Below are 537,756 nucleotides of genomic sequence, written 5' to 3'. Positions count from 1 at the left end.
GGGCTCTGCCAGGAGACATAGGCAGTGTGGAGAAGGACCAGCACCAAAAATAGACCTAGGCTTCTGGGAGCTACTGCCAAAAGGCAGCTGTTTGCAGTGATTATGTCACGTTTAAGGATCTCCTCTGTGATGTCATGGGGCAGTTCTGAGAGCTCTTCAGTGGTCAGTGTCATGCCTGCATCCTGCCTCCTCTTCCTTCTCCCTTCCTTTCCCTAGCCCATTTTATGGTCTATCTGTCCCCCAGATTCCCTACTCCAACTTTCTGCCCCCTGCTGACACCATTACTCTGCTGCCAGCAGCTGTAGCAATTTTTTTGTCCCTACAACATACACTTCCCCATAGGTGTGCGGGCGAGGGGGGGGAATGTGAAAAAAAAGTTTCAGAACGGCCAAATCATCTGCTACTTTTACAAAGAGAAAGGACAACTGAGATGAGCAAAGGGAGTAACTGCTTAATAGTCACCACAGTCTGTGCTTGAATAACAAGGACCGTGATCCTGCTTTCTCATTCACTCTTGTGCTGTGAGTGTCCTTCTCATGTTCTGGGAACTGAGGAGCAGCAAGCCTTGGACTAGAAGCTTCCCATTAAATAACAGGTCAATAACAGGCTCCCTTGAGCTCAACAGTCATCAGATTCCAAGCCAGCACTGGCCAGATGTGAGAGACCACACCCGAGCAGAGGCCCCTGGGTGACTATACACAAATAACATTGATTGATTGTAATGCCACAAAAATGAAACCTTTCTGTTGTGTCACAAGAGCAAGAGAAGTTCCTCTGCATGTGAAATTAGATCTTTGGCAGATTTTCTTTCTGAACAGCTGCAATTTGCACCCATGCTGTCTTTTCCACACACACACAGATGGAAGAGAAAATCAGCCTTTCCGCAGCAGTATTTTCCACATCTCAGGACCTGCATGGGTGCTTCTCGTCTCTGATTTGAGGCAGGTTCTTAACTTATGTGATGAGAGGAAATGTGGACCACTCCCTCCAAAGGAAAAGAAGCCTAAGCAAGGCTCCCATATCAATCAAGAAATTCAGCACACATTTCCCTGACAAGTGGTTCCAAGAAAAAGGCCTCCAGGAGCCTTGTTTTGATGGCCTTTGATCTCCCTAGCATGGAGAGATCTCCCTAGCATCCCTGTTGTTAGTTTCTCGCAGCTGTGATTTGCTGAATTGTTTTCTTTACATCTGGTAACACTGTCCAATTTTGAAACCTTTATTTCACTTGTCACCTGGGAGGACAATCCCTCAGGGGGAATAGTAAATGAAGATGGACAGATGCGTGGTGGGAAGTTAACATTTGTAGCAAATATTTAACTTCACGCCTGGAAAACTAGACTGGTTTTTAGGCAGCTTTGTTTATTCTCCTGCAGAAGGGTTGTTGCCTGCCAGACTTCTCAAAGGAGGTGTTCAGCAGGCCCACACATGTTTGTGTTAGGCAGTGTTTATCTAAACCTTTGACAAAACAGAAAATATCATTTGTCATTTTACTGTATAGTATGTGCAGACATTGAATACAGAGTGAAAGAAATATTACCCTGTCATAATATGTCCCTGTCATAATTAATGTCGAAACTGTTTGTCTGGTTCTATTGAAAGAATCAACATTGTAACTTCAGTTATTTTTAAAAGATATCTCTGAATATATCTGGCCTCGGGAGTCATGAAACGACACATTTAGGCCTTTAGAGTTGACTTAGGTTATTTGGAAACTCAAAAAAACAGGCAGGGGCTCTGCACACATCATCAGTACCTCTCCTCTAGAAATTGTAAACAGCAGTGAGCTTTATGAAGGCATCTGTGTGTAAATAAGCTTAAAAGTATTTATAAACAATTTTTAAAGCTATTTACTGCTGAAAATATCACGGGTGAGACACCCACAATCAGTAGATCGGTCTTCTTACCAAATTACAAGCCTGCCTGAAAAGCAGGCAAAATTCCAAGTAAGTTCTGCCATTGAAAGCACATCTATCTTTAGTATCATCAAGTATAAAATGCAGCTCTTTGGCATGAACTTATATGCCTGTTCTTTTTCTGCACAGAAAAAAAAAGGTGTTAACATTTTGACCACAACCTTCTTAAAACATGTATTTTATGCTCTAGAGCCAGAGCAATTCTAGGATACTGCACAGATTCCTAATGAGGCTGGTATTCATGCCATATCATGTGGCTAGAAAATGTATGAATATGTATGTATTTTAACCTTCATACTTTTAGTAATAATTTACTGATTACTCTTTTCATAAATATTTTGTATCACAGAATTACAGACTGTCTGATGTTGGAAGGGACCTCTGGAGGTCATCTGGTTCAAGCCCCCTGCTCAAGCAAAGCCACCTAGTCGACTGTGTCCAGGCAGCTTTTGAATATCTCCAAGGATGGAGATGCCACAACCTTGCTGGACATGCTGTGTAAGTGTTCAGTCACCCTCACAGTAAAAAAAAAATTGTTTCCTGATGTTCAGATGGAGCCTCCTGCATTTCAATTTGTGCCCACTGCCTCTGGTCCTATCACTGAGCTCTCTTGGAAATAGCCCATCTCTGTCCTCTTTGCACCCTCCCTTCAGGCATTTATATGAACTAGTAAGATCCACCCTCCACACCTTCTCTTCTCTGGGCTAAATAGTCCAAACTCTTAGCCTTTCCTCACAGGAGAAAGGCTCCAGTTCCTTCATCTTTGTGGCCCTTTGTTGGACTCTCTCTGGTAAGTCCAGGTCTCCCTTGTAGGGAGCCCAGAACTGCACCCAGGACTCCAGTTGTGGCCTCACACCTGGCCTTCTGAGTAGCAGGGAATAATCCCCACTCTTAGCCTGCTGACAGTACTTTATCTAACACAGACCAGGATACTCCTCACCTTCTTCATGGCAAGTACTTGTTGCTGGCTCAGCTTCAACTTGGTGTCCAGCCCAGGACCCCCAGTCCCTTTTCTGCCAAGCTGCTTTCCAGCTGGGTGGCCCCCAGCATAGACTGGTGCAGGGGGTTGTTCCTCCCTAGCTGCAGGACTGTTGCATTTCTCCTAATTGGAGTTCTTGAGGTTCTCCAGCCAGTCAAGGTCCCTCTGGATGACCCTCTGGTCTATCAGCCAGTTTGGTGTCATTGGAAGACTTGCTGAGAGTACACTCTGCCCCATCATCCAGGTCAATGAAGACACTGAACAGGAGTAGATCAGTATTGACCTGTGGGGCACAGCACTAGTCACCGACCTCCAACTAGACTTCTTGCTACTGACCACCATCCTTCTGGGCCTGGATCACTGTGGACACCCCATATAATATTTGAATATTCACACTAAGCTCATCATCATGGTATCTGAGTACCTTCCACAGGCCTAGTATCCTTTGCTCTTTCCATTTTTTTGCATATCTGCATGTATAGTTCATTAAAAAATGCAAGGTCAGTTTTGTCATGGAGTTAGCTACCAGTATTTCATGTTTATCCATCACTTGGAAATAGCTTTGTTGCTCTTTAGAAAACTGCTGAGCTCAGCATACTTAAAATGCTGTGGGGAAACTGAAGTGTCTTAGAACATTGGGAAAGGACTTTCTGTTGTCAAGAAGATACGTGATTTATGTTCATTTGCCGAGTGCAGTGATTTCATTCACTTGGGTAACATTGAGTGAAACCTTATATGTCTCCACCCTTATGAAGTAATCTTCTATCATTCAAAAAAAAAGTTTCTAAATTTGCTGAGAGCTCTCTCAACATGCCTTTATTAACAAGCCAACGCTGAAAGGAAAAAGACTTCATTGCACTCAAGAAGTTCGTAAGACAGTTTTCCCTCTGCACCTTTTTTAGCAGGAAAAAGCACCAAATCTTCTTCAGAATGCAAAGTAAATGAAAAGTCAGCAACTTTCAAATGTGTTGGAAGTTTGAAGTGGTGTATTTACATGTGTACTGGAAAAGCTACTATGTTTTAACTGTCTTTTTGCTTAGATTTTCATGAAAATTTGTTACTGAAGAGGAGAGAGAGGGTATAGCATAGACCAAACTTTGCAATTAAATTAGGTTTATGCTGAATTATTAATGGCTTGTATTTAACAAGGCTCTGCTTTTGTCTGAAGACAATATGCAAATACTAACAAAAGTAATTAAGATTTACAGTCAAGAAAGGAAGATGTGTGACCAGTTTTAAAGGTGGCTGGAGTAATAGAAATACTGTATGCAAACAAAAGAATTACCAAAGAAACCTGCGATATTACCTCGGTACTTGAGTCTGGAAAGAAAGCAAGAATATATTATTTGCAAAGTGGTGTATCACTGTATTAAAAACTGCATCGTAGGTTTTTCTCTTTTTTTTTTTCCTTCCTTCCCTATTCCCTAGAGAAAGCACAGTACCGAAGGTATCCATCGCCATCTACTGGCATCACGTTGGACTGTCTGAGTCGGAATCGAGCACATAAGAGCCTTCCCCAGGTGCTGTATCAGGGCTCTTGGCAGCCTCTTCCAAAGGACTTGAGGTCGATAGACCTCGGTCACCGCTTTGGTGGCTCAGGGCTCGTTCCTGAGGAGGTGTCTCAGAGAGGGTACAAATGTGTGAGGAGAGTTTCCAGTGGGACAGCTTCTGCTGTACCTGTGCAGTGCGGAGGCAGCATAGGCATGTTTGTGCTCTGACCTCTGCACTGACATTTTCCTTCCCAGATTTTGGGAGCACTTGAAGAGGAACCCTGCTTATTCCACGGTGGAAGAAGTTCCTTGTATTTGGAGAATGCCATGAAGTAAATCTTAGGGCACAACCAATCCCAATGCTTATTGATCTGCTTTCTTCAAGACCAGTATTATTTTCTGTCTCAGTGTCATGATTTTTTTTCTTCTGGATTCTTGTACGGTAATTATTTTAATATATCAAATGAGGGCTGATTTTACCCAACAGAGGTAAAATAATAAATAATGCATAAGACTGAGTAAAGCATTCTCTCTGTGGTCTCTTGCTCAAAGAAACCAATGAACCCCAGTGAGGAGCTGGTTAGCCACTGTGGCCTGTCAGCAAGGATGAGCAAAAGGAAAGGCCCTGCAGAGAAACCAACAGAAAATTAAAATTCATTTATTTCCTGGAGTGTGCTTCTCATTGCCTAATTAGGTGCATACCTTTTAGCTGAAGTTCACAAGAAGAACCATGATTAGATTTCCCACTGCAAGAATATTATAGGGTTTGTCAATGAGAGGCAAATTGGGAAAATATTGTTTAGAAACCTCAATGGATTACAAGAGCAAGCTGTGCAGGAAGGGTGGGCAGGAGACTCCCTGGAAGGGGTTGCAGACAATTAGCCCTCTCATGGTGGCTATCAGCAAAGTCAAAGGAAAATACTCTGATCTTGAAATGACAGGGCACTCATTACAAGTCATTAGGCTTGATACTGAGATTCAGCCCCCTTAGCTGTAGGTGGATCTTGATGAACTATTTGGTGTAAAAAAAATTCAGGACAAATTTATTTCATTATTTCCCTATTAAATTATTTGCTTACCTCTTAATATTATCACAACATTACCAAGCTGACTGGGATTTTTTCTTTTCAAGAATGACTACAACAACAAAGAAATTCAAGCAAATAGTAAGAGGCACCTTGGCCATATAAACAACAAAAAAGGAGTGGATGCCTTATAAATCACAGATGTGGTAGCAATTAAAGCTAATCTTGGTCCCACCCCAAACTATTTGGCTAATTATTTGGCTCAGCATAAGTATGATATTACTGCATGATAATATTGCAGCACACACAGGTAAAACCAAAGAAGTTCATGAGAATGGGTGTGGAAAGAAGAATTGTTGTGTGTAAGATGAAACTGAAGGGCAAAGAGCTCAGCTCTCAAGGAGGCCCAGTAAAAGAAATAATAAATCAAGCAGTAAGAGTTTTAATGCATTTACTAAACCAGACAGCAATACCATATGATTAAAAGAATAAAAAATGAAGTAGCAGTATTGAAGGAAAAAAGTGATGCACAGAAGTGTATTTGGATGATTTCAATTGGCTACAAGAACTCAACATTTTGTGAAAGAACTAGAGACATGAAAGTAGATAAAAATTGGAGACATGGTTACCAAATCTGGATTGTGCTAAATTAACTTGGTATTTTCCTTTGCTAAAATACACCATGTTTTTACAGAATGGAATTGCTATAAAGCAAATCCATATGGATTTCAGCAAAGTGACTGACATGGTGTTATATGGAAATCATTGTGATGATGCAGGAAAATCAGAAGGGAAAAAACCAGCTAAATGGCTGTACAGCAATGGCTGTACTTACAGGAGACTGCTCAGGCAATAGGGGATGATTTGTGTAACTGTGGATTAGGGATTGACAGCATTTATCATTTCTGTTAATTATAATGTCCAAATAAAATAAATAATTAATCAAATACACTGGTGACAGAAAGAAGATATCTGGCATGCACAGTAGGACTGAACTGCCACAAAAAAAGTCTCAATTAGCAGAAGCCCAAGGCAATAAAGACAAGGGGCTTCAGAGACTAGGAAGAATTTCTTCAGTAATTGCAGGTTCATCAGCTGCAGAGAAAAGCCTGCCTGGAGATATTTATGCAACTGTCTAAGCTGAGACCTTATGGGGAATACTCAGAATAAGCCTGTCACAGTGAAGGAAGATAACACATACTCAGAGAAGTTCAGGCAAGAGAACCTTAAAATGACCAAAGAAATAGCAATAGTTTCAGTATAGGCCAGAAAGTGTCTTGTTTAGCTCAACCAGATGAAACCAGATGTGGTTTCAAAGAGCAAAAAGTGTAAACATTGGGGAGGAAGAACTATGCAAGTCAAAGAACACTGCCCCAGGAATATATATTCTAGCTTCCTCCTCATTCAAGTTGCAAATCTACACAGTCTGAACATTTCCAATGCAAACAGTACATTAATAAGCAATACATTGGTGCTATGCTATAACCAAAAACTGACCTCATACTCCCTATTTACTCCTATTATCAGTGGGAATTAAAAGCTTGCAGCATCAGGATCCCTCAGGTCCCTTTGTAATTCAGGTAAATTGCAAACTTACAAGATTCAGTGTTGGGTTTTGTTAAGGCGTGTAATAATTATGAGTGTGCCAGTACATATACCACATTGCAAGTGTCCACTGACATACATTTTATCTATATTTTTTATATACATATATATATAGTATTTATTTGACTTCAATCAAAATGCTAATCTGAGGTATTAGAATATGGTAAGTAACACAACAATGGAACTATTATAACTTGTTGCCAGGTAGAATACCAAATTTATAATACTTTTAAACACACTATATTTCTCTACCAAAATTAAAATGAAGAAATAATATCTGAACATGTAGCTACCATCATGGAATTTCTTTATTGAAGGTTTGACAATAACAAGCACAGCACAACAGGTTACCTTCTGTAGGAATACTTCTCTGTAAATATCCCTGATCCCTTGCAGTATTGTATTTTGTACACATGCAATTTAACTGATTTTGTCATTTTCAGCTTGAAACAATCTTTGGAGTGTATGAGTGAGCTGTGACCTTCTAAGTGCCTTTGTTGCTTGGTGGAAAGGCTGAGTCATTCATTGCAAGGGATTTGCAGAGGATGCAAAATCAAAATATATGGGATAGATTCCGCACAGGTGTGGCTGCAGTCAGCAGTGCTCTAGAGCTAAATACGAACCATGATTATGCTTCCTCCAGGAGAAAGGAGCTGTCTTGGTCTGAGGCATCTGGCCCCCATCACAACCAAGCCTGCACGTTAGGGCATGGTAGGACACTGGAGTCTGGTTCAATGAGACACATTTTACACTTCCTTTATTAACAGGTCTGAACCTGTTCCACTGCTGCACAATTCTCTAAGTACAGAAAGCCCGACATGAAAGCTAAGCTATATTCAGACCTCAAAAGATGTACCAAAATGACAAAAGTCAACACTTGGTGGAAAGTTCAGACTAGAAAGAAAATTCACAGGCCTCTTATTTTTAACCAAGAATGTAGGAGTTTGTCTCAATTTCCCAGCTCAAACAATGTGTCAGGCTGGCGAGAGTGAAATATTTTCAATGGGCTCAGTTCCTAGTATTGTTCACAAGCCAAATGTGAGGTTAGATAGTAATGCGTCAGCCCACTCGTGGTCATGGCACAGGCATCTCTTACGAGTGACACGCTTGTGTGTTAGAACAAAGAAACACGTGAAGGCAAGGGACTTACAGACTTCTTCCTTTCTCATAACCATTTTGGCAAGAAAATTTTGAGAAGAACGTTAAGGATTCTCCAAAGAATATTGTTATTATTATTTTTTAAAAATGCTTTTAGTGGTCTTCACAATTGATTTTTTTCCTAAGAATTAAGCATCTAATCAGTGGTAGCTAAATAGTTCTCTGAAAATACTGGATTTATGACCAAATCAAATGTAGCACAGAGGGGTGCTAATTTGGGAAGAGTGGGATTATTGTCTGTTGTTCATATTGCCATATTTCTGCAGCTCAAAGTGATGAACCAATTGCATTGTTTAAACTTTGCTTTCATTAGATGCATAACAAGTTGTGTGTGTGCACGCACATGTGTGTGTATCTTTGTGTCTATACATGTACATACATACACACATACACCAATTAATTGCATCATATTCGCAGATCGTGTTGGACCTGAAAAACTGTTAGAATGCTGTATTTCAGCTTCAGGAGGTTACAAGGAAACAGGAATGAAGCATGAAGGGGAACTACCCTCTTTATGTCACTTGAGGTTCTCTAACTGTCCCTATACTTAAATATTAAGAGCTTTTAGGGACAATGAAACCAGTTGTTTTCAGCAAGAGCATGGCTGTGGACATGATATTGCAAAGGATGCAATATTCATCTCCACTCAGCTTTGCTCACAGCAATGAAAATTCACAGGGGTTGAATAAGGGGAAAAAAAAGTTATACTTTCTGTTATATTTTCTACTTTATTTAATTAGTAAATATAACTTGAGAAGTGATCATCAGTTAAATAAAACCTTTTAACATCAAGTTACTAATTCATGAATAACAAAACAAATGCTACTTGTAGCTCTCAGTTTTGAAAGTTTGTAACATTAATGTCTGTCAATGAAGACTGGAAAAATGAGCTTTAGGGTGAGTGTAGGATGTCAAGTTCACTCCAGAATACGTTCATGTAGGTGATGATCATAGTGGATTTACTCTGAATTCTCATTACTGGGGTGCCAGCCTGATAAGGGCATAAATTAATGTTGTGTGGCAAAGTTCTTGGACTGAAGGCTGCTGTCATACTACTGATTGGATTTGTTGAAGTGGGCTTACATAATCAGCCAGATGTATGACATTTTATTTTGCAATTGTGCAAAGGGAATCCCAAATACACTAAAGCTCCAAAAACAAAGCCCTAGTCTGACCTATATGTAAATTCAGAATAATATAACTAGGAATGTATCTACAATAATATTGCCACATTCGTAATCTGAATTTCTCTTGGGGATTAGGATTTTGGTGTGGTAGCTTTATAATCAGTGTGGTTCAGCTACTTTTGCTAATTAAGTGAGTGTAACATGGTTATATTACACACAAAGCTCTTGGAAACAGAGGAATACTTTTGCTTTGTGTTCTAACCTTATACAGTCTTAACATGATACTTGACATTCAAGCTAAAATTACACATTGACACCCACTTTTCCATAGTATATTCTAGCTAAACAGACCACATCCTGACACAAAATCTTGTTTAAGAGTTTTTGCTATAAATTTGATGTAACTCCACTAAGGTCAGATGTGAAATTCCAGTTTTGCTGAGCTCAGAATCTGCTCACTGTAGCACACATACCCATTGGTTATATTTTGCCTTGCCACCTGTATCTGAGGGCTAAACTTGCTTTTGAACCCTAAGAGTTGTTTCTTCAAGCAGGTTTACTGTTTCCTTAGCAGCAGCACATGTGGCTTCTAAACCACACGTGATGCTATCACCGTGTCTGAGGCTGCCCTGCAGTGTCACCCAGCCACAATTTTTGCCCGTGGCTCCTGGTAGCTGCATGTTGCAGATAATTCACACTGCCTCTGTGAGCTGGCACACAGTGAATCCCACTGAATTAAGTGTGGGCCTTCTTGGTTACCTCCTATGTGTCTTCTGAGAAATATCTAGAGGCCCAGGAATCACAAGCTGAAATCTACTAGAGCTGAGCAACCCAACAGCCTAGTCTTTGCCTTCTTTGTACCAGTACTGGCAAAGAACTTCAGTACACTCCCCAGCACTACTGTGCTGACCCTGTGTGTCAGGCAAAATGTGCAAATAAATGAAAACTCTTTATGTTCTCTTCCATGTTATATATACACATTACTTTCCCATCTACATTATCACATCAAGCCACCACTTAAATTTGGCTTCACTGTGCTGAGGACAGGGACCTGTTTTTAATACCTAACTCCCTTGGTTATGTCAAGTCACCCTGCAGCATTATACCATAGCAGAGAGAAAGATGAAAGAAAGGTTTGATAAATTGTGTGGTTATATGATTTTCCAAACATTGTGGTCAAGCAGGCCCACCACTTATTAAAGAAGTTTTGCAAACTCTTTTGCAAATGTAGTCTGGTAGCTTTAGAGAGGTATATGTGTGAATTTTTGAAGGCTAACTCAGCCTGATTTATATTTCTTTTGCCTTTTGATCCTTAAATCAATAACTGTATTAATGTTCCTTGCAAAGTCTTGTGAATTTTACTCCTCATATATCCTGATATATCAGTAACCTGAATGTTTGATAAAGGATCTCCCCAGTTTCTTTTTCCTATATGGAGTTAGTATTCATTGCTTTATGACTCCTCCCTAGACTGTGGATATGAAAATCCCAAAATGTCAGGTGGCTGCATAGGCTGCAAAGGAAAATCTGGTGTCAAATGACAACAGTTCAGACTGAAAGGAGAAAAGGTCATCGTGCTGAAAATCACCTGGAATCTGCAAGAAGGTTAATAATTCCAGCTAGATCAGTGAAGCTTATTATCATGGTACCTCACGATCCACGTCTTACCAGCAACTCTGCAGTAGTAGCTGCGTCCTCCCACTTGGAAATACTGGCTGCCTAGTCCAGAAAGTAAAGTTCCTAGAGGGGACTTCTCAGAGGAAATGGTGATCAAGGAAAGGACAAGTGATACATATGGATAATTGCTGCTCTATAAATCTAGATTATAACCACAGCTTGTGCACAGATCTCCCATGTTATGCTGGGCAATTTTTAGATTTAAAGATAGATCTTTAGATATAAAGAAAAATGCTATAATATACTAAGCACTGGCTGAAAACCCAGATTCCCTGTATTCCAGTGTGCTTTCAAAACTCCTTGGTATTTTGACTGTACTCTCCTGTTGTGATTAGGGTAAATCACAGAATAATTTAGGTTGGAAAAGACCTTTGAGATCATCAAGTCCAGCCTTTGACTGATCACCACCTTGTCAACTAGACCATGGCACTAAGTGCCAAATTCAGTCATTTCTTGAACACCTCCAGAGATGGTGACTCCACTACCTCCCTGGGAAGCCCATTGCAATGCCTGACAACCCTTTCAGTGACGAAATTCCTCCTGATGTCCAGCCTGAACCTCCCCTGGTACAGTTTGAGTCTGTGTCCTCTTGTCCACACAAGTGTTGTCTGGGAGAAGAAACAGATTCCCACCTTCCTACAACCTCCTTTCAGGTAGCTGTAGAGTGTGATAAAGCCAGCTCTTGGTCTTGTTGAACCTTAAAGCACTGGCCTTGGACCATTGATTGAGCCTATCCAGATCCCTCTGTAGAACCTTCCTACTTGCAGCAGATCAACACTCCCACCCAACTTGGTGTCATCTGTGAATTTACTGAGGGTAGACTTGATCCCCTTATCCAGATCATTGATAAAGCTTATGGACAGGACTGGGTCCAATACTGAGCCCTGGGAAACACTGCCAGTGACTGGGCACTGGCTGGATGCAGCACCATTCACCACTCTCTGGATCTGGCCGTCCAGGAAGTTCTTAGTGAAGAGCTCACCTGTCCAAGCCATGGGCTGCCAGCTTTTCCAGGAGAATGCCACTGGAGACAGTATCAAAAGCTTTGCTGAAGTCCAGGCAGACAACATTCACAGCCTTTCCCTCACCCACTAGGTGGGCTACCTGGTCATAAAAGGACTACCTGGTCATAAGGCAGGATCTGCCTTTCCTAAACCTATTCCAGCTTGGTAGTCCTGTACATGCTGTGTGATTGCACACCAGATGATCTGTTACATAATCTCACTGGGCAAGTACTTTTCCTTAAGAGTGGCATTTGTCTGTAATAGCAGACACATTTTACCAGGCATAACACAGTTTATGCACCAATGTCCCAACCTGTTTTTTGTTCTCCTACAGATGCATGTTAGTGCTACAGGAATGCTGTTTGTTTCTCAGATCTCTTAAAACCTCAGATTCCTCAAAATTTGTCCTAGGTTATGGCCAATGTTTACATTGGCTTTTTCTCTGAGTTATAGTCATGGACTGTACCAAAGAGAGACCATAATCTGCAAGGATCCAGGATTATTCTAGAGGAAAGAAGCAATAGTGACAGAGGGACTTTCCATGGATTGGAAGAGACCTATGTGTAACCTGATCTGCAAACAGCAGTGAAAGGATCCATGTCTGATTACCATGTTCTTACCCAATTAATAAGGGCTGGTCAGACTTACTGATTTCTCTTCTTCAGTCTCTTTTTTCAGTCTTCCAGTGGAGCATACTGTTCCCAGAGGTCCCTAAAGTCAAGACTATCTTTTAGGGCTTCCTCTGGCCAGCAAACTTTCTATGCATTTGCTTGCTTGCATTTTGCAATGTAGAAAAACTGTGACAACAATAGGTACTTTTGTATTTTAAGTATGTGGTCTGTTCTCAGAACAAAGAGCCCACAGGTCTTTCATGCAGTCATACACAGTATGTAGCCCACCATCACTGCTGTCCACCCCATGAACTACTGGAGAACCCATTCTTTGTGTCAGTGGAAGAAGGATAGTCAGATTTGAGGCTGGAACAACTTTTCTACTTATTATAGCCTGTTGTTAATGAAGTCAGAAAAAAAGGGTTTGTTTGTTTGTTTGTTTGTTTGTTCCAGATGGATTCCCCTTTCTTTAAAATAAGAGGGCTGGGAACATCTTCATGGCCTAGCCACTGTGGCAAAAAAGCTGTCTGTTGTTATGGTGGTAGAGGAAATATGCTGGCTGCAAAGAGGAAGCAGAGGGATAAGGATTGCTCAATTGTTTGAATTGCTTAAGGAGTAAAGTAGGCAAAAGTGGATAAAAGTAACATTCAGTAGCAAAAAGCAGCTTGCTTGTCCTCAGAGCTAGGAAAGAGTTTTCCCAAATACATGGCTGTTATGCAGATGCCTGGCATGTTTGGGGCTGGTATATCCAGAACACTTCATGACCCAATGGTCATGAAGATCATGACCATGATCTGACCATGATGGGATTAAAAAATTATACAAAAAATATCCCCCAAAGAGTAGGCCAGATAACCTATGTCCTTGTCTTTTTGATGATTGTGGAGATGGGACTTGCCAAAGAAAAATTCTTGCCAAAAAAAAAAAGTTCTTCTTGTGTTTCTAGTTTTTCACTTCTGGACCAGGCTGGTAATCATACATCCTGAAGCACAGCTGTATTGGAGATGTATGCACAGACTCATTGAAACACAGCAGTTATGAGTTTTGTAGTTGGCACTGGCAAATACATCCCTCTCTGTATAGGAAATGTCTATTGCTTCAAAGACATGCCTTGGTGGAAGATCCAGCTGCTTTTATCTCCCAGCTTTTTGTGAATTTCAACCCATTGCAGCAGTAAAGGCTCTGGAGGAACAGAGAAGGTTGATTGCCCTTAGTGGAAGACTGAGAAACAGGTTGTGGGCTGTGCAAGGTGCAGATCAATTGATGGTGTGAGAAAGTGCTAGGATGATCTTGTTGAGTTACTGTGGACGCTTGTGGACAGGCAATAAATATTGCTGCAGTAGTTCACAGGTCTGTTGAAAAATTACATTTATTTTTTTAATATCTGTGAAAGGTAGGATCCATCCAGCCCAGCATACTACCTTCCATAGTGAGCACAGATTGATGAAAAAGGAAAAGCAAGAACAGGGCAAGCCTTTATGACACCTTCATACAAGTATTCCTTACGGTTCTGTCTCAGAAGGCTTCCTGGGTCTGTTGTGTTGCATCTGTCTAGTAGTTCTCAACAGACCCCTCTGCCAAGTGTCTGCCTTGAAATTTATCTGATCTGCATCATCTATAACATCACTTGAAAATGAAGAAGTTCCACACATCTTTCAGCTGCTGCATGTGAACCATGTCCTTTTGTTTGATGACAATCTAGCTCTTACCAGCTTCACTGGAGAACCTCTAGGTCTTGAATCAGAAGAGACAGTGAACAGCAGATTCAAACTTTCCATTCCATTCAAGATTTCATAGACCTATATCTTACCCCATTTACACCATCCCTCTTATAAGCTGGAGATGATCCATTCCAGTCATTTGTAGTGATAGAAGTCCCAGAAAGTCCCATTAACATATCAAATGTTTCCTCAGAGTAAGATCAAAAAAAAATACACATAAAGTATAGGGATGCCTTTGAAATATCTAAAGGCAAAGACTGAAGAATTAATCGTTTCATAAAGTTCATCCTTTCTGAATGAGGAAGTAGATGAGTGGAGAAGGAAGCAGACAAACACTCTGACTTTGTAATGAAATGGTACAGCAGGATGCACTCTCTCAATGCTCCCAGTTAAAATTTCCCCAAAACATGCTCAAAGTGTCTGCCAGCAATCCATAGCTCACTTTGCAAGCTGGTCTGCCAGAGAGCCCATGGCTTCCCTGACACCTAGTTTCTCTTCTCCTAACCAAGTTATGTTCAAATACTCTCCCTGTGGTTTTCAGTTATATTGCTGGACTCTTCACCCACCTTCAAGACAACAATATCGACTACAAGAAAGAACATTTTATGGTATGGTATGGTGTTACTCTCCACTGTTTAGAGTTACTTTCAATGGTACAATGGAATTATCACTCCCAAAATCTCTCAAAATTGGTACAAAGTTCCAGAGAAAGGAAAAACAGCAAAAATTTGCTGATAGGGAAACCAGACAATGAAGAATTACTGTAATTTTTCTCTCATTCACAGGGTTCTCTCTTAAAAGTGAGAAAAACTCTTGTGTGTTATCTCTGCCCACAGCAAGTGAGGAAGAGAATTAAACAAAGGAAATGCCCAGTAACTGAATTCACAGAAGCCTCTAGGAAATGAAGAAGGACTGAAAAGGGTTTGACAGGCATGAAAAGAAAAAAGAGGAAGACCCTCTCTTTGACCGGCAGAGATGCCTCCCTCTGACTAAGAAGATTGCAGAGAGTGGCTTTTTTAACTCAAGAGCTCACGCAAAGGAACAACACTGGTTTGGAAGAGAGAATGGGCATGAACCATGAGATGATAAAGCATCGATAGGTGAAAAACTGCTGGAAAATATGGTCTATTAAAGTTGCTGTCCAGTTTGTGTATTTGTCTTTCTCTCTTTAGTACTTTACACTACATGGGGGCCTGAAATTTCATAAGCCTCAGTCCTTCCCAAAGTTGAAACTTCCTCCTGTAGAGGGGCGGTTTGGCACAAGAACTCTTCACCACTACCCTTTCTTTTGCAGTAGAGCAAAATCAACTACTGACTGAGGAGCTGAGTGCCTTTAATCCAAATGAGAGACATCACTAGGGCATTTCAGTTCACTGAGTCCCCAGGGACTTGCCAAAGAAAAGGCTCAATCAATAAATGCTCTGATTGATCCCTGTAGTCCAGAGATGGATGCTATGCCACCCCAACCAAAACGGGCCCTTAACTTCTAAGAAGGAGAGAAGTAACACCAAGCTCTTCTGCAAATAGAACCAAAGCCCTGAAATATCTCCTCTTTTTTTTTGCATTCCCCAAGCTTGCATAACAGTTCTGCATGTGAAATTTTAGAGAAATGAAATAATTTATGGTTCCATCTTGCTGATCTTTCTGCAAAGTAGATTTTTTTTTTTTTTAAAATCCTGAACCCAAAACATGTCCCTGAATGGAAAGGTCAGTCCCTCATGGCTGTGAATTGGATGTATAGAGGAAGCATAATATTTGAACAGTAATTTTGCTTTTTAAATACATTAGATCAAGATGTACTAGTAGCCCTGGTGATGAATACTTTTAGATATTTATGAAGTACAGAAGAAAAAGAAGACACTCCTTGCAAAATGAAAACTTCCCCAAGTAACTCTGCAAACTCTGACACAGTGCAGGGGTTGTCGTGTTTCTCAAACTGAAATCACACCACATGCTCATAAAGGCCATGAGAAACTAAAACCGTGCATTAGAAATCCAAAAGCACTGTGCTGTCCCACTCACCAGGCCATGAGAAGCCACAAAGAACAAGGGGTGCTGCTTTCTTCACAGTTTTTTGGAAATATTTCCCAAAGTTTTTCCAAAAACTCTTGAGACCATTTGAGCCTTTCCGCAATGCATGTGCTCAGTGTACTTTTAAGAATTTCCTGAAGGCTGCTAAGCACATCCTCATCCTTTATCACCTGACCTTTGCAGAGTTCTTTTCCTTGCTCTCTCAGCTGCTGTCCAGCCCAGAGCAGTTATAAAGCAATGCAAGCACAGCTAGTCAGAGCCCAGCTTTCAGGCAGTGACCAACCCTCTTCAGTCCCTCAGAGGCATATCCTTGTCCTCTGAAGCAGTGCCATCCTGTAGTTGCTTTGGTCTCACCATCCTGCTGATGTCTTTGTCTGCCATTGCGGTAGAAGACAGTGGAAGGGGAAAAGAGAACATTTTTAGAACTGAGAATTGCAAGATCCTTAAAGCTCGGAAACAAATTTGGAATCCGCACATCCACCACAAATGCTCTGTTAGTTGACCAATCAGCATCGAAGTGTTCATCCCCAGATCAGTATTTGTAAGAAGGACCCCTTCAGCATGGCAATAGCATATGCTTTGGACCACTGAGATGTGTTCCACTCTTCCTTTGCTGCTACTGCAGCTCTAGAGGGAAGTCTGAAGAGTAATGTAGCTGCTGCTGATTGTCACATTATAGCATAACACATAATGACATCTAGCTCTCTGCTAGACAGCACTTCTTTCTAGAGCTCAGAAATGGCACCTTATGGGGTAAACTTAGTTAAGGTCCCTCCTTAAGCAACTGTTAAGTTTTATTGCCCTTTCCTTCTGCCACAGCAGCAGCAGACAGGCTGAGGAAAGCTGTAGCTGCCATTGCTTGAAAAACGAAACAATAGTTGCCTGTTTTGCAAACCTGACTGCATCAGTAGCAGTGGGTAAGGAGGTCCGCATGGACACCTGAGTGTGTGTTACCACAAATGTGTGGATACAGAGGGGAGGGAGGGTGGTGAGAGAGGGCTGATGCTACTGGCCATCATGAAGTGGCTACAGGGCTGCCCGTGTGTTTACATCAGAGAGGCCCCCCACACAAGGGATTCAGCCCTGTGACTCCCAGGGCTCAGCAGAAGTGTGACAGGCATGGGAGACATGGTCACAGCGCCAAAAGCTAAGTTGGAGGAAATCCCCCAAGTGAAAACAAAGACTCTGTAAGTCATTTCCTCCAAGCTGAACAGAAAGACATCTGTGTTGATCCAGCTATTACACACTAGTCACAACAAAACAATTTGTTTGCAAGCAGTATAGACTGCTTGCTTTTCTCTAGACTGACAGAAATGTGAGAGATGTATTTCCACTGAACTTTACATTTCTCTCAGTGAGGTTTTGCAGAGTGAAAGTTTCTATAGGTCAGGCTGGGCTAAAAGAAGGAGGTAAAGAAGAGAACCTGCACAACATCTCACTACAGACTCTGATGTCTGAAGTTCAACCCAGGCACCTGATGGGTACAAAAAGCTACTTCAGTTATTCTGGATGTAGATGAGTGTCTGAGGTTTGGGGTGGCTAGATGCTTCTCTTACGTATGGATAACTGTGAAGGAAGGCATTGTAACCCCGGGGGCCGCCGGGGCAAGAGCAGATCTGTGAAGGTCATTAAAGAAGAGCAGCTTTGGGGTGAACAGCCCACTCGGGATGGGGGAGTGCTGTGCCCACCGCCTCCCTACAGCCCATTCCGCAGCCCCGCGAGCGCTCCCTCTCACCGCGCTTTGGAACGAGAAATGTCCGACCGGCGCACCGCTTACACACAATTTAAAGCCAGCTGGTGCCAAGCACCTAGACTTTTAGGGAGAGTTTGCAACCCAGTTGTGTAATTTGCCTTTTTCTTGTACTTCACCGACACGATTCCGGGCAGCTTCCGCCGGCTGCGCTGGATGTGGGACACCTTCTCAGTTGAGCTCCTCGCCCCTGCCCCGAGGCGGAGGGCGGCGGGACCGGCGGTGCCGCCGGGCGGGGAGCGGGTCCCGCGCAGGGGCCGCCCCCGCCGCTCCCTCCGCCGCTGCCCCGGGGGAGCCTCGGCGGGACGGCGAGGAGGGCGAGGAGGAGGTGCCTTCCCGAGCCGGAGCGGGGCAGTGCGGTGCCTCTCTCCCTCCCTCCTTCCGCCTCCCCCCACGCCGCCGGCGCCAGGGCTCCTTCCGCGGCGGCGGCCGGGACAGCCAGGTAAGGAAGGCAGAGCCGGGGCTGCCGGGCACCGGGCGCTCCTCGCCGGGCACCGCGGGCGGTTCCTTCCTCCGCGCTCCCAGCCGGGGCTGCCCGAGCGCGGGTAGCCGGGTCCGCGCCCCGCAGGGACCTGTCTCGGGGGGTGTCGCATCACAGAGCCCACCCTGCAGCGGCCGCTGTTTGCGACTTCAGAAGTGTGGGCGCCACAAGAGCGGAGAGACCGCTTGCTCGACGTGGAGGTGACACGCGGACCTGTAAGCGAGAGCAATGACAAAAGCTGCCTTTTAAACCTTTGCTTAAAATTGCTGTAATTTGTGTGATATAAGGGGTTGTTATCTAGGCTGTCAAACGCATGTGAAAGCCAACACTGTTGAGTATTTCCTTCTTCATGTGACTTTCTTCTCTCCTTACACCCATGTAACCACTGTGCTCTACTAAGACTGTTCCGCCTCGTCTCAAAGCAAAAGTTGCCTTGTGGTTGAGTTCAGTCATCCTAATAATGGCCCCTGCTTTCTGTCCCACAGCGGGGTTATCCTTTCTTGGCGGTGAATGCTCTTACAGTCCTTCGTGCTGGGATACAGCATACCTGCTGCTTGTGCAGTAAGTGACTGGACTTGCATGGTGCTTTTCCACAGGCTTCCTTTCTGCACCCTTGGAACTGGTAATTATTTGAGCTGTTAACTGAGCTTTTAGTGTAGGCATGGCCACAAGCTCCCTGCTTGGAAAGACAGATGCATACCTTACTGTGACAAATGTTAATCTGAAATACTTAGGGTTGTTTTATGAGTCAAATAAATGAGACTGTAGCTTGTGCAGATGGAAAAACTGACTGTAGCAGAAATGCAGATTAAAAGGTGTCTTGTGAGTACTTGCTTCTGGAGCATTTGTTTTTATTTTAGAGTAAATGTTGCTCGTACCTTGTCTTACTCTCCCACCTTTGATAGAGGGTGAAGTTTCATTTAATTTCTCAGAACCCTCCAGTGACTGGAAGATGGGTTATTACTTACTGCTGTTACAGAAATGTTTAGAGTATTTTGGGCCATCCAAAGCAGCACTCGTACAAACAGGCTCCCAGTTAACTTCAGGAGTGCCCAGAGTGACTTTGCACACGCTTCTCTTACCTTTTGGCACACCAGCTGTACTGCTTGGATCATGCTACCTGTGCAGAAGAGGCCCTTTAGGTGTCCTGGTCTTGTTTCCTGGGTGCTGCTTTTGTAGGTGGGGAGGTCGCTCCTGCACAGCGTGTTACTCAGAGCCATTTGGTGGTTACAGTTTTTAAGGGGACTGCAGCAGGAAAGAGCCCAATTGCTATCAGACTCACCTCTAATAGTCTTCATGTTTCTCTAGGTTTAATTTCATATTTTTATTTATTGAGAAATTACGTCTTATCATGAAATAATCACATTTATCTCTGCATTTAGTCTTTGATGAAAGGGTGCCTTACATGTTTCTCTAAATTTCTAAATGAATATTAGGATTGCTTTGAACCAAATGATTTCTATGTGAGCTTGTCTGCTGAAACCACTGAAAACAGAGCAGTATGGTTGTATGAGGCACCTTTTTTGTTTTAATAAGGTAATGTCAAAGGTGTGAAAATCAAAAACATACTTCCAGTTAGATCTCTGTCTTGAAGGAACTCTAGTTCTCAGCTGCAAGACCTGATTTTATTAGCCCTTCAAAATTTATAGGAGTAACACCATTTTTTTTTGAATGTTAATACAGAATTTTAAAGTCTTTGAAATATTTTTAAACTGTTGATTGCGAGGCAGGTAGAATTATGTCCTAAATTAAGTCACATTTTAATTCTTAGCTGTAGGCATTCTGGGTTTCACATTGCAATGTATCCAGTAACCTGGCTGACTGCCTACAATGGATAAAAAGAGAGAAAAATAATAGAGCTGATAAAACAATATCAGCTCCATATTTTTTCATTTTGCCCTGAAACAACATTGTATTCAGATATGCCATGATAGTATGATATCCTGTAATTAATTTTAAAATAACTGGAAATTGATTACTTCCACAAAATTGCTTGGAAGCATCAAGAAGAATTTGCCTCCACCAAATATAGGTGCAACCTCTTGTAGATTTAATTCCGTCTGTGTTGTGTTAGCTTATAAACTGCATGCAGAAGATAAGGTGCAATGGTGTAAGTTTCATACAAATATTTATACCTCAAATATGCAAAACATGTTCTGTTTCTTAAACAATAGAAGTCTGTGCTGCCTGCTGTCAATGCAAAGATCGTGAAAAATAATCTTTAGCTTTTGTTAACCATTGATGACTAAGGTGTTTTTCTAGTTTGGTTTGGATTTTTTTCATTAAACTATTACCTATTCACTGCTGAACTTGGAACTGTGCTTTTAAAAAAGGCAGGTTTGTGTATGCCAAAAAAGCAGTTGTAGCAGTCTACAATGGCTCTCCTGCAGAAAGAGGATAAGGAAATACCACAATAAAAACTGAAAGATATGGAAAGCAGTACTTGGACAGAGTGGAGTACAGGTTGGCATGGTGAAGAAAGTCTGAGGTGGTGGATTTTTTATATTTTAAAGAACATACGAAGAACATGTATCATATATTTTTGGATTTGTGCTAGATGTATTTTTATTATTATATAGATGCATCTATTTCCACACAATTACCAATACCTTGGCTTAAAATTGTCAGCAATGATCAGTCAGTTTTTGTTCCATGGAAATTAGAATGATGATGTTCATTAAATGATCTGTGGATACCCATACTTTCCTCCATTATGCAAAATGCAAGGGAAAGACTCTCACTGTGTTAGCTGCATCCTGACTGATCCTCCCACTGCAGAGGTATCAGCTCAATTTACCCTCATTATCCGGGCTAGGGCCTCATGCTAGCACTAGGCAATAGAGGTATACTGATACAGTGGGGACACAACTCTCCAGAAACCAATGAAATTGCGCCTGTGTTTTAACAAATGGTCAACTGGGGCTCAAGAAACTTATTTTTGTTAACAGAGGATGTTACTTCTAAAGGCAAATCATGAGTTTACTCTGATAGCTGTCAGGCAGAGGAGCATTCTGATCTCCTGCTTCTGGTCTGTTTTTCTAAGTGTATTTTCTAAAGGAAAAAACATTAGGAAAGAAAGGGGTGTGCAGTTTGAGGGAAAATAATGTTTATGTGGACACGTATTCCTTTTGTCTGGTGAGGCAGAAGAGGAACTGGGAAGCAGAGGCTTGTGACTGACCACTGCCCCGTGGCCATTACAGTGCCGGCAGTTTTCAGTCATCCCCTGCTCCAACTGAGGCACACGGGCTGTGATTCACAGTAGGGAAAATACCATGTGAGATAAAACCTTGAAAAACAGATAATTTCTTACACGTGGGGAGATGAGTCTCATTGTAGGAGGTGCTTTGCAGGGAGGGGAGAAGGTTTTTGCAATTTCCTGGGCATGGAGGTGGGATGGAGTAAGGAGAGATCTGTTCCTTGCAAGCATTGTGAAGTGGCCATTGTGTTCAGATGGGATCGTGAAATCTTGGGAAGAAGACTCCTGAAAGTAGGTCTGTCCATCATGGGCAGGTTCTACCTTTCTTAGGAAGAACGACATCAGTTAGGAGCAGTCTTTGGTTTTGACAGTACTCAAACATTTAGGAGAAAAAAGATATTCCTTAAAAGATACCTCTTGGTTGGATGACTGTTCTGTATTCTGGGCGGTTCAGTAAAGCTCATGCCTAGTGTGGTGTGGTCCAGCCTTGGTATGGTGGGCAGGAGACATGGTTTTCTGGGGCCTGTTGCAGAGAGAGGAGTTCCTCTGAGAGAGTCTGAGCCTGACCAACAGCTGATGTACAAGAGCTGTTCCCCTTCTGCTGAGTGAGGCCAGCCATGTAAATCAGCTCCTGGTGACTGGAAGAAGTGTTTGGCCGTGTTTGCAGTCACAACTCCTCTTCTTAGGCAATGCACCAGCTGCCCACGGGGCTACCCTATTTCAGCTCTTAAGGTAAAAATCCTGTGCAACATTAAATGCGGGAAAAAGGAGAAAAAAACCTTTAGTGTGCTGAGTTATGTGGGACCTGGGCAAAGGCTTTTTTGGCGCTCCTGTTTTTACTCATTCATGCAGATGTGTGAATGGGTACCACTTTACCACACATAGCGTATAACTTCATGTGTGCTCGAGTAGGTCACAGCTGAGTTTCCTGTCAGGAGAGGTTTTGTTTAGCCCTGTGCCTATTACAAGCTGTGATCTGACTAACTTGTAAGATCTAGGCCTTGTAAGATCTAGTTTCCACTTGAATGTGAGGCAGAAAAAGATGACTTTGTGTGGTAAAGGAAGCAGCATCTGGCCTGGAGACTGGGACCCTGCCCTTCCAGTGAGCACACTGTATGTTAGACTGGGACAAATTCCTGACCATTTATTAAACGAAAAAAGGATCTTGTTGGGGTTTGTTTGTTTTGGTTTTGGGTTTTTGTTTGTTTGGGTTTTGGTTTTGGTTCTGTTTTTGTTTATTTGTTTGTTTTTCTACACAGGATAGCCACATAACTTGCCATCAGACCCAGGTGATATCTGACCTTTTGTTTTAGCTGAATGTTGTACATCTGTCCTAGGCAGCCCTGTGCACAAATCTTTTCAGGATAGCTGTGCTAGTCTAGGGGATAGATGAGATAATCATGATACATAAATTCTTAATGTATTCGAGGTTGCTTCTTGTCCTGTGAGTTACAGGATGTCCTATATCACAGGTTCAAGCTCCATATCCTGACAGAAAGAATAACTGTGTGTGTTTTCCCTGCCTCCCCTCCCCAGTTATGAACATCTCTTCCCAGCTGAAGTTGCAAACCGGATCAATTCCCAGTGGCATGATGGGACGAGCAGAAGAGGGGGGCCTCACCCACTTTGGATTGTGTGACCCTGTGGGGGTCTGTTTTATCACTGGGAATTTTGGGAGAATGACAGGTGAAAGGGTGTGAGAGCAGTGAGATGAGGGCCGTCGTTCTGTGTCAGGGGCAGCCAGATGTCTCCTCTGTCACCACGGTGGCTTTCTCTTCCTACCAAGGCACTCTCACCAAGCGTGAAGGGGCTTACAGTTATCTGATGAAAAAAAAACAAACAGTCATGGGCAAGAAGCAAAATTCTCTCAATTTTGTTTAGTACTTTTCTGCATCTTTTAACCTGAAACTAATCTGAAAGTCAGTGTGATGCCGGCACTCCCCATGAAAATCTGAGACCTAGCCATAAAGGACTGTCTTATCTTACCTTTGCAGTGCCTTAACTTTACTCCTTGTAATTTTGACTTCAACGGGAGTAGATTGTGGCAACCCAATTCTGGTGATGCCTCTTCTATAATATCCTTATGTCTCACTATAAATAACCAGAGTGGAGTTATATACCATCAAGAATTAGTGACCGCATTGCGTGTCTCACAGACTTTAAGCTGAATGTTGTTCCTTGAGACAATAAATGTCTTGTGACACCTGACAAGTGCCCTCATTCCCTGTTTAACTCACAACAGTTGAGACAGCTCAACATCTGAGAACTGACATCAAGGAGAGCAGAGGTAACAAGCTGCTTTCCTAGAGATGCTCACTACCTTGCACTAGCAAGAGGAAAGGGAAAACATGAGGCCACAGCACTGCTTCAGTTGTTTTTATTTACAGATTCAGTAAGAAACTTTTCCCCTGAATTAATACTTATATTTTGACATGAGTGAAGTAAAGTCCTTTGATATTGCCTGTTGCTTAGGCTGCACTGTATGTGAAAAAATTCTTTAAGGTTTTTTTTTAAAGGACTGGCTTTTCAGTCCTGTATGTGGAGACTTTATTAGTAAGTGGCTGAAGTGCAAGTAAAAGCAAGGAATTCTTTCACTACTTCCAATGGGCAAGCAGGTGTTCAGCCATTCCCAGAAAAGCTGGGTCCCATCACACATAACAGTTTCTTGGGAGGACAAGTGTCGTAGCTCCAAATATCCCCCCTTTTCTCCTTCTTCCTCACACTTTATATACTGAGCATGATGCTATAGGGTACAGAATATCCCTTTGGTCAGTTGGGGTCAGCTGACCTGGCTGTGTCTTCTCCCAGCTTCCCATACACCCCCGGCCTCCTCACCAGCGTGGCAGTACAAAAAGCAGAAAAGGCCTTGGCTCTGTGCTAGCACTGCTCAGCAATAATAAAGCCATCTCTATATTATCAACACTATGATCAGCACAGTTTCAAAACATAGCCCCATATTAGCCACTGTGAAGAAACTTAACTCTACCCCAGGCAAAATCAATCCAACATAACAGGGTAAGAGACTCTGGAATCACAAGAATGCTGACCTTGCCAACGCCACTGCTTTGCCAGATGTGGGAACGGTAGTACAGCATCTCAGCTGAAATGTGAACGGTCGTTCATTTTGTGTTCAATCTCTTGTGCTTGTTTTGCAGCAGAAGGGACACATCCTGGTGAAAACGATACAGGGGAAACTTGACAAATGGGAACTTTCAGTATTTCATGTGCCCACTTGCTGCCTTGGGTCCTGACCTGTACCCTTAGATATATCAGCCTTGTCTGTTGGGGCTAGTCAGTAGGTGTGAAAAAGAACACCTTATCAAGTGACCTTATAATACCTAAAAATGAAGACTTTGAGGGTAAATATATCCGTTAGTCAACGTGAGATGTGGCCAGTACTTCATCATCTGAGTCAACTTCACAGCTTTTTCTTCAATAGAAATTCCCCAGTTTATTATTGGAGTATTTCTTACTGTGCAGCTTCCACGTAGTCTACAAAGTGGAGAACAAGTAGTTCTTTAGTAATTGGAGAACAAGTAGTTGATTAGGGGAAAAAAAAGTTCTTGAAATGTTTGGAAAAAGAAGTAACTGAGGAAGTATTAGTCATTCCCTGTGTATCAAGCCAGTCATAGTTTGTATGTATTACAGTCTTTTAGTTAGAACATGTCAAAAGAGTGTCTTGAATGCTAAAATCAGTTAAGCTTATTTTTTGTGTAATAGATCCCACGCTCACCTGAGATTGTATAACATTTTGAAAAACAAACTCAAATTGTGAAGAAAGTGAGTTAAATGGACTCCTTTACTATAGTTAAAAAGAAGAATAGCCTCCGGCACTGTTGATCTCTTTCCTTTTTTACATTTTTCTTCCTCAAAGGTTTGATTTGTTTTGCTCAGATTTACAGTTTTGTGTACAATAGCAATTGTCCTTCTGCTTGATGGTGAGCTTTAGGATTCCTAAACAAAGTTAGTTCAACCTCTGATTTAATAGAGCTTTTATTTTTCTAGCCCTCTAAACCTCTGACTTCCTGGAGAAGTAGGAAAAACTTTAGCACAAGCATCGCCCATTTCCTTTGCCAATTTCATCTTTGCCTGTTTCTTTAGTAAGTGGGTGTTACTGTTTCTCTTCCCTTCTTATCGGCAGGGAAGAGGCTGAGGCAGCAGCTCAGCTTTATTAGAAGTCCACCCAGTGCCACACGCCAGTGGGGTACCGGTGGAGTAGCCTTGGTCTGTATAGAAGTGAAGTATATAGACTCTGCTCTTCTGGAGCTTCTGCTCCTCCAAACCAATGCCATACCAGTTTGGAGGTAGTTCATAGAAACACAGAATCATAGAATCAGCTGGCTTGGAAAGGACCTCTGAGATCATCAAGTCCAATCCTTGATCCAACACTGCTGTGGTTACTAGACCATGGCACTAAGTGCCACATCCAGTCTCATCTTAAAAACCTCCAGGGACAGTAAATCCGCCAGTTCCCTGGGCAGCCTATTCCAATGCCTGATTACCCTCTCTGTAAAGAATTTCTTCCTAATATCCAACCTAAACCTTCCCTGGCAGAGCTTAAGACCATGCCCTTTTATCTTACTGATACCTGCCTGGGAGAAGAGACCAACCCCCACCTGGTTACAACCTCCTCTCATGTAGTTGTAGAGAGTGATGAGGTCTCCTCTGAGCCTCCTCTTCTCCAGGCTAAACAACCCCAGCTCCCTCAGCCTCTCCTCACAGGACTTGTGCTCCAGTCCCTTCATCAGCATCGTTGCTCTTCTCTGGACCTGCTCCAGCACCTCAATATCCTTCCTGAACTGAGGGGCCCAGAACTGGACACAGCACTCCAGGTGTGGCCTCACCAGTGCTGAGTACAGGGGAAGAATCCCTTCCCTGGTCCTGCTGGCCACTCTGTTCCTGATCCAGACCAGGATGCCATTGGCCTTCTTGGCTACCTGGGCACACTCTGGCTCATGTTCAGCTTCCTGTCAATCCAAACTCCCAGCTCTGCCTGGCTACTCTCCAGCCACTGTGTTCTTCCATTTCCCTCTCTAACACTACTTTGAAAAAAACTTGCTGGAATAAAAAGGACTGTTTCCTTTCGAAGATACATAAATATATAAGGGGGACAATATATATGGTATACGATATGCCTCTTCCCAGTTCAGACCCTGGCCTTCCCTTCCTGTTCTTACATTATCTTCTACCTCTTCTCTGTCACCTGAGTGTCAGTTATATTTGTGCAAGTAAACCAAACCAATATTCTTCACCAGACATTTATGCTGCACAAGTGAAGAAGCAAATCTCTTTATGCTCTGCCTCATCTGGGCAGCTCAGTCAAATTCCTTGCAGCATCCTGAAGTCTTGGTGATGGCACCACAGAGGGCAAGACCTCTGTGTATGTCATCAGAAAATTAAGTCTACTCTGCTTTGTACACAGTATTTAGAATGAAATAAACCTAAGCCACAAAGTTTGTACCTTTTAAGGGTTAATGTCAAATATTGATGTTTCAAAGTCTTTTTTGTGCCTTGATTTCATGTGTCCCAAACTAATTTTCAGCTTTATTGTTTTGCATCAAAGAACATTACAAGTGATATAAAATGAAGGCAAAATAGTCAATGCAAGTTTATAGATATTACAGAGCTTTTATGTGGAAGAACTAAGAAAAGCTATGAGTACTCAGCTCTAGAGGAATGAATAAAAATACAAGAAGCTGATGAAGATAGTGAAAAATGATCAGTCCATCCTTTGTATGGTATCCCATTATTTGGTTGCTAACTCAAAGTTATTGCTAAATAATTTAAAGAAAAAAATGCCCATGTCAACATATTTTTTGTATCATGGATGGTAATAATGTAATTTTTGTTTCATAAAGCAGAGGTTCCTTTCCTAAATAATTTATTTAGGAAGAAGGTGCACTATAAAGCTGTGAAAGGATAATGTAGTAATTTGAGTGTATTGCTTACAGGAAATCCAAGGAAAGAGCAATAGCTGAGTTTATAAATGATTTGGAGACACATACATGTCATTCTCCTAAATCATCACTGTAAGGGGAAAGAAATCCTTTTGGTACTCTTACCACTTTTCCTGAGCCGTTCTGTGCGCTTCGGCTCTACTTTTTTGTAGTGGTTGATGAGTTGATCCTCCAGTCTGGTGTGATGAACCACCTTGATGCCAACTGACCCTATCTAGGAGGGACCATAATTTTTCAGCATTGTTTTTCTCTGCTTACCCCAACTACCTAAGTTATAATGCTAAAAGGAAACAAAGGCTTGTATTTTGTAAAATGTAGTGAGCCTCTTCCCAAGGAATTTTGGAAAACTGGTTCTAGTTGCAGTAAAATACTCCAGTGTGCTTACATGAGTGTGTTTCAGCTGAATAAAGGATATTCTGCAATATCTCAGAATCTCCAGTCAGAGTTGTCACTGAGTTACCCCTTAGCCTGTTCACTTGTTAATCTGTAATTAGTGCAGGCAAATATGAATCTAATTTTTGTAGGGTTTGCTTAGATATAAAATTAGCCATTTATTGTTTGGCTGATTTTCAAAAAGAGACTGAGGTTTTGCAAACCTTTGAGTGTAATTTTGAAATTTATTAGAAAATAGTACCCCCAAAATTACATTTTTCTCAGTTAAAAAAAATCCGAACTTGCATATGATAGAAGTTTGTTGGGTTTCTGAGAGTATGCTGTTAAAAAAAAAAAAAAAAAGAGGAGAAAAAAGTAAATATAAGTATTTTTTTTACTTCTCCTTTTTCTGGCATATGATACTTTCCAAATATCATGACAGAATTTTTCCCCTCAATTTGAATTTTAAAATTATGACAGATTTTGCTAAGTTATATTTCATTTGTTTTTCTGTGAAATTTGCCTTTCCAACAGGCATTAGTAACAGTTGTATTTTATTTTTTTGGAGTTTGAATTTGCAACCTTAGATGTAGGGCAAAAACACAATACAAGAGTGTATTTTGCAACCCTTGCTCGCACTGAGTAGTAATTATTCAAATAAGCCTGTGCTGGATACTTACGTGCATAAATATTCACATGTAACTCAGTTTGTAGTTTCGTGATAAAGCAACAGAAGCTCCATCAGAAAAACCAGGGTAAGGAGTTCTCCTTTTCTTCTTCCTTCTGTCTGCACTGTTTCTGCTCTCTACCCAAAGCAGCTCGTATTGCCTGTTCACTTACCCCACTGCAGCCATTTGTGGAGACACATGACCTTGATCAGCAAACTTATCTGAATTATCTAAAATGAAGGAGGAAAAAATATTCTGAAAGACTTACATATTTGAGTTAGAATTACAAGGCTTCACCTGTGTATTTAAAATCAACATTTTGGTACTTTTAAAAATTGAATTAGTGAATAATGTTAAATATCCAGATCTGGAATTGCTACTGGTTTGAATTGATGTGTCCAAAATCTGAAAAGAGCTGTTGTGCAGGATGCATGAAACCCAAGTCAGAAGGCTGAAGATGTTGATTTGTTAGAATGAGCATCCTGAATGCCCATCAGCTTAGCATTAAGACTTTGCACTAAAGGACCCAAATTCCTAGGGAACTGTTACCATTACTAACGAGCTGTTGGAACTCACAAAATAGTTCCACCTCGATTTTATTTTTGTTTCGAGCCACATACAAATGTTTCCTGTTGGTGTTTGTTTTATGGCTGTTGTGATGTGTGCTTTTCAAAGTGCCTTTTTTCTTGTGAACCCCTCCATGACTATGTGTGATGCAAAGCTTTGTGCCATAAGAGTGACAATAACTTTACTACATTTGGGTCAGAGAATCCCTGGTCAGATTGGGATGCACTTTCTCTTTTCTATTTACTAGAACTTCCACTGGGACTTTCATACATTTATTGAACTATTTGAATGTTACAGGTGCTTACTGTCACACCGGCTTACGGTGACTAATTGTTTCAATAAACAAACACAATCCAGGAGGTGGGAGTGGGAACCAGAAGATACAAGGGTAGTGTTGAAACACCTGAGCTTACCACATCACTTAGTGCCTCAGTTTTCCCTAGTGAAAACTGGGAAAAGTGACATGCGTAAGGAGCTCTGTCTACAAGTGAAAATGTGCTTTGTGCATCTTGACCTGTCAGATTTATCTGAACAGTTGTTTTCATTTGTTTTAAGAGAGGTGTGTGGTGACTTCATGGCTCTATAGGTGAATATTTGTATAATGTAACTCTTTCTGATTTCAGTCATAATTCTGAGTCTTCAGCATCTCTGCAAATTAGATCATATTTGTTATTATGTAGCTAAGGTTGGCAGGGAACAGGGCAAGTTCTTGGCAGAAGTCATGCTGTTAAAAGTTTATATGGGTGTCAGCATGAAATTTCCACAGCTGTTTATAACAAGATAACAATGTGTCACGCAAACAGCTTCGTGTTCTGAGGGAACAATGGAGTGTTTGGGGAGGAAATGTGCAGAAAATATCTAAGACTGTACTGAAGAAAAGCAGTGACATATGGGTTTGATAAAGGGTAAGGGTGACTGTCAAAGGGGCTTCTTAATGAAGTGTTGGAATTTCAGAAGAGAATTTCCAGATTAATAGGTGGGGGTGCAGTTGTCCTGAGCTTTATTTGTTGAGACAGAAATGTGTCTGGAGTCACTGACTTGGAAAAAACTTCAAACAAAACAGGTTTCTGTGACCAAATGCAGATTCAAATGCTGATCTCGTGACCTGGGAAACTGGTTCTAATCTGCTGAGATCTCCATAGCAGGGCTAATTTCAGTGTAGCAACCAGGTGTAGACATTGACCAATTACATTATTGATATCTTTTAACCCCGATTTTGTCAAAAGGATTTTTTTTCTCTTGTGTAATGTTAACACGACCAGAGAGGGATGATGGGAAATGAAATATTTTAGCATTATCCGTATTGAGAAATCTTAGTTAATTTTGAATCCCTCTTGTCCTCTCTGGTGCAGAAGTCTAGGGATCTCTGAGATCACAGTTTCTAAGATGAATAATAATTACTTTTTTCTTAAGTGCCAGCAGAGAATTTTTACTATTGAGAACAGAATAATTGTTTTGGGTGGGAGAGCCTATGATGGGAACCCTTAAAGTTTTGTGTGCATTAAGCTAGTGTGAAAGTTAATACTGACTTTTAATTTTTTGAACAATGTTTGTGTTTTCAGTTTATGGTAGTATTCTTCTTTCCACAATTACCTTTAAGATTACCAATTTATTTTTAGAAGGGTAATAAATCAGAATTGGAGAGCTTTAGTAGTTACAGAATGTATTCAAGATGATTACTAATTAAAAAAGATCTTGCCTTCTTCCCAGCAATATGACATGACCAACAAAATGTATGTGTGTATACATATCAGAAGAAGAGAAATAACAAAAAGAGATTATTGATAACAATCACAATTTCCAGTCCAATTATAGTCTTTTACTTATGCATCCTAACCTGGTCTTATTTTATAGTTCCATGTAAACTGCAGAGTAATTTTTTTAGCATATGCAGAGATATTCATTGAAAAGAAAAGGGTATTTTAAAGCAGTGAACAACCACATCCAGCTGTTGAAATAGCAGGAGTGTGGAATATGAGAGGGTTAACCAGGTGGTGCCATGGGTAGGGCTGGCAGAAAGCGAACGAAGGGAAAGGGGAAAAAGGATTTCTAGTAACAGCTTCTCCACAGGCTCTCCCACACCTTTCATTCCTGCCTCTGTGCCACCTCATTTGATGAGTCCATGCAGGCAGCTGTCTTTGCTGTGTGATGAAATGTCTGGTTGGATCCCTTCCCTAGCCTGCTTCCCATGCCAGTGGGAGGAACGCTTGCACCCGCACAAGGCAGGGTGGCACGATAGGGCGGCGGTGAGCAGGTGAGGGAGGAGGTCGGCTTTGTCCAAGCTGGCATCATTGCAAAGAACAGAGAGATTGCCTGACAATGTCTCTGGCAGGACCCTGGAGCCAGATTTGCAAACAAAGTAACTGTGGGTGAGGGGTTTTTTGTGTACTCCTACATCTGTGCTGCAGGTATCAGTCATGGTGTAGAACTTCAAAGCATCTTAACGTTACTGAGTGACCATATCCTTAATATTTTTTGAAAAATAAACCTTTGTTCTTTGTTTTTAAATTGACGGCTTCTAAACTACCATTTGTGTCTCAAAATTTTCTTTAATAATTGGGGTGAGTTTTAAAAATTACTGTACTGATGCATCTCAGGCACAAAGGCTTATAGTAGATGTGGTTACGTCAGGCTGATGACCGGTCACTAGTGGAGTCCTCCGGGGCTCCATCTGAGGCCCAGTGCTCTTCAACATCTTCATAAATGACTTGGATGCAAAACTGGAAAGTATACTAAGGAAGTTTACTGATGATAACTAAATTGGGAGGAGCTGTTGAAGGCAGAGAGGCCCTGCAGTGAGACCTCAACAAATTAGAGGACTGGGCAATCGCCGACTGTATGAAGTTTTAATAAAGACAAGTGCCAGGTAGTCCATCTGGGACAGGGCAACCCTGAATGTACATACAGACTGGGGAATGAGAGGCTGGAGAGCAGCACTATGGAAAGGGACCTGGGGGTCCTGGTTGATGGCAAGTTTAACATGAGTCAGCAGTGCCCTGGCAGCCAGGAAGGCCAACCGTGTCCTGGGGCGTATCAGGCAAAGCATCACCAGCCAGTCAAGGGAGGTGATTGTTCTGGTCTGCTCTGCACTGGGGCAGCCTCACCTTGAATATTGTGTGCAGTTTGGGGCACCACAATGTAAGAAAGATATTAAGTTCTTAGAGGGCATCCAAAGGAGGGAAATGAAGATGGTGAAGGGCCTTGAGGGAAAGCCTTATGAGGAGAGGCTGAGGTCACTTGGTCTGTTCAGCCTGAAGGAGACTGGGGAGAGACCTCACTGCAGTCACAACTTCCTTGTGAGGGGAAGACGAGGGGCAGGCATTGATCTCTTCTCTGTGGTGACCAGTGACAGAACCTGAGGGAGTGGCCTGAAGTTATGTCAGGAGAGGTTTAGGTTGGGTGTTAGAAAGAGATTCTTCACCCTGAGGGTGATGGATACTAGAACAGGCTCCCCAGGAAAGTGGTCACAGCATCAAGCTTGTCTGAGTTCAGAAAGTTCTCAGAGTACTCTCAGGCACATGGTATGATCTTGGGCCTGTCCTGTGCAGGGCCAGAAGTTTGACTTTGATGATCCTTGTGGGTCTCTTCTAACTCAGGATATTCTATGATCTTCAATTTTATACATAGAACTCTTTTGCAAATGGCATGTATACATACACAGACCTTAGCAATTATAACTTGTATGCAGGTTAGGACTTTGTGGTAAAGACCACAGAGGTACACTCCTGTTTGCCTGGAGCACATTTCAGACTTCTCACCCATATTTTCTGTGACATAGGCTGCAGTGTACCTTATTTCGTCCCAGTCACGTACAGCTTCTGGCTTTGTGGGAATGCACCAGTTCAGACCTCAGCTGAGCAAAGCCTGAATTTTCTTGTCTAATAATTAACTTTTGTAAACTTCCAGATGCTGACAGTGAGCTCCAGCTTTCTGTATATTCAGGCAGTTTCATTTACAAGTAGAAGCTCTTTTTACTACAGAAATCTCCAACTCTCTGATCCTCCAGAGATGTCGTAATGATTTATTCCTCTTGTCTTCACAGGAATTGATGTTCAATGGCTAGAAAGAGAGCTGACAAGGGGCTGAAATGAATACAACTACTATCCTACAAGAGATTTTGATTAAAAGATCACAGCAGAAGAAGAGGACTTCTCCCTTAAACTACAAAGAGAGGCTTTTCGTACTTACGAAGTCTATGCTAACATATTATGAAGGTCGAGCAGAGGTAGGAGACACAGGTTTATACTACAGAGTGCCTTTGTTCCTTTTTGCTTTTGCATAATGTTTGCTTTTTTTCCTACTGTATGTCATACTGTCATGAGCAGATGGGGGAAATGGTCATTGGCGGCAAAGAAAGTGAGCTGCCATTTCTCTTATTTACAATGCAGGTTGACAGGGGTGTAGATAACTTATCTGGTAGTCAATATGAACTGGTTCTCAGAGCAGTAGTACATAGCCTGAATGGCAGAAATAGCAGAAAACAGCATTTATAGCTGGTCACCAAGGCTGATTTCTTTTTCCAGAGAGATGAAAAATCACTGCTTTTACAAAGTGGGAAAGAGATGGAAAAACTTAAAATCATGGTTGCTTGTGGCTGTGTTTACTGTGAAGGCAGTTACTTTAACATCTGGGAATTAACTGGATTAGAACAGGAGGAGCATTTGATAGGAGCAGTGCATTGCAGACCAAGTTCCACAGAGATGAGATCCATTAGAGTGCATCATGCAACCTAGTGATTGAAATGAAGCTGGAAATAGTTTATCTTTAACCACACAAACAATTCATCCCTGTTACCACTTTCTGTGTAAATTTAGTTACACAAGAAGTAACTGGTGTAAACTATGTAAATTCTCAGACCAGCATTTTTTCAAATGAGCTCCAGACTCAGTTTCATCAAGGTCACCTGCCCCCAGTGTGCCCTGTCATATCCTTAGTGCTGGAGGTGTGATTTTCCACTTAACTGAGGTTACTTTCCATATTTGTCACAGATGCTGAAGGGGATTAAAATGGCTACAAAAGCTAGTATAACATACTGTACACGTTGGGAAGACATTTAACAATAAAACTTAATGGAAACAACCCTGCATCCTCTTGTGTCGGGTGTTTTAAGAGGGTACAGGAGAGAGCTAAGTCTTACTAAGCATGTTTCTCTGCCAGACCTTGTGGTTGCACCAGAACTGAACTCCCCATGCTACAGGATGACAGCAGTTTGTGTAGCTGCCATTCTCTGACACAGTCAGGGACTGAGAACAAGACCACAGACTGGCTGAGGTTGGAAGGGGGCCCTGGGGGCCCTCTGGTCCAAGCCTTCTGCTCAAGCAAAGCCACATAGAGCTGATTGCCTGGGACCAGCTGGCTGTTGAATATCTGTGTCCAGATGGCTGTTGAATATCTCCATGGACAGAGTCTTCACAACCTTGCTGGGCAACCTGTGCCAGTTCTCGGTCACCCTCACAGTAAAAAACCCATTGTTTTCCTGATGTTCAGGTGGAGCCTCTTGTCTTTACGCTCACTGGCTCTGGTTCCAACACTGGGCACTGCTGGAAATAGCCTGTCTCTGTCCTCTTTGCACCCTTCCTTCAGGCATTTATATGTCCCTCTGGATGGCAGCATGACCAGGTGTATCAGTCACTCCTTTTTTGGTGTCATCAGCAAACTTTTTGAGTGTACAACTCTGCTCCATCATCCAGGTCATTAAGGAAGATATTGAACAAGACTGGACTCCTGGGGTACAGTGCTAGTTACTGACCTCCGACTAGACTTACTGCCAGTGATCACTGCCCTCTGTGTCCAGCTGTTCCACCTTGGAGTATGAATTAGTGTGTTTTTACTGACTGTAGAGTTAAAATATGTATGCTTTCCCTCTCCCAGAGAATGAAGAGGTGGGGGCCTAAGAAACCCTCTGAAACATGTCTTGCATGATTATCTTGTGTCAGCTCACATTCAGAACAAATAGAAATCTAACAAACAGGTTTTGCGGGTCTAGTTGACACCCTTTAAGAAGTTACCACTTCCAGCTTTCCCCTTACAGTTTTTTTTCTTCCAGCTTTCCTGATCCCCTCCAGGTTAATGTCCTCTGGCTAAAATACCTTTCCAAGAGACTGACTTGTGGATCTGTCTGAGAGGGGGTTTGAACTATGAGTTTTGTTTGCAGTGAGATGGAGCAGGGCTGCCCATAGTGCCCTCAACTGAGGAGGCAGTAACTTCTTAACATGTTCCAGTTTACGTTACAGACAGTTGGGCTGAAATATTATGCCTACACCAGGCCATGAGTTTGCTGCTGAAACAGGCAGGTCCATCTCATCGATGTCCTAGCCTTGTTAGCTTCCCCCATTGACTTGAATTGGACCTGGCACTTCTTGGAACTCATACTGCTGTGAAAAAAATTGCTAATTGTGGAATGGCCTGGGTTGGAAGAGACCTTGAAGAACATCTTGTTCCAACCCCTCTGCCATGGGCAGGGACACCTTCCACTAGATGAGGTTGCTCAGAACTCCATCCAACCTGGCCTTGAACACTTCTAGGGATAGGGCATCCACAAACTTCTCTTGGCAACATATTCCAGTGCCTCACCACCCTCACAGTAAAGCATTTTTTTCCTGGTATCTGATCTAAACCCCACTCTCTTTCAGGTTGAATCCATTCCTCTCTGCCCTGTCACTTTTAAATATCTCTCTCTGTCTTTCTTAAAAGTTCCCTTTAGGTCAGCAGAAAGATATCTGATCTGGTTTTATTTTTTCTGGATTAGTGTTCTGCTGGGTTAGCAAGCTGCATAAGCTGGGTGCAGGATCTAACAAGTGCCAGAGGCTGTGCCAGGTGGTGGAGGAGAACAGGATGCTCCAATTGTTGATATCAGCAGGTTGTTAGACTGGCTCAGTCATGACACATAACTTTCCAGCCTAAAACCATTTTTGTTTTCACTGTTCTTCTGATTTTAGATTCTTTTAAACATTAATCAGCATTTTATTTTATCAACAGTATTGTCTGAAAATAATGAGCTCTGATCCTAGAAGGGCATATCAAATATTTTTATCTGTTTGAAAAAAAAAATTAGTGTGTGACTAAGATCTCTGTGACACAGTGGTAGTTATTCCTTTATGTCACTGGGCAACTTAAATGGAAAAAATGTTTGGGGTTTTTTTTTAAGTTCCTTATAATGGCATTAAATTTGTATTTAAAGTAAGACAGATGCATATTTTGGCTGAGGTAATTTATATATAAAGAGGAAAATAGTTATTAGAGATCAAAATAATTCTTCCCCCTCTGAATAGTTGGGGGTTTATTGCTGAAATAAATGTGAATACTCTTTGAATTTAAAGACATGACAAATGAAAGGATGGATACAGACTGATCTCATTTCGGGCTTGGCAATATTCAAAGTCCAGATTGGTAAGATAAGCATGGAAATCCCAAGCCAAGAGGATCCCACACCCTCATTTTAATCCCATAACTGCAGTAGTAGCAGTCTGCCAAGGGTGGCTGAGTTCTGCACCTCCAGGCAAGTGTATGATTCCCAGAGTGGTTGTTAGCCAAGCTGAAGTATTTTCTTCCATTTTAACTTCTATGGGAGTTCAGTAAAGAGTTCAAGAAAAACCCAGGGTTTGTGGGGACGTGAATAATCATACCACTTCTTTTTAAAACCAATACTAAACTAAATCTCATTAACCAGATTAGTCAATACTCAAAGTGTGGGCTGGTCAGGATTGTAAATAAGGTGACAGATTTAGATATTTGGTATGTCTGATGACAGAAATGGAACATTTATGGCAACAGAAAGCAGTCAACCATAACAAATACCATTCTTGTGAACGCTACTGAGAGATCTAATTGTTCTTTGCAGCTGGTAGTCAGGCATCACTTGCTCTTTGACCAGAAACTGCACATTATAGAAGCGTTCTTCTCTGGTTTTTTTCGGTCCTATGTCCTGACAAAGTGCCATATTACCTGCTTGGAGCAATAAATGATTATCTCTGAAACATGACAACAAGCAGTAGCATGAAATCTTGTTTTAACTTGCTCATAACCAGTTTAAATTTTTCTGTAAGTGCTTTCAAGCAGATCAGGCTCCCTGTCATGGTACAAAGTGCCTACAGTGAAGCTGGAATTGCACTGCTGCAATGAGAAGGAGAATTATAGTTTCTACATTTAGCAATATTGCTCTGCTGTAGGTCATGGAGGAGGTGTGTGAACTATCAATGGAGCATAAATACAGAGTTGGTGAAGAGGCTGAATTTTGAGACTGATTTCAAAGTACAGAATCCTGAGGAAGGAGAGTCCTGGTTTAGGTCACCTGTGCAAAGCTCTACAATTATGATAGATGCAATGGGAAACCTACTTTGTGTAGGAAGTCAGTAGGACCTTGGCTTTTATGGTTTAATTTCTTCTGGGCATTATGCTGTTGGATAAAAAAACCCTGAAGAAATATCACTTTTAGGTTTGTTAAAAAGATGGATGTTAAGAAGCTTGAAAATAAAGATACATAGGACCAGACTTGCTGTAAGCATCATGGAGATAAGGTTTTACTGTCAGAAAAGAGGAATATTCTGTTTAAGCTGGGATGTCCTCTGGTTTTGGCACCTTTTTTTTTTTTTTTTTTTTGTCACGAATTCTGAGAATTAGTAAGTGTAACTGTTGGGGAAATGCCGTCATTGCACTGTTGTGCAATACTGGGCTAACAATAGTTACAAGCATATAAAAGGCCAAATTAATGTTGTTTCATGAAGCCCTTAATGGTTCATCTGCTGTCATTGTTGGAAACCATATTTTCTGTATTTTTTCCCTTAATGTTGCAAAAGCTGCTATGAAATCTGAATGATGTACTATAAAGCTGAATACGCTGCAGTCAGAAAGACTTAAGATAGGTACAGTGTTCTCAAATATTGTAGACTTACCAAACCTGCTTCAAACACATTTATGTAGACAGTAGTAACTATGGTGATTTGAAAGTGGGAGCTGGTGGGCATTTTTTCTCAAACTGGCCCTTACTCTTGAGAACTGCTGCACTATTCTTACTGGTGTCAGCTGGAGTAATTGATTGCAGTGCAACCTCTCTGGATAATCTGGTTGTATAGCAAGGGCATATAGCCTACAGAGGAAACACTAACTTGAAATATTTAATCAGGAAATCTCTTCTCAATTTTGTGTGGTTTGAAAGCTCAGTATAAAACTTCAGGTGGGCTTCTGTTCATTTTCCTGAAGTATTTTCTTCCAAGAAATCAAAAAATACTAATCAGTAGGAAATTATTAAGCAAAATGAAGCAATTTTGAAGTCAATCTACTTGTTTGAAAATCAAGTATTTCATGAAGTAATAATAATAATAAAATCTCATTTGAAATGCTTTTTGTACTTTTGAGCAGCAAAAATTTAACTAAGTTTTAATATGACTTTTTTTTAAAATTGCTAATTTCATCTTGAATGGATTGCAGGTTTGAAATCCAAGGAGGCATTTGTGGAAATAACAGCACGTGTGCATGGCCCTAGGTTCGTATGGCCATTTTCTGTTAAAAGTCACCTCATATCTTGCATATTCCATTTAAATCTCTTGAGTTTATTTTCAAAGGATTGGTGCATATACACTTTCATCTGTGTCTATTTGGAAAATCAAACCTTAGTGTTTATCAAGGAGTCCACTCTGAAGTTTGAAATGCATCAGTAAATTTGAAATATATCAGCTGAACAGTGGCAATTGAAAGGAAGAATCACTTTCCCAGTATGCCTGGTGGCTGGTGCCCCACGCTGCAAGTGCCCTACACACTCCTTTGCAGAGTGGCTTTGCTGCTGCAAGGAACAGCATCATTTATTCCTCTTGAGTTAAGCAACAGAACAGACCACACAAAAATAGCATCGAAGCTACTGTGCCCATCAGAATGGTCCACCAAGTACTCCTGGTTTATCCTCTTCCTCCTTGTGTGGCAGTAAGTTTGACTGTTGTGAATTCTTTCTCAATGAATGTTGAGAAGGTTGGGAGAAGATGTTGGGACGGTCTGACAGCCCTGACTGGAGCAGGCTTACTGCTTCATTAAAGAGCCATCATAGCAAGTAATGTGCACTTCATACAAGTTTTAGTTAGCTTATGCTGACAGAGCATCTTGCTTGAACTTAAAAGCGCCACCAGACTACAGGTTTTTGCTCTAGTTGGCATTTTAGGCAAGGGAAGTTCTTTGAGATGAAGGAAAGATAATGAATGTAGGTGTTAAAGTACTTCTCATCAGTGGAGCAGTTAAAAGGAGCTGGTTTGCGCAATTGAGATGACCTTCTAGTTTGTTGGTTGGAAAACTTTCGTACTGATGATTCTCGTGAGTGTGGTGCTTCCTCAAAACTGCCGTAGATCTGGTTAAAATTTAAAAAATTCTTATCAATGTGTGGACTGTTAGTATCCTTCATGCCTACTGAAGCTGTGGAATGTTCCCTTTCACCACAGTATTTCTCTGTGTCTCTCATCTTGCTTAGCAGTGATACCCTTTAGTTTGAAAGTGTGCTGATGTGTGTGGTTTGGTTACTGTCCTCCCGCACATGGCGTGGCGTGCTTACCGTTAACCTTTCCAGACCACAGCAACTTGTGCCGACCGTGAGCCTGAAGCTGAGTATGAGTTTATTAACACTGAATTTCTTTCAGCTTTAGTATTTTTATTGTTTGCTCGTGTTTGCTGTATGTACTACAGTTCACAGCAGTAAATGGTTTATACTGGGTTTTTCACTTTCAGACGTTATAGGCTAAATCCTGGTCCCTGTGGTTACCCTGCATGTGTTTGGAGGGATGGAGATCAGTGGTGTTAGAGGGAGGACAAGATGAGGGGGACTTAGTGCTGCAATACCTTCTAGCTCTGGAATGGTTGCACGGAGGATATTGGGGTAGGCACAGCACGTACCTATTTATTAGTATGCATAAACCATTTGCTTGTACAGAGAATGGAAATAATAGCCCTTGAGGGAAAAACTTAAGGGTCTTATTTAGAAGGATGCTTCTGTGCAGTCAGATAGAAGGTGGCTTTCTGATGAGCTGATCCTGGGAGGTGCAGAATGCTCTTGTCTTCACTGGAATTAGTGGTATTTGCTATCAGGATCAAATTTGTGTGAAAACTTTCTTGCGTAAACAACAGAACTGTTACAACTAACAAAAACCAACCAGGTTGTAAATGAAAAAGGCAGAGTAAAAACTTGAACATTCTTGGGGGTTGCTCATTTTGATAGTCTCTTCCTAAGGAAGAAAGGTTCTTCTCTAAGAGTTGTGTTTGGTTCTTGTAATTTGAATATAGAGGAGACAGAACCTATTGAAATTACTGTGGTGATATTTTAAGGAAGGAAAAATAAAAACTCTGGGGCCCACTGTAAAGCTGCAGGTTTCAGGGTAAAATTGTGTAATTTCATTGCCACACTACTCTTGCGCAAATACTTCCTACGGAGCGTAACAACATTATAGAGTTCCAAAAACCTACACTACTTACTTTTTTTTTAAAACAGAATATTGATACCTTCTACTTTTGTTTATTCCTATAGTGCTTATCCTTTATTATTTTTCATCTACTTACCCTGATTTAGGTGATTTCATTAGTCATTGCATAGGTGATTTAATTATTTTATATAAACGAGGGTATATTAAAATGCTTCTGATCACTTACTCTTGTTTTTTAATGTGAGATAAATCACTTCTGAAATGAGTACATTGACACAGCTTTTTTTGTTCCAAGTCACAGGTCATAATGATAGAGCTTTTTTAAATAGAGAAAGATAGAGCTTGTAAGTTTGCACAATAAATTTTTTCTGTCTAGCCCTGGAAAAGGATTGTGAGTTGGCTGCTGTGTTCCACTCTAGGAAATAGAAGTGGATATACACTTCCACATGAATCATATTGAAGTCCTTAGCTGTACTTACTTGGGATGGACCTTTACAACTGTCTCTAAGTTGCGTAGTGGCTTTGGATAGGTTCAACTCTTACTGTTTAACAATTTTCAGTGGAACTAAACAGTTTTTTCCCCAACGTTGTCAGAAAAATAGAATGAATCATCATTTTAAGGTGCAGTCAGGACAGATGGATTGCTCAAAACACACACTTGTAATGTAGATGTATATGTATAAAACATTAAAGATATAATGATTAACTTGTAACAGTGATTTTCAGCATAAATGATATTGTTGAGCAAGCATAACAATGCATTTACAAATTATCCCATGTAGAATGATACCCATCATATCCATCTGCATAGGCAATATTATGTTTGTAAACCTTATGAAAAACTAAAGAGTAAAATTACATGATGGAGTAGAGGGCTTTTCAAACTTCTTCACAAGATCTGTATTTAAAATGGTAACTCAGAACACAAGTAACCACCTTTTCTAATTTTATAATACCTATATAATGGCTACAACCATTGCTTTTGCAAATTAGCACCATTAAGAAAACAGTTTTAATTTAAATTTGTTTTGCAGTTGGTTACATAGAAATTAAGTCAGAGAATTAGCAAATGACTTGGTAATCTGTAGATGACTGACCAGTCTATGCTCTTCAGGTTATAATTTGTCAAACAAAGTTACAGACATTTTTATTTATAGAACAATACCTGTATTGTTATTCCCATAGCAATAATTTCATTGTTATTGCTGTATAGAGATTTCTTTACTCCACCAAAGTAATGGAATTGTGAAAGATCCGTCTCTAATGAGAAAAAGTGATGTAGAAAGCTGTCTTACTTAAAGTAAGTACACAGAGACAAAAATAATTTAAGCCATGCTATCTTTATATAGATTTAATTATTTTGTGATAGCTGCTAGTCCCCCACAACAGCAGCAAACACTTACAGCAAAAACCCCAATCCTTCTGTGGAGCTGAATGTGCCAACAAGTGAGCAGAGAAATGGTGCAAAGCATTGATGAGATGTTGCCGTGACCAGCAAAAGTTTTCCTGCAGGTTAGTTGCTTCCACCTCTTTTGTTTGATAGCCTGGGGAAGAGGAGGGCTGGATCTAGGTCTGTAGCAGCCACTGCTCAGAGCACATATAGTAAGGAATCAGTTCTCTTTTAGGTAGATCCAACAGTAGGAATTAATTGCCCAAAGTACAGCTGCACGTAAAGCTGGTCAGCATTTTGAGCCATGAAGGTGATTGAAAGAGAAGACACTGTTCTGCAGCAGAAGCCCCAGAACCCTCATGGGAGGAGCAAAAATGAGTCAGGAGGAAAGCAGTCAACAGAATGGGAGAAGAAAAATTTCAGAGAAAGTCTGGATAGAAAGTTTACCAGAAAACAGTAGATGCTGGTATTGGGAATCACAAAGCTCCATCTTTCCTGGTTTGTTTGTTCCTGTGTCACTCCCTCTCCCCCCAGATTCATGAAAATAATTTGTTAAAATAATTTTTTTGCTCATAGACAGAACTACTGTATTGATGATGATCCAGAAGACCTTAAATATTGGCTGAAAACCCAAGAGAAGAGATAACAGTAGTCACAGTTGGGGAAATTTTAAGCAGGGTCAAGTGAAAACTGTTCAAGTCAGAGAAGTAACTTAAAGCTTTTCATATGGGGGCAGCTTAACAGATGCATGGGAATACTCACTTGTAAAGAGCAATTCATAAAGAAATTTAAGTTGTAAAGAACTTGGCTGTGTTATAATAATGACTCCCTGGTCTCTATAACATCCAACAAAACAAAGGTCAGTTATAAAATGAGGATCAGCAGTAATTTTTTTTAAGAGAATCTAAAGAATTTAAAGGAATTTAAAAATTCTTTTAAAAAGAATTTTGATGGAGAAAATCAGACATAGGTGAAGTTGAAAAACAGGTTGTAGTTGTTGAGACACAGGCAAGACATGGATATTTACCTTATGACTAGACAGGAGTGGATCAGTCTTTAAGGGGTTAAGAAGGAAGTGCTGGAAGATAAATGTGAGAAGGCTAGAGAAGGCCTAGTTTTAAAAGAGTGCACAAGAGAAGCTGAGAAACTGTAATCTATGAAGATAATTTAAAGAAAAGTACGAGAAAAACAGGCTTGTTGAAGTTACCTGGAAGATACAAGAATTGCACAGCAGCGAACAAAGAAACAAAACAAAATAACCTCAGACATCTGTGCTCTTCTGCCATGGGGTAACAAGTCTTGTGGGTAGCAGAGAGGCAGCAGATATCCTGTGTTTTCATCCCAGTAAGGGATTTTTGACAGTGATGTATGACACATTTTCACCTGTGCTTCACATTAGAAATTATCTATAAAAACCTCTTGTAAATCTGATTGCAGAGCACATGGGAAACTGGTACAATGTTGAGTAAGCATTGGTGGCTTGTTTTCAGATTGAAAGCTTGTCTTGAACGATGTCCTGTTCTGCACTGCAGTATTTTCAGTAATGATTTTGTTGGAATAGAAGCTTGTTGAGTTCTCAGGTGACATAAAACTTGAAGAAGCATTTTGAAAAACAAGTCTAGAAATCCAAGTGGTATGTTGGGATTAGGTGTGGTGGGTTTGGATGTTTGCTTTTTTTATTTTAGAGAATGTGAGTCAATGTGGACAAGTGCAAAAGGGACCAGTGTTCTTTAATGTCTTAATTAATGACATAAACAGAGGGATTGAGTGCACCATCAGCAAATTTGCAGATGACACCAAGCTGAGTGGTGCTGTTGGCACACCTGATGCCATCCAAAGGGACCTGGACAAGCTTGACAAGCAGGCACATGGGAATTTAATGCAGTTTAGTAAGACCAAGTACAACCCCCAGTACCAATAGAGGGTGGGGGATGAACAGATTGAGAGCCCTGCCGAGAAGGACTTGGGAGTGCTGGTGGATGACAGGCTGGACATGATCTGGCAACGTGCACTTGCAGCCCAGAAAGCCAATTGTGTTCTGGGCTGCATCAAGAGCAGATCAAGAAGGTGACTCTGCCCCTCTACTCTACTCTGGTGAGACCCCACCTGGAGTGCTGCATCCACCTCTGGAATCCCCAACACAGGAAACACCTATTGGAGTGATTCCAGAGGAGGGCCACCAAATTGATAAGAGGGATGGAGCACCTGTCCTTTGTGGAAAGGCTGAGAGAACTGGGACTACTGAGCTCGGAAAAGAGAAGGCATTGGGCTGACCTATTTGCAGCTTTCCAGTATCTGAAGGGAACTTACAGGAAAGATGGGGGCAAGACTTATAGGAGCTTGTAACAGAAAGGACAAGAGGGAATGTGTTCAAATTGAAAGAGAATAGATTCAGATTAGATATTAGGAAAAATTCTTTACTGTGAGGGTTGTGAGGCATTGGAACAAGTTGCCTAGGGAAGTTGTTGATGTTCCACTCCTGGAGGTGTTCAAGGCCAGGTTGGATGGGACCCTGAGCTACCTGGTCTAGTGTAAGGTGTCCCTGCCTATAGCAGGAAGATTGGAACTAGATGATCTTCAAGGTCCCTTCCAACCTAAACCATTCTGTGATCCTTATAGTCAGATGATAATGCATCAGCTGCAGTACTGCATCTGGTTTAGGGCAGTAAGTTTCGAGGAAGATGTGGACCTACCTGTGAGATTCAAGAATAGGAACAGTGGGAAGGATGAGGTTCCCAAAGGCCAGAGATGAAGGGTTGGTTGAAGGGTTGCTTGGTGGAGCAGCAATTGTTGGAAGCACAGAGATGGAGTCGTGATAGACAAGAATCTCCAAAGACAAATAAAAACCTCTGGGCTCTGTAGTTGTGGAGTCCATCATCTGAACCTTGACAAAGTAGATAAAACAGCTGGTGCCTTGACTAGGTGACCTCTTGGGTCTTCTCTTGGGTTCTGGTCACTCACCTGTTGATGCCTATGGACTTGGGTATCCTTTCTTTTTGGCTTGGGTTGTCCAAGGCTGGTGTTCAGACAGCATGAAGGCTGTGTTAAAGGGGTGGCTGAATGCAAGGTGTCACCCAGCACACAGAGCAGTGGCCCTGAGAGGGGGAAAAACAGGGCAGAAATGCTACAACTAGGCTGGGCAGACTCAGACCTCTGTGAGGACTTCAGGGAAAACCAAGACGAGAAGATTTGTTTGAAAGAACCTAAAGAGATATGCTGGTTACTTTGGCAGCTGAAAAGTTGTAGGTTATTTAAGGCCTGATGTGGATGGAGACTTTGCTGATTTATTGTGTCCATTACTCTTATGTGGCTGCAGCAGTGTATCAAACTACAGTTGTGTATGTTTGACTGACTGCCTCTTGGTTGCAGGAGAAGAGTAAATGACAGAAAATGCATTATAGTCATGGTTGGGAAGTTGCATCAGTACTATGATGGATAATTTATTTTTGTGCTTTTCATTCTCTCCAGCGCTGGTGGCTGACATCTGCTGAGCAGCCAGACAACGGTGATGGATTCTCAGTTTCTTAATTTGCAAGACAGGTGTTTTTGTGTTTGGTGGTTTTTGTTTGGTTGTTTTTTTGTCTTGTTTTTGGTTTTTGTTGGTTGGTTTGTTTTTTTGTTTTTTGTTTGATTGTTTTTTTCCCCTTTAAATTCTTCTCAGGAGTCAGATATTGGATCAGGTCAAACTAGATCAGAATAGTAGTCACCTCTCACTTATTATATCGATTCTGACCATTTTGGAAAGGTCAATAGAAATACTTGATACTTGCTTTTCTTAAAATAATGTTAAAAAATTAATTGAAAAGGAGACGGAGTGTTCTTCAACACCTCTGACATGCTGGAAAATATGGGAATGGAAAATGTGGCCATTTAACACCTAGATACAGTAATTATATTTGCATAATCAGTAATTGCTTGCCTCAAGAGAACTGCAGCAGTATACAGTCAGTGCTTCTTGTTGCTAAATAGCAATACTATTAAAAAAACCCGACAAACCTAACAAAAAACCCCCAAAGCCCAACTCCTCCCCCCCCCCAAAAAAAAAAAAACCAAACCCAAACAACAAAACAAACCCAACCAAAAACCAAAAATGAAAATACTATTACATTTGGCTCTGGAGCTGTCTGCAGGCAGTGTTGGCTTAGCCAGGCTTTTCGAGGTTTTGTGAAGTTGTAGAGCAGCTCCATAAAAGGAGATGTCAGTAAAACTGTGACCTGCTATAGCTCTGAGAGCACAAGTTCCATGGGTCACGTGCTGGTGACCTCAGGATTTCCGACATGGGAGTAAGCATGGGAGAAAGAAATAATATGAACAACAAAGAAAGAGAGAAAGAGACAGCATAGGGGAGACAAAATCTAGGTATCTCTTGACATCTGGGCTGTCAAGCTTCTGCATATTTTCATTGAGGACTTTTTTTCCAAATGTGATGTTCTTTGTGTATTGTTTAACACTCCCACACATACACACTTTTCTGAGGGTAAGCAGCACAGTATCTTCATCAGCAAAGAGGAAGAAATGTTTTTATCTGATAGTTTGGGGGTATGGGCTTCTTAAGCTGTAAAGCTACTTTAATCAGCAGAGGAGTAATACTAAGTGTACAGAGGATCAGCTGTGTCATTGTACACTTATTTAACACTTAGATATTTCTTGTCTTCTGCTATTCTAAGATTATTTTTTTTAAGGAATTGTGTAATCATATATTTGTTCCGTATCTGTAAACATAGGTCTAGTGTTATGACTTCGTATTATTTCTGTTTTATATGTTAAAAAAAAAAAAAAAATAGCTTATTCTATTTGAATTGTGTGGAACTAAGACTTATTGCCTGGACTGGTCATTCCCATTGCCAAGGAGCAGGGCTTCTAAAACTGTAAATCGATTTTCTGAAGTATAGGCAAATATGAAATATATATGGCATTTTGCATCTTGAGCAGCTTTGTATAATAGTTTCTATATAGTGACTTCCTTTTTGTTTTTCTCAGGAAGAAGGTACATTAAAAAAACCCACAACAAACCCTCAAACTTTAGTGTAACTTTGAAGCACATATTTTACCTATTTGTTATCCTTATTGGGATATAATATTTTTATACCTTTATTACTGTTCTAACCATATTTGCTTCTATAGGCCTCCCTCTGAAGGTGTATCTCTATCTTCAGAAAAGGGGTGGACTGGGTTTGATAGATTCCTTGGTTTCACTGACCCATGATTCTTTCAATACTTCTATCCCATTCAGACAGTATGCATGAATGTTCCGGTGAAATACTGCTACTTCTACAGTGAATCTAACCTTTTTCTACTATGTTAGCAATCTTCCACCTTCCAAAGAAAACCCCTTTAAAAATGTCCTTCTGCCTTCTACGGTTTGGCATTGCGTGATTAACCATTGTACTAATTCTGCCTCTGTAGCAGAGGTCACTTGTTGGAAAGAGAGGTTGTGGGTGGATTACTCAGGGCTGGTTCATGCCTGCACCTCTGCTTCCCAACTGGTCCAGGGCTTGAGCTCTGCCTTGATTCTGCATTTCTTGTCTGCTGCTTGCCTGGGTCTAGAGCAAGGCATTTGGCTTGTAGAATAAATGCAACACAGTGATGGTATGCAAGGTGTCCTATTATAAAGGGAAAACACAAGTAGGGAGGAGAGAGGAATTGCAGTGGTCTCTAGCACTTTTGAGTCATCCTTTCCTGCTTCTGTGCCTCATAGTTTATTAGTGAGTAATGCTGAGCTGAAACAGAGCTTCACAGTTGGAAATGTGAAGGCTTGTGACCATTAATAACTGTTGCTTCTGATGTAATCTGAAACATGTCTGGAGCAGTAGATTTGTATTTAATTTCACATATGTAAGCTTTTTTTTAAATCTATAAAATATGCAAAAAAAGGAATAATCTTCTCTGATGTTAAGCTTAATTTGCTGCATTGTGTTGTGAGTCAACTTTGAGGTGCCTTAATTCAACATCCTGTGGTGAAGCAAACTGAGCCACCTTAAATCATAAAAGTGTAGAAAGGGGTGATTTAGGAAATACAATTACAAGAATGATGTGTTTTAAATCATAGGGTTTCCTTTGTTTTTCCCCACAAATGTTAGATGATTTTCTAGTTGGATTCTCCTCCTTCATCCTCCTGGCAGTTGTATCCTCTGTTTGAGTGAGCACTTACTGAATGGCAGATTTGGCATGAAAATCTCTGAGCCCTGGAGGAGGGAGATTCAGACAAAGTAATAAAGTGTGTTCCTCTAAGGAATTTCTGTGATTCTGGATAAAGAGAATCTCAATGTGTATTGTCTTTCTGTCCTGCAACCTCAGTTAACCAGCAGGTGGGATCTAAGCAGTCTGAGTCCCCCACTGGACACAGAAAGCAGGGTAGATAAGTTACAGGAGTGGTAAACATTTCTTCTTTGTATGTTGTTGTGAAAGAAGGAGATCTGGAGACATGTCTTCATCACTATTATGTGGAGCACTGAATTTTGGGCTTCGTGAAAAAGCTCATCTTGTTCGGATCCTCCTCTTTAGTCTTGTCTGATCTGGCAGTCCTGAAACTGCCAAGCCTGCCACACAGTAACCCTTGTCCCTGAGGGAGTAGTAGTGCTTGCTCTACCAAGTGTTGTAGACTTCAGCAACTCAGATTTTGGCTTTTGCAGGGATGTGTGTTTTACTTTAGGGAGTCAATGTTCAAGTAAGGGGATACCACAGAATCATATAATATCCTGAGTTGGAAGGGACCCACATAAAATAAACAGAAGACTTAAAATGAAAAAAATCCAGTGTTGTGTACTTGGTGAAAACCAATTTTCAGCATTACATGGTATATCTTGGTATATCATGGTATATCATTACCACAGCTCATGGTAATGTTTATGATTTGACTTTTTTTTTTTTATGGTTCAGTAAACCCCCATCATAAAAAGAAAACCCAGTGCCTCTGTGTATGTTGGTTTTCCTGGTGTTAAATAACAGCTACAGCTTTATCTGAACTTAGCTCCTGTCATTCTTCCTGATGCTGACCATGACATGCATGAATTATTCATGCACGCTTTCTCTGCAGCAACCTACATAAGAAACAGAGTGCTAAATGCATTTTAAATGCTGATCAAGCTTCCATGGGTAGTAACTATCATGTTTATAGGATGATGGAATTATGACAGCTATATTTGTAGTTGCTCTTTGTTTCTGTTTACAAGATGGCATTTTCAGTTGCTTATGATTGTACCAGACTTCTGCTATTGGTCTGAAATTTCCAACCTTGGGAGAGAAGAGGGCAGCTGAATAAAGTTTGGCATGTCTCAAATAATTCAGTAATTACTAATTATTTCCACATTGTGTCAAGAGTGTCAGTCTTTCATAAGCCGTACTCTGGACTGGATGTTTTTGGATGTACTGCGCAAACTTTTGATGTGCATTAATTTAGGACCAGCCATGAGCTGCTAATGTTTTTGTTTTGTTCAGATTCCAGAAGAAACTTCCTCTCCTAGTAAAGATCTGGTTCTCCTGAAAGTGAGAGGTGGCACTATACAGTCTCCTTAGAGACTTCAGTGCAGACTAAAGCCCAGTACACAGCACCTCTCGTTATGAGCTGTTTCTTCCAAGGGGCCACCTCTCAGAGTGTTGAATTACCGTGTGTTTCTATGCATTGGGCAGCACCTGCTGAACAGCATTGCCTTCTTTAAAATGTTCATAATTATGAGTTTAGGTGACCTAAACCTTCTCAGATGTCTTTGCTTTCGATCTTGCTTCTCTGGGCTTCTGCTAACCTTGGTCGAAGAAGTTCTTTCAATACAGACCCCAGCTTGGCCCAGGTATGGGTTACATGTCTGTCTTCTGCTTCCTGCCTCATCAAGGACTTGTATTGCCTGTGTAGCATCCCAGTTTCTCTGGTAACTTCGTGAAACACAGCAGTAGCCACCAAATGGTGGTAGTACTTCAGCAGCAGTGACCAGATGAGATGATGCATTGGCACCTATTTCCTTCACTGGTTTTAATCATAATTTAAAACCAGTCAGAGGGAAGCCCTTCCTTCTTCTGTACTCGAGTTATTTTTTGTAAAGAAGAGTAGATGAAACCTATGATTACAACTGATTGGAAACTTTCTATATGAAGAAGTGGTATTTTTCACTAAGCAATTTTACTGTACTCAGTGCACTTTCCCAAGTGTAGATATTTATATCCTCTATAGGCATATTTCTCAAATGACTTCTGCAGTTAAAATAATACAAATTTTATAAATGGAAAAGAAAAAAGTCTCTGCTGAAAAAGAAATTAGGTAAATTGGTTATGTTTTACTAATATTTTTTGCTTCTCTCTTATAGAAAAAGTACAGAAAAGGATCCGTGGATATTTCAAGGATTAAATGTGTAGAAGTTGTAAAAAGTGATGGTATTATTCCCTGTCAAAATAAATATCCATTTCAGGTATGTTTCTTTTATATAAAATATATAAATTACAGTACTCTTTTCAACAGCGCCAAGTCATTTGGATGTAACTTCCCTTAAAATTGCTGTCACTTCAAAATACTGAGCCTATTCTCTGGCTCCTTGGTGCTGATGGGAGGTAGTTCAGGATCAGTGGTTAAAACCCATCCCCAGCAAGCTCTGATCCCCCTGCAGTCCCCTCCCTTGGGAGTTGTGCCTCATACACTTGGTCTTTTTCTTTTCCCCACCCTCTCTGCTTGAGTTTTGACTGGGAAGTGCCTTGTCCTGGTCATCCTCCAGAACAAGTAGGCCGGCAGCCCATTTTCCCTGTCTTCAGTCTTCCATGTGAAATGAACTTTAATTACCATTAAATTATAGAGGAATAAGAAAATCAAGATAAAACTTGTTGCTTTTATTTTCATTGTGAATTGAATGGAAATAAACATGGAAAACAAATTGCTTAGAGGGAGGAAAGAAAACTGGGGTGGGTTGGATGCTGTGCCTCCTTACTGTAGAGGGAATGGTTGGAGTGAGGATGCATTCCACTGCTGGAGAGGGAACTCTGATCCCTTTCTTGCAGAGCAATACAAGCAGTGAAATAAAAAAAAGGGAAGAATCACCCCAGAGCAGTGCAGAATTGCAGGGAGTTATGAAATGGCTGGAACAAAGGATGTCTGATTATTAAATAGCTATAATGATTGAATTGAGCTGTTTTTAGAAAACACATGGTGAAGAACAAACAAAGCAAAGCATAAAGCATTTTATGAAATGCTGTCAAGATAGATACCATTGTAAAATCCTTTCCTTATTCTCTTGGAAGCATCATATATGAATAATAAATCTTAATAACCTTTCCCAGTTTCTGTGTTTTGTGCCTCAATACACTAATCTTGCCAATTGCAACAGTCATTAGTCTTGTTCTATCTCCTCTGTTTCCTGAGGCAGAAATGAGTTAATACTACAAGGTAAATGTATTTTGATTATTTCTTTGCTCCCTCCAGGTTGTATATGATGCTAATACACTTTATATTTTTGCACCGAGTGCACAAAGCCGTGATCAGTGGGTGAGGAACCTGAAAGAAGGTAATGGGAATTGCTTATACTGAACATCTGACATAGGCAGATGCTTTTGGTTTAGCTGTCTGGATGTGTTGGAGTTAACTTGGTGCTGTGTTTTGGATTTGTGGCCAAAACAGGGTTGAAAACATGTCCATGTTGTAGTTGCTGCTGAGCAGTGCTTGCACAGCCTTTTTGCTCCTCTGTCCCCACAGTGAGTAGGCTGCGGGTGGGCAAGAGGCTGAGAGGTGACACAGCCAGGACAGCAGATCTGGGCTGACCAAGGGGATATTCCTGGCCATGTAAAGTTGTGCTCAGCAGCAAAAGCTGGGGTGGAGGAAGACAGGGGTTGGTTTATTTTGCTTCCATATTGGCCACTGCTCAGAGACTGGCTGGGCGTTGGTCTGCTTGTGGGAGATGGTGAGTGATTGCCTTTTGGGTTTTTTCTTTCTTTTGGTTATTAAACTGTCTTTATCTAAAGCCACAAGTTTTCATCTATTGCTCTTTTTATTCTCTCCCCACTCTGCTGGGTTGGGGGAGTGGGCAAGTGACTGCATGTCGTCCTTGGTTTAAGGAAAATTCCATAGTAGGAAAAGAAATTGAGCCATTGCTTATCTCCCAGACTGCAAAAGAGACCCAGACTGGTCTAGTTTGATTTTGTGAAGTCCAGCTGCAATCAGAATTTGACTATCTGCTTTTACACAATGAGTAAATCACCCAAAAGTTTGTCCAAGCTAGTTAATGGCATCACTCAAAAGTTTAGTTTGGATGAAGCTAGACAAGACTGTGTGCCTTAAGCTGATGTAAAATGACGTGATCTGATAATTTCTATCATAGGGAGTGGGCAAAACCACGACAATCCTCTGTGATTGTTGTATCACCTCCATATAAACTTGCAAGAAAGTACTTAAGCAAAAGTAAGGGCAAAGATATTGTAATATGTATTAAAAATACAAATTATTTCAAACTTTTTTTTTTTGTATCTTTCAATGTATGCTCTTTTCTTCTTGTAGAAATAAAGAACAACAGCAATATAATGGTAAAATATCATCCTAAATTCTGGACAGAGGGAATTTATCAGTGCTGCCGACAGACAGAAAAATTAGCTCCTGGCTGCGAAAAATACAATCTTTTTGAAAACAGTAAGTAAATATGTCTTCATATGAAGTTATTCTGGTATATTGTTCTGCTTTTTTATATGATACTGCCATCACACCTGAATGACCTGGATATTAGGCAAATTTATAGAGCAGATTCAATCATTGATACTGTGCATAAAGTAAGTCAAAATGTTTGTTTTGTTTCCAAGTATTTTGTAAAAAAACAAACCAGGAAAATGTTCTTTAAAGAAAAAAAAAAAAAGGTTTAGAGGAAGTTCAAAGGAATCATTGACATTGCTGGATCTCACTTGATCTATTTCTCCCATTTAAAACTTATTTGACCTCAGTGTTTACCTCAGACTGAGGAATAAAAGCTGATGGTGGAAAAGATCCAGCCAGAAATCTTGTCGGGTCTTCAGTTATTTATTAAAACCTCTACTTACCCATGTGAAAGAATAATACCTGCATTGCATTTAGTGTTACTACACAAGGCTAAAAATGATACAAGAAGGTTTAATGTTTTTACAGACACAGGACTGAATTTTCTCAGAGGTTTACAAACGTCCCAGTATTAACTGAGATGAGCTGTGGCTTCTGTAGGCATGTGCATCTTCCAGCATCCAAATTGCAGGTTCTGGTTATTCAACAGTGTATGCTCCTGCATGCACTGCTGTAGCACTGCAATATTACCCTACAAAGGATATAGTAATTATTTCATCCTTGAGCCATTGCTTATCTCCAAGTTAAATCAGCGGTACCCAGTGATTTCTTATGTCAGTGCCTTAAATGGTAGTGGTGGGGACCTGTGGATTTACTTGCATTAAAAGACTAAAGAATAAACAGTTGCTTATGGCTGTTCTTATTCAGCAAAATGTAAAGCATGATATACAGCTCAACCTTGTATCTGGTGAAAAAAGCAGTGCAGGAGAAAATACTTTTGCATCAGAGCGATGTCATAAAAAAATGCATACAATTGTTATGTCTTATTTAGCAGAGCAGGGCTCAGGGGGCTTATTAATTTTTTGGAAGAGCAGTTCAGGGCTCTCTGTGGCATGCTTTGGTGTGGCACAGACGTTGATGAATCTGTGGCGAATGTAACCTGCTGACTGATTTAGGATGTTTTTGCAAGAATATTTAATAATTTTTCCTGTTGCTTAATTGGAGTTGTCTTTGCTTTTCTAAGCCCTCGTGGAGGCTTGTTGAGGGTTTAAAACCTTATCTGAAATTTAAACCTTTTCTTTAATTTTTAAATTTATAGCTAAATGGATAGACATAAATCCTCTTCTGTGCTTTGTTTCTAGATGTAATGAGATTGTCCTCTCCAATGCCAGAAAAAAGTGTGGTAGGTAGAATCTTTAAAGTATTGAATAGATAATTGCTGCTTTTTGAAACAGCGCTTAAATTTCTTGAGATTCTTTCCATATCCTGGAGTAAAGGTCTATTTCTGTACACACCAATGAGCATCGTGCTCTGTCACAGGGTGAAAAAAATCCCATTGAAATTTAGCTGTATCTATTAGCTAGTATCTGTACTGCTGGTGGAAGATGTGGCCAAAAAGCAAATACCAGCCAGCTTTGCCCTTTACTGGCATCTGTGGAGCTGCAGCACGAACCAACCCCATGGGTACCACCCACCCACGTGATTTGCTGCCATGCACCCCAGCTGCCTCCTTGGGCCACCACAGCTCTCTCCTGGGACAACTCAGGAATATCCCAGCTTTTGCCTCCAGGATGCACTGGTGTGATGGTAAAGGTGGGTGGGGTGGAAAAATGGAGCAGAGTGGGATGATAATAATATTGTGTTGTTTTCAGCGAAGGCCTCCACCACCTGTTCCTCCAGTTGAAGAAAATGGCAATGAAGAGGAGGAGATAGTGGTAGCAATGTATGACTTTGAGCCTACAGAACATCATGATTTAAGATTAGAGAAAGGTGAAGAATATACAGTGATTGAAAAGAACGACATTCATTGGTGGAGAGCGAGAGACAAATATGGGTAAACACGAGTTCCTTAATTTTTTTTATAAAGTTCATAAGGCTGTTTCCATATTTTAGTAATTTATATTGACTACGTGTCAACAAATAACTGCACTTTGGACCCCAGCCCTGAAATCTCATCCATATATTCCCACACAGAAACCAATTTTAAAAAGTGCAGTACTCGATAGGTTTTGGGGCCTGCGTGCAAAGACAGTTGCAGAAGCTGGAAGCTTTTCCAATTATGTTTTCTATCTGACTTTATGGTTTCCCAGTTGAGGCACCAGCCATCCTGTAAGACCTTGCTAGACTGGTACAGTACTCCTGCTTCCCTGAGGATCGTCTCATTAGGGAGCAATACGGTTAACACTCTGCTCAGCAGGCTCTGACTTCCAGACTTGAATAATCATCATCATTTTGCTTAATAGCTGTATCATTAGAGACAATCTTTGAATGAGTTGAGAGAGAGTTGCAATTGTAATGACTACAACTTTACATTCCCTGAATTAAAATTTTTCCCTGTGGTTTTAAAGATGAAAGTTTTCATGCTTCAGTATGTATCAGATTCCTGTTGCCATGTGTTACAGGTAACTGTGAGTTATCAGCCTGTGGCAGGCTCCAAAACATCCTTCCCGTGACTGACTTGGGCTTCTGAGTGCAGAAGTGACAGAGCAGCAGGGAGTTATTCTCCCTCACACTTTCTACTGGTTTTGTTGGATACTTCTGCTGCTCATGTCACTTCTCTAGGGGTGCTGAAAGTTAATGTGGAAATGCTGCTGTGGAAAATTAGTTCCTGAATAATCAGTAGTAGAGTGGGCGGGTCATTAATATATAAATTATATTGAGTGGCCTCTGGTAATTAGAAGAATGAAACACTGTCTTCTAGGCATGCAATTTTACATTTTTTTCACTCAGATTATGTACTATATTTTTTTTTTTAGAAAACAAGGATATATTCCAAGCAACTATGTAACAGAGAAGAAGTCCAACAACCTTGATCAATATGAGTAAGTGAATATTTGTATTAAAATTTGGAATGTCATAAAATCAAACCCATGCTGCAAGAATGGCCATGTATTTTTAACATTGTTTACAGATGATAGAACTTAGAGGTTAGACTTAAACAATTGAAATAGGCATATATTTTTTTGAGATTCTCCTCATTGATTATGTTGTGATTTTTAATGTAGGATCAAGTCAATGAGATGGCCTTCAGGCATGTAGTACTTAGGCTCTTACTGTTAAAGCAAAGCAAGCCCTCCTAGTTCTCTGATAGACAAAGGAAAAGTTTAAAGGAAATTCACTCACTGTTAGTTTGCTGAATGTTGTTTTAATATAAAATTGACATCTCTATCCAAAGTCTGTGACAGTAAGATAGTAGAGCAGAAAACAATGGAAATCATTCAAAGTAAACACAGCAGATTTTGGAAGGCAGCTCAGATTTTCAAGAAAATATATAATTTGGTGCATTTTAAGTCTCAGTGTGTTCATGTAATTAACAGCTATAGATGCCTAGCTTTTTAAAAAAATGCTTTTTCTCATTGATGTTTAATCATGAAACACTTACTTAAGAACATCACGATAAAATTTAACACTAAAGCATCCCAGCCTGTTATTCTTGATATTCAGATATCAGTACAGCATACACTGTTGTGCCTGAGAACTTAGGACATATTTAATAACTCTTAGATAAAATTGAGCTGTAAGAAAATAATAATTAAAACCAGTTTAGAAAACTACATTAGTAGCTCCAAAACTCTCCTCTCAGCTACATATGGCTCCTACTGCTGTGTTTTGACAGAAGGTGAAATTTTGTCTGGGATTTTGCCCTCAGCTTCACTAGAGGGAATTCTCTGTTGCTCTCTCATCTTAGAGGCTCTTGATAAGACCTCTGCTCTGCTCTGGGCTGGGCTTCAGGGCTAGCAGAAGGGGAAGGAAGGAACTGGGCTGCCTTATCTGGTCCAACCACTTTGTGCTTTTACCAACTTGGGGCTGTAATTCTGAGTCACCGCGCGATCCAGGGAGCTTTACTCCAGGTCATCTACCAACTGCAAGAAACCACTATCTCCGGAACAGGCAGAATCTGATTAAAGGCTGCTGTGCCACTTCCCTGCTCGGTTGCCACAGTGACAGCACAGCTCAAAACGGTTGCACCACACCATTTGCGAGCTGCCTGTTTTTCCTTTTTTTAATGTTCTCTGCCACTGGCTGACATGTTGGTGCTTCTGTGGCTGCTTTAACCCACCCATCCAGCACAGAGCTCAGGGATGTGTAACTGTGACACTTAATTCTTAATTTCAGCCTCCTCTTCGCTAGGTGTGTTCTCCCTGGAAGCCCACGGCTATGGAGTTGTTGAATGACATAGCAGTCCAGCAGCCAGCTCCACAGGTGGCTTGGCCGGTGTGCAGGCAGCTGCTTCCTCAGGGCTGCCAGCCTGCCCTCAGACTGCTGTCACAGCAACTACTGCCATCAGCCTGTGAATGTTCAAGAAACGTTTTTTATGAAAACATGTATCTATTACCTGAGTTTTATTGGCTTCTGTGGGATCTCTCTGGATTTGTTTCAGGGCGTTTTTATGGGATAACTGCACAGTGTAATAGATGCTGATTTTCGCACATTATCAAAGGTTGAATTCTTGATTTTCGTTAATCATAAAATTACTGAATCTGCAACGTTGTAATAGTTTGCTAAAAGCTTTTTATGTAAATCATGCACCTTGGAGAAGTTTTGTTTACTGATGTTGTGTTGCAGGTGGTACAGCCGAAACCTGAACAGAAGCAAGGCAGAACAGCTCCTCAGAAATGAGGTGAGCACAGCAGCCTTGCAGTATCAGCTGTGTATTTTACTTCAAATAGCTTATTTTGTTAAAACAGAGGCTCATTTTGGCAAGTGCGTATCCTAGAACAAGTTAAAGAGTCATGTAGCTTAAAAGCAGTTTTATAGAACCGTTGATGTGCATGTGTTTCAGGATAAAGAAGGTGGTTTTGTGGTGAGAGACTCCAGTCAGCCTGGCCTGTATACAGTTTCCCTTTATACAAAATTTGGAGGGTGAGTTTCTGTTCTGCTCTGCACACCTTGTCTTGCCCGAAGATTTGTATCTGTATCCAAATCCATTGGCTGGGGGAAAGCCCAGGAAAGAACTCCATAAAGAAACAAGGGCTGATGTGAAAGAAAAGATGAGTGATTAAAATGAAATTCTCAACTCCGTGGTTGGGCCACATTTGGTTTAAACCAGTGGAGACCTAAACCTCTATCCAGAGAAGGAAGTTTTTCTCTTCCACCCCGTTTGGTCTTTTCCCTCCTTCCAACCTGTGTTTGTGCCAGGTGTGTGAGCTGGACTGGGGAGCTTGTTGGACTAAAAATTAACCTGTTCTGGGTTAATCTTCAACTTGGTTTGAGTCACTGAGATGAAGGCGAGTCACCAGTGTTTGACATTCAAGCTGTTCTCAAAGTGTGTGACACTGGGCACCTGCATGGGCCCTTTCAGTTTCCTTCTCCTAGTCAGTGTGCTCCTCTTAAAAAAATCACAACAAATGACAATGTGTTATTACTAATTTCTGTTATTGTTATTACTTTTCCAGGGAAGGTTCATCAGCAGTAAGACACTATCATATTAAAGAAACAGTAACTTCACCAAAGCAGTACTACCTGGCAGAAAAACATCTCTTTAACTCCATTCCAGACATAATTGAGTATCATCAACATAATGCAGCAGGTAGATGAACTGGATTTTTCTGTCTCTTAGGGTTGATTTGAAAAGGAGAGTGAGGCATTTTAGGGTTTTAATGAAATTTTTTAGGATTTTATAAGTCCTTCTTTTCCAGGGAAGTCATGAAATGCTGCATTGTCACATTGTTTCAATGCAGACAATAATTTGGAAGATTTTATGTAACGCTATATATATGTAAATGTATGGATATGTTACTGTCCCCAGAGTAACAGAAGAATACTGTATCAAGTCAGGAGTTATTCACTTAGCCCCATATAGTGCCTCTATCGGCTCCCTGTAACCCACAGCAGATGGACTGGGATTATACTTCTCCAGAATACTCTCCAGGCACTAGATTTTTACCTGCTGGCCACTGCCACCTAAAATGATCAAACCTTCCTGTATAGCAAACAGATGGGGAGAACAGTAACGTGTTGTTCGTGAAATCCCTATTTCACTTCAGATCTATAGCCGATGGCTGCCCACTGTATAATGGAAGAGTTTAGGAATCAAGTTCAAGGCACATCTACTGATACAGTATTTTTTTTTCCAAGTCCAGTCCATGCATAAATTTTCCTCACGAACTATAGTTTACAGATCTTTGCATCAAACTCTGATGACCCAGCATTTCCTGATGATATTCTGGAAAATGCCTTTCTGAAAAATATGTCACAAAAACACAAGCCCACTTTTCATTTATTATAAATGATTTTTCTTCATATTTTTAATTGCTTCATTCCTTTTGTCATGTCAAGTTATGAAAATATATTTAGGAGAATATTCCAGCTAATTCAACGTGAGGCATATAAAATCCCTGTGTGAAACTGGGATTTATATGTCTGAAAGAGAAATGATCAAGTAACACTGTGCATTTTAGATAATCTTTCTGACTTGCTTTATGAAAAGTCTTCTCAGCCTTTTTTAGTGCCAACATAACTGTAAAGCACAAATATGTATGCATATATCCATATCCACCTCTCACCAGTAAAGAAGATGTAACAAGTTAGATGTAGTGAGGGCTCTTGTGTAACTCACAGCCACTTAGAATCAAGACAATGCAATAACAGAAAATATGGTCAAAGTTGTATATAACAATAAACTCCCTGTTAATCACTGTTGGAGTCTGCAGTGAACAAGTGGCTGAGTTGGTGCCTGGCACTATTTCAGAAGTAAACTGTGTCTTATCATCGAACCTCAGGTCTCGTTACCAGGCTGCGTTACCCAGTGACCCCAAAGAAGATGACAGCACCAACAACAGCAGGATTCAGCTACGGTGATTGCGTGTTCTGTTCATCTACATACATATTTTCTAATGATTTTATGTTAAGATTTTCTATGATTTTACGTTAAGATGCTAAAATATCTTCTAAACATTTTGAAAAGGTCTGATTCTGTATGTGATTGGCTATACTAACTTACACTGGTCCAGTTGTATCCTTGAGACCCTTACATGGAGTATCAGTATCCAAAGGCACCACAGGTGGTCATAGGTGTGTGGTGCCATGAGCAGCAGTGAGGAGAGGCAGAATGTGTCACTGGTGCTCCAGGGGAATTTGGTATTTTCCTCCATGCTTTTGTGGATAGCTTGAGCTCTGTCTGATTAAAGAGCTGTGCCTTTGGTTCCTTCATTAGCCTCCAGACTTCTGACTCCATCTTTGTCATTTGATCTTTGTGGAGGGGTTACTTTTTTAAAAGGTACATCTGCAATAAGCTTTTTTTAAATGTGCCACATCAGATGTGAGCAGCTTCTACACATTGGCACAATTTTCTATGGTGGCATCTTGTTGAAATCGACTGAAAATATCAGTATATAATTGCTGGCCTCAGGAACATTTGAATTTTGACTTCTGTGTTGATCAGAAGTTGCTTAAAGTGTCTACCTAAACGTTTGTTTTGTGAGATATAGGAGTGTTTGGTTTTCAGGTTAATTCTAACACGTGTTCTCCCTAAAATCCTTAATTTGCTACTAATCCAGTTTCCCTTTCCTCTTCCTTATCACCTACCAGTTCCTTAGCTGTTCCTTGTTTTTCTTTTTTATAGAAAAATGGGAAATTAATCCCTCGGAATTGACGTTCATGAGAGAACTGGGGAGTGGTCTGTTTGGAGTAGTGCGCCTTGGGAAATGGAGGGCGCAGTATAAAGTGGCCATCAAGGCCATACGGGAAGGGGCAATGTACGAAGAGGACTTCATTGAAGAAGCTAAAGTAATGATGTGAGTTATGCGCTTGGCACTTTTATTTACAGTTCTAGGCCTCTGGTGCCAGATACTGATTGTAAATAAAACACTTGGGGTAGGTGGTATTTTCTCAGTTTTGTGGGGTGGAGAGCTAGCACTGTGTGGAGGAAGTAATAATGACATGATCTCAATCTTTTCAGGAAGTTAACACATCCTAAATTAGTTCAGCTGTATGGCGTGTGCACACAACAGAGACCCATTTACATCGTGACTGAGTTCATGGAGCATGGCTGCCTTCTCAATTACCTGAGACAAAAACGAGGAGTTCTGAGTAAAGACATCCTGCTCACTATGTGCCAAGATGTATGTGAGGGAATGGAGTACCTGGAGAGAAACAGCTTTATCCACAGAGACCTGGTAACATTCCATTAGGCAATATACTCCTCTTTGAAATTTTTATTTTTGAACGTAACTATTCCTTTTTGAAACAGCCTGTTTGTAAACAACTGCTTTTGTTCCTCCAGAAAATTCTAAGTGACTGAAGTTGGCTCTTTAGGGTCTAAGCAAGTCTCTAAAACTGCTCTGTACAGAAAAAAACAAGACATTTTTCTCTCCCAAGAAAATGGAATAAAATCTGTCTGAAATTTTTATAAAAACTTAGTAGCTATTTGTGCTAATATAATAGCCTCTGTTCTGTATTTTCACCACTCATGAATCCCTTGAGGTAACGATTTTTTTCTGGTGATTTTTTACAAAACGGTCTAGTTGTCAAAATAGTACTATCAAGAGGAGATGCTCATGTACTTTTATAATGAAAATACACCACTGAACTTGGTAAATGGGTGAATTTGCAATGAGGACAAAGATTGTTGTAATTTGTCTGCAGAAGACTGTAAGTTTTCATCCAACTCTAACCATTCCCTTTGCAGGCTGCCAGGAACTGCTTAGTGAGTGACTCAGGAGTGGTCAAAGTGTCAGATTTTGGAATGACAAGGTATGTCTGAGTGTGCCAACTTATTTGTGGGGACTTGGAAAAATTCATCTAACCCTTGTACTTAGCCCAAAGGCAACATAGGCTGGGCAAAATTATTTGCAAAAATTATTTTGTTGACCTCCCTAGGGAACAGCCTTTGGTGTGTTTTTTTATTTTTCCCAGTGTCTTTAAAGCTTGTTTGTTAGGTGGTCATGTGCTGATTTCCTTACTCATTTTTAAAAAAGCATGTTAGAGCTTTTCTCTGACAGCAGAGATAATGGTTAATCTGTATTTTGGTAAATAAGTGTTAGTAAGAGGCTGTTCAGTGAGTTTCAGATCCTCTTGGGGTAGATGGTTCAGAGTTGCATCGTGCTAGCTGAAGGGCTGGGAGCTGTTGAGATCTGGAGGGGAGGCTGATTTCCTGCTCTTGTTAGCACCAGTGTGGATGATGTGTGTGTGAGGCAGTGGTGGGGAGCAGCTCTTCCAAGGAAGGTGTTAAAGCACCATGGTTTGACCATGATCTTGGCTTTTGCCACCTCTCTGTGCTGCTGAGCTTGCAAGTCCCCTGACATCTGGACTCACACTGGCTGGCAAAAAACAGAACAATAAATTTCTGCTTTTGCCTCATTTTCTCTCATAATACAGTTGTGTAAATTGCAGGCATCTTAGACCTGTGTTGTGTAGCTAATAAATCACAGGAAAGGATTCTGAGGTAATGTGAAAAATGAACTGTGTCTTGACTGAAGCCTCAGTACTTCCCCAGGGAAGCTATTTGTATCGTGTGATACTAACAGTCATGGCCATTAGGTGGCAATATGAGCTTCTAATATTCCAATCCAAAACTAAATTATAATTTCACAGAGTCACAGAATATTCTGAGTTGGACAGGATTCAGACAGGGATTATCAACTCTGAAGTAAATGGCCTGTAGGGGCATTGAACCTGTCACCTTGGTGTTATTAGCACCATGCTCCAAGCAGTTGAGCTCATCTCAGGGTTTTTTGCAGATTTGGAGGCTGACCGAAGGATATCTTGTCTATGTTTGTTTTTCTTTTTAGGTATGTCCTTGATGACCAATACACAAGTTCCTCAGGGGCTAAATTTCCTGTGAAATGGTGCCCCCCAGAAGTTTTTAATTACAGCCGATTCAGCAGCAAGTCCGATGTCTGGTCGTTCGGTAAGAAACGTTTCATCATGGAGAGAATGCACTAGTTTTACATTTTATCAATAACCATTAAACTCTGGTTGTTGGGAAGGAATCAGACAACTGAGAAGAAGCTGAGAGAAACCATTTGCCATGGTTTTATGATCAGATAAATTTTCACAGATGCCTTTAGTACTGTTATTTATTAAAAACCATGCTGCTAGAATAAGGCATTTTCAGTGATGATAAATGCGAACAGTTTCTAGAATACAGATCTCAAACTTTTTATCTACCAGAAATCCTAAGTCCAGGGCTAAAAATAAACACATGTGTTTAAGATGTTGTTTTCTTATTTTCTTTAATTTTTTTTCCAGGTGTTTTAATGTGGGAAGTATTTACAGAAGGAAAAATGCCCTTTGAAAAAAGCTCCAACTATGAAGTGGTAACGATGGTTAGCCAAGGACATCGTTTGTATCGGCCCAAACTAGCCTGTAAGCCAGTGTATGAAATGATGATGATGTGCTGGCAAGAGGTATGTGCTTCTAATTTTTTTGTCTTTGAATTGAACTAAAGGTCAATCTAGCAACAGTAGTTAATCTTCTCTAAAGCAGCATTCTGAGTGTATCCAGCTCTCTGAGCTATTCATTTGTTTATTCAAAAGACAAAGATCTCCTTGTGGTTTGCAGATGAAGTAGAACTGTGATAAGAAAAAAACACTGAAGACATTTTTATGAAATAAATGAACTGTCAGATTAAGTATGCAAAGGCATTCAGTAACAAAATTAAATAATTGCTAAATCTATGCCGATCGCAACTATATCTGCATACAAATACTGCTACCAAAAAAAAAATAAAGTCAGAAAGGCCAAGAGGTGAAGAATCTGATTTTGTATTGCCTCAGTTTATTAGTCATTACAGAACCACGTTAGAATGACTGAAAATATTTTTTTAGGAGTACTTCATTACTTGATTATGAATTCTATAGGAAATAAATATTAACTTGCAGTTGAATGTAAATACAAATTCCAAGGTTTATAAGGAAAGATAAAAATATACTCTACTATTAATTTTCCTAACCCAGAAAGATACCGAATGTACAATTTTCACAGAAATCAAAGGGGCAGCTAACTCAAATTTAATACTTCAGAAACTAGTTTCTAAATTAGCTTTTATAGTATTAAAACAGAAAGCCTCTAAGAAGATAGGTGCATTTAATGAGCTATTCCTACTTTTGAGAGAGTAATCGAGGAAAGCAAGAGTGTAAAGAACTACATAATTCAACAAAGGCAAGTGCAGGGGCCTGCAGCTGAGGAAGAATGCACCAGTACAGCCTGGGGGCTGAACTGCTGGAGAGCAGATCTGCGGGGAAGAACCTGGCTGTCCTGTTGGACAACAAGCTGTCCATGAGCCAGCAGTGGCCCTGGTGGCCAGCAAGGCCAGTGGGATCCTGGGGTACATTCTGAAGGGTATTGCCAGCAGGTTGAGGGAGATGATCCTACCCCTCTACTCAGCCCTGGTGAGGCCACATCTGGAGTGCTGTGTGTCTTGCTATGGACTTCTCAGGACAAGAGAGACATGGAGCTCCTGGAGCAGGTCCAGTGGAGAGTGACAAAGATGATTAAGAGACTGATGCATCTCTCTTAAAAGGAAAGGTTGAGGGAGCTGGGACTGTTCAGTCTTGAGAAGAGACAGCAGAGGGGACCTCATCAATGTCTATAAGTATCTGAAAGGAGGATACCAAGAGGATGGAGTCAGGCTCTGGTCAGTGGTCCCAAGCAAAGGGACAAGAGGCAATGAACAGAAACTGATGCACAGGAACTTCCACCTGAATATGAGGAAGAACAACTTTACTCTGTGGGTGACCATGCACTGGAACAGATTGCCCAGAGAGGTTGTGGAGTCTCCCTCACTGGAGATATTCAAGAGCCATCTGGACACAATCCTATGCAATGTGCCCTAGGATGGCCCTGCTTGAGCAGGAGGTTGGATCACATGACCCCACTGTGGTCCCTTCCAACCTTACCTATTCTGTGATTTATTTCCAGTTAGTCCTTGCCACAGGGTCTGCTGTGGAAAAACTGTGGACCCTGTGGACCCTTTTCAAATAATCAAGATGACATATTCTCTGACACTTGTCTTGGAGAAGAAGATGCTGGAATAGAGAGCAATTACTTACCAAACCAACTGGTGGAGATCTAAAACTTAAAACCAGTTGGTTTATGCAGAAAAAAAATACACTGAAAGCAACAGTGCCCTGGAGAGTCGTGGAATGAAAGACGTGTCTGTGGTTCAAAAAAGCTATTCCAAGGAGCAAGGAAACTACAGAGCATTACATTTTGTTTGTAGGTGGTAACCTCCTTGAAATGGAATAATAAATTACCAGGAAAACAATGATATTTTATTGCTAATGCTTTTATTATCATTGTTAATGCACTTTGAATGTATTTATAGGACTTATATAAACATCAACAAATTGGCTAAAAATTTGTTCATCTCAGAAAGGGTTATTAACATTAAAATCTAAGCAGTCATGTGGGAGAGAAAGGATCTTTGCAAATCACCAACAGAGCATAAGTAATGGCAAGATTCTGTCAATCTTTCTTATGAAATATGACTAACTGTAGGTACCTCAGTCTTCTTTAATAAATTTATTAATGGTTTGTAGACTGAAATTAATACCGAGGCTTTAAAAATCATCAGGTGATACAAATCTAAATGTAACTAAATGGAGGAAAAGTGCAAGCTATCCAGGCACTCAGGAGATGTGAAATTAACTGTGTCAGGAAGGTCAGCTTCTAGGATTGTGGCAATACACCGAGATAATCTCTTTGCTGACTGCAGGAGCAGCTAGACAGACAACACCAGACAGCTGGATGATGAAAGAAGAAGAATAAAATACTAAAGCAAAAATATTTTGATCCGAACTATCAAGCCAGGCCAGATGTCTCTTTCTCAGCACATGTACCACACATGTGCACGTGACTGCTTTCGGTCACAAAAAACAATCATGCCCCAATCGGCTTCCCAGCTTGACCTTGTCTTTCTTTTCACACACACTAATCTTAGCTTTGGCTGGCTCATGACCACAATATTTTTGCTTTAATGTTTTATTCTTCTTTTTTTATCATCCAGCTGTCCGGTGTTGTCTGTTTAGCTGCTCCTGCAGTCAGTGAAGAGATTACCTCAGTGTATTGCCACAATCCTAGAATCATAGAACCATTTAGCTTGAAAAAGACATTTAAGTCCAACCGTTGACCCAGCACTGCCAAGTCCACCATTAAACCATGTCCATAAGTGCTACATCTACATGTCTTTTAAATACTTCCAGGGACAATGATTCAATATTTAAATAAACAAAACAAACAGGATGATAAAGCACATTGAGGAACTGTTTGGAAAATAGAGTAAATGAAAGATACCTTTGTGTAAGTCTGTGACACAGTCTCATTTTGGATGGCAAAAAATAAAATTGATGTAAATGAGTCATCACAGAATGACACTCAAAATTCTTAGGAGCATAAAAAGCTTGCATAAAGAAAGATTGGAGCTGATCATTGGGGAAAGGCAGGGATGGGGATGAAAAATAAAAAGGAGTGGAACTATGCAAAATAATAAATTATGTGAAGAGTAGTCCAGCAAGACCTATTTATGCTTTTTCAAAGCATAAAGAAAAGGTGTTGATCACTGAGATTAAGTGACAGATCCAAAATCTAGACAAGGAAATATTTTTGCGTTTCATATATAATGAAATGGTAAATTCATTGCTACAGAATGATATCATGACCAATATTTTATCAAATCAACAAAACTTTATTGATTTCTGATCACAGCTGTGCATGCTTTTTATTTTTAGAAACCAGAGGGACGCCCAACTTTTGAAGAGTTGCTTCATGCAATCATTGAGATTGCAGAGGGTGAAGATGCTTTCTGAAAAAAGACTACAGCAGCATAGGCACAGAAAAGAAGCCACTTTCCAGAGATGGGGCTACATCATTTCTTTTGAAGAACTTGATCCTGCAAGCTGCTGGGTGTCACTAAACAATGTGGGGAACCTGTAACATCTAATCCACTCAATCACCAAGGAGAGTTTCAGATGATGTTGGGAAATGAGCACAGTGTCTTCAGCAATATCTGCAATCTCTGTATTTTCTCTGAAAAGTCACCTTTGCTTAGCTGGCAAGTTGAGCTCTTTATGGAGGGAGATGATGTGACTAAAGGTCAGGAGCCTTATTTGCATTTAGTGGGTTGATTTCATGTACATACAGTCCACGTTTCTGAGTTTCTCTTTACACGGGCAGTAGTATTAGTAGTGATTTGCATGCTTAAAAATGGAAGATATCTATAAATTACTATTTACTGACGTTGAAAAGTTTCCAGAAATTCTCCAGAAACATTATTTTTTTCAGTTGATGGATGTTTTATGGCACATCAAGAAGACAAAACATGCCTCTTTCATTTGCACATAGTAGGTTGTTGCCAGCACAGTCTTCAGTTTAGTGTAACACTCTAAAAGCCTTGCTTCAGAACTGAGCCGTGATGTTCCAAAGTCATTCTAAGCTGTTTGGTCAACCAGAGACCTCCCATGGTTAGTCTTGATGTTACTGATGAAAACTAAGTCCAAGACTCAGCACAACTGGCTGTCAGTGTACCATAGTACCAAGTTTTGGATTAATTATAAAATAATTTATATACTGTATGTAATGTAAATATATAAATTCAATGCATTTATTTATATAAAGTGGCAGGGGGTTGTCTTGAAATTTTACCTTGAATACACAACTCTATATGTGGGATTGTAAATGAAATAAAGTAAATTCTCAGGTGTGTTTAAGGAGGACTCTTCTTTCTGTCTGTCATCTGTACATAGAATGATCTAACCTTTCTGTTCCTAACAAAAAATGTCATACTACACGTGTGTAAATAAACTGAATGTTAACTATTGTTTGGAACCAATTAATTTTGTAGCAAATAATTTACTGTCAGTGCATCATAAATCAAACTCATTGTTCCCATGATTATAGTGTTACGATAGTCCATGTATGTATATATTTCTGTGTGTACACATACTCTATACAAATACATAAATGGTAGAATGGATATATATTTAAATTAATTTGGCCATGGCGATATGTTAAGTGCAGAAATGCCTCTCTTTAGAAGTGACCTACCAAGTCCCCTCTGCTAGAAGCCAGTGTCTGCACAGCCTTGCTGAAGCCTGTTTCAGTTAATCTAACTTTGTGCAAGTGGATACGAGGAATATTTACACTCCAGTTTTGCTGTAACTATCTTCTGAGTAGCTCTATTACATTTTCTTTTGCTTCTTTTACTGTTGTGCCATGTATAATAGAAAATATATTTCACAAAAGCTTTTTAATTTCTTTTTCAAGTAGTCAGAGAGGAGTACGGTGAACTTTATTTCTGATCAAATTATTACAGGTAACTACAGTTAGCCTAATGCATTCTATCATTCTTGCATCTGAGTCTTTCTGTAATCAGTTTTGGAGATGCTTAAATCCCTGCTCTGCTTTGCCTAAACCTTTATGTTCAAAAGGAGGAAGCCTCCTCTCTCAAGGAAGAAGTGCTTTCTTTTTCTCATGCTATTCCATTGAAAAGTTACAGAGCGTCACAAAAGGTTTAAATGCCTGTCTCTTTTTTCTTCATGATGGAGTCTCAGAAGATTATTCCAACTATGCAATCCAATCTGTCAAATTTTTCAGTCCAAACCATTCCTCGATCAATATCAACAGCATGTATTGTTAGGAGGGAAAATCTAGGGGTGTTCTACATGTAGTAGAAAAAGCAATGTGGAACATTTAATGTAAGCCAAGCTCATCTTTCCTTCCTTAACTACTCCTTTGAACTTCACTTTCTCCATGGAGATCTTGCAAAGTATGGTGTTGCCAACACTTTCAACAATACATCATTTAGAATTTTACAGTAGTAACTAATGTTCTCTTGAAACACAAATGAACCATAGGAAAAGCAGAAGATTAATAGTTTCCAATGATCCTTAAGCCTGTTTCTTTACATTAATTAAATATTTATAATTAATTTGTATGATAAAACACGCCCTAACTGAGTGGACTTTTGGCAGCAGTTTTCTCAGTGGGGTGGGTGCTCTGAATCCCAACATTTTCACTTGCCTCTTCGCAGTACCTGAGGATAATTTCTGCCTACCTGCTTTTGGATTTGATACTTCCTTAGGATGTCAGGAACTCTGAGGGACCCAGTTTATCAATGAATGCATTTTTTTAGTTGAATGTAGCCTTAGGTGTCTAATTTTAGAAAGGATCAGAAAACCTTTGGAGGCAGCTGTCTTGCTGACTCTCCTGGTATCTTCAAAGGCAGATTGAAATGTTGTGTCATCCTTTCTTCTGGATGAGCTCACTTAAGCAACTTCAGTCCTTCCTCCCCTTCTTATTGTTACTGACTTTTTTTCAAATGCTGATGTCAAAAATCCATCTGAACAGAACCAAATGCTGTGATCTACTGTGGGTTTTATCCTTTTTTAAAAAGAAATACTTGGACCTATGATAAGAGTTTAATAACTTTTTTTTTCCTATAATATGTTTACTACTGGAAAGCAGACACTTTTTACTCCTTCTATTCTGAGGCTTTTTTTTTTTTTTTAATATAAGGTAAGTAGGTGTGGTCAAGCATTACCTGTGGTTTCATATCAGAGTGAAGAGCTCAGCTGGGCTGTTTCACTGGCACAGCTCATGAAGAGAGGTTTGCATTTTTGTTTGAATATAAATGGATAACCATACATCATACTTTCTACCTGTAAGTAAACTTGGCTGCATATTTTGATCTTGCAGTTTTGTTTTGTGCAACAGCAGTGTACTTAGCAATTGAAATATTTAAATATTGCCATAAAAATACAAACCTGTTTTCTGCACTGCTAAGGTGATCTCTGTTCAGACTGCTTGTCTTGACTTTCAAAATTAATGCACAGATATTAATCCATTGTACGATGGATTCAACAAAGCAACTACTTTTACATATTGATAGACATTTCTACATACAGTTCTTAGACATGCATAAAAAGGTTGGTAGAACTAAAGCTTTCTTTCCTCCAGTGCAGACTTAACTCACAGGAAAAACAAAGCCTCAGCTTGCACATGTGAGAAGCTGAAAGCTTGTATTTTAAATTGTTTTTAGAAGCAAACTGTACAGTGGCTTTCTATCAGATTATTGATTTTTCTAGTACTGTTGAAAATTGGCAGACCTGATCAGGAGGCACACCATATGTTACAGCAAAGATCTGGGTTTGATGGGTGCAGCTGAGTTTGTAGTGTTAACTACAGTTAACCTGCTGCTTCATTGCAAGAGCAAGAGTTTCTTGCAAAACATGCTAGAAGAGTGCAAGCCTTCAGTACAACTGTGCAAAATTTGTGCTGCTTCTCTGGTCCCAGCAGTTCAGTTCAGTTCAGTTCAGAGTGGCCTTGTCTGGCCCATGTCCCTAGTGTAACCTGAGCTTTAACTTTTAGTCTGCAGACTTTATCACATCATATTTTGTGATCTTTATTGGATTACACACTCTTCACTTGGAAAAACTGCTCACCAAATGAAGCACGTGTCCGAGGACAGGGTATGAGGCCAAATATTCCATATTGTATATGCTTGGGAAATTTTTAAAATGTCACGTACAGTCATTTTTTTGTTAATCACTTTAGCACAGCAAAAGGAGGGCATCAGACACAAAAAGCACCCATGAACAGAGCAAGTCTGAAATTCACTGAAGGTAAAAAGGATTCCTGAGCTTACACTATAAATGTATTCGAATTGCTGGGTTCATAAAGTAAGACAATTAAATGTCCATAATGTCTGTCTGAACCATTTGTTTTCTGGTAACAGCTAAATCTTTAAAATCTTACTAGAAGTTTATTCTAGTGTTACATTGAAAGTCTGAAGTGCTGCTTCTAACTATTTCTGGTAAGTGTTTTATAAGAAGAAGAAATTATCTGATGAGGAGTAGTATATTTAATTAGATTAGATGTTTCAATTAGAGGAAACAAACAAACTTTCAAATGCCATATTCCTGTTTGCAAATAACTAAATACTTCATAAACGTGGATTAAAATTCATGTCACTGGCTGAAGTAAAACAAATCCAAGAGTTTTTTCACCCACAGTGTTCACTGTTTATGAAACACAGTTTTAAACGTCTGAGAGAAAGTTTGATGTACACTGGAAAATCATGCAGCAAATAAACTGCATTGCCCATATCTTTTAAGCCTGACTTCATTGAAGAAAATTGTCCCTGTCAGCTGGCTTGGGTATTTTTAATTTCTGCATTTTGCATAGCTGTCAGTGGGAACTTTTATAAATAAATTGATGGTGTCTTCTGATTACTGTAGGCTCACCAGTTTCCCACATGATAGGTTCTTCACAGGATGCAACAGTCTGAGGGAAACTGTGCCATGACTTTCAAGACTACCTAAACTGTCTTTCAAGACAGCCTAAACAATTATGAGGTAGATCTTGTCCAACTAAGAACTGGAATTGGTCTTATCATTCTGACATCTGACATTTTTGCTTCTTTTATTTGTGCAAGATTTGCTAAGCTGCATACTTTCATAGAGAAAATAATTGCATTTTTATCATGTAGAAAGGTGGTTTTGAGTGCTAGGATGCATACCCTCAGCACACTTGGCTTTTCAGTTGGTAACAGGCATTGGCAAAAAGTTTCACAAGACATCAGAAGGGACACTCTATTTATTCCACACTGGATTAGGTCACTGGGATCAACAACACAAAAATGCCAGAAGGCAAAAACAAATAAAGTGAAAGGGACTGGTGGGACCACACAAAGAAATATCATGTGAAATACAGAGCAGTAAAATTCTGAGACTTTGGGAAGCCTATCTCAAATAACTTTCTGAGGCCTCTGCAAACTATGATCTCTGTGGCAGAGAAAAATAGGACACACTGGAGTGGGATATAAAGTTTATTTTTTGTTAGTGCAACTGAATATGAGAGGAACCTTGTCTCTCCAGCCTTGACTCTCGTGCTTCTTAAGAGACTGTACATTGCAAACAAGAGCTTGAGCCTGTCCTGCTGGTGTTGTTGCCCTCCCACTCGGCCATGGCAATGCATGATGGTGAGACAGTTCAGGGAGCTGAGCCAGCAGAAAGGGAGTACCTGCTGTTTCAGCATCCTGTCTTGCTGACGTTGAAATGAGATGAACAACAGTGCAGAGAGAAAGAGCATGGGACCATAAATGCTACAACTTGGCTCAAGCTGCTGTGGGAACACAAACTGTGGAAAGTAGGTCTTGGTCTGAGTAGCAGAGGTCCAGAGTTGATGTGAATCATTTATTTACCTTGTTCAAATCTTATTAATGCCTTCTGACCTATTTAATATCATATCCTCCCTGCTGCACATGCAAGATATATTGGATTGGTTTCTCTTCAAATGTTTGATGTCTGTGATGATGTATCCAGTGTATTTTTCTCAGGATTATCAGCCACTTGACATGTAAGAGTAAAGCATATATCTGTCGGCACTTTAAACCTGGGCTAATGCATTTATTAATAATGCATATATATTATTGTCTGCAACAGGAAATGAGTATTATTTCAAAGAATTGAATGAAGTGTGTCTCCTGTAATAAACCTTGCAATAAAGAAAAGCTTGTCATGCGGGTGTTATTTGTGTATTTGGCTTGCGTGATCTAAAAACTATGTCAGTGCTGAGGCAGACAGTTCTCCACTTCCTCTCCCTGATGAGATTTTCATCCCCCTCGTTGCACTGGATGGAGCTTTTGCAGGGTGGTGTGATCAGTCACATTGGTACTAATCTGGCTGACAAGGTCTCTTTTTTATCTTATTTTTGCTGATTTAGTAAGATGATTTAACTCATACACGTGGCCTCATAATTGCTAAGACATTGTAAGGAAGACAGTGGATGTTAGGAAAGCTCTGCTGTCTTTGGTGTCTGCAAATTCAGCCTTAATATTTGCTAGATATCTCACAGGAAGACAGGGCTAATAGTGGGGCTAAGCACATATGGTAGTTCCTAATTCTGTAAGTTCTGTGAACAAACAAACAGGAACACTGAAAATATGGAAAATGTTCACAGATCACAGCATCCATCCTGTTTTCTGCTGCTGCTGCACAGTGCAAGAAAGGTATGTGAAATGCTTAAGCTTTTCAGTAATTATGATGATCAGAATATCTATACATAAAGGTCTTCTTAAAATCCCTCTATTTTCAGCAGGAATGCAAATATGCAGAAGTTTAAAGACAGTGCGCTCTACATATCCCTAACGAAGGAAGGCATGTATATCCTTGGATATTTTTATGTGAATATTTATAGATACGCATTCACATAAATGCTTCATGTTTGTCAAAAGCAGAGCAATGAGAACAAAAGTGAACCTGGATCCTGACACTGGCCTGGTGACCCACTACTCAGCCTCACAACCAGACACCTACTTGGAAATGCAGGGTAAGTCATGTTTTGGTAGGTGAAAAGAGAGAATTGAGCTGCTTTGACATACACTGGCTCAGTACCAGAGCAAGCTGGGGAGTGACTAACTCCTGAGTATGTAAGGTACTTTGTTGCATAAAAATTACAGAGTAAAGGTAACTGAAGATTCATACTGATGTAAACACAGGGTCACAATGAGGTTTCCCAAGCTTGCTGTCATGAAGAAGGTGGTTCTTTCTCCTCCTTTTGGTTTTGGGTCACAGAGATGAAAAGGGTGGGACTGCCCTGATGGGCAGATGCAAGCTCACCCTGCTCAGCTGGTATGTGAAATGTTCATGTCAGTTTTACTGGATCTAAGTTGAATGAATCTGAGTTTTCAAATAATAACTAAGTGCAAAGCTAGAACCTCCTCTGATGCAAAAGAAAATTACTATGTTTCTGCTAACTTGTTATGAAAGTCTGCAGTGTTCTCTGTGTTAATTCTCCAGACAAATGACTGAAATTCCAGACATTGTAACTTTAATGCTGCTCTGCTTTAAACCAGCTGAGGAGTTGTCCCAGCATTCATACTGTGTAGAAGTCACCCCCATTAGGTAGATAGCTTATTTATTATTCACTGTACTTTCCATTACAATTTTTGCTTCTGCACCAACAAGAGGAAGCAACAACCATGACAAGTTCCTCTTATTTACTGAGACAGTAAAATAGCAGGGGAATTAAGCGAACAATACTAGAAAGAAAAGAGTAGTTATGAAAGATACTTTTATTTTTCACCAGCTCAAGAGGCAATTGTAGTTTAAGAACAAGCCATTACCTCCTCTACCTGCTGAGGCCTTGGAAGACTACAGCAAGAAACCCAGAGTTATTGCTCTCTATGATTTTTTTGCTAGAGGGCCTTCAGATTTACATCTAAAGAAGTCAGAAGAATACATTATCCTTGAACAGTATGATCCCCACCGGTGGAAGGCAAGAGACCAACATGGGTAAGAGAGTGGGCATCTATTTCAATCTCCCTACACAGAAAGAAAAAAGCCTAAAACAATCTCTGCAAAAGCAGGCAGATAAAATGAGATGTGAGACAATTTAGGGACAGGTTTGAAAGTGTTCATCTACATACGAGGCACAAAGGCTGACTGGGGAGACTTTCAGCAGTGTTTGGTATCCAGAAATGGGCAGGGAATCTAGAATCTGCTGGGAATTCAGAGTTAAGCCCTAGACTCAGTAATTTCACAAGCAGCATAAGGGTGTTTAAGGACCATGTGAATCACTGGGCTCTGTGCCATGTGCAGATCCAGCTTTCCATACTTCAGGTGTTTTACAATGGACTGTATGTGTGTAAACACTTTATAAAACTATAGAGATTATGAAGATGTGCCTGAAACAAAACCTCTGGCCCAAAATATCTGGGTATGTTAGAGAGCTAGATAACTTCAATTAGGATCCTTTTCACACTTATGTTTGTTTCATATTATTCCCCTTTCTCCTTTGCTTTTTCTTCAGTGCATCTCACGCTCTGGTGTTGGGAGTAGTTATATGTTATACAGTAACCATCTCCTTTCCATTCAAATTTCTCCTTTAAATACTTTAAATGCTTTTTTCTCAACTCACATCTGTAGCGAAAGTATACAGATTGTGTTTTGTATATACAAGCAAGTACACACTTTATATTTCTTCATATAGCAGCATTGTATAGGCCAGAAATGAAAAGGGTAGTTTCTGATTCAGAGGAAATATTTTTTTTTCTAAATTTCTTTTTGATTTGACTTAGTAGCATGCTGACCTCAGCACTCAATAAATACCTATCTCAGCTGGGTTTTTCATCTGAGTAGCCATCCACAGTTGTGGGGCAAAAAGGATGTGCCTGGGATGAAAGTACTCAAATTTGTATTCAGTTCCCATGCTGGGATTCAGTATCTAACAAGATAGCCACTAGTATAAGGAACTCTTGTAATTCCCCTATATATTGTTTCAGGAATGAAGGTCTAATTCCCAGCAACTGTGTTCCTGACAACAAGAAAAGTAATTTAGAAATGTACAAGTAAGTACCTTTGAAAATTATAATTGTGCTTTCATGTCTAAAAATTGATTGCAGTAATATATTTTAATGCTTAATCCTTCAATCTGTATTAGACACAAACATCTGTTCATCAAAACTCTCTTTTTTTTGTTGTAAAACATTATTCTTAGAGTGTTTAGATTTGGAACTATTTGCTCAGAGATAGTAAAGTTACTAACACTGAGTGCTTCAACAATGTTCATTTTCATTAATTTTAGTGTCAGAACCCAGATGTTTCCTATTTCTGTAGAATGCATAATGTTTCTGTATTCTGATCTTTGTCTGTTATGACCATGGAGTTAGATCCAATTACTCCAACCTTATTTACTGGAAAGAAAAGTAAAATTCTGAAAAATTGTAGAGAAGAAAGGTTTGACACATCATCCAGGACTGTAAATTTCATCACAGTTTGGCATAACTGTTCCCTGGGGTTTCTTTTGTTTGAGCTAATATTTAATCACAGTGAATCAGGGAAAACTACTCTAAAAAAAAAATAGTCTAAGAAAGTAATTCCAAATTAAGAGATGTTTATATACAATGATAGTTCTAGACAGGTTTTTTGACTTGAAATAATGTAACTATTAATCTGTGAAACAAAGCAAACATTCATTTTTACTGGCTGAATAAAGGATAGGTTATCTCCTTGTTGCAGGTGGTACTGCAAAAACATAAACAGAAGACAGGCAGAACTCCTCTTGCGCCAGAAGGTAACTCAGCTTATACACAGAGCTAACAGTACCTAGGAAGATCTATCAGTAGAGAATCAAGAGCATTACCACAGTCAAATCTTTTTGGTATGTTGTAAAAGTACTTTAAAATAAGAAAGCTTTCTGGGGTTAGTATAGAGTGTAGACTATTTAGACTTCACAGAGCTTTAAATTGTACCCCCAGCAAATTCTGTGTAGATTTTCTCAGCTAGATAAATCAAATTACATGTGTTTTACTGTGCTTGTCTTTTGCATTAGACATTGAAGACTGAAATCCATGTAGTAAGCAAATTAGTTAAGCTTAGCAGCTTAACAAAACCACTGCACCTTCCTTATATTCAGAGCAAATCATCCATATTGCATTCTCCCTCCTGTCAGTTACCAAGGTGCCTAACTCAGTTAAACTCATTAGATCTTTGCTCTAGGACTAACGCAGGCCTGGTTCAAGAAAGACTGGGGGAAAACATGTCAGACAGAACTGTTTTGCAGTACTTTTTTTTCTAGTGATTTGTGTAATTTGATTTTTTAATAAATCAAAACATTTGCACTACTTCACACTGAAGAGTATAATTCACCTAAATTATTTAACTCCAAGAAATTGCATGGCACTTAGTATTTCCCCTTGGTTAATTTTTCTCTGCTATGTACCTGGCTATCCATTCCTGTTCTCCACTGCTTCATCTCCCTCTCAAATAGTCATAGGTATTCCACAGAATTTGGTAATCAGCTGCAAGTCCTATCTCAAGGAAGGATTATTCAAGCTTAAAAATGGAAAAATAACTCTACTTGGATTTCTTTGCAGTCCAAAGAAGCTGCATTTGTTGTCAGAGATTCAAGTCGACAGAGTCGTCTTACACTGTCCATGTATTCACAGGCTAAAGGGTGAGTTGCTCTGAATGATTAGGGTTTGAATCAAGGGGTGATGGAAAAACTTCCCCCAGACTCCTCAGAATAATTGGGTAGGTTGGGCATGCAGTGCACAAGAGCAGAGAACTGCTGGGTTGCTGTTCATGCAGAGTTAATTACCCTGTGCACAGAAAAGATGACGGTGGGCAGTGGATCTGGGAGTCAGGGCACAAATGTCCTGTCATGACAAGATTACCTGCACTCACTGAAATCCTCAAATAATCTGCTGTGGAAGCTGTGCATTTCACCCATGTAACATGAAGTGCCATGGCTACCAAACCACACTGTGAGAGTCTTTGGCCACTGCACCAAACCATTTCCCTTCTCTGCAGGCTCTGTGCATTGTAAGTTCATCCAAGACTGTACTGTCCTCTAACTTCTCCCTCCCAAAATCACCTCACTCCCTTACTGTGCAGTCTTACTTGTTTGCCAGACAACAGCCACAGGACTCACTTTTCCCCGTATCAGTAGCAACAACTTACAGCACTGACTTATCCCATCTCAACCTGTTGTATACCCCTTTCATCAGCCCTCCTACATCCTCCTGCGTCAACTGTGTCTGCTTTCCTTCTCTGTCTCTTATAGGAAGACAGAGATGAGAGGAGCAAAGCAAAGGCATTGCTGCTACCACCACCCTCTTCCTCCCTCCATCCCTTTCTTGGAAAGGTGGGGTAAACCCTCCCCACCACCTGTGTGCTGGGAAAAGGCTCACAATTTCTGTAGACTCAATAATGTTTCTGTATTCTGATCTTTGCTTGCTGTGAACACGTGACCACAATTTAGGGTATTAACCTTCAGCAACCACCTCCAGCCTGAAATGCAAATTTAACTTCTTTGTTTTGAGTGTCACAGGAAGAAGGGATAGATGGACAGCAAAATATACAGAAAGCAAACAAGATGGATAATGTGAAGAAATACAGAAAAGCAAATGTATCCAATAAAACCTCCAGTAAAGAGCCTTTGGAGAAGCAGAACAGAAAATTTAATCTCATGCTACACTTTAATATATTTTTAAGTTTTGGGAGAAAAAGGGTAATTAGGAACATTTGAATTTAAAAGGTTATATTCAAATAAGTGCTAAATTAAGAACTTGAAAGTAACAGTGAGAAGAATTAATGAACTCAGAATCATTGGTGAGGGATGTATTCACTTGTAGTGCTGGCTCATGAATGCAAAGAAAATGAATGACAGACACGAAGATATTTCTTGTGATGGGAAACAAATCTGAGAAATCATACTGGAAGATGATTTCTCCCACTTAGGTGTCATACAAAAAACAAACAAGACTATAACTCTTGGCTTTATGAAAGTATAGGTTTTTTGTAGTCAGCCCTATTGAATATTCTTTCTCCATTTCTTCCACTGTAGTGTTTTATCTGAAGAAGCTGTAAGGAAAAGTAACTTCAAGAAATAAGAAATGTACATCAGATTCCAAATATTTTTGTTTGAGAAGAGGTATGATATAGCATATTTTAAAATTAAGCAATTGTCCAACAGAATATTGTTATTTTGTTCCCTACAGGTCTTATCACACGCCTTCGATATCCGGTTGGATCAGATGGATATTCTTCACCAGCAACAGCAGGACTGAATTATGGTAAATTTTTTATCTTCTTTTGGAGGATATTTAGCTACCTACCTAGGCAAGAATTTAGGTTGTATTCACCCATAATTAAGCTGTATCTGTGAAATGTCTTGGTAATAAGAAACACATAAACAGACACATATTCACCAGAAACAGACACTCATTTCCTATAAGGTGTCAGTACTAAATTAGACATCTGACTCAGTTGCTTCTGTTCAGTGACTGCTGTGCTTCTCTTACAACTACCAGTGCATTTCAGAGCTATCTGGACTTTTCTAAGTGAACCTAAGACTCAAATAGACATTTAACAGATTTTGAAAGGCTACTTAGTTTATTTAAATGCTTAGGAAAATTGAAAAATGAAATTCATATCATTTATGGAGAAGATTTCCTTTTTTCAGTTCTGCAAGCTTTAGAAATAAGAATGAAATCCTAGATGGCATTATAGCAATCAAGCTATAAATGCCACTTTTGTGTATATAGATCAGGAATTTCATACAATCTGTCTGATGACAGGAACTTCCAAAAATTGAGTATCTTTCATGTTTCAAGAATCTCAAGCCTTAATATTTCTGAATGGTAGAACTATTGTGGTTATTAAAATAAAAGCAGCCAGTAACTATTTCTGTAGCTATACTATCAATCTGGAACAGTTCTGGAGCTAAAAAGGTCACCTATCATAATGCCAAAAAAAGTTCTTATGTGCAACCAAAGCTAAACACTCGCCTTATCTTCATGTCTCAGGCAGTCCTACATTGAGCAATTTAAACATTAATCAGATTCTAAAAGCTGTAAAATAATTTTAATTTAAATTTAAACATATGTGAGCAAGTGGAATTCCTCAGATATTTAAAACCCATGCTGTAGCTGATGACCAAGTGTGATGCTTTGCTGTGTGCACGAACTGCAAATAGCAAGGCATGTCTCCTGGAGCACAGTTAGGAGGCCAACTGGAAAACTGGACTAACTCTTGTAACATATTGGGTTGCTTTTGTAGAGGAGTGGGAATTAAACCCATCTGAACTGATAATCATCGAAGAACTTGGGTGTGGCCAGTTTGGAGTTGTTTATCTTGGTAAATGGAGAGCAACAATCAAGGTTGTCATCAAAACTATCAATGAAGGTGCAGTGTCTGAAGATGATTTTATGGAGGAGGCCAAACTGATGATGTAAGTACAAAAGTTATTATATCTGGCAGTTGACCAAGAAATAACTATAACCTAGGTCCATTTAAACAAATAGACGAAGCAGTTTGGTGGGAATAGTGGATGTGCAGGAGAGAAAGACTGGTATAAAGGTCTGAACAAAACTGATGAGGATGCTTCCTGCACCTATCACCAGGCTCTTTCTTTAGAGTGTTCACTGCTTTGTGCTATGGAACAAAATTGGGAGTAAATGTTCTGATAAATAAATGTACTCCTACAACTATTTTTTCATCCATAATTCAATGTCTCTAGGACTACTAGCAGAGCTTTTATCTAACTAAAGCTTTTGAGAAACTATATTACCATATCTGCAAATTTTGCAAATTAGGGAAAAGTATACAGATAAGGTCTTGGCAAAGAGAAGATGAGAAGAACCCTTGTAGGGTCATGTCCCCTGACTGAAAGCCAGGCATTACTAGACCTTTCCATTTTGCATCATCTAAATCAAGCTTTGCATTCACTGCATTTATACAGCTGATGAAGAATTATGAATTCACAGAGTGAACATTTTGGAGGAAGTTGTAGGCAGAAATGTGTTAGGTAGTGGGAGAAGTCTGAAGCCAGTTGAATTGGATACTGTTTATCGACTACTGAAAGTATTTTTCAAAACTATCATGAGAATCAAAGGACTTACCCTCCAAGGACAAATTTTAGCCTGTCTAAAATGCAGTTTTAAACAGGAAACTCTCCCGCCCTGTCATGGTTTTGCTGGTTCTTAGAAACTAAGCAGGAATTTTTCCCTTCCCCCTGCCCACTGCATGGAGGAATGTTAAGTGGGCACTTAAGTAACACACTATAAACTGCCTCCTACTTAATGGCCCTCATAATCTCATCTCCCGGGAAAGGGGGCTGAGGAGTTCTTTCCCACTTTTTTTTCCTCTTGTCTCCTGGGAAATGGGGTGGGGGGGAGGGAGGAGTTCTGGGCTGGCTGCTGAAGCTGGAACAAGGTCAGAGTGTAAGCTCGGTGGGGTTTTGTTCTCAATCTTGCTGCCAGCTGTGGATTCTGCTTGAATTTTCATCAGAGAGGAACTGTTTCAGGAGGTTTTTTCCCCTTCCCTGTTCCCATTTGTTTCTTTCTTTGTGCACATCAAAGGGAGAAGGAAAACTATACTGCATGATTCAGACCAGGAGAACAGAGTGAGTTTTTCCCATTGGGGAGAACTTTTTTTCGGTTGTTTCTCTCCCTCCTCTCTCTCTCCCCTTTCCCAGTGTGTGTGTGGAGGAGGGAAACCCATTTTCAGTTTCTCCAACACACCCCAGAGGGTGTTACCCCCACATGGCAATGACCAGTGATCCCATAGCGCCCCCTGCTGACCAGCATAACAAACTGCAGGCTCTGCATCTCCAGTGATCCAACAGCACCCCCTGTTGACTGTGGTTAGAATTGCACCAAAGGGTGCAAAATGAACTGTTTACTTTCTTTTTCTTTGCTTGTTTATTGGTTTGTTTTGAAGGGGATTATTTGTGGGTATAGGAGTATTTTCGGTTGTTTTACTTGTTTCCTTTCATTGTTTCTGCCAATACACATATATCTTTTTAATAAAGGGCTGTTATTTTTCCTTTTTCCACATTTTTTTGCCTTCAGTTGAAGTCTCGTAATTTCAGATTTACAATTGCTTAAAGGGAGGAGTTTGAGTCTTCCTCATAAATCATCCTCAGCAAAACACCTGTGTTTCATTTAAACTGAGACACACCTAAAGTTGGTCTGGTTTTATAGGATGTGCACACATCACAAGCTTCTCTACATTGTGACTGAATTAATGGAAAATGGCTGCCTGCTCCATTACCTCCGGCAAAGGGCGGGGGGAAACTTGGCAGAGATGCACTGCTGAGCATGTGCAAAGGGATGTGTGCAAAGGGATGGAATATCTGGAAACAAGTAACGTTATTCACCGTGATTTAGTAGGTACATTAGGTTTTCTGAGGTTCTTGACAAATATTTGCAGTAAAGAATGTGCCACTGAATTTTATGGGACACTATGTGTCCTGTAAGACTTCAACCCTGCAGGATCTAATAAGACAAAATAAAACTTTTCAGGTGTTCTTTTGTCCATGGACAGCTCAAATAAAAAGAAATTTTTACCACTGGAAAAAAAAAAACAAACAATTGAGAGGTCAGAGAAAACTGGGATATTGGCATGGAGCAGGCTGGTGTTAGGACATCCCAATACAAGAGTGATCCAAAATCACAGCAATACAAAAGATCAGCAACAATGAGGATTTTTTAAAATTAAATCTTTTTCTATCTATATTTTTTCAGCTCCCTACCGCCATACTTTGTTATTGGGATATGAATGGCTTTTCTGCTCTACCTCTCATAGGCAGGGAATCATAGGAGAGTAGCTTGTTCCTGTACTTCTTGATACTTTATCCATGCTCACACCTGGATGCAGAGAGGAAATTTTCCTGCTCTCCTATCTAGCTACCTGAAGAAATGTAAAATCTTGAAAATTTCCAAGGAGTCCTTGATTTCTGTAATTAAAAAGTCACAAAACACTTCTAAAATTCACACTGAGTGTCCTAGTGCTGGTGTTTCAGGAAAATACCTAGCTGGATGACTAGACTCTACAGCCTAAAATTCTTTCACCATTCAAGTATATGTGAATATATTGCAACTCATACTACATGCATTTAAGCTCATATGTGCTATGTATGTGTTACTACACGATAGTGAAATATGTTCACTGACTCAGAGCCAGAAATTCACTCATATTTTTTGACCGATACACTAATCTCCTTTTAGATATAAACAGCATGAGCTCAAGCCAATATATTCAGCTGCTGTATTTTTCTTAAAACTCTTGAACACAGATTTCAGACATGTTTCTCTAATTTTCCCCTGGCTGCAAGAAACTGTTTAGCCAGTGCAGAGCACATTGTTAAAGTATCTGACTTTGGCATGGCGATGTACGAGGCCGCTGACATAGGTTTCATGAGCACCTATTCTCAGACAGGTGCAGCATCATCTTGAGTTAACGTCATTGCTTGCTTCACTGGTGTGGAAAATCCCACTGTGGTTAATTTTTGAATGCTGATAAAAATTGTAATGTTGTTTAACTATTGTACCATGAACTGGACGTCGTGTCCTCTTCTTGCTCTTGGTGAATGCAAGATGGGTAAACAAAGCACCAGATGGGTAAACAAACCTCAGAGGTGTTTATGGACAGAAAAATGCCAAGGGTACACAGGGCTTGAAGCCAGAAGCTTGAAGAAAGAAGTTCCCCCGACTTTTCTGAGCAGGGTGGAGGACAGAAAGTTCCTAGGGACAGAACTAGGAGCTGGTGATGAGCTCTTGAGGCAGCTGTGGCTGACTATGTGAGACAAGATGCAGGGAGGGCAGGTTGCAGGGAGGGTGGTCAGGAAGTGTGATGCATGCTGCTCTAGCAGGGAAGTGGTTTTTCTGGTTAGTGATAGCACCAGCCAAAGTGGGGAAAGAAAGCACACTGTATTCTGACAAGCACCGTCCAGAGAAACGTAGCTCTGCCCTCACAGTCTGCCCTCAGAAAACATGATGTGTTTTATAGCTGAGCTGATCAAATGACTGACTGCTACACAAAGGGGTTATCTCCTTCCTTCTTTCCTCTTGCAAGCCCAACAAAGCTCTCCACTTTTGTGTTTTACTGTCTGTTTTTTCTGAAGGATTAGTAGAATGAATGAGCTCACTTAGAAGGCAGATGAACTTGAAAGGCAGTGAGTGGCTCAGAGCAGGAGGTGGTGGTGACACCTACCTTGTGGCTACAAATCATGAGATCAGCACAGCCATGCTGCTTGCCTTTCCCTTTAGTTTTGCCTCCTGTTTCTAACCTCAGGCTTACAACCCCCTAGCAGTTCATAACTAAATACTTGTTTTTCACAGGGCTGTCCTGTACCATGGTTGCACTGTTCTCCAAAAGGGTAAGGTCAGTATTAGGGGTCAGTATTATGAGTCAGGAAACACACTAAGGGACACTAAGGGACCAAGGGGCTGTCAGGGTCCGGTCTAAGAATAATGGACCTGAATGGCTCACTGTTGCCAAAAAGTGGAGATCAGTGGTGTGGCTCTAGCACAGGTTCTCACTCTCCTGGGGAAATTGTGAGGTGATGTGAACACAGCCTAATTATTCAGAGCTCACACAATTGCCACTACAGGTTTTGTACTGTTGTTTCATATCTTAAAAACTTGTGGGTTTGGCATTTTTTTGTTTTGTCCTAAACCTTATATTTTGGTTCACTTCTAGGTGTATTGATGTGAGAAGTTTTCACAGAAGGCAAAATGCCTTTTTGAAAAGAAGTCAAATTCTGAATTTGCCTATGGAATTTCTCATGGTAACTGACTTTATCGATCACATTTGGCATCACATACTGTATACAGAGTCATGTACAGCTGCTGGCATGAGGTTTGTTGCCCTTTTTTCCCTGTGATATTACTTTATTATTAATTTTCAGTGTGGATATAAAAGCAATCTCTAATAAATGGAGGCATTAAATCCTGATTTCACGCCTGTGAAATCCTCGGTATCTCTGACTATGTTTTTTACAAATCACACTTAAGTTTACAAGCCTCTCTTCTTTTGACTGTTGCAGCTAATAAATATAGAGCACACTATCAGTTCAATAGGTCTAGACCACTCCTGGGTTTGAATATGCCACTATTGCCTTGCTTCTCTACTACATCCAGTGTGATAACTTTTTCACTCCTTTGTATCATGTGTAGCTTTCTCTAGCTCTGTTCTGACCTTAAGACATCCACATACAAAGTGGATATGTCCACTAGATGTAGATTTTGAACTCTCTTTTTGAGGTGTACATCAGTATCCCTGTACATCACTACAGCTGCACCCCATCCACCCTCTCCAAGCTGATCTGGTACTTGATGTTCTTTCTCTGCTTCTCCTGCTCCTATTTCTTCCTATATTGGCATCAAAACACTGATTTCATCAGCTTCTCCATATGATTAATCTCTTAAGGTTCCTCCTTCTCTAGTCTCTACAGGAAATGAAGTTGCTCCTTTATCGCTCACCTTTTAACTCTATATTAAACTTCTAAACCCTAAGTAAAAAAAAGGTTAAGAGACAAATCTAAATTGTGTCCAACTTGCTTGTTTATCACAAACATCCATCAGGATGCCAGCCAGCAGACAGAGGATGGGGAAGAAGTTGTCCCCTCTGTCTACCACCAGCAGGAGTTTGCTCTATACTAAAGCTGCACATTAACTAATAGAGCCAGGAAGATCCTTTTCAACAACTCAGGAAACATTCCTGAGTATCATGGTTTCCTGAGAAGTAGGGCTTTCCATAGACCCACTGCAGGGGAAAATCCTATAGGAATTCTGATCCAGAATTGAAACGAGTATAAAGAAATTTCAGGAGTTTTTGGAAAAGTGCCTGTGCTCATGTTGCTGGTGTCATGAATAACAGACTATTTTTCTCTCTCAAATGACAAACTTGATCTTTTCTTCTGTATTAATAAAATAAAATGTAATTTTTAAATGATATCTCACATTTACTTATAACTGTCTTCTTAAGTCTGGTACTATAATTAACCAATCTGCTAATATAAGTTTATCCTCTGCTTTTCAGAAATCTGAAGGACATCCTATTTTTGCAGAGTTAACAGTGACTCTCACAGATCTAACAGAGATGAGATAATCACAGATTTTATACCAATATATTTACTGAAAGGTTAGCATTAAGCATGCCAGTAATGCAGCTGGTACAGAAAACCTTTCACAGTGATCTCTACTTAAATCACAGTACCAGCATCCTACATATTGAAGCAGCTGTTAGGGCTTGGCCTAATTTTTACTCATTTGAGAAAGATACTCCAGGAGACTTGCTTTTGGACTCTCAAGGCTTTTGTTTTCATGATGAGGGAGAACAGTCTCCTGTCTGAAAAGTAGTAACCAAGCCTACTGACCTCATAGGCCTTTCTATTAATTCTTTTGTTCAGAGCTACACTAATTCTTGTAAAAATGTTATTAAATTCTTTGGTACTTACTGTGACTCATGCACTGGGGAATACCAAGTGAGAGCAGTAAAAATTATGGAAGAACCTCTGATAAAGCTCTAGCTAGGTCACGTTTAAAGGCAAATCCTTGTGCACTGCAAAGCATGCAGCACTGAAGAGACAGAGCAGTGTTTCAGAAGGGACATCGAGCTAACTGACCAACTGCTGGAGCAGTGCCCATGTGTGCCTGTTCCCCCTGCTGTGGATACAGGCAGGCAAAGGGAGCAAAAGGAGCAGTCCTCACATACCAGCTCCCAAGTCACATCTGAGTAGCTGGAAGGACTGAGCATTTTAAACCTGCACTGCAAGTCAATTTGTCTTCTCTACCAATTCTCTATGAAAGAAGTAAGGATTATTTTATTCCAACCTCTCCCACAATTTTTAAGTATTGTCTCCTACTCCTCTGCTGCTGTCTACTCAAATGTCACTCTTGCCTTAGTTCTCCCCTTGCAAGTGCCCAGAATACTTAATGGGCAAGTCAGAACTGGAACCTGACAAAAAAACTCAGATGGATCCTGTGATACCTTACAGATACCTTACCTACTTCTTAAGTTTATTATTCACTTTTAATTTTAAATCTTAATTGTGGTCAATAAAAGCATGTTATAGAGCAGGAAAAGCAGATGAAATTCATCAGAATTTAAAATCAAATAGACCGTTATAAATAAATATGCTCTTTAATATATGTGATTGTGTTGTGAACTATTTATAAATATATTACAATATTTAGTTTTATAGCACTTAGTAGGCAAAATATGTAAAACATGCCAGAATGATTGAGTTCTGCACAATTAAATTTTTCATTTCCAAATTTCTAAATAAACAATGAAATCAAATATAGCAAATAACCACAGTTTTGAATTTCCAAAAGATGACAGCATCTCTGAAACAAATTCACTCCTGGCATTAATCAGTCATCTTTACTGCAACAGTATTTTGATAGCTATCATTCCTTGGGAAAGGAAGTTGTTAGTCCTATTGTTTAAACATTTGTGGGTACCTTCAAACACACTTCTAAGGCATTTCTGCTTCAAGTAAAGCATGATATCCCTATCATTTAATAGAATTTGCTAGAAGAATTGCCACCAACTGATGTCACTGTTTACTTCCATAATCAACTTACCTATGAGCATTCAATCCCTTATCAGAACTATGACTAGGTCTATACAGTTGTTGCAGTTTAACCCCAGCTGACAACTAAGTACCACAGAGCTGCTTGATTGCTGCCCACCTGCCCTGGTGGGGAAGGCAGTCAGTAAAACCTGTGGGTTGAGATGAGAACAGATCAATAATTGAAGCAAAGTAAAATATAACAATAGCCACAATAACAACAGCAATTAAATGATACAGAGGAATGAAACCCAAGAGAAACAAGAGATACACAGTACAAGTGATGCTCACCACCTGCTGACTAATGGCCATCCCATCCCTGAGCAGTGATCAGCAGCCCGCAGCCAACTCCCCCCAGTTGAGGGGGAGATTATGATCTGGGGAACTGATCATGATGTTCCATCATACGAAATATCCCCTTGGCAAAATCAGGTCAGGTGCCCTGGCAGTGCTTCCTCTCAGCTGAAATCAAGACACCACCACAGTACACACATCAAGCTCACCGTAGTTTATGCTCAAGCAACAGAAGTACAAGGTTTTTCAACATATGATGGGCTACAAACGCAAACTTCAAACTCTCTCAGCAATATAAAGTACATGGGGTCTTTGAATAATATATGAGGCATCTTTTTTAATAGCTCTTGTAAAACTAGTTTTGCCATATGCAAATTGATCTGTAATACACTGCAGTATTGTGCAGTAAAAAGCAGCTCCACTATGTTTATGTAATCGAAGCACCTTGATCCTGCCTGTTTCACTGAGCTGCCCCATGGTTAATATGCACCCATCCTTGAAACATGTTGGTCTAATACACGGAGCCAAAAATGCTTGCCTACCAGGCTTCCACTTCTTAATAAAATCTTTCTGTAGGTAGCTCTGGGAAAACTATTAGCAGGCTGTTATTAATATTCAGATAAATTTAATAGCTGCTATCATCAGGCTGGCAGTAAACAAATGAAAACGCACTAGAAGTTACTTCAGAGTCAGTGAAACTGGCGCCTAATTGTCAGCAAGAAAGGTCTACAGGACAAAGGTCAGGTATCTACAGTGTAATTTCTTCCTGGAACAGCTACACCCATAAATAAAGACTGAGCAGGCCACCTTAGTCCACATGGCATCTGTGAGCTTAGTTCAAATTCTAACCGTATTCAAACAGGCAAAAATGGGTGAACAGTGAGAGCAACCCTTGTCACTGACCACAGAGAGATGTCTGCTAGCTGTTTTTTTACAACAACATTTTGTGTGATAAAAATGAGACCTGGAAGAGTAGTAAAAGTTAGAAGGAGACACTATAACACCTCCATAAAGGAACAGTAAAAGTTAGAAGGAGACACTATAACTCCTCCATAAAGGAAAAGTCTGTTCAAAGGCTGTGAGTGCTGAGCATTTAAAAAATTTAGCTGATGCTTCCTGATCAAACACCAGAAAACCTGAGCAAGTTTGTATTATGGATGGAAAGAAAAAAGGCAGAATTCTGAGATTCTGGGAGCCAGCACTTAGGCTGGCACTTTTCTATAAAAAATCCACACTGTTGACAAACTGAAATGTATTTTCAGAAAGTGAAATTACTTTCCTTGTTTAGGTACTCGTGAGGAGCAATGCAGATCAATAATTTGTGTGTACAGGCCTGGTGACACTTCTCTCCAGTGCTATTTGGTTTTCAGACCAACTCCCCAGTCTCCTGCCACCCTAAAGTTTCACAAACCGGGAGGCCCTGCAGACACTAAAGCACATCACCACCAGCACTTCTCCCCCATGCACCACCAGCCTGGATCCTGCTCAGCCTCCCAGTCTTGTTCTGAACCTCAGCATAATTTTAAAACTTGTCAGAAATGAGTCAGCTATGGTAAACCTGCTTTGCTGGAGGGATGTTTTTCTAACACACTTGCCAGTGGTATTTTGCAGGTATTTAGATAGTGAGAGAAGGACGTTTTCTAGAAGTATATAATTTCCCATATAGCTCCAGGATGCAACTCTGATGAGTTGATGTTGAAGTTTTGAATCTGTACTCTTTGGGATGAAAATCTTTTGGAGCATGGCTCTTTCAAGTGTGGCTGGAAAGGCAGGTAGAGGAAGATGGGAGAACAGATTTCTATAGAAACTAATAACTGGTGTATCTCCTTCTAAACTTAGACAGATTATTTAACCTATTCAAATCTTTTTGACCTACCTACATTTAATCAGTGCAGCTTTGTAATGAACTTAATTGCCCATTAATTTGTCCTGGGGTATGGTAATAATGAGTAGCTGCCAAGATTTGTTTTGTATCAGCATTTAAAAGCCACAATTTTGACAGCAATGTATTGTCTCTGAGGTTTCTTTGTTCTAGTTCTTAATCATTCGCCCTACTTACCAAAACACTTCTAATTACTTCTGGAAAACCTGACAACCTGCTGAAATACTCTCCACTGTGACTGGCTGTGAGAAAGAGATGCCTAATACATCAGCTTCAGGTTTTCTTCTCTAGTTTAAAAATATGAATTACACTTTTTTTAATCCCTTGTTTAAAAAATACAGATAATTTAGTATATAATCCATGAATAATTTATTACAAGAGAAGTATTAGCATAATTTCACTAAAAAAATCAAAGTTATTCCAAACTAATAACTAAATATAAACACTTAAAAAATAGCATCTCTTACAGCAAACGTTTTTTATACAAAAACTTAATCAGTAATTTACTTCTTAACATGACAGACTTCCTGTACACCACGAAACTAAGGATTAACTTGGTTTTCTGACATCGTAGGAAAATAACATTCTTTTACTAGTAGTTGTTATTTAAGTATAAAAGCAGATAGACAGGTCCAGTAGAAAGTAACAGAATTTTTGCTTGGTACAAGTTAATTGACTGTCAACAGTTGGTATAAAGAACATCCAGATCTTTCTCAAAGGAATTATTACTACCTCTCTTTAAAAAATGCCAATACATTCATTCAAGAACTGAACTGGTTGCTTTTTCTTACTAATAACCCATTTGGTCATTCCACAGTGATGACTGAATAAGCAAATAAAGGAGCCACAAGCTATGCAAAAGGATTATTTTTCTCTTTTTAGTGTAAATATTTTCTTCAGTTATTCTTTAAATGGAGTAATTCACAGTGAAAAGCAATGTAAGCTTTTGTTAACAGACAAACTGTAATATAAACTCCATCTTCTGTCTTTTTATTATTTGCCTTACCTGTTTTTAACTATAAATATTTTCAAGCTTGAATCTGGCCAATAAAGACAAAGTATCCTCAACATTAGGTAAGAAGTAATGAAACCCTGTTCATAGATTTTCTTCCTTCTTTGACACATGCATTTTAATAGCAAAGAATTACTCTAAGTCTCATCACTTAAGAATCTGAAAAATATTCCAAAGCATCATTAAAAATAATTAACAAGTGAGATGTGTCATGAATATCTTTCAAAAAAGGAAGTACTGAAAGTTTGCACAACACAAACATGTGGAATATCATCAGCAACCCTTTTGTTCTTACATCTAAATGATGAGATTTCTTTGGTGGAATAATTTGTTATCCATCCAAATTGTTCTCTTCTACTACACTTTTTGAACACTGGAGAACATACAGCCTGCTTCATGAGGGAGTTTTGCTTGGCATATATATATGATTAAAATAAGTTTTTAACTGCTGAAGTGCTAGTAACCCCTGGAAAATGTTCTGGACTGACATGTAAGAATCCAAAGATTGGGAATATTATCTTTATGGTGAGCTCATAATGACCCATACATCCGATTGATGAAGCTACTTTCTTGCTCACAAAGTGGAAAACAATGGGGATTGTAATGAGTAAATCAGGCTGTGCAAGCTGTTTTTGTGAGATAAAGATCAGTGACCAGAACTGAAGAGCATTCTGTGGTACAGATACCAGTCTTCTAGCCTCTGGTAGATTATCACACTGCTAAACATTTAATAGAGGTGAAAACTCATTTTTAGAAATGATGAAAAGGCCAAACTAAAAAAAAAAAGATGTTTTGATGTTTTTCACCCCTTGTTTACAGCCCATCCTAGTATTTTTAGAAATAGTGCATGGTGTGTAAAATGGATTCTAACAGAATATAAAATAACAGGACTGTTCTATTATTGATATAGAATGATACTGTTCCAGAAAATGAGAAAAAAATGAAAAGCTTAAAGGGGTTTTGATGGGCAATATTAGGAAAATGTACGGAAATTAGTGGAGCCCATTCTTAAGCCTCAAAGTAATATAAAACAGAGTACAAATTCTTAATTGCACATTCTGTTTCTCTTCTGCCTTTGAATACTTTATTTTTTTAATCTGATGTAATTTTTAAGGCAACAGCAAGTGTTTTCAAGCCTCTAATGAATTTTCTTTTTCTTAAACTTCATCTTAAATAAAAAGGTATAGGCACATTCAGGGATTTGCAATCCACTCAGGATTCCTTGGGTAGAAAAGCTGACACTTTGCTGTTAAATAATGGATTTCGAAGGAGATAGATTACCAAAAACTGTATTTGACAAATTTTTTTCATGATATCTATTCAAGTTTCATTGGTAGGGGATCAAAATGGAAAAAATCTTGTATAAAATTTTATATTAAAGGCTAAAAGGGTTAAACACTGTTTTATTCATATTTCTTCATATATGTCTGCAATGAATATCCTTCATGTAGAATATCTACATGACTGCTTGGCAATAAATTACAAAAATATAAAGAAATCCTGAAATATTAAGGCCATCACTAAGATGATAGCAAGGTACTTGTCACTTCAGCAAGTATTATCTTTTATCACTACAAGAAAATTGCATTTTGTAAATGTGGCTTACCAAGACTATTAATTTTTTGCTAAAATTCTCCAATAGGAGTTGCTGCATAAAAAAAGGACAATGTTTTTCATTGCCTAACACACAATCACCATCATGTTTTTGTCATATTAATTACTGAACATTTTCATTTCATTTATTACAACCAACAGCTGACACATAGAGGAGTGGCCCACACTCAACAGGCCTCACAGACCATTTTCCAGAGGACTGCAGAAAAGAAGAGCATTCTAGTAAACACGGGTGGGCTTCGTCAGCAACTCATGATTCTTTGATGATGAGCACTGCTTGGAGAGTTTCACTGACTGAACAAAATGTTGTCCTCCTCATAGGCCAAAGCTGGATCTTCCATGCTCCCTAGTAAAGTGTGACTGGTTTCATATTTACGGCGTGTTGGTGATGGTTCTTTGGCAACAGTGGACATCAGCTGATTCCAGGTGATGTTAGTATTTTTGAAGGCATGCAATAGGAAAATGCCAATGAGGATACTGCAGAATCCACTCAGGGTTCCAATGATATCACCCAGTTGCATACTATTCCACTCCTTGAACAAGATGATGGAGCATGTCACAACTGTTGTAGTGAAACACACGTAATAAATAGGTGTCACTAGAGATGTGTTGAACACGTCCAGTGCTTTGTTGAGATAGTTGATCTGAGTGCTGACTGAGAGCACCAAGGTGCCCACCAAAATGTAAACCAGCGGATGTCGATAAACTGGCTTCTGCTCCAGCATTTGTTTAATGGCAATGCCCAGGCCTTTCACAGATGAGACAGAGAAGGCACCAATGAGCGAGCAAATTAAAATGTAGATCAATATGTTTGTCTGACCTCTCTTTGGAGCCACGATAAAAATTAGGACAAGGGCAACAACTGTTATGAGAACAGCAAATGTGACAAATGCTGTAAGAAAGGGAAGAAGAGTAATGCACATGAGATAACAGATAACATACCAGAACTACGTCACAGTACATAAAGTTATTCAGAGTCCTGAACACTTCTCTATGAACTGTAATACACGTTCACTGCAATTGCATACAGACCTGGATCTTGCAGCTTTGTTTCCATTTCATCTAGTGAGGTGACCTCTTCCTCCTCTGGGGCATGAATAACCATGACTGTTGATCCCAAAACGCTCAGTACACATCCCAGCTTTCCATGAATATTCAGCTTCTCATTTAAAAAATAGGATGACAATATAGCACTGTTTGGCAAAAAATAAACAAGAGGTTCAGCTCCACCAGCCACACAAGACATTCAAAATCTGTCTGTGTAGCATGACAGCAACTCAAAACCTCATTTGAATTTGAATATATGGTCAATGAGTTTGAAACAATCATATTGTAAGGAGTTTTGCAATAAGGTTGGTCATGACCAAGAAGGTCAGGTCAGGTTTTAGGGAGGTTAGCAACCCTGATCACTTTCCTCCAGGTTGCAAAGAGTACAAGTTGCTCAAGAAACTTCTCATTCCTGATTGCTTGGGCCAGAGGTATGCACTCTCTCACACCTGTAGATTAACCCCATGAGCTCATTTCTTTCATTCAAAAATGGCTTAAAGCACTTCATTTGCCATTAGAACCAATTCGCATGAGTTTTGGAAACTGTTCCTCATCCCTCCCTGGACTCTCCCACTGAGGCACAGTTTCTGTCTGGCTTGCCAGGACTCCCCCCAAAGCACAGAGAAGGCATGTCTCCCCTCTGAAGAGGGCTGACCCCAGGATCTCTAAGGTATTCAATATTTAACCTAAGGACAATAACATGGCCTAAATGAGACCACCTCACAGGGCACAATTAGCCTGTTAAGCATAACCTTGGGCACAGACACAGGGTTAATGGTGTGTGGACACGCTCCCAAATAGCTTTTCAACTCACTGATCAAAATACAGACATTTATTTCACACAAAGGTAACAAGTTCACTGACATGAAGTTCTCATGACCTCTCTGTTTCATGAAAATTGGAAAGACTGCTATCCTCATCAAAGGAGGGGGTAATAAAACTCAAGCTGTTTTGCAAAGCAGCAGCCAGGCAGCCACTTAATCTGCATCTACCTACATGCTGATTCCGGCACAACTGAATTATATTAGTTTTGCTATGATGGAATGGCTGCAGTTTTAGCAGTTAGATTGCTGCAAGGATCTTGTTGTTTTGTTTTGGTTTTTTTAATATGTGGCCCAGGTTGTTTTAAACACAGCATTTCATACAGTACGCTCAGATCTTAAAAGACAATAATTTCATTTTGCTAATAAATTATTTCCTTGAAAGTTTTTTGTAAGCATAGGCCATGTCTTTTTTGCTGCTATAGTAGCCACATTAATGTATGTGCTTAAGTACTTCGAAATTATTTGTTTCTTCATATGTAAGAAATAAAAAATTTCTGAAGGACATTCATGTTTCAAAAGAACAAAAATTTTTAATTTTGCATACTGAAAAAAGCCAAAATTTTATTTGCCTTCTTTCCATAAGGACTTGGAAAAGAACAAAACAAAACCAAAATATTTATTACATGTGCCTTAATATGAAATTATCCTCCTATAAAAATAAATGTTTTTGAAAACATTTTAGTGGGGGAATACAATATTTTCTTTAACATTTTGATACAACTGAAGAAGAGGGTAACAGTTCAGTTCTCTAGGAAGAGATAAATTACAACCTTCTATCACTGTGCATCAGCAGTATACCTCGTATATGCTGATAAGAAATACTTTATAATATAGGTAAAAGGCCATTCAGCGGTCTTTGGAACAAGACTTCTAACTCTGTCTACCCAGAAAACTCAGTTCCAAATAAGCAAAGGATCTTTCCACAAAGGAACAAAAAGCATTCTTTGTCCATATATTGCTTTTCTCTACTTTCAGCTAAAGACAGTATTTTTCCCCCATACAGTGAATGGTTCACTTGCCAAGATTTGCTCCCAGTTGGTACTAACCTTATGAGAACACTCAGTGCACCCAGTGGGGTAACTAAGGTTGCAGGTGCAAAGGCATAGGCAGCAAAGTTTGCAGCTTCTCCTAGTCCCACTGTAGAAGAAAGAACATTTGGATCAGCTTAGGAGGGGAGTGGGATATAAAAGGCATACTACTGTAAATATTTTGTATGACAGCTATGATAGCAAATATAAAACAAAATATAATTCTACACTATATGTGCAAATTTTCATTTCAAAATTAGCTACACAACCTCTTCTGGAAATAATAAAGGCTGAAGAAAGTTAAATACTTTTCTCTTAAGTACCTTAGAAGCTGGACAGGTGCAATCCCATTGCTTTTGACAGGAAAATAAAGAAAAGGTGGTTATTCTGCAAAAAGCTCCAAAGACCAAATGCAGTATTTGAGTGAACGGCTGAAATCAGAACAGCCTGTCTTGAACATGATTCCAAGGGCATTTCTTTTAAGTGAAGGGAATGAAAAATCAGGGAATAAATCTCTTTAAAACCATCTCCTTTATGTAGCATTTACATACAGGCTGAGAGGAAACAGGTGACTTACTTGATAGCAGTCCAGCCCACCAAAGCCATTCCTTCAAATAAGAATATCCACCTTGTCCTGAAAGCAGAAAAAAACAACCTCATCTTAGAAGAGAGATCACCTTATTATAATACAGAAAAGTACAACTTCACATTTGCACCTACAAAGTACTGAAAGAGCATATTATCTAGAACAGTATATTGCAATAAACACAACAAACAAACAAAAACCTGCTAATGCTGTGTATTTAAACCCACGTAAAGGGAATTATGAGATTAGTCCAATTGTTCTTTTTCCAGCTCTTCATCTGTTGACTTTGATGAAGGAATAGTTGTCCTTACTGTAGAAACTCATCTAATAAATATCCTTTCTACAGGTAATTGCACCTAAATTAAAAAAAAAAACCAAACCAAACCAAAAACACAACCCCCCACCACTAAACCTAGTTACTATCTTAAGATTTTTCATCTCAAATGAGGGGGAAAAAAAGATGGGAAAAAAAAAAAAGACATTTTGAAGGGTAAGATGAATGGAGTATTTTATTTGGTAACTAACTATTGTCAGTGAGGAAATATCATCAGCTCACTGGATTGAATGCACACTGCAACTCCCATAGCCCTACGAATTCTGAAATACCAGTCAGAAATAATACTGTATCTCCATCCCTCACCAAGACAGGATTTCTGATCGCTATTCAAATGCAACAGTTTTAAACATGTATTCTGTGATTCAAACCTTGATTTTGTGTTTTGGTGTTTGTGTCCCCAGCAGGAGCAACACAGGCACCACCACTTACCAGCTCGGGTGACTCCTCTGTCTGCCAGTTTCAAAAGTCCTTTCTTCTTCAGTATGAAACTAGAACCAATAAAGATACTGGAACCTATTGCCAAAACCAAGCCAATGTAGAGGTGATATCTGCTTCCAGCAGGCATGGAAGCGCTCCAGTCTGTTTCATTGACAGTCCCTTCCATAGAGGTGAGGAAAGGAGAGTGCGATTCAGACATGTTGATGATCTGGCACCATGCTTGGCACGAGTCACGGCAAGCAACAGACAGCACAGCACCTGGGAGGAGAAAAAAGATGACAAATGATTCATGATCCAGGCACAACACCGGAAGAGCCCAGATCTCACTCTGCTCACTCTTTCCATGTCTTGCCAGAGCACTTGTGCTTTCTAACTGTGCAGATAACACACAAAATAGACCTAACATACACAATGCTGCCCTGAGTCATTACCCAAACCTGTAGTGCACAGCTGCATACATGATTTGACACTTACATTTTGCACTTCATTGGCTCAGTCAATCAATTAGGGCAATACCAAGGAATGCAACAATATGATCTTCAATGTAAAATTCTACTTAAAATCTTAAAAGCTAACCTGAAACCTCAAGATTTTGTGTTGTGCAGAGACCACATTCCCAAAACACAAACATATAGTCAAATCCATTATTTTGGACTTTGCCTGTTAAAGTAAGCCTCCAGTTATTCCAGGCTTCTGCTTTTACTTTTGTGGCTGAGGTTGAAAACAACAAACAAACATACTAAACAAACAAGAAAAAAAGAAGAAAAATCTATACAGGGAGCAAACTCTAGGTGTATAAGCATTTTATTAAAACTGTTCCATGAGTACTGTGTGAGCCAGATCTTTTTTAATCCATCCAAGTTTTCAGGTGAAGGCCTCATTGCATGTCACAGCAATTTTCATCTAACCTCAACGTGCCCTGTCTGGAGGGAGATCACAGCCCCACAAGGGACAGTCCCCCAGCTATCCCTGCAACAGAGCTGCAGAGCCAGATGGTCCCGAGTTGAGACTGAAACTTCACACTCTCAGCCAGCCAAGCATTATCAGCATCGCTGTGATGACAGTCTGTGGGAATGATGTCATTGTTATCAGCTTAGATGTGTTTTTAAAGGAAGAAGAGGTATCGCATTTCCAAGAACAAAAGGAGTCATTATTTTGCCTGGGATAGCAGGGGACAGGCAGCAAAGCTGCAACAGGGCTGATGACAGTCTAGGCTGATGTCTCCCAGTTTCTCACAGTAGAGTGCATCACACAGCCAGTGAGAATTAGAGAACGCAGACTGGAATAGCTCTTAAGGACAACTTACTTGGTGAAAAAAGGGTTATTGTGAGGACATATTAAAATATGAAACAGTTGATGCAGAAGTACAAAAGCTCAGTCCACTGTGATTCATATAAAGCATGGGATGCAACAAATAATTTTGCTTTCCATGTTTTCCCTGTAATTAAAATGACAGATGAAAGATTCATCCTGCTGAGTGGCACCACCAGTAATACCTCCCCCTCCCCCCCGCAGTGGAAAAAAACCACTTGAGGACTTGGTTGTCTGTTCATATCTAAGCTCTGGAAGTATTACTGTTATGTCAAAAGTACTTCACTGAACAATTAACAATAAGCAGCCTTGGATAATTCATTTAATACTGTTTAGTAAGGAATATTTAAAATATTAAAGGTCTTAAAAATAGCATATCTTCATTTGCAGTTGGAAATCCTGATATTGACACTGGGAGATACCACCCTTTAAAAGTAAGGAAGTAGAATGAGTATCTGCTCTCAGTCCTCCCATGCCATACTGTGCAACAAACATACTACAGGAAGTTATCTTTTGATTTGCAAGCTTTGCAATCACATTTCCTTGTTTGCCAAGAGACTTTCTATATAACAGAGTTGTTTTGTATTGCTAAGTCAGACTTCATAAAAATGGTCCCACAAGATGGGTATGTTCATATCCTGCAGCTGAAGATTAAAATCTTAAAAGAGCTTAGATTAACGTGCAATTACTTTTGCATACTATGTAAGATAAATACTATTCTGCCATCTTATCATTATTAGAAATTGTAATTGGATAACGTAAAAGAAATGGAATTTGCATCTGCACCTGGAAGTAGTTTAAAATTCTAAAGTATTACCATAGTCTTAGGAGAAGAAAAATTTGCATATATTTAGGTTTTGACATAATTAATAAAGAATAAATTACAAAAGAAAACTGCAGATGAGTTCTTTAAGCATAAATATATTTTCTCTCAGCTAACATATATTGGGGCAAGACAGAAATGTCCCTGCTTATGGCAGGGGGATTGGACTAGATGACCTTTAAAGGTCCATTCCAATCTAAACTATTTTCTGGGGAAAAAAAAGCAGAGTGGTTGCCAGTGAATGAAATCCCTTATCTCCCAATATTTATAATGATGCTAAACCAAACTGGTGTGAGAAGCAGAACATTCACAGAATCACAGAATAAAGGTTGGAAAAGGCCTCTGAGATCATGGAGTACAACCTATGACCCAACACCACCTTGTCAACTAGACCATGGTACCAAGTGCCACATCCAGTCTTTCGTTAAACACCTCCAGGGACGGTGACAGCTGTACCTCCCTGGGCAGCCCATTCCAATGCCCAATTACTCTTTCTGTGAAGGACTTCTTCCTAATGTTCAACCTAAACCTGAGAAGAGTAATTTTGAATGGTTATAATCTTTGCTTATTCTGCTAAGCAGCTTTTCCTAGTTTTAAAAAACAAGTAATTTGTTCCACTTGCATGTAAAGTGCTATATCACTGTGCTGATCAAAGAACGACCTGAGAGATGGGAAAAGGAGGCTGATCCAGGAATTTATTTTATTACTTATTAATTTATTACTTTATTGCCGACTGCAGTCTGAGGATCACTTGGAAAGGCTGAAGGTGAAAACTGCTGAGGCTGTCTGCCTTGTTCAACACACAGTCTCTGTAGTTAAGGTAGTTTAACCTCCCATTCCCAAATGTGAACCAGTCAGCAGAACTCCTCCTTGCAGAAATAAACTCTCCCAGCTCTGACTCAAGGCTGATAGCAACAGGAAACCAACCAGACTTCAGGCAGCTGCCGTTGGAACTTCTAAACTGTTTTTACGATTCAGCTAAATCTGATTTTTTTCCCCCAAACACCTGAATAGTCTCTATCTAGACTGGCAGAATAGCCAGACTGGTGCTACACACTTCTTGTGGCAAGTCTAACTTGCTGTCGTTCTACAGTCCTGCAAGTCTAGGACTGATGTACCCTGCAGTTTGTTAACCACAACAAACTTGGCTTTTAACTCAACATTGAAGATATTGGTCTTAAATCATCTAGAAAACTAATTGCTTTGATTAGACACATAATTTGACCATTTCTATTGAGCTCACGAGTCAGCCCATCCCTGGCAGAAACATGAAATGCCTTTTCTCAGTCACTCAGAAAACACGAAGTCCACCTTTGCCAAGGCCTGTCTCCTGGGGGCCAAAAGTGGGTGTACCGAGAAGCAGCAAGGAATTCTTTCCTGGCACACCTCAACTGCCAAAAATGTATCCCCCCCAAAAAAAAAAAAAAAAAAAAGAGCTGAAAAGAGGCTTAGACACGGGGCAGCCACGGGATAAACTCAGGAGCCTCCGCGTCGCCAGCAGCGCCTCGCTCTCCGGAAAACACCTGCTTGACGTGAAGGCGGAGGGAAGTGTTACGTGTGCAGGAGTCACGATCCCGCACCCGCGGTGCGGCCGCCGGGGCAGCGGGGGGCTGCAGGAGCGGCGCCCGGCACCGCGCACACACCGCGCCCTCACCTCCGCCCACCGCCGCGTCCTCCCCGCGCAGACCCCGCGCAATCCTGGCTGCCCAGCGCCACCCCCCGCAGACAGCCCAGCCCGCCCCGCCCCGCCTGCCCCGCACAGCGCCGCGGCTGCCCCGGCTGCCCCTCCGCGCCCGCACTGGCACTGACACCGGCACCGGCACTGACCTGCGCGGCAGGACGGGCGGGCGGGCAGCGCCTCTCGGTGCCCCACGGCTGCGGGGCACCCCCTCCGCCGGCTCCGCCGCGGCGGCTCCGCCCGCCCGGGAGCGGCCCGGCACACCCGGGCGCGCCCCTCGCCCGGCCCGCCGCCCCGCCGTGGGCGCTGCGGGCGGGGGCGGCATTCCCGCCGCCCCTCCGCACCTGTCTTGGGGGGCGACGGTCACTCTAGAGGTGACCAGGGCTGTATAAATCGTTATAAGTGGGCTTTATAAATCGTTATCAAGTCCCAGTTCTCACCTGGGGAGTCCCGCGGCCCCACCTGAACACTGAATTCGTGGGAGAGAGCTCTGTCCTGGGGTACCTTGGCAGCGTTTGTGTCTAGTGGGAGATTTATAGATTTGATTTTCATCCCCTTCGCACCTGGAAGGAGGGGTGATCAGTCTCGATGTGCAACCATCAGTCTCGATGTGCAACCACGTATGAGTGTGACAGGCTGCCAGCGCTCGCTTCGGCCAGTGGGTCTGCGGGCAGTCATCAGAGGGATCCCCTGGCCAAACTATGCCAGTGTCACACAACTAGGGCAGTGCCTGATGATGCATACGCTAAGATGACTCCTTGTGGCTGAACAGGCTCCAGGGTGTCATAAGAAACAATTATCTTTATTACCCAATCAATAGTTTCAAGGTAGAAGTGTAACCTGATTAAGTGAAATACATTTACAAAATATATGGCTTAATAAAACATTATATGCTGCCCAGCAACGTCCCTGGACAGTCTGAGGACCTTTAGCATGGACAAGGACTTCCTGAACTGCAGGAAAACAGTCGAAAATGTAACACATCTCTACAGAGCACCACAGGGACATGCGGACTTGAGACTGACAGAGTTGTAACCATGCTTTGCAGTGCAGCACCAAAACTAGTCATTGTTGGGTTTGAACTGTTTTACCACTGTGCAGACTGCTGAAATATGATGGCAGTGTCAGCAAAACTTTTCCTTGCCTTAGGCGTCCCTGACTTTGCAGTCCTGGGGTTAAACACAGGAGATGAGTTTCAAAGTCTTAGTCTTATTTTTTATTTCTGTATTTATTTTTTAGCATAACAGTGCTCTGTATGTTATGAGAAAAGGAACACTGCATTTCTAGCTAATAATCCAAGTCAATGGACAGATGTAAAGAACTTGCAGTCTATAATATAGTTACAGAATGGAGTGGATATACTTCCTGTGTGTATACTTCACATACTCATACTCAACTTGTTTTGAAGAACTTTGGGACAATGTCAGGAAGAAAGAAACTACATAAAAGTAATTTATTGACATTGATATGTTTTTCTTTATTTTTGATGACGTGTAAGGGTCAAATGACACAGAAAATAAAGTACGGATACACAATCTTAGCATCTGACATAAAGAAAAAAAGATGCCAGTTTACTATTCAAAATTACACCTGTGGTTGATTTAGAGCAATGACTGGATCATGAGCTAATGCAAATCAGCACAGCTCCACTTAATTCCATGTATCTATGCCAGATATGGCTAACGGCAGATCAGCCTTTTTGTGTATGTGTGAGGTAACAATATGCATGTACTAACACTCAAGGCAATTTTGTGGCAGTTCCCATTTCTTCAGAAGAGAAATAAGGGTGTTATGAAACCCTACTATACCTTTCTGTGTTATTGTACCATTTTTTTCCATTAAATGTGTGGAAAATGCAAGAGAAAATTTATATTAAAATTCTGCTATGTAATTACATAATTTCATTAATTATGTAATGAATGAAAGATTTCCTGAGACTTTCCTTAAAGTCAGCAAGCACTGACTTTAATTTTTGTGTTTTTTTAATAAAAATGGAAGCACTGAATATCTAGCCAGCTTCAATCTTTTACATTTATAAATTAAATAGTCATTGTAAACCTCGCTTTTTTCCTTAATAAATCCCATCTTACCTCTGTGTTAGCCATGAATGACTTAATTACTGTAATTTGTGCGACTTCTTGGCATTATTATAAATTCTTTAATTTTGTTGATGATTTTTTCCTCATATTGAGTTCCTTATGCAGTATTTAATTATATTATCATAAAAACAGAAGATCACGACAATAGGTTTCATCACAATTAGAAAACCTGTTCACTGTGCAGCTAACCCACATTGAAGCAAGATCTAGCTCTTTTTTTATTATTATTTAGGAAAATTGCCTGTGGCATTTTTAAGTCCTGTCGTCATTGCTCAGCTTCCCTGTTCTGCATTACCCTGCCTGCAGTTGCTGCTACGCGACAGAGTTCAAACATGAGCTCTGCTCAATACAGCAGCTACAGACAGGTTTATTACCTGTCTTGGCACTTAGCCACACGAAAATTACTGAGCTAGATTTTTGAGTGAAGCTCTGACCATGGCAACTCCATTTGCCCCAAATGCTGGTGATTTAGTGCAGACCTGCAGGAGCAACATGTGAAGGAATTAACATCAGTTGAGACAAAAAAATATGCCTAGATTGAAGTTCAAAATTATTAGATTGCTGTACTTGTGGAGAGATTAATTCTATATATGTTGCCTTAAAAGTGCCCAGATAGTACCAGCTTAACTCCTACTATACTATGTACTGTACTGTACTATACTACAATGAATGAAAGACAAGCAAGGGTAGATTTATTAAACCTACTTTATCTAGAATGCATTTTCTACCATTCTTATCAGTGGCAATATCATGTACTGATGATTTTCTTATATGAATAATTAATCTCAGTTGAATCACCTTTGTATGTTTAAACATTTTAGTGTCATTATTCTGTGCAACCAACCCAGATTTCCTAAATTATTTTAACTTGAAATAAAAATCTGCTTCACAGAAACCCTGACTGTTCAGAGCTTCTGGCACTCCTGCAGGGTCACTACAATTATTCTTTATCCCAAGGATATAACTGAATGAAGATCTGTTTTCCAGAGAGTTTTCTGTTAAGCCAGTCCCTCTGTTCCTTGCAGGTTTCAGGCTGGGAGGCAAAGAGGTATTTCAGGGAAGAGACACCCACTGAACCTGGAGGCACAAGGATAGCCTTATTGCAGGTTCATCTGAGGGCACAGAAAAACTGCTGGGCATGGCCAGATTCAGCGTGGACATTTCAGAAGTGCTAGTCCCTGCTCAGAGTAGTCATGCAAAAACTAGGGTCTGTGCCTGGAAGATGCTAGTGAAAGGCTTTGACACAGTCTTGGAGCTGTGTGATGCTGTGCTGTGTGCCTGAGATGTGCTGTGCGCCTCTGCTGTGCTGTGCTGTGCTTGCAGTCTGTCCAGTGCTTTGTGATTCCTGTCTCATCTGCACATGGGAATCTAACACACCAACACAAATCTTAAATTGCTTGTACTTCACTCTCCCTCATGCACCATTTAGCCCTAAAGTAAAAACACAGTACCACCTACTGGCGGAGACACTGTCGGCACTGATGGTTTTCCAGTCACCAAGCCTCATTGGAGCCGATTGTGCTTCATGGCACTGAATTCAACATAAGGGTGTATTAAATAAGCCACAAACCCTGAAGCCTTCTCAGCTACAGCACTTCCAACATGACGTTAATTGCTTACATTGCATCAGCACTAGAAAAGACAGAACAGCATTTGCAGAAAAGAAGCCTGCCAAAACTGTGATTCCAATCCAGGCACTCATCTGTTTACATAGCTACAAACAGTAGGGTGAAAGGCAATGTTGTGCCATTAAAACCTGCTTATTTATAAATAATACATATGTATAATGTATCTAGTGTTTTGGTTATGGGTATCTGAAACCAGATGTGGCCTTAACAGGATTGAGAAGAATTACAGATGATGACAATGCAAGATACAAAAATAGATTAAAGTTGGCCTACTAAAACAATAATCCACTAGTACAGTCATTCTCCCATCAGTCAAGGTTACTTCATTGGAATACAGAATGACCAGAAAAATATCCATGAAAAAATTGATGCTAAACTAATGTAATCATCAGTGAAGTCAATGACAACTATGTAATGGGTTTTTAAAGGAGGGCAGAATTGACACCACTGTGTTGAGCTCACGCAGAATTTGTCCTGCAAACTTCTTTGCAAGTAGGTGAGGTCCCAGCCACTGTCAGACAAGGAACTGGCCTGGCCCAGTAGGACTCATCTTCCTCTGTTTGAGAATTTTGAAAAACTCCATGGTAAGACAAATAAGAAAAAAAAAAATAGAGTTGTTTTACAGGAGTGTTATTTTATTAGAAAAATGACTGTTCCATACCAGAGTAAAAAGGTGTACATCTCCTTTGTGACACTCAACAGGGCACATGTCCCAGACACTCAGTGACACCATATATTTACAAAATCACTGCTCAGCATTGAACATTGAGACCTTTCAGATTGCAGGCCAGGCAAAAGCCCATGAGAATTACAGAGGTAAAACTGATCATAAGTCAATACTGGTTGGATGCAGTGAACTTCTGAGATTCCTTTAATATCTGTGATTTCAGGATAGGAGCTATACTTCAGTCCTTCAAAGACAACAGTGAAATATATGTCAGAAACTAGAAGATTGTTCACTTCTTTATCTATTTATTATGTTGGATATCTTACTCTAAATTGGTGTATATGGCTTCAATGTGTATAAGATTATGCATTTCCTTGTTGCCCATTACTCATGTATTTAAAACAGTTTTTATTCTTTAAATTTCAAATGCATATTCTCTTTTCTAGAAAATGGACTGACTCTCTTAAAACTTCATCATCATGGCATTTTTCACTAGATATACATTCACAATTCATGGAATTTTTTAAGCATCAAAATATGTTGTGTTAGATTATTTAAGAACTTTAAGTAGTTTAAAATTGAGTTTCACTTTCTTCAGCCATATGACATAAACATTAAAATAAACAGGAAATTTCCATTTGCAGTATTTATCTTATCCAGTAAAGACCTGTCACTGTAGTAAAAAAGCATTTGCAATATTAAGAAAACAGGCGAGCAGACAATACTGAATATATAGTCATTTACAATTATTTTTTTTCAGTTCCAAGACAGAGCACACTCCAGTATTTATTACTTCTTGTGCGTGTAGATAGGGCTAGTAAGCTTCTGCTCAGGCAAGGGATAATAGTGACTGCCATTGTCACTTTCATCTCTCCCTAAATCTCAAAATCCATCACTAGGTCAAGGAAATCCTCTTCTACTATCCATGTCCTTCCTTGGGAATAATTCAGAGGTATTGCACATAGGACTGGCTCTTTGAGATATCGATTGTTAAAGGATTTATTTATGAAATGTTAATTATATTTAGCTTTTTGTGGTGGCTCTCTTCATGTAGTAAGGAAACGTGGCTGATTTAAAGGACTGAAATCTCTGTTAGAAGCAGCAGAATACATTCCCAAGGTAAGCACACTGTTGAAATTGCTTATTGCAGAACTGCTAAGGAGTCCTGGAGTGTTAAAAAAGAGAGATCTTGCTGTAGCACACAGCAGATTTTAATGTTAATGAAGATTTTTTTTACTGGTTTTTGTAAAGAAAAAGATTAGATCTTTACACAATGCCAAATATCCTTAGTCAAAGCATTTGCTCTCTGAAAATAATGACTAAAGAAGTGAATGGGGTGGACCAGTAAGAAAGGGAGAAATAGGTAGAATAAAAGAGCAGAAGAGATGGAAGCTGATCTTCCATTCACCACAATCCTGTAAAAGGATAACACTGCCTTTATTTTCTTGCAGCCCTAAAGATGTTGATGTGTAGTATTTAATATAATTAGTTTTCAGGTCACGATGCTTGAAAACTTGGCTGTTTTTCATAGTAGTTACATTTAAAAATCCAAGATAGTAAAGAAAACTATTTGTGATGATACAGTAAGAACAGTATGGTAGAAATGTAAAATATCTCTAAAGAAAACATCTACCTATATTACCTTTTGAACTCATTACCTGAATATGATAATGTGAAAATGAGCATTGCACTATTAAAATAAAAGCAGTGAAAAAATTTGTGACAGTGTATCAGTTTAAGAAAAAAATGTGTAACTACAGATTAGGAAACATGGTAGTGATACAATTTAGTAAAAAAAATCTAAAATCTTGTTTAAAAAACATGTGTAATAAAAAAAAAAAAAAAGCATTAAGGTGAGTTCTGGACTCACTGAGTTTAACATGACATTTTTTTACTGTTCCCAGTATGGGGAATTTGTCACATAAATACTGTAATGAGGTAACCACAGTCCCCAAGGTGTCCCAAACCAGGACCAATTACTGTGCTGTCCAACTTGCACATGCTGTGCTAGCACTTCTGTGTCTTAGGCTTGGGAATTTAAAATCTCTCCACAATTTGCTTTGAGACTAGTAGAATTTGAAGATATTCTTTGCTACACGTCCTGACTAATTGAGAAGGGAAGCAACCTGATGCAGCACTCACCTAAGCCTGACATTCAGATTTAGTATTTTAAGACTACAGGGTAGTCAATACTTCAGTTTCTATACCACTTAATACATCCGGTGCCTCAGTAATAGAAAATGTCCTGTCCATCCCTAAATAGCAGCCTCTCATTCCCAGGAAGTCCTACACATAGCTGCTATGGCTCCTTTCACAGAACTCAGAAAGTATCCCACAGTGCTTACAATAGGCACTACCAGAGCCAGAGGAGTCTGTTTATTTGCAAAAATGCACAGAAAGTCCCGTTTACCTGAAGAACAGGGGAATGTAGAGAATACAGGTTTTCTCCCAACCTCCATCTCTGGATGGGTGTGATTTTTAGACGTGTTCTATTTTAACACAGTTTTCATCACCTTGTATTTCTAGTACAACTGCAGATCAGTATGTCTGGAGAGCACAAAGTCAAAGATTCTTTTGTTGTTTTTATTAAATCTAAAGAAGACTCAAAGGCCAAATAGAGACATGAAAAATTAGTGCCTATATTGAAATGGGGTTACTGGGAGTCCTAACATGAACTAACTGGGTTAGAACCCACTCTGTCAGAGAAATTATTTCCCTTGAGATGAATGCATTTTTATTTGGCTGGTGCTGAGTTGGACACAGCTTTATTTTGCACCATTATTTTTGTGGCTCTGTGGAGGATATAAGTTTAATCAGGATGGAATTTTGTGTGACAGCATTAGCAGAGCTTTCAGAGCATTTGTAAGCAGGCATAAAGCTGCTTAATTCAACCTGGTGTAATTTCAATCTTCACACTTTAAAGCACAGTTTTTCTTTGGAGAAAGTCAATGGAAACCCTGTTAAAGCTTTTAGGCATATGGTGAATCTAAACTAATATTTATCATGTCTTAGAAATTTAAAATCTTTTAATGCCTATTTATTTTAGACCTGATCCTCATTCTTAAGCCTTTAAAGACTGACCCTCAGTGTTGGACTACATTTAGGACTATTCATGGAAGAACATGTCTTAATGTTCAATTTTTATCTTTCTGTTTTGTAGAATGTTGTAGATTGCTGTATTATTTTTTGCACTATGTGTCATTCATGTCTGACAAGTGCTGGAAACATGGGTTTCCTCTCCTATTTCCTGTATAGTAGTATTTTTATTTTCATTGACTAATAAGAGAAGTCAGGTAAGTCTGTCAGTAATATGGCAGCTGTATAATGCTGCTGCTGTTTTGCAGTTTGCTTGACTACAGAATGGAAGTACTTTGCTTAGGAATTATTCATTCTGCATCATTTGATTTCACTTATCAGTGGTACAGCCACTCATTTGCCAGTTTGTGTCTTACAGACATCTCTATACTCTGATTTCACATGCACAGGATATTCTTACTGCAGTGGATAGCATCTGTTTTAGAATCCTCTCTAAATGGCCCAGTCAAGAGCAGGTCACACTTGTTGACACAATTCATGCCCAGAGAGTTGGCAGTCTTATTGATGCCTAGTGCATTGTAGGAATAAGTGAAGAAAAAGGAGAGCAGCAGTTAATTACCTCATTGCTAGAAAATTGTGAGGCAAAATGCACTATATTTTTTATAAAATATTTTCAGTATGTTTTTTATTGAGATGAACAAACCAGGCACCAACAACCACTAACATTTTTATTTAGGTCTTTACATACTACCTGCTATGTGCATTAGGAAATGACTACATCAGTCTTAACTTCCTATTTATAGAACCTACTCGTTTCTCTCAACAGAGTATAACTCTTGCGTATCAGACATACCAAGATTTCTCTGGACCTACAATCAGTGGATATTAGTCTGGTTTTCAGTATGCCACCTGTGCATGAATCTGTTTATGCATTTTGATACATTAAGTTTTGAACCTTTGGTTCAAAACAAAATGAAACAGTGGTTTCAAATACAATTGTCTAAATATTTTCAAAGTATGTGTCAAGGCTCAGGAGAAAGACCTAAATTAATGCTTCCTCTAAGACAAATATGTGTTGAACATTCTCTTTAGCAGCAGTTGCCTGGTCATTCAGCACACTAAAAGACCCATGGTGCTCTTTCTTGTCTGATGGGAAAGTTGTGGGAGACAGGAAACTGAAAATATTCTTGTTGGTCTTTGAGGAAGCAAGGTTGTAAAGTATTCATCTTTAGGGAAGAGAAAAAAAGCTTCTTCTTCTAGTTGTGAAATTACTTGATTCTTTTTTTTATCCAGTCTTCCTTAATAACTCAAGACAAACTTGACCATGAAGGTAGGAGTGATTGAGACCCATCAGTCCCATACAATTATTCCAAGCGTGGTAGTGCACGACACCAGTAAGGACCCTGGAGTGATGCACAGAGAGGAAAACAGGTATGTCAAATATACTGTTTTATGTTAGTTTGTTTTCTTTTTAGTTTGATAATATGCATAGGATTATCTAAGCACAGATGCTTGCCATCATCTAATTTTCTTCACTACTAGTAATAAACTAAGTCTTTAAGATTACGATATATTGCTTATTGTAAACATTTAGGAGATCTTTTTGTATTTCAGCAGATATCACATAACTTGTTATTTTGTTGTTCCTCAGGCAACGATATCTACCTGGTGTATTTGCATGCTACAATATTAACAATAATAGTAATAAAGATGCGTAAGTAACTTTTCCTTTTCATAAAATGAGAGTACTGCAATATTGTCTGTTTAAGCAGAAATGAAGAAGAAAAAATATATATCTAATAATTTCTTTAGAAACAGTTATGTCTTTCAGGTAATCCCAAAAGAGACCGCACGTATATTTTATATTTATGCACATCAGTTATGATGAGCATTCTCAGTAGCAAAGTTACTGGTATTGTATCTATTAATTTAAAATAAAAATAGTTCTAGGTGAATACAATAAGCAAAATAGTTTTTTGAAAGTCAAACACCTAAGTATAATGTTATCCTTACTGAATGCAGGTGATTCTAATAAATAAATAAATGTGGACGCAAGGGTTATGCACATCTTATGATCTATCATATTTTTATTTTTCCTAGGGAGGAGAAGAAAAGGAAAAAAGAAAAGAAGAGGTAAGACAAAGAGAAATTATGCTACTATTGATAATATATTCAATTTTTTTCTAAATATGTTTTAACTTGGTCTTTAACAATGGAAAATGTAAATCTATTTTTTAGCAAGCCAGAAAAAAAAAAGGATGGGGAAACAGAAAAGAACAAAGAAAAAAAGGAGAAAAATAAAAATAAAGATAAGTCCAAGAAGAAAGAAAATAAAGAAGAGTAAGTATTTTTCATTTAGATTCTGTTATACTGTCTAACAAAATTGTTTTTGATGTAAGATCTAATCCATTCATGAACATCCTGTAAAGATGTTTATACATCTAGAGAATGAGTGGACAGACTGCTGTTGGTCTCTCTAGAGTAGAGTTGTTTTGACTTAACTTTGTATGTGGACAACAGAAATATGCATGCATGGAGGTGATCTGAAAAAATTAACCAAGACGTATCTCCTTTGGATTCTGATTATCTAATATCTCTTGGATGACATCCTGCAGCAAAAGATGTGCCATCACAAAGCAAACTCTTCCACACACAAAGGAACCTACAAGCAAGTGAACTCTTCTGTGATCTAAAAGTTTTTGCTTTACCTTCTCTTTGATAAATTCATCATTTTCTGACTAAGGAACAGAAACTTAAAACAGTGCAGTAAGAACTTGTGTTGTATGATTTCCCGTTCTTTGGTTTCTCTATGTAAATGTTTTATCTTTCTCAGAGCTAGACTTTTCCCAGTGAGCAAGGAATGATAGGGATGATTTATCTTACTTATTTAAACATTAGTAGTCACACGATATTTTTTTAAGATGATAAAATCAATTATCAGTCAAGACAGTTATTTGGGTAGCAAAAAAATTAATTTTAAAATTACATGTGCCACTATAAATGGGACTGCCAGGATAATTTTGCTCAGAAAAATATAGATTGTAAAGTTTGTGTCCCAAATCACAACAGCTTTGTATTTTCCATGCACTCAAGCAAGGAAGCTTAACTTTATTGAAGACCATTTATTTTACAATAACAATTTCTGGAATGCTTCCTTCCTGAAAAACTGTTTTGTGTATTTCAAGTCTCTCATTAATTCTCCTTTTTTTCCCTCCCTGCTTATCCCTTAGGAAGAAGAAAGATATTTTCACCATTGATCCAGCAGGAAATATATATTACAACTGGTTGTTCTGCATCACAATGCCTGTCATGTACAACTGGACCATGATTATTGCTAGGTGATGTGCTCCTTCAATGCCTATATACAACATCTGGCAAATCATAATATCCCTAAATAAATGAAAAATATTTTATTCATCACTGATTTCATGCAAGTATTTACCTTTTATTTCATGGTCATTTCCTTTTGTCTTCTCCTATTCAGAGCCTGTTTTGATGAGCTTCAGCACGACTACTTAGCAGCATGGTTTATTATTGATTATGTTTCTGATGCCATTTATGTTGCTGACATGTTTGTACGGACAAGGACAGGTAAGTATACTCAGTGATTAATTATTCCTTTTCATTTATTTGTGTCAGGTTTTTAAAAATATTCAAAACTACTTGATTATCTGAATTCTCCTGATGAAGTGCAAGAGTGAACAAAGACATTGAGCTAGATCTCTGAAAGACTGTAGCCTGTGACCTGTAAAAGTAAGAGAAACTCTGATGTATTACTCAAACTCTATGTATTACTCAAAGAATACATAAAACCTGAGGTATGCTAGATACAAGCTATTTTGCCTCCAGTTGACTCATAAAGACAAAATAAACATGGAATGCAGCCAAGTGAGGATTGGGGATTCTGAAAAACTAGCACCTAAATCTGTTTTTTGAGTTAAGGGGGTATTCAAATACTTGCTTGATTTTCAGGATGATTGAGCAAGCAAGACATTCCCATTAACTTTACCTGCAACTGTTTTAAAATCTTATCCTATATCCAGAGCTATTGAGTAGATACACTCAGTATGGAACTAAAATTCCTGTGTCTAAATTTTTTCCCTTGTTAACCACCTTTTCTACAGCCTGTGGAGGTTTTTTTGGGAGTGAGGTTGGTTTTTTTTTTCCAGATGTTCACCATAGTGGAAAAATGGAGGGAAAGAATCAAGCTTAAAATGTTTATCTTTCAAAGCTGTGCAATTCAGCTCAAACTGAATCATACATCACTAAGCTGAGTATTTGTAAATAAGTATTTGCATATTAAAAAGTAAGAGAAGTTACATTCCATCTGGAATTTGCATCCAAAATATTTCTTCAAAGTACATTTGGACTGACAATAAACCCAGCACATTTGAAGTTGTAGCCTTTTTTATTATTTACAATTTTATTTTAGGTTACCTGGAGCAAGGTCTTCTGGTGAAAGAAGAACAAAAGCTTCGAGAGAAATACAAGAAATCTTTTCAATTCAAATTAGATTTTCTGTCAATCATACCAACTGATCTCTTATACTTTAAGTTAGGATTGAATTACCCGGAATTAAGAATAAACAGACTACTCAGAGTAGCTCGGATGTTTGAATTCTTCCAGCGAACAGAAACAAGGACAAACTACCCAAACATCTTCAGGATCTCTAACCTTGTCATGTACATCGTGATTATTATTCACTGGAATGCCTGTGTGTACTACTCGATCTCAAAAGCCATTGGATTTGGGGCTGACACATGGGTCTACCCCAACACCTCTGATCCTGAATTTGCCCGTCTGACTAGAAAGTATGTCTACAGTCTCTACTGGTCAACACTGACCTTGACTACTATCGGTGAAACCCCCCCTCCTGTAAGAGATTCTGAGTATTTTTTCGTGGTTGTTGACTTCTTGGTTGGAGTATTGATTTTTGCTACCATTGTTGGTAACGTGGGTTCTATGATCTCCAACATGAATGCTGCCAGGGCAGAGTTTCAAGCAAGGATTGATGCTATCAAGCAGTATATGCACTTTCGGAATGTGAGTAAAGACATGGAAAAAAGAGTTATAAAGTGGTTTGACTACCTGTGGACAAACAAAAAGGCTGTGGATGAAAGGGAAGTCTTGAAGTATCTGCCAGATAAACTAAGAGCAGAGATTGCAATCAATGTTCACCTGGAAACTCTAAAAAAAGTTCGGATTTTTGCGGACTGCGAAGCTGGTCTGCTGGTTGAACTGGTTTTGAAACTCCAGCCACAAGTATACAGTCCTGGAGACTATATTTGCAGAAAAGGAGATATTGGACGAGAGATGTACATTATCAAAGAAGGCAAGCTGGCAGTAGTTGCTGATGATGGAATTACTCAATTTGTGGTCCTAAGTGATGGCAGCTACTTTGGAGAAATCAGCATTCTTAATATCAAAGGTAGCAAAGCTGGAAATCGAAGAACAGCCAATATTAAAAGTATTGGCTACTCAGACTTGTTTTGTCTGTCTAAAGATGATCTTATGGAGGCTTTAACAGAGTATCCAGATGCAAAGGCTATGCTGGAAGAAAAAGGCAAGCAAATCCTAATGAAAGATGGGTTGCTGGACATTGAAATTGCAAACTTAGGAAGTGATCCTAAAGATCTTGAAGAGAAGGTTGCCTACATGGAACGATCGATGGACAGGTTACAAACAAAGTTTGCCAGGTTGTTGGCTGAGTATGACGGTGCACAACAGAAACTGAAAAAAAGACTTACACGAATAGAGAAAGTATTGAAGCCAGTTATAGAGGAAGAGTTTGAAGCCTTAGAAGAAGCAGATCCATCCACAGATAAACCTGGATTGTGAAAAGCAGCTTATAACACTGGAGGCTGTCAGTAAGACTTAGGGTCAAATCCTGAATGGGGCTGAATACCTTAATTTCTAATATTTGTAGGACCTGACTATAAATTGCAAAAAGTTATTTGTTGAGGCAATGTCACTAATTTCCTACAAGAAGCACATATTTGGCAGCTTTCAGGCAGAAAAAGAGGAATCAAAAATCAGAACGGAAGAAAACGTTTTGCTCTTGCACAAGTAGGTGGTATTATCTGTTAACATATTTTGTACTCTATGTAACACTGCTCTATGGCAAATGCATTCAGTCTCTATACAGTCATATACTGGCAAATATTGGAAGTTTTGCTGACTATTTTAAAATAATTTCTTCATGTCTGCCTATGGAAAGAAGGAAAGTTTTGGTAACAATTATATTATTTGAAATTATTAACCTTTATATTAAACTTGTATCTAAATGAACGCATTTTATTATCTATTGATTAACATAACAATTAAGTATGGGATATTATATTAGGAATTAAGTATACCTACAATGCAGATGAGAGTACTGAAGGCTGTAAGATTTAGAAAATACTATTACTTTATTTGGTCCACCTTGGCTGATTTCTTGAATTGTAAGTGGGCAGTTTGGAGTGGTCCTTTTTTCAGGCTAATACATGCAAGGGATGAAATAGAATAGAGATGGGGAAATACAACTTTTTTCAAGAACGAGTATGACAGATATGAGTGGTGCAAAATCTAGCTGTTCTTTTCACAATAATAACAAATACTTAACTTTGAGGACAAATACTTAACATCCATGTGGCTGCTGGACATGGACTATCAAGTTTTTATGATCTGTGATGAAAAATGTGTATGTTCCTAATGTGACACTTGTGGATACTGGCGGAGTGCAAGGGGCAGACATGACTGGAAGAGGCCAAATTCTCCCTGCAATATCTTTTGTAGCTGCTGTTGGGGAAAGAATACAACTAAAGAGGTTATTTTTTCCATTGCTAGGGTATATCTTTCTTCATAACTATTTCTAAGTAGAAAAATCTACTGTTTTATATATTCAATCCATTTTCAACTTCTTTAAGAAACATTATCGTCTTGGATTTCCCCCTAATTTATGTCTCTTTTCATTGGCAAAAATGGTTTTCTTAGTTATGGTCTCAGCTGGGTATTTTCAGTAGAATTTGATCATAGGCATTTAACATTGGATAAGTTTAATGAAAGGGAGTGAAGAAAGGGACTGCAATGAGAGAACTGATAATTCCGTATTTAGGGCAATTTGATTACCCTGGGAACTTGGACTGCCGCACTTAAAATATACATAGGCACATCTTAATGTCAATAATGTATCTACACATTCATTCTCTCCTTAATGAGATGGAGATATTATAAATTGGATATTTTATAAAGTACATTCCTTTCTGGTTGTTTTCCTTTTTGTAATGTTGATGCTTTCCAGGATGCCAGAGATTTATAAATAATTCTTGATTTCACTGCAAGGATTAAATGTTATGAAGTACTTAATGCATAGGATATATATGGAACAACAAGGATAAATATGAAATGGCTTTCATCCACTGTTGATCCTGTGCTTTGTATGACAAATGGCTTAATGAGCTCATGAGGGGAAAGAGTGTGCCATCCTATCAGTAAAGACTCTATCCCTGCACTCAGGAATAAGCATTATTTTGTCATTTAACTATATTGTGAGTGTTGGACTTCGCAATTAGCATTATATCAACACAGTCCTGAATATAATGTGCAATGTGTATGCTAGAAGCATCCTACATGGCCACACCATGTTTCACTAGGCACTTAGGAAGCATTCTTCTCCTTTGTTGAAGTGTTTAATACTTTGCATTAGAAATGTGTAATATGATATTAGTTTCAACTAATAAAGGCAGAGATTTACTGTTAACAATTTTTTTTTTATTGATCATTCAGTCTAAGACGTGAGTTGTATTCACTAGCTGCCTCTTTCTTAATAAAAATTCTTTGATTTAAAACACTTCAAAATAAAACAGAAAACCAGAATTGACCTCCAGTAGTTTGCTTACTATTTTCAGACTCTTTATGACTGGAAATGTTGTATTACTTAACTTTTATGAGAATGTATTTGCTGAAAAAAATTCAGGATTTTGTCTTGGCATATCACATAGTATAAGTGCTATAAGGAAATGTCAATAAAATTAGAACTATTTCAGCTTGCCATTATTTGTCAGGAGGCACACAGGTTACTCAGTATGTATTCCTGTGCAGTAAAACTTTCTGGATATACTTAAGTATAAGTTTCTAAACAGGTTTTATGGTTGGTTTTTGACTCTCATACTCGGAAGAAAGCTATGAAGCAAACACGTGCAAGAGCAGCATGCTACAGAAGGGGCTGCCAAAAATTTACTCTGGAGAAAAAGATGCTTTGGGGGGACTTCATTGCTCTCTACAACTACCTGAAAGAAGGTGGTAGTGAGGTGGGGGTCGGTGTTTTCTCCCAAGTAAAAGGAAGAGAGGAAATGGCCTCAAGCTGTGCCAGGGGAGATTTGGTTTGGATATTAGGAAAAATGTCTTCACTGAAAGGGATGTCAAGCACTGGACCATTCTGCCCAGGGAAGTGGTGAGGTCACCATCCCTGGAGGTATTTAAAAGCCGTATAGATGGGGCACTTAAGGACGCGGCTCAGTGCATTTGGGAGTGCAGGGTTAAGGGTGGGACTCGGTGTTCCCAGACCCCTCCTACCCCAAATCCCTCTGTACCTCAGTGCCGGCAGGGCCGGGCCAGGCTGGCGGTGCCGGCGCCGCCCCGCCCGCCGCGCGGGGGCCGCTGGGAGCTGTAGTCGCGCTGCCGCGGGAGCCCCGCCGTCCGCGCCGCCTCCAGCGCCGCGCTGGGCGGAGGGGCCGGGCCGGGCGGGGAGGAGAGGGGGACTCAGCTGCCCTTGGGGCGGCGGTGTCGGGACCTGTCTCTCTTCACCGCCCTCAGCTCACTGGAGGGGCAGGAATGGAGGCTGCTTGGCGTCAGGGCGGCCGGGGCCGCGGCCGCGGCCGCGCCAGGCCCGGGGACGGGCTCGCCGCCCGCGCTGGGGCTGCTGCCCGACCCCCGGCCCCGAGGGCCGGCGGCGGTGCCCGCGCTGCGGCAGCGGCGACCATCGACGAGGGGGCCAGCGGTGAGTGTAGCGTCCCGTCCCCCCTGCCCGGGCTGCGGGGTCCCGGGGCGGGGGAGCGGTGGCCCGGAGCCCCTGCAGGTGGCCAGGTCGGGGCTGTGCCCGGAGTCGCCGGGAAGGGAGGCTGGCGGGCCCCGGCTCCACTGCGCGCTGCTCGCCGGTGCTCGCCATGTGCCGTGCCCTGCCCTGCCCTGCCTGCGGGGTCCTGCCCGCGGGAGGTGCGGAGGCCGCGCTGTGGCGGGGGGCTCGGGGCTGTGCCCTCCGCAGGGAGCGCAGTCGGTGCCCCTGGAGCAGAGGAGTGAAGTGGGAAGTAAAGGATGAAGCAGCTATTTCTTAGCACGGCTGGAAATACCCGGGGGAGTTGCCCCGTAGGGATACGCATCTTTAGGTGCTCTGGTTAGGGAGCCGCCTTGCCCCGGTCTGGGAAAGGTGCGAGCTTTTGGGGCACGGGGCAGCTGTGAGTGCAAATTAATCCTCGTGAAATGCAGCACAGAGGTGCCAGAAGTCGGAGCTCTTTTAAGTGACAGCATAGTTTCTTAAGCCTTAAAACTAAACTTGACAACACCCTAGTGAATATATTGGGTGCAATAGTCTAATACGGAAGACTTGGAGGTACTTAAGACCTGTGATCTGCTGAAGATCTTAAAGGCACTTCGGTTTATTATGAACTCTGTTGAGTTACATAATTTTGTTCCTCTGTGTGAGAACCCTCCTCTATTTCACATGCAGTAACTTCAAAAAAAACTTGTATTAAAATACCCTGTTGCTTTTAATGCTGCCAGGTGTGAAATGGCATGAACATACTATTGCAATAAAAATTTGTCGAATTTGAGGGACATCAGTGAAAGTCATAATTTAAGACATACCGAGTGCTGGGAGAGTTACCTGTAGGATATCTGGAAATCATAACAATTGTCAAGAATTGTGCAGTTTGTGTTTTTCTTCCTCATGCTCTGAAAGTTGTATTTTTGTGGGATGGGGGGGGTGTTTCTAAGTATCCTTTTCATAAAATAGCATTATAGATGCATATATTCTGGTATATTTGGTTGGATTTGTCAGCACTAATTGATAGATAATAGTTCCTGCTATGAATTTTATGTATCATGCACAGTAAAGAAGTAAATACAATTTATCTGTTCTTGTGTGGTATTGAAAATATACTCCCCTTAAAAAAATAAAATCAGTAAGCTCTTTTACAAAAAAGGACAGTTGAAAATATTTAGAACTGAATGTAGTGTTATGATTAACTATCATGGTATTAATCATCGCTAATGTTTTCTCTTAACAGAATTATCTTCACTGAAGAAATTTGATGAAATTAAGAAGGCTAATCAGGCTGCAGCAAAAAAGCTAGTTGAAGATCAGTTAAGCTCCTCGTCTGAAGATGATGATGAAGATGCTGAAGTGAAACAAGGAAAGATTTTGGACAAAACGTTTACCATTTACACCAGTCAAACTGGTAATTTTTTTTTCATTCATTGGCTTTTATTTTGGTATGAAAGCATAAACAGTGCTGTGTCATTGTCTCTGTTTTAGGATTTTTCCATAATTGGAAGGAAAGCACTCTATACTGATGTCTTGTATTAAAAAATATTTGTTCCCAGCCATGCATGCTGGCAGTATTTCTTGTTTTTCCATGCAGAAGCAATGGTATAGTTTTAAACTGTATTAAATGTGGTTTTATAATAATATGATTGGCCTTTATTCAGAGAAAAAAACCCTTTTGCAGCAGTCTCACCATGTACCAAATAGCAGATCAAACATTACTGATTGCTTTAAAAATCTTTATACATTAAAGATGGAGATGCAAGTGAACTGGAACGTACAAGACAGTACATGAATGAAGCTTTTCAGTCAGGGGCTATGACATGTCTCATCTGCATTGCTTCCGTTAAAAGGAACCAAGCTGTAAGTATTCTACAGTAATCTTTTAGAATGAAACAAAAATAACTGTCTGAATAACATGTTTTTAATTATAATACTGAGGTAATTCATGGGATTGATAGCTTTAAAATGGTAAGAGTACTAAACACAGCACTTGGCATCTTTGGATTTTGGAACACTTGGAGACATAAGTACTTATACATGTAGCTTGTAATAAGAATATGTATTTTTTTACATATGTTTGTTATCATAGTGTAGAATAGTTATTTTTACATTTTAGAGAATAGCAGATGTAAAAAATAAGTGCTCTAAAGCCAGTGCTTACAATGGTGTATCCAGTAAGCTATAGTGTAGCAAACACCAAAGCAAGAAATACTAGGAAGTTAAGAGATGTCATTGTTAGATTTATAGCAGGGGAGCTAAGATAAACTTTGCTTGCCCCAAATCCTCATCGGGTGAAAGAGAAGTGTGCACATCAGAGAAGTTCAGCCTGTTTCATATAGGTCCATTTTATGTAGCAGAGACTTCAGGACAAGTATTTTTTCACTTTTATTGTTATGTTTGAACTTCCCTTTGACATTGACAGGCTAAAACCTTTTTCTGGTATAGTTACTTGAATCAAAAATGTTTGCAACTGTATGTTTAACATCAAAAAGAAAATAAGTGCAGAAAGTGTTTTAATTTCTTATGATGAATATACATGGACTACAAATACCTGATGAAACTGTAGTCAGTAACTTTTTTAAGAAATGCAGTATGTTTTGTGTGAATTCTTAGCATATTTAATCCGTATTTTGTTAGTTACTGTACTTCTAGAAACTTATGTCATTGACTTTGTCCTCTGTAAGTTAATGGGGAAATTCTCTATGTTTTCACAGTATAATTTGATAACACTGTCCTAAGTTATTTTAAAAAAATTACAAGTTAAATTTTTTACTGCGCTTTCTTATCAAATTGCTGTAACTAGGTTAGAGCTCAAGTCACCTTTGTGGTGCCAGGTGGTGTAATAAGGACCAGTGGCATAAACTGAGGCTTGGAAGGTGCAGATGGAGTACTGGGAAGGTAGTAGGACAATTGGAGTAGGTTGCCCAGGATGGTTGTGAAGTCTGTATCCCTCAGGATGTTTAAACTTTGCGAGGCACAGTTGTGACTGAACAGAGCTAAGTTGGCAGTAGTCCTTCCCTGGGAGTCAGTTTGTGCTACATGACCTCCAAGAGTCTGTTTAAATCAACATTTTTCTGATTATCTGAGTGTTTTGATCTCCATAGGCCTTGGCAAAAACTTCCCACGGGAGTCGGGGAAGAAAAGATTATAGGTATGAATCTGTAACAATAAAACTTCATATTCATCTAGCAATAGGTATAATTTATTTCTGAAAACCCATTTTTAAAGGGAAACGTGAAAGCTTGTATTTCTTCAGATACTATGGATGTTCATCAACGGAAACAGAAAGAAACCTGCTTTAAAGTGATTGACACTTATGTCTCCTCTTTAGGTGTGGAGCTGCTGTGGGTGCTTTTGTATATTTCACCTGGTGTGTATCCAAAAGTGGGCCAAGGACAGCCTTTTCCTTGTGTCTTCTCCTTTGACAGATGATGATTTTGGGAAGAAAGATTATCCCTGGCCATGGTGAGCTTCTTGTGGTGCATTTACAAAGATATGTCTGTTGTGAAAACTGTGAACTGGTGTTACTTTAGAAAGGAACGGTACTTGTAAATGATGCACACACCAAAATAAAAGCATTTTTAGAAGACTGACTTTTCTATTGATTTTTAAAATTATTTTTAACTTTTCACTATCGTGATTCAGGAATATTTCACGGTGATATTAAAAACTAGCTGCATCAAATTTGTTTTAACTTTTGAGAAGGTAACTTATCTATCTTGTGTCTCAGCTTCTAATATTTATTTCTGAATGGCTTTACATATTTGTGCCTTTTAAAGTTGGTAAAATGAAATAAAGAAGTTTTAAAGAAGTTTTAAAATAGCAAGATGTAGGGATTTATTATTTACTCTTTTAGTCTCTGTATAATTTCAGCATTAAAGCCAGTCTAGCAGTTCTACTTGAGATTGTATAAAAAAGAAGGTAATATCATGGCTGCGTGAATAAATTTCCCAAGTGAGTTTGCTTAGGAAATAAAAGTACCAAGTTTTTGGTTGGCAGCATCTCTGGTTGATAATGCCTGTTCTGCTATAACCTAGTTTTGTGTTTCAGCATAATGTTTATAATGAAAAAAATTCAAAGTGAATGAACTATGCAGGCCCTATTGAGAAATGCTTTATGATCTGTAATATATTGTATCACAGCAAAATGACATTTTATTTGATAAAAATGAGTGCATAGGTCTTTCAAGGTCCCTGTTCTTCTCTGAGGAAGAGCTCCTTGTCTTTTGTCATTTCCCAGTGTAGCCAGAAGTGTGAACTGCTTGCTTTCTTCTTCCTAGTGTTGTCTCCCTCATCCATGGCTTGCACATGTAGAGCCTGTGGCACTTTAAAGTTCTAGACCTCTAATGTCTATCTGCCTTTAGCAATAATATGTTTTTTAATTTCCTTCAACATCAAGGGTAACAAATAAAGGTGTGCATCTTCAACCTAAGTTTTTTCAGATAGAATTCTAATTATGCATAGTTTTAATAGCATCACTAAACTTTGTTTTACATGGCTTACATAGATTGCCGTTAGTAAATCCCTGGTTTTTAATCTCTTTTTTTAATTAGCTCTGTTTAATTAGGTTAAAGTCTTTGTTGCATACATTGATGTGGTATTGCCTATCATACAAATTCTTCTGATTCCTCCTGTACTGAATTTTTGTCTGTATATGTTCTTAGAGAAAAGAGATTGCAGTGACAGGACAATTCCTTAGACATTTCTTAGACAATCTTCTAGACACTGTAAAATCTGACATATAGAAAGACCTCCAGTGTATATTATAAATTTAATTATATTATTATTGGTTACAGTAGTTGTAAAAATGTTATTGGTAGCATTGTAACAATCTTGGGAAGCCGAAATGATAAGAATTGCTTTTTCTTTTTTAAATTTTTTTTAAAAAATTACATTTCTTTTCACTCCTTTTTCCCTTATTGTAGTCCAAAATGTAGGTTTGAATACAAACGCTCTGAAACTCCCAGTAGGTATTACTGTTACTGTGGAAAAGTGGAGAATCCATCAGTGGACCCATGGCTGGTACCTCACTCCTGTGGTCAGATATGTGAGAGGGAATTCAAACCTTCTTGTGGTCATAAATGTTTGCTGCTTTGTCATCCAGGTAAATCCTTTGCCTCTCTTGGTTTTGTGATCTGTATTTATGTCGGTGTTACACAGTTTTACTTAAAATCTGTGAAGTATATCTAAAATCCCCAAGAATATAAAGAGATGTAGTCAAGGCTGCATTTGCTGAATGGCCAATAGCATGCTATTTATTCTTTCTCCTGTGATTAGGACCCTGTCCACCTTGCCCAAAGATGGTCACAACAACCTGTCACTGTAAGAAGGCTAAACCAGTGCCCCGGAGGTGCAGTGCCAAGGAGTGGTCTTGTCGCCTGCCGTGTGGACGAACATTGCTGTGCGGACAGCACACTTGTGAGAATCCCTGTCATGCAGGTACATCTGCTCTCTTAAACTTCAAAGGAGTAGTTGTTTCAGTAGTAAAGGCACATCATCCTTTTGCAATTCCTGTTCCCAATGTCACTTTGTAATTACAAATGCAGGAGATTGTCAGCCTTGTCCACGAGTCAGTAAACAACGGTGTATCTGTGGCAGACAGACAGCAGAAAGACTTTGTGCAAGTCCTCAGTGGCAGTGTGATCAGGTATGTTGAAGCCATTCTTTTTAACAGATTTCTCATCTTTATAAAATTTGATTACTTGGTGTAATTAAGGATTGGAAAAACTCAATTTGTTAAGAAAATAATTTTATTGTTTAAGTTTTGAAATTGCAATCGAACATATAGGCAGCAGTGTTTGAAAACAGATTTAGTTGGTTGCCCAGTTAATTTCCTATAGTAGCTAAAATGTCACTGTTCTGGAATTGTTCTAGGTTTAGGATAGTAGTGAATTTGACTTTGTATATTCTGCTTTCTTGTACTTGAGGCTGAAATTTCAGCTGTTACCTTAAAAAATAAGCATGAAACCACAGTTTAGTAGACAAGAGTTTCATGCTTATTTACTTCTAGTGACTGTAACAGAATGAAAGCTTTGTGATTCCTACCTTGAAGTATATTTGCAGCTCATGCTTAAGACCAAGGCTATGGATTGACAGACTATAAAAAAATAAAAATAATTAAAAAAACCAAGTGGCAGGTGGGAGGCTGCACTGGGAGGTACTTGGTCATTCTGATCCCAGTAAGAAAGGCACTTGGGCTCTGTGAAGTATCAATTAAAATATGGATTATTTCAGCTAACACTAAGGGAATATAATATAAAATACAGTGTGTCCCTTTAGATGTTTGGAACCCCGAGCTGTGCATCATCAAATGGGCTGTGAGTCTGCAGCATGCAGTGCAGACTCCATCTGTAAATGCAGTTCCACATTTTGGTCATTGAGACTATTGTAAGGTTTTGTTACAAGAAAACATCTTTGATCATAATTTCTACTGTCAAACAGGATGTTTTCATGAGCACTTCTTGCTACTCTTCTAGATAAAGGCAGCATAATCACTGGTACCAAGTGGGAGCTGCCTCCAATCTCCTCTGCTACAGTATGTTTATCCTCTGGCCAAGGTGTATGTGCAGCATAATGCAGGCCTGAAGGTTAAGCTGTGTGTGCAGCACAGCACAGACCTGGAATGCTCAGGTTGTCTGAACCACTAACTCCTCAGTATACAGGGGTCTTCCAGACTAGGATCACTGCAGGGATGATCAGTTTTTCTATGGTGAACTCTGATCAAATGTAAGATTTGTTAGCAAAATTTAGAGAGAGAGAGAGAAATTCCATCCAGACATGTCTCACTCCTACTTTTTCCCCTTAGGTTGCTTTGTATGTAGTTCCATAACACTGCATTCACTTGTTTTTTTGAGTTTCTCAGGTGTGTAGGAAACGTTTGTCATGTGGTAATCACACATGTGAACAAGTTTGTCATGCTGGTCCCTGTGGAGACTGTCCTCGTTCTGGGAAAAGATCCTGTCCATGTGGAAAAACAAGTAAGCTGCATTTTATTTTTTTTTTAAATGATAAATTAAAAAAAAGTCATCTAGTCTTTGACAGTCAGTAGTTTAGGTTAATTCTGCAGGTCCATAAAAAGTTCTTACAGTCAACTGTGACACTATATTAACTTTTTGTTCGTGGCTTTGAAAGCTTTACTTAGTACTAGGGGTTTAATTTGCGATGTGAATAACTGAGTAACGCTGGAGAAGCTTTTTAAAAGATGAGGGAGAATTGGCATTTGAACTTGTTACACTTTGCATTTTTTTCCTAAATATTTGGCTTTTTTTTTAAATGTTTATTTGTACTTCTGTCTTTTTATACAGAGTTTACGTTGCCTTGTACAGAAGATGTGCCCACCTGTGGTGATAGTTGTGATAAAGTTCTGGAATGTGGCATTCATAAATGTTCACAGCGCTGTCATCGTGGTCCCTGTGAAATATGCAGACAGGTTAGTCTTGCTGTAGCAGGTTTACATTTTATTAGGGTTTTTAAACTATATGCCTGGAACAGGGCGAGTCTCCTAGGGAAAATGAAGTTGTATCTATCACAAAATCTATGCGTTTATGTTCATTAAAAGCAGCACGTTGTTTTTCTATTCACCTGTCACCCCAATACATTTCTGAATAAATAGTTGAGCATTATGTATCTGAATTGAGGCATAGATGAGTGTTTTATTGTTTGGCCCTGGTTTTGTTTTGTTCTCATTTTTTTGAATAATTATGTCCTAAAAGACAATTTTTCCCCAAATTTTCTAGCTTCCATGTGGCTTTGTCATATTATGATATTCCTTCATTAGTGAAATGAAAGGTGCTGTAGCATAACATTATTTTCTTACAAACAAGAAAATAAAGTTTTGATCTGGTCCAAACATCCACGGAGCATCTGTGGGCTGATCTATAAACACACTGCTCTGTGTGGTCCCAGTTGTCTCTTCCTGAGCCAGCTTTGGCTACAAAGTCTGTGGCGAAAGTAGTTAGCACAGGACAGTTGGGATGAAGGTCAGACAGACCTGCTCACTTACATCTTACTGGTATACATGATGGATTAATCTAGTTTACTGTGTGGGAAGGGTTCTTTCTCAGATGAATTTGTTTTGTGTTTACACTTGACTTCTTGCACTACACACTTGCTTGGTTCCTTTGAAGTGACTTCCCTCCGAGTGAAGAGGCTACAGTAAGGTGTCTGCAATGCCAACTCAAGGTCCCCAAGTAGTTACTTCACAGATAGGTAATCTGCTCAGAGCACATGATATACTTCCTGTTGTGATAGAGCAGCGTAGTGTTACTTTCCCTTGTACTTTTCTTTACAGATAGTAGTAGAACGTGTTGTTTTCTTTTTTTTCTTGTATTAAAAATACTCTTGCTTTTTTTTCCTGTCTTGCTGCCTAGGAGGTTGAAAAGCAGTGTCGCTGTGGAAAGCACACTAAACGCATGCCATGTCACAAGCCATATCTGTGTGAAACGAAGTGTACTAAAATTCGAGATTGCCAGAAGCACCAGTGTCGGAGAAAGGTGAGTGCCCACAGATGATCTTTCTCAAAAGTATTGTTTAGACAACATTTTTCAAAATTTAGATATAATATTTTATACTATATAAAAATCACATCAATTTATTGCTCCACCTCACGTTACTGTATAGAAAGAGGTGTTTTCATCAATGCCATTCAGATTAGTTTTCAGTGAACTAGAATTCTCTGAACAGCATGTCATCAAAAAAAACTAAGTGGCCTTAAAAACTGGGAGGGGGTTTTGACAACTCTCCAGGTCCAGAAGGCAGTTTTGCTTTCAGGTTCTCTAGTAGTTACTGATGCTTTATGCATTCTGGAGTAGTTAAACCCATTTATTTCCTAACTTTGTAGGCAGAGCTGGAGATCAGTCATGACTTTGTAAGGAACATACTCTTATTTTTCATAGCCCAGCATTTCATCACACCTTCTAATATGCACCACTGCAAACAGCAATAGTCTGACAATGGGGAATTGGAGTTTTGTTTCCCTTCTCGTTTGAAATCAAAGGAATGATTGATACTCAGAACTATCTTTTCAGTTTATTCATTCAAGAAGGCCTGAAAGTTGTCTGCTGTTTGTGAATTAATGTATCATGAAAGTTGGACTTCTTACCACAAACAGGCATGAAAAAATACAGTTTTATTCTTATGTGTTCTTTAATATTATTGTTAAAGTGAATTTACTCTATGTGAAAAGACAACAAAACAAGTGAATGCAACCTTGACATCTCTATGATAAAAAAAATCCATGTTTCTCTTCCTAATTGTCATCCTTCTGTATACAGTTTGGAAGGTGGATACCTTTCAAGTTATTAATAAAAATGGGGTTCCCTCCTGTCCTGGCATCCACCAAGGGTAGTTTGATTAATATGTTCTGGTACTGTGATTCTTATGTTCTGATTCTTCCTTCTTCCTTCTTACTAATTTACATAAGGATAGATAGTAGAAAATTGATCCTAAAGGTAGCTTAGCTTTACTAAAAAGGTAAAAGGTGTAAAAGAAGTATTAGCAACATCTTTGTGCTAGGGACAATATAGCATAAAAGTGGAAAAAATTGCAGAGTAGTGGGGCAAATTGTTGGATATTTATGTGTAATCTTCTGAAATTATTTTGGATTAAAATATTACAAGAATTTGAACTTTTAAATGTCTTTTTGAAGCCCTCTGTCTTTTTAGTATGTTGAAATGATGCTTTCAAATATGTGTTTTCTTGCTATTTTATAACGTGAACATTTTGAAACCACTGTACAGGTAGCCTCTTTTCTGGAGGAAACTCGCATCGACATTTTCTTAATAAGTATTGCAAAAATGAGATGGTAGAACTGCAAAAATATATACCAGAAATTTCTACTTTTTCAGTTATATAGACTTTTTTTTTTAATAGTGCTGTTCTGGAAACTGTCCACCTTGTGATCAAGTCTGTGGGCGGAACTCTAGGCTGCAGAAATCACAAGTGTCCTTCAGGTTGCCACAGAGGTAAGAACGGGTGAAGAAACCCTGCAGTGATGGAATATTGGGTTTTTTTGCCAAATTTTTTGCTTGTGTGGCTCTGTGTGGTCCTTAATGAATTCTCTCCCTTGTTGCATGTGGGTTTTTTGTGAGGGCAGTGTGTTTGAAAGTGCCGGTTAGAACTTAAAGACTTACATGGTGGCAACCTGAGGTTTTACCTGGTGTTTTTGTTAACACTGTTCCTCTTTCAAGCTGTATAATTTGAAAGACATGGCTTGCCTTTTTTTCCCCAATAATTCTGTTCAAAATTATTCTTTTCACTGAATATGCATAGCAAATACATACAGTAATTACTGTTGCTGTTTGAGTCTGGACGGTTTTAAAAAATCCTAGAATACAACATGTGGTACAAGTGGGCTTAAAATAAAAAAAAAAAAAAGATGGAGTTGGAAAGTATATTGGTATCTTGCTGTTGAAAGAAATTAAGTACTTGTTACTTACTGTATGCAGAATAGCAAAAAAGGGTACTTCTGCATGCCATGACCTTGGTAAAAAAGATGCTGGAAATGGCCAGAATTACCTTGCAGCTTTTATCCTGGCCAATTTGCTTGGTAGGGGATTAAATTGGAATGACTGAAAAATTATCTGCCCTCTCAGCAATTTTCCCCACAGAAGCTGCTGCCCTGCTGAAACAGCAGCTGAGTAGCCTATGTAATTTCCCTTACTATTCTGAACTATAAATTGCAACAACTCAAGAAATAATTCACAGCTTGTTCAACCAGTTTTCCTTCTGCGGCAGTGACTCTTAAGAGGAGAGGACAGATAAACATGGTAGTTGTCCCAGTTAATTTGCTATTAAATCTGTCACCACAAACTAGTGGTTTGTTTTCTAGTCTGTGAACTGTACCCCTTTTCTTCTTACCTTTCCTTTCTTCTCCCCTCTGCCCCTGTACCTCTCCAAAATCCTGGAAATACATAATTTTTTGTGTACTTTGAGAACAAAACTGGTAACATTGTTTTTCTACGTTAGTTTGGTTGATAACTAAATCATAGCATAAAATTCTGATTGAAAAACTAAGGGGTCAGTGCTGCATTATAGGATAAACTTTTACATTCAGTGATGGTTTATATTTGATGCTGCTTGCATTTTACAGCCTGTAAAGTGACGAAGTGATGAAGATTTCTAATAACTAACATGAAAGCAATAAGGCAATATCTGTAAGAAAATAAAAGTGATCTTTGAGGCTGTAAATGTCAAATATATACAGTTTGAACTTTTATTTATCAAAAGGGAATAATTGTCTATTTGCTAACTTAGTTTGCATATAATGAAGCTAATAACTATGATATCAGATTGTGAACGCCTAAAAAACTACACAGACACAGTTTAGCGTTGCTGCCGGGCCAAACTGAATCCCGCAGAGAACTCCTTTTATTTACTGATAACGTTTCATTTTATCACATCTGGTGGAGGGATATGCAAACTACAGGAAGAGGGGAACGCATGGAACTATTTGCCACACAGCTACACATTTTCCAAACTACATATTCTTCAAACTCTACAAACCCTTCACTAGCTAACTACAGTGTACTGTTACTATTAATTAACTAATCAATACATAGTCCTAGAGTGGAACTACTGTAAACGGCCCTTTTGCTTTGGAATTGCTTCTGGTTTCAGGCATATGTAGGACGGTAGCAGCTCCTTTTCTCACTCACTCAAGCCCCAAGGTCGTTTGCTGAATTCCTTGGTTATCTCTGGAGCCTCCCGTGGAACACCTGCTTCTGCTCCAACATCAGATGATAAACTTATTTTCTAAACAAAAATAAACTTCTCTGTGCTAGACAAAATACAGTCTAGTAGAGATTGTAATATCTTGGTGAATGTTTGAAAATATTCCTAATCAAGGCAATTATTTTTATTTGAAAATATTTATATTCATGTTTCTCCTTATACACCAATATTTTACCAGCTACTGAAAGTTATGATTAATTATTTTATCTTTAGAATGTAATACCGGGTCAGGTTAATTTTGCAATGAGCTGCCAGATCTCAGGGACCACTAATTTTAAAGGAAATAGATGCCTCCTAGAAAATAACTTCCCAGAGGTTGATAATAAGCAGTTGGCCTTTTGCAGAGGTCCCTGAAAAAAGGTAACAATCTATTATGTTTGTGGTTTGATTTCTTTTTTTTAAATTCTTTTCTTCTTATGTATTTTATGCTTGCTAAAATTTAGAATTTGTTGTCAGGGAATAAAAATATTAGCCCTTTGGGCAGCATAGCTTTAGACCTTCAGTTTATTTTGTAAAAATAGCTGGACAAACTGGAGAAGCGAGCCCATGGGAATCTAATGCTGTTTAACAAGGCCAAGTGCAAGGCACTGCACCTGGGTTGCTGCAAACCCTGATATCAGCACAAGCTTGGGGGATGAATAGATCGAGAGCAGCCCTGCTGAGAAGGACTTTCAGGTGCGAGTGGATGAGAGGCTGGACATGAGCCAGCAATGTGCACTTGCAGCCAGAAAGCCAATTGTATCCTGGGCTGCATCCAAAGCAGTGTGGGCAGCAGGTCGAGGGAGGGGATTCTGCCCCTCTACTCTGCTTTTGTGAGACACCAGTGGAGTATTGCATCCAGCTCTGGAGCCCCCAGCACAGGAAGGACATGGGCCTGCTGAGTCAAGTCTAGAGGAGGGCCACCAAGATGATCAGAGGGATGGAGCACCTCTTCTATGAGAAAAGGCTGAGAGAATTGGGATTGTTCAGCCTGGAGAAGAGAAGGCTGTGGGGTGACCTAATTGCAGCCTTCAGTACCTGAAGGGAGCCTACAAGAAAGATGGAGAGGGACTTTCTGCAAGGGCATGAAGTGGCAGGACAAGGGGGAATGGCTTCAAATTGAAAGAGAATGGGTTCAGATTAGATAGTAGGAAACAAATCTTTACTGTGAGGGTGGTGAGGCATTGGAACAGGTTACCCAGAGAACCTGGAGATGTCTGATCCCTCTAAGTGTTCAAGACCAGGTTGGATGGGGCTCTGAGCTACCTGGTCTAGTGTAAGGTGTCTCTGCCCTGTTCCGTTCAGAACTGGATGGAACTAGAACCCAAACCATTCTGTGATTCTATGATTTTATGTGTGCTGATAATATATTGTAATTTAATTTACTTTGCAATATAAAGACTGTAGTACTTCCATCTTCAGCAGCCTGTTGTCATTGAGACATCTGCTTCTTGAAATGCTGCTTCTCAGATCCTGCTAACAAGTCAGAATTGCTTGAAACATGTGGCTGTCAATACTTCTTTCAAAGCATTGCTTCCTTTAATATTTCAGAATGCAATGTGGTTAATAAGCCAAGACCCACGTCTGAATTTGCCTTTTTTAGAAGATTCATATCCTTACTATTAATTACTCAATAATAAAACTCGGCAATTGGCACTTGGAAAAATGGTGTTGGAGAGCTATAAATTAAAACATGGGTCTTTCACAAATATGTTTTTAAAAATATATCAGATTAGTAACATGAGTAACTTTATAGAGATGGAGGTTTTTTTCAAAGCAGCATTCATTATACATATGCTGAAAATTTAATATTGTCCAAAATCTGCAAAACTTTTACCAGTTTTTCAGTGTGTCTTACCTTTCTGAATTTAGATGAAAGATGGTATGTCTTCATGTGTATGTAAGACTGAAATACCAATAGACAAAAAAGTGTTGTGTGAGCCATATGACTGGACTTCTTTTCAAAATGTCAGAGGGTCTCATCTTGTTAATGTATTTGTTTTTAGGTAGTTGTAATCCATGTCCAGAGACTGTAGATGTGAAATGCAATTGTGGAAAAACTGTCATTAAAGTGCCCTGTGGCAGGGAGCGTACCATCAAACCTCCCAAATGCAAGCAGCTGTGCAGGTCAGTATAGAAAGTATGTTTCTTGTTCTTAAGTGGAGTTTAAATTGTGCTTTAAGAAAGTAGTAAAACACGCCTTCAACAGGAAAAATTGTTACTTACCTGATTACAGGTATTACTTCTTAGTCTTCTGTATCCTTGACTATGCAGATGGAGATTAGCAATAATCCTTCCTATCAGACACCTCTCTGACACTGAGGTTTCATGAGCAGCTTGCTGCTTCAAGGGGAGGTTCTGTTTCCCCAGGCTATTCTAATTCTGTAGTCCCACTCATTTCTTCCAAGTCATCTCTGGTATGTTTTGAAGTACCTCTATGAGGCCATCTGTCTAGAAAAATTGACTAGCAAAAGGAAAAAGAATATTTTCTTCTAGGATCTAGCAAGATTACTTAGCACAGAGTAGAATTAGGATTGAAACAACTGTTTGAATATATAAAGCCAGCTTTTATTTTAGTTTTATTTAGAACTCCTGCTTTAATTTTATCATAATATTACCCACTGCTGAAGTTGAGAAGAAAAAAAAAAAACCTCAAACCAACTTGTTCATTTCAGTTCTTTGTATTTTGAGCATAATCACCCAGTGACTGTAACTTCTTATTTCTTACTGTCATATTGATTCATCTTGGATCTTATTTCAGTCGACCACCTACCTGCCACCACTCTACCCAGGAGAAACACTACTGTCACTTTGGGCGGTGCCCTCCGTGTCGTCAACCCTGCCAGAAAACATTAACCTGTGGTCATTTGTGCCCTGTTTCCTGCCATGACGAAGCTCTTGTGAGGCAAACTGGCTCAGTAAGTAAATAGTGAAAAATAGTGTATTACTGTTCTGAAGAATGAGCAACAGTTCAACCTTAATCTTAAGCTGGAGGTTTCTGAAGTTCAGGGTAAATAAAAATGAATCAGCATACCACTCAACACAAAACTAAGTGGTGCTCCTTTGTTGCAATGTAAGAGATTTTGTAATATGTAATTGAATTTGCGGTTTTCAACAATAATAGTTGCTCAGGAAATCTCATAAGATTTTTGTTAGTTGTATTACAAATGTGTAATTCCAGATGTATGCAATTACTTTTAACATAAGAGCAAAAAATAAATTTTAACTCTGATATTTACTAAATCATCAAAATTAGCAAAAGTTAGAAGTGAGAAATTGTTTGGCATTTTTTAGCATGACACATACGTGTACTGCATGATTGTAATTGAACTAGCTTACTAATTGAAATATTTTTTTATTTTTACCTCTATTGAATAGTTAGAATTGGTTTACTCTTTCGTTTGGCTTTGTGCTTAATTTTTAGCAGTAAGGACCACAGGTCTTCATTTTCTTATCCCTAACCAGGCTAAGGATGAAATGGTACATTTTTTATGTGTAGGGGGTGTTGAGATTTCCATTAGTAAAAAAGTTAGTTACTAGGAAGTGAATTTGTTAGAACTGGGAACTCTTTAGATGATGTGTTTATTTATGGTCAAGCAGATAGTTCCATTTGTGTTTTGTATTCACCTAGTGTCTTTTGCTCTCAGCATCAGTCTGCAGGTCCTTGGGAACAGCCATCTGAGCCAGCTTTCATTCAAACTGCATTACCGTGTCCTCCCTGTGAGGTTCCTATACCAGTGTACGTATTGAAAAAGGAAAAGAAAGTTTTTACATGGAAAAGATTCTTTTCTTTTTATACTGTTTTAGGGGGGAAGATAAACATATTTTCCTCTCCAGATGCAAAGAACCTGTGTGAACACCATTCTCATAAAGCTGGGAGCACTGTTGGTTCTTTAAGACATTTTTCTAATGTGTGCTCACTGTGTGAAAGGACTGATAGTAAGGATTAGGTTTTTAATGTGTGCTGTGTGCAATGCTACTTTAAAAGAAAATACAAAGTTTGATAGTCATCAGTGACATGACTTTTTCTGTGTAGTTTTTATCTTAGTTTATGGGATCATAATATTCTGCATAGTAAGTTGTTATTTTGTTTCTCAGTTGTTCAGTTAGGGTATGCTATTGAATGATAAGTGCATGCTTTTCATCCCATCTGCTTGTTTCCTTTCTAGTTTTGACTTGTCCAGAAAGTTCTGTTCCTTGAATTGAACTGAATCAGCTCTTTCTATGATGATGCTGAGGATATAGGGGAAGACATAATGATGACTCTTTTTCACCATTCTTTTTCAATTTGATGGAGCCTCTGTTTACATTACGGAGAATTCAGTATTTATCTGAAAAATGAAATGTTGGGGATTTTGGTTTGGTTTTGTGTTGTGCTCTCTTTTAAACCCTGCATACTTCACAGGCATTACTGCCTTTTTGGTTTTTAAACATCCCTCTTTAATGAGGAAATATTATGTCCTCATTTTGTGAAGTGAGAACTAGATGGAGGAAGATGATAAAAAGATCCATTTAACTCGTCAATGTAGATATGTTTAGAACTTAATATAGGATTGTACTATAATAGGTTTTACTTCTGTTCAAAACTGTGACCATACAGTGCTTCTGATACTTGAGTTCTAAGTTCAAAGCCAGACCCCCAAACAGTCTGGCTTCAGTGTTTCGGTGGAATTCTGTAGCAACTGTTTCATGTAGGTATTCAGTAGAAGTCATAGTGTAACATCATGCATTTTGTAAGACATGTCTCCTAGTTCCTCTGAATTTCAACATCAAAATAGTCTCCTTTGGTCTGAAGAGTTTTCCCCAGAGGAGGTAAGTCTGCTAAGCGAGAAGGAAACTGTAATGGAAAAGCTGTACTTAATTTTCTAACTGGAGGAAACATTGTTACATTTCACAACCCTTTGAGCAAATTAAGATTCTCTTAGCATTAGATCATACTAGTTCTGGAATATCCTAACTCTCTTGATTGATCTTTGCAATTTTAATTTTTTTTTCTTTTTTTTTTTTTAAATTTAAATGAAAGTGATACAAAAGAAGTTTCCTGAATTAAGAAAATAGTAATAAACAAAACCGTGGTTATAAAGTAATGTGTTGCTTCAAAGCAAATTATCTGACAACTTCTTAGATCGTTAGCAGGGCTTTTGAAATCATTGCTGCAATAGTGACATTTGAACAAATATACTGATGGGGAATGGTTTAAATAATATTGTTCTGTATGAACAGATGTTAGTAGAGATTCCATTCTTCACTGCTGAAGCTTTGCAGTACTTTCTGGGTTTTTCTCTAGCAATTTGGTTTCTTTGAACAGGAGCAGATAGACATTTGTTATGGAATGTATTTGGTATTTATTTCTGTAACTGGTTAAAAAGTGAGTTTCTGGAAAACTATTTGCTCTGTTAATTTTGAAGTACCATTGAGGCTGAAAGTTACCTTGGGTTGGGGTCATCTAGTTCATCCTCCTGCTAAAAGCAGATCAACACTGAATTCAGAGCCATTTGCTCTAGCTTTGTCCAGCTGGACCTTAGAAAACCCCAAGCACATTGATTCTGCAGTCTTTCAGGACAATCTTTTCCAGTGCTTGATTATACTTTTACTGATTTTGGTTTTACTGTTTCCTCCACTGTGCATCCAGTCAGAACCTTACTTGTTTAAGAGTATCATTGTCTCTTGCCTCCCTGCTATGAACCTCTGTAAGGAGACTGCCTTCATCTTCTTGGTAACTTCCCCTTAACGCTAAAAGATTACTGTTTTATCCCCAGCCGGTAGCCTGCAGTGTTGCTGGGATTTAGTCAGTCACAGATGCAGGATTTTGTCTGTCTCTGCATTTCATGAATTTCCTCTCAACCTATTCCTCCAGTCTGTCTAGATCCTTTCAAATGGCACCTCTGCCCTCAGATGTGTTGACTGTACTGTCCTTTTATGTTACCTGCAAAATTGGTGCATTTTGTCTCTTCCAAGTTACTGGGGAAAAAATTAATTAAACAATATAGGACCCAGGTTGAAGAATTCTCTCTGCAACTGCTGTCGAAGTAGGATACAAAAACTAGCTACTACCATTTGACCCCAGTGATCCTGCTAGTTTTTTATGTGTCTGGTAATTCATCTGACACCATTACAGCTCAACTTGAATGCAAGTTTGCCATGGGGAATTCCTCACTCAGAGATTTAGTAGTTAAATGGCAGAAGGCAATCAGGCTGGCTGAGCAGTCTCCCCTTGCAGTGGAACAGAAGTGTGCTGCAATGGAATGCAGAGATCCTAGAAGCCCAATTAGCTGGGTATAGGAAGATAATTGTGGATATAAGGTAGCTGAGCTGTACTGAGTGAAGAACAGGCTTCTGTGCTGCATCTGCTGTTTCTTATACTAGGTGAAAGACTCATTGCTCTTGCTAGTATCCTGCTGTCCTAAAGACTATCTGTAGCTATTGTTAGTTATTTTGTGTCAGAGAAATTATCAGGGATTTTTTTAAAAATACTCTTCTAGAAATTTTTAGGAACTGATTTACAGGTATTTTAGCTTGAATATTCGTGATTATTTCATTACTCTCCCTTATAAGATATCAATACAGAAATCAGGGAGATGATATGAAATTAAAGTTAAAAAGAAAAAGATAGCTTTCGAAATAACTTGAGCAAAGGACTGATTTTGGTGTTTGAATGAGTCACTATTTAATACCTTCACAATTCAGACAGTGCAGGTTTTCTTACCTAGGAACAGCAGAGCAGAGAAACAGAGAAAACTGTAAACCTAAGAGTAGACTAGATAGCTCTTTGCAATAACTGATCACTGAAGTGATCTGTTAGTAGAGACAAAGGAGAAGATACTTGGAAGAAAAGCAGGTTATTTTCTAAAATAAGTTACTGATTTCATATACAGCTACAATTAATTTGCACATGAAACAGAATTTGAGATTGCCGTCATAAAACACAGCAATCAAAACAACTGTTGGAAAGGAGGAGGCATTGAGCTGCATAGACAGATGATTTTCTATTAGTTTGCACTTTTTAAAAATAGACTTGCATTAATTTTTGTGTGAAAAGCACTGTCACTGTTTTGAATCCCCTAAAGAAATACATGTTTTCTAAATCTGTGATTTTTCTCTTCAACAGGGAGTGTCTTGGACAGCATGAGGTGAGTCATGGAAACTGCCTTATAAAGTGAAATACGGCAGATAAAATTTTTCAGCCTGAAAAAAAGCATAAAAGAGAAATAATAGATTTTTTTATATGTATTTTTAAACCAATTAAATATCTTATCACAAGGGCTTACATATCAAAAGGTATTTCAGTTCCTTTTTGAAGAATATGTAACTAATTGAATTCATAGAATTTGTGAACAGAAATTTAGACTCATGATTTATGTAGCTATTTGTGTATTCTTGCAGTTGTTAACAATGTGTTGGAATGGTTTTGGGTGGCCTTTTTTATTAGATACTTCTGGGTTTTTTTCCCCTCATTTTATGGTTATTAATCTCTCCCTATCACACACTTTCCTTAGTGCTCCTTTAAACTGCTGTGTATATTCTAAAAGGATAAGGGACATAATATCATACTGGAAAATTTTCATGTGACTGGATCTAGGCAGACATTGATGAAATCAGACAGTATAGTAGAAACTTTAGTGTTATTTATTAGCTTGTCTTTTGATGAAAACTTTGCCTCTCTAGTTTTAGGTGAAGTCATTGTCTGTTTTGGCTTACATGAGAAGAAAATCTAATTGATGCTTAAATAATGATCATCATTATTCACAGTAATTTCTAAAAGTTATGAAATTTAAGGTCAACTCATTTTTCTTGATTTTAAAAGATGATTGCTAAACTAATTTAAAAAAAAAACTATTATGACTTTGTCTATTAGTATGTCTGGCATAAATTCACTATCAAAGTCCAACTAACAATATTATAAAAAAACCTAGAATCATTTTAAACCAGAAACAAATTCTAGAAAACAGTAAACACAAAAATATTTGAAGACACCTCCCTCTTCTTTTTTTTTTCTTTGACCTTCTTTAATAATCTCTTGGTATGCATTCAAATGATGGATCGGTTATGTTGTGGCAACATCTTCAAATGTTGTTACCAAAGTTCCTGTCTCCACACTCTGTTTGTGCAGCATATTTATTAACCCATCCAGGCTGTGAATGCAGCTTTGTAGCGCTCCTTTGCAGCTTGTCGGTTCCTAAAGAAAAATTTGCAATGGGAATGAATGAAAAGAACAACAGTGCCTATTTGTTTGTTGTTGAAACAGAGTGGGTGTTGGTTTTTTCTGCAGTGAAACTTATGGGTTAATTATCCAATATTTTATTGAGTGACATGGTTTTTGATAGGACATATGAAATCTCACCCGAACTTTCATGAATTTTTCTATAAACAGAATATAAGCTGTGGTGAATTGACCCAATATATAACTTGCTCTAGATTATGTTGCTGGTTTTGATACTGTTCAGTTGTACATGGTTGTGAAGTTTATGTCCCTCCACATAACAGAGGGTTAAACAGCATCCCTACTCTTATTAGAGAAAATGCTACCAATTACCACATACTTATTACTACTTATTTCATAATAATAATAATAATAATAATAAAAATTTATGTTGCATACTAGTCTTAGCAGAAACAGTCAATGGCTTTGGATCATGTTTTCTTTATGGATTAGAAAATAAATAAAAATCACAGTGAGCCTCAACTTTATTTAGATATTGATGCTACAAGACACTCTATTCTCTCAACCAGCAGATGGCAGTGCTGGCTTCCTGCTGAAGTGCAGCAGTTTCTGGAGTGGAATGAAATGTCCTAATCTTTGAGATTTTGATGGAAGTCAAGGAAGAGAATGACTTCTTAATGTGTGTGTGAAGGGGATGTTTGTAGTGTATTTTATGCACGTTGTATGTTTTTATGTTGTTCTGAGATCTCTGGAAAGAAAAAAATTAACATGTAATGTCTGTTCAGTGTTTTACAGCCACTTCGGCTCTTAACAAGTAATCTTAATTTACTTCAGTTAACATGAGCTTCCCTTCTATAATAGTTTCCAGCTCCTGATGGGATTTTCACTGGGAAACGTCAACTTTTCACAAGTGACAGAAGTAGCAATTTTCTCAAGCAAAATTTTGCTATGAGTAGGTGCTCAGTGCTGTGCTAAGTTACTAGGTATGTTGGTGTTGCTATACCTCCTATAATGGAGGAGATGGAAAGAAACTAGCAATGAAGCAGGTTACAGAGTTACCTTGTATTTTATTAGGATGCCTGCAGACAATGAGTAGAATAAAGATTAAAAGCAAACACCTTAGGACTTATATAATAAACAAATCTTCTTAGATTCCAAAGTATTTTTAAGGGATTGATTTAGTTTGAGCTCTTACATGTCCTGGCATTTAGAACAGGCAATTTATCACTTGAAACAATAGACTTAAAACTACTTTTCAGAAATATGATTCTGCATGATGTTTAAGCTAAAATAAGATTTCTTTTTGCTGAGGTCCACAGCATTTTTAAAAATAATTTTATTCTGCAAGTTTTGGTTGTTTTTACATATATTTTAAAATAAATAAATAACTCCTTAATTTTATATAGGTACGTTTTTAAAACAAGCAATTGATTTTGTTTCAGGTTGTATGTCAGAAAAATGACCTATCATCAACAGCTGACAACACTCCAAAAGGAAATCTTGACATTTTACCTTTTCTTAAAACTGTTACAAACATTGGCATTTCATAGCAGTGGTACACATATGCTCTTTCAAAGGCTTTTAAAATCAAATTATTCTAAATCCTTTTGTGGGAAACATTAATTAAAGCTGATACAAGGTAAATGCAGACAAAGAAGGAAATCTTAACTGGATATGATATTAATTTATCTGCTGTATATAATTCTCTTGTAGTGGCTTCATTAAATGTTCTATAGGAAGGAAGATACTCTGCTTTTGTTTCCTTGATGAGTGTTTTGAATATTGCAATTGATGTATCTGTTAATTGCTTTTATGCATTTGGGAGATTTCCTGGAAAGCTTCTGAACGTTGTCATGTCCTTTTTTCCTTTCCTTCCCTTCCCATTTTTTTCCTGCGGAAGACTTGTAGTATGAAAATTATGCCTTCTTATTTTCTTTTTTTTTCCTATTCAGCTTTCATTAAATACTTCTGGTTCTCATCTGCATTCTTTATTCTTCAGCTCATCAACCTCCTGGAGTTTGCGTCTTTTTTGATATTTGTCTTTGTAGCAAGAGCAGCAACCTCCATTCAGCCATTTCAGGAATGCATTCCAAATGTAGAAAGTACAGCTTTGCTCTACTTTGTCCTTTGGATTTTTTAGTAAGATCCACAACAAAATGACTTATTAAGAAATGGAAAAAAAAAAAAAAAGTCAGTTTAAATTAATTGAAATTCTTCAATTTTTTTGCTACACTGTCAATTGATTCCAGAAGACTGGTGTATCTTTTATTGGTCTCAAACTGAAGCTATGCTGGATGCAGCCAGAGGGCTGGGATATGCTCCCTGCAGTCAGCCATCTGAAAGCTGCCATTGTTGTCTGGCTGGCTTGCATGCTTCACTGTCCCTGGCTTTGTTCAACAGTGCCTCTCATCCGTGTACTTGAGGAATGCTACTGGAAGGGATACTCCTCTTCTGCCTAAGCGCTTCACTTTAACTGGAGTTCATGGTTGTGTCCTTATCTGATGGAAGGCTCAACTTCTGGTAGAAAGAAGTCTCATGAGCATTATGGAACAGTGCAACCATAGAGCTTATCTGCTGCTATTACTCTGATCTCCTATCTGATGCCTGAGGTGCAGCAGAGCCAGTAGTCATAAAAAAATGTGTGCCAATGGGGGAGCAAGGAAAGGTAGGGAAGTGGGCAATGGCAGGTTGTAATGTTTAGTACATCTGTTCTTTCATTCTTTTACCTTTCAGCTTCCTTGGACTACTTAATGTTGCTAGTGAAAGGTAGTTGTGGCTCTGAGGAGGAATATGGAGGAGAATGAGAAAGGGAAAGTGAAAAGCTGTGGTAATTGATGTGTGCTTACTGGGTATAGTACTATTTTCTACTTCAGACGATCATTTTATTACGCTTATTGCTGTCCTTTCCTCCTTTGGTCACCATAAACATAAGCCATCGGAGACAGTTGTGGGATGACTATGGAGTGCCAGTATGCACTAGGTATTCAGACTACTTACTGTGGTTGTATTAGTGCTTTAGCCAGCACTGGGTTCAGCCCTGACATAGGGATGTGAGAGTGATTGGATGTGATAGCGTCAAGGTTTTCTCCTCTAAATTTCATGCTTGATGTTCAACCTGCTGTACAGACTCTTGTTCAGTCTTGGAGGGTCAGGATGAGGAGTTCAGAAGTCTCGCAAATGAATTGGAGTTTGCAGTACCTTGATGTGGAGTAATATTTTTTAGTTGAAACCCAGAAGACATTTATCTAGGCAAGTGGATTCAAATCCTACTTTGTGTATTTTTGCTTTAGGATTGAGGTAAACCTACGTGGACAGTGCTGAAGGGAGGCTGTCTCTCACTCTGCCCCATGGGGCCGTCCTCTCTTATTTCAGTGCCTGTTTGTATGGTCAATCCACTAGCAAAAGACAAGAAATTTTTTCTATTAATTCCTTTTCTTCCATTTTGCTTATTTGAATTGTTTTGCTGTAAAAACAGATGTGTGGTAGGACGTGTTCCAAGTAAGCGGTAGGAGTGTGCAATGGGTATTGTAGAGTCGGAGGAGAGAAAAGGAAGGGGTACCCTGCAAAACTGTTCAGTCAGCTTAAGCTGCAACACAAAATCACACCCCTGGTCTAGTCAAAGTGAGTTATGTCACATTAACCTCTTGTGTAATAACATCACAAATAGTTTTTCTCTTCAAAGTGATCATGAAATTAAGAAAAAAAAATGAATTTTTTTGACAGCATCACAGAAACTAATGTTTTTTTCCATGTGAATATTACATAATGGTTGAAAAAATGGGAGCAGCAAGTTTCCTCTAATCTTTTGACATGGAGGAACTCGTACTATTCAAATTTAGAAAAGTGACCTAGCTAACCTGCTTAGGAGTTTACAGTCCATTTTGGTATTAATAAAGGTGAAAGTCTTCTAAGTAGATGCTCTGAATAGTACTAGAGAGTTAGTTAACTGGACTGTTAACCTCAAGTTAGAAAGTACGAATGTATCACAACACATTAAAATCTTAGTCCTGTCATGGTGCCATTTCTTCTTTTTACTACTCCTGGTAGTTACATTTGATGTAGTCATTCTTTGGTTTATAGAATTTCTGGCTTGCAGGTTGTTTTCTGTTTGTCAGACTGTAAAATATTTTGGGTGTATGATGACCATAATACAATTACCCCTGGGAAAGCAAATTGTAACTGTCTTCTGCAATAATGATAAAACAGTTTAGGAACCTTTAATGGAAGGTATGAGTTTAATTCATAAAGACAGGATAAAGCACACTAAAAGATTTGAGAATGTAATAGTCTGTTTAAAAAAAACCCAAACTGTGCTGCAAAAGTTAGCTTGTTTAATTAAGTGTGCTTTTTTATCTGGTGTAATCAGTGTAAAACAAATGTGTGTGTGGTTATATTATCTGGAGAGGAACTTAAATAATACTTCAAAAAAGACATCAAATAGAATTGGACTGGTGTTTTTTCTTTTAACAAAGATGCTTGAGAAGCAGAATTTCTCAGTAATGATCCTGTACCTCTGTGTGTATGTGTAGGTATCGTATCACACACAGTATCTGTGCAATGTGTGTATATATACACTGCATATCTGTATTCATTTATTTTTAACTTTTAGGTTAGTCCCTTACCCTGCCACTCTGCAAATCCCTACTCATGTAAAAGACACTGTGGGAGGCTTCTTGATTGCCAGAATCACACCTGTATGAAAGAATGTCATCATGTTACTAAATTGAACAGTAGTGCAGATGCAAAGAAGGTAGGTTAATTTCCTTTTTTTGTTTTTTTTTTTTTTTAATGTGTTTTATATGTTGTCTTCAGTTTTAAGTGGAAAATAAAGATTTTGCAGCTGGAAGACACAAGATCCCATTGGCATCCAAATCCCACTGGGAGACTTGCTTGTGTGGTGTTTCCATTGACGCTAATCTGTAGTTCCTTAGACTACAAAACGGAGACTATTTTATGTTTTGCAAGCTCTATATATTTTATGTTTTATGTTGACATACATTATTTTGATTAGATCGAAACCTTATATGACACTCTTGACAGGTCTCTTCTAAAGTTGTCTTTTGTAACTGTCAAGATCAAGTGAACTACTGATAATCCCTATATACAAATGCACTTGCAGCCTGTTGGGGCAAGTACTTACTGAGGAGACTGTAAGTAGGTTGAGGAGGCTAGCAGATCTTTAGGACAGAGCACTGGGAACGTTGCAGAGTTGCTGAAGACTTTTTAAAGCACTGCAGTGATATAGTCATGTTTATTCAGCGTCTACAAGAAACTGCCATGTATGCAATTAAGAAGCTGTGGGTGTTAGTTCTTGAAGATAATCTGAAACAACAAAAAATTGAAAATTGTTCAGGTTTTGGGTAGTCAAAACCACATAGTATGTGGCTTGAGAGAGTGATGATTTGAAGGAAAACAGCTTTTTAAGTTTTTTTAAGCATTGCTTTAGAAAAAGTTTCCACATGCGTTCTCTGGGCATTTAGAAAACTGAGGAGCATTCAGTTGGGTATAAAGATATTACATTTTACTTAAATAGGATATCCCCGTGGATTCCAATCCTGGAAGTGGTGGTGTTTTCATCTAATAACTGTATATACTATAGCTACCATATTACTCTATTAATGATTGTGGAACTTTTATCTGAGGAGTACAGGTTGTTGGTGCAACTGGTGGAACAGTAATCTGTAGCAATTGAGCAACATCAGTAAATACTGAGAGTGACAGTTAAGCATCTCCAGTTATGATGGTAAGAGGCTGTCTGCCCACTGCTTCGCTTAAGCCAATTAAAACGTGAATGAGTCAGGACTATTTCTAGCTCTGTCTTGAATGAGGCAATACATTCTCAGAAAATGGAAGCCTGTGTACCTGCAAAGCATGGGTAAACCTCATTTCTCAATTTTCTTCAATTTTTTATGAACTCTAGTTGTTTTTGACCTTTAGAGCTTTTGTTCTGTTGTTTTGGTAGACTAAATTGCAGGTGTAGTCAGGGCTGATTAAATTTCTTGCTTATTTGTCTGAGTGGAGATTTTTCTGTCTGGAATTTAGGTTTGTTCTGCATGTTGTGTTAGCAACTGTTGCAGAATGTTAAATGTTGTATTACAGTTTTCTATATGTTTTTAATTGCTGTTGTTTTTCTTATATATGACACTTATATATGACTGGAATTTCTACTCTGCTTTTCAAAAATGTATTTTACACCCCAACTCTTTCTTCTGTATAAGAGCTTGTTAATGACATCTCACAAACAAATGTTTTTCACTTTCTTTAGTACTTTGTTTTCATTTTGCTAGGCGGGTCCAGAATGTTCACAGTGTGAAGAGGAGTGTACCAAGCCCCGACCATCTGGCTGTCCTCACCGATGTGTTTTGCCCTGTCATCCAGGGGATTGCCCATCATGTCTTCAGATGCTTAAAATAAAGTGTCACTGTAAACTATCAGTACTGTATGTTGAATGCTTGTAAGTGTCAGAACACAACCCAACTTTTCATTTGAATGCTACTAACTGGAAACGATTTGAAATGTCTGGGGATAGGAGCTACGGCAAGTTAAAAAATTTCTCTTGAAGATTGTAATTAGTAATATAATGGTTTTTCTATTTAAATGTTGCCAGTTTTATTGGTATTAAAGAGCCCCTGGTGGTCTAGTGGTAAGGGCACGGCGCTATCACCGCCGAGACCCGGGTTCGATTCCCAGTCAGGGACACTCCCGGGCAGATGGAGCTCGTTAGCAATCCATCTACGTCCTAAGGACCTCGCTGCCACCGTCCAAGCTCGCTTGGCCCCGGCAGATGAACCTTAGGATTAAAGGGTGGGCTCAGTTCCGTGCACACTGTGTCTCACCTAAAAAATCCAATGCGCAGGCTGGAAGGTGTAAAGACCTTCCCCGGATCTTCGCTCGCGAAGACTGGCCATTATTTATTATTATTATTGGTATTAACTAAAATTACTGTAAATGCATGGAGTCTCATGAACAGAAATTATTTTGATAATGTTTTTATAATACAGATAATATTTTGAATTATGCAAATATTATAGTAATTAATGTTTGTTCTATGCTTCTTTTAGAGTATGTGAAGAAGAATTTTATAACAAGAATTAGAATTAGTGATGTTAGTGTAAAAGGTCTTTGCAATTAATTGCAAATAGTATGTCCTTTAGATACAGGAATTGTCCTGCAATTTCTAGCTTTTCTAATGGGAAAACTCCTTAATAATTTGTACACTTTTAAAATCATTTGTGTGTGTGTGCATAGAGGATAAGCTAGGCTTTATAAAATATAAGATGGAACTTGTGGATTTAAGCACTGTCTTTTGTGTATTGCTCTGAAAATATTCATCATATGCAAGTATGTTCTCCTTTGCTCATTTTATTTTGAGTACCTCAAGTCCTCTAAATTTATGTGGGTTTGTCTGTAAAATAGGTTTATATTAGTCGCACAGGATGTGGACAAATGAGTTTACTTTTCTTTGCAGTGAGATATACTTAAAATGTACCCCTAATTGTATTGACTGTTGTTGGGTTTAAATTGGAAATTATCACAAATACATCTTTCCTTTTACAGAAAGCTAACATGTGCTGATTTAAAAGAAAAGGAGCATCTTATTTCCTGCAAAAATCAGTGCCCCAAAGAGGTAACCCATATTAACAAAGAAATACTTGATTTGATCGATATGTCGGATCTTGTGGATATAGACCAAGCAAACTAGAGAAGCTTAGTCTAAATGAGTATGCTAAATGATAGATGCAAAGGTGGTTAGTGAACTGTACTTGGAAGATGTTTGGAGGCTGTTCAATTAGGAAAAATATTGAGAATTGAACTTGCTATTGTTCTCATCTAAGTGCAGGTCTAGCAATCCCTGTCTGTGCAACAATTTGGGGGCAAAGGGTTTTTATACTTAATAAGGGAGATGAGCTAATAATGCTCTGGTGTGTTAGTGAAATAGATGTTAAGTAGTGTGAAATGGAAGACAAGGCAGTTAATCTCTCTACTGTATCTGGGTGTATTTAAAGGGCTGTGAAGAAGAGAAGAATAATATCCTCATGGTATGATGTTTAGACTATGCACCAATGAAAATCGGCATCTGTAAGGAAGATTCCTGTTGAATACTGCTGTTGAGTAGTAAAGCTTGTGGAGCAGGGCAGGAAGTGGTTGGAGAAGCTTCTGAATTTTCATCAGTAACAGCTTAGACATGTTTCAGGATTTGTCTTAAAGCAATGTTAAACACAATTGGACATGAGGGGTGGATCAAATGATTTTGTGCTTGTTGTCCCTTCCAGTGCTGTTGTTATGTGCTACTCATGTGCTTTCAGAAATCTGTGCATGATTTTATGTTTGTTTTTCAGTTGTAATTAGCTGTGGTGGGAGTGACAGCCCTTTCCTCATTCCATGTCCCACTGTAGGGTTATAAAATGTATAAAGGGGAAAAACAGGAATAGTCAGGAATATTTTGGAAAGGGCTTCCACTGCTAAACCCTCCAGAATTTCTGATAAATTCTTCTCTGCAATAAAAATGCTTGTACTGAAGAAAATATTTTATCCCTTAATCACTGTTTTGTTGATGTGATTTGGCCTTTTACTGTGTAGCTGAGTCTCTTTGTCTCATAATTCAATGGCACTTATAAAGGCTTTGATTTGACCCATTCTCCTTCCCTGATTCCACTCAGTCCCCATATGCTGGATTACTTAGGATGTTCTCTAGTCTGAGATCTCTGCCTTCTTACCAATATAATAAATGTAGGTTCAAAACTTTTCTATTGTTTCATTATCTTCCAGTGTCAGAAACTTGACATTTGAATCTTTGCCTTTATTAGAAGTCTTTTTTTGCTTTTGAGTAAATGTATAAATTCACAGGATTCCTGCTGCTTTCCCAGCAATGTCTGTTTCTCTACTTTTCAGACAAGGTTGTGTTAACCCCAGCAGGAAGGCTGTGCTCTTGTGCTCTGTGCCTACTTGTATCTTCTGCTTTTTGCCCTTGTAGATGCCTATCTTTTTCCTGTAAATGAATGTGCCTGTCACAGTTTTCTCATCTGGATGTCTGAAAGCCCTCTTCCTGGTGAGGGAACACTGAGATATTATTTTATTGTCCATTTACCTCTTAATTTTGTCCTTTCACATCCCTTTCTGTTACTCTGGTTTTATTTGCTCCAAGATTTCTCCTCTTTATTTTCAAGAGTGCTTATAATCTCTTATCATAAACTATGTGTTCTGTACTTCAGCTTCTCTACAAAGATTTTTTTCTCCCATATCTTATCTTTGATTAATGTAACTTGTGATATTTCTAGACATATTCCCCAGACTCATTCTGGGATTTAAAATCCACCTAATAGCAGTCCAGGATTCTAGCTTCCAGTTCAGAATTGCCCTGTTCCACAGATGATGTCCTTTTAACTTATATCAACTAAAGTGAATTGATGGGAAAGAAAGCTTAGGGAAACAGTCTGTGTTATTTTTATAAAGCTTTAACTTAACTGCGAGGTCCTTATTTCAGTAATTGTCTTGGAAAATAAGGTTTTCTGCACCTTCTGCTATGCAGAGAATCATTTTAGTGTAATTGATGATGTAAAAATGCATACTTTTCCCTTCCTGTGATTCTAGCTCTAACTCTTACTGTCTTTGATAAAACACAGAAGTTATTAGTACCTTCCTGCTTCAGTAGTTCATATCTTTGTGTTACAGTTCATCCTGCTTTCTTCAGATCCTACTTTAGTAACTTGATGTGTACAGTATGAGGATTTTACCATTTTTTTTCCTAAAATATCTGTTTCCATTTCTCTGAATATTAAACAGTGATAGGGATGTTTTGTCTGTTTCTGTTTTATAAGTGTACAATATTTGTCTGCAACTTAGAGAAAATCAACTAATTGTATCATAATATAAATTATACCGGTAGTTCTCTTTTAAAGGAATAATTGATAAACACAATTTAAAGGAGCAACCTTAACAGACATCACCCTGCCACTGCCACCACCCTCCCAAGCAAATCTAGGTCAACCCCATTTTACTCTTTGTAAGTTTTTGTCTCATAAGACAAGAACTTACAAATACCTTGACCAATTTAGAGTGTTTGAAGTTTACGAATCTAATATGTCTGCCCAAAACTAAAATGGAAGTGTTTTATGTACAGTTTTGGCAACCTCAAGTAAATTTCAAATTCAAAAAATAGTGTTTCCTGAGAATTTTCTTACTTGATGTCAGAAACTGACCCTGGGTCATTAGTAGAGCTCAGTGAAGTTGATGTTTGCTAAAAATCAGTGTGCACTGTCACTCAAAGCTTACCATAGTGCAACTTGGTTAATGGAAACTGCAATAGACAGTGTGCTACCATATTTGATTTACAGGTACCACGATACATTTGGGGATAAAGAAAAGTAATTATATTGCCTGGTGCCTTGAAAAAAATGCTACAAGAACGTTAAAATCTTGAAAGTTTTTATACTTTTGTTTTGGCTATGGCAGTATAAAACTATAAAAGTGACTTCTAGCATTATATGATACAGCCCCCATTTTCTTTTTACTTTAGGGAGAAGCAGTGTCTTTGATATTACCACAGCTGTTAGATGAGATCCTTTAATTAAAAAGTTAATTCTCTTATTTGGTAACAATAACAAAATATCCTCTTGAAGGAAATTTAATTTGTTTTTAATCAGGGTGATTAAATTCTTATGATCATGCTTGCAGATGTTTTGAGACAATTCTTACATAGAAATTTTAAGTGTCAGTTTTCATTGTTTATGTATTCCTGTCAGTATTTGCGAATCCGTGTTCAACACTTTATTCGATTTAGTTAGTATTTCTTAACAAAATAACTATACCTTCTACTTTTACTGTGCACTTTACTACTGTCTTGATATGAAGTATGGGACCCCACTGTGATAAATTTATTTTAGCATCATAGTGCAGTAGAGACGATGTTATTTCTTCCCCTGTACTCGGCACTGTTGAGGCTGCACCTTGAATCCTGTGTTCAGTTTTGGGCCCCTTGCCACAAGAAAGACATGGAGGTGCTGGAGCCTGTCCAGAGAAGGGCAATGAAGCTGCTGAAGGGGCTGGAACACAAGTTATATGAGGAACGGCTGAGGGAGCTGCAGAAAAGGAGGCTCAGGGGGGACCTCATCACCCTACAATTACCTGAAAGGAGGTTGTAGCAGGTGGGAGTCCAGTTTCTTCTCACAAGTAATAAGTGACAGGACAAGAGGGAAACAGCCTCAAGTTGTGCCAGGGGAGTTTTGGATTGGATACTTGGAAAAATATCTTCACTGAATGAGTGATCAGGCACTGGAGTAGGCTGCCCAGGGAAACGGTGGAGTCACCAATCCCTGGAAGTGGAAAAAAAAATGTGTGGATGTGGCATCTGGGGACATAGTTTAGTGGTGAACTTGGTAGTGTCAGGTAAAGGGTTGGACTCATTGATCTTAAAGGCCTTTACCACCTTTAATGATTCTATGATTTTCTAAATTTTAGGAGTAGGCATATCTTTTAGGGTTTTTTAATAAATTAATGAAGCGTTCTGGAAATAAAATTTAATGCTGTAAACCCACCGTGCAAATATATGTGGGCTGCAAACATTTTTTTGGAAGTCAAAAAATTCTCTTTTGTACTTAGTTTTTGGGATTGCTACTCAAAAGTGCTGTTTTCTGTACTAACAGGTTATTTTCTTTATTATCAGATGTGTACTAACAGGTTGTATTTTTTACCTTCTGTCAGAGATCAGTTAAGCCTCCATAGATATTGATGGGTTTTACCATCATCAGATATAATGTTGATTTAAATGCATTGACTATGGGGAAAATACTTGTAGGATATTTTGGGAGTTTCTTTTCAGTGAATTAAATCTCTTCTTTTAAAGGCCTTGCCATAGCAAGCATAAAGCCTGTTCATTTTTGCCTTCAGTCCACAAGCTATTGACAAGGTATCTTGTATAGTAGAAGGGGATCTAAGGGGGCACACACTTTCAGTTTTAGCACCAATTAGTTCAGTATGGAATTTAAAAACAAGCAAAAAAAAATCCATCCCATTACATTTTTTTTTCAGCAGAAGCAGCGGAATGATTGCTTTTGTTTTCTGAGATCATGGGTAAATGTTATTTTGCCATGCATTTTACTCTGCTTCTCTTGACATTTCTTTAATGTTGGTTTTGCATTGGAGGGAGTAAAAAAAAAGTTTTCCTACCAGCTTCATTCTTGTCCTGCATCCGTGTAGATGTGAACTGTGTAGCTCTATGAAGGGAACTAGATGTGTACATTTGTATTTCAGTATTGGAATTTTGCTCTAATGGTGTAGTTGTACCTGGAGGTTGAGGTGAGGGCTACTGTCTTGAATTTGCAGCTCTGACATGTCAGTTATAAGACTGTTTGTTTGGGCTTTGCCACTATTAATGAAAATGTGCCTAATGAGAACAGAAGAGTAATCTGGAAGTAATAGTTCTAGCCATGGCTTGCTCTGGCCAGCTTGAGATGACTTGCAGATGAGACTAGACTGAGTTATTCTGTATGATTCTCTTAGACAGAGAGCCAGAAGGGCCCTCCTACTGCACAGAGGTCATGCAGTAGTAAATTGGTTTTGCAGAGATTGTGGTCACTAGTGAGAAGGCTCCATGTTCTGGCTGGTAGTCTGACTTTGGTGGCATACAAAGTTAAAGACAAGTTTCTTCCCTCATCTTTCCAAAATAAGGCAAAATAATTTTTTTATTTCAGGCAAAAATATTTGCCGATGATCAGCTGTACCTGAAAGAAAACTAAATTCCTTCTTTGATAAGGTGACTGGTTTATGTGTTTTTCCCTCCAGATAAAGCGACTAGATTAGATCTATGTGAGACTTCAGCAGAGCAAGTGAGTCAATGCTGCTCAGTGAATATGTAGTTCAGATACAGGAGAGGTTTAATACAAGGATGAAGGTGGGCTAAAGAAAACAACTGTCTGTATTTGATTTTTTTTTTTTAAAAACACCCCCAAAAACCCCAAAACAACAACAAAACTAAAGCAAAAGTTGAAGCAAGAGATATTAACAATAAGGAAGGCTTCCCAAGGACTGAACTGACACTTGACCTTTCATTGTTTTCAGTAGTGACCTTGGCACCAAATAAGCATTGGAATTTTCTGATGAAAATCTGCACAGGGTTGTCAGTATGTGAGAATTGAGGAAGTGCATCTGCAGAACACATGTATTTGGGTCATGATGCAGGAAAAAAACGAGTTAGACCATGCATGTGAAGCTAATAGTAAGTTTCCAAGAAACAGCAGAAATTCTTATTGTCACAGCATGATTTGCTGGAGACAAATGCAAATGAGACGTCAAGATATATTGGGGAAGATACTCTAGTAAAAATGAGGTGCAGTTAGGGCATTGTACAAAGACCTTCCTGCTGAGATGTCATTTGGAATATTACATGCACTTCTGGCTATGTATTCAAGAAACATTGATTTAAGCTGGTTGAAATTCAATGAAAGGAATACTATGGAAATAAAGAGCCTTTTATGAAAGGGCAGTAGAGAAATATTTCAATATGAGAATAAGAACTAAGGGGCTTAGACTGGCTAGAACAAATCTAAAAAATTCAAAAAAACTTGTGCATCTCTTGGTGAGATGTGCATCTCTCCTTAGCAAAACAGTAGAATGGGGTTAGAAGGGGAACTGTTTTCATGGTAAGACTTCATCCAGTCCTGGAAGGATCATAGGAGTTGCTTGCTTGTAGGAAGACTGGACTTCAGGACTGAGCGTGGTGACTTGGATGTTCCTCCTAAGCCTGTATGAAATGTGCTGAAACAGTCACTAAAAAACCTGAGCCTAAACTACAAAGTATGTGTCAGTGTAATGATAGTTTGTAGTGGTCATGGACATGAAAACATGGATATCTTCCATAATTTTTAGTTGGAAAGTTTCATGTTCTGTTTAGGTATGTGTTTCATGATGCTAGCTCAGATGTTGAGCCAGTTGCTGTGGACTTCTGAGATTCAGATTTACTAATCAAGGTGTATACACCTGAGTTTCATAACCATGTATGAACTACTCAACTGTCTCAAAAATATATGTTTTACAGCATTTTCCAAGTTGTGTTAATCTCTTGATGACAACAAGGAGGTGAAATTTCACTTCTAATAAAGAACACTGTCTAATGCTATTTTAGTTCCTGGATTTAAAGCTATCTCTGTAAATCAGTTGTTTAGATGTCTCCTGTGAGCTTCCATCTTCAATTATAAACAGTACTGGGTTATGTAATTGAAAATGAAAAATTGTTATTATGAAGATTTCTTATGGACATGTGTATGAGCAAGGGATATTTTCAGTTAAGTCTTTAACAGTGAAAAAAGTTTGCTTACTTTCTTGATGTATTTTTATCTAATATAGTGCTGGGAGCACTGCTACATTCTTATCAGTCAGCATATATAAGTTATTAACTCAATTCTTAATGCAGTTATGGAATGATAATATTTTTTTTATAAGTGTTAAAAATCATATTGGCAGTAAAAAAAGGCTTTATCTCTCAGATGGCAGAAATGGGATAATCTACCAAATGCAGAAATTTAGGATTTTGTGAATTTTTGGACATTATAAGAATACTGATGACCTGTATTTTAATTATGCATAGTTCAGATGATTCTTGCATGCAGAATTTCTTTTGCAGTGTTTTTGCTTCTGATTCTTTCCTTTTTCTTTTATTACTCTGTCTAATCTACAGATAGCTACAGTACACTTAATTTCAGTTTTCAGGGGTTTTTTACCTTGTCTATTTGTATTCCCCCCACATACAGATAGCTAGGGTAATTGTAAGCATTGCTGTGGAGGTGACTGCTCTTGAAACATTTGAAAGGAGAAACGGTTTTTTAATCAAGCTGTGCCAATAAAAGAGACATTGTTCTATAGGAACTGAAGTACAGTAAATAACAAGCAAATTTTTATTGATGTGGGAGTTTAATTTGCGTGTTTTGTTCTTTATAGTTGCCCTGTGGTCACCGATGTAAAGAGATTTGTCACTCAGGTAGCTGTCCTCTGAACTGTAACCAGAAGGTTAAACTCCGATGTCTCTGTAAGAGACTGAAAAAGGTAAATTTCTAAGTTGCAATTTGAGAAGGACGTGTATATTTTTTACATGTTCCTGGTCTTGTATGGATGACTTTTGGGGATGGTGCAGATTAGAATAGGCCCAGTTACTCTAGTAGAGCTGTAACAGTTCACATCAGCTGACAGTCTAGGCTGCTATATCAGAATATTCACTAGAGAATATACAATCTTGTTAATTCTAGCATATGATAACTGCCTGACTTAAAATAGCTTTAGCTTTGAGTACATTTATATTTTTGTAGCTTTATGAGAAGACCAGTCAGATGACCTGGAGTGATTTGAGGAAAACAAATTATATTTCTCTGGTGATACTGGGAAAGTTTATATAAGTTGGAACTAGCACAGATGTTGTGAAATGGAAACTGATTTAATCAGTTTAAGGTTCCCTGTAAACCTAAAGCAAGTAGGGCCATCAGCACCCTTAGTTTCTAACAAAGATAAGAACAAAGTAATGAAACAAGTTTACTGTAGTTATATATAATTATGAGGGGAACAACAGAAATTGATGAGAAATCTTGACAAATAATTATAACTTGATGGAAAAAAAAACATAATCTGGCTTAATGAAAAGGCATTTAAATTATTTTTCTGGACCCAGTTAACTTCCAAGTGTTCCAAACAGGGTCCAGTTCCCTGAATTCTCAGGCTTCTCCAAGACATGTCTTGTGCATCCTGAAGTCTTGCAGATGGGGTGTTTAGCAGGGGAAAGGATGACATTTACAGAAAAAGTGCTTAAAATGGATCAGTCTCTGCTTACAGTTAACCCTCTTTTTTTTTTTTTAATTTCTTCAATATTAGGAGAAGGGGAGAAAGTGTGAATGAGAATTACTTAATTTTTTCCCTGCTGACCAGATCTTCCCCTGTAATCTGAACCAGTTAAGAGAATGTATATGAAATGACTAAGGCTCTGAATGGGAACTCATTCTGCCAGAGGTCCAGAAGGTTATCTTATTTTGTCTCAGGCAAACAAGTGAGACATAAAGAAATGAACGTTATAGCTAAAATTTTATATAGGAAAATGATTATAAAAGACAAATTATTCTTTACAGGAAATACAGTGCAGCAAGATACAAGAAGGCCAGGTTTCACTGGAATGTGATGCATTATGCAAGGAAATAAAGCGGAAAGCATCTGAGGTAATGTATCTGTTGTAGCTATAATTTCTTCTCAGTGCTTCAAGAAAAGTAGAAAAAATGAACACAATTATTTTTTAAGGCAATCGCAACAAAAACTACATCGTAAGTGGATATGGTATTGAATAGCAGCTATTTTTTCAGACTTGCATTTGTGAACAGTGTTAATTAGCTCAATGAAATACTATTTTAAATTATATTCTGCTTTTTAGTTTTTTTTCTTTTAGTTTGTTGGAACTGATTCTTTCCTCTTTCACTGAGAACAAGTGATGTTTAGTGGTAGTAAAATAGTCTTTAGTGATGATTAATGTTGTAAGATTAGGGTCAGGCTGCTTCAGAGGACATTGTTAGATCTCTAGTGAAAGTTTTGCAGCCACTGGATGCTCAGCTTGTCCAGCATAGAGTGTAATCCTGCCACACTGTATTAGGTACACTGTACCAGAAGAATGGAGAGTTTTCACCAATTGCAGAATACTTTTTAGTCTGCTGTAAATGTGACTTCTCCCTAGTTCTGCTGTTTTATGACATGAAGAAATTGCTGCATGCTGTCACACAGAGGGACAAAATATCAACCTTGTTCTTATAATAAGCCTTTTATAAAAATGTAAACAAAAAGAATTGGTGCATGACTTGCTTGGTTTTTATCAGGTAAGTATTAGATTTGGTAAATGTACAAGCCAAAAACTCAGTGGGTAAAGCTGAATTTTGTCTACTTCTGCTCGGATTTTCAGGGTTGATTGACAAGTTCTAACAAGTACCACATAGACTAAATCCTGCAACTTTGCAAGCAGGTCAAATGCTAAAACTCTTGAGAGATGCTCTTAGAAAATTCCAATCATAACAAACAGTTCCAGTAAGAGTGTGAAGATAAGTTCACAGGATACAGAGTCGTTCATTAAAGCAAGGTGAACTCACAACAGACTGCAAGAGCTGGAACACAGCAGCGTGTCTCAGTGTGGTGTAGTGTCAGCTGCAGTTTTACTTCAGCCGATACTACTGCCAGTTTCTCACCCTGAGGTTACAATCCACAGGGAGGAATGGTCTAATGCAATGAGAACATGGCTAAAAGTTTCTACTATAAGCAATACTGAATGGCATAACCTAGCTATGTGTACTTTGCTTACAGAAGAATATAGTTTTACTTTTTAAGAGGGTGGTTTATGCGAAGTAATAAAGTTCTATTTATGTTCTTACTAGGCACGTTCTTGTAACCTGTGTTGACTTACCATGCAAATGACATACTAGAATGGTCTCCTACTATATGCACTTGACAAAAGTAGTTTATTGTGTCTTACTTTCTAACATGTCCAGACTGGAAAAAATCTTATAAAAACTCCAGACATTTAGAGAGATAAATGTGCACAATTGCAAAACAAACATGAATCTGTGAAAACAAAGTGCATTAATTCTTAATAAAAATTTTCATGTCTGGGACTTAGTGAGTATGCACTTCAGAGGAATTGTATCTTTTTCTGTACATTTTATTAAAGAGATAGTTCTAGAAATGTTTTTCTATACTGTGATTATAATGGTTAAGGTTTCCTCTACCTATGTATGTTATTCCTATGTATCTTTTACAAATATGACCACACCAGTGTAAAAAGAAGCATTTCTGTTGCCTTATTTCCACATTTGTGGGTCACTTTTTCTTCTGTAGCTGAAACTTTGCCATTAGATGGCAGTGAAATACCAGGAGGCTAGTTGTATAGTTTTTTTGCACACCAGACTTTAAGATTTCAGATGTGCATGGCTGAAAAGGTTTTATACACACTTTTCTAAAGAGACTCTGCCACTATTCCTAGATTAATGAAATTCTCAGTAATGCTTTTATTTAATACAGGGTTCAGTAATTTAAAAATTTGTCTGAAAACCTGCAAATAGGACTATTCTATTGACCCTGCCCTCAGTGCACACTGAGCTACAGTGTGCTAAAGCATGGGCTAGTGTGCTTTCTCCTGAGTCGTCAAAAATTCTTGAATTGCAAATTATTTGTAACAAATTCCACCTATGCAAACCGTATTTAGTAAATTATTGTCATTGTTAGTATGCAGATCATCCAGTTATTATGACCAAGACTGTTTCTCATTTCAAGTTGTGAATGGATTTTTACATCTAACTTTTCGGAGATAGTGATTCAGTAGTCAAAAAGAGGCCCAAAAATGTATACAAGAAGACAGACACATAAACTTCCCCCTTATACTCTTTCTGTTAACTACTATTACTTAGTGATTTCTGACTATGGGAATTTAGGAGGGTGAGATGCTGTCCTTTTGTCTCTTGGTCTTTGTTGGATTTATCTCCTATTAGCATGCCTGGTGGTTTTTCAGTTGACATAAACTTTTGGCATCTATAAACGTCCTGTACACTGAAATTCTAGATTTAGCCAAATACTCTGTGGGAGTAGAATACTTCCCTCTGTTGTGAGCCAACCTCCTGGTAATTTCATTTTATGCCTTTGCTTTATGAAAAATAATTACTGACATTTTATCCCTATTTGGCATCTTTACACTTTTCAGGATTTGGTGCCCTGTTTATGAATCCTAGTTATGCATCTCTTTATATGGAAGTCACTCCACCCTGTTATCTTTTGTATATGTTCAGGCTTCACATTCTTTTGTTGTTGCTGGACCAAAACTGAATGCAGGAGCTAAGATTCAAGAGCATGGCGTGTTTAGATCCTGATGTTTTTCCTGTACCATTTTTTCTTAATACTTTCTAGCATTTAATTTGCTTTCTTGAACATGCAAAATATTTCAATAGAATTATCAATTCTAACTCCCATGTCTTCTTTTTATATGACTTTTTGATGGTGGAGTGTTTGTAATTACATTTGGTTTGTATTACACTAAGGGCTTTAAAGCAGTTTTGTTATGCATTATCCAGTACTTTTTGTATTATTTACAAATATAGAGGTTTCATTTTGCTCTAGTAGTCAGGGAATATTTAGAGTATTTGGAATAAAATACATGTGTAAATTATATACATACATAGGAATTATCTGTATGTGTGAGGTGTACTGAATTGAGGATAAAGTTGCTGAAAACTTAGAATTACTGTCTTTAGGAATTCTCCCAGTTGATAGTAAACAGACTCTTATTTAAAGGTTTTATACTTGTTGTTTCACCTTACCAAGTCAGAAGTTCAGTTTACAACCTTTTGCACCCATTATATGTTCTGTGTTTTCCAAATGTAAGATGATACAGCTTTTTCGAAGAATATTTTGTCATCTCAGTAAGTCAAGAGCTCACATGATGGACGTATTGCATCCTTTTGCTGAGAACCATTCTATAGGAGTTATTATGACTCCATAAGAAAATAGATTTAGTTGCTGTTTACAACAGTTGCTTATCACTTTGTATGTCTGGACAGGTAAAAGAAGCAGAAGCCAAAGCTGCTATTGAAGAAGAGAAGCGAAGACAACAGGTATCAACCTTTTTTTCTTCCTCACCCACATCCTCCTCACCTTGTTCTTGTTAGTAAAAAATTTAATTTATATGCAACTAAAGATGTATTGTTTGTAATGTCATATGCACAGTCATTCCTGTCAGCTGTTACTGTACTCTGTATGCTGTAAATTATTTACAAATATTAAAAGGCCAGGTTTTCCCAAACAATTGTCATAATTTTATGCAAAATGTTTATTTTTAAAATACTTAGTATCCTTTATTTTAATCAAACATTTTGTACTTCATAAACACCCACGGAATGCTGAATAGCCTCTGCAGAGATTTAAGTATTGGGTGAAGCTCCCCTTCTACCTCCCATCATCAAAGAGCAAGGACAGCTAAATGAGTCTTTGACTTTCAAGATCTCTGAGGGGGGGGAAATCGGTATTTATTGTAATTGCTGTTGGTGGTGAGGATATGTGGTCAGCATTGTAATCCACAAAGCTTCTGTGCCAGCTTCCAGGAAATGCTGATACTAATCCTATTTCAGGCGAACACTGTAAGCTCGATCGGTGCTGATGGCTAGGTCAGGTTTGTCATTTGGGGTCTGCAATTGGCCTTCCAGCCAGTTCAGGCATGTGCGCCTGTGCCTGAGTGAGCGTTTGACACCAAATCTTATTCCAAGTCCAGTGTGTGCTTTCTGACTCCTTTTACTCAATTGTGAGAATATTTATGTATTTAGGTTATACCTTGTGTTTTCACCTGCGTGTCACTCTCTTTTTATCACAGAGCACTGGCTTGCTCCCTGCTTGAAAAGGGGCAAGGGAGGCTTACTCACAGGTCTGATCTTTTCATGCCACTTTCCCAGTCTCATTAGGATAGACAGTTTCTCTCTGGACCCTGACAGCTTCTGTTATGCATACTTTGATAATTCTCTAGGCAGTTAATGAAAGCATTATGTCTACTAAGCAATGCTCTAGCAAGGCCTGCTTTTGCTTTTAAAAGGGAGTGTACCTATTCATGGAGTTATGGAGTAATTGTCCAGGGGACCGGGCACTGTTTTGTGATCATCGTGCAATGTTTATTGCAACATTCATACCTCAGCTGTCTACAGTGTTGATCACATGTTCCCTCGTATAACTCATAGGCAGTTCATCTAATTCTTCTTCTCCAAGCTGACCCTGGAAATGTTAGTTATGGCACATAGGTCAGGAAGCACAGCTTGCACATAGATGTCTGAGACATGTTAGGTAGAGGAGATCTGTAACTGATGGTTCTGCAAGCTAAGTATTGAGGTGTGCTAATGGACATTTTCACATGTAAAAAGTATGCATACAGTTCTAGAGCTAGAAATTCAAAGTTGCTGGTGTTTATCTTGCACCAAGCATGTTTTCATGCGTTCCAGAAGGCATCCCACCCATTTACTAATGATTTCTGCTGCGAAATCACTTACTATAGTCTCTCTAGTAAAGTCTCAGTAATGAGGCTCCACTGAAACTGTAGCAGATTCACTCCAGCAACATGTTGTGCAACATCAGTTTGGCTGGATTCTGCAGCAGGGATTGTTTTCTCTCTGCAGTCACACCACCATTGCATTCTACTTGTACATTCACAGGAGTCTCACAGTGCCAACCCAACAGTACCCTTGCGCAATATATGGCAACTACTCCTGTTATGTGTTTTGTGATGGATGCAGCATAGAAAACTTCAACTATACATAATCAAGACTATTAAAAGGTTAGTTAAGAGTGGCTAGTTACTACAGCACATTAGGAAACGTTGGGACAACAACAGTAAAAGAAAAAAGGGACAAAACCAATTAAAAAAAAAAGGACAGCAGTAACTAATAAATAGGATCTAGAACTGCCCACAAGTACTAACCTCAACTGCTGAAACCTTTTTATCTAACGTTGGTTCCTTTCCAATTCGATCTCATAATCTGCCATCTGGTGATGCAAATTGGAGGATGTTACTATTGTACGGTGTTGGGTCATATTAAGAGCGAATTTTTGAGTATATTCCCTTCTTACAAAAGTTTGCACCTTGTACCAGCTTCCTGATCCCATTAGCACATTTTTATAGAGACTGTTCATCTGTTAGTCATAGTTTCTTAAAACCTATTTTGAGTAATACTTTATTAAATCTTTTATATACAAGCTAGTTAGTGCTCTGGTAAGTGTACATTTATATTTTGGTATTTGCTATATTTGGTAGCAACTTTTGCTAATACCATTTACAGATGGAATCATTTGTCTCTTAGTGGAAGAGGGATGGCTTGGTTAGGCTTCTCGTCATGGCCCTAGCAGCCAAACTTTCCCTCTGCTTCTAATTCAGAGGCACCCTGTGAGGCCAGGATTTTTGCAATTGATAGAGGTGGAAAAAAGATCAGTGCTTTGAGTATTCAGCAGTTCAGACTAAGCTATCTCTATGTCCCTCTCTAGTGTAAAAGATTTGTTTTCCAGCTAACTGTTTCAGTATTGAAGGTCAGAGTCTCAAAACTGAAGTCTAGGTTATGAAAGATTTTGTTTCCTTTTGTTTTGTGGAAAGAAAAATTTTTAACAGATCCTTAGAAGATACAAAAGTCACTCATGCCTGTCCCCGTAAATAAAAATATATCCTTGCTTTCGGTATACGCTTTGTGACTGCATAGTCATTGTTATTTGTATTCAGGTAGCTGCATTGTCCCATGGGAATGCTACTCCTTTCAATGCAGGAGGAATATGGAGAATAACACATGAAAGAGCAAAATCCAGTGCCTGAGCAACACTAAACTAGACATTATCTGGCATCATATTGGTTTGGGTATACAGTTTAAATAAATGCATTTCATTTGACTTTTAATATGTCTGTATACAAAGAAGTTAGGTTCTTACTCCAAATAAAAATCCTAAGCTTGTTTAGCTTGAAAAGTCAAGGTAGTTTGAAGACTGGGCACAACCGTTACTTTATTTTTCAGAGATCATTGAGGTGACGCTTTGGGAATGAAGACAGTTACATAAAATCTGTAGGTAGCTTTTCAAGGATAGTGATGGCTTGTCTCTTGTATTCTGTGCCTAGGAATCCTTTTTCATTCTGTATTTTGGTTTTTATGATGTATTTATTTTTAGCCAGGGTTTTATAAAGTTCACTCGGAAAGCAACGCAGTGCCTGTTATATAATTGTTCAAGCCCTGTATTTTAATTCAGATTGCTGCAATTCACAAAGCTCTCTGCTTTTAAAACTTACAGGTCACAAGTATATAATAACTATAGAAGCCCCAAATTTTATTTAGTGTCTGTGTAACATGAAATACTGTCATGTTATCTATAAAACTTTGAGAACTCTGCCCTTGCCTCCTGATTTTGGATTTCAAAAAACTGTTTCATTAAAATACTTGGCCTTTCTAAAGGAGGATTAGCTAGTTGAAAGTAATCTTGTTTCAGATAGGCTGTGTGACTTTGTCTGAACTTTTCTGCTGTATCATCAGAGAAGAACCAACAATTTCTGCCTTTATTAGGTACAAAGGAATAGACATCAAAATGAGTCTCCTCCTGCTAACAGTGGTATCTGGCACAGGAAGGGAAGTAAGAGCTGCTTCATGAAACTGACAAATGTTTGCTGTCAGTGAAGGAAGACCAGATATCAGACAATCATCTTGAGTTCCAAGAGAAAATTTTATTTACTGGACTACTACTCTGCCCATTTCCCAAAACAATCTTGTTCTTGTTTCTTTAATACACCTACCGTACTGTCTTAGTCCCTCTTCCTGGCAGCACTGCAGTAGTAGTCTTTGTCGATTTATTTCCTCTCATGGCCAAGCTTTGTGTCTGTTCACTGTCCATGTTTCCTCTACTTCAGCCAGACCCAGCTTGCTGTGCTCTGGTGCTCCCACGGCTTATCCCTTTTACTTCATCTAGCCTCTCTGCTCCCTAACACCTTGTCCCATGCTTTCTCTAGTAGCTGACAATTTGACTCAAAAATCCAGGTAATTGTTGGACCTTTTCTGTTTTAGTCTGTCTCAGATCTCCTTTAGAGCGTCTTTTCTGATTTTCCTAGCAATTAGATGGATTCTCATTGGAGTCTCATGCGAGTCCTCACTCTTTATTCTAGGCTGCCTAGTTTCAGTTTTACTGCAGCTTTGTACCCTGAAATCAGTTTTGTCTGTATTCTCTTGGTGCTCTTTTAAAAGAATGTGGAGGGCAATAAGGAACAGGGATCAGAGGATCCTATTGTTTATTCCAGACAAGACCCTGAAACTACCATTCTGGGTTGGAAGCCTAGCATTCTTCTTATTTTTGCAATTGCTTTGCTTCATTTTTGAGCCTAAGGGCATGTGCTTCCTATTGAAGGGCACTGTATACCACCTACAGTCATATGAGTGACTAAATGTTAAGTTTTAACACTTAGAAAATTGAATATTTTGGGGCGTGTCTAAGATTATAGCTATTATCTAAAATTTAGCTAAGCATGCAAATATAAAGAATTGAGGGAAATATGATAGATTTTTAGTTTTTTATGTTTTTATTTATCTTTGTCAGAGAATGCATCCTTATTACAGGAGGAGGTTTTTGAAGATTTCAGCTTGTGCTCTTATGTGTGTTATTGTAATAGCTTAAATACAAGTGTGTTTTTTAATAGGAAAAAATAATGTATTTTTAGCATATTTCATGGAAATAACAATCTCATTTTTAGCCTAATATATTCAGCCTGAGTTGAAAATGGAATATAAGACTTCATTTGGCTGCATTTTGGCAATGTGTTTTATAGGAAACTAAACAGTGGTTTAATGCTTGAAAGGGAAGTGCTTTGTAACTGGGATGTAGTCCTACTGTCTCATCTGTAAGAGATGTGTAAATTTCATTGGCTGACAGTTACTTTTATTAAATGGTTTTTTGGAATGTTATTTAAAATCTGCACATTTCCTTGTTTTTAATTCTGACACAAATGTCAACTACTTGTGGTTCTCTTCATTTAGGCTGAACTGGAAGCTTTCGAAAACAGATTAAAAGGGCGAAGAAAGAATAAGAGAAGAAAAGATGAAGTAGAAGTTGAACAATCATTGTGGCAAAAATACAAGAACATCATTATGTTGCCAGTGTTTGGAGTTGCTGTTGTGATGGTTGCATGGCTCATGGTCTACAATGACTGAAAACAACTCAATATTGAATATACCTCAGTTGGACTTTAGGTAGCTATTATTCCTAGAAAGTTAGACTGTGCATAACAGAACTTAATATGCATAGGTTATGTGTGTATGCTATTTGCCAAGAAGAGTGCAGAGGAGGGAAGAAATATCACCTTTTGTGTTACTACATACACAGCACAAAACTGAACTCAGACACTGAAAGTAATAGTAGATTTTAGTCTACACTGAAGTGCTGATAGTTTGTCTGACTGAGATCTGTTAACATCTCTTCTATTAGTAGTGTTACTTTTCCTTGTCTCCATTTCATAATATTAAGAATAGTTCAGTATAAAATGTTTTATTGAATATATGTCTCCTGTAAAATCAGTTTAGTGGTTTCTTGAAGATTAGTGTTCTTATGCTAGCCTTTATGTTGTATCACAAAATAATTTCTGTGGTTCTTGTCAGTTTTAATTATGACAACTAACAGGGAACTTTGGATCACTTAGTCTTGAATATTCTAGGGCCTTGTTCAGAGAAAACAGTACAGTGGCCCCCTTAACAGACTGCAGTCTGTGAGGTTTGCTTTGTCATTGTTTCCCCACCCCCACTTTTCTTTCCTCAAGATCAAACTAACTGAAAAGTTCGTTTAGTGGACAGATACATTAGCTGAACATGAATGTAGAGTCGTTTCAGGGTACAGGGGTGCCTTCTTATCACTACCCCCAAATGCCAGCAGCAGAAAAACAATAAAAACTGAACTTAAGAGTATCACTTGACTATTTGTACAGATAAATGTCACGGTTGGCAATTTGCACAGGTGTGCAAAAATGTAATTCAGTAGTATCATAATACAATTAGATGTCATTCTGAAACCATCTGGATGGTGCTTGCTAGTTACATATAAACTATCTAACTACACTTTTAAATGTTTAAATATTTTCTTACTGACAGTTTGGAATACCTTGCTTAAGATTATAAGTGTTGGTTGGTAGAACTGAAAGGTTTCTATGTAGCTTCAGGATTATCAGAGAAGCTACGTGGTCTCAGCTGAGGGACTGCAAGTTAAATTCAGGAGCAGGTGGAAATCAGAAAACTGAATTTTTAAACCTCTACTCGAAATTTTATGCTGATATTTGAGCATTACAGGTACAACTTCAAAGTGATTACAAGCTCCTGAAAAAAATGAGGTACAAAGCCAAAGGGCATTAGTTGCCTTGTAATTCAGGCATATAATTTCATCACAAATCCTGCAAAAGCAGTGGGACCATTTGTGTGAATTACTAGAGAAGATTGCAGTTTGCTTGAAAGCTCTTTTGGTTGATTTTGACCCACTTGTAAAGGGACCCAGTATTAATTTGAGCAGATAACCCGATTGTAATTCTGATTCAACAGCAGGAAAATAAAATAGAGAAGCTGCAAAAAGTCAGTAGCTTTTGATTGCATAGATCAACAAAACAGGGAGAAAATCATTTTCTTCTCAATTTTTCACTGGAGTTTGGGGAATGAGGAGAGAGGTGAGGAAAACTTGACAATATTTAGCATGCATTGATGCTAATTTATAGTGCGTTATGGGGGTTTTAATTGACTTTTTAGAGATGCATATTAGTTATGTGTCAGACTGTTAGTATTTAAAGTTGTAGAATTAGTTGACATTATGCCAGGCAAAGTTGCATCTCCATTGAATTTTCTTGTTTTCTAGTATAAGAAATAAGCCATTTTTCTTATTATTAATTTAATATTTTTCTATAATATTAATGCCTGGAAAATAATTCCAGATATAAGTGTGTTTTCCTTAAATGCTATTGTGTGACTGCTTATGCCAGTAACTCTTTTCTCACTGAGAGGGAAAGAAGAGAGATTTTTGTTCAGCTGAAGTAAAATGTGATGAGTTGTCCAAAAGTACAGAAAGATACCTTTCTGGCTGAAATATGCAGATCATCGTGAATGAGACCATTGTGGAAATAGGTTTTTATCTTACTATAGTTATGACTATAACTAATTTTTCTCTTTACTGCTACCTTTTGCTTTAAAATGAGTACAATGGAAAGTTTATCCTTGCCTCTACAACAAAGAGAAGAAATCTCTATCTAGAGAGCTATAAAAATGAACTACACTTGTTATATGTTTGAAATAGTTCTTAGTATTCTTTTCTGCATATTTTGTAGTATTTGTGTGAAATGCTGAAGAGGAAAAGGCTTCTCATTCATCGTCTTTATTATAATAAGAAAGGACAGCAATCTTTAAAAATTCATTCTATTCATACAGATGTGTGTGAGTGGGCATATTCCCTTTCTTAAAGGATTAGTAACTCTCCTGAACCTTGCATATGCAAGACATGCCTATTTTTTAAATTTTATTCAAAATAATTCTGTATATCTTGTCCAACCATCTGAGTCATTTGCATTCTGTTAGTCTGCCTGCTGAACCAGATATTTATTTCTTGGCATAAAAAAAGTGTGGGGGTTCAAGCAATCTGCAGTTTAATAAATCACTAGTTTTCTACTTGGTTCTTGAAATTATTTTTACAGTTAATTTTTTGCCTTTCTTTGGTTGGAGGTGCATGTTGTCAACAACCTTTGAAGTAAAAAGTGCAGATAAAATCACCTGTTATTCAGTATTAATGAAAGATGGTAATTCTAAAAAAGAAATGAACTGAAGTTAGGGGGTTTTAAAGCAATGTATATGTAGTGTACTGTTACATAATGTAATGAGGAAATATTTTGGATGTTAACAATTTACCAAAAAAACCCACCTATTGATAAGTATATTTTAAAACAAATTATATAATCTGACCTGCTGTTGAAGGGAAATTACATTGATGGAAGCCTGATGGTGATTATTTAACATGGAGACTATTTAACCATGTGCAAAATGAAAAGACTTGGGGCTTTTCCTGATTCCAGATGCATTCCGGTGAGCATTTATCCTGCTGAACCAAGGTGCTTACAATTTGTTGGTATATATGGGATTGGAAACTCCTTGGGCAATTTGTTCCCTGTAACAATATCAAATCCATTGTGTGTGTTAATTTAATGTAAAAACCAAGTCAGACAATAAACGTATCAAAAACAACTTGAAAAATTGTTTGTTCTCAAGGACTGATGTAGTGAAGCAGCAAACCTCCAGGGTAATGACGACTGACACACTACAGTGGAAGTTTTAGACATGCTTTTTGTTCCCTTCTCTGGCTGGGATAGTTCTTACTGCTTGAATTAATACAGGAATTATGTAATCATGTTCCTTCATGTTACTGGTCTGACAAAATGGGTTGGGGAAGTTGATTAAGATGAAACAAATGGGAATGGACTGAGTTTTTTCGTGATGAGGTGATTTTTTTTGCCTCATATGGAGAAATATAGCTGGTTATTAGACACTTGTGCTGATCATCACTACTAGAGAAGGAAATATTACTATGCAGATAGCCCCAAAATTTGTTCATAAAAGTGTCTGTGCTTGATTGTGGCTTTAAAACACTGAACTCTGAGTTTATCATTTCAGTAGTTCAGGCTCCAAAACATATGTGCTCTGTGCCAGCTTTTCTGGGTGATGAGCTTGTGTGTTGTGGGGTTAGAGCACAGAGATGCTGGGTCTGAAAGATGTTCCTGTGCCAGGCAGTGGAAGCTTGATGTCTGTGGCAGTTGCCCTCTGGTGTATGCTTTAGGGTGGAGCATTCTTGTGTGGGCAGTTCATGTGTGACCCTGTCCTTGGTGTCATTTATTTGGATATCCCTCTTCTGCTTTGGTTTCATCCTATTACCAATTGTTATCTACGGGCATTAAAGTTGCTCCCTTTTCTTGCTTCATGAATGTAAATTTGTATTCGTGTCTGCCCTTATTTAAGTAAATCAGTCAGTTGCTCTAAAGAATTAGGAAATGAAGAAGAACCGGTAGTGATTTGTATTTACTAGGAAAGGAAGGTAAAAATCAGAGAAAATCAAATGAAGTCAAACCAATAATAAGATAATGAGATATGCTTCTTTCCACTAATGATTAGATGTTAATGAACTCCTTGAACACTGCATGAAAATGTTTATATGCCATGGTACTGGAAAACAAGTTTCTGGTATTGATAGTGTATGAATATGAGCTCTGTGATGCATCAGAAGTCATAAGGTGGGTGAAACGACAGCTGTAAGTTTGTAGCAGTAAGTCATACTCTGAGGGAACTGTGGCTCAATTCAACCAAGTATTACTTAGGCTAAATAATTGTTGCTCATGCAGTGATTTAAGTGATAAAATTGCCAACAAAACCAGAACTCAGCTTAGGCTTTCTCTGCGTCCTGTACACTGCGGCTGAACTTGTTGTGAAACTGCAGTTTGGGTGGCTGTCCTGCTAGAGGAAATTAGTATGAGATTAGGAGTCAAGATTGGCGTGGGGTTTGGAATTCACAGTTCTCCAGCTGAAGAGAAGCCATCCTTCAGCCAAGGCCAAGCTGGCTTTGCCAAGTCGTGCTATTGTGCTGCACCTCTTAGATTTAAGTTTTCATTTTTTATTAGAATTTTTGACTACATACTATTAGGGCTACCTAATCTCTGTAAAATACTATAATGAATAACAAATAACGGTTTAAGTCCTCTTTTTATCAGCATTATAGCACAAAATATTTGTTGGTTTACATTAAGCAATTTGAAGATTTTGCATAAGTGCTCTTATTCTCTCTCTTCACATGCTTTTCCTATTTTTAGTGCAATTGTTTTAAAACTAAAACTAAACCCACTGTTTTCCTCCAGAGGGAACTTTGGTTGGTTGGGTAAAAAAATGCAGGACTGAATTACCATGAGCAGAAGTCTCATAAGTACACTGGCACTCCAGAAGCACAGAGCACCCTGTCTCTGTACCATAAAGTTTGCGCTCAAAGTAACAGGACCTAAATCATAAGGTTTGGAAATACAGACATCTGGAAAAGAAGCTGGGGAAAAAAAGGCTAAGAAGTGTTCACCTTATTTATATGTTCTATATAAACATTTAGAATATTATATGTATAAATTTAGAAACATAAAGTGTATGAGGGGTATCACTCTCACTGATAGCCTAGAGTGGTGACACAGATAGCAGCCGTATTCATGGAGAAGTGGTTGTTCACTTTTTATGTTTTCTAGCTCACATTTTGAAGCACCATTTCAGAAGCACTCAATCATGCACAATAAAATACCGGAAGCCTTTCTGCTTTACAAATGTCAGAATCCAGCTGCGGTGCCAGTGACATTTTTGTGACCCTTGCAAGGGTACTGAACTGTTTCTGTTCTGGTAGCACCCACTTCCTCTAATTTTGTCCTGTTTTTTGTTTTGCCTTTTGTCCTGTTACTATCATTCTTGGATAGAGCGTGTGAGCTCTGTTATGTGCACAGACCGAGGCTTCAGTCAGACTTGGGACCTTTGGATGCAAATACAGGGAAGAGAGGATAAATATATCAAATGCAAGTCTTAAAAGCCGATGTCTCATGGGGGTGGGGCATTTGCTCTGTAATTTGCAGCTTCAGGTGGTACTTATCTCTTGGCCTGAGAGCTTTGCTTCGACAGATTTGCACCAACCAACACCCCCTCCAGCCCCCGATCGCTGGGGCGGTCGCAGCCTGGCCCGGCGCGGGGACAGGTGTAGTGTCCCCTGTCGCCACTGTCCCCCCGCGCAGCGCTTCTTCGCACAGGAGGGACGGGGCACAGAGGGCTTGTCACCAGGGCCCTGGGACCGGAGCCTCCCTGCGGGGAAGGAGCTGGAAAAAAACGTCGTCGGCTCCGGCAGATCCTTCGCCCACCGGAGCCCTTTCCCCTCCGCTTCTGCTGTGCCGGCACCTCGTTCAGATTTCTTTGGAGCTGAGGATGAGCTGGGAAAAGCGAGCCTCTGTGCTAGGGAGGAAAGCGTTGCAGTCCCTGTGCGAGCGAAACTCTCCGTCCCTGGGGTAAAATGAAAACATGACCGTAACGTAAAATGAAGCGCAGCCAGAAGGCAAGCAGGTTCTGTAGCGCCCAGGGAGATCCACCCGGGAACCGCTGATGAATGAACGGACCCACGCTTGCCATTCCCCGCTCTGAACTCTGCTCTTCGACACGGCGGGCCGGGAGCACCGGTGGGTCCATGGGCTGTGCTGGCTTCGGATCGCTCCGGTCGCAAGTGCTCATCCAGGCGGCCCGGCGGAGCCTCGGCGAGCCAAGGTAAGGGCTGCGAGGGACGGGATCCGGGGGTTCTTGCCCCGCACGTCGTGCCTAGCCCAGGCTTCTCTTGTCACCTGAAGCCCTACGTGGCGTGACGAGACGTCCCTGATCGGTGGCGGAGAAGGGGGGAACAAAAACTGTGCCCACCTCATCCGCCCTCTCTGGGGGACGGCTTTAGGGCGAAATTAGCAAGTGGGCTGTCTCTCAGCGCGTCCCGAAGGGGTAGAGCCTTGTGTGCAAAAGGGGTGGGGATGTGGCTCTTTCTCGCGGAGGTTTATTATTATTGGGTGAAGGAGGGGGGAGGGAGAGTCTACCGAGAAGACAAAATGGGGGGACCCCCCCCGCCCCGCAAGTGTGTCTGTGCGGGAGGCGGGAGGAGGCGGCTTGTCGGAGACCGAGGTAGAGAAGGGTGAGGGGGGCAACCAAAGTGGAGAGGGATCAGCACCAGCCAGAGCATGCTCTCCACGCAACAGTTCCCTGCCCTGCCTGCGGAGGAGGAGCGCTACCGGCAGGTCCTCTCCGCCAGCCGGGTAAGGCGAGCCCGAGGGCGCTCCCCTTCGTGCGTGGGGCCGCCGGAGGACTACGGGGCTGGGGAATTGTGAGGGTGGCTCTGCCGCTCGGCGACCGCCGGGCTGCGGGCGGGGACAGCGCGTTCATTTGACACCCCGTGCCGCCGTGGTCCTGCGGGGAATCCCCGAGCGCGGCGCACACCCTGCGCTGCCACGATGAGGGGGAGCGGCAGGTTCCGCGGGCAAGAGGAGAAGGGGCGACCCGAGCCCAGCAATCTGTCGTAGCGAGAGCGGACTCGTGTCTCGCAGGCAGGGACGATGCCGTGCCCCGGGGGGCGGCCGGTGACAGCGACCGCCCGCGCCCAAACGTGCCGCGGTGGGGCCGTCCCGGAGCGCTCCAGTGCCGAAACTTGCGCGGCCGTGCAGGGCCGCGTTCGGAGGCGCGGGATGCAGGTGAGCCGCTCGTTGTTAGCGTCTCATGGAGAGCTGAGAGGCACCCTCTCCCCAGTTCTCTCACCAAGTCAGCGGGGATGACCAAGGGGGCTGATGTGCCTGTTAGTTGCTCTGCCGCTGGAAGGACCGCGGAGAAGGTGGTCGAACCCGAGGGCAACAGACCGGCCGGGATTTGCAGGAGCAAAATTTGGATTTAGCCTCTGACAGGACGGTCATGGCAGCTCCGTCGGCAATCGCACTCCCGGAGAGCCGATAGACCGCGACCCTGGAGCGATAGTTGCCCCCCGGCAGCAGCGGGAGGTGACTTTACCTTTGCGTCGGCGCAGCCTGGGGTCGGGTGGAGGAATACCTTCCCCTCCTCTCACCCACTCCCACGGCTGTCTGTCAGGATGGTACCGCTGGCCGTAACCACCCACGGCGGGGAGGTCATTCCATGAAGCAGTTAATCCTTGCAGGGAGAATGGGTTGTTTAGCCTGGAGGAGAGAGGGCTCAGAGGAGACCTCATCACTCTCTACAACTACCTGAAAGGAGGTTATAGCCACGTGGGGCTTGGTCTCTTCTCCCAGGCAACTATCAGTAAGACAAGAAGGCATGGTCTTAAGCTCTGCCAGGGAAGGTTTGGGTTGGATATTCGGAAGAAATTCTTTATAGAAAGGGTAATCAGGCATTGGAATGGGCTGCCCAGGGAGGTGGTGGATTCTCAGTCCCTGGAGGTATTTAAGAAGAGACTGGATGTAGTACTTAGTGCCAGTACTGCAGGGGTAGTGGATCAAGGGTTGGACTTGATGATTTCAGAGGTCCTTTCCAGCCCGGCTGATTCTATGATTCTACCAGCACACTTGTGTAGCTGGAAGTGTCCGAAGGGGATAGCGCGGGCGTTGGCAGTGTCCCAGCACACCCCTGGAGGAGGGATAAGGGGGTGAAAGAGCTTTCTTTGGCTGCCCTTATAAGAGATGCGGCTGACGTGTTAGTGCCAACCTGCAGGGCCAGTCCCCCCAGCCTGCCCGTCCCTCCGCTACCCGGGGGGCAGGTTTTCCCCTGGGTACCCGGTGCGGGTGGCACTGCCAGAGAAGCAGGCACGGCGGGGACAGCAGGTGGAGAGCGGGGCCAGGGGCAGCGCTCCCCGTGGCAGTGCCGGTGTGAAGCCCCGCGGCGAGCGAGCGGGAGCGTCCGCCGGCAGGGCTGGCATCCCTTTCTGCCGCCTGCTAGGACCGGTGAGGGGGAGCACAGGAGTGCTCAACATGATGCGTGGCGCTTGCGGAGAGGGCGTTGGAGCTTCCCGTGCTGTCAGAGCGATCGTGCGCGACCGAAATGGCACTGCAGCTGGTTTCACAAGTTTGTAAATACGGTAGTATACTTTGGTAGTATCGTTGCTCCACTTGATTTAAAATGCAGAATCTTTGGATGCATTTCATGGCAGGCGATTAATTAATTAACCTTTATTTTAAATTATTAGAAGTCCGGCTGACATGGTGAAACTCTTAAGTGAAATCAAATATCTAGAGCTTTTAATGCATTCACGAGGTCTCTTGGGAAGTTTTAGCTTTCAGCAGTAAGAATATGGTAGTGGATTTTTCCATATGACCACTTACATCCTCCCCGTGATCCTAAAAGATGGACTACTCAGCAGGACTAAATTTTTAGTTTGTTTTTATAGCGGATGCCCTAGTTGGAGATCTCTGTTATAAGCTTCTCAGGTATTTTGAAACAGACAGTGATGAATTAGTGTGTCACTGAGATAATCCAAGCAGTTATAATCCAAGCAACTGTAGTAATACAGGGAATTAGAGAACCATTCTACCTCTGTAAAAGCTGGTTGCATCTCCAGAGCATCTTGGACATCAAGGTTCTTTAGGAAGCTGAGGGCTCCTCCAGGTAAACAGAGAAATACTACATAGTGTTCAAACCTTCTTTAGATAGTGAATGCCCGTGACTTTTTCCCCCTCCTCTGTTTATGGAGTACCCCAACAGGGAGATGGGTTCTCCCAGATTCTGCCTGTGGGGAAGCTGTGCCCTTTCACCCTGCATATACACCTCATTTAGCATGCATTTTCAAGGAAGCCACCAGCACTCATTTTGCTGAGAAGCCTCTCAGGCTGCCAGAAGCCAGGCAGCCCAGCTCGCTTGCCCAGATTAGGGGAGTCTGCTTGTGCACTTAGTGTCTCATGGGACCATCAGGACAATATGCTGTTCTTACTAAGTCTTTTGGAACTGGAACTATAAAATACTGAAGAAAACTTTCACTTCTTCTCCAGAAGTCTTTGCTGGCACTTGACAGTCTGTAGGTAATTTGAGTGTCCAGTGAATTCCAAAGAATTTTTTGAAATGTGTCATGATTGGAGGTGTTCTATGAAATGTGTAATGCACACAGGGCAATTTAATATATCTGTATTATTGGTTGACTATTAGTTATGTATTAGATGATGTCTGCAGATGCAAATGAAAACCAGGACTGTTAGTAGTGCCAATAATTATTTAAAAACACAGGCTTACTTGAATGCAGGAGTTACTTTTGTGTTGCCTTTTTTTTTTTTTCTTCTGCTAAGCTGATACACATATTTATGTCTTAGCACTCAGCTCCCTTGAGGAACATTACTATTACTGTCCTGTCATTATACTAAGTCCATGTATTGCCAGACACATAATTTCTTGTCATTACTTGCATGGCCAAACAAGGAGTGAGTGCAGAGGCTGAGGTGGATAAGCACCTAGACAGAAATCTCATTTGTTTGGAGGAGAACAGTCCTTCCTAGAGAAGGTGGAACAGGCAAGGGAATGTTGGAATAGTTATACTGGGCAAAGAAACTGAGTGGCTCCTGCTCTTACCACTACTCAACTACTCCAACCAACAAATACTGAACTCTGAACAAACTTTTTGTGCACAAGCAGGAAGACAGTACTTCAATTGGTGTGTCTCAGTGGCTGTTTGAGCTCTGTGAGTCTTTGCCATGCTGAAGCCCAGCAAACTGAGGTCATTCCAGTCCATCAGGCACAATATAAGCAATATAGACACTTCTTTAAGAGGTGGGAACTGTGGCTTTGTCCCCAGCTGGCCAAGGAGGCCCTGGATACTGCCCTGCATTTACATGCAGTGGCACTCCTGATCTGGTCTGGTCAGGTTTTAAATGATGATGGTATGGCTACATTGTGTGGGAAGAGTTTGAATCCTGTCAGCGTGTCAGGTGTCCTCAGCAAGTGCTTACAAGGCCAGATGAATGTCTTGTTTCTGAATGCCAGCCAGGGTTTGGCAGGGGCGGATGTTGGGCCACTTGCAGCAGGGCAGTTTTAGACTTGCACATGCAGCCTAGGCCCATCCAGAGTTGGCTGCCAGACCCCTCCTGATTTTTAAATGACTTCAGGATGAAGCAGCAAAGTAAGCAGCAGGGCTTGAGAGAGACAGTCTGATTACAGTTTGAAATACTTGTGTTTGTATTACAGTTACAGTTTCTTTCCCTATAGAAAAGAAATGGACCATATAAATGGCAGGCTGGGTACATATGTTTCTCCAGCTGCAGGAGAGAAGGGTGGATGAGAACCCCTTGAGAAGTGATGGATTGTCACAAAAGGACAAGGAAAGCTTAAATCCTCCTTGTAATGATCATGCACAGAACTACCTCTGAAGACAGTATCCAATCTGCTCCAGCTTGACTACTCTCATTGGCTATGGATTTTTAGTACTAGCGGCCCTCCACAGTCAATTGTCATGTGAGAGGGTGCAGACTCATCTAGAACTGTACTGAGTCTCAGTCTGAGTGGCAGGACATAAAAGCCACCCTCCACTTGCTGGGATCTGTAACTGGGGGCGTTAGTAGATGTGCGAGTCCTCTCTTCCTGAGAGGCTGCATGAGGAAAAACGTGGGGAAGAAAGGAAAGGAGGAGCGCCTGGACCTCGCCTGGGCCTCTCGCCTCCCTGGCTCTGCTGGCAGCCCCCGTGTCCAGGCACGGCCGCTCTCCCCGGCCGTGCGGGGCGGGCGGGGTGCGGGTCAGGCCGGGCGGCGCTGGGGCTTCCCCTGCCTGCACACCCGCCTTGCCCGGCTCTGCTGAAGGGCTGGGGGGGCTGCTTAGGGGGGGCCTCTCCCAGCCCGCAGCCCCGCGGCAGAAGAATACGATGCCGATCGCATCCCTTCCCTCAGTCCCCCGCCCTCTATAAATAACTCCGGCGGGGCTGACCTGTCAGATTCCCCCGGCAGAGCGGATCCCCTGACCCTGGCCGCCTGCACTGGAAAGTCTGAATGCAAAACATGCCGTAGTAAAAATAGAGCGGCCGGGGAGCCCCGCCGGCAGGTCCCAGCGGCTCCCGGTGCCTCCCTGGTCCTCACCACCCCCCTGGCTCTCCCGGCTCCCGCCAGCGCTGCGAGCTCCCCCCTGCTCCCGGATCCATGTGCGCTTCTGTGCCCCAGTGGTGGGAGCGCTTTTCTCGCTGTCGGATGGAAGTTTCGTTTCTGCTGTGGAACAGATAGTTCCCTTCCAGGTAGCGTTTTTAATTTCGGCTTGTCTTTCTAATCAGCAAACATGAAAGAAATGGGGATAATGGTTTAATATCCTAAATGTAAAAATAATAATGAGACGACTGTCAAGCAAGAGCTTGTAATTTCAAAAAGAGATGAGAATGCCACTATCTCTGAAGTCTGAATTAGGTTCCATTCTTGCCTACCTTGTGCAGACAACTATTCCCCTGGAGGGATAGTCTCCTTGGCTGTCTGCAATTAATTTGTGCATTATGCTGTTATTTCTGGTTGTTTTACCTGTGAAATCTGAATATCTGGAGGTTAAAGACAGAAAGCGCTGTCTGACTGCTGCTATGCCTTCTCCTTCAGGTGCATTCATGTCACAGTTCTTGGCCCTTGGTGCCTGCTGGAGCACAACTTACTCTGTGGGTGGTGGTGGGATGGCCTCAGCACTGCACATCTACTCTTTCACCCCTCACCCATCCTGGGGATGGGGGAGAAAATAAGAAGAATGAGAGTGAGAAGATCACAGGTCAAGATAAAGGCAGGGGATTGCTTCCTAATTACCATCATGGACAAAAACGACTCTAATTGAGTTAATTAGTTTATTACAGATTAATATTTAATTACTGATTCAGGTATTGTGAAACAACAACAAAAGAAGCAGCAAGCAGTAAAACACTTTATCTCTCCTCCCACCTTCCCAGGCTCAGCTTCACTCCAGACTCCTCCCCCCTTGTTTACACCACAGGTGGCACTCAGTCCCTTCAGTGAGGACACCAGCAGTGCAGGGAAGGACTGGGGTTCTTCTGGTTCTTCTCTGCTGCTCCTTTCTTCTCACACATCCTCTGCTTTGGTGTGGATCCTCAATGGGCTGCAGTCCTTTTGAGAATATTTACTCTGCTATGGCGCACCCTATCCCTCTTCCCCTATTCCCAAATAATGAAGGGATGAACTGAATATTGTGTGCAATTTTGGACACCACAATATAAGAAAGAAATTCAGCTACTAGTGAGTGTCCAAAGGAGAGTGACGAAGATGTTGAAGGGCCTTGAGGGGAAGCCATATGAGGAGTGACTGAGGTCACTTGGTCTATTCAACTTAGAGGAGACTGAGGGGAGACCTCATTTTGGTCTTCAACACCCTTGTAAGGGGAAGAGGAGGGACAGACATCTGTCTGTTCTCTGTGGTGACCAGTGGGGGAATGGCCTGAAGTTGTGTCAGGGGAGGCTTAGGTTGGATATTAGAAAAAGGTTCTTCACCCAGAAGGCAGTTGGGTTCTGGCACAGACTCCCCAGGGAAGTGGGGACAGCACCAGTCCTGACAGAGTTCAGGAAGGCACATGGTGTGACTCCTGGGGATGATCCTATGCAGGGTCAGGATTTGGACTTGATGATCCTTGTGGGTCCCTTCCAACTTGGCAGATTCTCTGACTCTTCAGTTCTTTTTCATCACTTCTGTCATTAGAGTGAAAACCCTGCAACATTTGCTTCTTTGGGTGCCACAACAGTTTACAACACTCTCTTTTTATTAGTGTTGTTGCCAGCAAAATGTAGGTTTTTTTAGTGCCTTACCCTGCAGAAAGTGAAAAGAGGCTGAAAATCAGATACTGACAGATGTCCTTTGGAATGGTGGAGTTTATGCTGTGATGGTTTAAGGTCTGACCCTGGGGGACAGCTCCTGTAAATCTGGGGGGAAAAAAAGACTGTAAAGTTGTGTCGTTGCAGGTACTCTGGTAAACTATTGCTCTTCCTGAATTCCAAGGCACATTTTTTCTTGCAAAAGATACATTTTCTATATTGAACATTTAATTCACCTTCACCTTCCTTAAAGGAAGGAAACAAAGGCAGAGTTTTGTTTTTTGAGACCCCACCAGATTGCATCTGCTCCAATTCATGTGTTGTAGTTCATAGATATCCCAGTGTGATCCCAGTGGATGGTGCTTGTGCTTTGGGAGCACCTGATCTCAGACTTATCAAAGTCTGTCTTTCCCTTCTTCTCTTCCTAAAACCTGTAACACTTGGTTCTTTCCTATACAGATCCTGGTGTTTTAAATATTAATGTGTTAGAATCTTCCATGACTGATCTGTTTGATGCCAGAGAGATCTGATTTAACAATGACTTAGCAGTAGTAGTAATTGCCCAGAGCAATTCCTATTACTGTTTGTCACCTCAAAATAGCCTATACTGTCACTCCGGTATTACTGTGAGGTACTTGAGAATGTCATAGACTTGGGAAGCATTTCCTAAGGAAAGAGGCTTTCATTTTTTCCCCCTTACTGCCTCTGAATGAAGCAGTAAGAAATCACTTATGTGCTCCTTGCATTGTTCATCTCATTAGATTTCAGAAAATAGTTAGGTCATTCTCTTGGGAATAAAACCACTGGTAGCACTGAGGACTTTTTCTTCCCATATCCCTCAGACCTGCAGCTCTGCATTAATGTAATAATACAGCATATAACTGTAAAACACAGTTGTCTGCTCCAGACTTCCGTGGGCAAGTGGTACAACGTGGAGATTTCTTCTATCGCTCCTGATTCTCATGTCAAATCTTTTGCTGGGTGGATTATTTTACCTGTGTTAAAGTTGTCCTGAAACTGGTGGGACGTTGAGATTACAGAAGTAGCACATGATACAGTTGTCAGGCTTTCCGCAGCTTCCTGCATTTTTGCTTTGCCAGGAAGAGGCATAGACAGCTGAGGCCACCTTGCCTTAACAGCTAGGCTAGGACGTAGTATTGAGAGACAGTTTATTGTTTGAAAAATGTTGGTTATCTGCATCTGCAAATATGGTCCAAATAGATAATGTATCTGAAAGAATGTCAGGAACTGCAGAGTAAGTAGCTTTTTTCTATTTTTTTTTTAAAATAATTTTCTCTCCCCTTGCTTTTTCAATTGTAGCAACTATGTAACAAAAGAATTAAACAGTAAGTGCCTTCTTTGAGCTTTGGTTTGTCCCTAATCAACCATTCTAAGGGAGTAAGTATAAATAATTTGTAGTACATGTAGACAAGGATGGAAAGGAAGTCTGAAATGAGGACTGAATGTGTTTAAAAGTTGTTAACAATTCTTTTTCCCTATAAAGTCAGAGATGTGAAATAGTGTTGATGGTGGTCTGGAAGGGCTAAGAACCCAGATGGTTTCCATTCGCTTTTTTCTCATCATCGATAGGAGTATTCTGTGACTCTTGGAGATTTCCAACAAATATGTAAACGGGAGGAAACCTGGCATCTGTTCTAGGGATGACAAATTGAATATTCCTAGCCATAAATACAGTACAATTTTTCTTCTTTGACAAAATAATTCACCAGATTGTTATTGTTTCAGTGGCTTAGAAGTTTTTATCCCATAAATCCTTATGTGATCCATAAAACTTTATTACTATATCAAAGTCATTGTCCAGTTTGTACACCATTGTAAGTGCCTTGTTAACCTACTTAATCTTGAGTTTTCTATATCAGCTCATTTTTTCTTATTTTCAACAATAATTAATAGGTTTAATCTCTAGTCACCACTCCAGTTATTTCTGTCAAGATATCCTGGTAGTTTCAAAAAATATCCTTCTTTTTCTGTATTTTCTTCTACTGAAGCAAAATGTACAAAGATGACATGTTTCTGAACAAAGTGATATCCTATTGAAAAATGAATGAGTCACCTCTAAATTTCATACGTGGTAGGTTACTGACCTTTGAGACATTGTGTGAGTCCATTTTCATCTTTGGGAGGAGGTCAAATAAAAATCCAGCTATGCTGAACAGATAAAACTTTGCTTTGACACTCCATCGTGTTCTTTCCTTTGATTAATATTGCTGCTGGTCTTATCCTTAGTCCAAGGGTTAGTATCCTTTTATTCGCAACTCAGAAAAAAGTCGGTAAAGTCAACATCATGCATTTAAATAAAAATTTTTAATTTTTCTTAGCAGATGTTTATAGTGTAAGAATAATTACGCATTTTAGTGAAAAACAAATAAGAAATGTTTGAAACATATGGAGACAAATGCTTCTAAGAAGATTCCTGCCATTTTTTAGCTTATATTCTAGTTTAGCATCCAATTCACGCAATTGAAAACTTTTGATTTTAAATAGGTTGCACAGTTGTATAATCAGCAATACACATGGCACATCCATTATGTAGTGGTCACCTTCAAGTTCGGAAGACTAAATCTACTGATCAGGCATTAATGGGAAAAAAAGGGTATGTCCAATTATGAGGTCTAATTGCCTTGTGTGGGAGGGGGATTCTGGTGGGATTTCTATACAGGGACTGGGTGATTGATACACTGAATGGGAGCCACAGGACAGGCAGGATTTCTTTTTGTTCCTTCTAGTTTTCCAGGCTTGAGAGCTGCTTTTAAGAGGAGGTTTTCCTCTGACTGTATGCCTCCACCCCCTCAGAATGTTCGTGTTTTTTTCAAAATCTTTTTATTTTCACAAATTAGACCACCAGGATTTTTTTTTTTAAGGTTTTTTATGGCTTTCAATTTTGCTTTCCGGTGCTAATGGCTCTTCTCCAGACATCTGCTCATTGAATTCCCAGCAAAACAGGAACCTGAAGTGAGTACTGTGTTACTCCCTGCCTGCTGGGTTGTAGTTCTCAGCAATGTGTAGCCAGAGGCTTGCCACTGCTGTTCAACGTGCTTAGCAAACTTCAATGCAATGAACATCTGTGTAGTCAGGAAAGCATTAGAGTAGTGTCTGGGTGTGTTCAGGAAAACAGCATGGCACTGTGGAAACTTTTATGAGTAGTTTTTGCAAGCCTTAGCAACTTAAAGAAAACTAATAACCCCTAAAGCCTAAATTCTGCATTAATTACAGATTACTTTCCCCAGAATACTTTCCCACTGCCTGCTAAAGTGGGCTGAATGCATGTTCATGTTCTGGCATTGAGAAATATAAGATAATGTTAACCACAGTCTAGTTCTTAAAATGAATGCCTTCCATACACACTTCAGTTTTTGAAAAATCTTTGATATTTTCCATATGTTTACTGAATCTTGCTCATCTTAAGAGGCATGGCAACATCACACATCTTTGCCACGAGCTTTGAGTAATGAAGGAGAGACGGTTTACAATTGTAGTAAGTTTATCATCAGCTGTACTATTTCCTAATCTGAACACTCTTGAAAATTCAACAAAGTTCCACTGTGAATGTGGAAGCATCCCTGCAGTAGTTACAAATTTACATCAGTGAAATTATAAATAATTGTAAATGCATACAATATATGTAAACCATCCACTTATGCCAAAGTGGAATCATTATTCAGCAACACTTCTTTTTAAAAAGGAAGGTATTAAAACATACTGGTGTTGAAGAGTGATACTGCTGTTCTCTAAATATCCTTTTTCTATTAAAATTTTGAAAAGTGATCATTACTGACCATATATGTTGGCTAATGGTGTGTCTAATTCTCATTTATAATGAGATGGAGACCAATTATTTACATTATTTATTTCTATTTGTTTTGATATCAAACAGATGTTTTCAAAGTGCCTTTGTAATCCACTACATTGCCAGGATAGAACAGTGGAGCCTTTTCCAAAAGAACTAGATGAAATGAGAATAAACTCCTCAGAACATCAGATCTCCTGGCTGTAGTGCCTACGTCTCAGTGATCAGTTTGTTTCCACCTCCCTCAAAGCCTTAAGAAAGGGAAGAATGAATTATGAAAGAGAAGTTGCACCAGAAGCAAGCTTTCTTAAATTGAGCCTACCCTGTAAGATAGTAACTTGGATGCTGGTAACACCACTGAGAAATGTATTCATCTGTCATCCTGGATAAAACCAGGTTTGGAACTCAGTGTGTCAGTGGTTCTGATAGCTGATTGTACCTCAGCTACAAAGTTCAAAGTGAGGGTGGGTTACGTCTGAGGTATCTGCAGTCACACTGGACAGCACTGTAAGTACTCACTAAAGGAGATGTAGCTTGGCAAGTGGCGGTCAAGGGTCTCAAACACACAGAAAACTGGAACACCATAGATGTGTTTGGATTTTGTCTCAACAAACTTACCCCTTACTCTTTCACAAACTGAAGCTGGAGCAGCACAAGAACAAATGTCTCAGAGCTGAGACACACCTGAATGTCACCTTGTCTTTTCTGAGCTTCTCCTGGCTATCTCCACAATTTCTCAGTTCCAGAGTTGTCTCCATGGCTCACCAAACTGCTGAAATTGTCTAGAGTCAAGAACCCCAAATCTGTGCAACAGAAATTAAGAATACAACATCAGTATTCATTAGTCTGAATTGGTGACTTCTGGTGATGCCTGGTTTGCATTTTTACAGCACTGTGTCTCAAAGTGGATTAATAACAGCTTGAAAAGTCACCTGAACAGAAGTGGCCAGTGGGTCTTTATGGTAGTCTGAAAGGCAAAAAAAGTCACCTCAGTTTGCATACTGTATCTTCTTTAAAAATGAAACATCACTGACACAGTTACACTTTTGTTACTTTAAGTGAAAATGTATGTCAGTAAGGTTTCAGTCTTTCAGGTTTCTGCTTCAGCAAAGGAATCTGGCTGGACAAGGCATCTAGCACCAGCCAAATGTTTCTTCTGGAATGATGTGCCCAGCTTTATATGACATCTCCCTTACTGGGATACTGTGTATTTCAGATTGGTTAATTTCACGAAGGGGAAAGGATGTCTGATCATCAAAATTAACTTAGAATGAATTACGTCAGCAATTTGTAATTTGTTTGAGGGTATGGAATTTCCTGGGAAAAATTACAAGAAACTACTGGAGCTATCAGGAAAAGTAGTGCACTTCATTGTGCAGGTAACAATTCATGTGATAACATACTTCTCATATTTCTGCCTTGCTGTATGAAGAGAGTTTTTTGGGTTGTTTTGTTTTTCTGCCTTACTGTGTGTGAAGGTTTTGTTTTGGTTTTGTTCTTTGCTGCAAGAAAAGTTTTTTTGCTCTGAATGGCATTATTTACTTTCAGAATAACTACAACACTTCTGTTTTTAAATTTGTGTACACTGGAATTTGAGTACTATTTGTATTTGTAGACAAAAGCTGCTTAGTATCCAATTTCTTTTGTTATCTTAAAATTCATTCTTTAGGGTCCATTTCAGTTTGGCTCTCTAATTCCTGTACCACTGAAAATGTAAGATTATGCAACTTTTTGTCTGTTTGTGTTTTTTGGAATATGACTTCGTACATTTGAAGGTTTTATCTTACACTTTCTACTTGTTACAGTGACGGTTAAGGTATGATGTTATATTTTTTTGACTATAAAGTAGTCAAATAGAGGTGCATTGCTGACTCATAATATGTGCGTGAACAGGACAGAACTGATTAAAAACGTAGAGCATTTGCAGCCTCTTTCACTCATTCCCAGGCGTTTGCGCATTATGAGACCATCAAAAAAGCTGTAACAATGAGTATGGTTAAATTTATCTATCTATATTTATATATATATATATGCTGTTTTATGCTTAAACATTGACACTTCACATGCTCAGTTTTTACTCTGTAGCCATAAGAAGTGGGAGCCATCTTCCCTCAGTGGGGAAGGGAAAGTTGTAATGGCTGGCATGATCATGTGAATCCAGTATCTAGAGCTTTAAGACCAGTATCACGAGAGCTGACAAAATCACAGGAGCTGACAACTGAGTACTGCTTCAATATTAGAAGAGGAACAAAGATATGGAAAGAACTGAAGATAGTTTTCATAATCTACCATATTTTCCATACATGAACTATTGCTTGGCTGGGCAGCAGGTTTCTCAAAGGCATTACGAGGACTTCTACAAAGCCACCTCTCTACTGCCCCCTGAAGACCTTCTTTCTGCATTTCATGGTTGTACTTTGTCTTCTTTCCATTTCTTTCTGGTATAAACACTATGTAGTACTTTGGTGTGGCTTACTTGAGATATTTTAATGCTTCTGATACAAACAGTTGTCTTCTACATTTCTTTGTGTAGGCCCATCATGTGCAGAGGATGCAGTAGGGAGTTAGCCCTAATGATATTTCTTTATCGGGAGAACATCTGTTAGGTTTTTGTTGACAACAGCAGGAGATATTTTGGTTAAGTGCTTATATCATGATTCAGGCTGTTTTATAGACTAGTAACTTAGATGTGTCTAAAAGGAAAATTGCGTGCTACTACAGGCTTTTTACCCATAAATCTTAATGTAACCTGTCATTTCCCTACTTTAATATGACAGGCATGTTATTGAAATGACAGCCATGAGATCAAATTCTCCTCACATCTTGCAGTTGCACTCCTGTTTCCTTCTACAGGCCCTTTTTTTCCTGAAGATTCCATTATTAATGCCTTTAGTCCATTATTCGTGCCTCTATTCCATTATTTATTAGAACTGAGAGAACAGAGCATGTCTGAAGTTTGTGCAGATACCACTGCCATACTAGAGCACTTTAAACTGGTGCACATGTTTGTGTATTGGTGGCAAGAGGAAAAGAAACATTGGGGAATATATAAAAAGTAGGTATAATTAATGCGTTTATATTTATTAAACTCTCATGGAAGGTGTAGGAACCAACAACACCATCTCTAGTTTTATTTTCGTATTCATCACAGAAATTGATGGAAAAAACAAATGTAGCTGTTCAAGTGATATAAAAATGGCAAAACTGGAAAACTGGAAAAATTAAGCTTATGCTTGCTAAGCCAGTGGTGATGATTTTAAATAGGTGTAGTGTTTTTCTTGAGGTCTTTTCCTGTAGAAGGGAAAAATACAACATGCTGTTTAGTTGCCTATAAATATTTACTTTGCTGTTCTACAGGACTAGCAATTCATGGTGTTTAGAGAAACGTGTCTATCACAATGCAACATTCTTTTCTTGAGCAGTCACTGAAAACAAATTTGGATACAACAGTCTGTTTTAAAATCTGGGATCATAAGTTGTCAATGCAAAGACTGAGATTTATTATTTCTTCTGGGAGTTGACAGATAGAAAACATTCAGTGTTCTCTTTTCATATTGAACATTTGTGTAAAATAAGTAGTATTCACAATGCCAGTAGACCTTAGAAAACCTTTCTCACATAAATACAAGAAGCTCACTGTTTTAATTGGCACACATTTAGCTTTTCTCCTAGGTTAACTCTGAGGCATCTGTACAACAGTGGTGGTGACACTGCTCTCAGTTATACACTTGTGCTTGAGGTTATTAAGATGTCTTGGACCTCCAAAATATTCAACATCACCTCCCCCCCCCTCACAAAAAGAACCTAAAAGTAATGATGGATATAATTTTGTTATTTGTTGATAGGGTTTTTACTCCTAAGACAAACTCTTTGTGGAGTCATGGGTCAGAACTTACCTGGTATTACATTGGGTAGAGTTGTGCACTTTTGCTTAGGATTTGCAATGAGTGCATCTTGGTTGGGAGTCATTCCTTTAAGAAAATAAACTGGATCTTATATTTGTTTGCCTTGAAGGAACTAAGAATCAGCTCCCACGTGCCCTAATCGCTGGGCTCTGTAACAATGGTCCTGCTCCTTGTTGTCTGGTCCCGCAGAAATGAGTTCTTTCTTACAGAATATCACAAGTGTGCTTGTGATATTTCAAGGGATAGTGTGCTCTGCTTCATGAAGAATCTATGTTCATGTGGTTATGATATTCTGCCGAATTGTAGACCTAATTTTTAACTGCTTCAGGCTAAAGGGGGAATTGAACTCAACAGCAATTCCTTAAGAAATAGTTCAACTTCCATTTGTGCCAGTCAATCTGCTAACCTGCTCTTTACAGAAAGGCAAGCATGGCAGAGCCAGAGAACACACAGAGACTGGCATTTACTAGACTAATACTATGTATGTGTAGACCTCAGTCACTTGAGGTTCTTTGGGGAGAGGCTGTCAGGGTAATGGATGCATTTGCACTTGGTTCCTGTCACCACCAACTTTGATGTGATTGATCTTCCTGACAAAGAGGATAAACTATTAGTCATCCTTTGGGAAGGCACTGTCTGGAATTAATAATTCTATCATTTAATTTCACCTTATGACAGGGAAAATTTTTTTTAATGAATTTCAAATAAAAATGTATTGACTTCATAACAGCTTCAATCTTGCTATTAAATATTAACTTGGAATGTTATTTTTGTTTCTGTTTAGTAAGTCTGCCATTTCTCCAGTATATGAGATCATAGTCTTAATGGAGTCAGGTTTAAAAAAAACCACCATAAAATACATGTTTAGGCTTTTGCAAAGGGTTTGAATTTTTGTACTTTGTGCAGATTCAGTTGAATTCAGAAAATAATTTTCTTTATTCTTCTTTGTTACATTCATAGAACACAAAATATGAGCTGCAAACTCTACAGAATACTGTGATAAATTATAATTTTTAAAGTACTTAAAAAAATTAGACAGTATTATTGTGCATAATAAATAGAATAGTCCTTAACACTCCTGTTGTCACTTAAAACAAAGATTACAATAGTTCCTTAATTCTGTAATAAAAGAAACTTAAGAACCTGGAGCTCTTGTATAATTAGTAACGGATTATTTTTAACTGTAAATTAAACTCTATTTAGGTTTATTGCTTAAATTCATTATGTATTTTCCATTTGTTTTAAGTGAAATGCCTATCCAACTTCCAGTTCATCAGAAATGCTTAGAAATTTCAATGAAGTTGTAAGTCTGTGGATATTGGATAAAGTTAAGTAAGTTATATGGATTACGGTAGGCTGTCTGCCAGAAAGAAAGTTTACGTGCAACTTGTCATTAAGAATATATAAGCCCTTTATAGCATATATTTAAATCACGTAGCCGTTCTGTGTAATAGGGAGGGAGGACTGCTATTGAAAACATAGGAGTTACTAACTGACACCATAATGATAATTTTGGTTTTTTGTTTTTCAGGTCTTAGGAACAGATGAGGATAATATGGGGGATGGTTGCTCTCAGAAACTGGCTTCGGCCAAGTTCCTTCGACTTCTGCTCCTAATACTGATTCCTTGCATCTGTGCCCTTATCCTTTTGCTGGTGATTCTGCTTACCTTTGTAGGTGAGTGCTAATGGAGTAAATTGGCACTTATTAGATTAAGGAGACTAGAACTAAGACCACATTCTCAAGTGCTAATATAATTGTGGACATTAGATACGAATCTTAGAACATCTACCTAACAAATTAAGCTACCTAGTGACTGCTTGTTGCAGAAAAATAAATACAATATTTAGATTTATATATTTAAAACATATTTAAAGTACCTGATTTTCTCAAGGTAGACTTTTGAGGAGCATGTAGCATGTAGATAGTTTTCACAAGTCATTTTACAACTACAGAAAGATATTTATGTTAGAACTTAGATCACTGTCACTGGAATTGAATATTTATTCCTTTATGTCATACGCTTGCATGCAAATCTGATTCTTATTTTCAAGTGAAATTTAATTTATAAATAGCCACAAATCTTTCTGAATCTATTCTACGAAATATTACTGTTTAACTAAGGAAAACTATGTTCATTTCTTCTAAATATGGAATATGTATTAATGTAGAACCCCAAGCATATTTTGTGGAAACTGGTTCCAGGTATATTAGATTTCATGATGGCTTAGTCTGTTAAGTAATTCTGTGTCTGTTACACAAATAAATGGTGCCAATTTATTACCACAAATTTTCTTTAAATGTCCTCCTTTTGTTACCTTTAGAGAAAGCTGACATATCATTAAATTTCTTCAACTACAACATGAAAAAGACAGCAATACTAAGTTAAAGCATTGCTTTTTAGAGAAAAAAAAGTCTGCTTTCAGAGCTGAGGGGGTTTAAACTTTTTGCCTTTTTTTTTTTGTTAATGAGAATATTTTCTTGTTTGGCTTCCCTAAGTACTTCAGAAGCACACCTGTAACAAGTGAGATAATGCATGAAATATACAGACATATATCTATTTTCTGATTTTAAATACACCAATTTCAATACACATCAAAGAGTCAAACAGTTAGAAAGAACAGGAAGAAACATATCTCAATAGCACTGTCAAAATCAAGACAACTTAAACCTGTTTTCCCAATTCAGTCTGTAAAGGATTTGCAGCAATTTGTGGGCCTGTTCTTTTCATTTAGTTTAAGTTAGGGAAGTTAAAAAAACTCCAAAGCTAGTAAATGTTATGATTGACAAGTAAGTCTTGGGTTGTATCTCTGAACTAAGAACAGTCTGAAATGGATTAAGATCAAGTCTGGCAATTAGGAAATATGATGCCATTCAATTTGCTTTCCTTATGTTTAGCATTCCATTTGTATCCTTCATATCCTCTGCCCTAGATTTTCATTCTTTGGTGAGAAAGCAGATAAAAAAGCAGGTGTATTTATGTCAGCTTTACTCAAACTCCTCCTGAGGCATGCATCGACATAACACTCATTAAAATGTATGAAATCCTCTGGGAAATGGGACCTGCTCTGATCCTACTTATGTAGCAAAAATCAGGACTATCTCCTCTTAATTCAGTGTAATTACTGTAGGGTAAAGAATAAGGCTTGGTGTTATAACCCAAGTCTAAAACTGGTAAAACTCCCTTTAGGAGCATCCTTTCAATTAACATATTATAATTCAGTATTCTTCTCATCAGCTTTCATTTTCTGTGCATTGATAGCTTAGAAACAAATATGTCTGATGACTAGAATGAAATGAACGAATTCTGTGGACATCTTTAAAGTGTATGTAATATAGTCTGTTTTAGTTATTGAGAATACACTATATCCAGAGTAGTACTTCATATTCATTTCAGATCAATAATAACTGAATTCTGTTACAGTCTAATATTGGTATGAATTCTTGCAGTTTGTGAAAGAAGTTGATAGTCCTGACCAGCTAAGAGAAATTATTTAGTATATGGGAAATTATGCTCTTACATTTTTCTTCCAAAAACGAGGGAGTTAAAAGCTGTGGTTGTAATTCTATTATCTTTCATTGGTGCATAAATTTATATTGTAGTAATGGAAAATATCCTACTTGAGGTGTCCTGGAGCCCTGTTTTCAGAATAGGACTCAAATCAAACTTGCAAAAATTTTTTACCTTTCAAGTATTCAAGATCCAAAGCCCTTGAAAAAGTAATTTTGTAGAACTGTGTACAAAGAAAGGACAAAGCAAATTATCATTAGAGGTACACATTATTTTGACTAAAAATGCAAGAAACTTTTAAGACCATAGAAGAAAATAGCAATCTGAGTTGTTTAGTTGTGATTTCTCTTAAGTACTTACATTCTGGCTCTGCATACTCTGCTGTCTCTCAGCAGAAGTCAACAACCTCTAGGAGAAAACTTTGTAAGGAATGAATGCTGTTTCATTCATGGAAACAGTGGCATTACCAGTTGCCTTGAAGGAAGTCTAGCCTTCATAGTAATTTGTCAAAAGCCTGTGGTATATCAGGGGAGAGAAGGGAGAAGGAATAGTGCTTGCTTTGCACTGCCAAAGACCTAACATTCCATATCTTGACTGTGAAGACCTAACTCAGCAATATAAAATTGAAGGGGGAAGAAAAGGCTAGATTATACAGGATTAAGATTACTGATGTTTTACAATTAGCCTGACTCCTATAGACATAAAGAGCCTTCTAATAAGAATGGTCCATAATTTTTCATGGGGATTATAGCTAGTGTAGTGTAGTATATTATAGTCATCATCATGGCTAGGCTTCGTGAACGAAGATTTGAGAGGGGCTCTACCCACGCTTGCTACAAGTGCGCTGATGGCTAAAAAGGCCAATGTGAGATAGACAAGTCCGGTTGCAGAAGGTACAGCAGAAAGACTCTCCAGGTAATATCAACAAGATGTGATTCTTTCTGCGTTGTCTTTTCTCCTCGAGAGTGATCCTGCGTGTGTTCTCAAAAGCAGCAGCAGCGTTATAGATGGTGTGTCTCCAGGCCTCCCGATTGGAGGCCAGGGTAGACCAATGGTGATGATCAATATGGCCAAGGCTGAGGGATTGTTTCAGGCAGTCCTTGTACCTCCTCTTCAGGGCTCCTCTCTTGCGGCAGCCAGTGGCAAGTTCCCCATAGAGCACGATCTTAGGGAGGCGGTAGTCCTGCATCCTGGAGACGTGCCCTGCCCAGCGCAGCTGTGTTCTCAGCAGCATGGCCTCAATGCTCGTGACTGCTGCCTGTTCAAGGACAGATGTGTTGGTCACATAGTACAGCATAATTTCATCACTTTCCAGAAAAACAAACAATAACTAAATGCATGGTTTGAATAGCTAAAAGTTTCTTGAAAATGGAGAGACGTATGATCCCCCTCAAATTGTGTTAGAATCTGTAGTCATGTCTCACTTTGCTGAAAAAAAACTGAAAAAAAATCCTTAAGTAATGAATAGTATGCAAATATTACAAAGGTGAAAATTAGCATATTTGTTAGAATGAAAAACCTCTGGTATTTTCATTCTTATCCTTGCAGAGAGGAAGTGTTCTAAGCTACTTGAAACATTGTTTTTAAAAAGTCCTTCATAGCTGGTAAGCATTCTACCAAATTAATTTTCTTTTAATTGAACCATAATTGTTTCTCATTGCAGTTATTTATCTGGGAAAACAGAATGCTTTATAGTTACAGTCCTATAAAGGACAATCAATTCTATTTCTTTTATAGTGATAAATGCATTCCATGGTAGATGTCGTATTCCTCCCATTCCTTCACATCAGTGTCCTCAAATCATACTTACATGGTCTTCTTCTACCTCCTGCTGATGCCCATCTGCAACTAATGCTTTGTCTATTGTTTTCTGTAAACATCAGAACAAGTGTTATGACACACATAAAGAGTCATTTCATCTACGTCAGACTTTTCGAGTCCAGATGTAATTTTTTGGCATATGATCACATTGCAGGACCACATCAAATAAGCCTGCCTTTCAGGCAAGCAGCATACCCTTTTGTCCATGCACAGTATTGAGCATTTACACATTTTGCAAAAAAAGTGTTTTAAATATCTCTTAGCCTGTCAACCCTGGTGGGAATGAAGATCCTTCACAGAATAAACACCAGGAAAACCTCATTTTAGTAAAACTGCTAGGCTTAGCTTTGTCAGCTGAGATGATACAATTAGGAAGGCCTTTTGTGTAGAAGAGGTTCATTGTGTGGTCCACCTGTCAAGAAGAGTTGTTATCACTGGGAAACTGAAAATAGAACAAAAAATGCCATCGTTGGAAAGATGGGTTGAAGAAGCAAACAAGTGTTTGGGGATCTCAGTGAAAGAAGTAGATGACCTTATTGGTAGTGATAGACATAGCTATTATTTGTAGTTCCAGAAAATGAATAAAATAAGTCAGAATGAGGAGAGTATAGAATCCAGTGGGTAGTTTCAATATTTTGCTTCACAGTATTTATTTGTCCACTATATTAATCCAAAGGGGTTTTTCAAATTTCTTTCAAGAGTTTACCTGTCTTGAAATGTATTGTCTGCTATTTTGCTGACTAGTATAGAAATAGCTAATAATTTTAACTTTAATTTTAAATCATTATTAATAGCTCTTTGGGACCGATGTTTTAGAAATTTTTTCTATTTTTACGCTGAGTGGAGAAGAGAGTGGAGTGAGTGGAGTCCAAGGAGGAGCTGAGGGAATGTGAAAAAATACCTTCAGCTATTCTTGAGTTACAGGAAAATATTATGCACTTTGTCAAAGGAGTTAAAAAAACTTGTTTTAACTTTTTGAAAACTGCAAAAAATCTAGTGAAGTTTGAAAATTGAAACAAAGTAGGTGTCTAAATTTTAGAAATTCAAGGCTTTATTTGGAAACAAAGCATGTTTTAAGTAAGCACGATTTCTGAGCACAACCACTCACAATTCCTTAGACTTTAGCAAATCATATTAATACTGGTCCTTATTTGTGAAACTGCAACACATTCATTCTTCCTGTCTGGCCTGACCAGAGGACTCAAACAAACAAACTTCCTGAAATAATTTGCAGATGGGAGATTTTTAGTTGCTTCTATAAAATACACAAAGTAAATTCCTCCAAATCCCAATGAATTATTTGAATTATTTGAAACATTTCCTGGTGGAAAACCAGAAATCTTAATGTGTATATATATCTATATGTGTATATCTATATCTATATGTGTATATATATATGAAGTTCCCCTTGGTTCTTCCAGTAGAAGTTAGACATAAAGATTTACTCACGGTCAGGGACCTATAATTACCAGTGGTAGTTAAATTACATAATCCTATATAGAGGAAACAATATCTCATTCCATTTTAAAAGTTAATGAATTAAAAATATATTAAAAATGTATTGGTTCCCTTGAGGCTTCAGAAGTAGATTTCTGAAGATGTTAGTACTATGAAAACAAGAGATGATTCAATTTAAAAAGAGAAAAAAACCAGTATTGTCAGTCTTGTTTACACTATAATAGAACAAATACATGTTAGAGCTACTTGAAGTTGCACTTTATAGTTTTAAACGTGTAAGATTTCTGTAAGTAAATTACTATAAGTAAAGTTAAAACATTTGAAGCTCATGGAACCATTTGTTTCTCTATTTATCCTACAGTAGCCATAACTTTTGTTTTATGTGCTACTGTTATTTTCTTGCTACATTCTTAAATTTAGTTCTCTTTAGTTTAACTTGGAAATAAATATTACTTTTAAATCTGTGCAATTTTATTTATTATTAACCTGCCAAAACAGATTGGTAACACTTGTTCTTTCAGGTGATGGGTGGTAATTTTGGTGCTTTTTTTCTTTCTTCTAGGGGTGTTAGAAAAAACATGCTTTTATTCAAATGGAACTGAGGTCGTCACAGTTAATGGTGACTTTGAAACATATGATGATCTTTTGCCAAACATGGCTGAAAACAGTTCCAAGACTGATCCCACAATGGATCTCAGCACACAACCCTCTTCCTGGACCACCACACTTTTATCCCACATCGAGCAAATGAACAAGAACTCAAACGTGTTTAGAGAGTCTTTCCAGGAAAATTCATTTGGTCTCCCAACTCAAGCCCCAGTGCTCAGTCATCAGCCTACAAATGATGCTGCTTTGTCAGAGAGCTCTGAAGACAACCCCCAGCTGTTTGCCACTGCAGAGGAGGTGACTTTGTGGTCTACAGATGCATCCTTTAACAACATAGAGAGGATGACCACTCCACCAGTATTAAGTCCCACCCGTCCATCTGCGTCACAAAAAATGTATCAGAAAAAAAGTAAGTTTACATTATATTTGGCTCCATAATTCTGAATCAAAAACTACAGAGCATACTGTTGGCATGTTTTCCAATGTGTTCCTGTGAGTTCTAAAGAATGTGTTCCTTTTGACAGTTTGTCATGCACATTCCACATTGCAATCCATTGGTTTCTTATCAGAACATTTGACTCGACCTGCTGAGGAAGATGAGTAAATTCTTTCATGTATGAAAAATTAAAACATATTTTTCAAATGGTGCTAATAATAAATGCTTGCCAAGGCTGAAAATGAGTTATTGAAGGCTGTATTAAGTTTGTAGATTGAATTTTCTATGTTTCTTAGAACTATGAATGTGGCAGATAAAAGTTGGGAAACAGCTCAGTTTTGTTTTGTTCTTTCTTGAGTGAAGTAAAAGTAGGGAAAACCTTTCTTTTTAGAAAGAAAAATAAGACTTTCTTTTTTTATAACCTGTTACACAGAAAGATTTAACTTTTGAAAGTATGAGAGTGATGTGTTATTTTCTTACTCCAAAATCAGCTTTTAAAAACCCACCTTATTGTAAATCACTAATTTTTGATTCTTCTGTCCCCTAGACTGTAGTGACCTCACAGGCCATTTGAATGGCGCAGGCTTTCTGTAGATTCTGTTTCCTATGTAATGTTTCTTATACAGATTTATCTCTTTTTCTCTCCCTGCATCCCAAACAGAACATATATATATAAATACACACTTGAATCCTATTAGTGATTCATTTATTTACCTCTTTTGGCAACTATGCATAGTGAGCTACACCACAGATATTTTCATCATCATATATGAGGTACCTATTTGAGATAGATGTAACAGTGTAAAACCCTTTTCCCTTATTTTGTTGAAATGAACTCTTTTGAGATGGATATAATGTGCATCTGTAATACGCATATGTGTGTGTATGGGACATGATATTTTTCCCTCCTGTGATGCTGACACAAGGTGCTACAGTGCTGAAGTGGTTTAGGACAGCCTTAGGTCTGGATTTCTAACCTTTCAAATATTTGGAGTTTGGTATTATATAGAGAGGTGCTTTTAGCCTATGAATGAGTTTTCAAGTATGTGTTCTATTTTGGTATGTTCAGTACATTCCAACAGCAGTATGACTGCATGTATATTCAGTCAGTGAGACTACTTGGAATTCTATTGTGAGGTAGTTTCTTCTGTGTAAAGAGAGAAGGATAAAAGCTTTTCAAAGACAAAGTTGAAATACCACAGTTTACTTAAAAAACCCACAACCAGCAACAACCAACCAAACAGACAAACATCCCAAACTGAGATACTTGAAGTTAGGTTTTTCTCTGCCTATCAGAAACATCAGTATATATATATATATATATATATATTAGGGATCCAGAAGATCTTAGAGTAACTATGTGTTACTATGGCTGTCCGAGGCATAGAGGACTAGAAAGCAGGGGATTTGGACTAGCACATAGTGCCCTTCACTACTTTTTTTGTTCTGGCTTTTGTAAATTAACTCCTTAATTCATCTTTGGTTTCTTTGATCTCTTTTTTTCCCAGTAAGCTTTGCCTCTCTGAGAGAACCGTAAGGTAACAGAGAACATGGTTTAATGCCTATAGGAAATTCTTATGTATTCTGATGTGGAGGGAGATGAGGTGTAACTGGGAGATGAGGTATAAACTAGCAAAACTGGAATAGTCTGTTGGGGTAAAAATGATTTTTTTTGGACAAGTAAAAACTTAAAGACCACGTGGGAATGGTGGTAGTAGATCAAATTAATTCTCTCTTGCTTAGTGTCTGAATCCATTGTGGTCCACTGTGAACATTAGCACGTGCCTGAAGAAGAACAAACTAGGTCTAGTGTACTGAGATGCTTCAGCATTACAAGTCCCGATAAGCATTCTCCCATGAATCACTTTTGAATAATCACTTTTGAACCCATGAAAAACAGAGGTTTGAGGTTTTTAAGTGCATCTCATAGGGAAATTACCCTCTAAACGAAGTGTGAGGCTGATGTTCTTTTATCAATGCACAATAGCAAATCATCTATCAGTGCAAGTTTCATCTGGCTCAAATGTGGGTAGCCAAATGCATTTCTGTTGATTTAGTAAGCATGAATAACTTGGACTTTATGCTGATTTTATGCAGGATGTCGAAAGACAAATGATATGTCATATAACATAGAGACTGCCAGTGCAAAGACAACCAGACAAAGTTCTATGAATACATTTGGACTGGCATTCCTGTGGCTGTTATGTTTTCGGTCTGACACTAGTGTCCCTAGCACTGGATTTACTTTACTGGTGAACCACAGCTTCAATAAAAGACATTAATAAGAGAAATGATCAACATTGTGACCATATGGTGGTATTCAGTCAAGACTTCAAAATAACACAAGTAAGACATTGCTGAGTTACTAACTGGAGAGGAATGAAATTTGGCACATATGACATCAATTATTTAAAAAGTCCTTGAAGCAGAAGGAAGTTCTTTGGCAGAAATTCTGGTAAAGAGTACGTTAGTGGGTAAATAGGAATGAACGATACAACAAGGAAGAGATGAAGGAGTTTTTCATTTTACAAGGGAAAGCAATGTCTCACAAATTTATTAAGAAGGAGTCAGTGAAAATGCTGGTTAATACAACATAATTGTCTTTTCAAAATGCTGTTAACAGGAGTCTTCACTGACAAGTCTTAAAGACACTCTTCTCACACACTACATGTTCATTAAAAGACAGAAGGAAAATTAAGAATGACTGGTTAGGCTTCACAGTGAAGAAGGCTACTGGTGAAGTCTACAAAGAACAAACCAAAAAATCTCACTACATCAGTGCATAACTTCAGAAAGATAATAGTAGAATCAAAAAAGGCAAACAACAGCCAATTAGACCAGTAGAGACATGGAATGACTTAGATGTGGGGAGGTACTAAATAGGAGGAAGACACTGTTTTCCTTCTGGAAAACAGCTGGCTTAGGAGTAAGTGATTGTGGTAGACATTCATACCATTTTTAGTGTGTCTCACAGTTACAGAAAACAGTTACTCACTGTTTTTCATTATACCAGGAGTTGCCTTTTTTTTTTTTTTTTTTTTTCCTATCAGGCAGTAAGTTATCAAAAGAAAAAGGAAACATCTTTGCCACAGGATGATGAGGAGACCTGAAAGTATGAAAATACTTGGAGAACCTTATGAGGGGTTTGTCTACGGGTGCTTTTAGACACAATAGTCTAGTGGCAACCTCTGACCTGTGAAGGCTCAAGATTTTACATTGCCACAAGTTGTTGCTATACTCCTAGGTGTTTGTTCCTTATATTTACCCAATATTACTAGAATTTTTCTTGGACATATGATGCTGGCCCCTATCAAAAGCCAGCTTCTGAGTTAAGTGTATCCTGTGTTACCTCTCTGTTGGAAAGCAAGTGAAGGAATATGTTTTTCCCGTTGAGGCATTTGATTTTGTGTGACTTCATGTTTAAATGTTTTCTAAAGGCATGGGCCAAGGTCCTAGGTCATGAGAATGGTTCATTGGAGAGTTTTCTGATAGCAAAAACATCAGGAAGGGAGTATTAGGTGAACCAATAGGTTCAGTAGTGTTTATTCTTGCAATTTAGAAGTATATGCAGTATACTGTTCATCTGTCAGTCAATGCTTAGCAGAAAAAAACCCATATTAAATAGTAATTATCATAAAGAATAAAGAACGTTTTTCCAAGATAAGTGTTAGCACAACTTTATTGGCACTTCTTTCTCTTTGAAACGAAAGCAGACTGCAGTTAGGCAGGAAAGTGGGAGACTTCATTCAAACGAAGCAGACACCCTGCTCTGTAATGCTGCCAGTTTGAGGGGACAGGAACGAGGAGAGGGAGTGAGGGTTGACATTCTTCCTAGAAGAACATCCTGCAAATGAACGGAACATGCACTGGGACAAGAGGTGTTAACATCTGATTTGGTTTCCTGCACTCACTGGTGTGCGCATCCCTGTGTATATTTAATATCCCTTTATTCTTCTGTGCCGCTTCTCCCGCCGCCACGAGAGGGCGCCGAGGCGGCGGGTCCCGAGCCCCGCGGGGCGGGAGCGGCACCGGGAGCGGCACCGGGAGCGGCACCGGGAGCAGGGCACAGGGCACTCCGCGGGGAAAACGCGGGAACCAGCCTCGCCCGCTGGGAGAGAGCCGGTCTCCGGCTGCAGAGAAGGACGGGGAGGCACCCCCGAGTTCTTAGGAAAAGAACTAAGTAAGGAGCAAGGCGGATGGAAACAAGGGACAAGGTTTTTTTCCATCTGTGGGTTATTTTGAATGTGCTCGACAGAGTTTGGAAAAGGCGAGCATCCCGAATGAACATGGGTGGGTTCCTGCTCAGCTCCTCCCTGCACTTGCACAAGTGTCAGGAGGGTGAAATCCCTCCCAGAGCCCTAAACGGTGGCTTGGAAGAATGAAATGGAAAAGCGCCTTCGCAAAAACGAGACAATGAATCAGAGGACTTGTTAGGCGTTTATGTTTCCTTGCTTGCATCTGTTGCTCTTTTCCTAAATAACAAATATTCTTATTATGCAGAAGGACCTTGGGTCTTTTCATGTTTCAAGCACACATTTGAAACTGGAGCAATGTAATTTATTTGCAGTCCCCTGCTCAGCCTAGAGATTATCCTAATCTCCTCTATTGTCATTTAGCTATGTTCAGTTAATACATGAAATAAATATCTTTATCTCTACCCAGCATTTCTTATTTTGTGTTTAGTGTTCTGCCACTGGTAGAGTCTGCAAAGAACTAGTCTGGCCCAGCTTTCTGTGTGGTAGGAAAGAGCAATATGAAAACTACTGCAGGGGTAGCTGGATGTGATGATGTCTTAAGTGACACAGAATCAAGAAACTCCATGCCTCTCTCTCTCTGACTTGTACTGCTCATACTAAAGACATTTTTTTCTACTGAAGCTAAGGTATCCAGTAAGTGCATCCAAAGTCAGTCCATAGGTTTGTGTCTTTCTAATCCCCAGTATTTCCAGCAGTGATCTGATAAATCACTTTGTCTTTTAGCTCAGTTTACATATAATTATTCATACAAGTTGGAATAGGCCCAATTATATAGGAGCAATAGCAACAACAGATCCATGGTAGACTTTTAGGGGTATTCTTGTCCTAAAAAAAAAAATAAAAAATTCAAAATGTTGTTAAAATACGATTTTCTCTGCAAGGGAAAATGGTTTTGGCTTTTCATAATGGCATAGAAGAGCATAAACAGACCTAAGTATCCGACCAGGAGAGTTTAGCCACTCAACTGTACTTTTTTCATGCAAATGCAAGCATTAGTAGACTAATATAGTAACTATTAATTTTGTTGGTACTTGAGTTCATACTTGAGAGTGTTTTCTCTTCCAGTAATAGCTTCTGTTTCTTTATCTCACTTATACCTACATTTTCTGTCAAAATTAAAGAAAGTGAAAAAAGCTGCTCTAAAATTCTGGCAATACAGTTCTCATTTAAAAATGCGGTTTTTTCACTAGTCAACATAATCACTAAAACTGTTCTGCTTTTCCTCTCTAGGAGAAATTTAAAATTATGATTGCATTTAATATGGAAAAAATAATGGCTTAGAAGAGAAACACATGGTGAATTTTCACTAAATTCAATAGCCAGAACATGGTTTTCATCAGTTTCCCTGTTTTTCCATTGTTGTTTCTTATGAAGCATGGGCATAGGTTGGCAAGAAAACTGTTTGGTTTCTGACATACAAGATGTATTAGCTGAAATCCAAAAGATATCTGAAAGCCATTGCTCACTGTATAGAGTATAGAACCATTTTTCATTACCATGATAGCATGGATGTATGTACTTTTAAAACCTCAAAAAATTGAAGACTTTCAGCTTTATGCCTTTTATATCTCCATTATAGGGTTTTACACTTTGTTGCTTGTATCTTAAGCAGATGTTTGTTGTCAAATTGAACCATGAACTGATCAAGAGGCTAAACGAGATGTCAAATGCTTTGCCTGGAGTGAAACTTTCAGGAACAGGAAGGATGAAACAAGGCGTGTCATAAGATAATTGTTTGAGAATTACAGCCACTGACTTTTGTTTCAGACCCATCAGCTTGTCTGTAACTATTAAAAAAAGTATTTGTGGGGTCATTTCAACAAAAAGATGATGTTAATGCACGTTTTGTTCTATATTGTGATTGATCATTTAGTTTCCAAAGGGACACACCTTACACCTGTTAGGAACATGTGACTTTATGATTAAAGCTGATCTGTTTTAGGCTTCTGCATGGTCTGCTTTGGATTATAATAGATAGAGTGCAGCCAGGTGTGGGTACAGAGCCATCTTTAATAAAAATGATAAGTTCTAAACTCTTGACCAAATATTGGAAGGTCAAAGCATTGATACAAGAGAAAGTGACTTATAGTCACTGTCATCTTTTGCAATCATGTGAAATTCAAAAACAGCGTAATGAGTACCATGGCTTGAAATTGTTGTGGGGATGGGAATCTGAGAAAGTGGTAAATATCCAAATACAATTAAAAATTAATTTAGCTACTAATCCATACACAAAGTCTGTCTTTCTCACCTTTATTATGACTGATAATTAAAAAAATTATACTCTCTGATGAAATAACATAGCAGAAGTTCATACTAGAAACCAGTTTGCTAGTGTAGAACCTGTTGCCCATAGGGCTGTGGGATCCTTGTCCTTGGGTGTTTCCAAGACTCAGTCAAAGTCATGGATGACAGTGGGCAGGTGGCAATCTCACTGGGAGCAGCAAGTTGGCTAGAACCCTCCAAAGGACTCTTTCTACCAATACTTCTGTGATTCTAAGGTATGAAAAAATTGGGAGTAGAACATGAGCATTTTGCATGGTTGAAAGAATTTTAACATTACAACATTTTTATTGGTATTTGAGGTAATTTAATCCTAATTTTTATGGGAAAACTTGTAGTTTCTCTCTAACAGACACAGGCAATTAAACAATGAGCTATAAGAGAGACCACTGAAAGAAGCTATCAATATTTGTTACTGGATTTATGTGAAAGAAATAAATGGACTTACCATTCTGAGAATAGCAGCTGAGGTACAAGGATTTAAAAATCTCAGTTTGCACATGCAACTTGAAGGCATAATGTTCATAAGATTTAAATGCAACCTGAACTGACACACAGTTGTACGAAACTTAATCGTGTTAAACTCTTAAACACTTTCCTTTTACACATCAAAAAACAAGGTCATTTTTGACCCCAGATTGCTCAGGCTGTTAAAGTTTGTCCGAATTCTTCCTTGTTCACACAACAAATATTGCAACTGGAATCCTAAAGAGTAACTCCATTAATGTAGTTAGCTAGGCTTGTCTGTGAATAGAAGTGTCTGGACTCTAGTGGTAGAAAAAGAATTAGGCCATCATTGAGTATTTTAAAAATGCAGTGCTCAAAAGAAAATTCCAGCGATGTAAACAGGAGATTCAGTAGCAGTTGAATGAAGAAATTGACAAGAAAGTTGTATCTCGTGTTCTGCCACATGTATTTTGTCAAATGTGCTATCAAATTCAGAAGATCTAGGCTGTAGTATTTCTGGCTAATTCAAATGACCTTTTACAGACAATGGCTTTGCTGTAATGAAACAAGTACCCACATACCTCTGAAAAATATAGTTGTGCATATTTTTCATAGTAAAAACAATCAATTTGTTAGACTGATCAGTCCTTAATTAGCCAGGGCTTTGAAGATCAACACTCAGATCTTAAGGTCCCCCTGCAGACGGCAAGCAGAAAACTTCATGTTGCAAAGCAAAGGTTGTGTGTACTTGCAGTGTTGTGCTTCGTAGTGTGGTGCTGTAGTCTCCTCACAGTTTCTAGATAGATTTCACAGGGAGGGGTTTGCTATATTAATTTTGTCTGAAACTGAGGTGGGTATAGTTACCATTGTGAGATACACTTGGAAAAAAGGAGCCTAATTTCTTACTAAATAGATCAGAAGAGTAACGTGGCTATTCTAGAAAGGTTTTTAACCAGAGACAACTGAGATGGTTCAGGCACAGCCTATTTCTATGCTGACCTATTCATAGCCTAAGCTATTTCAAGTGTTTACAAAAGGCTGTGTTTTGTTTTGAATATAACAGTATTTGTACATAATTAAATGTTGCTGATCAAGCTAGCATTCATTTTCACTTATTGAAAGCACATTTGTTAGAAAAACCCACAGAAACAATCAACCAAAAACATCTGGATGCCTGCCTGAGTCCAGTGATATCTCCAATTTTTTAATCCCCCCCCATTTTTTTTACAAAGCCTGTCAAGAGTGCTAAAATCATGCACATGTTTCAAAACAATAGCAAGATCCTGTTCAACTTAATATGCCCTGGAAATTAGCTTTTAATGATAGATCTAATCTTAAAATTAATTTCAATATATGTCTTTTGTTTATTTAACAGTAGAGTCTTAGAAATATGTCTTCAATTTCACTAAAGAATCCTGTAATTAGGAAATGACTAATCAAAACACCAGATCTAGAACACAGGGCAGATTGCATCTCATGACATGTACGTTTTCACCCTCATCCCTGGCTCTTCAGCTTACCTGCTCTCAGCTGTGCCTGCCCAAGGGATTAAAGAAGTATGTGCCTCAGCCAAGAAGAACAATGTCTGGAAGCAACTTGCTGAAAGAAGTGTGGCTCCAAAAAATTAGGTGACTTGACGAAATGTCCAGCCTTTTGCAATGTTCTTTGGTCAGGAGAGTAACTGAGTTAGAATTTATGACTTGCTCTGAGCAAGAAGTGTCTGGGGCAGACCGGGTGTGGTGTTCCACTCTACAGCTGCTGGTACAGATTGCCTTAAAAAAAAAAATTAACTATGATAGCACTTCAACTCTGATCTAAAATATGAGTTGTATTTCCCTCACAGCTAGGTCCCTCTCTGTGACCTGAATGATTCTGTTCTCTACTGCAGGTGGTCAGTAGCCCTATCACCTCTGCCTTTGGTACCTGTGGAGCATAAAGGGGAGTTGACAGTGACTCATTTCTTCCAAATTGTATAATTCATTAGCTGAATGAAATTAAATGCAGAGCACTTGTTTTCAGCTAGTCCTGGAGTCTGACTTCTATTTCAGATCCACAAGTGGGATTTGCTGTTCAAAAGCTTGTTTCCCTCTTCCCTACATAAGCTATTATCAGTCAGCTGGGCTTCATTTAGAGGTTGGAGGTGCTGAGAAGGTGTCCCCACTCCCTTTGCTCAGAACCATACAGAGCTGTGTGCTTTTTATGCACTGGTATTTGTTGTCTGCTCAGTGAGCTGACTTGGCTCTAACACTGGCTGCGTTTACTCCTGAGTGGTTTGGCAGAAAAGTTGTTTCAAAGAAAATGGCAAGCACACATGGTGGAGAGGAAGCAGTATTGCGCCATTGCATCAGTTCAATTGTCTTGTGAAATGCTTTTCTGGCTGTGTCAGTTGACCTAAGAAAAGTCATGACCTTCTGTTAGAAACTTACTCGACAGTACCTTACTTGTATCTTTAAGCTGCCATTACTGTGACTGAAATGTGAATGTGAGCCCTCAGGAGGAATGAGTTTGTCAAATGTCTATCCACATGTAAATGTAGCAAGCTTCATACTTCTCTTGAGACTGAGTCTTTGTGCTGTATTAAAGCTGTATAAATGTACTCCTGTTAAGCCTTTCTTTAGGGATCAAGACATTACATTTCATACGTAAATTGCTTCTGATAAACCAGATTTCCCAAAATCTGCAGGATAACTTATGCCCCTTATTACCCAAAATAAAAGCTATCAGTGCTTCTACTTAAATGCTTTTTAATTCATATTTCCATTTAGCAGTATACTATAGAGGATCTCCATTCTAGCAAAGGAGAAATGTTTATTTTTCACACATCAAAGAGGAGTTTCTTTTTGCATTGTTTTCTATCCCTTCATCATTTTTTTCATTTTGGTAATGGAGGTATTGCTGTTCATACAATTTCTTTTGTATTGTCTACAGATACAACATTTATCAAAAATTTATTGACTGTGGTAACACTCTTGAGACAGAAATATTTGTCAGCTCCTCAAGGATATTTTAATCTTGTCAAGAGAGGCTATTAGAAATGAGGACCTTCCTGTTGATAGCTGTTTGTAACATTGTGCTTTTACAACACAGTGTGGAGTCAAGTATTCCGTTTGTCTTTTCCTTCACTTCCTGAGTGCTTAGTGGATACTTTTAGGTATGAGCTCTCTATTTCCATGGTACAATTAGATGGTTTGTTGGTTGCAAAGGAAAGAAGAGGTGTCAGAGAAGTGATGATTCTGTCACCAATGACTTAGTTTCTATGTGGATGTTACAAAATTTGACTGTGATAGAGCAGCCCCCTATAGTGTTACTGTGTGTTTTTGTTTTGGTTTTGTTTGTTTTTGTTTGGTTTTTTTTTAACGGAGAGCAGATATATTAAGTGGAAGTCAGCAACAAAGCAAATGCTGATTTTGTGGCTTCTTTTGGCAAATAGCCTGTGTGTCAGTATTTGGCATCAGGTTAGGAAAAGATAGTTGTAGAATAATTTACTCCTTAGTAAATTTCCATCTTCAAAAATTAGAGATTAATTTAAATCTTGAAACTACAGATTTTACGGTGTTTTTTTAAGAAAGTGAATAAATAATAAAGGAATGCTTTAGTTGTGTGAGAGGACCTGTGTTTTAACTGTAGACAATGGAAAATATTGCCTGGTGTACATCACTGAAGAAACCTTAAGAAACAAATGCTTTTGAACCATGCGATCTGCATTTTATAACGTTCTTATAACTACAACTTCTTTTTTGTGCATGGAATTATTAAAATTACTTCTATCTAGATATCACAAAATTCAGTTGCAGAAGTGAATTGTGTCTATTTTTCTAGCAGAAGTTTTGAGCTAATCAAAGGCAGATGACATGTATTATGTACATTATGTTCCTTTTTAGACAGCAGCTTGAGTAGAAGTTCGATGTTTTGATTTTATGCAAGTGTACCTCAATAGGTGCAGAAGGAACATGTGCGGTTGAAGAGAATCCTAGCAGGAACCAGAAACAAGTAGACAGTGTTGAGCTCTTCTTCATTCAGTGTGTTTCTTCAATGTCTTTCACTGCACTTTCCTGGTCATGAGGAATTTAGAACCTACTTCATTTACAGACGTCTCTTTAGCAGGCTTTTTTTTTTTTCAGTAATACGGTGACAATATGTCTTGGCTCACATAAAATCTCAAGGAGCTACAGAAGTCAAGAGAGTGGCACATTTAAAAAAGGAAGCCAGCTATTGAGAACAACACTTGAGCATATGCTCAGCTCATCCCTATTCAGAAAGCACTTCAGCTCATGCTTAAAAGATGCTCTCAGTAGAGAAGGTGTCTAGCCTCAAGACCAAAATTCCAAATAAGCAAAAGTCATTGCTTTTAAAAAAGCAGTTGGCACCCACCTCTCTTGTTGACCTGAAAAGGGTCTGCCGGTACTCCGTAGTTCTGAAAAAATTGTCAGTGTAGCCTATGGCTACCTTTTAGCCCCATATGCAAGGATATGAAGAGTTTTAAGTAGTTTCTTCTCTCAGGATCTTGAGAACAGCACTAAACTTAAGAGTTCTCTTAATTGCCCATGGTCTGACAGAGAGGCTCTGCAACTTTTCTCAAACTTGTGACCTCTGATTTGAGGCATCCAACTAATGCTTATTAGAATAGTTCACCTCTAATTAGGTGAAGATTCAGTTTAAGGCTTTGTACGTTGTGAATATTCAGTGACTTTTAGAACTGGATGTCTCATTTTGGATAGCCAATGAAAGATGTTAAATCCTGATATGTCTGTCTCAAATATTCAGTTTAGTGATTCAAAATATGCAGGAAAATAAAGCTAAGAACACTCTTTTTATTAGTAGTGCTTTTATTAACATCTATATTTCTGGGCTGCTTATAAAACAAATGTAATTCTCTCATTTGGATAGATTTAATGTTGGAAGGATGACTAGGTACTCTGATTAAAACAAGTTTTCAATTTGTTATTTAGACAAAAGGACATCTGCAGTGTTTGTGTTCTAAGTGTTTCAGCATTCCATGAGGGAAAAAAATAGACCTGAGTGACATAAAACTAAGGTAATAATGTTAAAAAAGTCTCCAGTTACTATAAATTTTAAAATAGGCTCATCTGGTTTGTATCTAAACAGCTTACACCCTCATAAATGTTTTTTAAATTCTTGTGCAAATAAGTTTTAAAAATCTTACCTAAATCATAAACTTTTAAGAGCAGAAAAGTTGGATGAAATCCGACTGGCAGAAAATAACAAAGAACCACGAGCAAGGTGAGTTGTGTTGAAGGGTAAATTGCACTCATGATTGAAAGGTAGTATGTATTCACTAGAAGTAATGATTGTTATGTCTTGGGTAGGGGAGAAAGCATATAAATAGTAACATACAAGCTCTATGTGAAAATAAGAACTGCACTGACAATACAAGATTGTAGGAATTCCAGCATGAAGCTGACACTGTAATACAGAAAGTGAAGAGGAGGTAAAGATGGAATATGAAAGCAAATGTAATGACATGGGAGGTTATATCTTACAAAGAGTAATTCCCACTGCATACAGAATAAGAGAGACTCTGGGAAGGAGACAGCAGGGGTCTCCAATAGATGGCAAGAATCATTCAGACACTAAATTGATATTGTTGAAGAAATGAAATGCATTCTTTGTCTCACTATTTATAATAGCAAATTTAGGACAGATGCCTGAAAGATAGGCATTTTCAGGAGTTCTGAAGGGGAAATATTAAGGGAAAGCAGAAAAAGAAATTAAAAAAAAGTATCTTTAACTTTCTGATTTAAAAACAAAGCCCAGTCAACACTGTCCAACCTGAAAGTATGAAGAAAACTGTGACTTTGTTTGACTGGTATATTTTGAGTTGTATGCCCAAGCTCTCTGTGAAGTTTCTTTATTGATTTCAAACTGTGATTCAAAATATTTCCTGACACAAACACTTGCAAAATAGCCAAAAAAGCACTTTTTAGAAGAATTGAGAATTTTAGACTGAGGAAAATAGTACAAATGATACAGAGTTGTTGATCAGGCTTGAAAAGAATTGAAGTATTTAGCGTTTTTTAAAGCTATTTCCTTCCACATCTTGATTTTGGTTTTCTTTCCAGGCTATGTCTTTCTCCAGTTTATACACTTACATAGTTCATATAACCTGACACAGAGACTTCTCAGAATTTTATCCCATAGTGGGAATTATCCAAATGATCTAAATCTGTTACTACATCTTCTATGTGTCTTTTTCTTGCTTCTGTCTAGCTTTCCATACAGAAAGATGACCCACAATTTCCCCTTCTCTTGGACTTCCTCTCCCAATATCACTGAATATTTTCCACATGACTCTGAGTCCAATGTCTCTACTTAAGTTTTGTTTGGTTGGCATGGAGTTTATCTTCCCTGCCACAGTCACCTTCCTGCAATGAGAAGCACATAAAAACTATCCAAATCTGACATGGCTAAGTGGGGTCTGGGCTAGCTAAATACAATATTTAAAGAAAAGAACAGAAATGCATGAGTCAAAACTAAATTTGCATTGTTTTCAATTATACTTTCATGCTACTTGAATTTGAAAAGGATTTGTAGTGGATTGCCCTTTGTGGGCTGCCAGATATCTACCCAGCTGCTCTGTTCTCTCACTCACTCTCCTCAACAGGACAGTGCAGGGAGGAAGCAAGATGAAAAATCTCTTACTTTGAGTGAAAGGTAGAGAGATCATTTACCAATTGCTTTCAGGTGCAAAACAGACTTGAGGGAGATTTACTGAATATATTGACAAGTAAAATCAGAGTTGGATGGTGAGAAACAAATAGAAGAACTAAAACACCTCTCCCCACCCTTCTTTCCCAGGCTCAGTTTCACTCCTTCATTTCTGACTCCTGTACCTCCTCCCTGATGTGAACAGCACAGGGGGATGGGGAACGAGGTTGTGGTCAGTCCATAACAGTTCCACTCTGCTGCTTCTTCCTCGTCACGATTTCCTGTCCTTCGGTGCTGGATCTCTGCAAGGGCTGCAGTCCTTTCAGAATGGTTCCTGTGTGGGCCCTCTTGAGGGGTTGCAGCCATCAGGATAAGCCTGCTTCAGTATGTGTCCTTCACAGGCTGCAGTTCTCTCAGGACATGGCCACCTGCTCTTTCCTGGAGCCCTCCACAGGCTGCAGAGCGGATCTCTGCTCCACCCCAGATCCCTTCCGTGGGCTGCACGGGAATCTCTGCTCTGGTGTCTGAGGCATCTTCTCCCCTCCTTCTCTCACCTCGGTGTTCACAGGATTATTTCTCACATTTTCTCACTCACTCTTCTGTGCAGGATTTTGCTCTTTGTTAAATGTACTTTCCCAGAAGTGCTGCCATAATGGCTGAGAGGTTCAGCTGTGCCCTGCAGTCATCTCTCGGTGCTGGCTGGAACTGTCCATGTCTGTCATGGGGCAGCCCCAGCCTGCGAACCCCCATTGCCACCTACAGCTGATACTGAGAAAGTTGAGAGAAACAGGCAAGTTTTACCCTAAATCATAAAAGAGGAAGCAAAACCCAGAGAAATAAAGTGAAAAAATTATCTCTAAATTTTATTTTAATAATGAGCGATTACATCTATGAAAGACAAAACAGTGATTGATATAGTGAAAGCTTTTGTCTGGAGGGCAATGTGATATATTTTAACCATTGGTGGAACCATCAAGGCCAGAAGACACTCATAAGACATTACAATGTGTTGGCTGAATTTTCCTTTAACAGAAATGTTAATAATATTTTATTCTATCTGTATCAGGTGTTTTAAGATATTAAAAATATCTTTTCCTTCAGGCCTTACTTTTCCTGTAGTGTTAAAGTGTAAAGAGTATGGCATCACTATTACTTCAATTTTATTAATCAATTATCATACAATTAGTTTCACAAATGTCTTAAGATCTATTATCCTTCATTTAAGTGTACTTTTCCAAGGGGTTAAAGGGCACTCCACTAGTACTCTTCCTCAGTGTAGAAATGTTGGTTTTTTTCCTGTAGAATGTGTATGTACCCTTTTTATTTTCTTCAATAGTGTAATGTGACTGTGTGCTGTTCTGTACGGATTTGTTGATGTTTTCCATATCATATGTCCTGGAAGAGGACAAATAGGAGCATGGAAATAATGCCAGGAAGAAACTGAGAATGTGTTTAGAAGGGAGCAGTCAACTGGTGTACACACTCAGCAACCAGGCTATCCCTTGTGTCAGGAAATGTGAACTGTGGAAATCGTGTTTTTAAGTTAGTATTCATGTGATAAAAATGCAGAAACTATGGTTTAGTTGTGAAGTAGTTGATTTTAATTCCCAATACTTGAAGTAAGGAGAAAACAGTTTGTAGATTTCTCTGCTGGATGGATCCTAAGAAAATTACTTTCTTAGTAAGGGGTGCTTTTCCTGAATTACATAGAAAACATCTGAAATGAAGTATCGGATGGTTGGTCCCAAGTGGACTGTACATGAGAAATTCATAGCTGGAGAGAGGCCAAGAAAATCTGTCCATATTCTGTTTTATTTGAAATGAAAAAGGTAACAAGATGTCATAGTAAATTAAGAGGTATTAAAATTCTTGAAGACAGTAATGAGATCTGGAAACGAGTTTTGATGAAAAGACCAGATTCTAGTTGAAATGCTGTGCTCCTTTGATCTGGAAAAGTCCATGACAATCCAGATATTCAATAGCAATAGGACAGAGGAGCTAAAAAAGGCATTATATAGGTTCATATGTTTCACATATGAAATTGTGGAATCAAGCAGAGTCACAAGATTGTTTTAAGGTTAGGAGAAAATGGCAACTTCAGATTTGGAAAAAATGGATTTGCTTGATACGGTCATTCCCTCATGAAAAATCCAGCAAACTGCTGCCATAGGCAAGTTATAAATGTTTCTAAATTAGAATGGAGGAGTCTGGTTTCATTTTGTATTTTTAAATGGGATTCTTAGAAATTTTCAAGACATTTTAGGATTAAAGATGAGATTTCCTGCAACGTTGGTAGAGTTTTTACTGTGAAAGAGCCGTGCGAATGTTGTCATTTTTCCTTGGGTTTACAGAGGCTTTACCAGCGAATGTATGGACTGCCACTGTGCAGTTAGTGCTGAGGGTGTACTGCACCAAGGTCTGTAATAAACTGTGTGGTGACCACTACTGCCAATTGAACACAGTTCCATTTTCCATTCTGTTAAAGTTCTTCTGATTAAAAAAACTATTTTCTATTTGAAACATCAGCAAACTTGGCATGGGATATGAAAATAATAAAAAATATGGCCACAGGCCACATATTTTTCAAGCCACATACTCTTCTCATATATTATGTTATGCTTTTCATAACCTGAGACAGAGGTGCATGTTTTGCATGTCTTCTACAAAAATCCTGATAAAAATTGACTCTAGTTAGGATGTAGGCCAGTTCACAACAGATTTAACTGAAGACATCATTTAACTGCATTACATTTAGGATGGCTGATGCCAGAAGAAAAGATCCCATATCTGCTTTTATAATGTTAGAATATGTATGCATTCAGAATGCAGAGTTGCACCAAATTCATTAATATATTTTTAGAGTAAAGGTGTTATTTTATTTCTCATCAGACAGGAATTTACTCTGATGGTGCAATTCAAATATTCCTAATCTGATCTTCTTTCTCTCCCAGACTCTGTGGGAAAAAATTAAAAAATTAAATAAATAAATAAATAAAATAAATAAATAAAATAAATTAAAAAAATAAATTAAATAAAAAAATTAAAATGTGGGGCAGGGGAAGAAAGAAAAGGTTGGGTTTTCCAGGCAGTCTAATGTACAGAACTAGTTCGTTGCATGGACCCTAAAACATCCAGAAGTGACAATCACTGCTGTGTGAGCAACCATGACCTTGTCATTACAGGCATGATTGAATGTTTTAAAACTAAAAAGATTGATTAAGCTTAAGGTGCAGTTCTGGTTGCATTTCTTTGGGGCTGCCATACACACTGACTTTTGGGAAAGAATGTGGGTGGTTATTTTCAGTCAGCTCAGTCTGCTAGTCCAGTGTGCTTTTGTGCAGATGCAGTCCATAGGTGTTTTAATCTGGAACAGTCTGAAGAGGAGAGAGGGAAAGAGAAAATGTGCTGTTTAAATTAGTTTCAGCAGGACTGAATATGAAACTGTAGTCTTGCATTGCAGTTGTTGGAGTAGAAGGAAGCCCTTTTTTATTAGTTCAGTCCATTTGGCAATAGCTGGTGATAAGCAGAAAACTCTTAATCCAGATAAATGTCAGAAATGACCCATATAATTAGGAACCATGATGTTCTGATAAACAGCTTTTTCACATCGTTATTCCCATTCACCTCTCTTTTTACCTTCCCCTAGGTATTGCCTAAACTAGTTTATATTCTCCATAATTGTAACCTTAGAGTACCTGGTGGGAGCCTACAAGAAGGATGGAGAGAGACTATTTACAGTCTACCCTGTCTGATCATTCTGTTGCAAGGACAGGTCCTGAGTTTAGTCTCTCTTTTAAAAATTATTACATAATTGCCATAAAATTCCTTCTTGACCATGAATTTTGAATTCATTGCTCTGTTGTCCAGGCACTGAGTACTGCAAAGGAGGAAGGAACTGTAGCTGTTCTCTGTCAGGACTGTGTGAATTTTAAAAGCTCTAAAGCAGTCTGTGCACGTGATCTCAGCCAAAATATCACTGCTGCATGACACAAGCTGTGGCAGGGACTATTCTGCAGGTGTGTCTCAGGAGATACATGGTGACTTTGTGAATAATTTTGTTGAAAGTTCACTTGTTTAAGCTCTGTGTGCCTCCCTCCCCCTTCCCCAGTTTAGGATAATTTGATTTTTGTGGATAGGGGAGACCTAGAATTTTGCATGGGTATGCTATCATCTTATCATAATAGCTACTTAAAATGAAGTCCCAGATCAGTGAAAGAATTTAGGCAAGAAGTAACTATGGGGAGATTAGTAGTTTAAAGAATTCCTGCTGTGAAACCTTCAATATTTTTAATATTTAAATCAGAATTTCTGTGTTTTCTTGTTAAGCTTTCCCAAACAATAAACATAAAAAAAGCATTTGCAGTACAAATAAATGGCAATGGGTTTGTTCAAATACAAAATATAATGCAAAAAAGGGAGGGAGATTTTACATTCTTATAGCAGGTCAAGATACTCTACAAAAGTCACAAGATGAGTGGTCATTAAAGAGATGGCATCTTTTAAAAGAGAACTCCGATTCTGAAGTGAATTTCCTTCCCTCCCTTCCATTTTTTTCCTTTTTCCCCTGGAAAACTATTTTAGTATCACAAGATTTTGGTGTTACAACCTAACAGATTTGGTGATCACCTTGGTGGTATTTTTCAAGAACAGCTTTACAACTTCAGAGCAGGTGTTGCACTGAAAGTCATTGGCATGTGCTGCTAACTCATACAGCCGCCTTTGAAAACTGCACTCTGCACTTTAGAAAGTTCTCCCAGTTCGGAGGCTTACCACTTCTTTTCTGGTCTCTAGCATTAGCTTTGATTTCTGAATGGAGAATCTGTCCCTGAATTATATGAAAAAATGTGATTCCCTGAGGAACAGATCCATTAGTTGCTATACTGTGGGAGTGAGAAGAGATTGTAGCAGAAAATGGGTGAACGCTGGCACAAAGATTTTTTTGTTGGCAGTACTGGGAGTCAGGGAAATCTTAATATGGGGACTTATGGATATAGTTTCAGCTTGATTATAATGAGGGGATAGACTTGCTATTATTTCAGTGGAGCAAGATTCAATTCCCTAGTTTTTTCTTGACATTTCTGGAGAGGGAGAATACAAAGGGATATACTTGTCAGGCACAGAAAAAATAGGGATTGTTTTTTACCAAGTCTAGATAAAATTTGAAACCCATCTTTTTTGTCCAACCTTCCAAAGACATTGCAATTTGAAAAAAAACCCAATTAATTCTTTTCTTCATTAGGCTTTGGTTTCCTTACTTTGATGTGAGATTTTATTAGTCCATGGATACCAGAACTTGCCATTTAGACAGTGGATACTGTGTCTAGACTGAAAGATGAGTAAGGGACACTGGCTTAATCCTTAGACCTGTGTTGTGTGTGCTTTACATCCATAGCTTTTATCAAGCTGGGGGGTCAGGTGTAAATAACCCACACAATTCTTGGAAGAAGCCAGTCCCAGAATGTCTCGTGATGGGAAGAATCCACCTAATTTGGTGCTACCTGTGTTCAGTTTGCTCAGATAATGAGAAGTGCTAAGGCTTGAATCTCCTCAAAAGTTTTCCCTCTTCAGAAGGCTAGAGCTGGGATGGTCATTTAGCATGAGTTTGATTTGTTTATAGCATGATTAATTTCAGTGTCTGGTGTTGACAATGGGCTGAGGACCCTACTTACTGCAGAACATGGGTATGCTCTCAGTATGAATAAAATATTGCTGGAGTCTAACTAGATGGCCTAGAAAGGCCTTGATCAAAGTAGGAAACTGTCATAAATACTGTAATGTAATTGTTTGTGATGAAAATTCTCAGTTTGGTGTATGGCTTGTGAAACTTGCTTTTAAGGACTCCATGTACTAGGTTACCTCTTGGTCATGCACAGCTGAGAGAGCCTGGTGCACATGACAGGGTAATAGCAGAGAAAGGTGGCTTTCATAGGTCAAAAGTGGGAAAGGGGTTTAGGACAGGGTAAGTGTTCAACTTGTGAAATCAGACAGTTTTATGTGGATAGGATAGAGAATAAAGACTGTGGAGGCAAAATCATCACCTTGGGAAAAATATGTAACCAAGTCTATGATTTGTCAGGAAAGCCAGCTGTGAAATAGAATGGTAGGAAAAAGAGAAACTTTATAGAAACACCAAAACCAGGGCAGTTCAGAATCCAGTCAGCCTTACTTTTTTCTGCATTACTTTCATTCTTAGCTGCATCTGAATTTGATTGTATCCAGGCTATGCTTACGGTGTGTTCCTCCAACCTGTGTCAGAAAAAAATTGGTTTTATGTTATTTGTAGTCCAGTTTTGTACAGAGTCAGAGGATTATGAAAATATGTAAGTGCTTATTTGATTTTCCAAAGTAAACTACCAAGTGTCACCATGGGGGTTTTGTTTGTGTTTGTTTGTTTGTTTGTTTGGTTTGGTTTGTGTGGGTTTTTTTGGTTGGTTGGTTGGTTGGTTTTTTGGACAGTATTATGATAGCATTAAGGAATGTAGTCTTATTGTGAGATACAGGCATTACTTCTATATTATATGTACTGACTAGTCAATTCAATATATGCTTTAAACCAACTATCAAATGGTGATACTTTTGTTCTAAATATATTGTTTTGATTTCACAGGTGCCTGCATAAATATCACCAACAGCCAGTGCCAGATGCTGCCATATAACTACACCACTGTAACTTCAGGTCTTTCCATTGTCAAAAGCATTGAAATGGAAAAGTTCCTGAAGTTCTTCAGTTATCTCAGTCGTCTCAGCTGCTATCAACACATTATGCTGTTTGGCTGTAATCTTGCTCTTCCTGAATGCATCAGTGACGGTGATGACAGGTATTTGGGAATGAAAATCTGTCAGTGACTAGAGCCAATTGTGGTAAAATACTCTGTGTCTAATCAGACAAGGGAGCCTGTGACCTTATTCCTGTCTGTCAAACTATTGGCAATGTTTCTGCCATGATAAGCCAAATGCAATTAAGTTCCCTTGGAAAAAAAATTGCCACTGTGATATTAAGGCAGTCAATATTATTTTCCTAGAGGAGGCTGTCCAGAATTCTTGTTCCTAATTTCTGCAATCTGAGTGTGCTGAAATGGAATGCTTTGTAACAACATTAATGCCTTGAAAATGTCTAATATTGGCATAAAGTGGGATGGCTGTTAGCTAAACTTCAAATTTGTTTACTGTTTTCCTTGAAAGACGCTAATGTTTTAAATATATTTTATGGTATTAGATTAGCAGGATATGTTCAGAGGGACATAAACTATTCTGGAAGCTTAAGGGGCATGTATTTTTTCTGCATTTACATAATTTTACAGCATTACTATCATGTGCATGCGCTTTTTTAATTGAGTTTGATTTGAAAACAGAGGATCAGTGAGTTTTACAGTGCTAAAATCAAAACACAGCACCAAAAGGGAAAACCAAATTATTATTATTTTTTTAAATATATCTACACAATCTTTGATATTTCTGGAGGGGGAAAGGATAGGGTAGATTTCTTCCTCCTTACTTTAATTGTTCCTGATTTCCAGTTTCTCCACTAGGAAATTCAGTGGAACAGTGTATGACAATTGAATAAGTGATTCAAATAACAGAACAAGAACCAGGAAGTCTAAAAACTGTGCTTTAGAAGGAATAGGATGCTTATGAAAAAGGTTCTATGAGAACTGATCTAAAATACAAGTGCCAATGAAAGGTACAGTCTCACTCTGGGCACTATATGACTGCAGTTTCCATTACATCAGACTGATTCCTGGACTGGCCAATTAAGTTCACTAAACTGACAGAAAATTAACCCAGAATAAAGGTGTACAGATGATTATATGAATAGGATTAGGATGGAGTAAAAGCAGCACAGGTAGCAGCGGAACAAGGCTGACCATTAGACTGGCAGAATGGTTTAATCCAAATTCACCTGTGTACATATCTTTGTTAGCCTATCAAAAGCTATTTTCAATTAATCCTGTTTAATCGAGTGTATTATTAGTTATAGCCACTCTGCTCCAATTCATTATTACAATTTTTCCAGCTGAGGAATCTGATAACATGCAGCCTTAAACTCCCTGCTGTCCCTAGAAATCATTGAACAAAATAAGACAAATGGTCTCAGGTAACAAATTGATGCATTTGAGCTTTCAGCAAGAGAACAGGCCATTTCTCTGTTGCTTCACTTATTCTGCCTTGTTTGGAACTTGACTTTCACAAACCTTTTGAGAATGAATGGTACGTGTCTGAAGTGCAAAGCTCATAAATCAATCAAATAGGTAAAGTGTTGAAAGGATAAGCCTTGTACCTTTTCTTTTCCATTTCTTTCCTGAAGACATGTTTCTTGCATGTTTTATATTATGCCTTGCTAATTTAAAGAGCATAGAAGTTAAACTAATGTTTGGAACATGCAAGCTTTTGCTCTGATTTTTGGTGGCAACCAAAATATATTGAGATTCTAGAGTCAGGGTTTTTTTGTTGTTGTTGGTTTGTGGTGGTTTTTTTGTTGTTTGTTTGTTTGTTTGTTTTCCCCAGCAGCAGCCTTCTCCTACTAATTTTTAATGTCAAAACTGGAACTGGATTTCCATGCCCTGTTTTATGTCCTGGACGTCACAATGCTCCCTCTATTTATATTTTTTAATCCTTTTTGTGGAAACTGTTCTGGCCCCTGCAGACTTAACGGTGAAGAATGTCCAATGTGAGACTGTCAGTGATGCAGGAATATGTTAGAATCTGACTTCACCTTTAGTAACCATGTGTCTCTAGAGTGTTCCATGGGTGTCACTTGAAGATGCAGTCTATGCAGTTGAAATGGCAACCACAGGAAGGACCATAAGAGTGGGTTGACGGTGTGCTGGTTAGTTAAATCTAGTCTGCCAAACCCGAGTTGTCCTGGTTTAACTTCTGGTTTCTTCTTTAAAGGATGCCTTTTATTCTGAAGGCAACCAAGTGATTTTTGTGATTACTGTCTTTCTTGTGGCACCCAGTTATTGCAGGCTAACAGATGTATTTCAAAGCCAAGAATAATGATTTTAAGAAGCACTGTATCTGCATAAAGTAGTTATTTAATACCTTCTGTTCTCACCTCAGCCCCTTCCCCCTCTCACTCCTCCCCATAACCTGTAAAGTGAGATCCAGCGAAAAGCTCTTGGCATAATAGGAGCAAGTTACTTTGTGTATGTTTGGGGCAGATATAAAAACTGAGAGACACATTCCTGTTTTGGGTTTGTTGAATAGGGGAATTTGTAAGTAGAAACACACTGAAGGAGAAGAGTCACTGGGGAAAGTGTCTGATGATAATGAATGGGGATGCGTCCATACGCTGTAGAGCTTTTTTGGGATTATGGTTGCTTTTTAATACACAGTATCACAAAACACACACTAGTATGGTGAATAGTTGTTACTGGAATTGTCACCAATTCCTCCAGATAATTACAGCTGTTTCATTGTAATGTCAGTGCATATATGATCACAATTCTTCATCTGTTGATAACTTTTTGTTTTATGGAGCAACTGTTTCTAATGTATGTAAAGCATAATCTGACAAAATCTGCTTACACAGTACAGAAGAAATGAAACTCTTGTGATGCTTAGATGTCTATTCTTAGGTATTGTTGAGAGAGTCTGTGTGGCAGCTTGCAGCCATGGAAGCAACAACATATTACAAGAAGCATCAAGAAGGGAAGTTACAAGCCCTAATCTTTTGCCTCCAGTGAGCTGTCATTACATAGCTTTTCTCTGATGTTTAAACTTATGTCTGTTTCCCATTTTATCTTTCATGTGTTTATAAACATTGTATTCATTAACACTCGAAGGAGACTAAGTTTCTAGGCAGAGGGCTTATTCAGTTTTTGTGTAATACACAGTGTAGTTACATACTGGGATTTCTGAATAATGCCACAATACTGTTGCTCTTCAAAAAAGTCCTTCTATATCTTACTACAGTAAAAATCATGTGTGGCAGTAAAACATATTAATTTTTAATTAATTTCAGCAACTGGATCTACAATCAAATAGCTCTGCTCTTTTATGAAAATATATAACTTTATTTTTATACTAATTTCTAGTAAATATAAGGTTTGAAAGTACAACTGAAACCTGTGTGAAAATGGAACATGGAAAGTTGAAGTGTAGTAAGGCTTTTTGCTTGCATATTACTCGTCCATAATTAGTTTACTAAGTAAGGGTATCATGCAACTTCCACCTTCTTGGGTGAATGGATGAGGTCTTTCCAATACAACTTCAAAATCAGCTTTAAGAAACTTGTCTTGACACAGTCCAGCAGCACTGCTAAGAGAACATGACTTAGTTCTGAAAAATAACACCAGTGGTGCAAGAACACCTTAAGTTAGTTGGAGTGCTGAACCAATGACTTCTAAAACATTCCAGGTAGTAACTTTGTCCTTTTGGATAGTAGTAGCTTGCAACCTCTTACCATAAAATGCAACACTGGTACTTTATTTGTTGTAAGGAAGATCTGTCCTAAGAGTAATTGTGTAATCTAGTGAATTCTCCCTTACTGCTGGAAGACACTGAGCAAGGGCCAAAGGTACGTTACTGCAATGTAGTCAATCTTTATTTATAGCAATTCACTCATATTGCATTCTACAATTTAAGAAGACAAAAAAATCTGAAAAATGTTAGCGTGCAATTTTTGCATATTTTCAAAAGAAAAAAAGGTGGTTTTTAAAGCCAAAATTGGTGTAAAATTTAAAGATTCTGAATCAATAGAGAAGTTCATAGTGAGTCAGCCTATAACTCCATAATGCAAATAGACTCAGTGAATGACACTTTCTAATATTTCTTGCCCTCTGTGAATATTTCATCGAAAGACTTGGTAAAATAGGCAAGCTATGTAAGATCCTGAAGGCTTATGTACATGGTTGATTTTGACTTTTTATGCTGGGAACGAATTTGAAGGTTATGGATTCTCATAATACCTCTTTGCTGTCATGCTGCCTCCTAAAACAGAAAAAATAGCTTGAGTACTGCCATTAATCCTCTGTGTAGAAGTGTATTCCATAAAGGTGAGGAAATGCCTATTATTGATAGATACCCAGAGTCTCAAATCTTTGGAGATCAAAATGGATTTAACTCTGCCTAGAAAATACTATTAGGGCAACACAAATTAGAAGGTGTAATATGCTCCCAAGGTAAAATTCCAAAGCACCTTGATTTATGTATCTTTTTACTCACTATGGTCTTTTTCATGTCAAATATCTTTGAAACAGAGTTATGAAGTGGCTTGTCTTCAGTTGGGGCTCAAAGAATCCATCTGAGATCATGGCTTTTTATGTTGGATGCTGTACAAACATACACTGAAGGGCAACCTCCTGCTTCTGAAAGTTTATAGCCCAGATGAGGAAAACCTCTAAAGGATAGGAAGAGAAACTAACATTGTCACATTAGTAGCTAGGAAGCTGAGACTTAGAAAGAAATTTACAGCAGGGCAGAGAACCGAAACTGTAACACTTATAGCCTATGCCTTCAGGTACAGCATTATTTTTCCTCTTGATTAAAATCTGAAAATTTCACTCACTGTCATTTATTCACTTTACTTGTGATCTAATATCTAGTGAATGTAAGGAAAAAACTTTGCTATAATTTGACTCTTTTTTTTTTTTTTTTTCCCCCTTGGATTAATTTTATAGGGGAAAATAATAATGAAGGGAAAAGGCTTTCTTTCATTTTCAGACTCCTTCTTACAAAGGAATTTGTCATGTTAATGTCTATATGTCACAAATACTTTGTTGTGCTGTAGTATCTATGCTACAAAAACCAGTAACCAGGTAAAGACTTGTAGAAAGCTTAAGAGGTCAGAATAAGGCTACATGGTATGTTTGTGGAGGGGAAAATTAACTAGTGGAGGGGAAAATTAACTAGTGAAAATTAGGTTAATACTAAATAGGTTCTAAGAAACTGTGAATATGTGACTGTGTATGCAGTCAAATGTCTTTTGAAGAGCTACTCTGTTATGATTCATAGTGGTTAATTCAATTATGTATGTTTTTTTCCTGGTTCATTGTCTTGATCTTTTTTCTGTCATTTATAAAAAGGAAAAAATAAAAAGTCTCGTTTGCATTGTGGACATAAATGAATGAAATACTAGGTCCAAAAAACAAATCCAGAAATACGTGTGATGTCTTTTATTAAAAACCATTGACAGCCTGAAACAAATTTAGGGTGAGGTACAAGGTAGGAGAGGAAGACAATCTTGTTAATTTCCTCCTAGAAAATGGAAAAGAATTGAAGTTCATTGACTAAGAGATATCTGTCTGTCATGATTAATCTAAGCCATGAATGAGATCAGTGATGTGGCTGTTTCCCTTTTACTGCTTTTGTGAACTGCAAAATGTTGACTGATCACATAGATCCTGTTTGCACAACTAATGAGAATTTTTATTTTAAGACTTTGAACAGGAAGCTATCAGCATATATTTAAGTCAATATCTATTATGCAAAGGCTACTTTCAGATGTTTATGAAGTGGCTACCAGTTGTTTCCTGAGTTTGTAGTCTGCCTTTTTGCACCCTGTGGGAGTTGCTTCACCCTCTTAATATGCTTTCTTTTTGATGGTGCCTCTTTAGCCCAAGCAATTTAACATGACTGACAGATGCTATTCCAGATGGAGTTTTGGCAGTGGTTATCTAGATACAGAAGATTAAAAACTTCAATGTTTTAGTCATGAATAAAGCAGAGGTGATGTTCAGTGGATGAAGTGCTTTATACCTAGAATGTTTGAAATCACATGCCTTTTGTTTTGCATGTTGCCATGTCTTGGCTTTGACCCCTTCGAAATCCAGCAGACTCATTATGTACAAGAAAACATTTGTAAAATCTGTCTCTGGATACCTAACAGAGTCATAATCCAGTCTTCAGTTTTTAAATTGAGTAATGGTTCATGTAAGCACAATTGTGACTTGGAACACACAACTATGGAAATCTCTCTTATGAAAAAGGTGTATAGTCAAGTCTTGTCAAAAGGGAAAACAAAAAATTAGAGAGAAAGAGAGGATGATAAAGTTGTGAGTGCTTGACCACACAAATATATTCTCTATCTGCCAGTTATTAATTTTTGTGTCTTTCATTGCTGATTTTAAGCATACTCCTAAGAGAATTGATATTAATATTACTGTTTAGCAGAAAAAATGAGGAATACACAGGGTCTGTGTTACTTGAAAAAGCCTAGAACAGCAGAACAAATGAATACTTTTTTTTCATTGTGTCCTTTGTTCCCGTCAATAACCTTCAAATAACTGCGATTTTATCAATAGTTATAATAATAAATTGCATGGTCTAATTTTTTGCTAAGCAAAACACTGAGGATAGAGTTGCTAAGGGAAGATAGTCAGCAAGCCATGAAAAATATTTTGAAAAGTCTTTCCTAACAATGTGAATACTCAGTTTCAGCTCCAATCTACCATCAAATTGATAGCACACTAATTCAAGGTGAAGCAGAACTGATTTACAGCAAGGAAGGGAAATGGTTGACAGTGTAATACACTGGGTAGGGATTCAAAGGAGCAAAACTGTCTGCTTAAGATAACTGTACAATAGCACTAGACAGTTCCTGTGTATTTTGAGAGTGTTTATGTGCAGTAACAGATGTCACATGCAAATTCATGATTCAAACCGTGTTTCAGGGAATGTGCTGGACAGATCTGAATTTCTAAAGGTAAGGAGTCAGTGAGTAAATTCAGGGAGACTTAAGTCAGAAAACTGAGTTAGTAATAAATAGATACATTGAGCAAAGAAAATCTACAATATGCAGATTCAGAAAGTGACAGAGTATTTTCACAGAGAAAGGACCTAGAAGAAAACAAATCCTCAAATCCCAACTCCTGCTCTGAGGAAAGATAATTTTTCAGGGAAAAAAAATTATTTCTGGTGTGCTATATCTAGAACTTCACGAGATGCAAGTGAGATCTTTAGTTAAGAAACAGCTGATTGACATCTGAGTTCAAAGAAAGGAATGCTCACATTTTTCTGAAATATTGGAATGGACCATTTTGCCAAGAAACAAATGAAGAAACCCGAAGAGACAAGTCATGTAGTACCATTTCTGAAGATACATCTTTCTTCTCAAGGTAGCCCATATTACTCACTAATAATTTCATACTTCATTAGTGATCTTGCTAGTCTTGTGTAACTGTTCCCCGTAGGGCAGAAAACAATCTACTAATGAGAAGCATTACACCTTGCATTGTTTCTTAGGATTCAGATCTTGAAGTCTACATGTCATACTCATCACCTTAGGAGCCACTACTACTTGGTCCCAAGCTCAGACGGTATAAAGGTGACAAATATAAAGTTGGCTTTTGCAAGGAGTGCTAGAGAGAGTATAAGTAATGATGTAGTATGGGCCAAAATATAGATTTAAAGTTGATGAACGTATTTTTTAGGAGGGCCCTTTCTCCAGATGTGTATAATTGCGGGGGAGGGGGTAAAATAAAAGCACCATTTACAATTATTTTTTGCCTACTAAATGCCCTGGGCAATAGCAGAAAGAACAAATGGTTTGCTTATGAAAAAACATTCTCTAGTCACCAAGAGTTAGTCACATAAGCAAGTGTTTGAGAATTGGAACTTGAAATTTGGCAGGGAACTTGCTCTAGTAAGCTAGCTCTTTATCATGGCTTTTAGAAGAGGAAGTGAAGGCAATTAGAAAGAAAATGTGTTTACTTTATGGTAACTTGTGTTTATGAAATTCATGTACATATGGATATGCCTGTGGAAGTTTATCCCCAATTTTTAGTTTACATGCCCGAAAACTTTTCTATCACTGTCATGGCTCAGCTGGTGTGGGTGGGCCTAAAGAATCTTCCTGTCCCTGACTCTCCCAATAGCTAGGTGTGGCAATGGATCAAGGTACAGGTCCCTACATAAAAGGGCCTGAAGTCAATTTCCTGATGCCAACTCTTTTACAGAAATGTGCCAGTAGATGGCAGGTGCAGTGTAGGGGAAGGGCAGACCAGGGGAACAATATAGGGAAAGCAGGACAGAGAAATAGGGTGCTGGAAAGATTTTATTCCTGCCCCATTTGTAGAACTGTCCCTTCCCTGCCTGCAAATAGAGGCTGTTTAAAATTACAAATATGGATAATTTGTAAATTAGTTAATGTAAAGAAGGAAAGTATTGCTTAAGAGATTAATTAAAGAAATTAAGAGTTAAAAACTAATATAGAAATATAGGCAATGGCATTCTACGTAGGCCAGAATGATGTACGTGGTCCAGTGCATGTGAAACCAGCATTTGCCATAGCAGGGAGCATCAAACTTTCAAACAGTGTTTCAATCTCTTCGCTGATCTAATTTCAAAGTGTACATGTTGGGGGAATTATGGACAGATCAGAGCTAAAAGGTTATCACACAGAGAAACATTTTTGAGAACAATCTTGGCATGGGAATGTCCGTTTGAAAACATATTTCACAATGCTTCTCAGAGGGAAGGAGGCAGAAAAGAAAATCAGAAGGACCGGTTATTTCATGAAAGCATATTTTACTGATTGATTGCCTCCAGCCTTGTTGTTTTAATGATTTGTTGTGTGTATTATCTATCATATGATGTGGTTCCTGGTTTCTAAGTTGGTATGTTAACTAGGGATCATAGGTTATTCTTCCACACATGCAATATATTATTTCTTATAACTGACCATTGATCATTTATGTAACTGAAATAAATGTTTACAACAAATCTTAAAATGAACATGGCCTTTTGTTAATGTTTGTCTGCTAATTTAATATATCTGCCAGAAAAACTCTTTGTTTTCAAAAAATGAGATTGATTTAGTTTAATAAATTGCAATAATTGTAAGACAGGAGCTTTCAGTAAAATATTGCAACATTTTGGGACTATCAACACTGGTAGTTTCCTATTAGACTTGTGCACCTGGACTCAAATCAGAAACATATAGGTGAGGTAACATCTTATCTAAATTTGGTAGAAGTCATTTACTAGATACCAGTACACCCTCTTGTGCAGAACTTAATAAAAAAATGAGTTTGAATTGAATAATAGTTAAAGGATTCTCCAAGAATTCATATGCTGTTCAGCTCATGTTTGGCCTCTTTTAGTGCCCACCTTATTAACAAATAATCTTTAAACCATCTGCAGTCAAAACCTGACGATTCAGTTACTAAGACATAATTATCTCTCATAATTTAGTCTTTCCTATGAGAAGTTACTGTTGCCCTGTTGGAGACTGTGATGGTAAGCACCAGGCTCATAGGCTGAGCAGGACAGGCAAATTAGAACCACAGGTGTGGTGAGGAGGAAGCTCTGGAACTGTTCTAGCTCAGATCAGGACCAACATTCAAGATTGATGAGACTCCTCAGGGCTATTTCCAATTGAGTTTAGAGGATCCTTAAGGATGAGGTCCCACAACCTCTCTGGATAATATGTTCCAGGCCACTGCTTCATGGTAGGTTTTAAATTGGTGTAATTTGGTAGTGGTGTCGAACAATTGGTACTATCCTATTCCCCTGCTTGTTATTCCCCATCTCAGTTGTGTCTTTTCTGTGTCCTGGCAGGAGTATTTGTTCAGCTCCATGAAAGATTGGATTTGGAAACCAATCTGAATTAAAGTAGGAGTGACTGATCTGATTCACTGTGTAATGGTATGAAGTGCCACGCTGGCACAAAGAAGTAAGGAAGAGAGGTGGGGAGAGGTTCTGGAGCCAGGCTTATGAGGGGTAGGACAGCTTCTTTCAATTAATGACATCTGCTCCTGCCAGCTTGAAGTGTTTGTGAAACAACTTTAATGTGAGCTTGAAGTAGCAGGATAATGGATTATAATGATTTTCCACATGACAGAGAAGAACCTGAAGTGTCAGTGAGTGAGAGGTGTGTCTGTCTTTAGGATTCCTGACAATATACAGCTCAGAAAGTTTTAACTTGGGCTGATTCTTGAAGTCTTCCTTTTGGCAATGTGCTGAAGTGCACAGGTAAGCATGAGTTCTAGAAAGCCACATGAAATTATTTACAGGTACTTATCACAGTGATCTGTGGAAATGGGAGGCAGACCTTTAGACAGAGTATTGTTTTGGGTGCGTCTATTACCATATGATACAAATAGTTAGAGCAGCTGTGCAGTGTATGATTTACAGTTAATCCAGAATTTCTGTAGCAACGCTGTGGTTGGAATACCTGTGTGTGATTCAGAGGACTTATGTTTCACTGTAACAGCTTTCCTAAGTGTGAATTTTGTTTGCTAACATCAAAAGATCTTGTAACCTGGATTTTTAGGCATATTAAGAGCTACTTTTTTTTTTTTTTCAGAAGAACTTCCTATCGAGTGCAGCAAATAAACAGTGTGTTCATCACATCATTTTCATTACAATGTCATGCAAGCACCACTTAAATGTTACAATTAAATAAAGAATTTTCAGAAATTTGAACTGGTTTAGGAGAAGTTCTAGCAGATGATACAAGATTATAAAAATAGCTCATAATTGTAGTAATAGTCTTAAAAATATTTATTTAAACTGATTCCTGGCTGAACTATAGCTCTAGTGAATTTATTTACTACATCTCTCCCATTTTCACTGTCATGTTTGAATCAAGTAATGGGATCACTAAGAGAAATCTGGAAGGGCTGGTTGCTTTTGTCAGGACAGATCATCCCAATTGATTATGGTCATCATAGAAAATACATTAAGTCATTTTGATAGCTTTTTTGTGGCAGTAATGTCAATGCTATATGGCAAAATCTATGTAACACTTTGTCTGATAGAAAAGAGAAAGTGCTTCTACTGTACCAGGTATACTTTAGGTGTTTTTGATTGTTATGGTATTAGAAGCTCAGTTGTAACATATGTTTCTGTCATATAGAGAAAGTGACTGAAGAGTCAGGATGGATTTCTGAATCTGTGTTTTTTGCTGATTCATTGAATCATAGAATATCCTGAGTTGTAAGGGACCCATTAGGATCACGAAGTCCAGCTCCTGGTCCTGCACAGGACCATCTCCAAGAGTCACACCATGCACCTGAGAGCATTGTCCAAATGCTTCTTGAACTCTGACCACTTCCCTGAAGAACCTGTTCCAGTACCCAGCCACCCTCTGGGGAAAGAGCCTTTTCCTGATATCCAACTTAAACCTCCCCTGACACAACTTCAGGCCATTCCTTTGGGTCATGTCACTGGTCACCACAGAGCAGAGATCAGTGCCTACCCCTCCTCTTGCCCTCACAAGGAAGTTGTATCTGCAGTGAGGTCTCCCCTCAGTCTCCTCCAGGCTGAACAGGCAAAGTGACCTCAGCCCCTCCTCATACGGCTTGCCCTCAAGGCCCTTCACCATCTTCGTTGCCCTCCTTTGGACACTCTCTAACAGCTTAATATCTTTCCCATATTGTGGTGTCCAAAACTGCACACACTCCCCAGTGCAGAGCAGACCAGGAAAATCCCCTCCCTCGACCGGCTGACGATGCTGGGCCTGATGCCCTCCAGGACATGGTTGGCCCTCCTGGCTACCAGGGCACTGCTGACTCAGTTGTGACTCCTTACTTTGATCAAAATAATTTATCCGCTTTTTTTCTACAAAATAAATAATTACAATGACCAAAAATTCTAACCTGCATTGTAGAGACTGTACCTGCCCATTCTTAAGGATATCAGTTGATTCTGGCCACGTTGTCCAAAAACCATTGCTAAGCCTGAAAGAGATGTTAAATACAATGGCAGCTGATGTAGAAGATGTGAAATTCAACAGCAGCTGCTGCCTCGTTTATTCATTTTTGAATGGATAAGAAGAATCTTTTTAATCTAATGGTATATTTGGATTTGTTCCCAGTTCCACTTTCACTGAAATCAGGAATTTATATTTCCTTCCTTTGTCTGAACAGTCTTCAGACTTCAGTGTGAGCTCTTTGTTAATTACGGTACTCTTGGATATTAGATCTCTTCTAAGACTTTTGTAAATATAACTCTTTAGCTGGCTCTTTTCTGTTGCCACAAGATATGGTAACTATTAAGGAACAGTTAATTGGACCTGTAATTTTTAGAGAAAAAATAAAAGACATCTGTATGGACCCACAGAAGGGATTGCAGTCCAATTTTTTCATCTTATTTGGTTTTGAGACTTTTGTATTCTCATAGCCTTCAAACAGATTGTATGTTCTTCCATGCTGCAGGCAATCCATTCAGTATATCCATCCTTTTCATTCTCATTGTATAAAAGAGAGGTTTTTTCCAGTCTCTTGAAAAAAGCATTCCTCCTGTGGCTCATCTGTAATTGCCAACTTCATGACAGCAGATGGAGCACTCATGAGCATATGACTGAGAACTGACTTTCCCCACCAGCTGTAAATCCTTATATTCATTCCCTGTAGGGCAGATGAGTGGACACCTACCAGCAATCCAGCCAATTAATACAAGGTCTTAATCTTGTCTAGACAGCTCAAACCATTCTTCAGGCTCTCACCCCAGGGGAACTGAGCTGCTGCTGCCTTTTGCCAGGATCACCTCTGAGTCCTTTTGTTCTCCTTCAAGGTGTTAGGTGTTTTTCATACTGTGGGTGCTATGTAGTCCTTTTACAGATTAATTTTGTGTCTTTATACTTACACATGGGAACCTTCTTCTAGAAAACACTCCATGCATTTAAGCTAAAAACAAGGTGAGAAGTAAGAAACATGCAGCTAGCTCTGCACTGAGTTCCACAAAGTGTTGCATGGAATTGAGGTGCCATCCTTAAATGTTGCTATATCGATTCAAAATAATTTCGTCAAGTGAAATAACCACAAAAATCTAAACTAATCTTGCTTTCTTTTCAGACTTTGTTACAGTGTAAGGAAGCAAATTTCGTATTTAAACCCATCTCTAGAGACAAAATACAAAAGAAAATGTAAAATTCCAATTAATTTGCAAGATAAAGATGAAAACCGAACAATGAAAGACAAAAATACAGTATTTTCTGGATTATGTGAAAGTGAAATGTTAAGCAGCCCATTTGTTTACAAATCCATGAATCAAAAAGCAATGTTGAGGGTTTTGTGAATTTGCCTTCAGTGACTCTTAACTGTGCTGCTATTTATGTTAGAGTACTGTGAGAGGGTACTGAGATTTCACAAGAAATATCACTCTAGAAAACTGTAATCCTGGGTGTGGGTGTTTGCTCTACTGTAGAAACTTCCTTTTCTTACATTTATGTTCTGTGGAAGTATTTATTGTTAGAAAATCCTGAAAATTTTTAAAAACAATTAGAACTAACAATGACTGGTGTGTCAGCTCACCACTTCAACTTGTTTGATTTCAGGGCTGTAGAAACACAAAGAATAACCTCAGTTTTCTTCCTCCTATAATTTTTTCTTGTTTCGTTTTGTCCTTGTACCCATTCCCTTGCCCCAGTAGTCTCTTCACAATTGTATTGCCACTTCCTTTATTTTGCCTCAGGCCTGAGATGTATCACCATTCTTAGCCTGTGTGCCTATGAATGATACAGTGGATTATCCCTCAGTGCTCTGTGGTATGGCTGTGGATGATGAAGATGCCCTCTGGCAGCCATGCCAGTTTAAATTTTCCCTTAAACAGATTTGGATGAAAAAATAATCCAGCAAAATACCCTACAGTTGTTTTCAACTCAGCTCAATACATGAATACAGCTCATTGTGTAGCCACAGGAACAGGTATCCTGGAACAGCTGAAGGGATGTAGCTGGAGAAAGAAAATGAGGACCAGCAGTATCTAAAAGTGTTCATCAGTCTGCCTTCAGTCAGGTTGTCTATTGAACTGCAAATGTTCATCAGTCTGCCTTCAGTCAGGTTGTCTATTGAACTGCAAATGTGACCTTTAGGAGGTGCAGTCAACAGTTGTGCATTCTCAGAGTGATCTTTGAGTTGTACTTGCAACTCTGGCATGGAAGTTATTTATCCCCTATTGTTTTAATCTGTAAAGTTGCAGTAATGAATATCTCAATAGGGCATAGCTGTGGCAGTGCTTTGACCAGTGGAGATACTAATGTGAAGACACAAAAGAAAAGCCACAGAAAATAATGAGCACTAGATACATTATCAAATTTACCAGGTTGCATGGAGAGTCCCCAAAGGACGGCTAATTGTGTATTTTATTTAATACTTTTGTTGACTTTCGCAATTTCTACTTCTCCCTCTCCTGACATCGTATTCCTGCTTTGTCTGTATCCCTTTGGAGGAGCCAATTGAGTTGTCAGATAAGAAAAAAAGTGCTTTTTTATTTGTCACATGACTCTTCAGCTGAATCAGTTATTGGACCTGGCTTACTATACAGCCAGATATAGGTAGGCAGGTATAGAACAGCTGTTACAAACAGCAAAACTGAAAGCAGCACAGAGTCAGATACAGGCACTTGGGAACAAGAGCTGCACACGCTGCTGCTGCTTCCAGAAAATATGTGCCCTCAGTGGCTGCTGAGGTTGAGGGTCAGACCCTTTAGCTACCTCAAACCTTGAACTAACCTTAGAAAATGTGTTAAATTCTGTAGCAAGAGGAAAACTGTTGCCAAAGGGATCTTCCCTCTCTTTATTGCTTCCTGTAGAATATTTCTTTGATAACTTCTGGTACTCAAAACAAACACTTAAGGAATAGAGTCTACTGATGAGCCCCAGGCATGGTAATGCAATTGCAAAGAGGAGGAGTCAGTATTACAGAAAAAGTAAATTCTGAAAAGAATTAGTCTAAAAATGAAAAATATATTTAATTAAGTGATAAGGAGGAGATCCATATAGAATTATAATCAGCAATTTGAATTCCAGTTTAAGTGAACTCCAAGGAGTTCACTTCATTGTCATGAAGGGGAAGTCAGATCATCTGCTTTCAGGCAGTATGTAGCCTCCTTGGAAACTTAAAATCATTTACCATGATAGTTTTAGAGTATATACTGTATATCTCTTTCAATGAATATTTGATACAAAACTCTTTTGGTAGCTTCTCCAAAGATACCTTATACAAATTTATAACCCCTATTTATTCTCTTTACCATTAATATACTTTTTAGTAAACTATAAAGAACATTTTTATTTCTTCTGGTGTCATACGATTCTTAATTTGGGTATTTCTATGCAGTTGAAATATCTGAAGTATGAATTTTAAGTTGGAGGAAAACCAACCAGAGTTAAAAATATGTCACATATTGGTTCTTTCATCAAACTCCATTTTCAGGAAGAGTTTTTTCTATTAAAATCCTGAAGAGCAGAATCACGGCCTAATATGTTATAACCTGCTTCTGTGCCTGCTACTGGCAACAAATCAATTCTGATAAGATTGCCACAGAACTGCTAGTTTACTTTTAAAATTATTGGTCTCTGAGTAGTTGTAAATAAGACTAATCAAGATGAAGATTTTTAATAATATTTTCATCTTGCAGTAAATTAAGCAATATGTCCATACTAAACTTGATCACTATCTAGAAATCCTTAATTTATGGAGTACACATGACTGAATGTTAAAGCTGGGCCAAATATTGCAGTAATTGCTGGATAATCCCATGTTTTCTGATTTTTCAGTGCTTCTCTAGAGGCTGCAAATTCTGCTTGACTTATTAGATCACTATGTAGTTGTGCTTTAGAAGTCTGGTAATTTCTGAATTATTTCTGTGCTGTGCATATCTGTGGTGGGTTGACCTAGTCTGAGAAACTGTTCTGAGTCTGATTTGGGCCTGATTTTGGCTTAAATTTAGCCTGAAAGTCAGCAGATAATGTCACCTCCAATGAAAAATGAAGATCTGGCACCTTTTCGGAGTGGCTCTGTAGAATGCAAAAATTTTTCAGAAGTGTTTATTATTACTTTTTTCTCTTTTTAAAAAATTTTCACAATCTACTACAGTACTAATAGTTTCTAATTTTGTTCTCTGTCTCTTTTCTTCAGTCAAGGCCTCTTGCCCTGCAGGACGTTTTGTGAGGCAGCAAAAGAAGGCTGTGAACCAGTCCTGGGTATGGTAAATGCTTCTTGGCCAGATTTCCTGAAGTGCTCCCAATTCCAAAACAAAACTGAAAATGATACCACTACAAGGGTATGCTTCTCACCACACCAAGAGAAAGGAAAGCACTGTATGTTTCCATTCTTAACTGTTACACTATGTTCATGAGTTCTTATTTAATAATGTATTTTTGTTATTGTATAGGAAAAGCTCTGTGTTGAAATTATTATTTCCTGTGACATCATTATTTCCCTTCATATGACTGTGATAAAGTCTGGTTGTCAGTTGGTTATAGTTTTGCTGTGCTTTAATTGTTTGGTCTGAATTTTTTTCAGACTTGTGTTGATTTGAGGCTTTTTTGTATTGCATCAAAAATTCAGGAGCTGTTTTGAGGTAAGAAGGTAGCATAAATAAAAATGTAAATATGGTAAGGGGTTATGCATTGAATAGTAAGAGTAACTATCCATGAGCAGTGAGTGACTATCACATCATTAATTGAGCATGATCATACTGGACATAGAATGAGGTGTAATTCTGAAAAAGCAATACAATATTAGAGACCTGGGTTTCATGCCTGTGGACTGAATGAATACGAGGTATGATATGAATATGCCTATTAAATTTTGAGAAATTATATCTAGTCAAAGTGTTCAAAAGCCCCACAAAATGTAGATAGCTGAACTTAGATCAAGCCAGAAGGGATTGACTGACATAGCTGTCTTACGAAACTTTCAAGTTTCAGAATATCTTTTGGCTAAAATAATATATTTAATACTTCTAGAGAAAAAGTTAGTTAGGATAGTGTGTGGTTAGCGATTATTCCATAACCTGTATGGTGGGATTTGTATTTATCTGGTAGTGAGCAAACTGCAAAGATTACAGACTGGAATCTTGTTTTTTCTCATTAGGGGAATATAATTTGTAATTCTCTTTTGTGTCTTTAGTTGCTTCTTGTATTTATCAAAACTTAGCTTGGTCTGGCTGTTATACCTTTTTGTTCCATAGATACTTGTACAGTATCGATGTACAATTTTTCTCTTGATTATTTTTGTTTGACTGTGGCTAAATATATCCTCCACATTTTCTGAATTGAAGATTATCACTTCTCAAAAGAATCCTTCAATCTCACATGCCTTTCTAAGCTCTGTTGGAGAACATATGCTTGAGTCATGCTCTAGTTAGAATCCAGAGCATTTATCCTGGGGACCATTACCAACTTTCCTGAAAAATGTTTATCAGTTAGAATTGGGATTATCTAGTGGATACATACTGGTTCATGTGTTATAAATACAGCTGGCATTTATCTCTTTGTCTAGAAGTTTCCTCCATGAACATTGCAAATTGAGTGCACTGTGGAGAATCTATTATGAAATACGTTCCTAGTGTGACCATAGATGTACTGATTGTACCGGAAAATCTGAGCCACGTGCCATTATAGTAAAACCATCCAAATGTACAAAATGAGTCACAGAGAAAAAGGTGCAGGGCTGCAGGCTGATGTCCTTCAGGTTGATATCCTTTCAAACAAGTGACAAGTGAATACTCAGCGGGTAAGAAAATCAACTACTCTGAAAATAGTTGTAAGAATCCATCTGTAGAGATTTAAGATAGATGGTTGAACTGGTTTCACAGGTCTAATGAGTTTTGATTATAGAATCATGGAATCAACAAGGTTGAAAGAGACCTTTAAGATCATCCAGTCCAACTGTCAACCCAGCACTACTGTAATCCTTAAACCACTAGACCATATCACTAGATCCAGATGCCTCTCAAACCTGTAAGGAAGTGAAAAGGAGGCATCATCAATCCTTCATTCTCCATGAAACCAGTGATGCATTCTGGGGGGAAGAAATCTGGGAAACCCTCTGAGGGCTGCCATTCATATCCCTGCTCACAGAAATATTCCAGCTCTGTTTTTACTCTCTCAGCTGACACTGTGTTAACTCTGGCTTGATTTGACCAGCCAACATAACTGATGCTGTTAAAACCGTGGAGGAAAAAAACCACAGTATCGTGAATGAGGAATAAAGCAATACAGTGATCTGACTTAGATTAACATGGAGCTCTCACAAGAGCCCTGAAGTTATTTTTTGGGTAACTTAAATGGTAAAATGCTTTCCAAAGCAGCAGTGAATATGATGCTTCTGCTGTTCATAAAACAAAACGATGTAAATGACAGTATAGAGCTGTCAGAAAATGTTCACTTTTGTATTTTTACCAAAGAGTCATTATGAATGAATGCCTGTTTCTGTTCAAAAATGCATAAGTGGCTGAACTGCACTTTATAGCCATGAGATTTTTAACAAGTTACAGAACCATGGAATTATTAAAGTTGGAAGGGACCTTAAATACCATCTTGTTTCAACTGCCCTCCCAAGGGCAGGGACACATTCCACTAGACCAGGTTGCTCAGACCCCCATCCAACCTGGCCTTGAACACTTCCAGGGATGGGGCATCCACAACTTCTCTAGGCAATGTTCCAATGCCTCACCACTCTCACAGAAAAGACTTTTTTTCCTAATATCTGATTCTAACCTACTCAGTTTGAAGCCATTCTCTTTTATCCTGTCACTACATGCTCTTGCAAGAAGTGCTTCTCCATCTTTCTTGTAGGCTCCCTTCAGGCATGGGAAGGCTGCAGTTAGGTCACCCTTAGGTTCACACTGGTATTAACTTAGAGGAATAACTTTGAGTAGATAATTGAAATTCCTGATTACAACCAGGCATTTATTTTTCACCAGGGAATGTGAAGCTAAATACATACAATAGAGGTTTTTTTGAGAAGAAGCTTTTAAAAACAGGAAGATGTTATCTTTCTTTTGTGCCCTTATATTTACTTAATGCAGTGAAAAGAACAGAGAGATGATCTGTGTATATGTAACATTGATGCTGGTCAGCTGCAAAAATAGTGGAATAGTGGAATAATTTTGGAGGGAGACAAAAGGTTTTTCAGGATTGTGGTGGTCTTTCATGTGAGAAAGCATTCACAGTTTGAAAAACTATTTCCTGCAAACACTCATTCTTTACTTCTTTTGACCCTGCAGTACATTTTCTTCTGTTCTTTGATTTTTATTCTCCCATTCTACCTCCTCCACCATTTATCTCTGCCTGTATTCCTGTTCTTTGCCTGTTTCTTTTCCAGCCTGGAGTTTCCTATGTGGCCTTTTTTAGGCCATATCACTTGAGTGAAAGAGAAAGGTCTTTTGTCTTCTTTCTCCCACAGTGTTTTCATCATAAGGAAATAGAGAAATGAACAATTTCCTGAGGGTAAGGAGTTGCCAGCTTTTCTAATTCCATGATAATCCTATTATCAACACTTTCTAGAATTGACAGGAACAAGATGCATACACTGTACTGCAGGGTACATATGGTATAGGGAGCAGGAGATGAAAGTTTGCAGGCAAGAGAATAGAGTGTCCCACTGTGTTACCATATATTGGGTCAGATGCAGATGAAGAGTCCATCTATCTTATAATGCTGACTCCAAAAGCTGACAAAATCAAATGCACAGAGAAGAATAGGAGAACAGGGCAAGACAGTGTGACAATAGTTTCCCAAACGCTTCTGCATTTTCCATCTGTTTGAGATTCAAGGACTTTTCTGTAATTTCTGACCCCCCATAGATGTTAATTCTATTAATATGTCTCTTTGTTTTGTGGATCTATGTATGTTTTAGCATCCACAGTATTGTGTTCCAAAGTGTTACAGCTTATTAAAGAATTGTATGAAGAGCATTGCCTTTTGATTGTTTTAATACCTCCTAAGTTCTTCCATAGCATTAGGTAGTGAATTTTGTATCCACTTTGAAAAAAATTAGCATCACTTTCCATGGTCCTTTTCACTGTTGTAGAATGCTTTATCTGTTGTTATACTTGAAATGCAGATCTGGAGGATGGTAAAATAATGTTTATTTCAGTCTGTGCTGTCTGCAGCATTCCAGGGACCTGCTCACATAATCTTCTATAGATGACATTCAAGTAATATAGCTGGGAAGTACAGCATATAAATGGTCTTGCCTCCTCAAAGTCACTTTTGATAGTGCACCAGACACAGGTAAACTAAAGCACTCTTTGCTGCCCATGGTGTTTAGTCAGGGATTTTGGAAGCTATTCCAGATTGCAAATCTTTCTGGTTAAGGTCTACAACAAGGAAATTTCTCTGTCAGTAAGGATTACTTCCATTTTCTTTGGGCTTCTTTTACCTAATGTTTTTTCTTCTTCAGCAGTTCAGGTGGGTATATATTTGCCTGTTTTTATTAATGAATATGTGAATTATTTACAGAGGTATCAGTAATTAACAGTTCCCAGAACATTTCTTTAGAAAAACACCCTTGCAATTTTTAATAATTTTAGTGGAATGGTTCATACTTCTCTTACTTCAGACAACTATTTCAGGCATTATTTCTTTTGCTGCTGCTGCTGCCACCTTGTTTCAAGCAGTCACAGCATTTGTGAATATGCAGCCATTTGCCTGTGTTCAAGAAAGTCTTACAAAGTTTGCATAACTAAATCCTCTAGGTTTCAGACCAAATATCAAGATTCAACATCCTACAAAAATGTTTGTTTTACAGAATTTGTCAAGGCTTTTATAATTTCCAATAAATTCTGGTTGAATTGTCAACCTACTAAAAACTTCATGGACAAGCTTGATAGAAAGCAGAAATTAAATTCATTGGACATACTGTTCAAAGTGTGTGTGCTCTCATTGCACTGACTGGACCAAACATATCCAGTCATCACCTAGCAGAAGACTGCAAGAGGTGAGATTAGCGTTTCTAAAACTTCCCTCTGATTGCTTCCATACGCTAAAACTGAAACAATAGTAATTTCGGTCTTCCTTCTATTTTTTTTTTTTTTTTTTTTGCATATAACATACAAAACAAATAGCAAAATACTGACTGTAGGTATGAAGAAATGGAGAAGTGGTTTAGGGTAGGAGCAGAACAAGATAGGCATGCATTAAGGAGTCAGAATGACTTAGAAATGCTAGCACACACTTTTGTTCACAGCCCAGAAATGAGTATGGGACCCCCAGAATCTTTGCTCTTCTAATATGTAAGAAAAATGATCACATAAATATAAATATCCTTCCTATTTGCTTTTGTTCTCCCAGGCCAAACTGGCATATTCATGCAAAAGGTAGAAGTCCATCACTGTTGCTTAGTGCTGATGGGAATCTGTAAGCAATTCAAGATGGTTCCTTTTGAGCTATTTATGCTGTTTTCCTTTTCAAACATGCAGGAAACTGTGTAAAAGCCCAAGTTATAAGAATGTAAGATTACCAAGTCAGTTAAAGTTGCCTTTCCAACCCCAAAGACACTTTTTTGTGTGATAAATTACAATCTTTTGATTACGTTGTCATATTCTATTTTTACCTGACAAAACTGAGGGATAAACACAGGTCTCCAGAGAGCTAAAACCCGTACTGAGGAAGTCTGTTGTATCTAGGGGTCCCTGTAGAGCTTACTGACTGTAGCAATTGGGAAGTGCAGTGCAAAAGGCAGGAAACTGGAGAAACACAAAGATCAGCTCATAATAAAGTGTGATTTTATCATATGGAATGATGTTCTTCCCTGTCACCGTTGCAGTCACCATGTTCAGCAAGGTACTGGAATAAAAGTGGATTCTTTATTTGTATAGCTGGAGTTTATTTGCAACTGAAACAGACTCTTGTAGCTACAAATAAAGGCAAGAATTCTTTGAACATGTAAAATAACATCTGTCTTTACTCTCCAAAAAAAAAACGTCACACGTAGCAGCGTGTCTTAGATTGGTCAAATTACGTTATTATTCATTATAACTTTCACTTTAATATCTCACTGCCTTATTTTTGTCCCCTGTAAAATGAGACTGTGAGTGCTATTGAATCTCACGTTGGTTTTAAGACTATCATATTTTGCAGTTTGTAATACCCTTCCAAAACTGGTAGAACACAGGTAAGGCTGTAGCTCTTTGGTTAGAAGTTAGGAAACCTGTTCAACCACACAGTGTGTTGTGAGGGAACCTACTGAGGAGCACAGCATAGGGATGTGCAAAAGGATGATGTTGGTGGTTTTGGCCTATCTTGCTTCTGATTAAGAGTCACAAAGATTAAATGGCACAAACCAGTTGAAAATTTCTGGTTTAAAGTCTCTTAGTATTTTGGGCACTCTTCTGTAAAGTTAGAAACCTTCTTTAAAATACATTGCATGAGCAGCTTTCACTGCAATAAACATGGCCCCATTGCACAACTAGAAAATGATGTTTGTATTGCAAAATCAAAATTATGTACCGTCCAAATGGAGAGTACACTTGGGAATGTAATAGAAAAGATTTTGAGATTATTCCTAAGTTTTTATTGCAAACAAATTTTTCATAAAGGGTGTGTGTTTCAGTTGATTAAGTCTTAAGATTGCCCTGTTGCTTGGGGATGATAAAATAATATTTCAGGATTAGAAAAGAATGCAGATATGTTGGAAAAAAATAATCCTCTGCTGACAAAAGTTAAAAGTAATAATGAAGGTGCTGAGGGTGTGTGTGTGAATATCTGTTGCCATAGTGTGATAGAAAGGAGTGCTGTTTTAGGACCACAAATAAAATTAAATAAATTAAAATAAATTATTAATAAATTAATAATAAATTAAATAAAATTAAAATAAAATTAAAAATCTAGAGAAATAGTTTCACTTGCAGTCAGTGCATGCTGAAGCTATGTGTCATTTTTGAATAATACATATTTAGGCAGGTCCAGTGCTAAGTGATACCTTGCAGCATCCACAGTTTACCTAGTGGTTTGGCAAATTGTGAAGAATATCACGCTGCTAAACAGTAAGGCCAGTCCTAAGCAGAAATCTTTTTCTTTTTCTGTAGGCATGATAAAGGCTCCTTGTTTAGTCCCAAGGGCAGATTTAACATGTATAATAGTCTTTTCATGACAGTCTGTTGAGGTCTTTTAAAATGGGTCATTCACTGATAGCAGTTTTAAATGGCTTTGTTCTATCTCAAAAACTGAGATTTTTCTTTCAGGTTTTTCTCTTGACCTTCTTCCATTCAGTGATGTTTCCTCCCTGTGGGAAATCTTGAATATCAGTTTATCAGTTTAATCTTGAATATCAGTTTAAAGTAGCATTAAGTTTGTATTGTTGATACTAATGATTTTTCTCCTCATTCTGTCTTTTCTTTTGCAGCACTGTGTGGAGGAGAGGAGAGTTTCTTGTGTGCCAGTGGGATCTGCATCCCAGGGAAATTGCAGTGTAATGGCTACAATGACTGTGATGATTGGAGTGATGAGGTCCATTGCAGTAAGTTTCTTAAACCTTGCCATGTTCTTTTGAAGCACTGAATCCATTCAGGGAAACCTGAACACTAAAGAAGGCTATTGGTACAGAATAGGAGCTTTGCACAGTATTTGCATGTATTGACATTTGGACTCTTGTCAGTTGTCATTGATTCTGTTTACCTTTGCTCACTCAGGCTACAGCATGGGGTTTTGATCTATCAAATTTTGTGCCTTGAGGCAGATATTCTGCAAGGAGCTATATGGAAGTTTGAGGTGTTGGGAGGCTTTTTTTAAAATGAATCAATAAGGGACTGCTTCCAATAATCAGCTGAAAACTGTTAGTTGTAGGTTTTTCCTGGTCCTTGGCACTGATTTTAGAGTAGATGCAAAATCATCTGTTTAGAAAGTTCTTGTCTCAACCCTGGATGAGACTTACTTAAATTAATCCCAGTATATTGGTGTAGCAGAATATAAAAATGAATATACATATGTGATAACCTAATTTCTTCTTTATCTGTCTATGGTAGCGCATATCTTTAGAGTTCCTATGTGTTTTTCTGTGTGGACAAAAATGTCCTTGGGCTACAAACACTTACAGAAAAGCAGAGTAAATGTATGGTAGGAAAGTGATGAGAACGGAAAAAAAAAAGAAAGAAAAAAGGAAAATGTGGGAAAATTATTAAATAATGACTATAGTAGGACATGATGCCACAAAACAGTGTTGCTCATTTAGAGTTTAGAAACTGCATTTTACACTCACCTCAAAAGATTTGTTCTTATTAGTGATTTAAGAGCCTGTGCATTCCAAGACTCACAAACCTACTTTTAAGGAAGTTGTTGCTAGATTTTATCTGGGATACTCCAAGGAATAAATGATGGCAGTAATTTCCTCCTGGTCTCAGTATGAATGAGGCTAGAGCTTGCTTTTCCTTTAATAGCCTCCATTATTTAACAGAGGTTGAGATAATGTCTGTTATGTAAAAAGTATTCTTTGGTTTTATTTTTCCTGTCAGCATTAGCTTCAGATTTATTGTAAACTAAAAAATTTAAAAATACCTATGAGACTATGGCTCTCAAGTTCCATTAGAAATGGGAAAATTACAAATTAGTAACAAAAGAATAAATATATTACATGTCTTGAAAAAATGAGCATAAATTTCATGAGCTAAGATTGTGAGCTAAGATTACCTATAAAAGAATGCCTATTTAATGACTTTTAATTTTCTGTGCAGAGGATGTCTTTTATTAGGATTCTTGGTAAGAGTTGAGGAGAGGAGCCACATAAGACTTTCTTGACTTACATAGCAGAAATAGCAAAACTAAAGGAGGACTCTTTTTCCTGAAAGCTTGTCCAATAAAAGATGCTGTGTTTATTGCAGTCCATGCCCCTCTCAAAGTCTTAAGTCACCTCATTAAGTTATAGAATAAGTTGCTCAGAGTCTCATCCAACCTGATCTTGAGTATTTCTAGGGATGGGGCATCTACCACTTCTCTGGACAACCTGTTCCTATGTTTCACCATCCTCATCGTAAAAAATTTATTCCTTATGTCTAGTCTCAATCTACCCTCTTTTAGTTTAAACCATTATCCCTTGTCCTACTGCAACAGACGCTGTTAAGAAGTCTGTCCCTATCTTTCTTATATGCCCTCTTTAAGTATTGAAAGGCCACTCCTTCTCTAGGATAAACAGCCCCTACCCTCTCAGCCTTTCCTCAAAGAAGAGGTGTACCATCCCTATGATCATTCTTGTGGCCCAGGTCCATGTCTTTCCCATGCTGAGGACACCAGAGCTGGGTGCAACACTCCAGGTGGGGTCTCTCCAGAGCAGAGTAGAGCAGCAGAATCACCTCTCTTGACCTAAAGGCCACTCTGCTTCTGATGCAGCCCAGGATACAATTGGTTTTCTGGGCTGCAAGCATACATTGCTGGCTCATGTCCAGCTTTTCATCCACCAGTACCCCGATGTTTTTCTTGGCAGGGCTGCTTGCAGTCCAACATTACCCAGCCTGTATTGATACCAGGGGTTGCCCAGAGCCATGTGCAGCAGGTCACTCTGGATGGAATCCTTCAGGAGTGTCCGCTACATCCCTCAGCTCATGAGCACACCGTCCCTCTAACCTCAGCGTGTCATCCCACAGCTTGTCACAATCAAGCCTGATACTATCCTCCTCCCCTCTCAAGTCTAGAAGATCTAACTCATCTGTCAATGAAATCTGCTAGTTTGTGAGCATTGACTGGCCTTCCACATCCAGAGCTTCAAACCCATTGTATGTATACCCATTTAGATGCTATCAGCTTGGAGAGACATCTCTATTTTTTAGTTATAAAGTTACATACAATGGGGATGAAATAGTCTCTCCCTGTGCAGGTGACTTTATCTGAGCTAAATGTCTTAACCTGCTGTATGGAGAATGAGCTGAAAAATAGACTAATGCACAATTTGTCTGATTTTAAGCACACCATGCTATAAATTCTGTTTGCACTTTCTAAGATGACATGAAACTTTTAGAAAGTATGAATACTTCTGTGGGGGAAGGGGAAGAAGTGATTCATGTTCAACTTCCAGAGCTGAGGTTGGTGATACTTTGAGAAGCTTAGGGTATTCACTTAGGAGGTGAAACACTTGTCTGACATTGATCTTAAGAGATAGAAACCCCACTGCACCTTCTGGGAGAGTTTTGCACCTGTCAGTGTGTAACACACTTAGAAGGACACCCTGCCTTCAAAGTGGTGCCACTGTGCAATCGTGAACACAGGAGTCACATGCCAAGAAGAGAGAAGCACAAAGGACTTCCCCGGTTCCAGTGGTATAGCTTCAGTAGGAAGGAAAGATTCCCCGGCGTTCTATATCCTGGCTTTCTCCCTGGAAAACTACATGTCAAGGAGAAGCCTAGAGGAAGGCAGTGAAACTAGATCACTTATTTCCCAACTGTGTGTTTTGAAATCAAAAGATATTTCTAATGGGACCAGACACCAAAACCCTGATTTCTCTTCTACCTGCTTTCTTAACTACAACATAGAGTCCATGTTTATAGTGAACCTGAGAGTATTTAAGTGTTTTGGATATTCTCAGAGAATATCTGTCAGGGCTTTACTGAAACCTTCAGTCATGAAAAGAAAGTTTAACTGATTTAGGGATGACAATGATAAGAATTCCTTGATAAGAAGACACCACGCCAAAACTGAGCTCAAAACTGTGTAAAGCATGAAGCTCATTTGAAAGTGTTGTAAGATCAAAGGCAGGCTCAAAAGCAGGGTCTAGGGATATTGATTTTGCTGTTAGAATCCTCAGTTCCATTTAACAGCCACGTTGGGTGCTCAAGACTGTCCTAGTAATCTAGATGATGAAGCCCACAACTTCTCTTGAGAACTTTATGTGTATAATTTAATCAAACAGTTTGGTCCATATGTGTAAGCAGAGCACTTCCTCCTCATTGATCAAATAAACAATTGGTAGGAACAGAGAAGAAATATCTAAAAATTGTTTTGATTTTTCATATTATTCCATATTAGATTCTTGTAAACTGATACATACCAGTATTAATGCAGATCTTTGTAGGGTATCTTCAGCTAATCTTGTCTTAGTCAGTAAATTCTAGTGTTTATATGAATGTCACAATATAATTTTAACATTTTACAAAAATTTGTTTTGTAGACTGCAGTAATGATGAATTTCGTTGCAACACGGGAAAATGCCTAAATTATACTTTTGTTTGTGATGGATATGATGACTGCGGAGACCTTAGCGATGAACAAAACTGTGGTAAATGGAAGTTTTATGTTTTTCTAAAGTCTTTAAGATGTCAGGACTGCCTTACCCAGTCATCTTTCCTCTTAAAGTACAACAAGAGTAATAAATCCTGCTGTTATTTTATTTGGACAAAGTGAAAACAGCTCACAAATTTCTATATGCAATTTGAAAAGGTTTAGAGGAAAGTTCTGGGTTAATCCAAATCTTGAAGGTAGTGGTATGTACAAGAAATATTACGATTTTCAACTTGTTTTAAACTAAATCCAAAAGATGTTATGGTTGTTTCCTTGCTAGCTTGACTGAATTTAACTGAGATTAAAGCAAGCCATGCAAAGCTACACTCTCGTGATGCCAACTGTTTTATCGCTGAACTGTTTTTACATGAGCTTCATAGTGAACTTAAAATTCTTAAATTCTGTTTCTTTCAAGATCTGTTTTCAATCATCTCTGCATGTTCTGACTCCTTATATTTATCTATCTACCTACAGTTTCATAGGAGAAACAATGGAGTTTTACCATAAAACAGAGTAATCTTCACATGTAAATACTGGAAAAATTTGAAAGCCTTATTTTTACTAACTTTTGCTCCTGATAGTACACCTGAGAAAAATTAAGTTTTCTATAATAATTATTTAATAGTCAAAATATTATTTCTTACTTTTTTTCTTTTTGCTTTTCTAATGAAAATACAAAGAATTTAAAAACTAAAAATCAAGGCCCTGAGATTTGTTTTATACTTCTGCTCTAAATTATGCACACTCTAAGATCTTTCACTACACTTTTGCCAGTTTTGATTGTTTGGTGTTTTGTTTGTTTTTCATAAATCATCTCTGTTTAATGATGATTTATATTTTCTAAACATTAATCTGACTCCTATCATTCCTATCTTGATATAGTTTTTCCTATATAAAATTTAAGATGTAAGTTTTTGTACAGTCTATAAGTGGTTTTTATAGCAGATTTGGAAGACTGGACTGTGTCTATGCTTTGTATTTATTTTGGTGTAAAGTCAGTGTCGTGGTTTGATCCTTCTCAACAGAATGCCCTTCTTTATTTGTGCATTCAGGTAGAAAAAGTAAGATACAGACTGGAATAATTTCTTTGTAGATGATTCTTATGGAAAACTCCAAATGCATGCAGAAGGCATAGTTTTTGAAGTCAATAATTTATTTTTTTCAATGTCTTAGTAAAAAGGTAAACGTACAGAATTATTTTGTCTGATGTCAGCTGAAAATGTTGGCTAACTGATAATCGTTCAATGAGATGATAAGCAAGATCTTTTCATGTGCTTAAAAAATTTTAGAACCTTATTTGCAAATGGTAACAGCTGTGCACCTGAGAGATAGAAGGAATGCATCACTATCTATGTAGGCAGTAGAATACAGAACATATATAACTACCATCTGCAAAAAAATCTGCAGGTACAGAAGATGTAATTTAGTAATGCAAAATGGCTCCTTAATAAGAAATGATCAGCTAATAGGCATAGAGAAATTGATCAATAATATAAAATACACCAAAGGTAACTTTGCATCCTTTTTTTCTTTAAATTTGCATTTTATGTAGATTGTAATCCAGTGACACATCATCAGTGTGGAGATGGAAGATGTATAACAGCTGATTGGGTATGTGATGGTGACCATGACTGTATAGACAAATCAGATGAGATAAATTGCTGTAAGTTCTCTTAATCTCTAAATTACTTTTTCTTTCATTAAAAATAATAAAAAAATTAAATTAAAATTAAATTTAAAAAATTTGGGATAAGTAGTATATTTACTTGTGAGGCAAAACTATAAGCTTATTTGATTTCAGAAGTTCACACTTGACAAATGTCTGTTCTGGTAGACAGCTGCAGCAAATTAAATATGTGTTGCCATTGTTGAGAAGTAGACTGCTTTGTGTTTCAGCTTCTTGCTAATTACAGAATTAGCTTTTTGTTAATTTTAATGTTCCCATTATATGAGTAAAAATTATGTTGTGGTTTTGTTTTTTTTTTGTAAAGCTAAGCCTTCATATAAGCCTGTTGCTAATACCTGATGAATAGTTTCAATCTCTGTAGTTAAATATCAGCACAGCTGTAGGGTATTGAAAACATAATGAAAAATGTCTCCTTATGTTCAATGCTGAGCAGTGTTATCAGCTCCTCCTAAAATAACTTTAAGATAATGTTCAAAAATAATGCAGACCTTCCTTAACCTAAGTTGATCAGAATATTGTCTTTCTTTTATTTTTTTGTCTCTAGCATGTCACAGCCAGGGTCTCGTGGAGTGCAGAAATGGGCAGTGCATTCCTAGTGCATTCCAGTGTGATGGAGATAACGATTGTAAAGATGGAAGTGATGAAGAAAACTGCAATGAAAGTAAGGATATACCTCATTTTACTTTTCTTACCAAACCTACCATTGAATTCTATGTTCTGAAGTGTCTTTAGCTAAAGCTGTCTGACAAATTTCTTTGCCTTTCGAATAACATTTGCTAGGGCTGGTTGGTGTCTGCTTTCACCCAGCAATTTGTAAGCAGACTTTTATTAGTACTTAAAAATATAAAGAGTTAAAGAAATGGAGGTGATATTTAGCATAGTATGTAGTTATCTGACATGATCAGTTGTTGCTTGAAATAATGCATATTCACATTGTCTAGAGCAGTCAGAATCTACTGTCACAGGAACTGGTGTCATTTGAGAAGGAATTTTCTCATGAAAATCCTTTTTTTATCATAACTTGGGAATCAGAGAAAAGATGTTTCCATTAGTAAACTAATGATTTAGTGTGACTAAGGGAAAATATATGAGAATGTAAATTTTCACAGCTACTTGATAACTGTCTTATAATGGACTGTATGAGAGAAGAGGAAATCACACAATTTCTTGAGCTCCCAGAACATGGTTTCCATAAGACACTCAGAAATAAATGTTGTCATATTATGATGAATTTCAGCATTTGAAGCTATTTTTCACATGTAATTATCTTACTTCTGGTAAGGTACAGGTTCAGACTGCAGCCTTTCCTTCAATGAAAGAACTACTGAAGTCCTTCTCTTATGAATCTTATTTGAAAGAAATTAAAATATTTAACTTTATTAAGAAAGCTAGTGCTGTCAGATGTAGTGGTGATAGGGCAAACTACCTAAAGGTTATTAGATCCAAACAGGCCTGTTATCATAAGATAAATATACAATGTGATTATATAAGCCTCATTTCTTTAGGAAACCAGTCTAGAAGAAATCCTTTCATAAACATTTCTGCTCAGTCCCTTCTGTTCATATAAAGTTCTTGAGATCTTCCTACTCCAATTTAAATATCTTCATTCCAAAAAATAACTGAGAAGCTGAAACACAGAAAATAATGTAGTTATTTTTCTTTGATATTAATGTTGGCATTGTAAAAGGGTCTTGTATGAAATTTCTTACAGTTCTGACTGTGGCATTGAAAAAACCCAGAACCAAGTTTTGTCCTCAGTTCTGACTGCACTTTCACAAAATGTTCAGGTTTTATACTTTGTCTTTCCTGATATCCAGTCTGAGTCTTACACTATGAATTCTTTGATCCTCCATTTCTCTTCCATGATCTGGGCTAGAAATTTAGATATGCTTAGCAGAGTCAGAGAAGTAAGGGTTAAAGTGATCTTGAGTATTGGTTTTGTTACAAACACAATAAATATGTGAAGTCAGCATAGAAATCTGAGGTCAAGGTGTAGTGACTTGTCACTTGCTTATATAAGGACACAGGGACCTTGTGTCCTAGTAGTGTATACACATGGAGATTACAAATGGCCATTGCTTTATCTATATCTGAATAAGAAAGATGTTCTCCTTCACTACATACCCTAAGGAAATCTAAGGTATAGAATCTATCAAGAGTACTGCTCTCATTCATTTTGTGGCAATAGAAATCTAATATGGATGTATTCACAGCTGGTTCTGTGATCCCTTCAAAAGACAGAGTAGAGTGTGTTTATAGACATTCAGCATTGTCTGTGCTAGGATCAAAAAATCGACATTGTGGCACATGAATTTTTAAAGAATTGAGAAACTCTTCCATTGTGGGATAAGAAGAGGTTGGAGCCAATTTTAAAAAATAATTTTGATGTAAATATTTGGGATAGTCAGAAGGCTTTGCCAACCTTTCAGGTTCCATTTTGCAATCAGATGCACCTGTAAAATAAGAAGTCAATTGCTTTGGCAAACAAATTACCTCCATTGCTTCAATATACTACGTGGATGAAGGGAACTTAATCCATGTAATTATGAGTAGATATGGTTACATCATCAGTTCTTTGAGAAGGTTGTTATCAAGGTCATTGAAATAAGACATTTCTTAAGCATCTTCTATATACCCACCGTCAGGATGTCATAACTGAATGATTAATGTTCATGGACAGTAGTGCAATATAAACACTAAGCAATAGTGGCAATAGACCATTTTAAACAGTTTAAGGTGATAAAATACCACATATTCAGTCTTTCTGTACAGAATAGTAAATTAAATGACTGATTTTGCACATGAAAGAGAGAATTTAATGGTTTGAAAAGGAGCTAGTCTCACTATGAGAAAGAGAGAAGTCCAGGGATTTGTCACACAAACTAACTGCCCAGATAGTATGCTCAGAAACTTTTGATAAAATTCTGGATTTGGCTATTCTGCATACATATTTAGGACCATAGGCTTTTTTGGGTTTATTTTTGTTGTTTGTTTTTTAACCAGTCAAAGAAGGACAATAAAGCTCCAGCTCTGATGACCTTTCTTCAGGATGTCTTGTATTGTCAATAAGAACAATTAGAAAATGAGAAGCAGATCAACTGAATGGCACTGAAGAATAATTCTCAGAGGGTATTCTCTTTCAGCTAGGATCTATTGTTCTTTTAAAAATATGATTTACCTGATTTTTCATACTCTGCTAGAGGGTCATGGTAAATGTCTTTCAGAAACTGGGATGTAAATTTTTATATTGAACATAGGGGTAAAGAAAAGTGAAATTTGGACGGTACTGCACAACTATTTTACTTGCAACACATCCTTACTACACTTGAAATGCTGTAGGATCCTTATCCAACTATGTCAAGGAAATACTTAATTGTTACAGAAACAGTGATTTTTCTCACCACTACACTTCAGTCATTTTTGTTGGTCTGGTAAATAATTTGAACACTAAATTTCTGTTTCCCTCAGATCAAACCCTCTGTCAAGACGGGGACCAGAGATGTTCTTCCTGTCCTGATCCCTGTGGAGCTTCTTTCTGTGAGATGAGAAACAGCCAGACAAACTGCAGTAAGTAGGTTATGTGCTTCATAATGTCACTGTTATAGGGTGCTTTATATTATAATGAGGATGCAGGTTAGGACACAGTGAGTAATACCTTAATTTACTAGCTAATGTGCATATGCAGTGATTAAGTTTTGAAAAGGGCAATGTTGAAACAGAAGCGTCATCATAAGTATATATATAACATTTGACATCGAGGTTTTTCCTTCTGTAAATTAATGGGTACTTGCAGTTGCACTTTTTCTTAACGTTTAATGACATTCAGTGTCTACATAAAGTAAACTACATAGTGTAAGTGTTACGCAGAACCTACTGGTTTATTTTCAAAATATAAAAAAAGCCAAATGTTGCTGCTGTATTTAGTAGTCTGGAGGATTTTAGTCCCTTTATCAAGGAGTCATTTTGATATTCAAACTGACAAAATGAATTGTCCTTCTGATCAATACCACTGCAGACTATCAGGATCTTTAACTCTGTGTATCCTCAAATCTATGTCCTCTACCATACCACTCCATGCAAGGCTCCTGTACTAACTGTGCACTTGCTTCTGAATAGCTGTCTTTCCACTTGTGCAGTGCAGCGATGTGAACAAGCAATGGAAGTACATTTGCCTAGGTTTTGAAACTGGGGCAGAACTGTATTCAAAACCATTCAGAATTAATTAAAACTTGGTGTTGTGTTAACACAGTCAGATAATTCAGGTCACCTTGGCACAGGGGCAGGCTTGGCTTCACTCACATACGAATGTATAGCTGTGATTGCTTTGTGCTGCAGTTATCTCTTCAAGGTATGGTCTGGTACTATATGGTAGCTTGTGTGGATGATGTTATTCCATTTAGGATGGAATGGATATGGAAAGGTCAACTAGTCTAAACTCCATAGTCTCTCTAGAGTTGTGACTACCACCTACAAGTGTTTGTTTAAGACAGGCACCATTCATGCTGGGGTGTTTAGATGCTGCTGAAGTAAAGGTATAAGATACTTTATAAAACATAAATACTTTACATTTGCTTCTATTAATGCTTTGCCTAAGTTTTTGTAAAGGAATAATCTTAAGTACCATATTTAGCATTAGAAGGAAGTTAGGTTACACCTTTGGTCAACTGGCTCAAGCTCCTGATCAAATCAGTGCCAATTGAATCGTGTTGCTCATGACCTTTTGCAGCTGAGCTTTGAGTACCCCTAAGGTCAGAGATTACAGAGTCATTCTGAGAGATCTGTTTCAATGTTATGCCGCTCTCATCATAAAAGGCTATTTTCCATATAAGTAACTGAAATTCTCTGCTTCACAACTCGTGTCTTGTCTCTCATCCTATTCCTTCACACTTCAAAGAGTCTAGTTCCCTCTGCTTGATACCTTCCCATTAGGTAGCTGTTTAGAGCAATAAGATGTCTCCTTAAAGATGATCTCCCCTTAAAGATGATCTTTAAGGTCACTTCCAGCCCAAAGCACTCTGTGATTCTATGATTTTTGATATGTGATTTTGATATGAATTCTAAAACAATATTCCTATTCTATATCATGGGAAACCCAAAAGCTTCTTAGTGAAGATGTTTCCTCGACACATTATGGGTAATTGTCTGTAACTCTTAATGGGAGTAACACATAATTAGTCTTCTGGATAAATAAATTAGTCTCCTGGATAAATAAAATAAATTAGTCTTCTGGATAAATAAAATACCTCCTGCTTTGAGCATGAAACTTTGTCTCTAAGCAGTCCCTCTGCGCTTCTTTGGGGCAAATTTGGCATCATGGATCATCTCTCTTTCTCCCTTGCTGGTCCAGTGAATATTTAATTGTTTATACGCAACGGAACAGCAAGACGATTTGGGAGAGATTTTTCTTGAACAACATCTAGAAGAACTACTGTCTTTTATCATGGTATTTTTGCTCTTCATGTTTTGATCAGAGTTATTTCTTCTTTGGTAAGAAGTGAGAGCTCTCATGAAAAGTTTCAGTTTTGACAAACCAGTACTTTCTGGCCCAATAAGTATTTGGTTGGAAAATTCCAAACCGTGGCCACATTTCACAGTGATGATGGATGTTCTCCATGTGTGATAATGTCTGATAAGTTTAGGCTGGCATTATATTGCATTTACAACATATTTAGGATAACAGAACAAATATATATTAATCACGTGAAGTTCTATTTTCTTCCAGAATAGGCAAATATATGCCATCTTAGATAAAATGACTTTTGAATAGTATCTTTTTTCATGGAAAATTTTCTCATATACCCAGACTAAATAAATTTAAATCATTTCAGATTGGTCTCATTGCTAAGTAAAAAGAGAAATTTCAGTCTGAATTAAAGTGAAATTTTATAGTTTTCTGTTGTGGTGGAAAATTGAAAAACTACATTTCTGACTTCCAGTTTGAAAACAAATACAAAAACTGTGCAATTTTTTAAATCCATAATACTAGAACAGTTCAATATTTGTTGGGATAAACTTCTCTAAGTTGGTCAATTTTTGTATATATATTATATACATACATATATATATATATAAATAATCATATAGACCTATAGCTGTTGTATTCATTTTGCCCTTGTTAATCATTCTCTTTATTATTAATGATGTCTTATCTGAATTAAATTATTAGCGGGTAGACTGTCTCTTGCTCGGGGCTTGTGCAATACATAACCTAATTGTCCCTATTCTTCCCTCAGATCTTGGTATGCAAAAGATAAAATTAAAACCCAAATCCTATATTCTGTTTTCTATCCAGAGAAATTGTGCAGTTTCTGTCATTAGAGGTTTTTCAAGACCTGATTGAATAAAGCCTTGAGAAACCTGACGAGTCCTCAGAGCTGACCGAGCTTAGAGCAGGACATTGGACTAGAAACTTTGTGAGATCCTTTCCAACCCCAAGTATCCAATAATCCCTGTCTTCATAATTTTGTTGCACAATTGCACTGTCAATATGAAGTGTGTTATTGGTAGCATTGTAAGTACACCAGTAGGAAGTGTGTTGCTACAAAGTACAGGAACTCCTGAAAATAATCAGAAAAGATTATTGATATTTTTTATTTGAAAAGAAGAAATCTGTTTTAAAGGATGGTTTATTGTACCACATTCAAGTTAAGATGTTTCTCAGGAAGTTAATGCATATTGATAAGGGAATATCAGTCTCTTAATGGTTTGTGAGGTAGGCAGAAGTCAAACCCAGCTTTATTGGCATGAAAACTCATATGGGGTCTTGAGCTATGGAACTTGTTTCTCATACCTGAGAGGAAATCCCCTGACTAATAAATTTGTTAAATACGTATGTAATTATTTCTGCTGTATTTAATGAAATCTCACACCATTTGCTGTTTTGTTTGTTTTCTTTCTGTGAAAGGTCAGTGTGAACCAATTACTCTGGAACTTTGTATGAACTTGCCCTACAACTACACTTACTACCCAAACTATCTGGGCCACAGGACACAGAAGGAAGCCTCTATCAGCTGGGAGTCTTCTCTTTTCCCGGCCTTAGTTCAGACCAACTGCTACAAGTACCTGATGTTTTTTGCCTGTACGATCTTAGTACCAAAATGTGACCCCCATACAAATCAGCGTATCCCACCTTGCAGGTACTATACTATACTTCATTTAATTCTTGACTTTGTCATATTAACTTTTCACAGTTTTATTCTTCCACTGAAAATGCCAGAAATTTTGGTTTGGAATTCCGTAGCAAAAGGCAGAGAACTGTATTTTATAAGATCATTAAATACAGTTCATTACATATGTTTGTTTAGCATCTGAAGTATTCAAAACAAGGAAAGGAATGACAGTTAATTTATTTTCAAAATGTATATATATAATAGATTAAACTATTTCAGTTGGAAAAGACCAACAGTGATCATCTAGTCCAACTGCCTGACCACTTCAGGACTGATCAAAAGTTAAAGCACGTTATTAAGGGCATTGTCCAAATACCTCTTAAACACCGACAGGCTTGGGGCATTGAATACCTCTCTAGAAAACCTGTACCAGGGTTTGACCACACAGGAGAAATGCCTTCTGATCTCCAGTCTAAACCTCCCCTGGTGCAGTTTTGAACTATTCCATGTACCCTGTCACTATATCCTAGGGAGGAGAGATCAGCGCCTCCCTCTCATTGTCCCCTCCTCAGGAAGCTGTAGAGAGCTTTTCTCCAAAGTAGACAAGGCCAAATACTCTGCACAGGAGATTCCTTTCTCCAGCTTTGTTGCTCTCCTCTGGAGGTGCATTTAAGGACCTTCACATTCTTCTTAAATTGTGAGGCCCAGTGCTGCACACAGTGTGCAGGGTGAGGCTGCGACAATGCTGAGTACAGCGGGATGATCACCTCCTTTCACTGCTAGTAACACTTGTGTTTGATGCACCCCAGGACATGATTTGCCCCATTGGCTGCCTGGGCATGATACTGACTCTCATTGAGTCTGCTGCCAACCAGCACTCTTTCTGAAGGGCTGCTCTCCGGTTTGTGCCCAGCATTACTCCATCATAGGTGCAGAATCAGGCATTTGCTCTTGTTAAATTTCATGGCCTTGAGGATGGACCAATGCTCCAGTCTATCTAGATCTCTCTGCAAGGCCTCTTGTCCCTCAAGAAAGTTACAGCACCTCCCGTTTTGATATCATCAGTATCTTGCTAATGGTGCTTTAAACTGCTGCATCCAGAGCTGCTGTATTGAGCAGGATTGGCCTTAAAATTTAACACAGAGGAACAGCACTGGTGACCAGTCACCAGTCAGATGTAGCCCTTTGCACTAGGACTCTTTGAGCTCTGCCCTTCAGCCAGTTCTTTAGCCAGTGCACTGTGAACCTGCTGTCTCCACTGCTGGGCAAGTTGATGAGAAGGATGCTGTGAGCTTTGTATGAAGCATTTTCCACTTCTATGTGTTTGATTGGAATTGCACCACTATAAAAGTTATTTAAACATAGAATTGATTAATTTAATTTGGAACATTAGCATTTGTAATAGTTCCTTACATTAGTACATGACTTTATGAAAAGTTCTATCTAATTGCTATTGACAACTGACATTTTAATGTGTGTTTACCTTTCTAAATTAGGAGTGCCACGTCATTCTGAATTACTAATTTACGTTTTTTTCCTTGTCAGATTAACTGTTCTACCTTCCTCATCAAGTAACATCACTGTACTTTTTAGAGCCTGTATTTGTTCAAAAGAGACCGTGTTCTGTAAATCTCATGGCTTTGGTAGAGCAGTGGTTGCAGCTTAGGAGAGCTAATAAACCTGAGCAGCAGGCAGAGCTCTTTGAGCTACTGGCTGCTAGAGCCTTCTCATACTGTATTTCTGCATCTTTTATTGGGCCTACCTTGACAGTATTTATCAAGTAACATGTACTGCATTGAAAGAAAAGTGCATTGAAAATTGCAATACACATTCTAAAATTCCCTACCACATGATGTTGGCAAATAGATAGCATTTCTTTGTCTAATAATTTGCTTCCTGGTGCAAGGTAAGAATGAACCACATGGAAATTTATTATTATACTGCTTAATTCTCACATAGGACCTAATGGGAAAGTTAGAATATTGCATATGGTATATTTGCAGAGTTACAGAGTGGTTTAAGCAAGCTCTGCTTCAGGCTTGGTTGTTTGAAAATCAAGTTAACTTTTTTCTTAAGAAAGCAGTATAATAAATAAACATTGGGCTAACTTACTCTAATGTAGAGGAACGCAAGGTAAATTATACAGTCTTTGTCTTCATACTTAGTTAACAGATTTTAGGAAGTATCACAAGACAGTTGAAATAGACTTTAAATTAAAGGTATTAAGAAAAACTTGTAGAAAACTTGTAGAAAAATTTAGTTTGACAGGGACCTCTGGAACTCATCTGGTCCAGCCCCTTCTCAAAGCAGGTTAACATCACATTTAGATCAGATTGACTATACAACATAAAACTTTAAAATGTAGCTCTACTTTTATAATAGTTTCTAGGTTCTGTGCTTATGTTAGATCACAAATAGAGAGTGATTTGTATCAGGAAGGGATACCTTGGAATGTCCTACTAGATCTGTCATATTTGCTTCATTTAGGAAGAACTTCAGATATAGATGTAACATAAAAACTCAGAAATGTTGTAGAAGTGAAAACACACAAAAACTCATACCAATAAACTCTTAATTGCTAAATGTAGGGCAGAAAAAATTAATGTGATATGTCAGTGTAAATAAACCTCTACTTTACAGTTTGAAGCTCCTAGAACACAAAATGTTACATTCTCAGCACAGAAATTATATTCTGAGAATCTGCTGATAACTGCAAAATAACTGCCCTCTTGTTCAAAGGTGTCAGTAGTTAATTGAGCTTAACAGGACATATGCATTGCGTTACCTGTCTTTTCCTGTAAATATGAAACTGAGTTCAGATAATGCAGTTTTTCAGAGTTATGCTTTTTGAGTCACAGTGCACTTTCCAACCATTACAAATTCATGTTATAACTCTGATTCTATTATAATACAAACTTACCAAAAATATATTAGATTTTTTTAATATTGGCACATGTATCTGTTTTTTCATTCTGGGTGGTATAACGAAATTACTTTAATTCTACTCCCTCTGTCCCTACTTTGCAAGGATTTCCTTTGTCTTTCTGTTATTAGTTTGGCTGTCACACTTCACTTTTTAACTATAACAGTCTTCATTAAGTTTTATTCAAAGTAAGGAACACAGGTAAAGAATTTTTTTTTTGAAAAACCTGGACTTACTGTTCTTTAGGACATTAATTGATTTATCAAGTATGTTTTCAAATTCTGAACAGTATTTTTCATCTCTGATAAGACATTGGTAATATTAGTCCAGATCTGCTTTGAAGTTTATCTAGATTTTAATCTAATCTAGATCTGAGCATACAGGGAACACAGAGTAGAAATGGCTTATATGTCTCTGCTGTATTAGCATATTTTTGTTGTGGGTTTTGGTTTTTTTTGTCATTAGAAAACAAAAACTTTGGCATTTAGAAATCTGACATTATAAAGTGGTGTGAGTCAACCTTTTTCACAGAATCACAGAATATGCTGAGTTGGAAGGGACCCACAAGGATTGTTGAGTCCAACTCTTAGCCCTGCCCAGGACCATCCCCAGGAGTCATACCATGTGCCTGAGAGTATCATCCAAATGCTTCTTGAAATTCTTGATATTGAGGAAGATCTAAAATGAGAGTCTGTAGCTGTAGCATGGTTAACAGCTGTCAATCCATTCATCCATTCCTTCCAGTTGCTCAACTCAATGGAGAATTGTTTGGTGTGGAAAAATATTGACTAGTCTTCATGCAATCCCTCGAAAGAAAACTAAATTTGAGAAGATTAATAATGTATTATTTTCTCAAAAGAGCATAAAATAATTAATCCTATATGGATTTGCTTGGATTTTGTCACTGTGTTTCTTGAAGGTTACTGCAAGGGAAAAAAGTTCCATTGGTCAAAAGATGAAAGGAAAATGAGTAGAATAAAGAGAGACAGTTGAAACAAGCAGAAAATCAAAATATTACAAGATTATTGTATTGAACAGCAGATCAGCTGGGATTCCAGGCAAAAGTAATGTCTAAGTGTTTAAAATAGTAGGAAAATTTTCTATTATACATTATCTCTTTGTAATTTTGAAGCATTTTACATTTGGCATTTTGAGATACAGGATATTAATCTATGTGGACTGAATGAATTTTGTGTATTGGGTCCTGGTTTTATATGGCAAAAAAATGCAGCAGTAGGATTATATTCATGCCTTTTTCCAAGAGCAACAACAAGCTTCTGTTGCTCTAACTGGCGACAGCCTCAAGACTAGGTTGATCTGTGCTTTGCTTTTCCTAAATTTTTAATTTTTTTTAGTTCCTTGGGGAATTCTTTGCTTTTTTGTTTGCAGGCTTAAATATTTTATCCTTCTGAAACCGTATGGTTTCTGAGGTCACAGTGTCAGAAGAGGTAGAATTTCACTACTACAAAATGTTTGTGTTTTTCTTCCTGAAGGAGAGCAGTTTGTGTTTCTTAAAAAAAAGTTCTCTGCCATCTCTTACAGAGGAGATGTTTGCAAGTTATTATATTGGTTATTATTACTCTGATTTATAGCCTAGCTGCACACAGTAACTTAAAATAATGTTTCAACTGGAGCATATCTTTTGTTAAATGGGGTTTCTTTAATGTAAAAAAAAGTCTGATTAAATTTTTTTCCTTGATCTTCATCTCTAACTTTGGCTAGGGATTATTAGCTTCCAGTATCTGGGAATTTCTAAGGCATTAACTCAGTTACTTTGTGCAATTCCACTTTGTCTCCTCAGGACATTATGTGTACAGTCTAAGGAACGCTGTGAGGCTGTTCTTGGGATTGTAGGTCTGCAGTGGCCAGAAGATACAGACTGCACTCAGTTTCCAGATGAGAGCTCAGACAACGAAACTTGTCTAACACCAGATGAAGATGTAGAAGGTATCTCCTATACATATAACTGCAAATTAAAGATTTAAATAGGTTTCCAAAGTCACTGGTGCCTGTTTTTTTCATACCTTCTTTTTAATTATAGTATTTAAACCATGGCAGTTATTCCAAACTGGAATTTGGAATTTGAAATTCATGGAATTTGCATACCTAAAGTTTGCAGATAATTGGAAGTTTTCATAAGAAATCTGTTTGAAGAAAGGATCAATTACCCATGATCTGTAAAAGTCAGTGTTTTGAGATTTGCTGCCAGCATCACCCCTACCGCTTCCTTGTGTTTATATTTCAATTTTTTATCTATTTAGATGATCTAATAATGCTTTCAAGCAGGAGGTAGACCCTTGACAGTCTCTAAAAAGCTGATTCACTGGTTGTTGATCATGTTAGCTCTGAAACAGATATTCCTGGAAAATCAATGAAAAGGGAGGGGGAGTTAGTATTATTTTAGAAAAGGTCTAACTAATTCAGAGTTCTTATCAGAGTTCTTTGGGTTCACTTACAACTAGAATTTTATGCTTATTATATGCCTGCTTTCTACTGACTACCAGTGTTGGTTAGAAAGTCTTCCCTGGGAAGTGTAAATATTTTGTGGAAAAGCACATGGAACAAAAGAAATTAAGTGCCTGAGAACATTTAAAATGTTTGTGATGATCAAGTATAAGAGATTTTCCAACTTAGGAGTTATTACAATGTGCTGAATTTCTTAACTTCTCTTCCAGTCAGTGTTGAATCTAAGAACACCACTGGTCAAGACAGTAGGCATTATAAACTCGGTTATTTTCGTAATGAACCATTCTTAAATGCTGACAGTGAAGTTCACATAACTTTAATCATTAGAATGTAATTTTCTAAGAGTTCCAGTTTAATTGATGATATTTCTGGTACAAATGTTTATTGAATCTGAAAATTTACCTGAGGAACTGCACAGTATTAAACATCTGAGGGATTTTTCAGCAAGGAAAGAAAGAAGGCAACATATCGTGGAGGTTGTACATCAAAGTCAGCTACATGCAAGATGTGAAAAAAGGGCTGGATTCATCAAAACAGTCTAAATAAAGCTTTCTCATTGAATCATAGAAATACAGAATGGCTTGGGTTGGGGAGACCTAGTGCCAGAAGGGATCATGTAGTTCCAACCCCCCTGCCATGGCAGAGATGTCTTCCACTAGACCAAATTGCTCAGAGCCCAGTCCAACCTGGTCTTGAACACTTACAGGGATCAGACACCTCCAGGTTCTCTGGGCAACCTGTTCCAATGCCTCATCACCCTCACAGTAGTGAATTTCTTCCTAATATCTAAGCTAAAGCTACTCTCAGTTTGAAGCCATTCCCCCTTGTCCTGTCACTACATGCCCTTATAAAACATTCCTCTCTATCTTTCTTGTCGGCTTCCTTCAGGTACTGGAAGACTGAGATTAGCAGCCTTCTCTTTTCCAGGCTGAACAATCCCAGTTCTTTCAGCCTTTCCTCACAGGAGAGGTGCTCCATTCCTCTGATCATCCTGGTGACCCTCCTCTGGACTTACTCCAACAGCTCAATGTCCCTCCTGTGCTGGGGACCCACAGCTGGATGCAGCACTCCAGGTGGAGTCTCACAAAAGCAGAGCAGAGGGGCAGAGTCACCTCCCTCAACCTGCTGTCCCCCTAATTTGGATGCAGCCCAGGATACAACTGGCTTTCTGGGCTGCAAGTGCACATTGCTGGCTCATGTACAACCTCTCATCCACCAGAACCTCCAAGTACTTCTTGGCAGGACTGCTCTCAATCCATTCATGCCCCAGCCTGTATTGGTACTGGTGTTTCCTGGCCCAGGTGCAGCACTTTGTACTTGGTCTTCTTAAACCTCATGACATTCCCGTGGGCCCATTTCTCGAACTTGTCCAGGTCCCTCTGTGTGACATCCCATCCTTGAGGTCTGTCCACTGCACCACTCAGTGTTGTGTCATCTGAAAACTTGTTGAGGTTGCACTTGATCTTTTCATCCATGTAATTAGTGAGGATATTAAATAACACTGGTCCTCGTAAGGACCCCTGAGGGATACCACTCATCACTGATATCCACTGGGACTCTGAGCCATTGACCACTACCCTCTGGAAGTGACTGTCCAACTTTATCCACTGAACAGTCCACCCAGCAAATCCATCCCTCTTGAATTTAGAGATGAGAATGTTTCAGGGGACCATGTCAAAGGCTTTACAGAAGTCCAGATAAATAACATCTGTAACCCTTCCCTTGTCCACTGACGTGATGACTCCATGGTAGAAAGCTACTAGGTTGCTCAGGCAGGATTTGTTCTTGGTCAAGCTGTGCTGGTGTCTTGAATCACCTCCTTAACCTCCATGTGCCTTAGCATAGCTTCTAGGAGAATCTGTTCCATGATCTTCCCAGGCACAGAGGAGAGGCTGGCAGGTCAGTAGTTCCCAGGGTCCTCTTTCTAACCATTTAAAAGATGGGTACCTCAGACTCCACCTGACTGCTATGACTTTTCAAATGTCAGAAAAGTGGCTTGGCAGCTACATCAGCCAGTTCCCTCAGAACTCTGGGATGTATCTCATCAGGTCCCATAGACTTATGTACGTTTCTCAGTTCATCATGAACCCAACCTCTACTTAGATTGGGAGGCATTTTGCTCCCCTGTCCCCATCTTGCTGTTCATCCACTTGAAAGGTGTGCAAGGAGAGGTAGCCATTGAAGACTGAGGCAAAAAAGTTGGTGAGTATTTCATCCTTCTCCTCATCCATTGTTAACAGTTTACCAGCATTGTTTACTGCATTGTTTACACCTTCTTTGACCTTCCCTTTCTGGTTAACATACCTGTAGAAACCCTTCCTGTTATTCTTTGCGTACCTTGCCAAGTTCAGTTGCAGCTTCACCTTGGCCTTCCTCTCCCCATCCCCACACAGCATAACTTCATCTCTATATTCTTCATGTCCTTGTTTCCACTGCCTGTGCATTTGCTTCTTTCCCTTTAGTTTGACCAGCAGTTCCCTGCTCAGCCATGCCAGTCTCTTGCCTTCCTTGCTGGATTTCTTGCTCCTGGGGATTGATAGCTCTTTCACTCAATGGAAGACTTCCTTAAAGATCTTCCAGCTCTCTTGTGCTCTCTTGTCCCAAAATGGTACTCTGAGTCACAAGCAGTGGTTAATTAGCGGACATTTATAGGTGGTTTTATTAATTTGAATAGACACAAATTTGTCTTTTTTTATTTTTTTTTATGCTGAGGATTTATCTTTATATATTCCTTATTCTCATTTCAATGCATCTCAAAACACCACAATGGTGAGAAGAGTAGCTAATCCACACCCTTAGCCAGTTATTTGTTGTATGCCACTTATTTGTCAAGGCGGTGAGATCTGACAGAGGGCAGCATGTGAGGGAAAGCTCTGGAACACATTGCTCCACCCCATTCACAGCTCAGTTATTAAGAGTCTTGTCTGCTACAGAGTTCCAGTCTAGTATCGCATAAGCTTTTTATTTCTCTCATTTACCCTTCTAAAACAGCCACAGTGATAAGTAAGTGCCCATGTCATGATTAAGCTTGAGCTTATGGAGAATTGTTTCTCCCTGTTCCTTGTCATTGACAGAATGCTCACCCAGTCACTTCAAGTGCCGTTCTGGGAGGTGTGTCCTGGCATCCAGAAGGTGTGACGGTCAAGCTGACTGTGAGGATGGTAGCGACGAGGACAGCTGTGGTAAATAAATTCAATGAGTTAGAATGGAGGATAGCTGCAGCATTAGAAAATGAGGGGTTTTTTCCTTCAGTGTTGGGTTTTTAAAAAGACAATGTCAGTAAAAATAGTTTACAAGAATTCTTCTTGATCAATGTGAATACAACTTATAATATTTGATAATTCAGATTCTGCTATCCATATTCCAGGATGTTTGACTACTCCTTCAGTAAATCTTGAATCCATAATTTTTTTAATTTATACATGATGTTTTCACTATGATGTATTGACAAAAGGTCTATGTTGCTGAAGTGGATTTGGTACTGCAAGGTCAAGAATCTGCTTTCTCAGATTGGTCAACCTCAAGCTCTAAGTGCAAGCATAGAACCACAAAGTTATTCTCCAGTATGTTTCTGAGTTTACTTATAGTAGAGATGCTTCTGACTTTTAACCAAAGGGGATGTACTGAGCTTGAGAACAATCAGAAAATCTCTTGGTTACTGTGTATCCCTGCACTTGCTGGCAGGAGAATTTTGAAAAGGAAAAAGGAGTTTAAACTATTTCTTTATGTGACTAAGGGGTAGCCTCCATGGAGTTCTGCATGCACACCTGGCATCTCTAGGGGCCTTTCTCCCTTTCTCTCGCTCTTTCTCTTTTTCTTTCTCTCTTTCTCTCTTTCTCTCTTTCTCTCTCTCTCTCCCTTCCTTCCTTCCTTCCTTCCTTCCACTCCTTCTTTCTCTCTCTTTCTCTCTCCCTTTCTTTCTCTTTCTCTGTGTCTCTACATTTTTTCTTTCTTTTCCTTCTTTCCTTCCTTTTTTCCTTCTTTCTTCCTCTCTCCCTGTAAAAAGAAAGAAAGAAAGCTCTCTGAAATACAATTTAATACTTGGTGATTCTCTTGTCTGGATTATGAAGGAAAGTCAGAGGTGATGATCACAGTGTCTTTCAGAGTTTTTCATCTCTTTACCTTTGAATCAATTGTCCTCCCTTAAAAATATTCTTTATTGCCACCAATTTTGAACTCCTTAGAAAACTAATTGTTATGTGTCTTTTAGCATAATTTTTTTCTCCTAGACATTAACATATGAAATATTGTTCTAATATGTAACATTCATTTCTCAAGTGGACCTCTCTCTGTCTCTATAGTCTAGACAGAATGTGACAAGCAATCAGCAGAATTCTTATCAGCTTCTATAAATATGGAAGACTCTATCTGCTAGGAAATTACTGCTATCAGAGTGACATTACATTGACCAGGGGTAATACTGTTACTGAGGAACAAAGAGTCCTTGAAGTGCTCCAGAAGTAACTCCGACTCATTCATATTCCATATGTGCAGGACAAAATCAAAACTTTTCATGTGTAAATTGCTAGCTCAAATTTTATTAGATTTATTCTTTGGAATTGGTTTTATAACATTAAGTAACACTCAGCATTTAATTAAAAAACCTTTTATTTGAAGTGCTTTAAATGATAGGCATAGAACAACTTCACAGTGCAGGGAGAAGGCAGCTGGAAAAGAGTAGCTACAGCTTTCGTATGCTTAAAAAAAATGTGAGTCCAAAAAATGTAAGTAAGAACAGTCCAAAGGCAATGTGGTATACCCTACCCATGCAGAGTAGAGCTGCATTCATCACCCACTGTCTCCTTCTGTTAGGAGTCCCTGTCATACTTTCATGTGATCTTTGTGACAGAAAATCTCACCCATGCAATTGCAGTTAAATCCTAGGACTAACGTGACATATAGACTGGGATTGGGGGGAAAATTTAACCCAGATTTCCGAAGGTGAGACTTCTGAGTGCATTTCAGTAAAGTGTAGGGAAGGTAATTTCTGAAAAATATTATGAAAGATGTCATGAGAATTTGTTGTATTAAATATAGTTGATTGTAATTGATTGCATTAATTTGCTGGTTGCTGAACAACACCCCTGGCAGGGAGCAGAAGAGGGTCCTACAACTACTAAAGAAATCGAGGACACTAACATTCAAAACCAACACTGTCTTTCACTATTTTCTGCAATCTGAGCTCTGACTGTAGTATTTTAGTTGAGAGAAAAGTGTTGTGGTCTTAACATGAATGACTTAATTGCATGGGAAATGTATATGTGAATAACAAATGGTAACTTCCTTCATATTTTGAAGAAGAATGCAGGTACAATCATATGTGAAACCCTGTCTCTTGTCAAAACATATTTTTGAGATGGGGACAATGTAAATATGGCCAAGTTTTCCTACCTCCATTTTCACTTCCCTTTCATTGTCATTAAATTAAAAATGCATGTCACAAAAATAATTAGAGATGAAATATAAATACTCCAAACAGTAGATGGCCTCTATCAACAAAACATATTTGAACACTGAATTCAGTAAGTAGTGAATCTTTTTCTAGGGAATTGTCTCTGTATTTGTCTATGTTGTACTCAAACATAAGTTTTGGAGAGTCATGCTACACTTCACAGTGGAACACTGTGTGAAGAAGGGAAAAGGCAAACATTTATTTAATGAATTGTAAGCACTACTATAAAATTGCAAGGTTCATAAATTATGGGAGTTTTAAGCTTTTTTATCTTTTTTCATATCAAGTTCATAACATGACTACATTCTTTGTTCTTTATTAGAGTAAAGCTTTTGTTTGGTTTCAATTAATTTTTCATTAATAGTTACCACAAATATTGTCAAGGAGGGACCTGGAAAATGGTGATACCCAAGAAAATTCTTTGATCATGAGGAATTAGTTTCAAGGTTAAGGCTATTTATTTCTCTGTGCTGTAACATTTATTTATGTGGGTTTGTTGTGGGTTTGTTGTATTTTTTTTCCGATCTAAACAAAATCAAGCACTCCACGTGTCCAGTTCCAGTAAAAATCTGAGCAGAGTTTTCCAGTAATCCACTAGTGATTCTCTGGTTCATATTTGTAAAAGACTTACTTCTGAATTAAAAATTCTTGGAAACAGAGTATTTGCTTAGTAAATTAGTGCTGATACACTGCTGTAGTTCTAGGTCTAGGCAAACAGAGGTGCTGCTTTAAATACAGTAAAATTTGTAAATTTATACCTCAACTATTTGCATGTAAGTATATCAAGGCTGTCACTTGAATTTGTAATTGGAATAAAATGAAAAGTGTCATCTGTAGAACAGGTCAGAGAAGGCTATCAAATAATCTGCTTTAGTCAGGAGAACACAAAGGTTTTATGGCTTCCTACAAAACTGGAGTGTCAGACATGCAGGACATTAGTATGTCAAAGTATTTAAACAGGTATCACAATGAAGTGCTTTATTAGTTGATGGAAATACAAAGTGGAATAAAACAAGAGAAAACTCTTTTCTAAAAGGTAGTTTGGACCTTAATTTCCTCCAAATGACTAGCAGGAATTTTACTGTCAAAGCACTTTGACATAGTTTTATAAGTATTCCTCTTGAAATCAGAGAGGCTGGTTAGCAGGACCCTGAAGAAACAATAATGCCCTGTGTACCTTGCATTATAATGCAGGGAAGATTGAAGATTCATGTAGCTTTCAAATGGGCTTGGTCTCAGACCATGGAACCAGGAATACTGTTTATGGTCAATACTTTAAACTCTTTCTACCTTTCATTGTGATTCTGCATTAGGTTCTGTGTCAGCACTGCCAGAAAAAAAGTACGTGTTTCTACTTGTGTTTCATGGAGATTCCATGCTTTCATAGGATTTGCTTGTGAAAGATCAAAGGTCTATGTGATATGCTTTTAAAGGACTTTCTGCAGACTTGAGGAATAGAAAAGTCCTTATATTACTAGTAAATGTATTTCAAGAGTAGTGGTGTCTGGGTTTTGAGCTAATTGAGTTAGTGCCTAAGTTGGTTATAGATATGTGCAGCATGATATAATTATTATTTCAAAAGTAGTGAAGTATTATGAAGTCTTATATATTTTAGATCCATTTATCAAGTGTGCCCTGTGACAATCTTACTTCCATTTCTTCATTAGTAACTATTCTTGGTACCTCCTAAAATTTATATTGCAAGTGAAAATATTTTATGCATTTCAGGATTGTTAAGAAAGAAGAAAACAGTTCAACTGATGTTGCATGCAAGTGTTTCAGAGCTGTGCTTCTCTGCCTCCAGGTTGTAGAGAAAGGGGCCTTTGGGAGTGTCCCTTGAAGAAGCTGTGCATCAAACACACTATGATCTGTGATGGTTTCCCAGACTGCCCTGACATGATGGATGAAAAGAACTGCTGTAAGGACTCATGCAGTTTGTTAGTCTCATAAGGGGCTAATCACAGTTTTGGGATGTTGGGGTGCAAAATAAATGAAAGTAAAAATGTTTTCATGTGCCCTAGGTAAAAAGGCTTAGTCATTCCCTCAGTTTCCTTTTTGATTGATCTCGTTCCTCATCTTGTGTCCTCTGTTGTTCTCATCCTTGGATCCTTGCTGTATCTTTGGTCACTCTGGTCTTCCCTATTTTTTATTTTATTTTATATTTTATTTCATTTTATTTTTTATTCTCTCTCTCCCTCGTTTTTGTGTCTTTGTACTTCTTTTCTTTATTCCTTGTAGCTTTTTGACTCCTTTTCTCAATGTTTCTCAGTTTTATTCCATACAGGCATAGCTACTCACTGCTCTTTTTTTTCTTGATTTCTACTTGATTTTCCTTCTGATCTCTTCATCGGTAAATTTCATACGTTTCCCTTCTTTATTTGATTTCTCTTCTGATTGACATTTTTTAGATTCTATCTCCCCATATGGCTCCAAAGACTTCTACAATCCAAAGTGTAATAATTGTCAAGGTACAAAACTTAGTATAGTACACTGATGGCATGGGTATACTGTCCATGTGCACAGTGCAAGTTGGCTCAAAGTGCTGCTGACAGGATACAACAGGCTCCCTGGTCCTCTGCAGGGCTGTCCTGTGCTCTGCTGCCACCGTGCCACTGACTAGTGTCATAAATATATTAGTGGTACTCTGAATTCTCTTCTTTTGAGAAAACCTGCTCTGTGGGAATGTCCTCAAGACAAGGAACTAGAAAAGACATACTGGGTGACACTCGGCCTGCACAAAGAAGAAGAGGTGGTTGTTGGTGAATTTGGCTGAAAACTGAAGTTTTCGTTGTCTGGGTAATCTCGGTATTTTGTCATTTTTGCTGGGATGTTAGGATGCAATTTTATGATTTAAAAAAGAGTTGCTTCTGAGTCTCTGTACTTCTGTTGTCAGGGACAGGATGGCAGGCACATTTTATGTACTAAGTGGAGTGTATTAATACATGTGCCAGAATGATCAGCAGCCTGCATATATCACTAGATTAACCTTTGTTTTTTGGGGGGAAGAGGCAGCTCTCAAAACACTTAATCTGTTTTTCATTATGAAGGTTATGCCATTTGATTTCCAAGCTGTGAGCTGTAATCTAAAAAAGTGAATTAAAGTGATTTACTCATGACCACACATTAAGATCATGGCAGGGAAAAGATTACAGAAGGGCAAAGGTTAAGCTAGTTTATAATTACCAGAGTACATTTCTTCTCTGCTTTTGAGTTGGGGTTTGAATATTCTAAATGGAAGCAAAGTTTCTCCAGCTGAATTATGCTCTCTCTGGAAGGCAGAGTTAGAGAGCTTTTTATGGTTATGCATGCTTTATTCCAGAGCCAGAAATATCACCTATGTCAGGGTAGGCAGCACTGCCTGCTCTATCTGTATGGTTTTCCCTGTGGAGTATATTTCCTGCAGTTGTGTTGCAAACAAATGCTTGGATTGTATGGCAGTATAAATGCTCTACGTAAGCCAAACATAGACACGACTGGAAGGCACTTCTTTCCATGTATTCTCTCCCTCTCTGCCCTCCCCTGGCTCTAGAATTCCCTAATGGTGGAGTTTATAGAAGCTAGAAATGTGCTAGTGAGGAAGGTACAGTAATGCTACACGTCTGCCTTTTGGGAGGGGATTTGTTATGGTTTGGGGAAAGCTGGAAGTCACTTGCAAATGGAAGCTCTTGTGGTTCCTGTGCTGAACAGATTCTGGAAATCCCTATCTCATGCTGTCAACTGGCAAAAAACTGTGACCTGAAGCATGTCTATTGGTACAGCAGTTCCCCATCTCTAAAGTGGAGATAAAAATAATTCCATAATTTTAAAAAGCAAAGGAGAATCCAAAAATAGAATTCCCATGGATGAGAGGAAATATGTATTGATTACAGCAAAATATTTTTTCAAAGAACCTGAATAATTAAACAAATATGGAGCAATCCACAAAAAAGCATGGAACACGATATTTTCACTTAGAACTTCTGAGAGGCTTACACAGGTTTCATATGATAAAAGACCACAAATGATATTAAGTAGTTATGCATCTTGCATTTCCAGGCAATCTTACTTCCCTATGAGTTGTGACTCCCTCTGCCACTGCATGGCAGCAACCACCTTCTGCCTCAGTGAGGTCCATGCTGAATTCTGTGGCAAATCTGTCTCACTTTCTTGCTCCCTAAAGCTGGTCTTCACCCTCCTTCTCATTTTTTTAGTCTCAATGTAAATTTCGCATCAATCACTTGCTTCTCAGAGGGAAACCTGTTTTTGTTCTTGTAGCATTTTGTGAAGAGAATGAACTTGAATGTGCCGACCATGAATGTGTGCCACGTGAGCTCTGGTGCGACGGGCAGGTAGACTGCAGTGACAGCTCAGATGAATGGGACTGTGGTAAGTGTCCACTGTGGGTGCTTCCAGCTGATGTTCAGGTGATGGGAGTAGTCACTGGTAATTTGATTTAGAACACAAATGCAGTGGTGGAGGGATGCTCCCTCTATTACCAAAGGGAAAACTGGGTTGAGGCTGGGAAAGCATCCAAGGAAGTGGGCAAAAGAGAAAGCAAAGGCTCAGGGAGAAGTGTCACAGTGCAAATATAAAAGGAAAGAGATATGGCAGGGAAATGTGTAGGTGGTGTGTAAAAATCTGCAAAACGCTGTCGATAGAAGAGTGAGTAGGAAGATGATGAGAGTAGGAGGGCCACTTCGAGAAATCTTTTCGTATGTGATAAAAGCAGTTCATAAAATTTTATGTACTGATTAAGAGAGAAGCAATGGTGATGATCTTTCTTGTAAACAGTAGTTTGTTTTTTCTATCTCTACACCCACGAATTGTTATGACAGGAACAGTACATATTATCAAGAGTGAAATCACTCTTATGTTAAGCAGCATTCATCCCAGAAATTACTATAGTGGGATGTACTATCTGTGAGGTAAAACATCATTTTACAAGATTAAATGCTACCAGTGTGTCATCCTGTTCAATCTTAGCAAGGTTCTGATAGCCAAGGTTGCCTTGATTTTAAATTGCACAGCTATTTAGCCTACAAACCCAGGAAAAGTGCCAGCATCTTGGAAAGCTCTTTTTAATGTAGTTTCATGTTTTCAGTTTGCCATTTATAAATGTGAAATAACAATTAAGTTTTCCTCCTTTTTTCTTTCCAGTTACCCTGTCTAAAACCATGAATTCCTTGATGTTCCTGACCGTTCACAGGTCAGCTACTGATAACCATGTTTGTGCTGATGACTGGCAAGAAAACTTAAGTCAACTGGCCTGCAATCAGATGGGTTTAGGGTAAGGTCAGTAGTTTGTAGCTTTGATAAATTTCTTAGGACAATTGGAGTTCTGGAGTTAGATATGAATGATCATTATCACTGCCATGTTAGACCTGGTGTGGAAATCATTTACTGACAAAAGAGGTAGTGAAATTTTGTAAACTGTGGCAGGAACAGAAGTTCACTAAAATCTAGGAGCTTTCACCACTTTATAAACGTTGCATGATTTTTACTAACAGAGTGTGTTGAATAGATAAGGATGTCTTGTCAAGTCTCAATATTTGAACTTGTAGTTATTGCTGAGGCTCAGAATTATATGCTGATGGGATACTCTATTTCTTCCTGAAGAATTAAAGCAGACTTAGGAAACACAGGAAAATTTCTCTTCATTTATTTGCATTCTGCAACGAATACTGTGAGTTAGGCAAGCGGATATATTTAATTTGGGTATCTCTGAACAATGAATTGAGACACAGAGCTTTCAATTTTCACAGAGCTTTTCAATTCACAGAATTGAAAAACAGAGCTTTCTTTGTGGAACTCAGAAAAAGAAATAGCCTCTGCGTGTCTTCCTTATTGCACACACACTAATGTAATAGCTGCTTCATGAAATAGTTGATGCAAACATAACTGTTGGGAAAAAACCCAACAAAACCAAGGTCATTTGCTCTGATATCCAGCTGTCTTCTGCTAGGAAAAGACAAATCTGATGGTATATAAGGATATCTCTTTTCAGTGTCTGATCCCCAAACTGGATTAAGAAGTGTCTTTTCTATTTGTCTTTCACTACTACACATATTGACATGTCATCTTGTTCTTTGTACCTTTCTAAAAATACACAGGAGAATAAAGACACTAGGTTACACTTGACCTCCTGCATGGACACTTGACATCAGTTGTATTAATACCTTCAATTCAAGAACATCTGTAAATTGACTGCCTGCCATTCTAACACACAAAGATTCTATACTCTGCTAGCTAGTTTTGTGTATCTAAATAATATTTACATTTTCTTTATTCTTTAACCTTATATAACAGCCTAATAAAACTTAAAATCCTTTGATATCTTCAGAAATAGTAACTGATTTTATGACTTTGTTTTCTAAGAACAAAGCAATGGTCTTAACATTAAGAATGTTTTTCTTCTTCATAATTCAATTTGTAGAATCATGGAATCATAGAATATCCTGAGTTGTAAGGAACCAATCAGGATCACCAAGTCCAACTCCTGGCCCTGCACAGGACACCCCAAGAGTTACACCATGTGCCTGAGAGTATCATCCAAATGTTTCTTGAACTCTGTCAGGCTTGGTGCTGTGACCACTTCCCTGGGGAGCCTGTTCCAGTTCCCAGCCACCCTCTGGGTTAAGAACCTTTTTCTGATATCCAACCTAAACCTCCTCTGTCACAACTTCAGGCAATTACCTTGGGTCCTGTCACTGGTGACCATAGACAAGGGATCAGTATTTGCCCCTCCTCTTCCTCTCTCAAGGAATCTGTAGACTGCAATGAGGTCTTTTCTCAGTTTCCTCTTCTCCAGCCTGAACAAAGTGTCCTCAGCTGCTCCTCATACGGCTCCCCCTCAAAGCCCTTCACCATCTTTGTTGCCCTCCTTTGAACACCCTCTAATAGCTTAATATCTTTGTTATATTGTGGTGCCCAAAAATTCACACAATATTCAAGGTGAGGCCACACCAGTGCAGAGCTGACCCTCACCCAGCTGGTGATGTTTTGCCTGATGCACCCCAGGACATTGCTGGCCCTCCTGGCTGCCAGGGCACTGCTGACTCATATTCAGCTTGCCATCATTCCTAATGTAAAATTTGCTTAACTTTCCTATGATGCTTGCTGCTAGGAAAATGAAAAAGGTGTTTAATTATCACAAGACCTCTGATTCCTTTCTTTTTACAGAGGTGTGCCTAGGCTGAAGGCACATGAGCATGAGTAGAAACCTATACCTTTCTGCTTCTTCACTGATGCTTGCTAACAGATATTATCAATCCCACACTTTTAAGAAACGTAAGGGAAAAAAATGATTCTTAAATCTCATAATAAATCTCATAAAACCATTTTCCAAGAGGTAAGAAAGATAGTTTACAAATTAGTTTTTCTATAAAATCTTTTTAGTAATAACAGTAGTTGTGTGAAGGGCAGTGGGAAATTTGAGTACAAATCTGAAGTCTACAGCTTCAGTCTGACTCCAATATGAATTTCTAAATCCACAGATGATGTGGTTCTCCAGTTTTTTACTGCACAGATCATGCAATGTGTTGTGTGATGCGCAATGCAACATCACAGAAAAGTGCAAGTTCCAAGCATTGTCTGAAAGACTAATGATGGCTGTTGCTCAAATTATGCAATGTATTCTTAGCACTTCTTATGTTTTCCTCTAGTGCAAAAAGAATGTTAGATATGAATTAAGCTTTTGTTTGTAGTGCTAAGAGCCTAATGGGAATGTTCAAGTCTTAGGTTTCATAGTTTACAGCCAGACGGGACTATCATATCACTTGATCTGACTGTCTGTTTGTCTCAGGACACATATATTTGTTCAGAGACCTCTGTCTGAGTCCCAAATTTCAGTACAGTGAATTTAAATGTAGACTCTGGCAATTAGTTTTCCTGCTAACACAGGTAGGGAATGGAACAGCAGTTGCCATCAGTCTCACATCTGTTGTGGTGTGCTACAGAGGCTATGCTGCTGAAGCTGAGTGTAGCACGTAGGTTCAGAGCATTATGTTAGAAGATTGTAGTTTTGTCTTGATGTTCAGTTGAAGAAAACTGCTTTCATATACTTGGAATCCACACTTTTTGTTGATGAAGTGGTGACCATAAAACTGTGGTCTGCTCAGCTCTGAAACTTGACAAAGGCAGAAGTTAGTGAAGCTGTTCTGTTACTCCGTGGCAATGTAATGGAATACCTTGTCTTTCTTTGCTTCATTAGGATGATATAACAAATATAATAATAATAGACCTCATCAGCTTGTAGCGAGCATGAATACAGGGGAATTTTACCTCATCTTCTTGTTTTGGTCTAGCAGTAACACAAAATCATAGCTGCTCCTTTTCTTAGAGGTTGTGTTTCCACTGAAACAGGTAGCTCCTTTTCCTTCTTTTCCTCTGCTGTAGCATCTACTGTGTGTGTATTTATGAAAGGGAGGGACCAACCTCTTGTTACTGTCTGGCTTTTTGTCTTTCCTAATACTTCCTCACTCTCTCTCTTTTGTATGTAGTTCTTTACTAATATCTGACAACTGACCAGTCAAGCTGCTGGACCAAAAACCTGTTGTTCTTAAATGAACTATTATGCTTTCTTATATAACTGTTTCTGCAACAGGAATAACAGAAGCTCAGTTTAATGTCTTAATTGTTTAAAAAAATCAAAGAAAAAACCCCTGAATACTTCTGTCATACCCATATAATACGATTTGAACTTCTAAATGTAACCTGCTTCATTTTTCTCCAAGAATAAATATGACAATTCAACGCCAAAGATGAAGTATTTGAACGCATTAATTCAGTCTGGATTTATAGACCCACTCAACAGAATGTAAAGTATTCTCGGCTTGCCTTGAATCTATTCATATTGTCCAAGGCCACAGTATGTTCTATTAATTCTTTCGATGAGTTATCAAAATAGCAAATCCTTCATGTTGCATTTAATTTTTTAAGAGTGGCAACTAATAACTTGTTAATGAAATTTACTGAAAGTAACAGCACATGCTGTGGTAGATGTAGAAGGCTGTTTTAGTAATTTTGAGCAACTGTAAACCAATGTTAAAATATGCAGACTTTAATCAGTGTATTAGAGTTGCATTACATTAAATCTGATAGATTAGGTCTCATCTTTCGTGTATATGTGTTGTAGTTTAAAATATAATTATTTGGATAAGGCTTTTTACAAAGAAACTTCAACCTAATAATTCCTGGCAAATTGTGACAATTTCTTCAATTAATCATAGGGTCAGTGACCTATATAACACTTCTTTGCTCCATGTTTGGATAGCCTTCTTTAAGTAAAAAGAGGATTGTAATTAGGTAATTAGTACCTCAAACTGCCTTGGAGCTCTGTCTGAATGTGCCCCTGGGTAACTGGCCATAGGTGGCCCAACTTGACCTCTGAAGGTCCTTTCCGAGTCCAACCATTCTGTGATTGACTAAAAGAAACATAAAGGAATACTGCCAACCAAAGAAATGTTCTTAATCCTTATTCTAATTATTGATCACAAATCCTTTTTAAAAATATTTTATGTCACAGCTTGTACAAATGACATTACAAACCCCCCTCCGTTTTCATTTTTTTTCCCTGACTTCCAGGTCAAATTTACTCAGCTTAACGCTAAACAGATGTTAAATCTATCTACACTGAAAATTCTTTCTGGAATCTGCAGGTTGAAGTGTTTGGTGTTTTTTTTGGTTGTTTGTGGTTTTTTGGTTTTGGTGGGTTTTTTACTAATATATTATTACCAGTAGAACTATGAAAAGACTTCTTAGTGAATCATAATTCTGTCAAGGACAACATTAAACAAAGGAAGAAGTGATTTTTTTCAAAATCAGTAAAGAGTTTCAGCAGGGGAAAAAAGGTTGAAAAGTCAAGTTATTTGTTTCAATGTTTTAAAATGAAACATGTAAAATATTATTTCAAAACAATATTTTTCTCTAAAATGCGTCCTTCATATTTTTAAAATTAAAACCTAATTGACCTTAAATTACGGGCTTTACATTTAATTTGAAGTTGAATTAAGACTTCCAGCTAAGAAAATCTAGATTTTATTTTCCCAAATGGTCTTTTTTAAGTTTAGCTACAAAATCATGCTTTATGAGACCTATAATTTACAAACTCAAGCAACTGAGTGTTGTGGTGTAATGCCAGCCAGCAGTTCAGCCCCATGCAGCCACTTGTTCACTCCTCCCAGTGGGATGGGGAAACAATAGGGAAGAGTAAAAGTGAGAAAGCTTGTGGATTAAGGTCAAGACAGATTAATAGGTAAAGCAAAAGCCACACATACAAGCAAAGCAAAACAACGAATTCATTCACCACTTATTGTGAGCAGGGGTGTGTTCAGCCCTCTCCAGGGAAACAGGGTTCTTCACATGTAATGTCGACTTGGGAAGACAAATGCCATCCCTCCAAACATTCCCTCCTCCCCTTCCTCCTCCTTCCTTATGCTTTACATACTGAACATTATGCCATATGGTATGGAATACCCCTTTGGAGAGCTGGGGTTAGCTGTCCTGGCTGCATCCCCTACTGAATCCCTCTCCCAACCCTCTCTCTGGTGAGGTGGGGTGAGGAGCAGAATAGGCCTTGACTCTTTGCAAGCACTGCTCAGCAACAATAAAAACAACCCCGTATTACCAACACAGTTTTCAGCACAAATCCAAAACACAATCCCATATTAGCTATGGAGAATTGACTCTCTCCTAGCCAAAACCAGCACACAGAGATAAAGCAAGTAAAATTGTTGGTAGGGTTGACTAGTTTATCAGTTAGAACATATGACTGAGAGATTTTGAAACCTGGAAATACCACAGTGATTATCTACTTTCTGCCAGAAATTTTAAGAACTATTTGATCATACATGTTCGAGTTTTCTATCAATGCGGCGAATCTTTTTAATTTCCATTTTCTATGTTTCAATATGTTTTCACATTAAAATTTCACATTTTTCTGATTTTAGTGCTGTAAAAATCAAGGGTTTGATCTTTTACTTTATATTCTATGGCACGGCTGTGGCTTTAGAGAATTCTGCTCAAGACCAAGAATCATCTTAAGCAGTAAGTAAGTACAGACAGGAAACAGATGCTGTGGCAGCTCAGAAATGGGCCTAATTTGTTTTAAATTACTGCCCATATATACATTATTGATTGCTTTCCGGAATAACTCAAGGCTTCCTTTTTCAAGCCTTCTGTCACATGAGGCTTACAACAATGGAATTATAGAAGCTGAACAGATGCATGTTACTGTTACTTTGAAGTGAGAAGTAATCCAGTTTATGGATTATACTTTATTCTAAACTTGCAATTTAATACATTTGACAGAGTTTTCCGGAATGGAATAGGGAGAATAAAGTATCCCAGACTGTTACAAACAGAATGACAAACTTCATAAATTAAAATTAGTCCCTGCCTTCTATCTTTTTCTTTATTTTTCATTATAATTTAGCATGCAAATCATAATGATCCTTGTGTTCCAACATAAACTTTAACTGTTGTGCACAGCGATCAGCAGGTAGCAGGCTTGAATGTTTTTCTATTTCATATTTCCATTGTACAACATATCTAATGAAACCTTAATTTTCCCCGCTGCAAGCATATTTATAATGTAGAACACAGACTGGATTTTTTTTCTTAATTCTAAAAATTCCTCTCTTAAACACACATAAGGGAATCAATAGCTTGAAATTAAATATAGTAAAGGAATGTTGAAATTGAAAAATAAGAAAATATAGGTTAGAATTTCCCACTTGGGTAGATATAAGTGATACTGTAAATTGAAATGTCTTGCTTTTTGATTTTACAAGTGACTGGTTTTATAGATTATTGATTTTTTTTAATTGACTTAGATAAAAGGAAACTTTTTAGATTAAAGAAATTAGATATGTTAGAATTTCATGTTCATTAGATCTAGCAGACATCCTTCTGTGAAGAACAACTTGGTTGAGGCACAAGCTGTACAGTGACCTGAAACTGGAAGTGGAATTCTAGAGGGAGTGAAGATGTAGTTCAAACTTACAAGAAGTGGTCTAGAACAATAGCATAAATATCTGGAATACTTGTGGTCAGAGTCTGAGAAGCTCCATAAAGCCAAATATTCTTGTGAGCTGTGAGTTCATGTGGCTCTGTCCATTGAAAGATCCTTCTTTCATTTTCTTTAGAATGTGTCTACTCTAACAAGAAGTTGTGTGCTATAGCTCCAAGAGGAACTGAGTAGAATCTGCTGCCTTCTGTGTTTCTGCAGCACAGGATGGGTCTGACTAAAATAAGTCTCCATTGCTCCACCTCCCTCCTTTTCTCTGAGTTATAGTCCCTGGTGTAATGTAAACTCCTGGCCCAGCAGCCCCTCTGAAAGTCCCACACTCAGAAGCTCAGACCAGCCCTAACTAACATTTTTAGCTCATATTCTCTCATTCTCTGGCAATTCTGGGTATGCTCTGGTCTCTCCACAAATGCTATCCATTGTCTCCATCCTTCTTCATCTAGAAATTATGATCTTAGGTCCCCTTGGTTCTGGATAATTCTAATTAAATAAATAAAAGGAGAGAAGTGGCAGCCCTTACCTATCTGAGAGAAAAACTTTTATAAATAGCATCAAGAGGGTTACACTATAAGTATTCATATAAGGCATTCTAAAGACATAATTTAAGGTACCCTGGCTTTGAGTGTAATATATAAAGATGTCACTCACAAGGAAAAAAGGTATAGCCAGAATCTTACTTTTAACTAAATATATTACATTGTATAAATAATTATAAAATTTCTTTCAGGTGTAAGTGTCTTATTGGTTGTTACCTTGATTTAGAAGTACGTATCTCCTTAATGATGATTATAGCATCACTGTAAGCTATAAGTCAGAGCTGCAGTCTCAGGAAAAAATCTGGTATGTGGGATAATATAGATCTGGATCCATCAAATGGCATGATATTTGCACCTTTTAGACATTTTTGAGTTACACATTTTATAGATCAGACACTGTTTACAGCTACATAAAATATCACTGTACACATTTAAGAAATTATGAACATCATTGCTCACAAAAGATCATAAGGCAGAATGTTATCTTCAGAAAAAAAGCTTGTGTATGTTTGGTGGGAAAAAGAGTGAGAAATGTGGATATGAAGAGAGGAGAGCTTTATGTGTTTGCTATAAACAGGTGCTGAGAAAGAAAATCCTTTTTGCAGCAAGCAGCTTTCTCAAAATGAGTTAAAACCACGGTCTTTAAAAATGCTTCTTAGTATCTGCCTGCACATTCTGGTTAGTAGATCATGGAATGATATTTGCTTAATATGCCCAGAGAAGGTTCTGAAAAATAAGTCATGTAACAGGCAAAATCCAAGGCCATGACCTCAAAGCCTAGTTTATTCTGCCAGCCCTGTTGAAAACATTTCCATATGGTTATACTGAAAACTTCACCATAAAATGGAATTCTGTGATCTCTGTTAATTTATGCAATCAAGTGGGTAAAGGATGCTGGAGTTTTGTAAAGATTTAAAAAGAAATATAGTCAGTACTGAAAATTGAACTTAAAGATGAACTAGTAATCAGGCTGGCATTCCTAGGTACTGTCATGAGAGACTGGGTTCAGAGGCCCGTTTTAGGACATACTGGTTTTTCTAACCACCTCTTTTTCTCTTTTCCGTGAACTAGGATTTAGAACTTGGCCTTTGAACAGAGTTCAGGAGAGCAGTCATCGAAATTCCTTGTCATTAACAGGGATTAATGGCTAGTCGTGGACGGTTCTGTGGTGGAAAGTTGCATGACTTGTAAAGCCATTTAGAAATGCACTCTGTTTTTCCATTTGGCAATCAAGATTTAGTAAAACAGCAATTTCTTCAGGGGCTTGAGTCTATCAGGCAATAATTAGACTGAGAAAGTGGATATATGAAAATATCTCCCAGTGAGCTATTCTAACTTACACTCATATACTTGTTAATTTGCTGCAGAAGGACAGGTTTGACATCATCACCCATGATTTGTTCTGTTTCGCAAAGCAGACAGTTTGGATTAAGAGATATTCTCAAGTAGTGTTGCAAAGACCTAGACTGTTCTTTACTGTTGAATTTTAACGGATTTCCAAAGACAGAAATGTAAGAAAATAATTTTTCTTTCACCACTTTTACATATGAAGATCTACTTTTTAATATTTTTGAAGGCAAGAAGCTGTTAAAACAGTATGAATGTGTGCACTACAGTAAATGCCACCAGAAAGCTCCTGCTGTTCTCAATTCAAGTTTGGGTTCTTGTCAGAAAATACCAAGTGGCAGTCATACATCGGCTGGCCTGGCTTCTCAGGGTGATTTCATTCTCCTAACTATGTACCTGCCACACATGGCTTTGCCATAACATTCAACTGTGTATCTTTGGAGTAAACAGGGGACATTAGGGCCTCTTCACCTTCTTAGCTGTAACATAGAAACCTACCTGAAGTTCTATCAATATCTTTAATTTCTTTCAGGGGACCATCCAAAACAGAATTTGTAATAGAGAATGAGGAACTGCGACACCAAAAATGGCTGAATCTGCACTCAGACTGGAAGAATAAAAATGCTTCCACTTTACACGCTCTTCTAGTAAATGGGTAAGTAATAGGTAAATAAGATTTACTTCACTGCTGTGGATAGTCTCTCACTAATGGAGGATAACAAACAAATGTCTAGGAGATTTCAGAACATCCTTCTTCCATAAAAAATCCTTCTATTTCACAAGGAAAGACTGTCTTGGGTAACTGCAGAGATACAATATGTGTGAAGACACAAATCTGAGGAGTAAAATCTACTTTTCTTTTGCTTGCTCCATTATTTTTTGTAGTCAAAGTTTTCCCTAACGGCAGAATACTAAAAGGATTGTGTCTGTAAGAAGATAAGATACTTTTGTTTTCGTACATCTCAACTTTGTATATTTTTTGATTTACATTGGTATTTTCCCCATTCAAGTTCATTTTAATTTCTTCATCTATAAAGGCCATTACTAGATGGTGCCTGACACTTGAAAGTTGTCTTTTTAACTCTTTTCCTTTCTCACTGTGGTTTTCCTCTAGCCTAACAATATCTAAATACTTTTCTCCAGAGTAATACAAGGATAAACACCTTGGGTTGTGACCAGATGCAAAGGCAGATCCACAGCCATATTCTGCTCAGTCACTAAAGTGCAAAGCAGAAATTTCAAGGTACTTTTTGACATGTTTGAAAGAGTTCTGCTAGGAAACGTGTGAAGAAATGGATTTGGAGCCTCTGAGTTACAAGATCTAGTAGCAAAAGATCTAGTTTTGCCCAGAGTACAAGTTCAAGGAGTGAAAACATCAGTAATGAGGATTATTGATAAATCTATTGCATAAAGGAAAGTAATGTATAGGAACAGATGTTCGAGTCCCCCTGAATCCAGAAAATGGGTAACAAGAAGGGTTGCACTTGAAGGGTTGGACTTGATGATCTCTGCATTCTTTTTCAACCCAGTTGATTCTATGATTATATTCTGTGATTCTAAGAAGTGAGAAGCTAAAGCCTTGCATGAAGGGTGAGGCTTTTTAGTTATGGCTACATCAGATCTCCAGTCCAGATGACCGAGAAGTGCTCCTGAGCCCTGCAGTCTAGCTGGATTCATCTGGATCAATTGCAGCACGTTAATGACTTGTGCTGTGGAGTATGCTGGATGTTTAAAGGGCTGTGGGGCTCCTGAACTAATAGGAACTTGGGCAAGAAATAAAAAATACACCACTAATTCATAAAGTTTTGACAGTACAGGCAAATATAGAAGCTTAACATTTTCTCTTTAGAGCTGCCATTTAGAGCAGGCTGCCTGGTAAGTCAAAGAAACAAGTGTAAAACATGAGCATGGCTGGTCTCAGTTATATTCTGTGAATTTTCTTTTAGGGACTGAAAATGTCTCTCAAAATTATGCACACGATTTTCTGTCCTGAAATTGATTGTCTACCTCTACTATCTCTAGAAAAATAATTTTATGGCCCAGGTTTTCGGAACAGAAATAAACTGATTTGCACAGTATGTGAATGAGGTATATGCAGCGTAGGGAACAAAGGTCTGGTCAAATCCCAGATTCAAGGCAATGTGGTGAACTGGCTGGCACTCTGTTGTTTTGCCCATATTATTGTCTATGATTTAAAATCAGATGTATCCTCTTTTTAGGTGATTGCAGTTTTAAAGATACTACTTACTGACTGAGATTAAAGCCTTCAAAGAATTACATGGGAAACAGGTAGCTCTGCTTCTGCCAGAAAAGCATGTACACAGTAGGAATGAAAAAAGCAGTGGAAATGAAAAGGCAGTCAGCTGGTTCTCAGAATCGTAGAACATGCTGAGTTGGAAGGGACGCACAAGGATCACTGAGTCCAACTCTTTGCCCTGCACAGGATTATTCCCAAGAGTCACACCATGTGCCCCAGAGTATCATCCAAATGCTTCTTGAACTCTGTCAGGCTTGGTGCTGTGACCACTTCCATGGGGAGACTGTTCCAGGGCCCAACCACCAACTGGGTGAATAACTTTTTTCTCATATCCAATCTAAACCTTCCCTGACACAGCTTCAGGTTATTCCCTCCAGTCCTGTCATTGGTCACCACAGAGAAGAGATCAGTGCCTGCCCCTCCTCTGCCCTTCCTCATGAGGAAGCTGTAGACTACAAGGAGGTCTCCTCTCAGTCTCCTCTTCTCCAGGCTGAACAGACTAAGTGATCTCAGCCACTTCTCATACGGTTTCCCCTCAAGGCCCTTCACCATTTTCATTGTCCTTTTTTGGACAATGAGTGCAAAATAAGAGCACAATATCTTTCTTATATTTTGGTGCCCAAAACTGCACACAATATTCAAGGGGAGGCTGCACCAGTGCAGAGCAGAAGGGGACAATCCCCTCCTTTGACTGGCTGGTGATGCTTTGCCTGATGCCCCCCAGGACACGGTTGGCCCTCCTGGCTGTCAGGGCACTGCTGACTCATATCCAACTTGCTGTCGACCAGGACCCCCAGGTCCCTTTCTGCAGCACTGCTTTCCAGCATCTCATTCCCCAGATGTTGCATCCAGGGTTGCCCCATCCCAGGTGCAGAATCCGGCACTTTCCCTTGTTGAACTTCCTATGGTTGGGGATTGCCCAGTCTTACAATTTGTCAAGGTCTCTCTGCAGGGCCTCCCTGCCTTCCAGAGAGTCAACAGCTCCTCCCAGGTTTGTGTTGTCCTGCATCCAAGTCATTTATGAAGGTGTTGAGGATCACAGGGCCTAAGATGGAGCCCTGTGGAACCCCACTAGTGACAGGTCAGTGGCCTGATGTTACCCCACCCAGTACATGATCTGTTTGTCCAGAAGGATCCTGTGAGAGACAGTATCAAAAGCTTTACTGAAATCCAAAAAGATTACATCAACTGGCTTCCCTTGATCCACTAGGTAGGTTACCTTGTCAGAAAAGGAAATCAGGTTTGATAAGCAGGACCTTCCTCTCATGAAGCTGTGCTGGCTGTGACCAATGACTGTGTTGTCTTCCAGGTGTTTTTCAGTACTTCCCAGAATAATGTTCTTTTTGTGCAAAATGCTCACAGATTTAACCAGTGTTTCCCCTCCCTTGACAAAAAAGTCATCTCTTCCCTCTCTCATATGAAAATTTTCAACTGAAATTAAAAATTTTTGTTGTTTTAGTACTTACTTATGCAAACTTCTTGGATTTTTTCAAAACACCCAAACTTTTAGGGTATAAAACTTTTAGGATATCTGTTACTGAAGGCATTTCAAGGAAAATCCTGTCCTTCGACTGTAAGGAAGAGCAGACTGGCAATCTCTGTGCTTTCAGGGGCCATAAATTAAGACTTGACAGACTGTACATCCCAGCTGACCTCAGAGCTGGATCCATGCCCAGGGAACGAGGTAGTCTGCAAAATATGTAGCAGCCCCTCATGAAATGCATTGTAAAGCTGAACTAATATTTTGAATTATAACCAGGCAGATGATGGAAACCATGAATGATCTGACATAAAAAACTCCTTGAATTTCTTTTTACAGTTTGGGGGAATTTTTAACAGCTGGATTACTCTGAGTACAATACCTGTGTTGATTTTCAAATTGCTAAAATTGATCAATTAATTGAGATTTCTGCCATGTTTTTGTTTCCATATTTAGACAGATGTGTCAAAGCAGAAGCAAAGTGGCTCTAATTTGTGCTAAAGAAGGTAAGAGAGAAGAAGTGCATATAAAATAGACGTTCTTTTAAAAAGTGTTAAGTAATTTTGACAAATATGAATGTTTAGTGTGGCTTTATTCTGAAATTTTTATTAGACCTCTGCAACATCCAGTTTTGCACTGAGTTTATTTTTCCCCACTCTTCTCAGTTTCATCAGGTTTTCTTATATTTTGACTATTGAATCTGTGTATTGAGGTAGCCCAGTCCTGATACCACAAAAAGAATTTTGTCAGCAGTCAGGTTCCAAACATGAAACTCATAACACTTCCTTCTGAAAATATCCTTTACCACCAGAGTGGTTAGCAGGCTATCTGCCTGGGAGTTGAAGCTGTGATCTGGTTAGTTGTTAAGCACAAGGGGACAGAAGAACCTGAAGTAGAGAGTTAGAGACCGAGTGTGTTGGCACAGCACATTGTGCAAGTTTAAGCGGTTTGAAAATGTGGAAATTCATCTGTGATGAAACCATGTTCTACAGACAAGGAGAACTTTGCTAAAGAATGCTGAAACTATGAATTAGCTTGACTCAGGGAAAAGTAATTTCAAGGCATGATCTAACTTTGGGAAACTAATCAAAACATTTGCTACTTATCAAAAGAAGGAAAAAGCTCACAGGAGACTGTCAAAGGTGTTTGCCTCTCACATGTTACTTAAAGTACACTTAAAATTCCTTGCCCTCTGAAGTTAAGTGAACACATTAGGAATTACAAGTTAAGAAATAACCATTGCTCCAATTTATTTCTTCACCACTAAATTACCAGATGCATGCAATGGCAGCATATCCTCCCTTGGGATGCTGATTGCAGAAACTGGTGATGTTCTTTTGTTCTCTAAATCACAGTGAGTATAAACAGGATAAATAATAAGTCTGGCATCTTTCAAATCCAGAATATAAAATGAAAAAAAAGTGAAGGATTCTTTTAGAAAAGTAACAGTCAAGTGGGAATCTGGTATAATTTCTAGTGAAAGTGACTTGTAAAGTGGAATGGACAGAGTACTGGAATGTTTTCAGATCTTCAAATATTTTCCCTTAGTAAATTCCCCAGGCAAAGCAAGTTTGCTGCTGTGTAGCTGAGGAAATGGTGTGACATTAATCTCACACCTGGCTTAAGAAAAGCCCTATTACTGCTGAGCAGATTTTCCAGGAGTGATTCTTATGGAAGGTAGGCCTAACATGTTTCTAGCTGTTAGGAAGACAAAGACATGAAACCAGGAGCAGCCCAGTAACTCCTGAGAGAAAGGAAGTCAGGATCCCAAACTTGGCTTGGTTAATATTTCAGGCTGAGCCAGTCAAAATTAATTTCAGGAGAGTAAATCCTTCGATACAAAGGAAGAATAAAAATGGCTCAGTATGTTTGATACTGTTGTGCAGTTGCTGGTGACCTCATTTACTGTATTGTACAGTAAATTAGTTTAATTTCAGTCAATTAAAATTACGGTGTAATTTCACGGCTCTGTTAAGACCATTCTGTGCCATTCTCTTGCAGCAGGACTCGTATGGGCTCCCGTGTGGGAACGATTAACGCTTTCCCATTCCTCCCCAGACTGTGGCCGCCGCCCCGCTGCTCGCATGAGCAAGAGGATCCTCGGGGGCAGGACCAGCCGCCCAGGCCGCTGGCCATGGCAGTGCTCCCTGCAGAGTGAGCCCAGCGGACACATCTGTGGCTGTGTTCTGATTGCAAGGAGATGGGTCTTGACAGTAGCACACTGCTTTGAAGGGTGAGAGAGCTCAGACGGTTTTACTGCTCATATGAACTTGCACATGTGAATTATCAAGTCCCTCCTCCACTACCAAACACACCGGGGGGAGGTGATGACCTTTGCAGAACGGCCAATCACAGAGGCCTGCTTTTAAAAGACTAGAAAGGAAAGTAAAAGGTACAAACCAGCATCAGCTTAGGTTTTCAGATGTTTTATTATTCATTGCTGGTGTCTCTACTGATGAAAGCTAAATGAAGATGCCCTGACTTTCAGCAGGAAACAGGAAAACAGGAAGACCAAAACACTAATCCTATAGCTCTCCCATAACTACTATGGATTTAAAAAGTCATTCTGTGCATGACAGAAAAATACTATGGCCATTGGTAAAAATAAAACCTGGGTATTTGCTTACAGTGAAAATGACATACTAAAGTCACTACCTTTTCTATTTATTGAGTTCACCCTTTTATTAGGATTGTAATTATTTAGAAGTTAGTGTTAACCACCACTTGGTGCTTCCTGGTATCTAAGGCCCTGTGGTAGATGAACAGTCAGGCATGCAAGGGATGTTTACATGTCTTGGGAATTGTTTTGATCATGTCAGCTTTTTGGTGCAAAACCATATTTATTTTTGATGAACCACAGCTTTTGGAGGGAATTTTATTACCTTGTTTCTTTTGTCTCATACTGAAGTTTTAAAATTTTGTTTCTAGAGAAAATTTAAACAAGTGTTTTCTACTGTAGTTAGCACGTACTTTCATGGTTGCTTAATCCTGCTTTAAACTGATGTTTGCTCATTGGAAATTATTTTAAACTACTCTAAACACCTTTCTTTGTGTTCAAGCCCACAGAAATCCTATGTTAAGCAAAATTCTCTTGACTGATATTTCTTTATAATGTTAGTCATTCCCTTTTTGAGTAATAATTTAAATTTTGTCTTTTTATTTCTGAAACACTGAGTTATTTGGTATTTGTTGGGGTTTGTGACTTTCATGTCCAAGCCAGAAGACGTCAGGCATATCTCAGGACATCTGTGAGTATCTCAAGGTGTGAGATATAAGATACCCTATTAATGGAAATGCTAGAGGATATGACATTGGATAGACCTCAGTTCTGGCTAACACATCATATCAAGCCCTAAGGATGTTCAAGAACTGAAAAGTAATGACCAGAAACTTGAACACAGATAACCTTCCTTCTAAACAGTGTGCTAAATGTGTATAATACAAACAAGAACATTGTATTTTATCAGGTTTTGGATCCAGAAAGAATTTATCTTCTTTCTCCATCTATTTTTAAATATCCTGCTGGAATGTTTCCTAACCTTTGGAATAACATATTCTGGTGATCTAAAATAAAGGGTGGGACAGAGGTCGATCCTTCAGCAATATTGAGCTGCTACTGAATTTCCTGAATAAGAGATTTCTCCCTTTAGTGAAAGATAGGAAAAGCATCTGTCAAATTACGAAGTAAAAATTCTCCCACTTTTGTCTCCAACTTTTGTCAGTTGCAGAAAGACTGCCATTACATTTTGGAGCTGTTCATCTACCCCTCATGTAGAGCCATATAGTTTCTATGGAGCTCAGAGTATTACTTGTAACACTTTCACATTTGTGTTCTAAAAACCTTAAAGTACCAACATTCTGGTTTAATAATTCATTGTGGAGTTATGAACTTTCTTCTCTTCTGCCTTTCTGAATAGATTTGAGGAGCCTGAAATCTTCAGATTCTTCATTTGTAACAAGCCATTTGTAAGCTTAATGTATCAACAGCAAGATCATTCTTGAAGTCACAAAGTTTTCTTGATAAAAATTATTTAAAAATTTCCCAAACAAACTAGATAAGACAACAATTTAAAGAGACTTTTAAGTGCCCTGGTGCCTTATACAGAAAGCTCCATTTTGCGAAATATTTTATGAAGTTAATATGAAGTTTGAAATACAAAACATGAGGACCACATAACAGTAATGCAGTATTAATAGAAATCATCGTGGAAAGAGCTGCATTAAGCATCATGCTCTTTACTAGTTTTATTATTATAGTCCCCAGAGTTTTGTCAAGATTGTTTTGAAATGCATTACATTAAAGCATACAAGACAGTAAGGTTTTTTTCGCAATTGTAGGACAATACATTCTGGCTATGACTGCTCATTGCTCTAGGCAATGCTTTTTTACAATGGTCATAAACACAAGAACTTAAGAATATTCTTAGCACATAATCTCTGTAACTTTATGGAAAAACTCACAAACTGATCATGATGGTAAAACAATCATTATAGTCTGAAATACCAGGATTTTCATCCAACTCTTAAGATAAAAATAGCCTTTATTTAGCAACCAAATCTCTTTGCAAATTACAGGAATTACAATCCTGTTGAGTACTGTGTAAAAGCCAAAATTTTGTATGCTTTGATTTACACTGCTTTGAATAAGCTTAAATCTTGTCAAGAGTTCTTAGTTATATGGAGCTGTATTTCACCAGTTGTGAGAAATGCTGACTTTTTTGAGGGCTTTTTGAATCACAGACTAATTAGGAACCCATGAAGACTAATTAGGAACGTGGAGCTTATCCTATGACCAGTTATGATCAAGAGAAGCCTTTCATAAAGTCTATGTTTTTCACTTGTGTCTCAACTGACGCTAGTTCAGCTTCCCAACTTGTATCATATGTATCACTGCTTTGTGGTCTTGTACATTTACCAAAAGAGTCTTAAACAAATGTTAAGAGTCAAAGTAACCTTTGATCTTAGGCATAGAAAGTATGCTTGGCACAGACTGAATGCCCAATAAATAAGGGACTTTTCCCATGGCCATCATAAAAGATTTAATTTACATAATAGCATTGCTTCTCTGAGACTCCTTAGGGATTTCAGCTAGACTTACTGCTGTCAGCAGCAGACTACTGAACAATATTCTCATCCCAGCAAAATTTGAATGTGCCCACCAGCAAGCAACTAATACTTGGGCAGGAGCCAAGAGATGATTTTGAGAGCCTGTAATACAGCAACTGAGAAATGGTTACATATCTTCTGATGGAGTGAGCTTTAATGGCATTTGGTTACAGACAGAAAGGAAATGGAAAGCAGTGTCTTTTGTTACTCAGATCTTAGCTGTAAGGAATGATGCCTTTCTTTTTTCTTGTCGTATTTGTATGTGCAGTGCTTTGCAAAGTGCAGTGTGCAAAAAGGGAGAAAAAATTCTTGAGTATTTTAGCTTAAAAGAAAGATCTTCAACTAAAATTTCTTCCCCCCCCCTCTTTTTTTTTAACAAAGGAGAGAAAATGCAGCTGTTTGGAAAGTAGTGTTTGGGATTAGCAATCTTGATCATCCATCAGGCTTCATGCAGACCCGACTAGTGAAGACCATCATCCTCCATCCACGCTACAACAGAGCAGTCGTAGACTACGATATCAGCATCGTGGAGCTTGACAAGGATATCAACGAGACAAGCTATGTAAGACCTGTCTGTTTGCCCAGCAAGGACCAGTTGGTTCAGCCAGACACCTACTGCTACATCACAGGCTGGGGACACATGGGCAACAAAAGTAAGATGAGTATTTCTGGGACTATAGGAGAAACATGTGAACCTTCTACTGAGTTAATCAAATAAGTGATCCTGTTACAAACCTTTATCTGTTTATACTAATCCTGGGTCTTAGTAAATAGCATGGAACTGGAACTACTCTTGAAGGGATCAAGCTGTGACTAAAGCCTAGCTTTTCCAAAGCAGCAGCCTCAATTTATGCCTCTTAATCCTTATTTAGACACGTGGCTTTTGATTTTTAAAAATGCTGAGGATCTAGAAACTCCTATGAAAAAAGTCACCTGAATTAGTTATCATTTTACTGGTCTAAGTTGTATTCAGAACTGTATTGCAAAGGTATCACATCATCACTGCAGGTGGAAACATTCTTAGCTCAGTGAAAGCCAAAGGCACTGAAAGCATAGGTACACAGGCTGAAGGAACAGGGTCTTGAATCACCACACTGGGTCACAATTTGTACCTGTGACACAACGCATTCCATAATCACAGCTGTTGGTTTTGTATCTCTGAACAGAACATTAGTGTGTTTTCTTCTTTGGCTATCTGCATTTTGTCCCATGGCAAGAACTGTTGTGTTACGTAAATCTTTGTTCAGGTAAAATGATTCTGCATGAATCATATGCAAATTAGCCCAGCCCCAACCCTGTTAATGAACTAGCCATTGTGTTTCTCCCTTTGCTATTATTATAGCAATTACTAGGGATGGCTTTCTTGTACACGGGAGAAGGCAATTTTCCTTTCCATATTGCTTCAGATGGGACTTCAGCTGCAGTGGCCAGGTCAGACATGTGTTAAAAATTAAACTGCACACATGAGGAGCAGGCTTTTTACTGGCAGCTTTATCCATCTAAAAATACCTCTATGTAATGTCAGGAAAAAAACCTGACAGAACGCTTTCACAGCACTGGTAAATGGAAAAAGGTTCCTTGTTCTCTGTTGTGGTCAGTGTTGCTTTTAAAGGTTTTATGTTTGGAAACATCAAAAACCATTTAATACTGCATGCCCTAGAGTGAACAACTTTATTCAGAATTTGAGCTCACTCAGCTGTCTAGTCTACAAAAGAGTCCTTTATTGTCTCCTGAAAGTGATACAATAATTTCAATAAACTTTGAATTCTGATTCCCTGATACATTCTGTAAGTCAAATTTACCCAAAACTAACTCAAAATGGCTATGATTATACCAGGCTTTACCATGAGAAACACCAAGAAACGGGGAGATCCTACCATGGAACAGTGAATCAAACTTTACTTTCCTCTCATGACTGTTTTCCAGCCACTACTGCCCCTGTCTTAGAAGTCCCACACCATATCATGTCAAGGTGTGAATGTTCAATGAACAGCATCACATTAGTCCCCACATGCTTAGTCCTTCTAAGGACAGAATGGAACACATAATCCTCCTGGCTCAGGAGCATGACAGTCACAAATCCTGCAATGCAGCAGAGCAAAAATCTACCAGCTTTCACCTTGGCTTTGTGCTGAAGGGAGGTTCTTCACTCCTTACATTTAATATACATAGAGCAATATTAATAATTCATCCCAATAAAAATGTTTGTCATATATCAAACAGCCATCATAGCTAAGTATTTGTGTGTTTGCATATCCTTTAATGCTTAATTCTGTTTATCAGTGCCTTTCAAGCTTCAAGAAGGAGAGGTTCGCATCATTTCCTTAGAACAATGCCAGTCATACTTTGATATGAAAATCATCACCAGCAGGATGCTGTGTGCTGGCTATGAATCTGGCACCGTGGACTCTTGCATGGTAGGCTTCTCTCTATGGAAACAGTCAAAATTGCTTTTAGAAATCTAAGTACTGTGATGTTTATTAGGTATAGAATACTTTATTTTAGGAATGACAACCATCTATTTACATATTTTAAACCAACTTTTATTATTATTACTATTGTCGTTACTACTGATGTCAACAATTTCACGATAATGAAATGCTGCTGGAAGACTCTAGGGTTAATCTATATTAGTTAACTTTTTAATTTGTATGAGCCTTTTGCAGGTAATTTTTGGTACAAATGTAACAGGTAATAAATACTGGTAACACTGTGTGCTGCTACATCATTCAGCAGAGCAGCTGGTTTTCACAGCTGAGTTATTTACTAAAGGCAAATGGCTGTAGGAACTGTGACGTAGCTTTAAGCATGACTGCTGGCCACGTGTATAAGAGACTGATTTTCCCTCTTCTGTTGCAGGGTGACAGTGGAGGACCACTCGTGTGCGAGCAGCCTGCAGGGCGCTGGACTTTGTTTGGTTTAACATCTTGGGGCTCCGTCTGCTTTTCCAAGGTTTTGGGACCTGGAGTTTACAGTAACGTGTCACATTTTATTGAGTGGATTGAAAGACAAATATACATCCACACCTTTCTGCTAAATTAACTCCAGATGGTAAAAATTGTGCTGACAGACAAAAGAAAAAAGGGATCAGCACTTCAACACTGAAGGTTTTGCAGTCCAGAAACTCCATGAAAGTAGTTTCAAGCTCTATCTGTTCTTGTTGTGGAGCTCTAGAATAAGCAGTGTATGTTAATGGTGAACCCTCTGATGATGAATATACTTTGGGGTAGAATTAATAATCCTTTTGACTTTTCTTTTAACTGTGTTGTGGTGCTATTCCAAACACAGCAAAAGGCTTAAAAGAAAAGAATCAGCCACTTTCTGCCTTTCAGCTATTAAAACTAAGTAGCAGCACAGACTAGAAAAACCTTTTTAAATAACCTATTTTAATACTATTCAATTAGTAGCACATGCATTTTCACTCACTTCTTGTCATGAGGAAGGAATTCTGTGCATTCAGATGGCACCGCAGGACATGTATTCACAAGAACAACACTAGACACGGCCGCACCACACGTTGGAGGGTATGGAAGAGATTGATGGGTTTGTATGCCCATGTGGCACAGGACACATCACAGCACGTGTGCAGGTCTCCAACGGTGTGTAGCCACATGCTCCCAGTGTGCCTGAGCTAATGCGTTCTGTCCCTCAGAGTGGCAGACTTGCATGGGCATAACCCTGTACTGTCCTGACTTCACAGCTTCTGTTCCCAGAGCCAGCTTGGGCATCTCTGCGGGGTGATGACGGAACTGGTAGGCCAAAAGACCCACAACTACCATTTGAGGCACCCAAGACCAAAACTTTATTGTTCATACTCTTTGGACAGTTTCTTCCACTTAATTTTCTGCAGCTTCCAATATCCTAATGTGTCCAGGAAACATACATGTCTTGGCAGCAGTACACTGATTTATCAAACCTGTGCCCCACTGGCTTTTCTCTTCATGTGTGTTCAGCACACAAAGCATGCACGGACCTTCTCCAGCCCTCTAAAAACATGAGAACGTTGCCTATGCCACTGCAATGGTTTCCCCTTCTACAGTCAGCTGGTTTGGACATGCGGTGAGAGATGGAATGTGCAGATTTGAAATGGAAAAGATGCAGTATGGGCACTGTTCCTAATACTGGGAAACTGGGTGTTTTTTGATAGGTCTCTTCTAGTGCCTTGCATTTCAAGTTTAATTTTGACTAACAAGAGTAAAAAATTTGTGAAAAGGTAAAAAGCAGAAAGAAACTTGAATAATAGAAGGCTTAGGATTCCAGCTTCTGTTCAAATGAGTATTAGAAATACATGAAGCAAAGTACAACAGCTTTACCAGCGAAGGCTCAAAGAGCCTAGCTCTCGTGCTTGGTAGCCAGATATGGACTGTTCTCTCTGTGCAGTAGTAAGAGACTAAGTCTTGACTCCCAGAGTCTGGTTGAAAAAGATTATAATGGAGCTTGGCACCTCTTTACAGAGCCAGAGGGACAGTGTGTCTTATCAGCTGCTATAGGTGATGTCCAGCACAGCTCTCAGCTTTTGGGAGGCCAGAGAAGTCAGGAACCTGAGGATTACAGGACGAGTTCCACTGGGGAACAATGTGTTTCAAAATTGTGTTTTCAGTGCTGTGCCTAGTCCCCTACAAATCCAGCCTAAGGCACATAATTACCCTTTCTGCTACCTCTGGCATGCCCCCATGACAACATGGCAGGGCCTTGTCAATAACACGACTACCGTATGTGGAAACATCCATTGAAAGACGTAACACATGGACATTTCAGGTACTAGTAATCATGTTGCAACTCATCTACATAGATCTATTGCTTTAGTGAAGGTTTACCTCTTATCTCCAAATCTTCTCCTTTAGCATGACTAACATTAGAACATTAGTCATATTAGGCAGCGCTGTAGACATCAATATTAATACATATTCAATATTTATGTTATGGATTATGAAACTAATTAAGTGGTTACTGAATCACTGTTTAATGCTCAGAAAGAAAACCCTCTGAGGCTTTGCTAGGTTTTGGTTGAGTTGTTTGTTTGGTTTTTTGTTTGTTTGTTTTTGTTTGTTTGGTTTGTGTTTTTTTTTAAATTTTTATTTTTAGTATCTTAAGGATTTTTGATTTTACTGTAACACTTTAATATTCTTATTCCCCCAGCTGTAAATGAGAGCAAGTAGCTGTGACCATGTTTTTCCAGTGCAAGTAGATTACAGCTGAAACAGCTTATTGATATCTTTGCCTCAAGGATATTGAGGGTGGAGCTCTTCAGTCCTCACTTCAGCTTTCCTCTGGGGCCAGGATCTCTGCAGCTGTAGGGAGAGCACAGCTCAAAGTCCCAGAGCCGGTTACCAAGAGTTCCCCGAGAAGGCGGCCCTGGGGACTGCCAGCTCCAGCCAGCCCTGCTGGTGACAGGTTTCAGCCAGGTCTGTTTTCCAAAGAGGTGCTGTTGCAGAATGAGCAGCCCAGCCTCACTTCACCAGATGAAGCGGTTATCAGCTTTGAATGTTGTAAAGCACTGGAGTACATATAATCATTCATGTAGATATTAGCATTACTAAACGATACCATGTAATTACACATTTTAATTAACTGGGTTTAGCCTGCCACCAGTTTCCAAGCAGTCCCTCCCAGGAAATGAGGGAGAGTCCTGCTTAAATATATGGTCCAGACCCATCCTGAATGGGATCAGTCTGAAGAAATTACAGGCTGAACCCCATGCCAAATGGCTTTAGGAGGAAGCAGTTGGGTTTTGTCCTTCCCCACAACTGTCTCTGACACAACATTCCATGTAAAGAGGAAATTTGTAATTTTATAAAGGTATTTTTATACTGGTTTTTTTACGTGTGCATGTGAAATAGGCAAACATACTCTTCTTTCCACTGTAGCAAGCCTTTCCATATTTGCTGATCATAATTACGCTGTTTCTCTTACAGGCATAGCCTCACTGTAAGGTAACATCTGTCATTTTGCTTCTACCACAGCTGTAGCTCCAAAAGGAAGCAATGCCACACAGTCAAGCCGATGTGTTTCTTTCTAGTTGTACTAATAAAAATTTACAATCGTTTTCCAAATAACTTCTCTGTTGAAAATGTGTTTTAAACTTTAGAGAGACTAAATGGTAATAAGGAGATGTGAAGTTATAACTTTAGCAATAATGCCCAAAAATAGCCTGCAAAAAGCATTTTTGTACCCTTAGCTGGCTTTTTTTTTAGCAGCCCTGACAGCCCTGTTAGCACTGCAACGCTTGTGGAGATTCTGGCACTCCTACCACTGCACACCTTTCATTTTCTGTGTGTATGCTTCCAATACAGAATATTACCAGGAACAGACTGAGAAATCTGAAACCTAAATCTGCAGTCTGAACACATTTTGCTCTATGGCTATTTCTCTGGAATGCAATTAGTTTGAAATAACTATCTTCTTTTAACTTGTACACAGCATTTCAACAACATGCAACCATGTTGAAATTGAAATAAAAAGCACGCAGAAGCTTGAAACAGTTAAAATGTATGTTTTCACTGCAGTAAGGCAGCCAGGACCATGAGGGAAAGAGTTAACACAACCAGAATAAAACAGAAGCAAATAATACAAAACCCACGCTGAAGTTCAGTTGTGAGAACATTCTTAACGCAGTCACACTCAGGACTTGCCCATTAGCCTCCGGAGAGAGCCAGGGATGGTGGGAGCAGTGGGCACTCTGCCTTGGCTGCTCCTCAGCCTTGGGCTGCAGCCAGTGGGCCTGAGGAAAAAACATGGCTTGGGTTAAACATTCAGCTCAAACCATGCCCCAGGTACAGACCAAACCTCAGTGCTGCCAAAACACTTTAGTAAAGGCTATGGCTGACTGCCCTCTGCAAATGTTTAGCACAGATGTGCCTGCAGTGAAAGAAAAATCAAATAATGCACATCACAAAAGGAGCTAAAGCTGCTCTAGGTGTAGCTGCGAAGTTGGGACAATTGGAGGTGATTGTTTTGGTTTGTTTTAAAACGACAAAAGCCTACATGCTGTGCCACCCTCCATGACATCTGGAAGGCACCTGTGAGATGATCTTAAAAAGCTTATTTTCAAAATGGAAAAGTCAGGTCATGCTGTGCCTAAGTGCAGGAGTGCAGAAGCAAGCAGGGGATCATGACGTTTTCAGTGCTAAAAAAATAATAAAGGGAACATTGAACTATTGAGAAGTACAGAGAGAGCGATTCATTTGCACCCTTCATTTGGCACCACTTTAGATATGGCCAATTAACATTTTGAAGCTTTTATTAAAGACTTACTACCTTCATCTTCCCTTCACGAAAAGATAGCAAGTGATCACAGCAAACAGTCCCCAGGTATATCTGCTGCTTGTCCATCACAAAAATACCAACCAATCTGACCAAATCCACCCAAAAAACTACCAAGTACCAAACCCAAAAAAACCAACCCCCAAAAAACTGTTTTACCCAACAGATAACAGATAATTTTATCACCCAGACTGCTTATCAAAGTCCTCTACTAGAACACAACCTATAGAGGAGAATGTTAAACAACACACAGCATCAGCGGTGCAAGACACAAAATAAAAAGTGGTATTTTGCACCATTTCAAGAGGTACAAAACCACTTACCATCCACTAGGGAGAAACATTTAAAAGGATCTGAAGTTTCACAGTAACCCAGAGAGCCTGGCACTTTTGAGACCCAAATGAAATCATCTTTCATCCAGCTTAAGATGTGTCCTGAAACTCTCACCGCACTAAGCAGTGACTAGTAGGGTGACCACACTTGCAAAGAGTTGCACAATAGGAATTTAAATGTCCCAGAGGCATCAAGTCATCTGGTCTCAGGGCTGACAGATGACTCCAACTTGTTTTTCTTCATGTAGTTATTCTGATGCCATGGCTTACAGTCAGAAGGTTTTGGAAGATCTTTTTCTGAATATTTACAGCTTTTGTATAAGACACATATAAATTCCTGACACTAAATGATCTACCTTCCAAATGTGCTGGTAGGTTCTGCTCCTGCAGCAGAGGCAATAAGAGGACAGGTCACAGGCCAGTGTTGTCCTCCAAACTCTTTTTCACAGTGACAGAAGGGGACAGAGCTGAGCCCTGCACTCCCTCAGATCACTGCTAAGTCCCAGAACTCCTCCATAAAAGCTCAACATACCTCAGTCACAGAGTCACAGACTTGTAGAACATAACAACGATCTACCCTGTAGATACAAATGCCACAGATTTAAGGTGAAGATGAATCACTCAGGTCAGACAATACAAACAAAAACAGTATTTGACCTCTAGGGCAGGAAAGCACTGGCCTGGCCTGTTTCTCTGGAGCTCTTTACAACAGGAGAACATCTGCTATGAATTGCAAGGGCAGAGCTGAGCCTGCCTTGGGGCTGCGCAGCAGAGCAGATCATTTCACTGCATCCCAGTAAGTCTCTTCCTGTACAATTCCACCCTTGTACCAGCTCATCTCCCTGCACAACCTGCTGGCTGTTTTTCATCTTCTTTTTGAACACCTTGCAGCTCCCATGGCTTGTAGAGAAAGCTGAGATGTTTCATTTGTAACAACTGGAGGTCACTCCTGGCAAGGTGCCTCTGCAGCAAGAAGGATGTTACAGACAAACATGCTCAACATGATCTCTCAGAATCTGAACGTCTGCCATCACTTCAAAGGTCCCCACTAACTTTATGTTAGAACTTAACAAAACATTTTGCCTTATGTTCAACCAGATTAAAAAAAAAAATAATTCAGAAATGGCTGTCATCACTGGCTCCTTCCCCTTTTTTTCTTCTACAGAAGAAAAACAAAAAGGTTATTTTTCTCTTTTTCTCCTCACTAACACTAGGGATGGAGTCAGCCCTAATTACATTCTACCTTTTGAAAACAGAACTGTTTTAAACTTTTGGTAACATGTGGTGACCGGCATTGGAATGAACTTAGCGTGCCCTCAGTATCTGCCCTGCATAGCAGCAGCTGTCTCAGACCTCACAGAGTTTGTTTAAATTCTTGCAGAGATCTTAAAAGATGTGGAATATGTAATGTTGATCATTGACACGTAAAGCTCATGGTTCAATTAAAAAGCAGAGCCCTTGCCCTGAACACAGTGCCTAAAAATAAACATAAATCTTGGCAATTGGAAAGTAGAAACTTAGAAAGTAACAGAACCAAAAAATGGGCTCAATACGAATAATTCATTAGCAGCTACAGTTTGAGAAAATTTTTTATTTCAACAGGTGTTAGTGGATACAAACAATTTTCCTAAGTTCCTCTATAAATTTGCCATGTAACTGGCAAAGGGAAGTAAAGTGAGGGAAGTAAAATCGATATTTTAGTCTGGAACCCAGAAGTAGCCACATGCACCTCAACCACCTTTGTTCAGTGGAAGAGCTGAGTGGTGGGAAAATGACAGAGGCGGGACTCATCTAACTCCAAGACAGATGAGCAATAGCACTCAGATATGCGATATACAATGGGTTATACCTTCTTCTGAGCAGCCTTTAGAGACACTTCAGCTGATTATTATAAAAGTCTGGAGGAATATAAAAACACCTGAGAGTAAAGAAGAGTGATTTCATCAGCTAGAAGCTGCTATTTGTAAGAGAAAGCCTGAAGACAGACTGGAGTTGCCCACTGGCAGACAATTCTGCAGTTCAGGCAGGAGGTAGTTTAGAGAAAAGTCAAGCAGTCAACATCTGAATTGGGTGAGGAGGAAAAGAAGTCCAGTCAGTGGTGAATAACATGGAATGGCACATGGAGTCAAAATGGAGGGATGCAGTAGGGCGATGAACTAACACAGAGAACAAAAACTGCACTAGGATTTGCCGTTTTTTGGAAGAGAAAGGTGAGGGACACACATGGCACGTGTATCTTCTGGGCTGCTCTCCTGATGGTTAAAAAGGTCTTTGGCCAGCACTGAGATGGCCCATGCAACAGCCTGGTGAACAAACTGGACCATAATCGTTACAAAAATTACTGCGTACACACACTGCAACAAGTCTTGAAACAAGCCAATCAGTAACATTACATCCCAGCCCTTGTGCTTACTTCATACTTCAGCAAATGGTGAATCTCAGGGAACGCTAGGATTCTAGGGTAGCACTGCAAGGGAGCAGGATGACTTACCTGAACTGGATCCTGCAAATCTGCATCCATGCAATACCATGAGGTATTATGTAATGTTGCATACAAGAAATAAGCAGCATGAAAAGTCTACTGTATGAAGAAATATAAAAACCCAACCCAACTTCTGAGATATTAAACATCTTAATAAATTATTGAAAAGTTTTATAAACAAAAAAGCTTTTAAGGAAATGTGTGCATCATCTACCTTGGTTGAAGAAAACAGAACCACAGTGTACCATAAATCAGCAGTTACTACTCTTGTGTTTAACCAGTTAGCATTCCAACTTTGTAAAATACAGTAAAGCATCTTCTTCACACAAAAGAGAATTCAAACCTGCTTTTTCTGCTAGAGATATAGCACTGCTGCCCACTTCAGAAGGACACACACAGACTTTGGCACATGAATTATTATCAGCAAATGTATCTGTATTAGTTTCCTTTGATAAGTTCAGAAATTCAGTCTTTTTAGAGTTCAAGCAATTTGTACTACTAGAATCATCCTGAATGTCTAGTAAGAAGGAAGTGTCCTCTACTAGCCCATCTCTTGAACAGGCCTGAAAAGGTGTTTTAGATGTTGGCAAAACACTGTCAATGCTTTCCTCCTCTGATACAGCACCTGCAGCTGAGCTGAAAGACACAGAAGTAGCTTGAGACTCCCCTCTATCATTCACACTGCACTCAGCTTTCCATGTCTTAATTGCTTCCTTCCGCCCCTCGGGGGTCAGTCTGTCAAGGCGCTTGGCTGTCAATAACGGAGATGGAAACAATGTTCCTTGGAGAACTCGCAGCAAATATCTACAAAATAAACACAGTTACAAATAAGCTGCTTAAAAGCAAAGTACTTATATGTCCATGTACTAAGCATAGCACATGTTCAGCTTTGATCAGCTTTGATTTCTATATAAATTATGAACTCTGTTGTTACAGAAATTACTGTTTCTTTCCCCTCAAAACCAATATTTAATATAATATAAATCACAAAATATTTTTATTACTCAAATTGACTTTGAGAACTAAATTTCACTAAAAAGATGATAGCTTGGTCTGGTAGAGTCATGAAATTTCCTTTAAATTGAGGGTTGGAGGGTAAGACCTCTAGCCAGAGATTTATAACATCACTGAGTCATAGAAAACTAATTTTGGTAACAGCAGAAATCTGTGATTATAAAACAGAAACACACCTAGGTAGCAGAGCAACACAAGTAGTCAGGAGGAAAACTAAGTAAAATACTGGGTCTGTCATGTGCTTTTCCATGATCCAGTAAGAATTTGATCGTGGGTTGTGGGTTTTGCAGGTTGCTCCAAAAGCCAGAGTGAAGATAAAGTAACACAGGATGCTGCCAACTATAACTACTGTATGTATCCAAGTCTGCAAAGTAGAAAAGGAAAGAAATTAGATTTAAGCTCTAAAACAGGAAAACCTGTAATACCTGTGTGTACACTGGCAAGCACGAACATGCCCTTCCTCCAAGGGCAGCTGCTGAATGTACCAGAGGATACATCTCGTCAGATAATACTCCAAATTTCATACAAAAAGGTCGAGAAAGAATGGAGCCTTCTTTCCACAATACATAGGTACCCCAACCACCCACTTTATTTTATTCTAATAAATTCATAGCTTTTCATTCTTTTGTGAAAGACATTTTTTGTGCCATTTGCCTTAGGCTACCACCTCATCCTCTGCAGCAAAGAAAGCTTTCTCAATAAAAATGGAGGCCAGATCTTCACAACACCACCCTTATGGATCTTGCTTGAGACGCTAATTAGCTTTCTACACTGGAGTTTTCTGTAATTTTACACCTAAATGACTCTAATAGGAAACAATATTGTCACCGGTCTGACAGCTTGCTGACATTCAAAAATGCCAAACAAAACCCATTTAAGTCAAGTTCTCTATTCAGAGCGTGAATACACTCATGCTATCCATATATTCTCAATAAAGACATTTTTATCATGGCTGCCATGCTCCCAAGAGAACAATGAAAAGACTGAATCACAACTCGAAATTTCATCCATTATAAAACAATTCTAAAAAATATATATTAAAAAAATCAGATAAAACATAAAACCCATTAATCTGTGCATCCTTCTACTGTATTTTCTTTAAAATTATGCCAAATAGCCAATTATTACCCTGGTAAAGGCTTTATCCAAGGTAATGCAGATGCTTCAGCTTGTGCAGACTTAATTAAAAACTGCAATAACGTTTCTGTAGCATATTGGTTTTCCCATTCTGTCATCAAAATACCCCTCTGAATTGTTCATCCTGGCAACAGAGTAGATCATCAGCTCCAAGCATTCAAAAATCAACAATTCACATTGTTGCCTTTGAGATGCAAGCTTTGGGAACTAAGGAAGTTTCAGTAGATCACTGGTTGATTTTATCATTTGCAAAACTGAACTGACATCCCCAAAATTCACCATACCCTTATGAGGCAGGATCCTTTCACTGTTTAAAAATAATTCTGAGGCCAAATGTTATTAATTTTTGTCATATGAGTAATTCCATTAGTTTCAATGATAGGTACATTAGAAGAGTTCATATGGCCACATAAATGTAATGTTTAGGTTTTGGTCCTTTTACATGTATTCTGTTTTGTATATGAAGATCTTTTTTCCATTTAATTTTACTGAGAGCTAAATATGCACTTATTCTGTTAGGAATACACTGTTTTGGAAACAAAGTACTCACCACAGACTTGCACTCAATGAGAAGGTGAAACAGTATTGTGAAGAGTGCTGCTGTGTTTATAGGGTTTCCAAAAGAAAGGATGTCTATGTCTGAGTCATAGTAAGTCTGTAAAGGAAGACAGCAGTCAATGTAATATGTTCTTTACATATAGTCCCAATACAAAGTGTCATGAATAGTTTCAATGCCATACATATTTGCATACAGACATTTCAGTTCCATTCCAACGACGATCTTCTTAGTATACATTTATATATGAGGAAGAAAATTAAAATACTTCATTTATTCTCTGATTTGCCTAGGTTTTAAGCATGCCAAAATGTATAAATGTATTTTGTATCCAGCACTTACAAAGTAAGGCACAAAAAAGCAAACGAGACTTTGGTAAAAAGCATCCAGCAAGGTTATCCAGAGAGTTGAAGGCAAGTAAGCCTGTGAGAAAAAAACATAATAACATTGAAACAAACTGAACAAATTGCTGCATCCTTAACTAGCTTTAATTTGAACTTGGGGAAAGACTACCTGCAGAAATAATTCCAGTTAGTTTCCCAGTGAAAGAGGCCCCTTTTGTGTTATAGTTATTGGAATGAAGATCTCCCTCCAACCATAACTGTTAGTATTTAAATCAGCAGCCAGCTCTGGGAACTCTGATCTTACAGCTGTTTCTGTCAGAACAGACCTACTAGAGCTGTAGCTAACTGAGTACTAAGGAAAGGAGGGGGGCTAATGGACAGTGATGTACCCTGCACTTTACCATCACTGAATGCCAAGTCTCACTTCTATCTCCACCCCCTTCTTTTTGGTACATGTTCTGCTTGACTTCTCTAACATCTCTAATATCTCTAGTACATTGCTTCACCTGAAATCCTTAATTTCTCTTATCATCCCAAAGTCTGATAAGATTGGGTCTATAGCTAAAAAGAGCCAACAAAAATCTTCTGAAAAACAGATTTTATTTGTGCACATATTGCACAGGCCTAGATGTTTTTCTAACAGAGAAAGTGCTTTAAAACAATGTTTGTCTGAAGTGAACCATGAAAGAAAGACAAAAATGGCTCAAATGCTGACCATTTCAATTTGCTTCAGGCCAAGCACTCTTTAACCTACCACAGATTTCTGGCTCACGGTATACAGCTGTGGGAGCTGCATGAGTATCTCTGCAGATACATCTTTGTCCAAGACACCGTAAATGATGGGTGGCACCGATGTGAAAAGGAGATTGAAAAGAATCAAGATCCAGTAGTCAGTCATTGATGTGCCTGAGAACCCACAGAAAAACTGGTACCAAAATAGGAGGTTCACGTAGGTCTGAAAAGTCAAAGACGACATGATAAAATGTTACTCACAGACAAGTGTTTTAAAAGCCAGGAGAAAAACAGGCAGATCCTAGGTCTGGTTACAGTAATCTGTGGAAAACTAAGTATAAATGCTACAGAGCTCATGCCATCTGACACTTGAAAATTATATTTGACCAGCATGCAATTTTACATTTCAAAATCAGACATGACTTGTTTAAATAGTCATGCTGCCACCACATTAGTAATGCCCATTACCCACTGTTTAATCAAATCAGACAATGGTTTTAAGTGAGAAATTCAGTTCAAGAAATAAGAGTCTCTGGTCTCTGCAGACATAAATGAGAAACTGAATTGTTTGACATATGCTTTTGATCCCATTCACAATAGGAAGAGAAAAAAGAAAATAAAGCCCCACTAAACCCCTCAGTGCCCCCACATATGCAAACTGTGTTTTCCCTGGGATTGGACAGCTACATACCACATTCTTGTAGAAGTAGTAAAGTACCATGTTGGTAAGCCTGGTATAACACCAGTGACCATGGACAAGCAGCAGCTTCCTGAGGTGTCTAAACTGAGAGATTGCAAAGTCACTTGCCATCACAGCCTGCAATGCACATGAAGAAAAGGATCAAGGGTTGGACTTGATGATCTCGAAGGCCTCTTCCAACCCAGTTAATTCTATGATTCTATGATATGCCACATCCAAACTGTTAAAGACAAACTTCAGATACTGCCAAGCAAGCAACTTACCCGCTGTTGGAAATTCTTATTTTATGATTTTTTTATACATAGCACTTACAAGGTTACTCTCACTCAGATATCCCCTTCCATATAAAACTTTACAACTAACAACACAGCATAGGCAGGAACATGGCTGTTGTCATTCCTACCACACAAGTGCACAGAAATCACTGACACTCAGGTTGCTCATTTCCCTGCAGGACATGAGTAATAGGGAGCTCAGTGACAGGCAAAAAGATCTGTTGTTTGGAGCTTGACCTGCAACATTCAGCTTCTGATTGCTCCTGGCAGAATGCAGAGGCCAGGGTGTGAGCTCAGGCTGCAGATTCTTGCCCGTGTAAGGGAGTAGACTGTGGAGCTGTTGGGTCTCCGGTGTACACTCTAAAGTGATTTGTAATGGAACCTGACGTCATTTGCAGCTGTCTTTGGATACACTACCTGCATGCCTTCTTGGCCTGATATTCCCACACCAATGTCAGCCACCTGGATCATACTGACATCATTGGCACCATCACCTATAGAGAAAAGTGAGAGAATCAAAACTAGCTTTGCAGGCCATCACATGGCTATGGAGGTGGTAGGAAAAGACAAGTCCCAAACAACAGAGAGTTCAGAGAAAAACATTTTTATAATCAACAGTGCAGCCTATGGAAAACGCTAATGAAAAGAGGATTAATAAGTGGAAGGCCTGACTGAACTGAGTTATATTCTCCAAACGGATAACAGCTGTTCCTTTTGCCAGAATCTAGTTGGCATGCTGTAACAGAAAATATATGTGTTTTAAATCAGAGCCAGTTATATCCCCTCTGCCTGTGATGGAAAGGAAATACCCTCTTGCTGCTTTGCACACGTTACATAACATTGCATGACTGATGCTGTTCTTATTGCTTTAGATTACTGCAAGTTTATGGTCTAAATTTGCTAGTTCAGAAGACTAACAGCATCTTTGTGCTAGAGAGAACTATGATTCAAAAGATTATCTTGGTTGTAAAAAAATTTTTTACAGACACTAACAAAATACAGGAGAAACTGGCTTCTACTTCTTTTCAGAGGAAGGAGGATAACCACAGGACTCACCTACAGCTAATGTCATTGCCTTTAGCTTACTTTGCACCAGCTTGACCAGGACACTCTTCTGTAGTGGTGTGGCTTGGCAGCAGACTACAGCCCGACATTTTTCTGTGAGTTCCAGGAAAATATTCTGTAGGCTGTCATGAAGGACATGCTCTAAAGTCCTTCCATCAATAACCAGGCCTGCACTGAAGCCTGGAGCTTGGGTGGAAGGACTTGCAGAGACATTTTCAAGCTTCTGCCTGGGTTTTTTTTTGGCAGAAGCATTCTTCTGGATGTCTTCTAAAATTTTGTTCATTACCAAGGCACAGACATCCTAATTAAAGACAAAAGAAAAGCAACTTATTAAATACTGTTTGTGTTCTGGGTCCCTTTTCAATTCATAAAATACTTATGGAGAAAAGGTCAAATGCAGCTCCTGTATAGCATTTCTCTTTAATCCAGAAAAACTCAAACATGAGGCTGAATAATTCTTTAAAATCACTAAGGATGCAGTCTGTTGTCAATAGAAGGGTCTATGATATAACTTTGCTTAAGTATATTGGTTTGGGTATTGCATAAGGAGAAGGGAAAGAACTGAAGCAAGTCAGAAAAACTTCAGAGACTATCAGGAAAAGCAACTGCTAAGGATACTGTAATATAGATACAGCTTTCATAGAAAATTTTTGCTCCTTAGATTTCTTTTGTCTGGCATGCAAAGCCAAAAATGCATTTCAAATCAGATTACACGTGAGCTGCAGTGAATTATTGAAGAACTGGCCCTGTATAATTTTTTATCTTGTCAGAATCAACATAACATGCCCAAAAGTTTATTGATATCAATATATGTAAAATGCATGCTACATAAAAGAATAAATCTTCTCATCATTTTACTTTGAAATGCAACAGTATCAAATTCTATTTTTTGTTTCAAAGCCCAGTTAGAGGGAGGAAGAGCACTACTGCAAAAGTGTCTCAGTTCCCACTGTCAAGTAAGATACTCACTACCCAGTAGGAAGAAAAAAATTAGCAGAAATCAAACTCCAAGCTTTCCTCAAACATAACTGGATTAAAATCCTTTATTTTTCACTTTATTTTCTCCCCAGTTACTACTTGCCACATTATCGTATGGCATCTTAAGAAACACAAACTGCATTTCTTAAGTAATGTGTTTTTCTTAAGAGAAACAAAATAGAATGAAAGGTCTTAGAAAGGCCTCCAGTGCTTTGGAGAAGTCTCAGATTTTGTGGCTGCTCTGAGGAGAGACATTTCATACATTGGCTTTACCAACAATCTCTCTCATAAGCAATCCAAAATTGACAAAAATCAATCAAAAACCAGATTGTTATAAGCAACCACAAGAGGTCGAAACGATGAAGTAGGATTAAACTTGCTGTCCAAACCAGCATTTTTAACCACTCTTTATCACACAATTCAATTAGTGGCTTCAGAGGGAGAAGGTGGTTTTTTTCTCTGATAAAAGTGTTGACAGATTAGTTTGAACTGTGTGCAGTGTACTTTAATGAGACTATTCCTTCTATATCTTTGCAAGACAATCATGGCTGAAGGCAAGTATTACAAAAAGCAACATAAAACTTAATTCAATAGAATTTGCCCAACAATAATTCTCACACTGCTCATATGCTATAGCTCACAGCCATTTGAAATGTCTCATAACATAGAATTGTACAATCATTTGGGTTGACAATGCCCTTAAGATCATCCAGTCCAACCATAAACCTAATGCTGCCAAGTCCACCACTAAAACATGTTCCTCAACGCCACATCTACGCACCTTTCAAACACCTCCAGGGATGGTGCCTCAACCACTTCCCTGGGCAGCCTGTTCCAATGCTTGACAACTCATTTGGTGAAGACACTTTTCCTAATATCCAACCTAAACCTCCCCTGGCACAGCCTGAGGCTGTGTCAACTCCCTAACTTATCAAAACAGGAAATTAAGCAGTCTTAATTGAAGTAATTGATCATAATTTAGGGACTGTATATAAAGAAACAAATGTTATATATATAGAAAAGATTTCATATGTTACCCACACAGAAGGAAACCATTAGTTTTCCAGTATTTTCATCTTCCGAGAAATCACGCTGTCTTTATTTGGTTGAGAATGCAGAGAACATTTTGTTTCTCTATACTGTCATGTGGTATAGCCTAACAGAATTTTTCAGCAGAGAAGAAAATCTAATTTTCCACTCACCCTACTTTGTGATTTAAGAGTGAAGATTCTGTCATCTGGTTCCAGCAGCTTACAAGCATAGGCAATGTTGACAGCTGTCTCTCTCTTGTCACCTGTCAGCATCCATATTTTTATTCCCGCTTTCCGTAATGCCTGTATCGTGTCTGGAACACCCTCCTGCAGGCGATCTTCAATGCCAGTGGCACCTTAATTTAGACAAGCAGAAGGATTAGTGCTGCTGTATTTCCAAAGACAAAATGCTGCAAGAGTGACAGGACAAGATGGTTCTCTGTGCTTTCCCACATCCAAAACCAGACACCCTACTGTGAAATGCTTGGAAAGGGGAGGGAGGGAGGGAGAGGGAAAGGGAAGGGGGGGGAAAGGCGGGCAGGAGGGTGGGATTAGGGGATTAAGGCAGTGAAGGAAGGTGGGATTAGGGGGGGAGGGAGGGTGGGTGGAACTGAGGATTAAGGGAGTGAGGGAAGGAGGGAAGAAGGGCAAGATTAAGGGAGCAAGGGTGGGAGGGAGGGAGGAACAGGGGGGAAGGGGGAGAGATTAAGGAGGGAGGGAGGGTGGGATTAAGCAAGCACCTTGGCTGTATGAAGCCATTTAACATCCTTGTTCTCACTTCCATTTAACGTTAGGGTGAACCCATACTGGTTACTGTCCCACCAGAGACACAAGCAAAAAAAATGCCTTGGCCTGCAGGACAGCAGGACCCCACAGCAGCTAGACTTCTCTCTGCTGGCTTTATTGACAAAGGGTACCTGTATATCCTTAAAATGACATCAGTTTAGAGCACTGCTCTGGTGTCTCTCCAGAAACTGAAGTCAGTAATTCCAGAACTCTTTTTAGTATCAAGGTTTATGCCATTTGCACTAAGCAGATATGGCACAAAAATGAGGAAAGCAACACCTTTTTACAATAGGACCTGTCTCTCTTCAGCTTCTAGCTTCTAGCATGAGCTGCCTTTACCACCAGTCTGCAGTTGACCTTTTACACACCTTTTGAAACATTTTTTATTTCATTTCTGCACAACTGAATGACCTTCATGGTTTCTGCATGAATGGCTGCTGCAGAAGCATGCCTGAGTTCGTACCTTCATGTTATTACAGGAGGACACAGCACAAGTATACCTGCTGTGCCACAAATGCAACAGTGATGGAAAACACATCCACAAGTGGGATATCTCTGAATGTTTGCATAGGCAGGCCTGTGATTTGTTATTATAATTTCATAAATATCATTAAATTGATATTTAAAAACTCTAGTGAACACGCAAAAATACAATAGAAATTATTTTTAAAAAATCAGTAAAAAATTGTTTACAAACAACAGGAGAGTACCAGCTGTCTTCGATGTGTTTTACTAGCACAAATTTACCAGTGAGATTTATGAAAATTCGGAGGTGACAGCAAATTCTAGGTCTGTAGAAAGCTATGTGTTACACAAACTGAGATCAGCACAGCTCTCTATAAGCAAATCCCGATTATGAACATGATAAGCAGTTTCCTGGGGGTTAGAGCATTTTCCACTTACCGAGCAAAGTTAGGTCTGTCTCAAGCCTTGTGGCAGATTCAAGCAGCAGCTTCTCCCTGTTGTCAATACTGGTTTCTGCTAAAAAATGGTGACTTAACCACTCTGCATATTCTGCATCACTCATCACCTACACAGGGAGAGAAAACATCCGGCATGTATCTACACTGTGTTTTCAATGGTGCCTCAGAAGTGTTCTCATGGTAACTTCTGCTGCCCAAATCCTGAGCCTAGAAGTGGAGCCCCTGGCAGAGCACTGCTCTGACATGTGTGTGCTCCAACACATCCATGGACTTATGGATGTTCAGAGAGTTAGATTACTTAGCCAGCCTACTCACTGGGACCCTGTGGGTTCCTGGAGCTGCCTGCCAGACTTCCACTTAGATGGAAGGGAGCAGTCAAGGGGCACAGCATACTCTCCCTACTGCTCTCTAACTGCAGCACTGAGACAGCCACAGAACCACTGCACAGCTGAGTACAGCTTGATGACTGCACAACTACACAGCCTGTTCTTTCACTTTACAAAAGGCTTTGTAAAGAGGCTTCTTGCCTGTTTCGATCCCTAAGGAATTTTACTTCTGATCAGCTTTGAATTTAAAATGGAATCTCAGAACATCACTGAAGTTGTGCATCTAGTTTGTAACACTGCAAAGTGTTTGTGACATCCAATAAATCAGGTGTGACTTGATTTGTTTTCTGAGCTTGGAATTCCAACCAGGGTAAGATTTACATAAGGAGACCTGCTTAGGACTCTTATAGAAAAATCAGGGTATTTAAGAATCCCTGTTTCAGAGTTAGGCTGTGAAGCTGCTTGGCATCCTAAACTGACAACAACTATGGCAATCTAACAGAAGTCAGGAATTGATCTGGGTTATCTTACAGATTCCTCCTGAAAGAACATAAGGATAACCAAAATGTGGCAATGGAAGAATCAGTTTAGAAGCTGTGATGTTTGCTCCATTGGTGATACCTCTCAGGCCAGTCACAGACTGCAAACATTCTACCAAGTGTGTATTAAAAGGAATACCTTCTTGGCAATACACAGAGTGCGCAGTCCTCTTCTGGCATAGTCATCCAAATGCTGCTGAGTTCTCTCTTTAATCTTCTTCTCTTCAATTCCTGAATTATTAGTACATGCTATCACACAAAAAGAAATCAAATTAAACATGTTTGTTTAGGCTAAATTTAGTGGAAAATTTTGAAGGTCTAAATACTTTCTTAAAACACCAAAATGTTTAAACTTTTTAACTATGAATGTATCTTCATATTTGCACCATGTGCTGTCTCTGTATCTGCAGTGAGCATGCAGTGCACCAGTCTGCACAAGCAGTGCAGAAGAATTCATGTGGTACTGATATGTCTTTGCTTTGTATCAAAATCTTTTTCTAAAAAAAATATTTTTTTCTAAAATGAACTGGGCCAAAAATACTCCAGAAGCTTTACTGGTTTAGTGGGAGGGACCCAAAAGGGCAGTTACTGAAAAGCTTTGATAAAAATAGCTTGTTAAGGGGTGGACTATTGAGACAGGCATTCAACTCACCTAACTTCAGACATGCAAAAGTTAGGTTCCAAGTTTACCTTGAGAAGCAAAGTAAGGAAAGGCACCTCAAGAACGAAATTACTCTCCCAGTGAGACGACAGATTTTGGAGGTACTGTATCTGTCCCATGGCCTAGAGAGGCTTTTTGTCTAGACTTTAGATGGCTAATGTTGGGCAAGTTAAAATCCACTCTTGAAACCGGAAACATTCCTCTTCCTTATGAATCATACAAACCAAATTCCCTTTTGCAGAAAGTGAGCCTTTAAACATAACTCCTTTATTTTACTTTTCAAACCATAAAAACAAACAAACAAAAAAACCCACCTTGGAACATCTTCTGAACTTAAATATACTTAGGTATTTTTTTCTAATATACACAGGTAATATTTTCTCTTTGCTCTCTTCAGCTAAAAATCAGTGACTGTTTGCTACAGTGTATGAATAAATCAGAGTTTAAACAACATGCATGGTGCATCCCTCCTGCGGCCCGTTCAGAAACATTTACACCTACACAACAGGGCTCAGTAGATATTATTATTATTATTACACCTAGAAACACAGAAATAATAAGTAGTTGAGGGGAAAAAAAAATCAAAAAGCACTGAGAGCTCTCCAAAAGCTGAGAAACATTAAAGGCTAGAGAGTATCTCATTCTAATAAACACCACCCACTGTGTATCAGAAGTCAACACTCATGCAGATGACCTTACTTTGCAACTGGAAATACTTCAGTTGGCTCCAAAGGGTCTGCTTAAGACACCACTAAATCCTTTGATTAACAGTTGCTTCTCTCTCCTCAGTTCCCACACCAGCACACAGCACAGATAGATCTAGGTGACATGCAATGCTACCTTTCTGGGCTCCCTGTAAGAACTATTGACAGACAATAGTTCTGCTTGCTTACTTGTCCCTTCTCATGAATCATGCCACCTTTCACTGTACTGAAGAATGTACAAGGTGAGCAAAGAATTACAAGTTCTATAGATACCTTCAGATGCAGTTCTCAACAAATCCATCATGACTGAGTCTGCACCTTTTGTGTACACCACCACTTTGTTGGAGACTGGATGCCGAACCACCACTGACATCCTTTTCCGCAGTGAATCAAAAGGCAGGATATGCAAAAGCTGAAACGTTAAAGATCCCAGACCTGCAAAGTCCACAGTTACTTGATCTGGAGTCCTAGACTGTAAAACGCATTTATAAGCCCTAGCAGCATGAACCAAAGCAGCTTCATCTGGACTCTCAGCTTCATAACACAGTTTAGGTAGGGGGGATAACTCAATAGATGACACAGCATTGCTGGGTTCACAGCCAGCAGCTACATTCACTGTATCTAGTTCTTGAGGCACTTGGGAATTTTCTGGGCTGTCAGTATTGTGAGGTTCACCAGCCCTTTGAGCAGCTCCATTCAAAGCAGGTGAGGCCAGTTTTATTTTGAAAATAGAGAGTTTTCTCACAAAACTATTGGGGCTTTCAGATGATGACTCCTTCACACTTGGAAGTGGGGAGGAACTCAGTCTCCGGACTGACAGCCTCTGGAACATTTGCCTGATATCCTCAAGTGATTTAATAGGCATCCTGCCCAGTGGAGAGAGTCTCATCTGGAAAAGAATAGTTAGAGAAAGCATTTATGTTAAATTCTTCATATTTTATTATATTAAAGAAGGACAGCTTACAAACTATGAATGTTTCTCAATGAATGTAGTATTTTAAAATTTACCATGAGTTTGACTTCCTATATTAAAGACGGGCAGCTCAAGTAAACATATAACCATACGAGTACACTAAACAGCTCCTTCTAAGCTGTAAAAACACTTCAGGTCTGAAGATTGTATGTGTTTCAAGTTTGATTCATGACTCTATGCAATACTTCTTTTTAGAACTTCCAGTAATGAAAAGAGTTAGTATGACACTGTAACTTCTAAAAGTTGTGGCAAACTGAACTGAACACTTTAATCCTTGTTCTGAATTAGAACATATTTATGAAGAATAAACCAACTCCATATCCCTCACAATAACTAGCTACAAGAATTGCTAAAAATACAGTACCTTATCAATACTTTTTCAATATTTTAAATTAACAGTCAGTTCTTCTTTCCTCAACGTTACAAAATAATTGGCTTCCTGTTACTTAGAACAGTTAGGAAGCTGACAGCTTAAAACAAAGGAACAAGGCATGCGAGGCTGACACTCCTTTGTCATTGCTGTTGAAAAGTTAAGAATGAGTTACCAGAAAACATGTTCTCTTTGCCACTGAAAAGCATAAATTAAAGACAGACCGTGGTTTCAGTTCTACCACCATTCCAGCAAGTAATGTGCCTCCATTCAACATCATGGAAATAGAGACTAGGAACATTGTCTCTCCCTAACACGACACTGAAATTTGCCCTTGCCTTGAGCTCTCTCATTCATTCCTTAATTGTGAACTCAGAAACCTCATGCCACATTGTACTTCTCAACCTACTTACTAGTGCTTCTACTCTGCCAGCAAGGTATTCAGAAATATCTCTGAATATTTCTGAATATTCACCTGTACACTCTCACCTGTATATTTTTCTCCATAGCATATTAGGAATAGCTAACTATAAACTATGAACTCAGGTGTCTCATCCATACACGGACCTCTAGGCTTCCTACGACGCTTTCTGGCAATGCTTGGAAGCACAGTAAAATACGAGGCTTATTTATACACAGGGGGTACTTCATACCCCCTAGAATATGTTTTGGGAATGTCTCCAGCCATGGTTGTAGGTTCACTGCCCAGATGGGCACAAAAATCTAGTCCTGCACATCACTAATATTTTTTTCAAAAGGCAAAGTCAACAAACGGAAATCACCAAAGAATGGGGGAAAGAAATCGAAGCTGAACTTGAGATTTATCCTGCAACACAGTCAAATCTGGAAAAAAATGGGGTTATGAAAATCCCACCCTCAAAAAACCCCAAAGATTTGAAAAATATAGCAGTATCTTTAAATATAAAGTTAGATTGGTTGTGTGCTTTGAAAACAACAAGTGGTCACTCCAGATTACTGAACAAGGACAGTCTAGCAAACACACTGTTAATTCAAGGTGAGACTAGTTTATGTCATACTGTAAAGCATTTTTTCTTCAGATTAATACACATAAAAAATTTAATCTTCTTATTTTTGCTAAAGTTTTATTTGAATTGTCAGGGAACAGGTAAAAGCATTATTATTTCCAATATTCTAAGAATCTTCTGAGATTATTTTTATCTTTCAGCCAAGAATAACCTATTTGTAAACGTAGCCTGAGTGTTAGTGTATTCTTAAAAGAAGCTGTGCCCATGTCTAGAAAAAAACCCTTGAGATTATGGGAAAAAAATTACAATGGTAACTCAATCTCATAATTTGCCTTGTAAAAGTTATGAACAGTCTATACACAGAAACAAAAGTTTGGAAGCCAAGTTACCAACATTGTTTTGTACATTAACTCATTGCATTCTACAGGTTTACAGTAATTCACCTCTTTTTCCAACAGGACAAAGAGGAAAAAAGGATAATTCTTTTAATGTCAGTTAATTGTTTACTTCCTTTTGTAATCAAACCAAAATGGAGCTTGGTTATTTGCAAATATGGCCAAATTGCCAAAAATAAAGCCTTCTTACCTTCTGACGTGGCTGATGGGGGACTGAAACTACAACAGTATTACAGATTGCCAGAGCAAGAAAGAAGTCAGTGATGTACATTGTCTCCAAAGATAACTTGCTGCTAGCTTCTTCTGACTGTTGATAAGAATGAAAAGAAATTTGACTGAACTTCTCCAGCAGCTGTGTGTCTGGTATCACATCCGTTTCCTATTATGAAATGAAAAAAGCTGTCCATTAGGTTATAAGATTAATCTCAGTCTCTGGAGGTTAAATCAGTTTCAGATGAATGACTGAAAAACTTCTCTCCTGTGCTTAGCTGGTTATACTAGAAAACAGAGAAACACTTTGGCACTTTCACTGCCTTATGCTAGTCCATTGAAAATCGAAAACTTCATGCTCAAAGAGGTAAACAGTAAGGTCTCAGTTCACAGACACTTCAACAAAGATTAAGTATGATGAATGTTATTTAGATACCTTCAGGTAAAGAAGCATTTGCCTCTCATAACCTGAAATAAATATTGGTCATCTAAATATTTCCTATTAAAAACAAAAGAAACTTCTAGAAACTTCTTAAAATAAAAGAACAAACTGTTATTAAGATGAAGCTCGCAATTTCAGCTGGAGTGGTCATGGATTCACAGCAGCAAGAACCAAAGCATACACCTTTATTGATCCAGTGAGAATCTGCAATCCCAGCTGCAAATAGGATGCTGCCAAACCATCATGACAGGCTCTGATTTTGATGGAAGAGAGAGGGGATTTCTTAAATGACAAGCACTCTTGATCAAATGGGGGGTAAAAAGATATTCCCTAATGAGTTACTTCAGAAATTTAGCATCAAACCCAACAGCTTTTACTTACAATGGGACTGCTGAAAGCCATGTGTCCTGAGTGGGGACCACCACCTGCTCCATCTTCCCTTATGAATGCAGGATAACTACCAGACAACCGGTTCACAGACTTCCTGTTCAAAGGTTCACACACAGCTCTGCAGTTGTGCCTCTGCCATTCTGATGTATGTGCTGAAGAGCCACATTGACAATCAGCTGAATCCTCATCCTCTGAATGCATCTCTTGATAGGATTCCAACCTCTTTGCTAAGGAAGGAGAAACAAAATTATTGTTCCATGAGCAAAAAGAAACTTGTCTAAAACACTGCCTAAAGGTTCAGGAAACAAAATTTTAAAGTAAGGAATTTAATCTATAGTTAAGAATAATCCACTGTTAGTCCATAACCTGTAAGAAGCTGTCACACTGACTTCCTGTTTGAGACACTGTACTTCCAACAGCAACATTCCACTAGAGTGAATCCAGAGGAGGAAGCAAGAATGACCAGGTTTCTAGACAACATATACCACATGGAAACAATAAGATAAGCTGGAGTTACATAGCCTTCAGAAGGGCAAACTGATGGGAGCCAAATAATAGTCTTAAGTGAAGGACAGTTGCACCACAGATATAAATGTGGCTCTGTGTCCCACAAACCTAGCTAGGAAGGTCAGTGTTGTAAAGAACCACTGTAGCAAATGGAAACACTCCTATGCTATCATGTGCTTGATCAAGAACATACCTAAGTGTTTGCACTGGTGTTCTCGAACAGCATTTAACCACACGACTCAAGCTGAAATCTGAATCCAGAAAGCACTGGATCAGTGTACACTATTCAGGTTTCACCATTTTACCTCTCAGTGTGAAAACAGCATGCAATGAGCATACACTAGCAGTTCAGTGCCTAAAATCCACAGAGAATACAGAAAAATTGGAAAAATTGTTCTGAGGACTGTGTGTTGCATATTTGTTTCATTGAGGTATGAATACAAACAATGGCAGCCTTGAAAAAACACATTATTAACACACAGACTTGTCCAGTAACACCTTTAATTCCCTATTTCTTTCTTATTTCAAGTGGTAGCTACAGTACAGGAAAAAGTGAAAAGTGTGGTATTATTCTGTTTTATGCAAACATAAAACCTATCCGCAGTTCACTGCTCAGCTCTGTTGCTCAAAATGAGATGGAAATAGGTTTATTATGTAACTTGTGAGTCCTTTTCCTCCTAGCAAAGCACAGGAGCTTAACTATGTTCCAGAAACGAGGTACTAGATTTGCTAGCCCGTTAAGTTCTCCATATTTCCTGTTATCTTCTGTTTCTGGAACATAAATGAAAGAATCCTGTCTCTCATCTTGCCATTCTGATGAGCCAAGGAAAGCAGAGAGACCAGAGCTTACACCTTCCTTGGCAGGCCATCCTCCTGATGTCCACATGAAATTAGAAATGTAATTCTTTAAAAAAACAGATAGGTGAGAACATAACAAACTGTGGCTCTCCCCAACTACTAAATACAACATCCCATACGAGGCATTGATACCTTTTACTGGAAAGCAACACCTGTGACTTAGTATGTGTTTGTAGAAGCAGGTTTGGACAACAAGCCCATTCCACTATGCTTCTGGGTTGTCAAGAAGAACTGCATGCTCAGTTTGAAGTAACATGTGGCACCTCTTGTAAAACCACACCGCTCTACTGCTCTACATGGTCCAAGAGGCACATGTTACTTTAGACAGAACACTGCATGGGAGCACCTATATGGAGGATGATACTGAATCACAGGCATTGCTGTTGTGTGCTTCCCTCATGTGCATCCCTTTACCCTGGGTAACACAGATATAAACACAGAGATAAATGGCCACAGTAGGTGGCTTGTATGGAAAAGACTGTACTGTGTTGCACTGCAACTCTTACCATGTGTAGCAGGAGCCTTGCAAGCAGCAGCTCTACGCAACTGAACAAATACAAAACAGGGCTAAACCACAGGACCTCCAAGGTTTCATAAAGTGATTTTCAGGGCTCATATAATTTCTAATTTGTTAGGAAGAAACCAATGTTTATTCTCCAGGAAAAAGACAGGGTGCAGGAGGAAATAATTATGAACATAACTAACACACTAATAATTTTGGAAGATAACTCTATGTGAACTACACAGAGAAGTACACGTAGATGTATTTTCCCTGGCACACTGAGACCTGAATCAGCTACAGCTGAATCATTCACACTACTCTTTGGTTTCTCTTCTAAAATACTTTTCCTTCCTTTAGGAAATGCTCTGAAAATACATTCTACTTCTTATTTAAGTTATTCATTCACCAAGTTTGAGACTTAAAAATATTCTCACTTTACTGTAGTCATCCTTCCCAGTAAAATCATGCAAAGCTAAAGAATTATCTGGAAACTCACACCATAACACTTTCAAAATATGTGCAGAAATTGCTGTAAAATTTGTTTGCAACCATCTGGTCCTGTGACACAGCAAAAGAAGGGCTGAACTGATTCACTGCTGTGGCCAGCAGGGTGTGCCTTTTGCTCGCAGTTGTGAGCAGTTCCATCTGGCAGCAAACCCACCAATACCACAAAGGGGGTTTAATACATAGCTGTGCTTCGTGTGCCCACCTGTCAGCACCTCACCTTTGATCTCATATGGAATGCTTGCACTGCCCACCAGCAAAAGAGCAAGGGTCAGCAGCCACTAGTACTTACACATGGTAACCGTAATAAAAACTTTGTGGTTTTATATAATTAATAAAATAGCTAATTAAATAATTCATGTCACTCTGTCCGGGTTTTCTCTTGTGTCTGCAGTTGTATCTTCTCCTGGCTCACATAAGGCTTCAGGCTGGCTCTCATGGAATGTATACTGAAAGATGGTACACTTTTAGACAACAAGACAGCAACAATCCGTTAACACCACTTGGTAGCTTTTTGGCTAAGAATAAACAGGTGTGTAAGATATAAGTAAGAATACAACAGTCGCTTTTGATGGAGATACTTATCTTCGCAGCATGTACAATCACATGTACACACGTGATTGACTCCTACCTTAAAATTACTGTTAAGTAATGTATTATACTGTTAAGCATGTAATTAATTTACATTACCATATCTTCAAGGGCAAAAGTATGTTGAATTGGAGCCTTAAGATACACTACATAAAGCTGGTACACTGCTATCTCAGTCAACAGTATGTGTAAACCCTAAAATGCTAGGTTAGCACTGGCACTCTAGTTGGGAAAAAAAAAAAGAGAGGAAAGACTAGATAGGCAATTTTCCAGTGTTCTGGCTTCTGAATATTCCAAGGAGAGAAAAAAAACATGGTAGTCATGACTTCTTCCAGAGCAAGTAAAGGATATTTTGTTCATGGTATCAACATGGTATCACGTTGGAAAAATGACCCATGTGAACACAGATTTAGTGTCTTACCATTTTCCTCATGGCAATACTCCCGTCCTGCAATGCTGCATCTCCGAAAAACCATCTTATTTTCAGTGAGGGTTCCAGTCTTGTCAGAGAAGATATACTGAATCTGGCCAAGGTCTTCAGCAATGTTCAGTGCTCGACACTGAATAGTTGAGTCTGTTTTCTCGTGGTAAAAATCAATGTCATTCTGTATTAAATAGATTTGTCCCAATTTGACAATTTCAATTGAAACATAGAGGGAAACTGGGATCAAGACCTATCAAAATAAAACATGGGGATTAAATAAACCCAAAGTCTTTGGCCAGTTACAAACACAAAGTAGCTCTACTGAAGCTAAAGAGTTACTTCAAGGGTATAAATGAGATCAGAATATGACCCATGTTCAAAGCAGGCTTAAGTTACCTGTAATAAAATTATCATCGTCCAGAACATATAGAACCCTCCTAATATTGGAGGAACCGATTTCCCATCTGGCTTGGGGATGTTAAAAAAAGGTATTTCCGAATACCTGGTTAACCAAATCCCGTGGCCTTGAAAACAAGAACAAGATAAAGTGAGTCAGTTTTATATAAACTGTATCACAGTTCAGAGTCCTTGTGTTACCTCTTACACTCTGCAGTCCTTTCTAAGCTTTTAAACTACCATTTTCTTTCTTGTTTATTTCTTCAACGGGAACCCAAATATCAATGCACAGAAAAAAATACCTTACATACATTTCTATCAAGAGCACATCTATACAGCATATCTCAGAACTAAGGAAATATTAACTACACTTCACAAACACTTATTTTCCCCCAAAAAAACCCCTCTGGCAATTAATTTCTATCCTTGCTTGTTCAGGTTTTAGTCTGCCTGTGAACACGTCATCATTATCAAGTGTAGTCTGAAAAAGTTAGTCAGAAAAGTTAGTCTGTTTAGATACACTCAAGGTCACCATTTAATCAATCCCTAAAATATCAAATCATTACAGCTCTAGTCATGCTAGGTCTCTCACCTCAATGTGTACATGCATCTCCCGTTACCATAAAAATCCTAAGAGAAAGTAGGAGTTTTGTGGAGCAGTAGTGAGAGAAAAGAGAAATCAACCAGAGAAACAGGTTCCAGACATAAGAACTCACACCAGGAATATACTTCTTGACCACAACCCAGATTAAACATGACAACATGAACTAAAACCTGGCAGCGCCCCCAATTTTTAAGGAATCACACATGGATAAAGACCAACAAAATGAATAAGCTCCAAAATAAAACACTAAGCTGAGAGAGGAAAATAGTAGGAGTCTGCTGATTCTCACTTACCTATTGCTCCAGTTAAACACATCAAAATTAGAAGTAGAACACACCAAAGAATATCAGTGTTCACTCTTCTCTCCAATTTACTACGCTTGTAATGAGGGCCACTGTTATTCAGCATGGCTTTGGTTTCATGACCTGCAACCAAAAAACAGGTTGAAATTCTCTAATGACAGGTATCAGAACCACAAGTCCTTTATATTTCTAAAGCTCTGGGAAACAGAATATTTCTTTTGACAAATATTTGAACAGTGATTATAAATATGAGGAAATTAATTTCTCCTACAATGTGTGAATTCTGTTGTAAAGAAAACTCAACAAGCTAAATCAAAATCTGTCATGTGTACATTAACTTTTGTCACTAATGTTCCTTCCTATAGAAACAACCTCATTCTTGACCCTTCTATATTCTAGTGTTTTCTACAAAATCCTACACCTCTATCACAACTATCTGGCTGGATACATCATACAGATTAGCTTAGAAACCTCTGCCCTTTGATGCAGAACACTGAAGAACAGCACTAGCTTCAGTTTCAGATAAGAAAAAAATCCTAAATAAGCCAAGCGTTTCCATGTTGACTTCAAAACCTGGGTTTACCACTGCGAGTAATAGTTAAGGACAAGGGCCTGTTCACACACAACAGTTCTTCTAGTAATAATTAGGCATATCAGTTTTTTACATTGTTAAACCAGAAACAAACTTCCCCCAGACATGAGTTCTTAACATTTCTAGCTACAGCTGCCTTCTGCTGGATTCAAGCTCTTGCTCTCCCAATCCCCCTTTGTACGATACTGTTTCTTAGGGCACACAACTATCTTGTTTGCAAGGTGATCTGTGAAAGCCAGGGTGGTTCACTAACCTGCATAAACCACTATGCCTACAACAGCTTCTGTGTTTCTTACTGTGCATCCTCGCAGGAGTAAATTGTCCTTGCTGAGAGCCACTCGATCCGTGTTTGAATGCTCACTGTAAAAAAAAAAAAAAAGCACATCACGTCAGCTGCAGGACTCCAGCAACTACCAGTCAGGTTTTGCAAATGTTGTGGGTTTCTGTGGCTGGTTTTTGTTGTTTTTTTGGTAGTGGTGGTGGGGGCTACAAGGGCAATTTCAGTTAAAAGCTGTTAGTAGTTGTTAGTAGTTGATTTAAATCTTATTCTGTTAGTAATAAATCTAAGTTTTATCCTCACTCTGAGTTTGTTTTGCCTGTTAACAACTGCCTTTCTCTCAATCCTTAACTCTTGAAATTCCTTTACAGTTTTTTTTCCTCTCCTCTGTCCACCTGCAGAGGGGAGGAGAGAAGGTAATGGAGTGGATTTCATATGGCCCTGGCATCTTGCCAGGGTCAAAACACTACAGCAAAACCATTAGGGAGTAGATTTCCCAAAGAAGCTCCTAGTCACTGACCCCCATTCTGACATTATTGATGGGACTTTTCAAAAGAATGGAGTAACGTGCAAGCAGATCACCCTTAAAATGCAAGCATGAAGGCACTGCATTACAATTTTCTTGTGTTTACAATCCCAGAATTTGCCAGCTGTCATATGAGAAGTAGGCACTGAAACTCTATAACTTCTACTTGGATTACCAGCATCAGAAAAAAATTGGAGAAAATAGAAAATTCCATTTTAAACATATTGCAAGCATCATCACTCCTGTGGTATACTTTCAGTGCAGGCAGGCCCACTGTCGAGGTGTTTCCTCAGACTAAGATTCAAATATATTTATTTTTCTTCTCAAATATCCAGTGTGTCAGCGTGCAAAGGGAAGAATATAGACATTATAACTCCCAAAACCTGAAAATCAGTTACCCCATAAAACAGCATTTTGTTTTCCTACTGTCTATACAAAATCATAAACCTGTAAGAATCATAGAATGGCTGGGGTTGGAAGAGACCTTAAAGATCATTTAGTTCCTTAAGCTTTCTTCCAACTCTAACCCTAACCCTAACCACAGACTTCACCTGAAGAAAAAAAACTACAGATAGGCACGCTGGTCAAAAGGAGTTTGATCAAGTGACTCATGGTTACAGAAAACAAATCAGAGTAGGAAAGGAAGCCAGTCCTTTTGATTTCCAATTCTGAGCAATGCAGCTTGCCCAATCAGGCCATGGTCCAGACCAAATACTGTAGAGGTCACACATTATTAAGAGCAGATTTGAAACAGCTATTTCAAGTATGAAATACACAACTGCAAAACAGCCTGAACTAAGATGTTAAAATATTCAATAATATTCAAAATAAAAAGCACCAGTTCACCATCTGCTTCTCAGAAAACCCTTCTGGAGCTCTATCTGTTGCGTTGCACTCAGAAAGGTAGTGGTGCAAACAGATCTCTCTCCATATTGTTATTTTTTAAAGCAAACATTACAAGCTCTCTGCAAAAAAGTAAGAATGTCAAAGCAAATTACAGTAGTTTAAAGAGCCATCAAGCCTACTTACACAAAGCCTCTGAAACGACTGAGGTTGTTGTTGGGACTTTCACACTCTATTCTACTGGAAAATTCCTCTGGATCAATTTCAGAGAACTAAAGCCCCGAGAACAAAAAAAAAAACAAAACAGAGAACATCATAAATTTATAGGTTTGGATATGACTACCTAACAATGTAGCTTTGAAACTGTAGGTTGCTGGTGGTGTTGATGGCTTCCTATCCTGCATAAATCAGACTTAAAAATCACAGGAGGACTTCCTAGTAAATATCAAACCCTGACAAGCATCAGTTGCATTGCTGATATTCTGAGAACACTGGAGAGGAGAAAACGGGTGGAAGAGTGAGGAAGAAGAAAACAACAAAACCAGTAAGAACATCTAAAAGGAAGAGATTTTCCATGGGTTTTTTTTCATTATATGGAAAAAAAAGAAAAAGAAGAGGCACCGTCTTTTCTGCAAGCAGTATTTCTTGCACAGGTACAATACCATGACCAGGATGCTACTTGGGGTAACACAAAGAAAGCAGGTAGAACTTTGTAATGATGTTTGAGACTTACAAGTACCAAAGAAAGGGCTGTTATAAATGGTCAGAGGTACATGTTCCTAATGAGAAAAGCCAAGCAAAACAAATATCCTGTATTAATGAGAATGAAGCATGACAAGAAGTAAGAGAAAAGCCAAAAGGCCTTATCTTTGGAATTACCTGCTATTGCAATTTAATTTCAGTTAATGGTGTATCACTATGCCTCTAGCCTGCAGTATAACACAGGCTAGCCTCGGGTATAGCTGAGTCATTTCCAAGCTGAGTACCTGCCACTAACTCTTTGGAAAGTCATTCATCCTACTGTTTAGAAGAAACAAATACACAACTTAAAAGTTTCAAATTCCCAGGTATAAATCTCTAATTCACAGGTATTACTGAATACATCTTCTGCATAATTACAGGTTTCTGAGAAGGGTGTACTCCCTCAACTGTGTGACTTCACACTGCCAGAGTAGCAACTGTGAGCTTACAACACAATCCTGTAAGTAGAATTTGAAACTCAGAAGACATCATAGTATTAGCAAGTACTTTGTTGGCTTGAAAAATTTTTACTATGTTTGTCTGTATTGATGTGTTGCACTGTATTAACCTGAAGTGGATTAACCCTCATGGATGGCACATCATGCCTTTGGTATTACCAGACCCACTAAGTAACGGGACTTAGAGACTACTTCTCACTTCCTCACCACTGCTGAACATTCAGAGGCAGTTCAGCCTCTTCAGTACTCTTCAGGCACTTTTATCTCCAGAGGACTAAACAGTCTGTTGTTATGGGGACAACATCGAGTCTCCTTGCTGCTGTTTTCATCACGGTGTTTCAGCAGCAGAACTCAGTACCAAGTGTGCTGAAGACTGCAGAAATGACAGGATTCTTTGATCTTTTGATATTGTCTCCTTTGTGCCAGTCTCCAACATTTTGACTGCTAGGTATAACACTAAAGTATTGCATGGAGTAATAATATATTTGAAATATGAAAAAAGAGTGAAAAAGAAGCTAATATCTGCTCTTCTTTTTAGGTCTTTATACAGCACAGCCCCTTCTAAAAAACTCAAATTTCTCACCCAAGGCATGCTATGAACCATACATGACTTCTGGACATTTACCTGAACAGTTAATTTCACTGGCTTGAACTTCAAATAGATCTGTCTTACTCTGGGTTATGTTCACACATAAATATTTGCTCCAAAACAACTCAAGCAACAAATTATAACTGTTACCTAATAACTGTTTTCAGATGTGGATTGCTGAGCTATCATGAATTAGGCAATGCAAAGCGCTGAGTTGATTGGGTTGTTTTAGTTGACCATCTGTCACGTCACCTTTCTTACACAACTAGAAACACACAATTATCACCTGCTCTGCATATCCTTTCACCACCTGCCTCTGCTTCAGATTGGTTTCACCATCCAGGCCTGCCGTTTCAATGTAACAGATCCCATCCAGGTCACTGGAATATAACAGCACCATGTCAGCAGGAATGATTTCATTACGTGAAAGCCGGATGAAGTCCCCAACATTGACATTTTTCCAGCATTCATCTATGTATTTCTTCTCCTTCCTGAAATACAAAGAAGAACAGTGACTTTTTACAAATGCATAATCTGAAAGTTCAGACAAACACACTGTAATTAGAAAATGTCTCAAATAACTATTTATCCTTCCAACCATTAAAAGAACTCTGATATGATAGTGCATTCAGCTCAAGCTGAATATAATTACAAAGAATCAACTCTGGAGTCCAAGCCATTTTTCTGGGAATTACATTCAAGACACCCTCTGAGAAATATTTTAGCTCTATTTAAAATTCAACACACTTGCTTCCTGTCTATTCATCATTCCACGAAAGGAAAGACTGTTTTCAGTATTTCTCTTCAGGTCTTCACTTTTTCTTGCAATTATGCAACCAAGAACAGCTTAATCTCTTCTGATAAGGCCTTTCAAAAATGTCTCCCAAAATAATGAACATTTATCAGTAAGCAAAGAATATTCAGCAACAACTTCACTGATACTCTGAATATAAATATTTGTCTTTACATAATTTTAAAGTATTTTTTTCATTAATTTTTGAATGTAAGGTCCAAGGCCAGATTGGATGGGATTTTGAGCAAACTGGTCTAGTGGAAGGTCTCCCCGCCCATGGCAGGGCGGTGGAACTAGATGATCTCTAAGATCCCTTCAACCATTCTATGATTCTATGAAGGTACCATGACTCTGTAATACTCAATGAAGCCAATAAAAGTTCATGCCTGTCAGCATTGAGTTGAAATTCTTTATTAGTATGAAATATCCAGGCATGAAGTAAGTAAGTTTGAACTGTGTTCAACTTTCCATTTATAGCTGCTGCTCTGTCCTCAGCTGAGATGAAGGATTTTTCTTTAATGTATAATCACAGTAGTTCATTTCAAATGCAGTGAGGTTTAGAGTGGCAAATAGGATGCGGGGTAAAAAGCAACAAAGAGTGATTGAGGAGTGAGCCAGGGGCACACAGCAGCAGGCTAATGCAATGTGGGTGGATGAAACACACCTACAGTGGCTTGTTCAAGGACTGCAAAGGTCTGGAGTAGGTTTTTGTACAAACTATTACTGCCCCCAGTGACTGCTTTGTTTTCTGCCTTGCACGGACTAACCCAAGAGCTATGTTTAAAGAGAGGTGCACACACTTTCCCCAGTCTTCATTTCTCAGTCATCCAGACTGGTGTATAGTTCAGGCTGCATTTTCTACTGAAACAGAAACAGACACTCCTCATGATAAAGAAAATATCAGAAAAATATTCCCTGTATCGAGCTTTGCACCCATACTTTTCAGACCTGCATTATCTGACAGCACCCCTTAGAAAATACCTGTCTACAAACAGATGGCACAAAGCCCACACATTTAACCAATGTAATGATGACAGTTTCTCCACTGAAGATAAGGAGATGTTTATATTGCTTTCAAAGTGCAAACGAAGCAAAACCAGGAAGCAAAAAAAGCTGACAAAAATTAAAGTGATATAATGCACAACTGTTGTCTCCTTAAGATGCTCATCACTAGTTTTCTACACGATGGAACACTGGCACAATGGAAAGCATGTAAAACTTAAAGCTACAGCCATGTCTATCAGAAGATGGATGGATTAAAAGAACTGTAGGAACCAACTTTTCATACCAGTACATCTCCACTGAAATAAAGACAAGAAAAAAAAAAGAGTTGAAGGAAAAAGTTTTAAAGTAAATTAACCAACTCCAAACCACTTATAGAGGCAAACAGTAAAAGGATAGGAAGAACTGCTAAAATACAATATGATTCTCACTTACTGAAGGTATGACTTAGGCTTTGATAGCTGCAAATCTGTTGACAAAGTAAATCTATTCAGGAGACAGAGATATGAAGACTAGTGGTTTTTGTTTGTTTGCTTAGAACTACCCTTCAGGTATAGAAAAAACCCTAACTCAGTATAACTTTCTGTGTAGGCCAATTTACCCCACTATGAAGGCCAAGTGAGTCCCATCAGGGTGCAACACCAACTGGAGCAGAATGCCCTGGTCACTCCAAAACAGTAACCTTTTATCCTCACCCTCCAAACAGCATGGAAAGGATTTGAGAACCCATGGGGGCAGTGGAAGATTACTTCCTTGGCCAGCTTCCATCTAGAAGAGTTAAAGAAAGGGTGGAAACAGAAAGGTAAGCAAGACAAAACAAGATCAGAAGCAAAGAAAGCAATGGTATCACTAATACAGTAAGATAAATTGTCAGTTACTGTCCCTGACTTCTACAGAGATTTTTCAAAGTGAAAAACAACAGAAATATTTGGAAATTACTGACCTTGTGACAAAGCAACCCTTTGATTTATTCTTGAATAATTATTTACAAGAGATTTAAAGAAGTACAAAATACTGGCACTCTCACCTTCCTGTATTTTTTTCTAACTACTATGCATTTCACAAAAAAATACAAAAAACTATTCATTCATGCTATCAGTGTTAAGATTAGCCCTCAGGTGATGGAAAATATTACCTCTTTTAAATCACTACCTGTTTATTAAATATTAGACTGAAAATGTATGATGCTTCTTTTTACTTGATGCACCTGAACAAGTCCCACTTTCTTTCTGCCAGACTGGAGTCTGGGAGAGGAAAGAAAAGATAAAAGTAAGGAAGAATCTCATAGAAAGGATTTTTCTTTACAGAGCTCAATTCCACAAAGAAAACCTGATAATTAAATTATATCTGGATTCTAAATATATACAATGATTTGTGCAAACATGTATTTGTAAAGAAAGGTAATTACAATACATCCACTTGTAAGGCTTGCAATGAAAAAGAAATATACTTGAGAGCTCTGCAGAAGAGAGAAGAAGAGAAGAAAAACATATCAGCCAAATAATTCTGATCCATCAAATGGATAAAATCCACAGCTCTAAAAAGTAGCAGGTTGAAAACTCTGAAACTATGTATGTCAGACATTTGCTACAAGCAAAAGCAATTAAGGAGTAGGGGGTGGTGTCAGATCTGTCAAAAAAGCAGAGGAACTAACATGTAGGTGCTCATACAGACCTACCAAGGCACTGAGACTGTCATGTTCTGTCATGGAGAACAGAGCACAGTGAAACTGGGTTTTATTATGGAAACCCTTAACTTTGTACAGAAGCATGCCTCACAAAAGTTCAGGAAGCAAGGATCACTGGTCTTCCTGAAAATGCTTCATCACCCAAGTTATCTTCAGATACAAACAGGTGGCCTACCAGCTTTCAAGCATGACAACTATTGCTTAGTTATGTTGAGATAGCAAGAAGAGCTGCTATATTGGGCACATGGAAACCTTGTGGGTATCAGTATCTACTGTGTAAGTGAAATCACAGACAGAACATACAACATATACAACTCCTCTACATGAACAAATGCACAGCAAGAAAATGACTGGAAAGTGTATTCAAAATTACCTAGCTGTTCATCATGTCTACAATTGATATTACAATGTTTGATACAATGCATGCACTGGAACAGGGGATTGTGGTCAAAAAAGTTAAGAAATTCTGAAACCTAATGTGAGATTAATGGAAGTTTAAGATAAATCACATGCATATTGTTCACATGCAGTGAACAATAATTTTTTTGTACCAGCAAGATTTAATTCTCCTGAACCATGCCTCCAAGCTTATTTTTAAAACCAGACTAGGCTATATAAAATACTTCATGACCAAAACTAAGGAGAAAAAAAAGTTACAACGCCAAAATATTTATAGGCACAATAAGAAATTTTCACACATGACTAATATGGCCACTGATTATTACACATTTTTGGTGAAGGCGGAAAAAAAATCAAGCCAGATCGAGAAGATTAGAAATTAATTCTGTTTCACTAACATTAGTATGAGATTATGAGTAACACAGAGTCTTCAGGAATATGACTACCAAATGCTTCAGCTTTCTGGCAATGAATTCTTTCAGGGTACATGACGATTTAGCCAGAAATAATCCAGCTTCTCCCTTAAATCTTTTCTGCAGACATGAGAAAGAAAGAAAATATTTCTCTTCCCTAATAGCCCAATTTCTTACTGGTTTTAAGCCCAGATTTTTGTAGATTGAATAGAATGTTTCTGGGAAAGCTGCTGTATATATTTGTGTTTGCCAACAAAATCTGTTTGTTTTTTCTTTGTGGTATAATATGATTATCCAGACTTTTATGGTTATAAGTTACTTCTTAAAAGTACCAAGGGAGTGTGGCAAATACTAGAAAGCTGGAGATTCCATCTGCTAACTACCACATTACATTTAATAATTATATAGTACCAGACTGTAAATACGCTGCATGGGCTAATTAAGGTTACACCTAGAGTAGAGAGTTTAGGGTTTGGCATAAATCTAAACTATCACTTTAAGATTTTAGAAAAGTTTATTTTCACTGTATTGCCTTCACTAAGAAAAGGTGTGTCTTTAATGAAAAGAGGAAGTTTTAAATATGGTTTCCTACCACAGCAACTACTGCATGTTGTTTGCTAAAGTGCTGAACTCCAGCACCTCTCCAGGCGCTATTTGTGATGGCTACCACAACACATTGAAAGTGACATTTTCCAAAATACTTGTTTCCCTACTTGGAAACAGAGTGTGCAAGAAAGAAAAAGGGTTCACTATACTTCCTTTATCTTTGTACTTTACATTCTCAGAATATCATTTTATGACAGGTATAAAAGAAAAACAATTATGTGGGCAGCACTGACGTGCACTGAAAGAATTTTTTGCCAGTTAACTTAGAATATGACCAGTTTGCATTCCTTTTTATTATCCCTGTATAATAAGTGCCTATCAGCAAACCTCTTGCCACTAGTAGATTTCACTCCTGACTTGCACCCGCAGCCTGTAATATTGCAGTCCTGCACTGTGAAACAGATGCTTACATTTGTACCAAACTGTGATGCACTCAAGTAGAAAATTATCTCATTCTGTTTGGGCAAATGTTATTACATTATGAGTACAACATGATACCACTGATGAGCGATAAACTAGCAGCCTCTGAATTTCCATGGTGCTTACAGCCACTTCAGAGGAACTAAAAATACACCTTTCAAAACAAATGCTACATACAATAATGCTTAACTAGTCAAAGTACCTTGGTTAACATAGTACAAACTCATGCATGACCATGCCTCAAAGAACAATTTTTTTCAGCAAATTTTACACTAATTTGATACCCATTTAGCAAAACCAGTGATTGATATTCAACTGGCCCTGAGCAACCTGATCTAAACAGCCCTGCCTTGAGCAGGGGATTAAGATTAGATGACCTCCAGAGACTTTTTCAACTTAAATTATTTTATGACTCTATGAGTATTCGGAAAGTAAATCAAAAGAATTACCAACAACTTTTCACATAATAGTCATAATCAAATAATAACAATAAACCACAAAAACTATTGTCTCTTACCTGCTATATACTTTGGTTAGTAAGTTGTTTATCTGTTTATCCATTTTGTATCTTGAGTAATCTTCCAAACCATCCTTCACTGCAATAATTGTTAGAACCCCTACCAAAGGTAGCATTGTAATTTCTTTTTGGAAAGCTTCCACCAGAGGAACCCAATTTAGGACAACTAGAAATAGGAAATACAAATTGGCAACTCTGAAACAAAGAGAAAACACAGGAGTTAGCTGTACTAGCAGACAGTGATACTTATTTCCGCTCTCCATGCTATATAGATATTTAAGTTAACAGCAATTGCCTTTTCTTCCCCTCAACTGCAATTTAAGAATTAATTAAGTATTCGAAACTCTGTTTTCATGCTCCAGTCAACAGATTACTTAGTTGCACAGTTGCTTAATATACATGACCAGACAACACAGAAATCAAGAATTTTCCTTTATTTTCAAAACTGTCCTCCAGGTACATGTTTTCTAGTGAGGCCCTGGTGAACTTGCACTCTCTCAAATTTCCAGGTCTTTTAAACTTAATTTTATCATCTCTTAGGGGAGATGCCATGTCTTAAAAAGGAAGCCATCCTACAATCTCCCTGTATAATTTTACAAATAAGCAGTCCTCCAAGCAGAAGGAAAATGAAAAAAAAAAAAATTGGCAAGGGAGATAGATGTGAAGGAAAGGGAAAAACACATTTACAGGAAATGAGCTGAAAATCCTACTGCAGATTGGTGTGTGGCAGTGCTCCAAGAGCAAGAAATATTCAATAGTCCAAAGAACCAAGTAAGTGGAAAGCACATAAGCTAAGGAGAAAAGGATCACTCCAGTATTGATGCTATTTAAGAGACTTTGGCCAAATAACACATACCTTTTCAGAAGCGATAAGCAGGTCAGGAGGAAGAGTAATTTTTGTATAGAAAGCAACACACACACATTTAAATAAAAATATTTCACTTCAGAAGAATTACCACAATCAAAAAAGAGTTAATTACCTGTGAAATTGTTCAAATAAATTCCGTGGTAAAAAATTCAATAAAGTATACTTGGTAGTCCGTATTTTGTTGTTCATGTATAGTTTGGATACTTTTTCATACTCTTCTTTAAAATGTCCCAAACAGGGTATCACTATCCTGTGTTTGCCAGTAGTTTTTGATGATTGATGGCACTTGCCACTTGAATTGCTGCTGCTGCTTTGCCTGCCCTCTGCTGATATCAGTCGCTGCCAACGGTATCGCGCCCAGCGGATGGGATCTGCCATTGCGCCTGAAACGCTCTATAATCCAAGGAGTGTCGTCTATCTAGAAATGTTTTAAAATACAGCAAGTTACATAACAATTCTATAAAGGCTTTTCAGCTAAAAACTCGCAGTTATAGTTTTGAATAAGCCCAGGGAAAAAGTAATTTTCATATTTCGACTAAGGAAAACCAACCCAGACAGTTAACAGGTTATGCAAGGCCAGGAACTTCTGCTTCAAAGCAGAAATTTCATCCACCCTTTCAGGAACCTAGAGTTTGATTACTCTGTTTAAAATGCACAAGTGCTTTTTAATAGCAGCCAGCCCACCAGTTTCTCATGCTATAGTATGAAAATAGCAGACAAGCTGCTAAGTCTGCAGGGAACTGCATTTTGAAAGGAATCCTCATCTCAGACACTGCAGTCCATACTGCAGGTTAACAGACTTTACTAAGTAAACTCAGAAGTCAACAATCTAGTCAATATGAATCTGAGCACAGACACAAAGTGAGGAATTGCCAGTGAAAGGCACTAAGCAACTATCATGAACAAAACCCCTTTTCTATTGAATTAGAAACAGGTTTGAGAATTTTTAACAACTGACAGAGGATGAATAAATTTCATGCAAACACTTCTCCATCCAACTAGCCAAGCCCTAGCATTCTACACAGGAATTTGTTTTCCTAAAGAAAGATGAAGTTCATAGCTGTAGGTGATACTCACTTTTTCAAATCACCTAATGCAGTCAGAAAAACCATGTTTCAGTAGAAGCTCAAAAGTGCTGGTTTTTATAATTAAGTTCTTTACAATTTATGAGCTTTTAAACCTTAATGGTTGCTACATTTCTTGTAGTACTTCTTCCATAGAACAGCTCATAGTATATTTGTTTAAAACTATAAATTGCGTGAGCCCCAAATCATCACTACTTCCCACTGCAGATTACTTCCCTTCCATCTGGTATCTTACTATTTGCATACATTCTAGGAAAATTTTTGACTAAATTCTCTTCCTAAATTCCCACACAAAAGCTGCTTCTAAAACTTGCTTTATCTTTCTAAATGAGACCTCTTTACAATAGACCCCATGCAATCATCAAATTAATCCTAATTTTGGCTTTAATCAATTCAATCTTCATATTCATGTGGTATCTCTCTGCCATTGACAAATGCCACTGCTCAAGATTCCTCTAAAATGCTCCTTATAAAAGCAATTTTCCAAACTACTAATCTATTTTATCCAAACTGTCTTCTCTTATATACCGTCCTTGATTTCGTCTTTTTTCTATTACAATTGTAGAAAACTTGAAACACAGGCACAATGTCCTCAGTAGGTCCTCTGACAATGAGACAGTATTTGTATCTCTACATCAACCTGTTCTGTTCTTAAAAAGAAGATTCCCCAACATTCCTAAAGAGCTTGGTCCTCTGCACAACCACCCTTCAAGCTGGAAAGGTTTTTCCTACTGTGTCTCTGGCCTCTTCCCCTCATGAAATAAGAGGGTACATTTTTGTCCTATCACCATTAGATGTGGAAAGTTATTGACTGTTACAATCTTAATGTCTCAGAGGATTGTTACCATGTACACCAATATCACATTCCTCATTAGAAACCCTGAAGGAGGGAAAACCAAACCCCTATATAGCATCTCCCCTCAGCATTCCCTGGCAGTACCCTACTGTTCTTGCAAGGCCCTTCTGCAGCACTCCCTCAGGCAACGTAAGGGACCAGTCTGAGAAAAAGGCTGTTTTTCTCAGTCCTAAATCCTGTCATCCCAGTAACCATCAGACTAACAAAGGTTGCATGGGAAGGAAGCGTTCTCAGAGGAGAAAGAAGGAGGTTGTGAAGATTTTCCAAAATACATGGCATGCTCTTATTTGCACAGAATGTGTCATCTTCTATCTTTGCTTCCTCTAATCCTACTGCCTGGGAGACAGTTCCCAGAGGGACTGCCCTCTGCACAGAGGTTCCTACCCCATTTTAGTCAGGATCAGTCTTTCCACCAGAAATGGAAACTGACATCTAGAAGCAACTACTTTACACACCTTAACTACTTTTAATGCATGGCTACTGTATAGTCATACATATGAACACTGGTCTGTACACATGTGAGAGATGCTTCAATTCATTTACACTGAGCCTGAGAACAAGTCTGAAGCTTGAAAGGTAGCAAGTCTTCAAAAATGTTTAGGTACTGTAGAACATGCTGCTGGTGGAGTCCATGCATGGCTGTGAAGAGCTCTTCAAAACACCTAGAGCTCTCAAAAACCAAATTAACACAACTCAGGACTGAAGCAAACATAGTACTGAAAAAGCAGACAAAGTATTGAAAATTAAAGACATTAAAAAGATGACTTCCTGAAAAGAGGTACAAATGTTGGCAGCTCAGCTATTAAAAAAACCCCAAACATCTAGATTTTGGATGACATCCTTAAGGCTTGGCCATTTTGAGAAAACACCACTTCTTAACAATCTCTGCTGTGACAACTCAGTAATTTCTGACAAACAGATCTTACGTAGTGAGGGACCTTTTCAAATAAACGTTTGTTTTAATTAACAATATGCTGAATTCTCAGGGAGAGTTTTAACATGATTCTTCTAATAAACTTATCAGATTCTCTCAAGGTTCTGTTTTTAGCATGAATCATACAAGGTGTGTCAATTAACCACACTTTTGTTTGAAACAACAACTCTTTGCCCAGTGATCTGATATATCTCTACATACTGTTACAATGTCCTTACAGAAAACTTAAGTAAGTAAATGCTGCAACCCTTTCAGGATGCCACAAGTGAGATATTTGAGAGCAGGTAAGATTTGTAGTGAAAATCACGTTTGTTTTCATAAGACCTTTTTTCATAAGGTCTTTTTGGTTTTCATAATTTATTATCTTTTATAGTATTTGATACTCAATGACCGCTATTTAAAAAAAAAAAAGGGGGTTGTCAGCAGAATGGAAGAGTACTGGACATTTTAATATGACAGCATGGAATTCCTCAGATGGAATTCCTCACCGCTGGATCTGGAGCTAAAGGTTTAAACTACGTATGCAGTGTTGCTGAAGAGCAGTCACTCCTCACCACACACCCTTGATTCCTGACACAGCTCCAAAACCTCTGCCCCACCCTTCCTCATCTAAGGAAGAGCTTAGAAAGGGACAGGAAACATCATATTCAGTTGTGTGCACTACATATTTCTGCCAGTATCCCCAGTATTTTAATGTAACAACTTTTAAGTAAACTTTGAAGATTGTATGGATCAGAAATAACAAACATGAACTTACTACACTTGAAACATTGTATGAGAAACAACAAGTAATCTCCTATGATCAGAAAGGTGAATCAGACAATTAACCAACGTCTTGGGAAAAAAGCATCTGGACCTCATACTCTGCCACAATGCCCTCTGACTCACCTGGGATTTGACAGAGCTACCATGTGAAAATGCTTTTTTTAAAAAATCATTTGCATCGCCATGTTAAAATAGGATTTATAAGGTTTCAAACTTCAGAAATCTCTTTTGGTTTTTTTTTTACGATTTAGAGTAATTTTATTACTCTTTCTCATTAAATTTGGTTCAGAAAGTAATGAACACCTTTTCTTTGGTCAAAAGGAGTATTGTCACCTTCATGTTAGATATTAGCAAGGATTAAGTTACCGAAGATCAAAAAAAGGCTGTTTTGAACAATTTTTCTAATAAATCTCTTCCCTTAAAACATCACTTGACCCACTTGTCATGCTATTTTTCATTGTAAATTCTTGAGTTCTCCAGCTAATGTGAATCCAAAGTAGTAGTACAAAATGGCAGATAATTCTTTAAACACTAGCAAATGACCCACAAGACGACTTACTGTGAAGAACTATTTTTAGAAGTTTATTTTTAAAAAAATGTTTGTTTAAAAAAGCCAAGAATAACATTCAAGTATTTGAAAACAGGAAGCCTAAATGATCACATGCCAAGTTTTGAGGACAATGTCCTCAAACACAAGCTAGAACATCCTCATTTTCATACTACGCACTCAGGTGAACACTACTTGATCTTGCTGAATGGAAAGAGCTGATATAGAGCGAATTCAGGTATGTCTTCACTCAAAAAGTCAAGCTTTTGCAGCAAGCTTAGTAATGTCACATGATAATGATGAAATGTGGAAGGAATTATCTGACACTGGACATACTTCCTTTCTCTCTACACCAGTTCCTTCATGTACTCTGATTCCCTCCTCTTCTTATAAAGCACTTTGAGATATGAAAAACTGGAAGGACTAGACACGGTTAGCATGAAATAGCTGGCTGTCATATCTTTGTTAATGCAAAGCACAGCAGTGTCATTTTTACCACAGGGCAGATCAACACTATACACTACCCATGTTTAACCATCCTATATCACAGTAAAAACAGCCTTTGAGAACTCTCTGCTAGTGGTAATACCGAGAAAACCCCTTCTTTAAATGGTTTGCACCCTGAAAGAAGGGCCTTTCATCATAAAGCCCAGCAGAAGCATTATCTTGTGTATTTCATATTCACAATTTGTTTTCTTTTCCAATTACTTGCCTTCCACTTTCTCTTATAAATTCTATCAGCTTCCAGTTCTGCAAAATATCACCTGCGTATCTGCACGCACACCTTTGCTCCTAGCCTTCCTGCAGGGGGACCAAGCTGAGACTAAAAATTCCTTAATTCCAGTTATATTATTGGTAGCCTTTAGCAAAGCACTTAGCAATCACTGACCTCTCCCATACTAGATAATTTCTTAATATTGTCAGCAAAACAGGTGTGTAGATAATTTAGTCTATGTTTATGCTCCAGAACTGCACCTTACTATTATGTTGTGGTCATCTGCTCACATGTTACTTGAAGTGCCTTACCACTTACCCTGTCTTCTCCTGACCACTTCCTCCCTTCTGACAACATCCTTCTCTTTTGCTGTGATCTCCAAATAGCTAGTCCTTGTTCTTCTTTTGGAAAATTATTTGTTAAATACACTTGGCAAATGACACTTTTGACAAAAATGTTCCTCAAACCTTTGGCACATGCATGTTTATGGTGTGTGTTTCTATTCTGTTCCTTCTCAGGCAGTGTGCAATAGGCCTTCTGTGTCATCTGTGCTGGTTTGCAGTAGGAAGTAATAAATCAATTCTCAGCAAACAGAAATGCAATCAATAAAATTGCATTATCTTATCTGAAAAATGTCTACAGCACCCAAAAGGGAAGCAATTCAGACAATGCATCTCCCCAGCAACATCCCTTTTCTTTGCTCTGAACATTTCAAGATGTTCTCCAGGTTCTGGGTGGCCTGGGAAGATAAAAAATGCTGACCTAGATGCAGGTTACACTACACAATGCTATGGAAGAGTGGATCATCCCTGATCCACACAGAAGTCCCACTAGAACATCGTAGCAAGTGTTACTGTGCAGGTTCATTAGCTTGTCTCACTATACTGCAGAACATAAGAGGCTAAATGTTAAAAGCTCCTTCTAATCATCTTTTAAAACTCAGAAGCTATGAGACAATGCAGAAACTTAAGGGAGGCAGGGCCTGAAGGTTAATTTACACTCTGAAGAACAAGTTCATCTTTTCTCCTAAGGTTTGCTACTTTCTCTGTAACATGCCATTTCACAAATTTGTCACGTGTCTTTGCAAGCCAACGTGGAATCTGCAGAGACACTCTAACATGCCAAATAGATCTGGATAAGACTTGTGCAGCCAATTTATGAGACAAGCAGCCAAAAACCTGTGGGAATCAAAACTTCAATTTTAAGAAAAATATGTGGTTACTTGCAACAACCACATAATCTGAGTTATATTTATAAAGGGGATACTAAGAACTCCTGAATTAAGAGTGGAAGGCAGACGTTATTATGAAAAGTGAATTGCTGTGGCACTATTTTGCCACGCACTCCTACCTACAAAGTCTAATTTAGCATAGGCAAGACTGAAAACCTGAAAGCTTTGAAATGCCTTGATCCTGAAAAGGAAATTTCTTGGTTGTGAGTATGGTAAGCCAGCCATCAAGAGCTGTTCACAAGTAAAAGACCATCAGCAAGCTGCATAAAACCCAGGAAGTGCCAAGGCCCTGACATAAGACAATTTAGTAGTAAACCACACATGAAGTAGTATTGGTTCATGCACTACAGTGTGGGAGCAGTATAAAAAACCCAAAAAATCTCCTTCACCTTGGGTAAAATTATTTAGGATGCCAATCAGATCATGTACCTACAGACACAACCAAACCATGCACTAACATATTTCAGACGAGCCACGTATTTCTGCTCCAGGTAATCAGTTCCAAAATAGAACTGAAGGCTGCTGAAGCGTGATCATTTTGTGCAAATATTTTACTTCCTTTTCTCCATTCATGAGAAAAGTTTTGCTTTACACCCTGTTCTCATGCGACACACTGGTTTCAAAATTGTAAACCAAAACCTTCCAGGTTAAGTGTCAGTCTTTTATGACCATCTTTCCACACAAGTGTATCTTTAGCTTATGGTCACGCAGCATTTAATCACTACAGATGCTTTGGTATGCGTGAAATTCACATTAATTTTGCAGCAAGACTAAGGTGTGGGCCACGTTAAAAATTTATACTGGTGTTCATGTGGTGCAGAAGGATGTGATTTTTTTTTTGTAGCAGTGTACACTCCCTATGTTATTGTAAATAGTTCTAAAGGAAATGGATCCATATTGGCAGTATTGCTGGTTTTTAACTATGCTGATTTATTTAAAGGGCCAAAACTCTGTTGAGTAGATGAGGTCTAGGGTACTTATTGAAATTTATACTGAAAGTAAGAAACTGTACTTGAGTTCCTAAAATCCTAGATTAGGCCTCTGACTGGTTTTTCTTTTTTTTTTTCTCGTTTTCTAAGACACCTACATTGTCAGCTATTCAGGAGGTCTGGAAACTACTAAGGCATCCACTGAGGTTTTCAGGTCTAATTCTCTAAGGTTATTGAATTTTTTACAAAACCTACCCTTGTATAATCTCAGGAATACAAACAGATATTTGTCACAGAGCAATAAAACTGGCCTACTGTTTGGGGATATTTTGAGGGGAATAACCTGTGAATCCACTTTAACCACCAGAGAGTTTCTGCAAGACTACAGAACATGAATCTAGAGATGATTTTTCAGGCCTGAAAGTGAGAAGTGACCTACAGCAATTCAGGACTCAATTATAAATGTGTATCTTCTAAAGCTTTATTAATAAATTGAAGCCAAAATATATAGAAGCCTGAAAAAAATGCAAGTAGTTGAGAACACTCAAATTCTGACCCTAGTAACCCCAAAACTATTTAAGACACTATAGAATTAGTGCTGAGAATAGCTGAACTGAGTTAAAAGTTGACACTGAACGGAATAGCTCTTGCTTCTACCTCCTGCTCCTATCCCTCCTTGATAATTGATCTGCTACTTACTGAACCTGATTCTCACTGATCTACAAGACCTTATACAAACTTAAAGACAATAACATTACTGGATTTCCCAGTCCATCGTTACAGCTGTGAAAGTACTCGTGTTGGCATAAGCAAAGTGGGACAAGAACGTCAGATTAGAGTGACTATCTTTGAGTACTTATGTGGAGTACTTGGTCCTGGTTTTAGCATAGTTTTCATTAGATATATAGATCAGCTCTGGCTATTGCCTTTCATATTCAGATCATCCACAGCAGTGGCAAGTAACAGAAGAATGTAATTCTTGCCTGTCAGTTCTACCTTTTGCTCCTGTAAACTGTAATGCCCACAGCCTAACTGCAAAGATTCAATCTAAAACAATGACTTCAGACCAGCTTTTGGGGTACACAAGACTTAAGTGATTTAAATTCCACCCTGATTTTAGGTAAACCATTTAGCGCCTCTCTGCTGCAAACCACCACTTACAAAAACAGGAATAATGACAATTCACTTATCTCTTGGTGATGACATGAAGACAAATATGTTTGAAATTAGAGGTTTCTCAAAACTGCGGTCATTGGTGAGTACACGAATACCCTATACGTATGGCTTTAGTATTACAATAACAGTAATTTTGATATTAAAAGTACCTTTTTCTTCAGTAGCTGTATTTCTGACAAGAACTTTGATTTTTCTTTTCCATCGCTAAGCCCAGTAACTATTATTGTGGTCCAATCCTGTGAGCGACCCTGTCCACTCTGCACCCCTGGGTACTTTCCTGAAGCTCCAGGAATTTCCCTGTGACTTACATGGACTTAAGTCTACTTCTTCACCATAAATCTGTAAAGTACTAAAAAGCTTACACCTCACTCACCACCACGAGCTATTAAAACAATAGCTTTTCTTTCTGGAGTCAAAGTTTTCATTACCTTTCCTTCTGGTCTGCTGCCAGAGCAACTCAATCGAGGAGATTAAGATACGCGGGGGTGGCTGGCGGCGCAGGGGACATTTAAAAACATAAAAGCACAAATCGTCCTCGTACCCCCGAGCTCCCGCCGCCGCCGTGCTCTGCAGGGGCCGTGCCGGGCTCCTCAGCGCTGGCCCTGCAAAACGCCACCCGGATCGGGCAGAAGGGACCTCTCTCCCTCCGCCACCGCTGCTTCCACCTTTTCCCGCCCCAGGTCTCGGTCCAGAGGCCCAGCACCGGTGCTCCCCACCACGGACCCGACACCGCAGCAGAGCTGCCCACCTGAACCCCCGACAGGCTTACCGATGGCACCGCGCACATCCCAGCGGAATGGCCGCGCCCGGAGCTCCCCCCCAACCCGGCCCGCCTCCTCCCGCCTCCTCCCGCCTCCTCCCGCCTCCTCCGCCCTCGCCCATCCCTCCGCACGGCTCTGCTCCTTGTTCCCCGGGGAGTCACTGAGGTGGGGCACTCGAGCCAAAGCGGCTCCTTTGTACGCCCTACTGCTCCGTGTGAGGGCGGGGAGGCTTTGCTCGTTGCCGTAGGGTCCATGGCGCTTGCCCATCCAGAAGTTAGTTATTGTTTTAAGTGGGTTTTGTTTGTTTGTTTGTTTGTTTGTTTGTTTGTTTGTTTTGGTTGTTTGTTTTGGTTGTTTGTTTGTTTTGTATGTTTTGTTTGGTTGGTTGGTTGTTTTTGATTTTTCCCCTTGAGGCCTCAGCAGATGGAGGCTGTGGCTGGAGTGTGGCTGTGACAGAACCTGACGCTCTTGACAGCTTGTCAGGGAAATTGATGTCCTTAATCTTTTGCCATGACAGTCTGAAGGCAGCTTGGCCCGTCTAAACATGAAGTTTTCTAGCCACTGGGCTAATCAAGGATAGCAAACACTTTCTTGTTTTCTAGGAAGTAATTCTCTGGCTGTTGAGAAACTGTCAATACTATCTTAAACAGATCACTGCCATCAGGAACTTCAGTGAGTTATTTCATCAATAGCCATTTTGAAAGAAGTCCCACACTGTCCTTTTTGCTCTTACTGTCTTCCAGGGCACTCTTGAAGGCTGCCTCTTACAGTGAAATCACATGTCCTTTTACATGAAGAGAGAGGATTCCTGCTTCAACATTGTGCAACAAACCAACAGGGAAGGTTAATTGCGGATTCCTTGGTCCCTGTTGAAATACACTGGGATTACCAGTACCTGTCCAGTGTCAACAATGAATTCCTAACAGAGTTGGGAGGGCTGTGCTGAGCAGTGGTAGTTGGCTGTGCTCTCCTTCCCATATACATGGTGTTGTTTTCCCCTGTTGTCCTGCATTTTATTGGGCCCTGCACCCCTGACCAGACACTGAAAATGTTATGGGTATGTTTCAGTGAACAGCAGCTGATGATCTGTTCTTTGAAGTGCCCATGTGGCCAGCAGGAATTTCAAAACACATTGGTGTGTCAGATGGAATAAAAAGACATCTACATGAAGGAAGACCATAACTGCTGTCTTGAAATTATGCAGGTTTATTCTTCTTGGCAGGAAAAGATACGGAGTTCTGTTTCCATGCAGGATCCATCACCTTTGCTGGATCAGGTGCTGTAGGAAAAAGGAAGCAACTCTGGGGAGGGCAGAGCAAGGTACTGCAAGACAAAGGGGATAGTAGGTGTGTCAAAACCACTTTATGTGGTTTAATTGGTTAACACTGATTTATTGGAACTTTCAGCTTGCAGAGATGTTTGAGAAAAAAGAGAACATCACACAGCTCATAACAAAATAGCCACCTCTACTGTAATCACATTGGAGCTGTAAATAATTCATATGCAGAGTCTCACATTTTCCATTCATATTTTTTCATGCATGTCAGTCCATTCTGTAAGCCTACAACTACAAAAAGCATTATTTTGTTTCCTTTGTTTGCCCAGCAGTAACAATTGCCTCAATTAGGCCTGCACAACAGTGCACTGCAAAACTACCTGACCAAACCATAAATGAGCTAGCTTGGCTGCCAGGAAGAGCACAGCTGCCTTAGTGTGGCGCTCTGTTTAGTTTAATTAGATGTGTTGAAGCAGAGCATATGAGGTCTTTGGAGAGGTAGAACTGGTCAGGTGCGTGGGAGGCATTGCTGTCTCCTGACTTGGCCATTACATATAAATATTTTCACTTTTTCCTTTTGTACAACTGTCCTGTAGTATGAATGGTCTTGATCCCAAGCATGCAAAGCAACCATCCAGAATGTCTGAAGTGTAATTAAAACTCTCTTCTCCCAAGTATCCTATGGAAGAGTAACTACAAAGAACACAGTCACCAGAGGTAATGCTTGATTGAGAAATCTCACTGACAGCTTTTCTAGGTAGAGGTAATAACACTCTCATCCACACAGATATATCCTTTTTTTTTCCAGAGAGATCTTTTATATCACCTCCAGAACCGCCACATGCCAAGGGGAAACTACGGGCATTGTGAGAGCTGCTGATGACTCCAGAACAGTTGGAGAGTTCTTTGTGTACTTCAACCCCCCCTAAATGTTCATGGCTGTGATAGCTCTGCAAGTGCAAGCATGAACAGCTCATCCTGCTGTGCTCGTATTGGCACTGTTTGGGACACATGAAAGAGAGGAACTTACGTCACAGCAACTGTCAACCTAACATGTTGGCAGACTGAAAACTTTCCCATGAAGGTCTGAAAGGAAGATGGAAATTTGTCATAGCATGCTATCAAATGTTTCCCAGAGCACCACAAGTTAATGAAATGCTAGGAACCTGGGTATAATTCTCCTCTGGAGAATCATACCCAGTGATGATTCCAGTGCCAAATCCACATAAATAGCAGTGCCAGTGGGGATTTGAGTTTGTGGACATAGCTGGTTATCATTCCTGCAGTATGGATGCTGCTGGATCAGCTTAGTAAGTACAAGATGCATTCATATCAGGTCAGTGGATGTACCTGAGAGATTTGGTGTGTATTTATAGTGTAATAGTGACATACTATGATATACACTCTAGTTTAAATATCTTTGAAGTTGTGGTAGCATATTAATAATAATTTATAGCCAGAAAGGGAATTCATTTTACCCAGTAATTTGTTTTTCACATTTTTCTCCTTAACTCTGCAGTAAAACCAAATAATTTAACCGCACCAGAGATTTTGCAAAAAAAAACACCCTTGAATTTTAAATTACACTGAATTATTGTTTACCAGATCATTGGCTAAATTATGTGTTTAGAGTCCTAACCAATGTTGCCAATGCAAATTAAAACTGTTGTGCACATCACTAAGGTAATTCCTTACTACAAGATCCTCAGATACTCCAAGGTCCTCAGATATATTTCCTGGCAGGACCCCTGTCAGGAAATCCTGACAGCAGGACAGATACACAATGAAGGAAACAGCTGTTTATTTGTTTAGGCTGTGTGTAGCTAAGACCTTTATTTACCATACACTGTCTAAATCTGTATTAGTTTATTGATTTGATCGTGAGCAGATTGTGTTTATCACTGGAGTGAACATTTTATAAAATAGTAATGAATTTTCCTTAATTGCTCTCTGTGAGACAGGAAGGTATTACTACTACCATGTTACAAATAAAAAACTGAAACAAGGGAGAAAGTGTTTGTTAGTGATTCTGAAACTACATAGTGAGTTTGAAAGAACTAACATCTATTTTAATGTTTTTACAGTAGGAGATATATTCTGCGTATATTATGTACATTTTGCAAATCTTGAGAGAGGTAGACTAGGTATGTAAATATTATTGTGGGAACTTTCCTGAAAGGCACCTTCAGGGTCATTAAATGCTTGTTGTTACAAGCATGCCATGTAATCTGGTTCAGAGACTGACTGAGCTTTACCTTAAAAGTAGTTAAGTATTTTGCTCATATTACTGTACTAGAAAACCATTCCAGAGCATGGTTGCTGTGAGGGTTAAGAATTATCTTCCAGCTTCTAAACTCAAACTTATACCCATTAGCTATTATATTAGCAGTGACCACTGTTTCCATTAAATAATTCTTTTTGTTCCTGGTGTTTATCAATCCACCTTTGTTTTGCTAAAGTAAACCAGATAAGAATGAATTATATCAAACTGAATGAAGGCTAACTAAGTTTTGAATAAAGTGTCCAGCCAAAGGTGTTTAACAAATCCATTCAGACCTTAGTTACAGCTGGATAAATTGCTGTGACACAGCTTGTGTAGACGAGTTTTAAGGGAGTGACTGAAATATTCACTCGTGCAATCCCCATGCTTTGCCTGTGGTTTATACCATTATGTTTAGACAACTGCAGAATGCCAGGAATCAGGAAGCTTGTGTTATATCTCAGTTCTGGAGGGCAGTTATTAGCAGTCAATAGCAGTTGTTGTTTTTGGCATAGGACTTCTCGATTACCACTCACTGTGGTTTAGCTGTCATGTGTGTTAGGAACTTCCATCCTGAAAGTCACTAAGATGATGAGATTTTTTTGTTCTAGAGATTTTCATTCTTTTGCCTGTTCAGCAGAAAGTAATTATCAACTGGAATTTAACAAGGAATCTGAAAGTCTTTCACTTCTAAGAGGCTCAGAATTACCAGGACAAGCAGAAAGTCATCTTATTTGAGATACTGTTATCTTGTTGCAGCTCCTAGTGCAGCAAGAATTTACTTCTTATCTTGGCATTTGTACTTCATCCAATAAGGGAAGCTGAATTGCTAATCAATAGTGAGACTCCAGCTTCTAACAATCCTGGGTCACTATTCCTGAACTAACATGGGCTCATTGAATAAGAAGACACAAAAAGTAACCCTAAAGAAAGGGAACACCATCTAATGCTGCTACTTCTGGGCTGATGGAAAAGTGTGTATGGTTGGAAAATAGTTCTAGCTAAGTGGAATTGCACACACAGGAGCTTTGATGCACCTGGGTAAATTGCTTTATCCTTTCTTTTTCTGTTTATTTTGATGGGGCAATTTCCCATGGCTAATCTTCAACCTTATCTACAGCTGTAGACTTGTCATTAGCTTGTTTACAGGTTCATTGTGTGTCAAAACACTTTTGATATGCACTTATGATATGTATTTATGCACCTTCCTTTTCACTGTATATGTAAGCAAGTTGACTTGTTGATTTTATTTGGTCCACAAAATAACCTTAATTGTATATCTTCTTATCAAACCACTCTATCAGCTAATGAAATGACCTGAGTCAGTGATATCAAATGAACTATTTAGTAAATATGGCCTTTTTTCTCTCTCTTTGCTTGTAGAAAGTTATTATCTGGGCTATAATATTTTTCTTTTTGTGTGTGTGTTTTTGTTTTGTTTTGTTTTTCCATTAACTTTTGTTTACAGCTTTTCTAACTCAGTTTCTGCTGGCTGCCAATCACATTTTGTCAATATTCTAACATAGCTACTTATGTCACAACTGCTATATCCATTTCTTGAACACATAAAAACAATCCAGCAGATAGATATTAAGATATCATTTAGACTTTTGATGCTCTCAGGCATTTTCCATAAGGGAAAATTCAAGGCTGGTTTACCATAAGATGTTTAATTTAATTTTAGGAAACCTAGTATCAGATCAAAAGTGTCCACAAGACACCACACTGATAAAAACTCATTTTTATGGTTCATATATATTTAAACAATTTTGAAGGTGAAACTTTGTCCCAGCAGTCTGATCATCTCACCTTCTAGAGCGAGTGTAAACTGAGATAAAGGTGAAGTGTAAACCAAGATAGACCAAGACTAAAGCATAAGTATGGCTTTAGTTAACTTGGAAGAAAAGTTACCAAATGTGTGTTTCTGAACCACTTGGTTAGCCCAGTACATCACAGATCCAAGATTAATTAATGAAAAGCCATACCCCTGGTAGAGATAAGAGAGACTTATACTTTTAAGGGTATTGTATGTCAAGTTCAAACTTAGAAAGCGGCCTAGGGTTTGCTTTTAACTAGCACTATATGCGACAATATTAAAACAACTGCTCTTTGCTAGGATTTTATGTCATATAATGCATTCTAGATAACACATGGAAAAACATGTCCTGTCTTCAAGTGAACAATTTATATTTTCTCCTTATTTTCCTCGTATAGGTAGAACAATTATATGAGGAAAACTAGGAAAGTAAACATAATTGTAAGTTTTCTATTTTAAGTCACTCAGTATTTCTCAAAAAATATTCTCAAAACTATGAAATGAAAATTTCTTACTACATTCTTTACTGTATCTTCTGGAAGAACAAGGAAACCACGTCTTCACAATGCAAAGAAATTTCCTAGAGAGTTCTCCTCCAGAATTTGCTCCAAAGTAACTCTAAATAAAAGCAAATGTCAGCTACTTCACTGAAAGTAAAAAATACCTCTACTGATGCTGTAACATCAAACCATTGCAATCCTGGTGTGAGCAAAATACTGTTGTCACCAGTGACATCAGTGACTAAGCCACAAAAAAGTAGTTTGCCAATGCAAAAAAGTGCTTCTCTTCTTTTTGTATCTTTGCTAATTTGAGACACTGTCATGCTGGGGAAAAAAAAAAAAAGATTCAAAGCAGAATTTGCCCCAGGAGTCATGGAGGTCATGGGTCAAGGTGATTATGCAACTGCAGTGACAGTGTGAATTAGCAAGGTTTGAAAAGTTGGTAACTATAAGGAATTTGTCCAGGACTCTTACAACGGCTTCTCAAATTCCCAAAATTTTCACATCAGTGCTGGAATACTTAGTTAGCTTTGTGAGATGATGTTACTTTCAAATTACTTGTTTTGATTTGTTTTAGTGAAGTCTCTTAGTTATTTCTCTTATGCAGAAGACAAGAGCAGAAGTAGGAGGTAGATATGTGGAAAACTGCCCCTTAATATATTATTTAGAGACCCTAAAAAAGGCCAGACAATCTGGCCAGCACAATGTACTGCCAAACTGGACACAGACTGACAAGACTGAGAAAGGCCATTTGACTTGGCAGCAAGTTGGCTCCCTTTACCCTGGAAGGGATTGAGTAAAAAAAGCAATGCTGTGCTCTACTGGCAAAAGCACTCTTACTATGGATGTAGCTGTATAAATAAATGGCTTTTTCTTAGCCTGTCAAAATTACCTTTTCTTTATATGCCCTTGGTTGAAACAACCTCTCTCATCAAAAACAGAATATTGCCAGTGTAACTTTCACCAACAGCTCTTTTCATTACTTTAAAATTGGTGCAATAAAAATTAAATCTATAGTAGCTATCATAGTAGCTCTCAGCTCAGAGTTATATAATAAATACAGTCCATGAACTCCTTGTGAGATGTACTTAGTAGGGTCTTTATTACTTTATGAATACATTCTGTCTCCTGCTATTATGATGTGTTGGTACAACTTGCTGTGCAGCATATTTCAGTATCTACTAATTGTTGTTTACTAATAGGGCTAATTTACCTACAAGGCATTTTCTTTTCTGTTTTATGATGTCCAGAGATTATTGAAAAGCACCAACACACTCTTACCATTCATTATTAATACTGAAATCTTATGGTTAGGGTTAGAGCAGGGAGGAAATATTTGGCTTATGGTTTTACTGCATCTGCCTAAATAGGATTATTAATTTTCTATTGTTGTTGTTGTTCTTTTGCATTCCAGACACTACAATCATTAGACCTACACATTATGAGTAAAATTCCAGTCCTGACACGTACCTGGTATTCAGTTCACTTAAAATTCTTAAGCAAGAAGAAAGGGACATAGAGGAATAGAAATGGTGACAATAGATTTTTCCTTATAAAATGATAGCAGTAGAGCAGATGAAAATAAACTCTCTGCATGTTCCCTGAGCACAGCGTAAGAAATAATGGGCCTGAACTGTAGGAAAGGAGAGTTAGGAGAATACTCATAGATACTCTTGTAGGATGAAAGACAAAGACTCCACCCTCTCCCATCAAAGAAGTTGTGCAAAGAAGTGTGTCTTGGGGACAGGGGAGGAAAGGCAGAATAAGTCTGTGCCTGCCCAGCTGTTTGCAAAAGATGGTGACCAGTGATACTCATGAGCAGAGTCCCAGTTACTCACTCCAGTTTGTCTTGAGTTATGAGCTGGTTGCTTTAGTGGACATATGGCTCAAGTGGACCTAGGCTCCTTGGACTACACAGAAGGTCACTCTTCTGGTCTGAGCTATTTCCCTGCCTCTGTCCTGCAGAATACTGGGTGTGATACCAGGTTCTGTCTCTTCTACTACCTCAGCCAGACAGGTGTCAAGATGTATACAGGTCCGATATTTTACAAACCTATGATACTAGTTTGATTTTGAGTAATATGTATGAGATTTTTCCCATCTGGTACTTTAAGTATTTTTGGAGTGTCTCCAGCAATTGGAGTTCCTCTCTGAAATCTTACCGTTGGCAGAGAGACCTTTTGAATGATCTCTTCAGTGTGTTTTTGTCTGTGAAAGGCTATACAGAGTTTGGTATATAAATTGTGTGTCTCTAAGGTGATGTTGAACCAGAAGAATCTCCCTCAGAGGTATTGCTAGTTCTTCAGTGCAATCTGTCAGAAGGAGAGAACTGCTGCAGAAACCAACAAGAGGATTTTGAAATATCAGAGTAAGAAGTGAAATCAAGAATATTTAAGGAAGTTCCTCTTGTTATATCTCCTTACTGGGAACACGTAGAGAAAATAGAGACAAGTGTAAAGCTGTGGACACAGACTGTATCCACTGTGTATGACATGCTGTACTCTTCATGTCTCAAAGAATAAATACATGAGCATTTACAGAATGGGAAGAGGGTGGGGGAGAACCAAAACATCTCATGCTTTTGTGTGTTTAAAATTTACAAGTAAAATTATTTAAGAAACTGATTTGTCATTCAGGAGGAGTCATGACTATGGATTATGAAGAGAAAATAGCTTATAAAGTATGTTCTACACATCACTGTCATGTTGTTCATCCAGCTTCACTTACTATGAACTTCACTGGCTGGTCAGACTATAAAAATTAGAGACTGTTTTCAATCTCCTTCAGCTGTAGCATATCACTATGAACATGTTTATATGTAAGCTTCCACAGAAGCTTTCAAGATTCCTGGTTTAATAATTAAAGGGCTTCACTGATTGATATTAATTTGTCAAGCTGTAGTTTCAGGACCAGTTTCATCTGATTTAAGTATGAGATGCCAGAAGGGGTAGTTCTGTCTTCTCCCTCCATCCCAAAGAGGAAAAAGAGACAGAGGTCTGTTTCCTCTGTTAGAAGTAGTGCTCTGTTCCAACCTGGCTGAAATCTAACCCAAGAAAAAAAATAAACCAGTGCAAAAATAACAGTTTGTTTTCAAACAAATTGCAGTTTCATCCTGTGCTGTCATAAGGGTCAGGTAGAGGAAGCTGGCAATAGGGGCAAGGGGACCAGCGGAACCTCCCTTTTCCTACATTTAGCTCAGCATAATCTGAACTGCAACCTCATGTTTCCCCTGCATTTAAAAACACATTTACTGTCCCTCCTGTGTTGATAAAATACACAGTTATCTATTTATTTCTATTGACATACCTATTTAATAGTTAGTTGTGGGACAGTAACACCAGTGCTTGGATGCTCTCCCCAGCTGGATATATTTAGAGCAATGTAATACACTTTTATGCTACTATAGTTACTGCAGCTTGTGGGTTATCTGTTAAAGCAAATTAACCCCTCTATAAGTTATCAGCAATGTGGATAAAATAATGCAAAGTTCACTCTGAATTTCTCTCTCATAAAATTCTTCCTTCCTTGCTGCCCTGAGTCTCTTGCCTGTCTACTTACTGGTCAACAAGTTTCCCTCCCTGTCTGATTTTGTGATTTTTTTGAGAGCTTAACTTCGGAGGGGTGGGATGGATTATTGCTGCTGTGGGACAGAAGCATGAAAAGCAGGTATTTTTAAGGGTGAAAACCTGATGGCAGATCCAAGTAAGGCAGGTCCAAACAAACTGCAAACTGCTAAAGGCCAGCTTTATATCTCCTACTTCTCTGTAGTTGAACATGGGCTCTGAAACATGGATTTATCTAAACCAACTGTGGTTTCCTTGCGCCGTCTTCCTTTGCTCCTTATAGGCCAGTAGGCTGAACCCAAAATATTATTTTAAAACTCCATATCCATGAAAAGTGAAACTATTCTTCAGACCTGCAAAAAATTAGCTTCTTTGAAAGTATTCACTGGGATAGTGTCATATGGGATGGTAGTTTCCTATCCTCTTCTATCTATTCTTGTTTTTGTGCGTTATATCTCTTCTCTCTTGCATTTTTCACTTGTTTGATCCCTTTCAACTGAGTGAGACGATCGCTATATCTTTCTCCTTACTCTCTGTGATTTATTTCTTTCCAAGTCTGGATCACCTTCGCATTTCTCCTGTTGTCTCTGGGTCTATTTTGTTTGGAGCAGATGCTCCCCCTGGTGCTCTATTTTGTCGGGTGCAACATATTACAGTCAAACTGGAGAGGTTTACAGGTATCTAACAAAGCGAATTCCAGGGGAATAAAGGAAATTATTATTGAAAAATAATTTATTTGCAATTTTACCTATTCCTGAATTTAACAGCAGCTTCGAGTAATTTCTCCATAATAAAACTGAATAAATTTTCAAGAAGCCTTTTTCAAATGTTTAATCTACTATCAGTAGCAAACCCTGAGGGAGACTGGGTTGAAATCAGTTCTTCCCCGTTTCTTCTCCAAAACTCCCACGCACCACATTGTTCCTGCAACAAGGCTACATATTCGGAGAAGGTGCTGCAAACTGACTTAACCAGCCTGGGGTTTTTCACAGACCTCATATCCACCAGTACAGACTTGTACCTGCTTTTGTATTCTTACAGTCCAGTTGTTTGATGGTAAATTAGCCCAGTGATTTCAGCGAAATAAGGCCTGCCTGCAGGTATAAGTGTCTGTGCAGTTTTGTACCCTCCTTTGGACTTGAATTCTTACAGGTTTTCTTGTGCAAGTGCTCAGGGCAATTTTGCTTCTTTACATTCAGATTCACTCAATTCAAGGCACGGAAAGGTCACTGCTAATGCTAAAAACCTGTTCCATAAACCTCTTCCAGGGTCTCCTTAGCATCGAACTCCCACTTTGGCAAAGCATAAAAAAGTGAGCTGTGCATGGAAAACACGACGGCAGCACGAACTTCTGTAGTTAGCGTTTCTCCTGACTTCCTCAATTTAATTTAGTATCACAGATGACGTGGTTGCCTGTGGTTAAGCCTTGAGCTTCCTCCCACGCCACAAGTTGGAAAGTTAAACCTGTTGAGAGTCAAAAAACAAACAGGCAGAATGCAAAAACAGTGAAAAGTGTTAGCGCATATAAGAACTCGTAAAGGCCGGGGGGTTTGGGTGCTCGGGGTCTGACCGAAGGCCGCACACAGAGCTCCCGTACCCCACTGACGGAGCACCCCCGGGGACTCGAACCCGTGACTGCAGAGGGCGGGGTTTGCCTGCGCATGCGCACCGCCGGAGGGCGGTCACGTGTCCGGCGGGGAGGGCCTGGCGATGCTGCGGCCGCTGGAGAAGCTCCCGGCGGGACGGGCTCCTGAGGTGGGATCTCCGCGGACCCGGGCGGGAGGGAAGGTGGTGTGCGCCGCGGGAACGCCGAGATGCCGCTCCTCGGCACCTGTGAGCGAGGCCGGGCCCACCGGTGGCGCGGGGCCGCCCCCTTCCGCCAGGCCGCGGTGCTGGAGGACGGTGGTTTGGGAGACCAGGCTTGGAAATCAGCACTTGGAAGTGTGCTGTGCGACCTGGCCATCCCAGTGCAGCGGTGACTGAGGTGCTGTGTAGTTGTGCTCACCAGTTAAATCCACATGTAAGACCAGGGTGAATCTGAATCGCGGCGTGATTTCTGTGGCCAAACGTCGTGAATTGACTTTAGGGGAGAAGGGAGGACAGTTCGTGTTCGGGGACCACCTCTTAAAGACTTCTTAGAATGCTGCCCTCAGGGAGCACTGAGGCAGTACCCACTGGATGGAAGGGTGATAACTGAATTGCTCGATCGGTCTCATAGCTGGTAGATGAACTCTGACTTAAGTTCCTTATCACATTGTTTCAGTTCCTTCATAAAGTAGTTGATGGCATATGTGGCCGTGCGTACCCTCGATACCAGGACTATGGCAACATTTGGAGCTTGTCAGAGTGGATGGAGCTTTTAGAAGAAACAAAGGCGTATTTCAAAACTGCAGTTGGAAAAAACATATCTGATGAAGAGGTAAGGGCTCATCACTGAAAAAACCCTTTCACTTTGAGAGATCATACTGGAGTGATTAGTCTTGCAGTCTGTTTAGTCCTAAAATATTTTTATAGTGTAGCATTTGAACAGTATTGGATTAAGCAGAAGGTAAGCAGCATTTACACTGCTAAGACTTCTAAAACAAAAAGTGAAATTGATTCTAATTTTCGGGTATTTGTTAAAATACTGGGTTAATCACTCAAGTTGGTATTTTGAGTACCACCAGATTAAATCTGTTTAACTTAAAATACATACCTGTAAATAATACTGTTTTCTAGCAACAAAGCCAATTTGCTCTCAGTTGGCTTTCTTTGTTCATTAGTACTGCATTGAAGTGGTTTAAAATATTGGCTGTATGTAAATAATTTGGTTTTTTTTAAATCTAACAGTGGACGGAGGACCATGTGGTGCAGGGACTATAATTCAGGGCATTCCAATATGTGCGAACTTTGCAAAAGCTTGTTGCGCTATTAGAAATCGTAATTCGTGCCTTTTGCATGTGCCTCACATTTTGACTACCTGCTGGCAGCCGGGTCAGAAACACATGTGCAGCCATGGAAGTCCGTACATCGATATGTCTGTTTCAGCTGAGCTAATGTATTTGGCCTCCACTCTGATGTTAAGAAACTTTCAGAGCGAAACCTGAGTTATTTGTGTGTGTGATTTGTTTTGATTTTAGGGTAGCAACTAAGAAGGCTGATAAAGCCTCCGTTCTCTGTTGTCTTTTAATTTAAGTGGCAAGAACATTATTTTTTAATTTATATCTTGCTGTGGTAAGCACCGAATCTTAACTATCAAACACAGAGAGCAGCCACTGAAGGCAGGATGAAAAAGATGAGTCTGTGGAGTCCTGTATAATAGCTGTGAGCTTGGATATCTGGAGCACAGCTATTCCAGGTGATGCATGTTATTTCTTTGGTTCGTAGCTTAACCAGTCATGGTTTTTACTATTTTTCTAGGCTGCTCAGCAGATAAGTGAGTTAAATTCAGACTATCAAGAAGCAATCACAAAATGTCTGAAGGGTAGAAAGGAAGAAATCAGGAATGCCCTAGTGGAAAGAGTAAATGGAATCTCTTCTGCCCAGCTGCAGGATTTTGACTGGCAGTTAAAGGTGAGACTTACCTTAATGTTTTTTGAAAGAAATGTTCTACAAAACAGAAGTAAGTATTGATATCATCCCCCTAGGCCTGCTCCCTCTGGAGCATGGTTCAATTTCTGTAAGTATCGGAAAAGCACATTAATGATAACACATCAGAGACTTCGCAGAAATTTGTGTAAACTTCAAAAGTAATTTTTTTCAAATTTCTTTTATTTTGCTTTTGCCCTCCTTTCTTTTAAAGCTGCAGTATTGGTCTCTTTCTAAAGGGACACATTAAGTGCTATTCAGGAACACCTGAAAGTCTTGTATGATTTTATGATTTTGGGGCCTGAATAAAGTGTATTTTTACTCAAAGGAAGATGAAATATTTACTTAATTTTAAGATTAGCTGACTGATTCAGGATGAGTTTTCCTGACTTTTGAAAAAATTTTAGTTTTTGCAATAAACATTTAATAATTAGTTTGAAATAGTTTATGTTTAGTCTTACTGCTTTTGTGATAAACCAGTGATAAGGGTGTTGTCTAAAGCAGGATGGTGCTTTGAGGTTATGAAGACAGCTGGTTTAAATTAAGCTATAACAAATACTTAAAAAAATTACTTATACTGTTTATATTTTTAGTTAGTCCGTGAGAGCTGTTAAATAGAGTTGTAGAGCTGTTAAATAGTTTTCCATGTTAACAAGAGTGTTAAATAGTTTCAGCAGGAAACAGCTTTGGAAATCAAAGTGTAATGCCAAAAACAGACAAGCTTTTGCAAGAGCCAATATGGCATCATAACATGCTTTGCTTGAACTGTTACTGGGGTTGATCTCTTGCTAACTGCACTTACTGCTGACAGAAATACAAACTGGACTTATGTGAACTTTTGGGGTTTTTTTGTGACCTGTTTTTAATTCTGAAAGATTTTTTGAGCTTCTTTCTACATAGAGATGCACATTTCTGATACATGTCTGAACTAGTATATTTATTTTTCTTAAAACCACTTCTTTTCCCCCCTTGAGCTGATTATGATTTTTTTCACTTGCCATGATTGAACCCTACCAAAGACATTGTGTCTCCTCTGCTGTATCACATTTTGTTCTCTGACTAGTTAAGATAGGTCTATACAATACTGACCTGTAGTGTCAACCAAAGATCAACTGATCTTTGATTTTAATACATTTTAAAAGCCTTATCTATGCTACAGTGGATATAATAGAAAACAAAAAAGAAAGCACAATTGGTATGTAATCCTCTTCATCAGTGTTTGTCAAATAGGATCTCTGACAAACAGTGTTTGATCAGCTGTAGAGAGTGTTGAAAAATGCATAAAAGTGCCCTCTTTCTCCTAACTGCCCTACTCTGTATGACCCTTCTTGTTGAAAACCAAACCAATTTGAATACAGTGATTTCAGAATTCATATACTTCATTAAAGAACCATGATCAAATACATCCCTTCTTTTCACCCATAATATCAAAATGTGTCAGCCCAGTAATTTTAACAAATTGTTTTTGAGAAGTGTATTGCTGTGAAGAGAGATTTTTAGTATTTCAATATATTGTTGGTATTAACAAACAAACAAAAATCCCAATAAATAATAGGGAGGGGAAAAAAACCTCAAACTGTAGAGATGACTTATGAGAAGTTAATTTTGTTATGTTGATAGATATTTGTTCTGGTAGCACAAATTGAATATAAAGTGCAGATGTGTTGTTTTGAAAGACTAAAAACTTCCTGGCTCCACCTGACACTTATCATTGTTTTGTCAATCTGCATAGCTTGCTCTCTCCAGTGATAAGATCTCCATGCTGCAAATGCCACTCCTCAACCTTGATTTGGATGTGAGAGAAAATGGTGAAATTAAGCCGATTTCTATAGAGATGAACAAGGAAGAGTTGCAGAACCTAATAAATGCACTGGAAGCTGCTAATAAGGTAGCTTTTACTGATACATAATCTTTTTGTTCCTGACTTCTCATGTACGGAGTTTATTTTAAGCAAAATTCGCAGAGTCATAGAATAGTTTGGGTTGGAAGGGACCTATAGAAGTTCTTTTGTCTGACCTCCCTGCAGTGAACAGCGACACTGTCGACTAGATCAGGTTGTTCAGAGCCCTGTCCGTGAATGTTTGCAGGGGTGGGGCATCCACCTCCTCTCTAGGCAACCTGTTCCAGTGTTTCACCACTTTAATTGTAAAAAATTTATTTCTAATATCTAGTCTAAATCTACTTTCTTTTAGTTTAATACCATTACCCCTTTCCTGTTCTGAATGATTACTGAGAGTTCTAGTGTTTCCTCAGCTTCGCAAATTGTCAGTGTCTGGGAGCGCATATGGGACAGTTGTTTGGTTCATAGTGAGTCCTTTAATTTCTGTGGCATAGTAAATCAGGAAGAAAGGTACAAAGATTGCAATACAGTAAACCAAGAAGAAAATTTCAGTTGAAACGATAAGGTTTCACTTGAACTGATCTGTGACACTGGAGAATCTCAGCTTTTTAATAGGAAAGACTAAGCAAAATAAGGATTTGAGGAAAATGGTGGTCTCATGAAATTACAGCCCTTAACAGCTTTCAGAGCTTGCCTTCTTCTGCATTTGCTTTCCTGCTAAACTAAATAGTAACTTGTCATGAACTCTGCACTATGCAAGCAAAGATTTTTTCATGGCAAATTTAAATCTCCACACACCCTTTGGGCTGCTTGAGGGTCTGTATGGAAGCTGTGGGATGTTGTCATCTCCTTATATAGCTTTGTGTACACACAAGGAGGAATCCACTTGAGAAATGGTCCCTTGTCTCTGCTTTGTGCAGAAGGAATCACTTTGCTATTCTACTTTGTGATTACAGGCAGCTGAGGAATGGATTGAGTTGCAGTAAAGGGTAAAGAAAGTTATTGGAAGTGAGAGTTGTGTGAGGTTGCAAAAGAGAACTGAGAGAGGGATAGTGTGCTCTTCAGAGCAAAAACATGCTTATGCAGTTGCATATTATACTGAAACAGAAAGGAAAATGCTGCATTTCATAGACTGGTTAAGTTTTGGTCTTATGCAACTTTAATCTCATTCCTTTTCTCATTTTTGAAGGTTGTCTTACAACTGAAATGACGGAATTCAGATCATCAACAGTATCTGCTGGTGATGGCTTCCCAATGGATTTTGGGGTAAAAAAATGTATTCTCTGCAAAGCAAAAAGTTGTTGGTGCTGTAAAATACTAAAGTGAGAAGACTGTTATGGCTTGCGACCAAATAAACTACTAATCCTTTGATAAAAGTAACAAAATCTTGCATCTGTTTGGTCAAAAATACGAAAATCCAATGTACAGTTGCTTTTAGCACTGAAGATTTATAGACCTTTGGAAAAGAATCTCTTATGTGCTGTTTTGGTTAAACTTTGATGATGACTACACAGGTGCCTGGTAAAACTAAGGCATCTTGCTTGCATACTATGTTACCTTATATCAAGTGCCATGATAATAAAGAACGTGAGAGAGTATTTGTAGCATTAATATATTTATATTGTAAATATGGCAAATAAAAACTTGATTTTGTGTGTGAATAATTGCAGTAATTTTTTTTCTTGATTTATTAGTCACTAAACTCAATCTTTCTAGATTCTGGGGAAAATCATCTTAAAAACAAAACCAGTGCAGAATCACAGAATAGTTGAGGTTGGCAGTGAGCTCTGGGGTCATCATGTCCAACTTCAGTGCTCAAGCAGGGTCATCAAGCAGGCTCTGCAGACTGTATCCAGATGACTTTTCAATGCTTCCCAAGGATGGAGACATCACAATCTCTCTAGGCATCCTGTTCAGTGCTCAGAAGTTGTGGAAAAAGCACTGGATCTTTATTTAGAGTAATAATAATGGCCAGTCTTCGCAAGCGAAGATCCGGGGAAGGTCTTTACACCTTCCAGCCTGCGCATTGGATTTTTTAGGTGAGACACAGTGTGCGCGGAACTGAGCCCACCCTTTAATCCTAAGGTTCATCTGCCGGGGCCAAGCGAGCTTGGACGGTGGCAGCGAGGTCCTTAGGACGTAGGTGGGTTGCCTTTTTAAGGGCTAATGAGCTCCATCAGCCCGGGAGTGGCCCTGACCGGAATCGAACATTCAGAGTAAGGTGTGGGGTTTTAGCTTTGTTTCTGTATCTTAGTTGATGGCATTTCACTTAAAAATGTTTTCAGAAAGGGGCACAGTGCTGGAGAGGAACTGACCTACCTAGACTGTGAGAAGGATATTTGCAGCTTACTTAATACAGCAAGTAAATCCTACTCTAAACTTTTCTGAAACCAGATGGAGTTTTGATTGCAGTTACAAAGTTAGAAGCCATAACACTAGAGAAGGGTACAGCAGAAAATTTTATGCTTTCTACTGTTTGTTAAACCATTTTTCCATATGTAAAGAGCAAATTGTCTGTAATGCTGACATGAATACTCATGTGTGGTTCTCATCATGTATGTCTGTACTAGGCATGTTTTGTATATGTAAAAAGGCAAAGTATTTATGAGATACTCTTTTTGTAGTTTCAAAACTGAAGACCCTTCTTGAGTTTCTTCCACTATATTTTGTTTTGCTCTAGCTTTTCTTGTAAGCAAAGTTTAAAATAATACATTCATACAGAAAATTTGGCTTGAGTATTGGTCAGAGAAGAGGAGGAGGACAAGAAAGTCTCTTGTAGAATGGCTTCTATGAAAAGGATTTTAATAGGCTTCATGAATAGGAAACCTAAATACATACATAACTAGGATAGAAGTTTTGTGGGTCAGAAAACATTTTTTAAAATGTGTATCTGTGTAAAATATATTGTTTCCCTTTTATTGGGTACTAGTACATTTAGTCAGATGTACATGTTCAGTGGCAGCAATTAAGAAAGATCAGAAGAAATGTGGAGAAGTGGATAAAGAGTTGTAAAGATGAGAGACTGGATAATGCATCTTACAGTGAAAGGACTGCAATCTCTTAACAGAGACAACTTGATCATAGTCTTGAATTTCCATACACAAAAAATTTGATAATGGATCAGATAACGGATAAAGACCTTGTAAAAGTGGTACCAAATTCAAGCTGAAAAATCAGGTTGGAATTGGTGATTGCTTAGCTTTTCCAGAAATCTGAAAAGAGTTACTGCGGGTCATCCAGTAACCTGTTTAGGAGCATGCTGTTTTTTAATTGTGAGTGTAAGGAATACATTTGTCATATCTATTTATTTTATTTATAGTAATATTTGTATTGACTCCACTTTTTCCTTTCTTCTAGATCTAGTTTTTCCATAGGAGAATATGGCCTTATGTGTTTAAATGCTTCATGGATTGTGTGATCCATACTGAAGGTGTAACTCTGCTTTAGCTTTCCTATGATAGGCATATGTTGCTAAAAGGTTTTTGTAGAGAAAAGAGGCTTTATTTTCTGGTGAGTGATTTTTATTGCTGCCATGCTGTTTTTATCATTTAGGATGAAAGGACTGAAAACTACTTTTATTTACAGTAGCAGAATCAATAAACAGCAATTTACTTCATACAAGTGTACACTATCGAGTTTGGGATGTCATTTGGATAGAAGACACTTGTGTGCTGGTCCACTGACACAATTTATAGATGCAGCAGATACCTAGGAGGTCTGTACTCCAAAGAATATTAAGGTGGTTATTTAAAGCTTATTTTGTAGTATGTTGCTGAACAGAATTTTGTGTTGCTACCTCTTAATTTTCAAAGATCAACTTTTCAAAAATGCAGTGAGTTCAAATTCACTGGTTTCTGAACTTCCTCTGTTAGCAAAGTCTGGTGCCAGTTCACGGAATTCAAATTTAATGGGGTGTATGTTTGGAATGGACAGTATTTATGGCCCTACTGCTGTCCCCCTCCTGGGGCCATTTTTTGCAGTTATGGAAAGTTCACTTTACTTACTTCCATATGTTCCCTGTATTATTTATTTTACAATATCAAAATAATATAGTTAGTTGCCACTCAAATATTCTTATCTAAACATTGCTTAAATTTGACTAAAAAATTAATCAAATTGTCCCATGTGGGATTCTTGTTTAAAAAATATTTGAAGTTGTTTCAGGGTGGGGATAGGCATACAAGTTGTAGCCTACTCAGAAGAGCCACTTGACTGAATTAATATTTGTCCTGAATCACCTCAAGCTGTACCCAGTGGCTGATTAATCTGATAAAATTGTGTAACTCTTTAATAGACTGGAGTTTAAAGGTTGTATCAGCAGAGAGAAGACATCTGACGAGACCACCACTTTGCTCTATTGAACTTGGGATGAGGTTGGGACTTTGGAGCCCACAGAAAAATTGATAGTCTTTAAGACCCTCTTAGATTAGCAATGCCTGGTTTGCAGCCCTATATTTTTCATAGCGAGTAAATGAAACCTCTTCCCTTTCTTGTTTGCTGATTCTATTATCCCAGACTCTTTCTGCAGAAGCCTGCTGCACAAACAAAGGGAAAGATGAGAAGGTCCAGGTATTGCACAATGTAACAAACCTTAGCCTGTAGGAAGGTTTCATTTGTTATTATATTCTGATTAAAGAAATTGTCATGTCAGTTGGCAATAAGGGAATTGGCTGACCTTACTGCCAGGCGATGAGGAGCTGCTGAAGAAGCTTTCCAATCACTCATTTGTATCCGTACCAATGTTTCTTTCTTACGAGCTTCCATGGATAACAATCACCTTGGTACCTACATAGACTTTGTTGCCTTGTACATCTCAACTCTCCTAAAAGTATGAAACACTTCTAATTAAAAAAAAAAATTAACTGATAATAGTTTCAATAAATTGCTATGTTAGACAACAGTGTAAACACTGTTAGGAAACAATTGGCCATAGAGGAGATGACTGACCTATTGTTTCTCAATTGCATGGACCTTTCTAGAACTTTGCCTGTGGCTCTTTGGCTGGAATTGGCTGTGTCAGGCAAGAAGCAGCCAAGTGCAGAGAGGTAACTCCTCAAAAGGAGTGCACCCAACATCACTGGTGTGCCATAAGACTCAGACGCTGAATCTTCTGATCCTCATTGGATTAAGGAAATCTGTAGGAAACTATATGAAGAAATCTCCTCAGATCTGTTTCCAGACATCTGCCAACTTGGTTTTGTATTTGATTTCCCCTTAGAGCATGGTGCTAATAACACCAAGGTCATGGGTTAGATCCCCATAGGGGCCATCCACTTAAGGGTTGGACTCAATGATCCTTATGGGTCCCTTTCAACTCAGAATACTTTGTTTGATTCTGTGTGTAACTGTTGGGAGAATGTTGCAATTACCAACCATAGGAGAGTTAAAAGTCTTGGCCTGGGGTATGTCTCAGTATTGCTTCTAGGAATGAACATGAGCTTGTTTTCTACTTTTTAATACAAAATTGCATATGACACAATTGTTCTTATAAATTTCAACTTTATTACTTTGTGTCCAGTTAGATCAAATCAGCTGATTCCTTGCTTGGAAATTCAGTGGTATTTCTCTATGATACCCTTTATTTCTTTTCAAGGTCCTTACTTCTCTGAAAATGTGATTTAACTTTTCCTTGAATGATACTTCTCACACATACTATGAGAATCCTTCCCAGTATAACTATTTGAAATGATGTGTGGTCTAACGGTTATAATCTTTCAAACTCATATTTCTTCAAATTTCTCTACATTCTAAATGCTGAAAGACAGTGACATAGATACTAATTTGAGTTGTTTCACTCTGTTGTTTGGAAGCATGCTGCTGTGGGCTGCCAATATGTGATAAGAAATGCAGTGGGACCAATTTCTATTCCACTTAAAAAAAAATTAAAGTGGGTGAAGAAACGTCATGTGTGATGCATAAACTTTGTAAAAATCAAGGTACAGCACTTTTGCTGAAGATGCTCTTTAAGAGCAGATCTGTAGTATTCTGATTTGAATGCTATGGGACTGTGGCTGGGTATCTTACAGTGAGCATGTAACATTATAGCTACTGAAGTTCTTCAGAATTAACAAAATTGAGAAGGAAAAGAAACAAGTCTTATTAAGTTAGTCTGTGGTAACATTATTGCACAAATCAGTGGACATAATACATCCAGTAAATAACATTGAAAACAATAAACGTGATGGGAAAGACCATTCTGGACCACTTGTCTATCAAGTTAACATCAGTCAAATCAGGGATTTTGACTTTGATCTGGGATGCCCTTCGTCGTAAGTGTCCTTTTTTATGAAGCCTGTGCCTGTCCAGAGGACTCCTGATGTAGAGGTCTCTGCTGGAAGTGGCTCTTCTGTACTGCAGGTTGGCACTGTCATATGTGTATGTGGTGGCTGGAGGGTCACGGAGGCTCGTGAACACATCTGAGCTGCTGACATCATTTCGTATTTCAAGTGGTCTAAGAAGCATGTTTCCATGGGGATCAACCTGTGTCAAGGAAGGAATGTGAATTAGACAAGTTCCTCAGCCAGCCCAAGGTTTTTCCCAGATGGACCTTCTGGCTCTACTACCGAAACACTCCTGCGGTGACAGTCGTGTCTGGTATGGTGTTCACAGAAGTATAAAGATACTGAATACACTTTCCCGACTAGTGTGAAATTAGCTAATAAATATCCAAGTACCTTCCATCCTGACCTGGCTTCTTGGTCTAGGACCTTGTAATTCAGTTAGTTGTCTTATCCTCTGTGAAGTAAGACTTTTCTAATTTTATCTTTAACTTGGATCATGGTCTTTACGAAATACTGATTTGTAATGTCTGGTGACCAGACACTTGAAGGTTTCATGTACACAAGGTGAAAAGAAAATGTTACTGTCTCTGCCCATTTTAAACAGTTTTATACGGTTTTAGTGCCAAAGGTTAGTTTCAAAGAGTTTTCTAACAATGGGCTCATGATATGAAGAGCACTAAGGTACAGTTATGTAAAATGTTCATGATGAAAATTGATTTTGGACAATTACTACATCACAGAGATGGAAATCATAGCATATCATTAACTTGTTCATGTGCCTTGTCATAATCCATTTTATTCAATGAACCCTACATTCAGTTGCATTTTTATGTGTTGGTACCAGAAGCAGTTGTTTTAAATGTTTGTCACTTTATTTCTGCTGTTATTTAGTCAAGGCACTGTTTTAAGTACCTAAGCAAAGAACTGGAAACTGCAACCACTATGTGCATCTGGCACAATATTCTATATATATATATATACATAAAATTTTTTTGTATCATTGTCTTTTTTATGTATGAATATAGTCAACCATGAATGGCAGCATTGCTACAAAGTGTTTTTACCTTTTCACAAGTCTTTAGTTTTCCACCTGTTTGTAGTAAAACCTCTTTTGAAAAGTTTTTGGTGTTCCCAGGATGACTTCCAACTTCTTCATAAAGACTTCCTAGATGTTTCAAATTCACAGATGTTTAAACATCCACTGTAGCTCATACGAGGGAAATACACATTGGAACACAGGCTTCTTAAATGAAACTTCAAAGACTTCACCTTCAGGCTTGAGTATTAAAATTGTTTTTGGTAAACTGTGGTGTTTGACCTATCCCAAATATATTACAATCTAGACCATGTGGATGCCTTTATATCAAGGAATAAAATAGTAATTATAGACAACATCTGGTGGTGTGAAGCACCAGTGATATGCAATGCTTTGTTTGCGCTCTGATCTTTACATTTTTAGTAAGACATAGAAGAGCTAGGAAATAATATGATAATCTACAGCAGATTTAAAGTATGTTCAAGCAAAATCTCCAAGAAAAACACACAGGGAAACCCAGTCTCTAGGGTTGCCACAGAAGATAGCTGGGAGCCAGAGAAAGCCTCAGTTCCACCTGGCAGTGTGGAATATGTTCCTTCCCATTGCCAGGAGAAATCACCATGTAACGACTGCTGATGTCTTTGCACTGTGCCAGACTAAGCACCTGCTAACTGAAAACAAAGCAGTGAAGGTGCTATTTGTACAAAAGGCACCCAAGAGATCTGTGGGGTAAAAACATCTTCTAAATGGAGTATAAGTCAGCACAGATAGAAAATGTACTTGTCTGGTTTAGCAACTGCTTCTGTATGTGCTGAAATGAGCATTCAGTGGGAACACCCCAGTTCTCACCACTGTTTTGGTGGGAAAAACTCACGTATAATGGGTTAGAGAGGCCAGTTTGTCACAAATGAGCATGCTGTTTCAAATATTTGCTTGAGATATAGACTACCCAATTTATACTTTTTAGGTCAAGCCTTCAAATTTAAGCAGAAGGGAGATTTAAACTAGGGTTTCCTACTCTCCAGAGGACTGCCATAACCACTGGACTATTCATTACTCCAAAGATCTGACATTTTTTCAGTGGAAAAAATAATGATCTCAGAGTTGTCTCTGTGTAGAAAGATTTTTTTTTTAAATACTCAGAAGTTTTGATAGTCAACCTTTTCATCCCAGTTATATGAAATAGCTCTTTGAGCTGTCTTTGATTACATAATCTAATGTGTAAGCTAATTGACTTTAGTCTTGTAATAGTAGTAACAGTAATGCAAGCATCATTAGGCAGTTATTATGACTTTTGACAAGACAACTCTTAACAGCCTACAGTCTGAAGTGATTCACAGGGATCTTTCTTAAACTAATATGCCCTGACAGTTTATTACGAGGCAAGCAGCACATGAATTCCTACTCTAAGTGTTCTGAATGAACCTGTTACTTTTAGAATAAGTTTCATTTAAACCATTTTAGGCAAGGTGCTTTGTATATATCATGAAACAATTTGGTCTTTGAACTGAAGTCTTTGCAATTGACAGCAAAGGGCCTTACACTGATCTTGACTAAATTAGCTCAGGGAAGTATAAAATCTCATCTTATGTACCTGGTCAAATTCTCTGTGTGATGTGAAGCTTGTGGGAAATAGTTAATTTCCCACATAATTAAAAATCCTCTCAGTATATCTTGAAGTTCACATAAAAATATTCTTAAAACTTGTGCAGCTGAGATTTTGTTACTGAAGCTTAGTAATTTTACAAATTCCTGCAGGAATCTGGAAAATGTACAACTTGTTAAGGGATCCCCAAAAGAGACTTGTTATTAATTTTATCTAATGTTATTTTTAGAATGAATTAATAGCAAATATGTGCACAGTAAATGATGTAAAGTTTCTGTCTTAAAATTTTTTTCTCCCTTACTTAATACAAGGTTACTGGGGGCTTTCTCTTGGCCCTGTGCTGGAGGAAGCCTGTGCATCAGAACCAGAGAGCAGCCTTTAACTCATTCCAACCCATGCCTCATTGATGAGGCTCTTTCCCCTCCGATAGGTACTGCAGTTGTACAGTCTTTGACATATTTGCATCAGATGGCATGATAAAAAATGGGGATGGAAGAGACAAGGCTCTGTCTGCTGAGTTTTCTGACCCAGTAGCTGTCTGGCTGCTTGCTTAGGAGTACAGTATCTCAGTCCCCTCCTTATGGAGGAAGGATGAGCCATATCAAGCCTAGAGTACTTTTTCCTTGCTCAGATATGATACATTTATGCTTTCAAATATCACCGTGTTGCTCTTTAACTGGAATGCCCTAAATTTTGTTACATAAGCCGACCACGGCTCAGATGAAAACAAGATGTCCTGCTTAACAGATATTCTGAGCCTAAATGTGTGTTTGCACAAACACTTTAGTTTGTACAATGCATAAATCTCGCCTAAAGTTGTAGAAAGCTGAAGAACTGATTTTTTTTTGGTCTTTGGAACATATAATGAAGAATATGTGAGGACCATGTCAAATGATCTAAAGCTGATGCTGTGTTAGTTATATGGTGTAATTATCGAGGTTTATATATTCTTCAGGTGAACGTACATGGTAATGCTTCTTGTAAGAACATTTGTATCTGTATTGAGAGGGTATCTTAATTAAGTATATAAATTTATAATTTTTCCTTTGCAATGGAACTACCTAAAGCGTAAATCAGCACAGGTGCATATATATGAATTTTCATAAGTGTATGATGTGTGCTGAGGAAACATCATTAAAAAAAAATAATGTTGCTTGTGTGTTTACTTAGAAAATTAGTTTTCTGCTTAGAACCATCAAATTATACTGTAAAACAGTAAAGTAATAAAACCAACCCAAAACAACAGTTCTGTGTTGACCACACAAAAAACAGTCAGTCAGCTCTAGGGGAAGAATAGCATGTTGGCATTCCTTGCCAAAGAATGGGTCTCAAATGCTTAATGCTGTCTGGAATGAGTTTTTACCTACCTATTTTTTTTTCCTTAACTGCTGGGAGATAAAAGGTAAGAACTTCTGTTTTATCTCAATACAAACCCGTCTTCCTCTTAAGATGAAAGATTCAGGGCCACATTACTCATATAAGCTGTCTTGTTGGAACAAATGTAGTAGTGTTATCACAATCTGATCTGCAAAGAAACAGGTTATGCTCAACAGGGCTATACTTATTCCAGTGGGGATTTACTTGGTGTTTGAGCTAATTGTGTGGTTATATATTTCCCTTTTTTTTCTCCTTCCAGTAGCCACTCTATTGGAAAATCATGGTTTCCTCAGAACCTGTGGCTGGTCTCTGGCTTTCTATTCTGGGTGCTTTGTGGTTCACAGAAGGTTTGAAAGGAAGGTGTGATGCTGTGCAGACTCGGGTAGCAAGAGACCACCTATCACTTGCCTTGTGTTGTCATTTATGAACCTTATGATAGCTCAGCCCCTTTCCCACTCACACTATGACTGCATTCTAACTTTTTCTCATATTTAAGAGAAATGTTCTCTGTAACAATTATTCACACTGTCATTGTCAGGGGAAACAGGAGCAGTTGCATGCATGGATTATCTAAATATTTTCTTGCTGAGTGGTTTTGTCCTATTTATCCATAATTAGGGCGGTCTCCTCAATGACATCTAGCTTCAACAAATAAACAAGGACATATACATAGTCTTTATGCTTTATTCAGAGAAACAGAAATATTGTTTACTACAAATTCGTATTTTTTGTATATTAGAAATTAAAATGGCATAAATTGTGAAACTGGAAAGACACTATTTCCACCTTCTTCAATCCGTAGAGCTTGGAACAGCCACATAGGAAACAGCAGTTCAGTTTCACTGTTCTTCAGGTCTTCTCTATACTGTTAATATCATGGTCAGTTTGTTGAGTGTTGCTCACACATCTAATGCTTTTGTTATCTGGTGAAGGAATTTGAACTCTTTTACTCGTGGGAGTTGCTTATCAGATGGGAATGATTAGTATCTTCACCTGGCACAAAGAGATGAAGCACTGTTACATATCATCTATTGGTTAGAGGACCCTGTATGGATAAGTGGTGTGGGTCATGAGCAGAAGGGAAAAAAATATCCTATAGCTATATATACTTACAGCTGTACTTTTATGCTCCAAAAAACCTCTCCCCTGCTCTGGTACAGACATCATAATACCAGTGAAAAATCTCAAAACACAATGGAGAATAGCTTGAAGCTTTTTTCACATAACCTTACTGTGTCCCACTTTTCCAGTCATGTACTTTGTACTTTCTTCCTGCTAAGGACAGAAATACAACCGTTGGACATCAGCATTTCCATGCTGAGTAAACTGAATGTTCATGAGGTCCCACATCAAAGTGTGGGATATGTTTATGTATATCATCATCATCATCATCATCATGGTTAGGCTTCGCGAACGAAGGTTTGAGAAGGGCTCTACCCACGCTTGCCGCAAGCGCGCTGATGGCTAAATTTATGTATATATATTTATATAAATATATGTATATATATATATACATATATATATATAAAAATACACACACACACATATATATATATATATATACGTATCTAAGATAAACCTGCACTGTACAGGCAGAAAGCAGTCTGTTCACTTAAAGCACTCTCAGCCTCAGAGTGGAATTTCTGTCTCAAGTGTAAGCACTTACAAATCCAGGTACAAAGCACGTATGCCTTCTTTTTCTGTCAGAAAAATGCTGGTGGATGCATGTGGTTCTCTAAAAACTTTCCATTCCATTCCATTCCATTCCATTCCATTCCATTCCATTCCATTCCATTCCATTCGAGTAGCAGCCTCAGTTTAATCTTTGCCATATAACATTTAGACAAAAGCTTTTAGTTATGAGTTAGGGCTTTTTGTTAGTTAAACAAACTCTCCAAATATGTAGAAAAAAGAACTTACCAGCACTCTTATCCTTTACACTTTCTCATCCTTTACTCAGTTCAGTGCACTGGGGCCCGTGGGAACAAGGCTGACCTCTGAAGAAGTGTTGATTCCCTCTTCATCCTGAATCCTTGATGTGCTGCTTATCACCTAGGCTGGGTTATCTCAGGAGCTGTTAAGGTGGCTGGTCAGAATCTGTGAGTTTTGCTGGGTTTTTTCCCTTCCTTATTTTTCATAGAAATGCATAGACAGTGTCTGTGCACAACAATCCATAAGAGGGTGGCTTATCTCCTCTGCTGTGTGGAAGACAGTACTTTGTGGGACCTTGGAGACTGATGATTGTCTGAACTGATATTGTGCCCCCACTGTAATAAAGCATCTCCTACACAACGGGAACAGGAGGCAAATGTGAGTAAGGACTTTTAATGGGCTCATAAGTTCACTGAGGCTGAGGATATGACAGCTTTGTTAATGATGCTTAGCTGTAGTGGTGTGGCTGCTGGGACACCAGACACACAAATTTAGAACCACAGAGTTTCTGAAACATACTTCCTAATATATATGTGAAATTGCAACCATCCATCAAGATAAGGTCTTACCTGTTAAGAGTTTTATGTGTCGGTCTCATTCTTCAAGCTGAACAGAGGGCTCAAATAAAGTTTTGTCCAAATGTTATCACCTCAGGCCACAACAGTACAGAAGTTTATAGGACAGCCTGGGTAAGATCTCATTAATACTTGGATGCAATATATTGTAAGAAAAGCAGAGAAAGGAAGAAAACTTTTGGCTCATTAGGATATGTATTTTCCTCTGAGTCAGACTGGGCCAAATATACCTGAGGCTTCGAAGGGTTTATTTCTGAAAAACTGGGAAAAGTTGAAATAGGTTTAAAACAGTTTGCAAGTGCTTGGTGATATATTGCAAAATTAAATTTGTCCCTGTTAAAAAAAAAGTGCATAGTATTACTTCCTGGAGTTTTTCTGTCTTTGTTTTTTTTAAGAGAGGGTAGTTGAGGTCTGCTTGAATGTAGCTTAAGGAAAAATCCTGATACCTGTGAAAGCTGTTATAACCTAGCAGCAGCATCCTTTTGTTCCTGGAAGCTCTGTCATATGGGCTTCATTCAGGGCTCACTGAAGCAACAGAGTCTATCTTTGTTTTTTATTTTTGGTGAAGTTTCTGTGTGTAAAGAGGAACTTTCTTATAAACATTTCTTCTATACTACCTTCTATATTGAAGAAATATACAGCTGAAGTGGTAAATATTTAACTTCCTTGTACCCTTGTATCCTTGTATTTCTTCTCTGCTGCAAAGAAATGCATGTCCTGAATATTCATTTGCATTTTATGTAGTTTCTTACTGCGTTTTCAACTGAAGATGGAACAGACTATACATTGCTGTAATCTCTTAAAATTCAATTTTTCTTTAGGCAATCTTAAATACTTTTGCATGTGTTCCATCTGCATTTATCTCTATCATCATATACATCAACATTGTCATAGTAGAAATAAGGTTTGAAAAGTTAGCTTGAATGTTTTACCTGGACTCTATTTGTTTCCAGTCTGCTCTTCTTGCCTGGAGCATGTCCTGCCCTGCCTGCTGTCTTTTTTTGATGTTGAGGTCCTTTCCCAAAGAATATGTAGTTTACAAAGGCATATTCCAGCAAGGCCAGGAACACAAACACAAAGCATCCCATCAGGTAAATATCTATTGCCTTGACGTAGGGAATCTTTGGCAAGGTCTCCCTGAGGTGGGTGCTGATGGTGGTCATGGTCAGCACAGTTGTGATTCCTGCAAAAAGAAGAAAAAGGCATTGACTAACAAGACAAGGAAGGCACAGTGAAAGGCACAGTGAAAGGCACAGTGGCAGCATTACATGCTGCCATGAAATGGTGCATGGACTGGAAAGGAAGATATCCTTGCAGGTCTGCTGATCACACCTTCCTTGGCCTTCCATGCAATGGAGGGTGAATGAAATAGTTTTCAAAAACCCAGACTGTCTTGGTACAACTTACCTTAATTTTTACAATATCTTGGCTAGGGAACATGGTGTTGGCTGACCTGGATAGCAAAGAATTGATTGCTGTTTTTTCTGTGTGGAAATGCTTCTCACTTTATTTACAGCAGTAGCCCTGCTTGATCCCATAGGGTGACTTGCACTGATCTGGGGATCTGGAATAAGTCCCTAGCTTTTGACTGAAAACAGAGCATTGAAAGGAGAAAAGGAAGCTGGTACATCTCCACTGATGTCAGCAGGATCTAATGTATACATTTCAATCACACATCTGGCCTGAGAGGACACTTTTTAACATCTACATGGATTGTTCATGAAGCACAGTGTAGATACCCTTAAATACCCGAATTAGAGTTTTGCGCTTCAGTTTGGAAGCAAGATACTTTGTTCTGATCCAAAGACCATTATGACAACAGCAAATCAGTCAGAATCCCAAATTAACTGCAGAGCAACAGCTTCAGATATAGGCAAGGTGGCACCTGCCTGCCTTCCTGACAACACAGGTCCCACACTGTATATGTAAAATCACAATTAATGATGCTGCAATCAGCAATGTGGAATTGGTGCTACTGTATTCAAAGGCAACAAGTATCTATGCAGGTCAGTTATTTTGAGAAGAAGTTACCTAGGGCAACTCTGGCTGCAGAGGCATCATAATTGATCCAAAAAGATACCCATGAAAGAATTGTGATTAGTGTGGAAGGCATATAAGTTTGCAAAATGAAGTATCCAATATTTCTTTTAAGCCGGAAGCTAAGTGATAATCGAGGATATGCTCCTGAAAGAAAGAAATCATATAATGAGTAATGCCTAACAAAAGTTACACACTGATATGTCTGGGTTGGGGAAGAGAGGAAAGGATTCTTTTAACTATCCAGTGCTTACCTGTTGTAAATTCCACTCTCTTTGATACCATCTTGTAATCAACGATAGAAAATTGCGGGAGCTCAATGTTATTAACTCCTGTTACTGCCGACTCTCCTCCATTCCAGTAAAATTCAATATCATCAGTAGTGTATCCATCTGAAACAGAGGCAAAATTTGATTATTGACTTTTCTTTTTGCTTAAATAGTTGAGGTTCAAGTGGAAGGAGCCATTGTTAACCATGAATTCAGCCTTCTGTTGTTTGACATTCCTGTTATATAGAAGCCATGTAGCCTCCTCCATACCCTGGGGAAGCATTTAGGTATAGAAAGGGAGAAGGCTGAAAGCCTGGGCAGAATTTACCTTAAATATAATTTTTTAGGTAGCAATAATGTAACAATTTTTTATTCAGGCTTGAGTTGCTCAGTTTGCCAATAGACTGATACATCAACAAAACTTTTAAACTCTGTTTAGAGGAGCTCTGACAGTAAAACCAGGTTTAGTTTCCAGCTTTTCATTTGCTTTTCTATCCAGGCTGTGACAAAGTACAGAGTTGGGAGCCAGTGGAGGCAAAGATGATTCTAGAAGAATTAAGGTGCCTATAATATCACCTGACAGTGTCTGTCAGAGATGACGGTAACCCTTTGATATTCATGAAGCATTTTATATTTTAATTAGACCATGCCAACTTTGATCTTCTGTTATCACAGAACTATTTCTTTTTTTACTTCATAACTAGCACCTTTCTTCTGTTTCCTTTTAACAGTGATGTTGATTATTTATAATTTAATTAAAAATTAATTTGCCATTCTACCACTTGGAATGTTAACATTATTGTTATCATTTTCAGAAATATTTTGATTGAACTAAAAAGTGACTGAATTTCAAAAAAATCTCACAATTGACAACATTTTTGAACTAATATTTAAACGGGTTCCACTTTATTGCATTTTTCTAATTTCTCCATGTATCTACCAAAGGAGAGAACAACTTCTCATCTATTTTTAAACTTTTCCTTCAGGTGTCAGGTTTAATCAGGTTTAAATCATATAATAGAGATCAAAAAAACCCATGTGTTTGAACTCAAACCTTTAGAAAACTTGACAGTAGTTTTGCCAGCTGAACTAACCATAGGATCAGAAGCCTCTACAAAGGTAGGAACCTATCCTTTCATATACACCAGTAATACAATATCTAGCTCAGGAAATTAATCTGGAGATGTCTTTCCTTATGATGATACCTGGTAATAGCCTCACCTCTGGGAGGCTGACCACATACAGAACGGGTTCATGGTTTCCCTGGTGACAGAGAAGCTCTCAACTTGCTGGCAGGCTCCAGAGACTGCTTGGAAAGCCTGTAGTTGTTGAACAGCAATCTTTTGATGCAAACACACAGGGATGGGCTGAACAAGGTTAAATGTTCACATATTCTATCGGTGAACTGTTCAGAACCATGGTTTTCTAACTACAGGAATTGCTCCCAAACCCATATTAACCTATGTAATATGGATCACTACTGTTAGCTTAAAATGGTGATTTCCATTACTTATGCTAATTTTTTTTTAGATGAACCATCTCAAGGCTGTGACATAGAGTGCTGTATGGCTGGTTTTCATTCCTTTCCACTGCAAAAGGCCAAAGTTGCTCCTTAGGAGTGGGCCTTCCATAGCTGCTTTAAAGGCTTTGTACACAAACCACAGGACTGACATGGACCAAATGTAGGGTGTGATACAGAATGATTGAAAGAGGGAATGAAGACTGCTAAGACTGTTTAAAAGGCCAAGATCAAGGCTGGCAAAGAAGTGTTGACTTCATTTTCTTGCAAGTCTGTATTATAAAAAAAATTTTCTTGAATGATTTCCCTTTTTAGAAAAGATGGTGCCAAGAAGAGGAAATTGGAACTGTCGTGTCATACTGAAAAGGTATGCGTAGGCTTGGTACTACACAGATATCCTCTACCTGAGGTAATAGGCATCCTTTGTCTTCAGGGAGTAGAATAAAGAACAAAAATAACATCACTACTTAGATGTTGCACAGTTACTTGCTTTAAAGTCACAGGTGAAGGTTTAGGTGTGAGAGTCCTGAATTCTGCCTCAGAGTCTGGAAGAAAATGATGACCCTGATTCTTCTGTACCATCATCACCTAAGACCCATTTCACACCCTACCCTTCAAATCTGCTCCCATTGTGCCACTTAGTGCTGGGACTCAGGGCAGAGAAGGGAGCCATCTCCAGTCCTCAGCAACTCCCGACTTAATATGCAGCCTCTACAGGCAGCCTCTGCCGTCCTCTGAAGTTCCTCTGACTTTTTGATGAAAGAGGGAATAGTTTGGGCATTTAATTGCAGCTAAAATTCCCTTCCCCAAAGGTGAATTATTGTAGATATAGTTGTTAAACCCCACAGTGGTACCAAATAAACACCTGGGATATCACAGGTCAGATTTCAAAAAGAAAAAAGCACAACCTCCTACGAAAGGATTGCACCATGTTATTGGTACACTGTATGGTGATGGATCTTAACAAAAAGAAATTATGTAAGTTTTGTAATGTAGACAAATGTGCTTTTCACTAGTCTTAGAAGGGTTTCTATGACTTTGGCTACTAAATGAAAAGTAAAAGTAGTAGGTTATGAAGTTATTTGAAAAACATTGCATGGAAGATATGAGCTCATGACAAGCCATCACTACTTGGCCATGGCAGGCCATGTTTTTAAGCTTTACAAATTTCAAAGAGACTTCTAAATACATCAAACAATGGATCTAATGTAAGCTACTGCTGTTTCTAAATATACTGATTTCTTCCTTGAATTTTCTCATTTGAAGCTGAAGGAAATTATGAGAAAGGTATGGTGATGTTTTTCGATCAGGAGCATTCACATTTGTTAGCTCTCTTTTTAGAAGAGTAATTGAGCAGGAACATCTTCCTGTGGTTTTATGTCGAGCAAACCTCAGTACATTAATTATTTCTATGGCAGTCATTGTAATAACTCTGCTAGACACTAAGAAGGTGTAAACTTTCCCTGGGCAGTCCATTCTCTGACGTGATAGGACTGTTGCTGGGTGATGCCCTTCATTATGTGTTTTGCACATTATGTAGGTGTGTGAGAGGCATTGCATTCCTGGCTGACAGTGACTCACAGGTGCAGGGCTTGGAGGCCCTCATGTTCCATAGGCGTTGACATGGTTATTTTCTTTCCAAACTAGCAAACTTGAGAGGAAGACAGTTGGCTGCAGTTTAAAGACAGCAATCGATCTCAGCTCTGAACAGAGTAGCAGAGAACAGATCACTCCTTCCTTTTGAAGCGGACAGTGCCTTTAAGAGAGGAGCTGTAGTGGTGTAAATTAAGAAACCTTCAAGTGTGGAGCAGCACTGACTTCTGGCTGGCGGGCAATGACAAACCCTCATTTTCGGCAGCAAATACTTGTCATTTACAATGTAAGAAAAGCTATTTCAGTGATAGGAAAAGTGTGTTTTGCCTGTGCAAAATGTGTTTGGCCAGTGTAAATGCTGATTTGTTCACTGAACTTATCTGTACTGCCCAGGTACTCCCTCGGCAGCTCTTTTTCCATGTAATCCTTTTCCCTCTGCGCATGTATCCATGTCACTGATTTAGAGGGATGCCTCCGCTTTTGTGACACAGAGAGAGAGCAGCACCCGCAACCGGACAAGGATGTGCCAACACAAATTTCAGGAGAGTCAGACATCAGTCAGAACCTGAAACATTTCAATTACGCTCTCCACAGCTGCCGAGGAGCAGTCGCAGCTCTGTCTCACCGCAGCCCGGCGCGGTTTCCGCGGGGTGCGAGAGCGCGGCGCTGACACAGCCTGGGGCCGGCCCCGCACCGCGCCCGCCGGGCTACAGGGGGCGCCCGCGCTCCACGGCAGGGACGGTGGTTGGGGTTGTTTTGTTTTGTTTTGTTTTTTTGTTTTAATTAATAAATGCCCCATGAAAAATATTTGATCTGTTTAAGCCTCTGTGTGCGAGATTATTTTCCATCTTTAAAACCGCTGAAAATATTTCATTGCCCAGCTCAAGATATGAAACTTCTGCTTACTAGAAAATATTGCCCAGAAATGAAAATACGGCCCTTGATGTGTCAACACTTTTTTTTTTTTTTTTTTAAAACTTCTAGAGCAGCAGCTGAGAGTTTAAGTGAGAACACTTGGTCAGAGGTACCACAGATCTAAAAAGGGTCTAGATACACACAGAGCAAGAAATAGGTTATGTATAAATCTTGCTGTTCACAGAAAAAATATTTTGGAAATGTTGCTGACATTATGATACAGCCGAGGTTAACAGTGTATTGAGTGCCACCAGGCTGTTTTATTTTCCACTGCAGCACCTACCATCTTAAATACCTCTGGGATAAATAAGGATCTGTGTTACTTTAAAAATAAAAGTCATGGTTCCACTATCTTTACCAATTCAACAGAGATTTCCCTTTTTTCTTCTGATTCTCCAGCGTAGGCAGCTCTGAAACACCCAGAAGCAGGGTTTCATCCTTAGGATCTGTCTAAATAGGGGTTTTCAAAAGACTACATCAACTGTGTGTGACCCAAATCTTTTGGCCCTATGCAAGCACATGAGGCCGGAAACCAACCCTCTTCCATCCCTCCTGGATCACGCCTTTTGTAACATCTTAGTCGTTGTTGCTAAATGTATTCTTATATTTTTCATATTATTATTCCTATGACTGTATTCAAACAGGAAGATAATGCATTTGTCCCACACATCATTGAGGTGGTGCATGCAGTGGTAAATGTATTGTACCATTTCAGCTTAAACCTAACATGTGAATGGGGCATCACAGGTCTGGAAGATGTGTTTTGGAAATCCATGTAACTAGTTAACATTAAGGTGAAAGAATTGCTTGAAGAGACTCCCTGCCACCTGTGTTTGAGTTGTGTATTTGCCTCTTTAAGTTACCTTTTTTTCCCCTGAGAAGTATTTTCTATAGGCAGATGGCAGATTGTAACTGGGTATATGAGTCAGAATTTAGCCTTAGGAACACTGACCCAAATGGAAACTTGGCTAGGCTGCTGGAGTACTACACATTTTCAGTTATTTAAGAAGGTTTCTCAAATAAAAATAAATTTTATGTATGGGGCACTCTGTTCCATCCCAGTTGGAGACATCACTTCCTGTCCATTAGAAACACAAAATAAATGTTATTACGGGACAAAGTTACTCTTGCAACATCCTAATCTAGTTCAGAGAGTGAACCGTGCCTTAATTTGCAAATACTTTTAGTATTGGTTCATTGTTACTTCTTATCATTTTTACCCCTCTAACTTTTTGAATCTCATTTGCCAATGAGACTTGATAAAAGCCTCAAAGTCCTTCGGGAGAGAAATTGTTTGGTTTAGCTGAATATCTCTTTAATGGCTGACACAGCAGGACTTCTCTGAATCACTGTAGTCTCAGTAGAGACTCAATAGAGGGAAACACTGAAGGACTCTGGATAAGTAGTCAAACTTGTACTGAAAATGCCTTACCAGTTAATTTGGCTCCTTCTACTGGATTATACCAGTGATGTCAAAGGACCTACTGAGCCCAAAATAAATATAATGCAATGCACAATCAGAAATGCACATTAGTATGTTTTATTTAGTATGTCTTTCCTGTGCAAGAGTACTTCCTGTAAGGCATGCTGCTATTTTTATTTTCTGTCCTCTTTACTAGTAAGCATTTAATTCCCAGTAGTTATAAAAAAAACAAATGAAGGAATTATTAGGAAAGGAAAGCAAATGCAAAATTTGTTGTTTGCATTTCCATATAAGTTCCAATTCACATTGTGCTATTTCTTGACTACTATATACAGTTTTCTTTCTTTACCCAAAATTGCACGCTAAGTTGATTAGAAAGAAAGGCCATGGCAACGATAAGGAACAGACTTGCTCCTATTGAAGAAAGGACTGTCTGAGTCATTATTCTTTAGCCTGGAGGCAAGGTGGTTGAGGGAATGTTACGATAAAAGTCTGTTTGATCCTAAGTTAGCATGTGAGCTTGAAGAGCACATGATATATTTACAATCCATCAGACTTCCACACCAAGAAAGCAACAAATCATATTTCTAGTGGTTAGTTTGACAGACATAAAGTGAAATATAGCACACAGATAACCTGCAGAACTCACTATGTTCACTCATTGGCACGAGTGTCAGAAGTTTAAACTTGTTCAGAAGCTATCAAACAGTCACAGAATAAAAATCTATCCAGATTATTAAATACAATGGTACTATTTCTGGCTTAATATAGCAATGTGCAAAACACTTACTGGAGATGTTTAGTGGGGTAATACCAGCATGTATATCCTATGTTCTATTGTAGCTTCACTGCCATGTACTGGTGGCCACTCTCAGAAACAAGACGATAGGTGAGATAGACATTTGATCTGAGACACTATACCAGTTAAGGGCCTCACATGTTCCACTGCAGCCTGATTTGTCCACTGCATTACTTTCATCTTTACAACACTTTTCTTTCATCAGTGGAGTGATGATTTTTAGCCTGATGTTGAGGGCCTCTGATTCTACATATCTCCATGTAATTCCTGTAAATCAAACTGTGATTAGGAAGCCTTGTTCATGCCCACACATTTTGTGCAACCTGCCCATAGTAACTAAGTGGCTAAAATGTCACTGAAAACTCAGAAATTTCTTATATGCAAATGTTCAGTGAGCAGCGCTGGTGATTTAACTTTGGACTTGGGACATTTTGATGACCTGTTGTCTAAATATTTGCAACAATTATATATTTCTTTTAAATTTTTTTTAGTAAAGCAGGTGTGCAGTATGTGTTCCTGACTAGACTAGATACTTGTGTAGAGTGACTCTGAAGCATGAAGTTTTAAAATGTCATGTCAGTTACTTTGGTAATTACATATCTTGAGCATCTCTGTTTAATTGCTTCCATGTGTCTCACTTCTTTGCCTGGGTCCTCTTCTCTTGTGGGGCTGAAACCACCAAAGTTCTGATGTCACACAGTCATGTTCCTGTCTGAGGGCTAGTCAATACTGATTAGGCCAGCAGCTATGTATGAGGAGGTAACCCCAATATTCTCCTTGCCTGGCATTGTGTTCATTTGCTGTTGGTATCAGACTGTCCTTGAGAGCTTGGAACTGGCAAGAGAGGGTTTGTTTCTTTCCAGTAGTAGGTGTCAGAAGTCAGTGCTTGCTTTTCCCCACCTTTTTCTTTTTATCTTTTACCCTTCATTCCCCCCTGTTTGAAAAGGGGGGAGGGAGGGAAGCCTCATTTTTGGGAGAAGCAAAATGCAGATAACAAATTGTTTCTAATCCAGTCCTGGCAGCAGTGCTGGGAGTGCCAGAATAAGGATGAGAGACATCAACATGTTGGGAGAGACCTGACCTCTCCTGGAAGCCCAGTGTTGCAGTCCTTCACCTTGTTTTCTAAGTCAAAGGACTTCCACACCTTCATATGAACCTGACAAAGGTAATTTACTTGCAGTGCTGTCAGGAGCACATTTTATTTGCAGTTTATAAGTCCGATGCAAATTACTCTTTTCACCCCCCAATTTCTTCCTCTTTCTCTCTCATCTGAGCTGCTGTCCAACAGCTGACTATCCTTGTCTGAGCCATAACCCTGGAAGTTTTTTTCTGACTTGAGTAGCTTTACAAAGTTAAAAAGGGAACAACACTATTTATAAGCACATTATGTAAACATTAGCAGCAGAGGTCCAGCTGCTTAGCATTCAATTAATTTAGTTCAGTCAATATTGCATGGTACACAGTTTTGTCTGCTCGTATTGTAAACACATCTTGCCCTTGAGTACTTATTTCATTTGACTAATTAAGATCTACTTCTAAGTGCTCTCATTTTGTTGCCAGGCAGACTCACCCAATTTTAGATAAAGCTGTTGTACTTGGTGAAAAAGGCATTTGAAATCCAGGTCCATCTGCTTGGTGCCGTAGTGTGTCAGGTCAAAACCTGCTCTTCTTTAAGACAGTAGGGTCTCTGCTTTCCACAGGATTCAGACTGGAGATTAATCAGGACATTTTGTATTTCTTACTTATGCCAGTGTGTCTTATATGAGTACACCTCATATTTCTATGCAAAATTGTGTTTCTGTCTGAGATGATGAAAACCTTTTAAAATTTTTGATGCTTAATTCAGGTGTGTAAATTTTCCAGATAGGAAAATATGGAGGCAAGTATGAGACCCCTGTACTTGGGTTTTTTAGATAAATAACAAGAATGAAGTTTTCATGGTGGTTTTCCCTTTCTTTTCTGATTCTTCTCCCCACCAAGGAAGTGGGAAATTGAGCAAGTGGCTGTTTGGTACTTAGTTGCCAGCTGGGGTTAACCCACAATATAGGCTCACTCGCTTCTCTGACTCTGCAAGTAGCTGAATTTTAAAATCATGAACAATTGTAGAAAGATTTAAAGTTATACTGAGCTACACTAAAATTTTCATACAGACAAAATTAAGAATAATTGAGAGGAAAAAAAACATTTCTAAACAACATTAATTTCAAATAAAAATACCAACTAACTTAACTTTTGAAAATGAAATATTGACTCATTTTAGAAAGTATATTTTGCAATGCACATGTATTGTACACAAACTCCACATTTTCTGTGTACATATTTTCCCAAAATAGTTACACAGTACTGAATTGATATACTTTGCTGGGGAGAAATTCTTGCCTGAAAAGTACCATGTTCCCTTGGGCAATGAACAGACTGAGTTCAGGAGCAGAGTGCAGTCCTGCACCAAGAAGATGAATCCCTTCTTGGACATCAAGGTATCTGAGATATTGCTATGGTTGCCAGTTTCCCCTAAGCACTGAAGAATGAGTAGGATATTTTTGTGGTTAAAAGTATAGGCTGAAGTCAATGAAAAGCCTTTTTAGGTGGTTGATGTACAAAGTCTGCTTGGTATCTGCAGTTTTGTGTGGAGGGAGGCAGATATGCAGCACACATTCATTAGTGGGCTAATACAAGGTGTAATGGAGAGGCAGGTGCTCCATGGAGGGGGAAGATCCAAAGTCTTATAATCAAAAGATGCTGAATAGTTTTCTGTGTGCCTAATCTAGTTGATACATATTCCTGGCCACAGTAAGTGTGTGAAACATTTGAATTACAGGTTCTGTTGCTTGGACACTAAATGTGAATACAAATAAGGCTGTCATGGTCTGCTTGGTTTGGATTAGAAATGGTAAAAAGTCAAATAAAGTTTGTTTTCTCAGGAAGAGCTCTCCATAGAGCCACACAAGATTTGAGTTGGAAGGGAGATTAAAGGTCATCTAGTTCCTCTCTCAACCCTGCCCAACCCTCCCAAGGGCAGGGACACCTTTCACTAGACCAGGTTTCTCAAAGCTCCATCCAACCAGGATGAGCTTGGACACTTCCAGGGATGGGGCATCCACAACTTCTCTGGTCAACCCATTCCAGTGCCTCACCACCTTCACAGTAAAGAATTTCTTCCTAATATCCAACCTAAACATACCCTCTTTCAGTTTGAAGCCATTTCACCTTGTCCTGTCACCATATGCCCTTGCAGAAAGTCCCTCACCAACACTCTTGTAGGCTCCCTTCAGGTACTGGAAGGTGCTGTAAAGTCTCCCTGAGCCTTCTCTTCTCCAGGCGGAACAGCTCCAGTTCTCTCAGCCTGTCTTCATGAGAGAGGTGTTCTCTCCCTCTGATTCAGCTTGGTGGCCTCCTCTGGACTCACTCCAGCTGGTCAACATCCTTCTTATGTTGGAGGCCCCAGAGCTGGACACAGGATTCCAGGGTGGATCTCACAAAAGTGGAGTAGAGGGGGAGAATCACCTTCCTCGACCTGCTGGTCACACTGCTTTTGACGCAGCCCAGAATGTGGTTGCTTTCCTGTGCTGGGAGTGCCCATTGCTGAGTCATGTTGAGCTTCTCATCAACCAAAGCCCCTAAGTCCTTCTCCTCAGGGCTGCTCTCAAGCTGTTCTCTACCCAGCTTGTATTTGTACTTACACAGACACTTATAGAATACAAATGAATAAAAATGGAGGAAGTTGGCCACATGAGGGTTAGAGATGAGAGGAGATTGGCCATATATTCTGAGTTAAGTCACTGAGATTATTAGCCAAAATTGCAGGAACACCATCAGGAACAGATTGCAAGACTTTAGGTGCTACTTCAGTAGTTCAGATCTGTAAGAATTACCATGCAGCCTTTCCATTTTCCCTGGACATCAGCACTATGGCTATGCAGCCCTGATCCCGGCATCCAGTGCCTCATGTGAAATGAATCATTGTCTAATTCAGTTTCCATCTACATGCTGATGGACAGTTGTCCCTTTTACAAATAAGGCTTGCGCTCAAATGGGAACATGTATTTGACAGACTGAGGGAGACAAACATGCATCTCTCTGCACAGATGTTTCCTACATGGCCAGGGAGATCCGACCTGGCAGTCTACAAAACCTGGTCCTGCTGTTTCTATGAAGATTGAATTCCTGATGAATTGAGGGCTGCCAACCATCAGAAGAGATTAATTCAATGAGAGATTGCATCAGTATGAATGAAGTCTTCAAACACAACTGAAATGCTCTATGTTTTCTTGAAGTTTCCCATACTGTGGTTTGCTCTAACAACCTGTGTGTCTTTGTACAGCCTACTCTTGCACTTAGTGTTTGTTGCTATAAGTTTATGAGGAAGGTGAATAAACAAATAAATAGAGCTTCTAGAAGTGGCAGGAGAAAGCTAATGGAGAAAGCATTAAGAATTTTATCTGAAGGGCTCAGTTCTGTTCTCCATTCTGCAGAGTGGTTTCCCGAGGGCTGAAGGACTTGCCGTGAGTATACTGCCCACTTAATGAAACTATTTCATATTAATGCTGTCCCTGGTCAGGTAAGTCATCTTCCCACATTGAGATTTGAGTCACTGTGTTTTGTTATTTGTATTACTGCAGCATCAAGGAACCATAGGTATAGGTCAAGACATAGACTGGATGGGCACTGAGCAGATAATTTCTCAAGATTTATAATATCTGTAAACTCTGGTGCATGTGGGGCAAGGCTTCATTTTCACAAATTGAAGTGAATCCATGAGCACCAGTCCTCTTTTATACAGCAATTCATGTCTTGGCAGAAGACAAGGAAATACATAAACTATACTTATGGCTGTAACATTCTAGGACAATTGCATTATCTCAAAGCACAGTGTGCCAGCTCTTTCAAGACTATGATATGAGCAGGTGGAGAGATTATTTTTCCTTTGGCTCTGACTGCAGAAATAGAGACTCATCTAAGAGCACAGTTGCTTCTGGAGAAATCAGCCCCTCACCTTAGTGAATCCCTATTTTTTAAAAAAAAGAAGCCCAGTTTTCCCTTTTGCTGTTCCCCTGGCCTGGGGGCTGCCAGAGGCTGAAGACTGAGATTTGATGAGACTGTGCTGAGAAGTGACTTGGCTCCAGCTTTTGTGCCCTCTTTGGTCAGCAGGGGACAGCCTGGGTCCTGTATTTATACCTCTGGGGCTACTGAGATGGCATTAAATGAGAGGAGCAGTTGGTGAAAATAACTGCATTCCTCTGTGAAATAGAAAACTGCTGAAGATATACCAGACTTGACTACTTTCATATGTTCATGTACTGGAATAATCGAATGTAAAATATTTGCTATTAAAATCTATGCATCCATAGAAGGACAAGCTATCCATTTTTTGAAAATGAAAAGGGAAAGTCTTATAGACTGTACTATCAGCATTCTGTGCAGTGTAAAAATACATTGTGAAAGCAACATAACTGATTTATAATCCTCTGGGGAAAGAAATCTTCCCAAAGTGTGGAAACAGAGCAGTCGCTGTGGCTTAACGCTAGTATGCTGTGAAGAATGAATTATTTTAGCTTAGTGACTCACTTAAGAAATGAGTGGTAAGGAATAGCTTAAACTGAGCCAAAAATACATTTTAAATTTTGATGGGGAAAAAAAAGCAAGCATGCAGTCCTATTTGGCTAATTTCTCAGTTTCAATATCAACAAGTTATTTGTGAATTTGCCTCTCAGAGTCTCTAAAAAACAACTTGCTCAGCTTCACAGCACTGTGTTAGTCTTTCTGTTCCTGTGATGCTTAAATCTGCTGCTGTGAATGCTCATGCAGTAACTTTAAAACCTCTCCTGTTTTTCTACCAGCATGTTCTCTGCAGCTCAGAAGGATGGAAAGTCAAAAGTTAATGTCGAATGTTGAGTACATGCAGAGTGTCCACAGTTGATCCTTCTGAGAGTGCATTTGCAATGATATGAACTCCATGTGGGTGTTCTGCACAGGGTATATCGAGTAACCTAGGATGTATTATCGGAATGTCTTAAGAAATTATTAAAGTGAGTTTCAAGTGGCAAAATACGTTGCCCAGAGAGGAGTCACTTTGCTGTCCCAAATGGCGGTACATGGGGTAAATTCTGCAGCCTTTTGTGCTGATCTCCATTCCTGCTCTTCCTGGGATGTTTCCCATGTCTTGCTTGTTTTATGAGTGTGTTGTAATAAATTGTGCTTCTCTATTTTCTGCTATTAACTATTCTTCTGCTAGGCTTTGTGGGAGCTAGTCACTTGAATCTGGCATTTGATCCACAGAAAAGTCTTTGTGAAATAAAGCATTTTGTGCATGTCATAGCACAGGCAGCAATGGGAGTACAGCAGATATGGATGGAGACTCACCTGCACACTGGTGAATTGCGAACACTGTGAATGGGATGAGGTGCTGAGAACATCCTATCATTAGAAGTGGAAGATTAAGTCAAGATGGACAGGCTGGAACCCTTCTGCCTTTCGCATTCAGACAGTTAATAATCTCAGAAAGATGCACTGTTTGAGTGATCCGAGTTTTGAAACTCATACCTCTCTCTCTTGCCATAGTCCACCAAGTTTGAAAGAAATTTAAGGCTGAGTATGTATTTTAGAACAGCTAAAAGAATTGGCCAGAAGCAGAAGAGAGCTTTTATTCCCAGTGCTATGCTGTAATAAGCAGAGACAAGTGGAGAAAATGAGTTTTTCTCCCCAGGGTTTGCAGGGCCCATGGGAAGTAACACATGCAAGAACACGGGTTTCTGGCTGACAGATCTCATGGGAGAGCAGGGGCAGTCTGACAGGGGATGAGTGAGAGAAGCTCTTCATTTACAGATGTGGCAAAAGCTAAGCAACTGTGGGGGGGAGAGCTACCCTCATTAGGAACATCAAAAATGGAAGTTCTTAAAAAAGGCATTGAGTTGGTCATCCTTCCAGCCTTTTTTTTTTTTCTTTTTTTTAATTGGGAAGAAGCAATCGGCTTTCAAAATACTCTGAGGAATAAGCTCAATTGAGAAGGGAGAAATTATGCCTTCTGTGGAAGCAATTTGATATGCTTGGTGAGGAGAAGCAGGATGAGACCAGATGCCCTTTTAGTGGTTTTGGATACTTTAGGGAAAATACATAAGTGGATCCAGCTCAAAGATCTTGCAGCCTCAGGTACCAGAACAGTGATATTCATTAGTGAATATTTATTACCAGGTATGAATAAATTACTAGATATCTAGTGCCTGCAGACAGGCAAAGGAAGAGCTTCATAGGAAATCTTGGATTTAGGAAGTTTTTAATCTCTGAAAACATATCCCTATTTGTCTGAGGTGTAGGTTCTTACACCCTTGGTAGTTTAAATGCAATCATACCCTGGATCAATGCAATCTTGTCTCAAGCAGGGAGCTGTGATAAATCTGTTCAAACCTCATTCTGTCAGATGGCTCTGTGCCAACAGAGGTGATAATGAATGTTTAGGTATGAACACAGTTGTTGTTTTTTTTCTGACAACAAACTATGTAGAGGTTTGAGTGGAGTATTTTATTGATTTACTGTAATATCACTCTAAGTTGGTTGTGCTTTCATTGAAGCATTGCATATATTTAGTGTTAGATCTACTTCTATATGAAGAAGGGACAGCCAAAAAAATGGTTGAATCAAGGCAGGATTACCATTTTTTATACTGTATCCAACTAAATAAATCTTCCTTTTTTCCCCAGCTGCATCTGTTCAGGTTTCTGTGAGCTTGTTCAGTTCACTCACACAAGTGGTTTCCAAGAGTGCTGCTGACAAGGCTAATGCATGGGTCAGTGTTGCAGTGTTGAACCCTGAATCATGCTGCAGCTTTCCAGTTGTCATAGAGACACAGATTTGTGAGACCAAAAGGACAGTTCTGATAATCTGCCCAGATCTGTTGTAAAACACATAGTAGCTTGCCAGTAAGTAAATAACTTTGCCAAATTGGAGACCAAGCCTGACCCTCCCTCTCCTGTGACAGTGAAACATATTTCACTGAAGTCTGGGAGATGCTGTAAGTAAAACCCTAAGTGGGGATTTAATTTATTGTCAGTGATGCCATTTGCACACCATTAATTTATGAGTGTAAGCCAGGTGTAAGCTTAGTCCACAAGGTCACGCCGTGATTGTGATACTGATGCCCTCAGAGGGACAAAGAGTATTAGAGTAATAACAGTACCTGTATTATAGGTAGTGTGATGGTTCGTAAGGAGGGATGCCAGAGTGGGGCAGCTGTGTGCAGTCAGAACCCTGACAGACAAGCTCTGGGCAATACAGTTGTAGCAGTTTCATGCTACTGTTCCTGGTTGTTTGCCTCCTACTTCTGTCTGCTCCTTTATCAGCTGAGATCTGTGTCTGTATCTCACCCATGCCAGTGCAGAGCCTGTCTTAGCTGCTGCCAGGGACAGTGGACTTGTGCCAAGGCACTTGGTTCTGAACTGCCATAGCAATCGGAGCCCTTGCCAGAGGCTACCTGGTACAGCAGAATTAACAGCTGGGGGATTTAACATCTTAAATTGACAAGCTGACATCCATCAGAACTCATGTGAGAGTGCCAAGCAGTCTGTGTAACCTCCAGCCAAGTATTAAGTCTCCTCTTTCCCAGTATATGCTAATCTGTGAGAAATGGATTGTTACAGATCCCAGCTCTGCTGATGAAGCAGTTCCAGTTATAAAATCCCTTGATTTTGCACACAGCAGTTTCCAGTGGCCATCATGGTATTAGGCACTGGAACAGGTGTAAAATGTCTGATATGGTCTCCCCATCTGCCACTGCAGAATTTGGAATAAGGTGAACTGCTTGAGTAAAGCTGTGAAAAATGTGTGTGAAGGAACATATGCAGCCAAAATGCTCTCCTCCTAAATGTATACATTTCTCTGGTTGACAGCTGTGCATACATGGCTTCTACAGTCCTGTAAGATAGTTTCAGGAAAGCTGGAAATGCAATTTTTAATGAAAATAATCTGCTGGCTCAATATAGGCATGCATTATCCATGCCTTTGCTGTACTGCTGGGGAGGTTTGATAATAGGGCAGTGTTTGATTACTTGTGCTCTTTTCCATTCCTGTGCCACACATTTATTTTTGCTGCTATTTGAAGTGCCTGAAATTACTCACTGGTAAGTATTATTAAGGAACAATGCTTAGCATTTTAGATTCTGCTTGCAAATAGTGCGATGTCCATCTATTCTTTGAGCAATTAATTTGTGGGACTTCTTGGTTCCTCTGGAACATGCTCCTTCTGCAGCATGAGTAGGTCAGCCTTAAAAACACATGGAAACTCAAAAGAGGGCCAGGTTGTGTGTACTTCAGCATTGCTTCAGCACTGCTGCAGAGCTGTTGTGGATGCACTGGGAGCACTCAGATTTTGGAGAAAAAAATGTGTCTCCAGCTTGCTTGTTTCAGAGGTAGGGAAGCACCCTGGGACAGAAAAAGGACTCACTCAGAAGCCACCTGCCTGTCATCCTTTAGGAATGAAGGAAATCCTCCTGCAGCTCTCACAGTGCAGCAGTACTGCTCTGGAAGCTAGGTGCCACATGGGTTAAGCCATATAACTGTACACACTATAAAAATGAACAAAACTACTTTTCAGTGCTTTGAAAATGGTTTGTCAGTGCCCATAGTGCACAGTATCTGTCTAGTGGTGAGAAATGGTGCTTGCCATTACACAGGCTGTTCCAGAATTGCTTAGTGATTTACAGCACCACCTTCCCTGGCCCTTTTATTTAAGGAACAGTTCTACCCTGGGGTTTATTTAATTCCTGTATCTCCCAAACCTGAGGTGGATAAGCCTTTCTACCAAAGGGATATTTTTTTATATAAAAAAAATGTTAACAGTTTTATGTTTATCCTAGTTCTGTGAACATTTGTATACTGGCACAATAGAAAGCTTAATAGCTGAAGAGTGATGCAGGAGCTGGAAGGAGAGCTTAAGGGTGGAACTCTCATAAACCAGTTCTGTCACAGAAGGAAACACCACACACCTAACACGTGGCATGAGCAGAGAAGCAGTGTCATGATTATCACCTCTTTGATCAGTCTCTCTTAACTTTCAAGTGGATTAGTGGGTAATTCTAAGTACTCTAAGAGTACTCAGGACAACTGGCTTACTTGTACTCAAATGCCTAAGAAAGAATCAGTCAGCCTGCCTTTCAGAATTCTGTTCTTCCAAATATGATCAATAATTTTCAAGAGTTTTAGAGGTGCAGAGGAGCAGAGCTGTGGTGCAATAGAAGTTATATTTTAGGTGGAGAATTGTCAAAGATGCCAGTGCCCCTGATGCATATACTACCTGTGGGCTTTTGGTAGGAGGTAAGCCTGCCTGTGCTTTTGGAAAATCATTCAGTTGATAGTAGAACTGACCTAAATACTCATGAGAAGTAATTCACTCTCCATTTTTGACCTGTTGGCAGTTTGTGATCATCTCAACAAGTATTAACATATCAACATACGTATCTCTGGAGACATGAATTATTTATACAGGTGTTCAAAAGGTTAGAAAAGCAATTTTCTTTTGGGGAGGTATGACTGGCCACATGGTTGACATGGTATTCTCTCATTCCTGATTGTGTTAGCATTTTAATTGCTTATTTCATCTGATCCTAATTTTGATTCTTGATGAGGTCTCACTGATAGTAATTCTCACTGAACATTCATCCCTAAAAAGGTTCATTTATGTGAGATCTTGTGAATAAAGAGGTATATATCAGTCAAGTGTCCATCTGGATTTGTTATTCGGGCTGCTAGCTGATAAAGGCTTATGTATTTTGATCAGTTTCAGTCATGATTGAGATGGAGACTTCAAATCAACTACCTCCTAGCAAATAATACAGGTATGAATTCAGTATGAAGGCAACTTCAGTATCATCACCCATTTTCATTGCTGTGGTACAGTGTATATCCATTTCCTCTGCTGATCAGGTAGAAAAGTTACTGAGGAGAGGTGTTATGCACATTATTTTGAAAAACAATATGTGACTCATTCCCCAAATATATCCACTGCATGCCTTGATAGTTTTAAGCCAGAAGATGAGCTAAGCAGCAGCAAACATCAACAGCAAATCAGCAAACTGGTTTCTGATGAAAAATGCAGGGGGCTGCAAAGTCCAAGGATGGAATGACAACCATATATCCTAAGAAGCAACTTCTTAGTTCCTGTAAAGTGGTGCATTATGACACTCGGGCAGAGTTTTGAACTATCAGAAAGTGACTGGGGAGATCAGTAGGGTGATGGACAGCACTGGAAAAGGAAGCTACAATTGCTTACTGCCTCTGCTTCTTGGGAACAAGAAGAAAATGCCTGTATATGTGTTCATACACAGGGGTGTGGGTTTGTGGTGCTTCAGTCAGCTCAGGGCAGTGGAGATACAGACAGGATAACTGAAAGCAGTTGTATGGGGAAGGTTAATGCATGTTGGTCTAACACAAATATTCATCACATGAGCACCAACTTGGCCCAGCTTGCCATGCTACTGTGTCTGTTGAGGGGGTTTAATAAGGTGCACAACCAGTATGTCCTTCCAGACATTTCCTTGAACTAGTTGAATGGTGAACAAAGAACAAGCTACTGTGGAGACTCTACACTGCAGCTATTGGGGTGTTTCATGGGGAACCTTGACAAAACTGTCTCCCTGCCTCTCTTTCTGAGATGTCAGCATGCAATGCTAAAACACTAGGAACATAAAAAAACCCCAAACCAAAACAAAAAAACCCACCATTTTTGGATCTCTAAAGGAATAAATGAGCAGGTAAGTGTTCAGACAAGGCTCTCAAATAAAAATAATTATCATTAAGCAGACTGTGAATGTTTACTTGATTAAAATCTTTTGCTGGTGGAATAAAAGGTTTGTTGTTTTTAACCTGGCAGAAAATTTATAAAATTACTGTAAAAAGACTTCCCAGGAAAAGGAGGAAAAGCAAATAATTCTTGGGAAACTATTTTGAGTTTATTACCAAACAATGTAAAGTCTAAATTAAAAGTTGCCCTTCCACTGACTTATATTAAGGCTGATACTGATTATGCACTTACAAAGAAACAAAATATTTCAGTATGGAAAGTAATTTTGAAGGTATTTGGCCATTTCAATGCCTTAAATAAGGTCTTTTTTCTGGAGGCAATAAGTAGAAATTATAAATTACTATAAACATTGGGCTGAGAGCTCCTCTTGTGCCGGGCTCTTGTGAGCCCACGAGTGCTCTAGACTGACTGTGTGCTTTTTTCAGTGCCTGACAACTGCCACCTCAGATATGTTGAGATATATTACATTTATGTATACACAATTGATTAAAATCTCTGCAGTTCAGAATAAACTGAAATCTTTCCCAACATTTTCTAAGGCTCAAAAGTTACCTTGTCCTCTTTGGTTTAGAATTTTTTATTTGTGTTACAATGCTACTAAACATTTTATATGCTATTATTCCATTGTTTTGACACTGTGAAAATTTTTTTATTTGTCAAATCTAGGCAACTGAAGACTAATAGAATTCTCTTGAAAATTGATGCTATGAGATTCTGAAGACTTTAACTTCTTTTCAGTCCACAACAAAATCTTATATAATGAATTTCTGCAGAATGAAAACTGTATTTACTGGACTGCTCAGAAATTTTATTTCCTTGATTGGGATTTGCTACAAGCAATCAAAACATTGCTTTTATTAATGACATAAATGCAAGAAAATTATTTTTGTTAATCATGGATCAGCTTTTTTCTCTGTTTATTTAAAACTTCAAACTATCCATCAAATGCTAAAATTGTTCTTTGTCTTCAGTAAACTGAAACAAAATACTGTACTTGGGGAAATCTGTTAATCCTTTCTAGAAGCTCATACTTTAGAGGGAAGTATTATTACAAAAAAAGAGAAAGATTGCTTGACGCAGTGCAACAGTTGCACAGTTGTGAAAAATGGAAATTCTATGAACATTATTTTGTTTGAAGATTATTTAAATATAATTCTGCAGCATTATTTTGCCTTGGACTTTAAGTAGTCTCAACCAGTTTGTTTAGACAGATTCTTCTGTGGTCAGTGGCAGCAGACAGTCTGACCAAAAACAGAATAAAGATTCTTTTCAAAAACCTTTAGCAGGCATTTCCATAAAAGCTAATATCATAAAGGATATAGAGGCTATGTTAATGACAAAATTTTGTAAATGCACGCCTTGTTCCCATGCTCATGGAAGACAATGACAAAGCTCTCGTTAACCTTGGTCCTGAAGGATCAAGTTGTTTCCTCTCATAACCTCCAAGTGATTTGGTGAAAGCAATTGATCAATCCTGCCACAACCATGTGGGACAGATGTTAGTCTTGATGTTAGGGATGAATGCACCGAGGTGAAATAGTTAGTTCAGGTTCTGCAGTGATTACACACTGAAGGTGGACAGTATTCAGTTGCTGTCCTTGGAGCTAATCATAAAGAAATAAACTCCTTTGCTTGACAAGAGATTGTGAAAGACATCTTACAATCTTGGATCAACCAATATGGTGAATGAAACATATTTTGGCTTATGTATTATAGAAATACATTGGGTATGTTCAGTGTGCAAGCTCACTGGACACACAGTATTTGAACAACTTGCTCCTGTTTTGCCTAACCTGTCAATGTCTTTCAGTCCTCAGCTGTCATTTGGCCAACCCTCTCCCTCCAGTAACTTACAACTTTCAATTTCTAGTGTGCAGTTTTGTTCATCCAGAGGATATCTGCGTAGGTCCATCATGCAAGCAGCTGTTGTTGTGATCCTGTAAGAGGAGGGTGAAAAAAATAATGAGACTTGAAAACACATTTTACTTATTTGAGATGGCAAGACTTTCTATTGTGGCTTTTCTCTTTGTTTAAATGTAGAATGGTTCTGCACATGAATTCCTGGCATACAGGCTTCATAGTGCTTATAAAGCATGATTAAATAATTTATACAGCACAATATACTGGTTAATGTATAAAGCATCAGAGCATATGCTGAATATTGTAGAGCAGGATTTTGACTGAAAACCTTACGTGAAAAAGTGCTTGGAAGAACATTCAGTGATATTTCTACTTGGGCATCTTATTTTTAATGTTCTTAATTCAGACACCTTCAAATTGTTTTGTGAATGTTTTATTTATAACTTGTACTGCTGATAGCTTTCTTTTTTCATTTTATTGTCACTTACTGTTGTTTTAATTTTGTCTGATAGGTATGTGCACTTTCATCCATTCTGTGGAAATACTGGTGATATCTTATTCATTATCTTGATGGTTTCATAATCAGTTTATCATTAACTATGACAATTGAACATCACCTCATAATAGTGGCATGAGGCCATCAAACGCTTGTGAAATATAACATAGTATGGTGGCTACTTCATAAATGTTGAGAGTAACTGTGACTGCAGCCTGGATATTTCAGATCCTTGCTCCTTCTAGAGGGCACGTGAGTTGATACTTGGTCTCTAAAGGTATTCTCCATAGCCTAAGACTTTTTGCAAAGCAATTCCTCTCCCTTTGGTTTACCATAAATTACAGAGCATCTGAGCAAATACTCGCTGATAAACCTGTGACGTGTGAGAGGAAGGTTAAGAGACTTTGTGAGGATAGGGGTCAAATCTTAGATTTCTTAAAGGTCCCTTTAAGAGAGACAATCATATTGGTGTTTTCAAACTCACAAAAGGGAGTTATCATCTACATTTGCCTTTTGTTTTTTCTTTTTTTGGTGATAGATGGGTTCTTAAATGCTTACAAAACTTTTGGAGCTGTGAATGGGCAAACTTGATTTGTAATTTTATTGGTCTCTCTCTCCAACTATTTCTACCAGAGGAAGGCAGATAACCTCTTTTCTTGATGTGGATTTGGTTCTGTTGTTCCAGTTCCATGTTAATTAACACCACAGGAACACATCTTGAGGTTTACTTTTGATGTGCTGAAAGTCAAGCACACTTACATGCTGTATTGGGGTGATAATCCTTGCTGTCACCAAACTGACAGAATCAAAAGGGGAAAAAATGCCACATGCTTTATTATGTGACACACTTCAAAATATCCTAAGACTACAAAATTCACCTGTCATATCTAAGTATAAGGACTAGAAATGGCTGTAATGAGAACCCATCCATGAAACTATTCTGGAATACTGTGTAAAGTGCCATGAAAATGGTATACGTATACTTTTTCTCAGGCTGATTTTTGTCACATTAAATTGAAATGCATGTGTCTTAATGGGTTTTACATTTGTCATAAAAAAGGTCAAGGGCTTCAGCTGCGGTAGGACCTCATTTAGATTAGCCGTGTACCAACCACACCTTACTGACAGGCATTGAAAAGACATGCAGCACTAATTTGTCAACCGCCTGCTTAATAATGCTTAAGGTCATATGTAACAATATACTAACATTAGTCACAGTTAAATGCTTTTTTAATGAAGGTTTCACAGGGCAATGTTTTGTTCCCAATTAATAAACTGGCTTCTATGGTAATTTAGTTCACCTATATCAAGCAGATTTATTTATATACAGAAGTAGAAGTTGACACAGTGTTTCCTAAACCACTGCAGTGGTGCAACACACCCCTGCCCCATCCTCAGGCTGCTCTATGATTTCCGGAACTCCCATTAAGCTTTGGCTTTTGAGTAATGAGTTGAGTGGTGAATTGTACCTTGACCGTGCCAGAAGCTCTTGCTTGGCTAAAGTGGGGGTGACACTGCCCATACAAGGGACTTCTGTTCCCTGACCAAGGAGGGGAACGAGAGATAATCATCCATCCCCTGACAGCCTTGGAACCTTATTTACCTGAATTGTAGCCTGAGTGAAACAATACCAATGTTACTGAACTTTTTAAGAACTCCAGTTATTATCAACTTGGATTACAGCCAGGATGGAAAAAAACAAGCATTTTTTGACCCTATAAGCAGCTGTTCTAAGTGAGGCCCTTTGAGCTCTCCTGGAGTGCAGTGGGATGCAGCAGCACCTCTCTCTGAGAGGGAAGCTGTTCAGAGCTCACCAACTCTCAAATTTGCAATACTGGCAGAACCATCACTGAAACCTGATGGTGGGACAAGGACTCCACCCACATTCAAGGTTCAAGCCTCACCCATTGAGAAATGACAAGGCATTTGACCTTAGTATTTCACTGAACTCGGGGGAGTTTTTAACAGGTATACCTTAGTAAATTTATGTGTACACAGCTTTGTGTCTGTATGTGTTTGTGTGTGTGAAACACACTATAGCAAGTCTAATATTAATATTGCTTCTTGGATCTATAATTAAGTCACTGTGTTAACTGTAGCAAATTCTACTGAATCCTTTTATAAATGTTAAAATAGTCAATTATTAAGTGCAGCTAAAGTCTTCAGACTGAACTATATGGGATTGAGATAGGACTCAGCCTCACTTAGACTCTATCAGGAATTTAGAAAGCAAGGGGGCCCTCTCTGAAATTTGTGACTCGACAGGAGGGTCTCCATGTTCTCCAGGGAGATTCTTCTCCACCCTTACCCTTATACATCCCCTGTTTCTGAGTAAATCATTTTAAATTGATTCTAGTCCACCTTTCCTTTGCATGCTTCATCTATGTAGTAAGTAATACAGTAAACTTTTCCACAGCACTTTGTGAAGTTGTACTTTCATAAATTTACATTAAACCTGCTTTTGGTAATACATTTGACGGTGCTTCTTTGAGTGACCTTAACCACTCATTTGTGACAACCATGGTGTTTAAGTGGCCAGCTATTTCCTGATGGCCAGTGTATCTGTACTGCTGACTACTGCAGTTTTTACATAAGCTACATAAGTAAAAGCAATTAGTTATTTTCATAGCATCAATGCAAATTGAGAATGTGGTAGTAAATAATGCAATTGTTCATACCTGGAATTTAAATACTCTACATAATTTTTCCCCGGGACATGAATTTTGACAACTGTGTTGTCTTCTCACTATTTGTGCTGTTTTTGGCACACTGCATCGTTTGGTATTTCTGATCTCTAATATAACCCAAGAACAAAAGTTAATGTGTGGGCTACTAAGACACTGTACTGCTAATTGCAGGTGGGGTCTGGAAGTAAATGCTTGGATTATAGAGAAGAAAGTTAATAAACATCTAGTATTGGTTTCTGGTAGCAGTAAGTGATCCTTGAAACTAGCTGCTTGTAATTGCAGTAGGAGTTCTTCAGGATCCAGGAAAGTTCATTACCTGTAATTCATAAATCTGCTTTTCAAATATTTCTTTCTCCCTCATGATAGAGCTCAGCTGTGTAAAATTGTTAATGGAATTATGCTCTGGATAATCACAAAACTTGTTTAAGGAAATAAACTAAACCCAGATGCAATCATAGTAATTGTTATTTTGATGAAAAAATAAAATCTTTTATTATAAATACAGTAAAATCCCAGACCTGTTAGTGGTTGTACTCTCTCAAAGGAGAGAGTAAGTGATGGCTTGCACATCAGTTAAAAATAAAGACATTCAAATGCAGAATACAGGAGTGTAATGGCAGGAAGGGGAAGGCAATACCCTGAAGATACTGCAATAAATCTGTGTTCAAGAGGATTAGATCTGAAAGTCCCTCAAACAAGCGGTTTGTGGCAATGGCTGAATATCATGAGCTTCTGTAAGTGTTTAGGTGGAGGATTAATCCTACACTTGAAGCAGAGCTATTTATATTTCAAAGTAGGATATGTTTCTCCCAGGCTTTCCATTCTTAAAATATGTTTTAAATTCTGGTGTTGGGGCTAATGTATTTTCTTTATACAGTGACTTTGACCATACTGTCCTTACATTCTTTAGATTCATTTGGATACAAATGAAAAAAAATGGGATTATGCAAAGAAGGCAAGCAGTTTGGTAGAGATATATGATTACGTTACTTAATTTCATTCATGTCAGTGCTCAGACATTCTGGGATGGAATGAAGTCTGAACTGCCAACAGGCAAGATAAATAGCATTTGCATAAAAGCAAAATTAACTGATTTTTTTTTTTTTTCAAATTGTGGCTTGGGGTTCAAGACATTTGATCCACTACTTAGTTGTACTTTGATGCCTTACTCTCTGAATATCATAGTCTTACTGTAAAAGCAAGGTTTTTTTGGCTAAAAATAAAATTATATGAAAGAAAACACTGACATCCAGTATTTGCAAAACTGACTTCTTAATAATAAGTAATAAGTAATACTGTCAGAGATTTCCCTGCAGGGCAGCAGGTTTTGTAGGAACAAATGGTAAAGCTTAATATTCTGGGTTAAATCATCAATGAGCATTTAAAGTAAGTTCAGAATGAGTACAGGAAGTGGATTTATGGTTTAGTACTTAGAGCATTTCCTCAAAATGATGCCACAAACCCGATTCTCAATTCTTGGATAAGAAATAGAAGCAATATTTAAGACAGCCATAACAACTAAATGTGAAGATGATCAGAGCTAAACAATGCAAATTCTGTTGTGAAATGTTTCCTTCATTTGGAGGACAGGTATCAAATTTTAATATGTTTATTCTTTTTCTGTCAGTCAACAGAGCATAAATTATAAATGTATATGAAGTTATGAAGTGGGATGGACTAATTTTTTTCCATAAAAGCTAAATAAAATCTGCAAATCAAGTAAAGAATAAACAAGCTTCTCTTAACCACTGCAGAGCTGGGTTTCTAGTACATGCTGGAAGTAGACTTTCATATCCCAGGTAAAACACTGCTTTTATTAAATCAGTATAATTTAACTTCAGTGGTATCAGGAAACTTAATCCCCTAACAACTGTTTGACATCAGAACCTAGACCTAGAACTCTGGTGTTATTTACCTAATTTTTCTGGAACCTAGAAGAATTTTGATGTTTAAGATTTAATGGGATGTCTTGTAGGGAAAGTCATTGAAGGAATAGAGGAAGGCAGAAAAAAAATGTACATTTAATCTGCAAATTTTCTTCTCTGTCCATGCTGTGTATAAGATTTACGGTTGTCATGCCTGCTGACATTGTACATTTCCAACGACTCCCACTGGCCTGCAAGGCCGTAGCCTCCTCCTCCCCTGATATCATGTTCCTTTTCTCCCAATCTACTCTTTAGTTGCTTACACTGAACTTTGAGTGAATCGTGAGCAGCTCAGCAGTAAGGTTGGTAACCTCAGATATCAAGGTCTTGAGCTAGTCTAGCTGCAGACAGAAAAGAACACATGGTGAAATTTTGCAGTGTCTTTCAAGGGGTAAAACACTGCTTGTAAGACAAAAATAACTGCAGTGGTCAACAAAAAACCCAAACCAAACGAAAAAGCAACCAAAAAAGCAACCAAAAAAACAAACCCACAACAAACTATTGAAAAAAATCAGAAGGTGAAGTAACTATAATAGCACCACTGACTAGTGCTGTAGCACAGCAATGGACAGGGATTCGTCTGTTCGATTTGTCTATCCCCGTGTACCTAGTAACATCCCTGAGAGTGAACAGACTTGTCAAATGAAGAGAAGGAATATTTGGTTTTCTCTGAGATATAAATACAAGTGTCTGTTTCCAAGCAAAAGACAGGCATGAGAAGTTAATCTACAGGGTGTCAAATCAATCAACTGTATGGCTTGTTAAAAAAACAAACAACATAATGAAAACATGACTGTCCCTACAGCTCTTTCCGTTAATGTATATGTCTCCCAAAAAGCTACTGAGTTCCCTGCTTGGGCTGCCCTGTTTTCCTGTAGCTCCCCTGAGACACTCCTTATCCCATTCCTATTTCCCCCTGGTCCTATCAATTTAACATCTGCCAAGCCAAGTAAGGCAGAATTTGCCCAAGCTGAGAATTGTTCTTGTTAGATTGGTTTAACATGGTTCATCAGCTGGGCTCACTGCTGGGCCCTAAAGGTGGTTAATGGCACCATCTCCGAAGAGAGTATTATGATGAAGGACTGATGAAGGCAGTGCTCACCTTTTGTCAAGGTGATTAATTTTGACAAGTTCTTCCCATGTCAGTGTTATGCACCACTAAATTGCCATGGTCAGCACATTAGTGGTAAGCTACTTGACCTTTGTCTCACAGGGAAGTCCTGGAAGGGTCAAAATGCTATTCTTAAATAATGTTTCCTGTCTATCTCAGCAGCAGACTCTAATCCTGTGTTGTACATTTAGTATGTCTCAGGCAGGGGAAAGCCAATGAGTTAATGCACAGTGTGATGTACATCGGAGAGAGAAAGAATGGTCGGTGAGTGTGTCTTTATATGTCCAAATAGTTACTTGTCTGATGCAGGAGATGTTGACTGGAGTAAGAATATGCCTCGTTTTGCTGTCGTGGTCACTTAAGTTTGATTCAATTAGTATTCTTTAACATAATCCAGGCACTAGTTTATTACATTGGTTTTGTGCCAGCAAAGCTATGCGGTGTCTTTTTTCACTTTCTAAAAAACATGAGTTCTCTCTGAGGATACCTGGTAGCTTGTTGGTGAGGAGAAGGTGAAGCAAGAAATCAGAAATCATCTTGAACCCTTCCCAAGAGATCTGCCCTTAGTTAGTTCTCGGGATCAGATAATGGGCTAGATGGACCTTTGGTCTGGTCTTTGGCCATTTCTGATGTTCTGACCTTTGACCAAGTCAAGAACTTAAGTGGAGACCTACCCCTCACCATTTTGTGGTCCATCTCAGGCAATCTTTACTGCCCCAAATCCTCCTTTTCAGAGTCTGACTCACCTAGCACATTTATGTGTATAGCCTGCATATGCAATGAATGAGTTTGGGGTAGATCTTTCTTAGGGAAACAAGGTCTCATTTCCTTCACAAGATCTAACACACTGTAGAAGACGCGTGAAAATAGTTCGGTCTTCTACAGGAACTACAGGTACAAAGCAAGATTGATTAAAAAAAGAGGAACACATATCCATGATATTTTATTCCTGTATGCCTAGGAAATGTTTTCTATTCCCAAATATTTGATCTAGTCTCTTGCACCTGTGCACAAGTTATAGCAATGCTTGGTCTTCAGAGTTCTAATTATATGACTAGTCTTGCTGAGTTACCTACTCCTGTCACCTGAAATTCTGTCTATAGAGATTGTGGGATCCACAGACTTAGGCATGTAGAAGTGGGTGCAGTGCATATTAACCTTTATAGAGCATATGATAATATATATTTTTAAAAGCCTGAATCATGAGATCACGTAGACAAAGAGATGAGATGTGGACATTTTGTGCTGAGTTCGAGTAGGTGTAAATAACTAATGCATGCTTCAAGGTAGAGGAGCTGCAGGGCTGTATCCTTATCTGTGGCAATTCCAGACATTCAGGATAAGCAAACTATTAAAAGACTACAGCATGAGAATCAGCTCTGTGCTACCATCTATTCAAATGTTAATACTCTTATGCTAGACTGAACTGACTGTGAATTTGAATCCTGTTATCCATTTGCTGTTTATTCTTTTTCTCTCCTCTTACAGACTGTATTTAATTACTTTACTGTTTTTGTTTGTTTGTTTGTTTTTGTTTGGTTTGGTTGTATGATGAACCATTGTTTGCTGGAAAAGGTCACTGATGATCTTCCTTTTAAGCATTCCAGGTTCAGAAGTTCCTTGAAGCACTTTGAAGCTTATGGGTTCTCTAATGAGGGCTTGCAGTTGTAGTGCTTTGCAATAATGATGTGATCTACAGGACAGTACTGAGTGCTGCCTAAGAATTGCCTCCAGCAAGCGATGTCTCTAAGCAGAATCACTGTCCCTTCCTTTGATTTCTGTTGTAAATGTAAGCTGATTGTATCATTCTCACCTTTGCACCCTCTTTCGAATGCAAATAGATGTTATCAGGTGTGTTAAGCGGGTGTTAATGCCTATGGAAAGTTGTCGTATTTTATGTTCTGCTTGGCAATTTCTTAAAGAGACCAGAGCTGCAGATCACTTTTTTTTTTTTTTTAATATTTTTTTTCACAGAGAACACTGACTTCTACAGTAAGTGCCAAGTAGGAGCATCTCAAAGGTTAGATAATTTTCCCCTTAAGTGCTGAAAATATATGAAAATATTTTGGGGAGGGGGATATCACATTTCAGTTGTCTTGGAAGATTTACCTAGGCATTCAAAGTAATTGTCAGTAAATTAATCATCATTACTATATTTAAAGAAACAAACCCCTTGATGAATAGTCTGAATTTCAGCTGCTAGATCTCTTCTACAGAGAACAGTTACACAGTACTATCACAAAATAGGGATGAGGAAATTGCTGGCTTCTCCCTCAAGAGGAGAGTCTGAAGGTCCAGGGCAGCGGTGGAAATAGGAGGCAGTGGGAAAGGGAGAGCTCAGACATGGAGATGAGGGGAGAGATGGTGGAAGAAAAGACCTGCCAGAAAATATGTTGCTCTGTCTGAAAGAGAAACTTCTAAAATCAAAACCTTAAGCCAGATATGTACCTCTTATAGATAATGTAAGACCTCTTTTCTGTTCAGTGCAGTGTATGAAAATAATTCAGAGTAGAGCGAAGATGAATGGCTTGCTTGTAAATATCAAGAAATAATAAAAAAAAAAATCACTGAAATTTTAAAATGTAACCTTTTATATATGTTAGAAAAAGGCACTTTCTTTGATTCTTATAAACCAAATTTCAGTACAATGAGAATTTTTACTGCACAGCTATAAACCCATGAAAATAAATTTTTATAATATATATCCCAAAAGGACTATAACCATACCAGGCCAAACAAGATGCTTCAATAAAAAGTGTCTTAGAGTTTGAGCTGAAATTTACTGCAAATAGCAATTTAGTTTGACAGTGCAAGGATGCTGCAAGATAAAAAGAAAAAGACAGTGAGCCAGATGGGAAGTGCTTAGCATAAAGGAAGGTCCAAGGGAGATGTAAAGTGAGATAACTGGTTTTCAATCTGTTTTTTTTAAAAAAAAAAAAAAAAAAGGTGATAAATCTGTAACTTTTTCCGTGTCTCTATACAAACGTTCTAAAAGGGCTTGAATGCAAGTAGGGTGATGTTACTACTGAAATTCCTCCGATGCAGGTAATATCCACAGACAAAAACATCCTGCTCAGGAGAGACTCGAAGTCCGCTAGATGGCAGCAGTGATGCTAGTGTAATTTTATTTTTTTGGGTTTTATTCCAAATTAAAACCAAATTAGACACCAACATAGGTATTGTGTAGGAAAGAAAGATATGCACATGTTCAGTTGTCCCCCCTTCTTTGGCAGAAGCAGAAATTAGGCAACAGAGAAGCAGAAACCAGGCAACATCTTCCACACCCAGCCTGGTATGGAAGGCTTCAGGATGTGCTTGGTCAAAACAAATTGTAAAAAAAATGTTGTTTCAGGCACCAGACATACTTCTGTGGTTTTTTGCTGGTTGTTTTTTGTTTGTTTGTTTGGAAGTTGGTTTGATGTTTTTTATTTTGAGTTTTGTTTGTTTGTTTTTTTTTTTTTAAAACAGATGGCTGACCAGGCTAAGCATCTGTTTAAGATGTGAATTGCTAGGATTTTGGCTGATGGTAGATGTGCCCCACTTCTTTTTTTTTTAGCTATACAGAAGAGGAAATTGGTAACTAATCAACCGCAGAGAAATTTTACTTAAGATATTTAGGACTTCGTGTTGAATATTTTTTGAAACTACAGTCCTTGTTCCTGGAAGAGTGCAAGAGAGCGGGATGGCAGCGTTTTCTATAGGGGTCCTGTGGAGAAAAGAAGGAAAGGTAAGAGGCAGAAGGATCTTTGATGCAAAGGACAGAGGGCTTCCACTTGAATCTGTAGTTATTTATATGGCTATGCTTTGTTATAGTGAGCTCACCTATTATATCTATAAACAATGTGTATCAACTAGGAAAGAATGCAATAGCAACAGTCAGCGGCTTCTTATGATATGACATAGTACTGCTTTATGTTTTTAACTGACTGTAAGGCCTAATACTCATTAAAATATGCTTTTACCACTTATCTAAAATTATCAAGCCTTTACAGACCACTCAAGCAATTCTTAATATAAAGTATGATTGATTTCTCAGTTTTTTTCTCAGGTCTTTGGTATTCACAGTTTCCCCGTGTTCTCCCATCCTGTCCAGACAAAAAGCATACCTCATTTGTTCCAGATAGGTAGTTCAATGTGAAAACTAATAATTCCAGTCAGAGAAGCTGGCAGAGTAATTATGTCTTGACACATATAATGTGAGGAAACTCGAGAGCATCTGAAGAAGCTGAGCTGCTGCAGTTAATCTACCATATGTGGTGGCTTTTGTTGGAGAACTGAAAGTGAAATGAAAAGCTTGCACTAGGACCTCAGTGACAGGAGTTTTGTTTTTGCCAAAATGTTGACCCCGCTGGCAGTGTAAAGAATGAACAAAGAAATTAGATTGCCTTTTTGTACACCTCTGACCTGGGAGGAATGCTGATGTGATTTTTGTGTAGAAAAATGACTGACGATCATGCCCTGTCAACGGACCGCAATTGGCAAACAAGATAAATCAGAGAAGAAATTGATGTTTTCATTGCATTTGTCCCAAGACTGATTCTGTGGCAGGGAATCACTTTAAAGTGTGTATTACTTCAAAGTATCACTGAAATAAACCTGGGACGGTGTGGTGTTTGTTGCGCCAGTACAGCTTTTTTGTTGTTTTTATGCCTTATTTTTCTCTGAATTTTGCTTTTGAGTCAGTTAAAACATTATAGAAATAAAAATTGTACCCTGACATTCATTTTAATTAGAAAACGAGTTGAGATGCAGTGGGAAGGGAAGGACCTTTGGGTTGGCATTCATACTACTGCAAGTACTGTACTGCCCATGACGTTTCTTTCAGAACCTGATTAACATGAGTCTTAAAATACTTGGGAGTAGTAGGACAAACTACTAAATAGGAAGTTTTTGGGGAACCATGTTTTTCTGATAGTTAACACTCTAATTTGGCGCCTGAATTGATTTATGGATGGTGTGTACTCCTTTGCCTCTGAGAAAGTATTGTCCTGGGGCTTAAACAGCACTTTTCCCTAACAGTGTTTACTCCTTTCTGTACATCTCCTGTAAGTCCCTCTTCTGCTGCATGAAGAAATTCTCTGTCCTTGTTAGGCAGACATATGCCCTTTCGCAGGTTCAGAAGTACCACATGAATAGATTGCCACGCTCTAGTTTATTCCCTCTTCCGTGGAAACTGAAATCTATTACTGTCTACCAGCGGAGCTGCTGATGTTAGAACAACTTGAATAGCCTTTATGAATATGTTTTTGTTTAACTGGTAGTTAAATTGCGTAAGGTGTAACTAGGTCATAGAGATTAAAATAGATTAGGAAATGTTCAGCAAATCAACCTTCGTTAGCGTCTATAAGAGATCTGTAGTCTCTAGAAGAGAAATGGTGATAGTTAACTTGGAGGAGATGGGGAGAGACCCTAAACCAGCACAATGTGGATTAGGAGATAATATATCTATACAAATATGCACTTCTCTGTGTGCACATTTTGTATGAGCTTGTCCTTTTCACTCAGTTCTTCAGCTGGGTCTGCATAAGATGGAGAAGAGAGTGAGTCCCTTAGTTGTACTTGGAGCATTCAGTGTCTCCTGGCTGCCAGCACAGATGAGTCATATGCAGATTTCATCTGAGAAGCTCACAGTTTTGAACAGAAAAATCTTTCTTTGTGCCAATGAGATATTTTTGTCCTAAAAAGTCTGTTAACTAAACCAGTATTGATAACTCTGAACAGGTAGGGGGTGGATATTTTGTAACTGGATGTGTTGAGAGGGGAATATTTTCACTGTTTTTGTCTTTCAGTAGTGGCAGCTGTTTTACAAGGTGGGTAGCAGTTCTTTATACCAAAAATGTCTTATGGGGAAGAAAAAGGTACAGAAATTGTAAGCAGTTCTAAAGTAGAATACATATATTTAATGGTTTAACTATACTTATATCTTAAGAGGTAAGAACAACTTGCTCCAGTTTGATGCTTTATATTATTTTATATGGGTTTAGACTTTCTTTATATCAAAAAACAATTCCTCTTAACTTTTACACAATGATACTTAGTGCATTCTTATATTCACTGAATGGTGTGTGCACCAGTGATCCAGCAGACTGATATGTAGTTGCGTAGCATCTTGAACGCACACCATCTGTCACTTCAAAAACAGAGCGTGCAGGCTTCTTATACACAGTGTTATTTCAGGAATTAAAAATATATTATTTGGGAATTAAATATGTATTTCATAATATAAGGAAGAGTGCATGTTCTATAGATAATATGCTTGTATAAATGCCTTCCCCATGATATATTGAAGGACTTTATTTTGCCTATTTGCTTTTTTTTGCCATTTTTTTTTCAATTTCAAAACATGAACATTGACTTTAAAAACTTCATAGAAAGATTGCCTGGTCCTACTCAAAATCCATTAGGCATTCTAATTTCTTCTTGACAAAGAACATTTTTTGAATGGATGGAATACATAACAGCCAGAAAGGTGGACCTGTTGAAGCAGGAGAGTAAGAGGTCCAACTAAGTACTTAAAGTTCATGTTGCCCACTCTATGCCTTGTTATGCAGTACAGTCATACTTTCTGATATTTACCAACTTATAGGGCTGGCAGGTTTTAATATCTGAAATCCAAGCAGGGGTATGAATGGAATCTCTTGGTAACTCTTCACACATGAATTTTGATTGTAGAACTGCATTTATTCTCATAGAAAGGCTGGCTAGAGAATGCTTGATTTTTCACTAAAATTGTGAAGGTTAGATATGTTCTGAATGGTGGTGTGAGCACATTTGGCAAGGTTGTGTGCACTTGTGGAAAGTGAGGAATCTGGATGTTATGTGAATGTGGAGATGTACTGGCTATTGGCTCTTTGAGCAGAGAGAATCAAAGCCTTGATGAAAGAAAAAAAATGAGCAAGTTTTATGAACCAAAGCCATGAGCAGAATGAGGACAAGACTTGTTTTCCTCAGCTTATTATATATCAGGACATATATTTACATATTTTATGAGTTTCCTGGCTCAGGTTTTGATGTTGACCTATCAGGCCTTCTTGTCACATTTTTCCTTCTGCCTTGAGTAATTTTACAGGACCAAGCCTGTCTGAGTTCAAGAAGCATTTTGACAACACTCTCAGGCACATGGTGTGATTCTTGGCGCTGTCCTGTGCAGGGCCAGGACTTGGACTTTGATGATCATTCTGGGTCCCTTCCAACTCAAAATATTCTGTGCTTATGTGACCTTTAATATTCTGTAAGCTTGGACTCTGCAGGCATTTGTTCTCTCCTAGCAACATAACTGCATTTGATTTCTACAAGTAGTTGACGTATAATTCCTCACAGTCAGTATTTGCTGTTGTGCCCATTTCTTCTATCTTTAGCTTTAAGAGCCCAGTATGAGAGATTCTTTTTAATGCTACTGTGCCTTTATTTATACAATTCTCATGAGGACAGAACAAGTAAAAATCTCCTTATATGACAGAGATGCTCTTTACCATAACGTTAAAATACTGAAATAAGATTGAAGCTTGTACAAACAAACTTTTCTGTTCATGTCATCTGAGTCATTAAGGAGAATTTTCATATAAAATCTGGTTGCTTATGGTTTTTAATTCTTCATGTTATTTTCTCATAAGCTTTCTGTGTTGCATGGCTTTTTGAGTCCCAAGAGGTGGTGGTGGTGTAATTTCACTTTCTTTTTTTTTTTTTTTTCTCCTAGGACACGAGAGAAATACAGTAAGGCACTGCTGCCTGAGTACTGTGTTGTATTTTCTACTGAAATTCACAGTTCAGAAGTTCGTTCCTGAAATGTTTTGATGACGTAAGTCATCCTGCTGGAGTGGGAAGGGAGAGCGGGAGACGGGAGCGAGTGAGCAGAGTGTGGTTTGGGAGAGTCTTGGTGGGGGCACTGAATGGGGGAGTAGCATTTCTTAAACCATGACACTCCAGCAGATCAAGACAAAAAAGGAACGCATAATCACGGAATCACAGAATGATAGAATATGCTGAGTTGGAAGTGACCCATAAGGATCATGGAGTCCAACTCCTGGCCCTATGTAGGACACCCCAAGAGTCACACCATAAGCCTGAGAGCATTTTCCAAATGCTTCTTGAATTCAGACAGACTTGGTTCTGTGACCACTTCCCTGGGCAGCTGTTCCAGCACCAAACTACCCTCTGGGTGAAGAACCTTTTTCTAATATCCAACCTAAACCTCCCCTGACACAGCTTCAGGCCATTCCCTTGGACCCTGTCACTGGTCACCACAGAGAACCTCACGAGGAAGTTGTAGACAGCCATGAGGTCTCCTTCTCCAGGCTGAACAGAACAAGTGACCTCACCTGCTCCTCATACTGTATAGGGAAAGATTTACACTCTAGATTCAGCCCCTTTTTTGCTCTGTCAGAATTGTCTGAGAGAGTTTCTTGGGTGAAGAGGCCTAATGTGGTTTGAACTTTTTTGTCTTCTCTTAAAAGCTGCAAATGGTTCACTATAAGGAGCTATCACACTGTGTTCAAATACCACAGGTTACCCAATGGTTTCACAAAATGATTTCTTTTCCTTGAATGGACACAATTACTTTTGTATTGAAGGAAGGAGTTTGGAACCGTTATAGTAGAGGGGTCTAAAAATGGGTTTGGAAATGTTATATTTTAAATGTTATATACTGCAGCTTCTACTAGTTTCATGCATTCTTCCTAATTTAAAGCTGCTTTGGAAGGAGGAATATTTACATATACATTTTACTTCTTGTTACCCTTTCACAAAGTAAGTGCATAATTGGCATAGTGAGAACTATGGTAAATTTTTTTCCTTTGATCTTTTAACTCCTCTTGCTATGGTCTGGACCATCTCTTTGAGTATGCCAACAGCTCTTCAATTTAGCAAATAATTTGCTTATACTGATAAAAGTTTCTACAGGTGACTGAGCATAGCAGAAGATTGAGTTATTCCCCATGAGAAAGAAACACAGTGCTGTGCAGTATTCAGGCAGATTTACTTATAATCTTGTGAGCATGCAGGCCTTTGATTTTTTTTTCAAGAAAATGCTTTGATATTTTCACTGGCATCTTAAGCATAAGCCTGACATTTTGCCATTAAGAAATAATAGAAAAAGGGAATTAAAAATGGAATAAAAGATCACTAGTGAATGAAAGTTTATACATATATATCACACAGTCATCACCTCAATGCTCATAAAAGACAGAAACTTTTATTGCCATTGAGAAAACATTTCCAGCTTATAGGGAGACCTATAAAATATCCTCAAATATTAATCTGGAGACTAAGCTTTAGGGCTGTACTGTTCATAACCAGAAGAGTGAAATCACATTGGTACAAAATGCTTGTGGAAAAGGCTGCTTTTATAACCCCAGGTGGTTTAATTGCACAGCGCTCTGAATGGCCGGCCGTACCCGGTAGAATAAACCAGGTAGCGACTGCAATATGGGTTGAAATATTTCAGGTGAGTTTTTCAGGAAAGAAAATACTGATGATCCGTGAGTTCAGAGCAATTGTTCTAAAATGTCCTTAATCTGAAATCTTTTGCTTTGGTTAGACCTAAATAGGAGGTTGTGTGCCTGAAAACTTTCCTGAAAACTTTTCTATATTTTTTTCAGTTAAATCAGGTGGTGTAATGAAAATACTATTTTTCCATAAAAGCAAGATTATTTTTGGTATTATACTTTTTCTACTGTCTTGAAATGTTTTAATATCTGGGTTGTTGTGGGTCTTTTTTGTTTGTTTTTTTGTTGTGCTTTTTTTTTGTGTGTGTTAATCAAACTCAATAAACCAATTTCTGTTTATAGCTTCTTCAATGATAACCACAAAGATAATCCACCAGTTTGGATCCTTTCTATCTAGCACACAGGCTGTCCATTTGAATCTTCACGCATTTCCCGGAACTAGGGATATTTTAAAGAATTTTAAGTATTTAACCAATACTAAGCACATGTATTGGTTATGCAGAGAAAAATTACTTATTTTTCTCCTTTGTAATAATCTGCTTATGAGATATTAAGCATTCAGTGACTCTACGGTGATCACATGCCATATACTGCATAATTAAATATTACTGAAACATCTGTGACACACCTTCAAAACAAAACCCTTTTATTTTGTTTTCTCAAGGCTGAGTCCCAGCAGGGGGCTCCCAGGTAACAGAAATCATTAGCAGTCTTAATGCACGCTTGGTGCCCACACTTGGATAACAGCATATATTTTAAAACTTCCTAGAATTTGAGTTATCTTACTGTAGGTTTTGTTGTTGTTTGTTTGGGGTTTTTTTGAGCCTTTTAGTTAAAGCAGGTTTTAAATGCTGAACTCCTTTGGCTCATCTTGAAGTGTTTCGGTGGGAATTGCTTTCCCTTGCATCCAAAACTAGATGGTGAAAAATTCAAATTTTTACCTTAGATCTTTTAAAAATCTGGCTGATATTGGTCTTGTGCCAGTTCAGGCTTAGCTCCACCTAACATCCCAGAGAGAGAGTTTGGAATCCTTGGAATCCTTATGCGTTTCAGTAATTTTCTGCAAATGGGTTAAATTTATAGCCTATATCAAGAAGATGCAGCATTAATTGTATTAAGAGCAGAAGTCTCATGTAAAGAAGTAATTAAAAAAATGAAATATTGATATACCATTTTAGAATCCTTCCAAAAAAAAAAAAAGTGCTAATTTTATAGCTTTTTCATTTACTTCTTTCAGTCTCAACAATTGGAGACAAGTAAGCCAACAGCCAACTGTATTTGAAATTATGCCAGCTGGGATCAATGGAATATTTCTTAGGAAGTAATCAGATAATCTTTTATTCTTTTCCCTCTCCCCATTTTCAACATGTCTGACTAGAGATTTGTCAAAAATATTTCTTCAGAAACATTTATTCAGGTATTTAAATATTTCTTGTAGAATATATTAGGACCAATAAAAACAGAAATTGAGATTATTTTTTTTTTTACTGTACTCCAAAGGTGTGTTCCACAGATGTTCTCTGAGAGAAGAAAGTAATGGGACACGGGTTAAGACATTATTTAAACTAAATCCTTACCAATAAAATCTGTGCAACTTTTTCTTTGTGTCCCTTGATCAGAAGACACTAAAACTAATAAACACAGTATTGAAGATAGACGGGCAATTCACATGGATAACTGTTAGGCCTTTTAAAAACTGTTAAATATTAACTCATGTTTTACTAAAAAATAGATAGCCTTAAGAGATATGAGTTGTTTGTAAAAAGGCTTACCAGCAAATCTGAGAACAAATTTGAAATATCTCATATGTGTTAATAAACCTCAAAATATCAAGATTTCCGGATCAGATTTACTTTCCAGGTCCTCAATTTACACAAATATAATAGGAACAAGACTGGAAGCAGATTTATGGTTCCAATATAGCCATTTGATCACACTGTCTCACATAGTTTACAAACCCATCTATCTACAGACTATGAAAAATGCTGCATTTGCAGTCTCTTGTGACCACGCTCTCAGAGGTGGCTAGAAAGGCTCTGCGAAAAGAGACATAAGCAGCGTGCTTTGGAGCATTAGATACTTAAATTTCTCAGGCCTGAGAAGTGCCAAGGGGTTTAAACTTCCGCAAATTTCTTCTGCTTGTGCCATGATGCATGGGAGATGTCAGTTCAACCTTTGTATGTAACTTATCTTCTCATATTATAAACTTCTCTCTCTGATGTACAGAATGGATGGCAGTATAAGAGGGTGTATATGTAGCTCCTTGGATGGCTGGTGTCTTGTTGAACTAATCTTATTGTCATGCACATGGCTTGGAAAAATTTCTTTTCTGCATTTCTTTGTGAACGTGAAGAACTGGACGCTTTTCACACGTGGGAAACAGAGTTTTGCAATCAGTAAGCACAAATAATTTGTATTTGTTTTGACTTGGTTTTAGCTGTTCTTTTCAAGAAGAAACTAAGTGCAAGAAGCGTATATTCTTACTGACCTGACTCTAGAAAGGACCTGTGTGTGGTTTTTCAGTGCGTTTCTGTTTTATCTAATAGTTTGGGGGTGGTGGTGTATGTGTGTGTTTTCTGCTGTTGTTTTATTTGAGAGTTCGTTGTTTGCTTTTCTAATGGAATTTCACGAATTGGAGCCAATGTCTCTGTCACTGCAACGTTGTTTGGTACCGAGGTTGGAGATTGTTACTGCTGTGATTGAGACTGCTGGGTTACTCTGACTTGTGAGCAGGTACCTCAGCTGAGGTGAAATCAGCCACTCTCAGTGCAGACAATGGTGTACCCAGGCTGGGGGAGCTGCAGCTGATGTTGCTGCCCCATGGTTTACCCAGAGGTTGAGGAATAGTATACTGTCAGCTCAGACTCCTGTGTAGGTCAGTTCCGTGTAAATTTACCTACCATAGGTTTAATTGCTGAGTGAATTTCAAGTTTCTTTGTCCACACTTTGCTTTAGGCTCTGAGTAATTCCAGGACTTCTGATATTTCTAGATTCTTCCTTGAAAGAACATGTCTAATTATATTTGTAATATAACTATACAAATTGTATTTGAAGTACCTCCCTCCTCCTGTCTGCTCAGGTAGACTTCTCAGTCTAACAGAATGAGGTCAGACTGCCAGTTTAAGGTGGATTTGTATTACCAATGCCATGGCTGTACTTGGTAATCTTACCATATTAATGGCTTTATACCTTAAAACATTCTAGTTGTCAAACATTTTGCCTCTTAAAATGAGGCCATTCTGGCCCTGGAGTTATAACATCATAGATGTTGGTAGTATAGCAGAAGTGCCAAATAGAGGAATGCCCTATTGTGTTTTCTGTTATAATTAATTTTTATATTTTAATAATTTTATTTTAAAACTAATATTTATAGTTCATTACACTCAAGGGCTTGGCTATTATCTAGATTGTGAATTATCTTGCAGCTATTTAGCTTGGCCAATGAGTTTTGAGAATAAATGCCAATCCTCCTTTTAAGTGGACATATTTATACAAGACTGAATGTTAAAGAGAAAATATATTGCTGGAAAACATTTTTAATGCATTATTATTTGCGTCTTTGCATTGTCCTCAAAAAATAGTTTTTAACCTGTTTTAAAATTACTTATAAACACCGTATTTGACTGTCTTATTGAATTAAGCAATGCAGGGTTGCTCTTGATATTGATAACCTTAAACACTTCATATGGTACCAGCCAACCTTCTGCATGCTGTGGCACAGAGCAGACACGGCCTGACAGCTCTGAGCTTTGTGAGCAAGGGGATGTTTCTGAGAACAGCAGCCCCCACAGCCTGACATCTTTTATTAATTTTCCTTCTTCACTTTTATGTTGTGTGTGAATGAGCTGTCTCAGCATTTGTTCAGAATTTCAACAGCTTTCAGGTAGTGTTTGTTAGGAAAGAATTAGAGAGAATACCTAAATTAAGACTTCTCCCTCTTTTATATCCCAGTGCATTCATCAGTTTGGTGCAGATCTGGTAAAATATTTGATGCCTCCCCTAGGACCTTAATTTACCTGCCTGATACTTTTATTGCACAGAAATGGTACAGATTGATCTCTCATCCCACGCCCCTCTGATCGGAGTAGCTAAGAACTTACATTTTGTCCTTCAATATAAGTTGTTCTCAGCATGCTCAAAATTAATAGTAAGCTGGAAATCTGCAGCAAAGGCCAGCTTTAATTACTGTCCCTTCAAAATTTTTATTATTAAAGGGAAATGCTTTTTATTAAGCTTTTTAAGTGGTTTTTTAAGGAACTTCAGGACCTGGAAACACCTACACTGTGGTATGTACCAAATGTATTGTGATACGAAATGTACTAAAAGTATGTTAACATATTAGGATTCGGCATAGAGCTATTTTATTATGTGCATATAGCATTATATAAAAACATATACAAAATAATCTGTACTCCTAACAATATGTTCCAGTGCTATAAGTTAAACTGCAGTAGTGTTTTGAAACTCTTTTGCTTATTTCTTTCAAAAATACAAATAAGTGTTGTAACTGTATATGTCCACTTGGTGTTCCTTGCAAAGTACAAGTAACAAGAAATATGTTAAAAATCTAGTATTTCAGGGAGAAAGCAAATATTATGACATTATGCAAACTGAAGCAGTAAACTCCAGAGGATGCAGATTAAATATGTGCTCCTGCAAGGGTGTGTATCTAACTGGCCACACTGATACAATAGGAGTTACATAGCTCAGCTGTGAAAAGCTTGTGAGGGTTTCCTTTCTGAGTACTCAATTGCAAGATACCTCTGCATCTGAACTTTTATGGTTTGTGGGAGGAGAAAACTGAGATAATAAACACACAACAGTTCCTTTCTCATCTGACACCTACCCCCTCAAAGCAAGTAAAGAAGGAAATACTTGTAAAAATGCCCATTCTATTATTGGATGAGGTGATCCTTAGAGTGTTTATATAAATGTATTTGCAATTCCTCTTGATCAAAAGTACTTCAGTGGTAATCTCTGCCATTAATTTTTTTTTTTTACTTGATTTTTGTCCCCCTATGTGTTTGGGCCAGCTATGACAACATTACTTATACACACTAGAGATGAGTTTTACTATGACTGCAGTTCTTTTAAAACTTATACATAGTTAAAAAAATAAATCGAAGACCTCTATATTCAGAAGTGCAATTTTGATGCAGATTAGGTTGACAGTGGCAGAGTGATGATTTCAAAGTACTGGAAGACATTTGCACTTCCAATATGGCAGAAAAGAAGGACTTGCTCAAATTTAGTAGGCAGAACACAGTCTGTAAAGTAGAAAATAAGAAAACCAATTTATACCAAGATGATAAGGGGTGATGAGATAGTGTTACCCATACTCTGCAGTGTCTTTCAGCTTTAAAATGAAACATTTCTTAAATGTTGTCTCATTATTTTTTAATTGTTCTTTTGATGAGATTAATGAGGTTAAAAATTTTTAAAAAATATAACTATACTTAAATAGTTGACATATCATTCCAGTAATCCGAGTTTGATCTAGAATCTGCTTGAATTAAGTGGTCTTTGAAAAAAGCCTAGTGGGCTTTGGTCTACAAAATGCTTATTTAGTTCTTCAAAGCACTGTACTTGATAGCTGCAATCAATTACAGCATCTTAAGCTTGTGCTGAAATTCAAGCCTGTGAAGCTAGTTGGGACTCCACCAGAATGCTTATGTACTTAACTATTGATTATAAGAGCCACTGCTCACATATTTAAAGCTGAGTACTTGTGCATTTGTTGTTTTTCTTTTATACACTCTCTAGAGAGATGGATTTAACCTGAAGTGTTTCCTTGTCTTCTCTAAGTTATGTATTAAACAATATTATGTGACATGGAATAAAAATAAATTTGGGTGAAATTGGAGAAAAAAAGAGTTCCAAATCAAATACAGGTAATTATTTGGTAACTCAGTATATGGAGTTTATGAATAGCTGCTCCCCAAATAGCTTTTTCTGAAGCTATTTGTGCTAAAGGAAGACAGCAAGGCTGTCTCTTGAGTTACACCTGGGACTTACCTGGCCCTGGCAGCCAGAGAGGACCCTCACTTTCTTCCTTTGTCTTGATGGTTTCAGTCTTCCTTTTCCATTTGTGCTATTTATTAACTACCAATTTGCCACTTAAATTTACTGAGCCTGCCATCTCCATTTTGTGCTTGATGCTGAATAAAACCTCCATGTTTTGAAAGCAGTATTTTTGGTTTGCCCATAGAAGCCCATAAGCAGCTGCAGGTTTTTTAACTTAGCTGCAGTAATAAAGCTCTACATAAATGATGCCCCATAAGTTTTAAGTGTTGTACTCACTTTTGTCTTAAATTTCTCAGTTTCGGCTGTGTGCTTTCAGTTTTAAATTATTACGATGATCTCAGCCTCAGGTATTCTTCATGAAATGATGTTAAAGAAATTATAAACCCCTGTGTTGATTGGTATGTTACATTATGTATAATAAATGCGTGAGTAAAGTAGTAATGAGATCGTATTTCACTGTTTATATAGCATTACACGGATGTGGCAAAAAAGTTACAAATTCGACTGCTCCAGAGTGAGGAGGTGCCTGAACTGCAGGTGTCTCTTGGATTTTCAGGCCTGGTGTTAAGCAGTTAAGCAGCCTCCAGGGTCGAATATAGAGCAACATGGTACATAGTTTCCCACCAATGCCCAACTAAATACCAGAGAAGTAAAACAATGATGAAATGAGCTTCGTGCAGCCAATGGACTAAATGTGCTGGTCCCCTGCTGATTTATCATCCTTATCATTCAGTAGCCCTCTGTCTTTTCCCATCTTTCTACATTATGTAGGGGAATAAGAAACTGCAGGCTTGGCATGAAGAATCTTGGGAGGAACTGGAGGAGGCAGGTTTAGGGAGAAGTGTTTGTTTCTGGAGAGAATTGTACAGCTGAGCTGGTGGGGAGTATAAATGAGGGTTTCAACATCTAAGCTGAAGAAAAGTCTGTCTGGATCTGAAAAAGGTTTCCGAAATGCAGGATGTCCAGTGACAAAGCACAGCTTTGTGCTGCTACTGCCATGCTGTCTGCTGCGAGCAATTTAGATGCTTTCAGTGGACACCCAGCCTCGGGAGAAGACAATCACTAAAAAGAATGATCAAAAAGTACATTTTCCTTGAACTAATGCAGTTGGGGTTTTTTCACTAGCTTAGGAGTGACTTGCTTACAGTTTCCTTATTCTTGCTATTTTTTTTGGTGGCTGAATATAACTACACATTCTTTTGTGTCTGAAAAACAAAGTGAGGTGATACAATTTCTGCAGGAGTCTCTTCTTCTGTTCCACATCTTTTCCTCTAAACTAGAGCATATAGCTGTTCTTCAGTTAGATTTGCTCACCCATTCACTGAAAATGAGTGATGCTGAGAGCATCTCATTCCCTGGTGCGTCTCTCTGGTTCTTGCATGGAGCTGTGGAGACAGAATACACCTGTACTGCCTCCTTGTGCTTTCAGCAGTATTTAGACAAGCACATCCCTCAGCGTCTGTGTGAAAAATAAGTTATATCTTGGTATGCCAGTGCTTGCTTGAGTGCTATTGTGCTTCATGCAGTAAATTGCAGAGTGTAGCTGTATTGAGATGATTTTTTTTCTCAGAATGTATTATATAAACCACTTTGCAATCTCTATCAATCTTGATCAAATTAACTGCGATGCGTGGGAAGTGACCTGTGTAAAATTATCCAGTTTTACAGATGGTAAGAACAATCCTGAAAATGCATTTTAGCTTATGTCAACATATTGATAGTGCTGCAGCTGTTGGGCAAATACAGACATTGTCTCTTTCTACTTTACAAATATGCAGGCTGGAGGAGTCCTTGCTCAAGTGTGAGAAAGTGTAAGTGAACCTTGGTACTTTTTTCCATCTGGTAACTGCCAAGAGTAAGGAGTAGCTCCTTCTCCTACAGCTACAGCTGTAGCTCTTTCTCCTACAGCTACAGCCTGTTTAATAAATGCATCCATATTTTGGCCATGCATGCTGTCTTCTGAGTGCTAGTGCAAACTGCTTTCTCCTAGTTTTGGTACTGGTCATTGCTCACTCCTTTACAAGAAGGCCCTTAAAGAATATCTGGGGAACTAAGGACCCGTTAGTCTGACCTTTATGCCAGGGAAGGTCAGGGAGCAGATCGTCTTGCGTGTCAGAACATGGTGTGTGCAGGACAACCATGAGATCAGGCCCAGCAGCGTGGCTTTATGAAAGGCATATCTTTGCTTCACTTACCTCCTTCTATGACAAGGTAACCCATGTAGTGGATGAGGGAAAGGCAACAGGTGTTGTCTTCTTGGGCCTTATTAAAAGTCTTTGACACTCTCTCTAACACCATTCTCCTGGAGAAACTTGTCTGCTCATGGTTTGGACAGGTGCACTGTTCCCTGGGTGAAAAACTGTCCGGATGGCCAGACCCAGAGAGTGGTGGTGAATGGAGTTACATCCAGTTGACAGCTGATCATGAGTGGTGTTTCCCAGGTTTCAATACTGCGGTCAGTCCTGCTTAATTTCTTTGCTGATGATCTGGATGAGGGGATCAAGTGTACCCTCAGTCAATTTGCAGACGACACCAAGTTGGGAAGGAATGGTGAATTGCTGAAGGACAGGAAGGCTCTGCAGAGGGATCTAGACTAGTTGGATTAATGGGCTGAGGCCAACTGGATGAGGTACAACAAGGCCAAGTGTTGGGTCGTGCACTTGGGTCACAACAACCCCAGGTAGCGCTACAGGCTGGGGGAAAAGTGGTTGGAGAGCTGTCCACAGGAAAAGGATCTGGGGTGCTGGTTGACATCTGGCTAGGTATGAGCCAGCAGTGTGCCTAGGGGGCCAAGAAGACCAATGGCATCCTGGACTGTATCAGAAATAGCGTGGCTAGAGGGACTAGGGCAGCAATTGTCCCCCTCCACTTGGCCCTGGCAAGGCCACGCCTTGAATCCTGCATCCAGTTCTGGGCCCCTTACTACAGGAAGGACACTGAGGTGCTGGAGTGTGTCCAGTGAAGTTGGTGAAGGGCCTGGAGCACCAATCTTATGAGGAGTGACTGAGGGAGCTGGGGTTTAGATTGGAGAAAAGGAGGCTCAAGGGGACCCTATTGCCCTCTACAACTGCCTGAAAGGAGGTTGTAGTGATGTGGGGGGTTGGTCTTTCCTCTCAAGTAACAAATGACGGGATAAGGGGAAAGGACCTCAAGCTGTCTCAGGGATGGTTTATATTGGATATTAGGAAGATTTTCTTCACTGAAAGGGTGATAGTCAGTCATCAGAACAAACTGTCCAGGGAAATGGTGGAGCCACCATCCCAGGAGGTATTTAAAAGATGTGTAGATCTGGCATTTAGGGACACAGTTTAGTGGTAGACTTGTCAATATCAGATTAATGGTTGGACTTGATGATCTCAAAGGTCTTTTCCAGCCTAAACAATTCTATGATTCTGTGATGATCTTACACCAGCCATGTCATGGCCAAGGACTGCGTTACAGACTAGGAAAAGGAGATGACAGTAGGATTCACAGAGTGACACAGACAATTCAAACAGTCTGCAAGCAGCTGGAGGGACAAAGAAGACAACCCTTCTGCCGTGGGATCAATTTGCTGTGTCCTGTTCTTCCCTTTGTTCCCTTCCGAGATGAAGAAATGCTCCTAGCAGTGCATTGCCTGTGATAAGGGGTCGTGCTGACTGCCCAGCAGGCACATATGCTTGTTTAAAGGCCTGTTGGAAGAAAGTTTGCAGCAAGTGAAGTGTAACCAGCAAGTGAAGCGTAATAGATTGCGTCCACAATGTGAGAGTGAATGGTCCTACTCCTTCCTAATGGTTATACACTGAGAATGTCTTCATTTAACTGTGAATCCTGAAAACTGACCCTCTGAGACTGAAATGTTTTGGGAGGTGGAAGAAATGGCAAATAGTTGCAAATATTTTTGCAAAGTTCTTGCATATCTTTAGGTTTTAAAAATATAAAGGAAGTCCCAAATTGGTTGAGTCTTAAAACGCTCACTGCTAAATCTTTTGCCATTGATACATGGAAGAAATATTTTCTAGCATTTTCAAAACTACCATCTAATAAAATAATACTTTATAATTTGTTCTGTATTTTTGTGTAGTGAAACAAGTGTAGCTTTTCATTTCAGTTAGATGACATGTTTTTTTTATCATTTAGAATAAACTGCAGTCTTTTTTTTTTGGCTGGAGCTGTTTAACAACACAAGTAGGACAATCTACTGAGTACCAGTGTAAGTAGGCTACTTGTTGACATGATGGGTTGTCCTCAGAAGGACTCAATAACTGACTCTTCAAGAAAATTCCTGAAAGTGTTTAGAGGAAAACCAAAACTCCATAGCTCCAAATCATGGCAATGTAAAAGCAATCCACAAACCATTAAGATTTCACTGTAATAAAAGATGTAAACACATGTCTAGCTAATTACTTTAATAACATTCACAGCTATATCACCAAAATAGAGGCAGTCAAGAAGGGAAGTTCCCACTAAAATTCACTTTTAAGATTATATTTAAAACCTAAACATTCTACATTTAAATATAGCTTTTTTGTATTCCACCTCTAGGATATGCTAGATGGGCTTCAATGGATATTGCATGAATAAGTGGTTAGTAAATCCAATGTTGCATGAATCAATTTGCATTTGTGAATTGGTTGGAGGTAGGTGGATTTGTTTTCCAGTGTTTGCATCACAGAAGATTTTATTTGTGTAAGAAGTGGTAAAATAACTCCTTACATTTAAAGCAAAGATCACTCTTCTCCTTGTCCTCTTGCAGTTGCAGCAGTGTCTAGCAAACTGGCATCCTCTGCTGTAGCAGCTTAAAGATGGCAGTCTCACTGAAACCAAAAGTTTTCAATGCTCCAAGCCAGATCTTCACATCTCATCATGGTATGCTCAGTCTCCCTGCCTTGAAATAAAGACTTGTTCTAATGGAAGTTATGTTGGTGTCTGAATATCATAAGGGAGAAAAGTCTGTGTAAAGGTATTGCTGAAGTTATGTTATGCCTCTTAACAACTAATACTTTTCAAGGATATGCTCCTTACAGCACATCAGATGAAATTCTGCTGTTTATTTTGAGGCAATGTCATGATAAAAGAACAGATGTCTCCAAAGCAGCAAGATGTCATTGTTCTGGTAGTGAAAATCTGAGAAGAATAAAATACTAGGAAAGGATGATTTAAATCAGAGCTTCCATTCTTGACATTGTGACATAAGAATTTGAACATAGAATTCAGTACAATAAATTATTAATGTTTTCTTAAATATCTCAAAGACAGGTTACATGTCTAGCATCTTACTTGGAAAAGGGTAAGAAAGGAGAAGCAAAAGAAGCAACAGCATGTGTTGGTTCAAGAATCTAGAGATTTGGGAGAGACTTTTAGATAATCTTGCCTGAATAGGCAATAAAAGTAATAGGAGACTGCTAGTGCCAAAAGGGTTAGAGCTAATGGGATCCAATCACTTACTAAAAATGGGGTAAAAATTAAGTAGATAAAATAGTATTCAATATTTTACCAGCTGTACTGGGACCAGGCTAGAGCTGTCTCATATGCCATCCTAACAGCGCTGCAGGGTTGCACACTGACTCAATGAGAATTTTTTCTTTCTCTCAGGAAGCAGGTGTCTATACCACAGAAAATGATAATAGTTGCTGGTGGGAGTACCTGACAGAGACTGAAGAATCACACACTTCAGGTACATAATAATAATTAACAGTGACACTCAACTTCCCTGACATATTTGAAATGGAATTCAGTGGAAAAAATAACATGGAGTTAAATGTGTTTGTGTGTGTAGTTGCTTGGGTAAAAGGATAAAGGAGTCATTTGGTTAGTAAGGTTATATACGTTTCACTACTATGAACAATTAACAGAAGTAGCTTTTGCAGCAAGAGACAAAACAGCAATGCACAATTTTCGAGGGCAGAAGATTCAGGGGTAATTTGTATCTGCACAAGTTCACAGAATATATCATTTTCTAAATGGTGGGGACATAGCAGCTGAAAGTTACTGGAAAAAATAGCTATAGGGGTTGTTCAGTTCATCATAGAAATAATACTATAACGGAGACATACTGAAGTGATAATGCTTTGTTACATGATCTAAAACCAGTCCAGCGTATTACGTGCATGTTTCCCTTGTTTAGTCATTTTAAGAGTCAAATGATTAACCTTGGTTTATTTTTCCTCAACTCTGTTGAGACTGAACATTGCATCAACGACAAACTGCTGTGTACATGGATGCAAACAAAGCAGGTTATTTAGAGCTGCTATGATTGTTCCAATTTCTTTTTAAAGAAGCCAGTATAATTTCATATCTGAGCCTGAAGAGAAGCATTTACTCAACTGAAAATAGAAAAATTGTTTGGGGAATAGGAGGCATGAGGGAAAGGAAGCATTTAAATCATCCTTGAGGGATGGGTTAAAACCCTACCTAATTTGTTGAGAACTCAGACTCTGGTCTGTAGCGTAATTGGTGTTGTCTTTCTTGTTCAAGTAATGGGAGGCCAACTCTGTCTTACAGCAAGGAAAACGAAACTTGCACATTGCAACCTATGACATGTTTGATGATTCTGTCTTCACACTCTTCTGCTGCACAGAAGCTAAGTGCAAGTTAATATGCTACAAAGTTTCTTTTCTACTTGTGAGACTAAGGTCAGAGCTGTGCTCAAATTTCTAACAGGCAATGCTGAATTTTACCTAAAATCATTTTCTGCAGTGTTTTCTCATGCTTTATTTCTTATGAGGCATATGTATCATCTAGCATATAAAAAAATTGATGTTCATATGATCTAAAGGTAACTATAGGCTGACAGAACTGTATTTATCTACCATGAGGAAAGTGACCACTAATGCAAGTTTAAAACAATAATTGACATTTGTTGTATGAAAATTGTTTTAATGTTTCTTAAAGTCATTTTTTCTTCTGCTCATTTGCTAGTTTTGTCTTTGATCAGATCCCTCTTGTGGGATAGGAACACTACATGTGTGGTAACTACAGGCCAAAGTCTACTCAACCAGATGCATCTAAAGGGCTGCTTTGTCCTTGGAGCAAACATGGTACACCAGCTCAAGCTGTGAAGAAGACCTGACAGCTCAGCACTTTTTTTCCTGCATGTAGTTGGTGATGACAATGCTGTCAGAGGATGTGGGCACATCTGGCAATACTTGGCCCTGCTGCATCCTGAGACCCTGTGGCCTTCTCTGGGGTGAGAAGGTAGGGAAGCCCAGAAACCTGGGTGAGAAGGTAGGGCAGCCCAGAAGCCCAGGAGACTCAGAGTTGCTCCTGTGGCAGCATATGTTAAGGGCATGAGGTAGGAGTAAGGGAGGAGAAGGGAACTGTGTAGTACCAGACTGCAAGTGTACGGGATATAGGCTGCCCTTTATATTAGTGTGGATTTTTCTACCTTTTTTGTTTTGGTTTGGTTTTTTTCTTTGGTTTCTCTACCACAAGAAGTGATAGATATTGGCTGGGGTATTAACGTGCAGAGCTGCAGCTGTTGCAAGGTCGTAGAACAGTTGCTTAACTATTCAAATGTGAATGGTTATTCAATCATACAAAGTAGCAACCTTGTTATGTGAAGGTGACCATCTTTGGTGTTGCACTGGAGGTTTGCCTGACCACCCCTGAGAGCATGAGCATGTGGCAAGGTCACAACTTCTCAGCCATGCTGCTGCTTTGGGGATGAAACACGTGAGAGGACTTGCAGCAGATTCACCAGATGTATCACAGTTTCTTTTGCTATTTCTGCAGAAGATTGTTATTGATATCTGCTGTATGGCACGTGTGTGGAAGCCTATGCATGGCATCCGTTTCAAGGGGTAGTTTATATTGTATATATACAACTGCTTGTGAGGGAGTGCTTGCCTCTAACATACATTCTTGCCACTTTGCAAATTCTAGAATGTAAATACATTTGCATCCTGGCTTTAAAGGAAGAAGAAAAAACAAAAAAAAAGGAGGCCAAAAATTCCTCTCATGGTAACTGTCCTGCAGGAGTCAGTTTAATTGAAAGGAACTGTAGGAGGTCTGAAGGCTATGGGAAAGATGTATTTTTCAAATGCTCTGTTTAGAAGATGTTAATAACAGCCTTTAGTAGAACAACTCATTCTTCATGATTCCCTTGTTTTCTCTTTCATAACTGAAATAGCAGTTTTTCTGTACCAGAACAGATCTAGCTGTATTAAACTGACTGTGCAGTTGTTTATAGGAACTGATGCACTGCCTGGGAATCTGATAGGTTCAAAAGCGAACTCATGGATAGCCAAAATAATAATTTTTAAATAATTTTCTGTTTCTTGAGAAGCTTGAATTGATAGGTTGGAAGGCTTTCTTTGTAGGGGTAGTGCTGAGTTATAAAAGGTTGTGTTTTTATAGGCTAAAAGGTAATTTCCAATTTCTATTTTCAGTAAGCTCTAAGTTATACTTTCCCAAATATTATTTTCATTTTGAACTGCTGCACCAGTTTGTTTTTCTTTTTTTCCTAATTCTATCTTAGGTAAATTTTGAGGTATTTCAGCTAAGTTTTATGTTTTATAACTTTTTTTCTGATTAACTGAAGTATGCTTTCAGGTTTATATTCTCCAGACATTATTTTTACTGTTGAATGATAAGAGTGATCAAAGGTTGTTTCAGACAGACAATGTTATTTCCAAGCAAAGCTACCTTAACTTCAAAAATAATGCAATTAAACCCTAGTCAGTCTCTGCAAAATTCTCAACATAACAAATAGCTTGGCATAGTTTTAATTTCACAGTTGTGTACCTTATAATTAGACTGTGCCTGTTCAAACTTTAGAATATATTTTCATCTACAGGGGTGAATATGGGTTGCACTGTATGAAGAAGCAGTTGTGGTGTGAAGAGGCAGTTATAAACCAAGGAACATCAAAGAAAACCTATACTCAGAGATATAAACAATATTTAAATAATTAACATAAACTTACGAATATCTTATTCCCTACCAAATGTTGGCCAGATTTCTTCAGATAACTCCAAATTTTAATTTCACATTGTCCTAAGGAGCTGATGAAAAAATTTTAGGAGGAAGTAAATGATAGTCTAAGCTGTGATTGATTACGAGTTGATAACAAAGAACACTTTTAGTAGTTTAAATATACTCAGAAGAGCAGGAAAAAAAAAAAAGAGGTATTAGGCTTTGTTAGTTATGGATGTAGTTATTAAAGGTAGTGTTGTTGCTCTGTGGAAAATTCTAGGCTGTGATGTGGTCATCTAGATGAAGCATGTGCTGACTCATACAGCTGCACTAGGAAACTGGGGAAAAAGGAGAGGAAAGAGGCATTGGTACTACCTGCACTCCTGCCAGGACAGTAATATAGCTGATTAAAAAACCCAACGTACCGTAGGCCATAAAGGACTGTCCCATCTGGATGGAGTCGAATCATTCGGTTTTTCACTGTCACTCCATGGACAAATGATTTCTTGTCATTTTGGAAATACGTGTCCGGCACCCAGAGCTGGTCAGCCACTCTGTTGTCCAGAGTGAGGTTCAAAGGTATTCCAGAATAGGAGAGCCTTTTATCCCTCCAGGACTGCTGAAAGTACATGGTCAGGGTGTAGTCCTATGGAAGAAACAAGAAGGGCTCTTTGTATTTTCAGACTGATTAACTTACCAGAAGTTTACTTTTAGATGAGTCTCAGTAACTGATCCTAGGAAATCAAGGGATCATTAAGGTGTTGTTGTCACTAGCCATGAGCATAAGTCTTGGCTTGTTCAAACCTCACACCACTCACCAGTGGCAGTGACTACCACAGGCCTTCAGAACCTCTTGAGTCACAGGGAATACGTTTGCGTTTCCAGTCTGTGGATCAAACTTGGCTTTTGATTTTTTTAAACTTTTTTTTTTTTAATGTGAAAAGAGCAGGGTTTAGGTGACCTCAGCCAAATAGCATTGCATAGCACTGAGGGCATTCTTTTGACATTCTCTCCCTTCATCCTGAAAGATTCCCCCCCACAGTCTAGAAATGCCAGCAGTCCCTAGATTTCCTCAGAAAGAGCAAATATGACCTCAGAAAATAATGGATAACTTGCCATTCCCCATCTGCTGGAGTTGCCAGATGCACTGACTTGAGATAGCCAGGCACACCTTGCCTCAGCCTGGGGAATGCAGTCCTTTCTGCCCTTGACAATTGGATTTTATTGCATCACATCAACACCTTTTCTTGACTATCATGTTGTAACTTAGGTGAAATACCATTTATGCAGCCTTTCAGCTTTCACTTAGTCTGGAAAGAAATTGTTCTAAAAGGTTTCTAGTCTGATTTACTCTCTCTTATCTGTCTTTCTGTGAATTTGGTCTTTTTAATGGTAGTTAATTTTTTAAAGTGGAAAAGCCCATATCTTTGTAGCTGATGGAGTTCTTAAAAGATGACTAAAAAACATCAGTATGTGGACTATTAGTTTTCTCTTCCTCATCTCCTCCCCCAAACCTGTTTTCAAGTGACAGGTCACACTGTTACACATTTTTTTATGGTAGAAGTGCATCAAAATTCATAGATATTGAAAAAAATCAGTTAGGGGTAAGATTTTTTTTTTTTAATGTGATAAAAAGCCTTACTTCTGTCATCCTCACAAATCCTGGTGTGGACTCTAATTTTTGAAGAAACAGCATAAAAACTGTCTGATACAATTTGCTCACTCCATCTTTAGTGGCTTCTTAAGACTGTATCATTGCCATGAAATCAAGACAAGAGTTGTTACCTTTCAAAAAGAGTTTCTACCTGAAATGTTGCATCTAACAGAGCTATGGACTTATAAGTTGTTAATAAAAACACTATTCTTCCTTGTCCTTGGCCTGTAGTAATTTTTAGTAATTTTTTTATGGTGAACTATCAGTGGTTATATACATCAGGACAATTGCAATTATTGCAAGCGCAGATTCCAGATTTGCAAGGACTTCATAGATAGGACCTCTTCCAGGCCTGCAAGACAATTACTACCCACAACAAAGACAAGAGGTTATATGCTCAAGGTATAAGTTTGGATTTTTTTCCTGGCCCAGGCTCCTAGGAGGAGGTCAGGACAGCTTCTTTCCTTTCTAGACCATGCTGGTCAAGCCTGGAACTACAAAGTAATGCAGTGGAGCATATGCTGTGCACTGCTGAATGGGTGATTTATAATTTAAACAGCAGTACAGAGAAGTATGAATACGAAGGAGGCAAGTTTTTGAATGTACAACTTGAATAGAAGTGGGTTAGAAACCTCACTTAAAGAGAAGTTAAATCCCTGCCCTTTGTTCCTCCTTGTACAGCAGTCAGTTGGGAATCGGATGAAAGAAAGTGAAAATTAAAAAACCACAACAACCTAAAAACCAAAGAAGAAAAATCCAAATGAAGATGAAAAAACCCCAACATCACAAGTCTTCATTTTTCATACACTGTATTTGTTTTATAACCTGTCCTACTTCAAGCCACTTCAGGTAGAAAAGCCCTCAGAGATGACTGATAATAGTTAACCTCAGTGCTTCACCAGGTATGCTCTACATCTTCAGCTTGATTCAGCAGAGCCTACACAGTTCTCACCACAGATGGAATAGAAATTCCAATTATACACAATTATCTTTTCTCCATGTTTTCCTTTGTATTTTCACTAAGTCTTAAAGCTGCTTTTGTAGAACTGTCATGCTGTCCTGGAGGAAAGCAAACAATTGAGAGGGGTGTTTATGTGATGGTTCTCAAAGCTCAGCCAAGACAGCAAAATAGCCAAGGTAAGCTACAAGAGATCTTAAAGGATGTGATCAAGTGAAAGAAAAATAAATTCTGTGTCTTGGCTATGACTATTAGAAGAAAATGGGTTGCTATTTTCAGCATCATAGTCTGTTAAGATATTTTGTTTCATCCAGCTGTGCTGTATCCCACATACTGTGGTTGGTAACACCATGGTAAGAGAGAGTGATCCTCTGCCCTGCAGTTGTGCTGTACTAGGGAGAAGTACATGGCAAACCAGCAAGTGCTAATGAGGAAGAAAAAATTCTGAGCTTCACCATAAAGAAATCTCAGTGTTTCTTAATTGAGGAAATTAATTTTTTTCCTCCCCATTCCCCAGTACTCAAGGGTGTTACTTATTTAATATTTAATGAGGAAAATAGTCTGTCACGATTGTGAGAGTCCCTGTTCCTGTATGTTCTTATTTTAAAATGCATAGTTAAAGATTATTTTAATGAAAAGCAAATTATATCTGAGCTATAATAACTCAAATGATATAGTTATAAATTTTCAAATTTTTTGAAATGAAATACAGCCTTATCTTTCTCATATCTCATCAGTGAAGGATTAAATGCTGGCAAGCCATGTGGTTAGCCACATCTTGGAGGTTTCTGTATTATTATTTATATTGTACAGCAGTGTGAGTGAAGTGGCGATTTAATGACTACTTGTCTTCTACCCTGTAAAATTTGCTGAGGATTTTGTGGTTTCAAGCTCTGGAGTATATGAATAATTTCTGAATCTGTCATATCTATAGTGGTAATTGGCTGCAGAATTTTTTTAGCTTTTTATGAAAGCTTTCCAAGATTCCCACCAGTGTAGACATAGAAATAAATCAGACTAGGTTTAACTTTCATATTTAAGAATTTCTATTCATGAGTTAAAAAAGCAGGGCTTAAAGTAAAATTAGAAAAGAAAATTTGTTTCTGCATCTAACTGTTCTTTTAAATTATTTGTTTTTAAAAATATTTCACTTCTTTTAGAAACACACTGAATATTTTTTGTGCTGAGCTGTACTTCCCATAATTAAAAAAAAGCTGTAATGCTGCATAAAAATCATGATATTTCAGTAGATTTAATTGAGCTATCTATGCTTTCCAGAAGTGCCTCTCTGCTTTTTCAAGGTATAGTGAATCTTTAGAGGGGTAATGTTAGAGCATCAATAATAAAGCTGTTCTGATGTGTATCTGGTTTAATATTTTGGGTTTTTTTTTAATGTAGCAAACTTTGATTTGTTAGAATCAGATTTTTTTCCTTTCTTAGTACTTGTGCAAATTTCTTATTTCTTTGTATCCCACTGGAAATGTGTAAGTGAATGTAACTAGATGTGTACTATAACATAAAAGTAAATCTGTACAGTGCTTTAATAAGGTTTAATAAGGTTGCTAAGACAAATACTTACATGTTATTCCTAGGTAAGAGAGATTCTGTGAAAATGTGAGTAAGAGAAACTAGTCTATTTTACTCAGAATTGCAAATTATTTTGTAATCTGAATTTAAGAAACCTCATAAATAAGTACTGGCACCAAGCTTCACAGTTCACTTGAGTAATATAAATTTCTTGTAGGAAAGAGAATGAAGCATATTGCACTTGAAGTTAGAAGAACAATTTATAGTTCCAGTAAGGAATAGATTGGAGAGTTGCCATAAGTTTCTTTTTATTTCTATACTTTTTTTTTGTTCCTTATTTTTTTTTTTTTTTTTTTTTGGTGCAATACGTATAGATGATGTAAGGGTAATAACAGATTTTTTTCTTTTCTGTTAAGCCTCCAGCCACCTAATGTTTCTTAAAGAATAACTGGAGGGAAAACAAAGGAATAGACAAGTTTCTTACAGGCAGGTACTCCACAGACCAATATATGTTAATACATGTCTTGATACATCTTTTAAGAGCAAATGTAGACAGCAGTGAGTGACAAACATGTCTTCTCTTAGCCATTTCTCTCTGTGAGGCAGCTGAAAACAAGTTTTTGCTAAAAACCCCAACTAGTCCAGGTGGCTCATACCTGTTTGTCTGCATCTGAGGATGCCAGTTAGTGTTCAAGTCCAGGTATTGGCAACTACAGTGCAAAGGTGTTCCAGGTATTATATGCCACTTTGTGCAGGCATGAAAGGGAATGGTGGAATGACGTTTGAGGACCGTGACATTGTGCTCAAGGAGTTGTTCCTCATCCTCTCTGTAAGGCAGGTTTAGAAAGCATTCCAAGGAAAAGAAATTTCAATCTTTAACTTACATTCCAAAACATTTCATCCAGTTTGGACTTGAAGCACCAATACACAGAAGTGGGACTGGATATTTCGGCAAAAACTGTACTTCCCAGGTTCCTGTGAGGACTATATGGAAGATGGTGCCTTACTGACAGGAGGACTGACTAGATCAGCTTTGAGGGTCTACCACATGGAATATGATGTGAGGACTAAAGCACATGAAGCCAAAGATATGTTGGAAGGGTGTAGCACTTTCAAGTTCCTCTTAAGGCAAACTATTCTGGAAGAGTGAAGAATTAATTAAACCACACTTCCCTTGCTACCTATAAGCAAGATAATTGGAAAGCAGCCTGTTTTCCAACAACGGTTGTTCCTGAAGTACTTAATTTTTGTTTCCTTTGTAATTTCCAGCTAGCTCAGCAGGGGTGAACTACGAGACCATTACAAAGTGCCTGAATGTCTAAGGAGGATGACACAGTGCTAAGAGCTCAGAATAATTCCTTGTGCTGTCAGTGCACAGCACTGCAGGCAAAGCTGAACTGATTGCAATCTTAGGAGCAGATGGGAGAGGTTTGTTGTATTTTTTTTTGAACCCTATTGTATAAGTGATAACAGTACCAGAAATCTTATAGGAACTGGACAGAAGGTTGAAGAGAACACAAGCAGGTGAATATCAGTAATGTGTAAATGGAGTCACAGGATGAATTAGCTGAGCATGTGAAGCAAAATAAAATCCCCACAAACCTTAATTCTGTGATGTGCAGGGCCTTCTGGTAAGCCAAGCTTCTTAGTAGGAAATCACTAGTGAAGACAACCAACCATGGCTAGACTACTTGGCTCCAGAAGATGCTTAACAATGTAGGATGGAAGATACATATATCTTAACATGAGGCTGGGTTAACTTTATAAAAACAGTAACAGATTTTTTTTAATGCCTTAATATCTACACATTTTTAAACAATTTCTTTCTCAGTAGGAGTTGTTTCTATTTCTGTGGGTCTGGTGATTGAAATCTATTTGATTCTTCCTGCCTTGTTCTTAGTTATCATTCTACTGTACCAATTTTCTTTAGTTTCAAGAGAAGCAGATGGAGGTCACAGTGACATGCAGTGAGTCAGTGGCTCTACCTGGAAGAGAAACAGTAATTACATAGCTGCCAGATCTTTAGACTTGTATATCTACAATCTAAATTTACTGTGGGTTTTTTTGGTGTGCAGGTTTATTTGTTTGTTTGTTTGTTAGCTTTTTTGTTAGCTTCTCAGTTACCTGTGCCAGGAAGTGATCATCAGTGCATTCAAGAAGTCTCCTAGATAACCTGAGCCCTGCTGTGTCGTCCTTCTGGCAGATATCATGGTGGTTAAAGTCTCCCATGAGAACGGATCCATGCACACGATACTTCTTCCAGTTGTTGGAAGAAGGTCTCATCTCCACTTTCTTCTTGGCCAGGATATCTATAGTAGATATGCACTACTACAAGGCCATGTTGTTTTGGCTGCTATTCTTGTTTGGCTCTGGACCTACCCCAAGGCAGAGTGAGAAGCATTGTGGCTGCTTTCTCACAGAGAGGGCAGATCCATTTCCTTTCCTTTACAGCCAGTTCAAAACCAAATAATTCTCATTGCTGGTTTCTATGCCAGTTCTGTTGCCTTGTTTCCTCCTCCTGTATTCTCCCTTCCATGTTTTAGTTCATTGAGAAGTTCCTGTCTTAGCCTGACAACTCTTCTGCTGAAATTATGGCCTTTTTGCATGACAGGGTGGATTGTTTCTGGCTTTCTTTAAAATTCAGCCTCCACTGTTTCTGCTTGATGACTGATTGCTGGGGAATTTTACTTAGCAATTACCCAAACAAGCTATATTTCACTGTCCCGATGTCCTGAGTCCTATCTCTGCTGCTCACTGTCCCACCTATCCTCCAGATGCTGAATTCTGTCACCTTCTGGCCACTGTAAACCAAGTGTGCTGTAAATACCTGTATCTGCAATGCTTTTAAAAAAGGCAGCTTGAGAAAAAGTGTCCCATGTGATTTCTCATGAGCTGCATAATTTGAATAATATTAAGCTGCTTACATGATAATCCATCATAGCTGATGAGTTTAGAACAGTGATGTGGATTTTCTGTGGAAAAATTGCCTTTGGCTTTTGCTGGGAATCAGTTTGCCTTTAGATGCGTGTATTGTTGACAATAAATCCTCAGAGCAGAATGCAGGGTATTTTTAGAGTGTTGATAATAAAGATCTTGTTTTATTTTTATCTTACTAACAGCATAATCAATTGGACAACTAATGAAGTTGGCCAATTTAATACCATTAATCTGATTAAAACCCTACAAATCCAGTGCTGTTGCCAGTCTCATGGGAATCCACAATTCAAAATATTGTATAGTATGTGTAGGCATATTAGGAGACAAAAAAAAAACAAGCAAGAGCAAATAACTTGTCAGTCAGTTTGAAAACACCTGAATAGTACTCCCGAGTACTGATTAGAATATGGAGGTGCAGGCTCTCTTTCCTGCAAAATATGTAACTAGGGAGAACATGGGATTAGTAATTATTTGAAGAACTAAGTAGCTTAGAATGTTGGAATTGGTGCCACTATAGTGAAAATCTGGGAAGTCGTGAAAATGACTTTATAAATAAAGCAAACCGCAAAATTAGTTTTCTTTAGTGCTTACAACAATAACACCTCTCTCTGAGTCTGAAGTTTCAGAAGGCTTTCACCTCACTGAAGGCCACTACTTTCATCCCTTCCCATGTGACAGCACACATTTGAATAACTGCTTAGGAAATGGAGGTTAGAGATGAACTTTATCATTACTATTTCGGCATGGTGTTTTTTATGTAGGTAAATTCCCTGATCCTGTACCCACCATGGCTACCCAAGCATTGGTGCTGAGGCAGGAAAGAACACTAGGAGTGAAGTAGGAAGGCAGAGCAGCTTCCATGCAGAACAGCTGTGAAAGTACAGTTCTGGAGTGGGTTTTACAGCCTCAAAAATGAGGCAAGAAAAACTTAAGGATCTGTGGGAGATCATAGAGCACATGTACCACTGTTCTCAACCAAGGCAATTTTCATGTTTGCTAGTCAGAGGAGGCCAGGATGAACCAGAATGTGTTAGCAGTGTGGTGCCATGCATGGGGCTACAGCAGAGACCGGCTTTAGTAGCTGTGTACAACTGCTCTATAGCTTCAGGTCAGAGTTACCAAAGCAGCTCAGATCTATTGTCAGGGTTGCACCAACCCTTGTCAGACAAGGTCTGTGGGTTGGCATCTAGTGGTCTATCTGCTCTCTTAATTGGCTATGTAAGCTTATTAGTGTTTTCCCGGTATTAAAATACTGCAGGAGCTCAGTAGCCAGTTGTCTGTTTCAGCATTATCTTGCCTTTGTTTGCTCAATAATTAACTTGGAAAAAAAAATCATCCAAAATGTTTGAAAAAGTCAGGAAACCAGTCTTGACTCTTCAGCTTTTCCTTGCTTACTGCAGCCTGCTAGAAAATGTTGAGGTGCTGTTGTGAAGCTTGTCAAGCATGGTGACCTCTGAGAGGGGCAAACTGGAGCCTGGCTGAGAGAAGCATGGTTTTGATTTGCTGAGTTTTGGTTTGGGGGCTATTTTTGCCTGTCCCTCCCCTTCTGAGATAGTAATGTTTTTGTCCATGTTGAGATGTCAGCAGAAGTACATGTAGCAGTTCTCTTGCACACAGCTCTACCTCCCTTGGTGCTTTTTAGAGACAGCTGTGTCATAATATGAAGGATGAAGTTAAAACATGTCAGAGATCCATACGTGATGAACATTGATGCAGAAGGCGTAAGTTTGGGGTGTCCTGGTGTCCTGAATTTATTGCAATTGACACAATACAGGCTAGAGGGGCTATTGAGGGCTGAGGGATCCTGAATCCGTGCATTGTTGGCCAGGCAATGTTTTCTTATGTGGCTTCTATTTCAGGAGTCATTGCAGTGCCTTAACCATGTCAACTAAAACTCCTCTTGATTTTTTTTCCATTTAGAAACAAGAAAACAGCTGCTTGTTACTGCTAAGTTTTCACTGTTTTGGAAATTAGATGATTTCAACACAAGAGAGGAATGGAAATTCAAGTGTGTTTTCAAGAGTGAAACAGACATTTCAAAAGGTTCCTGTGCATTTATTTCTCCTTCTACAAATATGAGACTGCTTTTCTATTTCTTTTCCTTAACTCCTTCACTGTGTAGTAAGGTTAATTTTCCACTAAAGTGCACTTATATTCAGGCAGAGAAGTTCTACATGCAGTTGGCCAAACTGAAGCCTAGGTCTATGCCACTATCGTTCAAAGCTAAGATGTAGTATTTTTCCAACTATGGCTTTTTGTAGGACTGGCTTAATTTAATGCAGAAATAATCAAAAGTGCTGTTGTCAGAGATGTATGAAGTGTAGAGGTCCAGAAGGTTTTGCTTTTCTGAAGACAATGCTGAGAAATAAGATGATTGTGGACACAAGTGGAAGCCAATGCCAGTGAAGCAGCACTCCTGGCAGAGGTGTAAATTATGGGACAGATGTAGACCTCCTCCTGCTACCTACAAAGAGGGTCTGTGTCAAGGAAGGGATGACAGCAAGAAACTGAAAAGGGGAAACTCCTGGGACAGCAGATCAGCTGTTTGGCAGTTTTGTTGCATGGCAGAGGTGACCAAGTCATGTTGTTCATGGTATGAGCAATGATGCAGATAATGGAAAGGTTTTTCTGCTTTGTGGCGGTGAGTCTTGCTGTTCTTCAGTATGATAAAACAGCTCTGCCTGGTGACTTCTAATCAGAGATAAAGCCCTCACAGGTGATCAGCTTTGTGATTCCGCACAAAGTAGGATGCAGCACCATGCTATGCAGCAAGAAAAGCTTTGAAGCAATATGGCAAGTGGTTTCAGCTAAGGTTTCTGATGACACAGTGTAGGTGTAGTCAAGTATGGGTTTAGTAGAATGAACCAATTCAATAAATTCTCTGTTATTTGCCTTACCCAATCACATAAAGCTTGATTAAATAGTTGCAGAATTAGTGGATTTGCATCAGTAGAGACTGAATGCTTAGAGATAAACACGCTGGCTATGTCACATGACTTCCAGATGGGTATGTTATATCTGAGTGGATGTTTAGATTTTTACTTATTTATAGCAGGAATGGCTTTTAGATCTATTAGGTTATAGTAATAAATTTACTGAACTACCAAATGATTTATCTTTCTGCTTGCTTTCAGCTGATTACAACATCTCAAGGTATCTCAGGATAATATGAACATCTGTTCCCTGGAGATTGACTCTTCACAGACAATAATCACAGAGGTAATAAATGAAGTGGAGAATGGAGCATGGGAAACAACAAGGGACAGCTCTGCCTTTATTTGCTAACTCTCACCTTAGTATTTCATTCCTTTCACTAGATTGGCTTTCTAACAAACCCTACAGCAAACTTTCCAGATGCAATAGCCCATTTTGTTCAGAACGGGATAGAAAATCAGATAGTGGCTCTGGGACTTGAACATCTTGCTCTAAAAATCTGTGTTAGCAGATCATCAGAAGCAAATAGTCTTTCCTCCTTTTCCACCCATTCTGAACCCTAGAGCACAAGACCAGAAGCAGATCTCACTCCACCACTCACCAGTGCTCTCATGGGGAGATTTTCCATAATTTCTCATAATTTAAAATGAGTGAAATAGGTTACTCTTCTGGTATGCTTTTCAGTTTGTTATTTTTAGTGATAGAAGTAAAGCTGACACCTAATTTGCACTTGTTAAAACAGGCTTATGAAAATACATTGTAAATAAATCTTGGGAGGAATATAAATTAGCATGGTTCAGGGTAAAATAACTTCCCTTTTGTGGGTCAGAATGAAAATACTGTTGGGGGGAGATTGTTCCACTTCTGTGTGTTGGAAGATTCCTGTATCTTTTTATGTAGCACTGGATGTTGGCCATCACTGGAGACAGAACTTTAAGTGGACACCAAGGTTTGGGCACAGTGACAGCCCTCTTCTAAGGCAGCCAGATGAATGTTAACACTCGGATCTCCTGGATTACAGATGAGATAAAACAGGCAAATAAATGTTTGTGTACCGAGTAATAAGATAGCTGCAGATGAGTTAGAGCTCTGTGGCTTCTGCAAGACACATGGACATAGTTAATGTACTTCTACAGAGAATGTGTAGGAGACAGGATGGGGGAATAGCTTGGTTTTGGCTGTAGCAAAATGAAATTCAGTAGGCTTAGTAGGTACCATACCTACTTGGTCTGTTGTAATGGTAACTGCCACAGTTTTATAACATGGATAGTACTCTTATGTTTCAACTCCAGGGATGCAACTAAGACAGCTTAGTCCCTGCCCAGCACCTAATTTTTACCATATATGCTCTCCTATATCACCAACCTGATGTGTGGGAAAAGCTTTTCTCTGGTGGGGATACCTGTTAGGTGGACAATAAGTGTTCTGTGTGACAACAGTGTTTTTATTTCTCCTTTTTTTTTTGTATTTATAGAAGCAATTCCTCTTCTTTAATCCTGATTTTAGTCAGTTTTTAATCATATTCCTTCTTCAAATTCTGTATGCAAAGATTGCTTGTCATAAAGATACCTGTTTTCTACAGCATCAATGTAGATTCAGCAGTCGGTGTCAGTTCAGTATTGGATGAACTGTTTAAATCTCTCCCCAAACCTTTTCCTTATTCATTTCATGGTGAGTCAAAGTCTAGCAACTGAAAGGTAATCACTATGGTTACAGTATCCAGTTCTAGCAACAAATGCAAGATTTAAGTCTTAACGCTTGTAGCAAATATATATATTTGAGACACCCCCAGACATTTGGGATCGTGTTTGCAAGTGTTAAAACAGACAGTTTGAGATAATTCCATTGCAATGCTTTGCTTGCAAGACAGTGGTCTGCTTTTATAAGTGGATTGCTTGCATAAGAAGTGAAAGAATTTATACTAGTTTAAAACACAGCTCAAAGCAGTGTTGCATTTTTGAAGTCAGAAAGATAAGATTTAATCACTGTCTGGTTAGCACTCTGTGTCAACACTGTCAACCAAAATAAAAGGTTGAAACCTGGCTCCTTCACAGCTGCAAATATTATCAAGACATCACTATGGGCCATTTTTAGGCATTACGAGAACTATGAACATTATGAAGCATCAGAATTTCACAAACCTACAGCAGATGACTTTATGGCCCAGGTGGTTGGTATTTCCATCCCAAATAGTAATGAAATTCCATCCATCTCTTTACAGATGGCAGAAAATCACTGATCTACCACAGTGCTCTCTAGTAGACAGGTATCCATCCAAAAGCCAAATTAACAACCCAAGACTGGAATTGCTCAGGGAGACTTGCTGAGATGCCCATGAATGATATCCGTGCCTCAGCGATGTCAGTTCAGTACGGGGGGTTCTGTTCAGGGCCAAGTCTAATGGGAAAATCTAGACAAACAATGCTCTTATGCTGGCAAATGTCTTTTCTGGCTGTGGCTGAGGCGTAGGAATGAACCTGGATAGGAAATGTCTAATCCAGACCATTCTATAGTTCAGGTCAATGCAGGAATGTACAGGGTTGTCTTTATGCCTATTGAATGGATTGGGGGGAGAGGGGAAAGGTGTAGAGTTCCCTGAGAACTGAATTTCCAACATGAGTGCAGTAACTAGCAGAGACTGAGAGACTGTATCACAAAACATGTTAATGTGGGGTTTGTTACTGCATTCACAGAATGGCACTACTTGTTAATCTCGAAGGGCTCATTCTCCTATAATATTTCATATTATTTTACACTATATTCATTCTGGAGAAGAGAAGGCTTCAGACTGACCTAATTGCAGCCTTCAGTACCTGAAGGCAGCCTACAAGAAAGATGAAGAGAGACTTTTTTACATGGACATGTAATGATAGGACAAAGGGGAACAGGTTCAAACTGAAAGAAAGATGGTTTAGATTAGGTATTAGGAAAAAATTCTTTACTGTGAGGGTGGTGAGACACTGGAATAGTTTGCCTAGAGAAGTTGTGGATGCCCCATTCCTGTTCAAGGCCAGGCTGGATGGGGCTTTAAGCAACCTGTGAAAGGTCTTCCTGCACAATTCAGGGGTACTTTGAGGTCCCTTCCAATCCAAGCCATTATGTGATTCTATGATTAATTCCTTAGATAATTTTTCACAATGAAGTGCAGAACTAATTGGAATTTTTAACAAATCTTTAAGGAAATCCCATCCATAATATTTCCCTATAATACAGTTTGAAATAGCACACCATATTTTTCCAGTTCATCTATGATTTTTTTAACTATATGATATTATCTTTTGAGTCTTTGAGAAAATAGAAATCTTATATAATGTTTTACTGCAAGTAATCTTTTATATTTAGTGACTCATCATAACTATGGTTTATTTTAGTCCTGAATCTATTAAATATAACACTAGATGTAGAATATTCTCCTGACAGCAAGTCTTTGAACTTTGGAACTAAGACATCCATATCTCAAGTAGCTAGTCCATATTTACCATGGAGTTTGTTTCTTTGTTTGTTTTGGTATATGAATCAGGAGGTGGCAGCTTGCTGATGCTCCCACCTGACATTTAAATTGAGGATGTTTGAAAGGGCGCATTGTTTCAGATTAAGCTTCATTTGTATGTGAGGTCTCAGATGATTAATTGATAAATCCTTTTGCCCTAGAGTGTTTTTGTTTTATTTTGCTTAGAGCAACCTTAAGAATTATGTGAATTTTTGTTTGTTTGTTTGTTTTTTAAGACCATAAGGGACAAAATCAGAAACAGCTGGTGATGAAATAAAATACAAAAATGCTTAGCAATTGTAGACCCATGTCACTTCTTGTTTATTCTCTGACTGGTTCCATAGATAAAAGAAATGTGGTGGACCTCAGCTATCTAATGTTCAGTAAAACATCTTTGATTGCATGATTTAAATTGAAGAAGATGGGAATAGGAACAAAAACAGTGTCATGGCTTAACCCCAGTTGACAACTGCACACCACACAGCCACTTGCTCCCTCTCCCACTCCCCTGTCCCCAGCAGGAATGGGGTGCAAGAGAATTGGAACGGTAAAAGTGAGAAAACTTGTGGGTTGAGATAAGAACAGTTTAATAATAGAACTAAATTATTAATATTAGTAATAAATTGTAGTTAAAATGAAAATCACAGAGAGAGATAAAACCCAAGAAAAATAAGTGATGAAAATGAAAGCAATTGCTCACCATTAACTGACCAACATTCAGCCACAGCCCCAGCAGTGGCAACTGCTGGCCAGCTTATGCCCTGGTTTCTTGCTGAGCATGATGCCGTACAGCCTGAAATATCCTTTGGGTCAACTGGGTCAACCGTCCTGGCTGTGCCTCCTCCCAACTCCTTGTGCACCCTCAGCCTCCTCACTGGTGAGGTGGTGTGAGGAGCAGCAGCAGCCCTGCTTCTGTTGTAAGCCCTGCTCAGCAATAGCTAAAACATCCCTGTGTTATCAGCATTGTTTCCAGCACAAATTTAAAACAAAGGCCCCTACCAGCTACTGTGAAGAGAACTAACTCTACCCCAGCCAAAACCAGCACAAATGGTAGAATGGTTAAGATACTGGATAAAAGGGGATGTGCCAGTAGTGTGCAGTGAACATAGAAGAAACATGCCAAGGGAGATTAAAGGTGGAAATTGTCAAAGGATGAGACGGGGGACTAATTTTTATTTTCTCTTATATTTTTTCTGCCACAAGAAACATCAAAATGTGCTAATGATATTTCCAGCTGATATTAAAGTAAGGAGCCACAGTGCTCATCAGAGAGTATTAGATATCACAATGATCATCTTGAATGCTAGGGCAGTAGAAGTGGGATTATATTCAATACTGAAAAGTCATAGACTAGGAGGCTAATCATAAGGATTTATTTTATAAGATGAGATCTTGTTGAGGAATGGGATGAAAAAAAAGATGAAAGAGCTGAATATTTATCTATCTCATGTGTCACCCTTATGCAAATGGCATAGAAGAAACAGGATTGTTATATGTACTAAATGTTGCACTCCAGATAAGTCAGAAACAAGCTAATGTTACTGAAAATGAGCATGAGAGACTGAGAATGTTGAACATTGTCCTGGTCCTTCACAGAAGGACTAGTTAATTATAGAGCTCTAATTAATTTATTATTAAATTATAATCACAGAAGGACCAGTTAGTTAGACTGGGGCAGTCACAGAGAACGGCTGTGGCAATGGTCAAGTCAATGAAGAGGACAGTCCTGAATTTCAAGTCCAGCCTTGTGTGACAGTAACAGGCTTAGTTAACTGGAGTTTGGGAAATCTGCATGCTACTATACAGGGATGCTGATGTACTCTTAGATGACCTGTTTGTTCTGCTGGGTAGTGGTGGGCTGTAAAAGCCAGACTGGCCATTATGCAGGTCGTCAGAGTATATATTTGTGACACACTGCGGGCCTGAGCTATTGCCAGCTGAAAAACTTTGGAAAGGTGTGGGAAATATGAACATCAGCTTAAAAGCCACAGATGTGCACAGTGGAGCACTTTCATATACTGTCAGGGCTACCTTCTCTGACTTCCAACGTGATACATTTGCTTTTACACACTGATAAGAACTGATTGTCAAAAATGCACTTCTGACAAATACTCTGTTTTACTCTCAGTATTGGAATGATAGCTGGTAATGCTGGATATGTCTCTCCTAAAGTAGGTGTTCCCTCACCTGTGTGCTGTGCGTAGGAGAACAAATCATCCCTTCCTCAGCTTCAGTGTTATCCTGATAATAGAATAAAGGCAGGATGGTGAACGTGGAGAGGAGGTGAAAGAAGCATGAAGTACTGGGGAAGGAAAAATCGATCAGTGAGGGATCAGCAGAGACTAGCTCTCCAGAGAGCAGAAAAATGATCAGGAGGCATCAGAAAACAGTTCAGGAAATCACTTCTCTGAATGATATTTTAAGTGAATTCAAGGAATCACATTTCCCTCCATAAAGTTTTTACTTCTAAGGAACAGGAAAAATAAAAATACAACAGAAGGAATTAAAGCAGGAATGTGCTGGGAAAGCCTAAGAATGGAGAGAGAGGCAAGATTGCACAATTGTGGATCAGGGAATTGCAGCATCAGAAGGCAGCATGAGGTGTTTCGGGGGCTTTTTTTTTTAGGTCATCAAACAAATGGAAAAATGAAAAGGATTTGCAATCACCCAAAAGTAAAAACATAAATTTTCTTGCTGAAAGTTCTTCTAAATATCTTTAATCAAAGGACACCTCACGTTTGCTTTGTTTTGCTTTTTCTAAATGACATTATTATACATAATTAAGTGTAGATGAATATGCTATAAAAATATAATCTTAAAAATCAATATACCAGGTTGTTGATGCAGTATTTTTTTATACTAGAGAGGTCGAAAGACTTCATAAAATGTGAGAAGAGAATTAATGAATAATTTAAGAAAAAATATTTCTGTTCTGAGAGTCCTCCCCAAATTCCCACCTAAATGATTCAAAGTGAGTGGGTGTTCAGCCTTTTTCTAAGCTACACCTACAAGTTTTTATATGAACTACAGAATCATGCAGGTTGGAGGGAAGCTCCAGAAAACCTCCTCCAGCTCACAGCATGTCCAATGAGATCAGCCTTCTTGGGGCCTCATCCACCTGAGTTTTGAATATCTCCAAGGATGGCAACTCCACAACCTCCCTCGGCAACTTGTTCTGGTGTTTCATCGCCCTCACAGGCAAAATCTTCATCCTTATGTTCAGTCAGAATTTCTCACGTTTCAATTTGTGCCCCTTGTCTCTCATCCAATCTTTAGGATGTGTGTAAATTAAATATAAAAACACTCATGTACTGAACTAAAAATTTCATTAGAGCTGATTGTGATTGTTAATGATAGTATATGATGATATTGACTTTTAAATTCTTCTTATATATTCCTGCATGATGTGTTAACATTCTTTTCTGAACAGGAAATTTCTCATCGTTTAGAAGCACATTAAAATAGAACTATATGTGACAGCATAAGATAATCTATGTTTAGAAGTTTCAACTGTATTGTAATTATCTCTAAAGTATCTTTTGCTCCACTGAGCACTATTTGAAATTTTGGCTGAAATGCTTAGCTTTAAATATGTAGACCAGAAAATCAAGTAGACAAAAGGGCTTTTGTAATTTGCTAAATCTTCTTCATTTACAGGTGAAGGAAAAGTTCTCACAGACATGTGATTTAATCACCAGTGATTTAAAATCACTGGTGATTTTAAACCCTGAACTGGTGAGGAATATCTGTCTTCCATTCATATGCAGGTAATCCAGAAAATTACTTTCATTCACATAAGGTATTTTTCTGAGGTAATCTTCTGCATTATTTTACTCTGTAATATTCTACTAATAGCATATGTGTACTTGTATGATATTTTTCTTTTTAATTTAAGGTGTGTCAAGAAATAATACTGAGGATTAATTTTTTAACCATGAAGTGCTGTTATATCTCAGCAGAAGTAGGACAGAAATAAAGCTCATGATCATCTAGAGCATTTCACTGTGATTGAATTCTTATTAGTAATGAAGAAAATAATAGTGAAAGGCTTTGAGTCACTTTGAGTAATAGTTATTAAAAGTCAGACATGGTTTTTAGATTCTTGTCATATTCCCAAATATGAAGAAATCTGAAGGCTGAGAAGAAAAGGAAAGCAAAGCAACTTCTGCTAATATACTTTTAGCAAAGAAATGTTGTGAATCAAATTTTGTATTTGTTTGCCTATAGAGATGCACAGGCAATTTCTGAATGTATTCAGCATTTTCTTTAGCTGGTAAGTAGCAAATAATATTTCCTTCTAGCCAATGGACATTGTATAAAGGAATAAGACTGTAGCCCAAGAACAGGAATGCCTCAGTGTATACCTCAGCATAAGAACTGGCTTCCAGCTAAGCTTTTTATAATCATCTGCAAGCTTATATAGGACAAGATCTGACATTTGATTTTAGAATACTAGTTCATTTCCCTTTCTTTACTCTAATATATATCATACTTCTTTAATAGAAGTAATAGAAAACACTGATATTATGATAAAAAAGCATAATAGAAGCCATAGGGACTAAGACAGTGTTTGTATTACTTTCTCATCTGTTTGTAAATATTATTTAATATCAATTTTTACTTTGATGTGGCTGTTTTGTGTGACTATGACTAATAAGATAGTTCCCATTCAAGCCAGGGTGCTCCTGGCTCTCTTCATCTCCTGACATATTCTGTAAAGCCACTGAGGAATCAAATAAAACTGAAACCTGTACAAATTCTGAACAGTGCATCCTGCCCCTTGAATTTGTCTACTAACACTGATTTGGTTAGGACAACAGATAGCCTGGCTTTTACAGAACCTTACAGAACTTCTACAATTATATTGCAAAGGAAAGCTACAGAAGGGTGTGATGGTTAAGATAACTCAACATCTGTATGGGGACAAATTGAAAGTAAAATTGCCAGTGGAGATTCTTGGAAAGAGGAAGATGGTATTGCAGAAAAAGGGAAGATCTTATTTCAGTCCTGGGAAAATCTGGAAGGAGAAATTAAAGGAGATAATCAGCAGTTTTACTGTAAATTTAGGAAGATATCAGTGCCATACAAGAATTGTTTCAGAGCTTCTTGATTTTTACACATTGTTAGTTTAAAATACTGAATTGCTCTGCTAGAAATTCAGAAGCTCTAATATGTATTTTAGGGATGTTCACATGAACAAATAATTTGATCATCTGAATTTTTTCAGGTACTTTCTGTAACTTTTTGATTACACTCTCCTCTCAGGAGGAATATATTCAGACTTGATTTAGAACAAAGCTTTTGTCTGCTGCCACTCAACCATAAGCTACTGAGCAAGCCATTCCTTTGTTTCCTGAACCAAATTTAGAGGTAGTGGGACCTGGATCCAGGTCTTCTTCTTGAAAGAATTTAGTATTTCTGATGGGCAAGTAACTATATATCTTTACAATCTTAGCCCTGCCCAGAAGAACAGGGCTAAAGAGCTCTGTCTTATGCACTCTATGAAGGCTTGTAAACATCTAAAATACAGTAGGAAAATGTAGGTAATATAGCCAGCAGCAAACCCAGAAAATTATTATTGTAAGAAACTAACATGGGATTCACACACGTCCTTAAGCCAGGGGCAGGTGGTGACTGCCTTTGGAAATCGATGCTCTTTTCTGACAAATGCATTAATATATAATGGCTGGTAGTGTCAGCTGTAGGCAACCTCCTTGATCTAATAAAGACAACTCTTATATTTCACAGATGCTGAAATCTAAATTTGGCTTTTGATGCCATCCTGGATCAATGTTTTAATTAAAGAAACCTATAATCCTTCGTTTAACTACCACTTTCCACTGTCTGTGGCCACTTGTAATTTTTTCTCCTGCAATGATGAGGTAATTTTGAAAATGCTTGTTGAGAGACAAACAGGTAGACTTTTTTTTGAACATTAATAGTGAATCCAACATTACATTCTGTGATTATGCATGCTAGCTATTTGACCATTGTTGCGAGTTTCCTTAACATGCTTCTATTTCCCTGGCAACTGAAGCAGAGTCAATTAGCCTGGCCTAAAGTTCAAATGCCCTCATGAGTATAAGCAGTCCAGGTGCACTAGTTACCAAGTATTACTGAATAATGATCCCATCAAGGAAATCTGTAATATTACAGAGTGAAAGAAGCATAATTTGCTGAATGTTTTGTTCACAAGAACTTACATGTTAATGAGCGCAGACTTATGTCTGACAAGGATCTTTAAAGGAAATAGGAGAATCATATTAAATTCAGAGATATGCTTTTGATGTCTGTTTTGTTGTATTTCTGGTAAATTAAAAAGTCTGTGCATGCTGCTTTGACTATTCTGATAACCTCAATTTCAAAGCAATTGGTCTGAACTTCTGATATTATTTCAGTTTCTGTTATGTGCTTATTGTGTACCCATAATTGGTTTTTATTTCTTCATAAGACTGATGTCTTTTACGTAATGAAGTTCACATTTGAATGTACTAGAAGGTTATGCCCATTATCTTACAAAAGAAAGTTTCAAATTATGTTTGTTCATGGGAATGTGCTTACAAAGACAGCATTTAGAGGGGCTTTGTTTTGGAGTAAAATGGTAATTCATCCCCTGCAACAGCCCACCTTATCAGTTCCACTATGGTTTAGTATTTTATCCTAAAACATGTTTTGAATACTAAAAATATCTCTTTTCACAAGTGCATCACATGTGAGGAAAAAGAAAATGCTCAACATTTTCTCCATACATTAAAGATGTACTTGCCAGAGACATTCCTGCAATGATGAGTAGCAAGATTACTATCAAAATAAAGTGGATTTTTTTAATCCTTTTTGATCCTAAAAATTTGATTTCTTCTGAATTCCTTTCCTTTCACTTTGTTTCCAAATTCCTCTCTTCTGGGACAGTCTATTCTTGAATTTTTAATCTTTTACTATGTGAATATAAAAATTTTCCTTTATCATAGGAGTGACTGTCTGCTGACTACAGAAACGACCAGTATGAAAGTCCAGGCTCTATCAAGTTCATTTATATAATTTCTTTTGTAACGAACTTCATAAAAGCGGTTTTAGAAGATGAAAGAAGAAGTAACCCTACAGAGGAGTGATGGGTCAAGATTAATTTAATTTTAAATGAATCCATAGGGAGCATGATTTCTTTCCAGAGAGGAGAAGAGCAAGTTTTTTCTACTCAGCTACTACTTTCCTGATGAAAGTATCACTGATCCTGAAAACTCCCAGATCACCTTGCCAAAGGATTTCTCTTTCCCATCAGTGACACAAGGCTGGACCTTTAAAGCATGAGGTTTACTTCAACATATTTTTTCTTAGCTTCCTAACATTGTGATATACTTTTTGGCTCCTTCCAGCTAGCACATCTGGTTTAAATTTTTCCCTCTGTAAGAAAAGCTTGAAGTCCACAATCTGCTAGATGTATGTTTTAAAACTTAACTTTCTCATAAGAGCCTCATACTTTTCACAGAATTTGGATGATACTGCATGGAAAAGGTGCCTGTAGCAGTTATTTTCCAACTGCACAAGAATCTACAACAGCCTATGCAATTCAAGAGAATGAGGTCTCTATTATATGTTCCAAACTCACTTTTCTTCACTGTATTCAACACATTTTAGCAGTCAGTGTTTGCTTTAGTGGATAACTAATTTCTCTTGAATATGAAAGTAGAAAATGTTTGTATTTCTGTCAGTTTTGCCTTAAGTCAAATTTATGTGATGCATGCTCAAACAGACAACCCTTCTTCCTGCTTCTTATATTCTCCTAATTTAATTTCAGCATCATCTTACTGGGAAACAGTATTATGTGTACTTATAATGGAGTTCACAACATGTACCCTGGCCCACAGTCGACTTCCAGGTGAAACTGAATACTGATCTACAGAGCTCTAATGGGCAAGGGTCTGAAATTTTGCTGTCTTGTGCCATAATGTCACTGGTTCAATCTATGTTGAGCAGTGTACCCTCATTAGACCTGGTCTATTAGTCACTCAAGCCAGACAACCTATTCAAACAGCCAGTGGCTTTCATTTACCACCTGTAAGTTTCCTTTGGGAGGAAATCCAGGTGAACTGGAGAAATAACAGGTCAGCACGACCTTCTTCCAGCATGAGCTGGTGACGAAGTACATTTGTGGCCTGGAAAGCAGAAGGAGTGACAGGGTGCCCATGACCCTCAGGCAGTCTGTCAGCTCTGCTGTTGACAGTGAATACACCAGCACATCTGTGATCTGCTGGGAGGTGTGCTATAGGGTTAGTCTGTGAAAAGTCCTTGGTACAGGGGCAGGGGCCCAGCCTGTTTTGCTCGCTTTCTAGATCACCCCAAAACATGCATCCTCTTGTTCATGGTGAGGGCAGTGGCTTCAGGCCTGGAGTTCATTTTTATGAGTAGACTTGAGTATTTTCACATGTCTTGATCAGCAGAGGACAGCAAAACATATCTATATTTGATGAATACCATAAATAATGGAAGCAGACTATTTGAACTGAACAGTTCTGTAGTTTCCTGGAGAAAGTGAGTCACTGCTTTCATGTTTTTAGGTCCTCATATGGTATTTGAGGAGTCCCAATCACATGTTTGTTTGGTAATATTTTAGAGCTTTTGTTAAGGGGTTTACTTTCTTTGACAACACAAAATTATTTGGTGAATAAGACTGGACTTTGTCTTAAATAATAATGTTTAAAATAAAGTAGTAAATGTTGCCTTTGGGGTTTCTCTTCTTTTGGGTTTCTCTTCTTGTGTTTTTTGCTGATTGTCATCTGCCACATTTATTTTTCCTCTTCTGTCATTTCTATCTGGATGTAATTACTAAAAAATAAATGCCCAAGATATCTGTCTCTGCACCATGTTTCTTTCAGCTGGTCTAGCTGAGTTTATAACGAGCTATTTCTTGGTGTGTTCCTTCAGAGATTTCTTGGTCAGCGGTCTGAGAGTCACAGAAGTTACACAGGAATTTCTCCTTCACTTCCACTCAAACAAATGGTGGTGCTGGGCAAGAAATACTTACTCAAATTTAGGGAGAGGAATACACATTTTTTATAGAAGTTCAAAATGTTAAAATCACGTGGTGTTGATACTGGTCAATACAGAAGTAGCTGTTGTTTGGTGTGTTTTTGTTTTGGTTTTGTTTTTTTTTTTTTTTAATATTAAAGCCTAAGAGTCTAATTGGGCTTACCATGGTGTCATGGGTTTACCACAGAGCAAACACACGACCCATGTTGAACTGTTCTTTCATGTTCAGTACTTACCAGCTTTCTTTATTGTCTGGCATATGCATTTAGTTAACATCAGCCTCTGATGCTTGTACAACAAATTGCCTCTCCAACTACACGGCATGAGAGTTCTGTGTTCTCATGTTTTCCTGTCTTGTAATGTTCAAAAACCCACCAAGGAAAGTCCACTCTTATTCACTTGCTTGCCCACAGTAAGTAGACCACAAAAATTCTGATGAAAATCCTATGTACACTGGGTAGGTGCGGGAAGGAGACTTGGAACAGAAGAGAGTTATTTAGCCATCTGAGATGAAGCATGCCTGCTAAGAGCAGCTACACTTCAGATAAGTAAGAAGAAGCTCTGACTTTTATGGAGTACCTTTCAGAATAATAGTTACTACCTGAAAGACAACACAGTCATTGGTCACAGCCAGCACGGCTTCATGAGAGGAATGTCCTGCTTATCAAACCTGATTTCCTTTTATGACAAGGTAACCCACCTAGTGGATCAAAGGAAGCCAGTTGATGTAATCTTTTTGGATTTCAGTAAAGCTTTAGATACTGTCTCTCACAGGATCCTTCTGGACAAAATATCCAGCACACAGCTGGATAAACACATTATACAGCAACTGGCTCATGGTTCGAGCACAGAGGGTAATAGTGAATGGGGTAACATCAGACTGGTGACCTTTTCCTAACATCCAACCTAAACCCCCCCTGCCACAACTTCAGGCCATTCCCTCAGGTTCTGTCACTGGTCAACACAGAGTAGAGATCAGTGCCTGTCCCTCCTCTTCCCCTCATGAGGAAGATGCAGACTGCAATGAGGTCTCCCCTCAGTCTCCTCTTCTCCAGACTGAACACACCAAGTGACCTCAGCTGCTCCTCATATGACTTCTCCTCAATGCCCTTCGCCATCTTTGTTCTCCTCCTTTGGACACTCTCTAATAAATAACTTAATATCTTTCCTATATTGTGGTGCCCAAAACTGCACACAATATTCCAGGTGAGGCCTCCCCAGTGCAGAGCAGAGCAGGACAACTACTTCCCTCCACCAGCTGGTGATGCTTTGCCTGATGCCCCCCAGGACATGGTTGGCCCTCCTGGCTGCCACGGCACTGCTGACTCACATTCAACATGCCATCAACCAGGAACCCCAGGTCTCTTTCCGCAGCACTGCTTTCCAGCATCTCATTCCCAGCTCTGTAAGTACATCCAGGGTTGTCCCATCCCAGGTGCAGAATCTGGCACTTTCCCTTGTTGAACTTCCTCTGGTTGGGGATTGCCCAGTCCTCTCATTTGTGAGGTCTCTCTGCAGGGCCTCCCTGCCTTCGAGGGAGTCAACAGCTCCTCCCAGTTTTGTGTTGTCTGCAAACTTGCTTACTATCCCTTCCAGTCCCGCATCCAAGTCATTTATGAAGATGTGGAAGAGCACAGGGCCTAAGATGAAGCCCTGTGGAACCCCACTAGTGACAGGTCACCAGTTTGATGCTACCCCATTCACTACTACCCTGTGTGCTCGACCCACGAGACCACTGCTCACCCAGCACATGATGTGTTTATCCAGCTGTGTGCTGGACATTTTCTTTCATACTTTCAGTGGTTTGTTTTATAAGCCAGAGTAAGACTAGACATAGTATAGATTCATTGCTGCTAAAATATGTCACGATAATGCTCTGATTAACTACACAGGTGACAGATAAGACTGATTAATCCATCATCCTCTACAATAACCAGTATCAGAAATTCATTATTTTCATTTTTTGAATGACTTTAATAAGTCATCTATGGCTGGTGTCATCAGATGCTGAAAATACAGACCTTCAAGCTGTATGCTAAACTCTGAAGGGGGGAGAAAAATAAGGGCAGCGGGAAGGATTAAACAGATTATTCCAAACCCATTGCACAACTAACAGACAATTTTGAATGCCTTCTTGCAAATTAATAAGCTGCTAGAAGCAAGTCGTGTAAACTTAACAGTGTCTGTGCAAGAATGATTGTGGTTAGTACTACGTATTTCTCTTATTTCTTCTTGGTCTTAACTTCTCTGTACCTCACTCAGCTCACTCACCTGTAGAATAATAAATCTTGGCTAATTAACAGGGCTGTTCTGAGGCTTAATTAATTGCATTCGTTAAAGGACTGGTTATTACATTGTGATATGTAAAATGTCAGACTTTAACTGGCAAGAAATGAAACATCTTAATAGCTATACATGAGAAGAGATATGTCTCTTGAAGGGGCTTTTACCTTTTTTTTGCAGGAGTAATTTGCAAAGCAGAAAAGAATGGAAATGAAACAATAAATCAGCATAACGTTTCCTTTGCTGCTAATTTTGCAAGACTTGCTTAAAGTGGAAATGTATAGACTTTAGAAAGACAACAGTGTCCTCAGCCTAGAAAGAGGGTCTGGAACTCAAATACTGAAGACACCCTATTAATCTACTATGATATACCATGAATCCTTTGGAAAGCTATAGCTCTGGTACTAAAAATGGTGTCTTTGTAGTCAATGTCTTTTTCTGAAATGTTTTTTTTTGCCCGAGAATCAAGGCAAAGTGTGTTTGTCATTGCCTGGGGAACTGCAAGCACGTGGCTCCTCTGAAGGCCCACAGGCTTTTAGTACATTTCTGCTTGAAATTTTGGTAGACTTGCAATCCCCAGTGATTTTTGGATTGCTTAGGAGGGAAACTGCCTTTTCATCCTTTCAATTAGTTTGGATATAGCAGCTACTTTCAACTCAATTAGTATTTGTTACTTAAAACACTCCCTGCAGCTATTCTACAGTAGAAAATTAACATTTAGTTAAGAAATTTGCAATTTCTTGACGCAAATCACAGAAGGAAATATATATATATACCCACATATAGATACATACAAGTATATATATACACACATGTATAAAGAGTGGGTTTTGATACTTCACTGTGGAACCCTTTGATTTAAACACAGGAGGAGGTGTTGGAAAAGGTTTGAAAAAGCTTGAGTACTCATTGTTCTGTGGTGCCAGGAATCCTAAAAGTGCATAGGTTCTGTACTGGACTATAGCAAAAGGAAAATACAGACAAGGATGCCGGAAGATTGTGGTCAACCCCTTGGTTGAGAACTACATTATTGTTGTGGACTCTGTTCAGCTATGCTACAGCCTAAGCTACTAGGCTGTGCTGTAGAGGTTGAAGGAATAAGAAACACATGGAATAAAACAAGGGGATAACAGTGGATCCTGTTTACCTGGACTTCAGTAAGACTTTTGGCATTCTTCCTGAAGATCCTCATAGAAAAGCTGATCAAGCATGGCCCAGACGAACAGATAGTGGTTTGGATTGAAAGCTGGCTGAATAGCCAGGCCCAGAGGGCAGTAATCAGTGGCACAAAGTCTGGTTGGAGGCCAGTAACTAGTACTGTAGCCCAAGGGTCAATGCTAAGTTCAGTCCTGTTCAATGTCTTCATTACTGGCCTCTATGACAGGGCTGAGTGTTTACCCTCAGCCAGTTTCCTGATGACACCAAACTGGGAGGAGTGGCTCATATACCAGAGAGCCATGCCACCATCCAGAGGGACCTTGACAGGCTGGGAATCTCATGAACTGTACTAGGAGAAGTATAAATTCCTGCTGCTGGGAAGGAACAACCTCATTCACTGGTACATGTGGGTGACACTCACCTGGAAAGCAGCTTCAACATCACCCACAAAGTGCCCTTGCTGCAAAGAAGGCTAATGGTATCCTGGGCTGTGTTAGACAAAGTGTTGCCAGCAGGCTGATGAAGGTGATCCTTCCCCTCTACTCAGGACTGGCAAGACCATACCTGGATGCTGTGTCCAGTTCTGGGCTCCTCAGAACAACACATACATGGAACTACTGGACATAGTTCAGTTAAAGGGTCACAAAGATACTGAAGGGATGGGAGCACCTCTCCTGTGAGAAAAGGCTGTGAGAGCTGGGACTGTTTAGCCTGGAGAAGAGAAGGTTCAGGGGTAATCTCATCAATATCTATAAATGCCTGAAGGGAGTGTGCAAAGGACAGAGCCAGGATATTTCTAGTGGTGCCCAGTGGCACCGCTAGACAACAGTGGATCAGGAACAAATTGAAACATGGGAAGTTTCTCCTGAACTTCAGGAAACACGTTTTTTACTGTGAGGGATGACTGATCACTGGTATAGGTTAACCAACAGAGGTCATGGAGTATCCATTCTTGGAGATATTTAAAAACTGTCTGGGCATGGTCCTGCACAACATGCTCACAATGGCCTTGCTTGAGCAGACCGACTGCACCAGATTACCTCCATGGGTGCCTTCCAACCTCAACAATTCTGTGATTTTTATCAATGTATAGTCTATGAAAAGTTTGCTGGTTTTAAGTGGTTTCAATTCTGGATGTTTGTGCAGCCACAATGTCTACTGAGAAGAATTTGGCCTTTCTGACTTAGGTAATCACCCTTCACTAATACATGTTTATGCAGTAGATGGAACTGTTTGCTGAGATAATGCAAAAGGTGAATTAGGCTTGAATGGGTTTATTTAAGCTGTAGTGCTTCACCCATTCTGCTAGCACATTGCATGCTGCATTAACTGCTTTCTGCCTTATTACCCTATAAGGCTCTAAATGTTTTGGGACTTTGTTGTTGCAGAGAATTGGCTTTCCACATCTGATACCTCTGCTGCTGCAATTAGTGTTAATGGGTGAACAAACGACCAGTTTTAAAAGAGAGAGGCTAAAGCAGAAACATCTCATGAACAGTAATAACCTATATAACTTTTCCCTTCCTGTCACAGGAAGCTAGGAAGCGGGAAGTGCAAGCAAATGACCAAGAATGTGACATGCTCTGGGGACTTTAGGCTGACATGTGGTACTAAGAGGTACCTATTATTAGTGAGGGAAATTTACAGGCATGCCTCCTTTGAAATAACTGGAAAATCTTGTAAACTTTATTTTGCAAGTGTTATGTTTGTTTAAATTCTCAGTGAAGTTTCTAGGTACTTGACTTGTTTCCTACCTCACACTTTTGCACTTTATGAAGACTCTAGCTCAGAACTTCAGTGGCAGAGTCACTCACTGAAGGGGTACACTGGGCAAGCGGTGAGCTCAACTAGCTAAAAAAGGTTCCAGAGTTCCAGACTTTTTGCTTTGACCTCTATACATAATTTCTGTGGTTTGAGTAGAATGATGGCAATCTGCATAGTCATTTTGTTTCTGGTATTGATGTCTGTTGAAAATGATGCTAGCTGTTGTTGTGCCTTATAACATGGGCTGATAAAAACAAGCATCCATGTATGTGTCTAGGAAGCCTTTAGATAATCCACTTTGAAGTGGATCTAATACAGAGATGAGCAGCTCCAAACACTAGTATCATATGAACTAAACTCACTCTTCTCACTGAAAGAGAACTTAATTAGATTTTTTTAAATTTGATTTAAAATTGTAGAAATCACAATTATTTCAAACGGGTTTAAAAATAATGAAATTAGTGGAATTTTTGTTCATGTGGCATACATTCAGACACAAGGCAACTGATCTATATTCTGAAATGTGGGGCTTATGGTACTTTCTAGATAGGTTAATGGGTAAAAACCTGTGGTAATGAAGAACTGATGAACTAGTTTGACATTGAACTGTGTACAAGGAAGAATAAATCTAGTGCTAATCAGGTAACACATAACAAAATGATGTTCCTTAATCACTTGTGGTGTTATTAAGAGGAAAGTCTTGAGAAAACAGTAGTAGTCATGCAGTGGACTTTAATGTGGAACATTAAGCCAACAGTAGGAAATTAGAGATTTAGAATTTGAAATGTCTGTAAAAATGTTTACAAAAGAGAAATGAGGAGTTGCATAGTATAGTGTACAGCTGTGTTAAGTGAAATCCCTGATTGCAAACAATTTATTTCAAGACTAGTGTTCCAAATAATTCACAGCTGAACCCAACCCAAGACAGGCAGTTGATGATGGACCATGTAATACCATACTAAAAAAAGAGCACTATGGCAGCAGTGAGAATCAGAGGAAATCTATAGCTATGATGGGTATAAGAAAAGTCTCTGTTTTCTTTGAACTCTTCCTTTTGTGTCCAACATCATTCCTGAAAAAGCTTCAGATTAAAAAAAAAACAAAACCACAAAATCTGTTGAGTATTTTTTTTTCAGTTACAACAGTAGCCCTTGCAGTTAGAAGGAACAGATTCACACACACACACAGGGGACAGGAGATTTCTAAACAATATAACATCACCTTTTAAAAATAGGAATAGGTGTGGTTGGTGTGCAAATTCTTGGTGGCCAGCTGACCAAGGTGCTGAGCACTGGAATGGGGGAATGTGTTGTATATGCGGTGAAGGCATACTCCAGAATGTCCTGAAAGACTCTGACTTGGTGCCACTGGTTATAAGAGATGTGACATCCAAGGAAGCTGCATTTGGTAAGCTGAAAACTCAGGTGTACTCTGAAGAACTGGAAAGATTCCAGGGCAAAGTGAGTATTATATGCTGGGAAAGATGCTGAAATTAGCTGCACTGAAAAGGGAATTTGCAGGGGGACAGAGGCTAGTCAGCCTCTGCATCAATTTTGTGCCTGAAAGAATTGAACTTAACAAAAATATCAAGGAAAATAAGGTTTAATAGTGGTCAGATGTGCCCCTGCTTTTTACTTCATTTACTATGTACCTCTGTTATGAAGAAATTTTAATGAACTAGGTCCCCGAACAGCAAACACCATTGGCAGTAGGATGTGAAGAATTATTCAAGAAGGATAATCCTGGCAGAGTTGTGAGGTTCTACCTTCAGAAGTGCAGTGTGTCTTGGGTGGAGGAGTACTTCTGTCAAGGGGGTACTGTACAGCCTGGCCCAAAATCATGGCACCTAATGACTTGTGAAGCTTTTATCCTGGTGAAAAAGCAAGTTTCTGGCTTACTTGGGAAGTGTGTCTGTAACACATATAAGGGAGTTTTCAGATGCACTTGAATTGTGGCACTTGTTGGAAAGGATGTAAGGCAACCTTAAAAACTCTTGTTGGCTTTTAGAAAGTCTTTAATGGGAGCCACTACTTTTAGATAGTACACAGAATGCTTAGGGCAATACACTGAAAAATAAGAAAACCAGCAGAAAAATACAATGATTACTGCCAAAAAGTTTTTTTGGAGGATATTTGGCTTCTGGTTCAACAGGATTTAGTAAGCAAATAACTCTGTTCCTGACTGGAACTGATTGAAACTGCCAGAAGCAGGACACCAGCACTGGGCAGTTTGGGATCACTTGAAATATCAACCTGAGTTACAGTTCCTGCTATAATGGATCTGACCAAAAATATGTGGCCTGTGAGAGCTCCATGCATAGCACAATGAGGCTGTTTGTGTTCCTTTGGCTCTTGCAGCCAGGACTTCATGGCTTTTGCCTGCCCTGCAGGGGAATAAAGCATCACAGTGAACAGATGGGGCAGCTAAGCTGTTCCTTCAGGGACCTTGTGCTCTCCTCAGACCCGACGCCCCTGGTAGCTTCTGTACCAGCTCACCCCTCAGAGAGTGATTTTTAGCCTTGAATTTCTAACTTGGGAAGACAATGATCTATAATGTATTGCTTAGTCTACTTTTAAAAAACAACAGAAAGGACAAAATGACACAGTGATATGAATCGGAGGAATGGGTAAGTCATGTTAACATTCTTAGAAAAAACCACAAAGCCCAAGGAAAGCCACTGTCAAGTGTTTGAGTTCCTTGCCTGTCACATCAATCACACAAATCCCAGTGATGTTATGTCTGCAGAAGATGTGTTATACTATTTATAAGGGGCTGTGGAAGTTTGTCTTTTAGTTGGATTTGTGTTGGTGCTACCATCTTTTTTTCCTCTAGGCTGTTTTAGGTCCTCTGAGAACCCTGTTGCAGAGCAAGTCTTTTCTCAGATGGTCCATAAACTTCAAAGTCACTTTCCTGTACGTGCTGCTGCAATGCTTTTTTTTCTGAGTTAACACCACACTGAATATATACATTGAACGCAATACTGTATATCATTTATTGTCTTAATGAAATCAGACAGAGGGAAGAGCTTCTGCTGTAAAATTTCCTTATTGATCTTTCAGAAACAGTGAACATTCAGGACCAGGTAGTGATTTCCCAGAAATATGAAGAGCTGTGTTTGGTTCAGAAGTGATGGATTAGGCAGATTTTAAGAAGGTAGGCAAAGAAAACATTTTATAAATTAGTGATCACCTCAGATCTACTTTTATTTGAAAATCTGTATACAAAGAAATTTTAAGCAAGGACAACAGGATGCAGCGTGAGAACAGATGATCAACACTCTGCAGTTGTGAGGACAAGACACTGTTACCTAGCAACTTCTCAGAGCTGTCTTTTATAAATCCATCCTATCATGGATGTCATGTATACGCCACAGTTGGTCTTCACAGATTTTGCACTACTTAGTGATGCAAAATATATCTTCTGAGCGGTAGTATCCTTGGCAGGTATTAAATCATGCCAGTCTAGGTTGTTCTTGCCCTACCTGCTTCCATAGCAAGGCAAGGGCTGTGGATTTGTTCTTTGCATAAGTTACCATAAGTTGCTTGAGTTCAGAGATGGGGCAGCATCTGTGGAAGCTGCTACTCAAACTCCTTCCTTTTTTCTTGTACAGATTGAGAAAGAATGGACAACGATTTGTGTTGATTCCCATGCCTATAAGCTGCTCTCCATCTTTTGCTACAGAAGGTGATTAAGAGCTATAATTTTGTCTTCCTGAAGTGAAGAACCCTTAATCTGTCTCAGTATTAAAATATGAAATGAATAGGTAGAGATATCCTCAATTTTGAAAAGTGATGTTTTCCTGTACCTTTATACAGGATTACAGATATTCAGCAAGACTGATTTAAGGCCTTAACTTTTCTTTCTAATCTTTGCCTATTAATCACATTTATTTTGAGATATTGCAAGTACACCACTGCTTCCAATAGCATATGGAATCGGAATTTGGAAATTGTTGTATGTTTTATTCCTTTCAGTATTTTGATGTGTATGCTGTAAAAATGTAAAAAGGGAGGTGGACACATTTTCCTGAACATTACATGGAAAAAATACTGTGCTGATTCCTGCATTAGCTTTTTTAATTGCTTTCCATTCTTTGTTATAAACAGATGGAGTGCAGCATCTCTTTCTTCAACAAGTAGTTGTCTTTAATTTTATATGTTATGAGCTGAACTATTTCTCTGGGATTGTCTTAGAATACAAGTAGTTCAACAAGCTGAACTTTCTCTACAGCTCCTTGGAGCTGACAGACACCACATCTCAAGAAAGATAACATTAAAAAAGAATTTATTGTTTTGAAGTGATCAATTGTAGTAGTAAAATATTGTGGCTTGTGACTTCCTCAGTTACTTGAAGTGACTCTATACTAACTTGCAAACTATCAGAGACACCAAGAGAACTGAGGTCCCATTCTGGCTTTATTTGCTGAGTTTTCAGCATTTTTTCTGTGGGGGGAAAAAATGTCACCGGAAATTGTCACTATTTATAAGAATGTTGTATGGAAAAGATAAGATACAAGCCTGTCACAGTAGTGGCGAATTCTACCTTAAACATGTTTAGTGACAAGGAATTGTTACTTTTATCTTTTTTTTTTTTTTTTTTTTCCTTCCAGATTTCTGTCTGTAATAGAAAAAGCAATGACTGTAATGACAGGACAGATTCTGCTCTGTCTCTTCCTTTAGCTGTCTTATCTTTGTGTCAAAGTCTTGATACACTCAAGAAGCAGTCTGAAAAAGTGTGATGTGATTAGCTAAAGATGCACTAAAGTTCTATGTTCAACAGTAATATTGAATGTGTAAATACAGGGTTGAGAACAGGTAGCAGCTCTGGGCAAAAGGATCTGTGGTTCACAAAATGAATGTGGAACTAATGTCAAGCTGTTGCAGAAGAAAAAAAGGCATATGCTGTAGTGGGATGTGTGAAGAAGGAGAATCTGCAACATCTTGTATTTAACACAGTGTAGAGCAGACATGGAGGGGATAAGCTATCAGTCTTCAAATGCATGAAAGGCTGCTGATGATTTGACTTCTTGCTGACTTTTTGACTTGCTAAGTCAAGACATGACGGGCTTAAAATGCAGAAAGGTAGATGTTAGTTAGCAAGGGGAAAACTTTCTAATACTGAGGCTATATTTCACATCAGTTACTTCAGGATGTTACATGGAATCAATCACTGGCAATTTCTAAGTACCTATTAGCCACAGGTACCATAGCACCACTAACCCTGTCTTGCAGCAGTCAAAGAAATCAACTGTGTGACATTCTCAGGCTTTTCTGGGATTATGCCAATATGTATAACTGTATTAACTCATTATCAGGTAGTATTTTGTTAGAGGCAGGAAGAAAGGAAACATAGTTTTTAAGTATATTAATTTATTTTACTATTCCTCAAATATCTATTTGTGCCAACTCCTAACAACCCAATAGTAAAAGTTAACAATAACACCTAACTAAGGTGTCCTAAATACACACAGAGTGATCTCTATAATACAAATTATCCTGTTACCAGAGTTGCAGGTCATCCTCAGCTTAAGTCTTGTTTTTGAGGTTTCCCCCCCGCCCCTCCTAACTGTGGAAAACTTCCTAAAGACAGTTCCTTTAACCCCCTTTACCATGGCACACAGTCTTTCCATCCGACCATGGCAGGTGGTAAGTTGTAATCAGGATCATTCTTTCTAAGTCATGTACCCAGGGAATGGCTATTAGACAGAAAAAAAATTTACTCTTTCATACAAGCTGGATTCCTACATGCTTTTGTTTTTGCTCACTTGTTTTATTTATCAATGTACTAAGTCTTGTAACTAAGATGATAAAGTCTTTTGAGTCAGAGCTTCCACCTACTGTTTGATTAACATCTTGCACATGGAGTTTTCTCCTATGTAAAGATGCCTGTGCCTCTCTTTGGTACTTTCTCTCTTGCCCTTCCTTGCTCAGTGTGCCTAAGGAAGTGGATCAGATCAGCTTAATCAAAAAGATTTCAGGTCAAACATTTGGCACATGTGAGCAGAGCACTCATTCTGAAAATGGCTCTAAACAGCAGAGCTTGATCAATTGTTTAATGTCTGATTTCCAGTTAAACATTTAACAATCTTATCTTTTACGGTACACTATGCACAATATGTGGCACATGAGAGCAGAAAGCTGTTAAGATGCACACTGTGCTGTTTGGCATATCGACCAGCCAGCCAGAGTGCAAATGAAGCAAGCTACCAAGCCCTGTGTGGGATGGAACACCACAGGGACAAAAAAAGAGGGCATGGTAGAAAAATAAAGCAACAGAGTAGGAGCAATCATGGAAAAGAAAGGAATTGTTTTAGGAGCCAGGGGAGTGGGATTGCAGCCATTGCTTATCAGGTGAAGCCTTTAAATATTGAACCTACTTGTTTCAAGTTGATTACTCATCGTTTACCAGATTTTTTTTTTACTGCATCATGTATCAGCTCCACATGAAGACAGAAGGTGGAGCCAAGATAGAAATTTTGCTTACCAGTCAGTTGCTGAGCAAAGTGAACTGAGCACAAGCTAAGTGTTAGGATCATAGCACGTGATCATCTCAGGGAAGCTGCTCTCATTCACAGTAGAGCATTAATTACTTAGAAATGCTTCTTTTGGCCCAGTAAACTATATGGGAAGAGAGTAAAAACTTTAAAAGTGTTTCAGAAACATTAATCATTGAGCAAACAGAGGACCTTGACAGGAAAAGGAGAAAAACCTGTCAAAAGTACAGACCTAAAGAGGATTCTTGGAATACTCTTCCTCCTAGTAAAATTCACGATGAAGCACTTGGTAATATAAAAGAAAACAAGCTCAGAACAAATGGTATATTTCTAACATGGAACTTTTCCTATTGTTCTTTCTCTAGAAACTGCTTCATTAATTATACAACTATTCTAAAGAAACTCCTTGTGGTAACACATCTGCATACAGTCTATTTGGTCCAGCTAGAAACTGGACTCAAGGAATCTGGCTTTTAAAAGCAGAAATGAACACACCTCCCTGTTTTTAAGGTTTATCAACAATAACTAAGTGTTGCCACTTGCAACATTAACAGTTAAACTAGTATAGAGAGCGGTAAGGCACAGCATTTTTTCCCATCAAATGTAACTTGATTAGCATAGTCCTTTTCATATTTTTGTGTTTACTTGGCATAACCACTTTTTTTTTATGTTACAGAAAGTTTTATAGTTTCTGCCTTTTTTAATTCATATGTTATGATGAATCTCTTAACTGCCACCATTCCTTCAAATTTCAGCCCCATAAGTCTTGAATGATGTTTTCTTCAGATGAAAGTAATTTTAATTTCTAATGCCCACAGAAAAACAGTACCCTTTTTTTTTTAACTCAGCAGTGCAAGTCTGACAGCACCAGGTGCCCCTAAGACCTACTGCTTCTATGACTTAATTACACATATTTAGGCTACAAATCAAGCATGAAAACACCCAAAATTAGTGTGATTTGTTCTGTCTTCTCTTGACTCCACTTCCATGCTTTAGAAATCAAGTGAATGGGCAGGAGAAGTTGTACTGTGCTCCTGTTCATTTCCTGGCTACAGTGATGGGGCCACAGGACTTGAGGCCATGGCATGAAATGCCTCCTCCCAGCACTGGGATGAGTCTGGGCACACCAAGGCTGTGGCTGTAAGGAGCACTGTGAGGGATGGGTATAAATAGGAGACACAGATAAAAAAGATGATATTAATGAATGGCAACATTTAAAATGGGATGAGGGTTGGAAAGTTTGGGAGCAGATTACCAATTGACCTGTCCTCCTCTTTTTATAAATAGTTATCTTTAAGAAAACACATTATGATGCTCTAATGGACTGATATTTATTGAAAATCATCCGCCTGGTAACAGTTCTTCTGTGCTTATTGTAGTAACATTAATAAGAATTATTTCACTAGGTTTTATATGGAGAGCACAAGCATTTCACATAGTTAGCAGTAGTTCACAATTAGAAAAAACCAAACCCTTGAAGGTCATTCACAGATTTCCCCTTTTCATACCACCTATGTTTTTGCAGTTATGTTTTTAAAGCTCATGCTCTCCATTTTGATTATATTCAGATGAACATTTTTTATTCCACAAGAAAGATGGTTTTAATGATACTTTATTGATGTGCACAAGGAGGCATGAAATTAGCTGCAATAAATAACACTATTTCTTTCCAGGAGGCTTTAATTGCTTTACATTCTTATGTAACTGGGACCACTCTGTGTGTGGGTGTGTGTTTAAGTGCACATCAGTGTGTTTCTGTCACGCCATTTCCAGATGACAAATATGGAACTGGAGAGTATATGCAAATAGAGCTTTGCTACTCTGCTTTAGATTGGGAGTGGAGAAAAATATCTAATAACGTTTGCAGCTGATTCAATTACCCTGTCTTGCTGAAATATTTTATTGTTGATTCTTGATTTTTTTCCCTTGCTCACTATCTCACCTAAATTGTCTCCCTCATTTAATAAATCACATTTTCTTTTATGTGAAGTGTCATTTCACGAAACAGTAGAATTTTTCACCGCACCTTTGAGAGACATTTTATGCATCTTAGAATGGGGATGAATTGACTGGTAACTTGCTGGGCTGACATGTTTTTCTCTTATGACAGTACAAATTAGCTTAGATCAAGATTTGGACCAGATTCCTAATACCTACAGGGCTGTGCTTTGACCTGAAAATTTCCACTTTGGTAGAACACAAATAAGGCCCATGGTTTAGTTTATACATCTTGGGCTGTCGTAATTTTCCTTCCATAATCTGAAAGGGTTTTGTCGGGTAAGCAGAAAAAATGAAAGAGAGCTAGCATAAAAAAAATAAAACTAGTTTTAAATGATTAATAGCTGCAGAAAATTCTCTCTCTGAAAGCAAGCCTAACCCTTTAGGGAGATGCTTCTTTCCTGGAATCGTGGATGGCAGGATCAGTTCAAGCTCTTGGTTCTCTTGCAACCTTCTCTTTTGGAAACTGAAGTAACTCTTCTAGGATGGGTTTCAAAGTATTTGTACAGGCATCTTGTTCCTTCACAGCTGACCCTTACACTATTCAAAAAGAGTGAGAGAGGACTTTTGGAGTTAGAGGGTAAGCTGTATGGAAATTTAAGCATATTTGATATGTAAGTGCTCCTTGGTCCTTATGGATTCAGCACAGTGAAATCACATCTTGTTAATTGTGAAGGACATGTACAGTGATAGCAAATGGATTCTCCTTGTGGCGAACCATGCTTTGTCAAGATCTGAAGCCTTCTGCTGTGAAAAGTACATAGAATATGCAGCATGAGCTGGTTTGTATCTGCCCAAGTACTGAGTTGGCTGCAGGTTTCCTACCAGTGCAAACACAAATAATAGTAGTGCCTTAAGGATAAGATAAACTAACTTACTAATTTTGACAAAATTCAGTTTCACAACCACAGCAGCATGGCCCTGTCAGGCACCATCTACCTATGTGGGCTGGGAGTAAAGGCTGAATGAGCTCCCTTTCCTGACACTTGTCTCAGCTCTATCTAAAGTGGCTACTTTCTCTGCCAATACTGACCCCATGTGCACAGACCCTGCCCTGTTGTCTGGAGGAATGTGAGGAGAAGGCTGGCCAGTTGCCACCATGCTGCCCACCAAGGCAGCTTTACCTACGCAGCCTTTTCCTTCAGTGTCAGCACTGGCAAGTAGAGCACAGCCAGGTGTGTGTGGCAGGAGAAACTTGCATTCAGGGGTGCACAGGGAGAGGGCACTTGAATGAGCTGCTCTGGTGAGAGGGCCTGAACCTGGAGTGGAGGAGCTTCAGTCACTGTTGTGAGACCTACAAGATTTCACTCCTATGCTTACCCCTACAAATTTTCTGTGTCCACCACTTGCTTAGTTTAGGTAACAGCTTATTTTGCTTGTGCCTTTGCCATTTCTGATCAGAGCTTTCAGAACTTTGTTTTAACCTGTACTGTCTGGGAACTGTAAACCAGTAAGGAATAACTGTTATGCTCCCGCATGTTGCACCAGCAGTCGGGAATCATTTGGTGATGCAGTGGGAACTACTGACTTTCTGCACTCCAGCCTTTTTTAGCACATGCACTCACAAAGGAGGAGGATGCTGCATGTGCTTTAGCCTGAAATTCCCAGTACAGTCACTCACGCAGAGCTGCTGGGTGTGTATTTCAGTTAGAGATGCTGTGTATTTTGATGATGAATCTGCTACAAGACTGGAGGAAGGTAACAAATAATTTATCACTGGACACATTCCTGTTTATCATCCTTGTGGCTACCGCTGTATTGCTGTTAGATTTTAGCACCTTTGTTTGAGACTTCATCGTAAGAAATCTGTCATCTGAAAAATAAAGCCTGTGCATGTCTATGCACATTTGGTACAGAGGGACTTAAAATAACCAAACAATCTTCTAAGTGGGCTTCTTTCATCTTATAGGGAGGTTTTACAACTTCATGTAGATAATCCTGAGGAATAACATGTTTCTCTTAATAAAGATAATCCTTATTATTTAGATTCTTTGTTATTCTTACTTCTACAGAAAATGTGGCCATGTAAATGTGTACTGAAAATGAGTAATATAGGTTCTTGCACAGACCTACATGGATTTCTAGACAGGGGGAAGCCTCAGGCCACTCCTTATTTCTTGCCGAAACAAAGAAAGAACATTTCAATTACGAGTTTTTATACATTCCTATTTTGTAACTTTGCTGGATTTTTGCTTAAGTCACGGGTAAAGAGAATTCCCACTAGAACTACATAGACAAACATTTTAATCTGAAATCAGTGCGTTTGTAATATTAGGCATTTACAGAGGTAGGGCTGGACCTCAGATACGTTATGTTTTCTTCACAATATGCTCATGTTTTCTTACTGAAAAACTACAACTACTTCTACAGGAGCAACTTGGCACTGCATCAGAATAACTTTGTTCAGACCGTTCCTCAAGGAAGCATGAAATCAGTGACTCTAGAACAAGGAAATTGTGTTTTGTACAACTGCTCAAGCCTGCAGAGGCAAACAAGTGAAGGGACAACAGTACTGTACCTTCCTCCTCTGTGAAGAACATCTGGCTTGTATGCCTACACCGTGAGCATTCAGAGGTGGGAAGACAACTTTTATCTGGCTAGGTTAGGCTGAGTGAGCTGATCCCATGCTTTAATTTAGTGCATGAGAGTCTTTTGCTGCAAGTCTTGGTACAGGCAACCTAAACTGCTTCTGACCCATGTCTGTACTGAAAGAGAAATGATATAGCTATATTTCTGGATGCCAAGTCCAAATTAATAATCACTACTGAGTCTGGACTAATTATTTTGGGCATAGTGCTGAAAGATCTGGCTTCCCTGCTTCCCAACTAAAACCGGTATTTTCATGTTATCTTGCATGATGTGAAAATACAAGCCTGGAAGGGTATGTTCTTGATGATTATCTTCCACGCCCACTGTCTGGGACACCTCACATTCTCCATGTATGCTGTGGAGTATGTAATTCAGGCATGCAGGTGCCATTCCACCCACTCCACTGCACCAGGGCAGACCAGACACAAACACTGCTGTTCAGATTTGGTCCCATGAAACAGAGTGGAAAGAGCAAGGAACAACGCTCTAAATTTAGTCTGTTTAGAATGACACCACTAAGTATTCCCATCTATTTTCAAAGCTGCAATAGAGCAGCATGGCAATACTAGTAAATGTCATTAGTTCTTTGAATTAATAGAATTACTGTTGGCAGCCAATAGTAATAGATTAGAGCAATTCTCATCTACTGCATTAGACTAATTCTTGTCAGTGTGAACATAATGAATCTGAGGAGTTTACAATGCAACCATCCAACTAAAATTTGGAATATAAATTCTCAGCCTGTAATCACTTCCTTTTTTTGCCTCTTTTCTCTTTAGTAAAGGCAGTATAATTTTTTTTCAGTCAGAGTCATAAAATTTCTGTTTAAAGATTTTATTGGTTTTCAAAGATGCAGTTAATTTGTTAATGTTATTTTTTTTAAATAATCCTTTTATTTTTAACACAGGTAATTTTCAAACTTCAAGAAATCTAGTTGAAATCACTTTTTTTTTTTAAGTCAGAGAGATTATAAATTGTCCTTACCCAAATGTATCAGAATGCCATCTTAACTAGGCTGCGAATATTAAAGTACTGACCCTGTTATAGTTTCTTTAGAAATTTTTTCAGTAAAACAGTATCTCAAGTATATCAAGTGTGTTCTTCCCCACCCCCAAGTGTTTAATAGCTGTATTGATAAAAACAGCATCATCACAATAGCATTACCACTATGTAAGCCTTTGAAATGCTACAGAAGCCAGTATTCTGTGAGTATAGCTCTTAATTTCTATGTTGTTGGTATAACTCCCTGGAATAAGTTGAGTTGTTGATTTGTGTGGGTGAATGAAGTTCTGCTGAGGCTGTTACCACTGGAATGGGATTGGGAATTTGGTTACGGTTCCTTCTGCTTGCGAACTGGTCTTTGCTGCTCCTACTCTCTGTCTGGGCTACAGTCCAACACTACATGAGTGACAAGAATTAAATCTGAGGAGATTCATACTCCAAACTGGTTGAGAAAACAGTGTGCTTTGTTTCCTCACCTATTCATGCTAAGTTTTGAATTCTTTTTGAATAGTCATACTGAAAAAGAAGAGAGCAACTCCTTCTACTTGCTCCAAAAAGATGCTGGTAAGACAGCAAGCAAACACTCCTTGACACCTTTTAACAAATTACTTCAACTGCTGAAGACAACCATTGCTACCTTTTAATAATCACACCTTTGGTTATCAAGGTGTGATTATGAAATGGCACTAATGTAGCATGCCAGAAGAACAGATCTATGTCACAGGTTATGAGGGGACCTTTACAGATATTGAATAATATCTGTGCTCTTTCCCCAATGGCAGATTTACATGCAGCTGGAAACTTCCTCAGATTTGAACACAAAGCAAGAGTTAAATCTAAGGCTGACAATATTCTGCACAGCAAAGGGGAACCACCAGTCAGAGGCAAACCTGTCTGAGACCACTGTTTGCATGGAGAACCTGACAGTCGGCTCCTTCAGCACACAAGTGGTGAAAACTAGGCTTTTTAATGGACAGTTGAATCTCTCCACATACTCTTACACCCATGCATTCCAAAGGCTGGGCACCAGAGCTTGCTTTATTTATTTCATTTTCCTTTATGAGCTATTTATGTTTGTTTGTCTGATGCTTCACCTTGCTAGGAATCACTAAAGGAATGTCCCTGAAGAACTGAGGAGTTAACGTTCCTTCTGTTTCTTCTTTACAACCAACCTTCCAATACCACTGTAATGTAGAAGCAGAGTTTTCTGCAAGCTGAGCAAAAGGAGTGGATGAACCTACTGTTTGACCACGAACAACATAACAGGGAAATAAAAAAACCAGCACAGCAATGTAGAGATAGGAAAGCCCAGGATTTCTGAAATGTCAAAATTTACACAAATGATAAGTAATTCTGAACCTCTTTCATGCCCTTCCCTCCAGTTTTTATCATTATATCAACTTCTGTAGTTTTGGATATTCTGAAGCAACCAACTCTGCACATGGAGAACTTCCCAGAGAAAATGACTTACTGAAAGTGAATGCAAGATGACACTGTCACTAAGCACTGTACCAAATGATTATGCCCTTCTCTGTCTGTGTTGGCCACCTTTCCTTTAGTTTAAGTTAGCGAGGATTTTTACTTTGATATTTCTGTTTTCATCACAGAATGGACGATTAATGGAAGAGAAAGTAAAAAACAGTCGTTTCTCTGCAGTCCAGCATAGAAACAAATTATTTCATTGTATTGAAAAATGTGTCAGATTCACTCAGTAAAAACAAAACCCCTGCTTTTTTCTTGCTATTGTATAATCAGTTTACAGATTCCAGAGACTTATAGAAAATACAAAACATTCAGAGACTTGGAGACTCCAAAAAAAACCCTTTCTTTTTGCTAACGTGTGCAAGTCCAGTAGACATTGTTAATTTAATTCTCTTAGGTTTATAATCAACAGAACATTTATATGGAAAATGCATTCTTGTAGGCATTTTTTTTAATAAAATAATCCTCTTAAACACTTTTTCCCCTAACTGTTTGAGTAAAAATTAATTCTCAAGAGATTAGGAACTTGAATTATAAGCATTGAAAGAAACTCCTCTGTGATCTGAAAATATTGGAAGCAAATCATAGTCACCTAATAAAACATGAAAATACAGATGCAGAAATATATCACACAGAGAAATAAATCCTTCTTTGTGACTCTAACTCTTATGCTCTTAAATTAATTTAGGTAATTCTGCTTTCAAAATGAAATCAGAGGTATCATAAAATATCCAGTATTTTAGTAAACTTTTTGAATGTTGTCTTAACTGGTTATGTTGGAAATCTCAGATCTTCAGCAAAAGAAAATAATATCACTACATAAAACGTAACAGCGACCCTTCAGCTGACTTAGGAACTGAATCAGGCTATCTAGAATCATAGCCAAAGAACAGCCTTCGTTTTTAAGTCTGGTTTAGGGAAGAACACTGCTGACTTTTCCATGATTCCCTAACAACTTCACATATGATGTCTTTGATTACTGTCCTGTGCAGTTTCTTACTACCAGCTAACATTTCTCTGCCTGACTGATAATTTTGACTAAGTAAATGTTCCAATAACTGAGGCCAGCTATTCCTACCTCTTTTGGAAGCAACTTTTTTTCTAAACACCTTGTTTTGAAAGGTTACCTTGCCTGGACAGTGCAAGACACACACAGTTTTCCTGATACTGATCAAATACTGTATTCCAACCATGCAAATAGCTGTTGTGGAAGACAAGGGATAGATTAATGGGTTCTGGAGTACTTTTGGCAACAGATTTTCTACACTGACAATTTTTCAGCAGGAAATGCCAAGTGAAGAAAACTCCAGAGGATCCTACAGGAGAATCCATAGATTTTTGCCATGGAACACTGCAAAGGGAGATAGAATCATGGAATCATAGAATCGACTGGGTTGGAAAAGACCTCTGAGATCATCAAGTCCAACCCTTGATTCAACACCACTGTGGTTACTAGAATATAGAAACTGAGTCATAGTATTTTGGTTACATAGAAACTGAATCACAGTATTTTGATTATGTTTTTAAAATCTTGTATCTCTACGTAGAAGTAGCAGCAAAGTTAAATTTCCTAACACTGCCTAATATTATGCTCAGTTGTTTATACTGTCTGTTTTACAAAACTTCTTCTAGAGCAAGAAGGCTCTAGAGTAGAGTTGGGAATTTACGTCAGTTCCAAAGATTAAAAGGTCTGTTCACAGGTATGGTAGAGCTACAGGATTGATTTTCATCTTTGGCATGAAAATTCATCTGTGTATTTTGCTTTTGCTCTATTTAGCAACAAAGAGTTAAGTGATGCTTTAGCTTATCCCATTCCATTTTCCAGTGTTAACTCCAAGTCCGTAGCAGAACCTAAGCCTTTTATGGACCTTTATGCTACTGCTGACCACTAAAGAAATACAGGAATTTAGGAAGCATTTTTCAGGACAATGTTTTCCTCACATAATTCTGCCCAAATCCTCCTGCTCTAACCCCTAGTTATGCAGCTACCTGAGCAAACACCTCTAGTACTGTCTTTTGAAACACCAGTTCTGGCTTATTATCATTTGAGATACAGCAAGGAATGGGAGCAAGAGATGGGAGCCACAGGACAGCAGAATGCAGAAAGCTCTTTTTTGAAGGGAAAATTTCTTGGCCACCTCTTCCCATCCAGCTAAACACAGACAGTAGAACATTTTATAAAATAAAAATAACTTCAAGTGAGAAAAAACATCTAACTTAATTCAGAAATCTAACTTACAAACAAACAAAAGAAATTACATTTTGTATTTCTCTCTAGATTGTATTGTGCTTACAGATGTCCAGACAGTAGAGATTTAACCTGTTATCAGAGATGGATGAAAAAGCAATTGTTTTAATTTTGTTTTTATTGTTTAATATCTTCTGAGAGATTTTGTTGCTCAGAAACCATCTTTTATTTTTATGAAAAATGCAGTTATTTTTTAAAATTTGGTCATACTATTATAGACTGTATATAATACACCATCTAGTATTTGTATTCCAGTCAGGCATGCTCTAGGTACATTATTATCATATTATTTACATGTTTTCTGCTGATCATTTCTGAAATACATTTCACTGATCCTCTGAAGTGCTTTTATCATTTGACTCTGTGAATGCAAATTGTCAATAGGACTGTCTGGGCATATAAAGACTACAAAGACACTGAGAAATTGCCCATGTCTGCTATCAAAGTATTATATCAGTCCTTGTTAAGGTGAGAAACATGTTCTTGGTTGATGCTTATAATCCTCTTTAGAGAAACACACTGCCCACCCTCACCAAACTGAGAAACATGCTGGAAAGAAAACAGCGGTTTTGTTTGGGGTTTCATAAGCACTGTTCTTGATCTAGGTCTAAGCTATGTCTTACTGTCCAGACTGAAGGTTCACCAGGCATTTGCTTTTCTTGTTTCCAATGCCATTTTAAAATGTCAGTGTTCTCCCCAGAACCAGATAAAAACCATCAAATGCCATCTAAATGACTCTCAAAGTGCAGGCCAATTTCAGTAAGTCCATAACTAAACTCCAGCTGGGTATCTCCCTCCTGTCTGCTGGAAGTCCCCCCTCACATCTGCCATGCAGGTGTTTGGTTTGCTCACCTCCACGACAATGAATGAGACACCCAGTGAGCTTTCAGATTGGCTGCCTCATTATGCATATCTTATGTGTCAGAAGATATTCACTCTGAAAAAAAGAATCATTTGGTGATAGCCTACTGCTGCATATTCAATGGCAAAAGCAACCCTGAGAAAATGAGCTGGATTGCTGACACTAGAAAATGTGTGTTTACTTATCTTATTGTAACATATTTTCACTCAGCCTTGCGTGAAAATTCATTCATGGCACTGATGTGGAAAACAATATAAAAGTTGCCTATCTACTAGAATTCATACTGTGGAAAATATACTGCCTCTCCAAGAACCTGATTGTTTCAAGTCTGCAATAATGCTCAGGCTGACCAGTCAAAGCCTTTTATCTACATCCTTATCTCAAAGATATTGGTTCCAAACTTACTTCAGTCAGACTACCTAGGAACTTATTGAGAAATCATTTGTGCCCGTAAAGCATCTTGTGTGATAAAGTCTCTTGAACCTCTTTGCTCCTGGCTCTTTTCACAGAGGAATTTATTATATATCATTTTCTGGGATGATACAACCAGAAAGTTGAGCGAATGCAGGAAGTATAAACAGGGTGCATGTGCATTTAGGTAAGATTGCTTAGATGTAAAAACAGGCAAGAAAACAGAATTAATAAAAGACAGTTCATGGTATAAAAAAACAGTAGGGTTGTGCTGTAAGGAACAAAAATTACAAGGAAATGAGATTTGGGAATAATACACTGAATTATAATTACCTTCCATCCAGCATCTGAAAGATGCTTTGTTCTGGAATGCATACATATGCAGAAGTTGGCTTTTGAAAATACACTATGTTGCTTGTCCTCTTTCATCTGAATCTGATTCACTCATTTCAGACCAGTTACTGCCAATTCAAAATAGTGTTGATGAGCACGAGTTCTGATCCAACATTATTGTATAGTGAAAAGTATGACTCCAAAATAGACTACTCCTATCCTCTGATGTGTAATGGTATTACACGTCACTTGTTACATTTTCTCAGTGACATGTATGAATATATACCTAGGAAGCAGTAAGGTAAGCAAACATACATTTCCAGCCAGCCTAACCCTTACAGAGACTGGTACTTGTAATGACATATGATGTGCTGTTTCATTAAAGAAATCATATCAGAGAAAAACTTGAAGAAAAATAGCACTATGAAATGTAAAACAAAGGAGACAAAATTACTTACCCTTTTGTGAAAGAAGCAGGTATCAGGAAATGTGATACAAAGTCATAAAATGAACAGATGAGAAATAATGTTCTGGAGTAAAGGGGAACTCCCTGACTGAGATAGGGAAGCACTGCTCAACAATGTTCTGGTTTTAGTTCCTAGAGTCTTTTAGTCTGGCTTGGAGTAAGGACAGAAAACACACAATGCAGAGCAGAATTCTCCTTACTCAGTGGATGGACTAGGTAAGATAACTTCTCTCCTTTCACGCTGATTTCTACATGTTCCTCTTAATAAATGCAGCAGGTTTTGTCATGGATCTAAATATCCTGTCATTGTTAATTCCTGTTACCTTTAAGCAGCTATTAATACCAGTTCACCCAGGGTGTTATCCAGGTTATCAAGGGACTTCTTGTCAAGCTAATGAAAATTTCCAGTTGGCACACACCAGCCATATTACCTTCTGTTGCCTTAGACGGATCTTTCTGGTAGGGACACGGGAAAAAAAAAAAAGATGAGTCCAAGAAGCAATTTTATGCACCAAAACCACCTAATATCCATACAGTTGTTGGGTGTCTTTCAGTTACTTGTCCAACTGATCTGGTAACGGTAGAATCATGAGACTAAGGATTGTTGGGGGATTGTTCCTTGCTTTGAATTTAAGGAGTAGCAGATAATAAAGCAGGGGAAAAAAATCTTTGCTAAGGTCTTCCTACTGCCTAACTTTATCTTCCTAACCTTGAAGAAATATCAGTACAGACTTCTCACAACAGGATTAAGAGAGAGAGAGAGAGATGAGGTTCCTTCAAATAAATTATCTAGAGGAGGGGGAAATACTTTCCTCTTTGTCACTTTAAGTAACCTGCATTACCTCTCTGGTTAGTAGACTGATAACAGCTGAAGACATTTGGCACTACTATGCTCAACTATCATTCCAGCACATCAGTAGCAGTGCTTTGGAATCAAAGTACTTGGCTTGCTCATCTACCCAGGAACTAAAACTAGTATCCACCTCTTTGTACTCCTCAGGGATGGCTGACTTTAAAAGTGCTGTTCCCAAAATAAGACACAATTTACCAAGAGGCCAAAGGGCTGAAACTGCAATGCAGGGTTGCTACTCTGCAGAGCGTGTTGGGCCTGGCATGACAGAGAACCCAATGAAGTAAGTGTCCTCTCTAGAAATAAGAATGGCAGCTCTGGGAAGACTTTTCCATTTATCAGCCACACACTTTCTATGAAGGTTATTGTTTGTTAAGGTGCACTTAAACTCCTTCACAAATACTTACAGAAAAATATCTTTTCTACAGAGTTAACATGTTAATATGAGTTCCTCATGTTAGTTGCTCTGGTAAGCGTGTGAGACAAAAAACAGAATCTGTGTCAGTCTCTATTGCTTCTTCCTCCCCAAATACCAGCCTTGCAATTTCTTGCAAAAGAACATATGATCATGGAAGGATATATGTGAAAATCTGCCCACCTCTTTAAAGATCAGCAAAGCCTTCTGATGTTGTTGTCGTATTCCAAAAACTGGGAAAATAATGATCTGAAATGTAGTAAGATTAAATAGCCTATTAACAGAATAGTCATGCATTTTGCCTACCTATTCTACTAATAGGTAGAAGAAATAGGCATTTCGTGGCATCAAAACCAAATAAAGAGTAAGCTTCATATTTTGACATCTGATTCTTCGGATAAACGAGTATCACTATTGTCTTCTTCTGTCAAACCATTCTCCAAACAATATGTTCTTAAATATTACAGTGAATATGTAAGCTAAATAAATAACAAATACATGAGAATTTCCCAAGCCAGCTCAGAATTATGTGTTTTTTGAAAGCTAATGCTGACAGAGTGTGCATGATGCTGTGAGTTGTTCAGAAACTTCTCTTTATTCTTCACACTATGTTCATCTGTAAACTTACAGTACTGGGCAAAGTCTACTGTGCTGACTCAAGTTAAATTCACAGTTGCCTCTTGATATATCACAATATGTCATTCAGCAATACCACTGAGGAAAATGTAATTACCATGCAACATCTTGTGCTGTCTTGGGATTTCTCACTAGGTAAGTAAGATATAAATTCCTGTCAGGACTGCAGAAATACTGTTGTAGAGATGTAGGAACAGACCAGCTGGGTCATAAGCCATGATGCTGTGTTGAAATTACCAGTCACGAGGGATATATTCTTTTTTAGCTGCAGGCTGTATGCCTTTTCTTTCTACCTGAGTGTGCAGAAACTTGCTCACTGTCCAAACGAACACTCATATAATGCACTTAATTCTCATAATATCCCTGTAAGGTTGAAAGCAACTGAAGGCCAGATGAATTGCTGCATTTCCACAGTCACCCAGAAGAAACAAACAAACAAAAAAAATCCATGTAAGGGCATAAATTGACACTTTGGTTGCACTTAGTATCTCTCCCCTGAGATGGTTTTTTCTTCCATAATGCAACAATACATAACCCCTGTAGGACTGGATCTCCTGCCTGAATGCAAGAGGGAAATCTAAGACACCAGACTCTGAAACACTTTCTGAGCATGACCTAAGCCAACTGAATTGCTGCCTTTTCCTTTGAAATCAAGACCTCCACTCACAGCTTTGCTCTGCCCCTACAATGACTGTTATGATTGTCAGGAGGAAGAAGCATTACCACTCACACACTTCCCCAGTTTCAGCACAAAATTCAAAGGTCCCATTCAGGACCTATTTTGATTTCTCAAATACGCAGGTAAAGTCAAAGCTAGTTGATTGCTCATACCTATAGAGAACAGAAGAGATTCTTACTTGTGACTTCTAAGGCTTGTATGCCATTCTGATAATGGTGGTGTAGACGTGAACAATAAAAAAGAAGATGCACAGGTGGTTGTTCACATTCCTTTCATTTCCACTGGAGGTTGCTCAGCACAGAGTAAGGAGACTGAGATCTCAGATTACTTCAGAAAGACTGATAGCTTCTTATATCAACATTTAAATTACAGAATCTAGTTTCAACTCCCCTTGGAGTTGGCAGGTACATCTTTCATTAAACCAGGTAGCTCAGAGCCACGCCCAACCTGTCCTTGGACACTTTCAGGGATAGGGCATCCACAACTTCTCTGGGCAACCTGTTCCACTGCTTCACCACCTCACAGAAAAGAATTTCTTCCTAATATCTAATCCAAACCTACTCTCTTTTTGTTTGAAGCCATTCCACCTTGTCCTGTCACTACATGCCCTTGTAAAAAGTCTCTCTTCAGTTTTCTTGCAGGCTCCCTTCAGGTACTGGAAAGCCGCAATTAGGTCACCCCTGGAGTCTTCTCCAGGCTGAACAACACCAACTCTCTCGGCCTTTCCTTATTGGGAAGTGCTCCATCCCTCTCATCCTATTGGTGGTCCTCTGGATTTGCTCCAGCAGGTCCACAACCTTCTTATATTGGGGGACCCAGAGCTGGACACAACACTCCAAGTGGGGTCTCACCAGAGCAGAGGGGCAGAATTCCCTCCCTCAACCTCTTGGCCACACTGCTTTTGATGCAGCCCAGGATACAATTGGCTTTCTGGGATATGAGAGGACATTGCTGGCTCATGTCCAGCCTCTCATCCACCAGCACCTCCAAGTCCTTCTTGGCAGGGCTGCTCTCTCTCTGTTTAGCCCCTAGCCCGTACTGGGGGGTTACTGCAACCCTAATTAAAACATTAGGCTAGGATGCAAGGAAAGCTGCAAGGAAAACCAAGTTGACTGCAAGCCAAGACTCTGAAATGACAGAGAATATTTTCCTGTGAGGATAACAGGCTTCAAGTTGTTGTTTTTTTTTTCCACTTGCTCATTTTCATTCTTTTGCATTTTGCTATTGAGATCTTCTTAGAGGCATTATCATAATAATTGAGCATTTTGAAAAGTTTTTTCTTGATGTCTGTGTGCATTCAGGACAGTTCAGTTTGCCTGGAGTGTACAAATATTATAGGCAGAATTTTTTCCAAGAAAATGCAGTTACTGCAGGAAAATATAATCAGATTGAATAAGGTTGGTTTGATTCATTACTGATACCCCTTCACTGATTTCAGAGGAATTTAACCAAAGAACAATGTGAGCTGAGCACTTCTATGCTCCACATACTCCAGAGGAGCCCTTTGGAGCTGATATTCAGTGGAAGAACAGCGAATAAATGGGAGTCCTGGGTTACACAGAAATTCTGGTATCCACAGTTTCTTTTCTCCAAATATGCCTTTTCAGCTTGTTGGTGTTTTGCCTTCTTTAAAGAGACTGAACTGCTGGTGATTAATGACTAAAACATTCAACCACCTGCTGCAAGAGACTGGACTATTGGTGCTAATGGCTTAGTCAGCAGTGTGCTTTGCTAACAAAGTGCAGAGTGGCCACCCAGGTGGTGAGGGCATGTACACCTGCCACCACAGGCTACAAGCTGGGTGTTGAATAAGATGAGAGAGGCAAATCCTTCTAGCTATGGTAGTGTTTCTTTGTCCTTACACAAATGACTCTGCTGTGATAACTTCCCCTCCTGAGAGTAAAGATACATGTGAAGATATTCATCTCTACTGACAGACCATAATGGATCCACCTGTTATGTCACCAGTGCTGACAAAACAGTCAGCTGTAATATCCTAGAAGGTGTCAAAGACTCCTGAAATGTCCTCTGATCCAGTATCACATCATCCAGTATAGAAATCCCTGCCCCAGGGGAGGTACCGGTGGCATTCTCACCTAGCCTGAGCCCAGTAAAAGACCACACTCAGATTTCTCTCCACACTGGGTTTTCTTCCCTCACCACCCGGGACTTTCTGTTCCACCTGGGGCTTCCACTATCACCACCACGTCAATGGATCCACTCTGTGACCACTACTTCAACCAAAGAACATTGAAATTGCAATATCCAAGTCTCAACACTGGATCCAATGGGTGCCTTGTTGTCCTTTCAGTCCCTTGGGGGCTCCACAGTCCTGCTCTGAACTGTCTGTATCAGCACTGCATCCTCACTCCAGGGCCACACAAGTGTCTGCCTGTATTGAACCCCAGCTATCTGTCATTTCCTGCCACTGCTGACTCTCCAGCCATTCCGACCAGGCTTTCCAGGCATGGGGCAGTCGAACCATGTGGAAGGGTGACCATCTTGTCTCTGTCCTATGGCCACGTGTGGTTTCCCAGGTGGGTGAGACCAGCCACCTTCTCGATTTGGTCTGGTGGGCAGAGCTTGGGACGTTTCTCCTCATCAGTTGGTTTAACCTACTTTTATCAGTATTGTTATCAACATTCTTCTTGAGAAGGAGTTGTTTTATCACTTACATTGAGGCGCATTTGGTCTTGTTCTGTGTTGGAGAAACCAGGGGTACTGAATTTGAGGGAAGAGACTTCTGTCCAAGGTCTCTGCCCCTCCAAATTGTCTCAAACTGAGACAATTGGAATAACCTTTTCCTCTACCAAGATTTCAATTATATTCTTCTTCTATAAAATTTCTACCGAAAATGACTCAAGAGCACATGCATATAGCTAAATATTAGCTAATTAAAGTATTTCAATCAAAGGGTATTGGTTCCAAATTGGGCTTGGCTTACTGTTTGTCCAGCTTCCTGCTCATGAGTTCTTGAATATGTGTTGTGGAGATCACTTCTGTTTACTGGAAGTCACATGAAATACTGACTTTTCATTTGTTCAGACTAAAATCCCACAGTCAGTGCAAAATTATGCACACTAATGAGTTTATTAGATTCATACTGTTTTAAGGAGTAAGCTCCATATTTTTTAATCCCTTTCCATAACACTGTGCTGAATTCTTCATTACTGTAATCATTTGGATAAGAATAAAACAGCACAACTAAGGAATCTGCTTGCTTAATTCAGGCTCCTTCTAGGCACATAGTCATTCTTGGGAAAAAAACAAACATGAAATTCATAAAAAATATTGACTGCATTGTAAGAGATTCTATATAGCCCTACAAAAACTAATCTAAACCATAGCATTCCTGTTTTAAATATGATGAAAAGAATTAGCCATCTGTCATGACAGCAGCTTGACCTGATGGACCCTGCAGAGCACCAGTGAGATCAGCGGGGTCCCTGCTATGCCAGCAGTCCTTTCCTGCAGAGTCAGCTCCTGACGCTGTTCCCTGGAACAACAGGTTGCCATCACCAGCTCTTCTTGCACTTGTTCTCTATGATCTGGAGCACGATTGTTGCCTGGATTTCCAAATACAAGCTGTGCAATAGTCATTAAAACCACCAGGTTCCACAATAAACCCATGTAATAAGCTTGCCTGAATAATACATCCGAATCATCTGCAGATTTTTTTTTTTTAAGTATTTGTTTCCAATAAGATAGTGGTTTAATAGCTATCCTGCTGTGGGAAGAGGGTAGGGATAAGCATGAATATTACTTCAAGAGAAAAAGTGACTTGTAAAGCAATTAAAAAAAAATATTTACTCTTTTGAGAAAGAAAAACAACTTTCAAATCGGACAACTTAATGAGCAGTGTTCCTGGATGGAACCTTCTTCTGTGTTACCTTCTGAGAGAAGGAGGCAGTTCAGGAGATGACCTACCTTTTAATTTCACATCTGCAGAAGCCAGAAGCAATGTGAACACCTGACACTGAGGACACTGCTGACTGCTCTGCTACTCTGCCAACGCTGCACTCACTCTTAATGATGCGCTGAAGAATTCATATTAATACTCTTTAAATATAATTCACAGTATGTATTTCATGTCTATTCTTTGACTAACTGGAGTGCTTATAGGTACTTTGAAGGCACACTAAAAGAAAATAAATTCAAATCTGTGGTGTTTCTTACTGGACAGTATAACAATACTGTACACATGTGACACTGCAAAATGTCCAGAGACCAAGGGTGACAGTGCAGTATCCTGTTATTCATGAGAATACTGTTGACTGTTCATGTGTCCTCCTGCCTATTCCTCTACTAGGAGCTAGAGCAATATTATTGATAAATCATCCCCTCTCTCAGTGAGAAACTGAAGAGATCAAACCCAGAGGACAGTGGTCAGTTATGGGCCACATTTCCCTATTTTGTCTCTGGCAGTGGTATTTCCCTGGTGTTATCTAAAGGGCAGAACAGCATTCTGGGAACAGAGCAGTATGGAAGGTTTTCCCCATTGGAGGGATGAAACAGCCATTGGGATGAGACACTCCAGAAGGAGGAGGCATTTTTAGTTTCATATTTGAATTTGGTTCACTGAATTGATCCAATGTAAGAATGTCCTCAGAGATCAACTTTCTCTGATAGACCAGACTATGTCACATTGGTGAGAAGAGCCAGGATGATTGCTGTGAGTTGACTGTTTGCTACTTTATGTTTTATCTTCATATTTTCCTCATATCTGCTAGTCCTTCTCATCATTTGCTTTGTACTTACTCTAAGTTTCTACTAGGAATAATTAAAAAGAAAGAATTTATTATCTGAAATGTAAATAATCTTTAATATATCAGAAATTCACACCCTCAGTGCACTTCTGGAAAACAAACTCATTTCTCTGGATTTCAGTGGGAACTGAAAAGATCTATGTTCAGGATTCATTTCCAATTGACACCACAATGACAGTGCATTTGCTCCCTATTAGTTTAGAAATCCACAGAGCATTGAACAAGCTGTGAAGTCTGTCATTGCAGATTTGATTCCCAGCATGTTACTCATATTTTGCAGCTTATTTTTTTCCCCTAGTTGGTTCCGGTGCAGTAGTTAAAATAAACTCAGATTGCCTGGGTTTATTTATTTATTCCATGTTTTATTTATTTATCCCATGTTTTGTTTCCTTCATTCAACACCAGTGACAAAGCTGCACTACCTGTGAAATGCATTAATATGTATGAAGCCTCTGAACCTCATCCATTTCTCTCCTTGACTAGTGTATTGTTTTGACCAGTGAATTGTTCATAAAAAAACTGGTTCAAGAAAGGATAAATCGTAATGGAAGAACAGAGGGTGGGAGGGCATCATTCCAGGCTTGGTTATTCTCTCATGCTGTGAAGAGTAACACCATAGAAAATTATAAAGAAACAAAGCTTTAAAACTGATGTAAACCAGAGAGCTGGACTGCTCCTGCAAGCTGCTCAGTAAACTGTTGAGCTGGTAAAGTTAATATGTACTTCATTTTAGTAGCGTGAAAAATATTATATATAAGCATACTCATTGAAAACAATGGGTCTACCAGCACCTAGTTCATTTGGATGGGACCAGAATCCTCAGTGCATTTAAGAATTAGAACTTCCAGAAGTTCCTGAGACACATAAGCATGAAGATATCTACCTGCAGCTGACTTCTACTCATGTTACTTCAGTTATACTTAAAAGGCTCTTCAGGGTAAAAATATGCTGGGAAATTAACTATACTGCTCTTTCATTATGATAAAGATTCTGCAGAATAGTTAGACACTGTTTATCTGTCTAATTTTGATGTCTCTTCAGTTCTTTCTATAGGCAATTAAAAAAGACATGACTGAAATTCTTCCTTCTCAGTCAAATGTATTGATGAATTTTAATAGAGAATATTTATTCCAACCTTTAATTAAGTTTGCTAGTCTGAAATCATTAATCTTTGCTTTGAAAGTGTACATTTTACTGTATTTAAAACCATACAATTTTGCTATAAGGTGGATGTCTGAGTGATGCCTTTCAGTCTTTTAAATTGCCTTTCCTTGGTTCATGATGTAAAACAAACCATTAAGGATTTGCCTCAGAACAGGATGAAGCAAACCTCAGTATGACACTGCTTTGGCCAAAAGTAACCTTTTAATCTTGAAAGGTTATTGTGAATGTTGATATGCAAGAAATCTAATCTACATTCTACAACCCACATAAATCTTAATACAGACCTACTGCTTAAAGAAAGAGTCAAAACCACTGCATTTTCTGGTGTTATTCTGCTAGATTATTCAGTGATTCCTACTACCAATTTCCTGGTGAGCATATTTGCAGTAGTTAGTATTTTAGCATTTGTGGTGGAAATAATTTCATTTAAATAAATTTCAATATGTTTTTTGGAGCAGTGCCAGAGTCACAGGCTTTTTTTTTTTTTTTTTTTTTTCATATGAGGGAAAGGGAATTTTACAAGCATGAAAATACATGCCTTGAGATCTTGAGTTCTCTTTCCAGAAGAAAAAAAGGAATCTCAAAGAGCATTAAAGTCTAAAATCTTTCTGGTAGACATCTTGGACTTTTTCATCACCTGCTAGAAGCTCTTAACTGTTGTTTTTTTCAGTCTTCACTAACGCTTTGAAGTACAGCGCACTTGACATGAATGGGAGATGAGACACCCTAGAGAACTCTTCCAAGCAGCAGCTGCTTGGAACACAACGATCAACAAAACACATCAGCTGGGGATACTTCTGAATGAAGGCAATCTTTGGGTTTGATTTAACAGTTTCAGCTGTTGTCAGAGTACTTGGCATCCTGTGAACAGGAACAAGTCTTTCTGGTAACAGCTTTGGAGCTTGTTACTGTTCCTCCACTGAGGCTGGTATCTTTTCCCATCTCACAGTGAACTAGTGCTGTGAATGTTTTCCCTCTTGGTTGCACAGCTTCAGCTCCAGGTCTGTACTGAACTGCAGTTGGCAGATAATTTATTAATACAGCCTAGAGGAGTTAAGAAACTTTTCAGGGAACAGAGTACAAAGTAAAGCTGATGAAAAAAAAAAAAATCACTAAGTTTTACAAATGCTTGAAATTTATACCTTAAATTTCCTCATGGAGAAAAAACGTTTAGTTTGGAAGATTCTCTCCAAAAACAGAACTAAAGTGGTAATGCAATTGTGGAAAATGAAAAAAAGAAGCTTTTAATTAAGCCCCTGTCCTGTCCTGCACACAGAGACATCTCTCATATTCTTGATAGAACTTAAAATTTAATTTTTATGGATTTATTTTTCTTTTTTTTAGAAAGCAGTTAATTTTGGGGAATGGGTCTTTTGTGTTAATCATTGGCTGTTCCATTATTAAAGAATCATTTGGGACCCTGAATGTTTCAAAAGGTTTGTGCCACCGAACTGTGGGATTTGTGCACGCTAACAGACCACAAGCTGCATATTTCCAGTGGTCACAGCACAGCCATGACGTCTGATGTGGGTGCACAAAATAAGCAGTGTTGGAGAAAACCTTGCATTTTCTAATCCACACAACTACAAGGCCTATCTTACTGCAAGTAACTCATTTAGTTAAATCCTAGACAACCCAAACTGAGTGCTAAAGCTTCCATCAAATAGGGGGAGGGTGTCACTCCATAATTCCAGGTAATTCTGTAGGCACCACTGTGATAAAATTGATTAAGTGTAGATTTGAGACATGACTGGAGAAGTGTTTTGGGGCACAATTAAGAAAATGGGTGGTCCTTTCCTTTGCAGATGGTCACTTGCTTACTCCAGAGGAAGAGATTTTTGACAGTTCATCACAGTAATACCATCATAGTTCAAACTTAAAGCTGGTCTGGGGTTTGTTTGTTTGTTTACTCCATGCTCAGAAGAAACAAGAAGGTAAGAAGCAGCTATTAAAAAAAAAAAAAAGTTAAAATCAACTGATTCTAGTTATTTTCTGTCCATTGTTATCTTGTGCTATTCTGTTGAATTCCTAAAATACTTTTGGAACAAATGGGAAGTTTGACCACTTTATTTCTTGCCTTCAGAAATGTAAACTCTGCACAAGTTTTATTATCTGGCTAGACTACAGGCATGTCAGGATGCCCTGTGGTGTCAGGTGTTCAATCTGGGCTAAAAGATGAAGCATACAGATCAGAACTGAGCTTATCAGCTCTTGAGAAAAGCTGAAAAGTGAGGATAAGCCACCTGCAGTGGCTAGAAAGAGAAGCAATTGTGGGAGTCAGGAGAGTTGCCCTTGCAGTGAACTGTGAGTTTAACACTAGATAAAAGAATTACATCTTCTCTAAGGGGCATTCATACCTAGTTTGTTTAAACCTTGAAATCAGTGAAGTATTACACCAGTCAGGCTAAAAAGAAAATTAGAACACAGCTTATATCAACCCTGAAGCTGGTCTCAAGTTCCTTTAACTTTTGAAAAATTAAGATATTTCCACTTTCTGGATCATACAAAACAACATTTACATTTATGTAATAGGCTTTATACTTATTGCCTACTTGTCAATTTTGTTGAAGAACCTCTTATTCTTGTCAAATGAAAAATGACCAAACAAAACTTCCAGTAACAGTGACCCAATCATTTAACCTCAGGCTGCCAATTTCTACATTCATTCCATGTTTCACTCTTTAATATAATTACTCCTGTTTGGAATAGGCAGCGATGAAATGATCTGACCTCTATGTATTATTATGTGGTTAGTTTTTCCATATTTGCTGAAAAAAAAATAACAACCATTTGCTGAATATTCTTATTAATATTCATTTAAAAGTGCTTTGGCATGTCCTTCATGTTCTTTAGGATAGATGCTATATAGCAGAAAAGTACTACTTCCTTCTTTTGCCCTAGAGCTATGCAATTTTTAATTAGTAATTACAGACCTTTAAGTCTTAAAAAAAAAAATCAGTTTAATCTGTATGAACATCTTCAGGTAAATATATTTATTGTCAGTGTGACTATTCTGATCACTTGTGCTGCCACATTGGCTGAACGAACTGAAGGAGGTTTTGACTTATTAGTTCTATATGAACCAGACTTAAGATCACAAACAATGAGACTTGGATGCTCTGATTCAAAGAGGCATGAGATGGAGTTCATAATGCCAATTTGGTTCCCTATTGTAGAGTTTGTTTCCTACACTGAGATTCACAATGGCCACCATGCCAATTCTCAAGATACTTAATCAAGACAGGGAGAAAGAACAAGACCTGTGAAACTCTGGCTGTGCCTATAAACTTAGCCTTTCTCAATTTGCAAAACTTGTCTTAAGATAGATAACCTGCATCCATACGTGAAAATCTTTCTACCATTCTTAAAACTGGGTTCTACTGCACGAGCACTGGCCTGCCAGGATTAATGGTCAAACTTTCAGTGCCTTGGTTACCCAGCTCAGCCCAGTGTTTAAACCCACAGATTTAGCTTATCTTGACTAAATATCTATCAGTTGAGAACCACACTGTGGGAAATGGCCACACCCCACAGTAGCCTGGCTGGCATCAGCTCTACAGTAAGGTGAAGGCCTTCTGCTCTTCTAGGCCCTGGAGGATTCCATGTCCTTGCTCTGGATTTACAGGCAAATCTGAAAAACTTCTGCTTGTATATATATATACATATATATATATACACACATATATATGTTTATTAAGGTTAAGGGAAGTTCTGTCTCTGGAGTGTGTTAACCAGTTTTAAATGTAAGAGCCTTAAGTACAAGTGTAGAGAAGCTAGAGAACTGAACATTCTTTCCGTGTTTTCTTTAACCTTGTCTTCCTAGGACATGAAAACTTCATCCTGCGATCACAGAAAGTACATCATCATCAGTGTAAAATCAGTATGGTAGGTCAGGAATAGTGTTCCCAATATAAAATAAAGGGCGCTTTTTTTTTCTGCTTCTTGATGTCTCTTTATCTGCTCTAAAATAAGTTATTTATCATATGATTTTTTTAAAACTTTAAAATATGTACATCTATATTTTGCCTATTACAAAGGTTTTAACACCTTTTCTTCAGTAAGAAATACATTTTAGAGAAAATTAAGTTATGAACCATGTGATTTTTTTTTTTTAGAGTCTAGCTACTTCTTGACTGTTTCCTAGTAGATACACCAATATATTCTTTATTTGCATACCATGAAGCTTGGCAGGACTACCATCAATCAGGCTATCCATGTTTATTCTTGATGTACAAGCAGCACCTTCTGTTAACCACGTAAAGGTTTCAGAGTAAACCAGGCATCACAGCAGCGTAATAGATTTAGTCATAGCGTGGTTCCTAATGAAATCTTTATATTAATGTATATGTCTGATATACTTCTAAGGGAATTCTGTCATGGATGAAAGTTAGCCGAGTAGTCATTAACTGAGACAGAGGGAAGGGTCACCTCGTACCTTTGGAAGAGAATGCTTCCAATTACTGTAGCAAGAATGTGCAAATCTGATGGAAACACTAAAACTTCAAGTATTTTAGGGAGAAAGTCGGCAGTGGTCCCTGGGACTTTTATATTCTACTTCTCTTGCTTGTTCGTTGTTTGGCAAGCTCTTCAGGTTACTTCCTGTAAAACTCAACATAAGACAACATATCTGATGTCAAATGGGAGAGTCATAAGAACAAACACTTCAAATAATCCTTTTGCAAAAGTTGCTATGGCAGCTCACCACAGTATTATTGAACTACCAAGCAGACATAAATCAATGATGTTTAAAGAGCTGAACAGATGAGGACCAAGTATTCAGGGGGAAATAACAGAACAGTTGACTTCAAGACTGTGCAAGTCTCAATTCATTAGTTAAGTATTACTAAAGTATTTCACAATAGTTTAGTGTATTAGAAGAAGCCACTACAACCAGACAAGCTGCTTGAACAGATAGTTATTACTACTGATGTTCAGAGAATTCAAAATAATTCTGTTGTCTATATTTCAACTTTTTACCTGAGGACTGGATTTATTTGGACATACAAATCAGCCTGTTCACTTGGCAGACAGCCTACAGCCATGACAAAGTCTCAGCTAACACACCAAAGGAGAAGAACATCTCCTTCATAGCCTATATATATATATTAATCTTTACTCTTATTTAGGCATTGAGACTGGAATACAAAATTTAACCCTGTGGGTACCATGATTTGGAGTAGCTGTCTCTATCATTCTCGGTATAAGGTTTCATGTTCCTGAGGAAAGCCAAGGGATAAGACAACTCCTTCCAATACTGCTAAGGTGAGACTGACTGAATTCTGGTGGAATCCAACCAGACTCTCTTGCCAGAGGAGCTCACGTGATGAGGGTCTTGCTTTCCCACTCATGTTACTGGTTTCCTTCAGTAAGAAAACTGCCCTACAGCCAAAAGAAGCCATAAATTAGGATCTTCTGAAAAACATTTCTGGATCTGAAGCCACAGAATGGTAGCTCTTACTAAACAAATTAAAAATAGAAAAATCTATAAGACAACAGTTTAAAAGGAGAGAAGGTAAACAATTCACCTGTGACTGCAACATTAAGCATCTCAAAGTTGTGATTTCTCAGAAAAAAAAAGTACTAGAATAATGCATTATTTTACTAGGTAGAAAGACTTTACTTAAGCCAAGATATTGATTCCCTCATTTTTGTAATGATGGATGAAATAAACTGGTCATTGTCCAAAACCAGGCAGACAGTGTCTAGCAACACAATAAAGACCTTACAACAAAGAACACTCTGCACGTGAGTGGGTATGTACGGGTAGCACTTGTGATATGGGCAAGGTCTTTCAGATTGATTCAGAATGTAGACCGTTTTTTGTGTGTTATGCCTTAAGTAATGGGTTATTGGCTATAACTGGGAATGGTTGATTCCTTCTGCTGTGATATGCAGCATTTTATGAAATGAAAACATTTTCCTACTTTCTGACCACTTTTAATCAAGCTGCCCCCCTAGCACATAGAGATTACTCAAAGAATCCATCTGGCATGTAACTTCCCCTAATCAAAAATCAGAAGGTTCAAATTACAGTTTTCCAGGGGCTGTGCAAGTGTTAGAATGGAGAAGAAAGCTTTGATGGATCCAGCATGCAACTAAGAAATGCTGTGAACTGATGCAACTAATGCTCTGTGAGATTGCCATTGGAAACTGACACATTCACAGATTAACAATATTTCAGGTGTTGAGACTTTACAAATTCTGGACCTTTCAGGAGAGGTTTTTTTTGCTGTTTGGTTTTTCCCAGGTGTACTGCTTTGTAGAAGCAGCAATCCCATTACAGGGTGGTAGAGGTAGTTTGGAATTGGAGTATATTTGTTCTTTGACAATTTTGATAAGGTCTGTGTTCTGATTCCTCTGCCTCATCTGTACCATGGTACTGTCTGTACCATGTTCCTTCCTGAAAGTACAATACAGCAACAAGAACTCCAGGAGTTGAAACTTGTAAAATGTTCTCTGAGTGGCATTAGCAGTCTGCAGAACCTCATGTGCTAAACACTATGTGACAACTCTCCTTGCCTCCTCATTCTCCATGCATATTCATAAACAAATATTACAGTTACAAACAAACATAAGCTGTGTATATATAACAAATAACAGAAAAAAACTAAATATGAAAATGAAAACAATCCCTGAAGAGACTGCTTTAATGACAGCTATTAACTAATACATCAAGGAGGAAATTCCCACTTTTGAGTAAATTACTTTGCATGGGCAAATATCACCCAATATAATAAACTGCTGATCAGGATGGAAATGTAAGATTTCTAGCTTCTTTTAACTAAGCAGGTATTCCCCTATGTACAGAAAGCATTTTCATATGAGAAAGATTTTCATATGAGATCAAACATAAGAGACTGAGAGCAAAATGCCCATGGTGCAGACTAATTCAACATGAGTTTGTATAATGTTCAAATTTACAACTGATTTTTCGTTTTCTTCTGGGAAAGGGCTGTCAAACGAGGCAGGCACTAAACAGAGACGTTTGCTCTTTAAGCCTGCATGCCTATTAGCATTCCTTCTTGCAATAGATCTGAAATCAAACGTAGTATGTTTCACACCTGTAGCTACAAGACTTTTCTGATTTTCATAGCTGGAAACATCCTTTGTACTTATTCTGCAACGTCGTTATTCCTTCCCTTCTACAAGAGTGTTTTCTAGAAGCTCCTTTTTATTTTTCCTTTGCACCTTTTTACTCAAGGCCACTAGCTTGCAAAGTGAAGCGTCTAACTGTCACTTTGAATAATTTAACACGAAAACATGCACATCTGGCCATCGCTGCTACAGCTCAAGAAACTCCAACATTTCCGAAGACAGCTGTTGACTACGCAAAGGGCAAACCAGGGCAAGGCGGGACCCAGAACCTCAAACCTGCAGCCAGTATTCTGACCAAGGGCTCTCCTGAAGTGCCACCGCAGGTGTGCCAACGTTATGTCAAAAATGCAAAATAACTTTTCCTAGCAACTGTAACATCCTTGGTTATTTTGTAGCACCTGCCGTGGCTCTGTAGGTAGCCGGGCTCCCGGCCCCGGGGCTCCGGCTGCCCCCGCCCCGGCGGGACAGCGCCCGGGCTCCACCGCCCCGGCCCGCGGGTCACTCACCATGTTGACTTCCGAGACCACGTCGATGCTGGCGATCTCTATCCGCATGCCCACGTCCACGGGCGGACCTGCGGGGGGAGCGGGAGGCGGCGTTAGCGCACCTGCGGGGGGCCGGGGCGCGGGTCGGGGGAGCGCGGGCGCCTCACCTCCGAAGTCGGGACGGAGGCGGATGTCGTAGCCCTGGAGCAGCCTGTCCACCGTCTCTTTCACGTAGGACATGTTGCTGGGCCCGTCGGCGCTGCGGGAAGGAGCACAGGCTGGGTTAGGGTGGCCGCCGGGGCGTCCCGCGCCCGCCTCCCTCCCTCCGCATGCCGGCGGCGCTCACCTGCGCGCCGCGCACGCCACGGCCAGCGCCAGCGGCAGCAGCAGCTCCCGCGGTGCGGCCCGCCCGGCCGCCGCCCCCATCCCGGCGACAGCTCAGGGGGGACGCGGCAGGCGATGGAACTCGGCGAGGAGAAACAATTCCCCACGGGGGGGGCGCATGCGCCGAGCGCCGCGGCCCCCGGGGCGCCCCCTGCCCACCTCGGCCGGCCCGGCCCGGCCCGGCCCCGCCGCAACAGGTGCTGCGGGAGCGCTGAGGGCGGCCGAGCCCCGCGCCTGGCGGGGCACGGCGGGGCTGAGAGCTCCGGGCTGCCGTGAGCGAGGGGCAGCCACTGCCGGGTGCGCCCCCCTCCCCTCCTCCTTCCCCTCTCATCCCGCTGGAGCGGGGGCTTCCCGTCAAGAGCCCGTGAATAATTGCAGGGGGCACCTCTGCGTGAAAACGCGCGGCGATGGGGTGTTAGCCATAACGCGACACGGAAATGGCAAACTCGAAAGACACGGCACGTTTCGGTGCAGGTAGCGCTCTGTCCCGTTGCGGGGCCCGGCGGTGGCGCCCGCCCTTCGGAGCGCTCCCCGCTCCCGCAGCTGCCCCGCAGCGGCCCCGCCGCGCCCCGAGCGGCAGACCGCCTCAGATTTTTAGCTGTGGGTTTTCGACCAAAGTAATTCATCTTGCGTTTAGAACGAGGTGGATTGATTGATTGATTGATTGATTGATTGATTGATTTTAAGACTCTTGAAATGGATGCTCTAATGTAACCTCCCCTGTCATGAGCAATATTACGCGGTGACTGATCGGAGCCCTGTGCACCTGTGAACAATTTATGGTTTTGCCGGTGCGGGGCCGCTCTGTTTCACTGCACTGTAGCTCAGCAGAAATAACATTCATCCCTTTAGGATTCAACCCGCCTCATCTGTACGCTACACATCCTGCGTGCGGTGACCTTGGGATACATATTGGATGCTTTTTAGGCTACTTCAGCGTCATGCAGACCTATTCCTGATAAAGGGCAGACTTTTGGTGACACTTTTGGTCACTGAATTATGCCACGATATTTGAAAAATGAAGGAATATGGATATAGATAGTTTGTGACACACATTTTAGTGATGATTTTGAACACTTTTAACAATGCAGTTTTCTATGCAAATTTGTTGCTCTTGGAGAAGGACCACAACATGCTTCTTGAGAGATTAGTATGGGAGTCTTTCACATCTGCTTTCTATAACCATGACAGTACAAGGTTATGAAAATAATTATTTTCTGATGTTTCATAACAATATAATAAAGATTTTCATTTTTCTTTGAGGAGTATTACATATATTTCATTTCCTCATCGTTCAGTAATTCAGTTGCTGCAAAATGTGACCTCCAAGCTCAACTTGATTGTACCTTAGCATTGCTATTGGAAAGAGTTTTGTTCAGTTATAGTTGGTGTGGCTTGGGTAGAGCACTTGAAAAAAAAATATCCTGCCCATAAATGTCTACCAAAAATTATCTTTATTCAAAGTGGTATCACAAACAGCCATAATAAAGTTCCCTGGTTCATCTGAAACACTGAATTAGGATTTTCTATGGGACTATAGAGTCCCTTATACTTCTTCATGGTGTGCAGCATTATACTTACCTTTGTCATAAGCCATGTGAAAGTCAGATATGCCTGTATGAAAAGGAGACCACTGCTCTCTCCTGCTTGCCAAAATTTGTTTTAAGGCATAAGTGCAGGGGTTTATTCTATATGAATTCTTCATTTGTTGCATGTTTTGGGGCAACTTTAGTTCAGATGAGCTGTAGTCTGGCCCCTGGACTGAATGTACATTAATGGTTGAACTGTTTTAGGTGCATTTCTGGAGCATATCATCTGGTCTGAGAAGGCATGAGCAAAGCCTGTCTTGCAGGTTTCCTGCCATTAGGGACAACTCAGCCCAACAACTATATTTCCAAAGAGAATGAGGATGTTCTCCTAGGCAAGTCAGTTTCTCTGAAAGCTCTCCCAGCTGAGCTGTCCTGGCTTCTACAGACCAGTCTCAAGCTTCGTCCACCAAACATCCCAAAAAACAAGACCCAAAACTGTAGAAATTCAACTGCACTTTATTCAGCATGATTGCTGGGGACATCTGGACTCTAAATGGGAGTCTTGAAGCAGCTGCAAATATTCTGCTGTGTGGAGACAATACTGAAAAGCTCCTTCACTAATTGGGGCTTGGGAATAAAGAGGTTTATATGGTACTTTTAATAATCATACAAAGGAGGACCTGCATAGCATTACACTCCCTCAGCAGATGTGGTGAGTTCTTTTTGCCCCATGGAGTGGATGATGGAAACATGTCTGGGGCCTGACTTTCACTGCTTTCTGGACTGAAAAAGATAAATTATCATCAGGATTTCCACTGTCACATGTGTTGCCAGCTGAAGTAGTAAATTGTTTAAGAACTTGAAATTCTGCTTTCTTTGCAGATGATTTGTTTCTAGGAGAATATAGTATGATTTTCCAGGTCACCAGTGTAGAAGAATTTTGTTATAATTTTGATAAAACACACCTTGTGACATAATTCTTGCTTTTGGTGGCTTTTTAATAACCTCTTATATGAAAAACAGGTGACATCCAAAATGGATGACTGTGGGGAAGAGGCTCATTCTCAAAACCCAGATATTATCACTATTGTTCACAAACATTTTCTAAGGGCTTATACAGGTGCCAAGACATCTGGTGATCTGATTTGCACATGCGGCTCAAACTGCAGCTGCTTCTGCAGTTGATAAACTTGATTCAAAACACAGTGGTGTCTTTCCATCCACTCCAGTGGTGTTTGCTCACTCACTCAGGCTGAGTGAAACCTGATGGGTATCGAGTACGGCTTTTGGGAACTTTGGAATTTGCTGAGCACCCCAAGAATGTAGGCACTTAAGTAGATGTGCTAATTTTTGATTTTGGAAATCAGGCTGCTTAGTGTCTAAAGTCCGAGGAGGTGAATCTGGAGACTTTTGCCACTAGTTTTCAATATTTTTAAATGTCTCTCACCTCTGAGATAAGCAGCTGTAAATCTGTGTTTTCTAACAAGATTGGAGATAATATATAGTTTAACAAGACTGCTATACCGAAAAAAGTGCATGTCCCCTGCATGAAAGCATCTGCCTTGACAGAAACCATTAAGTATTTCTATCACTACTACCTTTCCTGTCCACTGCAGCTGTCAGTGAAATGAGCTCCTATGGCAGAGAGCTGTCACCTTGACCCATGTGTGCTGTATGGTGACAACAGCAACGTGCTGAGCTGTGACACAGCCAGTTCACAGCCTGTAGGAGCTGTAACACAGCTGTACCAAACCCAATTTGGCTTTCAAAATTCTGTGGTGTCTTCAATTTCTGCTCTTATGCTCTTTCATTATGGTTATTTTCTCATACTTGTTCAATTTCTTGAAACCGTTGTTAATGATACTGCAAATTCCTTTCCCAATAATTTCCACTGTAGTTAAGTATATATAGGGTCTATGAAATAGACATACAACTTGTGAAACAGATTTTTTAAAAATATTTTCTTGCCTGTGTTAGTGAAGGCAGACCTTTTGGGTGGAAAATATTTTCATATTTGTTAAATGTATATAAGCATTAGTAAACTAAAACAATTGAAATCCACTAGTTCTAACATACTAGCCCTGACTTTCTTTTATATTCTAGGCTTGTCAAATGCCTACTAGAATCAAGACAAATAATATAATCATAAAGAGTGATGCATAAACCATCCTGGGCTAGCTTTTTTTACCTTCATTTTTACCTTCATTATGCATAAACTTTCAGTGGGGGAATTCTTTTTCTTACACAAATGAATGTTTTCAGTTTATTGAAGACCTTTTTTGCAATGCTTATTTTAATTTGGAATCAGAAAGTGCACACAATACAAAGATAATGTCCTGCTCAGACAATGTTGGCTAATTTAAAAAAATGCAACATCACCGAAAAAAATGGAAATTCTTCCAGTGTCCCACTGGATAAGATCTGGAGGCAGGAAGATTGCAAGTTTTAACGACACTAGGGGAGGAAAAATGCATAAGTAGAGACAATGCAATCTCTCTCTGGTGGTACTTTGTGCCTTCTTAAATGTAGAATGAAGGTAGATGTATCCTCGTGCTTATGCTCAAAAAAAAAGAGAAGGGGAACTGTATGCCTTATACTGTGCACTTTATACGTGGAGATGATGTTAACATGTGTAATAAACTGTTAATTTATAATTAATAAAGTTTTAATATTTGTAATACTGACAAGTTTTGAGTCATTGAAAATAGGGACTTGCAGACCCAGGATGTTGCTAATATGTGTCCAACTGGAATTGCAGTTTTTCAGTCCGGAACTATTGTGGCAGCACGTACACCAGGTACAGGACAGAAGCAGGACTGGTATTAAGTGTGAAAGCATCATTAATTAGCAAAATTTTATTACAGTATGATAGCATGCACAGAAAACAGAACAGGAAAGCAAACTCAGGATCTTTAGATTTGTCCTCATCAGACATCTGTACCCCAGTGGTTGCATGGCTGTGTGGATTTTCATACTGCATACACAGCTAAAAGAATAATGAGAATTAGAATGGGTATACATTTTTTTCTTACTTGGCATTGAGCAGGTGACATTTGGCAGTAACTATACCAATGAGATATACTCAAAATTTTAGATCCAATTTGGAAAAATTAAGCTAAATGTTTGAAAACTATGAAACAAAACCTAGGAACTGTGAAATGACTACCTGTGGAGGTAAAAAAAAAACCCTGTTAATATTTATATTTTAAGAGGCAGGTAATGAAATAGATCACTTTTTTCCTCTGCTTAGTGTTATTGTAATTTTATACCTACAGTAATGCCTTGAGTCAAACAGAGCTTGTGAGCCATCTTCTCAAATGACAGAGACCTGCAAGCTGGAGATACTTTTAGTGTGCTTTGGGGATTTCAGTGCAGCAGCAAAGCTGTGCAAGCGATCAAGAAGAGCTGAGGAGTGACACACTGAACCTGAGCTTTATCCTGCGATCTATAGACACTGTGATGCTGCCCCACACTGAGGAGAACACCTCAGCCTCTCATGCATTTCCCTTTCTTTTGGGTCTCAAAGAAAGCTTCCACACTCTTGCCCTTCCCTCAGGAAAAAAAAAAACCCAATATGTCCTCCTTGTGCCCTATTTTCTTTTTTTTTTTTTAATATACTGTAAAGATTAATTAAGATCTTCCTAGAGCAGGTTCTACCTTCTTTTAAGAGCCTGTAAAATACTTAGGACAGTTATTTTAAGAAATTAATAGTAAATATCAAAACTGTGAATCAAAGATTCTCACCTTTAATAGTCAGAGTGAGAAGAGAATATATAAGAGCTATAGGATTTTGTCCTGCAATATCTATAGCCAGAATAATTTAGTAAGTCTTTGATCATGTCAGAGAAACATCCTTACCACTCATTTGAAACCCTTTTTAGATTTCTCAGCTTTGTGTTTACACCAACATCTAACATCCATTCTTAACATTACAGAATTTGCTTCCTCTCAAGGTGGTAAGCCCAGCACTGCATCCCTAATAACAGAAAACCCTACAGCAGCACATTTTCTTTGCTCTCCCTCCTCACTACCTATGGGAAGCAACCCTGCTGACCTTCTGAGTCCTCCATCCCACGTGCAAGAGACTCAGAAGTTCCTTCTTCCTCTGATGCTGCCTCAAGAAAAAGAGTAGAGGCTAAAGATTAAGGTTTTTGTGCCAGTTGCTATAGAGACTATCAAAAAAGACAATCCTAGCTTCAGAGAGCAAACCATCCAGGAGAAGTTAAGAAGACATGCCGCAAGTGTTCAGACAGACATGAACAAGATGAAGGCAGCAGTTAGTCTGTATGCATTTGTATAGTTTAGTGGCCTCAGTGGACATATTAACTACAAGGAGCCAGTCACCCTAAGTGTTGTTGGAAAATGGAAAGCAGCAACACTGCAGAGGCTGGTTTTATGGAAGTATTTAGAGAACAGAGATGTATGAAGTGTGATATTGTTATGATTTCTCTTAAAAGGTATTTTGGGTACTTCCTCTTATACAGTTCCTAAAAAGTGAGGTTTGTCAGTGGTGGCAACATGTCAGAGGCAGGATATAAAGAGTTAACACCTGCTGGATTATCCTGTAGAAACTGAGCACACATATACCTTTCCATTACAAGTAGCTCCCTTGATTTTAAAAGGCTGTGGCAAGGTGCTTATACATCTGTATGACTGAGAACTTTGCTTCTATGCTTTTTAGGCCTGTTAATGTCTTCATTGGCACAGGGTGGGTTTGGGGTTTTTTTGCATAAGAAATTCAACACTGTTAAGTGGAATTGCTCAGAATTCATTTTTCTGATAAATGGAGTTAATTTTCTCCAGCTTTGCCTTTTCATTGTTTTCTGAAGCAGCTCACTGCAAATCCCTATTTAAATTGTCAAGTTTTACGAGTAGTATTCTCATACTTGGAAGTATTTTACCACACTGAGCCACTAGAATGCAATGTGTCTCTTTGTCCCATTTCAGTGATGCGATGTACTCACTACATACACTTGTGAATCTGAGTCATGTAAATAAGAGCCTAGCTTCTTTGCTTCTAGCAATAAAGAGACAGAATGGCTGAATTCAATCACACATGCAACTTTTCTGGGGATATCTTCACATAAATGTATAGATCAAAGCATTCCTTCACCAGGAAGAACAAAGAAAATACTTAATCAAAATGAAAATTTCTTTCAGAAAAAATACATTTTTGCATTATTTACTCCCAAGAAATTTAGAATTAAAAGATACTCTTGAACAACCTGGTCTGTCTTTGAGGTTAGTGCATCGCAGAGCAGGAACTGAACTTGGCACTGCAGTTGAGCAGGCTACATAACTTCCCTTTCCAATTTCAAGTATTTTATGATCTTGTTATCCTAAAGGGTGGTAACACCACTTTCTGCCTCTGCTTATGATTTACAATTCTTCCATGGAAATTTCTGTTCCAGTTCCTTTGTTAATCTCTGATAGCCCCTGCTTATTTGGTGTGTTACACTGGTGAGAAGACTAAAGGTCCAAAGTAGTTTTTCCTCAAACTAGTTTTACGTTAGAAGTTTGGGGTTTTGACTTAAGCCTGATTTGTAATGAAAACTGCTGCTGAACATGGGCCTTTTCCATTGGTTATCATTTCCAGTTTTAAAATTAAATCTGCCAAATGTATGCTTAGTGCACTGAAGACCCAGCCTCCAAATCACATACTCCTCAAACAGCCAAGTTCAGTAAGAAAGGAAACAGATATTTTGGTAGAAATTTTATAGTAGTTGTTTTCTAAGAGGTTGTGCCTATATATGGTAAAACCCTAAAAAGCAAAAACTAGAACAGAGCCAAGAATGGCCATTACAAATAGAAATAGTTCTTTATCCTCTCACTGTTGCACCTGCCTCATGAAAAGTAGGCATTTTGTATTTCCACTGATTATCAATGTTGTTTGCTGCCTCCAAAGATGAAGGTGACAATAAGGAAAATTTGCATTGTGTTTCAAAAATATGTTTACAAAATAGTTCACCTCTCACATTTAAAAGTGATTATTATGAAAACAGCAAAATATAACAATAAAACCTGCCAGACTGCAAACTTACAAGTTGTTTTCTTTGATGATGGCAAATTCCCCTGGAATTCTTTTCAGTAGATTTACAGCCATGAAAATGACAGCATTAGATATGTATCGCCATGCATAGTCATACCTACGCTGGGAGAAAACAAAGTGGGCATGATTTTAACAAATGCAATAGTCCTACACAACAGCTGTTTGCACACTCCTTTCTTGTCTCAGGAGCACGTTTGAAGAGTGAGATAGATGCTTCTTGCTTGCTGAAATAAAGAGCACATGTGAATCTCTTCAGCTGGGAGTCACTGTCAACAGGGAGGTGTAAGACAAAAAGTAATTTTACTTATCTCTTTAAATGATGCAGGGGTACGGGTCTAAAATCCATGATTTATATATGTTGTGTGGGAAGCAGTCACTGGAAGTGGTCCATAAACTGAGAAGTGGTTTGCGCCCTGTCATTTGTGCTGTTTTTAGCTAGTTGAAAAAGAACCTTAAAATAAAGGCTAAAATAAGTGCAAAGATATAAATTTGAAGGAAAAAGAAATTGAACACAAAGAAAGAGAACTGGTAAAGATGTTCCTTAGCCAGATCACAGAACTGGATTGCTAGTATTTTTTTTAGCCCCTATTAGTATCTCTTCCCACAGCAGTGGTGGGCACAGGGGTGCTTGTATGGATAACTGCTCTGAGAAGGGGTCTTCAAAGAGGACAGATGAACAACAGGGGGTACTGGTTTATTCACTGTTCATGCATTTTAGAAAAGACTGAGCTCTTTGTGGCTGCCTTTCAACCCACCTCAGAGAGCAAAACTCTCCTGACTTCTCTTTTAGGGCAATCATCAGAATCTTAAAGCTCAGGAAGCAGTAAAGGGTGAGATAAGGGGTAGAGGAGCATCCCCTTGTTCCCTTGAACTTCCCTTGAGCAGCATCAAGCATTTGTGTGACATCAACAATACTACCTTCAGATAGTTTTTAATACCATCTTGGGACAGAAGTGAAAGAGATTGAAAAAAGATTTAGTTTTGTGGGCAGAATAGGCCAAAAGAAGAAACATCAAGAATATATTAATTTTATAACTTTGAAACATTTCTCTCTCATCTTTTCCTACTGTAAGGGATAACTTTGGCATCCTTCGTCTGAGTGAGCTTCTCATATTCTAAACCCCTCTCTTGTGTCTTCCTTTGTCTTGCTAAATGTCTCCTTAAGTGACTTGTTCTTTGATTCACTTCTCCATTCAACAAGTACATTAAGGCCTAATGTTTGCTTCGGCTTCTGGACATTATCAAGGTTTTAATTTCAGCAAATCTGCAAAATGTGTTTCAGTGTTGTCTCTGTGTTTGAGCAACCTGAGATGCCAGCCCATGGGCATGGCAGACAAGTCAAACTCCTTTTCACTCCTGTTTGAGAAAGGCAAGATGTTGCCTGCCAAAATGTAGTCAGATAGAGGACTGAGAAATCAGAAAATTTGCATAACAGGATAAAAGCAACAATAATGAGGCTATAAGAAGCAAAAATATTATGAATATAGAGAAAAACACAACACTTCAGTAAATTAGGAACTCAGAGTGAAAAATGCTTTCTGGTTCTGATCCAGAATTGCCAGGGTGGCAGGTTTTTTGTTTACTTCAAGAAGTTTTAGAACAGGATCTAAATGACACCACTATCTAAATCATACATAAGTCAGGGTAGATTTCTTCATTTTGTGTAGGCAAAAGATCATGTCTTTCTCTGGAGTAATAAGACAGGAACGGCACTGATGGTTTTCCGTGAGATAAGAGAGAGTGCTTGTGTCATCCATCCTCTTAAAATCATTCATCTTGTAAAGTCTGCCTCCTGGAATTGTGTATTTGTCTCTGTAAAATGTTCAACTTCCTTTTTGTCCCCTGTATTTTCCACCCACTCATTTTCACTATCAGTAGTGGAAGTCCTCATTTCTCATGTCTAAGTGGGCTAAGAGGTCAGGGAGGTGACAGTACAGCCTGCTCATGTAGACAGAGTATTTCTCAGAGAGTGTTAATCTCTATCTGAGTTTACTCTAATTTCTGTGTCCAGCAGAGAAATATTTGGAAAGCTGATTATGTATTAAACATCTAAAATGAGACACAAAGTCGACAAAATGTCTAAACTACAGAGAACATGAGTATTGCTTAAATACTGACCTATTTGATACTTAGTATTTATATGCTTTACATTTTTAAGTCACTGGGTGCATTTAACTAATTAATACCTTCAAATATCCCTGCAACATATGTAAGTCTTTTCTAAAATTTAAAGAGGAGGAAATTCAAACACAGAGGTCTGAGGATTGAAATTTTAAATGCAGATTTGGGTTTTTGGCCTCCACAAGATCTGTGTCACTCTGACATACAAATTCATGCAGTTAGAATTAGCTGCACTTCTTGAGAAGGTTCATCCTAAATGACTTATCCAAGGTCACAGAAATCAGTGGCAGAACTGGGAAAGGATCTGAAGAGTGCATCTTCAAAAGTAAAAAGAAACTGAGGTATAAAACTATTTATGTTTTTAAGTGCATTATGCTTTGTGAATTTTATAATTACAATAATGATTTTTTTTCCATGCTATTCTTGAAAAATTCGATATAGAACATAAGAGACGCAATATGCTGCAGCTGCACTGGATCAACCCTATAGTGTATACAGACTAGCACACTCTGTGACTTTGGCCAAGAGCTTGTATTTGTAGTGTTACAAACTACTTAGAGTGGACTTGTCACTGTACCTTAATTATCTGTTGATCCATACACTTTGGTAAAAGCAAAAGGGTATTGGTACTTCATCAGTCATCTTTCACTGCAAACTACAATGCTCCAAGGATAAGAAATACTCCAGGAAGATTGAAAAGGGTGAGGATCAGCTCAGAGGCCCTGGACCTACCTCAACTAACTTTGAGGCTGGCTGTGCTTTGAGCAGTTGAGACCATGACTTCTAAAAGTCACTTCCAAACTGAACCACACTGCAAAGTTTCCATTTGATGAAATCATTGTGTGGGAAGGGGAAGAGACTTTACAATGGATACCACTGTAAGATACCTCTCTGGGTGATTAGTGAATATCTGGGAACTAGTTATGGACAATGGTTAAAAAATACCTTATCCTGCCAAATGGTCTCAGTGGCCATTGCTGTCAGTGGGAGGGAAGAGCACACTGTGTTTCCCAAACAGTTCTCAGATCCCGGAGGTCTTAAGGTATGACTTAAGTTACTTGATGAAATGCTGAAGTACCACCAGATGCTTCTTAATTTTCTGTTTTCCACCCACTCATCTAGTCAGTGTTTTTTGGGCCTGATGTCTTTGTATGAATGCCTATAAGACAAAACCAGCCCCCTTGTGCTGCCCACTGCTGCCACAGTGCCCTTTCCTTTCTGGTGATGATATGAAAATTTCCATCAGTAACTTTTTGAGATGTGAGTAATGCCACTCCATGCAACAACCACCAGATGGTAATGAAGAGCAGACTGGTTGTGTGTCTTCTGTAGACTAAGAGTATTATCATAATGGCAAATTTTTCTTTTCCAGTGAGAGCTTACATACAGTTCTAAACACCAATTTGTTTGGCTGTTTACAGACCTCTTGGCCAGTCTGCTTGTGAGTTCTATTTGCATAAACCCCTCAATCATTCTGTTTGCTTTTATACTAAAACATATTAAAGGGAATATTCGCTACCTCATGAACAAATGCTGAAATTTTTATTTAGTATAAAAATATTCTCATTATAAGGAGGGTTTTGGTGTACCACTATACAAGCTATCTCTTGTAAGAAGGTAGATGCAGAACAACTTTAAGTGGCTGTGTGCCTTGCTCCTTCTGGAGCCATAATATTTCTCCAAATGTCATAAAAGATGTACCTCTTCTAACATAGAAGGGAAGGTCTCTGTAACTGTGTGCGCTTGACAACAGCAAAGAGAGCAGCGTTGAGAAGTGAACCAAACCAAAGCCAACTGTCTCTTCTTACTTGAACATCATTGTCAAGGAAGAGGTGGTGTTGAGCACAGCTCACCAACCCCCCAGCATAACAACATGAGGGAAGAGCAGCATAAACAGAGCTTTTTAAGTACTGCTAGCCCCAGACTTTTTTGAGAATCAGAAGTAAGCCCCACAGGGCTCATGAGATTCAGAACTCTCAGTTTTACTTACCTACCTGCAGGATTTTGGGTTCTTTATGCAGTACCTTGTAAAACATCTTGGTCAAATTTTCAGGTTGTTTTTTTTTTTTTTTTCCCCCCATTGTACAATCCAAAGACTTTACAATTCTTTCCTCTCCCTCTTTTAAAGAAAAATAAGGTTCCTCCTGCCATTGAGAGACCTGGACAAGCCAAGCACCAGGAATGCGCGTTAAAAAACACTAGAGCTGTTGTCAATGGCTTCAGTGTGAGTCAGGGGCCAGACCTATGGCTTCCATGGCATATTTAAGTCATTCCTCAGGCATCTGCCTCATATACTTCTGGGATTAATAAACATGTAATGGCTGGGAACATGAAGCTTTCCAGGAAGGCAGTTTGTTGGCGCTTCTGCTCTATTGTTCCCTCTGGGAGCAGTTGCTAGTAGCAGGGTGGCAGTGGTAGTGGTGGCAGAGCAGGAGGCTCTTAAAAGTAGATGGCAGAGCAGGAGGCTCTGCCTGAAAGCAGAAAACTGCAGGAGACTGCAAATGGGAGCACCCAGCCTTCCTCCCCTCTCCTTCTGAGCCATGGCAGCCTCCACAAGCTCCCCCTGCCTCAACCCCCTGCCCCTCTCTGCCCTGCCTATCATTTCTGAATGCTGCAAAAGGTTTGCAACTGTTGCTTGGGACAACCAAAATTTTTGACACATTTTGCAATACATGTGGCAGCCCTGACAGGGGAAGGCAGTGTACAGGGCCGTGGCTTCCCAGATTCCTCCCAATAACTCTGGCTGCCTTTACCTCAATGAAAGAAAGATAGCCTTGTACTGCTTTTAGAAAAATCTATATTCCCCCCTACATGAAGAGGTCTTCTTATCTTATTTTCCTGGGGATGGCCATTTTAGAGACAGAAATCAGGAGATCTGCTTGATTCCCCACTTTGTTACTGCAGATGTGACTGTGACTTGACTTGATGGCCCCTTCATCTCCGGGCTCCTGCTGCAGATGGGCATAGGTCAGTGACATGAGTGTGTATGCCAGGAAAGCATTAGGGTCAGATGAGAAACAAGAGATGGAGGCATATCAGTCCTCTAGTGCTTTCTTGTTGACAACACTTTTTTGCCCCAAATTGCAGTTCCTGCAGTGAGTGCTTCCACAAACACGTTTCCATTGCAGTGTAGAGTAAAGGTCTTAAATATGAAGCTCACAGTTTACCTCCTTAAAGATCCATGTGTCAATCACTAGAATCCTCTTGCTATCAGTAATAGCAATATATACATGTGTCTGTATATATATATATTTGGTACTCAAAGGATTTTCTAGCCTTATTCCAAGCAATCAAGGACATGTGTGTTAAAATAACCATGGCACTGTAGAACAGTCTTGTAAATACCATATGTCAGAGGAAAAAATACACGGCTAAATGCATGTCAGCATCAGTTTCTGCAGTTTCGTAGGAGTTCTGGCCATGGAAGTGAAGCAAAGCTGGGCCAGCTGAAGATTCAGTTTTACACAGAGCTTATTCTGTGCTTTGAAAAGACAGATCAGATGGTGATTGATGAACTGACCTGGGACACAGCAACTGGAATTAAGCTCCTGTTATGCTGCAAATTTTTTGTATGGGAAGCAGTTATATTTCATCCATGGTGTTGCATTGCCACTTAAGCTTTTTACATCTCTCTTCCCAGCAAAACAGAAATAATGGTACTTTATTGTATCCAGTCCCCACTCAGTCTTTTCTATCGAGACTGTAAGTTCTTGAGAGAAGGCAGTACATAGGTAAAAACTTTGCAATCAGAAAACCTTTGCAATAAGAACCTGGAAACAAAACTACTGTAACTACAGCAGGAAAGGAAATTTGGCCTGGAAGAAGAGCCAGAAAGAGCTGAAGCATCTGTCTTACTGTTCCCAGAGCAGAACTTCAGTTGCAATCAATATGCCCAAAATCCACAATCCTTAAACATAAGTGCATTATTAGAGGTGCAGTCAAGGTCCACAGTGTCCTAGTATCCCCACTGATGGAAAACTCTTCCCTGAACAGGTAGTACAGGCTACCCTGAACTCCAGATCAGAGTCTTGATAAAGCCAAGCACAGGTGGTTTTTTTGTAGATTTCCACGATCTCTTTAATCAGTGGGGATGCAGGAGTGGAGGGGAGTGAAAGATCCTTTAGTTAGCTGTACAGAAAAGGTATCCATACCTTTTCTTGGTCATCTACAAAAAATGGGATTGGGGTATGCATTTTCTGAAGAATGGATACTTAACCCCTGATTTTAAAAAAGGGTATATGTGAAGACAAGTTGTTTGGTCAGGACTGGAAGAAACACTATTGATATGGGTAGAAACTGTAAAAAATCTAAGAAATCAATGACTTAGCTATTTAGGTAAAGAAACATTGAGACACTTGGTAGTGATCCCAGTTTTATCTCCTCTTTCTAAAAGTTCGAGGCTTTTAAATATGCAACATATAGCTGGGCATTAAAGATTTTCACAGTCTTTTTCATATAAGCTTGGCTGTCTTTATGGATTTGATGCCAGAACTAAATCATATAAAAATCAGCTGAATAATGAAATCTGCTGGGGAAAAGCAATGTAACCTATATAACCAATAGTGTTGATAAAGCCTATAGTTTACAAAAGGGAAAAAAATCCAAACAAAAAATACAAACCTGGAAAGGTTAGATAATGTCTTCCACAAGAAGAGAACAAACTTCCTTTCTCTTTCCACTTAGTCTGATGGTAAAGTAGAAATGGGAATATTGACAAAAAAATTTCTGCTTCTCTGTGTGTTGTGACAAATATAAAATGATTAACCTATACTTGAAGATCCATAACTTTGGATAAAACTGCTTTTGAGGCTTGGCCAGAATGTCTGTTTCATCAAAAATCATTAGTAGGATACATCAGCACAGGGACAGTAACAAAAAAAAAAAAAATCTATTTAAGAAATTCAAGTGCTTTCTGAGCATATGGAGCCTGGCAAAAATAGTCCTCTTCTTACAATAGTCCCCGATGGGTGAGATTTCTTCCGAGAAATCGTGGAAGAATTGTGGTAAAAGCTGGAGAAGCTGGGAAAATTTTGGATTCAGCAAACACTTTCAGGGATGATCAATCCAGCCTGTGACCACTAAATCCTTCTTGGAGTCACCAAGTTCTTTTAGAGAGATGGTATAACCCAGATATTTTGTGGAGATCAAAGATCATTTGAAGCAGTGTTTTTCAAATCAGCATACATCTGCTGGAGACAAGCACCTTGGGAGTTTGTGTGTCTATGCTACAAATACATTGCTAAAAAAAATATCTAGAATAGCTCTTAAGTTGTAATTCAAAAATATTGAAATTAACCAGGGCGATGCATATATCAGAAGTAATAAACAAATACTCAGAGGTGATATATCTGGCTTACAAGACTGTTTACTGTTATTTTAAACTGGTTTATCTTTCCTTCAAGTCTAGTTTTGTAAAAGCTTCAGCAATCTACAAATGACACAGTTTTATATCAAGGACAATGATCTCTGATTTTACTGTTATTCTTATGGAGTTCTTGATAGTTATTGCTGGATTTAAAGGAGATGTTAACCATTGTTAAATTTGAGAAGTGTTAGAATTAATTTTCTAGATTTAGAGAAAGTGATTTTTTCGTTTAGTTTTAGCACTTGTAGGGAGTAATATGGCACCTGGATCCTACACCAATACAACCTGAGGCAGGCTGGGTGTGACAAAAAGGCGCTGTGTTTACATTCTTAGAAAAAGCAACATGAACATCTTTGAAGCCATGAGTGCTTCTTGCCCTGGCATGGCATGTCAACAAATCTTGTAACCTGATGCCACCTTAACTGAAGTAAACTACTGAAGTATGTTACTTCAGTTACTTTACTGAAGTATCGGTACTGAAGAGGTAAAAGATATCATCAATAATACCATTCTTTGTTCTAAAGAACTTAGAAATCATTCAAAGACCAGCTCAGTTCCTAGATTTGATGAAAGGGAGATAACTGAGTGAATTTCTTTGATTTCTGCCTATATCAGAGCTGCTGACTCCAGGTATGGACTTGAGAGGGGGTTGTGTGATAGCATTTCTCATGACATTCAGGTGGTGAGACCATTACTAGTGAATACCACTTGTCTTTTCCATTTCAGTTTGCGCAGGTGTCTATACATATGCGGAAGGTAGTAAAACAATCTAAATGCAAGGGTGCCCACAGCTTTGCCAGGGTCTTATTTGCTTTCTTCCTCAGCAGCTGCTAGAAGTGACAGTGCTCTAGAGCCATGTTTTGCTCTATGTCTGTGACTAGCCAGCAGGATTCTGCCCAGTTCTCCATTACTGTCTATTACCCTCTCTTTAGTTTTTGAGTTTGGCTTCTGCCAGCAAAATTTAACTGAGATCTGTCTAGATCAGATAACCTCACCTAGAAATACTTCCAATATTCTGCAACAAGGGATTACGTTTTGTTGCGAGGAAGAAAACTAGAGACTCTCTTTATTGGAGGCCAGTTCTGAGTATTCCCTTGGCATAGGCCATGCTAGAGCAGAAGACTAGTCCACGAAAACAAGTCACAACACTTTATGGAAAATCAAAAGTGGTTGATTAACCCAGACAAATTGATCTGACTCCAGCGAAATTAGACTCCTGAAGAGCTGCGCATGCATCCTTCTGTTGTTCCTGACCAGTTTCCTAATGAAGCCAGGGCAGTGGACTCTGGCTGTCATGCTGGTTTTCACCTGTGTGTGGAGTCAAACGGGCTGCTCCCAGAGCCTCACTACAGGAGCTGAAGTGACCTTGGCGTGACATCCTACCGTCTGTGTTGTCCAGGCTTGTAAATACTGCAAAGAGTGTGCATGTTGTCCATAGCCAGGTTGCCCTACTCGGAGAGGTTTTAGTAGCGCATTTGTCGTGCCAGTAAGGCAGCCAGAACAGGATCCTGTAAGGCAGTCAGGAGATGAGAATACTGTCAAAATCTCAGGAAGCAGACTAGTAATCTGCAGAGGCCTAAATAGGGCTTTTAAAATTGGAAGCAGAACTGACTGCCTAGACAGAGTTTTTTGAAAGATAAACAGCGTCAGCAAGCTAAATGGATTTCAAGCACAGCTTTAATTGTTTTTTCAAACGAATCAGCAAAGGGCACCCTAGCTGGAACAAGCTCTGAAGTACAATCAGGAAGATTTCAAGTGTACAGTAGTTTTGAAGATAGTCAGGCACTTCAGTGCTGGAAGACACTGTAGTAAGTAATGAATAAAGCCTTTTTATGACAATACTGTAGTCTTTGAGTCAATTACAATACCTGCCCTAACATGCCCCTGCATGATGAACTTCACCATCCTCATTAAAATTGACATGTACACGATTTCCAAACCTAAACAATTGTCTCTGCAGCACATTTTATCAGAAGAACAAATTTTTTATTGCCAATGCCTATTGTGTGGAGAACACCCCCCATTTTTCTCCTTTTCCCCTTTCTTCCCCACTCTACCCAATCATCTCAATAGCCCGTGACAGACTACCAACAGTTCTGAGTGGATTTTACTGTAATTCTTGCAGAATCCCTTGGACCTTGCATAATGGAAATTTTTTGGGTCACCAAATCATGTTTCCTAATTATAGGAACGATAAGAAAAGAAAAAAAAAAAGAAAAAAAACCCAGACATAATGTGAAAACATTCCCTTATTCTGGCAATTTTGCTTTTAGAAACCTGGGATAACCCACTCGCTCCCATCTGGTTTGCAAAGGTGTGCTCTGTTTTAACCTTGAAGCCAGAGCTCCTTCTCCTCTCCTCCTTCCCCGGCTCCTCTCCCACCGGAGCAGAGGGACCCTCCTGCTCCTACATCCTCCTCGCCGGGGAATTAATCACCCCCATCTCGCCCCCGCTCTCGGTTTTGTTCCCTCCTTCGGGAGCAGAGGCGATCGGGACGAACGAAGACTTCGCCACCGCGATCACCCCCGCGACGCCCTCATCCGCCCTCCCCCGTCCGCCACCTCCGCCCCGCACGGCAGCGGGCGGGCTGCGGGCCCCGGCCGGGAGGGGAGCGCGGGGCGGAGCGCGGGGCCGCGGGCGGGGCGGGGCGGGGTGGGCGCGGGGGAGCGGCGCCTGTTGCCCCGAGAGAGTTAACGGTGCGGGCAAAGTCGCTCGCCTCTCCTCCGCCCGTGCTCTGGTTGCGCCTGGCAACCGGGGCGCCGCGCATGTGGGACCGCCGGGGCCGCCGCCCCCGCCGGGCCCTGCGCCCCCCTCCCCGCCCCGGACGAGGCGCTTAACGTGCCCAGGCGTGAAGTATGGCATGCAAAGATGGTTTCTGCCAAGGAGCCAGCCATCGCCATGTCCTCGGGTCTCTCCATCGCCCTCCTGCACTGCCTGTGCCTGGCGACGTGGTGAGTACCCCGGCGGCGGCGCCGGGGGGCCCGGGCGGCCGGTCCCGGTGCCGCTGCTCCCCGCGGGCTCCCGGCGGCTCCGCTCACCTCCGCTCCCTCTTTGCCTCGCAGTCTCACCGGGCCGCCCGGGCAGAGCAAAAAAGAGGAGAAATTGTGGCCGGAGAATTTCACCAGTATCCTGAACAGCCTCCTGGATGGCTATGACAATCGGCTGCGACCGGGATTCGGGGGTACGGTGGCGGCGCGGTGACGGCGGCGGGCGGGGGGTCGCTGGGCAGGGGCGAGGGGCGCAGCGGTCACCGCTCGGACCGACCCGTTACTGACCGAAAACGTGGGGATGTGTCCCCACTCCCCGCCCCGGGGTTTGAGCTCTCCGGGAAGGGCCGGCAGCGAGGTAGCTCCTGGCCCCGAAAGCCCCGGGGGTGCTGCGCAGTCCCGGCTGTGGGGGTCCCGCTGGGGCGGTCCTGGACTCAGCCCCCGCTTCGCTGCTCTGCCCACATCCCGGGCTCAGGCTGCTGCGCTGGAGGAAAAATAAGCCCTGAAAGGAGTATTGCGTTGGCTTGGTGGGGATGGAGGGTCCTGTCTAACATCCAGATTCTTCTTGTTCTTGTCAGTTTTTGACGCGTAAATGCCGCGGTCCGGTCCTAATAGAAACAACTGTACTTTTAATCAGCCTAAGAGGTTAAGTCTTCGATAGGTTCTATTCCAGTAGTTAGGGAAAACCGGAGCTGAGGTGCCTCAGCACAGTAGTTCTTTACCACAGTTGCTGAAATTACAGCGTTGGTTTAGAAGTAGTAGACGTAATTGCTGTATGGGAAGTAGATGTGGAGGGGTTTGAGATTTGCCTTCACCTGTGCTCTGTATAGGGGGGGGATTTGGGCCGCTTTTGTACCCCAGGCTGTTAAGATGCAGTTTCGTGTTGCTGAAGAGGCAGCCAGACTTGCTGTTCTTTATTGATTTTAGTGTTTCTATATAAGGACTTGGAACTAAAAATCATTAAAATCCAGGCAAAATAATAAAAAAAATTAAATCTTGTAATCTAAAGTAGGAAAAAAAAAGATTTATAAAGAAATGCTACAGCCCTTCTACAGCCCTTCTTATGATGCACAAAGCTATAACAAGGGTATTATAGGCTGCTTCCTATGCAAGACTGAATGAGATCCTTGCGTAGGTTTATGTTGCGAAATACTTTCTTCCTCCTCTGAAGTATCTTCTTCATACACGTGATCCATCCACACTGACATGTATACCAACACATTCCCCACATGCCATATACAGTGCTCACATGCATGATCGTGATTGTTAAAGGACAACACCTGGCGCCATTGATCGCTCCTTTATTATTATGGGTGTACTGAATAAGTGAGGCCTTCTTAAGTTACCTCACATGTTAAGTGAGAAGGAAGCTAAATTTGTTAACACCCGGAGGAATCATTGGGAAATGATAGCCTTTTGCAATTTAGTCTTTGCGGAGAGGTTACAGACACTTCTGCATGCGTACAAGAGATGTGCTATGTTTGGCATCATTTTAGGTTGAATGCCAACTAATTAGTCATCTAGCAAAGATGCTTTATGAGCATTATCAGATTTCCAAAATTAAACAACCACTAAATATGTAATATGTGTTGATTTTCATTTTAATACAGTTGTCCTTTGCAGAATATTTTGCAAGAGTAGAACTTCTTCCCCTGTTAAGTGTTGGAGACTTTCAGCAAAATGCAATCAAGGAGAGAAAGTTCATTGTACCTTCTTGAACTTTCATATTGGCAATATTAAAGTAAATGAGAGAGGGAGGAAAAAAATTCTCAGATTTCAGCTTGGGGAAAACACTTCTGGGTGAATATTTCACAAAATGGATATTGTACTACTTCTTTCTTCTTCCTTCTTTATTTATATTCTTTCTTAAACCATCTATATGGTTTAAACAACTCATCTTTGAGCTTTGAACTTTTAAGTAAAACATGGGTGAAAAATACTTCGGTTTTGAAAATGATGCTTGCTCCCTAGTTCCTTACAGTGAAAATTATCTTCACCTGATTTAAGGAACAACTTTGGAAAAAAAAACCCAACAAAACCAAGCAAAGAAAGAAATTTCTACAACTGATCAGATTCCACTTTTTGACATTACTCAGAGTAATAACTATGGATTAGTTATTGAAATGTCAGAATATCAAAATCAACTTTTCCCTATATTTTGGAGGTTTTATGCTGATAAATCTTTATGACAAATGGGATTTATACCTTAAAAGTTGGTACTCACTAGTTTATAGCATAGCTAGCAAACAAAATGTTTATAGGGGATAGGAATATTTAGAGATGGAAAGTTTAGTGTGTTTTGGTAATGTTAAAGCTAAATCACTTTTTGAGGAGCAGCAGATAATTACTTTTGTTTTCTTCTTGAAGCTGATTTACCATCTAGTTTTCACATGGCCTGAAATGAAATGAGGGTTTTATTTTAAGAACAAAAGGTGTCACAGAGGTCTGACTGATGCTGATTTTAAACTTCAAATTAATGAAAATATTTCTAATTCTGGTGCAAATTATCTTTAAAATTAGACTTGGGGAGGTAGCCATATTCTGAATTTTGCTGGTATATTCCAGAGTTATCACAAATAACAGTGCATTAAGAATGTTTGCATGCAAAGTGAAGTAGAAAATGTTTGATTTTGGAGATTTCCAACAACTGGATCAAAATTGTCAATGGTAGTTATGGAGAAGAAGTTAAATTGCTTAAGCTTGCTTACAAATGTGGAAGTTGTCTCCCGGAAGAGTGGGGAATCTCAGTGTAGTATATGGAAGCTTATCTTGGTGGTACTTATACAGGAGCATGGCATATGTTGAGGATTAATATAAGAATGAAGTTCCCCATGTCATTGGATTGACACCTTTCATTAAAAATTCACTTTATTAAATGAATGTCAAAAACCTAAAAAGTTGTTGTCACTTACTACCAAACCTCACAGTGTTTGGTGTAATAGACACTAGGGGTTTATGCAAAAGCTTAATAAAGATCATTTAAGTGAAAGTTCCCATTAAGTTGGGGAGGGAGGGAATCTAAAGATGCAAGACAGAAGCAAAGAAATGTCACCTAGAAATTTAGTGAAACAAAGCAGAATAGGCAGTTTTGTGTAGGAAAGAAAAAATAAAGCAACCCTGCAGCTGCTGTCAGGAAGACTTTGAAACCATAAGAGTTTTGAATTCTAGTAGGGGGAAGGTATTTGGGGACTAATGAATAAAGTAATGCTGTTGGCTGTTTGAAAATAGTGTGATGGAAATGAAGTCAGTTCATTCCCTGCACTGTGTGCTTGGTTATATCATTAGCTGGAAATTCAGCATTCAATTTGTAATCCAAGTGGGTCTGGGTCTCCTGGTCAAAACCATTCTATAAAAATAGGGTTTTTACAGAAGCCGCTTGTGGTGTCCTCAATTAAAAGCATTATCTGCTGGAAAACTTCAAGAGTACTAGCACAGTACTATTTTGATTCAGCTGTAAAAGTTTGAAGTAAAAGCATTTCCAGTTAAACCCTGTCTCCAGTTTTCATCTGCTTTTAAAAATTTTGTGTATGACATGAAGGAAAACTATAGACAGTTAAAAAAGTTGGATTTGCTCTGAAAATCACCTTGCTACCTTTCTGGTGATTAGTTTCAAAGGGACAGTAGAATTCCGAAGTCTTTGAAAGGAGCTTTATTCACAGTAAAAGGCCTGAGTCTGATTTGCCATTTTAAAGCCATACGTGGTTTCAGACTGTACCTGAGGAACTCTTGACATAAGCAAGAGCTTGTAAGAGCCCATTCAAACCTGTATTGGAAAGTAACCTTAAAAACCGTAATGGTGTCTTTGAAACTTTCATGATACAGTAACTCATCACACTCAAGCCAGGATTTAAGGAAGTAGGAAGGAAAAGAGAGGCTGAAGCTGATGAGGTCAGCATCACTGCACGCTACCTCGTATCTGCTCATTTTAATGAATTGTGCCTTTTAGAGAACATCTCATCTCTGATGTCTTGCCTTTAATGGCCAAGTGTATGGCCAGAGCAAAGAAAGAAGGTGGTGTGTGACTTGCCTCCTCCCCAAGGGTCTTAGATTGTGAAACCTGCTCACCACAAGCTGCTGGCATTGCCCACAGTGCTTTGCTGGCTCATTGTGGTGTGGTTGCCCATCAGTCAGTGAGAGCTGAAGCCCTTTCCCTTCCTGAGTTCTGTTGTGTGAGGTAGAGTCTGGCATGAGCTTTGAGTCTCACTATCAGCTACTGAAATGGTGTTAGCTCTGTGGCACTCTCTTTCAAAACTACCACATACAGTGACTCATGAGTAGAAGGAACAGGACTGTGTGCATTTTTTTCCCTTTTTATTTTCTTCATTTTTTTGCATTCTTTCTTATGATCTCATACCTGTGAAAGTGCACCTGAGTACTTGGTGGAATTAAATATATTGGCTATTGTCTCCCATTGGAAGGGTAGGCTCCTCTGCCTTGTCTAGGCTGTGTGATGTTCAGCTGATGAACAGCATTTCTGGAGAGTTTCATTTCCTGTCAATGCGGGACTTTAGTCAGAAAATAAACACAGAATACACTCGAAGAGCAAAGACAATTTTCTGGTTTTAGAGAAAATAAAAATATCTACATGATTATCTGTCCTTACTAGGAACTCACATGTTCCTTCAAGGTTCCATTGCTCAGCATAATAGATATTGCAATTTATTTTTATTTTTTAGTTTGCAAATAGACTTGAAGTGAGCATTGTAAAGTGAAGCTGGTCATTTCTTTTTTCCAGGCAGTTGTCCAGTCTTCCTCAGCTGGTGAGAGTAGATGACTCAAAGCTTAACAGGATATGGTGTTAGATACCTGTAGGTGACGGATTTGAATTTGGCCCAGGTTAGTAATGCTTGAAGTCATTACCATCTGTCTGTTGTTCACTGATCTGTATAAAATTAGCTGATATTCATAGTCCAGTTCTTAGTAGACAGGTGTACACATCATGAAAACTGGCACCAGTATCAAGCTTATTGGCTGTCTCAGCAGAGATGATCTGCTGATAAACAGGCAAAGAAACAGTAATCTCCTAATTTCTGGAGGTATTTTTTATCCCTTTTCATGTTCAGACATGCTGATGGATAAACATACATAGAGACAAGGGTTATTGTGTTCTCCTGTGTTTTTTGTGTTGTCTTTTGGAAGGGAATGTAGCCCAGGCTTTTGAATTCTACTTTAATTTTTTAAAAATGCCCTACCTACTTGTTCTGGCTTCTGAATAGAGTTCTTACATATAGCACGTGTCCTCAGCTGTTCTTTCTGATAAAATGAAACAAGAGAACATGCTTCATATGATGGCTTTTTTTTTTTTTTTTCACTTCACTTAAAAAATGTCAACCCTATTCAGGCAGCAAGAATTTGGAAAGAGAAAGCACCAAATCTTTCACATATAGTTATATTTTAAAAAAATCTGTAGAAACTACTTTTTTTTTTTAATGTAGCTGTAGGAAATGATGTAATACAATTTTATGTGGTTTATGTATCCTGGGACTGATCTCATAATAGCAGCAATAACTGCACTTAGCATTTAAACTCTACTTTGTATGCTGAAACCTTTGTACAGACTTGCTTGTTAATGTTTCCAATTAGTTGTGTGATTTTTTTTGATGGCAAAATTTGCAATATACAGAAAGCCTGTGCAGGGTTTGACTGTTTACATACAGTGGAGATCTCTGCAGTGACAGTTGCCTATGGAGACGCGGCAATAATGGAGCCCAAAGTCTTTCCCTGGGAGCTGTACTGCAGTTCAACCCATATGTTGACATAAAATGCATGGGAGAGCTGTCTTATGTTCATCTTCACAGGGCTAGGGCCCGGCATCGCTTCTTCAGCCCACATGTAACATCTATACCACTGAACTATTCTGGCTTTTTGCAGGGGTTGCTTTTAATCCTGCTTGAGCTTCTTTAAAGTGTATTGTCTTGCAAGCAGTGATTCAGACTTAACTGTTCCCACTGCAGTGTGTAGGACTCTCCTCCTATTTCATTGACATAAAAATACACACCGGTATGTTATAAATAGTTCTTCAGCATTCCTAAAGATTTATGGCGGATAGATACTTAACATCCACTGAGGGACAAGCTCAAACGGTCACATTCAAAGTAACTGGCCTTCTTACAACTCCCTGCATTTTATTGCCACTAATAGAGTGTTAGGGATTCTAATAGGATCTTCTGCTTGCAGAACCTGAGTTGATTTAGTGGTGCAACACATTCATTTTGGAGGACTGCTTAAATCACCAGTAAAAGTAGGTTAGGTGACTACAGATCACCTCCTCGTTGACAGGAATTCCCACTATTAATAATAGTTTAAAAAAGAAACAGCAGCATGACTCACTATTTATACCCCCACTATTGTTACCAACTCGAGTTACGTTTTCTTCTAGAACAAGAAGAATAAGAGATAGGTATTGGTGTCACCACAGATACTCCTAGGTTGGCATTAAGTACTGGGCCATGCTAGAAAATCCAAGATTTGTCATTTTGTTACTGTTAAGGTCAATGTAGGTGGAAGATGTGGAGCATGAAAGGGCTGCAACTGGAGAGAAAGCATTAGGGAGATAGCTTTACTGTTTCTGGCTGCCGTCTTTCCTCCTACCAGACACTGAAGTGTTTGACCAAGGTTTTGGCTGCAAAGCAAGGATTTGTATGTCAGTACTACCTGGATAACTGTTAGGATGCCTAAAATATTTCTAGATCCTCAATCATCTACCATTTTCTGAAGGACTATAATGTGATTTTAACATTTGTTTTGTCACTCTTCTGCTATTATGTTGGGCAAGCAACCAAAAGTAAACATTATTTTGTGGCCTCATCGTTGTCTGAGAGTTCCTGATTCCTTCTTTCTCATGGGTCATACTAATAAATATTTGAGAACAGAATAACAGTTACTGAAGAGTGAACTCAAGCATAGTTTTAGTCCTGTGCTGCTTCTATAGTATTTCTGATAGCATTAAGTCATAGGTTTGATGATTTGGAGGTTAGCTTCTTGGTCTTAGCTCTCCCCTTCTTTCTGAGAAACTCCAGAAAACAAATCTGCAAAAAGGCTCCAAACGCTTATTCCTGAGAAGCTGTAATCATTTAATAAAACAGAAGAAATCAATATCTGAGGAGAAGCAGCTTGTGCCTCTGGGAAAAATCTGTCCCTTTCCTCAATTTGGTATAGCTAGAAAATTACAGTGTTCTATGAGCTAAAGAAAAGAGTATACCATCAGAAAAAAAGCATTTAAAGGTTTGGGGTTTATTTGAGGACTATTCCTATATAGTTTCTTAGAACTAACAAGTAAAGCAGTTCCTGAAAGGAATTCAGGGACTAGTCTCTGTTACTCAATAATACTAAATAATACTGAATATTGCACTCAGTTCCTGAAAGGGATTCTTGCAGGAACTGTGACCAATATTCATCATTCTCTTATTATTAAGTAACAAAGACTAATTCCTGCATTTTCTTATTAAAGTTATGTGAGAAAATGACTTTTTTTTCATTTCTATAGAAGTGATTTCAGAAATATTTCAAGTTCAAGTGAAATAAATATTTATATATATTTAAAACAACCCCAGATAAATAATGGTAGTACTGTGATTATGGGAGGTCAGTTGCAGTTAAATCTCTTCTATTTCTAGGTACAAGTGTGACTGGGCTTTTCTCTCCTATTTTCTAACACTGTAGATGAATGTCTTCACTTCTAATCTCTTGGAGCTCTTCTGCTCTCCAGAAATAATTACATTCAGGAAATGTCATTGGACTACGTTGTCAGTCAAATGAATGATCTAAACACTCATGGATTTCCCTGACCTAATAAACACTTTTTTATTTGTAGAAAGGGGAGCAGCTTCCATTTGACATGTCCAGAGTGCAACCCACTGCAAAACAAATGGTGTGGTATGAAAGTGTGTTATCTGGAACCTGGGAGTTGCTTCTTAAAACCTCTTCAAGACAGACATGCCAAACTATCCAACTTTCCAGGGACCACTGAGCTACCAACTCTTGTACAGTGAATTGTCTTTAGATTATATCTTGAAAAAATGTATGTGAAACTTAGCTTCCAGCAAAGTAACTTTTTTGACATTTAGTTGAAAATTTCTTAGCTGTTCTTCTCTACATAATTTGTAAATTCTTTAGTAAAATTATTTTACATTTGTTTTTTATTTTTTCTTCACAGCTTGGGACTTGTTCTAGGTGCAAGAAGTATAGGTTCCCTGTTTTCCCATTGCATATTTGGTTTTTTCCTTCTACCATTTGATTTAAAGTACCATCTGTAAAGAGTGATTTTTTTTTTTCTTTTGAAGAGGGACATATTCTTCCGCTGCTAACTCAGTTGAGTCTTTCCTCCTTTCATTTTTAAATTGCAAATACTATGCTAAAGCCTGAATTAACAAACTTGAGCCACTTATCCTCTTTAGAAATGTGAGTTGTAGGGGTTTAGAAACTGGTTATGAATTTGTAGATCATACGTGTTTTTTCACACAGATACTCTTTGGTAAGACTGTCAGTAGATTTTTTTTTTTTTTTTTTTTAGTTTTTTAATTTATGCTGTGAGTTAATTACCTGAATTAAACTGTTAGCTAATGCTTTGATCACAGAATCATCTTAACAGCTGGTAATGATTAGCAGCTTTCTAGCCTTTTACACTGGGAACAGACCTAAATCCCAGTGATATTAGTGTGTGTGTGTTCTTTGGTTTAAGGGGAACTGTAGAGTGCCCCTCTGAAATTTCAAGGTAGTAAAGGAAATGATAATTAAAATGAAACTGCTTTCTCTGATGGTTGATTTGCCATATGCAGCTGTGAGAGTGTAAGACCTCTACTCGGTACCCTCTTTTTAACAACATCCCAAGTAACACCAGCTCTTTCAAGATGGGCTTCGTAGCAGGATGTGGTCATAGGTTCAGACACTCAAAAATGCTTAGATGTCTAACTTTTATTTTGAATGTTAGTGTTAAAGCACTTAAGTACATTTGGGATATGGATGCAGTTCTTGATCCTGCAATACTAAATTGCCCAGTGCATGGCATGCTAATGTCCGTAGTCCAGTTATTACCAGTAGGACCAAATAATAGTAATAAATGCCTTGAGGAAAGTGGATTTCCTGAATGCAGTACTTTTTGTTAATTATCATGGTGTTTTCAGTGAGCCTTTTAATTTTTTGGCATTGGTTTTCTTAGTCATTGAGTCAATGTTAGTTTTCTGAATGGGGATTTGCATGGAAATGCTGCTTTTGATTTACTTATGTGGTAAATGTAATGGAGCAGTGCTTCTAGACTTATCTGAATTGACCTCTGTTTGCATTTTGCTCTTGCTCGTCCACAGAACCCTGAAAGCGGTAACTGTTCACACGCCAGGATCATTTATGGGAATTGTTGACCTGCAAAATTCAAATTTTCTTGCTCACTTCCTTTTCATACATTAGGTCCTGTTACTGAAGTCAAAACAGATATATATGTCACCAGTTTTGGACCTGTTTCTGATGTAGAAATGGTATGTATTTCTGGGATTAAAATGCCATTTCCTCGTTCTGAGAAACCATTAACTGCAGTAGGAGTGGATGCTTCATCTGTACTTTTCTGTCAATCATGCAAATTAGGCAAGATTAGTAACAGCTTAATTTACAAGTTATAATTAGATCCATCAGGCCTGATTCTGGTCACACTTTCAGTGGGTTTTGGCTGGCTTAAGGAATTCACTTCATAGGATTTAAAACAGATTTTCACGGTGTAGAGGCAGAATCAGGCCTTCCAGGGAGCATCTAAGTCAGTTTACTTGTGGGGGAAAATGTGTAATATCTTTGAAATTGCTTTTCATTTCTGAAACTTGTGTTATTCTCAGTTGAATAGTAATGAAATCACAAATACTTGTTGACATTTTCATTTCAGACAAATGCTCTTCGCTGATCTTTATATTCCTTTTAGCATCACTTTCAGCAAATGTTTGACTGATAAGAGTTTTCATAGGTATTTGCAGAAATTGAATGCCCAAGTGACATGCATGAAATAATTAAGAGAGGAGAAATGTTACATTTACATGTTCTGTTATTTGGGCCTGAATGGCTTTTGCTTTCAAGGTCAAATCCAGCAGAAGTCTCATCAACTTTTAGAAGACAGTGGTATGCCCTTAAATCATACAGTAGTTTCTCTTTTTATAAGTTATTCAAGAAATCCTGTGGAAGTAACACAGCCATACGTGCTGAACTGAACTTCTTTATGGAAAAGGCAGTTTCAGGGTAGTAATTTTCTTCCCATATAGTGTTGTCATTCACTTTGTGGTGTACTTGATTTGCTTCTATCATGTGGAAAGGTATGTGATAGCAAAATATTTTTTCAAGGGCTACATTTGTGCCAGCAGCCTGATGTTGAAATGCATCTTACCCCTTCATTGGTTGTCATGTACAGTATGATGCTTATCAGTGTGACAAGGGGTACAAGAATCTGTAAATACCAAGGAAATCTAGTAATATGAGCCTAAAAACTACAATGAGGGCTGCATGGCATCTCTCAGGTTTCATTGAAGCATTTGTCATGGTGCCATGTGGGAAGTTACTAGTTATTATTGGAGAAGACAGAACTGAGAACATGGACTGAAGGTAGGTAAGGAACTAGTCAGGAGGGATCCAGGGGTTGTTTTTGGAATACTTTTTAGTTAATGTATCTATAAGTGACCCAATGTAATATGACTGCACTCAGAAAATTCACTGCAATGGTGAGGTGTCGTACGGTTTCAGTACAGGGGATGATCAGAATGTCTCTTTAGTGGCTTTGGTACCCAGTGTAATGAAAATGGTTGAAATCTTACATTACAAAATCTGTCATGTAGAAGATAATAACAGAAACTACTACTTGTGAGCTATGAAGTCATCAGCAAGAAATGACACTAGAAAAGACACTTTTCATGGATTAACTATAAACCACAGTGGAGGATACAGTCATGGGAAAGAAGACAGATATAATCCTAAAATGCATGACACCAGTAGATGTGCCTCATTGCGAGTGCAAATAGATATGACCTGACAAGTAATTTCAATGGTAACATTATGCAGAAAAGTTCAAAACAAAGTCAGAAAACATTGTTTACTTAAAAAAATCACAGCTGTGAGTTAGAAAGGACTCAAAGCTTTCCATGTTACATTTTTCAATGTCACATGATCGGGGTTTTTTGTGTGAAATGCTTTAGCTTCCTGAGATGAGAAATGTATTCCTTCATCCATTCATTCATATATTATTTCTCATGGTGTGCCCATGTCTGCAGTTCTGCTGTTGTTTGCATGTTTTTGTTGGAGCATCTGTATGGCTTTTCTGAGGGTTAATGGGATAGTTATAGTTTTAAAAAATGTGTATGTATGCAAGTCTATATGTAATTTATTATCCATGTTTTGTGGGCATGGCAAAGAACTTATTTAGCTTTCCTCAGCTAAAAGCTTACTTTCCATGAGATGAAATTAAGTTTTCTTTCCTAACTTTAAAGTGAAAGTAATTGTTTGTCCTGGTATTTTTAATTTAGACAGCAGCAGTAAATGGATGAATATATTTTCTTTAAAAATCTGTTGACACTTCTTGTCAGAGATCATTTTGTTTCCAGTTATATGCTTGACTACAGATTCAGTTGCCTGCTTCCCGCAACCTAATTAGATTAATTATTCCTTAACGATTAAATGTGTAGTAATTTATTGATATGACTAATGTAAATTAAGCTAATAAGAGGTACACAAGACACTTACTTTAATTAGTGGAAATGTGTTTATGTAGTAGACTTAGTATTTTCTTTACTAATGGTTTCTTTGCTCCTGAGGGATTTCTTCTTTCACAGGAAACACGCATGCAAACGTGATCTTTGTTTTTCTTCAATTTAATACAGGAATATACGATGGATGTCTTCTTTCGTCAGACATGGGTAGATAAAAGATTAAAATATGATGGCCCTATTGAAATTTTAAGACTTAACAACTTGATGGTCTCGAAGGTGTGGACTCCTGACACTTTCTTCAGGAATGGAAAAAAGTCTGTTGCACATAATATGACAGCCCCAAATAAACTCTTCAGAATAATGAGAAATGGCACCATCCTGTACACAATGAGGTATCTAATGTGTTTGTTTGACTTCTAACAATTACTGTATGCAAAAGTTATACTGCCCAGACAAAATGGCAACCAGAGACTATTTAATTTGTTCCATTATAGGCTTACAATAAGTGCAGAGTGTCCCATGAGATTAGTGGATTTTCCCATGGATGGTCATGCTTGTCCTCTCAAATTTGGGAGTTGTAAGTTGCAATTATGAAATTTCTTGTAAATACAGAATTTAAATAGTAGAAGTAAATTTTGAGCAATTAATAGACTTTCTGAATATATACAGATATGTCTTGATAGGCAATCCCTATGCAGACAAAACTCCTGTTAAGTTCCTTGGAAATTTTATTTAGAACCTTAAAAATTAAACCCAGAGAACTGAAAAGCAGGCAGTGATTCAGCTATTATGTTAAACCTGACTATTCTGGTTACACAGTTGCTTGAAATATATAGTTTTTCGTGGTTCTCAGTGAGGAATTGGATACCTAGTGAAATGAGAGATTCTGTGGAGAAGACAAACTCAGTTTATAACAGCCAGGTAAAAGGCACCTAGGGAAGCAGGTTATTTGACTTTGTGTACAGGTAGTGGAGGGACATTGGCATCCTAAGATAGATGTGTATGTTACGTGCAGAGATTTGATTCTTAGTTGTAATTGTCTGCATGGCAAGTTTAGATGAGATAAATAGTTTTTAAACTGGTGAGAAGAATCTTAGTACAGATTACTTTTCTGCTTTGAGGTCAGAAGTAGATTTTTGAAAAACGTCCAAACTTTGGCTAAAAGGCACATTTTGGAACATGCTGCATAACAACCTAGGGAGATAGTTATGGTTCCATGATGTGAATCCAAAGCAGAAACTTCTAAGACCCCCTGGGGATGGTTGGTGCACTCCATTAAGTGCACTCCATCTTGTCACTCTTTTAAGACTTCTTGGTCACTGACTTGTCTGCTTTAGACACTCTGATGTAGTCAGTAGCTGGACATTAATTTGTTTTCCTTGACACCAGAGTTCTGAAGTCAGAAATGGCTGGAGAACCCTCATAGTTTTTCCCTAACATAAATTATCTTATACAGCTGGGTAGTCAACCTAAAGGCGGGTATTAAAGACACCGCTCTGATAACGATTTTTAATGCCTGTTACAGTGAGACTGGGGACCAGGTGCTGCAAGATTTGACTGTGGTATCAGCTGTATGATAGGGGTACTTTGATAGTGGGGGCTCCTCCACAGGCATCATTTTTCTTCAGACAGGATCACCAGCTGGCAGAAATTTTGCTGAACACTAATCTGGTATTTTCTGCAGTGAAACTTCAAATAACATGTAGCCATTTCAAATGGAAGACTGATTTGATTTAATTTTAACAGGAGTTTGGACTGTGTAGGGATTGAATGCTAGCCCTAAGTTATGTCTTTTGCCTTAAATGTAAAATGTTTCTTTGTGTGTGCTTATTGTGAATTCTTTACTGACCTATGGTTTCCAGCAAATATTTTAAACTTCTGTTTAAAATATTGTAGTTTTTAGTATAATCATTCTTTCCTGTAAAGAAATGTGCACCCTATCTTCAAAATGTATCCTCTTTGTACATGCTCTTTTTTATATATTAGTGTATTTTAACAATTAAAATTTTAGATAGAAATTGCTAAAATAAAGATAAACTTTGCATGCCCAGTAGGGGCTGATCCAGAAAGAACTTGCATTTAGTCTTCACATTCACATGTGAAGTGAATTTATGTGTGACACTTGACATACAGTTTTAGTTGTTATTTATTCTCCTCTGAGGGTGGCTTTCGGGAATAACTTAGCATGAAGGGTATCTTCTGAAGTTGTTTATGTGAGTTTTACTGTTTGGTTTCAGTAGATTTAGATTGGGCTCTTAGTAAGGTATGAGAAAAAGTTTCCTGTTTATGCAAACTGATGCTGTGTTGTAGATGCTTATCCAAAGAGTGAAATGATTTATACCTGGACAAAAGGACCTGAGAAGTCAGTGGAAGTTCCTGAGGAGTCTTCCAGTTTAGTTCAGTATGACCTGCTTGGGCATACGGTATCCTCTGAAACTATTAAATCTATTACAGGTAGGAATCTTGTCAGTAAAAATCAACTTGAGGTAAAACTAACCTGTAACATTGCCCAAAGCTTTTTTGCTTTTCTTTCTGTAAGTTATTCTACTGAATGTCGTAGGGTATGTATTAAGGGCTGAGAGTGTAAATCTGAATTAGGTTTCTGTCCTTGAGATTTACATTTGCAGATTCATTACAGTAAATTGTGACAGTCTTTCAGAAAGCTAGAATGAGATCATTACTCCAAGGGACAAAATGATTATTTAATCACTGCTTAAAATGCAGTTTGAAGAGTCAAGAGGATGCCTGGGTGAGGAAGTAATTTCTCAGCACTGTATCCACATTATGTGCAAAAGACTTCCTTTGTTTGGCGGTGCAAACAGCTTGGGATAGAAGTACAGCATACAGAATGGGTTATTAAAGCCATAAAAACCCTCTAGCTGGATAAGGATAGGCACAAATGCAATAGTCACAATAGATACTTCTACTGATTTTTGCTGTAAGAAAAAAGGCAAATGGTAACTACAGGCATCCAAAATGAGGGAAGTATCACTGATGAGCAATGCGGTGATAAACAAGCATATTCCCAAAATACTATTAAAACTTGGAATAATTTTCTAAGCATCAGCAGGTTTAGGTGTTGTGAGATGGTCAAAATGAAACAGATAATGCAAATATATTTGATTGCTCTATGGGTATTATACTCAAAGATAAAGTGGCATTTTGCAATATGCTAGAAATTTACTTCTCGGCATATTGATTACTATGAGTTAACAACAAAATTTCCTTGCTGTCCCCAAAAGACTCATTCTGTAGTACTTTATTTAGACAGTTTATTCAATTCATGGTAAAACTACTTTTTTGTCTCTGCTTAGTATGAGTGATAACATTTTAGATAAACTTTGAGTATTTTTAATTCTTCTCAATGGTTTTTATATTTGTTTCATTGTCATAGTGATGCTGACATACAAACCTAGTAAAAAGCTGAGATGCTTGCATGACATTTGACTTGTATCATTGTTCTTATTGTTTTATTTGGCAGGTAGGTACTACAATGTTATAGATACTATGGTGGGTAGGTAACTTGTGTCTTGGGACTCTCTTCAATAGGTGCCAGAAGGTTTTTTTAAAAAAAATCTTTAAAATCATGCTTATACTGTAAAATTAAATCCAGTATTACCTGTACACTTACGGTATTTTTGATGTCAACTTTTTAATGGCACCTTAACAACCTATCATTTCTAGGACTTTTTGTTTAAAAGTTTCATTCTTTTTATAAAGAGCATATCTTTCTGTACATGTTAAGTAATATGAATAGCATCATCTTAAACAATCCTAGTGGAGAGTCTGAAATAGTTATTCTGCAAAACAAATTTAATACACAGTCAGAAAAATATTTTTCTTTTTTTTTTTAGGTGAATATATTGTTATGACAGTTTATTTTCACCTCAGACGGAAAATGGGTTATTTCATGATTCAAACCTATATCCCATGCATTATGACCGTGATCCTCTCTCAAGTTTCATTTTGGATAAATAAGGAATCCGTTCCAGCTAGAACTGTTTTTGGTAATTATTTCCTTTTGTTTAAAAAAACTTTTTCTCGTAATTGTTCTTTTAATGACTTTTACTAGAATAGGCCTTTTTAGTGTTGTGGGGTATACTGCCTCCATACTATAATAATAATAATAATGGCCAGTCTTCGCGAGCGAAGATCCGGGGAAGGTCTTTCCACCTTCCAGCCTGCGCATTGGATTTTTTAGGTGAGACACAGTGTGCGCGGAACTGAGCCCACCCTTTAATCCTAAGGTTCATCTGCCGGGGCCAAGCGAGCTTGGACGGTGGCAGCGAGGTCCTTAGGACGTAGGTGGGTTGCCTTTAAGGGCTAACGAGCCCCACCTGCCCGGGAGTGGCCCTGACCAGGAATCGAACCCAGGTCTCGGCGGTGATAGCGCCGCGCCTTTACCACTAGACCACCAGGGGCTCCTCTGCCTCCATACTAGCGCAGAAACAAGGGAATAGTGTAAATTCAGAACAATTTTTGCTATTGATATATGAAGAATGTTGCTGTGTGAATCCTTGGAACCTGAAGAGAAACTTGAATATATAACCTGAAGGGTGGCATGGTTGTCTGTGGCAAATGGCTGTACAGCTCTAGGGATTTTTGCTGCTTAGGGAAGACCTGGCCCTGAGTAATAGTCTGGCCCTTAATCTACATCCAGAGCAGGTTTATCCTCCAGTGGGCAATAGTGTAAGTACTTGAACTGCATTTTATAGAAGACTTGTAAAAGAAATTGGAATGTGCAAGATGTACAGATGTCTTGTTATGAGGTATCTATGTCATCAGTGGAAGCTTGGTATGGTAAGGCTTAGATCCTGTTAATGTAATTTCATGTTTAGTGCTCTTCTTTCCTTTCTGCCATTGCCATTATGAAAATGAATTACAAAAGCAAAATGATCACAAGATATTAAAATTGCCCTCATCGAAATACAGCTTGAATGAGATGCTACAGTGAACTCTGAGAACAAAAAACAGAAAAACTTTTGTGGAAGAAAAACCATAAGAAATTAAATGGAAATAAAACAAAGAAATAGGATTAAAACATTTTAAAATTGGCCTTTATAGAGCAATGTCTTGGCTTCATAAAGTACTGTAGTCTAAAGCAGGAAGAGAATGTTCTGCAAAAAGCCTTTCTATAGACAGATACTGGGAAGAGTGATAGGAATTAATGTTTCTATGTGATGGCCCATTTAAATGTGGAAGTTGAGTCAGAACATTGTTTACATCACAAATGAGACAAGGTTAATGATTAATTTTAGGAGAAACAACTTGTAAACCTAATAAGAATCCTACTAGCTTTTAACTCAAGCATTACATTAGACACACTAATGTATCACTTCATATACCTTTACGGTGATGTTGAATAATGATACTTTTTTGAATGGAATATTGTCGTGAACTGGAAATATAGAATCTGTTTTTACAGACCAAAAGAGATAATTGAAAATGTACATAGACAATAGAGCAATATATGTAATATGTGTAACTATATCCATATGTGAAACTGAAAAATACTAATTAAGTTTGAACATCTACAAAGTTAGAGATAAGTCACTAAAATGCCTTTGAAAGATAGTAACTTAAAGTATGGCAGCAAGTATCTTTCTAGTTTTGAGACCAATTCCAACAGGGACCCTATTTTCTAAAGGTTTTTTTCAAAGAGAAGAAGAGATAGGGAAAAGATAGGAATGAAGCCATGCTTTGGCTTTCTAGAGGAACTGTCAGAAGAGGCTAACCAAAAGATCATTGCATTGGACACTGAATGATTAGGAAGAATTTGTCAAAAGTAACAGATGAAGGATACGCAAGGAACTACGGTACATCGATTCATGATTTATGCAGTCAGAGCTTCAAAGAGAAGCAGAGTGGCAGAGTGGAAAAACAGCGGTAATTTTAGAACAGGTTTTAACCATGTAAAAATTTATTATTAGTATTTAATTTTAACATTAGTTTTTATATTTATGTTAAAAATTAAGGCTTATGTGCATTTCTGATGAGTAGCTTTTAAATATTTAGCTTTGGATAATTACAGTTTATATGTAAACAAAATATTTTTACTGGGACTTAGTTCCCTACCCTGTAAATCTCTATGGCACATATCTAGGGGCAATTGCAGTGGCAACTGCAAGTCTCCTGAAGAATGATTTAATAGAGAAAAATCTGATAAAGATATAATACTGTTGTGGCCTCCCCTCTCCTCCTTGTTTTTCGTCAACATTCAGTCACTCAATTCACTTCAACCTACTTTTACATTTGTTAAACAAATGTCTTTAGAAACAGTTCAGGCAAACTTTTTGCTGTAAGTAGACAAAGGTCCACTCAGGTCCTCAGGAAGGATAGGGCTAAACAGGGATGGAAAAAAACCGCCACCCTTTCCATAATTTTTTTTTTCCTCAAACATTTTCAGTAATGTGTTTTTCAACACCTTCCCACTGAAGAAGGTTTTGTGAGCTTACATCTATGTCTTTTGTCTTCCCGAGTTCGCTCTGATACATCCCTTGTACTTTCATGAACTGGCTAATACTCTTTTTTCTCTTTTCTCTTCTTTAGTAGGAAGGACTGGTTTTATTGTGACCAGTTCTCTGTATGGCAGTGAAGCTTTTTAGTATCAGATTACCTTGATGGAATACCACTATTTAGCAAATGGGAACTGTGAGGAATCTGTTGAAAAACATGTTCTTAAATAGTTTGAATTCTTCTGAGAATAAGAATTCTATCTTGAATTAGAATGGTTACAGTGTTCTTTTCATAACAGTAAAGACATCTCCATTTGTAGTTCCTATTCCTTGAGGTTATTATGCTAGGACTTGTATAGTGTTCACGACATACTCGTGTTTTACTTTGATGATATGGGATATTTTGGATGAAAAAGGAAGAAAAGGACCCCATACCTGGTTTTGTGCAGCATGCATTTGAATTTGAAGTACTACCATGAAGTGGTCGTGTTTTGAGTTCAGTGTTCATGCCTGTACATTTTAATTAAAAAGTTGTTCTTTCAGAAGAATAAAATTCTAATTAAATGTTTATTGGTGGACTAGTAGCAGAAGGCTTTAAAAAAAAGGGTGATGGTTTCTTAACTAAGAGAATTGTTAATATAATATTCTTCCTTAGCACCAAAATAATTTGTCATGACTTAATGACACCTGCATTACAAGTGTGATCAGAGGAACAGATGCAGAATAATAGATGATATTCAGAACCCTTTACAGGAAAAATCATTTTTTTGTTGCAGGAGCACTCCTCAATTTAACAACCTAAATTACGTTCAAATGTTCAGAAAATGTTTAGAAAATAACTTGTAAAAACTTCTACTGAACTTGACATAAAAAAAAAGTGAAATAAAGGCTTCCATGTTTTCTTCATGTGACCTGTAGATGATCTGCTGAAGTGATGGTTTTCCATGCCTCCTTTAAAAACTGGTTAACTGTTTTGTGTGCATAGCTGCTCATGGATATGGTGGTTGCCGTGACTTAGATGTAACGGCACTATTCACAAGCAGCAGAGAAAGACTCAAAAGTGATTTAAAATTCTTTGTTTGAAGCTGCTTGCTTTGTTTTACTTTGATTCAGCAGTGCTTTTGCTTTATTTCTTTGAAGGAATAACCACAGTGTTGACAATGACGACACTGAGCATCAGTGCAAGACATTCACTGCCAAAAGTATCCTATGCTACTGCCATGGACTGGTTCATCGCGGTTTGCTTTGCCTTTGTATTCTCTGCTCTTATTGAGTTTGCTGCTGTCAATTATTTTACTAACATTCAAATGGAAAAAGCCAAAAGGAAGACAGTAAAGTCCCTTCTTGAATTTCCAGTTGCTCCAGTACAAAGAAAAAGAAGTACAGAAGAGACGCTCACGGTATGTTTTCAACTTAAACAAACATTTTCTGTCTTTTTGGTAGTGTTTTCCAGTAAAAACAGGCCTTTAACTTCCTCTGCCATTCCCTCTGAGCTAGTGATGCTATGTAAGTCAGTCTAATGGAAGGCTAATGCTACATTATATTCAATTATGAAAACCTGTAAAACATGATTTAATTCTTACTTGCTTTATTGAATAAACTCAGGGGAGAGGAGGAGGTTCTGTCCCTGCAGTCTCTTCTATGTTTGTCTTTTGGTCAAGGTCAGTTATGACAGGTATCTTGAGGAAACTGTTGCCTTTTGCACCCTGACTCTGAATGGACTGATTATATAGACCAAGATTTTACAGATTATAAAGGCAGTGTGGTTATCCAATGTCTTTAATGAATTAAAATAAGCTAAAGCATTGCAGTTGTACCTTGGAGCACTTTCTTAGACATCACACTTCCCCTTGCATTGCATATGTTGCCTATCTAGAGTTTGCTTTCTTTATCAGTTACAGTTTCAGGAATAATTGAGGAATGCTGGATGGAACTTCTGCGTCTACCATAGATTTGATTTTTATGTAATTTGTATATCTTTGCACAGGAGTTCACCTCGATCCCTGAAAAGTTTTTTGGGCTCTGTTTAACAAAATGCTTCCTGCTTTCATAGTGCTTTGGATTAAGTGTGACTTGTGTGGTATCTCTCTTAGTGTGTGGACCAGTTAATAAAGGCTCAATATCATTTCCAGTTGAGCTCACTGGTGGTACCCTTTCCTTTTTCCATTCCCACATCTTTACTCTCTACTGCATCTATTCATTGGACACATAGCTAACAAAATCATTATGGCACTTGTACCAGCTATGTGGTAGGACAGTAATTCCCAGCCAGGATTGACTCTTGGCAACACCACTCCAGAAGTGAAGACATTGACAGTTGTAATTTACTCTTTCTGTCAGGCTGACTTTGTAATTTCCTTTGGCTGAGCCATGATTTAAGAAGTGCTGTTTTCGACTAACTCTTGTTAATTTTGTCTTCTGTCTCTTCACATCTCGTTTGTCTCCTTCCCTATTCATCTTCTCATTTCTGCCTTCCCACCCCTTCCATTTTCTATCACTGCTCCACTGCTGTACACCCACTTCCATTTTTGTTCCTCTTTTTTGCTCTCCTACTGCAGATACTGTTTTCAGTCTCCTCGTTGTGTTTTGTTAGCTCTCATTTCTGCTTAAAAGGAGATGTGCTCCTGAAGAGTTTGTTATTTATCATTCTATTGGTTTCTAGTAAGAAACAGGAATGAAAATATGTTTATAGTAGCATGTAGTTCACCTTGCACGTAGACGTATTAGTGCTGTTAGCTTATACTAAGCTTCTTGATTGTGTAGAATGAAGGTTAGTATATGTCTTGGCTGCTCCTGAGGAGTGTTAATAAGCACTGCTTTTGGTGATAGATTTTATTTACGTTCATAGGAAAATAAATTACATAAGAGCAGTTTAATCCTAGGTTTATTTATACGATTTGATTTATAACAAAGGAAAAAAAATAGTAGTTTTCTCAGGTAGCTTAACAAAACTCTTTATCTTGGAGGCTTAACAAAACTTTGATTCATGGACAGAATTGCTCTTAGTGGTGTATCATGCTTAACCATTTATACACATTTTGGAGAAACTTCTTTTTCTCTTTTTTTTTTTTTTCCCCCCTCTGTTATTATGGTTTTTGTGGGTTTTTGTTTTATTATTTTAACAGTAGCAGCAACAGAATACACAACTCGAAGGCTAGATAAAATGAGATATGAACAATTCTATTCTACTGCTTCATTAATAGCACTGTGATAAATTTGGTAGTGTGCTTACAGGTTTGGGGACTTTGAAACCACTCAAGGAAGCAATCTTCTTTTTCAAAGGGTTACACATTAATGTTATGAGCATGTGAGTGAGTGATAATGTTGATTGTAACTTGAACTGTTACTTTTTTCATGGCTTTTTCCGTAATTATGCCACACTAGGACTTGAAGCTTTGCTCTTCTAGGACAAGGTGACTTTTATAAAGCCTTAACTATTGTGCAGTCCTTTCTGTGGCTAGGGGATGACTTCTGATCTCCTGCTGGGCAGAACAGAAGCTAGTATTGCTGTTCTGATTCTCTAGAAGCTAACATGGCTGTTATATTTGCTTTCCAACCTGTCATGTAATACAATTCTTGCTTTATTTTGCTTACTAGTATAGCATTTTCTTCCTTATTTTTATTATTATAATTTCTTTATGCCTTATAAATCTGATTTTTTTTCTACACATATACTGTCTAGTCAGTGCTGATTTACTAGAGATAATGCAATCTCAGCTTCCTTGTAAATTTGTGGTGCACAAAGAATGCAGGACAATTGCCTGACTGTGGTATGTAATCTGTAAGCATTATTTCTTAACATAAAGACTACACATTTTTTTTCTCCATAGCTAAATGATAGGCTTTGATTTCTTAACCCAGTTAGTGTTTAAAAGAAGTCTGTACTCCGTTGCCACTATTGTGCTAGAAATTCTGTTGATAGAAATACAATTGCCAGAGCTCAAGGAAAAGTTGTATTTTAAACTTGGAACTTTTTTTCGAATAGAGTTTACCTATACTTGGAAATTTTCAAGCCTCCCAAAATTAAAAATTTTCTCTTAGCCCAGGGAGGAAGTGTCTTTTAAGTGGGAAAGAAGATGCCTGAATACCTAGACCCACAGCTCTTTCTGGCGTATATCTCACCATTTGCAACCTGCTTTGGATCTTCTACTAATTAGAGGGGGAGATCCCTCTCTTATGCCTGTTAGTCCTTTACTTTTGCTGGACTTGAAACGGCGTAGAGGTGTCTGTGCTGGCTTTTTGCAGTTGAGGTCCCCTCTGCATAAGTCCCCTGAAAACAAGAAAATTACAGAGTAGTTGAGGCTGTTAAGGAAAACAAGGTGATATTATACTTTTAAATAAGGGTTTCATTTTATGGGTGTTGTTTTCTGCATTATTCAGTGGGTGGGTTTATGCATTTGACTTTATCTTTTAATTTACTTTTTTTTTTCCCCTTAAGTTATATGTTGGGATTGTCCTAGAGGGCTTCTAGGAGGGAGCAAGGCTATGAAACTGGATTATCTATAGAACATGGAGATTTTACTATCTGATGGTATTAGAAATCAGACACGTTAATGGTAACATTTGGTAAAATAAATTTCACATAATTAGAAGTCCTTTTTTGAGAGGTATACCTTTGACCAATTTCTGTCCAGAGAATTAAAGTGGGGTTTCTATATTGAATCAGTTAATATATTACTCATGCTAATTAGAATTCTTGGTGGTGGGTTGTTTTTTTCTCTTCAGTCAAAACCACTTTTCTAGTTGTCTTGGATCAAAGGCAACTCCTATCATTATGATCAAATGATTTGGATGGGTTCATTCATATTATATATTTTTTCACCACAACCAATACATCAGTACTGTAGCAAATGTGGGCTATATGCTTTTCGAAGTTATTCTCTTGTGTAATTATATTTACTTTTTTGGAACCACATGATGGGCGTGACTGAATATGCTGATTACAGTAAGCATTAAATACATTTCAAAGTCTAGCTAAGTAGTCTGAACTGTATTAATTCCAACAAAAAAATCCTGACATCAAGCTAATTTACTGGGCTGGAGCCAGTCTATAGTGCCTGCAGATTTAGTGAGTGTTCCTTTATCACTTAATTTGGTTTTAACCATAGTATTCTTCAACCTTTTTTTTATACTCCTCCCCCTCCCTACGCCCTTTCAACTCTTCTTAATGTCTCTGACTTTCTGATACAAACTTAATGTGTTTCAATAAGGAGGAGTGCAGCTCTGCAGTAGACATCCCAGGAATAGGACCCAAGCTTTTTTGAGGTCTGCCTTAAGTTCACAAGGGGTTCATTCATACTTTGTCAGGTACAGCAAGATAGCACTGCAATCTGTCTAAGCCAAAAGAGATTACTTACACCATGGTCTTCTGTGATTTCCTTGTTTTGGGACTAAGTTAAAATGCTTTCAGGTTAGAAGGAATGAACCTGTCCCTAAATGCTCTGAACCCCTTTAATATAAGAAGAAATGTTACTGCAAGTCAATCTGTGATGGAAATTAATGATTTATAGTTTGTTATTGGAATCCTGAGTCTATTTTTGTGCTTCTGCACTATTTCCTTTTCACTGTATTCCTATGAAGTTTATTTTTAAAGACCTACCCAATTTTGGAGATGAATGCTGCTGAAAAACAGTCTTCAAAAAACAAGCTCCTGAACACTGGTAACATGAGCTTCAACCTCAGTTGTTTGTTAAAAGAGTGTGAAACTTGGGGAAAAATCAGGTCAGACTCAAAAAACCCTTTTGAATGGAATTATTTCATCAAACTTGGTCACAAGTAGATTGTAACTCTCAAACTTTCTTCCTCTCCCTGAAGACGGTTAAATGTCATCTTGTCTTGAGTAAACCCTGTAGCCTGGAGGAGCTTAAGAGTCAAGCTCTTCACTGCCATGTAGGCACACACTCCTCTCCTTAGTAGGAACATCCAGACTTGGGTGATATATGACCTCACAAGTTTACAAGAAATGTTGCCATGTGAACAAGCTGCATATGTGATTTCATTTCAAGATGTATTTTCTGTGCTATGAAGTATTTGTCTTTTAGTCACATATGGACAGATCAAGTTACATGATAGGGATGGGAGGAAAGTGGAGATCCTTTGGCAGCTTTTGGTGAACAGACATCTAGAGCAATTATTCTGACTGATGCCCACCTCTGCCCCAATACCCCAACTCCTGACTTTCAGAGCAAAGATTGGGCCAGATAAATTTTTCTGATGGGCTGGGTACAATCTTGAGGCTGTCTGTAGCATACTTTTTTTGTGTGTGTGCTGGGTGTTTTGTTTGTAATCCCTGAAGTTGATTAATGATATAGGTCTAAGGTTTAGACTTAGATGAAAGTGGAAATTTTAGCCTCTAAACCAAAACTTGTATTTGAATATGTAGACATATTCTGTAATGGAGAGGTGCATAAAATGTACCAGACCTAAAATAGTACCACTTCACTTTCTTTGCTTCTACTTTGAAGCAGTAAAATAATAGCTTCCTTTGTCCTTTCAAATAGAGAAATGGAGCTAAACCCACTTGCCTTACACGTGAAGGGGATTATCTGAAGAGCAATTAGGTCTTGATGGCAGTACTTGGACCACAGGTCCTGTTATTGGACTCCTTATGCATGGCTTACCTCCTTTGTGCAGTTGGAACACCATTTCAGTTTTTAAATATAATAGCCCCTTTTTTCTCCTTCACTAGTTATCCACTGCCTAGGGTGTTACAGTTTGGGTTTTTTTAGGGCAGTGGCATTTAGAACTTAGATTTTAATGAAGGACTTCAGGCTCAAGAAATGTGTAGAGTTTAAGAACAGGGCTGTACAAGCAGAGACTGCTGTGCCATGTGAATAATTCCTTTGACATGCCAACAGTTTTCTGCTGCTCTAGTTTCATTAGTCAGCATTTTTTCTGTTGATGATTTACAGTTTTGATATACTAGCATCAGGTTTAAGTAGGATGAGAGTAGATACAGGTCATAAACAACTGACACATTTTGTGCTAAATGCTATTTGAAAGATAGAGGAGAATAATCTCTTGGGATATCGCTGCAGTGACTCAGTGGGAAATTTGAACATTTGGATACCTAAAGATAGAATAGATTCAAAATGGTTTGTAAAATGTTTTGTTAGCTGTGATGCTCAGGTACAATGTTTTGTGGTTTTTTTTTTTCTTTTTTTTTTTTTGCTTCCTTGATTTTATTTGTCTTTGTGTTGTTTTTCTTTGGGCTTTTGTTTGTTTGTTTTGGGTTTTTTGGTGGTTGTTTTGTTTTTGTTTTTAACTTGGTTACCTAGACTTAGGTAGTCGTACCCAGCAACCGGCATTGTTTGTAATGTATAAAGCTAAATATGTGCTCAAACAATATGATTGGGGCATAAATGTGGGGTGTACAATTTAAAATCATTTTCTTAGTATTTCACATGGTATGTCTTCTTAAATAGCACAAATTAAAGTGCTGTATTAAAGAAATGCATCTCTTTTCAACAAACTGATATTACTTCACCTTTAATATGGTTGAGTGCAATGAATTTACACTGGAAGTAGAAATATTACTGCAAAGTGAGCAGAGTGATTGCTGAAGTCTGCAATATAGTATGAGGTTTGTGCTTAGATTCTGACTCAGCTTAACTGTGATGTAAACGCCACTGAATTCCAGAATTCAGTTATAATGAAGTTAAAAATGGCTGGGTGTTTGATCAAAAGTGTTGGAATTCAAATCTGGGCAATGACTTTTTGCCTTCTTGATAGTGGAAATGTTTTTTGTGGGGCATTTTTTTGTGGGTTTGGGGTCTTGTGGTGGTGGGGTTTTTTTGTTTTTGTTTTAAATGTGCACCAAAAAAGACAGGAGTTTAGTTGCAACACCTGATTGATAACTAAACAAAAAATCAAGGAGTGTTATCTCCTCCAGTCCTTACTAGGAAATGAGGTAATAGATCGTTCCTCAATTTTCTATAAGTATTAGAATGAACTACCAAAAGTAGGCAAGGAAATATGAGGGATATACTCAGCTCAAATACCTGACAGTGTTTACTGTAGTTTCTGGAATACTTAATTTAAATGGTATTAGGATAAGGCTTTTATTTTGGGAACCAAAGCATAACTCATCTATTTTAGAAAATACTATACTCCATTGTTTTTAATTCAAAAAAATATATGTAAATACCTTTCTCTGTAATTTTGCTGATCTACTGGAAAAAAGAAAAAGACCACCATGCTTCGAAAAAACATATTCCTTATGTTTTGGGTTTTTTTTTTTTATTAGAATAAACAATATGTGTCTCTGTTAATAGTAAAAAGTTATTTTCCTCCTAATACCAGTTGCAGGCATTAAGATAGGTCTTACACTGATATAATGGCAATTTCCTTTTTTTTTTTTTTTTTTTTTTTTTTTTTTTTTTTTTTTTTTTTTTTTTTTTTTTTTTTTTTTTTTTTTGTAGAGGGAAACATTTAGTCAAAAAATGTGGTAACATTTAGTCAGGACAAACCTTTATGGTGACAGGGGTAAGATTGTTCAGCAAACCTTATAATGCAAATTGTCAGGGATTTTATAGTTTTCCCTATGATGATTAGTATGAAATGATGTCTTCGAACACAAGGTTCTTCATATTTCCTACTTAAACCTTTTCACATATTTGTATTTAAATTTTAGTTTTGTTTCCCCTCCACAAAGACTTTTCAATACTGGTGAGCCCAATGACACCAAATTGCATTTGAGTCTCACAGCTGTGTGTGAAATTTCTAGCTGACTTCATTTTTACACTGGGAAAATTAGAGTCAGAAGAAATAAACATTGAGAGGCTTGGGAAAATCTACAAGGCAATGAGTGCTCAAAGCATTTTCAGCAAACTACTGAAGCAACTTTAACCGCAGCTTTAAGGTCAATGAAAATAGAAAGATACAGAAAATAATGAATGAAGGTCTTTGGTCCCTAATCAACCATCCTTTTTCCTTTCATAGATGCTACACAAAGCACCTCCACAGTTCATTAGCACATGACTTAGTCGAATAGATTTATTCCCCACCATAGTTATGTTTTCAGTTTTTTGCTTTTGTCATAATATAAATAAAATATTCAAGAATTGAACACACCACTGCTTAAGAACCATATGCAGGCTTACTTACAAATACGTTTACATGTATGCACGTATAAGGCTTTTAAAGCAGCATACAGGTGGATGGGTTTATTTGTCATAAATTTGACATCCATTTTTTAAAAAAGGATTCTTCTAATATATATTTTTTTAATAACCTTGAATTAACTTTTCTTCCACTTTGTGCGCTTTTAGGCATGTCCAGTGGTAGAACATAGGATGGAGTGCTCTTCTTACCTTTTCTCCCCTCCCATCACATGATTCAGATTGCAAAATGAGCAGAGTGGATAGTGGACTTGCTTGTACAGCTTATCTCCCCTCAATTTTTTCTCTCCAAATAATTTGCACTGCTCTTTGCTCTACTAGAACTGTGGACTAGAATTCATTGTATTTTGTGGCAGGTGGAGCTTTTACTTGGTCATGTTCCAGGGCTCTGTAAGGCAAAACAAAATCTCTAGTATTATTCCAGTAAAATTCTGATTGACTGGCTCTACAACACAGTAGTAAAACAGGGTAGATTTCTGCTCCAAGTTGTGCATTTGCTCGCAGCATGACAATATGGTGACTCAGTGGGATTTGCGACAAGCAGCATTATTTACACTGATGACAACATGCTGCTTCCCTGATAAATGTCAAATAGTGTGAATTTGGCAGGCAATACCATGTCATCCCAGAAGAACAGACTGTTTTCTTAGGAAGGATTTATAAGGATAAAACTGGCTATGGTAGAGTTTAATAGGAAAATATTACTAAATTACCATACAAACAATTTTGATTTTGCAGCTAAACAGTAAGTAATGCCAGAATTTCAGTAGCTTTAAGCTTTCCAATTTTTGCAAGAGTTTTTGCTTTAATTAAGTGACATCTCCCAGTTTGGGAAGCCCATGCTCTCATATAGCACATCACTGACTTTCCTATGTGTTAATTTACATGTGTCTCATTGAAGGTTTAGTAGTGCTGTCATGTAAGACTCTAGTTGTATTCTTGCAAAATTAATAGCAAAGCAAAGCATGAAGATGTTTATTGACTGTTCACTTTTAATTTAATTCTACTAACACCTCTTTGTTACACACTTGATTATTCTAATAAACAATTAAAATTCTTTACAATTGTAAGACTACTTTGGTTGTGGTGCTGTTTTCAGGGCTTGAGATTTTTGGTTGGTTTGTGTTTGTTTTTGTTCGAGGTTTTGTTGTTTTTGGGAGGAGGGTTTGTTTGGGTGTTTTGAGGGGGCATGATTTGCTTTGGTTTTGGTGGTTTTTTTGTTTTGTTTTTATTTTGTGTTGTTGTTTTTGATTGGTTGGTTTGGCGTGGGAGTTTGTTTTTTTTTTACTTAAGAAGATGAAATGTGCAAAATGGTGATTAGGCACCTGAAAAGCTTAAGTACTAAATTTCCCTGGGTAGGCACGTACAGAACTGACTTGCTGCTTCTTGCATGTTTACCATTAATCTTAGGTGGAAAAATACCTACTCCATTTTATCTGAGTGCCCAGAATGCTTATTAGATACAACCCCCCACAAATCCCACATAGGAGTCTGAGCAGACTTGAGTTGTGCCTTTTCAATTGTGGAGAATTGTATTAGTAACCAGACTGCTAAGTAGTCCTTGGCATATTAAATTCCTATTGAAGCTACTCTTGTTATGTTAAATAATTTATACAGGGCCAGGGAGAAGGAGAGGAATTGATTCTGGAGCCAGTTGGTCTGTGCATACACTGCAACAGGAGGACAAGATGGAAGTGAGAAGAATGCAATATCTATAAGGAAGGATGATCACTTTTCCTAGAATGTCCAGTGCCCTGGTAGGAAAACACTTGAGATGTTAAAAGCCTGGGTTGCTGTCCCAGTGACAGTCAGGACAGATTTGAGGAGAAGTCTCCTGTCACCAAACGTATGTTTCTGTACTCGCTGGATTACAGTAGGGGAAGAGAGAGTTTTTTTGTGTCGTTTTACAGTGTGACTTAACTATCTAGCCTAGGGAAGGAGCTCAGAGCTGAAAGTGATGGGTACAGTTGGGTGGCTCCTTTGGCAAAGGCATGTAATTTAGGATGTGATCCTACCCAGGGCATTTCTCTCCAGCTTTGGCATCTGGATGTCGAAGTGTTAGCTCTCTCCTACTAGAAGTGGTACCAGATGATGGTGATGTGACTTGTACATTCTGCTGTGCGTTTATCCCTGAGAAAATAGGAGCGACTGCTTTAAATATTGTACTGTCTCTGTCACAGACACTGTCAGGATGTCACTAATAGTGATATCCTATGTCAAAGGTCTGCTAATGATCTAGAAAATGTATTGTCCTGCAGCTGTGATCTCTCCTTAAAGTAAACAAATGGTGCAAAAGCAGCCTTGGGATCATGCACCGTGTCACTGTGAGGGTCTGTCATAGGGTGGGGTTGCTGCAGGTCTTCAGAAGTGTCTGCATATCCAATCCCACGACTGCTCAGTGATTTTCCAGGGTGCTGAGGCAGATTAGAAGAATTGAATTATATTGCAACTACATAGCTCTAGTTTCAATGTGCCTGTTTTTCAGCAATTGATGATGGCTGTGCTTCCTAGTGGTCTGAGGGCCTATGAAGGGGATTTTCCATGTGGAGTACTACTGATTCTCTGTTAGCTCGGGCAGTAGGATCTGCTTATTTCAGATTCATGTCTCAATAGGATGTATCCGTCATAAAAACTACGAAGAAATTTAAAATTTATGATTTTAAAGACTGATTTTAAAGCTGTTACGTAGAGCACTAACAGGCTATAGGAAGATGCTCTTCAGTTGCGTGAAAGAGCTGGAGCAATATTTCTCACAGCTTGCAGTTTTCTCACTGCTTTTGTTAAGTACAGTCCTAAGGATAAAGTTCTCTAATGCCCTGGTAATCACTTTTATCGTTGCTGCCTTCTTCCTAGGACTTGGCATGCGACTCTTAAATAATGGTCTTGTTTGTTTTACAGATTCTAGGTTGGCCTTATCGTAGGAAATATGCACTGTGGTTGTTACCAACTCTCTTTGTTCTGCAACAAGATGACTAAGTTTGTCAGTTCAGTATTGCATATTGCTGTGCCGATGATCCTCTTCCCTTGAACCTCAGCTCTGCTGCTGCATGCTACTTCAGTTCATGCTAAATTTGCAATCTTGACTTCATTGAAATGCAAAATTGCCTTGCTTGTCAAAAACTGGTAATACGTAAAAAACAATCTAGTACTTTGTTTTTTTGGTCCAAGTCAAGGCTTATGTAGGCTTAGAAAAAGTTTCAGAATTTCCACAGTATGTGAGCAGCTGTTTAGGGTGTGCAAACCATGTTAAATACTGAAGAGTTTAGATCAACTCGTGCATCATTTTAGTGCTTTAGTAAACAGCAGTATCCATCAAAATTGAGTTTAAATAGAAAAACAAATGATGGTTTAATTTTTGGCAATAGATTTGTTACTGGGTTTTTCTGTTTTGTTTTGTTCTGTACATTCTGCCATAGAAGCTGACCATCAAATTTGCTCTACCAATGTGCCACAGTATTTAACGATAAATTGTATAGATTTATCATGAAGTATGCTAACAGCATTGTTCACTGTATTATTCATGATTAATTGCGTGTGAATCCACTGGTCAAAGGAAGGATACAGCACTAATTATCACTCTTTACACACGCCTGTAAGGAGGTTGGTTTAGATGTCCTGTCTTCATGCAAAATAGAATGGACTTTGTTCTGGTACCAGGAAAAGGGCATCTTACATCAGGACTTTGTACATAGGAAGAATTTGTACTCAGTGTATCTTTCCCTACTTCAGTTCTTGTAAAGATAAAACCCATGAGAAATAGCATGTGATGCTTAAAATTAAAACAAGTTCTCTGTGCTTTTTAGTACAGTAAATACTTCAAAAACTTTTTGGAAATTGCATGCTGCATGACAGAATTTGTTTGACAGAATTTGAACCTTCTATCCTATCCTACAGCCTCCTGCCTCCTCAATAAAGTAAACTTATGCATAGGGTGGGATTTTCTAAATCTCTCATACTGAACATTTTTTTGTTTATTGGTTTTGGTTTTTGTTGTATGTCTTAATGAAATATTCATTTGGATACAAGGGAGGAGTGATTATCAATCTCTTCTGAAAAGGACTCTGCTACATTTATTTGTTTGTCAATTCCTTGACTTTGTTACTGCACTCACTTATTACATCTAGCATGATCAAACTTTTGGCATTTAGCTTTCACCATTTCCAGTCTTGGTTGCTAAAAGTCAAATAGGCATTAGTATATTCCAGCCGACCACAGAGCTTTAGCCAACGAAGATTTCTTACAGTTACAAAAATATATATTCTTAGATTATTATCAGAGCTCTTGAGAACTTTGTTTATGCACATACAGGAATTGTGCACTCAGATCACCCAGAATTCTGAGACTCATCCATAGTGTTTCTGTCAGTATAAGTTCAGAGATTGAATTTTTCTGACTGGATCAATAGCAAGAAGTTTTCTCTTGAAGGAGAATAGAGCAGAGCTAAGTATTTATAACTTCTGTTTTGGTGGTGGTTTGTGATCACAATTTCTGGTTTGTGTTGTTGGACCAAGTCAACTCATAGGCTATTTCAGAGGAAGGGTGAGACACTTACATAAGCAGAATTTGTTGTATTTACTTACTTTTATCAGATGTACTAAGCCTGGCACTGCATGGTATAATATACTGGACATTATGGTAGTTTCCAGGCTCCAATTTTGCATTCCTGAGCTACACCATTTTGAATGTTTCCCAAAAGTCTTACTGAAATGCCTCCAGAAAATCAGATCCTTTCTCAGTCTAGAGTGAGAATGTAAAAAATGTGGACTCAATATTTCCTGTGGTGTCCCATCTGGACTAGCACAGCAGCTCTCTGTTGGCTCAGGATAATTGAGTGGTTTCCTGACTTGCCCTCATAAAGGAATTTTTACTTGGATAATCCCTTCCTTTCTTGGCTTGCATTTTCATTTAGCTTCTATTTATTTTCATATTATATTTCTTGTTTCCATGCCTGTGGTGGATTGACCCTGGCTGGATGCCAGGTGCCCACCAAAGCCACCTCAGCTGCACATGGAAGCAAAAATATAACAAAAGGCTTGTGGGTCGAGATGAGGGAGAGATCACTCACCATTTGCCATCATGGGCAAAGCAGACTGGACTAGGGTAAAATTAGTTTGATTTATTACTGGTCAAAGCAGTGTAGGGTAATGAGAAAATAAAAACCTAAATCTTAAACATCTTCTCTGTACCACTTCCTTCTTCCTGTGCTTAGGTTTACTCCAGAATTCTGTATCTCCTCACCCACAGTGGCTCAGTGGGATGGCAAATAGCAGTCACAGTTCATCACATGTTGTCTCTGCCACTCTTTCCTCCTCAGAGTGAGGACTCCTCATGTTCTTCTCCTCACACTCTTATGTGAGGTCCTTCCTGGAGCAGACAACCCTCCATGAACTCCTCCAACATGAATCTTTCCCAGGAGCTGCAATTCTTCATGAACTGCTCCAGTGTGGGTCCCTTCTGTGGGGTGCAGTCCTTCCAGGAAGGCATGGGGTCCTCCATGGGCTACAGGTGGATCTCTGCTCCATTGTGGACCTTCATGGGCTGCAGGAGGATAACCATGCTCTTCACCACAGGCTGTGTAGGAGAATCTCTGCTCTGGCACCTGGAGTATCTTCTCTCCCTCCTTCTGCACTGACTTGGGTGTCTGCAGAGTTGTTTCTCTCATATTTTCTCACTCCTCTCTTCAGCTGCAATTGAGCAGATTTTTTTCCCTTTCTTAAATTTGTCATCACCATTACTGATGGGCTTAGCCTCTGCCAGTGGCAGGTCTGGGATCTGTCTGACATTGGCTCTGTCAGACACAGGGCTTCCCCTTCTTCTGGCAGCTTCTCACAGAATCCACCCCTGTAGCTCCTCTGCTACCCAAAACTTGCCATGCAAACCCAATCAGTACTTCCAAACTAAAAGCTACTGATAGGCGATATCCTTGTCTTTGAGCTATGCACCACAGCTGTGTGTGGAATATATTACTAATACAAACTGAATGTCATATTTTACTGTGTTTTGCAACAGAATTTTATTTGTTAAGGCTTACTATGTAATCAAGCTTCTTCAGTATTTTTATTAGTGACCTTGGCACTAATCTCTAGATGATGTGGAGTTGTGAAATAGCATCAGTATAGAGGAGAAATAGACTAATGTAGGAAGAAATTATCTTTGTAACATTGAATAGAGAAATATATAGGGGTCATATGTATACAACCAATAAAAGGAAATTTTTCTTGAAAATTTTCGACTAGACAGCTCAACAAGGAGCGATATCTGAGTGCTTTGAATGAGAATAAGCTATTGTCACAGTATAGTCTTGAGTAAACAAGTGCAAGAAAAGGATATATGAGGGGAGGTGGTGGCCAATGTGCTGGTGAGGCTACCCTGGCAACAAGTGTGCATTCTGGTCAGCTTTGACATGGCATGGAGCTGGGTGCTTCATGGAACATGCTTGTTTCAGTATATTTCAAGGAGAAGGTTCAACTCAAGAACACAAATCCAAACTATTACAATGACACTGTGGAAGAACAAACAGTTTTCAGTGATATGTTGTCTGTGGAGCACATTAGAAATACCATTTCTAATTTCTATGCTCTAAGTGCTTATGAGGTGGTTTCCAAAGAATTAACAAAAAATGTACCTATATTTTTGGTGCTTGTTATGCAGTATTATGTTGTGATCTTACAGTGTTATCTATTTAGACTTTATATGTACATTCATGTGTACGTTATGAGAAAATGGGGTTTCTGACTAAACTTAAAAGTTCCTTAAGTTTTCTGTGTAACTAATGAGAGTGAATACCCAGTAGGCTTTTACACAGATGCATATTTTGACCATTTGAAATAGTATAGATAATTTTATGCTAGAATAGAGACTGTAATGAGAAATGAGTTGTGAATCAAGTAGCAATAGGTCTGATTTGGTCACTTAGGTGGAAACGGAGATGACTGGAAAATGAGGAGCCTGAATGTTGCCCGTTTGTCTTACCTGTGTCTGCTGTTGGTGATGCCCAAAAGGGATATATACCAAGGTGGTCTTTGAAAACAGGTGACAGAACAAGTGAGCAAGAACATTAAATGGCGCCTCTGTAAATTAATTGCACTTAATTTTTTGTTCTACTCTTTGGACCATTCTTTTATGGCTGCACATGGAGTGATTCTGGTAATTCTATTCTGTAGCAGCAGCACCTGTAAGCTACTTGTCTAATGCAGAGAGAGCAGGAATGAAGTGAGATGTGTCTTACTCCAGTGCAGATCTACTTTGCAACCCCTATCCCAGCCCCTGGACTTTTGCTACCTGGGTGCTGCTTGAGAGTTTTATGGTGGGTGAATCATACTTGTGCAAAACCAGGTTGTCCAAGAATCTGCACAGAGAAGACAAAACTCATTTTCTATCATTGACTCTCCTGCCAACTTCTCCATAGCACAGAGCTGTTGTTTCGGGCAGTGAACATTGATTTGCATCTGCTCAGCTTTGCAAGCCTTCAAGTGACATGCAGTAGTCCATCAGGTATTACCAAGTCTCTATGAAATGCACTCCTGTCCTGTTTGTGCTTTATCATTTCAGTTTATCAGTATTGAAAGCTGCTTTACTATTCCTGGGTCATTGACAACCCTAGTATGAAAGTATCGAAATTGCAGACCTGTGTGTACTTCTGCGCTTCCCGAAGAGTGACACAGGCTTCTCTATCAAAGACTAAAGTCAGTGTTTCTTCCAGGAAATACCAGTTTCTTCTGGTGTTTATTCCCCTTCTCTGCTTCTTTGGATTGCAGATGCAGAAGAGTAAATAAAAGGGATTGCTACACTTGTATGCAGGAAGGAAAACTGAAACTTGAGGGATTCTTTGATATATCAACTGTGAACTGGCAAGTACATCAGCCATGAACAGGCTGTGACAGTTTCAGATAAATTCAGGCCAATGGTGTTGCCAGTAATAGATTTGTACTGCAATTAAAAGGATTAGGGAGCAGCATTCATGGTGGGAGTAGTAGAGATATCAGGTGTTTTTTTTTTAATTATTATTATTATATTTTCAGATTTCATTTCAGCTCCCATTTCTCTGTTTCCTTGAGCAGAACAGCAAAGCACAACTAATATAGCAGACAGATATGATTATTGCTCTTCTCACTACTCAAGGTACTGCTAGTACCATGAATAACACCTGAGTTTTTCTCTGTTACTGCTCTGTCACTTCTCTGGAGAGAACTGCTGTTGGATGATGGAGGGAAGAGAGATTCCTGCCTGCTTTCTCTCCCTTTGATTTGTGCTGTGAGCTTTGGCAGGGTTCTCTGGAAACATTGAAGGGAAGGGGAGCCAAAAGCACAGTAGGTATGGTGCAGGGAAGTGTTTGGGAGTGGTATCATCAGAGAAGTGCAAAACATAGGAATTTTTTTACATATATAACAAGTTATTGTTTGACCATGTCTTTCTTTAGACCTGTATTAATGATGAGTATGTGTACTCTATCTACCCTTAAGTCTATGTCTTTTGGAAAGCAGTTAGTCTCTGACTAAAAAATATTCACATATTATATCTGAAGTATAATATGTTTTATATTACATTTTAAGTGCAGGGCTAAAGGTTTGCATTTCTGTTCTTCAGGTACCCTTCCAGAAGGAAGTTCAAGAGTTATTAGTATTTCTCTTTAAAGCAGAGAAGAAAGACAGAGATCGAGTCCCACTCTCAAAAGTCATGAAATATTAAACTGATGGATTTCCCATCTGTACTGCCTTGTCTTTATTTCAGTTTCTCATCCGGTCTAATAAGTATTATTTGGTTGAAGTATATCTTTCAGAAAGACATCCAGACTTGCCTGAAGACATCAAGTGATGGAGAATTCACCACTTCTCGTAGTTAATTAATGCAGATGATTAATTGATGAAAGATGAATTTATGCCCTGGTTCAGTTGTGTGTGGAGAATTTATTGCCTATGGTTGATGTGAAAAAGCACTGGCTATATTTCTGAAAGAGCAGCAATGTGGTAACTTGGTTTGGTAAATACTTGCGTTTTAATAGCCTCAGGTTTAGAAGACAGACTAGAATTCCTACTATATGGTAGTTATTTTTCTGGAGATATAAAGCAGTAAACCATCATGGCTGGTAAGTTGCACCTAGAATATTTTTATATTATCGGAGAAATAGGTAGACATCAGAGAATCTCGTTTTGAGCATGAGCCTGTAAAAAGCCATGACTCTAACCCAAGAAGGCTTAGCCTCATGGTATTAATAGGTACCACATCACATGGAGTGTGATGCATTAGTTGTCTCTGGTATTCCAGCTACAGGTAAAAGGAACTCTTGTTTATCACTTTATATGCTATTTAATCTATTTTCATGATGACCTTTGTGCTTTAGGATCAAGGTACTGGTTATATATATTAGTATTACTCTCATAGTTCTTGATCATAGTTTCCATTACTTTTGTTTGCTTATTTTAAGAATGACTCTAGTATTTTTTTGTTACTTTGCAGAGTACAGATGCGAATTCAAATGTGAGGAAAAGAACAAATGCCACGGTACAGTCTGAAGCTGATGGTGGGAGCCGAATTGACACAAGGCACAGCTCCATCCAGCCTCCCTCTGTAGCTCAGGGGTCTTCTGACATTACACCCCACTCCCTTTCTGCATCAAGTCCCAACCCCTTCACACGCATCAATGCATCAGAGACATTATCTTCTGCAAGAGCTACCCCTCCAGCTCCTCCTTCTACCCCAATTTTAACTGGATTTGTATCCCAGCATGCCACAGCTGGATCCCCTTCCATTCAGCACTTGCTTGGATCTAGACTGGAGCAGATTCAGACCACCACACCTAATACATTAGGAGCATCTGCAAAACCATCTGCTGTCACACCACCTGCTCCCCCCGCCTCCCACTCTGGCACGAGTAAGATAGACAAATATGCACGCATTTTATTTCCTGTTACGTTTGGAGCATTTAACATGGTCTACTGGGTGGTGTATCTATCCAAGGATACCATGGAAAAATCGGAAAGTCTAATGTAGTTTTGCTGCTATGTAGTAGTTCCTAAATTATACTCACATTTGATGCATAGTTTCTTCTTTTGAAACTATTTAAAAAGGTCAATAATTCTTATTTATAAAAGCTGTGTGCTACTTTCCCATTGTAAAGGCTGGAACTATTGGGGATAATTAGTTAACTCTTACCAGAGTAATGGATCTTCCTCCCTTCAATTAGGAATGAGCCATCACTCCTTCAGACAAACTACTCTGGATGTACAGAACTTGTCTTTGGGAGGGACATGCACCCGAAAAAATCAGAGGCAGAGGTGCACAGCTGTGCAGTGGAACACATCTGACTGCTAGGAATATGCACGTTGGCTGTTGCAAATCCCTGAGGCACCCAGCACTGCTGTCTGGACACAGCATTGTATTCTCTGAGTGCGAGGTCCATGTCCTGAATATTTTGACAGTGCTTGCTAGAAAAGGACTGTCCCTGCTAGATTAAAATTGGCAGAATGGGGGGAAGAAAATGAGAAGTGGAAAAAGAAAAGAGAGTCCAGCCTGGGAAGGTGCAACTCTGGGAAAGTTATGCAAAGGAGTTGTAGAGCTCCATATATTTTTACTAAGCATTATTTTGCATTGTAACTCACTCCAAAATAATAATTGAACCTTGTAAAATCTGAAATCTGATGTAATTCTCAAAATTGGATTTTCTAGTTTGGTAAGGTGATCTTAACTGTGTGATTCTTCTTTGACCTTTCTGACCAGCCTGAGTGGATTTATTCCTAAATTACATCCTTTGTAGTAGATGAGGATGAAATCTGCAATGTTGAACTTTTAATTTGAATTCTTTGTTTTTTCTTCAGATGTTTTGGGGTTTGTTTTTTTTTCTTTCCTTCTCCCCCTCCACCCTCCCATATTTTTCAGTTACATTCTTGATTTCCTTTGAACACATATTCTGCCCCTACTTCATGTAATGTTTGTGTCAAGTTAAATTTTCAACATAGTTTTAAAAGTGTTCAAAATTAAGCAAAAAAAAAAAAATGTCCTGTGCTTTGATGAGTGCGGCTATGGCTTGTCAGTGTGTGAATGAAAGACACTCTTTTTGTGAAGGACTACTGTGACATAAATAAGAAAATAAAGTTTCTAGGTGGAGCCCAGGGAAAATTTATGATCCATTTGTTTATTTTAAACTATGGCATAGATAGACGCTTTTCTTAGCATCTCAATATGCAATGTACAAGCTGGGGAGTTTATTAAAAAATCAAATAGTTAAACGTGGTAGAAGTCTTGATCATAAATGTTGTTTTCACTGGAACGGGTGTAAGATACACTCCTAATACGTATAAATATGTTTGTACAGATCCATCTGGCTAGGCAAATGGTTAGTGTTTCTGTGCAGATGACAGGTGAAAATCAAAGGCCAAATTCTCAGCTGTGATCTGGCTGTGTCTTTAAAGGGTCTGAACTAAACCTTAGCTTCAGTTGATTGGAGTAGCAGATTGGTAGCCTATGGTCAAAGTCGTATGCTGCAGGGCAGATCAGGTGAGTGTTGAGTATTTCTGTGCCCAGACACTGATCGAAGGATTGGTGGAGACCACAAGTAAGTGGGATAATTGAGGGCATTTTGAGACTACCTTACACTATGCTGAGACAAGAGTCAGAATAAAAAGAACCCATAATGGTGAAACTATGACTGTGCCCCATCTGTCTATTAAACTATGACTGTTCTGGCTCTCCAAGCCTTTTAGCCATCTCATGGCTGAGAATCTGACCTTTAATGTATGGGACCTGGGAGGTGGCAAGAGATCCCAGGCTGCTCTTTCATGTCTAACATTGGACTGTAGATGATAAAATGCAGAAGATGTGGGAGTGTCTTATGTGACTTTAATGTACTGATGATATAAACAATTGCCTTAGTCTTTTTTTCACTTAAGGGATGCTCTCAAAAGGCCAGGTTTAGTCCTTTCTTTTTTGTCTTTTACATCTAGAAGATGTTTGAGCACTCCTTGAAAACCATTACATGTAACATCCCACAGAATTGGAAATGGGGCACCCATGCAAGATGTCTAACTTCAGTAATTTGTGTCTTTGGGTGTATTGGTAGTTACTGTAGGTGTTTCCTCTCTGATAAGGTCACATTGTTCCAGTTGTGAGAATAGATGATAGTATGCAAGAGATTGATTATTTATTTTGTTAAATCAGAAGAAACAAAGCTAATCCTCTGGCAGTTATTGATTATAATTACACAAATGATGAAATATTTCTAGCATGAAGAATGATGACCTTCTGTGTGGAGAACCTAGTGTGTGCAGCAGAAGTTACTGAAATTACTGTTGGCTTTCCTCTGTGATGAAAACCAAGTATGTTTTCTCTCAGGCAGAGCTCTAAACAATTAATTAGAAACAGCTCTCTCTTCCTTCCACCCATCCCGATACACTGATTTATAATCAGCTTTTTCTAGTGCATTGCTCAGGGGGATCAGCACTGGTTGAGGTTAAGATTAGATAAATGTGCTACTTGAATTTACTTATAGTTTCCTTTTAAAGACTTATAAGGGGAATAAGGATTGCAAAAATTAATAGATTACAAATATTTATTTCTTTGCTTCAATTTTGGAAGAAGTTTTTAAGGATACCACAAAAACCCACAATTACCTATTTTAAATCTGACAGTGTATTTTTGAAGTACTTTACAACACTTCCATGCCTACGTTGAAAATGAAACACATAAAAAAAAATCATTATGAGTCTAGGACTCATCTGTTGAACTGTACTACATTTTTATGTTGCAACATATAAAGAAATTACTATAATTACCTTTCCAAAGTACATGTGGACAATGTAAATAGGATTTTATTGTTAACAGTTGTTCTTCCTTATATTTAATCTTCTTGTAGAGTGATCAGAAACAGTAAAGAGCCTGTAGTATACTCAGCGATGCTGTAACTCCGAAGCACACACACACAGAAAAAGTGGGAATATGCTAAATATAGCAACCCAAATGTTCAGAACTGCTAACTAAAATCCTAAGGGAGAACATTGCAGGTGTCATTTCAGTGACCAAATGGCTTATTATAGCTGAGTTTGAGTGAGATGAACTCTACAGGAACTATTTTTTGTTGTTGTTTTTTATTTTTTCTATTTGCTTTGTTGAACAATTTTTTTTTTTTTTTGAGAGTACCATATGATTTAAAGCTAACTAGACACTTGAGGTAAGTTATATCTGTCAACAGGAAATGCAACTGGATAGAAAGTCAAAAATCCTTACGAGGGAGCAAAGATAGATCTCCACTGACTGCCGTTTCCTCGGAGACATTGTTACCAGCAGCAAAACTCTCACAGATTGCAGTGGTGCAGCCCTCACCACTAATGCAGTCATTTGAGAAAAACAGTTGAAAACGTGGTTCAGGAAGGTTGCCTTCATAGAAACTGAAGTGTGTTTTGTAGTCAGCTGTGAGCCCTCTATTAACAGGTTTCACTGCAGTTGTGAAAATAATGAAACTGAGCAAGGTGGCAAACCTAGACCCTGCCCTCCGTGGTGACCTGAGCTCTTTGAGCTCACCAGCATTACTGGAGTCTGGTTTTCCTCCTACAAAGTGGACTCATCTCCACCAAATGGGTTTTGGTGGTGCATTTCTTCCTCTTATGTGTCTTTTAAGGGGAGGAAAAGTACACTCTGTAAGCTGTTTAGTCATCCACTTTACATTACCCTGTGATCAGGCAAGTAGACCATATAGTAATTGAGTGAAAGAGGTAAATAATAAGGAATGTGAATAGAGCTTTTCTGTTAACAGATACTAAAAGTTTATTGATTATAGGGTGTTCAGGTGTAGCCTTTGGTCTCTCATCATTGTCATCATTCAGGATGGACCTTGCAAAAAAATGGGGAAAGCCAAGTAACTATATTTATTAGGATTTATCCAGTATTTCTACAGAAAATTCAATTAACTCTGCTTTTCAATATGCACAGAATTCTGTCTTTTTCCACTGTCTCACCTACCTCCTATATGTCATTTGGCCACAGGGTACCCTAAGCTGTAGTGCATTGTCTGTGTGCCATGTGACAGCATCAGAGGATGCAGTGTGTATTTATCCAATTTATCCAAAGCCTAGTGTTCTCATATCCCTTATGTTATTGGAAGTGGAGGGAAGGCCAGAATGGAAGAATGACAACAATGGTTTGTAAGAGACACACGCTGGCCACCTGGGACATCTTCCTGTGGGTTTAGTTCAGTGCTGAGTGGGGAGAATAGGAGGCGCTTCCCTTTGTAGTCTGACAGGAGGAAAACAATATAGCTTCTCCATTTATATACAGACGAAAAAAGCTCTATAAACAAAATTTCATACTCAATGAAAAGCCACGGGGTAAAAAATTATGGAGGTCAGTATTAACCACCAATCACAACACCCAAAAAACTAGGAAAAAAAATCCAGGAAAAAAATGGAAATTAATTTAAAATTAAATGACAATAACATCCTTTTTTCCTATTTTTTTTCAAGACCTTATATTTCTTTCACTGTGGTATTTCAAAGCATGCCTATATTTTTGTAAGAACCTATACTAGTATTTACTGACACCAATATGTGGTTTTCTGTTTTTCTTTTGCTTCAGTGCACTTTAAACAGGAAATTTAAAAGGAAAAAATGTACCATTTTGAAAGAGTATCTGATATGCATTAATTTGTGCAGTTTTCATTTGTAGGCCTCTCCTCAGAGTCCAGATATAGCTATTTTGGAAAATGTTAGTGTGGTTAGTAGTTTCACCATGTTCTGAGCAAATGAGACTTCAAAAGTAAGTTTTTGCCACATCCCAAGCAAGTGAGAGTAGTGTGAAGTATAGAACACCCTGTAGAGATCTCTCTTTGCTAATGTTATGTACTGTTTTCTTGAGGGAATGAAAAATGCAGTTAATGTAAAATTGATAGAATTTGTAAAACATACTTTGTTTTCACATGAATTAAATAATGCAGTAGGTTTTTATTTCAGAACTGAATAGCATTGCCTTCTAGTCTCTAACTTACTGCATCTCCAAGTATCTCTTAGGCTTTCTTATGCTTTTTGTATTATTCCACTATAAAGGATTTCAAAGCAAGCAAGTTAATACCCATTGCAGTTCACTATATTTTTTGGTCGTAATTCTATTTTCATTTTCATGGAGAGGAACTGAGAGCATGATGACTTCTTCAAAATAAAAATAACAGCAGCAAAAATAAAAAGCCTTGGAGATTCCCTTTTTTAGAAAACCATCCAAACTCCCATCAATTATTGAATGCTCCTTTTAAATAATAGCATAGTTTTGGCATTAAAAATACTAATGCTGTTGCAGCAGCCTAGATACATATATACATGTATCCATGGAAATAATTCCCTAAATTGTAAGGAAACAAACTCAAGATGCACTTGCTAATAGTCTTGTTTTGAAAGAGTATTCTTCTGGATGGAAAACACCATGTGAGGTAGGTTATTTTTTTTTTTATTATTATTATCTTCATACATCTATTTTCAAGAAAATTAGCTGCAGGAAAAGTATAGTACTATTGAATTAATCTTCAGCTAGCACAGAGGTGGGATTTTTTCGTGCAGGTGATCTTTCTGTTGTTGATCTCCTTCAACATTTGCTTAGTGGTTTTTGCGAATGCCGTATCCAAGTTGCTGTTAACTGACACAGTAATCTGTGTGTGATCTGATGGCATAAAGAAACACTTAAGGGAATAATCATTATTTGTGAATACATTTTCCTCCTTGGAAAAATGTTAACTGGGTGTTGGTAGAAGAAGCAGGTGACAGTATGAAGCACTCAGCTGGACTTGTAACCTCGATGAATTACAAAATTTAGTTGATTACTGCTTTGTCTTGCCTCATCATCCTGTGCTGGTGGTTCGTCTCCATGGTAAGTAAAACTGCTACGAGGATGGAAGACTCAGAAGTAAAGAACATGTTTCTTCAAAGTTATTTCAAAATACGTGATAATTATTCTTATTACTGACTGTATCTTCACAGTATGCTTTGTATTTGCAAACTTTAAAATCTCCTTCTCTGTTAGAATGTACTAGGTTGTCAAAGGAATAAGAAGATACTTTTCATAAATATATGATTCTGTATGTACATGTATTTCATTTTGTATCAATTTGTGGCAACATTCTCTGTCACCAGAGCAGTGGTGGAAGTTTGAGGCATTTCAGATAACCAGAGTTCTTGAGCAATTACATGAAAATGTTTGTTTCATAGATACATGCCTTTGAAAATCAATACCAGCAGTGCTTTCATGGTGGAAATTAATCCACTTTTGAAAAATCCTGGCCTTGAGTATTTAACCCATATTTCAAGGGCTGATGAAGCATACTGGGCAGGGCAGGACTGAGGGCATGTTTATTCTAAGAGGCTTCTGGATTGGAGCTGGATTATGTCCTGTCGTGATCTGAAGCAGTCTGTGCTAGAGAGGCTATAAGCAGAATCCATGTTTTTTTGTGGCTCTTTTTTAAGACCACCATAAAACTATATTACTGCTGAATGTAGTGCTCTCACCTTCTTCCTAATTGTCTTGCTTTGTGTGTGGAGAAGTATTTCAGTGCTTGCAGCGAGCAGGCTGAAATAACTTGCCTAGCTGAAATCCAACTTTGTCTTATTGTCTTTTGGCTGGTAAGTAGCAGTGGAATGTGTCTGATCTGGCTCCCTGTCTTAGTACTGGTACAAAGGAGGGGCTGAGAAGGCTGGATTGATGCTTTGATCTGGATAAAAGCTGGTGTGAAACCACAGTCTGAGAATTCTCATCCTACCTCCACTGGCATTAAAATAAATGCCCTCTCAGGCTTTTTCCAACCTCCGGTACCCCCTGTGGTAATTTTTCTTCCACAAAAGTGATTTTGTGAATTATATCTATGACAAATAATGGAGGAAAAAAAATAGAACCAGGCCAGAGTTTATGAAAGAGCCAAAATCAATGAAGTTATTTGAAGCGAGAGAAAAGGAAGAGAAGGGAAAACATAAGTATGGATGAAAAATTTCATTTCTTGCTACCAAGAAGTTATTTTAAGATATATCCTATTAGAGGTACTAGAACTGCATCTGGCAGGAAACAGGCTAGAAATAATTATTTCTTAATTATAAGTATAATGAGAAAGTAATAAAGAAAAGTGCCTAATGTCCTGTTATAAACATTTGTGTTTCATTGAAGCTGTTTTCAAAAAATGGTGTTTTCATTATCAACTGGAAAGAATTAGGAGACAGAATGATAAGGGAAAAAGATTGAGTTTTATTAAGTATTACTGTTTCTCTTTGTTTTAGAACATTTCTTAACCAAAAATGTAAACAGTAACATTTTTTTAATCTTTCTGATACTGTATATATTTAGTGTTCAGTAATGAAGCGCTTCAGAATGTTTACCATTTAACTTGCTTTATGTTTAAGAGACTAAATATCATTGCTGTCTCTGATTTAATTCAGTTATTAGAGGGGATGGTGGGAAGTAAAAGCTTTCATTACAGTAACAGCCAGTTTTTTGAAGTGTCATGCCTTCCTCCTAAATCTGAAGACTTCATTCCTGTACCTGAATTCATGGGAGCTCTTTAGTGCTGAGCAATCCGGTCAGTGCTACAGCTTGTGGAGTGCAGCTGCGTTTAAATTTGGCATGTCTGAAAATGTACGTCCACAACCTTGGCACTTGCACAGTGTGGATCCCATGAAAGGCAAAGATGTGCTTGTAACCCACCATATGGGTGCATGAAAGCTGTTACGCTGCTGATGGAGGAGAAGGTAGAACCTGTGGTCATAAAGGGTAAGGAGAGTGAGACTGCCTGTTTTAGATACCATGCAGATCTTATATTGAATTAAGCCACTTATGAAAATGCCCCCTAAACTCCTCTGCAAGTAGGCAGCTTAGGAACGAGCTGAGTGCAGTGTGGAATTCAACTACCAATCCTGCATGAGGATCAGCACAGTTAATCTGTTCTAAGGTTTCTGATGCTGGGGCTAGACGACTGGAAAGATGTGAAGCAGAGCTGCTGCCAGCTGGAACACATTTGTGTTGCTCTGCGTTCAAGCTGTACCGAAGGGCATCAGGGTCTTTGGTGTACTGGGAGTGGGATGGAAAACGATTTTTTGGAGTACGAAATAGGGCAGAATGAAAACTCTTCCTTTGGCTCAGCACAGCTCATATTCACTGTAACAGGACTGAACAGGAGGACCAAGGTGTATTGCAGTCTTGTCTTCTCCTCATATGCCTGCTAAATGTTCTGATGTGGAATGTGGTGGGAGTGACAAGTACATGTCTGGTAATGAAACAGAACATGCTTATTGGTGCTGCCTGGTAGTACCCACAACCTCATGCCCCTAGTTGTGGGCCTTCCCAGAAAAACTACATCACTGATTTTTTTTTTTCTTTTTTTTTTTTTTTTTTTTTTTTTTTTTGTGTAGGTATAGTTATTATGCCCCTACCACCTCTCCTGTAGCTTAAACACTGGAAAAAGGTATTTTCTTTTTGATGCTCCTTTCTCCATTTTGTTGTGTATTTATGAAGAAGAAAATCAAACTGAATTTTTCTTGGGTTTATAATTTATTTTTTAAAGAGACCTTCTCATCTGCACAAGGAAATCACAAGCTCCATTGCAAACTTTAGGAAGGTAGCAGACACTTCTAAGTCAACTTCAGAAGTCTCTCTATGCTTATATTAAAAAGATAGCTTTTGTTTTCAAATAAAATCTCTAATTTGGAGGATATTTAGTTTAAACTTCTTAAATTTTAAATATAAAAATATTTTCTCTGTACTGAAAAATAGGAAGATAAGGCACAATGAATGTATGTGGGCTTTCTCTTAAGCTAGTTAATATATGCCATGCTGGAAAAGATGCTTAGCTGTGTGATATTCAGTAGCCATTTCATAAGTACATGGGTGGTATTTTTTTTTATTTTGGAGAATGTGAAGATGATACACAAACAGAAGGTGAGAACTCTGTAGAGAGATTTTAAAAGGCTACTTCTCACTTTCTCTCTGGATATCATATGCATAAGTATAGTGAAATCAGGTAAGAAAAAATATGTGAATAAAAGAAAAGACCTTTTTTGATTCTCACACTCTCAGCTAGTCTTACTAAGTATGGAAGTTTACAGCTTCCCTGTATGCTTCCAAGTTTTCTCTCTGCTATGCTATGGGGGAAGTGCAGAAGGTAATGCCTTTTCAAATAAAACCTAGGAATTTTTAAGTTCAGTTCATCAGTCCAGTAAGGAGGACACTCAGTGCTGGCCTTGCTGAGTTGGGAATGTGGTTTTGTAGGTCTAAATTTTGTCCTGATGGAGCAATCTGCTCAGCAGGAGAAGGTATCCCAGTTCTGGATCAGAACAGTTGATGCATTTTGCTGAAGTAAGATGTGAGAGTTGAATTAGGCTTGAGGACTGCTCATTAGCTATTTAAAACGCCCCAAGTGTATAATCTAAACCCACGCTTTGGCATGTTCTGGTACTTTTGCGCTGCTTTGATTTGTTCCAGATCTGTCTCTGACTTTGCTCCCTTGCCTTGTGGCTGAGGTGGGGAGCAGCAGTTCCAAGGATGGCATGGGGTTCACACGCCTTCCCTTCAGCCATGAGCTCTCTCTGCATCCCATCTCCATCACCAGGGTGGACAGCAGAGTCTGGGCAGGGAGAGGGTGTGCATCCATGCCACTGACAGATAAACCCTGGCAGTCAAGCAGCAAGGCACAGAGTGGGTAGGGTCTGCCAGTTCTGATACTCCAAATTGCTGAGGCACCTTTGTGAGCTGTTAAAATTGGTCCATCTAATGAATGATGTGAAATACCCCTTTGTTCTCAACTCACAGTTGAGAGACAGGCTGGGAGATATCAACTAATTCAAAGTTTAAGACCTGTACCAACTGAAGAACCAAAAAGAAAAAAGGGTAGTTTCTGTGTGAGGTGTAGCAGCTGCTATATCTGTGTGTCATTTTTAAGCTGGAAAGAAAAATCAAGAAGATGGTATTTACTGGTATTTTAATTTACTATAAGCTTTTATTTTCCTGAGAAGCCCTGTCCACTGTGACTAAAGCATCTGGGTTTAGGCTTAGACATTGTAAGGAAGACTCCCAGTGAAAAATATGAAGCTTTTGGAAGTGTTTTTATTTTTTCTGTAAAATTAGTGGCATGCAGAAAATCTACACTAAAGCAAACATAGTCATCTTTAACACCCTCTGTAGGAAAGTCCTAAATTCTCTTAACTTCTCTGTCAATAATGTAACTACTTCTGCAATATGTAACTGTCCTAGATGCATGTTGCAAGAGTTTCTGTGCCATGTCAGGTTCTGATGTTATTGGCTCATACATGCAGAAAAACGGAAAAGAAATCAAAGCAAGGGAAGCCTTGGGGTTGAATTCTTTTACACCATTCCTGGTGCACATTTTAGTTGCATGGAATAACGTGGCTGGGAGAACTGGAAGAATCAGAGGTTAACTAAATTATTTGAATGCATATGTTCAATGCTGGTCACCTGACTATAGTAACAAACTTAAAAGGTGGTTTGATAGGTGTCAACTTGTTTTGCTATTGTGCAGCTTAACTGTTACCTTCCTGTATTATGAACATCTATGTACTTGGAAAATAAATCCATCTTGCAAGAAAGACTGTGCAAAAAATTGTTCCTATTATACTCCAGTGTATATTGCTAATGTCAAATAAAATACGATTGTGAGAGTTCTTAAACAGTTGTCTTTCTGATTGTGGCCTGAAGCAGGAAGAGGAAGGAATTCAGTGAACTTCTTTGGCATGGATTCTTCTCCAGTTATTGCTGGAACATTGATCTCGCTAAATGATTCAATCAACCTGATGCTTTATATTTGAACAGATAGAGGGATGGTTTTCATTAGCAATATGATGAATGTTAATCTGTAGTATTATTTATTAA

At 38.8% G+C, this 537,756-nt stretch overlaps 9 protein-coding genes and 1 pseudogene across 26 annotated transcripts; 7 read left to right on the top strand and 3 right to left on the bottom strand.

Annotated features, from left to right (window-relative positions):
* The first annotated feature begins 17,803 nt into the window (after positions 1–17,803).
* TEC (tec protein tyrosine kinase) lies at positions 17,804–67,557 on the top strand. 5 transcript variants are annotated; one of them, XM_050338553.1, is made up of 18 exons: positions 17,804–17,822; positions 33,375–33,557; positions 50,413–50,514; positions 51,516–51,597; positions 52,584–52,712; positions 53,972–54,012; positions 54,482–54,663; positions 55,586–55,651; positions 57,396–57,450; positions 57,613–57,692; positions 58,226–58,359; positions 59,552–59,626; positions 60,394–60,565; positions 60,730–60,946; positions 61,459–61,523; positions 62,561–62,679; positions 63,021–63,178; positions 66,500–67,557. In XM_050338553.1, the coding sequence occupies exons 2-18, from the start codon at positions 33,420–33,422 to the stop codon at positions 66,575–66,577; spliced, it is 1,893 nt and encodes a 630-aa protein (XP_050194510.1). In that variant the 5' UTR covers positions 17,804–17,822; positions 33,375–33,419; the 3' UTR covers positions 66,578–67,557. The 5 variants fall into 5 exon arrangements, with proteins under 5 accessions (XP_050194510.1, XP_050194505.1, XP_050194506.1 ...); XM_050338548.1 differs by lacking the exon at positions 17,804–17,822 and adding an exon at positions 18,462–18,533; XM_050338549.1 differs by lacking the exon at positions 17,804–17,822 and adding an exon at positions 18,759–18,787.
* Positions 67,558–69,419: 1,862 nt separating this feature from the next.
* Positions 69,420–85,165, top strand: LOC126652005 (tyrosine-protein kinase TXK-like; annotated as a pseudogene).
* A 6,557-nt stretch (positions 85,166–91,722) lies between these two features.
* NIPAL1 (NIPA like domain containing 1) lies at positions 91,723–99,832 on the bottom strand. Its single transcript, XM_050338504.1, has 6 exons — positions 99,284–99,832; positions 95,687–96,068; positions 94,912–94,968; positions 94,353–94,443; positions 92,468–92,628; positions 91,723–92,327 (listed from the first exon to the last, which is right to left on the bottom strand). The coding sequence occupies exons 1-6, from the start codon at positions 99,830–99,832 to the stop codon at positions 91,723–91,725; spliced, it is 1,845 nt and encodes a 614-aa protein (XP_050194461.1).
* Positions 99,833–108,261: 8,429 nt separating this feature from the next.
* CNGA1 (cyclic nucleotide gated channel subunit alpha 1) lies at positions 108,262–112,775 on the top strand. The gene is made up of 7 exons (XM_050338387.1): positions 108,262–108,368; positions 108,580–108,651; positions 109,038–109,070; positions 109,176–109,277; positions 110,168–110,275; positions 110,422–110,528; positions 111,370–112,775. Exons 1-7 carry the CDS (start codon positions 108,262–108,264, stop codon positions 112,773–112,775), a joined length of 1,935 nt encoding a protein of 644 aa, XP_050194344.1.
* Positions 112,776–115,701: 2,926 nt separating this feature from the next.
* Positions 115,702–163,592, top strand: NFXL1 (nuclear transcription factor, X-box binding like 1). Its single transcript, XM_050338146.1, is given in 23 exon segments — positions 115,702–115,917; positions 117,203–117,373; positions 117,713–117,822; positions 119,294–119,427; positions 120,887–121,065; positions 121,239–121,400; positions 121,508–121,608; positions 122,824–122,938; positions 123,266–123,390; positions 124,331–124,453; positions 125,832–125,876; positions 125,878–125,923; positions 129,677–129,797; positions 130,432–130,588; positions 131,318–131,409; positions 134,779–134,800; positions 140,441–140,581; positions 142,119–142,285; positions 143,389–143,458; positions 150,763–150,867; positions 151,935–152,021; positions 155,388–155,441; positions 160,359–163,592. Coding segments are annotated over 23 exon segments (2,667 nt in total). The 5' UTR covers positions 115,702–115,751; the 3' UTR covers positions 160,533–163,592.
* A 3,491-nt stretch (positions 163,593–167,083) lies between these two features.
* On the top strand, positions 167,084–284,143 carry CORIN (corin, serine peptidase). The gene is made up of 22 exons (XM_050338600.1): positions 167,084–167,191; positions 182,897–183,041; positions 188,717–189,169; positions 209,456–209,666; positions 225,654–225,835; positions 232,872–232,985; positions 236,619–236,726; positions 238,281–238,391; positions 238,960–239,076; positions 241,884–241,982; positions 245,320–245,551; positions 250,249–250,394; positions 253,988–254,095; positions 258,170–258,283; positions 260,620–260,730; positions 261,502–261,631; positions 270,785–270,907; positions 274,446–274,495; positions 276,048–276,222; positions 279,477–279,748; positions 281,379–281,512; positions 281,955–284,143. The coding sequence occupies exons 1-22, from the start codon at positions 167,117–167,119 to the stop codon at positions 282,135–282,137; spliced, it is 3,393 nt and encodes a 1,130-aa protein (XP_050194557.1). The 5' UTR covers positions 167,084–167,116; the 3' UTR covers positions 282,138–284,143.
* A 5,183-nt stretch (positions 284,144–289,326) lies between these two features.
* Positions 289,327–329,185, bottom strand: ATP10D (ATPase phospholipid transporting 10D (putative)). The gene is made up of 23 exons (XM_050337565.1): positions 329,136–329,185; positions 320,241–320,546; positions 319,261–319,455; positions 313,710–313,914; positions 311,822–311,907; positions 310,243–310,349; positions 309,389–309,520; positions 308,492–308,619; positions 308,093–308,345; positions 304,701–304,936; positions 303,858–304,046; positions 301,217–301,832; positions 299,718–299,827; positions 298,694–298,820; positions 297,176–297,360; positions 294,987–295,296; positions 294,348–294,424; positions 293,647–293,772; positions 292,978–293,178; positions 292,222–292,302; positions 291,874–291,978; positions 290,363–290,550; positions 289,327–289,976 (listed from the first exon to the last, which is right to left on the bottom strand). Exons 2-23 carry the CDS (start codon positions 320,504–320,506, stop codon positions 289,454–289,456), a joined length of 4,446 nt encoding a protein of 1,481 aa, XP_050193522.1. The 5' UTR covers positions 320,507–320,546; positions 329,136–329,185; the 3' UTR covers positions 289,327–289,453.
* Positions 329,186–340,208: 11,023 nt separating this feature from the next.
* On the top strand, positions 340,209–345,613 carry COMMD8 (COMM domain containing 8). The gene is made up of 5 exons (XM_050337572.1): positions 340,209–340,297; positions 340,806–340,961; positions 341,942–342,094; positions 343,842–343,997; positions 345,139–345,613. The coding sequence occupies exons 1-5, from the start codon at positions 340,253–340,255 to the stop codon at positions 345,157–345,159; spliced, it is 531 nt and encodes a 176-aa protein (XP_050193529.1). The 5' UTR covers positions 340,209–340,252; the 3' UTR covers positions 345,160–345,613.
* A 3,409-nt stretch (positions 345,614–349,022) lies between these two features.
* GABRB1 (gamma-aminobutyric acid type A receptor subunit beta1) lies at positions 349,023–471,738 on the bottom strand. 11 transcript variants are annotated; one of them, XR_007631755.1, is made up of 10 exons: positions 471,590–471,738; positions 471,411–471,502; positions 471,265–471,332; positions 409,966–410,186; positions 378,954–379,036; positions 359,048–359,185; positions 358,788–358,940; positions 357,689–357,939; positions 355,363–356,533; positions 350,429–355,242 (listed from the first exon to the last, which is right to left on the bottom strand). XR_007631755.1 is itself a non-coding variant. In XM_050337566.1 (9 exons), exons 1-9 carry the CDS (start codon positions 471,667–471,669, stop codon positions 350,082–350,084), a joined length of 1,434 nt encoding a protein of 477 aa, XP_050193523.1. In that variant the 5' UTR covers positions 471,670–471,738; the 3' UTR covers positions 349,350–350,081. The 11 variants fall into 11 exon arrangements, 5 of the variants coding, with proteins under 5 accessions (XP_050193524.1, XP_050193523.1, XP_050193527.1 ...); XR_007631754.1 differs by having other exon boundaries at positions 350,429–355,524; positions 355,916–356,533; XR_007631756.1 differs by having other exon boundaries at positions 355,916–356,533.
* Positions 471,739–489,471: 17,733 nt separating this feature from the next.
* GABRA4 (gamma-aminobutyric acid type A receptor subunit alpha4) lies at positions 489,472–537,554 on the top strand. Of its 4 annotated transcripts, none has more exons than XM_050338222.1 (9): positions 489,472–489,642; positions 489,754–489,872; positions 499,081–499,148; positions 501,519–501,739; positions 501,842–501,924; positions 503,658–503,801; positions 505,202–505,354; positions 508,943–509,202; positions 524,679–526,368. In XM_050338222.1, exons 1-9 carry the CDS (start codon positions 489,560–489,562, stop codon positions 524,694–524,696), a joined length of 1,149 nt encoding a protein of 382 aa, XP_050194179.1. In that variant the 5' UTR covers positions 489,472–489,559; the 3' UTR covers positions 524,697–526,368. The 4 variants fall into 4 exon arrangements, with proteins under 4 accessions (XP_050194179.1, XP_050194176.1, XP_050194178.1 ...); XM_050338219.1 differs by lacking the exon at positions 524,679–526,368 and adding an exon at positions 526,378–537,554 and having other exon boundaries at positions 489,477–489,642; XM_050338220.1 differs by lacking the exons at positions 489,472–489,642; positions 524,679–526,368 and adding exons at positions 494,414–494,514; positions 526,378–537,554.
* The last annotated feature ends 202 nt before the right edge of the window (positions 537,555–537,756 follow it).

Source organism: Myiozetetes cayanensis, unplaced genomic scaffold (assembly GCF_022539395.1).
Source record: "Myiozetetes cayanensis isolate MyiCay16 unplaced genomic scaffold, myiCay2020 scf7, whole genome shotgun sequence".
Lineage (NCBI taxonomy): Eukaryota > Metazoa > Chordata > Aves > Passeriformes > Tyrannidae > Myiozetetes > Myiozetetes cayanensis.
The sequence above is the reverse complement of the archived record's forward strand: the minus strand, read 5'-3'. Positions and strand labels throughout refer to the sequence as shown.

Bases quoted from the DNA above. Each gene is read 5' to 3' on its own strand.
- CNGA1 (XM_050338387.1), top strand. From the start codon at position 108,262: ATGAAGGTAGGAGTGATTGAGACCCATCAGTCCCATACAATTATTCCA. The intron at 109,278-110,167 runs GTAAGTATTTTT...CTTATCCCTTAG, and splicing joins AAGAAAGAAAATAAAGAAGA to GAAGAAGAAAGATATTTTCA. The intron at 110,529-111,369 runs GTAAGTATACTC...ATTTTATTTTAG, and splicing joins GTTTGTACGGACAAGGACAG to GTTACCTGGAGCAAGGTCTT.
- CORIN (XM_050338600.1), top strand. From the start codon at position 167,117: ATGCTCTCCACGCAACAGTTCCCTGCCCTGCCTGCGGAGGAGGAGCGC. The intron at 250,395-253,987 runs GTATCTCCTATA...TGTCATTGACAG, and splicing joins ACCAGATGAAGATGTAGAAG to AATGCTCACCCAGTCACTTC. The intron at 258,284-260,619 runs GTAAGGACTCAT...TTGTTCTTGTAG, and splicing joins GATGGATGAAAAGAACTGCT to CATTTTGTGAAGAGAATGAA.
- COMMD8 (XM_050337572.1), top strand. From the start codon at position 340,253: ATGCTGCGGCCGCTGGAGAAGCTCCCGGCGGGACGGGCTCCTGAG. The intron at 340,298-340,805 runs GTGGGATCTCCG...ACATTGTTTCAG, and splicing joins CGGCGGGACGGGCTCCTGAG to TTCCTTCATAAAGTAGTTGA. The intron at 342,095-343,841 runs GTGAGACTTACC...CAATCTGCATAG, and splicing joins ATTTTGACTGGCAGTTAAAG to CTTGCTCTCTCCAGTGATAA.
- GABRA4 (XM_050338219.1), top strand. From the start codon at position 489,560: ATGGTTTCTGCCAAGGAGCCAGCCATCGCCATGTCCTCGGGTCTCTCC. The intron at 503,802-505,201 runs GTAGGAATCTTG...TTTTTTTTTTAG, and splicing joins AACTATTAAATCTATTACAG to GTGAATATATTGTTATGACA. The intron at 505,355-508,942 runs GTAATTATTTCC...ATTTCTTTGAAG, and splicing joins TCCAGCTAGAACTGTTTTTG to GAATAACCACAGTGTTGACA.
- GABRB1 (XM_050337566.1), bottom strand. From the start codon at position 471,669: ATGGGGGCGGCGGCCGGGCGGGCCGCACCGCGGGAGCTGCTGCTGCCG. The intron at 471,503-471,589 runs GTGAGCGCCGCC...TCCTTCCCGCAG, and splicing joins GTGGCGTGCGCGGCGCGCAG to CGCCGACGGGCCCAGCAACA. The intron at 379,037-409,965 runs GTACGTTGGGTT...CTCCTCTTACAG, and splicing joins ACAGTCCTTTATGGCCTACG to GATCACAACAACAGCTGCTT.
- TEC (XM_050338553.1), top strand. From the start codon at position 33,420: ATGAATACAACTACTATCCTACAAGAGATTTTGATTAAAAGATCACAG. The intron at 55,652-57,395 runs GTAAGTGAATAT...GTTGTGTTGCAG, and splicing joins AACAACCTTGATCAATATGA to GTGGTACAGCCGAAACCTGA. The intron at 63,179-66,499 runs GTATGTGCTTCT...TTTTATTTTTAG, and splicing joins TGATGATGTGCTGGCAAGAG to AAACCAGAGGGACGCCCAAC.
- NIPAL1 (XM_050338504.1), bottom strand. From the start codon at position 99,832: ATGCCGCCCCCGCCCGCAGCGCCCACGGCGGGGCGGCGGGCCGGGCGA. The intron at 94,969-95,686 runs GTAAGTGGTGGT...TTCTGCTTTCAG, and splicing joins CAGAGGAGTCACCCGAGCTG to GACAAGGTGGATATTCTTAT. The intron at 94,444-94,911 runs GTAAGTCACCTG...TTTCTTCTACAG, and splicing joins GTGGGCTGGACTGCTATCAA to TGGGACTAGGAGAAGCTGCA.
- ATP10D (XM_050337565.1), bottom strand. From the start codon at position 320,506: ATGGCAGATCCCATCCGCTGGGCGCGATACCGTTGGCAGCGACTGATA. The intron at 298,821-299,717 runs GTATTCCTTTTA...CTCCCTGTGTAG, and splicing joins CTCTGTGTATTGCCAAGAAG to GTGATGAGTGATGCAGAATA. The intron at 295,297-297,175 runs GTGAGTGGAAAA...GTCTTTAATTAG, and splicing joins CTCTTAAATCACAAAGTAGG to GATGTCTGTGCCTTGGTAAT.